This window comes from Anomaloglossus baeobatrachus, chromosome 6 (assembly GCF_048569485.1).
Source record: "Anomaloglossus baeobatrachus isolate aAnoBae1 chromosome 6, aAnoBae1.hap1, whole genome shotgun sequence".
Taxonomy (NCBI): domain Eukaryota; kingdom Metazoa; phylum Chordata; class Amphibia; order Anura; family Aromobatidae; genus Anomaloglossus; species Anomaloglossus baeobatrachus.
Window position 1 is genome coordinate 50835829 of NC_134358.1, and position 477500 is coordinate 51313328.

At 46.6% G+C, this 477500-nt stretch overlaps 3 protein-coding genes, 1 long non-coding RNA gene and 1 other non-coding gene across 12 annotated transcripts in view; 3 read left to right on the plus strand and 2 right to left on the minus strand.

Annotated features, from left to right (window-relative positions):
- Window positions 1-14211, plus strand: part of MAL2 (mal, T cell differentiation protein 2) — a 112739-nt gene extending 98528 nt beyond the window's left edge. Inside the window, exon 4 of the mRNA XM_075352914.1 lies at window positions 13848-14211. Within this exon, the coding sequence (XP_075209029.1) occupies window positions 13848-13919 (72 nt within the window). The 3' untranslated portion in view covers window positions 13920-14211. The remainder of the gene's footprint in view (window positions 1-13847) is intronic.
- Window positions 14212-166882: 152671 nt separating this feature from the next.
- On the minus strand, window positions 166883-167010 carry LOC142244804 (small nucleolar RNA SNORA35). Its single transcript, XR_012724666.1, has one exon. It is a non-coding gene; the product is annotated as a small nucleolar RNA SNORA35 (small nucleolar RNA).
- Window positions 167011-171492: 4482 nt separating this feature from the next.
- On the plus strand, window positions 171493-180202 carry CCN3 (cellular communication network factor 3). Its single transcript, XM_075316208.1, is given in 6 exon segments — window positions 171493-171601; window positions 171604-171669; window positions 175088-175307; window positions 175399-175650; window positions 176969-177174; window positions 178252-180202. Coding segments are annotated over 6 exon segments (1116 nt in total). The 5' UTR covers window positions 171493-171526; the 3' UTR covers window positions 178549-180202.
- Window positions 180203-203887: 23685 nt separating this feature from the next.
- ENPP2 (ectonucleotide pyrophosphatase/phosphodiesterase 2) lies at window positions 203888-468823 on the minus strand. Of its 7 annotated transcripts, none has more exons than XM_075352916.1 (29): window positions 468701-468823; window positions 383988-384093; window positions 335960-336115; window positions 331701-331823; window positions 327676-327736; window positions 323793-323890; window positions 321067-321146; window positions 320328-320447; window positions 319986-320041; window positions 317016-317081; window positions 315659-315731; window positions 313313-313421; window positions 302394-302516; window positions 299484-299515; window positions 294644-294771; window positions 290306-290393; window positions 290031-290118; window positions 285680-285852; window positions 279742-279790; window positions 264267-264311; window positions 260087-260143; window positions 259392-259502; window positions 249133-249269; window positions 245349-245484; window positions 243147-243224; window positions 238523-238655; window positions 235049-235202; window positions 221769-221819; window positions 203888-204511 (listed from the first exon to the last, which is right to left on the minus strand). In XM_075352916.1, the coding sequence occupies exons 1-29, from the start codon at window positions 468719-468721 to the stop codon at window positions 204341-204343; spliced, it is 2823 nt and encodes a 940-aa protein (XP_075209031.1). In that variant the 5' UTR covers window positions 468722-468823; the 3' UTR covers window positions 203888-204340. The 7 variants fall into 7 exon arrangements, with proteins under 7 accessions (XP_075209031.1, XP_075209030.1, XP_075209032.1 ...); XM_075352915.1 differs by lacking the exon at window positions 468701-468823 and adding an exon at window positions 384228-384361; XM_075352917.1 differs by lacking the exons at window positions 264267-264311; window positions 468701-468823 and adding an exon at window positions 384228-384361.
- LOC142317029 (uncharacterized) lies at window positions 216031-325132 on the plus strand. 2 transcript variants are annotated; one of them, XR_012754657.1, is made up of 3 exons: window positions 216031-216088; window positions 221420-221629; window positions 324877-325132. It is a non-coding gene; the product is annotated as an uncharacterized LOC142317029 (long non-coding RNA). The 2 variants fall into 2 exon arrangements; XR_012754658.1 differs by lacking the exon at window positions 324877-325132 and adding an exon at window positions 225964-226397.
- Window positions 468824-477500: the final 8677 nt, after the last annotated feature.

The following is a 477500-nucleotide window of genomic DNA, read 5'->3' on the forward strand; positions in this document are numbered from 1 at the left end:
AATATTGCACGCCCCAATTTTCAGTCATTTTTTAAAAAAGTTTAAAATAAGCAATAAATATCATTCACCTTCACAATTGTGTCCCACTTGTTGATTCTTCACCAGAACATTAACATTTTTTATCTTTTATTTGAAGCCTGAAATGTGGGAAAAGGTTGAAAAATTGAAGGGGCCAAATATTTTTGCAAGGTACAATTATTATATATGTACATATATATATAAGTATATATATATATATATGTATATATATATATATATATATATATATATATATATATATATATATATATATATATATACACACACACACATATATATACATATATATATAATGTGTGTGTATATATATATATATATGTATGTGTGTGTGTGTGTGTGTGTGTGTGTGTGTGTGTGTATAATATATATATATATATATATATATATATATATATATATATATATATATATATATATATATATATATATATATATATATATATATATATACATACATTACACACACACACACCTACATACATACATACATACATACATACACATACAGTTGAAACCAGAAGTTTCCATGCACTATCTATAAAGACACATCTGCAGGTGTTTCTCACTATCTGACATGAAATAGTTGTCATGGTAGCACTGGGTCATGTGATGACTCCTGTACGACACATGACTTGCTTTCACTTTCGCTGTGCCAGCGGCACAACGAAAGAGAAAGAGAGCGTATCTGCTGTTTACAGCTGTATAGCTGTGATCAGCAGATACTGCAGAGCGATCGGATTGCTGTTCGCAATAGCCCCCTAGGGGGACCAGTAAAATAAAAAAAAAAAAGTTAAAAAAAGTTTTAAATTAAAAAAAACACAAAAAAAACCTAAAAGTTCAAATCACCCCCCATCCGCCCCATTGAAAATTAAAGGGTTAAAAAAATAAAAAAATATACACACTTTTGGTATCACCGCGTCAGAAACGCCCGATCTATCAAAATATAAAATCAATTAATCTGGTCAGTATACGGCGTAGCGGTAAAAAAATTCCAAACGCCAAAATGACGTTTTTGTGGCGCCACAACTTTTGCGCAAAATGCAATAAGAGGCGATCAAAATGTAGAATCTGCGCAAAAATGGTACCGTTAAAAACGTCAGCTCGAGACGCAAAAAATAAGCCATTACTGAGCCATAGATCCCGAAAAATGAGAATGCTACGGGTCACGGAATATGGCGTAAAACATGCACCACTTTTTTCGGACAAACCTCCGATTTTTTTTTTAACCCCTTATATAAAAGTAAACCTATACATGTTTGGTGTCTACGAACTCGCACTGACCTGAGGCATCACACCCATACATCAGTTTTACCATATAGTGAACACAGTGAGTAAAATATCTCAAAAACCATAGTGCTATCGCACTTTTTTTGCAATTTTTCTGCATTTGGAATTTTTTTGCCGTTTTCCAGTACACTATATGGTAAAACTGATGGTTTCATTTAAAAGTACAGCTCGGTCCGCAAAAAATGAGCCCTCACATGACCATATTGACTGAAAAATAAAAAAGTTACGTCTCTCAGAAAAACAATGGCGAAAAAAAAAAACTGAAAGCGAAAAATCGGCCGGTCGTGAAGGGGTTAAGGTGCTTCGTTCATCTGTACAAACAATTTTATGTAAGTACAAACAAGATGGGAATGTCCAGACATCATATTGCTCAGGAAGGAGATGGGTTCTGTGTACCGGAGATGAACATGAACGTGCTTTGGTCAGACATGTACATATCAACCCAAGAAAAAAAGTAAAAGACCTTGTGAAGATGCTGGCGGAAGCTGGTAAGATCGTGTCATTATCCACAGTGAAACGAGTACTGTATCAACAGGAGCTGAAAGGCCACTCTTCCAGGTACTCCAAAAGAACATAAAAAAGCCAGATTAATGTTTGCAAATGCACACAGGAACAAAGACCTTAATTTTTGGAGACGTCCTCTGGTCTGATAAAATTATAATTAAACTGTTTGGCCATAATGACCATCTTTACGCTTGGAGGAAAAAGGGAGACGCTTTGAAGCCTAAAAAGACCATCCCTATTGTGAAACACTAGGGTGGCAGTATCATGTTGTGGGGTTGTTTTGCTGCAGGAGGGAGCGGTGCACATCACAAAATAGATGGCACCATGAGGAAAGAAGATTATGTGGCAATACTGAAGTGACATCTCAAGACATCAGACAGGAACTTATATCTTGGGCGGAAATGGGTCTTCCAAATGGACAATGATAAGAAGCTACTGCTGAACTGGCTACAAAGTGGCTTAAGGACACCAAAGTCAATGTTTTGGATTTGCCATCACAAAGCCCTGATCTCAATCCTACTGAAAATTTATGGGCAAAGCGGAAAAGGCCGATGTGAGCGGCGACCTACAAACATGGCTCAGTTACATCAGTTCTGTCAGTAGGAATGGGACCAAATTCCAACCAACTAAAGATCCAAAACGTTTGACCCAAATCATATAGTTTAAGGGCAATGGTACCACGTACTAATGAAGTGGAGGGAAAGTTTTGATTTTGCAGAAAGTAATAAAAATGCTTTAAAACATTCTCCTCTCTTTCTTCTGTCTTCTCTCTTCCCGCTCTTATTATTCTGGCATTTGGCAAATATATAAATAATTTTGGTTCCTAATTAACCTAAAACGGGAAAGGTTTTTTCGGATTTCATGTCAGATAGTGAGAAAAACCTGCAGGTGTCTTTATAGAGAGCAGAGGGAAAAACCTGCAGATGTGTCTTTATAGAGAGAAGAAGGAAACTTCTGGTTTCAACTGTGTGTGTGTGTGTGTGTGTGTGTGTGTGTGTGTGTGTATATGTATATGTATGTGTGTGTATATATATATATATATAATATATATATATATATTTATTTATTTAAAAATCTGCCCATTAATGACACATTCAGTTCAAATGGAGCTTATAGAATATGGATGGTTATAGATGGTGACATATTTGCTGTACAAAATAAATCATGAGAAATGGAATTGAGTGTAACCTCATTCATTAAATCTTGTTATTGACATAATGTGGTCATCTATACGTTGTCATTTGAACAAAGCCCTCCTGTGTCTAGAAGTTCTCCCTTTTCTTGTAGTAGTCCTGTATTGATCCTCTCGTCCTGTGATTTACTCTGTGGACATTTTTCTCATCTTACCCTCCGCTCTCGCAGTACAAGGTCCCGCAGTGTTGTGTAATGTGTTATACTCCGCCCTGGAATGTGGTGATGGAATTCTGCAGATAAGGTTTCATTGCATTTGAGTATTTGTAGTGCAATTACAGGACACTTGATGCCCGGGTTATATCAGCATACAACCTTCAAAGGATTTTTTTCCTTGAAGATGGAAATTTTTAAATTGAAATGTGGCCTCATGATTCATTTTAATATCTTAAAGTGGCATTGGCACCTTTACTAATACTAGCTATTACTGAGTTTTGAGGCCAAAGATCACCAACTCCTTAGTATGATGCTCTGTTTTGGCTGCCTTTTACCCAGTTACTTATTTATTTTCCTCACTTATATGGCGCTATTAATTCCAAAGCGCTTTAGAGAGAAGACCATCACTGTCCCCATTGGGGCTCAACTGTAAGTTCCCTACAAGTATGTCGTTGAGATGTGGGAGGAAACCGGAGAAGCTGGAAGAAACCCACGCAATCTCAGGGAGAACATACTGTACATATACATGTTCTCCTGATATCAGCCCTACATTACTACAAAGAACCAGTGGTTGTCTCTCCGCTGCCTCTAACACAGGGGTGGGATTCAAATTTTTAACAACAGGTTCTCTGTAAACCCCGCCCATTTGAAAACCACACCCATTCTGTAACCACACCCATTTTGTTAGCCACACCCATTTTCACGCACTTTCCTCAACCAAAAAATACAAGTAATTTAAAGTAAAATCTCCTTCCCCTCCTCCACCTTCACCCTCCTGTCCAGCACCAGTTGCTCCAGTCACTGTCAGTCTTATTGTATTAAATGATTTTTCTACAGTTTTTAAAAATTTATTACTAAAGGAGCCCTGCTAAAATTGGAACAAACGACCTTCCCCATACAGATCCCATCCCATCATGGCCTCTTTCCCCTGAAGATCCCATCCCATCATGGCCTCTTTCCCCTGCAGATCCCATCCCATCATGGCCTCTTTCCCCTGCAGATCCCATCCCATCATGGCCTCTTTCCCCTGCAGATCCCATCCCATCATGGCCTCTTTCCCCTGCAGATCCCATCCCATCATGGCCTCTTTCCCCTGCAGATCCCACCCCATTATGGCCTCTTTCCCCTGCAGATCCCACCTCATTATGGCCTCTTTCCCCTGCAGATCCCATCCCATTATGGCCTCTTTCCCCTGCAGATCTCATTCCATGTGCTCCTTTTCCCTGCAGATCCTGTCCCATATGGCTCATTTTCCCATATAGCTCCCATCTTATGTGGCCTCTCCCCATATATCCACATATAGCTGCCATCTTATGCGGCCCCTCTCCCTGCATCTTCGGCTCTATGAGCGCTTACCTTGCTCCAAGCACCGGCGGCTGCTTCTCTGTCTTCCGTCCTCCTCCGCGGCTCTCTGCAGTCTGCAGTCACAGTGACGCTGACAGACGTCAGGAGGAGGCGCTCCCTCCTCACACTGCTGTGACCTCTCTGCAGCGTCAGCACGTCACTGCACGCCAGGTCAGGGAGCCGACAGGCTTCACTGAACCACGAAGTGCGGCGCGGAGGTACGGCATTCATTTGTGCTAGTGTCTTAAAGAGACACTAGCACAAATAAATACAGCAGGGAACCGGATCGCCAGAGCTGTTTCTTGCCGGTTCTGGAAACCGGCTGCTATTTTAACAACCGGTTCTCCAGAACCGGACAAAACCGGCTGAATCCCACCCCTGCTCTAACACCATGTACTCCCTGTATGTAAAACTGAATATTTCCAAAACTGACAAAGTCTGCCCTCTTCCTAACTTTCGAAGTTACAACAATTCTTATTCTTGCTCTAATTCATTCTTGTCTGAAGTACTGTTTCTATATTATTCGGTCTCCCTGTTACTAAACTGTCCCCTCTTCAATTGCTCCTGAATGCAGCAGCCATTGTCCTATTTTCATCCAGCCACTACACTGATACCTCAACCTTGTGCCAGTAATTACACTTGTCGCGCCCAGGGAAGAGGATACTCTGTCCCGGGCGGTTGCAAACTGGGATGTCACTTTGGTGGCCGTTGCCCGGTCCCGTGCCCTGGGGCTTCTTTTGTAAAAGGGGGTTAATTTACAATAGGGGAGATAAGAGTTAATGTCATGTGACACCACCTGCAGGCTGCGGTTAAGGATAGAGAACCGCCGCTGCTAAATGTGGGTTCTCCCAGAGCTGGTGGTGATTGCAGCAATGGTGTTAGGCCCTCCGCAGGTAGGGCCGTGCCTGGGAGATGATGAGGGATAATGACGGAGACCACACCGGGTTGTTTTTAACAGTCTCTAGTCATTTGGACCCAGGTGTTGCTGGTTCAGGTCCCTTGTAGTATCAGTGCAAATGTTGTGACCCAGGTTGCTCTGTTCCCAGCACTCTCTGTTGGTTGGGTCCCCGTAGCGTGGAGCGTTTGGGGCCTCACTGTCCCTTTTGAGGGTACAGTCTCTGTTACGGGGGGACCGGCAGATTAGGACCAGGGGGTATATATCCTAATCGCCAGTCGGGGCCCACCGTGCTCCAGATGACTAAGGAGCTGCTGGCACCTGAGGGTTAGGCGGAGACTATAGAGCTGGATGGCTCTGAGATAACTCAGGAACGCTGGGAACCGGTCACGTGTGTTGGGACACGTCAGACCGGATGACAACCCAATTAGCGTTTTGGTGCACCTAGCGCTACACCAACCACGTGTGCAGGAAACACGTCAGGCCGGGTGGTAACCAGGTAGCGTTGACCGGAAGACCGCCACGAAAGCGCCCTGTCGGCCACGTGTGTAGGACACGTGAGACCGAGCGGTCCTCCGATTAGCGTTTCTGGCCACCTCTCGACTGGCCACGTGTGTGTAGGACACGTCAGGCCAGATGGGTACACCAGTAGCGTTGACTGGGAAGCCGAGGAGGATAAGGAACACCCTGTTAACTCCACAGGGGTCCTGGGGTATGCTGTCCGTGCGCGTAGGGGGCACAATCGGACAGGTGGCGCAGCAAGTGCGTTGTCCGTGTGCGTAGGGGACACAATCGGACAGGTGGCGCAGCAGGTGCGTTGTCCGTGTGCGTAGGGGGCACAATCGGACAGGTCGCGCAGCAGGTGCGTTGTCCGTGTGCGTAGGGGGCACAATCAGACAGGAAGCACAGCAGCCGCAACCCAGTTAATGCCACTGGGCTGCTATAGCAAGACTGGAACGGCAGGAGGGAAGCACGGCGCCTGACCCTGATGTGCCGAGCCACGAATCTTGGCGTGACAGGCACCGTTCGCCTAACCCTACCTACCACTTCCCAACATAGGCTTATGCTGCAATGAGGCTCTAACATGGAGGTGTGCTCTGACTGAGCAAAAGTGAAGACTGCGCACCTCCATGTTGTCTCCAGCCCCTTTTATAACCTGGGTCCGCCCCAAACCCAGGGTGGAACCACCAAGGTCCAATAGCAGAGTGCCATGTAATCAGTGACGTCACATGCGACCTATCCGGAACCGCCACGTCATTGATGACCTCATGGCAGCCACGCCCCAAACACTTCACCAGTCATCGTCTGACGACCAATACTGAGGTGCCAGATCATAGGGGCGGGCCTCTGCGAGCCAGTCCGGAGTTGCCACGTCATCAGGACACCTGACACCCTCTGCCCTATCAGGACGTGCCACCTCACGGACATGCTCAGTGAGGTCCTTACCGGACCTAGCCTCTGTTGCACTAAGTGCCTGAGCATGCCCAGTAGCCTGAGCAACAGGCTCAGAAAGCAGACTATCAGTTTGAGCATGCTCAGTAGGCACATCCCAGAACTTAGACACAGCATGAAGTCCAAGTACCTGTGCAAAGAGGCTGTTAGGGTTAATTGTGGGAGCATGCTCAGTAGCCTGAATTGAGGACTTAGTCTCAGACATAACACAAACAGGCTGAGCATGCTCACTAGGCAAAACACCGGACTTAAACTCTGGCTGGGGTAAATCGGCGCACGCATGCGCAATAGCCGCCTCTCCACACTTAGACGTGGTGGAAGGAACAGCCAACTGGACGACCCGAGGCACGGCCAAGAATGGCAGCCGGCGCCTGGGCGCAACAGGAACCGCAGCAGGCTGCTTGCGGCTATGGCGGCGCCGGTTCGTAACAGTCTCCTTCTCCGTATGCCGTGCAGTGCGGACCCTGTGGGGAGGTAAGTGTCCGAACCCCGATCCTAGTTTACTGCTGATGCCCCCAGATTATTTGGTTCGGTGAAGTCCGTGAAGGTCTCCTCACCGGGCAGGTATTTATCAAGCCGTGTAAAACTGGCGCCTGATCTAAGGCCCTGTGCCCCATGCGTGCTCTGGTCCCAGCGGTATCTCCGATACCCGTCCTGGCGATCGCTCTCATGTGCCCCAGGGTCACCGCTGCACAGACCCAGCTCAGGCACGTCCGAACCCCTCTCCCGTGTGCCACACTTCTCTCTACTCTCTACTGACTGCTGACCCCTCCCACCAGGCTGGCTAATCCCAGGGACTCGTTCCTTTCCATGGCGACCATCCCCTTACATGGTTAACCCTCTATGCCGGGTGTGGAGTGGAGAACTAGGATTTTTGTTGTGCTTTGGTGGTATCTGCACTGGTACTCCAGGTCCCAGGGGGTAAGTCCTGCATCCCCAAGAGGATGCAGTTCCTTGTAGTGCCCCGAGTGGCTCAGGGGCACTACACACTGGTTGCCCATCCACTACAGAGTGCAATCTAAATTTGCCCACAAAGTTCTCTGTAGTTCTGCACCACCCTACATCTCCTCCCTTATCTCCGTCTACCATCCTACCAGTCCTTTCTATTTCGCTATTGATCTAAGACTAACATCCTCTATAATCCCAACCTAGGAGTCCCGTCTCTGCACCAGTTCTGTGGAATGTACTACCCCAGTCAGTCTAGTTAAAGGGAACCTGTCAGATGCAATATGCATCCAGAACCACGAGCAAGTCTGGGTGTATATTGCTAATCCCTGCCTACCTGTCCCTGTACCTAGTAGCATAGCTAAAGAGATCTTTAGAAAAAGTATTTCTAAAAATGTTTAAAAATATGCTATAAGGACAGGGACTAGTCACAAGGGCGTTAGTTCCCTTGGCTAATCAGCCCCCATAGCATGTAAGCACACCCCTGTGGGCGCGTGCTAAAATGCTAATGTATGCATAGCGTCAGAGGCATGGTCGCTCTCACCTATGCTGCCGCCGCTTGTTTTTGGCTCAGTGTGCATGATCAGAATGTCCCCGGACTTCCGGTCATGCACACTACACCAGTTTGAAGCCGGGATATATACACCCGACTTCAAAGTATGCATGACCAGAAGTCCGGGACTCCTGATCATGCGCACTGAGCCGAAATCCAGCGTCAGGCGCAGTAGCAGCAGAGAGCAGTGCGATCGACCATGCCTCTGATGCTGTGCATTCATTAGCATGTTAGCACACCCAGAGGAGTGTGCTAACATGCTAAGGGGGCCGACTAGTCAAGAGAGCTAATGCCCTTGCGACTAGTCACTGGCCTCATTAGCATTTGATAAAGAGATCTTAAGAAAAAGTATTCCTAAAGATCTTTTATGTATGCTACTAGATACAGGGACAGTTAGGCAGGGATTAGCAATATGTATCCAGAACTGCTGGTAGTTCTGGGTGCATATTGCACTTGACAGGTTCCCTTTAACTCACAGTGTACTCCATGTTAAGACTGCCTGTAAAAATGTGTATTTTTAGGAAGGCCTATTACAATGACTCACAAATCTAGGTTCTGAGTTCTCCCTTCAAACATTTTTTCTAGTCCCTTCCACGACAGCATAGGAGGTTGTCTCTCCACGCCCTAATTGGGACAGGAAGCACAAGAGAGGTTAAAAGGACCCTCCCACCTCCCATAGCCAGTGTCTTTCCTGTCCCCATGGGGCATGGAGAGGTGTATTTTTTTTCTCCTATGCTGTGGTGGCCGACGAACTGCAGTATATTTTTTTTTTTTCCCTACCTTAGCCGGGCAGTATCGGTCGGGCCTTCGCCGCTCCTCCCACACTGTTCCCTCACTCTGTGGGGGACCGCTGCTCCAGCCTTCCGGAGCTCCTCTGGGGTGATGCGGGCTGTGTAGCTCCCCGGCCGGCGTCCTCCCTGAGCCGCCGGCCGCCTCCTGTATGCACGCTGCAGTACGACCCGGAAGTGCTACTGCGGGCGGGACTTCCGGTCTTGCGACCTTCCGGTATGGGCGCTTCCAGTCGCGGAGGCAGCGTGACGGACACGCCGTTGTTCCACGGCCTGTCAGGGACCTGATGCAGGAGGCAGGGAACGTTCCCTGTCACTGGGGGGGGGCAGGCCCTTCTGCATAAAGGCCACCCTGAAGACTTCAGAATCATGGTAAGGACTTCTACTGTGCTCCCTGACATGTCTTCCCCTGCATCTGCAGAGCCCAGTGTTCCCCCTGCCACAGTAAGTAAGGAAGGGGGTGGTCCCTCATGCATGGTCTCAGTTTTTTGTCTGGTCCCGTCTTTCATTTGTATCCTCCACACTTCATGCTCTCAGTAGCACTTTGTTTCTGCGCATAAACCGATAATGACTGTTCATGTAGCTTTACATTACTGGCGTTGTTTATTGCTTATATAACCCCATCTCAATCACCATGTTTACCCCCATTAAAATTACAACATTTATATACAATGCCGATGCTGTTCCATCGGTGTTTGAATTTGCTCTCCTGGGGTTCCCATGACATTATGCCACGCAAACCCTTTGCCCAATCAACACTTGCTTCACTCTCCCCATCGTCGGTGGATTCTGTCATTAAGCGGAAGTGAGAGCTGCTGTCTCTCTTCCTGTTGATGTTTGATATACTGGGACAGTAAAGCCGGTGTGGATTGGGTTCCGAATTGAAATGTGACATTGCATAACTGCTAAGGATTATTTGAAAAAAAGAGATATTTAGCTCATGTATTGATCAATGCATTACTGCCCCATTACCACTTCACGGTAATCTCTTATTTATGGGGTCCCTGACCAAACGTTACCTCTATATGCAGTTGAAACCTGCTAGTGTGTATGGATACCTAACCAAATGTTACCTCTATGTGCAGTTGAAACCTGCCTGTGTATGGGAAGCAAGGGACCTGGCTATATAGGAAATTGAATAAACATGGCTAAAGGGCGGGACTGGGTTCTCAGATAGAAAAAACTGCATAACAATCAAAAAGACTGCTGGAACACCATTGTAAATGTGAACAGGGTGCTAGCCAAAATATACACAATCTATGTGAAGTGAAAACTGCACACCAAATTCAGAGAAATATGAACAAGCATAACTGCTTTATAATACATAAGTAACGAATAATACGATTAGCCATATACAAAATTGAAATGTGACATTGCATAACTGCTAAGGATTATTTGAAAAAAAAGAGATATTTAGCTCATGTATTGATCAATTCATTATTGCCCCATTACCACTTCACGGTAATCTCTTATTTATGGGGTCCCTAACCAAATGTTACCTCTATGTGCAGTTGAAACCTGCCTGTGTATTGGAAGCAAGGGACCTGGCTTGCCATACACAGGCAGGTAAGAGATTACCATGAAGTGGTTATTGGGCAGTAATAAATTGATCAATACATTAGCTAAATATCTTTTTTTAACATAATCCTTAGCAGTTATGCAATGTCACATTTCATTTTTTCAATTTTTCATATGGCTAATCATATTTTTTATTCCTTATGTATTATAAAGCAGTTATGCTTGTTTATATTTCTCTGAATTTGGTTTGCAGCTTTCACTTCATATAGATTGTGTAGATATGGGCTAGCACCCTGTTCACATTTGCAATGGTGTTCCAGCAGTCTTTTTGATTGTTATACAGTTTTTTCTGTCTGAGAACCCAGTCCTGCCCTTTAGCCATGTTTATTCAATTTCCTATATAGGCAGGTTTCAACTGCACATAGAGGTAACATTTGGTTAGGGACCCCATAAATAAGAGACTACCGTGAAGTGGTTATGGGGCAGTAATGAATTGATCAATACATTAGCTAAATATTTTTTTTCAATTAATCCTCAGCAGTTTTGCAATGTCACATTTCAATGTTTTCAATTTTTCATATGGGTAATCGTATTTTTCATTCCTTATGTATTATAAAGCGGTTATGCTTGTTCATATTTCTCTGAATTTGGTGTGCAGCTTTCACTTCATATAGATTGTGTATATTTTTGCTAGCACCCTGTTCACATTTACAATGGTGTTCCAGCAGTCTTTTTGATTGGGTTCAGGACTTGATTGACATAACAATGTCATGTGATCCCCAGGAGAGCGAGTTTGGACTCTGCTGGAATAGCACCGACACTGGAGAAGAATATAAAATGGTGTTTTACTTTGGGCAAACATGATGATTGAGCCAGGGTTTTCAGAGTAGTGGACAACCTGAACCCTACAATACGGGCAGCTTTCATTTCTTGTGTCCCCCTATTTCCACATAGACTGTAAGCTTTGTTGAGCAGGGCCTTCACTCTTGATTGAATTGTTGGATTGGAATTATAACTGAGTTGTCAGATTTTCTCTGTGCAATCTTTGCCCCTTTTTGTTGCATGATAGAAATCAGAGAAGTCACAAGTTATGATGCAAACATTTGTGCAATAGTTAAACTTTTTGCTGACTCTTTTTGTGGCACGTTTTAAAAAAATGAGAAAAACCGGCAACACCAGAAAAGATCTTACAGATGCTCTGTCACGAGATGTTTATGTTATATGGGTCTATGTGGCCACCCCGTGGTTGTGTTGAGAATTACAAACTCTTGAGGGTTTTGGTAACATGCCGCAATTTGGATCAAAATTTTGAGCGTAATGTCACATCAGTAGAGATGAGCGAACTTGTTTGGTTCGCGTTCGCCAATTTCAAATTTGGTACAGGCATTTCCCTATCCGGTTCTAGGTCTTGTACCTGGGCATTTTTGTGAAAACCCGGTAATGATCGGCTAAGTTCGTTTTCCAAAAAGCTTTTCTAATAACTGGAGATGAGCAAACTTGTTCGATATAGGCTCGCCAATCTCAAATTCCTAGTAGTACGTAACTTCCAATCTTGGCCAGAGGACATTACAGTTGTACCAATCTGGCTAGTGAGGATTCCCTTCTCCATGTCTTCTATACATTATTATTATTATTTATTATTATAGCGCCATCAATTCCTTGGCACTTTTCATGTGAAAGGGGTGTACATAATAGGGACAAGTACAATAATCATAAACAATACAAAGCACAGACTGGTACAGGAGGATAGAGGTGCATGCCCGCGAGGGCTCACAGTCTACAAGGGATGGGTGAGGATACAGTAGCTTAGGGTAGAGTTGATTGTGCGGCGCTATATCAGACTCAGGGTTACGGTAGGTTGTAGGCTTGTCGGAAGAGGTGGGTCTTCAGGTTCCTTTTGAAGCTTGTCAAGGTAGGCGAGAGTGTTTTGAACTGGAGTCGTTGGGCAATAGGAAGTCAGTGAAGGGATTGGCAGAGAGGAGAAGTCGAGGAGTAGCAGGGGGACAGGTGGATCAGCCGGGCTGCATAGTTTAGAATAGATTGTAGGGGTGCGAGACTGTTAGAAGGGAGGCCAGAGAGCAGGAGATTGCAATAATCTAGGCGCGAGATAATAAGGGTATGTACTAGGGTTTTTGCAACTTCTTGGGAAAGGAATGTACGAATCCAGGAAATATTTTTGAGTTGGAGGTGGCAGGAGGTGAAGAGGGCTTGGATGTGTGGCTTGAAAGAGAGATCAGAGTCTAGGGTTACTCCCGAGCACGTGGGACTGGGGAAAGTGAGCAGCCATTGACATTGATATGGATATATATTGATATTTCAGATGGGGGGGTTGAGTGAGGAGGAAGAAAGATAATGAATTCTGTTTTGTCCATGTTCAGTTTTAGGAATCGAGCAGAGAAAAAGGATGAAGTAGCAGACAGACATTGTGGGATTCTGGTTAGTAAGGACGTGATGTCAGGTCCAGAGAGGTAGATCTGCATATCATCAGCGTAGAGATGATACTGAAAGCCATCTCTATGAGCTGTCCCAGGCCAAAGGTGTAAATGGAGAACAGCAGGGGTCCAAGAACTGAACCTTGGGGGACACTGACAGATAGGGGGCGAGATGAGGAAGTGTTGTGAGAATGGGAGATGCTGAAAGTTCGGTTGGTTAAGTATGAGGAGATCCAAGATAGCGCCAAGTCTGTGATGCCCATAGACAAGAGAATCTGTAGTAGAAGGGAATGGTCTACTGTGTCAAAGGCAGAGGACAGGCCCAGGAGGAGGAGGACAGAGTAGTGTCATTTGGCTTTTGCGGTTAGTAGGTCATTGGTGACTTTGGTTAGGGCAGTTTCAGTGGACTGATGGGGCCGGAAGCCAGATTGTAAGCAGTCAAAGAGGAAGCAGGAGGAGAGGTGTGAGGTTAATTCAAGATGGACATGCTGTTCTAGTAGTTTTGAGGCATAGGGGAGAAGTGATATGGGGCAATAGTTTGACACAGAGGAAGGGACAAGGGAGGGCTTTTTGAGGATGGGTGTGATGGAGGCATGTTTAAAGCATGAAGGGAATACACCAGTTGTTAGTGATAGGTTGATACATCCACCGAATATATGGAGAACCTCCTTTAGCTCTCTATAAATAATGCTAAATTTGGTCAAGCACCGGAATCATTCCTCCTTCTCTTCCTCTCTCCCTAGATTTTTGCCTTTGCCGTCACTGTTTGCTACGGGTGCAGCACAGTCCTGGGATTCCGCAGATGGAGGCAATAACAACCAGGAACGAGCCAAACCAGACGGATCTGCGAGTATCTGACAGCCGCCATTGGATAAAATGAGAGAGAACGTGTAACGGGCTTCTTACAAAAGTCACCCAGGGATGACCCTGGCATCGGAGACTTTACAGCCCAAAAAGACTGATGTACATTTCCCTGTAGGCACTTATGATGGTGGTCCCTTAGACACGACTGCCCTGCACAAAGTGGGGGGAGCTGCGGATTGTGTACATTGTAATATTCATTATGTTTGTATGGGAGTTTTACAATAAAAGAAAAATGTAAAGGTCTTTTGTCATGGAAAATGAAATCCAAAATAACCTTTAGGAGTGATGCATTGAGTTCTAGAGCATTTCTGAAAGTTGCCATTTAAAGAGTCCTTTATTACCAATGCAATGAAAGTGTAGAGATCCTCTTTACAATCCTGGATGTTATTTCATTTTATGAATTGCTTTATAGGGGGAATTCAGTGGCAAATGTGATTTTTATTTTTATATTTTTTAACCAGGGGGGTTTTCAAGTGCTTTGGTTCTTACAAGGAGGATGGCAAAATTCCCCTAAATTTTAATCACTTTACCTATTTTGTTCATTCATGTTTTACATTACACATTTTTACATGGGTTAGTTAACAAGTTAGTGGCAGTTTCAAGTCTATTGCAGCCGCTAACAGGTTTTCCTCCAGGATTGCCCTGTATTTAGCTCCATTCATCTTCTCAATACTTCTGACCAACGTCCCTGCCCCTGCTGAAGAAAAGTTTCCACACAGCATGATTCTGCCAGCACCATCTGTGACTGTGGGTATGGTTTTTTCAGTGTTATATGTAGTGTTACTTTTCCACCACACACAGAATCATGTATTTAGTCCAAAAAGGTTCTATTTTGGCTTCATCTGACAAGAACTCCTTAATCCAAATGCGGTGTCCCCTACATGGCATGTGGAATAAGGTGCTCAATACAGGGCAATCCTGGAGGAAAATCTGTTAGAAGCTGCAAAAGACTATGGTGTAGATTCACCTTCCAGCAGGACAACGATCCTAAACATACTGCCAGAGCTACAATGGATGGTTTAGATCAAAGCATATTCATGTGTATGAACGGCCCAGTCAGAGTCCAGACTTACAGTGGGTACAAAAAGTATTCAGACCCATTTAAATTTTTCACTTTTTGTTTCATTGCAGTCATCTGGTAAATTCAAAAAAGTTATTTTTTTTCTCATTAATGTACACTATGCACCCCATCTTAACAGAAAAAAACCCCAGAAATGTAGACATGTTTGCAAATTTTTAAAACAATAAAAACTGAAATATCACATGGGCATAAGTATTCAGAACCTTTGCTCAGACACTCATAATTAAGTCACATGCTGTCCATTTCCTTGTGATCCTCCTTGAGATGGTTATACTCCTTCATTGGAGTCCAGCTGGGTTTAATTAAACTGATAGGACTTGATTTGGAAAGGCGCACACCTGTCTATATAAGACCTCACTGCTCACACTGCATGTCAGACTAAATGAAAATCAAGAGGTCAAAGGAATTGCCCAAGGAGCTTAGAGACAGAATTGTGGCAAGGCACAGATCTGGCCAAGGTTACAAAATAATTTCTGCAGTACTCAAAGTTCCTAAGAGCACAGTGGCTTCCATAATCCTTAAATGGAAGAAGTTTGGGACCACCAGAACTCTTCTAGACCTGGCCGTCCAGCCAAACTGAGCAATCGTGGGAGAAGAGCCTTGGTGAGATGATAAAGAACCCCAAGATCACTGTGGCTGAGCTCCAGAGATGCAGTAGGAAGATGGGAGAAAGTTCCACAAAGTCAACTATCACTGCAGCCTTCCACCAGTCGGGCCTTTATGGCAGAGTGGCCCAACAGAAGCCTCTCCTGCATGCAAGACATATGAAAGCCTGCATAGAGTTTCCAAAAAAATGCATGAAGGACTCCCAGACTATGAGAAATAAGATTCTCTGGTCTGATGAGATGAAGATAGAACTTTTTGGTGATTATTCTAAGCGGTATGTGTGGAGAACCAGGCACTGCCATTCACCTGCCCAATAAAATCCAAACAGTGAAACATGGTGGTGGCAGCACCATGCTATGGGGGTGTTTTTCAGTTGCAGGTACAGGACAACTGGTTATAATGGAAGGAAAGATGAATGCGGCCAAGTACAGAGATATCCTGGAAGAAAACCTCTTCCAGAGTGCTCTGGACCTCAGACTTGGCCGAAGGTTCACCTTTCAACAAGACAATGACCCTAAGCAAACAGCTAAAATAACAAAGGAGTGGCTTCAGAACAACTTTGTGACCATTCTTGACCGGCCCAGCCAGAGCTCTGACCTAAACCCAATTGAGCATTTCTGAAGAGACCTGAAAATAGCTGTCCACCACATTCACCATCCAACCTGATGGAACTGGAAAGGATCTGCAAGGAAGAATGTCCGAGGATCCCAAAATCCAGGTGTGAAAAACTTGTTGGATCATTCCCAAGAAGACTCATAGCTGTACAAGCTCCAAAGGGTGCTTCTACTCAATACTGAGCAAAGGGTCTGAATACTTATCTCCATGTGATATTTCCGTTTTCCTTGTTTAAAAAAATTTGCAAATATGTCTACATTTCTATTTTTTTCAGGGTGCAGAGTGTACATTAATGAGAAAAAAAAATACCTTTTCAGAATTTACCAAATAGCTGCAATGAAACAATGAGGGAAAAATTTCAAGGGGTGTGAATACTTTCTGTACCCACTGTAAATCCCATTGAGAATGTGTGACCAGACCTGAATATTGGAGTTTACAGACGTCTCCATCCACTTTCACTGAGCTAGAGATACTTTTGCAAAGAAAAATGGCCAAAAATATTAGCTGCATGGGGTATGCATACTTTTTCAAGGCATCATAGGTGCCTCTAGCCTGAGCAATCTGCTGCACAGAAGAGACCCTCGCTGTAAATTCACATACCTACAATGGGAACCTGCCCCCCTGTGGGCTACAGGACTAAAGTGCACAGCGGTTTACCAAGGTGATCGGGAAAGTATGTGCATCGACTAAATTACAGTTCCAAACACAGTAATCTCATATCGATGCATTAATATATCTGACTAATACTTGCCAAATAATTATTACTGGTAATGGTGGTAGTCGCAGATTGCACCGTCCTGTTACTTTTGGTACTAATAATGCTTCCTTGGATAGTAAGCTGAGCTGTATTTAATTTCACCTGGAAATAACTAAATCCTCCGGTAATGTGGTGTAGTTTGCAAAACCTTTAAGCATACTCGCACAACAGTGCCGGAGATTAGTGAACCTGTAATGCGCTTACACAGTACGTTTCTCATAGTTTGGCACAAAAATGTAATCCCGGGGTTGTACCTCTGCCATGATCAACATCAGTTGCCAGCAGTAGTCCCACAGTGCTGAGCAAGCACAGTATACTGCCATCTGCTGGTCATAACATCAAGAAGTTCTACATCTCAACAACAATGTGGAATTGGAAAGACCAAAATTTCCTATAATTTGACCTTTCGGTGGTCCCCAGGATACCTGTTTATTTAGATTTAGTCTATGTGTACACTGAAGGCCTGAATGATCAAGATTGACATAAAAAACAAAGGCGTGTGCTGGAGTCACACTCCTGATTCAAGTGGTTTGCGCCTTCATGCGCTGTATAGAGGGTAGACTTGCCCCTATACTGTTTATGCCATGTATTTTATGTGTTATACCAATTGTATATGTTAATGTTATGTTAGGTACAGGGTCCAGATACAGTAGAGTGAAACTGTCACCAAGGCTCCACTTAATGGTTGGGATGAGATATTAGCAGGATGGAAGAAGTGGGGGGGGAGTTACAGATGCGGAAAGAGGACAGTTGGAAGGTCTCGAGAGGAGCCAGTGCAGAATAGGATTCAATAGTGATAAGATGTGGGCTCTGTGCTGGGGCCAGTCATTGAACCCTGAGGTAATATCGAGAGGTCCGGAGCCTACGGCTCACCCCGGCGGGCTTAGAGAGCCGCCGGGGCTCCGAATCGGACAAAGGTGAACGGAATCAAGGAGAAGGAGACATGGACCTCAATGCAAAAGGACGAGATCCTAGATAGCGGAGGGGAACAGGTTGAGGAGTAGTACCCCACACAAAGAGGAAGGAAGAAAAGGAAGGCCATGTCTGTCATAATGGTGTGAAGAATAAAGGAAACCTTTCTGGCTGGCAACACAAGCTCTGGTATTGTGTATGTTACTAAATGTCTATGACTATTGCTGCTGGGGTCATGGACACCGGCCTGAGGAAACTAGTAAGTGTTATGCACACTGGCCAGAGTCTCATCCGCACAAGAAGACCACTTGGCAAAAGATTGCGGTGCCCGTGTGGCCCGGGGCCGGCACCTTCCTTCATGCTACACCAGAAGTCTCACTCCAGTCAGTAATTAGGGTGATCTTTCTGGCATACAGAATGTCACAGCTCGGCATGAATTATACAATATGTGGCATGAAACCCCTGCTGTACCCCATTCTACCCATTTTGTCAGAGCTGGGGGGAAAGTGGCATGAAAATGCCAAAACTCACAAAATTTAGGTACAACTCTGAGTTGTGGCTAATTTTGCAATTTTTCAAAGCTTTTAGACTGGGTTTCTGGCATGAAAGATTTGATGAATCAAAGTCTTTTTTGCTGAGTTTTCAGAGCAGAAAGTGAGACTGAGCGGAAACTCAAAGGGCTGCAATTTATTGAACTGACTTTCTTTGCTTTTTTTGTCATGTGGTATTTGCTGAAGTTTTTTGCTCCAAATTATTCAAAATGGTGCACACAGTTCATGAATTTGGAACAAAATAAAAAATGACCTTTTTTTGTATTTGCTTTTTTTCAACTTTTCAGCATAAAAAGTCGCAAATTCTTTAAAAAGTTGCAGAAATGAGCCAAAATGAAAACTCCTCTGTAAACGTTACCCCAGGTGGGGACTTAATAAATACTTAGAGTGACATTTGGTAAAAAAAGGCGCATTTCATGAATCTGTCTAAAACATCTGGATATGCAAAGTTGTCGAGAAAAAACAAAACAAAGACTTAAAAATGAAAAACAACTTAAAAAGTGGAGCAAGATGTGTCAAGAAAAAGGCACAAATACTGCAGAGACTCAATAGGAGCTAATTACTCCATTAAGGTTGAGAACCAGCAATGAGCAAATTGGACCTAAAGTTTTTGAAGAGTTTTGCGATTTAGAAAATTTCTGCTCCATAAACTTCCCAAAGAAGTGTACACACTCTTAGGTTATTTGTAGAGATGGATGAATAGTGAAATATTTGGATTCTTTGTGCCGAATAATTTCTATTATTTACGTATTTGTACAAATATGAACCTAATGTAAGTAAATGGGAAATGCAAATAATTTTCTGAAGAACCTTGGAAGTAGGTCTGGGAGGGCTGTAAAAATGCTGTAATGGATGGAAAAGTCCTGAAACTGAATGGGAACAGCATGGGGAAGATGCCGGGATGCATTTCTGACTCAGTTTATTTCAGGGAATAATGTTGCCAGAGTATTACAAGGATTAAAATAGTAGAATTCTATTTACAGTGCCCCACGACTGTGACACTGCTTCCTGGTCCGATCATTAAAGTTTATGAATATGCACTGCTTCCGCTGCCCATCCTCTAACATTGTCTGTGATTGGTTGCAGTCCTGTTTCCCCCGCTCATCCTCTGTACTGGTGTCTGTAATTGGTTGCCCTCACACTAGCTGTCTGGGTCCCTGGAGTGTAAAAATAAATGGAAAAATTGTTGCACGGTCCTGTTTTTGAAATCCAGCACAGATAAAGCAAACCGCTACAAGCTGCAGCCCTGCATTTTTTAATTTATTTAAATAAATAATAATAAAAAACAAATGTTGTGAGGTACCCACCAGTTTTGATACCCAGCCAAGATAAAGCAGACAGCTGGGGGCTGGTATTCTCAGGCTGGAGATTCCCATAGTTATTAGGTGCCGCAATCTAAAAATAGCAATCCACAGCTGCCTCAAAATTGTTGCATCTGTTAAATGAGCCAATTCTAGCACTTTACCCAGCTCATCCCGATTGCCCTGGTGAGGTAGCAATAAGTAATATAAGAGGTTAAAGACAGCTGTGAATTGTCAAAAAATCACAGCTGTCTTTAAGCCCAAGGTTAGTAATGGGGAGGGGTCTATGAGACCTCCCATTACTAATCCTGTAAGTCAAAGGAAATAAATACAAAACACAGAACAAAATCCAAAATTGGCTGCAGGCTGCTATTTTTAGTCTGGGGAGCCTAATAACCACGAGCCTCCCCAGAACTTTTTTGACACTTGGGACCTGTTCATTGTTGCTTTTGGTTGTTTTATGTTTGTGCCCTATTCATTATTTATTTTGCACCTTTTTTACATTATTTTTACTTTGCTTCATCTGATTTTCTTTTTGATCAGCATCAAGGGCCTGGCTTTATTCATCCAGATGTTTAACCTAATTTTTCATTTGCGCACTTTATTTAAAGATATCGTAAACTTTTCGTGCCATTATACTCCAGAGCCCAAGCAACGAAGATGTAAATATATATATTTTTTTGTGACATTTTAAACGATCCTGCAACTTTTTGCTAAGAAAAGGTGCAAAAAAAATAAAAACAAACAAACCAAAAAAAGAGCAACTTTAATTTTGCCTAAAATTTATTAACTGTGCGTGTGCCATTCGGAAGAATGTCAACCAAAGAGAAGAAACAAATAAAAATAGATAACACAGAAGAAATACACAAATGATGGATACAATGTGCAACATCTCTGCATCAGCGTCTGAAGACCGTCTACAAGCGCTGAAGTTATTATAAGGTCGAGTTTACACATTCTCAAGATACGCTTTCAGTAAAATAATACTCGAGACTCAAACAGAACTGGTTGAACTGGTTAATCTGGTAACATGGGGAAGCCCTTATTTTTAAAAGTTTGTCTCTTCGCTCATCAAATGGAACCTTTCTTAGAAAAAAGTGATGTAACAACCTCAGCATTCAATTACAGTTATTGTTTATTAATTTCCAGTTACATACACATGTAGCAGTGCTGAGTTTGTCAATGACATAACCTTGACAGTACTTGATGCCGATTACCCTCAATGGAAAGAAAAATAATGTGCCGTTGTCCTCCTCCGATGCTGAGACACTTTAGAAATGAGCAGATTCCACAGGATAAGTAGGAAAATTTTGATATATTTTTTATTTTTATCCTTTTTTTATTTTTTTTTATCCTTTTATTTTTTTTTTATCCTTTTGATATTTTTCAATCACTGTCTATTGTCTGGTGTTTATTTTTATATGATGGTAAGATATACGTTCATATGATTAAATTAAATTTGATATATTACACATATATACACATCACTCACACATCAATACACACTACACACAAATATACATATAACACACATCGATACACCCTGCACGCGCACACATACACACATATATATACATATTACACACTGCCAACATGCGCATATTACAGATAAATACATATTGCCTGCATATTTACAAATTATGCACAGATGCACATACAGTGTGTCCATCCATATCCTGTCCACCGCAATTAACTTGAGAACGGCGGCAGCATATGCATAGAAGTGGTGTCTAGGTATAGTAAAGTATTCATGCGCTACGCAATTAAACCACCTGTAGCGCCACCTGGTGGAAAACAACGGAGTTAGCATTTTTATCTCGAAAACTGAACGAGATAGAGAAAAAAAGTGAATTACAAAGTTTTAGGGCATCATCAATTCACACCACTTCTATACCTATAGCTGCCCCCGTTCTCAAGTTAATGGCGGTGGACAGGATATGGGTGGACACACTGTATATACAAATTACATACACACTGTGCCATACACATACGTGTGTGTATATATGCGGCACGGTGGCTCAGTGGTTAGCACTGCAGTCTTGCAGCGCTGGGGTCCTGAGTTCTAGGCCCACTAAGGTCAACATCTGCAAAGAGTTTGTATGTTCTCCCCGTGTTTGCGTGGGTTTCCTCCGGGTACCCTGGTTTCCTCCCACACTCCAAAAACATACTGATAGGGAATTTAGATGGTGAGCCCCAATGGGGACAGTGTGGCCAATGTATGTAAAGCGCTGTGGAATTAATAGCGCTATATAAGTGAATAAATATTATTATTATTATATAAAGTTGAAACCAGAAGTTTCCCTCCTCTCTCTATAAAGACAGATCTACAAGTTTTTCCCTCCACTCTCTATACAGACACATCTGCAGGTTTTCCCCTCCGCTCTCTATACAGACACATCTGCAGGTTTTCCCCTCTGCTCTCTATACAGACACATCTGCAGGTTTTCCTTCCGCTCTCTATAAAGACAGATCTGCAGGTTTTTCCCTCCACTATCTATACAGACACATCTGCAGGTTTTCCCCTCCGCTCTCTATACAGACACATCTGCAGGTTTTCCCCTCTGCTCTCTATACAGACACATCTGCAGGTTTTTCCTTCCGCTCTCTATAAAGACAGATCTGCAGGTTTTTCCTTCCGCTCTTTATGAAGACAGATCTGCAGATTTTCCCATCCGCTCTCTATAAAGACACATCTGCAGGTTTTTCCTTCCGCACTCTAAAAAGACACATCTGCAGGTTTTTCCCTCTGTTCTCTAAAAAGATACAGCTGCAGGTTTTTCCCTCCGCTCTCTATAAAGACACATCTGCAGGTTTTTCCTTCCTCTCTATAAAGACACATCTGCAGGTTTTTCTCTCTGACATGAAATCAGATTAAACCTTTCCCGTTTTAGGTCAATTAGGAACCAAAAATATTTATATTTGCCAAATGCCAGACTAATGAGAGAGACTGTTTAAAGGTATTTTTATTACTTTCTGCAAAGTTATGTTTCCCTCCTTTTCATTAGTATTTGGTGGCATTACCCTTACACTGTATAACTTGGATGAAACGTTTTGGATCTCCTTCCACAAGCTTCTCACCATAGTTGGTAGGAATTTGGGACCATTCCTCCTGACAAAACTGGTGTAGCTGAGCCATGTTTGTAGGTTTTCTTGCTTGCACCGTTTTTTTCATCTTTGCCCATAAATTTTCAATAAGATTGAGATCAGGGCTTTATGATGGCCACTCCAAAACATTGACTTTGTTATCTTTAAGCCACTTTGTAACCAGTTTGGCAGTATGTTTTGGGTTATTGTCCATTTGGAAGACCCATTTCCACCCAAGCTTTAAGTTCCTGGCTGATGTCTTGAAATATTGCTTCAGTATTGCCACATAATCTACTTTCCACATGATGCCATCTATTTTGTGAAGTGCACCAGTCCCTCCTGAAGCAAAACAACCTCACAACATAATGCTGCCATCCCCGGGTTTCAAATTGGGGTGGTGTTCTTTGGCTTCAAAGCTTCTCCCTTTTTCCTTTAAACGTATTGATGATTATTATGACCAAACAGTTCAATTTTAGGTTCGTCAGACCACAGGACGTCTCCAAAAATGAAGGTCTTTGTCCCTGTGTGCATTTGCAAACATTAATCTGTCTTTTTATGTTTCTTTTGGGGTAATGGCTTCTTCTTGGCAGAGTGGCTTTTCAGCTCCTGTTGATACAGTACTCGTTTCACTGTGGATAATGACTCAATGTTACCAGCTTCCGCCAGCATCTTCACAATGTCTTTTGCTTTTGTTCTTTGGTTGATATTCACATGTCTGACCAAAGCACATTCATCTCTGGTACACAGAACCTGTCTCCTTCCTGAGCGGTATGATGGCTGGACATTCCCATCTTTTTTTTTTTTTAACTTCGTTTTATTAACAATTTCAAACATGGTACAACTGACATTTGCCATATAAAGATAGCTCAGTATATAGATAGTAATATTTAAATATAACAATGAACAGTCATATAAAGTCCATAATATCTTTAGAAGTTAAGATAGAACAATGTTATTATCCATACTTCTTATCATTTGCATATATATCTAATTTTATATTGAGCATAAGAACAGCTCTATCTATCAGCATGACCATATTTTGAAAACAAGATAGAAAGAGGAATAGAAAAAGGAAGAAAGAAAGAACAATAGCCACATTGCATTATTATACCTCAATATACCATTGGACAGTGTTTCATATCACAACATCTAACGGGAACCACCATTATCCGCATAATCTCCCTCAAACCTCCGCTAGTGTGTCTGGAGAAGAATTCCACAAACCCCAGATTTTGTTAAATTTTCCCGGGAACCCCCTATTATAATATACCACCCGCTCATAGACTATGGTTGCATTGACTAGTTTAACCCAGGACCGCACAGTTGGATTCGAATCTCCCATCCACCTCAGAGCTATTAATTTCCTAGCCAGAAACAATGCCTCTCTTAGGAATATTGTCATGTAATTGTGACGCCCTGGGCAAGCCAGGGGTCACAGGTCACAACACCACCACACCCCACACTCCAGGTAGGCACATCACAGCTAAACTACAAATCCTTGTTGCCTTCCTCCAGAGGCTGATGATTCACACCAGGGGGTGGGCCAGGCGGTTGACTCCGCCCACCAAGGAGATCACAGCTCTGGAGGCAGGAAGGACCAGGCGGAGAGTAGCCCGGGGAGGGCAAGAGTAAACAACGGAGCTTGAGTGAGGAGCTAAGTGAAGGAGTAACCAAGTCGTGAAAGTAGAAAAGTGGTAAAGGAGGAAAGCAAGTGAGGTGACAAGAAGGAAGGGAAGCCTGAAGGGTCCAGCTTTGTGTAGGGCCAGAACAGCAAGGTCAGCGACGGCGGTAACTGTCTGGAGGGGGACCGTTTGGAAGTTCCTGGAAGGACCCCGTTGGCTGTGTGCCCGGTGGTCTGGAGCAGTGTTCCGAAGGACAGTCAGCACCAGGGCAGGGGCCTCTCGGACCCCGGCAAGGCTAGGAGTCGCCAAATTTGCCGAATCCGTCAGTGAAGGGGACGTAGGTCCCCCAGCAACCAAGTCCCGAGTGAAGGCAACAGCTCAACCTGAAGCAGAGAGACACCGCCACCGCCAAGGCACCAGTTTCTCAGGGCCAGCGCCTGCGGGCAAAGTGTAGAGCTCCTCCGGCCCAGATTGTAGTCGGGGAGCGGGTAACCGGAGGGAATCCACCGCTACCACAAGTCAACCATAGGTGCAAGGAAGAGGGACATCACCGTCACCTACCGGGAGTGCAGGTGCAGCCGTCTGTGGGACCGTCCTACCAGCCGTTTGGTTTACCGTACAAACTGTGTCCGTGTCTCAGGCTGAGTGAGTACCACAGTGCCGCAAGGCACAGCGCTGCCCCCGCGTCCCTGCGCCCACCAGGCCCCGCACCTCACAAACCATCACCGGGCCCCGGGATCACCAACCCCTACCCACGGAAGGGCAACACAACACCTGGCTGCTCCGCATCACCATCCCCAGGAGCCCCGCATTGAGCAGCGGTGGTGAAATCACCACAACCGTGGGTGGCGTCACGAACTATAACAATCCCCGCATCCAACAAACCCCTTTCACTCACGGGCGAGGAGTGTCGCTCGAGAAACCCCCGGGATCCGGCCTACGGCTCGAGCCACCACTGAGCAGCGGCCGCCGGACCCGAGCAGAAGGGGGCGAGCGCGGTGTGCTGACACCCTCCTCCCCGCCCGCGACATAATGATCCCAGGACTCTTCCTCCACCACCCCAAACAGGCATATCAAAGGGTCACACAAAACAGGAATCGAAACAATCGATGTCAGCAGAGATGTCACTCCCTGCCAGTACGAAGATATATTGGGACAGCTCCAGATCATATGTATGAAATGTGCCCCTGAGAGATGACACCTCGGGCACTCCGATGTACGAGAACGGCCCATACTAAATAATCGAGTTGGAGTAAGGTATGCCTGGTGGACAATGTAGCATTGAATCAACTTATTATTAACCGAAGGGGATACCGCAGTCGGAGATTCCAATATCTCTTCCCATTCCTCTCCCTGTAGAGAGGGAATTAGAGATTTCCATCTATCCTGGGCTGGCAAGGGGTCCGACTCCACCCCCACTGACAACAGGTAAGTATATATAGCTGAGATGAGGCCTCGAGGTCCTTGTGATTTTAGAATACCTATCATAGGAAGTGATGATATCAATTTCCTCACTCCAATTTTCTGTATGTGGGATTGAATCGCTGTGCAAATCTGCAGGTATCTAAAAAACTGTGATCTTGGAACATTATATTCAATCTGGACTTGTTCAAAGGACTTGAAGGTCGTGGTTCCCGGGACAAAAAGATCACCTAATGCACTGACGCTGTGAGTGGCCCAGAATTGCGCCGAGGGGTGATCTCTCAGAGTATGGAAGTAGCTATTCCCCCATAATGGGAGTTCCACCACCACCCCTTCGAAGTGTACCACTCTCTTGGCTTGTCTCCAGACTAATCTTGCCAACCTGAGGAGGGGTAATTGCCGTGGTGTTCTCAGTCCTTCTGATTCGAGAAAACCCACTAAACAATCAGTCCCAGCCGCGTGTGCCAAGTGACTCTCAGAGTTTGGCAGCTGACATCCAGGCATCCAAGTCTCTAGTGCCCTAAGCTGTCCCGCGAGGTAGTAGAGGAAGAACTCCGGCAGAGCCATCCCTCCCAGTCTTTTGGATCTCTGTAAAATGGATAACCGAAGTTTGGGTCTGGATTTCCCCCATATGAAAGAGGTAGTAAGCGAGTTCAACATTGAGAAGAAGGATTTGGGTACTGATACTGCACTATGTTGTAGTGTATAACTAAGCTTTGGAAGTAATATCATTTTGATTAAATTTATTCTGCCAACCACTGACAGGGGTAGCTTGCTCCACAAGTTATATTTAAGTTTAACGTGCTCCAGAAGTGGTGTTATACTCGTCTGCAGGTCTAGTGTATGGTCTTTCTGTATGTGTATTCCCAGGTATTTAAAGCTAGTTACCACTTGCAAAGGTGACCTACCCTCCATTGAAATTCCAGACCCATGCATTAATGGCATCAAAGCCGACTTATCCCAGTTGATGCGTAGTCCCGAAAACTCCCCAAATGTATCTATAGTGTCTATAACCACCGGTAGAGTCTCTTGCACTCGATCTAAGAAGACAACCATGTCATCCGCATACAATCCTATTTGATCTGTTGGGTCGGCTATAGTGATTCCAGTGATCTGTGGATGAGAGCGGATTCTAATTGCCAAAGCTTCAATAACTAGTGCAAACAATGCTGGAGACAGAGGGCATCCCTGTCTTGTGCCCCGATTCAATGCGAAGGGTGTAGACATAGCACCATTGACTAGTATCCTGGCTGTCGGGGACCTATACAACATATGAATCCAGTTACTGAATTTAGGCCCAAAAGCGAATCTCTGGAGGCAGGCAAATAAAAATGGCCATTCTACCGAGTCAAATGCCTTGGCCGCGTCCAGCGAGGCCAAGGCCCACTCGTTCTCTTGGACCAGTGTGCTATATTGCACTATGGACTGGACCCGTCTTATATTTATAGAGGTGTTTTTCCCAGGCATAAATCCAGTTTGATCTGGGTGAACTATACTCAATATGACTGAATTAAGCCTGGACGCCAGTATTTTGGTAAAGATCTTGTAATCCACGTTAACTAGGGATATAGGACGGTATGAACCGCAGTCTAGTGGGTCTTTACCCTCCTTCCTCAGCACAACTATATGTGCTTCGTACAAGGAAGCAGGTAGAGAGTCGCCGGCTGAAAAATGTGAGAAAACCTCTAAAAGAATCGGGGCCAATACGTCACAATATTTACTATAGAATTCTATGGGAAGGCCATCTGGACCCGGAGATTTCCCCCTAGCCATATCCGAGATGGCAGTAATCACTTCATCCAGTGTGATGTCCACCTCCAGAGACTCCCGTTGTGATTCACTCAAAGTGGGAAACTCCAAATCCGACAAATATGTCACGCTACTTTGAACTCCATGAGGATTTCTAGATGTGTATAGGGTTTTATAGTATTCACAAAAGCACTCTAAAATATCCTCAGGGGATGTAGCTATTGAGCCATCCATCCTCCGTATACCCAATATTGTATTTGAAGTGTTGTGTTGCCTAACCATATATGCCAATAATTTACTGGATTGATTTCCAAGCTCAAAATATGATTGTCGGGTAAAGAACAATTTGCGTTTGGACTTGGTCTCAGAGTGCTGCATATATAACCTATATGATTGCATCCAGGCCGCCCTATTTCCATCGGTTGGGGCCGATATATATATTGCCTCTAAGTCCCTAAGTCTCCCCTCTACTATATCATCCTCAGTTTTAGTCACTCTTTTAAGATATGTTATGGTTGAAGACAAACACCCTCTAACGTAGGCTTTAAGAGTGTCCCACACCAAGTTAATATTCCAGGGTTTAGGGTGTGCTTCCAGGAAATAATCTATTTGAGACAGAGTTCTATCACTTTGATCTATTAGTTTCAGCCAAAAGGGGTTTAACCTCCAAAAGGGTTTACCAACACCTTGGTTAGTCTTCATAGTAAGAATCACTGGGCTGTGATCTGATATGCCCCTGACCCCGTGTACCACGTCATCCACCCAGGTTGCGATATTGCTCGACCCAAAAATATAAGCTAGTCGGGACAGCAAGCGTCTAGTAGAAGAATGACATGTATATTCTCGGGTGTTAGGATGCCGGAGTCGCCAAAGGTCAATCCACCCACCTCCCTCCGCGCATTGCTGCAAATCAGTCAAGTGTGTGGCCGAATGTTGTCCCCCTCCATCCATCCGAAACCTGTCCTGCTCCTCATTCATCACAAGATTAAAATCCCCCATACATAACACATACGCATCTGGATAATTGAGGGCAAAGCTCATTGCTTGTTTAAGAATGGAGATGCGAGCTGGCGGGGGGTTGTAAATACATAACAGCACATAATCTCTAGAGTTTATAGACGCATATATAAACACAAATCGCCCCCTCCGGGTCACGCCTCACCACCTTCACTTCCCAACGGATATGTCTATGGACCAATAGAGAGACACCCCTGGAGTAGCTGGTGTGGAACGCATGTGCCGACCATTGTACCCACGGTTTGTTTACTAGTCTAGCTGTGTCCCGTGTGAGGTGAGTCTCTACCAGTACCACCAGTTGGGCCTTGACTTGCTTAATTTGGGAGAATACCTTAATACGTTTTTTGGGCGATTTAAGGCCTCTGACATTCCAGGTCATAAATATTAGCTCTGACCCCATATTACATAGATCTTTTTATAGAACCAGGATCCCAGGTATAAGACGCTTTCTGCCCTGCAATTAAGTGTGGTTAACCCTCCAACAGTAATAAGCCTGTCCCTGCAAAGAAATAAAGTTAATGCAATTGCAGCTGTAAACATAAAGAACCAATATCGAACTTCAGGACCTTTCCGATAAGTCCTGTAAAACATTTCAAACATCAATGGGGATACCACCACTGAATACAGTGTCCTGGTATAGGTGGTATAAGGGTGCACAAGATAGGGCTCCCATTTCACAAGAACCAATTCCTGGCCAATTCCTCCATCACTCGAGGCACGGGGAAGTCCCATCTGTCTCCAAAGGGGGCTTCAAGCAACCATGGAAGAAGAGGGTCGCCAGGGGGCACAGAAAATGTCACTTAGGAAAGTAATCTCATGGCTTCTGCCCCTTAGGTTTCGGGTGTACCTGTAGCCAGTCCTCAGCCTCAGCAGGTGTAGTAAAAAACAGAGGCGACCCTTCATGCACTATGTGGAGCCGGGCAGGGTACAGCATAGAGTAGATGATGTTCCACTCCCTTAATTTCTTCTTCACCTCCATGAAGTGGGCCCTCTGTTTCTGGAGGTCCACCAAAAAGTCCGGAAAGATCAAGAGCGCAGCATTATTTAACTTGAGTGGGCTCTTCTGTCGGGCCAGACGGAGTGCTGTGTCTCTATCTCTGTAGTTGAGCATCTTTGCTAGAAAGGGACGTGGTGGCGCGCCTGGAATAGGAGGCCTTGTTGGAACTCTGTGCGCCCTCTCCACCGCAAATGTCGAGGAGAACTCATCTCCGAGATTACATTTCAGCCACTCCTCCAGGAATTGTTCCGGATGCTGACTTTCCGAGCGCTCTGGCAGTCCTATGATTCGTATATTGTTTCGACGCATGCGGTTCTCCAGATCGTCTGCTTTCTGGTGCCATGCATTTGCCGATCCGGCCATTGTGGTCATTTTTGTTTTGAGTGTTACAGTTTGATCCTCAAGTTCAGACACTCGCGTCTCGACTTCCGCTGTTCGGGCCCTCAAGGATTGCATGTCCTGACGCAGGAGGCCCACCTCTGAATGTACCTGCTCAATTTTCCCTGTGAGGGAGCTGTTGCTTGTAGAAATTGCTTGTAGAAGCTGTTCATACACCTGCCTCAGGGTTAAATCATCTTTATCCTCTGACCCGTCATCCAATAGTGCCTGACCTTTTGGGGTGGCATTTCTCTTGGCTTTAGGGGCATCTGCCTTACCACCCCTTGCGAACTCCTTAAGTTTGTCAATAGCTCCACTTTGTTTAGGGGGACTCATATTGATACACTGGGGATTTGCTGATTCTGCACCACTCTCTTATCGTGCCCCCGTGCGTCTGAATCTGTGCCTTTATAATGTATATTTAGTAATATGTCTGTCTCCACTTCCTCACCACGTCCAGAGAGCCGGAAAACAGCCACTTTTATGGTGGATAATAAGAATGAAGGGAGTCCCAGGGCAGCACAGCACTCAGGGTGTATTTATCAGGATGATGCAGGCCTGTGCAGCGTGGGGACTTCAATATGTGTCACTTATTTGTTTTCATGTGTCAGGGAAAATCTGCAGGGCCCGTTTTTCAAGGCACACACTCCAGACCCTCCAGCACTCTATGGGTTAAAGTCTTCCACACTGCAGCCGGCCCCCCTAATGTGCTGCACACTGACTGCCAGTTACACAGCTAAGGGAGAATTAACTTCCCTGTGCTCACCACTCCTGGGTCTTCACCTCTGGCCATAAATCTGTCACTCCTCACTGCTCTCCGGAGTCATGCTCTGCTGCTCACTGTGGAAATGCATGCTGTAGGGAAGATGGCTGCTGCTCCACACTCTCCAGCCTCAGGAGATCCAGCAACGCCGTACAGGAGTCAGAGAATAGCTCCGGTGGGAATCTGCAGCCTCCAGATGGTGTCTCCTGTCACAGCAGCAGGTCAGTGAGTAAATGGATCAGGTAACCGGGTGTACATGGCCAGGATAAGATCAGGATTATAGGAGCTCTCTTCCCATGCGTCCTCTCTGGTCGGCTACATCGCCCCGCCCCCGGACATTCCCATCTTGTTTGTACTTGCGTATAATTTTTTGTACAGATGAACAATGCACCTTCAGGTATCTGGAAATTGCACCCAAGGATGAACCAAATTTGTGCAAGTCCGTAATTCTCTTCCTGAGATCTTGGCTGAATTCTTTTGTCTTTCCCAGGATGCTAAAGAAAGAAGCCGTGTGTTTCAGGTGTGCATTAAATACATCCACAGGTGTGTCTCTAATTAACTCAAATGTTGCCAATAAACCTATCAGAAGCCTCCAAAGACATGACATCATCATATGGGCTTTCCCATATTGTTTGAAGGCATAGTACGCAGTGTATGTAAACGTTTGACTTTGCAAAAAGTAATAAAAATGTCTTAAAACATTCTCTCTCATTATTCTGGCATTTGGCAAATATAAATAATTTTAGTTCCTAATTGACCTAAAACGGGAAAAACCTGCAGATGTGTCTTTATAGAGAGCAAAGAGAAAAACCTGCAGATGTGTCTTTATAGAGAACGGAGGGAAAAACCTGCAGATGTGTATTTATAGAGAGGGGATGGAAACTTCTGGTTTTAACTGTATATGGACCCCAAAATGGTAATAAAAATAATCGCTTATACTACACAAAAAAATCAGCCATCATACAGCTCTATGAACTAAAAGATCAAAAATGTGCAGCTCTTGGAAGGTAAGAAGGGAGCCATTACCTGCGTACAGAAGATTTGTACCTTGTCCTGTACGGCTCTGCAGATTCCTGTGTCTCTCCACTCAGTGCATGTATAGAATAATCTCTCAGAGACCTAAACCTAAAGAACCATCCACACAATAGGTAAATGTTGCATATATGATGTATAGAATACAGAATTGTCATTGTGCAATATGATTTATAGATGAGTGCTTATAAGCTACACAGCAACAGTGGTCGGTCCCCTAGAAAACAAGCTGTAGACAAAAGTGTTAATATCTCAACAAAGGATAACATTTTTAATAAAGCAATAAATAGCAAAAGTTGGTTTTTTTCCTAGCTCTATTCAACGATATCAACATGCCTAATTTTGGCCTGGTGGGCATGCACAATAATTAGCAGCCTATACTTATTCCTTCTGAATCACTAAGACAGGTGGGTATCACGCCAATCTTCATGACAGAGTGTGTTGGAGTAAAATGTGCCTAAGTCATTCAGAGGTGCATGCCTATTAATGAATTAGATTAGGATTTGTAACATCAGCAAAAGTACTTAAATAGATAAAGGAGTTACGGTACCTTACAGACACAGAAGCAAAATGGTACAATAATAAAGAGTGGTGATGAGAGAACACAAACTGTAAAGTTCGGGATTCCTACCGGACACCAGATGTTGATGGCTCGAATAAATAAATAATGTTATGGTTTTGCCTTTTTTTAATAACCAGGCCAGCGCAGATATAGCAGACAGCTGGGAGCTGGTATTATCAGGCTGGGAAGGCCCATTGTTACTAGCCTAAAAATAGCAGCCCACAGCCACCCCAGAAGTGGCACATCCACTACATGCACCAATTCTGGTGCTTTGCCTGGCTCTTCTTGATTACCCTGGTGCGGTGGCAATCGGGGTAATACATTTGCGGGTGATGTCTTCTGTGAATTTGACAACTGACAGCAAGCCAAGGGGTTTATAATGGAAATGTGTGTATCAGGCACCCCCATTACTAACCCAGCAAGTGTAGAGTTAAAAAATCACACACCACACAGAGAAACAAAATGTTTATTTTAATAAATACTTCTCCACACTACCTTGTTCAACAATTGATTCATTAAAAAGAAATTCTTGACGATCCAACATAATCCAATGATGTAATGTCCCATGATGCCTATCGAATCCTATGGAGATTCTTTCTCAGAACAAGGCTGCATAGGTCACACACAATCAGCGGCAGGTATGGAATTTCTCATGCTCGTACCTGCTGCTGACCGACAGTGACCTATCAAGCCTCATTCTGAGAACAAAGCTGCATAGAAATCAATGAGTGTTGTGTGACATTACACCATTTGATTTTGTCAGAAGTTCGAGGATTTCATTTTAATTAATAAATTGATAAACCAGGGAGTGTGGAGAATTCTTAATTCAAATAAACTATTTTTTCCTGTGTTGGTTTTTTTAACTGTATACTTGCCGAGTTAATAATGGGGGTACCTGACAGGTGACTCTCCATTACCAACCCCTGAGCTTGATGCCAGCTATCATTTCACAGCTGACATCAACCCCAAAAGTATTAACCTGATTGCCACCACACCAGTGTAATCAAGATAAGCAGGGCAATGCTCCAGAATTGGCACATCTAATAGATGCGTCTTTTCTGGGGTGGCTGCAGGCTGCTACTTTTAAGCTGGGAAGGGCCAAATAACCACAGACCTTCCTAGGCTGATAATACCAGCCCCCAGCTGTCTGCTTTACCTTGGCTGGTTATCAAAAATAAAGGGGAACCCACACCATTTTTTTTATTATTTAAATAAATAAAAACGGTGTGCAATCCCCACTAATTTTAACAACCAGCCAAGGTAAAGCAGACAACTGAGTGCTGCAGCCCACAGTTATCTAGTTTACCTGCGCTGGTTATCAATTATAGGAGGGAGCCCACTTCATTTTTTTTTGTATTCCCTATTCACATTGATTTGTAGGACAATTGTCTTGCTCTTACCCCCATTTTGCTTCCTTTTGCAGCCCCCTAGCCCTTACTACAACTATTTTACAGCTCAAACGTTCGGGTTCCAATTGACTTATATGAGGTTGAGGGTCTGGGGTCAAGTTTGAGTTAAGTCCAGGTTCCGAACCAAACTTTTAACTAAAGTCCATCGAACCCGTATTTCCACGGGTCTGCTCATCCCTAATAAAGAGTATTTAGAAATTTGCTTAACTTTGCATTTAGGAAGCAAAGAAACAATAAAACAAATATTTGTAAAAGTGTACACAGGCTTTAAAGAACCAGAAGCTTCAAGTTACTCCCCTGTTTATACCTAAATGCAGGATTAAAATGTAACCATAGTGTCACTATATAAATTGTAATACAGCGACTTAAAAGAACACTACTTTTTCTCCATTATATACCGTACTTGTTAAAAAATGGATAATTAATAACAGGCGGTTAGTTACTTACCTTATTTTATTAGAACACTCATAATAATTAATATTATAGCAAATGCCTGTGTTCAGCCCAGGGATCAGTAATTCAATATATACTTACAATATGTCATTACAATTAACGTTGGTTAAAATGACTGTTTAAGATCAGGAAACAAAGTTGTACTTCATTATAATGTGTGCCTGCGCTGCCCCCAAGTGGAAGAAGTGTGAAAACTCATGATCAGAGAAATCAACTTTTTATAGGTTTTATTTTATTTTTGCTTTTTCTATATGGATCCAAGATACAGATGTAGAAACAAGTACCATATGACTGGATCCATTAGTGTCTATAAATTGACAGCATCATTTTAAACGGGTAACCATGCGGCTGTCACTCAAAATATTTAGAGGGTCATCAGTCAGCTCTTGTTCAAAATTTTAAGAGGCCCTTTCTCAAAAATGTTTAGAGAATCACTAAGAGGTCCTTGCTCCAAAATTTAAGAGGGTAAACAGGCGTCCCTCTCTAAAAATTTTGGGTTATCAGGCGGTCCTTTCTCCAAGTTTTTAGAGGGTCATCAGACAGTCCTTCGATCAACTTTTTAGAGAGTCATCAGCAGTCCTTCCTCCAAATTTTAGAGAGTCATTAGGCGGTATTTCCTCCAAGATTTTAGAGAGTCATCAGGCAATAGTTCCTTCAAGTTTTTAGAGAGTCATCAGGCGGTCCTTCCGCCACATTTTTTGAGGGTTATCAGGTAGTCCTTCCTCCAAATTTTTAGAGCGTCATCAGGAGGTCCTTCCACCAAGTTTTTAAATTCATCAGGTGGTCCTTCCTCCAAGTTGTTAGAGGGTCATCAGGCAGTTCTTCCTCCAAGTTTTTAGAGAATCATCAGGCAGTCCTTCCTCCAAGTTTCTAGAGAGTCATCAGGCGGTCCTTCCTCCAAGTTTTTGGTGAGTCATCAGGGGGGTGCTCGCTCGCTCCAATTTTTAAGAGAGTAAACAAGCAGTCCTCACTCAAAATTTGAATGGACCTCACACCATTTTTTAAGAGAGTGAACAGATAGGTGGTCTTCGCTCAAAATTTTTGGAGAGTCATCACGTGGCCCTTGGTCCAAATTTTAAGAGGGTCTTTAGGCAGCCCTCACTCATAATTTTTAGAGTGTCATCATGCAACCCTGTCTCTTAATTTTTCCAGGGTGTGTATAATGCCCTCCTTCATAATCTTTTCAGCATGTGTATAAAACCTACCTCTATAATTCTCTTACATATATAGAGCTATACCCCCCAGAGGTAAATGTTTTTCAGCCTTTGCAGTAAGTGCAAATGATTTACCAGTCTAGGAGTCTCACTCCTTAAAATGGGAAAAAAAGGATTTCCAAGGCCCTCCTTTATGTGTCGCCCAGGGTGTAGTGCAGTCTCTCCTTTTTGGCAGCACTTGCACTTAGTGTATAGGCTTTGAGTCTAAGAGTCTACGTAACTATGTAACAATTTTAAAAGTATGTGTATGTGGCCCTCTTTTATGTCTAATACAGGGGCTATCAGAGTCTATTTTCTTCTAATTTTTGGTAGTTCTTGTGCAAGATCGCATCACAGTTGCATGACCCTTGGCTGACACCCGCAGCAGTGGGTCATTAGCATATCACTTCCGATGCTCTCGCATCAGAAGCAGTACGCAAGTGGAAAATAGCTCGGATAGTGATCTTGTACTCATCCTCTGCTGCTATTTCCTTACCTGGGAATAGGTATCTTGCTATCATGGGATTTCCAAGACAAGAACAATCCAGATTTCTGTTGAGCAGGTGACTGGAATCCTGAAGGAAAACTCTCTATCTCTTCTAGAAGTTTCCAGACTCACACGTGCCACTGTGTTCCCAGGAATTTCACTGCCCCTTATAAAAAGGCTAATAGCAGTTTCTCATTTTTGTCACCGACCTTGAAAGCACTGGTGACCTAGGGACTGATACCCTGAGGATTTGTAGCTGGCCCTTCAGAGCTTTAGGCAGTTACCTCAGGACATGACCTATCCTCAGTACGCGCCTCACTTCACCTCACACTGACTCAGACTCTCTAGGACTGAAATTTTACCTCAGAACTAACCTCCTCCCCTTTCTACTTTTAGGGCTCTCTCTCTCAAGCATTGGTTTTTCTCAAGAGTCAACCCCAGTAAGGGAGTGTGTACAAATGTGTGTTTTGTTGTGAGCAACAGAGATAACCAAATTCTCATTAGGCTAACAATACATGTCATACAGATGGAAATACACATGTAATTATTATCTCTGCTGACTAGGCCCAGGACGCCAGATTTGCATTGTCTGCATTGGCTTTGTGAGTTTCATAGTCCCTCCTTCATAAATTAAACAGAATGTGTCTGATGATGTCACACACTATATGCCCAGCTAAGATAGTAAAATGGTAAAATTACATTTACCGGTGGTGACTACTAGTGGGTGTAGTTTTATTTCATCCTCTACTATGTCATCTACTGTTGTCATGGGCGACGGAGAAGTATGGTGAGAGATGGCCCCGCTATTAAGGGGTGGAGGAGGCCTTTTGTTTTTTTCTCTATTTAATTTTGAATTATATACAAGTCATTATACAGGAAATAATGTTTGCTAGTATTTTTTCCTGTAAAATCCATTTTATCTTCAGGTTTGTATGTTTTATTGTCAGCCTGTAAAAGTGGAATAATACTCTACAACATTATTATTATTTATTATTGTAACACTATTTATTCCATGCCGTTTTACATGTAAAAAGGCGTATACATAATAGGGATAAGTACAATAATCATATGCAATAGAAGGTACAGACTATTACAGGAGGAGAGAGGACCCTGCCCCTGAGGGCTCAGAGTCTACAGGGGATGGGTGAGGATACAGTAGGTGAGGGTGGAGATGGTCGGGGCGCTATGGAGGACTGAGGGTTACTGCAAGTTATAGGCTTGGCGGAAGAAGTGAGAAGAAGAAGAGAGTCTGATATGTTGTAGCAAAACATTCCAGAGTATGGGGGAGGCAGGAAAGAAATCTTGGATGCAATTCTTAGAAGAGGAGATGCTAGGAGAGTAGAGAAGGAGATCTTGTGAGGAACAGAGGTTGTGTGCAGGTAAGTGTGCCGCCCCTGCAGCGGTCGGTTGGATCCGGGGGTTGCTGTGGCTCGAGGTTCTCCGGACCCGGGAGCTCGCAGCCAAATGCAAAGTGGGTATTTACAAGGGATAAGAGTTCGTGATGCCACCCGTGGTTCGTGGTAAGGGGAGTACCGCCGCTGCCGATTGGAGTACCCAGGGAAGATGGAGTGGGGCAGCCAGATGATGTTTCCTCCACGGGTAGAGGAGGCCCCGGGACTCTGGATGATGGAGGTGGTGGGAAGCGTGGTGCAGATTGGAAGCAGGGGAGGACAGCGTACTCACTTAGGCAGTGTTGGCAGTGCTGCGACTGCAAAGCAGACTCTGACACAAAGGTAAACCAAGTCTCTGGGTGCCGCTGCCACTTCAGGAAAGCTCGTCTGGGAGTCCACTCCCTTTGGTATTGCTGATGGTCTGTACCTTGCCTCCATGCACTGTTCTTTAGTGTCCGTTGTGAACCCTATGCTTGAAGCTGTCGTGGTCCCGCTCCCCACTGTTAAGTAGTGAAGCGGTGCTCTCGATGTCTGACACTTGGGATTTCAGTGGGCTGCATAAGCTGGAAAGCCCTATTCCCCTCGGTGTATTGATGCCTTCGATCTCTGAGCTCTTGGGGAAAGTCCATAAAGAAACTATCCTCAACAGGTTAATTATCAGGTTGCGTGAAGCTACTCCCTGATCTAGGGTCCAGTACTCCGCTGTGCTCGGTCTAGTTCGGTTACTAGGTACTCCGGTGCCCACCATTCCCCAAAACTAAGCTTGGCACCTTTCTCTAATACCCTGCAACCGGGTCTCCGACTCCTCCGGTCCCAGACCACCATCTGCGACCTAGACAAAAGTCCCCAGGGAGCTCCAACTCCCAGCTCCTCACTCAATGAGGGCTACCACTTAACTCCAGGGAGATGCTACTCCCAGCTCCTCACTCTTTGGGAGCTACTTCTGTTCAGACTAAGCTTTGCTCTCCACTTCCTCTCTCTGACTTCCTCCCTCTCACCAGTCTGCATGACCCCTAGGCGAGTAGCCCTTTTCCAGCTAGACCACCCACTGGTGTGCCTGACAGGGTGGGGTGTGAGGTGTGACTAGGATTTGCATGCTGATGGAGCAATACCAAAAGTTAGGATCCCAGAACCATGAGGGTTGAGTCCTGCACCAAAAGATAACGGGGGTGTAGTACCCTGTGACACCCTGACTAGTTCAGGGGCGTGACATAAGTCCTGGGAGACTATTTCACAGATTTATGAAGGAGACATGTTGTACATGGCTTTGTATGTCATGGTTAGGGTTTTCAGCTGGAGTTGTTGGGCGATAGGATGGCAGTTAAGGGATTGGCAGAGAAGAGAGTCTGGGGAGTAATGGTGGGACAGGTGGATTAGTCAGGCAGCATAATTTAGAATAGATTGTAGGGGTGTAAGACTGTTAGAAGGGAGGCCACAGAGCAGGTGGTTGCAATAGTCCAGGTGGGAGATAATAAGGGCATGCACTACTGTTTTTTTCAGCTTCTTGGGAAAGAAACATACGAATCTGGGAAATATTTTTGAGTTGGAGGTGAAGATGACTTGGATGAGAGCAGAGTCTAGGATTACCCCCAGGCAGCGAGCACGTGGGACTGGGGACAGTGAGCAGCCATTGACTTTGATGGATAGCTCAGTTGGAGGGGTTGAGTGAGGAGGAGGAAAGATAATAAATTCTATTTTGTCCATGTCCCCTGCAGCGACCTCGGAGTTAGAGATGCGTCCAGATGTCTTTCCCATGGTGTTTCCATTCTATTTGAGCACTGTTTCCATTCATTTCAGTGATTTTCCTGCCTCCCAGCCCTCCTTTTAGCGTCTTCTGGAAAAATGCTGGAGTTTCTCATTGACTTCTCTTATACCTGTTACTCGAGTCGAGCCCATCTGAGTACTGAGCACTCAAGCATTTTATTGATAGCTAATCCCTAGTATCCAAATCAATAAATGGTAGTGGCTTTCTTTATTGGTTTGGTTGGTCTATTTGGCCATACCCATAAGACTGAAATATTTTTTTTCTAAAGACCAGAGATCAGTAAATGCGACAAATATGCAATAAAATTAGATATTTGGAGAGAGGGGGATTTGAATGTGTTTGCATATTTCACAGTTCTGTATGTAATATATTATACAACAGCTGACGTAGATCATGTTCTACATCCACATTTCCCAAAGCGAGACTTGACCTTTCTGTACACACCTGGACTCTCGACAAACAGTGAGAAAAGGAAACGGGCATTGCCCGCCGTTCTTCAGGAGTGGCTGCCAGCGACCTGATCTTCTCTCTGCAAACACAAGGAGCTACACTACTTCTTTCTCGTGATGTTAATTACATTTAGCAGTCCATAGACATTTGACACCTAGGTCAGAAAATGGTATGAATATGGACTCGCACCTTAGTGAAGGGAGAGAGGTATTTGAAGTCGTCTGGAGCTGGGAAACATTTAATCTCTTTTATGCATTATGTCTGTCCATGTTTTGTCTTATGTCACAGAATAATAATAAATAATAATAATAATAATAATAACAACACAACACAGACACACGGGATATCTGCTTCAATAAAAATACCAGAAAGAACAAATGATAGTTGTGTTATTCCCCATCGAGAGGAGAATTATAGTAGTTATATTCTTTTACATAATAACAGTATTATAGTAATTATATTCTTGTACATAGGGAGCAGTATTATAGTAATTGTACACTGTGTGCAGAATTATTAGGCAAATAAGTATTTTGATCACATGATACTTTTTATACATGTCGTCCTACTCCAAGCTGTATAGGCTGGAGAGCCAACTACCATTTAAGTAAATCAGATGATGTGCATCTCTGTAATGAGGAGGGGTGCGGTGTAATAACATCAACACCCTATATAAGGTGTGCTTAATTATTAGGTAACTTCCTTTCCTTTGGCAAAATGGGTCAGAAGAGAGATTTTACTAGCTCTGAAAAGTCCAAAATTGTGAGATGTCTTGCAGAGGGATGCAGCAGTGTTGAAATTGCCAAACTTTTGAAGCGTGATCATCGAACCATCAAGCGTTTCATGGCAAATAGCCAACAGGGTCGCAAGAAGCGTGTTGGGCAAAAAAGGCGCAAAATAACTGCCCATGAATTGAGGAAAATCAAACGATAAAATGAGAGTGACTCTTGATGGGCCAGATGGATGGGCCAGAGGCTGGATCAGTAAAGGGCAGAGAGCTCCACTCCGACTCAGACGCCAGCAAGGTGGAGGTGGGTACTGGTATGGGCTGGTATCATCAAAGATGAACTTGTGGGACCTTTTCAGGTTGAGGATGGAGTGAAGCTCAACTCCCAGACCTACTGCCAGTTTCTGGAAGACAACTTCTTCAAGCAGTGGTACATTAAGAAGTCGGTATCGTTCAAGAAAAACATGATTTTCATGCAGGACAATGCTCCATCACATGCATCCAACTACTCCACAGTGTGGCTGGCCAGTAAAGGTCTAAAAGATGAAAAAATGATGACATGGCCCCCTTGTTCACCTGATCTGAACCCCATAGAGTACCTGTGGTCCCTCATAAAATGTGAGATCTACAAGTAGGGAAAACAGTTCACCTTTCGGAACAATGTCTGGGAAGCTGTGTTGGCTGCTGCACGCAATGTTGATCGTAAATAGGGATGATCGAATACCTAAAATATTCTGCTTCGCAAATATTTTCCGAATAGGTACCCGCTATTCGACTATTCGCGAATATTCGATGCGCAAGGTAAGTCTATGAGAAACCCAAATAACAACTATTCGGAACTATTTGGGCTTCCCATAGACTTACATTGCGCATCGAATATTCGCATAGCGGCGACCTATTCGGAAAATATTCGCGAAGCCGAATATTTGAGATATTCGATCATCCCTAATCGTAAACAGATCAATCAACTAACAGAATCTATGGATGGTCGGCTGCTGAGTGTCATCAGAAAGAAAGGTGGCTATATTGGTCACTCATTTTTATGGGTTTTGTTTTTGCATATCAGAAATGTTTATTTGTAAATTGTGTGCAGTTATATTGGTTTTCCTGGTGAAAATAAACAAGTGAGATGGGAATAGATTTGGTTTTAATTAAGTTGCCTAATAATTCTGCACAGTATTAGTTACCTGCACAAACAGATATCCTCCTAAGATAGCCAAATCTAAAAAAAAACCACTCCAACTTCCAAAAATATTAAGCTTTGATATTTATGAGTCTTTTGGGTTGATTGAGAACATAGTTGTTGATCAATAATAAAAAAAATCTTCTCAAATACAACTTGCCTAATAATTCTGCACACAGTGTATTCTTGTACATAGGAGCAGTAATATAGTAGTTATATTCTTGTACATAGGGGCAGTATTATAGTAGTTATATTCTTGTATATAGGGGCTGTATTATAGTAGTTATATTCTTGTACATAGGAGCAGTATTATAGTAGTTATATTCTTGTATATAGGGGCAGTATTATAGTAGTTATATTCTTGTATATAGGGGCTGTATTATAGTAGTTATATTCTTGTATATAGGGGCTGTATTAATGTAGTTCTATTCTTGAACATAGGGGGCAGTATTATAATAGTTCTATTCTTGTACATAGGGGCAGTATTATAGTAGTTATATTCTTGTACATAGGGGGTAGTATTATAGTAGTTATATTCTTGTACATAGGGGGTAGTATTATAGTAGTTATATTCTTGTACATAGGAGCAGTATTATAGTAGTTATATTCTTGTACATAGGGAGCAGTATTATAGTAGTTATATTCTTGTACATAGGGGCAGTATTATAGTAGTTATATTCTTGTACATAGGGGCAGTATTATAGTAGTTATATTCTTGTACATAGGAGCAGTATTATAGTAGTTATATTCTTGTACATAGGGAGCAGTATTATAGTAGTTATATTCTTGTATATAGGGGCAGTATTATAGTAGTTATATTCTTGTATATAGGGGCTGTATTATAGTAGTTATATTCTTGTACATAGGAGGCAGTATTATAGTAGTTATATTCTTGTATATAGGGGCTGTATTAATGTAGTTCTATTCTTGAACATAGGGGGCAGTATTATAATAGTTCTATTCTTGCACATAGGGGGCAGTATTATAGTAGTTATATTCTTGTATATAGGGGCTGTATTATAGTAGTTCTATTCTTGTACATAGGGGGCAGTATTATAGTAGTTATAGTCTTGTATATAGGGGCAGTATTATAGTAGTTATATTCTTGTATATAGGGGCTGTATTATAGTAGTTATATTCTTGTACATAGGGGGCAGTATTATAATAGTTATATTCTTGGACATAGGGAGCAGTATTATAGTAGTTATATTTTTGTACATTGGAGCAGTATTATATTAGTATTATTCTTGTACATAGGAGGCAGTATTATATTAGTAATATTCTTGTACATAGGGGGCAGTATTATAGTAGTTATATTCTTGGACATAGGTAGCAGTATTATAGTAGTTATATTCTTGTACATTGGAACAGTATTATAGTAGTTATATTCTTGGACATAGGAGGCAGTATTATATTAGTAATATTCTTATACATAGGGGCAGTATTATAGTAGTTATATTCTTGTACATAGTGGGCAGTATTATAGTAGTAATATTCTTGTACATAGAGGGCAGTATTATAGTAGTTATATTCTTGTATGTACGAACAATATTTTCGTATTTTCATGTGCATAAGAGGTAGTATTAAAAATATAGCAAAAAGGACAGTCATGGTCATAGAATCAAATGTACAAACAGGATGCAGCAGTCCCCCTTAATAAAGAAGGTAACAAAGGTGCAAAATACTGATGAAATAACCACTTTCAACCTAGGAGTTCATGGAGGGGTGATTGCCCAGTATTAGAATTGCTCATAGAGTCACATGCATGTGAAGTACAGTGCCTAGCTAACAGCCTATTGGTGACACCCATGCTATTGGATTAGGTGAGCTGCCCGGCACTCTCTGAGTGCACTACAGAGGTACAGACCCCTTATTTCCAAAGTCACCATTGAGCGGCCTGGCTTTACCCTGTAAAATATAAAAAAAATGCAAAAAATATCCTTCACTTCCTGGGCCGCTCATTATTGCTCACCCATATGCACTGCTTTTCCCGTCCACCAGCCGTCCTGTCACACAGACTGGGGGTGCGTCTGACTACAGCCAATCACAGACGCCGGTGGGCGGGGAAAGCAGTGCATATGCATAAAGGTAAATTATCAGCCCCCAGAAGTGAATGCTCGGCCTAAAAGCAGTGTACAGCCGAGATGGAGCCTCGGTAAGTATAGCTCCTCTGCTCCTATCCCTTCTACCAACATTTTCATTCGCCAGATTCTGGTCCCCATAGAATTTTTTTAGGGACCGGAGTCCGGCCTGGAAACTGATTTTAAAAACCAGATAATACGGACCCGCGGGTTACGGTTATCTGCAAGTGCGCTCATCATTAGTCCTCAATGTCTTGCGAGTCCCTACACTACAGTAAAATAAAAAGCATAGCCAAAGAATTAAAAAGAACTTTAACAAAAAATCCCAAATAATTCAATCATAATTCCATTATTTATTTGGGAATTATTTTTTTTTTAAATTTCCTTTTAATTCTTTGGCTATGCTTTTTATTTCACAGAGGCAGTGTTATACATAGTAGTTAACTTTTTGTTCTTATAAGGCAGTATGTAGTTGTATTATGATCGGTAGGTGTCATATGTGGTAGTTGGACATCCAGCAACACCTACTTCTGGGTAGTTTTAGCATAAACCCTGCCACTTTGGCAGATTATCTTGGTACAATAGGGACCGTTGGCAAATTTAGAAAGCAAAAAGATCATAAAAATCGCCATGTGTTTGTGCCATGTGGCATCCCTGCCGTCCTCTCTTACAAACTGACCTTGGCTGGGACTTACAAGTTGTTTTCGGTTTACAGGTATTTTCTTCGCTGTGACTCAGTATCTGTCTGACTTTTTTGAATTGTTCCTTTGTATACAGGTTTGTTTGGTTGTGAGTTTCTGGAACAGAAGTTATTAATATCAAATACATAGAAATAGAAATGGAAAAATAAATAATCTGAAATGGAATAAACATCAGAATATGTGTGTGATGGTTTTCTTTACCATTAACATTTTGCAGTCCTTACTATGATTTTCTTGTAGAAATATATTTTATATTATCAAAAAGGGACAAATGTTAGATCTAGATATTAGGGCCCTAACGTCCTGCCCATCATTTACATTCTCTGGTTGCAAACACATCTCGGGTTTCTTGGCCATCAAGAAAAGTCACAACTTGTTCTAAACGATTCTTGACAATATGCTGATTACAGAGCAGCTACTTCTTTAAGGATTTCCAGTGATCAACTGTAATCTCGGGGAAATCTGACATTAAAGGGGATCTCCTGTGTGGAGACACGGGGCTCAGTGGGTGCTCTCATCCGCTGAACCAGCCGTCTTTAGAAAGACAGCATGGCCCAGGGCTCATCCCAACTGAACGCACGACCTCCTTAACCGTGGGTGGAACACTACTCAGACAACACAGGGTGAGGGAATCACAATATTAAGACTTTATTGGATCCCCAAAATATTAACGGCACATAACACATAACCAGCAAAACACACAAATGTAACAGGCAACAGAGTCTCATCCTTCCACTGGCTCACCAGGGATTTGAATGTCTGTGCTTCAGAGCTTCCAGGGCTACTTACTCCAATCCAGCAGCACCCCGCTTTTGGCGGGCACCCACCGAGACTGAAATAATGCCAGATTTAGGAAGCTGGCTAAGGACTGCAAAGTCTGTAGCCAGGTGACTGGATTGTCCCAACCTGGGTTTCCTCCTTAAGTAGTCTCTGGTATGATGATATAATCCTCGCAGCCGGAGTCGAAATCCCTAGACTGTGGATATGGTCTCCAATCGGAACCGGAGTCCCTAGGTTGAAGCCATGTAGCCAAGTGTTCCTCTAGTCGGAGTCCCTAGACTGAGTCCACAAGGTATCTTGGTCATGATCCCCTAGCCAGCTCCTAAGAGCTTAGACTGGATCATGCACATCCATCAACCACTGGTGACTTAAAGAAATCCCTTTTATAGCCATAACCTTCCCTTAGGATAAACTGTGCCCTTATCGGATTGGTTGTACAAGGTTGCTTCTCTTATTGGATGAATTTCAAGCTGCATGGATAATGTTCATTTAAATGATGTGGATAGAAAGACTGAGGATTTTTACATAAAGTCTGCAAGTCACAGACTAGACAATGGCTACTAAGGTAATTTACATTAGATTAGCAATACACAACTACATTACAATGAATGCTCAGAGGGTCTGGTAGAAACAATGGTTTAGAAAACATGAGTTAACACACAGAAGAACAATACGTCTGGCTGAATTTTAAGAAACTTTAACCCATGCTAGGCATTGGGTGTCCATGTCGTCACATCCTGTTTTATAAAACTTTGTTTTATTTATAATTATTGCTTTATAAGGCACAAACTGTGTACCACTCACATTTCCCGAGTCCAGGGTCCACTCTCAGCCTCTGCCACAGCCTCTGTTGTCTGCCTGCAAGCGTAACATCACATCAACAGCGCCGCAGTGTTGGCTGCAGCTTTATTGATGTGGCATCACCACTGCAGCCAAACAGCAATGCCAGAAAGACAGCACTGGAGCAAAGGAGGGTATATAAGGTTTTATCCCTACAAGCAGAGTACGCTTCGCCTTTAAGAGACAGTACCTTGTTTCAGTTCTCATGGACTGGCCTGCTGAGCCAAAGCTTCACCCCCCCCCCACCTTTTCCCCATAGATGAACTCTTGGTTTAGTCTGGCTGAAAACAGCGGGAAAAGGAGAGGAGGAGTAAAAGGCTGGTAAAAACTTGGAGTACTGTGGTGTCAGAAAAATTGTGGGCTGGTGCGAGAATCTTACCGCAGCCAGACCATGAGTGTCCCCTTAGTTCAGTGGTGTGAATACCAAACAGAGTAGAAGATACCCCCAAGGCTGGTGAATCGAATCCCAACCTAGGGAAACTAAGTGCACAATGAAGTTCCTTGCCCCTGTGCCGCGCCCGCATCAGCAGCCGGGCTGCTCGGATCCGGTCTGCGGTGGCTCGAGAGGCGTCTGGACCCGGGGGTTGTGCGGCCACTCAAATAAAGGGGGTATTTACAGGTAATTAAAGTTTGTGATGCCACCCGTGGTTTTTGGTAAGGTGGAGTACCGCCGCTGCTATTGGGGAGTACCGAGGTGATGACAGGAGCAGCTAGGTGTTGCAACCCTCTACGGGTAGGGGGGGATGCCCCAGGCCTCGGTGATGGAGTTAGGAAATGCCGTTGGGGGTGAAAGGGTCAATTGCATACTCACTCAGTCCATAAAGCTGACACTGACAACTTGGCAAACCAAATTTCTGCACACCGCTGCTGTTGAGGGTAGCTAGTTTGGGTCCCGTCCGCGATGGTGTTGCCTGATGATCTGTGACCTTTTCCCTGGCACTTAGTTCTCTTGCTAGTTGGCCCCTGTAGTATAAAACTAGTCGGGTCCCGCTCCCCAGTGTGGCTAACTGTGGGAGCTTGCTCTCAGGGTTCACGCTTGGGATTTTCTGGACCATTTTTGTGGAAAGTCCTATCCCCCTCGTTGCGCTAGTACCCCGATTTTGAAGTGGTTAGAGAGCGGATCTTTGAAGGCTCCGTTCTCATCGGGTAAATTGTCAGGTTGCCTGAAGCTACTCCCTGACCTAGGGTCCACGTACCTCGTCGTGCCCTGGTCCCAGCCCGGTGATGGTACAAGGCCGCCGGCTGTCCTCCTCGACAGTTCCGTGCCCCTTGTCATGATTCCCTGCGACCGGGTGTCCAGCTCCTACTAGGCCCAGACCACCATCTGTCATCTAGTTACTTCCAAGGAGCCGAGATCCTGACCTCCTCTCTCCTTCACTTCCCTGATTCTGACTCTCTCCTGACACTCCTGACCTCCCTATAACCAACCAACCACATGGGCTACCCTATTCCACTCAGGCCGTCCACTGGTGTGTCTGGTGAGTGTGGTACAGAGTGTTCCTAGGATTTTGATTGACTGCTGTTGGCAACACCATAAGTTGGGGACCCGTAACCAAGGAGGAGGTGGATATTGCACAGAAGGGCAGATTGCACAATACCCTGTGACGACCTGATAGGCCAGGGTGTCACACCCTGCTTGGAGAAGTGCGCACCGACACCAATACCGAGACCGAAACCCTAGGAATTGGACTGGTTCCCCCTCAGCAGTACTATGAGTCAATACTGTGTGCGCACTCTGTAGGGCGTAGCGTAGGCCTCATCAGCCAGAGCGCGGCATAAGCACAGCCCTGTACAGAGGCCAGTTAGGTTGTAGTGTAGTGTAGTAATTGTATTCCTTTGTTTGTTCCGTAATCAGTCTTGTGTCTGTGATATTTGGGGATACGTCCCCAGTTAGTAGCCGAAGCTTGTAATATCTGTGAAATATTCCCCTGACTGCTTTTACTCTCACCGTGTGCCCTGCCTGTAAATAAACCACATCCTTGTTTTTTGTGACCTCATCTTGTGTTTTGTTGTAGCACTCCGCACCGCGGTGGTCCACCAGCCATCGCTACAGTTATGTGGTACTTGGTAGAGATGGGAGCATCGAATAGCAGGACTCCAATAATCGGCCAGGTTAGTACTCTGTGACTGTTGGAAGAAAGACTTGACAATCTTCTTACCTCTGGCAGTTCTTTTGATTTCATAGGGCTCGAGCAACATCATCATTGAAGCTAATCAAAAGAAAAGCCAGGCATGTGGGAAGACAAGGATATTTGCAGGTCTGCAGTCCAAGGGTCCAGGAGTACCGATTGAACGAAGTCCTGCAAATTGATTCTCCCATCTAGAGTGCTCAAGTTTTTAGTTGTTTTGTTGTTTTTTTGTTTTTTTTATAACTATCACAGTATATGGTATAACTTTTTTCTAAAAGAGAACATGTCCTTTAAGCTTTAAGTTTCCTTGCAGCCCCATCATAGAGGAAACTACAAATTACATACAGAAGATCTTATTGAATTCATCGGGTCATCGATGTATTGCAGGTCAGAAGAGGTCACTAAGAACGAAGGATGCTCTGTAACCATTTTTCACTCTAACCAAAAGTTTAAAATCCTAACAGGTGTGGAATTACAGATCAGTTGGGTGCATGCTGAGTTATATACTGGAACGATATCGATATAAATATCATCTGGTTTATTCCATCTTCATAAAATGTTCCACAGGATAAATATAAACACCCTTTTTCCAGGTACAAAGTAACAAATAGAAAAATACTATAGTTCATAGGTTCAGGGGCGTCCGACCGCTCAGAATAGTGTCTGAGTTTTTAACAGGAGTCACACCGCTGGAGGTCTGCACACTTCCACATACAGACACAGACTGAGATTACAGGTCTCCATAGTACTTGAACCACCATAACCCAGGGTGGGGACATGTGATTCCCACTCATTCTGCTAATTGCCAGTACACAGAGCTCTGTCACGTCTTATTAAGTGACTCAGCATTTAACATGCTGGTACTTGCTTCTTGGCTTGCATCATCATGGTTATTGATCTCAATGATACATATCTTCCTTTCTGTCCTTATTGCATACCCCCACCTCCCCCCCGCTCAAAGCCAGGAGGCTTGGCACCTTCTGCCATTAAGTAATAGAGCCTTGATAAAACATATGCATTGCCATGCAACTTCCCTGACCTATGTTCTACATGAAAGTTAAAGTCTTGGAGCGTTAAAAACCTCATCATGGTGAAGTTCGGGAAAAAAACGTCTGTAGTATCTTACAGTCCGGAGAAACATCCTAACTTGCTTCTTCAAGAGCTGTTACGGCCAAGTCTATATTGCATCCACTTTGTTTAATTAGGATTTGATTTCGCCCCTACCTACTACATAGCTTAGGTATTTGGCTTCCTACATCTCCATAGCAAACGCTTTGGGTTTTAGAGTAAACACTGCCTTTCTTAGAGTATTAAATATTGCCTGGACCTTTCTAAGTTGACTTACCCACTATGGTCTGAAAATCAAGATGTTGTCTAGGTAAGCTGAGGCATACTTTTTATGGAAAGCTAAGATCTGGTCCATGGCCCTCCCATCCTCGTATACTGAAAGCACCCGTCAGACGTAGAGAAGAAGGCTGTCTTCTTCTTAGCTTCTTGGGACAGGGAGATTTGCCAATACTGTTTCTTTAGGTGAAGGGCAGTAATATAGCAAGCTGGCCCAAGCCTCTCAATTAGCTCAATGACACAAGGCATTGAATACGCATCAAACTTGTAGATTTCATTTAACTGCCGCCATTGGTTTTGCGATAAGACCATCAAGTTCATCTGCACATGAGATTCTGTGAGAATCTCATGTTACACAATCTGCATACATCCCAGCAATTCTTAAAACAGGTCTCTGTTTCACTGGAGCAATTCCCAGCACTGCTATTTCTAGGACAGTGACTGTCTCTTCCACCATGATATCCTTGATATCAGCTTCAGTATAGGCTCCCAAATGCAGAGTTTCAACTGGCTCCCTGTCTTGCCACGGCTTGATCAGGTTGAAGTGGTATACTTAATAGGGTATTCATCTTTCCGGCTGTTGAACCTTATAGTTCACCTCCCCAAGTTTTTCTACCACTTCGTATAGCCCTTGCCATTTGACCAGAAACTTGCTCTCCACCATTGGAATCAGCACTGAATTGTCACACGCTTGCCGAATGATTGTAGACTCACGTCTTTTCCGCTTGCACATGGAGAAGGCTTTCCTTCTTGATAAGCATTACCACTGCAATCCTCTCCTGCATCTGGGTCATTAGCTCTATCATGCTATTATAGGGTATAACATCGGCTTACCAAATCTCCTTTGCTATGTCTAGGAGTCCCAAGGATGTCAGCCATAAAAAAGTTCAAATGTAGAAAACCCTGTAGAGGCCTATGAACGTCTTCAATGAAGAACATCAGATACGGCAGCAGACAATCCTCCTTCTGGCCATCTTTCTCTATGACCTCTTTGGGCATGGCTTTCAAGGTTTAGTTGAACCTCTCTACAATACCGACCATCTGCGGATGATATATGGATGTAATCTGGAGGTCTTTAAACAACTCTTTCACCACTTTGGGCATGAAAAGTGTTTCTTGGTTCATCAGGATCTCCACTGGCAATACCATCCAGTAGAAGATATAGACCAACTCTCGAGCAATACTTCTAGCGGATGAACTCCTTAGTGGTACCGCCTTTGGGAACCAAGTAATATAGTCCAGGACAACTAGAATATATTGTTCCCCCCTGGTGGACTTGACCAGAAGTCCCACTAAATCCATAGTGACACGCCCACCAGGGCCGTGGGGCACTCGGGACCAGGCCGGTTGACTCTGTGACCATGGAGGTGTCGTTAAATGAAAGATATTTACAGGGGATAAGTCGTGACTCCACCTGTGGTATTCGGCAATGTATGGCTGATGCTGCTGGGGTGCAGATGGTGATGCAGCAATGATGGTACAGCTTCCCACAGGTGGCGCAGGGCCCCAGGGCAACCGGGATAGTCTATAGTCTATGATGGAGGAATTAACTTTGGGTTGCAGGACCGAAGACGCAGCCAATAACTGGACAACACATGGACTGTAGTTTCCTTTACCTTTTTACTTGGTAGTGAATGGTGCAGGCCAGGGAAACTAGTTTAAATGGTAACGGAGGTCCGGGAAGCTTGGAAGCAATTGGGGATCTACCTTGCCAGGTGGGTTCAGAGGCCTTCCTTCTGCACTTTCCTGTGTAGGTCCCTGCTGCTTAAAGCTATCCTACGGCCCTCTTCCTGGTGTTGGTACTGTTTCTCACCTGTATGGCAGGCCACGTGAGCCTTTTACAGGTGTCGCTCTTCAGGGCTCTAGTATGCTGCTATGGCCCGGGCGTTTTGTGTGGCTAGAAGACATGCAGTCTCCTGCCCTCTGGATTCAGCTGCTGGGCCTTCAGTACCCGGAAAACCAAGGACTCCGGTGTCCTGTTCCTAGCGCTCTACTCTAGGGAGAGCTCTGTTTACGCTCCATAGGCTCTTTCTCCAAAGACTGGCTGCTTGATTCTGCTCTGCGCTCCTATTTCCTATTTCTGACCCCTCCCTCAGACCAGAATGTATAGGGAAGCTCCAATTAAACTGGGTTCTTGAGCTCTTCCTTCTGGTCTGGAGTCAGGAAAGTGTTGACTCCTTCTTGCTTCCAGGTATAACATCACCCCCTGTGAGGAGGGAACGCTACTGTGGCAACCAAACCACTGGGATGCCACAGTAGCAATTTGATCAAACGGGACCTCTATGATGGGTAACTGCATTAAGGAACTACGAACATGAGCGACTGGAGAGGTTAGCTGCCAGGTGGGACAGGACCTGCAATAGTTTACAATCTCTTGACGACATCTGGGCCAGTAGAACCTCTTGGGTTTTGCCTATGCCCAGATGATTACCCAAGACATGTCTCAAACCTTATGCCTAAAGGGCCCTGGCGCCTACAATTGCTCTATTACTTCACCTTTCTGCTTGGTAACCCAATCTAACTAGTCCCCATTTAAAGCGAAGTATGGGTACCTGGTGTTGGCCCTGCCACCTGGGCAATCCCAATAAGAACTGTAATATTAATATCAAATCCTCATCGCTAACCAGCATTCACAAGGGCAATTAATTTGCTAACAGCTGCATTGGAATTTCTTCAAGGGCTAACAAGGGCTCTTATCTGATGGTAACCACATTTTTTGCCACAAATCCCAGAATAAGGTAAAGTCCCACCCTATTATAACTGAGTGTAACAGGTCCCTGACCATGCCGACCTCATGGCATTTGAAGCCACAGCTGGTTTCTATGACCACTCTGGCCACCGGGTTATCCTTAGCATTCCCGTGGATACAGTGGATGTCAACGATCTTTTCAGGCATCAACTGGGAGTGTGGTCCTTAACAGAGTCACTAAACTTCCCAAGTCCAAGAATCCATTCATTGGTAGGCCATTTATTGACAAAGAACGTACCTGCAGTCCATCGATAGTTTGACAGACCATACTGAAGGTTGTATAGGCGTAATATGAACAGCGCTGCCCTAGACTGTAATTTATATGCTCAGTGGTCATGGATCAACAGGTGGCTATGTGCCCAGGGCCGTGACAGCTCCAACAAATTACGTCATTCGCTGATGCCTTTGGCAGTGGCTCAGCTGCCCTTGGGGACCTTGGACACCCCCGACTTGTGGTTGTAGTATCCTTCTTGGGGCTGTTGGCCTCCCTTGTGGATTCCCAGCATGGCAATACCATGACCCAATAGACCCCATAGACATCTCAATTGTCTAGTACCTTTTGTGATGCTCCAGGGCTGTGTGGTACTTGGTCCCGGGCTCTGTAGTGCTCGGTGGGGTCAGTCTTGGTCACCGCCCGGTACTGTGGCTCTTGGGGTGCCGTCCCTCAGGAAAGAAAAAGGGGTTTTTGTTAAAAATAAAATAAAATAATAAAAGTGTTTGTCGACTACGCCACTTGCGGTGTGCGGCCAAGTTATTTGGGGCCGCTGCTGCAGGTTTCTGCTGGGGCTGATAGAGTGATGCAGCCTGGATGGTTAGAGCCCTCTGCAAGCAGGGACAGGCCCCAGCAGTGGACGATGGGGGTTGTAGTGTGGATCAGACTATGTGAGTGCACCCCATCAAGGAAACAGTCCACACCAGAGTTGCAGTTTAACTTGCCTTCTTTACTTTTGGTACTGGAACCACGGTTGCCGGTTCCAGGTGTCTCCGCTCCCCTTGATCTCCGTGCCAGCTGGACCTGGAATAGAAATCATCCGTGCACACTTGTTGTGATTGGACTCCCGTGGCCTGGAGCTACTTGGAAGTCCCTTCTCTTCGGTCTGGGCTGTAATGCAGGCAGCCTGGTCTATTTAAGGGGTTCAGTCACCGGTCTCCTCTTTGCTGCTTGTGCTTCAGGCTGTCTTAGCTTGGCGATTGATCCTGGAGATCTTCTCACCCGGCAGAGTTAACAGTTGACCATAAAGTGTCTCACTGTCCGAGGGTCTGCACCCCGCCTTATGCTGAGTCCCGTGAGCCTTGTTTCCGAACTTCCACAGGCCCTCCGTGGTTCCTGGAGTCTGCTGCTTCCACAGGTAACCCACAGTGCCTGGAGTCCTGGTTCCGAACTCCACAGTTCTCACTTTTACAGCTCTCCATTGTCTCTACAGCTCTGCTTTCAGTACTTTACTTTTTCTACTCCTTCACTTCACTCCTCTCTCCTTCTCCTCCTCCCTATAGACTCCTCATTACACTGACTAAACACCACTTCCTGCCAGCTTCCCAACTGACCACTGGCCCCTCCCCTTCACTAGGTCTCTCCCTACAGGCTGGGTGGCTACATCCAATCAGTGCCCTCCCCTTTTACCTGTTACTAGGCAGTCTCCCAGTCTGGTGTTGGAGTTGTGTATGTGGCCTGAAGGTGCAGGTGTACTTACTGGCACGGATTTTCTGGGGTTTGGGTTTCCACGGGTTACATTTGTGGCACCTGGTACTTGCGGGGGTGCTACACTTTCTTACAAGCCCACCAGGTCATCAACATTACAGGGATTTCCTTGATCAAATCAGGACTGCAATGGCTCGGAAGGGAGTGAATGAATAGGTCTCAATCATCTGTGCTGGTGCGAAAGACTCCAATTGCAACAGTTTTGGACTAAATGCAACAAGTTACACATTTGGGAGCGGTGAGATTTGTAACCGTGATATGCCTAGTGGTGCACCCATTGCACTCTAAAGCGGGCTTTACACGCTACGACATTGCTAGCAATTGCTAGCGAAATCGAGTGTGTAAGCACCCACCCCCATCGTGTGTGCGATATCGTGTGTTCACTGCCGTAGCGAACATTATCGCTACGGCAGCGTCACACTCACATACCTGGTCAGCGGCGTCGCTGTGACTGACGAACAATCCCTCCCTCAAGGGGGAGGTACGTTCGGCATCACAGCAACGTCACCGCGACGTCACTAAGCAGCCGGCCAATCAAAGCGGAGGGGCGGAGATGAGCGGGACGTAACATCCCGCCCACCTCCTTCCTTCCGCATTGCGGCCGGTGGCAGGTAAGGGGACATTCCTCGCTCCTGCGGTTTCACACACAGCGATGTGTGCTGCCGCAGGAGCGATGAACAGCATCGATAATCAACCATTACCGATTTTTGGTTTTGGAACGACCTCTCCATGATGAACGATTTTCACCATTTTTGAGGTCGCTTAAGGTCGCTGGTGAGTGTCACACGATGCAATATCGTTAATGACGCCGGATGTGCGTCACTAACAACGTGACCCCGACGATAAAACATTAACGATATCGTAGCGTGTAAATCCCCCTTAACAGTCAGAGTCACTTCTAAATGTACATAAATCTCCGTTTTTATTTTAACATATTCTTTTTGGTCCTGAAAGGCAAAGTCATAATGAGATATGGTGCCAGCACCTTTGCTTGCTGCTCCGAAGGCAGTTTCTCCTGTTCTGCGACCCTTTCAAACACCGTAAAAAATGCCTCAATATCGTCCCCTGAGTCATCTTTTGCATGGCTCTTGTTATTGCATTGTGGATGTGTGAGTCATCACCTTGACTTGGGGGTGGGGCAATCGACCTGCCCCAGGCGGCCTCTGCTAGGAGTTCCATCTGCCACTCACACACCTGTTGCAGCAACAGTTTCTTTGTTTCCTGTTGGGCGTGCTGCTGCATATTAGCCTTTATCAGCTGCCTATTTGTCTCCTTCTGAGCTTGTTGCTGCTGTACATTGGCCTACAGCAGTTGCTTAAGTAGCGCCTCCAAGCTGTCTGACCACGCCTCCAAACTTATGGCTGCCTTCAACCAGGACATGCAGATTGTCCACCACAATCACACATGCTCCCTTCGAATTTTGCCTGCACTTCTTGCACCAACTGTGGGATTATAGCTAACTTGGGTGCATATTGAGGTAAACACAGGAACCGTTTCTATTGAAATGTCTGCTGGTTTATTCCATCTTCATAAACCGCTCCTAGGGATAAACATAAATGCTTTTTTTCCAGGTACAAAGTAATGAACAGAAAAATAAAATAAATAGTTCATAGGTACAGCGCAATCCACCCACTCAGGACCCTATATCAGGGGTCACACTGCTGAACACCTCCATCTGTGGCGCCCTGGACAAGCCAGGATGTCACAAGCACAACACCAACACACCCCACACTCCCGGTCAGGCACACCTAAGTCAGACAAAAACCCTTGTTGCCTTCCTCCAGGGGCTGATGTTCACACCAGGGGGTGGGCCAGGCAGTTGGTCCCGCCCACCGAGGAGTTCACAGTCCTGGAGGCGGAAAAAGAGTCAGTTTCAGTTTGAGAGTGAAGTGGTAAAGGAGCAGACAGAGAGTGGTCCGGGTGTGTGGCCCGGACGGATCAGCAAGGTTGGCAGACGGTGGTGACCGTCTGCAGGAGTGGCCTATTGGAGCTAGCCGTAAGGACCGTGGACGGACGGTGGCCCGGCGGTACCAGACCAGTACGCAAAGAGAAGCCAGCACCATCCGGCAGGGGCTTACGGACCCCGGCAAGGCTAGGAGTCGCCGTGAATTTGCCAAATCCGTTAGCTAAGGGAACCTCCTGGGTTTCCCAGCAGCCAAGACCCGACAGAAGGCAACATTCCAACCGAGAGAGGGAAACACAGTCACCGCCAAGGCTAAAGTTCCCAGGGCCAGAGCCTGCGGGCAAAAAAAGGGCTCCTTCAGCAACCTTCAAGCTGGGGAGCGGGTTACCGGTGGGAACCCATTGGAACCGTTACATTACACAGGTGCAGGGAAAGGCAGTCACCATCAACCTGCCGGGAGGAGAAAAACCGCAGCCGTCTGTGGGACCCGTCCATCCAGCCGTTTGTTTTACCGGAGACTCTGTGTACATCATTGGCTGAGTGAGTACCACCGTGCCGTGCGGCACAGCGCTGCCCCCGCGACCCTGCACCTCACCAGAACCCGTGACCCGCCTGCAATTCATCCCTACCCCATCACCGGGCCCCGGGACAACCAACCCCCTACCCACGGAGGGGAGAACCAACAACCAAGCTGCTCCCTGTCATCGCTCCCGGGATCCCCGTCCAGAGCAGCGGTGGTGTCACCAACCTCACCACAACCGTGGGTGGCGTCACGGACAATAACAAATCCCCACAATCAATTCCCCCCCCTTTTCACTAACGGGCGAGGAAAGCCGGTCGAGTCCCCGGGATCCAGCCCACCGCTCGAAACACAACCGAGCAGTAGCAGCCGCAGCAGCAGCGGCCGGACCCGAGCAGTGGGAGAGCGTAGCGTCAACTCCTCCGCCCGCGACAACTTGGCATCACGAACAGGATCTTACCGCTCTGCCGTCTGGTAGAGGTGCGCCTTGTAACCGCCGGAGGTGTCCGGCCGAAAAATTTGAGAAGCCGCCATCTTGGGCGCGAAAAATTCCCGCTCGAGCGTCTCTTCGAGCAGTGGAGGCACGAAGGCCAAAACCCTGCCCCTGTAGAGGAGGAGCCGAAAAGAGACTAAGGGGGACTGATGGCGTCTGGCCGCATGTAGCCCGTGGCTATAAAAGCAGGTACGCCAGGACCCTGCGGCCATCTTGTTGCTGGTTCCTGGAAGAGGCCGCCAGAGCCATGTTCATGCCATCCCGCAGCACCGTAGCCCCCGTGCTTGGAACCGCGGCGTGGGTGGAGATCCGGACCGCACAGCTCCAAAAACGGCTGCAGGTCAAGATGCAGCTCCTCCTGAAGGAGTGGGAGGCTGACATGGCAGAGGTTGTGGCGACCGTGCGGAGACGCGAGGAAGAGGGAGCTTCGGAAGGGAGGGTGAGTGAACCACGCCCCTGTGCCCCTAGTGGGTTGGTCATCGCGGCCAAGGGACCCGGTCCACACCTGCTCGCCCAGCTACCTCCCCCACTACCCGTATTGGCCGCCGCACCCCCGCCACTAGGCCCGCTACCCACGCAACCGGTAGCGGTACCCCGCATGTCCGCCCAGGCGGATCGGCCTGTAGCCGGAGCCCGTGACCAACCAGAATTGCTACCCTGGAAGGTGCCGAAGCCCGAACCGGAGGCATCTGCGGAGACTTCCCCCGAGCCGGAGCTGACAGACCGCTCCGTGCAGCAGGCCCGGCGGAAGAGGACCCCTGTGCCCATCCCCCACACCTCGGCTGAGGTTGCGCCGGGTTGCCGCTGCAAGGCAGCACCCCAGGCCAAGTCACCGCGGGACCTTCCACCCAGATCGCCAGTGGTGGGCAGTGTCCAGAAGGTCTCGCGGGGCCCGACCCGTGCACCGGAGCTCGCAGCAGCCCCATATTGGGACAGGGAGCTGACACCGCTGGGCCCGGAGATCGCGGAAAGGGAGAGAAAGAAGGCGGAGTTGGTGGCCCGCACGATCCGGGAAAAAGAGAGCCTCCGGCAAGCGACCTTCCGTGTCCGGGGCCCCCTGTATGAAGGGCAGGTGAGGCGGTTTGATGTCCGCCGGGGCTATGGCTTTATATATGAGCCGGGCCTGGAGGCCGAAGTCTTTATAGCCCGGCGGGATGTTAATGCTCACCTGCCAGAGGAGCACCCAGGCCGCAATCTGATGCCGGGAGACCTGGTGCAGTACACCCGACACTGCGGGGAGAGGGGGTGGTTTGCGTTGGATGCAAAGTTGAGGGGCAGCCAAGTGTCCACCGCGTGCCCTCCCCCAGCCTACACCGAAGAATCCTAGTGATGGCAGCGGAGCCCCGCTGCAGTTGTCCCCGTTGGGACCACCTGTAACCGTTTAAAAGTTGTAAATGAATGATAAGAATGATTACCGAAGATTCACCTGATTGAAGTCTTGATTAGAACTGGTCGTTGCCAGCAACTGGTCCCCGTTGGGACCCCTTACAAACCAATGCGTAGGAACTACTACGGACAAGCCCGAGAACTGGCAGGGCAACCACGAACTTGTGGTCTGTAAATAAAAATGTTGTTTTATGGCTTAACCGTTACCGCCTCCGGAGAGGCTGATTTGGAGGATGGGCCTGGATGGAAGTGATGGCCCAGGCCCGCCACTACCACAACCGGTGGCGATCCTCCAGGGGTATCAGGGGTTCCCATGGACGTGGGTCCCCTGAAAATGACAGAACCCGCTCAGGTAGCTTGTGCTGGACTGGGGTCAAGGGGTGCTGCCTGTTTGCTTAGGGGCAGCATCAGGGCCAGGTTACTTGGGTGGGAGAGAGCGGAAGCCGTTACCGTTTAGCAACGTTTAAGTACCATGCCTCCCGATGTGGGAAGATGTTATTATACTTGTAATCTCTGTTTACCATTTATCGTTTTCAGTTTGTGAAAATAAAACCGGTGATGGACGGGCAGCTCGCGGACGGTCTGCATTTTACTAAGGGGGAATGTGGCGCCCTGGACAAGCCAGGACGTCACAAGCACAACACCAACAAACCCCACACTCCCGGTCAGGCACACCTAAGTCAGACAAAAACCCTTGTTGCCTTCCTCCAGGGGCTGATGTTCACACCAGGGGGTGGGCTAGGCGGTTGGTCCCGCCCACCGAGGAGTTCACAGTCCTGGAGGCGGAAAAAGAGTCAGTTTCAGTTTGAGAGTGAAGTGGTAAAGGAGCAGACAGAGAGTGGTCCGGGTGTGTGGCCCGGACGGATCAGCAAGGTTGGCAGACGGTGGTGACCGTCTGCAGGAGTGGCCTATTGGAGCTAGCCGTAAGGACCGTGGACGGGCGGTGGCCCGGCGGTACCGGACCAGTACGCAAAGAGAAGCCAGCACCATCCGGCAGGGGCTTACGGACCCCGGCAAGGCTAGCAGTCGACAGAAGGCAACAGTCCAACCGAGAGAGGGAAACACAGTCACCGCCAAGGCTAAAGTTCCCAGGGCCAGATCCTGCGGGCAAAAAAAGGGCTCCTTCAGCAACCTTCAAGCTGGGGAGCGGTTTACCGGTGGGAACCCATTACACAGGTGCAGGGAAAGGCATCAACCTGCCGGGAGGAGAAACACCGCAGCCGTCTGTGGGACCCGTCCATCCAGCCGTTTGTTTTACCGGAGACTCTGTGTACATCATTGGCTGAGTGAGTACCACCGTGCCGTGCGGCACAGTGCTGCCCCCGCGACCCTGCACCTCACCAGGCCCCGTGACCCGCCTGCAATCCATCCCTACCCCATCACCGGGCCCCGGGACAACCAACCCCCTACCCACGGAGGGGAGAACCAACAACCAAGCTGCTCCCTGTCATCGCTCCCGGGATCCCCGTCCAGAGCAGCGGTGATGTCACCAACCTCACCACAACCGTGGGTGGCGTCACGGACAATAACAAATCCCCACAATCAATTCCCCCCCCCCTTTTCACTCACGGGCGAGGAACGCCGCTCGAGTCCACGGGATTCGGCCCACCGCTCGAGCCACTACTGAGTAGTAGCAGCCGCAGCAGCAGCGGCCGGACCCAAGCAGTGGGAGAGCGTAGCGTCCCCTCCTCCGCCCGCGACACATCCACAGACACAAACTGAGACTACAGGTGCCATTTTACTTGACGTTCCACACCCCTGGGTGGGGATATGTGAGCAGTAATTCCCATCCATATCTTTGACTGTTTGTAAACCCGGCCCTGTCTCACCCTATTAACCCTCTCAGCATTTAACTTGCTGGTGCCTGTTTTTGGGCTTATATCCCCGAGGTTATCAACCTCGATGATACATATCTCACTTCCCGGACTCTCCTGGTGACCTTCTTATTGTCACATGGCACTTTGTTCTAGACTTGCCGAGTGTCATGGCGGCATCAGACGCTGTTCACACCACACACTCCTCACTATACTTTCTTTGGTGCACAGGCAGGCTTGGGTATCGACCAGCTGTGTGCTCTTTAGTGATCGGTCTAGCAGGAGTTAATTTCTGCTAACCTGCTGGTTACCTTTTTGATCACATGATATGGGAGACCTATCTTTGTCTTTTTAAGATGGAGGAATTTGTCTTCATTTACCGAATATAGCTTTCTGCTAAACCGGTTCGTATCCTGTTGTTTTCCAGTCCAGTGATTGGTGTGTAATTGAACTCCTCCTGTCATCTGGTTATTATCTTCTGGCTTTAGTTTTTCTCCTTATCACTTGTCTGATTACTCTGTGTGAGAGTGATGTGATAGAGTTTTGGTTTCCCCTATTTGTCTATCATAGTTGGTGTTTACATGCTCCGGTCCTAGGCCCATTTCCCCCCAGGGTAGGGAGGGAGGGCGTACTAGATCAGGACTGGTTAGGAACAGGGGTAGGAAGGTGGCCAACACATCGTCACCATCAGGCCAGTGGGATCATGGGCCAGTTTAGGAACCCCAGTCCCCTGTTATCCCCTGTCACCTCGTGACACTTACACAAGGTATATGAAAATGAGTTTTCTAAAAATGGACAACACCTTTAATGCAGGCCGATTTAATAAAACAATCTAGCAAAGAAACTAAAATAAATGTGGAATCAAGCCCTATAAAAAATGTTTGGATGCTTAGACTACATTCTTTCTAAAAAGTCATTTCCTTCTTCTTTTACCGGAACGTCTCGATGTGAAGCTACGATACATCTGAATAATGCTGTGTGTATGATTGTGAAGTCTGGCGAAGCATAGGTAACAGTGGAAGCTTGAAATGGTTGAATACATATTCTATAAATGAATAAAATTATTCATAGCTACCACCAGGAATTCCTGTAATGTTAGGAAATGGACTGGATAGCCCATATTTAGCACATGGGTCAATCAAGGGTCCCAACACCTGGGAATAAGTACAGAAAATATTTGCCGAGTCTTGGTTTGTTAAACTCGATTCATAAAGACAAAAATAATACCGGCAGCTGCAATTTCGTGATCCACGTGCCATGTTCTGAATAACCACACAACTTCGCGTTTTTCTAGCCTGCTGGGTCCGCGGCCGACGCACGTGTCCACAGACGAGGAATCCTTTTTACAAGATGGTTCAGATGTTCAGACACAACGGTCAAAAGTAGCTAAGACTAAACTTTGTAGACTGTGATTCCTGTCTTTGGTCGAAAACCTGAAGCAGGGCCAGGATTATCTAGCGGAGGGTGAGGAATGTAATTCAGGAGAAAGTAAACATTGAGCAGACAGCGCTTGGAAATACACGGGATACTAAGTCCATAGTGATCTGAGGAAATATTCATTTCTCTCCGTGAACAGAGATGATTAATGAAATGACTCAATTTCTGCTATTTTAATTCTAGTGAAACAAATAAAAGGAAATACTTTATGTTCATCCTAGAATATTATTTTCTGAGTCTTTTAATATATCTTCCTAATGGTCAGCACTCAATGTCTCTGAGGCCACGTTCACATGTTGAGTATTTGGTGAGTTTTTATATCTCAGTATTTGTAAGCCAAAACGAGAAAAAGAAAAGTCTAAAAGAAATGTACACCACTTTTATCATTTTTTTACCCATTCCTGGTTTTAACTTTTAAATATTAAGGTAAAAAACTCCCCAAATACTCAACATGTGCACATGACCTAATACAGAACTCCAAATCCCCCGTAGAGGCATACACAGTACAGTAATCAGCCATTGTGATTTGAGGGTCCAGTATCTTCATCACTAGCCCGCCTCTCCTCCGACAGACTTAAACTTTCCAAATAGCTGACGAGTTGCCAGATACTACCCCTGTAGGTGTGGCGCCCATGAGGGTTCAGGCGCCACAGAGATACTGCACCTCAGCCAGAGGTGTGGCACTCCATTTCCTGGTAAGGAGGGGCACGGGCCATTGTCCACACACTCTTAGCAGACCCACCACTTCAGGCCAGGGTTAGGGCAAGATTGCTCCTAAAGGTACCGTCACACTAAGTGACGCTCCAGCGATCCCACCAGCAATCTGACCTGGCAGGGATCGCTGGAGTGTCGCTACATGGTCGCTGGTGAGCTGTCAAACAGGCAGATCTCACCAGCAATCAGAGATCAGCTACCAGCGAACTGTGTAACGCCGCTGTGCTTCGTAACCATAGTACGCATCGGGTTACTAAGCAAAGCGCTTTGCTTATAGTTACCCGATGTGTACCTCGGCTAGGTGTGCAAGGAGCAGGGAGCCAGCTTCTAGAAGCTGCGGACGCTGGTAACGAAGGTAAATATCGGGTAACCAAGCAAAGGCTTTGCTTGGTTACCCGATATTTACCTTGGTTACCAGCGTCTGCAGAAGCCGGCTCCCTGCTCCCTGCACATTCAGATCGTTGCTCTCTCGCTGTCAAACACAGCGATCTGTGCTTCACAGCGGGAGAGCAACAACCAAAAAATGGTCCAGGACATTCAGCAACAACCGGCGACCTCACAGCAGGGGCCAGGTCGTTGCTGGATATCACACACAGCGACATCGCTAGCAAGATCGCTGTTGCGTCACAAAAACCTTGACTCAGCAGCGATGTCGCTAGTGATGTCGCTTAGTGAGATGTGGCCTTAAGGGCACGCTCACATGAGCGTGAAAAACCGGCGAGTGCAATGCAAGAAAATCTTCCCCGCTCTTCTCCATCCAAAAATGGTGCTAAATTTTATTAAAAAAAAATATCTTAAAATTAGCTTAATTTAATTAATTTAATTTTTAGCTGAGTTCTTATAATTCAGTGGTGCAATTAAATCCAGTTCACATTATGTTACAGTTTGGCTTCTATATCAGGAAATTATTGATACGGCTCCATTCCTTTATTCCTTTGGCTTTCATCTGGTTGGCATACATATTTATACCCTAGCCAATGTACAAAAAAGCATAATCAAAATAATACAAAGTTATATAGGTGTGAACTTTTGTCCATATATAAATTAGTGGGTGTATATGTGTAAAATAAATAAAAAAAAAAAAAAAAATATATATATATATATATATATATATATATTAACACGCTATGGGCATTATAGTTCGGCATGGCAGTGACACAGATGGGAACAGTTCATATAAAGTAAATATGAGCCTTTATTTGCAGCCAGAGAATTGCAAATAAACATGCAGTATAAAACAATAAACACTTGCCCGTCTTGGCTCTTACTAACTTATATTACCCTGACTACCTGACTACTTAATTTAAATTAAAATTAGCTCAGTGAAAATTCAAACTCTCATTATATTACATTGATGGGATAATTTGTTTCAATAAAAAGTCACTACTCTTGAAAGGCACAGATTTTTTTCCATAAAAGATATTTTTGCATTGCAAAAAAGTCGTAAAATATGAAGTAAAAAGACATATTTAGTATCTGCACAATAGTAGTTCCATGGAAAATAAAGTTATTGATTGCATCACATGGTGTATATTATATAAAGAAATCAAAACAATAGTGGATCTTTGCTCACACATCTAAAATAAAAAATTAAAGCGTTAAAATAACAACTAAGCATGGCATGAAAACAAAAATTACTACATTTTCTCACCTATTGATCCCCTGCTATTCTTCTTCTAGCAGTACATCGGCACACATTCTTCTCCTTGCTTACTGTTCTAGTCAGGGATAGCATGTGACCAGGGCCAGCTTCAGTTTTTTGTGGGCCCTGGGCAAAAAAGTCTCAGTGGGCCCCAACCACACATAGAAATGCATATAAACAGATACATACAAATACAGGCATAAATATATACATACTAAGAGTAAGGACATGTAGTCCGAAACGCGTAAGCGTCTTCTACAAAAGTGCACCTTGTAGGGTATCCATGACTTCCCCCTTTTTTTTGTAATTTTATGGAATAAAGTTGATTTTATTGGATTTTTTCTCCACAAACATATATACATAACGTATTTGAAGACACATGCCCTAAACTACATATAAACAGACAAATATGTACACAATCATATACACTGACATACATACACACATCATACACGCACACACAGACACATTAGAGATATTAAAATGTGGAGGCCGGCAGCAGCCGCACTCACCTCCCCCGCTTGTCTCTCATCCAGCCTCTCATGATGGACATCACTTCAACAGACCTAGCCGCGCACAGTGAGACTGCTGTATATATATATATATATATATATATATATATATATATCACAGGGGAGGCTGGGGGCTACAGTATACACATCACAGGAGGGGCTGGGGCTACAGTATATACATCACAAGAGAGGCTGGGGTCTACAGTATATATACATATATCCAGTATATATATATATATATACACACACGCACTATATATATACTATATATAATCTATCACAGGGGAGGCTGGGGGCTATAGTATATACATCAAAAGAAGAGATAGGGCTATAGTATATATGTAGCACCCCTGAACCCCTCAGGGGACTACTAGGTACTGCATCCTGAAAAAGATGCAGGGCCTACCCCCAGTGACCTGGAAGACTAGTGCTGGTACCACCAAAACACATAACATCCCCAGTCTCCCACTCCCCATTAGGGATGACTGACTAGCCCGGGACCCAATAGATAGTCGCCCAGAGGTGTAGCCAGTCCGGTCCACTAGCCGACAGCCTGGTAGTAGGGGTAAATAGAAACAGACATTCAGTCAGAGAGTGGAGTCCGGTAGTGACAGTTGAAGGGGACGGACATGTCTCCAGACGGGGTCGTGTAACAGTGACCTAGGTGGCAAGGAGAGTGTTTCCAGGGATGGTACAGCCAGGTACCTCTGGAACCAGAGCACCGATGGGGCACAGGACCCTAGGTCAGGCGAGGCAACTTGACAAATACCTGCACAGTGAGGGGACCTTCACGGACCTTACTGACCCAAGAATCCGGGGGCATCAGCAGTAAAGATTGAGCCAGGGACCCGGAATAGAACACCGACTCTACAGGGTTCGCACTGCCCGCCGTATGGAAACGAGATTGCCAACAAACAGTAAGGGACCCACAAACGCTCCAGGCTATGGGGTCCCACCAACCAGTGAGAGGTGCTAGGGAAAGATACTACCAGGTCACCACACCGGCACTGGTACAAAAGGGACCAGGGGTCTGAACCAGCCATCCTCAGGGACACAACTCAACAACACTGTGACTAAACAGAAGTTGCACTGCATCCCCATCATGTGGTCCCCTTTCTTTCTGCGACGGACCCCTACACTCACTCCCTGGGGCCTGGCTCTACTTGCAGAGGGCCTACCATCCAGGCTGCCACCACCATCAGCCCCAGAGGTAACAGACTATGCAGCGGCGATTCCATTACCATAACCGCAACCCGCAAGTGGTGTCACAATTCAAACTCTTTCATTCCCCTGTATATAAATCCTTTTAAAAAGCGTGCCCAGGGTCACGGAACCGGGCATCGGCCATTATACAACCATGACACAGCATCCCCGTGCATATATGGCCCAGGACCGAGTACCCCATAGCCCTGGGCGACACATATACATTAGTAGTAGAAAAAGGTTTTTTTCCGCTCACCCACATGATTATTCCATCTGGCTCCAGACTTCAGGACGGTGCAAGGACATGAACTCCGTGTTCAGAGAAGTAGGATAGATAGCAATGGAAATTCCTTTCCTAATCCAGCAACAACGTCCAAAAAGTGTAATTATTTTTTTAAAAACTCATTTTATTTGAAAAAATTTTAAAACTAACATGCGTTAGAGGGACATCCAAAGTTAAAAGAAAACGTCTTACGCGTTTCAGGCCAGTGTGGCCCTTAGTCATAGACTTATGTTAACAGAATGAAACACATAATAAATAGGAAAAAAAAAAAAACAACACCTTCATTAGCCAACATATATATGAATTGGTGGGAGAAGCAGTTCATCTATAATTCTTGGAACCCTTTCCTTTCTGATATATTCTGGTATGGTCGTTTCATAGACGATATTTTAATAATATGGCGCGGGAGTGAGGCGACCATACCAGATTTTTTCAGTTACATTAACTCAAATGCGTTCAATTTGAAATTTGTTTCCCATAGTCAGCAGGAGTCCATCTCCTTCCTGGATCTCACCTTTATTGGTGATCCAGCAACTGGACGGGTTAATTCTGAGCTCTACAGAAAAGCCATAGCAGGGAACTCCCTTCTCTATGCCACTAGCCATCACCCCAAGCATATAGTGAAAAACATACCTACAGGCGAATATATTAGGGCCAGGAGATCTTGTAGCACGGAGTTGGCTTATGAAAAAGAATGTGAAATAATTGATGGTAGGTTGAGGAATAGGGGATATGGCAAAGCGGTAATAGATAGGGCAAAACATAGAGTGAACATGGAGTCCAGAGCTCATTACTTGATACCAAAAACCGTCACACAGGGGATAAATCAGACTAGTGTACCGTTTTTTTCGACTCAGTATAGCAATAGTTTTTGTAAAATTATTGGAATTGTGCGCAAATATTTGCCTATCTTATCAGTGGACGATACTCTTAAAAACATTTTGGATACAGGTTGTCGATTTGTCTCTAGACGTGCCCCTACCATAGGCAGTCTCATTTCACCTAGCGACGCATATCTGGTGAAATCTGCACCCAGGACTGTAAAAAATTGGCTTCCCACATGTGGTTCTTTTAGGTGCGGCAAGAAGCAATGTGGAACGTGTTCACACATGTATAATACTAAAGAAAGTGTGAGTTCCAGTACTGGAAAACGTTATAAAATTAACTCCTTTGTGAACTGTGGTTCAGACCACTGTGTTTATTTGATAACATGCGAGAAGTGCTGTGTACAATATGTTGGCTCTACAATCCGCGCCTTAAGAAAACGCATTGGGGAACATTTATATGACATTTCAAATCCGACCTCCAGAAACCTATCGGGAGCATCGCAGCATTTTTTATATAACCATAATGGGGACACTAGTTCTCTCAGAGTGAACATAATAGAACAGGTTTTTTTCTCCTAGAAGAGGCGGTGACCGTATTCACATGCTGCGGGATAGGGAAGCAAAGTGGATATTGGCTTATAACACCTGCATGCCAACAGGTATGAACATCAGAAGTGATTTGATGTATATATATTAAATGTTGTGATGTATGGATTATATATAGGCATGTTTTGTGGTCATAATGTTTTGGGGTTTGTTTGTTTTTTTTGCAATAATTTTTTGATCGCAAAAGTTTTTTAGAGTATATTTGCCTTATAATGATGTAAATCAATTGAGTCTAGCAATAACAATATTGTACCTTTAACAAGGGGTTAAATTGATGCTGTCAGTTTACTAACTGCAATGTTACTATGCATGTCGATCTAATTAAGTGAACCTGTGTACCTTTGACCGGATTTGGTACGCCCAAAGGTGATGGTGTTTTGGTTTTTTTTCCTATTTATTATGTGTTTCATTCTGTTAACATAAGTCTATGACTAAGGGCCACACTGGCCTGAAACGCGGAAGACGTTGTCTTTTAACTTTGGATGTCCCTCTAACGCATGTTAGTTTTAACATTTTTTCAAATAAAATGAGTTTTTAAAAAAAATAATTACACATTTTGGACGTTGTTGCTGGATTAGGAAAGGAATTTCCATTGCTATCGACACATATACATTACAGGAGGGGCTGGGGCTACAGTATATACATCACAGGAGGGGCTGGGGTCTACAGTATACACATCACAGGAGGGGCTGGGGACTACAGTGTATACATTAAAGGAGGGGCTGGGGCTACAGGATATAGATCACAAGGGAGGCTGGGGGCTACAGTATATAAGCTTGCTGTAAGGAAGGTAAAACAGTAAAACTGCAAAATAGTAGAATTGAGGACTAAGATTTTTGCATTGCACTCATGTCAAGAAGAAGAATATATTAAGCGTAATGGTTGGGAAAACACTAAGCCGATCCCAAACTAAACATACGACATACAGAGTATTTATATACTTCCTATTCTTTTTGCTCAGGCCCTGAGCACATGTACATCTTTATTTTGCTGAATACATTGGCATATATTTCTTCTAGATTTTATCATTTTATGACTCATTTTAGCTACTTTAGTTTTATGAACCATAGCAGGGGTATAAAAAGTTAGTAAAAAACAAACAAAACATTTTTCCTCTTTTTAGATTTGTAAATTTCCCAGATTTTTTTTTTTATATATATCTTGGTATGACTATGTGGTGAAAGAAATCTTTCAAGTCTTATTTGCTTTGACTCAGGTTGTGTACATGGAAAATCACTGACTTAAAGTAGACCGGTCAATCTGGCTAAATGGGTGTGCAATTGAGGAATAACACTATTTCTGGCTATTATGACTTACTGTACATTGACTTATATTGACCATTCTTCACCAGTTTTCTCACCAGCAAACTCTGTCTCTAAAGCCCGCTTTATACTCTGCAATATATCTTACAATGTGTCGGCGGGGTCACTTCGTAAGTGACGCACATCCAGCATTGTAAGTTACATTGCAGTGCGTGACAGGTACGTGTGATTGCGATTGAACGTTAAACCGTTCATCGCATGCACATCGTTCATTTCTCTAGAATTGAACATCAGATTGTTCAACGTTCCCGGGGTAGCACACATCGCAGTGTGTGATACCCCGGGAACGATGGACAGATCTTACCTGTGTCCTGCGGCTCCCGGCCAGCAATGCGGAAGGAAGGAGGTGGGCGGGATGTTTACGTCCCGCTCAACTCCGCCCCTCCGCTTCTATTGGCCGGCTGCCGCGTGACGTCGATGTGACACCGAACGTCCCTCCCACTCCAGGAAGTGGATGTTCGCCGCCCACATCGAGGTCGTATGGAAGGTAAGTATGTGTGACGGGGGTTTATCATTTGTGCAGCACATACAGCAAATTGAACGTGCCACACATATGATGTCGTATGCGAAATTGCAACGTGTAAAGCAGGCTTTAGTTTCAATTGTCTAGAGCTAATGAGTAGAGACTTACTGCCATTATGTCGCCCACACAGCACACACAAACAGGAGAGATTCCTGCGTTTCTTTCTCAGTTTAGCATACATACAAAATTAACAGTAGTAGATGGAAATGTAAAGTCCATACCAGAATCCCCGAGGTCTCCTGTCCCCTTTTCTGGCGTGGACGTTGGTTCTCTCACCTGCCTGGTTGTCCACTGATGTCAAGAAGATGAAATAATCTCTTTTTTATTTAAGTCAATCCAATGCGTTTCAGAGACAAGGACTGTCTCCTTCAGGGAAAAAAGAAAAAGTTTTCTTTTTTCCCTGAAGAAGGAGACGGTCCTTGTCTCTGAAACGCATTGGATTGACTTAAATAAAAAAGAGATTATTTCATCTTCTTGACATCAGTGGTCTTTTAGCGCGGCATAAACCCGTTTTTTGCCATATGATATTTTCTACCACAATTTGCACGGGGCCGCTGCTTGGACCACGCGGACACTCACATGCTTACTAAGGAGTTGTGACTGACACAACCCGAACAGATGAGTGTATCTCTCCTTATTTCTAAACGGTTAATACCGGGTAAGACCCTATTGCGCCTTCTGTCTCCCCATCTTTAGTATTCTGCCTGGTTGTCCTGCAGTGGCTGTCCTGTCCCCAGTCCATGCTGCTGTGACGCCCCAGGGCTGTGAGGTACTCGGTCCCGGGCACGTGGTGAGCAGTGGGGAACAGTCATGGTCACGGCCGAGGCCTGGTTCCATGACCCTGGGGTTGGTCTGATAAAAAGGGGTGAAAAATAAGAGTTTTTTTGACTACGCCACTTGCGGTGTGCTGCCAGGTTATTGAAGCCGCCACATCAGGGTCCTGCTTGGGCTGGTGGCGTGGTGCAGCTTAGGTGTTTTGGGCCCTCCGCAAGCAGGACTAGGACCCAGCAGTGGATGATGGAGTCTATACTAGGGGACAGTAAGTGTATGCGTACGGAGGTGAGAAGGAAACCGTCCACACCGCTATTGCAGTTTCAACTTGCCTTTTTACTTGTGGCTTTGTACCTGGACCCACTGGTGCCGGTTTCAGGTGTTCCCGCTCCCCTTGTTCTCCATGCCAGCTGTGACCTGGGGTAGCTAACCACACTCGTTTGTATTGGGCACCCATGGCCTAGAGCTTCTAGGGAGCCCCTCTGTTTCAGTCTTGGTCCTATTGCAGGCAGCCTGGACTATTTAATGAGTTGACTCCACGGTCCCCTCTTTGCTGCTGATGCTTCAGACTCTTTGGTTAGTGAGGGACCCTGGAGATCCCCTCACCTGGCAGATTTAACAGTTGACCATAAAGTGTCCCGCTGTCCTAGGGTCTGTGTAGCGTGCCACGGGGCCTTAGGGTACTCGTCCCCGGGCCAGTGGCTCCTTGGGGTAGCTGTGACTGGCCTGACCCGGTTCCGTGACCCCGTCGGCTACATGATAAACAAGAACAGCAAACAAACAGTACAGATGGGAATGGAATGAGGGTGACGGGCCCTTGGGAAGCATGTCACCGGTTGCAGCGGTGACTGGGGTCTCGGCCTCCTCCGCCACCGACCCTTCCTGCGACTAGTCCTCTCACAAGGGCAGTACTGGATGGGGAGTGGGGATGCTTCGCAGCACCACCCGTGGAATGCGGCTAGGAACTAGCCGCCACTGCACAGTCTCTCTCCGGGGCAGGTGTTATGTTCAGCCGGCATGGTATCACTCCCCACGGGCAGAGCAGGGTACCCCGGGAGGTTGGTGAGAATGGGGTCAGCAGTCCACGAGAGCGCCGGTGCGCAGGGCGGCAGCAGTTACTCACAGAGTAACCAGGTGCGGGTTCCAGTCACTTTATTTACTGGCCAAGGTGGTATCGCACCCTGGGTACTGGTCCTCACCATCAGAGAATCCGGTCGCCTCCCGGGCAGGTCGAGGCTGGATCCGGTTAGGCAATCTGTGGCCTTTGTCCTCCATGCACAACTCTGTACTCTCCCCGGTCTTGGCCCGTACAGGCTGGTAGCCTGGGCCTCTCGTGGGTCCGACCTCTGTCCCATCTCTTCAGGCTCCCTCTCCGCTGCCGCGCCGCGGCCACCCGAATTGGGGATCTGAACCTCTCCTGTGCTCAGTCCCGTCATCTGGCGACTTCTCCCCTTTTAGTCCACGATTACAAATGCCGGGTCCTGTTTCTTTAGGTGTCACTGTACCCGGCTTGGTTGTGCTGTCTGTTCGGTGTTACATCCAGACAGCTTTGTTCTGCCTCCCTGAAGACCTGGCAGCAACCCTCAGGGAGCTACACACCATGTGCCTGCTTTGTCTCGTGTCCAAGATTGTTCTGCCTGGCTAAAAGTTTCTCTACTCCTAACTGCCCATGCCCCCACCTTTGCAAGTTGTTATGGCGACCTGGGTCTGCTAGGAACTGGCTGAGTCATTTCCTGACTGTGTGTTGTAGAAACATTGTTAATCCTTTCCTAGTGACTGCTTCTCCCTGCTGTATGGTGGTGTAAGGTGTGTGTAAACTTACCAGATTAACATCTTGACCTGTTCGGGAAGGATATAATGGTATACCCTGTAGCGACCAGTCTCAGGGGCGCTACACCTGCACTCCGCCTCGTGTTGAGTCCTGTGAGCCTAGGTTCCAGACTTTCACAGGCGCCCCGCGGTTCCTGGAATATTCCACTTCCACAGGTAACCCACGGTCCCTGGAGTCCTGGTTCCTTACTCCACATTCCCTCACTCCTGTTACAGCACTCCGTTGTTACTTCAGGCCTTTTCCTTTTTCTTTTCTTTACTCTTTCACTCCTCCGCTCTCCTCACTCCTATTCCTTCAACTCACTTCACTCCACTAACTACTTCTTCTAACTCACTACTTCCTCTCGCCAACTTCCCAACTGACCACTGGACCCTCCCCTTGTTGGATCTCTCCCTACAGATTGGGTGGTAACTATCCAATCAGTGCCCATCCCTTTTACCTTTTGCTAGGCAGTCTCCCAGTCTGGAATTGGAGTTGTGTATGTGGCCTGAAGGTGCTGGTTTGTTGACTGGCACGGATATTCTGGGGTTTGGATTTCCACGTTCACATTTTGTGGCACCTGATACCTCAGGGGTGCTACATTGCTGTCTCCTAGAACCTGTGTACACCTCATAGGTCTCCTAGTACTGTCTTTTTCTTAAAGGGCCAGCGCACCCTGACCCAGAAGTACCTCTCAGGTTGGCTGAGAGGTTTAAGGTATTTAAGGCACCTTCTCCTTAAGGGAGGTGCTTGGTTAATGAGTTAGTTATGTTGCTAGTTCTCAGGTCCTCTGGACGTCTGTCGCTACTGCAGTTATTGCTTGCCACATTATGCTGTTGATTTTTGCCTCTGTTTCAGTTTACTCGTTATCTACTGCTGCTGTCACGACCACCTACGCCAGCTGCCTGCTACAATACCAGCTGCTGCAAGTATCCACGCTGCTCACTGCTGACATAACCATCCATCCATCCACCCATCCGGACAGATTCACAACCCTGCCTGCTGCTGTTACTACTAACACAGACTGTACTGTGTGCCAGATGCCGGGGTACCGCAGATCCCCTGGGGCTGCCCTCTGCCAGCTGCTTACTAGTGCATGTACCTGAGTGCCACGGTGGCAGTAGGGAAGTCTCGGCGACCGGTCCTGTTCACTCCCCCAGGCAAGTGAATGGTACCTTCGGTCCTGTGGACCCACTAATACAGTGCTCACCCCATGAGCATAAAAGGAAGCTATTATACAGCAGGACTGAGCAGTGTGGCTGTGAGTCCAGCACTCTGGTTAGATAAATTACTTGCTAAGTCTGTTTCATGCTTCTACCTGCTCCTCCCTCTTATTCCCCTCTCCATAGACATCACAGTAACATATAAAGTCGAATACCATAGTATTACACTATATAGAAAAAATATGATCTCATTGAAGCCCAGTCACAGGCTGGGTGTCAATGTAGATCCATGATTACAGACACAGTGGTCTTCATAACAACCCTTAGGCATCACGTGATGACATCATCAGTCAGCTGATGGCCTCATAGGATGATGTGCTCATGTGTCGGCGAGCTCTTAATGCCAATGTCAGAGATTGAGAGCATTATTTAACAGGTTAACAGATATGGGCAAAGCTCTGCTCCACCCGCTGCCGTTAGAGGCAGGTTTGTTCGAGGCATCATCAGGGTATGGGGTGGCTCACCCCGTGAGCCTGCTCCATGCACCCACTTTCAATTTGCATCATACATGTACAGTGGATGCCGGTAAGGTGTTAAACCTGTTGAGGCCTAGCAGTCTCTACACCAAAGGACCCCAATAAAGGGACTGAATTTTCAGTTTATGTCTCAGAGCTAACTAACAGAAATAGGATAAACCATTCTGGGTTGAAGACTAACAATGGATACAATGCGGTTTTATTTCAACGCGTTTCGAAGCTAGCTAGCTTATTCTTCAGGAAAAAAACAAAGATGTATTGTGGTTCTTTTACTGAAGGAGGCTGGACAGCTTTGAAAAACATTATACAATGCAGTTTTATTTCAAGGCGTTTCGAAGCTGTTCAGCTTCTTCTTCAGGAAAAGATCTAAAATGTATTGTGGTTCTTTTCCTGAAAAAGAAGCTGGACATCTTCGAAACATGTTATACAATGCAGTTTTATTTTAACGCATTTTGAAGCTGTCCAGCTTCTTCTTCAGGAAAAGAACCAAGATGTATTGTGGTTCCTTTCATGAAGGAGAAGCTGAACAGCTTTGAAACGCGTTAGCAATGCGGTTTTATTTCAACACGCTTCAAAGCTGTCCAGCTTCTTCTTCAGGAAAAGGACCACAATACATCTTGGTTCTTTTCCTGAAGAAGAAGCTGGACAGCTTCAAAATGCGTTAAAATAAAACTGCATTGTATAACATGTTTCGAAGATGTCCAGCTTCTTTTTCAGGAAAAGAACCACAATACATTCTAGATCTTTTCCTGAAGAAGAAGCTGAACAGCTTCGAAACGCCCTGCTTTTTGATTTTTGCTCATCACTCTTGTGATCATTTTGACCCCACGGAGTGAGATCTTGTGTGGAGCCCCAGATCGAGGGAGATTATCAGTGGTCTTGTATGTCTTCCATTTTCTTATTATTACTCCCACAGTTGATTTCACCACACCAAGCTGCTTACCTATTGCAGATTCAGTCTTCCCAGCCTGGTACAGAGCTACAATTTTGTTTCTGGTGTCCTTCGACAGCTCTTTGGTGTTCACCATAGTGGAGTTTGGAGTGTGACTCTTTGAGGTTGTGGACAGGTGTCTTTTATACTGATAAAAAGTTCAAACAGGGGCAATTACTACAGGTAATGAGTGGAGGACAGAGGAGCCTCTTAAAGAAGAAGTTACAGGTCTGTGAGAGCCAGAAATCTTGCATGTTTTTAGATGACTAAATACTTATTTTCCACCATAATTTGCAAAAAAAAATCTTGACAAATTCAGACGCGGTGATTTTCTGGATTTGTTTTCTCATTTTGTCTCTCATAGTTGTGGTCTACCTATGATGTAAACTACAGGCCTCTCTCATCTTTTTAAGTGGGAGAACTTGCACAATTGGTGGCTGAATAAATACTTTTTTTCCCCACTGTATATAACACCTTAGAATAGCGCAGTTTATAGACTTCTGTAGATAATACGTGTATGTGTCTGTTCCAGGATTCCGTCCATTCCTCAGTCATCACAATGGGAACTTTCCGATTTCCTGTGCGCTGGACTGGCATGTGCTTATTTTATCAGGTGGTATTTCCCCATCGGTAGGGTAGCTGTGAACTCCTCTTTCCTGCTTACATCAGCGGTACCATGCTGCTTAACAAAACAACCAACTGCCTGAATTATCCTAAAAATATTCCTTTTATTGCCCGAGGATCACAGATTATTTTCTGGCCAATTCCAACTGATATTTTCTTTTCATTAACCATTTTTACGATGTTTAAACGAGAGACAAACACAATGGCTGGAATCCTACAAAAAGGCATTCATGATTTTTCTCTTTCTAGGTTCGTAAAATGTGTGCTCCCATGAAGATGTGAAATTTTAGGCCCAGAAAATACGCACATAGACGTAGGTAGCAAGTATCTGTCAGAGAACCTCAAGAAAATCACTTAGATTGAGGGATTATATGTTTTACATTGTAAAAAGTTTCTGTTTGTGATAACATATGGCGCCGAGCGGTTTTATATATCTACGTACGTGCCTGAAGTTCTACATTTTTGCTTTTTGCTTCTTTATCCTGTACTAATTATTATATCTTTGTAGCTTTTGAGCTCTCTGCACGACATAATGTTATATGACAAGGTAATACTTATTCCTCCTAGATCCAACGCTGGACTCTGCTCCCTTCTGCTGGTACCGGCTCTTTCTTACTTTGACCCTTCAGATTGCCAAAATACGGGTTCGGTTGCTAGACATGTCAGGTTGCCAGGATTTCTAAACTTATATACCATCTCAGGCAGCAGACTGCCGCCGGAGTAGCCAGGTAGTTAACATCCATGCCACTACTGTTGACTGCTGTCATTACTCATTAACCTTCTATCCATTGGCATCTTGACAAACTAATCTTTGCTATTTGAGCCACCTTACATACTGCTTGTGTGAAGCCCTGCTAGTATGTGTCGGTGCAGTACCTTCAGGGACTCCACGTGGATGGAACAGTCTGGTCACAGGTAGGGAACCTTCTTTTTGTCGTGACGCCACTCTCAGTATTGCGGTCAACGGGGACCGCCACTGCAGATTAAGGGATGCCTGGGGCTGATGGTGGGTGCAGTCAGTATATTAGCCCCCTGAGAGTGAGGCAAGCCCCAGGCCCCGGTGTATGTGTGTGGGACCACAGGTCGCAGAATGACTCAAACACAGTCCAAGAAGTCTTTCAACGTGTTTACTCACTGTTTGGAGGTCACGGTGAGATGCCCGGGCGACACTGTGATAACCAGGTTGAACCAGGAATTCCAGGAGGCCGTTCTGAGGGTAGCTGTCCACTCGCCTTCCTTGCACTCTTTCTGTTTTAGGAGGATCCTTTGCTTGAAGCGTGGTAGGACCCCTCCAGGGAAGCTGTTACCACCCTGCTCCCCTCTCTCTGGCTCGTCTGCCGGCAGCGTGGCCTTGGTGGGATGGCTTCTGGCCCTGTCCCCTTATGGGCCTGGTGATTGCTGCTTGGCTCAAGCTCTGTGTAGTCGTGGTGAGGGCATGAAGTACCCCCCCCACCTGTAGGTTAAGCAGCTCTGGATGATCTGCTGCCTGTACTGGGGACCTAGTTCCCCTTGTGTGCTCGGATACCGGGATCTCCGTACTCAGCCACCCTTCTCTCTGGATGATTTTCAGGCCGACCCACGGTACTCCTTTCTCCCCCGCTTTCAGCTACTGCACTCCTCAGGACCTGTCTCACACTCTAGAGCTCCTCTGCCCTGCTTCCTCACACTTCAACTTCTTCCTCCAGACTCCCCTCTTCCTCTCTCTCTCTGCCCTGCTTCCTAGCAACCAGCCCCTGAACACACCCCCAGCTGGGAATTGAAAGTTAACTCCTTCTGGCTACTCAAGGGTCCCCTCTGGTGATGTGGGAGGCCTGATCACTATATGTTTGTGTGTGCACCTCATCCTGGCCTTTGGAGATTACCTGGAAGCATTGCTCCCGCATGGGTGCAATACTCTGTGGTGCCTGACCAGGTCAGGGGCGCCACATTCCCCCTTAGTTATCATCAGCACGTCCTCGGGCTGCAAAGACAAGAGAAAAGGTAAATACAAACTTTTCCCACACAGGGGCAATTATTTACATTTAAACATGCCAGGTACCATTTCACCACCAACCACCCACATGTCCGAAACCCACCCAAAAACCTCCAGGAGGTAGGTCGCCGGTCCTTTTGGTGACCAGGGCTGGGCCATCACATTCCCCAGACCTTTCCTCCAATCTTCCTCTCCTGAGGAGAGTGGTGTAAGGTAGGCCCCATAAACAGGCGTACCCGCTTCCGAGTGTTGGAGGGCAGGCCCCATAAACAGGCGTGCCCCCTTGTTGGTGCAGAGCCATGCCCCTCAACAGGCAGACTCTGTGGTTGATACCAAGGAGGTAACTTTTTACAATGCAAAAGTTTGTGGTTAAATCCAGTTCATAACCAGTGGTCTAACATTTTAAGGAGGTCTCACAATAGTCCTTGTGGGCACATTTCGCTTAAACGTTACCTAACTGTAAACAGGTTAAACATTACCTTTCATACCGTCACTTTGAACTAAACTGTACTTTCTCTATAGCGTAATGGGAGCTGACCAAAGTTGCTGCGGGTTGACCTACGCAGTACTATGCTGTCATCTGTCTGAGGTTGTGTCCTCCCACCCGATGTATGTGTCTCGATGTGAATAATAGGTGTACTAGGTATTGATACCAGTGCATGGTCTTCTGCTTCAGCTACATTTGGCTCTTCCAGGTTCTGAACAGGTTCTTCTGGGTCTCTTACTTCTCCAGATTGAGGGAATGTAATAACCGGAATAACTACTGCTCCATTGTATTGAGGCCAACTTGCTGGAAAATCTCCAAGTACAGTATGGATCATCTTTTCTTTTGGTTCTTGAACTGGCAAAGGGTTGGGACTTTCTTCAGGGATTCTTAGTTGTTCAGGACATTTCTTTAAGCGATCTCTAGAAACGACAGCTGTTGTTTTTCCTCCATCTTTGCTGATAAGGCATGTCTTTTCATTGCTAAGCGTCGATGGTAACACAGTATAGGGTTCTTCTTCCCAGTGATTGTCAAGTTTATGACGTCTTCTCTTCCTTTTGAGAACTATATCTCCTAGCATCAAGGGAACAGCAGGTGCTTTTCGATTGTAGGCCTTTTCTTGTTTCTCACGCTGCTGAGTCAGGCTTCGCTCCACACACTCTTGTACTTTCTTGTATTGGGCTTGGCGGTTGGAATCCCAATCAGCACCTTGTAGATGGTCTTCAGGGGTCTCAACTCCCATTTCCAGATCTACTGGCAATCTCCCTGGTCTGGCCCTCATCAGGTATGCCGGTGTGCAGTTCGTGGAACTCACAGGGATGTTGTTATACATGTCCACTAGATCGGGCAGTTTTTCCGGCCACTGACTTCGTTCTTCTAGTGGGAGAGTCTTCAGAAGGTCGAGAATGATGTGGTTCATCTTCTCACACATGCCATTGGTCTGAGGATGGTAAGGCGTAGTACGGATCTTCTGGCAGCCGTATAGGTTACAAAACTCCTTAAACACTTCAGCTTCAAAGGCTGGTCCTTGGTCAGTGAGCACTTGTTCTGGATAGCCATGTGGTCGACAGAAGTGTGTCTGGAAAGCTTTGGCTGCAGTTTGACCTGTCAAGTCCTTGACTGGTACTACCACCAGGAATCTGGAGTAGTGGTCAACCATAGTGAGAGCGTAGTTGTAGCCTTGTCTGCTGGGTGCCAACTTTACATGGTCCAGGGCCACGATCTCCAAAGGCCGTTTAGTTTGGATTGGCTGGAGTGGTGCTCTCTGGCTGTGCTGGTCTTTTCTTCTAAGATTGCAGGGCCCGCAGTTTCGACACCACTTCTCTAGGGCAGATCTCATGCCCACCCAGTAGAATCTTACTTTAAGTAGGGCCTCCAGTTTCTTCCAACCAAAGTGGCCTGCACCATTGTGATAGGCTTCTAGCACCATCCTCGTATCCTTCTGTGGTACAATCACTTGCCACACCTTCTCATGCGTCCTCGGGTCAATGATGCTCCTGTAAAGTTTGTCTTGATAGATGAATAATCGACCCCTCTCCTTCCATAGGTACTGTGCCTCAGGTGGGGCTCCTTTGTCAAGGCTGGAGCCCGGCTGGCTGATCAGTTTCTTTACCAAGCCTACCGCTGGATCATTTTCCTGGGTCTCCTTCCAGTTGTAGTGAGGTAGTGGGTTCAGGGTCACCTCTTGGCGGTTGGCACGCGACTGCCGACACTGTTTTGCTCCATGGCGATGGAACGCTGGCAGCTCAATCTCTTCAAGATCATCTTCATCTTCACCCTCGTCTGCTAGGTGAGGCATCCTGGACAGAGCATCTGCGTTGCCGTTCTTGCGGCCAGCTCGATACTTGACAGTAAAGTCATAATTCGCCAGTCGGGCTACCCAACGCTGCTCCATGGCACCCAATTTAGCAGTATCCAAGTGGGTCAGGGGGTTGTTGTCCGTGAAGACAGTGAATTTGGTGGCTGCCAGGTAGTGCTTGAACCGCTCTGTGATAGCCCATACCATGGCCAGGAACTCTAGCTTGAATGAGCTATAATTCTCCGGGTTTCTTTCAGTAGGCCTGAGCTTCCTGCTGGCGTAAGCAATCACACGCTCTTTGCCTCCCTGCACCTGTGAAAGCACTGCTCCCAGTCCCACATTACTGGCATCGGTGTACAGTACGAATGGCAGACCGTAGTCAGGGTAGGCTAGGATCTCTTCACCCGTCAAGGCCCCTTTCATTTGTCTGAAGGAGTGTTCTTCTGCTTCTCCCCAGTGAAATGGCGGGCCGGAGATCTTTCCTTTCTTCTTTGGGTGGCCTACCAGGAGCTCTTGCAAAGGCGCTGCCATTTTCGTGTAGCCCTTGATGAACCTCCTGTAGTAGCCTACCAAGCCAAGGAACTGACGTATCTCCCGGACGGTAGTAGGTGTGGGCCATTCCTGGATGACTGTGACCTTCTCTGGGTCCGGTGCTACTCCTTCTGCACTGACCACGTGACCTAGGTACTGGACCTTTGGCTTCAGTAAATGGCACTTGGATGGTTTCAGCTTCATTCCATATCGGGATAGTGCTTCAAAGACTTCAGCCAGGTGTTTCAGGTGGTCCTCGTAGGTCTTGGAGTACACGATGACATCATCCAGGTAGAGCAGGACGGTTTCAAAGTTGAGGTGCCCTAGGCAGCATTCCATAAGCCTCTGGAAGGTCCCGGGGGCATTGCAGAGTCCAAATGGCATGCTGTTGAACTCACAGAGGCCCATTGGGGTGGTGAAGGCCGTCTTCTCCCGATCTTCTTCTGCTACAGATACTTGCCAGTAGCCACTAGTAAGATCTAGGGTAGAAAAGTAGTTAGAGGTTTTCAAGGCAGCGAGGGATTCCTCTATCCTTGGCAAAGGGTAGGCATCCTTGTGTGTTATCTGATTTATCCGTCTGTAATCCACACACATCCTCATCGTGCCATCCTTCTTCCTCACCAGGACCAGGGGAGCCGCCCAGGGGCTACAACTGTCCCTTATGACTCCTGCCTCCTTCATGTCCTTCAGCATGTCCTTTGTGCGCTGGTAATGGGCTGGTGGAATAGGCCTATGTCTTTCCTTAATGGGAGGATGACTGCCTGTGGGTATGTGATGTTGCACCCCTTTGATCCTACCAAAGTCTAGTGGGTTCTTACTAAAGACCTGCTCGTATTCCTGCACGACCCTGTAAACCCCATGTTTCTGGTAGACGGGTGTAGAGTCAGTTCCCACGTGTAGTTTCTGGCACCAGTCCTCTAACTGCTTTTGGGAGGTCTCATCCTCTGTTGAGTCAGCTTGTGTCAGGGGACCTACAGGTGTTATGGCGTCATCTGAGCATGTAAACAGTTTGGCTATGGTAGCGTACCTTGGTAGTCTGGCTTCCTCCTCCCCACAGTTCAACACTCGTACAGGCACTCGTCCCTTGTGTACATCAACTACCCCCCTGGCTGTCAGAATCGTGGGCCAGTGGTCTGAATGAGTGGGCTCTAGTACAGCCTGGTAATCTTGTCCTCTGAGACCTACCGCTGCTCTACACCACATCATCATTTCACTCCGTGGGGGTATCACAATGGGGTTTGCATCCATCACCCGTACACTACCAATCTCACCGCCAGTCTGTTTTACCTGTTGCTTCCTCAGAATGATTCGGATCTCCTTTTGCAAGGCTCTTTGCGACCTGCCCTCAGCACCTTCAACAATCTGGTGAAGCAACAACAACACTTCCTCTAGGCAATTTTCTATGACATTAGTGCCTAAAATCATTTGCGGGTTCCTTTCTCTAATATCAGTGTCCACAACAATCAGTCCTTGTCCCTTCATTTCCTGCCTTCCCACCTTTATGGTTACCTCTTTGACCCCGATCTGGTCTATAGGTTGTCCGTTGGCAGCATAGATGGTGAGGGAGGGGTCCGGTGGTCGGAGATCGTCGTCCGACCAAAACCTCCGATAAAGGACATACGGAATCGTGGTGACCTGAGAGCCGGTGTCCAATAACGCCGGGGTAGGGATCCCGTCCAGGACGATGGACAGGACAGGACGTCCACCCACGTACTGATCACAGCAGCGACTTGGGCCTGATCTTCTTAATCCTGAGGACTGGCCCCCGGCCCCAGGTTTGGCTCGTTTAAAGGACAGGCCCTTGCATAGTGTCCTGCCTCCTGGCAACGACGACAGATGGGTTGTCCAGATGAGTCATAGCGATCACTGCTCCTGCCTCGGGTTGGGGGACCTCTTCTCCTCCGCATCCAAGGGACATCCTCTGGGTTGTCAGCTAGCAGGATCCGATGAGGGACTTTGGTCTCTGAGGGCAACTGCATTGCTTTCAGGATTTGTGCGACATCCTTAGTGAGCTGTTGCACCTGGGAGGATAGTGTATTTATAGTCTCTGCTGGCGCGTTGAGTCCTTTTGCAGTTACCAGGGACTGCGAGGAGGATTCCGCTCCTGCAGCCGTGGAACTGGCAGGCCATGCTGGTGCGACGGGGTCTGTGTCCACAGGAGGTTGGAGTGCTTTCACTGCCCTGTCTTTCAGAATGGCAAAGTCCACGTCAGGGTGTTCCAGGGACCACAGCTTCATCTGCTTCCCATCCTCAGGAGAGCGCAGGCCCCGCAAGAATTGTTCCTTCATCATCCGGTTTCCTTCCTGATCACTGACAGGGTCCACCAGCTTGAGAGCCCGTAGTGCAGCCTGCAGCCTGAGGGCATAGGCTCTTATGCTATCTTGGGGCTTCTGCCGGCAGTTATAGAAGTCCGTCCTCAGCTCTCCCTCTGTGCGGTGTTCAAAAGCAGCTGCTAGTTTGGCAAAGATGGTCTCAACAGAGCTCCGGTCATCATTGGTCCAGGACTCAGCTTCCAATTCTGCTGCCTCAGTCAATTGTCCCAGCACCACAGCGGCCCTCTGCTTACCAGTCATCGCGTGCATGTCTAGCAGGGTGTTGATCTTCTTCTTAAACCCGGTCAGCGTGTCTATTTTACCGGCGTATTGGGGCAGCCATTGCGCTCCTGGGACATACAGCAAGGAAACTGGCATTATGGGGGAGATTTCAGCCGGCGCGGCTGCGACCGCGGCACCGGCACCAGGCGCTGCTGCGTCCAGCGCGACGGGGGCTGGCATCGCTTGGGCTGCGTCGCCCTGACCAGGGGCATTACCTCCTGCAGCGTCCATTTTTCTTCAAAAATCTCCGCGCCCCCTTTCCACTTCCTGGGTCAGAACGCTCTCCGAATTGTGGGGGTTCTGGGGCGGCCACACCTCTTCGTGGGCGGTGCTCTTCTCCCTCGCGCGGGCTGCAGCGCGCGCTTTTGAAGATGGCAATATGGCGGCGGTTCAATTTTTGCGGTCGGACCTCTGAGGCACACGGTCACCTGTCTGAACAGGTCTAGTCCTTATCCTGTTCATGACGCCAGAAGTTGTGAAGCCCTGCTAGTATGTGTCGGTGCAGTACCTTCAGGGACTCCACGTGGATGGAACAGTCTGGTCACAGGTAGGGAACCTTCTTTTTGTCGTGACGCCACTCTCAGTATTGCGGTCAACGGGGACCGCCACTGCAGATTAAGGGATGCCTGGGGCTGATGGTGGGCGCAGTCAGTATATTAGCCCCCTGAGAGTGAGGCAAGCCCCAGGCCCCGGTGTATGTGTGTGGGACCACAGGTCGCAGAATGACTCAAACACAGTCCAAGAAGTCTTTCAACGTGTTTACTCACTGTTTGGAGGTCACGGTGAGATGCCCGGGCGACACTGTGATAACCAGGTTGAACCAGGAATTCCAGGAGGCCGTTCTGAGGGTAGCTGTCCACTCGCCTTCCTTGCACTCTTTCTGTTTTAGGAGGATCCTTTGCTTGAAGCGTGGTAGGACCCCTCCAGGGAAGCTGTTACCACCCTGCTCCCCTCTCTCTGGCTCGTCTGCCGGCAGCGTGGCCTTGGTGGGATGGCTTCTGGCCCTGTCCCCTTATGGGCCTGGTGATTGCTGCTTGGCTCAAGCTCTGTGTAGTCGTGGTGAGGGCATGAAGTACCCCCCCCACCTGTAGGTTAAGCAGCTCTGGATGATCTGCTGCCTGTACTGGGGACCTAGTTCCCCTTGTGTGCTCGGATACCGGGATCTCCGTACTCAGCCACCCTTCTCTCTGGATGATTTTCAGGCCGACCCACGGTACTCCTTTCTCCCCCGCTTTCAGCTACTGCACTCCTCAGGACCTGTCTCACACTCTAGAGCTCCTCTGCCCTGCTTCCTCACACTTCAACTTCTTCCTCCAGACTCCCCTCTTCCTCTCTCTCTCTGCCCTGCTTCCTAGCAACCAGCCCCTGAACACACCCCCAGCTGGGAATTGAAAGTTAACTCCTTCTGGCTACTCAAGGGTCCCCTCTGGTGATGTGGGAGGCCTGATCACTATATGTTTGTGTGTGCACCTCATCCTGGCCTTTGGAGATTACCTGGAAGCATTGCTCCCGCATGGGTGCAATACTCTGTGGTGCCTGACCAGGTCAGGGGCGCCACACTTGGTGAGGTGGATCCTCCAAACCCGAGATCCAGGTGGGCACATGGGCTACAGGCCTCAGTGCAGCAAGCAGAGGAGGCACACAGGACATGGGTAGATGAGGTACTGGAAGCTGTAGGCAGACAGGAGGCTGGTAGCAGAAGTACTGGAAGCTGCAGACAGACTGGGGCGTCTTAGAGAAAGACAACAGGTAGCATAGATACTGGAAGCTGCAGACAGGCAGAGGATGTGTGGCGCACTGGACAAGCCAGGGGCCACAGGTAACAACACACACACACACCCCCACCCTCAGCAGTTCACAGCAGTCATCCCTAGTGAGACCTGATTTCTTCCTCGGGTTCAGACAGACACAACAGGTGGGCGGAGTCAGGCAGATGGGCACGCCCACCGAGGAGTTTAGCTGGCCTGAGGCAGGAAACAAGCCCAGACAAGTCCAGGCAGAGGAAGAGAGAGGAGGTCTGCAGAGAGGCAGACGCAGACTGGGGCCTAGGTTGGAGCCTAGGGCCCTCGTGTAGCAGTCAGGCAGACGGTAGTGGCCGTCTGCGAGAGCCGGGAAGACAGTCTGGGGGAACCGTAGGTAGCCGGGGCTGGGCGGTGGCCCACCGGTACTGAACCGGGGAGCCACCTGGAAACCGGAGCGCAGGAGGAGCATACGGAAGGTGCAGGAAAGGACTTACATTACCAACCTGGGGTCAGGGGAAAAACACCGCAGCCGTCTGTGGGACCCGTCCATCCAGCCGTTTGTTTCATCAGAGACTCCGTGTGTGTTACTGGCTGAGTGAGTACCACCGTGCCGTGCGGCACAGCGCTGCCCCCCTCGACCCTGCACCTCGCCAGGCCCCGTAACCCGCCTGCCATCCAAACCTACCCCCTCCCCGGGCCCCGGGACAACCAACCCCCCTACCCACGGAGGGGAGAACCAACATCCAAGCTGCTCCCTGTCATCGCTCCCGGGATCCCCGTCCAGAGCAGCGGTGGTGTCACCAAACTCACCACAACCATGGGTGGCATCACGGACAATATCAAATCCCCACAATCAAAGCCCCTTTTCACTCACGGGCGAGGAACGCCGCTCCAGTCCCCGGGATCCGGCCCACTGCTTGAGCCACCACCGTGCAGCAGCCGGACCCGAGCAGTGGGAGAGCGCAGCGTCTCCTCCTCCGCCCGCGACAACTTGGCGTCACGAACAGGATCTTACCGCTCTGCCGTTTGGTAGAGGTGCGCCTTGTGACCGCCGGAGGTGTCCGGCCGAAAAACTTGAGAAGCCGCCATTTTGGGTGCGAAAAGTCCCTGCTGAAGCGTCTTCCCGAGAAGTGGAGGTGCGAAAGCCAAAACCCCGCCCCTGTAGAGGAGGTGCCAGAGAGACACTAAGGGGGGTCGGATGGCGTCCGGCCGCATGTGAACCGCGGCTGTGGAAGCAGGGACGCCAAGACTCTGCCAGTATTTGGTTCCTGGAACACCGCTGCGCGAGATGTCCCGTCCGTCCGGCACCGCTGATGACGACGGCTCCGGCAGTCTGCCTGGCCGCAACGGCAGCGAAGTACCCATCCCGTTAAGGAATCTGGGCCCTTTCTTGGACTGGGGTCAAGGGGTGCTGCCCACTTCTTAGGGGCAGCATCAGGGCCAGGTTGTTTGGTTGGGTGACTGAAGGACCCGTTCCGTTGCCGTTATTAAAAGTGTTATGCCTCCTGTAAGGGAAGTTGTATAAAAAAAAAATGCAGGCGTGAAAATGTTTTAAAATGTTTTATCTTTTTCAGTTTGTGAAAATAAAACCGGTGATGGACGGGCAGCCCGCGGATGGTCTGCATTTTACTAAGGGGGAATGTGGCGCCCTGGACAAGCCAGGGGCCACAGGTAATAACACACACCCCCACCCTCAGCAGTTCACAGCAGTCATCCCCAGTGAGACCTGATTTCTTCCTTGGGTTCAGACAGACACACCAGGTGGGCGGAGTCAGGCAGATGGGCACGCCTACCGAGGAGTTTAGCTAGCCTGAGGCAGGAAACAAGCCCAGACAAGTCCAGGCAGAGGAAGAGAGAGGAGGTCTGCAGAGAGGCAGACGCAGACTGGGGCCTAGGTTGGAGCCTAGGGCCCTCGTGTAGCAGTCAGGCAGACGGTAGTGGCCGTCTGCGAGAGCCGGGAAGACAGTCTGGTGGAACCGTAGGTAGCCGGGCTGGGCGGTGGCCCACCGGTACTGAACCGGGGAGCCAGCTGGAAACCGGAGCGCAGGAGGAGCATACGGAAGGTGCAGGAAAGGACTTACATTACCAACCTGGGGTCAGGGGAAAAACACCGCAGCCCGTCCATCCAGCCGTTTGTTTCATCAGAGACTCCGTGTGTGTTACTGGCTGAGTGAGTACCACCGTGCCGTGCGGCACAGCGCTGCCCTCCGCGACCCTGCACCTCGCCAGGCCCCGTAACCCGCCTGCCATCCAAACCTACCCCCTCCCCGGGCCCCGGGACAACCAACCCCCATACCCACGGAGGGGAGAACCAACATCCAAGCTGCTCCCTGTCATCGCTCCCGGGATCCCCGTCCAGAGCAGCGGTGGTGTCACCAAACTCACCACAACCGTGGGTGGCGTCACGGACAATATCAAATCCCCACAATCAAAGCCCCTTTTCACTCACGGGCGAGGAACGCTGCTCGAGTCCCCGGGATCCGGCCCACCGCTCGAGCCACCACCGAGCAGCAGCAGCCGCAGCAGCAGCGGCCGGACCCGAGCAGTGGGAGAGCGCAGCGTCCCCTCCTCCGCCCGCGACAGATGTCCTGGAGACTGCAGACAGATTGTATAGGTACTGGAAGATGCATGCACACAGGCGACATCCTGGAAACTGCAGACACGTAGCAGAGGTACTGGATGCCACAGGTAGACAAGAAACCTCCTGTAGACAGCACTGCCAGGTTGCGTGCTCCCCTGCAGCTCTGTGGCCACCCATGTGCTTGTCTGCCTCCTTCTCCCCCCGGGGCATGGGCACGTGGTACAAGCTCCCCAGGAATGTCCCTAGTACGTATTCACGCATAGGCCCTCCTTTTAAAGGGCCGATGTGCTATTTCCAGGATATGACTTTTAGCCTATAGCTAAGAGGCACTATGTACTTAAGGCACCCTCACATTATGGGAGGTGCATGTGCAATTGTCGAGGGGGAGGAGGGGACGCTGCGCTCACCCACTGCTCGGGTCCGGCTGCTGCTACTGCTGCTCGGTGGTAGCTCGAGCGGTGGGTCGGATCCAGGGGACTCGAGCGGCGTTCCTCGCCCGTGAGTGAAAGGGGGGTGGTGTGTGGTTTGGGGATATTGTCCGTGACGCCACCCACGGTTGTGGTGAAGTTGTGACACCACCGCTGCTCTGGACGGGGATCCCGGGAGCGATGACAGGGAGCAGCTTGGATGTTGGTTCTCCCCTCCGTGGGTAGGGGGTTGGTTGTCCCGGGGCCCCGGTGAGGGTTAGGGATGACAGGCGGGTTACAGGGCCTGGTGAGGTGCAGGGTCGTGGGGGCAGCGCTGTGCCACACGGCACGTTGATACTCACTCAGCCAGTAATTTACACGGAGTCTCTGGTCAAACAAACGATGGATGGACGGGTCCCACAGACGGCTGCGTTTGTTCTCCTCCCGGTAGGTTGATGGTGACTGCCTTTCCCTGCACCTGTGTTGTGTTTACGGTTCCAATGGCTTCCCACCGGTAACCCGCTTCCCAGCTTGGATGGATGCTGAGGGAGCCCCTTTTGCCCGCAGGCTCTGGCCCTGGGAACTGTAGCCTTGGCGGTGACTGTGTTTCCCTTTACGGTGTGAGCTGTTGCCTTCAATCGGGTCTTGATTGCTGGGAAACCCCGGAGGTTCCCTTCGCTAACGGATTTGACCAGTTTTACGGCGACTCCTAGCCTGGTCGGGGTCCGTAGGCCCTGCCGAATGATGCTGGCTTCTCTTCACTCCCCGATCCAGTACCGGCGGGCCACCGCCCGTCCCCGGTCCTTACGGTTCACTCCAATCAGCCTCTCCTGTAGACGGTCACCACCATCTGCCAACCTTGCTGTATGTGCCCGGGCCACGCACCCGGACACGGTCAGTCTCCTCTACTGCCACTTCACTTTTCCACTCCTCAAACTGATCTGACCGCTTTTCCCGCCTCCAGGACTGTGAACTCCTCGGTGGGCGGGGCCAACCGCCTGGCCCACCCCCTGGTGTGGATATCAGCCCCTGGAGGAAGGCAACAAGGATTTGTGTTTGACCTAGGTGTGCCTAGCCGGGGTGTGGGGTGTGTTGGTGTAGTACCTGTGACGACCTGGCTTGTCCAGGGCGCCACACAATGACTTTAGTTAGTCTTCAGTCTGCTAGCTCCTGTCACATTAACCCTGTGTCCATCACCTGTACCTGCCTTTCCATACCTATCTGTCCCTGATATGCCCACCATATGTGTCTGTACCCGCCTGTCTTCCTCCATCAACTTGCCTGCACCTGTGCCTATACCTGAGTCCATCACCTATCCTGGGAGTCAGGTGCCACAGTCATGGTTACTGCCCTGGGAGTGGTACCTGGTGCCCACCTAAGGATAGGTACTTTGTTAAGCCCCTCCCACTAAAGGGTCTAAAGGGCGAGCCCAGTTTCCCCTTGTTAGTGGGTCCACTAACCTTGCTCGCTGCCTCTACACAGGCCATGAGCATTACCGTTTGCGCAGGTCATGGACTCTGCTTACTCCGCTACCTTCTCGCTGCCAGGAGATGTCTCAGATGCAGGAACAGGACGAACACTGGTGTGTGCATGTAGTCAGCCAACCGAGCGGTGTCGCACTAGACGTAACGGTGTGAAAAGTGTTACTCTGGTCAATATGGGATCCCTAAGGAGACTGAACGTGGGACTGCAGGAAAGGAAGGTGACCATCTTGATGTATGCTGTAACACTGGACTGTTGCACCACGACTCACCGGCCAAGTTAGATCAGACACAACCAAGAGTGCAGTTGTTTCCCCTGTCTGTTGTACCTTCCCTTCTTGTTGTATTAGTACAGCAGTGGAACTAGTGATCCTCTCCTGCTAACTCACTAGCCAGGGATACTGCAGAGTATTTCTGGGCTTCAGGTATCCTAATCAGCAACCTGAATAGGGAGTGGCAAGGAGTGCAGGGTGCAGCTGCAGATGAGTGCAAGAGATGTCCATCTTCCCTCTCCCTAGCACCATTGCCCACCGTTGTTTATGTGTCCCTGGTGTACCCTTTGCTTGTTGCTGGTGAATCCCTCTTTGTTATGTGTCCCGACTGCACACTGGACCTTCGTCAAGTCTGTGAGTGACAGCTACATTTTAAGGGTATTCCTTTCTAAAACACTTAAATATTCACACATGCATTATTAATATACTAGCTGTAGGACATGGTGTTGCCTGGAATAGTAACTGTCTCTCTGTCTTCCTCTTGCTCTCTCACGCTCTCACCCACTCTCACTCTCTCCCACTTTGTCTGTCTCCCTCTCTGTCTGTTTCTTTCTCTGTCTGTCTCCCACTCTGTCTGTCTCCTTCTCTCTGTCTCCCTGTCTGTCTCTTTCTCTGTCTCCGTTAGTCTCTCTGTTGGTCTCTGTCTCTATCTGTCTTTCTCTCTGTCTCTCTCTCTGTCCGTCTTTCTGTCTGTCTCTCTCTCTGTCTCTTTCTGTGTGTGTGTGTGTCTCATTCTGTATGTGTATTTTCTTTTTATGTGTCTCTTTGTGTGTCTTTTTCTTTATATGTTTCTTGCTGTGTGTGTCTCTTTCTGTGTGTATGTCAGTTTCTCTGTGTGTCTCTTTCTGTGTGTGTGTGTCACTTTCTGTGTGTGTATGTTCCTCAAAACATAGTCTATGACGTTCCCTGAGTCAAATGAAGCAGCTGTGCAAAATTTTGTGGTTGCAAATGCGATGGTGCGGATTCCTTTAATGGGCATATATACATACACACACACACACACATACGTACATATATACACTCAGCTTTATATATCAGATGACAACAAATACATAAAACATAGTGTGGCACCCTGGACAAGCCAGGTCGTCACAGGTACTGCAACAACACACCCCACACCCCGGCTAGGCACATCGAAGTCAGACAAAAATCCTTGTTGCCTCCCTCCAGGGGCTGATGGCCACACCAGGGGGTGGAGCCAGGCGGTTGGCCCCACCCACCAACGAGTTCACAGTCCTGGAGGCGGAAAAAGGCAGAGAAAACAGTGAGGGACAGTTCAGGAGTGGAGAGAGTGAAGTAGCAGTGGAGCAGACTGACCGTGTCCGGGTACGTGGCCCGAGCACATACAGCAAGTTTGGCAGACGGTGGTGACCGTCTGCAGGAGAGGGCGATTGACGTGAACCGTAAGGACCGGGGACGGGCGGTGGCCCACCGGTACTGGACCGGGCAGCGAAGAGAAGCCAGCACCATTCGGCAGGGCCTACGAACCCTGACCAGGCTTGGAGTCGCCGTAAAACCGGTCAAATCCGTTAGCGAAGGGAACCTCCTGGGTTTCCCAGCAGCAAAGACCCGATTGAAGGCAACCGCTCAAACCGTGAAGGGAAATACAGTCACCGCCAAGGCTTCAGTTCCCAGGGCCAGAGCCTGCGGGCAAAAGGGGCTCCCTCAGCATCCATCCAAGCTGGGGAGCGGGTTACCGGTGGGAAGCCATCAGAACCAGAAACATACTACAGGTGCAGGGAAAGGCAGTCACCGCCAACCTAGAAGAAAAGCCACCGCAGCCGTCTGTGGGACCCGTCCATCCAGCCGTTTGTTTTACAGGAGACTTTGTGTTCATTATTGACTGAGTAAGTACTACCACCATGCCGTGCGTTACCGCGCTGCCCCCGCGACTCTGCACCTCACCAAGCTCCGCAATCCACCTTCCAGTCACCATCACCGGGCCCCAGGACAACCAACCCCTACCCACAGAGGGGGAAAACAACATCCAAGCTGCTCCCTGTCATCGCTCCCGGGATCCCCGTCCAGAGCAGCGGTGGTGTCACAACCTCACCACAACCGTGGGTGGCGTCACAGACAATACCCTTCAAATCCCAAAACCTTCCCCTTTCACTCACGGGTGAGGAGCGCCGCTCGAGTCCCCGGATCCGGCCCACCGCTCGAGCCACTGAGCAGCAGGCAAAGCAGCCCTGAGCTGGACCAGAGCGTGGTGAGCGCAGCGTCCCCCTCCCCGCCCGCGACAACAGCATATTCACATCATGGGGTGCTGGCCACCTATTACAAGTGCCTAACTGATGCCCATCTCACCTCATATTAGATGTGGCCCTGTTCTTTAGAGATTAGTCTTCAGATCATTTGTTTTTACAGAAAGAATCTCGTCCTCTTAGCAAGATTATATCTCTAATGATAGCCACCAGACTAAACCAAGAGCAGTCAGCTCTAAACACAGACGGTCTCTTCGGAGACTAAGCAAAAAGTGCAATGAAGATGTGTGGGATTAACGATTATAGCAGAGACAATGGGAAAGTTATTTGTTCCTCACAACTTTCTTACTTTGCAAAAAACTCAAAAATCTCGGAGGTGAAAGTGCAGAAAAGCCGCAGATGTTTCTTCCAGCAGATTTTATTGGGAACATTCTGTTTTAGCCACTCCGCAGGAAAAACCTACATAACAGCGACTCATTCACAGGAGCATTAGAAGCTGAAATGTCTAGTAAAACCATATTATGTAAGTACTTGGATCGCAAGATTTTATCATTTTGTACGGGAGAGAGTCATGGAATACACATGACACATTTGTTCCATCATTAGCTGATGAGTGGTTTTCTTGGATGTGCTGGAAAATGACAAATTTCCCATTTTAATATTCAATTATGTAAGCCTTTGGGGCATTTGTAACAGTAGAGTAAACCTAGAAATGTACAGATTACGAAGGATACACCCTTAAAGGGATATTACAATTTTAGGTTTATATAACTTAAAGGGAACTAACCAGTAGGAATTTCCCATATAAAATGCTGGCACTAACATGGTGATTAAAATCGTACCGTCACTTTTCAGATTGGATCTTTGATGTAGAAAAACATGTTGATAAAGGTCCAGAAGTTGGTGCATTCTGGGGTTGGGTTCTTCGTGTATATTCCTCCTCCGGTGTACTCCTAGCTTGCCCCTTTTCTCTATTTATATTTTGTGCTGCACCACCATTGCCGGCGCATGCGCATTAGTACAGTGATGATGTCTTCATTAAAATGATGCCGAAGTTGTGATGTTCCTCCATGTTTTGTCTTTAGAATTATCTTAATGTACATTATTCATGCTTGTCTGCTGCTGCCACCTACAGATAAGGCATTGCTACCACCCTGTTTCTTTTCTAGTCCAGCCTGTGGGAGTGTTTACAGCCCTGCGTGTGACCTTGTCGCGGGCGGAGGAGGGGACGCCGCGCTCTCCCTCTGCTCGGGTCCGGCTGCCGCTGCTGCTGCGGCCTCTGCTGCTCGGTGGCTCAAGCGATGTGCCGGATCCCGGGGACTCGAGCGGCGCTCCTCGCCCGTGAGTGAAAAGGGTGGGGTTGGTTTAGGGGATTTATTGTCCGTGACGCCACCCACGGCTGTGGTGATTGTGTGGACACCACCACTGCTCTGTATGGGGATCCCGGGAGTGATGGTATGGAGCAGCTAGATGTTGGCCGTCCCCTCCGTGGGTAGGGGGATTGGTGGTCCCGGGGCCCGATGATGGAGAGTTAGGATGGTTGACAGGCGGGTTATGGGGCCTGTTGGGGTGCAGGGGTGCAGGGGCAGCGCTGTGCCGCACGGCACGGAGGTACTCACTCAGCCCAAGGATGATGACACAGTTCACGGTAAACAAGCGGCTGGTTGGACGGCTCCCTCAGACGGCTGCGGTGTTGATGTTCCCTGCAAGTTAGCGGTGACTGTCTCTTTCCTGCACCTAAATACGGTTGTTGGTAGCGATGGATTCCCACCGGTAACCCGCTCCCCAGCTTGGATATGAGCCGGAGGAGCCCCTCTTTTGCCCGCAGGCGCTGGCCCTGAGAAACTGGTGCCCTGGCGGTGGCGGTGTCTCTCCAATATGGTTGGACGGTTGCCTTCAATCAGGACTTAGTTGTTGGGAGACCCAGGAGGTCCCCTTCACTGACGGATTTGGCAAATTCACGGCGACTCCTAGCCTTGCCGGGATCGGAAAGGCCCCTGCCAATGGTGCTGGCTTCTCTTCGTATACCGCTCCAGTACCGCCGGGCCACCACCCGTCCACGGTCCTTTCGGCAACCTCCGATCAGCCTCTCCTGCAAACGGTCACCGACGTCTGCCAACCTTGCTGTCTCAGTCCGGGGCACACACCCGGACCAACCTCAGGCTCTTAACTGTCACTTTCTATTCCACCTTAACGCCTCTCTCTTGCTCCTCTACCACTTCACTTCATCTCTAAAACTCATCTTCTACTAATCTGCCTGGTTTTCCCGCCTCCAGGGCTGTGAACTCCTTGGTGGGCGGAGCCAACCGCCTGGCCCACCCCCTGGTGTGGACATCAGCCCCTGGAGGAAGGCAATAAGGTTTTTGTGTTCTGACCTTGGTGTTCGTGCAGGGAATGTGGGGTGTGTGGTGGTTTCATGACCTGTGACCCCTGGCTTGCCCAGGGCGTCACATTCCCCCTTAGCAAAACGCAGACCGTCCTCGGGCTGCCCGTCCAACACTGGTTTTATTTTTCTGAAAAAAGATAAGAAAAACAAGACATACAAGTATAGTAACATCATCCCACAGCGGGAGGCACTTTGCTTAAACGTTACGGTAACATTTTAACGGTTGCTGCTGCCGCTCTCCCACCCAAGTAACCTGGCCCTGATGCAGCCTCTAAGAAACAGGCAGCACCCCTTGACCCCAGTCCTGAACCAAATTACCCGAGCGGGATCTGTCCTTCCCCTCCAGAGGGTAGCCACCGGTTCCGGTGGTGGCTGGGCCCCAGCCTGCTCCACTGCGGGCCCTCCCTCCAACCTGCCTCTCCGGAGGCGGTAACGGTAGCTGCAACAAACACATTTTATTTACATGCCACTAATGTTTGTGGTTGCCCTGCAAGTTCTCGGGCCTGTTCATAGAGAGTTACCTATGCTTATTTTGTGGATGGTCCCCACGGGGACAACGGTGCTGGCAACGGCTGGTTCAATCACGGTGCTGACAATCAGGTTACTGTTCGGTAATCATTTACTTTCATTTTTAACTTGCAAACGTAAAACTTCTCAACACACACTGGTGGTCCCAACGGGGACTGTGCAACGGTGCTCCGCTGCCATCACTCAGAGGTCTCGGCATCAGCTTGGGGAAGGGGTGCGGCGCTCACACGGGCCTCCTGGCTGCCCCTCAACTTTGCATCCAGCGCAAACCACCCCCTCTCCCCACAGTGCCGGGTGTACTGAACCAAGTCGCCCGGCATCAGGTTACGACCTGGGTGCTCCTCCGGGAGATGGGCATTCACATCCCGCCGGGCTATGAACACTTCGGCCTCCAGGCCCGGTTCATAAATAAATCCATAGCCCCGGCGGACATCAAACCGCCTCACCTGCCCTTCATACAACGGGCCCCGGACACGGAAGGTAGCTTGTCTTAGGCTCTCCTTCTCCCGGATCGTATGAGCCACCATCTCCGCCTTCTTTCTTTCCCTCTCCTCGATTTCCAGGCCCAACGGTACCGGCTCCCTGTCCCAATATGGCGCTGCTGCGAGCTCCGGCGCACAGGTCAGGCCCCGCGAGACCTGTTGGACACTGCCCACTACTGTTGGTCTGGGCGGCAGGTCCCGCGGTGACTTGGCCTTGGACGCCGCCTTGCAGCGGCAACCCGGCGCAACCTCAGCCAAGGTGTGGGGGATGGACACAGGGGCTTTCCTCTGCTGGGCCTTCGGCACGGAGCGGGCTATCGGCTCCGGCTCGGGGACTTTCTCGGGGAACGCCTCCGGTTCAGGCTTCGGGGTATTCCAGGGCAGCACCTCTGGACGGCTACCGGCTCCGGCTGCAGGTCAGCCCGCCGGGGCGGGCATGCTGGGTATCGCTACCGGTTGCGGTGGCAGCGGGCCTAGTGGCGTGGTCACGGCTTCCGGGACGGGTGGCGAGGGAGGCAGCAGGGTGAGAGGGTTTAGACCGGGTCCCACAGCCGCGATGACCGGCCCTTCAAGGGCATCGGGGCGTGGGTCACTCACCCTCCCTTCTGCAGCTTCCTCCTCGCGTCTCCGCACGGTCGCTATGACATCCACCATGTCGGTCTCCCACTCCTCCATGAGGAGCTGCATCTTGACCTGCAGCCTCTGGTAGAGCTGCGCGGTCCGGATCTCCACCCACGCCGCGGTTCCAGGTGCGGGGGCTACGGTGCTACGGTGCTTCGGGACGGCATCCACATGTTGCTGGCAGCCTCTCCCAGGAACAAGATGGCTGCAGAGTCCTGGCGTCCCTGCTTTTATAGCCGCGGCTACATGCGTCTAGTCGCCATTTCGTCCCCCTTAGCCTTTTTCCGGCCCCTCCTCTATCTGGGCGGGGTTTTGGCCTTCGCGCCTCCACTACTCGAGAAGACGCTCGAGCGGGTACTTTTCGCTCCAAAGATGGCGGCTTCTGAAATTTTTCGGCCGGACACCTCCGGCGGTAACAAGGCGCACCTCTACCAGACGGCAGAGCGGTAAGATCCTGTTCGTGACGCCAAGTTGTCGCGGGCGGAGGAGGGGACGCCGCGCTCTCCCTCTGCTCGGGTCCGGCTGCCGCTGCTGCTGCGGCCTCTGCTGCACGGTGGCTCGAGCGATGTGCCGGATCGGTTAGGATGGTTGACAGGCGGGTTATTGGGCCTGTTGGGGTGCAGGGGCAGAGCTGTGCCGCACGGCACGGAGGTACTCACTCAGCCCAAGGATGATGACACAGTTCACGGTAAACAAGCGGCTGGTTGGACGGCTCCCTCGGACGGCTGCGGTGTTGATGTTCCCTGCAAGTTAGCGGTGACTGTCTCTTTCCTGCACGTAAATACGGTTGTTGGTAGCGATGGATTCCCACCGGTAACCCACTCCCCAGCTTGGATATGAGCCGGAGGAGCCCCTCTTTTGCCCGCAGGCGCTGGCCCTGAGAAACTGGTGCCCTGGCGGTGGCGGTGTCTCTCCAATATAGTTGGACGGTTGCCTTCAATCGGGACTTAGTTGTTGGGAGACCCAGGAGGTCCCCTTCACTGACGGATTTGGCAAATTCACGGCGACTCCTAGCCTTGCCGGGATCCGAAAGGCCCCTGCCAATGGTGCTGGCTTCTCTTCGTATACCGCTCCGGTACCACCGGGCCACCACCCGTCCACGGTCCTTTCGGCAACCTCCGATCAGCCTCTCCTGCAAACGGTCACCGCCATCTGCCAACCTTGCTGTCTCAGTCCGGGGCACACACCCGGACCAACCTCAGGCTCTTAACTGTCACTTTCTCTTCCACCTTAACGCCTCTCTCTTGCTCCTCTACCACTTCACTTCATCTCTAAAACTCATCTTCTACTAATCTGCCTGGTTTTCCCACCTCCAGGGCTGTGAACTCCTCGGTGGGCGGAGCCAACCGCCTGGCCCACCCCCTGGTGTGGACATCAGCCCCTGGAGGAAGGCAACAAGGGTTTTGTGTTCTGACCTTGGTGTTCCTGCAGGGAATGTGGGGTGTGTGGTGGTGTCATGACCTGTGACCCCTGGCTTGCACAGGGCATCACAACCTCACTTCCTGGCATCCATTTTAGTTTTTCAGCCAGTGTGTGAGAATATACATCTCTCTTTTGGGCTACAGAAGGCCAAAGTTTTTTGACCAGTAGCGGCTCCAGGAGCAAATCACCACAAAAAAACCCACAGTACCAGGAACTTGTGACGCGCCCACGGGGTCTGGGGGATTACTTGTCACCGGGCCAGTGCATGTAGTTGGGGATGTCACAGCGGTCAGGCTCAGTTCTGTGATCCTGGCGGTGTCAATAAGGATGGAGGGGCTATTTACAGGGGAGTAGAGTTTGTATTTGTGACGCCACCTGTGGTTTGCGGCTAATATAGGAGCCGCCGCTGCAGGAGGTATCCTCTGGGGCAGATGGTAGTGAAGCTCGGTTGGTGCAGCTCTTCACAGACAGAGCTCAGGCCCCAGGGATGTTGGGAATAGTGGTCTGCTGCTACTGTGTGTCTAAGGCGAGGGTAGGATGCGGGATGAATTTGACGACACAGGGGTTGCAGTCAAAGTTCTTTACTCACTGAAGTATCACCGCCTCTGGAGTGCTGGGTCCCGCTGTCATGGGCTGCAGCTGATTCCAGATAGTTCGTAAGTCAGAGCCGGTGTTTTTCTCTGTGTCCTTCCTCCTTGCGCTGTGATGTGTGGATCCCTGAGGCTTGAAGCTACGCTGGGACCTTCTGCCTTGTATTGGCTCCAGTCCTGTCCCATATGCCAGGCAGCGTGCCTCCTTTACTGGTGCCGCTCTTCTCTCACGGCTCCTGGCTCTAGTATGCTGCTGTGCTCCAGGCATTTTGTGTGGGCCAGAAGACTTGAAATCTTCTGCCCTGTGGATTCTCCTGGTGGGACGTGCAGTACCCACCCAGCCTAGGGTTCCACACCCTGTTCTATGCGCTCGGTCCTGAGAGAGTCATAGTACAGTTCTCTCCCCAGCGACTGTCTTCTTTCCACTCCCCACTTGTTCCTAGTGTGTGTGTGTGTGTGTGTGTGTGTGTGTGTGTGTGTGTGTTGACTTACTCCCCAGTGTCTAGCTCATGCACCCGGGTAGCTGAACTAGTGGGTAGGAGGTCCAATACTTTGTGATGGCCACCCCCAGGTCCCTACCCTAACCCAGTTCCAGTGGGAGGGCAACTAACTGTGTATTGTGGACTGTGGTGGTTACCGGCAATGACCTCTTCCTTACCCAGGATGAATACTGCACCTCTGATGAGGTGCAGTACCCTATGGCGACTGTAGATTCAGGGGCATCACACTTGGACCACACAAGTATTGTACTGCTGCATGTCTTCGGCTAATGGATCAAATAAACCACCATTGTTTCATCTCATCATGTGCACATTTGAAGCTATCCACTCTGGAGCGTTTTGGTCCTGTCTGCTCCCCTTATTGGAAATGAAGGTAGGACTTCACACACCATTGCCTAACTACGTACTTTCAAACGCCTTTAAGTGGACACAGAACAGAAGTCACCGTATGCGCGTACAATAAACTCTGGCCCACTTTATTGAAGACAGTGTGGAGAAGACTATGAGTGCCATCGGCAGATGTGCAGATTTAAATTTTTCTCCTCTGTGCATACGCCGAAGCCATCCTCAATAATATGGGGCCGGAGATCGTGGTATGCGCATGCTCTGACTTTGGCACAATTTTAATGAAGACATCATTACTCTAGTAATGCACATGCGCCAGAAATGGCGGCGCAATGAGAAATTTAAATAAGGAAAAGGGGCAAGCCAGGAGGATTCCAGAGGAGGAATATACACAGAGGATCCGACCCACATAATCCCGCCCCGCTGCACACGTCAATCACAGGATGCATCAACTTCTGGACCTTTTTCAACGTTTGTTCTACAAAGGTCCAACCTGATAAGTGAAGGTCTGATTTTAATCACCATGCTAGAGCCAGTATAGCTCTGCCTTTACTTTATATGGTAGAATCCTGGTGGTTGGTTCCCTTTAAAGAGGTTGCACAACAAAGTACAGGGTGGGCCATAAGTATGGATACACCCTGATAAAATGGACGGGAGGGCAAAACATTTGAGGCCAGGTGATGCCCATGGCGGCCATCTGCAAAGCCACTATTTTGAATTCAACTTTACTCTTTTTTATCAGGGTGTATCTATACTTATGGCTCACCCTGTATATTTATCACCTTCATATTCACACTGCTTGGGGGCTCCTGGATCAGTAGAATAGGGGGGCAAGATATACGTTTGCTGTGTTTATAGTCACTGTCTGCAATTCTGTTCATATCTAGTCGTGCTCTCAGCTGAGTAGTAGCCAAAATCCAGTGTAGACAACGCTCTGTGAGCTAAACAGCCCAAAAAAAAAGTTACCCCTGTCCACGGGATAGATGATAACTTTGGAATGACCACTGTGGCCCCCACCAATCCAGAGAACTGGGGACAGATCTAGCATAGCTTTGAATGCTGAACCCTTTTATACCCATATGTGGTGCCCCTGCGGCTTCAGTCGCCACAGGGTACCGCACCTCACTTAAGGTGCAGTATTCATCTGGGGTAAGGAGGGGGTTAACCACCACAGTGTTTTCACATTTCACCTTACATACAGCTTAGGTACCCTCCAACCGGGGCCTGGACTAGGGTAGGCTGGGGGGTGGCCATCACGATGCATGGGACTTTCCAGATCACTAGTACAACTACCTGGGGGGCGCACCACTTGGGGTAGAATTATACGAACTTCAGTGAAGTCAGGATTTTATTTCTGGCAGCATGACATCACTCCTCTTCTTCTTCACAGAGCCTGCGGCTTGGAGCGGAAGGCTCGGCCCAGGTTCCTCACTTTTGGAGGGACATCCCTTAGGAAAGGACTCTTTCAAATACCGGTGGCTACCTCTAACTTATCTGGGATCGGCAAGAGCCCATCATGGCAGAGACCAGTGGCCCCGGGCAACTAAAGTACAGTGAGTAAAACGACCTGGAAGCGCAGTAGCCGACTTCCTCTCATTGCCGGCGCCCCACGCTTCGGCGCCAGCCATCACTACAACCCTCATCATCTTCCCCGGGGCCCGATCCACCTATGGGGAGCAGAACCATTTTTGCTGCAACACCATCAGTCCCACAGAACATCACCCGCAGCGGCGGCTAATCAGGTGGCGTCACGTCACGTCGGGGCTACGAAGCCAGGCAGGCCACCCGTGACATCCCAGACCCGACATCACTGGCCCAGCGAGCAGTAACTGTTAACCCCTTGCCCCGTGGGTGCTACACATGCCCCCACCACTGACTGGCAGATTTCTGTGTACACTGTATATTGATAGAAAGCTGCTAACTAGTGGTGGGGGCGGGGTTACACAGAGCAGATGACCAGTAGGCATGAGACACCTAGTCCTGTAGTGATAATCTCCTGCTGATAAAACACTGATTTTATTGAAACAGCAAAACACAGCCCAACAAGTGAGACATCGCTGGAATCAGAGTCTCTGCCATGACATAATGCTGGTCTCACATTAAAAGCAAAACTTACTGACAGATTCTCTTTAATATATACATGACCAAATAAAGTTTTCTATGTTAAATGTGTGGCACCCTGGACAAGCCAGGTCGTCACAGAACTACACCAACACACCCCACACCCCGGTTAGGCACATCGAAGCCAAACACAAAATCCTTGTTGCCTTCCTCCAGGGGCTGATGTCCACACCAGGGGGCGGGCCAGGCGGTTGGTCCCGCCCACCGAAGAGTTCACAGTCCCGGTGGTGACCGTCTGCAGGAGAGGCTAATTGGAGCAAACCGTATGGACCGTGGACGGGCGGTGGCCCGGCGGTACCGGATCGGAGACTAAAGAGAAGCCAGCACCATCCGGCAGGGCTTACGGACCCCGACCAGGCTAGGAGTCACCGTTAAACTGGTCAAATCCATTAGCGAAGGGAACCTCCGGGGTTTCCCAGCAGTCAAGACCCGATTGAAGGCAACCGCTCAAACCATAGAGGGAAACACAGTCACCGCCAAGGCTACAGTTCCCAGGGCCAGAGCCTGCGGGCAAAAGGGGCTCCTCCAGCATCCATTCAAGCTGGGGAGCGGGTTACCGGTGGGAAGCCATTGGAATCGTAATACAACACATGTGCAGGGAAAGGCAGTCACCATCAACCTGCCGGGAGGAAAAACACCGCAGCCGTCTGTGGGACCCGTCTATCCAGCCGTTTGTTTTACCGGAGACTTTGCATTCGTCATTGGCTGAGTGAGTACCACCGTGCCGTGCGGCACAGCGCTGCCCCCGCGACCCTGCACCTCACCAGGCCCCGTAACCCGCCTGCTATCCATCCCTACCTCCCTCACCGGGCCCCGGGACAATCAACCCCCTACCCATGGAGGGGAGAACCAACATCCAAGCTGCTCCCCGTCATCGCTCCCGGGATACCCGTCCAGAGCAGTGGTGGTGTCACCAATCTCACCACAATTGTGGGTGGCGTCACGGACAATATCCGTAAACCCAAACCATCCCCTTTCACTCACGGGTGAGGAACACCGCTCGAGTCCCCGGGATCCAGCCCACCGCTCGAGTCACCACCGAGCAGCAGCAGCAGCAGCGGCCGGACCCGAGCAGTGGGTGAGCGCAGCGTCTCCTCCTCCGCCCGCGACAACTTGGCGTCACGAACAGGATCTTACCGCTCTGCCGTCGGGTAGAGGTGCGCCTTGTGACCGCCGGAGGCGTCCGGCCGAAAATTTTGAGAAGCCGCCATTTTGGGCGCGAAAAGTCCCCGCTCGAGCGTCTCCTCGAGCAGTAGAGCGCGAAAATCAAAACCCCGCCCCTGTAGAGGAGGAGCCGGAAAAAGACTAAGGGGGGACGGAAACAAGATGTCTGCGCCCGATGAAGCCGCTGGAGGAGCGGCGGTCGCAGTCGCAGTGGCACCCGCGGACGGGAATGGGCCCGCCCAGGTCCCGGCCGCACTGGTGGGAGGCGCCGTGGCCCCAGCTCTCGTGCAGGTGATGCCGTTCTTCTTGCCCTATGTGCCCGGAGCTACCTGGCTGCCGCAGTACGATGGGAAACCTGATGCGTTGCAGGTCTTCCGGAAGAAGCTTAGCCCACTGCTGGAATTGTACCCCCTAACTGATAAGCAACGTGCAGCGGTAGTGCTGGGGCAGCTAACCGGCGCGGCTGAGCAGGAGGCGGAGACCTGGGCCAAGGGGGACCGGTCCTCTGTAGCCACCATCTTTGAAAAGCTACAAACTGCCTTTGAGACCCGTACCGAAGCCGAGTTGCGGATGCAGTTTTACCAATGCCGGCAATGGCCCGCGGATAGCATTCGGGACTACGCCTTGCGTCTGCAAACCGCCCTCCGCACACTGAAGCGGGTAGACCCCATCAACGATGTGGACAGCAACAAAATGCCAGTGGAACAGTTTGTACAGGGGATGAGGTCCTCGGAGGACCACAAACAACTTCGGCTCTGGGCCCTGGAACACCCTGATGTGGGCTTTGCCGTGTTAAAGGAACGGGCCATTAAAGCTCTGCAGCCTCCAGTGTCGGAAGTCCCGGAGGCAGCCCCATGGCCGGCTGAGACGGCTCCCGTCGTGGTGGCCCCTGTCCTCCCATCACCTCCGATACCTGCAACTCCAAGCGGCATGATGGAGGAACTGGCTGCCCAAGTCCGCCGCATGGATGGGGACCTTGCCAAGATCCTTGCCGCACTCCAGCCTCTGACCAGGTCCTCGCCCCCGGCGAAGATGCAGCTCGCAGACAGCCCCGAGGATGTCCCCTGGATGCAGCGGAGAAGGGCCAATGACCCACGGTATGGACCCCCGATTTGTTACAGGTGCAGCAAGCCCGGCCCCTACTCCCGACGGTGTCCGTTAAACGAGCAACCCCTGGGGCCACGGGCCAATCCTCAGGAGTAGAACCCCATGGCCCCCCAGACTGGCGGGACTGGTACATCGGAACCCGACCCATCATCCCCGTGGCAGTGGACGGTATCCCGCTGATGGCTCTCCTGGACACTGGATCACAGGTAACCACCATACCATACACACTGTATCAACGGTATTGGGGAAAAGACGAACTAGCCCCTCCAGACGCCAGTATGACACTGATTGCCACTGATGGACTCCCATTGACCCAAGTAGGGTATAAACAGGTGGCCATGACTGTGGGACGAGCTGAACTGCAGCACCAGGGAATGATTGTGATAATGAATGAACCCAGTGATCATAACCTGAAGGTAGTGCTAGGGACTAATGTGATGGAGCACTGCATGAGTGACGTGCTGACCCTACTGCAGCAGCTGGCCGCCACAGGGGCAGGGAGCCGACAGTGAGCTGTGCAGCGTGAGATCCGGGCCCTGATGCCAGCATGTGAACTCGACAGTAGGAAAGATTGGGGGAGTGAGAGTGATGGATGCGGCCCCTTTGATTGTGCCTTCCAGGAGCGAGATGATGATTTGGTGTAGGGCAGCGGTAGGGCCCCAAGGGCGAGACTACCCTGCCATGATAGAGCCCATGCCCTCCGAACACTGGCCCATAGTAATGGCCGCCCGAGGGGTGGTAGACATCAAGAAAGGGAGAGTGCCCGTGAGGGTGCTGAATTGTGGGGAGGAAGAGGTTAGGCTTCCCCGGTACGCTACCCTTGCCAAGCTGCTTACTCTAGATCCCCACACCATCCACGAGGCCGTTCCCCCGATCTCACCGCCTACTGCTAGTACTCACAAATCCCAGGGGGAGTTAGACGAGTGGTGTCGAGAGCTACACGTAGGCACTGACGATACCCCTACACATCACAAAGAAGGGGTTTACCGGGTGGTACGGGAGTATGATCGAGTATTTATCAAACATCCTCTAGATTTTGGGCAGATTAAAGGGGTCCAACACCACATCCCCACCGGTGAACACCCCCCTATTAAAGAGAGGTACAGGCCTATTCCCCCTGCACACTACCAATGTGCCAAAGACATGTTGAGGAACATGAAGGAGGCAGGGGTTATTAGGGACAGTTGTAGTCCCTGGGCCGCCCCGTTGGTGCTGGTTAAGAAGAAGGATGGCACCATGCGGATGTGTGTGGATTACCGGAAGATTAACCAGATAACGCATAAGGATGCTTACCCTCTGCCCCGCATTGAAGAGTCCCTGGCTGCGCTGAGAACCGCTAACTACTTTTCCACCCTTGATCTCACCAGCGGGTACTGGCAGGTGGCCGTGGCGCCAGAAGACCAAGAGAATACTGCCTTCGCCACAAATGTATCCTAATAATTTGATGCAAGAAAGAACATCCGTATAGGATCGAATTTCTGGGGGGTCACCAATAGACGAGTAGGTGAGTCTCATCAGAAATACAGAACAGAACAGTGCTAGCTGCAATTTTTTTCCCATAGATACTCGGTCAATGTGGAAAAATGGCATTTGAATAATTATGTTTTTCAGTTTGCTGTCTGTATAATGTCAGATTTTAACACAGATTACACACAACTGTATAATACGTCATATGAATGAGCTCTAAGGCTCAGATCAGAGGAGTCCGGACCGGCCACATCTGCAAATTCCAAGCACATTTTATAGATAAGAGTGGCACTATATCTATTTCTAGGTGGACATATTTTAATGTTGTATAAAGTGTTTGAAAAAGTATTCATACCCTGTGAACTTTTCCCATGTTTTCATGTTACACCCACAAACCTAAATGTATTTTATTGTGATTTTATGTGATATACCAACACCAAGTAGCAAGTATTTGTGAAGTGTAAAGGCAATGATATAGGGTTTTCTAAATACTTAAAAACGTAAATCTGAAAATTGTGACGTGCATTTGTATTCAGCATCATGTAGTCTGATACTGCTAAATAAAATCCTGAGTGACCAATTGCCTTCAGAAGTCACCTAATTAGTAAAAATGAGTTCTCCTGTGTGTAATTTATTCTCAGTATGAATACAGCTGTTGTGTGAAGGCCTCAGAGGTTTGTTCAGAACATTTGAGACTAAAAAACATCATGAAAACAAAGGAACACACCAGACAGGTCAGGGAAAAAACTATGGAGAGGAGTAAAGCACGGTTAGGTTATAGAATCATAATCCAAACTCTGAACATCTCACGGAGCGCTGTTCAATTGATCATCCAAAAATGGAAGGAATATGGCACAACTACAACCCTGTCAAGACACGGCTGTCCACCTCAACTGACATCCCAAGCAAGGAGGAAACGAATTAAAGAAGCAGCCAAGAGGCCCATGATCACTGGAGGAGCCACAGAGATCCACACCTCAGGGGGAGAATCTGTCCACAGGATAATTAGTCTTGTACTCCACAAATCTGGCTTTTATGGAAAAGTGGCAAGAAAAAAGCTGTTTTTGGATGGTATCATAAGTGCAGTTTGAAAAAAGCCATGTAGGGGACAACACTAGAATGTGGTAGAAGATGCTCTGGTCAGATGAGACCAAAGGAGAACGTTTTAGTCTAAATTCAAAACACTATGCGTGGTGTAAAATTAACACTGCACATCAGTCTGAAAACACCATCCCCACCGTCACAAATGCTGGTGTCGCGGGCGGAGGAGGGGACGCCGCGCTCTCCCTCTGCTGCTCGGGTCCGGCTGGCACTGCGGCCTGCTGCTGCCGCTGCTCGGTGGCTCGAGCGATGGGCCGGATGCCGGGGACTCGAGCGGCGCTCCTCGCCCGTGAGTGAAAGGGGGTTTGTTTTGGGTGTGGGGATTGTTTATTGTCCGTGACGCCACCCACGGTTGTGGTAATTTGTTAGCACCACCGCTGCTCTGTATGGGGATCCCGGGAAGGATGGCATGGAGCAGCCAGTTGTTGTGTTGCCCCTCCGTGGGTAGGGGTTGGTGCTCCCGGGGCCCAGTGATGAGTTGGGAGATGCAGGGCTTGGTGGGCGCAGGGACGCGGGGGCAGAGCTGTGCCTTGCGGCACTGTGGTACTCACTCAGCCTGAGACGATGACACAGTTCTCGGTAAAACACATGGCTGGAAAGACGGTTCCCACGGACGGCTGCACTTGCTTTCCCCAGTAGGTGATGGTGACGGTCACTCTGTCCTGCACCTATGTTTCTGTGTTGGTAGCGATGGGTTCCCACCGGTAACCCGCTCCCCGGCTTGGATATGGGCTGGAGGAGCCCTACTTTGCCCGCAGGCGCTGGCCCTGAGAAACTGGTGCCCTGGCGGTGGCGGTGTCTCTCCTCAATGGTTGGACTGTTGCCTTCAATCGGGACTTGGTTGTTTGGAGACAGACGTCCCCTTCACTGACGGATTTGGCAAATTTACGGCGACTCCTAGCCTTGCCGGGGTCCGAGAGGCCCCTGCCCTGGTGCTGACTGTTCTTTGTATACTGCTCCAGACCGCCGGGCCACTACCCGTCCGCGGTCCTTCCAGCAACCTCCGAGCAGTCCCCCTCCAGACTGTCACCGCCGTCTGCTGACCTTGCTGACACTGTCCTGGCACACAGCCGGACCAACTTCAGGCTTTACTACTCTTTTCTGTTACTTCAGCTTTACTCTTTAGCTCCACTACCACTTCCTTCTACTTCACTCCCCTAAACTGCACTGCTTCCTCTCACTTTCACTTCCCTCACTTGACTGACTGGTTTCTCCCGCCTCCAGGGCTGTGAACTCCTCGGTGGGCGGAGCCAACTGCCTGGCCCACCCCCTGGTGTGAACATCAGCCCCTGGAGGAAGGCAACAAGGATATCGGTAGCTTAGGTGTTCCTAACTGGGGTGTAGGATGTGGTGGTGTGATGACCTGTGACCCCTGGCTTGCCCAGGGCGTCACACTGGTGGTAGGGAAACTGGTGAGAGTTGGTGGGAAGATGGATGGAGCTAAATACAGGACAATCTTGGAGAAAAATCTGTTAGAAGCTGTAAACGTCTTCAGACTGGGGCGTAGTTCCACCTTCCAGCAGGACAAGGACCCTAAACATCCTGCCAGAGATACAATGGAGGGTTGAGATCAAGGCATATTCATGCATGTAAACGGCCCAGTCACAGTCCAGACTGAAATCTCATTGAGAATCTGTGACGCGACTTGAAAATTGCTGATCACAGACGTCTCCATCCAATCTCATATAGGTAAGCGGGCTTTACACGCTACGACATCGCTAATGCGGAGTCGTTGGGGTCACGGATTTTGTGACGCACATCCGGCCACATTAGCGATGCCGTTGCGTGTGACATCGATAAGCGATTTTGCATCGTTCCAAAACAGTGCAAAATCGCTAATCGGCGACACGGGGGTCCATTCCCAATTATCGTTACTGCAGCAGTAATGAGGTTGTTCGTCGCTCCTGCGGCAGCACACATCGCTGCGTGTGACGCCGCAGGAGCGAGGAAGCTCTCCCTACCAGCCTCCCGGCCGCTATGAGGAAGGAAGGAGGTGGGCGGGATGTTACGTCCCGCTCATCTCCAACCCCTCCGCTGCTATTGGGCGGCGGTTCAGTGACGTTTCAGTGACGTCACTGTGACGCCGCACGGACCGCCCCCTTAGAAAGGAGGCGGTTCGCCGGTCACAGCGACGTCACCGGACAGGTAAGTATGTGTGACGGCTCTGGGCAATGTTGTGCGGCACGGGCAGCGATATGCCCGTGTCGCGCAACAGATGGGGGCGGGTACCCACACTAGCAATATCGGGACCGATATCGCAGTGTGTAAAGTAGCCTGTAGAGTGAGTGGACAATGAAGGGGCAAACATTTCACCTCTAGATGTAAAAAGCTTGAGAGACATCCCCCAAAAGACTTACCGCAGTAATTGCAGCAAAAGGTGATCCTACAAATTGTTGACTCAGGGGGGCTGAATACAAATGGATGTAGAAATTTTCAGATTTATATTTTTAAAATATTTAGAAAATCCTGTATCATTTCCTTACACTTCACAAATACTTGCTGTTTAGTGCTGGAATATCACATATAATCCCAATAAAATACATTTAAGTTTGAAGGTTTAACACTAGAAGTCCCAGAGAGGGGTCATTTAACATTTCTACCTTTGGAACCCAGAGACGGGTTGAATGACCTGAAGGATTTTAGCTAACATCCTATAATCACCGTCTTTTGTTCTGTAATTAAGGCCATTACTGTCGCACCACAGGAGGTTGTTGTTTTCCAACCTCCTGTGGAGCGACAGTAATGGCCTTAATTACAGTTTGGACTAAGGGTCATTTGACCCTCTTTCGGGACTTCAGGGGGGAGCTTGAAATTTCTGGGACTTCTAGTGATAATGTGCAAAATGTGGAAAACTTTACAGGATATGAATATTTTTTCAAGGCACTGTAACCCTTTTAAAAATAGGATTCTTAAAGTCTTCATGTTTGTAGCCCTGATTTTGCTATTTTCATAAATCATATGGAAACATTGATTGATAGTTGGAAAATTCCATAAATCTCTTTTACATTCTCTGTTGTAGTGTAAGCACAGCTGAATTACAATGGCCCGCACCCCCTACTGTGACTCCCTTGTACTTTTCCACCTCGAAGCTTAATAAATCAGCCCCCAGGGATATATAAAGGCGTCTTGTTTGAGGTGTTTGCAGAATGTTCTGTATGATTTGGAAAATAATTTTCTGGGTTTCCAGGATGATTTTTTTTGAGCTGTAGAAAGTCCCTTCTTCTGACATTCTCATCAACCAAGAGTTTAAGCAGCTACCGGGGAAAAGGAAACATTTCTCTCATTGAGCAGGAATGTCTACAAGACACGGGGCTTCATAGACTCAACCTTATCTGCAGCCGAGTTTCCAGAAGAATACAGACATACAATATATGGATACAGCGTGCGCAGCTCGCTAGGTCATCGCTCGGCCAAAAAAAAGTCGTAATCTGGATCCTGGCGTTCCTATGGGGATGGAACATTGTTTGTTGCCACATTCCAGAATTTCACTTTGTTCTTTGTTTCCACAAGTTATCACCAGTCCCGAACATGTGTTTCTATATAATACATGATACAATACATCCATTATACCTAATGGTGACATCACTATTGGAGCCTGAGAAAAGGGGGCCACATACTTGTCCCATATAGGAATAAACAGAGCTAATGAGGGTATTGAAATACAAGACCAATTGCTACCGATCCCTAATAGCCGAAAGGGCCCTGCCACATAAAGGTACCAGTATTGTACATGGCGTATAACAGGTGACTACGTATTTTTATTGGGCCCCAGAAGCTTCACGTTATACCGCTGTATTTCTATGTTTTACAATTTTTTACATTATGCTCTATACAGCGAGGAAAATAAGTACCGTATTTTTCCTTTTATAAAACGCACCGGATTATAAGACGCACACCGAATTTAGAGATAAAAAAAAAAATGGGGTCTGTTTTATAATCCGGTGGTGTCTTACCAGGGAGATGGGGGCGGCAGCAGTTGTGGAGCGGGATCACTGGACGTGGGGGGGTTTTGGAGTACGGTGAAGTTGTGGGAGGTGCAGAGGCCCATATGCTCATTGTGGTCTGCGGCGCTGGGGCAGCCGTCGCTGCCTGGTGCTGGGCCAGTCGGCGGTGCTGGGATAGCTGGCGGTGCTCGTTGCTCGCATTCTGAAGATGTCGGCAGTGCGGGCTTCAAAGACATGGTGGCAGGAGTCAGCGCATGCACAGATGACAGCTTGAGCCGAGAGCGCCATCTGCGCATGCGCCTACTCTGAGCGCTATTATTCTAAGCTCTTACAGCCAACATCTTCAGAATGGCCCATGTCTCACCGCCCGCTGCACAGAGCCTCGTTGCCAATCTCACAAAGCCTTACTGCCGTCCACACAGAGCCTCACTGCCCTCCGCGCAGAGCCTCACTGACCTCCGCACAGAGCCTCGCTGCCCTCTACACAGAGCCTCGCTGCCCGCCGCAGAGTTGGGCCGCACACAACCTCACTTCCCGCAGCACAGAGCCAGGCCACACAGAGCCTCCTGTGACCCATTTCCACCACTGGTAAGCACATTTGGATTTTAAGATGCACCCCTCAGGAAAAGTGCATCCTATAATCTGAAAAATACTACTTGATCCTCTGCCGATTTTTCAAGTTTTCCCACCTACAAAGAATGGGGAGGTCTGTAATTTTTATCATAGGTAACTTTAACTGTGACAGAATACAAAAGAAAATCCAGAAAATCACATTGTATGATTTATTAATAATTAATTTGCATGTGACTCGCCCACCCCAGGGCTATGGGACACCCGGTGCCAGGCCGGACTAGTCCGGGGGTCGTCAGTGGTGGCGGGGCCAGGCTCCGTGGCCCTGGTGGGTGTCAATTAATATGGCTGGTGACTTGTGAGTAATTAAAGTTTTTATTTCGTGACGCCACCTGTGGTTTGCGGCTATTAAGCCGCCGCTGCTGTGTGAGGTCTCCGGGGTGATGATATGGCAGCAATGGTGGTACTGCTCCCCACAGGTGGAGCGGTGCCCCGGGGACACTGTTGGTGCTCGTGAGTCTATGGTGTTGTGTGGATAACACGGTGCAGGGCCGACAGGCAATGAAAGAAACAGGCACAAACAACAGTCTCTTTACCTTCTCCTCTTTTACTTCACAAACGGTTAGTCCTGGGAGACCGTTACAGGTGGTAGAGGGCTCCGGCCGGCCTGGAAGTAACTGAGATGTCGTTTTGGCCAGATGAGTATGAGGCCTACTCCTGTTCTTTTCCTTACTGTGATAGGACCCTGCCCTCTGAATTTAGCAATGGCCCTCTTGCTGCTGGGACCGGTGGTACGTCCCTTTCCCTCTGTGGTAGGCTGCGCAGGCCCTCTCTGGTGCTTCTCTGCTGGAGTCCACACCGGGCCCTGATGATGCAGCTGTACCTTCGGGCTGTTTATGGGCCAGGTGCTTGCAGCTCTCCTGCCCTTCGGATTCGGCTACCAGGGAGTATTTTAGGCCCTGGTGGCCACAGACTCCGATGTCCGAGTCTCTTCTGTGCCTCTCTGCTCCTCCGGCTTCACTGGGCCAAGCTGCTCCAGCTCTAGGCCCCAGTTCCACAGGACAGCACTACTCTGCGTCTGCTCGCTCTGACTTCTCTCTACAGACTGACCACTAACCCCTCCCTCAGGTCAGGCTTAAGGAATGCTCCCTGGAACTCCAGGTTCAGAGCTCCCCCTGCTGGCCTGAGGGAGAAACTGCGTTGGATGTTAAACTTACTGGCCAATAGACCTCCCAATTACCTCCAGGCTCAGCATTAACCCTTTGGAGGGGCAATGCTGTTGTGGTGACCAGGTCCTGGGGCGCCACACTCCCCCTTAGTTAAACTCAGTTCTCCCGGACTGAAGAAAACAAAACAAGACATAACATGTTACAACCTTAAACAACTATAAGAGTCCAGTGTGGCTCCCTGCCGGGTGTCCATTACACTGCTCCATGGGGGACCCGCCGCGATAAAACCCCCAACGTAGGCTCTGGGCATGCGTCAGAGCATTGATGACCCCACTCTATGCACGACGGATGGGTTTTTCTTCAGGGGTGCTGAGCACACTGGTGCTAACTATGTACAATTAGAGTGTTGGCTACCCATAGTCCAGTGTCCATTTACTTAATCACCTAAAACAAAACATTACATACAAGACATTTTCACATAACTATATACATTCTAATAGGTACTTTTTCTTTTTACTCTCTATACCTTGGAGGGGGCTGTCCCCGAGTGCTGCGTTGGGACCTGCGTAACTCTGGTGTTTGTCCCTGACTATTTGGAGTGTCTGCTACCTCAGCACTACGGGTAGGCCTAACCCTGATAGGTATGCGTGATGATTGCCTACGTGGTATGAGAGTCGCCAAGGGTACGACAGGTTCACCACTGACAGGGGGTTGATTCTCCTGTTCCACTGCTGGCGTGTCATCTTGTGTTGGGGCGGACAGTACCTTAGATGGATCTGGAACCTCTTCTGTCTCTGGCTCGACCAACTGCGGGAACGTCAAGACTGGTACCACTATGGCATTATTTATTCGGGTCCAAGTTTTGGGGAATTTGCCAAGGATTGTTTGTATCATCTCTTCCTCTTTTTCTTGAATTTCTTCCACTCCTTTTTGGATTTTGCACCGCTCAGGGCACACTTTTAGGCGGTCTCTAGAAACTGTTTGATAGGTCTTGCCTCCATCTTTGCTTATGAGGCATACCTTACTATTGTCAGAGTTGGAGGGAATAATGGTGTAGGGTTCATTCTCCCACTGATCATCTAATTTATGCGCCCTCCGCTTTTTCTTGAGGACCTGTTCTCCAGGTGCTAAGGGAGTTGCTGGGGCTGCTTGATTGTAGTTCTGCTCTTGTCTCGTTCTTGCTTGGGACAGGCTCTTTTCTACGCATTCCTGGACTTTGCGGTACTGCTGTTGTCGCTCTGTATCCCAATCTTCTATCTCTTGAACCGCTTCAGGTGACACAGTTCCCATCTCAAAGTCTACAGGTAACTTGCCAGGTCTTGCTCGCATCAAGTAAGCAGGGCTGCAGTTGGTCGAGTTTACTGGGATATGGTTATACAGGTCTACCAGATCTGGTAACTTCTCTGGCCATTGGTTTCTTTCTTCCAGAGGTAGAGTCTTGAGCATATCAATAACCACATGGTTCATCTTCTCGCACAATCCATTGGTTTGGGGGTGGTACGGTGTTGTTCTGATTTTCTTACAGCCGTACATGTTACAGAACTCTTGGAACACTTCTGCCTCGAATGCAGGGCCTTGATCAGTCAGTATCCTTTCCGGATAACCGTGAGGTCGACAAAAGTATGCCTGAAATGCTCTAGCTGCTGTTCTGGCTGTCTGGTCTTTCACCGGCACTACTACCAGGAAACGAGAGTAATGGTCCACAATGGTGAGGGCATACACATAGCCTGACCGGCTTGGTGTTAACTTCACGTGGTCCAGGGCCACCAACTCCAGGGGCTGCTTCGTGACAATTGGCTGTAGGGGAAACCTCTGGCTGGCATCATCCTTCCGCCTCAGGTTACACGGACCACAGTCTCGGCACCACTTCTCGACTGTCTTTCTCATGTGCACCCAGTAGAACCGATCGCGGAGTAGGGTCTCCAACTTCTTCCACCCGAAGTGTCCTGCTTTATCATAGTAAGCTGCTAGGACCATTGGAGCATCCCTCTGTGGGACCACTATCTGCCAGACGAGTTCATTCGTTCGCCAGTTGACATATCTCTTGCAGAGCTTGCCTTGGTAGGTGAACAGTCGTCACCTCTCCTTCCACAGCTGCTGGGCTTCTTCTGGAGCGTCTGGACCGAGATAGGTCTCAGCTTGTGCTAGCTTTTCTTTGACCAATCGCACGGCCGGGTCACCGTTCTGTGTCTCTTCCCAATTATGGTGGAGTAATGGGTTGACTGAGACCTCGTGCAGGCTCGAGCGCTTCACTCCTACAGCATGCTCACACTGGGAAACACCTTGGTGATGGAAAGCCGGTAACTCTATCTCTTCGAGTTCATCCAGGTCTTCTCCAGACTCGGGTAAGTGAGGCATTCTGGACAGCGCATCAGCACTGTTATTCTTCTTGCCAGCCCGGTACTTGATGGTAAAGTCAAAGTTAGACAGCCGGGCCATCCATCGCTGCTCCAACGCACCTAACTTGGCTGTTGCCAGATGTGTCAACGGGTTGTTGTCCGTGAAGATGGTGAACTTGGCCGATGCCAGATAGTGCTTGAAGCGTTCAGTCACTGCCCAAACAATAGCGAGGAACTCCAGCTTGAAGGAACTGTAGTTTTCTGGATTCCTTTCTGTGGGACGAAGCTTCCTATTGGCGTAAGCTATCACCTTCTCTCTGCCTCCCTGCACCTGGGACATAACTGCTACCAGTCCCACGTTGCTGGCGTCTGTGTACAGTACAAACGGCTGGCTGTAGTCAGGGTAGGCCAGAATTTCTTCTCCTGTGAGAGCCCCTTTCAGCCGGACAAAAGATGTTTCTATTTGGCTGTTGCATTCAAATGGAGGGCTTTGCTTCTTAGCCTTCTTTGGCTGGCCCACCAGGAGATCTTGAAGAGGCGCTGCTATCTTGGTGAAACCATCAATGAACCTTCGGTAGTAGCCCACCAGCCCAAGGAACTGCCGCACCTCCTTTACCGTGGTGGGTCTTGGCCAGTCCTTGATTACGGTGACTTTCTCCGGATCAGGTGCCACACCTTCTGCGCTGACCACATGACCCAGGTACTGTACCTCTGGCTTCAAGAGGTGACATTTGGACGGCTTTATATTCAGGCCATACTCCGACAAGGACTCAAACACTTGTGCTAAGTGCCTCAGGTGGTCTTCGTAGGTCTTGGAGTAGACTGACATCATCCAGGTACAATAGCACGGTTTCAAAGTTGTGATGGCCCAAGCAGCACTCCATCAATCTCTGAAATGTCCCTGGGGCATTGTGACTCGCCCACCCCAGGGCTATGGGACACCCGGTGCCGGGCAGAACTGGTCCAATGATAGTCAGTGGTGGCTGGGCCCGGCTCCGTGGCCCTGGTGGGTGTCAGTAAAATATGTGGCTTGAAGTAATAAAGTTTGTGTTCGTGACGCCACCTGTGGTCTGCGGCTATGAAGCCGCCGCTGCTGTGTAAGGCCTCCAGGGTGATGATGTGGCAGCAATGTTGGTACTGCTCCCCACAGGTGGAGCAATGCCCGGGGCGCTGTTGGTGCTTGTGAGAGTCTATGGGGTTGTGCGGCTAACACGGTGCAGGGCCGACAGGTAATGAAAGAATCAGGCATAAACAACAGTCTCTTTACCTTTTCCTCTTTTACTTCGGAAACAGTCCAGCCCTGGGAGACCGTTACAGATGGTGATAGGGATCCGGACGGCCTGGAAGTACTTGGGGTGATCTTTCTGGCCAGCTGAGTATGAGGCCTACTCCTGTACTTCTCTTTGTTATGATAGGACCCTGCTTCTCTGAATCCAGCAATGGCCCTCTTTGCTGCTGGGACTGATGGTTCATCCCTTTCCCTCTGTAGCAGGCTGCGCAGGCCCTCTCTCTGGTGCTTCTCTGCTGGAGTCCACACCGGGCCTCGATGCTGCAGCTGTACCTTTGGGATGTTTTGGGCCAGGGGCTTGCAGCTCTCCTGCCCTTCGGATTCGGCTACCAGGGAATATGTTTAAGCCCTGGTGGCCACAGACTCCGATGTCCGAGTCTCTCCGCTGCCTCTCAGCTACTCCTGCTTCTCTGGACCAAGCTACTCTAGCTCCAGGCCCCAGATTCACAGGACAGCTCACTCTGCGTCTGTTCACTTCTACTGCTCTCTCCAGACTGACTGCTACTTCCTCCCCCAGGCCAGACTTGAGGGATGCTCCCTGGAATCCCAGGTTCAGAGCTCCCCCTGCTGGCCGGAGGGAGAACCGCGTTGGGTGTTAAACTTGCTGGCCAATGGACCCCCCATTACCTCCAGGCTCAGCATTAACCCTTTGGAAGGTTAATGCTGTTGTGGCGACCAGGTCCTGGGGCGCCACACTCCCCCTTAGTTAAATTCAGTACTCTCGGACTGTGGAAACAAACATAACATGTTACAACATTTCATCCCATTATGGGAGGCGCATTACTTAAACGTTACAACTTAAACACCACTATAAGAGTCTAGTGTGGCTCCCTGCCGGGTGTCCATTACACTGCTCCATGGGGGACCCGCCGCGATCAAACCCCCAACGTAGGCTCTGGGCGTGCGTCAGAGCATTGATGACCCCACTCTATGCACGCCGGACGGGTTTTTCTTCAGGGGTGTTGAGCACACTGGTGCTAACTATGAACAATTTAGGTGTTGGCCACCCATAGTCCAGTGGCCCAATTGTCCATTTTCTTAATCGGAAAAGAAAAACATTTTGTACACAACATTACAGACATTTCACATAACTATTTACATTCTAATAAGTACTCTTTCTTTTTACTCTCTATACCTTGGAGGGGGCTGTCCCCGAGTGCTACGTTGGGACCGGCGTAGCTCTGGGGTTTGTTCCTGACTACTTGGAGTGTCTGCCCCCCCCGTGTTATTGGTAGGCCTAACCCTGACAGGGATGCATGTTGGTTGCCTACGGGATCTCCGATTCGCCAAGGGTACGGCAGGTTCGCCACTGGCAGGGGGTTGAACCTCCTGTTCCACTGCTGGCGTGTCATCTTGTGTTGGAGCGGACGGTTCTTTAGGTGGATCTGGAACCTCTTCTGTTTCTGGCTCGACCAACTGCAGGAACGTCAAAACTGGTACCACTATGGCATTGTTTATTCGGGTCCAAGTTTTGGGGAATTTTCCAAGGATTGTTTGGATCATCTCCTCCCCTTTTTCTTGACTTTGGGGACCTTCTTGTACTTCTTCCACTTCTCTTTGGATTCTGCACCGTTCAGGGCACGCTTTCAGGCGGTCTCGAGAAACTGCTTGAAAGGTCTTGCCTTCATCCTTGCTTATGAGGCATACCTTACTGTTGTCAAAGTTGGAGGGGATAATGGTGTAGGGTTCATTCTCCCACTGATCATCCAATTTATGCGTTCTCCGCTTCTTCTTGAGGACTTGTTCTCCAGGTGCTAAGGGAGTTGCTGGGGCTGTTTGATTGTAATGCTGCTCTTGTCTCGTTCTTGCTTGCGACAGGCTCCTTTCTACGCATTCCTGGACCTTACGGTACCACTGCTGCCGCTCTGTATCCCAATTCTCTATTTCCTGAACCGCCTCAGGTGACACAGTCCCCATCTCAAAGTCTACAGGTAACTTGCCAGGTCTGGCTCGCATCAGGTAAGCAGGGCTGCAGTTGGTCGAATATACCGGGATATGGTTGTACAGGTCTACCAGATCTGGTAACTTCTCTGGCCATTGGTTTCTTTCTTCCAGAGGTAGAGTCTTGAGCATATCAATAACCACATGGTTCATCTTCTCGCACAATCCATTGGTTTGGGGGTGGTACGGTGTGGTTCTGATTTTCTTACAACCGTACATGTTACAGAACTCTTGGAACACTTCTGCCTCGAATGCAGGACCTTCATCAGTCAGTACCCTTTCAGGGTAACCGTGAGGTCGACAAAAGTATGCCTGAAATGCTCTAGCTGCTGTTCTGGCTGTCTGGTCCTTCACGGGCACTACTACCAGGAAACGAGAGTAATGGTCCACAATGGTGAGGGCGTACACATAGCCTGACCGGCTTGGTGTTAACTTCACGTGGTCCAGGGCCACCAACTCCAGGGGCTGCTTCGTGACAATTGGCTGTAGGGGAGACCTCTGGCTGGCATCATCTTTCCGCCTCAGGTTACACGGACCACAGTTTCGGCACCACTTCTCAACTGTCTTTCTCATGTGCACCCAGTAGAACCGATCACGGAGTAGGGTCTCCAACTTCTTCCACCCGAAGTGTCCGGCGTTATCATGATAAGCTGCTAGGACCATTGGAGCATCCCTCTGTGGGACCACTATCTGCCAGACGAGTTTATTCGTTCGCCAGTTGACATATCTCTTGCAGAGCTTGCCTTGGTATGTGAACAGTCGTCCCCTCTCCTTCCACAGCTGCTGGGCTTCTTCTGGAGCATCTGGGCCAAGATGGGTCTCAGCTTGTGCTAGCTTTTCTTTGACCAATCGCACGGCCGGGTCACCGTTCTGTGTCTCTTCCCAATTATAGTGGAGTAATGGGTTGACCGAGACCTCGTGCTGGCTCGAGCGCTTCACTCCTACAGCATGCTCACACTGGGAAACACCTTGGTGATGGAAAGCCTTTAACTCTATCTCTTCGAGTTCATCCAGGTCTTCTCCAGACTCGGGTAAGTGAGGCATTCTGGACAGCGCATCAGCATTGTTATTCTTCTTGCCAGCCCGATACTTGATGGTAAAGTCAAAGTTAGACAGCCGGGCCATCCATCGCTGTTCCAACGCACCTAACTTGGCTGTTGCCAGATGTGTCAACGGATTGTTGTCCGTGAAGATGGTGAACTTGGCCGATGCCAGATAGTGCTTGAAGCGTTCAGTCACTGCCCAAACAATAGCGAGGAACTCCAGCTTGAAGGAACTGTAGTTTTCTGGATTCCTTTCTGTGGGCCGAAGCTTCCTACTGGCGTACGCTATCACCCTCTCTCTGCCTCCCTGCACCTGGGACAGAACTGCTCCCAGTCCCACGTTGCTGGCGTCTGTATACAGTACAAACGGCTGGCTGTAGTCAGGGTAGGCCAGAATTTCTTCTCCCGTGAGAGCCCCTTTCAGCCGGACAAAAGATGTTTCTAGTTGGCTGCTCCATTCAAATGGAGGACTCTGCTTCTTAGCCTGCTTTGGCTGGCCCACCAGGAGGTCTTGAAGGGGCGCTGCTATCTTGGTGAAACCATCAATGAACCTTCGGTAGTAGCCCACCAGCCCAAGGAACTGCCGCACCTCCTTTACCGTGGTGGGTCTTGGCCAGTCCTTGATTACGGTGACTTTCTCCGGATCAGGTGCCACACCGTCTGCGCTGACTACATGACCCAGGTACTGTACCTTTGGCTTCAAGAGGTGACATTTGGACGGCTTTATTTTCAGGCCATATTTCGACAAGGACTCAAATACTTCTGCTAAGTGCCTCAGGTGGTCTTCATAAGTCTTGGAGTAGACTATGACGTCATCCAGGTACAACAGCACGGTTTCAAAGTTGTGGTGGCCCAAGCAGCACTCCATCAACCTTTGGAATGTCCCTGGGGCGTTGCAGAGCCCGAATGGCATACAGTTGAACTCGCAGAGGCCCATTGGTGTCGTGAATGCAGTCTTCTCCTTGTCCGCCTCTGCCACGGGAACCTGCCAATACCCACTGGTGAGATCCAAGGTGGAGAAATAGTTAGCTGACTTTAAGGCTGTTAGTGACTCCTCTATTCTGGGTAGTGGATAAGCATCTTTATGTGTAATGCGGTTAATTTGCCTGTAATCTACGCACATTCTCATTGTACCATCTTTTTTCTTTACGAGCACTAGTGGAGCTGCCCAGGGGCTACAACTATCTCTGATAACCCTAGCCTCCTTCATTTCCCGTAACATCTCTTAGGCACGCTGATACTGTGCGGGGGGTACAGGGCGGTATCTCTCTTTAATGGGATGATGATCACCCGTGGGGATTTGATGTTTAACCCCTTTTACCTGCCCAAAATCTAGGGGGTGTTTGCTGAAGACCCGCTCGTACTCCTGTACCACCCGGTAAACCCCATGCTTTTGGTATGAGGGGGTGGAGTCGGTGCCCACATGTAATTTTTGGCACCAGTCTTCCAGCTGCCCCTTGGAGCCATTGTCTTCCGCCTGGTCGGACGGGATCAAGGGTTCCACTGCTTTGATGGTATTGTTGCTGACAGTGTACAGTTTTGCTACAGTGGCGTACCGGGGCAATTTGGCTTCCTCCTCCCCACAATTCAGGACACGGACGGGCACTCTCCCCTTGCGAACGTCTGCTACCCCTCTGGCTATCAGGACTCCAGGCCTACTGTCTGAATACACCGGTTCTACCAAGGCATGGTAATCCTGACCCTTGAGGCCTATGGCTGCCCGACACCATATCAACATTTCACTTCTTGGGGGTATTGCAATGGGGAGGGGGTCACTTACCCTCACACTGCCAATTTCTCCTCCGGCCAGCTCTACCTGCTGCCTCCTCATCAGGGCTCTGATCTCCCTCTGTAGGGCATGCTGCTGCCCGGAGCTGGCAGTTTCAGACGCCTGTTGCAACAAAATTATCACTTCGGCAATACAATTTTCTATCACATTTGTACCAATGGTTAGCAGTGGGTCAGATTCTTTGCGATCAATATCTACAATTATCATCCCCTGACATGGCAATTCTACCCGCTAGCTGCCCCATTAATATGCCCACCTTCTGGCTCTCAGTCAGAGGATACACCCGGAACAAGCTGTGCAGACTTTCTCTGAAGTCGCTCAAGGTATGGGACTCCCCGGAGTACTGCGGCAGCCACTCCGCTCCCGGGATGTACGGCATTGTGATCGGCATTACCGGCGCTACAGCGGGGGCTGGAGCGACGGCGACTGGGATTGCTTCGGCCGGCGCTGCGGCGCCTCGGGCTATGGCAGCCACCTGCTCTCCCTCTGAGTCGGACATCTTCCTCCCCCTTAGTGAACCTACCAGGCTCCGTTCACTTTTCAAATTCCCTTCTGGGTCGCGCGGGGTTAACAGCGCTCTGCTCTGATGGCGCGCTCCCTTCGCGCTCTTTGTCAGGCACGCCCCCTTCTTCCTGCGCTCAGCGAGGCTAATGGCGGCGGCAGTTTGCAAACAGTAACACAGTCTTTTAGGCACAGTTTATGCAGGCGCACAGTACCCGGTGGGACCGGGCACGAAATCCTGTTCGTGACGCCAAAAGTTGACTCGCCCACCCCAGGGCTATGGGACACCCGGTGCCGGGCAGAACTGGTCCGGTGATAGTCAGTGGTGGCTGGGCCCGGCTCCGTGGCCCTGGTGGGTGTCAGTAAAATATGTGGCTTGAAGTAATAAAGTTTGTGTTCGTGACGCCACCTGTGGTCTGCGGCTATGAAGCCGCCGCTGCTGTGTAAGGCCTCCGGGGTGATGATGTGGCAGCAATGTTGGTACTGCTCCCCACAGGTGGAGCAATGCCCGGGGCGCTGTTGGTGCTTGTGAGAGTCTATGGGGTTGTGCGGCTAACACGGTGCAGGGCCGACAGGTAATGAAAGAATCAGGCATAAACAACAGTCTCTTTACCTTTTCCTCTTTTACTTCGGAAACAGTCCAGCCCTGGGAGACCGTTACAGATGGTGATAGGGATCCGGACGGCCTGGAAGTACTTGGGGTGATCTTTCTGGCCAGCTGAGTATGAGGCCTACTCCTGTACTTCTCTTTGTTATGATAGGACCCTGCTTCTCTGAATCCAGCAATGGCCCTCTTTGCTGCTGGGACTGATGGTTCGTCCCTTTCCCTCTGTAGCAGGCTGCGCAGGCCCTCTCTCTGGTGCTTCTCTGCTGGAGTCCACACCGGGCCTCGATGCTGCAGCTGTACCTTTGGGATGTTTTGGGCCAGTGGCTTGCAGCTCTCCTGCCCTTCGGATTCGGCTACCAGGGAATATGTTTAAGCCCTGGTGGCCACAGACTCCGATGTCCGAGTCTCTCCGCTGCCTCTCAGCTACTCCTGCTTCTCTGGACCAAGCTACTCTAGCTCCAGGCCCCAGATTCACAGGACAGCGCACTCTGCGTCTGTTCACTTCTACTGCTCTCTCCAGACTGACTGCTACTTCCTCCCCCAGGCCAGACTTGAGGGATGCTCCCTGGAATCCCAGGTTCAGAGCTCCCCCTGCTGGTCGGAGGGAGAACCGCGTTGGGTGTTAAACTTGCTGGCCAATGGACCCCCCATTACCTCCAGGCTCAGCATTAACCCTTTGGAAGGTTAATGCTGTTGTGGCGACCAGGTCCTGGGGCGCCACAATTGCAGAGCCCGAACGGCATACAATTGAACTCGCAGAGACCCATTGGTGTCGTGAATGCAGTCTTCTCCTTGTCCGCCTCTGCCACGGGAACCTGCTAATACCCACTGGTGAGATCCAGGGTGGAGAAATAATTAGCTGATTTTAAGGCTGTTAGTGACTCTTCTATTCTGGGTAGTGGATAGGCATCTTTATGTGTAATGCGGTTAATTTGTCTGTAATCTACGCACATTCTCATTGTACCATCTTTTTTCTTTACGAGCACTAGTGGAGCTGCCCAAGGGCTACAGCTATCTCTGATAACCCCAGCCTCCTTCATTTCCCGTAACATTTCTTTGGCACGCTGATACTGTGCTGGGGGTACAGGGCGGTATCTCTCTTTAATGGGATGATGATCACCCGTGGGGATTTGATGTTTAACCCCTTTTACCTGCCCAAAATCTAGGGGGTGTTTGCTGAAGACCCGCTCGTACTCCTGTACCACCCGGTAAACCCCATGCTTTTGGTGTGAGGGGGTGGAGTCGGTGCCCACATGTAATTTTTGGCACCAGTCTTCCAGCTGTCCCTTGGAGCCATTGTCTTCCGCCTGGTCGGACGGGATTAAGGGTTCCACTGTTTTGATGGTATTGTTACTGACAGTGTACAGTTTTGCTACAGTGGCGTACCGGGGCAATTTGGCTTCCTCCTCCCCACAATTCAGGACACGGACGGGCACTCTTCCCTTGCGGACGTCTGCTACCCCTCTGGCTATCAGGACTCCAGGCCTGCTGTCTGAATACACCGGTTCTACCAAGGCCTGGTAATCTTGACCCTTGAGGCCTATTGCTGCCCGACACCATATCAACATTTCACTTCTTGGGGGTATTGCAATGGGGAGGGGGTCACTTACCCTCACACTGCCAATTTCTCCTCCGGCCAGCTCTACCTGCTGCCTCCGCATCAGGGCTCGGATTTCCCTCTGTAGGGCACGCTGCTGCCTGGAGCTGGCAGTTTAAGACGCCTGCTGCAACAGAATTATCACTTCGGCAATACAATTTTCCATCACATTTGTACCAATGGTTAGCAGTGGGTTAGATTCCTTGCGATCAATATCTACAATTATCATCCCCTGACATGGCAATTCTACCCGCCCCACTTTAATGGTTACTTTCTTGTACCCAATTTGAGGCAAGGGCTGACCATTACTGGCCACAATTGTTAAATCATCATCTGGGCCATGGTCAATGTCTGAATCAGCCCAATATCTTTTGTACAGTTTATAAGGGATGGTTGTTACCTGGGACCCCATATCCAGGAGGGCATTCAAAGGGATCCCATCCAGCACAATAGGAAGGACCGGTCGTCCTCCCACATACTTGCTGTGACTGGGGTTTGAGCCGGGCTTCCTTACACCTGGGGGTTGGCTCCTGGCCCCAGGTTCGGCCCATTTAAAGGACAGTGTCTTGCAATATGGCCCGCCTGGCTGCAGCGGTGGCAGATCGGTTGTCCCGTTGAATCATACCGGTCTGTGTCTTTTCCTCGGGTCGGCAGAATCCTCCTCTGTCGCATCCATGGGACGTCATCTGGGCTGGAGGCCAACTCGATTCTTGCAGGCAATGGGGTCACTTGTAGAGACTGCACGGTCTTGGCAAGGGCAGCTACAGTCTTGGTCAGCTCCTGGACCTGCTGTCTGAGCTCTGCAGCAGGATCCTTATCCAGGGACTGCGCCTCAGCCCCTGTAGCAGCTCGTGTTGCAGGCACCACCCCTGGGTACGTGATAGCAAGAGGCCGGAGGGGTACTGGGTCATTCGGTGTAGATTCTCTCAGTACCCGGATGGCCTGGTCCTTAAACTTTGCAAAGTCCAGAGCAGGGTTCTGCAGGACCATGATACACAGCTGGGTCCTGTGGGCATCTGACAGGAGCCCCTCTATGAACTGCTCAGTTAGGAGTTTGTGTTCTTCACGTACACTCTCTGGGTCCACCTGTTTAACTGCTTTCAGGGCCTCCTGCAAGTTTAAGGCATAGTCCCTGATGCTGTCTGTGGCCCGTTGTTTGCACCCAAAGAATCTCATCTTTATTTCTGCTGCGGTGCGGGTGTCAAAAGTACTCTTTAACTTGGCTAGTATCTGGGTTGCTGTCCCTTTATCTGTGTCAGGCCAGGACTTCACTTCACGCTGGGCCGCGCCAGCTAGCTGCCCCATTAGTATGCCCACCTTCTGGCTCTCAGTCAGCGGATACACTCTAAACAAGCTGTGCAGCCTTTCTCTGAAGTCGCTCAGGGTATGTGACTCCCCGGAGTACTGCGGCAGCCATTCTGCTCCCGGGATGTACGGCATTGTGATCGGCATTACCGGCGCTACAGCGGGGGCTGGGGCGACGGCGACTGGGATTACATCGGCCGGCGCTGCTGCGTCTTGAGCTACCACAGCCACCTGCTCTCCCTCTGTGTCGGACATCTTCCTCCCCCTTAGTGGACCTTACCACACTCCGCTTTCTTTTCAAATTCCCTTCTGGGTCGCGCGGGGTTAACGGTGCTCTGCTCTGATGGCGCGCTCCCTTCGCGCTCTTTGTCAGGCACGCCCCCCTTCTTCCTGCGCTCAGCGAGGCTAATGGCGGCGGCAGTTTGCAAACAGTAACACAGTCTTTTAAGCACAGTTTCTGCAGGCGCACAGTACCCGGTGGGACCGGACACGAAATCCTGTTCGTGACGCCAAAGTTGACTCGCCCACTCCAGGGCTATAGGACACCCGGTGCCGGGCCGGACTAGTCCGGGGGTCGTCAGTGGTGGCGGGGCCCGGCTCCGTGTCCCTGGTGGGTGTCAATTAATATGGCTGGTGACTTGTGAGTAATTAAAGTTTTTACTTCGTGATGCCACCTGTGGTTTGCGGCTATTAAGCCGCCGCTGCTGTGTGAGGCCTCCGGGGTGATGATATGGCAGCAATGGTGGTACTGCTCCCCACAGGTGGAGCGGTGCCCCGGGGACACTGTTGGTGCTCGTGAGAGTCTATGGTGTTGTGTGGATAACACGGTGCAGGGCCGACAGGCAATGAAAGAAACAGGCACAAACAACAGTCTCTTTACCTTCTCCTCTTTTACTTCACAAACGGTTAGTCCTGGGAGACCGTTACAGGTGGTAGAGGGCTCCGGCCGGCCTGGAAGTAACTGAGATGTTGTTTTGGCCAGATGAGTATGAGGCCTACTCCTGTTCTTTTTCTTACTGTGATAGGACCCTGCCCTCTGAATTTAGCAATAGCCCTCTTGCTGCTGGGACCGGTGGTACGTCCCTTTCCCTCTGTGGTAGGCTGCGCAGGCCCTCTCTGGTGCTTCTCTGCTGGAGTCCACACCGGGCCCTGATGATGCAGCTGTACCTTCGGGCTGTTTATGGGCCAGGTGCTTGCAGCTCTCCTGCCCTTCGGATTCGGCTACCAGGGAGTATTTTAGGCCCTGGTGGCCACAGACTCCGATGTCCGAGTCTCTTCTGTGCCTCTCTGCTCCTCCGGCTTCACTGGGCCAAGCTGCTCCAGCTCTAGGCCCCAGTTCCACAGGACAGCACTACTCTGCGTCTGCTCGCTCTGACTTCTCTCTACAGACTGACCACTATCCCCTCCCTCAGGTCAGGCTTAAGGAATGCTCCCTGGAACTCCAGGTTCAGAGCTCCCCCTGCTGGCCTGAGGGAGAAACTGCGTTGGATGTTAAACTTACTGGCCAATAGACCTCCCAATTACCTCCAGGCTCAGCATTAACCCTTTGGAGGGGCAATGCTGTTGTGGCGACCTGGTCCTGGGGCGCCACACATGAAATAAGTATTTGATACAATAGAAAAACAGAACTTAATATTTGGTAGAAACCTTTTTTTGCAGTTACAGAGGTCGGATGTTTCCTGTAGTTCTTGACCAGGCTTACACACACTTCAGCAGGGATTTTGGCCACCTCGTCCATACAGATCTCCAGATCTTTCAGGTTTCGGGGCTGTCACTGGACAACATTGAGTTATAGCTCCTCCAATGATTTTCTATTGGGTTCAGGTCTGGAGACTAGCTAGGCCACACCAGGTCCTTGAAAAGCTTCTTACAGAACCATTTCTTAGTTGACCTAGGTGTGTTGTTTTCGGGTCATTGTCATGCTGGAAGCCCCAGCCTCAACTCATCTTCAATGCTCTTACTGAGCGATGGAGGAAGTTAGCTAAAATCTCACAATATATGACCCCATCCATCCTCCCTTCAATACAGTGCATTCGTCTGGTCCCATTTCCAGAAAAGCACCCCCAAAGTATGATGTTTCCACCCCCATGCTTCATTGTTAGGACTGTGTTGTTGAGGTTGTACTCATCCTTTTCCTCCAACACTATGAGTGGAGTTGATACCAAAAAGTTCTAATTTGGTCTCATCTGACCACATGACCTTCTCCCATGTCTTTGGATCATCCAGTTGGTCATAGGCGAACTTCAAATGGGCCTGGACATGTGTTAGCGTAAAAGGGGGACATTGCGTGCCCTGCAAGATTTTAATTCATGATGTTATGGTTAATCTTTGAGACTGTAGTCCCAGCTCGCTTTAGGTCATTGACAAGGCCTCCCATGTAGTTCTGGGCTGATTCCTGACCTTTCTCAGAATCATCCATGAGGCGAGATTTTGCATGGAGCCCCAGACTGAGTGAGGCTGACAGTCATTTTGTGTTTCTTAAATTTTCTAATAATTGCACCAACAGTTGTTGCCTTCTCACCAAGCTGCTTGCTTATTATCCCATAGCCCAGCCTTGTGCAGGTCTACAATTTTGGCCATGGTATTCTTAGACAGCTAATTGGTTTTGCCCATGGTGGAGAGGTTGGAGTGTGATTGATTGAGTGTGTGGACAGGTTTCTTTTAAACAGGTAATGAGTTGACACAGGTGAAATTAATACAGGTAATGAGAGCAGAGTAGGAGCTTCTTAAAGAAAAAATAACAAGTCTGTGAAAGGCACAATTCTTTCTGGTTGGTCGGTGATCAAATACTTATGTCATATAATAAAATGCAAATTAATTATTTAAAAATAATACAATGAGATTTTCTGGATATTTTTTTTTATTCTGTCTGTCACAGTTGAAGTTACCTACAATAACAATTACAGACCTCTCCATTCTTTGTAGGTGGATAAACTTGCAAAACCGCCAGTGTATGAAATAGTTATTTTCCCCACTGTAGCTGTGAAATCCAACCAGGGCGTCCAGGAACTTTTTTCAGTCCTGGTTGGATTTTTAGAGAACATAGCATCAACCTCTCAACTTTTGCAATAGTGAAGGCAGACTTAAAGGGTCATTTTCAAAATAACAATGCGATCTAATTATAATGTAAACATATATTTATGAATTTGTGCTATTTTTTTAAATCTGCTTTGTTTTGCACATATCACTCCTCAAATTGTGCCCTTCCACGCTCTATTTACCTGTCAGTTCCCATTGGAACCGTCCTGCTGCAGTTCCAGTCGTCTTCTGTATCATGCGCACTGCTTCCTGATGACAGCATAGCTCTGTGCTGCCTATGCCTCAGACATAGAGTATAATCTACTTTTAAAATAGACACAATCATTCTGTGAACTGTCTGTTGCTTGACTGATTTTATAATTTACCATCTATATCAGTATAGCTGGTTTTACATTATTCTAAGCTTTTTTTCTTGCAGAGGTCAACTTTCCTGCATTACTCCACAATGGAGCTGTGCAATTTTCTACTGATTAAAGATCAGTGATGAGAAACTGCAAATGCTGCTCTATTGATGCATATGGCAGATGATAATTCTCTGACATATGAATAGAGCAGTATTTGCCATTTTACATCACTGACCCCTCAGCAGCAGGCAACAAACAGATCTTGGTTCTGTACTATCTAGTTATTACAAGCTCCATTGTTGATGATTGCAGGATAGTTGAGTTCTGCTAGAAACCAGCAGACAATGATATAAAAACACATAAGCAGTTATACTGATATAATATGCTAGAACGTTAGGACAGGTGTCTGTGAGCGTGTGCAGTAGGAAGATGTGATTTACTAATATACTAGATGTGCGGAGGTAAGAAGAGCCAGCTCAAACTTCTGTGTGCCCTGTCTTTCTGAATAAAATTTTAAGAAGCTCCAGGTCACAGCAAAGAAGCCTGCTACTGCACATGCTCACAGGCACCTGTCCTAAAATTCAGGGACAGTCTATGTTAGTAGAACAAGGTGACGGTCATTTTACATCTATTGTGATTATCTCTATAGATAAAACAATTGTAATTTGCTAATACATTAAGTATTTAGGAATTTACTTGTTGGAATTAGTGCAACGTGTAGGTACATATTCACACTGTGGCTATTAATAGTCAAAACTGGGATAAAAACACCAGGAAAAAATGTACCCAATCAGGATGGTTCTCTCTCTAGTAATTCATGATGACACTATTTTAATCATAAAAGCATAAAAGCCATACCACCGAAACAAGGGGTACCCAATATCAATCTATATAACTTTCCATGTACAGGTGTAAAAGGTAAGGTCTGGGTCCTGCTCTGACCCGGTCTATTGAGACCTCCTAGCACTTACAGAGAGGAATCACTAAAGATAGGACTATCCTAGTTGGGTACACCTCATCACAGTGAGATGGCTTTTATGCTTTTTTTTTTTATCAAAATAGTGTCAACTAAGTATCTTTAGTTATTTACATGTACTTATCAGGCAGCTAGGATGACGTCTTACCAGGAGGGTTCGGGTGCTGTTGCTGATAGGGGCATCGGGGCAGTCCTCTCGTGGACAGGGGGGCTGTGTCTCCATGCACACGTGTACTCCTTGTGCCCCCGGGAGTGCCCTGGCTCTCTAGTGGATGGCCTCCTGCCGCTCTCTGGTTGCAGGGGGTGGGGTGTCACTTCCGTGGGGCCGGGCTGATGCAGGGCTCCGCTGCACCCGTGTCCATTATTCCTGGGGTCCTGCTTTGGCCGTTGTTGTGACTAGGTAGCAGGATGCTGTCGCTCACATCACTGTCACTGTTTTGGGGTCCTGGAATAGAGGGGAGCCAACGGATGGCCAGCAGGGCTCTGCTCTACATTACTAAACTGAACTTTTGTTTGTATTCTGCCCTGGCAAGGGAGTGCAACACTAAAGGCCCCGTCACACACAGAGATAAATCTTTGGCAGATCTGTGGTTGAAACAATTTTCATGGAAAACGGGAATACACTCATATATCCAAACATGTCTATATGAATATTCAAACATGTAGTATCCCCAAAAAATTGGATTCCTGGTAACAGGACATACTCCTATAAGTACTCAAACAAATGTGAAAACCACACAATGGAGTAATACAATCCATAATATCTTTATTAGAAAAAGTCACAAACAATTAAAAGGAAAGTGCACATGCTCAATTCCTCAATCTGGTAACATAATTAGGAGGACAAATAGAAAACCTCACAATGTGGGGACCAGGGCCAAATAGAATAGAGATGACTGGATATTATAGATGGTTATGCCCAGATATAACAAGGGATATATTATATTCCAGTCATCAATGTACATAAAGTCCCCTCCTTTAGAGTAAAGAAACTAATGTGACACTAAAGAGATCCCCTAGTGTACCGGTACTAACGCATACTAGGTCAGCAGGGGGTACCGGTACACTAGGGGATCTCTTTACTGTCACATTAGTTTCTTTACTCTAAAGGAGGGGACTTTATGTACATTGATGACTGGAATATAATATATCCCTTGTTATATCTGGGCATAACCATCTATAATATCCAGTCATCTCTATTCTATTTGGCCCTGGTCCCCATGTTGAGAGGTTTTCTATTTGTCCTCCTAATTATGTTACCAGATTGAGGAATTGAGCATGTGCACTTTAATTTTAATTGTTTGTGACTTTTTCTAATAAAGATATTATGGATTGTATTACTCCATTGTGTGGTTTTCACATTTGTTTGTGCAGATCTGTGGTTGCAGTGAAATCATGGACATATTGTTCCATTTGTACACAGCCACAAACCTAGCACTGATTGTCCACAATTTCACTGCAGCCACAGATCTGCCGCAGATTTATCTCTGTGTGTGACAGGGCCTTTACTTGAGTCTTCAGGGTGTGTCCACGACCCCACAGCCGGTCACCGTCATAGACATAGTAGGGCAACACATCACATAGAGAGATTCTTTACAAAACAATAACTATATTATTTGTTCTTCAGTCTTCTGGACAGACGTGGTCATACATTCCTGTTCTGTTACCACAGTTCTTTAGGGTACTTTTTCTATCTAGACCTCGACCTGAGTATTAGCCGAGTATAAACTTCTGTCTTCCTCTGTTCCTCATCTCCACAGCTTTCCTGGTTTGCTCTACCACACTGGGTGGCTTCTAAGTGCTCAAGCTGTATATGGGCCCATCGGCGGCACACTTGCAACGAACACCCTACTGGTCCCTGGACTCTTCTATGCCTGTCATGAGGTGAACTGTAGGCTCCAGACCATTGAAGGAGACCTTCTAGTTGCGCAACGAATCCTAGTACAGAGCTTTTCCTCACTCCAGCAACTAGTCTGAAGAACTCCTCTCCTTCTGGCCTGTCTCACTAACCAACCCTCTGCTCTCTGACACTCCTCCCATCTTGGCTATAGAACAAGGATGTATCTTGTTCTGCTGTATAGCGCACTATTAAGCCAGGTGTACACGTCACAGCTTCAAAGTGAAGTAGTGCGCATGACCGAAACCCCGGGGTCATGCTCATTAAGCCGAAATGCAGTGTTGGGCGGAGATGGCAGCGAAGAGGTTAGTGACATCATCCTCTAATGCTGCGCATTCAATAGCATTGTTAGTACGCCCTCAGGGGTGTACTAACATGCTAATGGGGCCGAATAGCAAGGGAGGAAACTCCCTTTGGACTAGTCTCCGTGCTCATAGCATACAATAAAAGATCTTTAGAAATACTTTTTCGAATGATCTCTTTATCTATGCTAGTGTATACAGGGGCAGTTAGGCAAGGATTAGCAATATGCATCCAGATCTGCTCATGGTTCTGGGTGCATATTGGACCTGACAAGTTCCCTATAACTTGTCATATTGAACAAGAGTTTATTAACATAACCATATATCAGGTTAACTGATAAACTTTGGATTGCCACATTTATATAGAATCAGAACCAATAACAATACAGGAACACAACACTAAAATCAACAACATTGCAGAAGTACATCACCAGAATCACCAATAGTACATGAATACATCACTAGAACCATCATTAGTACATGAATACATCACCAGAACCATCATCAGTACATGAATACATCACTAAGCTTAGTACAGTGATCACTAGCGTATAAGTCGGACAAGTGCAATATAAGAAAAAAAGGATTGCACTCAGACAAAAGTTATTTAATGAGGCAGTGCAAATCTGCAATTTTTTCTCAGCTGTATTCGGCCTGATCAAAAAAATCACAGCATGCTGCAAGTGGACACGTCATTCACCTATTCAATTCTATTGGTGCAAGTTGAAAATCTGATGCCACACAGAATATCCTAATGGCATCCATTTTCTAGGAATACATTATCATTCTGTAGCATAGGACATGTGTACATGGTCCTGTAAATGAATACTATAATAGAATAGACCTGGCTCAACTACCAAGATGTAGGTGCTCTGGAGAAAAATAATTAGAGTCTATAAATATACTCCGGCACACTAAAGGAAATATGAAAGAGTCCAAGGTGGTGCTCAAAAAAATATTTTTATTATTCGTATACGGTCCGTTTCAACCCAATTTTCTTCTTCAAGGACTATGCATAAAAGGATCACTTCTCTACATGCACCCAAAAAGATCAAGTTGATCTGGAAGACCTAGCATCCAAATATCACTGTACCAGTATCTAATGATTGCTACAATATCAGGTTTTTCAATATTTCATCATTTCATACAGAAGATGTAGTAGGGTAAAGGTCCAAGACCATCTTTATAACAAGAGTAAAATGTGGGACATCAAAGGTGTAGGTCAAGGTTATGGCAGGGTGTAAACTACCTGTGTAGATCCGTATTCAATGACATGTTAAAGGAGACCAAAATTAATTGTAAGGTGAGTGCACCACTATCGTACGGTAACCATGTATACGGCACTGGCTCCCAGGTAATGGTATACAGTGCCTACAAGTAGTATTCAACCCCCTGCAGATTTAGCAGGTTTGATAAGATGCAAATAAGTTAGAGCCTGCAAACTTCAAACAAGAGCAGGATTTATTAACAGATGCATAAATCTTACAAACCAACAAGTTATGTTGCTCAGTTAAATTTTAATAAATTTTCAACATAAAAGTGTGGGTCAATTATTATTCAACCCCTAGGTTTAATGTTTTGTGGAATAACCCTTGTTTGCAATTACAGCTAATAATCGTCTTTTATAAGACCTGATCAGGCCGGCACAGGTCTCTGGAGTTATCTTGGCCCACTCCTCCATGCAGATCTTCTCCAAGTTATCTAAGTTCTTTGGGTGTCTCATGTGGACTTTAATCTTGAGCTCCTTCCACAAGTTTTCAATTGGGTTAAGGTCAGGAGACTGACTAGGCTATTGCAACACCTTGATTTTTTCCCTCTTGAACCAGGCCTTGGTTTTCTTGGCTGTGTGCTTTGGGTCGTTGTCTTGTTGGAAGATGAAATGACGACCCATCTTAAGATCCTTAATGGAGGAGCGGAGGTTCTTGGCCAAAATCTCCAGGTAGGCCGTGCTATCCATCTTCCCATGGATGCGGACCAGATGGCCAGGCCCCTTGGCTGAGAAACAGCCCCACAGCATGATGCTGCCACCACCATGCTTGACTGTAGGGATGGTATTCTTGGGGTCGTATGCAGTGCCATCCAGTCTCCAAACGTCACGTGTGTGGTTGGCACCAAAGATCTCGATCTTGGTCTCATCAAACCAGAGAACCTTGAACCAGTCTGTCTCAGAGTCCTCCAAGTGATCATGAGCAAACTGTAGACGAGCCTTGACATGACGCTTTGAAAGTAAAGGTACCTTACGGGCTCGTCTGGAACGGAGACCATTGCGGTGGAGTACATTACTTATGGTATTGACTGAAACCAATGTCCCCACTGCCATGAGATCTTCCCGGAGCTCCTTCCTTGTTGTCCTTGGGTTAGCTTTGACTCTTCGGACAAGCCTGGCCTCAGCACGGGTGGAAACTTTCAAAGGCTGTCCAGGCCGTGGAAGGCTAACAGTAGTTCCATAAGCCTTCCACTTCCGGATGATGCTCCCAACAGTGGAGACAGGTAGGCCCAACTCCTTGGAAAGGGTTTTGTACCCCTTGCCAGCCTTGTGACCCTCCACGATCTTGTCTCTGATGGCCTTGGAATGCTCCTTTGTCTTTCCCATGTTGACCAAGTATGAGTGCTGTTCACAAGTTTGGGGAGGGTCTTAATTAGTCAGAAAAGGCTGGAAAAAGAGATAATTAATCCAAACATGTGAAGCTCATTGTTCTTTGTGCCTGAAATACTTCTTAATACTTTAGGGGAACCAAACAGAATTCTGGTGGTTTGAGGGGTTGAATAATAAATGACCCTCTGAATAAACTTTTCACAATTTAAAAAAAAAAAAAAAAAGAAATAACATTCTTTTTTGCTGCAGTGCATTTCACACTTCCAGGCTGATCTACAGTCCAAATGTCACAATGCCAAGTTAATTCCAAATGTGTAAACCTGCTAAATCTGCAGGGGGTTGAATACTACTTGTAGGCACTGTATGTGAGGAATCACAATACTGTGAGCTGCATGCGCTATTACCAACACGTGCTCCTCACCTACACAGAGCCTTTGGCCAGCTGTATGAAATTATACAGCATTTCTGTAAGAAATGATGAAATATTGAAAAACCTGATATTGTAGCAATCATTAGATACTGGTACAGTGATATCTGGACGCTAGGTCTTCCAGATCAACTTGATCTTTTTGGGTGCTTGTAGAGAAGTGATCCTTTTATGCATAGTCCTTGAAGAAGACCCTAATTGGGTTGAACGTTGGACAGTATAAGATTAATAAAAATATTTTTTTGAGCACCACCTTGGACTCTTTCATATTTAGTTTAGTGTGCCGGAGTATATTTATAGACTGTAAATGAATACTAGCTGATGAGAAAAAAAAATGGAGTGCATACAAATAACACACGGATGACAAATGAAAAAAAAATCGTTCTACTTTTCGGGATGAAAATTGGACTAGTTTTTTATAGTCTAGTGTGAATGTACCCTAATCATGAGAAATGACACAAGGAAAAAGTATTGAACATATGAAGAAAGAGAGGTGCACAAACCCATGGAAAGTCATGACACCAGCTGAAATCTATCAATAATTAGAAAGCAATCCTGAAGCTTAGTGAAAAATATTATCAGCTGGTTCAACTGGTGATAAAAAGATGTCTCATTACTAAGATGTCAGAAGAAACATCTCATCATGGGTAAAACCAGTGAGCTGTCTCAAGACCTTCCGAACCTTATCCTTGCAAAAATACAGATGGCATAGGTTATAGAAAAAATTCTAAACTACTGAAGGTTCCAGTGAGCACTGCTGGGGCCATAATCTGGACGTGTAAAGAACATAATTTCCCCACAAACCATCCCTGGCCTGGTGCCCCCCTTAAAATTTCAGACAAAGGAGTGAAAAGAATTATTAGAAAAGTTGTCCAAGAGAGAAGGACCTTGTGTGGAAAGCTACAGAAAGACCTGGAATCAGCAACTACAATTGTTTCAAAGAAAACAATAAGTAATACAGTCACCCTCCTTGGCCTGTATGCACGCTCACCATGCAAGACTCCATTGCTGAACAAAAACCATGTTCAAGTGCGATTAAAGTTTGCTCAACAACATTAAGACCTGTGAAAGACTGGAGAATATAGTCTGGTCACATGAGATCAAAATTGGATGCCAAAATACATACCGTGTTTGAAGGTCAAAAGGCAAATAAGCCCCAAAACACCAACAACAGTGAAGTGGAAAGTGTAACATCATGGTGTGGGGCTGTTTTTCAGCAGATAGTACTGGCAAACGTCATATAATTCAGGGAAGGATAAATGGACAGATGTACCGAGACATTCTTGATAAAAATCTGCTGCCATCTAAAAGGATGAAGAATATGAAAAAAGAGTGGACAGTTTTGAAAGACAATGATCCCAAACATACAACCAAGGACACGCTATTGGTCTCAAACAAAAAAAAGCTGCTAGAATGGTCTAGCTGATCACCTGACCTAAATCCAATAGAAAATTTATGGAGGGAAGTAAATCTTAGAGTTCATAGTAGGAGCCCACGAGACCTTCAGGATTTGAAGCGTGGTTTTGTGTAAGAATGGCCCAAAATCACACCTGAGCAATGCAGGCATCTTGAAGATGTCATCACCAACAAAGGCTTTTGTATGAAGTATTAAATAAATTTCAGTAAGTGTGTTCAGTACTGTTTTCCTTTCTGTGTCATTTCTCATTATTACACAATTTAGGACATCTATAGTTTGATTTCTTTCCCTGTGGATTAGATGGGTTGTTGCCGACATCTGGTAAGAAATTCATGTCAATAGCATTTTTAAAAATATATTTACTTAATATGTGACATTTCTATTACTTAATTCACCTGCAGAATATTTACATGCAGAGGATATAAAAAATATGCATAATACTGTTATATATATATATATATATTAGCTGTAGTACCCTGGCATTGCACGGGATAGTAACTGTCTCTCTGTCTCTCTCCCAGTCTCTGTCTGTGTGTCGCTGTCTGTGTCTTGCTGTCTGTCTCTTTCCTTGTCTGTCTGTTTCTATCTCTCTGTCTGTATTTGCATCAGTCTGTCTCAATCTCTGTATCTGTCTGTCTCTCTCTCTGTCTTTTTGCCCGGCTGTCTCTTTGCCCGGCTGTCTCTTTGCCCGGTCTGTCTCTTTGCCCGGTCTGCCTCTTTGCCTGGTCTGTCTCTTTGGGCATTTGTCTCTTTGCTCGGCTGTCTTTTTGCCTGGTCTGTCTCTTTGCCCGGTCTGTCTCTTTGCCCGGTCTGTCTCTTTGCCCGGTCTGTCTCTTTGCCCGGTCTGTCTCTTTGCCCAGTCTGTCTCTTTGCCCGGTCTGTCTCTTTGGGCATTTGTCTCTTTGCCCGGCTGTCTTTTTGCCTGGTCTGTCTCTTTGCCCGGTCTGTCTCTTTGCCCGGTCTGTCTCTTTGCCCGGCTGTCTCTTTGCCCAGTCTGTCTCTTTGCCCGGTCTGTCTCTTTGGGCATTTGTCTCTTTGCCCGGCTGTCTTTTTGCCTGGTCTGTCTCTTTGCCCGGTCTGTCTCTTTGCCCGGTCTGTCTCTTTGCCCGGTCTGTCTCTTTGCCCGGTCTGTCTCTTTGCCCGGTCTGTCTCTTTGCTCGGCTGTCTCTTTGCCCGGTCTGTCTCTTTGCTCGGCTGTCTCTTTGCCCGGTCTGTCTCTTTGCCCGGTCTGTCTCTTTGTTCGGCTGTCTCTTTGCCTGGCTGTCTCTGTCTCTCTTTATCCGTCTCACCACCGACATCTTTTTACCTCATACATAAGCTTGTTATACTAACAGTTTATTTTGTCCCTATAGCAACCACTGACAGTTGCTATTTTTAGCCTGCAGCTCCCAGCTCCATTCAGTTTAATGGCTGCAGGATTTTTGTAGAGTAACTGGAAAGCATGGGGTTAAATTTTCCCGCCCAAACATAGTCTATGACGTTTCCTGAGTCACATGGGGTGTCTTTGCAAAATTTCATGATTGTAAATGCGACGGTGCGGATTCCTTTGGCGGACATACACACACACACACACACACACACACACACACATACATACATACATACACTCAGCTTTATATATTAGATATACACACACACTATATATAAAATCATGACATCACTTAACCTATTACAGATGAAAAACATTTGAGTTGTCTCATCCACAGGAGAGGCCGGCTTTGAAGAATATTATTATTATGGTGTAACTGTACTAAGCCCACAAGCCCCTTTGGTTGCTACAACTGGTTTTCTTGTTACTACAATAGTGCTTATTTGTTTTTGTGCTAATTTTGAATAACTTAGACACAACATAAAAAATACTTTATGTTTTCATGAAGTCACAGTCTGTGCAGCTTTTTACTTATCCAGATGGTGGCTTTTTACTTGGATTCTGTAGTCTTGTAGCTTACAGCAAATCTTGATTTTGTTTGGTATTAAAAGGTAAATTATTGGCTTTTGTCTATTACCTTACTGTTGCGAAATCAAAAATCCATAGCCAAAGACATTGGGGGGTTTTGTCTAGTTTTGTGTGTTTTGTGCTTCTTTTTGTTTATTATTTATTATTCTATTTGCATCTTTTGGAAGTATATTTTATACACCGTCATGGCCAAAAGTGTTGGCACCCTTGAAATTTTTGGAAAAAATAAAGTATTTCTCCCATAAAATTATGGGGGATGATCAAAAGAAATCGGGTTAAATGCTGCGCTAAAAACCACAATCCAAAGATATATCGTGAATTCCTTTTCTTTATTTTCACAGGTCAACGCGTTTCAAAGGCATCTCCACCTTCTTCATCAGGACAAAAATCAGAAAGGAATAGCATCAACAATTTATATTCTTTTCTGATTTTTGTCCTGATGAAGAAGGTGGAGATGCCTTTGAAACGCGTTGACCTGTGAAAATAAAGAAAAGGAATTCACGATATATCTTTGGATTGTGGTTTTTAGCGCAGCATTTAACCCGATTTCTTTTGATCATCCCCCATCTTGTTGCAACATCGGGGCTGCAGCTGACCACTTTTGTATTCATTTATTCCATGCTGACAAGGAGTTGTGCCTGTCACCTATTCCCTGCACCTATATCTATCGGTTAAAACCCTATGTGCGCTTTCTTTCCACAGTTTTTGCTCCCATAAAATTATTGCAATTACACATTTAGTATTGTGTTTTTATTTACTTTGTGTGTATTTGAACACCACAAAAAAAGGCAAATTGCACATAATTTCACACAAAACCTTTTCAAAATTATTGGTAATCAACTTTGTTTCAAGCATGTGACGCTCATTCAAACTGACGTGTAGCAAGTACCAGGTGCGGGCAATATTAAAATCACACCTGAAATCAGGATAAAAAGTGGAGAAGTTGACTCAATCTTTGAATTGTGTCTGTGTGTGCCACTCTAAGGGGTACTTTGTACACTACGACATCACAGCTGCGATGTCGGTGGGGTAAAATCGAAAGTGACGCACATCCGGCGTCGATATCGTAGTGTATAAAGCGTTTTGGATACGATTAACGAGCGCAAAAGCATCGTAATGGTATCATCGGTGTAGTGTGCGACATTTTCATAATTGCGCGGCAGCAACGGTACGATGTTGTTCCTCGTTCCCCTGCGGCAGGACACATCGCTGTGTGAGAAGCCGCAGGAGCGAGGAACATCAGCTTACCTGTGTCACCGCGGCTCACGCCGGCTATGCGGAAGGACGGAGGTGGGCGGGATGTTTACGTCCCGCTCATCTCCGCCCCTCCGCTTCTATTATCCGCCTGCCGTGTGACGTCTCTGTGACGCTGCATGACCCGCCCCCTTAGGAAGGAGGCGGGTCGCCGGCCAGAGCGACGTCGCAGGGCAGGTGAGTGCATGTGAAGCTGCCGTAGCGATAATGTTCACTACGGCAGCGATCACAAGATATTGCTGCGACGGGGGTGGGTACTATGGTGCTCGGCATCGCAAGCATCGGCATGCGATGTCGTAGTGTGCAAAGTGCCCCTAAATTTAGAGTACAGAAAGAGAAGAGAACTGAGAACCAAAATTGTTGAAAAATATCAACAAAATCAAGGTTATAAAACCATCTCCAGAGATCTTGATGTTCCTTTGTCCACAGTGTGCTCAATAATGAAGAAGTTTACAACTCATGGCATTGTAGTTAATCTGCTTGGATGTGGATGGCAGAGAAAAATTTACTCTGCTCAAAGCATCATGAAATCTCAGGAAGTGATGTCCAATTTGAACCTTTGTGTCTGTTCTTTTTTATTGTGTTTATTTAATACACACAAAAGGAAATAAATGTGTGTATAACAAAACATGAATAATTTCAATCATTTTCTGGGAGAAATATTTCATTTTCTGGAACAATTTTATGGGTTCCAATATTTTTGTCCGTGACTGTATATATGTTTTTCTCTGCTTTGTGTGTGGAGCTTATCAGTTCCAGATGTTTGAATCTCATCAATTGAGAGTTTTTAGAAAGATGTAAATGTTGGTGCTCCTCCACTCCAGTCCCCATTCAGTGTATCTTTGAGTGCGCCAGTATTTTGTTGCACTTTTTGCACCATTTTGCAAAATGTGAAACTTTTTGCGCTACAACACAGCAGATCTGACACACCATGAATGGAGAGCTACAGCTGAATAGGTGCTTGTAATCACACTCAGCTCAGCTCTGCTGCCTTCTCCCCCACAGTTTCTGCCATGCGCTTCAGAGAGCACTATCTCCTTCATCAGGACTCAAAGAACAGTATCTGTTCTTTGATGTCCTGATGAAGGAGACCGTGATCTCTGAAATGCGTTGACCTGAACAAAGAATAAAGAGATGAACTAATTAACATAGTTTCCTTTGGTGATTGCGCTGCACACGGCCAATCTCCCTCCTATACGTTATTACGCTTCTACTGCTGCGGGGCTGTTGCCTTTTCTAATGTGGATTTAGGGGTTGTGACTGGCACAACCCGAATAGGTAAGACCCTATTTTGCGCTTTTGCTCCACAATTATTTTCCTGTATTGTAAAACTAGTAAAAGATCCTCTGTAAGATAAGGTCTTGAACTTTTTACTCCCAGAAAACATTGATAAGAATTCCGTTTTGTTTGATTTTTTTTTTACATATTATGTATTTTTAAGCAGCCTATAGTGCTCTTTTTAATTTTCGGGTTCTTTGCAATTAGTCTAAAACTCTCAAACTCACCAAAAACCTGTTGACAGCTTAAATTAAGGATGGAGAAAGACTCATGAAGGGGATGCAGTTGCTGTAATCATTGTTTGAATGAATATATTCAAGTGGAATTGAATTTTTGAATTGTACAAAAATTAACATTAGCAAAAATGCGGATTATTTGTTATTTACTTACATGCAGATTCTGCAAAGAGGTGGCTGTTGGTCACTACCTGAACCGTAAAGGGCCACCAAAATGTTGATAAAATAAAGAAAAACTTGTAGTCACGTCACTGCTCAGCTCCCTCCCGTCCCCCCGCTTCCCACCAATTTGGTTCTTGTCACATCTCATGATCGCTGACATTTCAACTGAAATCTTGGACGGTTCTGCAAGGTCAAACCAATCTCAAAACGGTTGACGTTTCAGTCAATCAGATACTCGTCTGACAAACAGATTGCATGAACAGTGATGTATCACATTTGCAAGCAGTAGCAAATGTAGAAAAAGCAACCTCCATGAATCAAGGTAGGGTCTCGTGCTTATATTCTTCAGGGCAAAGGGGAGGAGGCAGTAAGTTGGGAGGTTGCGCCAGCTCAGCTGGTTCGTAGGTGGCAGCGGGGTCATTACCGGCAGTAGCTTTTTTGAAGAGATGGGTTTTTAGGTTCCATTTGAAGCTTCTGAATGTGGCAGATAATCAGATGTGTTAATTCACAGAATTCCAGAGCATGGGGGATACTCGGGAGAAGGCTTGGAGGCAGTTAAGTGAGGAACAGATAAGTGCGGAGGAGAGAGGTCTTGGGAAGACTGGAGATTACATGTTGGAGTATATCGGGAGATTAATTTGGAGATATACAGAGGAGACAGATTATGGATGGCTTTGTAGGTCAGTGTAAGTAGTTTGAATTGGATATGGTGTCGAATTTCGAGCCAAAGAAGGGATTTGCAGAAGGAAGAAGCGGACAAGAAGTGAGGAGAGAGGTGGATTGGTTGGGCAGCATTATTAAGGACGGACTGGAGAGGTGCAAGTGTATTAGTAGGAAGGATACAGGAAGATGTTGCTTTAGTTGAGGCAGGAGATAATGAGGGCATGCACTAGCATTTTCGTAGATTGAAGGTTGCGTAAAGGATGGATTCTAAAAATATTTGAGTTGCAGGCGGCAGGAGGTGGCGAGAGCTTGGCTGTGAGGTTTGATGGACAAACTTTGAGGCAGCGGACCTCGGTATTGGGAAAAGTGTGGTGTCATTTATTGTAGCAGACAGATCAGGTAGGGGAGATAAGTAGGATGGAAGAAAGATGATGAGTTTAGTTTTGCCCACATTAAGCTTTAGAAAGCGTCATGAGAAGAAGGATATCGCTAATAGACACTCCGGGATTCTGGAAAGGAGAGAGGTGATGTCTGGGACAGAGAGGTAGATCTGAGGGTCATCAGTCTATAGTTGGTACTGGAAGCCATGGGACATTATGAATTGTCCCAGGCCAAAGATATGGAGACTAGTAAGAGTCCCAGAACAGAGTCTTGAGGGACACCAACAAATAACCTACAGCAATAGCTGAATTCTAAAATGTTGGGTAGAGTTGGGATTTAACTCTTCCATTGGAGGCATATGATTTCAACACAAAATGTTACAGATACCCTGATCTCCATACAACTTCTCCTTATAATCCTTGTCATTGTGTGTTTTATTCATGGGCTGCAATATTCCTGGCAGATATGTCTTCAGATACAATGTATGCTACGTGCTGGAACATCACGCACTATTCTCCATTCCATTGCATCACTGCAGACGTCCATTACTTAGAAAACAGTTACATGTCATGAATGCGTTTTGTTTCTAAAACATTCCTTGGTGGAAGTTAGTGAATTAAATGTCTAATATTACAATGAGGGGTGTTTCAAAGGGTAGGAAATAACCTCGAGTTCACGATGGAACAGCCGATGCGGTGACTCATATGGCAGAACTGGAAGTAATTATTATGTTCCGATTATAACATCATACATAGGATCAGTGAAGGGTGAAGAAGAAAGGAAAGTTTGTGAATTAAAGTTGAGGAATTAAAGGACAGTTCTGGTTACTTTCCTTCTCATTCCACCAGTTAACGCTCATTATATAATCCACTGCTACTTCTAGTAAAATCCAATTACTTGTCTTTTAATCCCTGTGCTCAGTAGCCATGTTTTCTTCTCAATGACTTTGATATGTTTTTGCTTTTTTTACTTAGTGATGTGGAGTGATGCTTCTAATCTAAGGTCCCTAGACTTTGGCGGGCTTTGCACACTACGACATTGCAAGCCGATTTTGCGATGCCGAGCGCGATGGTCCCCGCCCCAGTCCGAGCAGCGATATCTTGTGATTGCTGGCGTAGCGAACATTATCGCTACGGCAGCTTCACACGCAATTACCTGCCCTGCGACGTCGCTCTGGCCGGTGACCCGCCTCCTTTCTCAGGGAGCGGGTCGTGCGGCGTCACAACGACGTCACACGGCCGGCGGCCAATAGAAGCAGAGGGGCGGAGATGAGCGGGACGTAAACATCCCACCCACCTCCGTCCTTCCGCAGAGGCGGCGTGAGACGCGGTGACGCAGGTAGGAGATGTTCCTCTCTCCTGCGGCTTCTCACACAGCGATGTGTGCAGCCGCAAGAACGAGGAACAACATCGTACCGGTCACTGCTGCCAAATTATGGAAATGTCGGACCCTACACCGATGATACGATAACGACGCTTTTGCGCTCGTTAATTGTATCTAAAAGGATTTACACACTACGATATCGACTGCGACGCCGGATGTTTATCAGTTCTGACCCCACGGCACCATCTTCTGACAGCAACTTCTGACTGCCAGAAGTTAATAGTAATGGTCACAACCTCTCAATGCAAGTAAAGGTTTGACAAGGAGGTTTTTGCAAGCATCGCCTTAATTTCATGGTGGCGACTGAATCTATGGAGACTACAGATTTGTGCACTCTGCCTGCTAACTTTTCTGATGTCTGTCATTAGCACAGGGAGACTCGGGCATTGACCCACAGACTTGTATTTCATAGACAGGCTAGTAAGAATTAATCTCTGCTAGGCTGCTTGCTAATCTCCTTTGGTCACATGCTGTGCAGGAGCCAGTCACATTTACTCCCCTTCTATACGTGCTGGCTAGCTTTATCTATACTGGTCTGGAAAGCTGTTGTGATCCAGATTTATTGGTGATTGTAGTACCTTATTGCTATAAGCGGTTCTGGTGATAACCCTTGTGGTTCATTTGTTGCTACCTTACTGCTCTTTCTTTTCTCCTTAGTTTTTACTGTTTGCAGTGTGTCTGGGTTTTGTTTTTTCCCTGTCTGTCTAAATCTGTGTTGTCATCACACGTCTGCCCCTTCCTTCCCTGGAGGGGGAAGAAACTGATTAGCTCTGGTCATTAATATAGTCAGGCACAGGACTAAGGCATCTCCACCATTTGGGGTAACCAGTGATAGCCTAGGGTTCTCTAGGGTGAAGGACAGTATAGGAGCCCCTTATCCCTCCGGCTCCCTGTCACACGATTGCAGAGGAGCTGAGGGTTGTCATGGCAGCCGGAGGTCACATGATGACCTCTGGATCTGCCATGTACGGTGGCCTGTCAGACCCAGCCTGCAGCAGGGTCTGACAGACGATCTACAGCCTGACAATGACAGTATAATGTATTGCCTGATGCTGCATGTCAAGCATTATACCAGTGATCAGACTAAGAAAAGGTAAAGTCGCATAGAGACTAAGCAAAAAAAATAAATAAAAAGAATTAAAAATAAAAGTGTAAAATATGTGGAAAAAAAAAATCACAAAGTAAACACAAAAAAATAAAAAAAAATATTATGACAAAAAATAAATTAGTTTAAATAAACACAAAAATAAATTTAAAAAAGTACACATATTTGGTATTGCCGCGTCTGGCCTGAGCTGATCTATAAAACTGTCGCACTATTTAACCTCTTCAGTGAACATAAAAAAAAAGTGGCAAGAAACAGCTTTTTCATCTTACAGCAAAAAAAGTGTAATAAAACAAGATTAAAAAGTTGAATATAAAAAAATTGTATTACTGAAACTGTCATCTTGTCCCGCAAAAAAAAGTCACTATATAGCTCTATCAGCAGAAAAATAAACAAGTTATAGCTCTGAGAATACAGCAATGCAAAAACAATCTTTTTTTCTAACATTTGTTTTTATTGTGTAAAAGCGGTAAGAAAAAAAAAAGTATATAAATGTGGTATCGTTGTAACCATAGTGACTCGAAGTATAAAGCCGTGTTGTTACTTTTACCAAACAGTGAACGGTGTAAAGAAAATCCCAAAAAACAATTCCTGAATTGCTGTTTCATGTGCATTCTACCTCCCAGAATTATAGTTCTCAATATATATTGATGCTAAAACTTTTATTTTTTGTAAAACGCCAAACGAAAGAAACTATATAAATCTAGTATCACTGTAATCACACTACCATGAAGAATAAAATCATCTAATTACTTATGCCACATGGAGAACAGCGTAAAAAAATAGATAAGTGATTCTTGACCTGCTGTTGATTTGTTCATTCTGCCGCTCAAAAATCATAGTAAACAATAGGATAAAGAGTTGCACACCAGTCACAATGTATAGGGGAATAATGAAAAGCATAACTGCTATAGGAATACTAGACTGAAAAATACAATGGACTATCTGAAATAAGTGAAAAACATGAAAATGGTATCTGCATAACTGCTATGAAAAATAGAAATGAGAGATATTTAGCCATTGTATTGATCAATGCAAAGGAGCCCCAAAACCAAACGCCAAGGTAATCTCTATTTTTGGGGTCCCTAACCTATGTGTAACCTCACCTGCAGTTAAAAAACTTGCTCTGTATGGGAAGTAAGGGACCAAGCTATATATGTGTGAAATAAGAGACATGGCTATGGGTGGGGCAGGGTTCTCAGACAAAAAGTGCATACTAACTAAAGAATGTATGTCTGGAACACAAATGGTGTGAACAGGGTGCAAGACTCAAAAATATACAACTAAACAATAGGATAAAGAGTTGCACACCAGTCACAATGTATAGGGGAATAATGAAAAGCATAACTGCTATAGGAATACTAGACTGAAAAATACAATGGACTATCTGAAATAAGTGAAAAACATGAAAATGGTATCTGCATAACTGCTATGAAAAATAGAAATGAGAGATATTTAGCCATTGTATTGATCAATGCAAAGGAGCCCCAAAACCAAACGCCAAGGTAATCTCTATTTTTGGGGTCCCTAACCTATGTGTAACCTCACCTGCAGTTAAAAAACTTGCTCTGTATGGGAAGTAAGGGACCAAGCTATATATGTGTGAAATAAGAGACATGGCTATGGGTGGGGCAGGGTTCTCAGACAAAAAGTGCATACTAACTAAAGAATGTATGTCTGGAACACAAATGGTGTGAACAGGGTGCAAGACTCAAAAATATACAACTAAACAATAGGATAAAGAGTTGCACACCAGTCACAATGTATAGGGGAATAATGAAAAGCATAACTGCTATAGGAATACTAGACTGAAAAATACAATGGACTATCTGAAATAAGTGAAAAACATGAAAATGGTATCTGCATAACTGCTATGAAAAATAGAAATGAGAGATATTTAGCCATTGTATTGATCAATGCAAAGGAGCCCCAAAACCAAACGCCAAGGTAATCTCTATTTTTGGGGTCCCTAACCTATGTGTAACCTCACCTGCAGTTAAAAAACTTGCTCTGTATGGGAAGTAAGGGACCAAGCTATATATGTGTGAAATAAGAGACATGGCTATGGGTGGGGCAGGGTTCTCAGACAAAAAGTGCATACTAACTAAAGAATGTATGTCTGGAACACAAATGGTGTGAACAGGGTGCAAGACTCAAAAATATACAACTAAACAATAGGATAAAGAGTTGCACACCAGTCACAATGTATAGGGGAATAATGAAAAGCATAACTGCTATAGGAATACTAGACTGAAAAATACAATGGACTATCTGAAATAAGTGAAAAACATGAAAATGGTATCTGCATAACTGCTATGAAAAATAGAAATGAGAGATATTTAGCCATTGTATTGATCAATGCAAAGGAGCCCCAAAACCAAACGCCAAGGTAATCTCTATTTTTGGGGTCCCTAACCTATGTGTAACCTCACCTGCAGTTAAAAAACTTGCTCTGTATGGGAAGTAAGGGACCAAGCTATATATGTGTGAAATAAGAGACATGGCTATGGGTGGGGCAGGGTTCTCAGACAAAAAGTGCATACTAACTAAAGAATGTATGTCTGGAACACAAATGGTGTGAACAGGGTGCAAGACTCAAAAATATACAACTAAACAATAGGATAAAGAGTTGCACACCAGTCACAATGTATAGGGGAATAATGAAAAGCATAACTGCTATAGGAATACTAGACTGAAAAATACAATGGACTATCTGAAATAAGTGAAAAACATGAAAATGGTATCTGCATAACTGCTATGAAAAATAGAAATGAGAGATATTTAGCCATTGTATTGATCAATGCAAAGGAGCCCCAAAACCAAACGCCAAGGTAATCTCTATTTTTGGGGTCCCTAACCTATGTGTAACCTCACCTGCAGTTAAAATACATTGTGACTGGTGTGCAACTCTTTATCCTATTGTTTAGTTGTATATTTTTGAGTCTTGCACCCTGTTCACACCATTTGTGTTCCAGACATACATTCTTTAGTTAGTATGCACTTTTTGTCTGAGAACCCTGCCCCACCCATAGCCATGTCTCTTATTTCACACATATATAGCTTGGTCCCTTACTTCCCATACAGAGCAAGTTTTTTAACTGCAGGTGAGGTTACACATAGGTTAGGGACCCCAAAAATAGAGATTACCTTGGCGTTTGGTTTTGGGGCTCCTTTGCATTGATCAATACAATGGCTAAATATCTCTCATTTCTATTTTTCATAGCAGTTATGCAGATACCATTTTCATGTTTTTCACTTATTTCAGATAGTCCATTGTATTTTTCAGTCTAGTATTCCTATAGCAGTTATGCTTTTCATTATTCCCCTATACATTGTGACTGGTGTGCAACTCTTTATCCTATTGTTTAGTTGTATATTTTTGAGTCTTGCACCCTGTTCACACCATTTGTGTTCCAGACATACATTCTTTAGTTAGTATGCACTTTTTGTCTGAGAACCCTGCCCCACCCATAGCCATGTCTCTTATTTCACACATATATAGCTTGGTCCCTTACTTCCCATACAGAGCAAGTTTTTTAACTGCAGGTGAGGTTACACATAGGTTAGGGACCCCAAAAATAGAGATTACCTTGGCGTTTGGTTTTGGGGCTCCTTTGCATTGATCAATACAATGGCTAAATATCTCTCATTTCTATTTTTCATAGCAGTTATGCAGATACCATTTTCATGTTTTTCACTTATTTCAGATAGTCCATTGTATTTTTCAGTCTAGTATTCCTATAGCAGTTATGCTTTTCATTATTCCCCTATACATTGTGACTGGTGTGCAACTCTTTATCCTATTGTTTAGTTGTATATTTTTGAGTCTTGCACCCTGTTCACACCATTTGTGTTCCAGACATACATTCTTTAGTTAGTATGCACTTTTTGTCTGAGAACCCTGCCCCACCCATAGCCATGTCTCTTATTTCACACATATATAGCTTGGTCCCTTACTTCCCATACAGAGCAAGTTTTTTAACTGCAGGTGAGGTTACACATAGGTTAGGGACCCCAAAAATAGAGATTACCTTGGCGTTTGGTTTTGGGGCTCCTTTGCATTGATCAATACAATGGCTAAATATCTCTCATTTCTATTTTTCATAGCAGTTATGCAGATACCATTTTCATGTTTTTCACTTATTTCAGATAGTCCATTGTATTTTTCAGTCTAGTATTCCTATAGCAGTTATGCTTTTCATTATTCCCCTATACATTGTGACTGGTGTGCAACTCTTTATCCTATTGTTTAGTTGTATATTTTTGAGTCTTGCACCCTGTTCACACCATTTGTGTTCCAGACATACATTCTTTAATCAAAAATCATAGTGTGACACAGCTCACATTTATCCTGCGCTCTACAGTGAGTGATTACACCAGGGATTAGGTGGAAAACTGTGAAAAACAGGATTCAGACAAAACCCCGGATGAAAGGTTTCTTGCAATGAGGCAGAGGGAGTAATTTTGCACTGTTTCTGCCTATGATCCGGCGGTGTCCGTTTCAGTGGTGCAAAAAAATGAGGTCAACTAGTTTTGTGATCTTCTGAAAGGAACACAACTGAACAGAGGCCAGACGAAGTCCAGAGCAACTCTGCTGCCACATTATAGGGCAGTCATGGCGAACCTTTTACAGGCCGAGTGCCCAAACTGTAGCTCTAAACACAATTTTTTTTCCGAAGTGCCAACCAATCCTATTATGTAAATAATTAATTGTAACCTTACCTTTGCCGTCTTCTCTTCATCAGGCGGCATCACGCTCATGCGTGCTTACCACACATTGAAGCTGAGCCCCTGCCCTTTCCAGACACAGCAGTTGGATTGATCTTTCTGGAAAAAATTGCAGCATATTAGACAGAGATTTTAGCCTGGAATGCAATCAGATGTCACCCTGTAATCCACATCTACATTTCAAAGTCTGAACATCTTGAAATCCCATAAAGACGTACGAGTGGCTCCCCTCCCCATCATTGTGTAGTTATATCCCCCTTCCTCGGCCACTTCCTGGTAAACATGTCCCCCATCCTGATATATATTTCCTACATTCTGGTATATTTGTCCCTATCACGGCCCCATCCTGGTAAATGTCCTCCATCCTGGTAAATGTTACCCATTCTGGCATATTGCCCATCCTTGTAAATGTACCCCATCCTGACATATTGCCCATCCTTGTAAATGTTCCCCCATCATGGCATGTACCCCATTCCTGGTAAATGTCCTCCATCCTGGTAAATGTTCCCCCATCCCGGCATGTACCCCATTCCTGGTAAATGTCCTCCATCCTGGTAAATGTTCCCAATCCTGGTTAATTTACCCCCTTCCTGGTAAATGTACCCTATCGTGGCATGTTTCCTCCATCCTGGCATGCATGTTTCCTCTATCCTGGCATGCATGTTTCCTCCACCCTGGCACGCATGTTTCCTCCATCCTGGCACGCATGTTTCCTCCATCCTGGCACGCATGTTTCCTCCATCCTGGCACGCATGTTTCCTCCATCCGGACATGCATGTTTCCTCCACCCTGGCATGCAAGTTTCCTCCACCCTGGCATGCATGTTTCCTCCATCCTGGCATGTATGTTTCCTCCATCCTGGCATGCATGTTTCCTCCATCCTGGCATGTATGTTTCCTCCATCCTGGCATGCATGTTTCCTCCATCCTGGCATGCATGTTTCCTCCATCCTGGCATGCATGTTTCCTCCATCCTGACATGCATGTTTCCTCCATCCTGGCATGCATGTTTCCTCCATCCTGGCATGCATGTTTCCTCCATCCTGGCATGTATGTTTCCTCCATCCTGACAGGCATGTTTCCTCCATCCTGGCAAGCATGTTTCCTCCATCCTGGCATGTATGTTTCCTCCATCCTGGCATGTATGTTTCCTCCATCCTGACAGGCATGTTTCCTCCATCCTGACAGGCATGTTTCCTCCATCCTGGCATGCATTTTTCCTCCATCCTGGCATGCATGTTTCCTCCATCCTGGCATGCATGTTTCCTCCATCCTGGCATGCATGTTTCCTCCATCCTGGCATGCATGTTTCCTCCATCCTGGCATGCATGTTTCCCCCATCCTGGCACGCATGTTTCCTCCATCCTGGCACGCATGTTTCCTCCATCCTAGCACGCATGTTTCCTCCATCCTGGCATGCATGTTTCCTCCATCCTGGCACGCATGTTTCCTCCATCCTGGCATGCATGTTTCCTCCATCCTGGCATGCATGTTTCCTCCATCCTGACATGCATGTTTCCTCCATCCTGGCATGCATGTTTCCTCCATCCTGGCATGCATGTTTCCTCCATCCTGGCATGCATGTTTCCTCCATCCTGACATGCATGTTTCCTCCATCCTGGCATGCATGTTTTCCCCATTCTGGCATGCATGTTTCCTCCATCCTGGCACGCATGTTTCCTCCATCCTGCCATGCATGTTTCCTCCATCCTGGCACGCATGTTTCCTCCATCCTGCCATGCATGTTTCCTCCATCCTGGCATGCATGTTTCCTCCATCCTGGCATGCATGTTTCCTCCATCCTGGCATGCATGTTTCCTCCATCCTGGCATGCATGTTTTCTCCATCCTGGCATGCATGTTTCCTCCATCCTGGCATGCATGTTTCCTCCATCCTGGCATGCATGTTTCCTCCATCCTGGCATGCATGTTTCCTCCATCCTGCCATGCATGTTTCCCCCATCCTGGCATGCATGTTTCCTCCATCCTGGCATGCATGTTTTCTCCATCCTGGCATGCATGTTTCCTCCATCCTGCCATGCATGTTTCCCCCATCCTGCCATGCATGTTTCCTCCATCCTGGCACGCATGTTTCCTCCATCCTGGCATGCATGTTTTCTCCATCCTGGCATGCATGTTTCCTCCATCCTGCCATGCATGTTTCCCCCATCCTGGCATGCATGTTTCCTCCATCCTGGCACGCATGTTTCCTCCATCCTGCCATGCATGTTTCCCCCATCCTGGCATGCATATTTCCTCCATCCTGGCATGCATGTTTTCTCCATCCTGGCATGCATGTTTCCTCCATCCTGCCATGCATGTTTCCCCCATCCTGGCATGCATGTTTCCTCCATCCTGGCATGCATGTTTTCTCCATCCTGGCATGCATGTTTCCTCCATCCTGCCATGCATGTTTCCCCCATCCTGCCATGCATGTTTCCTCCATCCTGGCATGCATGTTTTCCCCATTCTGGCATGCATGTTTCCTCCATCCTGGCACGCATGTTTCCTCCATCCTGCCATGCATGTTTCCTCCATCCTGGCACGCATGTTTCCTCCATCCTGCCATGCATGTTTCCTCCATCCTGGCATGCATGTTTCCTCCATCCTGGCATGCATGTTTCCTCCATCCTGGCATGCATGTTTCCTCCATCCTGGCATGCATGTTTTCTCCATCCTGGCATGCATGTTTCCTCCATCCTGGCATGCATGTTTTCTCCATCCTGGCATGCATGTTTCCTCCATCCTGGCATGCATGTTTCCTCCATCCTGCCATGCATGTTTCCCCCATCCTGGCATGCATGTTTCCTCCATCCTGGCATGCATGTTTCCTCCATCCTGGCATGCATGTTTCCTCCATCCTGGCATGCATGTTTCCTCCATCCTGCCATGCATGTTTCCCCCATCCTGGCATGTATGCTTTCCCCATCCTGGCATGCATGTTTCCTCCATCCTGGCATGCATGTTTCCTCCATCCTGGCATGCATGTTTTCCCCATCCTGGTATGCATGTTTTCCCCATCCTGGCATGTATGTTTCCTCCATCCTCACATGCATGTTTCCTCCATCCTGGCATGTATGTTTCCTCCATCCTCACATGCATGTTTCCTCCATCCTGGCATGCATGTTTTCCCCATCCTGGTATGCATGTTTTCCCCATCCTGGCATGCATGTTTCCTCCATCCTGGCATGCATATTTCCTCCATCCTGACATGCATGTTTCCCCATCCTGACATGCATGTTTCCCCATCCTGGCATGCATGTTTCCTCCATCCTGGCATGCATGTTTCCTCCATCCTGGCATGCATGTTTCCTCCATCCTGGCACGCATGTTTCCTCCATCCTCACATGCATGTTTCCTCCATCCTGGCATGCATGTTTCCTCCATCCTGGCATGCATGTTTCCTCCATCCTGGCATGCATGTTTTCCCCATCCTGGCATGCATGTTTTCCCCATCCTGGCATGTATGTTTCCTCCATCCTCACATGCATGTTTCCTCCATCCTGGCATGCATGTTTTCCCCATCCTGGCATGCATGTTTCCTCCATCCTGGCATGCATGTTTCCTCCATCCTGGCATGCATGTTTCCTCCATCCTGGCATGCATGTTTCCTCCATCCTGCCATGCATGTTTCCTCCATCCTGCCATGCATGTTTCCTCCATCCTGCCATGCATGTTTCCTCCATCTTCACATGCATGTTTCCTCCATCCTCACATGCATGTTTCCTCCATCCTCACATGCATGTTTCCTCCATCCTCACATGCATGTTTCCTCCATCCTCACATGCATGTTTCCTCCATCCTGGCATGCATGTTTCCTCCATCCTGGCATTCATGTTTCCTCCATCCTGCCATGCATGTTTCCTCCATCTTCACATGCATGTTTCCTCCATCCTCACATGCATGTTTCCTCCATCCTCACATGCATGTTTCCTCCATCCTCACATGCATGTTTCCTCCATCCTGGCATGCATTGTTCCCCATCCTGGCATGCATGTCCCCCCCCCCCATGCTGGCAAGCATGTCCCCACCCCATGCTGGCATGTGCGTTCCCCCTCCCCATGCTGGCATGTGCGTTCCCCCACCCCATGCTGGCATGTGCGTTCCCCCACCCCCACCCCAAGCTGGCATGTGCGTTCCCCCTCCCCCACCCCATGCTGGCATGTGCGTTCCCCCTCCCCCACCCCATTCTGGCATGTGCGTTCCCCCACCCCATGCTGGCATGTGCGTTCCCCCTCCCCCACCCCATGCTGGCATGTGCGTTCCCCCACCGCCACCCCACACTGCCAAGTGCGTTCCCCCCCACCCCACGCTGCCATGTGCGTTCCCCCAAACCATGCTGGCGCTGCCCCTCCATCCCCACCTTGGCACAGCCGCACACGAGTCATAAAAAAAAAAAAAGCGCAACACACAACTTACCTGCACACGCTCCCCCGCTGCACGCTGCTTGGTCCTCAGTTCCCACGCGGCCAGCAGACGGTGCCGGCGCCGCTCCTCCGTCTCCTAGGCAACACACCTGCAGCCTGGGAGAGGAGGAGTGTCAGAGCGGAGGAGAAATGTCTCCTCTGCTCCAACACAGATTTGATCTGCCGGCGCCACTGCACTAGCAGATCAAAACTGCAGAATCGGGCGACAGCACGCGTGCCACCAGAATGGGCTCAGCGTGCCCCTGGTGGCACGCGTGCCATAGGTTCGCCATCACTGTTATAGGGCATGGAACCCTCAGGGGTGTCATCTGAATCACGTTATAGGGAGATTTAGATGAAAACTCCGATGTAAGTGCTGAGCGCAAAGCACAGGATAAATGTGATCTAAAATGTTATGTAACATGTTTGCAATAAAAGTTTCAACTCAATCCACAAAAAAAAAAATAAGTCCCTACTCAGGTCCGTCATCTCTTGCAGAAATATAAGGGGCTTCCAGGTTACTGGTATCAAAAGCTATGGAAAAAATGCTATGGCTCCCCTCCCTGCAAAATCTGCACTCCCAAATCCAAATGCCCCCCTCCCCTCTGAGCCCCACAATGTGTCTAAACCACAGTTAGTGTCCACATGTTCGGCATTGTTGTAGCAACGCAAGTATGCTTAATTTACATGGTGCAGGTTTCCAGAAGCACGAGCTGGCATAATGTATGGGGACTTCAATGTGCGGGGCATGACAAGGACTTGCAATTTTTAATTCTGCATCATTACATTAACTGCATTTGACACTATGGGTGTTTTCCAGAGACTAAAGAGCCACTAAACTTATAAATGAATTCACTGAGGGGTGTAATTTCCAAAATGTGGTCACTTGAGGGGGATTTCTTCTATTCTGACACTTAGAATAATTTGCAGACTCTATTTGCAGAGCCTCTAAGAAAATCTGTGCTCCAAAAATCAAATGGCACTCCTTCTCTCCCGAGCCCTGTGGTGCAGGCAAACAGAACTATACAGTCACATGTAGGATACTGAAATATTCAGGAGAAATTGTGCAACACATTATGGGGCCTTTTTTTACCTATTCCCCTTCTTAAAATTGGAAATCTGGGGTTAAAACAACATTTTAGTGGTAAAAATTTATTTTTTCATTTTCACAGCCCAACATTCCGTGAAGGACCTGGGGGTTCCTTGTGCTCACCAAAAAGCTATATACATTCTTTGAAAGGTCTAGTTTCCGAAATGGGGTCACTTGTGGGGGAGCTCCACTGTTTAGGCACCTTAGGGCTTTATCAATGTGAAATGGCACCCGCAAAACATTCCAACTGAATCTGATCTCAAATATGGCACTCCTTCCATTCTACACTTTGCACTATGCCTCAAAGTAGTTTTTGGACACATATTGGGTACTGGCATACTCAGGAGAAATTTTACTTCAAATTTTGTGGTCCATTATGTCCTGTGATGCTTGTCAAAATGAAAGTTGTGGGGTTAAAGCAACATTTTTGTGGTAAATATATTTTTTAATTTGCACGGCTCAACGTTATAAATTTCTTTGAAGCACCCGAGGTTGAAAGAGCTCAGTAAACAGCTATATAAATTCCTTGAGGGGGTCTAGTTTTAAAAATGGGGTCACTTGTAGGGAAGCTGCCGTGTTTAGGCACCTCAGGGGCTCTCCAAGCACCAAAATAGGATCCAATAACGATTCCAGCCAATTTTGCAGTGAAATGGTGTTCCTTCCCTTCCGAACACTGGCATGTGCCCAAATAGTTGATTTTTACCACATGTGAGGTATTGGCGTACTCAGGAAAATCTGAGCAAAAAAATTGTATGGTTCACTCTTATGAAAATAAAAGATTTGGGGTGGAAATTACAATTTTGTGATAAAAATCTATTTTTTATTTTCCCGAAACATTATAAAATTCTGTGAAGCACCTAGGGGTTCAAGGTGCTCACCAAACATCTAGATAAATTCCTTGTGGGGTCTAGTTTACAAAAAGTGTTTTTTGGGGGAGAAACTCTACTATTTTGGCACATCAAGGGCTCTCCAAACTAGATATGGCATCCGTTAGCAATTACAACTATTTTAACGTTCAAAAACTGAAATGGCGTTCCCTCCATTCCGAGCCCTGCCGTGCACCCAAACAGTTAATTTCCACCACATATGAGGTATCAGCATACTAGTCAGGAGATATTGCATAATAATATGTATAATGCATTTTCTCTTGTTACTATTGTCAAAATGCAAAACGTTATGGCTAAAGTAACATTTATGTGGGAAAAAGTCAAATGTTAAGTTTTTTCTTCCACATTGCTTTAGTTCCTCTGAAGCACCTAATGTGTTAAAGGGGTTATCCGGCTTATTTTGAGTTTTTTTCATTATTACCCTATTGAGCTACATTGGGGCAGGTAAGTAGATAGAGAGCACTTACCTGCCCTGCTGTCAGTCCCTCTCCCCGGCTCAGAGTGGTCATGTGACCGCTCCTGCCGCGATTTTGCTGCTTCCGGTCATTTCATGTCAACATGGGCAAGGCCATGTTGACATGCAAATCTGGAAACAGCATGTCGCCTCCCTGCTGGGCGGGTACAGTGCGTGGAGTCACCGCCCCCTTCCCTGCACCTTCCCACACATTCCCCCGCACCCCATGCTCTCCCCGCAACCTCCCCCTGCACTTCTGTGGGACCCGTTCGGGGTCTGGCGGCGGCTGCCGTGGTGTCACCGCCAGCACCGAACCCTCTGCTCAGGATCGCACATTCAAATGTACCAGCATCACAGATCACAGATCACAGATGCCGGTACATTTGAAAGCGCTGATGAGAAGGAGCGTTGCGCTTCTCATCACTGTCCCGCTGTCTGTGCTCTCTTCAGCACAGCGGTGATGTCACTACTGTGCTGATATGTCCAGAGCACAGACAGCGTGCGAATGTGTAGGAGCGGCGGGGACCAAGGACGGGTGAGTATGTACTCCCTACATGTGTTGCCTAGGGGTGAAGGGGGGTCGGGGGTCGGTGCAGAGCGCCGTGTGTGCGTGCATGTGTGCGGTGCAGAGCCCGATGTGTGTATGCTGTGCAGAGCCCGATGTGTGTATGCGGTGCAGAGCCCGATGTGTGTATGCGGTGAAGAGCCCGATGTGTGTATGCGGTGCAGAGCCCGATGTGTGTATGCGGTGCAGAGCCCGATGTGTGTATGCGGTGCAGAGCCCGATGTGGGGCTGTTATTTGCAATGCTGTAGTGATGAGAGGTCAGTGCTGGGGCAGAATACTGACAGGTTATGTGTGTGTGCAGGGGGTGGGCAGGGGGCGAGGCTGGACACTGGGGTGGGGCTGGACACTGAGGCCGGGAGGTACCAGCTGTGACTGGGAGGTTTAGCACAGGAAGTGGTCAGTGCTTGTGCTGAATGTAAACAAAGAGCTGCAGAGACTAAAGGGTGAATTCAAGAGGAACAAAAGTTAGAAAACAAAAAATAACAATATAGGGGTGTTTTATATGACAATACAGCACAGATTAAGCCCGCTACACACGCTTCAATATATCTCACAATCCGTCGTTGGGGTCAAGTTGTAAGTGACGCACATCCGGCATCCTTTGTGAGGTATCTGCGTGTGACAGCTACGTGCGATCAGGATTGAACGCAAAACCGTTGATCGCAAACACATCGTATCTTTGTCTAGAATTGAGCGTTTTGTTGCACGAACCTAGTGAATTGTAACGTGTGACATCCCTCATACGATTTTGGTGTCTGATGCTATGTGCGCAGGTGTGCGCTCTGCACCGCAGCTTAAAAAAGGTCCGCTTCAGAGCGCAGCTGAAAAGCTGCATTCTGAAGCGCCTCACAATGTCTGTCATTCACTAATCTCTGTCAGTCGGTCACTATCTCTGTCCCTCACTCTCTGTCCATGTCAGTCTATCCCCCTCTCTCATATACTCACCGATCCTTGATCCCCGGCGCTGCACGGCGTTCACACTGCTGCGGCGGCTTTTACTGTTTTGAAAAAGCCGACCGCCCATTAAACAATCTCGTATTCCCTGCTATCCCTGCCCACCGGCGCCTATGATTGGTTACAGTGAGACACGCCCCCACGCTGAGTGACAGGTGTCACACTGCACCCAATCACAGCAGCCGGTGGGCGTGTCTATACTGTGTAGTGAAATAAATAATTAAATAATTAAAAAAAACGGCCTGCGGTCTCCCCCAATTTTAAAACCAGCCAGATAAAGCCATATGGCTGAAGGCTGGTATTCTCAGGATGGGGAGCTCCACGTTATGGGGAGCCCCCCAGCCTAACAATATCAGCCAGCAGCCGCCCAGAATTGCCGCATACATTATATGCGACAGTTCTGGGACTGTACCCGGCTCTTCCCGATTTGCCCTGGTGCATTGGCAAATCAGGGTAATAAGGAGTTATTGGCAGCCCATAGCTGCCAATAAGTCCTAGATTAATCATGTCAGGCGTCTATGAGACACCCTCCATGATTAATCTGTAAATTACTGTAAATAAACACACACACCCGAAAAAATCCTTTATTAGAAATAAAAAACACAAACATATACCCTGGTTAACCACTTTAATCAGCCCCAAAAAAGCCCTCCATGTCCGGCGTAATCCAGGATGGTCCAGCGTCGCATCCAGCGCTGCTGCATGGAGGTGACCGGAGCTGCAGAAGACACCGCCGCTCCGGTCACCTCCATACAGCAACTGAAGACAGCCGCGCGATCGGCTGAGCTGTCACTGAGGTTACCCGCTGTCACTGGATCCACCGGTGGCCGCGGGTAACCTCAGTGACAGCTCAGCTGATCGCGCTACTCACCTCAGTTGCTGCGTGGAGGTGAGAGGAGCGGCGGTGAGTAGCGCGATCAGCTGAGCGGTCACTGAGCTTACCCGCGGCCACCGCTGGATCCAGTGACAGCGGGTAACCTCACTGACAGCTCAGCTGATCGCACGGCTGTCTTCAGTTGCTGTGTGGAAGTGACCGGAGCGGCTGTGTATTCTGCAGCTCCGGTCACCTCCATGCAGCAGCGCTGGAAGCGACGCTGGACCATCCTGGATTACGCCGGACATGGAGGGCTTTTTTGGGCTGATTAAAGTGGTTAACCAGGGTATATGTTTGTGTTTTTTATTTCTAATAAAGGATTTTTTCGTGTGTGTGTGTTTATTTACTGTAATTTACAGATTAATCATGGAAGGTATCTCGGGGAGACGCCTGACATGATTAATCTAGGACTTATTGGCAGCTATGGGCTTCCAATAACTCCTTATTACCCTGATTTGCCAACGCACCAGGGCAAATCGGGAAGAGCCGGGTACAGTCCCAGAACTGTCGCATATAATGTATGCGGCAATTCTGGGCGGCTGTTGGCTGATATTGTTAGGCTGGGGGGCTCCCCATAACGTGGAGCTCCCCATCCTGAGAATACCAGCCTTCAGCGGTATGGCTTTATCTGGCTGGTTTTAAAATTGGGGGGGACCGCACGCCGTTTTTTTTAATTATTTAATTATTTATTTCACTACACAGTATAGACACGCCCACCGGCTGCTGTGATTGGGTGCAGTGTGACACCTGTCACTCAGCGTGGGGGCGTGTCTCACTGTAACCAATCATAGGCCGGTGGGCGGGGAAAGCAGGGAATACGAGATTGTTTAATGGACGGCCGGCTTTTTCAAAATAGTAAAAGCCGCCGGAGCAGTGTGAATGCCGTGCAGCGCCGCGCCGGGGATCGGGGAACGGTGAGTATATGAGAGAGGGCTGCTCAATTCAGTTACTCAGGAGTTTAGCGGTCACCGGTGAGTCCTTCACTGGTGACCGCTAATCAGGGCGCGACACAGACAGAGCCGCAGCATGACAATGAAGTCGGGTAAGGTTCACCCGAGTTCATTCTGACAGTGCGGCTCTGTCTGTGTCTGCTGTCATCTGCCATTCACCGCTGCTACATGGCTGTCTGTGTCTGCTGTCAGCGGCCATGTAGCAGAGCTGAATGGCAGATGACATAGTAAAAACGCATCCCTACACATTACACACGCTTGGCAAGTCAATAAATAAAAAAAAAAGGTGCCCAATTCATACGTCACAGAACACATGATCTAAAGGATCGCACACAAAATTGATCAATTTAACATAGACTACTAACGCACGTGTGACAGCAAATGAACGACCTACGTGTGATCTCATAAGATCCCGTATGCAACCTGGGCGTGTCGCATCGCAAATGCGATTGTACAACTAATTGCAACGTGTAAAGCAGGCTTTAGCTTAAACTCAAACATTTTTGTTATGTCGAACAACCCCTTTAACAAAATCTTCTTGGATGTGAGCACTTTGAGGGGTGCAGTTTATAGAATGGTGTCACGTTTAGCTATTTTCTGTCACCTAGGCCTCTCCAAGTCACTTCAAATGAAATGTGGTCCCTAAAAAATGGTTATGCAATGTTGTTGCAAAAATGAGAAATTGCTGATGAGTTTTGACCCCTTCTAACTTCCTAACAAAAAAAGATATATTTCAAAAATTGTGCTGATGTAAAGTAGACATGTGGGAAATGTTATTAACTATTTTGGATAATATAACCCTCTGGTTTAAGGGTATTAAAATTAAACATTTGAGAAATGCTCAAAGTGTTCACCAAATTTCCGAGTTAAATTTCTGCAGAATTGCTCAAAAATACTTACTTGTTATCTTTTGCAGTTTGCGGCTGCCTCTGTTTAATCTACAGTGCAAATTTGAAATTAAAATGTTAATAATAAAATATAATAAATATACAATATTACGCCAATTATTGCAAAGTACTTAAAACAGCTCATTGTAACTAGACCTCTGTCACTCCGGGATCTGAAGTCTGGAAGCCAAGTTAATTGAGATTGCTGATCTGGAAAGTCGTCGTACGAGCTTCTGGACAAGCTTACTGCTGTCTGCTTTACTAAGGGGGTTTATAATTTCTACTTAGAGTAATGGAAAAGTCAAAGCAACCAAAATATTTCACTTTGAAGGTATTTGTTATCCCTGGCATGCAAGTCTTATAGAATGGGAAGTATGATTAAACTGCTATGGGAAACTGTTGAGTCCACGGCACAAGCAGCGATGACATCAGTCTTCGTGGAATGCTGAGTAAAACTGGAGAAATCCTCCATTACTGCTCTTCCAAAGCAAAATTCTGAGCTCGGTTACAGATGTTTGGATGAATAAATTACTGTACATAAGAAATTAGAAAGCTCAAGTCAATAGCCCGTGAGCGAGGATGCTGGGAAATCGGCACAAGTGGTCTTGTTAGCTAGTGCGGGAAATCAAAAGTGTTAGCTGAAAACATAGAATGCCTGGACATTTCCCAAGAGGTAGTTGAAAACTGGTGCATACCCTGTTTCCCCAAAAATAAGATGCTGTCTTATATTTTTTTTTGCCCCAAAAAAAGTGCTAAGTTATTTTCGGGGGAGGGCTTATTCTCCTGGAAACATGGTTGAGGGAAAGTTTACACCCCCAAAAACTGCAGATCCCCCTTCCCAGGATCATCATACTAACCAGACCCAGGCTCCCAGGTCTTCCTGCGATCTCTGAAGGGCACTCCCAGCAGGTATGCTCCATACCGTCCTCCCCTGCTTTTGGCCAACACTCACATACATCACACTCATACACACACTCATGAGATCGCACATACAATCGCACACGCACACTCACCACATCTGGTGATACCACTTGCTTCTAGCCAACAGGGGACTCTCTGCTCTCTAGTCTCTATGATACGTTCCACCGCTGGGTCCTCCATGTGTTCCACCCGCAGGTCCTGGCACTGCACTGCACAATGTCCTAGGTCATTATCCCGCCGAGAAGCAATAGATATTGCTGGATGTGGTGACTGTGTGTGTGTAATCTGATGTGTGGTTGTGTGTGTGCGCAATCTCATAAGTGTGTGTGTGTGTATGATCTAATGTGTGTGGGTGTGCGCTCTGCCGCAGGGTCTTTGCTGCATTCCACTGCTCCCAGTTGGCGTCTAGTGAGTATGATAGCGGGGTCTTCACTCTTCTTTCTTCTCCCTTTTGAGGGTGTACTTTATATAATATTCTTTAACTTTTTTAGATGCATGGACACTTAATCATTGAACCGTGACTACGTCTTATATTTGGGGTAGGGCTTATATTTAAGCCTTGCTGAAAACTCCTGCTAGGTCTTATTTTCAGGGTAGGTTTTATTTTCGGGGAAACACAGTAGCAGCACAAGTGGGACACAGGCGTCCTATTGTCCTAGATATTATACCATCTCATCTTTTTAGGACTCATTCACACGTCTTTGTTTCACATCTGTTTTTTTAATGGATAGCAAGTGGACAGTTTATAGTCTATTATTTTTTTATTTCCGGACAATAATGCTGAAATGTGTCGACTAGTTTTGAGCAAGCACTCCCATGCTCAGGTGCTTGGTACTCATTAAGACCGGTTGGTTGCTCGGTTGGGCGTGACTTGAGCACCCGAGTCGGATGGAAGTCAAAGAGGGGCTCAAGCATTATTCTGACAATACAATTTATTTATAGACAATCATCTTGGCTATCTCATACATAAATTTGACTTGCAGCTATTTAGCTAATGATGTATGTGCATTCTTGTCATGTCACTGCATTGTTACTGTTTTGCTCATGGTGGTGGAAAAATCTTTTTCTTTCTCTGTACTACAAATGAGAGCCTGTTCTCACGTTCCCTAATAGCTCATTGTATTAGGTTGATTCTCAAGTGAAAGGTCATTGGTTCAAAACGAGGAGCAGCTTTCTTGCCAGGTGACTCTGTAAGCCTGCTGGGGTGAGCCGTAAGCTCTGGAACTTCAGAGGTTACCTCGGGTTCCCTGACTGGTCCTAGCACTCAGGCCATGTCTTCTCAGTTTGAACCCACTTCTTGACTGACTCCCTCTGGAGCTCTCTTTCCCATCCATTTGCCCTGCCATGTTGCACTCCTCCCTCAACTACTTTAACCCTCTCTTATCCAACACCTCTTCTAAACTCACTCTACCGCCGGCTAACCCAACCGTTGGAAAAAGCTTTGGTAACCTGTTAAACAATACTAGTGTAACAAGACACTGGGTGATAGTCGTGGGCGAGGTAAAAGTCTGCCGCACCCAACACACACTACATGAAAATGGGGGTCCTAGCTGGGTGTGTAGTGCACTATAATAGCGAAATGCCCTCGCAGGCCGTATATTTCCAATGGTTTCGGCCAGCCAGTACCAGATGATACTTCATTCCAGAGAGGAAACCACAACTTCTTTAGAAACAAAGCCTTCACTGAACAGTTGATGACTGGTAACTGTATACACATGGAGGCGGGAACATTGCTTTTCAGACGTTTCAAACATATTAAGGAGTAACATCAGACATAGTCTTGCAGTAGGTTCCATCTTAAATGTTTGTATATGTCGCGGGCAGAGGGGACGCTGCGCTCGCTAACGCTCGGGTCCGGCGCTGCTCGGTGGCTCGAGCGGTGGGCTGGATCCGGGGACTCGAGCGGCGCTCCTCGCCCGTGAGTGAAAAGGGGGTTGGTTTGTTTTGGGGATTTAGTCCGTGACGCCACCCACGGGTTGTGGTGAAGATGTGCACCACCGCTGCTGGTGACGGGGATCCCGGGAGCGATGCTGGGGAGCAGCTGGGATGTTGTTTTCCCCCTCCGTGGGTAGGGGTTGGTGGTCCCGGGGCCCGGTGGTGTGATGGGGAGGCAGGGTCGGTGAGGTGCAGGGTTGCAGGGACAGCGCGGCACGGTGCCGGATGGCCCGGGTGTACTCACTCAGCAAGAGATGCACAAAGTCTCCGGTAAACCAAACGGCTGGATGGACGGGTCCCGCAGCCGGCTGCAATGTTTCTCCCCGGACAGGTGATGGCGGCTGTCTTTCCCTGCACCTTTGTGTACTATCTTGACTACGATGGGTCCCCAACGGCCCTTGGGTCTCTAGCCGTTGGCGGTGGCTGTATACCCTCACGGTGCGGACGGTTGCCTTCTAAAGGGTCTTTGGTTGTTAGGAAACCCCAGGGGTTTCCTGTCACACTTGGATTTGACTGTTGACGGTGGCTCCAAGCCTAGTCGGGGTCCGATGGCCCTGCCTGTGTGTGCTAGCTTCACTTCGCTCCCCGGTCGGTACCGGCGGGCCACCGCCCGACCCCGGTCCTACGGTTCCGCGTTGATCCACCACTCCTGCAGACGGCCATCACCGTCTGCCAACCTTGCTGTCAGTGCCTGGGCCACAAACCCAGACACTCTCTACTTTACTCCTCTCACTTCAACCTCCTGAACTCAACTACTCCTTTTCCCGCCTCCAGGCCTGTGAACTCCTCGGTGGGTGGGGCCAACCGCCTGGCTCCGCCCCACCTGGTGTGGACATCAGACCCTGGAGGGAGGCAACAAGGGATTTGTGTCTGGCTAATGTAACTGTCTGGGGGGTGGGGTTGTGTGTGTGTTACCTGTGACGACCTGGCTAGTCCAGGGCGCTACATTCACCCTTGGTGAAATGCAGACCGTCCGCGGGCTGCCCGTCCATCACCGGTTTTATTTTTCAACTGTAAAAATATAAATAACATATAACGGTAAACATTTAAAACATAAGCATTCTTCTCAGGTCCCTTTAACGTTGCACATATAAAACAGTTTTAATCACAGACGGACGGATGTCTTCCGCTCTCCCACCCAAGCAACCTAGCCCTGATGCTGCCCCTAAGAAGTGGGCAGCACCCCTTGACCCTAGTCCAGGTTCAGGCTGCCCGAGCGGGAACGGGTACGGTTACTCGCACCCGACTGTCACTTCAGGGGACCCCACGTCCAAGGGGGACCCCTGACCCCCGGAGGATTGCCACCGGTTATGATAGTGGCAGGCCTGGGCCATCTCTTTCCTCCAGGCCCATCCTCCAAATCAGCCTCTCCGGTGGCGGCAACGGTATCCATCCCACAACACTATTTACAAATCCACCAGTTCGTGGGTGGCCTGCAAGTTCTCGGCCATGTTCATGAGGAGTTTCTCATGTGGGTATGGGGGGGGTGTTAACTGAACAAGGACAACTCCAGTCCCAACGGGGACGGCTCTCTTTTCGGACGGTAATCAGATGATTTTTTCGGTTTGATTCATTGTCATTCACTCACATATACAACGGTGCTGGGAGTCCCAACGGGGACAACAGATTGCAACGGTGGACCGCTGCCCTCACTTCAGGTCGACTTCCTCGTAGACTTTCTCCACCTCGACATCCTGCTGGCAAGGTGGGGGAGGGGACTGGGACTCCGCCTGGAAACTGCGGCCTTCACTCACCTCTACATCGAGGGCAAACCAGCCCCTCTCCCTGCAGCGTCGAGTGTAGGACACGAGGTCACCTGGCAGCAGGTCTCGGCCTGGGTGGCCCGTCGGCAAATGGGCATACACGTCACGGCGAGCCACAAACACCTCGGCCTCCAGGCCCGGCTCATAAATAAAGCCATAATCCCGGTGGGGGTCAAACCTTCAGACCTGTCCTTCATACACCGGGCCCCGTACCCGGAATGTAGCATGGCGGAGGTTGTCTTTTTCGCGGATGGTGTGGGCCACCACTTCGGCTCTTTGTCGCTCTCTTTCCGCAATTTCCCGGCCCAGCGGGGTCGGCTCCCTGTCCCAGTAAGGGGCGTCTGCATGCCCCCGCGCACGGGTCGGGCCCCGCGGGACTTCCTTCACGCTGCCCACAACTGGCGCCCTTTTTGGAAGGTCCTGCGGTGACATGGCCTGGGGTGCTGCCTCACAGCGGCGACCCGGCGCAGCCTCAGCCGAGGTTTGGGAACAGGGGTCCTCACCGGCTGGACCTCTGCCTCCTTCGGGACCGGACGGACTACCGGAGCTGGGACAGACTTAGGTGCGGCCACTTCCGGTGCCGCCGGTTCTTCTTCGCGGACGGGCACCTCCCGCTGGATCTTCCACGGCAGCGGTGCGGGTCGTCTGCGGACATCACTTGCAGGCTGGTCCTCCAGGGCGGACGGCCAGAGCTCCGCTACCAGTGGTGGAGGTAGCGGGCCTAGTGGCGGGGCAGCAGCAACCGAAGCGGGTAGCGGGGGAGGCAGCAGGGTGAGCGGGCGTAGACCGGGCCCCTCAGCCGCAGCGACTGGTCCCTTGGGGACACAGGGGCGTGGGTCACCTACCCGTTCCTCCAACTCCGTCTCCACCTTGCGTCTCCGCACGGCCGCCGCCACAGCCGCCATGTCGGCCATCCATTCTTCCACGAGGGACTGTACTTGGGCCTGCAGGCGGCTGCACATCCGCGCGGTCCAGACCTCCACCCACGCCGCTGTTCCTGTAGTGGCCTCTGGGGTTTCAGCAGTACCGAACGGACGGGACATCTTGCGCAGCAGTGTTCCAGGAACCAAATATTTACAGAGTCCTGGCGTCCCCGCTTTTATGGCCTCGGCTACATTAGGCAGGCTTTCAACCGCCCCCCCCCCCCCTTGGTTCTCTTTAGCACTTCCGCTTGTTGGGGCGGGGCTTCGCTTTCGTGCCTTCCCTGCTCGGGGAAGATGCTCGAGCGGGAAATCTTCGCGCCAAAGATGGCGGCGCTTCAAATTTTTCGTCCGGACGCCGCCGGCGGAGACCACAAGGCGCACTTCTACTGGTAAGTAGATGGGTTCAATCCTGTTTGTGACGCCAAGTTGTCGCGGGAGGAGGGGACGCTGTGCTCGCTAACGCTCGGGTCCGGCGCTGCTGCCGCTGCTGCTTGGTGGCTCGAGCGGTGGGCCGGATCCGGGGACTCGAGCAGCGCTCCTCGCCCGTGAGTCAAAAAAGGGGGTTGGTTTGTTTTGGGGATTTAGTCTGTGACGCCACCCACGGGTTGTGGTGAAGATGGGCACCACCGCTGCTGGTGACGGGGATCCCGGGAGCGATGCTGGGGAGCAGCTGGGATGTTGTTTTCCCCCTCCGTGGGTAGGGGTTGGTGGTCCCGGGGCCCGGTGGTGTGATGGGGAGGCAGGGTCGGTGAGGTGCAGGGTTGCAGGGACAGCGCGGCACGGTGCCGGATGGCCCGGGTGTACTCACTCAGCAAGAGATGCACAAAGTCTCCGGTAAACCAAACGGCTGGATGGACGGGTCCCGCAGCCGGCTGCAGTGTCTCTCCCCGGACAGGTGATGGCGGCTGTCTTTCCCTGCACCTTTGTGTACTATCTTGACTACGATGGGTCCCCAACGGCCCTTGGATCTCTAGCCGTTGGCGGTGGCTGTATACCCTCACGGTGCGGACGGTTGCCTTCTAAAGGGTCTTTGGTTGTTAGGAAACCCCAGGGGTTTCCTGTCACACTTGGATTTGACTGTTGACGGCGGCTCCAAGCCTAGTCGGGGTCCGATGGCCCTGCCTGTGTGTGCTAGCTTCACTTCGCTCCCCGGTCGGTACCGGCGGGCCACCGCCCGACCCCGGTCCTACGGTTCCGCGTTGATCCACCACTCCTGCAGACGGCCATCACCGTCTGCCAACCTTGCTGTCAGTGCCTGGGCCACAAACCCAGACACTCTCTACTTTACTCCTCTCACTTCAACCTCCTGAACTCAACTACTCCTTTTCCCGCTTCCAGGCCTGTGAACTCCTCGGTGGGTGGGGCCAACCGCCTGGCTCTGCCCCACCTGGTGTGGACATCAGACCCTGGAGGGAGGCAACAAGGGTTTTGTGTCTGGCTAATGTAACTGTCTGGGGGGTGGGGGTGTGTGTGTTACCTGTGACGACCTGGCTAGTCCAGGGCGCCACATATGCTTCCCCATAATCCTGAGCCTCTCCCCACCACGCAGTCTGACCTGATATCCCAGTGCTCTAGAGTCACTCTGTTTTTACTGTAGCTCCACGTCATAGTCTTCTTCCTTAGGGATTGTGCCAATATGGCAGGACCAGGCTATTAACCTCCTGACGGTTCTGTAACTACTTCCCAGTGTTCTCTCTATTCACTGGCTCCCTCTTTCTTTCAGGCCAATCTCTTCTTGATCTATAAGCTATTAAGGGGCGTACTGCTGAGCATCTCCCTAGGGGTAAGTCCTTCTTGCTCACTCGCTCAGTGGATAAGGATCTAGCTCCAGTCACTAACTACTTTGAAGATGGCTTTTTTCTCTTATTATAATCTCGCTTCCGGGATTCTTGGTTTCCTTCACTTTTAGAAATCACCCATACCATGCAGGTTTGCTGCTCCTCAGAGTTGAGGTCTCTTTTTGACCCAAGCTGGGTCCTAACTGAGATTACCACAGAAACAGTTTCTCTCCCTCAGCACTAGCTCCTCCCCTATAGACTAATCTTAATTGTCTGTTGCCGGGCAGGTTTAACCTTTCAGCTGCATACCTATAATACCTTATTAAGCATGCTACATTATATGCTACATGACATTACACCTTATACCAATGCACATACTGTATATTACATCATCAGTATTGCTACACCTCTACATAGTAACATTGTCAACTCTGCTAAATCTTATACATTACAATACCTTACACTATACATTCTTATATAACATTACTTTATATCTTATCACATATATATATATATATATATATATATATATATATATATATATATATATTTGGCGTCTTTAAGGGTAGGAACTTGACCACCATCTTACACTAGCTCTGCTACATCCTAAGGGAATTGCTTTCTAAAACACTTAAATATGTACATATGCATTTATAATATATGACAGTAAATACATCAAACACAGCATAGTCACATCATGGGGCACTGCCCACCTATACACAAGCACAGTATGATGCACATTACATAAATCTGGAATGGTGGCCTGAGAAAAGGTGAAGAAGCCTCAACTTTATCATCATAAAAAGCTTTGGCTCCAGGTTGCAAAAAAGTACGAAAAGTGGACAGTAGAAAATTGTCAATGAGTGATTTGAAGAGATAAGACTCACCTGACATTACACTCAGTGTACCATGTACTGATGAGGATTGTGGTGCTACATTTATGGACTGATTGTGGTCCTGATAATGTATTACTGTACTTCTGGTGGTTCTGGTGAATTATTCATGTACTAATGGTGGTCCTTGTGATGTATTCATGTACCGATGGTGGTTCTTATTATGTATTCATCTACTGATGGTGGTTTTGCTGACATATTCATGAATCGATGGTGGTTCTGGTTATGCATTTCTGTACTGATAAAGGTTTTAATGCTGTTTTTCTGTACTGATTTGGGCTTTACTGATGTATTTCTGCATAGATGGTGGTTCTGGTGAGGTATTCATGTACTACTGGTGTTTCTGGTGAGGTGTTTCTGTACTATAAGTGGTTCTGGTGATATATTCCTGAGCAGTTATTGGTTCTGTTCCTGTACACATTTAACAATCCATAACTTGTAACATTACATGTTACTTGGCTATGTGTCAAAGTGTTGTGAAGTTTGACAAATTATGACTTACTATGTTTTTATTTATGTTAGGAGCATTAAAGGGGTTTTCCAAGTTTGTGATGAACGTCTGCAGCCACATTGAGTGAAATCTCATAGCGCACACTGTAAGGATTTTCTGTAATGTCTCTGGTGCCAGAGGTGAGAGTGGGAGCTCATGAAACTGCAAGTATCTATCGGAATGATTGGGTCACAGCAGAACCCGACCATTCTGCAAGAAGAGGGTACTCTGGCACTGGAATAAGACCTTGGGGTCATTGGGAAAAGACCAGGAGACACTGCAGTGCGCAGGAATTGATTTTTGTTCACTTTTAGGTGTTTGTTATACTCACCTTAACAGATGAAAATAAACAATTGAGATGGAAAAATTACGTTTTTAATTTAGTTGCATAATAATTCTGCACACAGATATTCTTCTAAGAGTGACAAAACCTCACTATTACTTTCTTTAATATTCAGATTTATTAACTTTTTGGATTGACCGACAGCACTGGAATGGTTCAATAATAACATTAATCAGTAAAAATACAAACTGATTAATAATTTTGCATGCAGTGTAGATATGGCTGACAAATGCGGGTCAGGAGACCATGGACAGTCCGTGTATCGTGGTCCGTGTTTGGACAGAGTTTCAAAGGCATCTGCATGGGCTCTATGGTAGAAAAAAATGGCTAACATACTGTGGCATGCAAAAGTTTGTGCACCCCTTGTCAAAATTACTGTTATTGTTACCAGTTAAGCAAGTTGAAAATTAAATGATCTCTAAAAAGCATAAAGTTAAAGATGACAGATTTACTTTGTATTTAAGGCAAAAAAAAAAAAAAATATTTTACATTTTACTAACTTCAAAAAATTAAAATGTCCTACGCAAGCTTTGGACACCCTTAGAGATTTGTGCGCTCAGATAATTTGGGGTTCAGACCTTAACTAGCCTGTTTGGGTTATGGCTTGTTCACGATCATCATTAGGAAAGGCCAGGTGATGGAAATATAGCTTCCTCTAACCTTGTCCCGAAAAACAGCAGCCATGGGTTCTGCTAAGCAGCTGCCTAGCACTCTGAAAATGAAAATGGTGGAGACCCACAAAGCAGGAGAAGGCTATAAGAAGATAGCAAAACGCTTTCAGGCTGCCCATTTCTCAGTGCAAAATGTCATTAAGAAATAGCAGTTACCAGGAACAGTGGAGGTCAAGATAAGGTCTGGAAGACCAAGCAAAACATCCATGAGAGCTGCTTGTAGGATTGCTAGAGAGGGAAATCAGATCACCTGTCTGACTGTAAAAGACCTTCAAGGAGATTTATCAGACTCTGTAGTTTGGTACTTTGTTCTACTGTTCAAAGACATCTGCACAAATATGGCCTTCATGGAAGAGTCATCAAAAGAAAATTTCTCCTGGGTCCTCACCATAAAATTCAGTATCAGAAGTATGTAAAACAACATCTAAACAAGCCTAATGCATTTTGGAAACAAGTTCTGTGGACTGATTAGGTTAAAATAGACCTCTCTGGCCACAATGATCAAATTTATATATGGAGAAGAAAGGGCACAGAATTTCAGGAAAAGTACATAACCCCAACCATTAGGCACGGGGGTGGATCAATTACGCTTTTTGGTTGTGTTGCAACCAATGGCATGGGGAACATTTCACGGGTAAAGGGAAGAATGGATCCAATTAAATTTTAACAAATTCTTGATGCAAACTTAATACCATCTGTAAAAAAGCTAAAGTTGAAAAGAGGAGACACAAATAGAAAAGACGATGGCGTCTACAAATGGATAATGATTCTAAACACACGTCAAAATAGACAATAGATGACCTCAGAATTTGCAATCTGAAGGTTTTACAATAGCACTCACAGTCCCCTGATCTGAACATCATTGAAAATCTGTGGCTAGACCTCAAAAGAGCAGTACATGGAAGACGAGCCACGAATCTCACAGAACTGAAAGACGTCTCCAAGGAAAAGCAGTGCATGAAATACGAGCCAGAAGTCTCACAGAACTGAAAGACGAGCCAGGCATCTCACAAAACTGGAAGACTTTTCCAAGGAAGATCAGTGCATGCAAAATGAGCCAGGAATCTCACAGAACTGGAAGACATCTCAAAGGAAGAGTAGAGCATGCAAGACGAGCCAGAAATCTTACAGAACTGGAAAACGTCTCCAAGGAAGAGCAGTGAATGCAAGATGAGCCAGGAATCTCACGGAACTGGAAGACGAGTCAGGAATCTGACAGATCTGGAAGATGTCTCCAAGCAAGAGCAAAGCATAAATTATAAGAATGAGGGCAAGATGTGACCTCATATCAAACATTATGTAGAGACTACACCCTGACAACATTTATGTATACTGAGAGAACCAAGGGGAAGCGTAGTCATGGTCACATAAAAGACCAATGAGTAAAGTATTGAATCAGCACAACTTCTTTGCAAAAATATAACAAAGTGTTTATTTAAATAGGTGATATAGCAAAAAAGTGACATAGTATATAATTCCAACAATACATAGAACAAGGATCAGGCTCATAAGGGTGTCACAGATGAAAAACACATGGGTCCACATCCCATACGGGGAATAAGATCAAAATAACTGATGCCATGACCCAAAGAAACCCCCGTATAAAAACGTGCCCCACGTTTTTCTCGGGTTCCACTGACCATTATGGGTAAGTTCATGACGGGCTTTAGATAATTATGTTATGATGCTTCTTACATTTACCCGTTTGTTTTGAACTACCACTGTAGTCCATGACCTGCCCCCAGATACATTATGCCCCATATGTATAACTGCAGCTCTGTGGTTTATATGATAATATTCTTTATATAATCTGATATGTGATGTACCATGAGATGCGATCTCTTGGTGACTACTGACTTTTTATACGGGGGTTTCTTTGGGTCATAGCATCAGTAATTTTGATCTTATTCCCGTATGTGACCCATGTGTTTTTCATCTGTGACACCCTTATGAGCCTGATCCTTGTTCTATGTATTCTTGGAACTATATACTATATGTCACTTTTTTTGCTATATCACCTATTTAAATAAACACTATTTTATTTAATATAATTATGTTATATTTTTGCAAAGAAGTTGTGCTGATTCAATTCTTTACTCATTGGTCTTTTATGTTACCATGACTACGCTTTCCCTTGGTTCTCTCAGTATGCCTAAGAGCAGAGCATGCAAGACGAGCCTGGAATCTCACAGAACTGGAAGACGAGCTTGGAATCTCACAGAACTGGAAGATGAGTCAGGAATCTCACAGAACTGGAAGACGAGCCTGGAATCTCACAGAACTGGAAGACGAGCCTGGAATCTCACAGAACTGGAACACGAGCCTGGAATCTCACAGAACTGGAAGACGAGCCAGGAATCTCACAGAACTGGAAGACGAACCAGGAATCTCACAGAACTGGAAGACGAGCCAGGAATCTCACAGAACTGGAAGACGAGCCAGGAATCTCACAGAACTGGAAGACGAGCCTGGAATCTCACAGAACTGGAAGACGAGCCTGGAATCTCACAGAACTGGAAGACGAGCCTGGAATCTCACAGAACTGGAAGACGAGCCAGGAATCTCACAGGACTGGAAGACGAGCCAGGAATCTCACAGAACTGGAAGACGAGCCAGGAATTTCACAGAACTGGAAGACGAGCCAGGAATCTCACAGAACTGGAAGACGAGCCAGGAATCTCACAGAACTGGAAGACGAGCCAGGAATCTCACAGAACTGGAGGACGAGCAAGGAATCTCACAGAACTGGAAGACGAGCCAGGAATTTCACAGAACTGGAAGACGAGCCTGGAATCTCACAGAACTGGAAGACGAGCCAGGAATCTCACAGAACTGGAATACGAGCCAGGAATCTCACAGAACTGGAGGACGAGCAAGGAATCTCACAGAACTGGAATACGAGCCAGGAATCTCACAGAACTGGAGGACGAGCAAGGAATCTCACAGAACTGGAAGACGAGCAAGGAATCTCACAGAACTGGAAGACCTTTCCAAGGAAGAATGGATGAAAATTCCTCAAACAAGAATTGAAAGACTCTTGGCTGCTACAAAAAGTGTTTACAAGTTGCGATACTTTCCAAAATAGGTTCTACTGGGTAGTATCCAAGAAGGGTGCCCAAACTTTTGCATCGGCCCATTTTCCATTTTTGTTAATTTAAAAAAGTAAGAGATTAAAATAATTTTGGGGTGTTCTAAAATACAAAGGAAATGTGTAATCTTTACGCCTTTTTAGAGATCATTTCAACTGTTCACAATAACAGTCATTTTGACGTTGGGGTGCACAAACTTTTGCATGCCACTGTATTTAATGACTGGAGTTGTGGGATCTGCAGACTAGATAGTTCTGTTTACCATCAATAGTCCACGTTTCAATGTCCTTAAATGAGAACATTTTCCTGGACACGAGGCTGAATGCAGTTCTGTAATAATCCCGAGATTATATAACAACCACTAATGTGAGTACAGTAGATTCCGCCCGCACGTCCCTAGACTGTACGAGACGTCTGGAGATGTGGCTTCAGAAGGCATTCCTCATGTTCAGATGAGTAATCAGTTCCTCCGACAGAAATCAATTCCATGAGCGGGATGGAAAACGCATTCCTTCTCACAAAAATTACATGTTCCTTTCCTCCGGAAACACTCTTACATTGCCATCTAGTGTCCATAACCCACGGATTCTTGAAGGAAACCTAAAGTGTATTTTTTTTTCCTTAAATTCGTCGTCTTAGCTAAAACCCACCCCAAAAAGTGCAACCAATAGGACGACACCAGGCAGTGCAGCGCCCTATAAATGGACGGGGCGAAGGCGAATGAAGAACACAGAATACCAATCCTTACACATTGGGAACCAGCAAAAATCTCTGCCCCTGGGACATGATGATGTGTGGACGGCGTCTGCTGCCTGCCCTGTGCACACTCCTGCTCCTCCATACAGTAAGTCCTTGTATCTGTGTGTATGCGACCAATCAGGCTGAAATGTCCGTCTGTTATTCTATATTTTCTTATATGAGCAAAGTATTTCCAGGCTGAATATCTAGCGTCCCTCTATATTTATATTCTGATTTTCTCTAGTTTTACGTAGATTGAACAGAATTCTGAAACTTTTCTATCATATTTTGTATTCAAATCCATTTTTAAGACCTCTGCTTGCTGCCAAAAAATGTAATGTATTTTTTTAATTCTAAGGCTATGTGCACAGGTTGAGGATTTGGTGCAGAAATTTTCTGCATCAAATCTGCACCTTCTGGCAGAAAAAACACACCAAAAAAACGCATGCGATTTTGGTGCTTTTTTTGTGCCGTGCGTTTTTCTGAATGAAGTCAATGCTGGAAAAAAACGCAGCAACAGATGACGCTGCAGATTATTTTCTGCACCAAATCTGCAAGGAAAAAGTAAGCAACGTGTGCACGGCACTTCAGAATTCTCATTGACTTTACTGGCATGAAGATAGGCATGCAGATTTGTGACAAATCTGCACCAAATCTGCATAAAAAAATGCATCAGAAACACACTGCGCACTCAGCCTAAGGGCGGCTTTGAACGTTGCAACATCGCACGTGCGATGTCGGTGGGGTCAAATCGAAAGTGACGCACATCCGGCGTCACTTTCAACATCGTAGTGTGTAAATCGTAGATGATACGATTACCGAGCGCAAAAGCGTCATTATCGTATCATCGGTGCAGGCTCCGACTTTTTCAAAATTACGCTGCCGCGACAGGTACGATGTTGTTCCTCGCTCCTGTGGCAGCACACATCGCTGTGTATGAAGCCGCAGGAGCGAGGAACATCTCCTTACCTGCCGCCGGCGGCTCTACGGAAGGAAGAAGGTGGGAGGGATGTTTACATCCTGCTCATCTCCGCCTCTCCGCTTTGATTGGCCGCCTGCCGTGTGACGTCGCTGTGACGTTATACGACCCGCCCCCTTACGAAGGAGGCGGGACGCCGGCCAGAGCGACGTCGCAGGACAGGTGAGTGCATGTGAAGCTGGCGTAGTGATAATGTTAGCTACGCCAGGAATCACAAGATATCGCTGCTGCGACGGGGGCGGGGACTATCACGTGCGACATCGCAGCATCGGCTTGCGATGTCGCATTGTGCAAAGCCCGCCTAAGGCCCCCTTCCCATGTCTGTGATAAAACCACATTTTTTTCACAGTTCGTGTTGAAGGTGCGTATGGCCCTCCATGTGCCGTAATTTTGACACACGTGTTCTCCGTGTGCTATGCGTGATAGAAGACGGAGATCAGTAACGTTTTACTCACCTGTCCCTGGTGCAGCTGTCCGTGGTGCTGCTGCCTCCAGCGCTGCTGCTTCCTGGTCCGCAGTGCAGTGAATATTCATGAGGGTAATGAGCGGGCCCAGAAGCGAGTGACAGCAGTGCCGAAGACAGCAGTGCCGAAGACAGGGGAGTATAGAAAATAATTTTATTTCAAAGACACGTGTTTTCTCCGGTACGAGTCACACTGATCACATCACTGTGCGGTCCGTGGGACATCAGTGCTGGAGACAGGTGAGTATAGAAAATCATTTTATTTCATAGACACGTGTTTTCTCCAGTATGTGTCACATGGATCATATCAGTGTGTGTGGTCCGTGTGACGTCATTGGTGCTGGAGAAAACTTGTCTCCATGCGGAACACACGAACACATAGCCATGAAAAAACACAGCTGTGTGCGCAGACCCATTGATTTTAATGGGTCTGCGTATGTCCATGTGTCCGATATGTATGAAAACGGACATCATACGTACCGGAATCATGGACATGCAAAGGGGGCCTAAAGGAGATGCAACACCTTGACCAACGTGGTGCCCAATGGCTGCATAATTTGGCTTCCAAATGTTGTGGCCATTGGGCATCACTGAAGGCGGAATTTGGGTTGCAGCATGTGGTATCACGCCTACTTTCACACAGCTGTTGCTTGTTACAATGTATCGGTGTAGGAAAGAGCAATCAGTCTTAAGGGTGCTTTACACGCTGCGACACCGCTACCGATATATCGTCGGGGTCACGTAGTTAGTGACGCACATCCGGCGCCGGTAGCGACATCGCAGTGTGCGACACCAAGGAGCAACGATCAACGATCGCAAAATCGTCCAAAAACGGTGATCGTTGATACGTCGCTCCTTTCCTTAATGTCGTTACTGCTGCAGGTACGATGTTGTTCGTCGTTCCTGCGGCAGCACACATCGCTACGTGTGACACCGCAGGAGCGACGAACATCTCCTTACCTGCGTCCACCGGCAATGAGGAAGGAAGAATGGTAGGCGGCATGTTCCGGCCGCTCATCTCTGCCCCTCCGCTTCTATTGGGCGGCTGCTTAGTGACGTCGCGGTGACGCCGAACGCACCTCCCGCTTGAAGGAGGGATTGTTTGGCGGTCACAGCGACGCCGCTCAGCAGGTATGTGCGTGTGACGCTGCTGTAGCGATAATGTTCGCTACGGCAGCGGTCACCAAATGTCGCACATACGACGGGGGTGGGTGCTATTGCGCTATAGCGATTGCTAGCGATGTCACAGCGTATAAAGTACCCTTTAGGCTAAATTCTGAAGTCCTAAAATCCAGGATAGGTGAGAGATATGTGCTGCTACTTCTGCTCTGTCTAGTTTACATATTATAGCATAGAGTGATAAAATATACACTAAAACTTAAAGAGGGCTCGTCACTTGACAACATTTTTTTTTTTACCTGGTATAAATGCCGTTGCTCTCCTGAATCCGGCGCTGTTTTTCTTTTGATCCTGCGCCTCTCCGTTCCTGAGATATGGCCCTCTCGTCCCTGTGTATATATCTAGTCTCTTAGCCAACTGGGCGGGGTCCACAAGAAGATGCCCACAGTGAAGAGCTGAAAACCACGCCCACTTGACCAAATACAAAATTTATAAATAGGGAAAAGAGGGCCACATCTCAGGAACAGAGGCGCAAGAACAAAAGGAAAACAGCGCTGGATTCAGGAGAACAAGGTGGAAAAATATATATATATTTAGTGCAAGGTCGTCTTTAACTACAAGTTTTATAAGATTCTGTTCTTAATATTATTAAGATATAATTACTGAAAACAATAATAATTGTCAGAACTTAACTAAACAGCTGCGTTTTTAAATGATAAAATCTGGATTCCCGTCGGCCTCTAGAAGGAGCTCAATAAGTAAAGAATTATATAATGTAAAAAATGGCCAAGTGGGCGGTCCTGTGCGGAGTTGGACATTAGACAATAGCAGAAAATGCTGAGTAAACGATGTTCCTGTTATTGCACGAATGCTGGTTAACGTCCTATATACATATACATAAATGTGAGAATGTACTGTAGATACTGACCATTAATGTAGCGTTTCGCTATGATCCTTCATCAGGTGATCTCTCAGAAATGCCCAGCACAGTGTGGACCATGTCCAGAGGAACCGCCAAAATGTGCCCCCCATGTGCCAGTGGTGTTAGATGGCTGTGCCTGCTGTCCGGTGTGCGCCCGGCAGCAGGGGGAGGTCTGCTCCGAGGTGTCGCCATGTCAAGAGGACCTGGGCTTATACTGTGACTTCAGTGCAGATCCGCAGAGTGATGTGGGCATATGCATGGGTGAGTGGCAAAAGGCCAGCAGAGACGTATGATACTTCATTTCCGCCTTTACCAATATTTTAATTGTTTTTTTTTCTTCTTTTTATCTTAGAGCTTGTAGGGGGTAAATGTATGTTTAATGGTGCCATATACAGAAACGGGGAAACCTTCCAACCCAGCTGTAAATACCACTGCTCGTGTCAGGATGGACAGATCGGATGCGTCCCAAGATGTAACCTGGACCTACAGCTGCCAGGACCCGACTGCCCCTTCCCAAGAAAAGTCTCCATCCCCGGGGAATGCTGTGAGAAGTGGGTGTGCGACTCAAGAGAAGAAGTGCCATTCGGAGGCTTCGCTATGGCCGGTAAGAAATAAGTTCTGGAGTATAATACAGGAGGTAATTCAGGATCAGCACAGGATCAATAATGTATGTACACAGTGACTGCACCAGCAGAATAGTGAGCGCAGCTCTGGAGTATAATACAGGAGGAAACTCAGGATCAGCACAGGATCAATAATGTATGTACACAGTGACTGCACCAGCAGAATAGTGAGCGCAGCTCTGGAGTATAATACAGGAGGAAACTCAGGATCAGCACAGGATCAATAATGTCATGTACACAGTGACTGCACCAGCAGAATAGTGAGCGCAGCTCTGGAGTATAATACAGGAGGAAACTCAGGATCAGCACAGGATCAATAATGTATGTACACAGTGACTGCACCAGTAGAATAGTGAGTGCAGCTCTGGAGTATAATACAGGATGTAACTCAGGGTAAGTAATGTAATGTATGTACACAGTGACTGCACCAGCAGAATAGTGAGTGCAGCTCTGGAGTATAATACAGGAGGTAACTCAGGATCAGTACAGGATCAGTAATGTCATGTATGTACACAGTGACTGCACCAGCAGAATAGTGAGTGCAGCTCTGGAGTATAATACAGGAGGTAACTCAGGATCAGTACAGGATCAGTAATGTCATGTATGTACACAGTGACTGCACCAGCAGAATAGTGAGTGCAGCTCTGGAGGATAATACAGGAGGTAACTCAGGATCAGTACAGGATCAGTAATGTAATGTATGTACACAGTGACTGCACCAGCAGAATAGTGAGTGCAGCTCTAGAGCATAATACAGGAGGTAACTCAGGATCAGTAATGTAATGTATGTACACAGTGACTGCACCAGCAGAATAGTGAGTGCAGCTCTGGAGTATAATACAGGAGGTAACTCAGGATCAGTACAGATTAGTAATGTAATGTATGTACACAGTGACTGCACCAGCAGAATAGTGACTGCAGCTCTGGAGTATAATACAGGATGTAACTCAGGATCAGTACAGGATATGTAATGTATGTACACAGTGACTGCACCAGCAGAATAGTGAGTGCAGCTCTGGAGCATAATACAGGTGGTAACTCAGGATCAGTACAGGATCAGTAATGTAATGTATGTACACAGTGACTGCACCAGCAGAATAGTGAGTGCAGCTCTGGAGTATAATACAGGAGGTAACTCAGGATCAGTACAGGATATGTAATGTATGTACAGAAATTGTACGGTTCACTGTGGTTGGAAGCATATTTCTGGGCGATTTCTCTTTTAATTGTTCATTACGGTTATAAAACTGTAATTGTATATTTGGGATACTAAATATAAGACTTCTTGTATTCACACAGCTTATAGACCCGAGGCCACGTTTGGATTAGACATGGGCACCAACTGTATCGAGCAGACGACAGAGTGGAGCGCTTGCTCTAAAACATGCGGCATGGGACACTCCTACAGGGTGACGAATCGTAACCGGCGCTGTGAAATGCAGAAACAGATCCGCCTATGCATGGTGCGACCATGTGATGAAGAGACGGAGGGGCTCATGGAAAAGGTATGTGTTCATCTACTCGCCCTAACAGAGATGGGTGAGGAACATGGCTGACTCCTTCACAAGAAGGGACATGTAGTGAGGATCATGGCTGAATCCATCACACGATAGGGATATGTATGTGACGATCATGGTTTACTCCATCAAAGGTGACGGATATGTAGGTGAGAATCATGGCTGACTATCACAGGAGGGAGATAGGTAAGTGAGGATCATGGTTTACTATATCTTACGAATAGTATATGTAGGTGAGAATCATGGTTGACTCCATCACATGCTAGAGATATATAGGTGAAGGACATGGCTGACTCCATCAGATGAGAGGGATATGTAGGGGACGATCTGCGGTCACTCCATCACATGCTAGGGATATGCTGGTGAGGTTCACGACTGACTCCATCAGAGGAGAGGGTCATGTACGTGACGATCATGGCTGACCCCATCACATGAGAGGGAAATGTAGGTGAGGATCATGGCTGACTTCTTCATGAGAGAGGGATATATAGGTGAGGATCATGGCTGACTCCATCGCACGAGTAGGATATGTAATCTCAGCTCATACACAATGCTTTATTACAGAATACAGGCTCCTATAGTCAGCAGCTTACAGTCCTCTTATGGATTTGGTGGGCAATGATGGTATCCTTGAATGCTCCATAATTCTGCTTCTAAAAAAAAAGCTCCATATTTATGTAGAATATATTTACGGGTGATAATGTCTGATCTCTGGAAGCTCCACTTCTGGGATTCCTACTAATCAAGGCAACCAGTCCTCTCCAGCACAGTGAGGATATATGCCGTGCTATCCATTTCTAATGGGGCCCATGGAGAGGATACAGCAAAGTGCTGTACTTGGTTTTTTGGTTTCCCCAAAGACATGGAGGAGTGCAAAGGATTTGGGAGACTGGGGACCACCATTCAAGTGATCGGTGGGTGTAAAATCACAAAGCCGATGGATATCGGGGGCAGGGGGTGGTAACTCCTTTAATCTGGTGGTCGTCTACTTTATACAGTCAGAATAAATTTTCCTGAATAATGTAATAAATATTTTATTAAAGTTATTCTTTCATTGTGTTCCAGAAAGGGAAAAGATGCGTGAGAGTGAGGAAATCCGAGAAAGTCGTCCATTTTGAATATAATAAATGTGTCAGCGTACACAGCTACAAGCCCAAGTTCTGTGGTGAATGCACCGACGGGCGGTGCTGCACCCCCCACAGCACCAGGACCGCCCAGGTGGAGTTCCGCTGTCCGAATAACAGAGTAATGAAGAAGCAAGTGATGTTCATCAACACATGTGTCTGCCATAATAACTGCCCCCGGGACACCAGCCTCCTCCAGACTGACAACGCCAAGTTCCCCAACCTGAGAATATACTAGTGTGTCCATTATGGGACCCAAAGGCCAAACTATACCCCCCATAGGGTATATAGTATTACGGACACCTACGGAATCACTTCTATCCTCATATTCCTCCAATGCCAACATGATACTTCAATTTACCTATGAAATTTGTCTTTCGTTACCTGTGGCTCCATGTGCTTTGGTGGTCATTTGCTGAAGAGTAGACTGCCTCTCTCTGCTGCACAGACTTGTTTTAAATCCCTTCCTTATTGGCAGCGGGAAGCATAAGAAAATAAGACAGGAAAGAAAGCCGCTTCTGGGCAAATATGAAAGAGAATGGGGGAAAGATGCAAAAAGACTGAATTCTGTCCTGAAAAGGAGAAATTAACTTCTTATTGTGTGTCTTGTACATTTGTGACTTTTGGACAACGTTTTATAAGATCGATGATTTGCTATTTTTCTTGTTGCCTGTAAATATCGTAAATTATTATATATTGCTGAGTACATTAGGATATGTTACAATACGAAATATTATCTATGAATTATATGTCCGATACTCTGGGGACGATACTGAATTTCCACCTAAGATCGGAGCAATCTCTTGTGTCTACAAGGTCCTACGATGTCTTAAGAAAACCAATATGGCTGTTATTATAGCTAACATTAGGGAATGTTCACACGTGTCAGACCTCAGGGTGATTTTAGGGTAATTTTTTAAAATATCCATGAAAAAAATTAAGAGGATTTCCATATTGAGATAGTGGATCTAAACCCTATACAATTCTGCATCAGAGCTGTGCACAACCACAGCAAATCCACTTTGTAAATTGTGAGTTTGGGCTGATTTTTATCTGTGTGAACATGCCCTTATGTAACAATTCTATATCCAAAAAACAATATATTTCTGCGGTCATATGGGACTAATGAAAAGTAGAGAATTAAGAGGGTTGCCCTATTGAGACACTGGATCTAATCCCTATGCAATTCTGCATCAGAGCTGTGCACAACCACAGCAAATCCACTTTGTAAATTGTGGGTTTGGGCTGATTTTTCTCCAATGTGTGAAGATGCCATTATGTAACAATTCTATATCCAAAAAACAATATATTTCTGCGGTCATATGGGACTAATGAAAAGTAGAGAATTAAGAGGGTTGCCCTATTGAGACACTGGATCTAATCGCTATGCAATTCTGCATCAGAGCTGTGCACAACCACAGCAAATCCACTTTGTAAATCAGTGGGTGTAGGATGATTTTTATCCAATGTGTGAACATGCTCTTAGGTGACATAATGCTATATCCATAAAACAATATATTTCTGCAGTTATATGGGATTAATTAAAACCTAATCAGATTTCTCAGGATGCTGCAGTTTGGGGATATATCCAAATACTGTACGACCAGGAATCTAGTAAATCCGATAATATTTGATCTCTACGCTGTGGTCTTACCTCTACAGATGGAGTTGGTATTGTAGGTGGAGACGCTCGTCAATGCTGATTTTTATAGTTCAGATCATCACATTTGTGGATTCTTGGCGCAGTTCTGTGATTGCAGTAACGATCTGTCCCTCGCGTATTTATGTAGCAGCTTCAGCTTTGTACATTCATCAGCGTTCTTATTGGGAAATAATTTGTTTTTATATTTCTAAATATTCTGTAAAACAAATTTTTATTTTTTCTAATAAATCAGACATTATATTGTGTTACTGTTGTATGACTGCATTTTACAATCTCTTTGTATTGTATGTGATGTGAACCAAAATGAATCTATTGGGATGTTCCAATTTACAGAAATTTCCTTAGGCTAGGTTCACATTTCCGTTGTTTAGGATCAGTCACAATCCGCCGCTCTGATAAACAACGCAATCCGTTTGGCGGATTCAGTTGTTTGCCGTAGACTTGTATGAGCGGCGGATTGTGACTGATGACCCTGCGTTGCATCCACCACGCGGCACATCAGTCACTTACTGACTGACCGTCGGGTGGGAGGAACGCAGCATGCAACGTTTTTTGTTGCGGCAAAAAAACGCACCCCGCAGGATTCTGTTGGAATCCGTCAAAAGGCATAATGTATGTCTATGGTGCAGGATTCCGTTATCCTGCGTCACGCGACGGATTCCAGTGCAGGAATCAGTCACGTTTTACTGAGCATGCCCAGCATGTCCAGCAGAACGTCCGAAATCAGGTAAAATCAGTTCCTTTCTCTCTTTCTCCCCCTCGCCTCCACGCAGGTTTTAAACTGAAATGATCGGCTTTTGAGAGCGATCAGCTGATCTCCCGGCGGCCGGCTTTTCAGAGCGATCAGCTGATCGTTCTCTCTCTCAATGGAATCCGCTTTCTCATGACAAGAAATTCCATTTCTTGTCACCCGTTGTACAACGCATCAGTCACAAGCGTTAAGCAACGCAGGTGACTGATGCAAAACAACGGAAATGTGAACATAGCCTTAGGGGTACTTTGCACGTTGCGACATCGCTACTGCGGTATCGTCGGGGTCAAATCGAAAGTGAGGCACATCCGGCGCCGGTAACGACGTTGCAACGTGTAAAGCCTAGATGCGCTGATAAACGATCGCAAAAGCGTCGTAAATCGGTGATCTGTGTAGTGTCGGTCATTTCCATAATGTCAGACCGATAGGAGATACGATGTTGTTCCTCGTTCCTGCGACAGCACACATCGCTGTGTGTGAAGCCACAGGAGCGAGGAACATCTCCTTTCCTGCGTCCCGCCTGCAATGCGGAAGGAAGGAGGTGGGCGGGATGTTTACGTCCCGCTCATCTCCGCCCCTCCGCTTCTATTGGCCGCCTGCCGTGTGATGCCGCACGACCCGCCCCCTTAGGAAGGAGGCGGGTCGCCGACCAGAGTGACGTCGCAGGGCAGGTAAGTGCGTGTGAAGCTGCCGTAGCGATAATGTTCGCTACGGCAGCTATCACAAGATATCGCATCTGCGACGGAGGCGGGGACTATCGCACTCGGCATCGCTAGCATCGGCTAGCGATGTTGCAGCGTGCAAAGTACCCCTTAGACTTTTTGGCATACTTTCAGATAGAAATTGGAACTTAATACACAGTTCTGAATGACAGGAGTCTAGGGTGTCTGTATGCGACTGTTACACAGCAGTATAAAGCAGGTGGATGGAGTCGCATTGCTGCAAACAAGTCTCAAAAAGTCAGAACTGGTTGGATTTTTTGCGACTTAGGGTACTTTCACACTTGCGTTAATTACCTTCTGGCGCAATCCGCCCTTTTGGAAAACAGCGGAATCTGTTAACGGATTCTGCTGTTTCCCATAGACTTGTATGGATGACAGATTGTGCCAAAAGTACCTGTGTTGCTTCCGCTGGCCGACACTGCGTTGCTTCCGCTGGGCGGAAGGAACACAGCATGTAACGTTTTTTGAGCAGCGGAATTTTCACTGTGCATGCTCATTATTTTTTTTAAATCACAGAAACTTTATTTTGTCTCTCGGTGGCCGATCGTTCAGCTGAGTGCACGGCAGCCAGCTTTTGAGAGCGCTCAGCTGATCGCCCGGTAGCCGGCTTTTGAGAGCGATCAGCTGAGTGCCCGGCAGCCGACTATTGAGGGCGCTCAGCTGATCGCCCGGCAGCCGACTATTGAGGGCGCTCAGCTGAGCGCCCGGTAGCCGTGTGATCAGCTGCTCGTTCACAATAGTCTGTTGCTGGTAAAACTGTAAAGAAAAAGAAAAAAAAAGAAGCTTTCCGTTGTTTTGTACAATCCGTTGCATCCGTTGTGCCATTTTATGCAACGCATCCGTTGCATTCGTCACACAACGCAATGCAACGGATGCCGTTCAACGCAAGTGTGAAACTAGCCTTACTTGTCATGGAGGAGTAATCTTGCAAGTAGCAATGTGACCTATTCACTTGCATTATACTGCAATGTAGCAGCAGCCTACAGCCAAGCACTGTCAGACCAGGACATAGGAGATTGTCGACGGGGTCCAACTACATTTCCTACACTGTGGCAGACTCCAGCTGTGACCTAAGTGTAACGTACCAGGGAGGGGAAGTTGTGGGTGAGGGTTGTAGTCCTTAAACCGCCCCGGCACGCTACAGACAGGGGGGCAGTGTGGTGTATAGAGTGGGTGTGGAGGTGGTACCTGTTATCAGATGGATATCCGACGTTTCATCCGGCCTTTCTGGATCCCGTTCACACCGCGCGATGTTACTTGTAGCGTTACTAGAGATGAGTCCATAATCAGTTATCACTTCAATGCCTTTACTGCATACTTGTTTTAAATGCTTCCAGTTGATATTCACAGGCCTGACATGACATTTTCCAACAGTCAACTTCTTATCTCCACATTCCGGCTCTCCCATTACAGCTGCAGTCAGAGTCCCACTGGCTTTCATAGAGGATGAGGGTTTGGCGCTGCTGTTCTTAGGCACTGTGCTGCTCCCCCCGGATGGCTACGCCACTTTCCTAGGATAACACAGAGTTTTCTATCCTACAGTGTCAATTGCTCTAGTCAGTCAACACCGACTCTGCCGACTGTCCGCACTTTAGAAGAGGGGCGCTGTCTGGTCCCTTGCTATACCTCACTGTAGCCTTCTCGCTGTCAGCTGCATTTTCTGGTCACCGGGTTTCTTCCTCCTGCTCAATCTTCTGCCTGTTCTCCTCCACACCACACTGTTCCACTCTGCTACATCTGCTACTTGCACTTGTCTCTGTTACTCTTACCTATCTGCCTAAAACCAGGAAATGCCTTCCACTATCTCCCTTCACTGTGGGCCGGGCCTATCCAGGTAACCCTTTCAGTACTGCCACTATTCCTTTTATCGGAGCCTCCCTTCCCTGCTATGGAGCCCAATGCCATCAAGTGGTAGCTGACAGTACTGTGACATAACGCACATGATAAGGCATTTTAACATTTCCACATTACCGAACACTACACCTAAAAACACACAGGTCAATAACATTTCTCTTAATCACACATCTAAAAGGCATGATGACATCAGGGGTAGCAGGGCACTGGACACCTCTTTAGTACACTGGGATGTCCAGGTCACAGTTGTGTTTGGAGATTGGCACCATTTTTTTGAAGCCCACAGCTATGCTGCGAGCTCCAATTTTTCCGTCACCGCTCACAGTGCTCAACACGAGCAGCGACAGGAGATGACGGGATACAGTTTATACTGAGCGAAGGTCTAGTATGAGGTGAGTATTGGAGGCGGCGAGCAGTGATCAGCAGCCTGGTGTTAGTAGTAGAATACCAGGCTGCTGATCACTGGTCCGCAGAGTTCAGAGCACAGCAGTGTAATCATCATGCTGCTGTGCTCTGAACACTGACTCAGATCTGCTATGTCAATGTATGCCACTGCAAGAGGCTTAGGCAAAAAAACGTGACTGCGCCTTCTGGCGTCTTGTATAATGAAAGCCTATGGGCACCGGATCCGTCGTAATGCAGAAAGAAACGCATTACAGCGACGGATTCCATTTTTTATACTGAGCATGCTCAGTAGCAGAATTGATCAGTTAAAAAATGGAAGAAACGGAAGGAAAAAACTGATGCAACTGATCCGTTTTTCGCCGGATCTGTTGCATCAGTTTTTTCCATCCGTTTCTTCCATTTTCACTGGATTGTGCCTGATGCCAAAAAAACGATGTGTGAAAGTAGCCTTATACTGACATAACTGATGCCATGTATCTAGTGCCCATCATGTGTGATACAAACCAAATCTATGTATCTAAGACCCATCTTTTATAATACAACCCAGGGCCATGTATCTAATGCCCATCATCTATGCTACTACCCAGAGCCGCATATCTAAGGTCCAAGGAGCCTTATCTTGATGTTCAGCATATGATGGTATTGTGATGCCCCAGGGCTGTGTGGGGTACTCGGTCCCAGGCTTTATGGTGCGCGATGAAGTCAGTCGTGGTCGCGGCGCGGTACCATGGCCCTTGGGATGCCGTCCCTCAGGAAAGAAAGGGGGTTTTTGGTAAAATAAAAGAAAAGGGGAAAATAAGAGAAAGTAACAAAATAAGAGAGTTTGTCAACTTCGCCACTTGCGGTGTGCGGCCAGGTTATTTGGGGCCGCCGCTGCAGGTTTGTGCTGGGGCTGATGGAGTGGTGCAGACTGGATGTTTGGAGCCCTCTGCAACCAGGGACAGGCCCCAGCAGTGAATGATGGGGGTTGTAGTGGGGAACAGTCTGTTTTAGTGCACGCCGTCAAGGAAACAGTCCACACCAGTATTGCAGTTTCAACTTGCCTTGTTTACTTTGGTACTTGAACCCACAGGTGCCGGTTCCAGGTGTACCCGCTCCACTTATTCTCAGTGCCAGCTGGACCTGGGATGGATGTCCTCCGTGAACAGTTGTTGCGGTTGGATTCCAGTGGCCTGGAGCTACTTGGGAGTCCCTCCTCTTCAGTCTGGGGCCTAATGCAGGCAGCCTGGACTATTTAAGGGGTTCAGTCCCCGGTCCCCTCTTTGCTGCTTGTGCTTCAGGCTTTTTAGGTTGGCAATTGACCCTGGAGATCTTCTCACCCGGCAGAGTTAACAGCTGACCATAAAGTGACCCACTGTCCTAGGGTCTGCACCTCGCCTTGTGTGGAGTCCTGTGAACCTTGGTTCCGGACTTCCACAGGTCTCCCGTGGTTTCTGGAGTTTGACGCTTCCACAGGTAACCCACAGTGCCTGGAGTTCTGGTCCCGTTTTCCACAGTTCTCACTCCTTTTACAGCTCTCCGTTGGTTCTTCAGGTCTGTTTCTGTACCTCACTCTCCTTCTTGCTTCCTCACTTCACTCCTTACTAAAAACTAACTACTACTTCCTGCCAACTTCCAAACTGACCACTGGCCCCTCCCCCTCATGGGGTCTCACCCTACAGATTGGGTGGGGACTATCCAATCAGTGCCCATCCCTCTTCCCTGTTCCTAGGAAGTCTCCCAGTTTGGTGTTGGGGTTGTGTATGTGGCCTGGAGGTGCTGGTGTACTGACTGGCATTGATATTCCAGGGTTTGGGTTAACACGGGTTACATTTGTGGCACCTGGTACCGCAGGACAGACCTGTTACAGGAAATAGTCCTGGATAAGCACGAGCAACGGAGAGAGTGGTGGCTATCATGGATATTCATCCTAGTGTCGGGGAAGAAGTGAGGAGACTGATTCTGTCAGTGCTGGTTTCCTTGTGCTGCCTTCTCCTACCTTCTCCTGGTCAGTTCTGCCTGTGTGCTCTGGAGTCTATTAACAGACTCTGGTTACCCGTCTCCTAACAAAATATTCTGCATCTTTATATTTGCAAAAATAATAATGTTTCAAAGTACTGAAACTTTTATGCATTAATTATGTGTCGCCCTGGGCAAGCCAGGGGACACAGGTCGCAACACCACCACACCCCACACTCCAGGTAGGCACATCTGCTAACCAGAAATCCTTGTTGCCTTGCGCCAGGAGTCTGTGATGCACACCAGGGGGTGGGCCAGGCGGTTGGCTCCGCCCACCAAGGAGCTCACAACACTGGAGGCAGGAAGAGACCAGGCAGTCTAGTCAGGGAGGAGGAAGTGGAAGGAGTGAAGGAGTAGTCTAGACAGGGCAAAAGTAAACAACTAAGTGAAAGTGAAGGAAAGAAAGCCTGAGAGCCCCGCTTTGTGTAGGGCCAGAACAGCAAGGTCAGCGACGGCGGTGACTGTTTGGAGGGGGACAGTTTGGAAGTTCCTGGAAGGACCCCGTTGGCTGTGTGCCCGGTGGTCTGGAGCAGTGTTCCGAAGGACAGTCAGCACCAGGGCAGGGGCCTCTCGGACCCCGGCAAGGCTAGGAGTCGCCAGATTTGCCAAATCCGTCAGTGACGGGGACGCAGATCCCCCAGCAAACAAGTCCCGATTGACGGCAACAGCCCGACCATTACCGGGGAGACACCGCCACCGCCAAGGCACAAGTTTCCCCAGGGCCAGCGCCTGCGGGCAAAGTGTAGAGCTCCTCCGGCCCAGATTGCAGTCGGGGAGCGGGTAACCGGAGGGAATCCACCGCTACCATCAGACAACATAGGTGCAAGGAAGAGAAACGTCACCGTTACCTACCGGGAGTGCAGGTGCAGCCGTCTGTGGGACCGTCCTACCAGCCGTTGGTTTACCGTACAAACTGTGTCCGTGTGTCAGGCTGAGTGAGTACCATAGTGCCGCAAGGCACAGCGCTGCCCCCGCGCCCCTGCGCCCTCCAGGCCCTACACTTCACATCTCATCACCGGGCCCCGGGATCACCAACCCCTACCCACGGAGGGGCAACACAACACCTGGCTGCTCCGCATCACCATCCCCGGGACCCCCACACTGAGCAGCGGTGGTGCAATCACCACAACCGTGCGTGGCGTCACGAACTATAACAATCCCCACACCCAACAAACAACCCCCTTTCACTCACGGGCGAGGAGTGTCGCTCGAGACACCCCGGGATCCGGCCCACGGCTCGAGCCACCAGGAGCAACTGCCGGACCCGAGCAGAAGGGGTGAGCGCGGTGTGCTGACACCCTCCTCCCCGCCCGCGACAACTATATGTAGCAGTAAAAGGAAAACTCTTTGATATCATAGAAACAAAAGCCAACAAAAAATTCTTAGTGAATATTTCAAACAGTCCTCCCATGTAATAGCAATAGGCAGATACTATTCATGGCGGTCAGACACCACTTATACAAGAGGATAAATATTAAAACATTTTATTGAATACAAAAGATAAAAAACAAAGTATATATTTTTCTCTTGTAATATTACAATACCTAGGGTGAATATTGTGCAAGACAGGGTTTCGCCAAAGAAAACTACATATTCTTGTCATAATACACAATCCAGTTTTTCATGGTCACGGTTTTCCACTTTAATACTGATTCTTGCATTTATACACATGCACCCTTTAGAATATCCACATTTTTTATATATTCCTTATATGTAGGTTTGCACACAATGAACATCTTTACCCTTTTAATTTCACCTCCATTTTATATTTTCATTATTATTTTTTTATTTTTTATTTTCTTCTTTATTTTTCGATCATTTCTGCTCCATGCATACATGTCAGGATATTAATTTGTTTATTTTTTTATTATTAATTTTTGATTTTACGATCACATTGTTCTCATGCAATGTAAAATAATCACTATTCACTGGTTTGGCGTTCCTAGGATTTTATCATCTCCTCATTTCTTGAATATATTCAATTTTATATATACTAAAAGAGTTTCAGGCTTCCCTCATATTTTTATATACTCCTCAATAATCCAACATACTCGTATAGTCCCTAGCTCCAAAATTTTCAAATTCCACTTTTTACTAAATAGCACATGTACCTGTTCATTTTGTCCGGATGTGCGCGTAAGGATGTTGCCACCTCATTGCCTTCTGGCAACAGGGATGTCAGGCATCAACCAAAGTCTGTTTCCATGACGGTGGTTTACTGCTTGCATTCCATGTCCGACAGACGGAAGTCACGTGTCAAAGGGTTTGGTCATATGATCTCTGCGCCACCATATCCGGCAGTGTTCAAGCGGCAAATTTGAAATCCCTCCGCGCCGGCTCTCTATAGCACAGCATTTAAAACAATCACTTCTGACAACCCACACTCATTCGTATACTAAACCCTCCCTGAGGAAGTCAGATAACAACAAAACGCGCGTCGGGCTTGTGCACACTGATCTAATAAACCCTGGACTCAAGTAATTGCCACATTGACTTTATCTTATGGATATTTTACCCCAGGTGCGGGACTATCAATTTAATTAATAAGCTTATATTCTATCTATATATATCTATCTCCATCTCTATCTCCATCTCTTTATATATATATATATATATATATATATATATATATATATATATATATATATATATATATATATATATATATATATATTTATTATACATACATACACACACAGTACAGACCAAAAGTTTGGACACACTTTCTCATTCAAAGAGTTTTCTTTATTTTCAGGACTCTGAAAATTGTATATTCACATTGAAGGCATCAAAACTATGAATTAAAACATGTGGAATCAAATACTTAAAAAAGTGTGAAACAACAACTGAAAATATGTCTTATATTCTAGGTTCTTGAAAGTAGCCACCTTTTGCTTTCATTACTACTTTGCACACTCTTGGCATTCTCTTGATGACCTTCAAAAGGTAGTTACCGGAAATGGTTTTCCAACAGTCTTGAAGGAGTTCCCAGAGATCCTTAGCACTTGTTGGCCCTTTTGCCTTCACTCTGTGGTCCAGCTCACCCCAAACCATCTCGATTGGGTTCAGGTCTGGTGAGTGTGGAGACCAGGTCATCTGGTGTAGCACCCCATCACTCTCCTTCTTAGTCAAATAGCCCTTACACAGCCTGGAGGTGTGTTTGGGGTCATTGTCCTGTTGAGAAATAAATTAAGGTCCAACTAAACGCAAACCGGATGGAATAGCATGCCGCTGCAAGATGCTGTGGTAGGCATCCCCAACAGTGTCACCAGCAAAGCACCGCCACACCATCACCCTCCTCTTCCATGCTTCACGGTGGGAACCAGCCATGTAGAGTCCATCCGTTCACCTTTTCTACAAAGACACGGTGGTTGGATCCAAAGATCTCACATTTGGACTCATTCGACCAAAGCACAGATTTCCACTGGTCTAATGTCCATTCCTTGTATTCTTTAGCCCAAACAAGTCTCTTCTGCTTGTTGCCTGTCCTCAGCAGTGGTTTCCTAGCAGCTATTTTACCATGAAGGCCCGATGCACAAAGTCTCCTCTTAATAGTTGTTCTAGAGATGAGAAGGTGTGTCCAAACATTATCCCTACGGCAGCTTCACACGCACTTCCCTGGAGGTGCGTTCGGCGTCACCGCGACGTCACTAAGTGGCCGGCCAATCAAAGCGGAGGGGCGGAGATGAGCGGGACAGACATCCCACCCACCTCCTTCCTTCCTCATTGCGGGCGGGACGCAGGTAAGGTGAGGTTCCTCTCTCCTGCAGTGTCACACACAGCGATGGGTGCTGCCGCAGGAACGAGGAACATCTTTAAACAACCATTAACAATTTTTGGTTTTAGGACGACCTCTCCATGGTGAATGATTTTCACCACTTTGGAGGACGTTTAAGGTCGCTGGTAAGTGTTACACGCTGCAATACCGTTAATGACACCGGATGTGCGTCACTAACAACGTGACCCCGACGATAAAACATTAACGATATCGTAGCATGTAAAGCCCCCTTAAGTCTTGAAATATTACAAGAGAAAAATATATACTTTGTTTTTTATCTGTTGTATTTAATAAAATATATGTTTTAATATTTATCCTCTTGTATAATTGGTGTCTGACCTCCATGACTGGCATCTGCCTATTGATATTACATAGGAGGTCTTTTTGAAATATTCATTCTTTGAATGACACCTAAAAATTAGGGATTTTTTTGATTTTATAAAAATTTTCATCGTCAGATTTGACTTCATAAAGGTCAAAATCTTTAAGAAATGGCTCATCATTTCATAACTGAACTTCCTAAAATATTCAGAACGGTGAAATTTAAGTCCATGATCATCACACGTGCATTTGCATGAGACTGGACTCTAGAGGGCACTGTTGGCAGGTATGTGGTTTATACGAGCGTGAGTTCGAAACGGATGTTTGATAATGTATCCATACACCGTACATGAATACATAGACATACGTAAATAAGTATAACTTGATATACATGCCTCCAAGATATTTTTCTCAAATGCAAAAATCAGAACAATTTCCTTCCGTGTTTTGGACCAGATTTTCATCACTCAATGTTAATTTTTATCATTACTGTTTCATCAGTGATTTTTTCGTATGAAAAAATTAATACATTGCAAAGCTTCTCTTATTCATTGCAAGAGTAAAGAAAATATCCGAGACTTTGGGGGTTTTTTTCCCCATAGGGCTAAGAAATTAATGTCTGGTAGTTGCCAAAACTCGGCCCAGTAATGATTTTCTCGGCTCAGGCGGTGATTTTCCAGATTAATTTTACCTCATTTCAACAGAGTAGATTCATCTCTTCCTCTCTGCTCTGTTGAAGGGGCATCACTGCAGCCGTCATACTGATTGACAGCCGGCTGCCCAAAAAGCGTGATATCGGCAGTGATGTCCCATCAACACTGCAGAGGGGAAGGGAAGAAGCTGCTCTGTCGATGCGATGTCACGGAAAGCAGGACAATCACTGGCGTGAGCGGTCTGTACCTGCTCTGAGCCGGGAGAGATCGTTGTAAGCAGATAGTTAGCACCTGTCTGTTAATTCTTAGCCCAAAGCAAAAGAACTTTGAATAGTACCTTTAAAAAAAAAAAAGACTGAACATTGATAACACACAAATGTCCCCTATATGTTATTCACAAACCCATAGACTTGTACAGTGTGTGTGAGTTTGCTCCATGACTCTGATCTCAATTGGACACATCTGATTTTTTTCATAGACACGTTGTTCGCCAAAAAACACGGACAGTGAACAGCTCCATAGACTATAATGGGTATGTGATCTATCCCTGAAAACACAGAACACCTACATGAATCAAAGAAGTCTGAATGAGGCCTAAGCTGCTCATTCACTTTAGGATATGCTGATTCTGAGTAGTGCAGATGAGTCGCCCAGCGCTGCGGTGGTCACCTCCGGGACATCGCTCCACCTCCAGGGACGCCGCAAGGACTTCTCTTAGGAATCTTCTCTGGCAACAGGTATGTCAGGTTGTGTACATCTGAGTCGTGACGCCACTCTCGGTTTGCGGTCAGGGTGATGGGTGACCGCCACTGCAGTTTTAACGAGCGTCTGGGGCTGATGGAATTTGCAGTCGGATGGTGTGGCCTCCTGAGAGTAAGGTTGGCCCCAGGGGCTCGGGTGTAAGTGTGTGTGGAACAACAGGTCGCAGAATAATTCAGTCTCAGTCCAAAGTGCCTTGCAACTGGTTTTTACTCACTTTCAAATGCTTCAAGTGGTACCCGGGCGATGCTGAGATACATCAAGAGAGAACCAGGTATCCTGCAGCTGGTATAGGGGTGACTGCTGGCTCGCCTTCCTAGCACTTCTTGTTTCGGACAACCCCTGATTAAAGTACAGTGGGATTCATCCAGGGAATTCGCAACTGCCTTTTCTCCCCGTTCTGGCCGTTTGCTGGCAGCGTGGACCAAGGAAGATGGCTCCAGGCTCGATCCTCCTTATGGGCCCCCTCGTTGCTGCTGATGCTCGGACTCTGTTTCGGTTGGTGTGGGACTTGTTGTCCACCCCACCGGCAGGTTTAGCAGACCACTACATGAATGTCTGGCTCTAGGGACCTGTTCCCCGTGCGTGCCTAGCCACCAGAATTCTCCATACATGACCAGCTGACTTCCTCAGCGTCTTTCTGTCCAACTGCTTGTGACCGTTCTCCCTCGCCAACAGCCACTACACGGGCAGGGTCTGACTAGTGTATCCGCTCTCCTGCGTCTCCACTTCAGACTGGCTACCTCCCTCTCCTCTTTCTGACTGCCACTGCCACCTTAGCTTCCAGCCTCTCAACCGCACCCCTTGATTGGATGTGGAGGCACACCCCCTCCTGGGTCTGCCCAGCGGTCCCCTCAATGGTGTGTGAGACCTGGTCACTATGTGTCTGTGCATACACACCCTATTCAGCCCTTGAATTACCTGAAGGTACTGCCCCCAGCATGGGTGCAGTACCCAGTGGTGCCTGACCAGGTCAGGGGTGCAACACATATCGTCCTCTTTAGACAAGCCACAGTAGTAAGAGTTGAAAAATGAGAAAACTGATGGCACTTCCTAACAGATAAATGTGAACAAGTGCAAACTGAACATGAAATATACTCTAACAAATATACAGCTGCACTCTGAGATGCTAAGGTATGCAAACACGGATTATAAGAATTTGGACATTCATTACTGCTAAGGAAATAAATGTAAAAATTTAGACAGCGCATAAAAAAGTACGATTTTATGTGAGCCCAGCAGTCAGCATCTTTATTTTTACACCAATACAGACACACAGTGTCTCTGATTGAAAGCAGTCAGACGGTCTCACTGGGGGTGCGTCTGACTGCAACCAATGAGAGACAATGGGACAGTCGGTGGGCAGGGGTAGTGGTTAATATGCATGAAAGATAATGAACGGTCCCAGAAGCAGTATGAGTGGCTCAAAAGCAGTATAAGAGCAGGCCCAGGATGCAGCACACAGAGAAGGAAGACAAATTGGTGACTCAGCTGTATTTATTAATGCACAACTTTTGATAGGGAAAATACAGGGACAAATTGTGCTCAGCTGCTTTTGGAATTACACAAGCAATAAACAGAACAGTAGCTTATACAGATTCAGTCTAACTGATTCAGGGAAAACACTCCTCTCTTAACTCATAACCCATTTCTACTACTATGGGAAGGTATGTATGTCAGGGCCTCTGTCTACAGTTCCAAAATTACTATGGTCCACGTCACTATGGCTAAGTGGACTAAATTTGAACCAGTATGATTACAGTCCCCGCATCAAGTACTGCACGGCCGAGCAGGAAGCAACAACCCGGCGTATTCAGGTCACCCATGGATGGCTATCTTGACTAGCGACATCTGCGGCTTGACCACATAGTCCGGGCCCGGGATCTTGACATGCGAGTTCAGGGTCTTGACAGACAAGGATGGGATCTTGACAGGCATTGTTGGGGTCTTAACGGGTGTGGTGGGGGTCTTGACAGGCGGGGGCGGAATCTTGTCAGTAGTTGTCGGGGACTTGATTGGCGGGGAAAAGTTCTTGGTCTCGCGGGCTGGACTTGGGGACTTGGCAGGCGGTGGCGGAGTCTTGGTCTGGTGAAATACCTGTTGCAGGCTGCTCCGTAGCTGGCCCCGGGCCATTCGACTCTTATGCAGGGGGTCTTCCTTCCTCGTCCCTGCATGCACATCCTACGCTTGTGTCGCAGGCGGAGGAGGGGACGCTGCGCTCTCTCACTGCTCGGGTCCAGCTGCTGCTGCGGCTGCTGCTCGGTGGTGGCTCGAGCGGTGGGCCGGATCCCGGGGACTCGAGCGGCGTTCCTCGCCCGTGAGTGAAAAGGGGGGAATTGATTGCGATTGTGGGGATTGGATATTGTCCGTGACGCCACCCACGGTTGTGGTGAGGTCGGGGACACCACCGCTGCTCTGGACGGGGGATCCCGGGAGCGATGACAGGGAGCAGCTTTTATGTTAGTTCTCCCCTCCGTGGGTAGGGGGTTGGTTGTCCCGGGGCCCGGTGATGGGGTAGGGATGGATGGCAGGAGGGTTACAGGGCCTGGAGAGGTGCAGGGTCGTGGGGGCAGCGCTGTGCCACACGGCACGGTGGTACTCACTCAGCCCAATGATGTACACAGAGTCTCTGTTGAAACAAACGGCTGGATGGACGGGTCCCACAGACGGCTGCGGTGTTGTTTCTCCCGGCAGGTTGATGGTGACTGCCTTTCCCTGCACCTGTGTAGTGTAACGGTTCTAATGGGTTCCCACCGGTAACCCGCTCTCCAGCTTTGAAGGTTGCTGAAGGAGCCCCTTTTGCCCGCAGGCTCTGGCCCTGGGAACTTTAGCCTTGGCGGTGACTGTGTTTCCCTCTCTCGGTTGGACTGTTGCCTTCTGTCGGGACTTGGCTGCTGGGAAACCCAGGAGGTTCCCTTCGCTAACGGATTTGGCAAATTCACGGCGACTCCTAGCCTTGCCGGGGTCTGTAAGCCCCTGCCGGATAGTGCTGGCTTCTCTTTGCGTACCGGTCCGGTACCGCCGGGTCACCACCCGTCCACGGTCCTTATGGTTGGCTCCGATAGGCCTCTCCTGCAGACGGTCACCACCGTCTGCCAACCTTGCTGTTCTGTCCGGGCCACACACCCGGACCAACTTCAGTCTGCTCTACTGCCACTTTCCTTCCTTTCACTTCCCTAACTCCAGACTTAACTAACTGTTTTTCCCGCCTCCAGGACTTTGCACTCCTCGGTGGGCGGGACCAACCGCCTGGCCCACACCCTGGTGTGATCATCAGCCCCTGGAGGAAGGCAACAAGGATTTTGTCTGACTTCGGTGTGCCTGACCGGGAGTGTGTGGGGTGTGTTGGTGCAGTTATCTGTGGCCCCTGGCTTGTCCAGGGCGCCACACTTGCTCCACTTCGCGCCAGAACACCTCTTCCGGTCACCTCCTGGGCACTTTCTCTCCTGCACCTCTGTCACTCCCTCCTTCTGTATTTGTCTTTCCCTGAAACACTTCCCTCCAGGACAGGGCTGTCAGTTTTTGCTTCCTAGGTGACTTTTTGTTCCCTGGCTATTCTTCTTTCTTCAGCCAGCAGAGGGCAGTGTCACATCACTAATTCTGCTAGGTTGCTCCAGTTGAACAGACTGTTGCATCCACAGCCTACATACAGCCATGTGAGAGACTAAGTATTCCCGAGTGTTTTCCTCTGGGAAACTCTGGGGTCAGTGTTCGGGTACTTTTGAACCCGCATGGATACAGTCCGGGTCTGCCCATCACTAGTCTTTGGCCTTTTGCTGCACATGCTCACTACAGTACTTTGCTCGGCCCTCAGCAGGACACAATATCCAAACAAGGCATAGGAGGAGGACTGCGATCGCAAGTAGAGAGGAGGCACTGGATTAAGACCAGAGATGCATATCGGACCGGAGCACCCCATTGGAGAGTATAATAAAGATTTTATATTTTTTTATGCCTTGCAGAGTGAATGTGGACATTTATACAGCATTCTAGAATGCAATAACATACAGCTTACAGGTTTTGCCAATATCTTCTACGGGGAAAGTCTGGTGCAAGATTTCTTTTAAACATGGATTTGAATGAGGCCTAGACCTGTGAACCGACCGTCACCCATCAATATGTGTGAAAAGACAGATTTTATCACCTTGATAGACCCTCATTACAGGAACAAAAGGTCGCAGAAATTCAAACCCCCATAAACAAGAATCTACTCAACATTGTCCTGTACCGAGAAATGTCGTCAGAGCAAGAAAGTTAAATAAGCACCTTTTCTTCACCCCGCGGGGTCCATTAACATTCACAGCAGACACAGTTGTCTTACAGTTGGACACTACCCAAGTGAAATAGTGCCCCTCTGAGACTATGAATACATGGGCTGTATTAAGCGGCAGTCTCTTGTGAAGCGATTTCTACACATGAAATTTTCTAAAAGTGATTTGCATAGTACACAAGTTCACACTGAGCTCAATTTTGGGATTTCCTCTTGTTCTTTGTAGGGTCTCCTCTCTTGCTTGGACTAAGCATGTTCTGGCTGATGTAATGACTATCAATAATTTTTTCAGACTATCAAATTTGTAGCCTGCACTAATCCTGAAGCTACAAGGTGACGGAGAATCACTATAGGGCAGTTTACAGGCCATGAGCCCAGAGGTACATCGGACGTAAACCAAAATTAGAAGAATAGATAAGTAACTGGTTTTAGTTACAGTCTTCCAGGTTCACCGTGACTCTCACAAGAGGTGGCGTCAGCGTACTTGTTTGATGACATCACTTGTTCCAGTCAGCGGATGGGAAAACTTGCACCGTAATCTGTGAGTGGACAGCTAACTTGAATAAAGTCACCTAAGCAATTTAGCAATCTATGGGCCTTCTCAGAGGACATTAAAATTAACTACTTCTGGACCACCCATAGATGATCAATGTCGGGTGATTCGCATTCAATTCTACAGCGACGTCCTAAACAGTCACCGAATAGTACAGCGGCTGCACACACTTGTGCTGCTGCAAGAGCAAGTAGACAATGGCCAGACACAGCAAGATCCCCATAGAGAAGGCAGAAATGGTGTATTATGGGCTCTGCCTCCTGCATAGGTGTATACACAGCCTAGAGCAGTCATGGCGAACCTTTTACAGGCTGAGTGCCCAAACTGTAGACCTAAACCCAATTTTTTTCCCTAAGTGCCAACCAATCCTATTATGTAAATAATTGATTTTAACCTTACCTTTGCAGTCTTCTCTTCAGCAGGGGGCATCACGCTCATGCTTACCACACATTAAAGCTGAGCCTCTCCCACTGCTCTTTCCAGACACAGGAGTTGGATTGATCTTTCTGGAAAAGAATTGCAGCATATTAGACAGAGATTTTCGCATGGAATGCAATCAGATTTCACCCTGTAATCCACATCTACATTTCAATGAAGAAAAAACAAAAAAGCTAGCACTAAATGTGCACTACAGCACACATTGAATTGGTCGGTGGCTGACCCCCACCTTGCTATGCACCCAAATTTGGGATGTATTCCACCTGTCTAGATTTTGGCGATTGGTGACTGTTCACATTCAGTCATCAGGCCCTGTCCACAGGCTATTTACTTCATGTAGCATTTGCTCGGACCTGTCCCGCCCACAGCCATGATTTAGTCATGGTTACGGGATTGAAATAGACCAGGTGAGTGCTGCTAAGAGCAGTTCTACTATTTCATATGTGAGGCCATTTGGCACATTTTATAAAAAATATTTTAGTGTTAGGACTGCCCCAACAGAGATTTGCCGTGAAGTGGCGGGGTGGTTCAAGAAACTGCAATTTTTTGCCAAAAATCTCATATTTATAATAAGTACAGTTGAAATTTTTTAGTGCTGTAGTGCACATTTAGTGCTAGCTTTCTTGTTTTATCTACATTTCAAAGTCTGAACATCTCGAAGTCCCATAAAGATGTACAAGTTGCTCCCCTCCCCTTTCATTGTGTAGTTATGTCCCCCTTCCTGGGCCACTTCCTGATAAACATGTCCCCCATTCTGATATATATTTCCTACATTCTGGTATATTTGTCTCCATTGTGGCCCCATCCTGGTAAATGTTCCTGTGAAGCCCCGAGAACGCTGTGTCGGTGCATTACCTTCAGGGACTCCACTGGCTCAGTCTGGTCACAGGTAGGAAACCTTCTTGTAGGATTGTCGTGACGCCACTCTCAGAATTGCGGTCAGTGGGGACCGCCACTGCAGGTTGAGGGACGCCTGGGGCTGATGGTGGGTGCAGTCAGTTGTAATAGCCTCCTGAGAGTGAGGCAAGCCCCAGGGCCCTGTGTGGGTGTGTAGAACCACAAGGCGCAGAATAACTCCACACAAGCAGGATGTCTTTCAGGGGTTTTACTCACAGTTGATGGCAGGGTGAGTAACCCGGGCGTAGCTGGGATGAACCAGGCTGGAACCAGGTATCCTTCAGGCTGACTTATGATGGTGACTACCGACTCGCCTTCCTTAGCCCTTAGTGGTTTGGGGTAACCCCGACTTTTAGTCCCTATGGGGGTCACCCAGGGAAGTTGCTGAAGCCTCTCTCCCCTTCGTTTGCCGTTTGCTTGTTGCCTGGGCCAGATCACTCCAGCTGCTTGCCTCCTGTGAACTATGGGCCCTAACTGCGGCTACGTGGCTGCGGCTTTTAGGTGTTGTGGTGTGGGCTTTGAGGGCCCCACACCGGCAGGTTTAGGAAGGAAAGGTGGATCTATCCCCGCTCCGGGATCTGCCGCCCGTTTGGGCCTGGTACTCCCTAGCAGTCTCCTTACTTCCCACTCTGTGCTCTCTCTCTAGCTGGAGATGGGTTTCGGGTAGCACTCCTAGGTGACCGTTCTCCCCCGTCGGTAGCCACTGCGCGGGCGCTGTCAGACTGCAACAGCCCCAGGGGTAGGGGTCAGCTCCTCTCGGAGCTCCCTGGACTCTGCACACTGCACTGAACCGGCTCACTGCTCCTCCTCTCCTGTTCTTGCCTACGCCACCTAGCAACCAGGCTCTCTTACCACACCCCTTGAGAGGAGATGGAGGCTTTTGGCCCCCTCCACTATTCCAGTGAAGGTGAAGGCTTTTCCCCCTCCTGGGATCCCCAGGGGTCCTCTCATAGGTACATGTGTGAGACCTGATCACTATGCGCCTGTGTAGTCACACCTCGGTCAGCCTTCTGGATTACCTGTATTGTACTGTCCCCAGCATGGGTGCAGTACTCAGTGGTGCCTGACCAGGTCAGGGGCGCCACATTCCCCCTTAGTTATCACCAGCACGTCCTCGGGCTGCAAGACAACATTTTAAATTGCATAAAACATTAAAACATGGTAAAACTTTTAAAACCACCAGGTACCATACATCACCACCCTCCACCCACAAGTCCGTTAACCCACCCAAACCCTTTCAGGAGGCAGGTCACCGGTCCTTTTGGTAACCAGGTCTTGGCCATCCGTTTCCCCAGACCTTTCCTCCAATCTGCCTCTCCCGTTGGCCGCGCCTTCAGCCACTTCTGGCAGGATGTAGAGGCGGCTTTCATGGTCTGGTGGTCTTCAGGGTATACCTGGCCTGGTGGAGCCGCGCCTTCAGCCACTTCTGGCAAGATCCAGAGGCGGCCTCCACAGTTGGTGCTGACCAGGTACCCTCTTTGTGGTGGAGAGCCAGGCCCCATAAACAGGCATGCTCTCTGGTCGCAGGTGAGCCAAGGCCCTATATACGGACGTGCTCCCTGGTTGCAGACGAGCCAAGCCCCTAAACAGGCTGACTCTGGTGGTGGTGGTGCCCTCTGGTGTAACTATTTACACTGCGAGAGTTTGTGGCTATAGCCAGTTCATAGCCTTAAGGTTCATTTCTCACATTAGTTTATGTGGGCACATTGCTTAAACTTGAAAACGTTGCAAAACTTCAAACTTGTCAAACTGGGAACTTCTATGCTTCTTTCTGTACTTTATGTGGATTCCTCCTCACCAGGGCTTGGGCCTGTAGGGCTGCGGCACCTGTTGCTTTCTCGGTCTCTTTCTTCGTCTGTCTTTTCTTGGCGGGCCGCGCCCGATATGGCGGCGGCCTGGTCTTGGCGGGCCGCGCCTGGCATGGCGGCGGCCTGGTCTTGGCGGGACGGACTGGGCGTTGCTGCCGCGGTCTGGGCTTGGCGGGCCGGGCCTAGCATGGCAGCGGCCTGGGTCAGCGTCACACCTGCGGCGTGGATTAGGGTCGCGGCGGCAGCCGGTTCTCTGCGGGCCGGACTGGGCGTCGCTGCAGGGACCGGGTCTTGGTGGGCCGAGCAGGGCATCGCTGCGGCGGCCTGAGCTTGGCGGGCTGCACCTGGCGTGGCTGCGGCCTGCTTCAGCGTCGCCGCGCCGGACGCCTCTTCAGGGACCGCGGACGTGGCAGCAGGGGTCGGGGCACTCGCGCTGGCAGGGGCATCACTGGACTCACCCATCGGTGGCAGCATCGGGGTCTGAGTCGTCACCGCCCGGTCTGGCACTCGGCGCGCGGCTCTCTCTTCATAGGCCTGAACCGTCGCGGTCATTCCCAGGAACTCCGCACGTCCCTCTCTGATCAGCCTTCCGACCCTGGCCTCCAGTTGATCGCAGAACTCGGCGAGCTCCCGACACCACCAGGCAGCGGAGCCTGGCTCTGGGTCTCTGCATTCAGACGCCATTTTCTCTAACAACAAGCTGCTGGCTTCTTTTCCGTTCCGCCGTCTCTGGACGCTTCCGCTCTCTTCACAAGCGAGGTCAGAACTCTGCAGGGGATCTCTGGGTAGCCACACCTCTTCGTGGGCGGTAACTTCTCCCAGCGCGGGCTGCTGTTGTTTTTCAGCGCGCTTTTCATGGTGGCAATATGGCGGCGCTTCCAATTTTTCAAGCGGACCGCCCAGGCACATGGTCACCTGTCTGGACAGGTCTAGTCCTTATCCTGTTCGTGACGCCAGATGTGAAGCCCCGAGAACGCTGTGTCGGTGCATTACCTTCAGGGACTCCACTGGCTCAGTCTGGTCACAGGTAGGAAACCTTCTTGTAGGATTGTCGTGACGCCACTCTCAGAATTGCGGTCAGTGGGGACCGCCACTGCAGGTTGAGGGACGCCTGGGGCTGATGGTGGGTGCAGTCAGTTGTAATAGCCTCCTGAGAGTGAGGCAAGCCCCAGGGCCCTGTGTGGGTGTGTAGAACCACAAGGCGCAGAATAACTCCACACAAGCAGGATGTCTTTCAGGGGTTTTACTCACAGTTGATGGCAGGGTGAGTAACCCGGGCGTAGCTGGGATGAACCAGGCTGGAACCAGGTATCCTTCAGGCTGACTTATGATGGTGACTACCGACTCGCCTTCCTTAGCCCTTAGTGGTTTGGGGTAACCCCGACTTTTAGTCCCTATGGGGGTCACCCAGGGAAGTTGCTGAAGCCTCTCTCCCCTTCGTTTGCCGTTTGCTTGTTGCCTGGGCCAGATCACTCCAGCTGCTTGCCTCCTGTGAACTATGGGCCCTAACTGCGGCTACGTGGGTGCGGCTTTTAGGTGTTGTGGTGTGGGCTTTGAGGGCCCCACACCGGCAGGTTTAGCAAGGAAAGGTGGATCTATCCCCGCTCCGGGATCTGCCGCCCGTTTGGGCCTGGTACTCCCTAGCAGTCTCCTTACTTCCCACTCTGTGCTCTCTCTCTAGCTGGAGATGGGTTTCGGGTAGCACTCCTAGGTGACCGTTCTCCCCCGTCGGTAGCCACTGCGCGGGCGCTGTCAGACTGCAACAGCCCCAGGGGTAGGGGTCAGCTCCTCTCGGAGCTCCCTGGACTCTGCACACTGCACTGAACCGGCTCACTGCTCCTCCTCTCCTGTTCTTGCCTACGCCACCTAGCAACCAGGCTCTCTTACCACACCCCTTGAGAGGAGATGGAGGCTTTTGGCCCCCTCCACTATTCCAGTGAAGGTGAAGGCTTTTCCCCCTCCTGGGATCCCCAGGGGTCCTCTCATAGGTACATGTGTGAGACCTGATCACTATGCGCCTGTGTAGTCACACCTCGGTCAGCCTTCTGGATTACCTGTATTGTACTGTCCCCAGCATGGGTGCAGTACTCAGTGGTGCCTGACCAGGTCAGGGGCGCCACATTCCCCCATCCCGGCATGTATCTCATCCTGGTAAATGTACCCCCATCCTGGTAAATGTCCCCCTTACTTGCATGTTCCCCTTCCTGGTAAATGAACCCTATCATGGCATGTTTCCCTCCATGCAGGCCCTGTCTCCCCCGTGCAGGCCCTGACTCCCCTCCCCCTGACGCAGCCTCACACAAGTTAAAAAAAAACAAACAAAAAAACACAACTCACCTTCCAGAACCAGCTTTTCCGCTGCTCGCCGCTGGGTCCTCAGTTCCCGCGCGGTCACAAGATGTCACACCGGCGCCGCTTACTGACGCTCCTCAGTCTCCTAGTCAACAGACCCGCGGCCTAGGAGGAAGAGTGTCAGAGCGAGTGTGAGAGCTCCAACACAACTTTGAACTGCAAGCGCGACCACGCCAGCAGATCAAAGCGGCAGGATGAGGCGACAGCACGCGTGCCAGCAGAACGGGCTCTGCGTGCCCAGTGTGGCATGCATGCCATAGGTTCGCCATCACCGGCCTAGAGGGAGCGCTGAGAACGCTTCCTCCTTCTGATCCAGCAGTTACAGTTGGTGGGTGTTGGAAAGAAGCAGGAGCTGCTGGGTCCTAGGAGACCCAGTTAGCAAAGTTATGCAGTCAGGAGGTTAAATCTCTCCTGTAATGTCTCATTCTGATGTCAGTGTTTGTATGCCAAAGCCAATAGTGGAACTCAGAGGAAAAACTATGATTGAAAGATTGACACCTGTCCTGCGTTTTGGAGACACTCCTGGTTTTGACATTCAAATACTAATAAAATACTGATCAAAAATATCGATGTGTGAAGGAGGCCTAAATGGGGATATATACCATCCCCAGTTACAGGGGAAATCCTGTTAAAAAAAAATAAAAAATAGCTAAAATTATAAAATGCCTTTCATGCACTGCAGCTGTGAGTGTAAATTGACAGCCAGCATACAACTGTCACTATGTGCTGTGAATGATAACTAATTTCTCCAAGCATACCTGCATGACTGAAAGGCCTGCGGCTCTTCGAAGAGGCAAAGTCCATTTCCTCCTGAGTGCCACACTTTTAGTACAATGGTGGTTAATAGGATTAACGGACTTGACAGTTTCCTTATAAAGAGAATATATGTGTTGGCCATTGCTCCCTCTATAGAATTTTTAAAGTACTGTCATCTCTTGCACTTTATTTCCAAAGAGATGCAGATTTAGTGCTGAAATTTCTACACCATATTCCTGCACCCAATCTACAGCTAGCAAAAAAAGAAATAAATAAATTTTGTTTTGATGTGATATTTTTTTTTTTTGCCAGGAGGTGTAGATTTGGTGCAGGAATATGGTGTTGAAATTGCAGCACCAAATCTGTATCTCTTGGCCAAAATAAAGCACAAAAACTGTTTTGATGCACTAGATTTCAGAACCAAATTTGTACTTCCTGACATTAAAACTGCACCAAAACAATGTAAAAACGTTTGTGGATTTATGGGCCAATAGATGTAGTTTTGCTACTGAAATTTTGAGACTATACTCCTGCACTCAATCTACACCACCTGGCAAAAAAAGAAAACAAAAAAAAAAAACACCGCAACCAAACCGCTTTTTTTTTTCTAAATCTTCCTTAAAAATGCTCAATTCCCATTAACTTTCATTATACTAGGATGCTCAAGTCGCAAGCATCCAACTGCTTGTTACGAATACAGAGCATGCGAGCATGATAGAACTTGCTCATCACTACTCAGGAGGCACCAAAGATGGCAAAAGCCAAAAGATGTTGAACATAGTCCAGTGAAGAACCACTGGGTGTCATGGGTATGACACGTTAACTGGGAGTTGAGGAAAATAGACTGGCCCGGGAGCGCTGGGAGAGGAGTAATGAATCCCACAGATACCGACAGACGGGGAAAACCAAGACTCAAAACTCACTGCAAACACACACAGGGGAAAAAGACAATACATTCTTACGGAGAATTAAAGTACAATGAGGAAATAAACAAGGATATTTCCACTGCACACTAAATAGCATGCAACAGTACACCAAACACTGGATCACCACGCACACAGACCGGCATCACTGGAGCAAAGCTAGAGCTATATTCGGCATGTGAAGCTAGGTTTCACCTTTTTTTATATGGCGGAGGCAGCTGTGTACGACGTCAGTAACCTGTGGCCCCAACAGCCATTCACCAGCCAGCAGGGATTAACTCCTGCTAAACCAATGACCAGAGAGCACAAAACAGTCGACACCCGGCTATGGTTGAGTAACTAAGTAGCATCAGGTTGGCAAATGAGGGGCGGAACAACGCATGACACCAAATTAGATGAACAGTGAGAGAGCATAATATATTTATTTTACGAACGTCTATTATGCAGTGGGGTCTTGGGAGAACCCAAAGTATAAGACTGTATATTGATTCACCTTGAAGTTAGATGCAAAATTTCCCAGATCAATTTTAAGGAATCTGTGATTAGGATTTTTTTTGCAGATTTTTATTTCCTGGACTAATTGGAAAAAAAATCTCTGAACATGATTTTTTTTTTTCTTTTTAAATCACTACCCAGCTCTTCTGATGTAAAGTATACAAAAAGGGAACAAACAGGCTTAAAAATGAATTTGTGTGGTTTATTATATGAGGTTCCATTAAGCCATACAACATAAATATGTTTGGTCACAATTTCCAGTTAATATAAGTCACTTTACATATTCGAAAAAAAAAAAAAAAAAAAAAAAAAAAGGAAAAAAAATAGTCTACAAATATATATCAGCGCTGCACTAGAAAAGTAAAAATTCCCAGTGCAAGTAAAAATTCTGCAGCACTATTAACAAGCTTAGTCTATGAGCCTATAGCTGCAGCCGTAAGACTTCCTAACACAGACATCTACAGAACAACATTACTGGACAAATGACATGTGCATGACACGGAGGATTAAAATACTAATATAGTTAAGTGTCCTGGTTTAAAAATTAATAAATACAAAAAAAAAAAATAAAATAAAACCAATATAAAAATATACACCACTTGAAGGAGTAGCTGACATCTATAAGCCGAGCGCATTAGATCTCGCTCTCAAATGTATGCATGTGTGTTTTCAGGGACAGGATCTCTGTGTAGCTGCGGCTGGTCTTCCGATAAAAATCTAGTCCAGTGAGCTGCTCGATGTCTCGGACACGAGCGGTGTGCATCTTTAAGAGCTCCTCCACCCACTTGGATTCATCCTCTGAGTTCTGCCGGAGTAACAAAAACAAAAATAAAGTTGTTAGAAATAGAAGTTATACAGCAACAGTAAATCGTATTTTTCAGACTATAAGGCGCACTTTTTTTCCCCCAAATGTTGGGAGAAAGTGGTGCGTCTTATAGTCTGAATGTGGCTGCGGAGAATGAGGGTGCTGCGGTGGAGCGGGTCATCGGCGTCACGAGCAAGCTGCAGCAGCGCCTGTCGTGACCACGTGGGCCTAATCATTTCATATGCACGCCCATCCTCCCGCCCATCATCTCTCAGCGCTGAAGCCGGCGCTGATAGGTGGGCGGGGTGATGGGCGGGGGGTGCATGCATAGTAAAGAGCCTGCCCGCGTGATCACCCCTGGCAACTACAGCCTGGAGTGATCATGTGTGGCTGTATTCAGTGAATAAGTACGGTATACTCACCGACCCCTGCAGCATCGCGATATCCTCCTGTCTGCCGGCCAGCTGATCTGTGTAGAGAACGGTGAGCACAGGGATGATGTCATCACTGTGCGCCCCGCTCTCCACACACATCAGCGACCTGGCAGACAAGAGGATAAGTGATGCTGCAGGGAACGGCTCCACAGAGGTCAGCGGTGCTGCTGCTCACACAGAGGAAGATGATCGATGCTGCAGGGAGTGAGGAAAGGGGAGTATAAACGTTTTTTTTTTTTTCTGTGCCATAGGATACAGGCTATATAGCAGGATGGGGTATATAGCAGGATGGAGGTATATTATGAGCAGGATTGGGGTATATAGCAGGATGGGGGTATATTATGAGCAGGATTGGGGTATATAGCAGGATGGGGGTATATTATGAGCAGGATTGGGGTATATAGCAGGATGGGGGTATATTATGAGCAGGATTGGGGTATATAGCAGGATGGGGGTATATTATGAGCAGGATTGGGGTATATAGCAGAATGGGGGTATATTATGAGCAGGATGGAGCTATATATTGCAGGATGGGGGGGTATTTAGCAGGATGGGGGGTATTTAGCAGGATGGGGGACATATATACAGGGATGGGGATCATATACAAGGCAGGAGGATCATTACCAGGATGGGGTACCTTAGTAGAGAATTTGGGGACATTACCCCCATAACAGTGTCAGCAGCAGATCCTCGCCCCATAACAGTGTGTCATGACCAAATTTTTTGCTTAAAATTTTATTTTCCTCCTCTAAAACCAGGGTGCGTCTTATGGTCCAGTGCGTCTTATAGTCCGAAAAATACTGTAAGTTTTGAACACCCTAGTTAAATAGATGTCAGTGAATAGAGAAATTATATTTTACATCCTGAAGTTGAATCTTATCACAAAAGTCTGCGCGGTGAGAATTCTTCGGCACTGGAGGCAAGCCCGTGTGCTTATGTGACTGCAAATCTGCAATATATGTACTACCAGCCACATTCCAACTAGACTTGCACAGCCTCAATCATTCACTTGTATTAAGCGAAGCTGTGGATATCTAGTCGAAATGTGGCTGGAGACCTGCATATCACATACCACAACCTACTCACATTCTCTTCCCTCTCTTCTCCAAGTATGCAACCCCCCCCTCCACAAATTTTCATACCCTCGCAGAAATATCAAACACATTGATTTACACGCCCTTTCTCAGTCCCTTCTCCCCCTCACAGACATTGCATTTCTACATGATGCAGATGCCGCAGCAACTTTATACAACACTACAATCTCTGCAGCTCTCGAATCAGCTGCCCCCCTCACACACACCAAAACCCGCACAATCAACAGGCAACCCTGGCACACAAGGCAGACTAAAGAACTTAGACGGGCTTCCAGAATTGCTGAGCGCAGATGGAAGAGGTCTCATTCCACTGAGCACTTCATTGCATATAAAGAGTCCCTCACCACTTTCAAGTCCACACTCACTGCTGCAAAACAAACCTACTTCTCATCCCTCATATCTTCTTTCTCTCACAACCCTAAACAGCTATTCAACACTTTCAATTCTCTCCTCCGTCCTCCGGCACCACCTCCCTCTCCTCTCATCTCAGCTGAAGACTTTGCCTCTTTCTTCAAGCGGAAGATTGACAACATCAGAGCAAGCTTTGGCCCACAATCGCCACAGCCCCTCATCATAGCTACTCATCCCTCTTCCTCCAAATCCAGCTTCTCCACCATGACAGAAAACAATCTCTCCACTCTACTCTCAAGATCACATCTAACCACCTGTGCACTGGACCCGCTCCCATCGCACCTCATCCCCAACATCACCGCAGTCCTCATCCCAGCCCTAACCCATCTCTTCAACCTATCACTAGCAAGTGGTGTATTCCCTTCATGCTTTAAACATGCCTCTATTACACCCATCCTCAAAAAGCCCTCCCTTGACCCATCCTCTGTGTCAAACTATCGCCCCATATCCCTTCTCCCCTATGCCTCAAAACTACTGGAACAGCATGTCCATCTTGAATTGTCCTCATACCTCTCCTCCTGCTCCCTCTTTGACCGGCTTCAATCTGGCTTCCGACCACATCATTATACCGAAACTGCCCTAACCAAAGTCACCAATGATCTACTAACCGCCAAAGCCAAGCGACACTACTCTATCCTCCTCCTCCTGGACCTGTCCTCTGCCTTCGACACAGTAGACCATTCCCTCCTACTACAGATTCTCTCATCTCTGGGCATCACAGACTTGGCCCTATCTTGGATCTCCTCATACCTAACCGACCGAACTTTCAGCGTCTCCCATTCTCACACCACTTCCTCAGCTCGCCCCCTATCTGTCGGTGTCCCTCAAGGCTCAGTTCTTGGACCCCTGCTGTTCTCCATCTATACCTTCGGCTTGGGACAGCTCATAGAGTCCCACGGCTTCCAGTATCATCTCTATGCCGATGAAACACAGATCTACCTCTCTGGACCTGACATTACCTCTCTACTAACCAAAATACCACAATGTTTGTCTGCTATTTCATCCTTCTTCTCTGCACGATTCCTAAAACTTAACATGGACAAAACAGAGTTTATTGTCTTTCCTCCTCCTCACTCACCTCCTCCAACAAGCCTTTCCATCAAACTTGATGGTTGCTCACTCACCCCAGTCTCACAAGCTCGTTGCCTTGGAGTAACCCTCGACTCTGCTCTATCCTTCAAGCCACACATCCAAGCCCTCTTCAACTCATGCCGATTACAACTCAAAAATATCTCCCGGATCCGTGCATTTCTTAACCAAGAATCCTCAAAAACATTAGTGCATGCCCTCATCATCTCCCGCCTCGACTACTGCAACCTCCTGCTCTCTGGCCTCCCTTCCAACACTCTTGCACCCCTCCAATCTATCCTAAACTCTGCAGCCCGCTTAATCCACCTCTCCCCTCGCTACTCCCCAGCCTCGCCACTCTGCCAATCCCTTCACTGGCTTCCCATCGCCCAACGACTCCAGTTCAAAACATTAACCATGACATACAAAGCCATGCACAACCTGTCTCCTCCCTACATCTGTGACCTAGTCTCCCAGTACCTACCTGCACGCAACCTTAGATCCTCACAAGATCTCCTTCTCTGCTCCTCTCTTATTTCCTCTTCCCACAATCGTGTACAAGATTTCTCCCGTGCATCCCCCATACTCTGGAACGCTCTACCTCAGCAAATCAGACTCTCCACTACCGTGGAAAGCTTCAAGAGGAACCTCAAGACCCACCTCTTCCAACAAGCCTACAACCTACAATAGCCCTCAGCCAGTAGACCACTGCGCAACCAGCTCTGTCCTCACCTATTGTACCATCACCCATTCCCTGTAGACTGTGAGCCCTCGCGGGCAGGGTCCTCTCTCCTCCTATACCAGTCTGTCTTGTACTGTTAATGATTGTTGTACGTATACCCTCTTTCACTTGTAAAGCGCCATGGAATAAATGGCGCTATAATAATAAATAATAATAATAATAATACCTGTAGTCACAAGTTGAAATTCCGGCAAAAGGCTTTTATAACTGTATGGGGTGGTGGGTAGGGTGCCATATGCAGTAGTGTACCACCAATGACAGCAGACAGCCCAGCATTGTACATTCAACTCTAGTGGCATCATAGATAGTGATACAGGTGAAAGCAATAATGAAAGAGGGAGCAGCCCGTTCCCGCCTCAATCATTAACTCCTACTTCATCTGAGCTCGGACGTGTGACCCATTACACTATATGGAGGACTATGTAGGGTACAATATACTGTATGGAAGGAAATGTGGGGCCCCATTATATTAGATGGAGGAGTGTGTGGGGACCCATTACACTATACGGAAAGCAATGTGGGGACCATTATATTATATGGAAGGCAATGTGGGCACTTTATTATACTATATAGAAAACAAGGTTAGGCCCATTATACTATACGGATGACAATGTGGGGTACATTATTCTATATGGATGGGAATGTGGAGCCCATACTGTATGGACAGCAATGTAGAGCCCATTATACAGTGTGGAAAACAATGTGGTCCCCATTATACTGTATGGAGAACTAGTGGGGGCCATTATACAGTGTAGAGGGTTTTGTTGGGGCCATCATACTGTGTGGAAAGGTATGAGAGCCATTATACGGTTTGTAGGCCAATTATATTGTATGATGGACTGTGCAGGGTCACAGTTGGGGGGATCCCATTATGTTGAGTGGGGTAGAGTAAGGTCATCATACCAATATGAATCCCCTTGATACATATTTGTATTATGGCTTTTTAAATGGACTGAATACATTTTGATATTCCTGGAGGCCGTTGCTGGATACCTCCCTTTTTGTGCTCTATGTGAGTGTAAAGAGTACTGTCGAGGAATTAACTATGAGGGCATCATGCTGTATTCGGGGAGAGCAATTTTGTTGGCAGCATATATTATGGACCAAGCATATAAATGCATAAAGAGCAAAAAAAAAAAAAAAACACATGGGAGCCTGAAAAACATTAAGCCAAGAAAAACACAAGAGAATAAAGTGCAAGTCGAAATGGGAAACAAAATAAAATATTTGTTAAATCAATTAAATAAAAAAAAAGGTACAATATGCATATAGCAATGCTGATAGAGGAGTATAAGAGGCATGACGCGCCTTGCTCTGCCCCTGGCTCCACCGCATGACTAATTTGCATTTTATGCGCCTGAAGAGCTTTGCATGCAAATTAGCCATGTGTAGTGGCCCAAGTGACATGATCAGCCCCCTCTGCTACAGTTGTGATTAAGGCCTGGTGAAGAGGGGCACCGAGCCCGGGGCTTAATAAAGCTACATAATTAGCCTGACCGGACCGGGTCCCTCTCTTCACCGGGCCCCATACACCAGTAATGTTTGTAATGCCCTGACAAGACTAACAAGTAAAAATTAAATATCAAATAGATATTTTCAGTGATGTTCCAGATGGTGCAGTGAAACGTTTTTAAATAGAATAAAAAAAATAATTTATATTTTAATTTAAAAACTTTATTGCGCCATTCGAATTTCTATTTTTAAATTATTGTTGTTTCTTCCATTTTTTTGTATTGTGAGTATCCATCTGCAACATCACTGAAAATATCTATTTTATATTTCATTTTTACTTGCCAGTCTTGTATTCCTGTATCCGCATTGCTGTATGCAAATTATACCTCTTAATTCAAAATATTTTACTTTGTTTTTCATTTGGAATTACACTTTATTCTCATCATATTTTATGGGTGCGGTGACATTTGTGAGATATGCTCTTCTATAAGCCAGCTGAAGTGTATTATTTTTTTTTCTTGGGGGGGGGGGGGGGGGGGGGCACTGGTTGGTGGAGCCAAATTACAACCTATAACCTCTGCTATGGGGCCTCATGATATTTACGCTTAAAAAGACAAAAAACACAACACTTTCGGTTTTGCTCCCATTTCTCATAAGTTGATCTGAGATCGAAGACTTTTTCTATGGACACAAAAGGACCTTTTCTCTCCAATATTGTTCACAAATTTGTCTACATCTGTTAGTGAGCGCTTCTTTGTGGACATAATCCAACCACCTCACAGGTGTGACATATCAAGATTCTGATTAGACAGCATAATTATTCCACAGGTGTGTCTTAGGGTGGCCACAATAGAAGGTCATTCTAATATGTACAGTTTTTACATCATTGTGAGATCCGGGGCGGGGGTATGGGGGGGGGGGGGGGGGCAGAAAACCAGTCAGTATCTGGTGTGACCACCATTTGTCTCACGGAGTACAACACGTCTACTTCACAGAGTCGATCAGGTTGGTGATTGTGACCTGTGGATTGTTGGTCCACTCATCTTTAATGGCTGTGAAGTTGCTTGATATTGGCAGGGGCTTGAACACGCTGTTGTATATACCGAAGCAGAGCGTCCCAACATGCTCAATGGGTGACCTGTCCGGTGAGTATACTGCCATGCAAGAACTGGGATGTTTTCAGCTTCCAGGAATTGTGTACAGATCCTTGCACCATGAGGCCGTGCATTATCAGCCTGCAACATGAGGTGATGGTCATGAATGAGGCACAACAATGGCCTCAGGATCTCGTGATGTTATCTCTGTGCATTCGAAATGACATCAATAAAATGCACCTGTGTTCGTTGTCCATGACATAGGCCAGCCCATACCATAACTATCAACACCATGGGCCACTTCATTCACAATGTGACATCAGCAAACCGCTCACCCACACGACACCATACACATAGTTTGCCATCTGCCCTGTACAGTATGTTTATTAAAGTAACGTTTCGGCTATTTGCCTTCATCAAAAAATTATAAGTAGAGAAAAAAACACAGAAAAAAACACCCAGAAACATGTTTTTCATATCGAATAGATTCCATTATCTATATTTTCCTTTTCTTGTGTCTTTGATCAGTTTTGCTATTGCTGCATGAATTTTGATCTACTGCTCTCCTATGGATTCATTAATGGGCTCCTCTCTCTGATATTTTCACACAGAATGTTCATTGATGTCCTCTACTTATGAATATATTTTGCTTCATTTTCATTTCCTATACAGTTTCATGTACACTATAATGAAGTTGTAATTATGGTACTGATTCTTTTTATGTGTTTTTTCTCTACTTATAGTTTTTTGATGAAGGCAAAATAGCCGAAACGTTACTTTAATAAACATACGTTCCATCACAACTCTGTTGTTTTTGACTTGTCCTCTGAGTGCCGCGGAATCTTTCTATAAGCATTGTATAATTTTTCCCTGAGCACCCCCTCGGTGAGCCAGACCTTCTCTTGGACTATCTGCCCTGTACAGTGAAAACTGGGATTCATCTGTGAAGAGAACACTTCTCCAATGCACCAAATGACAGATTGTGAGCATTTGCCTTCTCAAGTTGGTTAGGACGAATGGTGTAGTCAATTGGAGATCCCGATGAGGACGACGAGCAGCAGATGAGCTTCCCTGAGATGTTTCTGACAGTTTTTTTGCAGAAATTCTTTGGTTATTCAACAGATTATTGCAGTCGCTGTCCGGGTGTCCGGTCCTCGGATGAGCTTGGGAGGGGACGATGCTGGATGTGGAGGTCCTGGGCTGCTTAGTTACATTAGGTCTGCGAGTGTGAGACTGGGTTGGATGTACTACCAAAATTCTCTTAAACTCCTTTGGAGATGGCTTATGGTAGAGAAATCAACAATCAATTCACAGGCAACAGCTCTGGTGGCAATCACTGCATTCAGCATGACAATTACATGTTTCCAACATAACTTGCCCACATCTGTAGTTATGTGATAAAACTGCACATTTTAGAGTAGCCTTTTATTGTGGCCAGCCTAAGGCACACCTATGCAATAATCATGCTTTCTAATAAGCATCTTGATATGCTGCACCTGTGAGGTGGATGGATTATCTCGGCAGAGGAAGAAGTGCCAACAAAGGCCCCATCACACGTCCAGTAAACAAAAAAAAACAAAACACGCTCGTGGCGCATAACGGTTTCACCATATGTGTGTATATGTCTTCCGTGTGCCTGTGTTTCCAGTACATGTGCCATCCATGTGACACGTACCAGAAAAAAACAAAAAAACCCCCCCGCATGATACTGAAATTAATACTTTTTTACATGTTAAAGATATGCTAACAAAAACGGACTAAAGCTATTAACCAAATAAAAAAAAAAAACTACGTGGGGTCCCCCCATTTTCGATAGCCAGCAAAGATAAAGCAGACAGCCATGAGCTGATATTATCAGGCTGGGAAGGACCATGGTTAATAGTTCCTTCCCAGCCTAAAAATTGCAACCTGCAGCCGCCATAGAAGTGGTGCATCACATTAGATGAGCCAATTCTGGCAATTTGCCCGCCTCTTCCCGGTTACCCTGGTGGCTTGGCAATCAGAATAATAGCTTATGGAGTTGATGTTGGCTTTGTAGTGTCAGCTGGAATCAAGCCCAGGGGTTAGTAATGGAGAGGCATCTATCAGACACCTCCATCACTAACCCAGTAATTAAAAAAAATGTATTGATTTCAATAAATACAGAGTGTCAGAACAATGCTCCATATGGTTTGTGGGGTTTTTTTCAAAATATTTTTTTGGACCAAGGCAAAGCTGTTCGTTTCTTGTATTCTTAATAAAATGGTAAATGAGGGAATGAGTGAAGAGTGAAGTGTGTGTGTGTATGCATGTATGTATGTATGCATATATATATATATATATGCATATATATATATATATGCATATATATATATATATATATATATATATTACATTAATATATATATATTACATTAATATATATATATATATATATATATATATTACATTACACACACACACACACACACTGTATACATACAAAGTTCTACAGGTTATTGTTATTGCACAATACTGTAAATATGGAGCCCAAAAATAAATGGCAGGATTGCATTTATCCTCTCACGGCATTGACAGTTGTCGCGGGCGGAGGAGGGGACGCTGCGCTCTACCACTGCTCGGGTCCGGCTGCCGCTGCTGCTGCGGCCTGCTGCTGCTTGGTGGCTCGAGCGATGGGCCGGATCCCGGGGACTCGAGCGGCGCTCCTCGCCCGTGAGTGAAAGGGGTTTGGTTGTTGGGATAGTTTATTGTCCGTGACGCCACCCACGGTTGTGGTGATTGTGTGGACACCACCGCTGCTCTGTCTGGGGAGCCCGGGAGTGGTGGTATCGAGCAGCCAGTTGTTGATTTGCCCCTCCGTGGATAGGGGGTTTGGTGGTCCCGGGGCCCAGTGATGTGGTTGGGATGGTGGACAGGCGGGTTATGGGGCCTGTGGAGGTGCAGGGGCGCAGGGGCAGCGCTGTGCCGCACGGCACGGAGGTACTCACTCAGCCAAAGGATGATGACAAAGTTCTCGGTAAACAAACGGCTGGTTGGACGGGTCCCTCGGACGGCTACGGTGCTGATGTTCCCTGCAGTTAGCGGTGACGGTCTCTTCCCTGCACCTATGTATAGTCCTTTGGTAGCGATGGATTCCCACCGGTAACCCGCTCCCCGACCTGGATATGAGCCGGAGGAGCCCCTCTCTTGCCCGCAGGCGCTGGCCCTGGGAAACTGGTTGTTGGGAGACCCAGTGGTCCCCTTCACTGACGGATTTGGCAAATTATGGCGACTCCTAGCCTTGCCGGGATCTGAAAGGCCCCTGCCCTGGTGCAGACTGTTCTTTGTATACCGCTCCGGTACAGCCGGGTCACCACCCGCCCACGGTCCTTTCGGCAACCTCCGAGCAATCTCTCCTGCAGACGGTCACCGCCGTCTGCCAACCTTGCTGTCTCAGTCCGGGGCACACACCCGGACCAACTTCAGGCTTCTTGCTGTCACTTTTCTCTGTCACTACTCTCACTTTCTTCCTTCTACTTCACTGTTTACTCCTTCTACTTCAAACTCTATCTCTCTTCACTCAAGCTCTGCCTGAGCTAAACTGCCTGGTTTTCCCGCCTCCAGAGCTGTGAACTCCTCGGTGGGTGGAGCCAACCGCCTGGCCCACCCCCTGGTGTTGACATCAGCCCCTAGAGCAGGGGTCGGGAACCTATGGCTCGCGAGCCAGATATGGCTCTTTTGATGGCCGTATCTGGCTCGCAGACAGGGCTCCTACCTGTCTATGGGAAGGATGCATGCACCACGCTCCATCAGGCCGCGGTGCACGCTATCAGGCCCGGACTGACAGGCGGGAGGGGCGGGACTTCTCCCGGTGGGCTGGCCGGTGGAGGGGTGGGGGGGCCGCCCCCCGCCTCTCCTGCACTGCCTGCTGTTTAAAATTATTTTGTGGCTGCCGCCACCCGCCGGCCGGCCCCGAGATGCCCGTCACCCCCGCTATCTGGGCCTGCAGCTCCCGGACACTGGAGGCGTCACACAGCCCCTGCAGCAGGTGGGTGCCCTCCCGGGTCTTACAGCGGAGCCGCAGCATGGCCGGTCTCTCCACAGAACAGCAGCACAACAATGGTGGACGCCGGCCGCTGACTCAGGGTCTCGCGAGACTTCACAATGGCGCCTGGTGACGGAGGCCGCCAGCTTCAGGCTGCGTGTACTGTAGTGCAGTGCACAGTTTGATCGGCGCTGGCAATGCATGTTTTTTGGCCGCCTGCCCGTCACTGCGTATTGTGTCCTGTCACAAGCGGGGTACTCACCTCACAAGTGAGCGATAACCCTCACCATGTGTGGAACACCCTATGGGAGCATGGCTGTCCAACAAACCATACCTATTGACCTCTATGGGGCAGGGGCACTTGTAGAGTAAGGTAGTCTGTGTAGACCAGGGGTTGCAGACCTGCAGCTTGGTGGCCTATGATGTGAGGTTCACAGGCCTGTCACGTATTGCTCACTGGCTCGTTGTGTGCTGCTCGCTGGCCTGCCATGTAAGTGTGTCGCCCAGGGCTATAGTGTACTGTACTCTGTCCTGGGCAGTGCAGGGTGAGGGGCATATGAGGGCTGCAGACTGTGACAGAAGCATGTGAAGGGGTGCAGAGTTTTTGAGAGGGGTAAATTGGATTACATGCAGGGTGAGGTATGTGGGTCAGGGTGTGTGGGATATGGGGGTGTAGTGTGTGTGATATGGGGGGTGCAGGCTGTATGGGGAGCAGGATGTGTGACATATGGGGGTGTAGTGTGTATGTGATATGGGGGGTGCAGGCTGTATGGGGAGCAGGGTGTGTGAGATATGCGGGTGTAGTGTGTGTTATGGGGGATGCAGGCTGTATGGGGAGCAGGGTGTGTGACATATGGGGGTGTAGTGTGTGTGATATAGGGGGTGCAGGCTGTATATGGAGCAGGGTGTGTGACATATGGGTGTGTAGGGTGTGTAAGATATGGGGGTGTAGTGTGTGTGATATGGGGGTGCAGGCTGTATGGGGAGCAGGGTGTGTGATATGGGGGGTGCAGGCTGTATGGGGAGCAGGATGTGTGACATATGGGGGTGTAGTGTGTGTGACGGACCCGTGGAAGCACCCCTAGTGGTGTGAAACGGTGCCGTTGTCCAGCGTGCTCCCTCCCCCCTTTTGCCTGCCTTTTATATGCACGAATGAAGCAATGCCTCAAAGCTGGCATTCTCTCAACATCAGGTGGGAAGAATGCCAGCTTCCAGTCATGCGCAGGAAAAAGAAGAAGCCAGACTGCTGGACTGATGTCATGCATCGCAAGTTCACAATGTAAGTTATTTATTTGATTTTTTTACAGCTAATTACCATTGTTTCAGTCCAGTTGTGGCTTTATACAGCAGGGAGGAGCATTCCTTGCTGTACTAAGTGAACATTGGAGCGATTGATCTGTCAATGGCCCTTTAAACATATTGTACGGCTCTCGCGGAATTATATTTCAAAATATGTGGCGTTTACGGCTCTCTTAGCCAAAAAGGTTCCTGACCCCTGCCCTAGAGGAAGGCAACAAGGTTTTATGTTTTGACTTTGGTGTTCCTGCAGGGAATGTGGGGTGCGTGTGGTGTTGTGACCTGTGACCCCTGGCGTCACACATACAGATATTTATACATATATATAATATATATATATATATATATATATATATATATATATATATATATATATATATATATATATATATATATATATATTACATACATACATACATACATACATATATATATATATTTATATTTATTATTTCAAAACTTATGATATGAATCCTGGAAGGGTGAGGAGAAAAACAATAGTGTAAAAATAGCAGGAATGATCAAAAAACAAGGAAAAAAACAAAAACAAAAAAAACACAAAACAAAAACGACTTAAATTTTAATAAAAGTCCACATCAAGTGTTCCTGACTTGCACCATTATGTAATGTGGGTTTTACCTGTGTAATCACACGTTAAAAAAAAATGCTAAACTTTTGGGTGCTACTGTACCCCCATAAGGCTCTGTTCATGGATTCTGTACATAACGGAGCCATGACAGCTATGATTGATTTGTTATCAAGTGGATTTCATTGATTTGCCAACAGCAAATTTCCAGTAGGGTGTCCTTTTTTAAAAAAAAAAAAAATAATAATTGACTCCGGCAGTCTCAACTGTATTGTCACAGAGGAATGGTGTGCATGGTAAACTCTCCAGTGAAATCCATAGGAGTTGGTGACTGTTGTATTAAATGGGAGATATGGAGCACATGTTTCCTTCTCCAGAACAAAGCACACTACTGCTGTATTACAGCTAATTAAGTCCTAAAGTACCACCCATTCACCTGCTTTCATGAAACTGCGGCCACCTTAGATTCCTTGGTGACACTTGTTCCCTTGTTCTTCTCTCACACACACAAAGTTGTTTTCATTCTTCTGATGGTGTCCTTATTCCTTTATGGTTCATCAACTACTCTCTAAGGGTACCTTCACACTTTAGCGATGCAGCAGCGATCCGACCAGCGATCTGACCTGGTCAGGATCGCTGCTGCATCGCTACACGGTCGCTGGTGAGCTGTCAAACAGGCAGATCTCACCAGCGACCAGTGACCAGCCCCCAGCCAGCAGCGACGTGCAAGCGACGCTGCGCTTGCACGGAGTCGCCGTCTGGAAGCTCCGGAGACTGGTAACTAAGGTAAACATCGGGTATGGTTACCCGATGTTTACATTAGTTACCAGCACACACCGCTTAGCTGTGTGTGCAGGGAGCAGGGAGCCGCGCACACTGAGCGCTGGCTCCTTGCTCTCCTAGCTACAGTACACATCGGGTTAATTAACTCGATGTGTAATGCAGCTACATGTGCAGAGAGCAGGGAGCCGCGCACACTGCTTAGCGCTGGCTCCTTGCTCTCCTAGCTACAGTACACATCGGGTTAATTAACCCGATGTGTACAGCAGCTACATGTGCAGAGAGCCGGAGCCGGCAGCACAGGCAGCGTGAGAGCTGCGGAGGCTGGTAACTAAGGTAAATATCGGGTAACCACCTTGGTTACCCGATGTTTATCTTAGTTACCAGCCTCCGCAGCTGCCAGACGCCGGCTCCTGCTCCCTGCTCGCTTAATTTGTCGCTCTCTCGCTGTCACACACAGCAATCTGTGTGTCACAGTGGGAGAGCGCCTATGAAGAAAACGAACCAGGGCTGTGTGTAACGAGCAGCGATCTCGCAGCAGGGGCCAGATCGCTGCTCAGTGTCACACACAGCGAGATCGCTAATGAGGTCACTGCTGCGTCACAAAAAGCGTGACTCAGCAGCGATCTCGGCAGCGAGCTCACTGTGTGTGAAGCACCTCTAACTGTTCTTGAAAAAGTAAGGTCAGATCGCTGGTCGGATCGCTGCTGCATCGCTAAAGTGTGAAGGTACCCTAAATGACCTTCCTGGTCTCTAACACTCTTCCCCACCATGTACTGCTGCTACAGTAAACCCTGTCATACCTGACTAACAGGAACTACAGCCCACAGGAGGATAGGGCATGTTGAAATCATTGGCAAACATTGCAGACATAAAACATTACACTTATACAAGTGGTGTCTTTGTGGCGCCCCAGAGGCTCTGGTGGCCACAGGGTACTGCACCTCAATTAAAGTGCGGTATCCATCTCCGGCAAGGGGGGGGGGAATCACTGGTGTTCCACATTCACACTCTACATACGGCTTAGGAGCCTTCACACAGGGTGGGATGGCTCAGGGTAGGCAGGGGGGTGGCCATCACAATGCATGGGACTTCCCCGATAACTGAAGCCAGCCACCTGGGGCGCAGGTTCCACTGGGGGTAGAAGGAGGTGCAATACACACACACACACACACACACACACACACACACACCTCAGTCAAGTCGGGACATATCGTTCTGACAAGACATCTCTGGAACTCTTGGACTTTGCTAGGCCCGGGGCTTGGAGCGGGAGCTCAGCCAGGGCACCTAACTGCTGAGGGGGACATCCTAGGAAAATGACATTTTCTCTCTCTCTTCAAACACCGGTGGTGGCCCACTTACTTGCTTGGGATTGACCGGAGCCCACGACGGCAGAGAGCAGCACCTGAGTGCAGTTTTAAATCCGTGAGTAAAAGAACATGGAACTGCAGTTGCCGATTTAGACTGATTAGCCCCGCGCTTCAGCGCTCCCACGGGACTGCCATTTCCTCGTTATCCACCAGGGGCCTGCTCCACCTGTGGGGAGCAACACCATCCTGGCTGCCGTAACACCTGCCCCGGCGAGGAATTCTGCAGTGGTAGCTAATCCCCGGCCGCATACCACAGGTGGTGTCACAACAAACTGTTCCCCATCACCCCGCTTTCCCCTTCTTTTCCTGTACGCCTCGGGGCAACGGAGTCGGGCAAGGCCACCCGTGACTTTGCCTGACCCGACCCTCAATGGCCCGGCAATGAGTAGGTTAACCACCTGCCCCGTGGGGTGCTACATCTTCAACAAGGGAAAAAGCGACGCCTGACCACCTCCGTACACCCCAAGGAGAGGTTCCACATGCTATTTTTCCTCTTTGAAAAAATAGGATCCATTTGTTTAGGTAACAGTTTAAGGTATCCTTTAATAACGGCCACTAATATGATCAGCTGAAATAACTGATTTACTTGTGAGTAGGTAGTGATAATTTAGACATGCTTCACCATGTTAGTAGAGAGATCCAGTGGAAGCGTAAGAATTAAGGAAGTTTGGTAGGGCGAAACTATGGTCATTGTCACAAGTACTAGCAACTGGCCCCTGGTGAACAATTTGAAGATTGCCGATTTGGAGTAGTGGATTATTTGTTGGGAGAAGAAAAGGCATGTGAGTAGCTAAGGCAAAAATGTTGCCTGTAAAACAGAGCACTGACCTAAGAGGGAACAGCTGTTCAGTTGTCTTGATCCACAAGGCCTAATGGGTGTCAGGAAGTGGATGCTGAGCTAGCGGTTTTCCAACAGTGATCCATCAAAGAATCATAGCATGGAAGAGTTGGAAGGGACCTCGAGGACCATTGGGTCCAACTCAGAGTGCAGGTTTTCCCAAATCATCCCAGCTATAATGTTTATTATCCAGCTTCTGCTTGAAGATTTCCAGTGGTCGCCTGTTCCATTCTCTGACTGCCTTCACTGTCAAAGTTTTTCCTAATGTTTAATCTATAACTCTTTAATTTTATCTCATTTTTGTACTTCCTTGTGCTAATTAGAATAAGGTAGTTCCCTCTGCACTGTGACTTCCAGAAATTTGTAGACCGCTATTTACTTTGCAAAAGAGAAGGCTGAGAGGAGACTTAACATTCCTAGTTCTCTTAGCCGGTCTTCATATGATATGGTTTGCACACCTTCTACCATCTTTGTTGCTCATTTCTGGACTTGCTCCAATATATCGATGTCTTTCTTGAATTGGAGCCGAGAGCTGTACCATGTGGGAAGTAGGCTGCCATTTAACCGGTTACTACTGTAGCATAGGCTATATGCACATATTCGTGTGACACTTCTGCGCACTGAACATTTTTATTTTTTGTGTGTGTTCAGACCCATACAGTTCAATTGAGCCATAAACACATCCATTTTAAAAACGGATCCATGTCTCTATGCAGGTTGTATTCTTATCTGTGGAACACACTCAACCATTTACTTGGATGTAAATGTATATTTGGGATACTAACTACATCTCATCAGTACTGTGGCTCCTGAATGATCTGCAGTCTTATAGCTGGTAACAACAACTTCCAGAATCTCCTTATGTTACGGACACACTTGCGATACAATTATATATGCGATTTAATTGACACTGCAGTTGATTGCTGTACTAAATTTGGTAATGTATTCATGTACTACTTGTGGTTCTGGTGATGTATTTCAGTGCTTATGTTGATGTATTCCTGTACTGCTGATTGTTCTGGTGATTTATTCACATACGGTTATTGGTTCTGTTCCTGTGCACATGTAAAAATCCATAATTTGTAAGATTATGTGATGCATAGCTATGTTACTGAAATGTTGTGCAACCTGACAAGCGTTACTACATTTGTATTTATGTTAGGACCATTAAAGAGTTGTCCAGGTTTGTAATCTATGTGAGTGCAGACGTCTGAATGCTCACAGCGCACGCATTGCACACTGTCAGGATTCTCTGGTGCCGGAGGTGAGAAAAAGGGGATACTGAATGACAACGGAGAACAAAAAAAAAAAGTGTTTCTTGAATGGTTGGATGGTTGAATTGATTTGTGAATGCAGCTAGGACTAAGCTTGGGGAGCTCAAAACTGGGAAGAAGCTGTGGAGGGCAATTGTGGGTTAGTAAAAGCTATAGTGGACGTCAGATTGCCCTATTGGCCTGAAACGTGGCTCAGAAGCATAGTCGAGGGTTCTGTTGGGCTGTGGGGTGCAAACTAGAATTTTGCTGCCTATTTTCCAATATTTCTAGTTTATGCTCAATGCAAAAAATGGAAGCTGAAAGTCAAACTGTAACAATGTGCATGGTCCCATGGTGGATGCTAGACCAAGCCTTGTCATCCAACAGAAAGCCCATAATATTTGTGAGAGCGATCCATCAACTTAGAGCGGTTTCTCATTAACGTGTCGTGTGTGTGTATGTGTGTGTTTTTGTTATAATGCAGGAAGAACACATACAGAGCCACATGAAACACAAAACCACATGGAGGAAGTTGTAGACACGGAGACTTGCATGAGGACAGACCTAGGAATTAATCAAGAGCAGTTTCCACAGCCACAGTGAATCGCTCCCCAGAGACTGTCCTTCGAGCAAAGACATCTGGTGCTGACAAACAGAAGAAGGGTTGGAACATACAAGACAACAACAGATAAGGGTAAATTGCTCCATGCTGGAGGCACTGTTTGCTTACTCAATGGCGGTGGGTTAATTTTCCCCTTAGGTTGTTGAAATGTCAACTAAAGTTTAACTAAAGACAATCTTATTATGAACAAGAAAGGAGGAAATATACTAACCAGCCCCTTTGACCTGACTTTAGAAGAGCTCTGGGGACCGGACCTGGAAAACTACAAAAATACAAAAAAAAAAAAAAGCACAGATTTCTGCTGAAAAGTTTGACCTATATACTTGAAGAATTACAGATTTCGCATGCAAAAGCACCACCTGGCCAAATACAGATTAAGAAAAAAAAAAGTCAGATGCCCATTGCTAATAACATTTAAGTATTTAATTTTCAAACTCTTATAATGGCTATTTGGCTTATCTTAAAAATTTATGGGGAAAAATTCACCTCTGACCTGGAATCCTTAACAGTTCCAAAAATTATTGGGCTACATAAATTTTCAAGGTGCACTTTGACAGTCCCAACAGTAGAAGGCTACAATCTAATTTGCACACTAGAGTAACATGGATTTTAGTGGGACAGAAGGGCGCTATTGTTCCTTTTAGATCATCTAGCCTTTAACCAGGGGCATAACGAATGTGGTGGCAGATGTGGGAGGTGAGAAGAATGTTTAACATTTTTTTATGCGTTAGAGACTGTAAAAGGGACTGTATATACCAGGGAGGGGCCCAGGATAAAGGATATATATACCAGGATGGGGGACATACAGTATATACCAGGATAGGGATATACATACCAGGATGGGGACATATATACCAGGAAGAGGCCCAGGATATGGTGGACATCAGCACAGGATGGAGGACATTACTACATTAGGAACAGGGAGGGGGACAATGCGTAGATCTTTATAAGACCTAGTTATAACGGGATAAGGCACAGCCACAATAGTGGAAGATATTTGATGTTTGGTGTGGAAACCAACAAGTGCACCTCAATAAGATAGGGACAAGGCACTCTCAGGGGTTAATGTTCATGCAATTTTATTCCAATACAGTTTTAAACATGCAATGATTCGGCCACGTAATTGTCTTCATGAGACAACTTGTATTATTAAATGGCCAGAGTGACTGCAGAGGCAGCGGTATCCATCACTATGCTGTATATGATACTGCTGCCTCTGCAGTCACTCTGGCCATTTAATAATACAAGTTGTCTGATGAAGACAATTACGTGGCCGAAACATCGCATGTTTAAAACTGCATTGGAATAAAATTGCATGGACATTAACCCCTGAGAGTGCCTTGTACCTATTTTATAAGATTTGGAACACCACTAGGACCACACATCTTACCAATATGGGTGTGTGGGTGTGTGGGGGTGTGTGTGTGTGTGTGTGTGTGGGGGGGTGGGGGGCAGGGGGGGAAGGAATAGTCCCAAACTTTGCACTGTGGCTAATCAAATTCCAGTTACATCACTGCCTTTAATTTATCAACTTAGAACGATTCAGATGTTCTAGGGCTTCCTTAGTAATAAAGAGATTACATGGGATTATGTTAAAGAGAACCTGTCACCTAGAATATGCGTTCTAACCTATCAGCAGATGCATGTGTGCCCTAATTACACCTCCCTACCCATCCTTGTGCTGTAAAATTGTATAATATGAAAGTAATAAAAAAACGTTTTATTACCTTCATATTTCCTATGTAAATAGCAGGGTATTTGGTCCCATGGGCGGCGCCTTTGGGTGGCTTTGCACGTTGCAACATCGCACGTGCGATGTCGGTGGGATCAAATCGAAAGTGACGCACATCCAGCATCACTTTCGACATCGTAGTGTGTAAATCCTAGATGATACGATTAACGAGCGCAAAAGCGTCGTTATCGTATCATCGGTGCAGTGTCCGACTTTTTCATAATTACGCTGCCGCGACAGGTACGATGTTGTTCCTCGTTCCTGCGGCAGCACACATCGTTGTGAGTGAAGCCGCAGGAGCGAGGAACATCTCCTTACCTGCCGCCGGCGGCTATACGGAAGGAAGAAGGTGGGCGGGATGTTTACATCCTGCTCATCTCCGCCCCTCCGCTTTGATTGGCCGCCTGCCGTGTGACGTCGCTCTGACGTTGTACAACCCGCCCCCTTAGGAAGGAGGCGGGACGCCGGCCAGAGCGACATCGCAGGACAGGTGAGCGCATGTGAAGCTGGCGTAGCGATAATGTTCGCTACGCCAGGAATCACAAGATATCGCTGCTGCGACGGGGCTGGGACTATCGCGTGCAACATTGCAGCATCGGCTTGCGATGTCGCAACGTGCAAAGCCCGCCTTTCCCTATGGACGCCTGTATACTGCAGGGCACGTCTGAAGCCGGCGAGTGAACACCTGGAAAAGAAGCCTGCCGCAATGCGCACAGGATAGAAGGAGTGACGGGGACGTCGCTCATGTTACTCCATGGTATCACGCCCACAGGGGCGTGATACCACGTAAAGTATGCAGACGTCCATAGGGCAAGGCGCCGCCCATGGGACCAAATACGCTATTTACATAGGAAATATGAAGGTAATAAAACGTTTATTACCTTCATATTATACAATTTTACAGCACAGCGATGGGTAGGGAGGTGTAATTAGGGCACACATGCGTCTGCTGATAGGTCAGAACGCATATTCTAGGTCACAGGTTCCCTTTAAAATGTTGACCATCTAGTCATTTGATACATCACTCACTTGGTACATTTAGAATTTGGTGGCTAATGGTGCCAAGGACTTGTACTATACAGGTTATTAAAGTGAAAAGTGGAAAACTGTAGAATGTTGAAGCTCTAAAAGTATATGAAGGGCACATCAATATCTTCTACATACCATAAGTGGTCTACAGCTTTATGAAAAGAGTTTATTGGCTGAGGTTTATTTATTGAACATGGAACAGATAGAGTTTGTGGATATGTAAAGTGACTCCTACTACTTACTTTATCAAAAGGAAGTCAGGGCACATGAAGAGATACACGTATAATACATATACAGTCATGGGCCAAAAGTTTTGACACGGACCTAAATTTTGATTTTCACAAAGTTTGTGGCTTCAAGATTGTTTGATCTTTTTGTCAGAGCATTTCATAAGTTTTTACACTTTTGACAAATACATCAAGCCTATAGTAAAAGACTCAACAGCGTTGACCCAGAACACAGGATTCAAGGTAGGCCTCACCTCTTCAAACATTCTTCGAGATGTTCCAAACAATCTGACTTTACCCCAGTGCTCTGCAGCCCAATCTCTGTACTACCTGCAAAGTTATTTTCTCAGATGAAGCCTCCTTCAGATTGCTAGGGACATCTGTAGGGAATTATTGTTTGGAGAAGAAAAAGGTGAGCACTACCATGAGTCCCCCAAGTCATACCAACAGCAAAGTGTCCTGAGACCATTTATTCACTACCAGGAATAAAGAATAGGATCTAACCATCCTCCAAGAGCAACTGCTTTCAACCATCTAGGAGAACGTTGATGATGAACTATGCTTTTTCCAACAGGAGACAAGGTCATAAGACAAAAGTGATAAAGAAGCTTAGGCTGCTTTCACACTGCGTTGAGATCTCCATTTAGAGGTCCAGTCAGGGCTTCTGTCCGAATACCCCACAAAAAGGGTTTCAGACGCATGAGCCGACGGGGCCATTGACTATAATGGTACAGACGGAGTCACCGTGTGCTCTGTAGTGCACCATTTTCGGGAATATACACTTTCTGGAGGTGGACACCCAGATGTAGTAGACTGCGTCTGAGTGTCCGCCAGCAGTATGCGTATACTCCCAAAAATGGTGTATGACAGAGCACACGGTGACTCAGTCTGTACCATTATAGTCAATGGCCTCATCGGCGCATGCGTTCAAAACCCGTTTTGGGGGGGGGGGTTTAGGACAGAAGCCCAGACAGGACATCAGAATGCAATGTGAAAACAGCCTTAGTATACAAAATATACTTTTTCATCCATGGCCAGGAAACTCCCCAGATCTCAGGTCCATGGAGAGCACTATTCTACAGCCAAATAGGTTCAAAGACAAAAACTGTTCAACTTAACTAATTTCGTGGTGATGAAAATGAATATAATGCACCTTTCATGCAGGCTACTAGAAAAAATGCATGCTTATTATTTCATCATCATTGCATTGTTAGCAACTAGTCTATTACATTATTTATTTAGTCTATTGAGCCTTCAATATTCTATCAATTTAGGGTGACCAATCAAAAAACACCAACTCACTCCTATGACAATCCTAATTAGAGTTGTATCACCTACTTTTATAAATGCTCTCTGTGCGAGGTATACAGTTTTAGGAATTCTTAGCACATTGTCATGTTTCTACATGTTTTTTCCAGAATTACCTCGTTCTTACACTAACAAAGTGGATCGTTTTTGCTACACAGGCGGAGAAGACACTTGTGTCCCAAAGGCGGAACTCGACTACCATGATAAGGAAAGTCTACAACCTGTATTTTGGCTGCAGAATAGGAGATCAGGGCTTCAACGTAAATGAGTCTTGGCACAAACTTGATGCATTTGTCAATAAAAGTCTAAAAACTTCTGAAATGCTAATTGTTCTTCAGTACCCATAGAAATATCTCACTAAAGATTTAAAGATATTTGAAGCAGAAGACCTTGCAAAACACAAAATGAAGGTCACTCAAATCTTGTGACCATAACTATATATGTGAAGTAAACAATAAAAAGCACAAGAACATATAAAAAAAACACATGGGAAACATGAATACAAGGAAAAAGATTAGGCATAGACAGAAGAAGCAGAACACAAAAACCACAGTGTGCGTGTGCGTGTCCTTACGTGCTTTTAGCTGGATGTCAATAAGATTTGTCATTCATTTGTTGTTAATAAAGGCTTTTCTTCAGGCCAAGCAGAATTAGTTCAATTTCGTAAAACATGCCAGAAATTTTAGTTGCTCCATAAGGACGAATATGATGAGTAAAGTGGTATCCCGGCTCCATTCACTTCTGCATGGAACGGTAAACGGGTTGGTGACGCAATATCTACGTGTAAGTGCTAGATCATCCCCAGTCTTGTTCACTAAAATAAGACTGGTGTCTGATACCGGCTGCACACACACCCGAGTCTTGCTTGTGAGGTCTCCCAGGACAGTTGGCAAATCTCTCAGGTGCTGCAGAAGCCTCTCGGAAGGCAGAACTTTCTCATTGTTTTCATCAGACTCCGCCTTGGTGTCCAGATATACATGTGGTTGGAGTACAAAGAACATTAAGGCCATGTGCGCACTAGAAAGTGACTTTTTCTTAGGGAAAATCTGGACCCTCTGAAAGAATCCCGCACCCGCAGTAAAAATCCGCACAAAAACCACAACAAAATCCGCATGTGGTTTTACCACGGTTTTTCTGCAGGTTGGTCATTGCGGATTTTTACCATTATCTATGGCAAAAACTGCAGGTACCTGCAGAAAAGAAATGACATGCTCATTAATTCCGCAGCGGAAAATACGCGGGTAAATACGCAGGTATAAAAAAACGCAGTGTGCGCACAGCATTTTTTAAAACCCATAGGTTTTGCTGGGGAATGTCTGCAGCAATGTTAGACACATTTCCTGCAGCAAATCTGCAGCAAAATCCGTGGTAAATCCGCAGCGTGCGCACATATTCAAGGGGACTTGAATGGGTGTAGACCAGACCTGGGCAAGGGGCGGCCCGCGGGCCACATCCGGCCCGCCTACTCTCTGTGACCGGCCCGCCTGTCTTTCAGGGAGAAATCCTGCAGGTCCGCACTGTAAGTGCAGGCAGCGGAACGCAGGAGTCTCTGCTCTGTTCCCTGCCGGCACTTTGTCAGTGACACACGCGCGCGCTCTGATGTTGTCAGTACTGCGCTGCGTGTGTCATTTCAAAAGTTCCCACCCGGCAGAAGGAGCAGCGCAGCGGGGGCCTTCACGGAGAGAAGCAGCGGCGGGGGCCCCTCGCAGAACAGCATCAGCACACCCAGGGCCCGTATAAGAGGAGCTCAGCGGGGGGCCTGTACGGAGGGTGCCTGAGGACGGGGACGATAACAAGGGAGAGGTAAGTATTGACTAATAAGCTGAGGAGGGGACCAATGGGGGAGGCGGGACTGGTGACTAATACTGGGGGTGTAGTGGTATAGTTTTACAGGTGTAGTATATGGTGTTGTATATATAGTGGTGTAGTATATAGTGGTGTAGTACATGGGGTCAGGGGCGTAACGACCGCGGTCGCAGAGGTCACCACTGCGATCGGGCCAGCAGGGTTATAGGGGCCCGGGAGCCGCTCTGCAGAGCCGGCTGCCGGGCCACTATTAAGTGCTGCAGTGTAGTGGCCGACAATGCGACCGTCAGGGGGCCGGCCTGTGAGTCAGGGGAGCCCAGTGTCAGCAGAGGGGCCCCTGACCTGGAGAGGCCACCAGCCGTGTCTGAGCTGCACAGAAGACGAAATAATCCATCCTGCAGGACCTGCGATGACGTCACGCCCATGTGACTGTGTGGGAGGAGACACAGGAGGCCGGCAGAAAGCAAGAGAACTGAATCCTAAAAGAGATTTGGACACATGATGACTGGTAAAAAGAAAAGAGGGGACATGAGAGGGGGAAGGGCGCTACAGAGTGAGTGGCATATGAGGGCTGCAGACTGACAGAAGGATGTGAACGGGTGCAGAGTGTTTGAGAGGGGTAAGTTGGGGTACAGGCAGGGTGACATGTGTGGGCATGGTGTGTGACATATCGGGGTGTAGTGTGTGATCTGGGGGGTGCAGGCTGTATGGGGAGCAGGGTTTGTGAGATATGGGAGTGCAGGTTGTATGGGGAGCAGGGTATGTGAGATATGGGGGTGTAGCGTGTGTGATATGGGGGTGCAGGCTGTATGGAGAGCAGGGTATGTGACATATGGGGGTGTAGTGTGTGTGATATGGGAGAGCAGGGTGTGTGATATATGGGGGAGTAGTATATTACAAGTGTACTATATGGAGGTGTAGTATATTACAAGTGTACTATATGGAGGTGTAGTATATTACAGGTGTACTATATGGAGGTGTAGTATATTACAGGTGTGCTATATGGAGGTGTAGTATATTACAGGTGTGCTATATGGAGGTGTAGTATATTACAGGTGTGCTATATGGAGGTGTAGTATATTACAGGTGTGCTATATGGAGGTGTAGTATATTACAGGTGTGCTATATGGAGGTGTAGTATATTACAGGTGTGCTATATGGAGGTGTAGTATATTACAGGTGTGCTATATGGAGGTGTAGTATATTACAGGTGTGCTATATGGAGGTGTAGTATATTACAGGTGTGCTATATGGAGGTGTAGTATATTACAGGTGTACTATATGGAGGTGTAGTATATTACAGGTGTACTATATGGAGGTGTAGTATATTACAGGTGTGCTATATGGAGGTGTAGTATATTACAGGTGTGCTATATGGAGGTGTAGTATATTACAGGTGTACTATATGGAGGTGTAGTATATTACAGGTGTACTATATGGAGGTGTAGTATATTACAGGTGTGCTATATGGAGGTGTAGTATATTACAGGTGTACTATATGGAGGTGTAGTATATTACAGGTGTGCTATATGGAGGTGTAGTATATTACAGGTGTACTATATGGAGGTGTAGTATATTACAGGTGTACTATATGGAGGTGTAGTATATTACAGGTGTGCTATATGGAGGTGTAGTATATTACAGGTGTGCTATATGGAGGTGTAGTATATTACAGGTGTGCTATATGGAGGTGTAGTATATTACAGGTGTACTATATGGAGGTGTAGTATATTACAGGTGTGCTATATGGAGGTGTAGTATATTACAGGTGTGCTATATGGAGGTGTAGTATATTACAGGTGTGCTATATGGAGGTGTAGTATATTACAGGTGTGCTATATGGAGGTGTAGTATATTACAGGTGTGCTATATGGAGGTGTAGTATATTACAGGTGTGCTATATGGAGGTGTAGTATATTACAGGTGTGCTATATGGAGGTGTAGTATATTACAGGTGTGCTATATGGAGGTGTAGTATATTACAGGTGTGCTATATGGAGGTGTAGTATATTACAGGTGTACTATATGGAGGTGTAGTATATTACAGGTGTACTATATGGAGGTGTAGTATATTACAGGTGTGCTATATATGGAGGTGTAGTATATTACAGGTGTAGTATATAGGGATGTAGTATATTACAGGTGTACTATATGGAGGTGTAGTATATTACAGGTGTGCTATATGGAGGTGTAGTATATTACAGGTGTGCTATATGGAGGTGTAGTATATTACAGGTGTGCTATATGGAGGTGTAGTATATTACAGGTGTACTATATGGAGGTGTAGTATATTACAGGTGTGCTATATGGAGGTGTAGTATATTACAGGTGTGCTATATGGAGGTGTAGTATATTACAGGTGTGCTATATGGAGGTGTAGTATATTACAGGTGTACTATATGGAGGTGTAGTATATTACAGGTGTACTATATGGAGGTGTAGTATATTACAGGTGTGCTATATATGGAGGTGTAGTATATTACAGGTGTAGTATATAGGGATGTAGTGATGTAGTATATTACAGGTGTAGTATATAGGGATGTAGTGATGTAGTATATTACAGGTGTACTATATGGAGGTGTAGTATATTACAGGTGTGCTATATGGAGGTGTAGTATATTACAGGTGTGCTATATGGAGGTGTAGTATATTACAGGTGTGCTATATGGAGGTGTAGTATATTACAGGTGTGCTATATGGAGGTGTAGTATATTACAGGTGTACTATATGGAGGTGTAGTATATTACAGGTGTACTATATGGAGGTGTAGTATATTACAGGTGTGCTATATATGGAGGTGTAGTATATTACAGGTGTAGTATATAGGGATGTAGTGATGTAGTATATTACAGGTGTGCTATATGGAGGTGTAGTATATTACAGGTGTGCTATATGGAGGTGTAGTATATTACAGGTGTGCTATATGGAGGTGTAGTATATTACAGGTGTGCTATATGGAGGTGTAGTATATTACAGGTGTGCTATATGGAGGTGTAGTATATTACAGGTGTACTATATGGAGGTGTAGTATATTACAGGTGTACTATATGGAGGTGTAGTATATTACAGGTGTGCTATATGGAGGTGTAGTATATTACAGGTATACTATATGGGGGTGTAGTATATTACAGGTGTAGTATATAGGGGTGTAGTGAGGTAGTATATTACAGGTGTACTATATGGAGGTGTAGTATATTACAGGTTTACTATATGGAGGTGTAGTATATTACAGGTGTACTATATGGAAGTGTATATAGTGGTGTAGTATATAGGGGTGTAGTGATGTAGTATATTACAGGTGTAGTATATGGGGGTATAGTGATGTAGTATATTACAGGTGTACTATATGGAGGTTTGAGCCAATTAAAGGTATTTGTGCAGGACCTGTGTGAGGTCACCTGGGTTCGAGCCATATTATTCTATGCCCTTGAAAATACGGTAAGACCGTTTTTCTTTATCCATATGGTTACGGTCGATGTATGGTTTATACTGCTCGGACGGAGCAACCATCTCAGCTGTGACTATTAGTGTAGGTGTGGGTGTGACTTGTTGTTTTACACCTCCTGCATATTGTGCCTGAGTGTTTTTGGTCTGAGGCTGTCTATTTCTGTTTTTCAGCCCATGAGAAACACCTTTTATTCTTTTATGGTGGCAGTCCACTTTTTACTTGCATATGAAATAAATGTTATGTTTTAGGAGTTTTTGTATCTCTTGTTTATGACCCCACTTGCTACTTACTGTAGTTTATTACAGGTGTAGTATATGGAGGGGGTGTAGTAATGTAGTATATTGGGTAGAACTGATGTAATTATTTTAGTCCGGCCCTCTAAACCAATCCCGATTTCTCATGCGGCCCCATGGGAAAATTAATTGCCCACCCCTGGTGTAGACACTTGGTCAAAGGATTGTGCTTAAGATTTAAAAAAAATCAGGCACTATCTTGTCACGTTGAAGAAAAAAAAAAGTGAAGTTGACAAAAGTGCCTTTCTGGGCACATTGGGTTTGGTCATGTCCATCCTACCACCATCATGGGTTTTGGTTTTGTAAATGTATATGGAGATCTCTTTTTCACAAATATGGAAACACTAAACAGTAAAAAAAACATGACTATGAAGGTAGATTGTTTTTGTTAATTTTGTTTTTTTTAATTTCCTTTGCTTTTTTGCCAATTGGATATTTTATAAAATCTGAAATTCATGGTGTTAAAGCAATTCCCACTTATTAACTTATTCAAGAACATAATTTAGGTTTTCACTAAAGTTGTGACTTGTTAACAAAACCAGTTGGGTTTATCAATTTCTATTTCACTTGACCAATGTTTCTCTATTTGACATGGAGACTGCAGATAAACCGGTACATAACGTTGAGGGGACCCATTGAATTTCGGGTTTGACGGATTCAGGTGGTCTTTAGATGAAGTTTGGTCTGGAATCCGGACTTGACCTAAACCCCAATGGAAATCACTAATTGGACAGTTTGGGTCTCCCCACATGCAGCCAACCATAAGCAGAGCACTTTTGGGGGCGGGTGGGTGGCTTTTTTTATTTTTTTTGGGTGCACACTACATCCAATAATGGTCATTACCCCCAGTGTAACCCAATTAAAACACTGCAAGCAGCTTGCAACGGGCTGAGCACCAAGCGTACCAGAGTAGAGCGATGCTCGTTCGAGTGGTCAGCATACAAACTCTTTTTTTTGTAAAGTCCATACACTGAAGATTACTTTTCAGGTTCGCCCATCTCTACTGGCGACAAAACTAATAAACGTTTAACACAAAGCACACCACATGTGAGATGAGAATTCCCAATTCAACAAGTTTGCCGAAACTGTTGAGCAATACAAAGCTATAGCGCCAACATGCACAAGAGATGAAGCAAAATACAGTAAAGTTTTTAGAAATTTTTCGGCAATCAGAGATGCTGGTTAAGTTACCGACAAGCATTGTATGGCAATTAATTAGCAATATGTCTCATTGTTAAAGCTGGATTTAAAGCTGGATTTAGTAAGATTTTATAACCATAGTTTCTTTTTTTTTTTTTTCTTCAAAGTATACGCCAGTTCTTTTTAAAGTGTGTAATCAATAGTAACAAAAAAATAAACATGTTAAGTGTCAAAATCACCATGGATTTTGGCTTTGAGGAAATTAAAAAAAAAAAATTAAATGAAAAAAAAACAAAAAACACAAAATCACCACGTTGGGAGGAAGGGGACCATTTCACTCCCTCTAATTTGCATGACAAAATAGAAGGAATAAAAATGTATTTGGTTTTCTAACACAATTAAAAAATGTGGAACGAAAACGAACACCCAGGTGACCAGGTCACTTTTCTGCTCTGGTATACAATATAGGTCCTGCAAAAAATTAATATCAAATGTGTTGGAAAATAAAACTACAGATTCCAAGAAATGCTTTTTCTAACCTGATTACAGTGAGGACTACATTTTGGATAAAGGTTCAAGAAAGTTCAAAACAAGAGAAAATTGTATGTTTAGTTCATTTTTTTGCATGAAGATGGTTATTCTGTTTTGGAAACCCCCTGTTTCCCTGCTACATTTTGTTATAAAGTGGTTGTCCACTAGTAGGACAACCCCTTCTGATTCCACATTTTCACCATGTAAAAAAAAAAAAAGAAATCCTATACTCACCTCCTGTACCAGTACCGTGCAAGCAGTGGCGGGGTTTGCGTTTCGAGGGCTACTGTGAGGTTGTGACATCATGCAAGCCCCTCGTCCAATAAGTGCCAGCTTCCTTCTCCCCTCCTTCGGGCCAAATGCGCATATTGGAAGTGAGAGTTTGCCGTAGTGCTCACTTCATGTTCATTGCTCGATTGGTCAAAAGGAGGGGAGAAGTAAGCCAGTGCTGAAATGTTGGCACCCGATTTCTGCATCTCCTGGCAGAAAACAGCACCAAAACAGCGAAGAGGTACAGATTTGGTGGTGAAATTTATACACCTTATTCCTACACCAAATCTTCATTTCCCAGCAAAAAAATTGCATTACTATCGCATCAAAACTGCATGGCGTTTTGATGCGTTTTTTTGCAATGTGATGCAGATTTGGTGCAAGAATATGGTGTAAAATTTCAGCACCAATCTGCATCTCTTGGCCAAAAAACACGGTTTTCTGCCTGGAGATGCAGGTTTGAACGCCAGCTATCTGAGGTGAGGTCACAGAGTTCAATGAGGTCACCTGAGGTTAGTTTACCTGCGATCACATGTGGGGTACCATGGCAACCTCCAGCTGTGACCGCAGAGTGACATCACCACTCACTGCTGCAACTAAGTCAGTCTTTGCCTGAAGCCCACAGTGTGCAGACATGTTCTCTGCCTGCGTGCTGTGACTTCACTATGAATGTAGCAGAACCAGAATAGTCATGGGACCTCATGTGGATTACGTCGGAACTGGGTGATTGGGGTTAATAAAAGGGTTATTTTGTTTAACGAAAAACAATTTGAGGACCACGGTGTCCTCTCAATGCAGGGGTGCCAACTATCCAAAAATTCCTGGAGAGTTGATAAAAATAAGAGTATTTTCCCCAGTGCATAAAAAAAAACAACACCATCACGTGATGAATGTGCTCATTAATTTTTATAAAAAATATATAATAATAATAATAAATATTTTTTTTTTAACTGGAGAAACTTGTACAGAAAATTATGGCTACTTATTTTACAGTTCATAATGAATTCAGATAGAGAGTTCATAACAAAATTATGGGCTGTAGACACATCGCTTAAAATTGCAATGATTTTTATGGTTTTCCAATAGGTCTAAAAAAATATTTGATGAACATTTTTAGTTTTTTTCCATAAGCTGCCCAGTTAAATTAAAAAATTAAGAAATGAAGTTGTCAACCCTAGTTTCCATGTCAAAAGGTGTACAATACAAATATTAGCAACAGCAAAGATCTCCGCTCCTCTTAACCTTGAAGGCATTTTTGGAATCTGTATTTAGTTTCCATCAATAATACTGGACCAAGAATAATCTAAAATTAAATTAATTCATATTTTTTTTTTCTATGGTTTGATGGTTTGGGTGGGGAAGGGGGGGGGGGGTTTGTCTTTTTAATATACCCCCCCCCCCCCCCCGAAGGAAAAAGAAAAAACAAAACAAAAAACAGCACCACTCCATGGACTACACTAAAGTGCAGAAGGCCGAGCAGTAATTCCAGGCTGCTCGTGGAGCATAGTGTTACCGTTTTAGTATATATATAAAAAAAAAAAATTGCAATGGTCAAAAAATGTTTTTCTATTCAGGTACATTAGAATTGTGGACCAACCATTGCAAAATTCACTAGTCGAGTTACAAAAGTTCTCCCAAAATCAATCAAATGAAAATCAAGTTTGTGCCGTTAGACATAGACACTAAAAAATATAGAGCTCGACTTACGTTGCAGCTTTCATCATTGTCGGGCCTGTGCGGGATGATGAAAGAAGAGACGGATAACCGCCCATCACAGCTGTCCGCCGGCTGGTTAAAATCTAGACAGCTAGTTATAATACAGAAGTAATGCGTGGGGACTGGTATGGTTCCATCTACAAACCTGAATGAACAAAAAAAACCAATACATCGGTAAAAGTCATATTTATGGTACCATTATCCATTTTTTCCAGACAATCTTTAATATATATTTTTTAAGCCTGCTTTACATTACGATTCTGCATACAATATCGTATGCGATCGTACCCGCCCCCATCGTATGTGCGGCACGTTAAATTTTGTTGAATGTGCAGCACAAACGATTAACCCCCGTCACACGTACTTACCCGTCCATACGACCTCGATGTGGTCGGCGAACGTCCACTTCCTGGAGTGGGAGGGACGTTCGGCGTCACATAGACGTCACGTGGCAGCCGGCCAATAGAAGCGGAGGGGCGGAGATAAGCGGGACATAAACATCCCGCCCACCTCCTTCCTTCCGCATTGCTGGCCGGGAGCCGCAGGACGCAGGTAAGATCTGTTCATCGTTCCCGGGGTGTCACACACTGCGATGTGTGCTACCCCGGGTACGATGAACAACCCGACGTGCAATTTATGAGGAATGAACGTAGTGCATGCGATGAACGTTTTACCGTTCAATCACAATCGCACGTAGCTGTTACATACTACAATGTACCTTATGACGCCGGATGTGCATCACTTATGACGTGACCCCGCTGACACATTGTAGGATATCCAGTGTGTAAAGCAGGCTTTACTTGAATGTATATATTCAAAGCTAGCAGGACTAGTGAAGGGTTGATCCAACATAGACTGTGTGCGCACGTTGCGTTTTTCTTATGTTTTTCGCGTTTTAAACTGCACCGTGTCAAAATGACAAAATGCATGCTTTTCCTTCCCCAGCAAAGTCTATGAGAAATCAAATTCCATGTGCACGTTGCAGTTTTTTTGTCAGCGTTTTCTTGACAAATATTTGTCAAAATCTTTGACAAAAAAAAAAAAAAAAGCAGCGTCATTTCTTCATTGAGTTTTGGCATTATTTGTTACCCATTGTTTTCTCAATATGAAAACGCACTGTCCAAAATGTAACAAAACTGAAGGGAAAATGCATGCATTTTTACCTCGTTTTTTTGTCAAATACAGTGTTTACAATTGTCAAAAGTCAGCAGTGGGGGCCAGTTTTGTTGTCAAACCGGAACGCAGTGTGCGCATATGCTTTAAAACGAATTTGGAAACCATAGTGAGGCTTTTATAGGCCTCTGTCCACACAGAATGACTGGTCACATTTAAGGGCACTTTACACGCTGCAATATCGCTAGCGAGCGTACCCGCCCCCGTCGGTTGTGCGTCACGGGCAAATTGTTGCCCGTGGCGCACAACATCGCTAGGACCCGTCACACATACTTACCTGTTTAGCGCCGTCGCTGTGGCCGGCGAACCGTCTCCTTTCTAAAGGGGCGGTTCGTTCGGCGTCACTAAGCGGCCTCCCAATAGAAGCGGAGGGGCGGAGATGTGCGGGACGAACATCCTGCCCACCTCCTTCCTTCCTCATTGCCGGTGGCCGCAGGTACGAGGTTGTTCCTCGTTCCTGCGGTGTCACACGTAGCAATGTGTGCTGCTGCAGGAACGACGAACAACCTGCGTCCAGCAACATCAACGATAATCGGGAATGGAACGACACGTCAACGATCAACGATAAGGTAAGTAATTTTGATCGTTAGCGGTTGTTCCTGCATTTCACACGCAACGACGTCACTAACGAGGTCGGATGTGCGTCGCGAATTCCGTGACCCCAACAAAATCTCATTAGCGATGTCGTTGCGTGTAAAGCGGCCTTTAGTATAGACACTGGGGGCCTGATAATTATGTAATGTGTGAAGGCGAAAGAGAAGAGAAATATTCACAACATTCTCCACATGGAAGAGTGTATGGAGGGTAATGCCTCACACCACCACATACTGACTCTACAGCGGATTTCCCAGATAGATGGCGGCAGAGGGGCATTAACGTTAGTAATCTTTTCCATGTGAAGATGCTGGATAACATTTTGCTTCTCTCTGAATATTATTTGGCTGATGGACTCGGTGGTATTCCTAGGACAAGGAATGTCCGTGTGTAAGAAAAACTGCGACTGACTGTAAATAACAGATTCCATCATTAACAACTATTAATAAGATGCTACAAGAAATCCTGTGCTATCTGCAGGCACAATACAGGTCTCTGCACACTGTATAGTTTGCTAAAAGGCGCATGTTTTACTGAGAGAAGTCGAAAATGAACAAGTAATAAAAACGTTTATGGCAGCTATAGTGCGGGGCCCTAGAGGCAATTTTCCTGGTGGGCCAATTACACCCCAGTCCGACCCTGCATCAGTATGACACATACCACAGAAAACACAGGTCTTTTTAATAAAAATATTTTTTATATTTACCTGCTGTCTTCCACTCCTAACCCCCGTTAGACTCACTGAATATTCATTGCAGTGAGGAGCTGGAAGCCAGAGCATCACTGGGGACTCCAGTGTCGGGGACCGCATTGCTGGGTGAGTATACAGCAGAGTGTGTGTGTGTGTGTGTGTGTGTGTGTGTGTGTGTGTGTGTGTGTGCGCTCGGTGTATCCATGTGTGTCTGCTTTGTGTGTATACGTGTGCGTGTGTGTGTCTGCTTAGTGTGTATACGCATACGTGTGTGTATATGCATACGTGTGTGTATACGCGTGTATACATGTGTATACCTGTGTGTACGTGTATACCTGTGTGTACGTGTATACCTGTGTGTACACACACGTGTGTGTGTGTGTGTGTGTGTGTGTGTGTGTGTGTGTGTGTGTGCGCGTGTGTGTGCGTGCATGTGTTGAGAATCTGGAAGCCAGGGCATCGTGGGGACAGCATCGGGGTCTCACAGTTCCCAATGAACTCTGATAAACCCATGAAGCTGTAGCGTTGGTGTCGCGGGGGTCATCAGGATGTCATCAGAGTTAATTGGGAACTCTGATGACCTCCTGGATGTCACTGTGCTTGCAGAATACTCCCCTGTCCCCACGGTGCGGTCCTCGGCTGTGCTGTGCCCAACGCGGTCCCCACGCTGATCCGGCTTCCAGGTCCTGAGTGCAGTGAATAATCGATGAATATAAGGAGCGGAGGTCAGGAGCGGGAGGCAGCAGAGCCGAAGAAAGCAGGTAAATATGGATAATCTTTTTATTTCGCAGACCTGTGTTTTCTCCGGTACCTGTCACACGTATGCAAACACAGATGTCACACGTGTGACTGGTACCTGATTAAACACGGATGTCTGAAACCGGCCTTAGTGACTACTAAATTAAAAAGAATAGGACCTAATGGAAAAAAAATGGCTTCATTAGACAGGTTTATGATTGCATGTGAACACTGCTCTAATCGCCCTCGCGTGAAGGCCAAGGCCTTACGTTTTAATCTTGTCAGGGGTGTCATATAAGCCATCGTAGTCATAGTCAAAGATGGGTCCGGCGAGGACGTTCACTCCGTTCCTTTCTGAGGCATATCGCTTTACCAAGACCCTCTGAAAATAGTTCCAGATTTCTGAAAAGAAAATTGGGACATCAATTATGACAGTGCCTTCCTAATCTCGATCTGTGGGCAGAATAATTAATTAACAATGATGTCTAAGAGTAGAGAAACCATGAGGCTGTTTGAAAATAAATGGGAGAAAAAAAAAAATTACATTTAAAAAAAAAAATAAAAAAAATTGCAATTTTTAATTATTTTTGGTATCTGCACCCTTACAATTCCCACTCCCAATTTCTGGGTTAATTTCCCCCTACTATATAAAATATTAACTACCAACATGTGGTCTACACCTACAAGTTTGCAATATGCTCATGTGTACTGACCTCCATCCCAGACTACCTGCAAATTATGCCCTATTGTCTGCATCAGAGCCCTGTCCTTCCCATCTGGCTGGCCGTTTGATAACTACTTCTGATTCTTGATCAGGCTACCTTGTATACTATAGTTTGTGACCATGACAGATCATACAGCCCTACAATTGGTATGTTTGTCCAAAAAATATTTCTCTTGTCTCCACTCTAAACATGCATGCTTCATGGACAATCATTGTTTAAAGTGAGGTGATCAGATGGTTTTAACAGCCCCTGATGGGCTCCATATAAATATTCTGATCTAACAATGGAGATATCAGGAATGCTGGGGTAAGAAGAAGCTGCTCACACTGCTGTTCATGTCTTTCTGCTGTAATACTGGCTATATTAGGAGTGTCGAAGAAAGAAGAGGCTGCTCACACTGCTGTCCACTCTGATTATATAATCTAATACCGGAAATACCAGAGGTGCTGAGGTATAAAGAGACTGTTGTCCAGTCAGATCTAATAATAGAGATACCAGGGGGCAATGGTAAAAACAGATCACTCACACTGTTGTCCACTATATCTATCTGATCAAATACTGGATGTTCCAGGAGTGCTGAAGAAGAGGCTGCTAATACTGCTGTCCACTGTTGTCAGCATCATCTAATACAGGAAATACTACAAGTGCTAAATGAAGAAGAGCGACTGCTCACACTGCTGTCATCCCTGTCTTTGTAATGTAATTCTGGAGCTATAAAGGATGCTCAGGTAAAAGAGGCTGCTCACACTGTTGTCCACCATGTCAGTGTTATCTAAAAAAAGGAGATACCAGGAGTGCTGAGTTAAGAAATTATAGCTCAGACTGGGTGGAAAGCAGTGTGAGCAAATACTGTATATAAAACTACTCACAAAAAGTTCGGGATATTTGGCTTACGGGTGAAATATAGGTAAAACGTAAACTGTTCTCACTACAGTGATATTTTATTATGAGATGAATGGCGTTTTCCTCATCTCAAACAATTTCAGTGGTGGGTATACCCCCCAAAATGTCAATGTCTCAATAACTTGGCACGTGGCATTGAGCATCAACTGATAACGACACCTCCTGCTGGTCACAAGTGGAGTTATTGTCTGCGTAGACATGACATCCCACTCTTCTTAAAGGGTGGCCCTTAGGTCATAGAGGTTCTGGGGTACAGAGTTACGACCTTTACACGGCGATGCAGCTGATACAATAGATTTTCTATGGGATTCAGGTCTGGAGAAAGTGCAGCCGCTCCATTTGAGGTGCCGTAGTCTCCAGCAGCCATTCTCTAATGATGCAACCTCGATGAGCTGGATCATGGTCATCAATGAAGACATTAGCCGGTGTTGTTCATGTAGAGGCACAATGACTGGATTCATGATGTTACTTCAATAGTAGAGCTGTCACTGTACCATTCACAAAGTGTAGGGCTGTTCTGTATTAACTAGACACACCGGCCCACACTAACACCACCACCATAGGCTCGTATTGTGACAGCAGTGGCTAAAGCATAGTGTGCTCCTTGACGTCTCAAACATCGTTGACAGTCATTATTTCTGACAACACTTAAATTTCAATTCACAGAAGGTAGTGCATCCAATTTAAACCTCCAAAGCTACCTTAATTAGTATATATATAAAAAACCACTCTTATTTAGTCTTATTAAAATTTTTAAACAACCCACATCGTGAAAATAACACCAAAAAAAATCCCAGGACCATGGGACAGCCGCAATAGATTGTTCCTATCAAGAAAAAAATAATTTTTTAAAAATTCAGATCATCAATTTGACAATATTACTGAAGGGGCAGATTCTAATGACCCTCAATCTCTCTAACCCCTACCTGCCAATGGAGATATAACTTGCGTTTACACGCACCCTAAGGCTATGTGTCCACGGTAGAATGTACCTGCGGATTTTTCTGCATGAAAATCCGCGACTTTCGCGGCAAATCCGCACCCGCGGATTTACCGCGGATTTTGATGCGGATTTCTTTTTTTTTTTCCCCATTCTATACCCAAAATCCGCACCAAAATCCGCAACAAAGAATTGACATGCTGCAGATTTTTCCGCATCAAAATCCGCGGCAAATCCGCAGCGGAAAAATCCGCAGCATGGACACAGCATTTCCAAAATGCCATTGAAATGGCTTGGAAGTGCCGCTGCTGCAGATTTTCGGGAAATCCGCGGCAAAATCCGCGGTAAATCTGCAGCGTGGGCACATAGCCTAAAGGTAAAGTGGTGCCCCCATTCCTCGGCGGCTTTCCCTCCTATGATGTCCCTGACCTCCTTTCTTGTCAAACAAAGCTTATAGGGTCATATTGGTTGACATCAGAGGGAACAAAAAGAAAAATCACTTATCTGAGATGTATTCGGGTCAGAAGCCCTTCAGCAATATTCTCTCTCCTATGGTGATACCCAGGCTCTCCATAGTCCTTAGTCAAATAAGAAAAAGTAACAGCCTCGACACGTTTCTCCCCATTTATTGACTGGGGTTCATCAGGAGACGAGATCAAATTACAGCACAATCGCCAAGGCTGCCAAAAGGCTGCATATATTGCAGCACACGCCTCTCCGTACCGATGCATATGATATCATATCATGAAGAATGGGGGCACCACTTTACCTTTAGGGTGCGTGTAACGTAAGTTATATCTCCATTGGCAGGTAGGGGTTAGAGACATTGAGGGTCATTTAGAATCTGCCCCTTCAGTAATATTGTCAAATTGATGCTCTGAATTTTTTTTTTTTAAATGTTTTTTTTTTCCTTGATAGGAATAATCTATTGCGGCTGTCCCATGGTCCTGGGATTTTTTTTGGTGTGTTATTTTCACGATGTGGGATGTTTAAAAATTTTAATAAGACTAAATAAAAGTGTTTTTCATATATAGTCATTATTTCTGCTCAGCGTGAAACCAATTTCATCAGTAAACAGCAGTGAGGCAGAGTAGTCCTTCCTTCAGCAAAATGATGACGCCTGTGTCTGGTGGTGCGGTCAGGTACTCTTGCAGGTTGCCTAGCACACAGGCTAGGCTGATGTGACACTTGGGGCCTCACCTCCCTTACATGTGCCTGGAGTTGTGTGACATTCATCATCCGATTCCAAAGGGCATTGTTCACAATGAAGCAGCCATCAGTGTGGGATGTGGCCAAAGCATGTCCACCTCTCTGCCTTTCTGTGACACTTCCAATCTCTCTGTATCTCTGTTGCGTCCTGCTGATGACACTCTAAGCTCAGTGGCCATTTCAGTTTGAGAACATCCTGTTTGAAGCAATGGTGTAGTGCTGCTGATCAATTGTTAGGTGTCATCTTGGTCATATTATGTCAAAATGTGATCATCAGCATAAGGACCATTTAATTATCATTTCTGATTGAACCTTGAAAGTTATTGGGCGATTCTTGGAGCAAACACCTGTTATGAATTTTGCCATTAAGCTCCTTGTTAGAGAACAGCAAGTTATTCTCAAAGTCCTGAAACATTGATCAGTTGGACAGGTGTATCTTAAAGATTAGAGAAGGTCACATTAAGTTCTCCTAAAAAAAGTTAGAGGGCATATAGGACCATCCAGAGAGTTCACTCAAAAGCCAAATAATCCCTAACTTTTCATGAGTAATGTATCAAGGATGCTGAGGTAAAAAGACACTGCTCATACTGCTATCCACCCTGTCTGATCTAATATTGTATATATCAGGGGTGATGAGGTAAGAAGAGGCTGCTCACACTCCTATTTCCTTTATTTCTTTTATGCTACTGAAAAGTCTATTAGTTTGTAGCCCAGATGAAGTTACAGAAATACACATGGCAAAGATGAGCAACAGGATTTGCACTCTCCTTGTTTGGTGTCCACTTCACTACTCCATGATTGCCAGATGAGGGCAGTGCATACTTGCTTGTTTGGCATTTGAATGCAGATATCCTGGGTACCTCTTGAGATCATTATATCAATGTCACGATGTGCCTTGTGTCACAATGTCATGATGTTGTGAAGCCTACCAGTCGCCAGAGGCGCCCAGGATTCCAGCATTTGAGTGCCAGTTGAGAAAAAGTTTGCATTGCCCTTGTCCAGCTGCCACAGATTACTGAGGTGAAAACTAGATCAGGGTAATGCAGATCTTTATTGCTCATCTCATTCTCAGCCCTAAAGAAATAATATAAATTGTCAAGTTAAAACAACACTTACTTTTGAATGCAGGGTATATAGGAATGACATTCGTAATAAGAACAGCGTCATATTTGGCATCAGCAGAAGAACTTAATTCTGAAAAAGAAAAAAAAACAAAAAACAAAACATATTTGCTCAATTAAAATTCAAAGAACAAAAATAGGCAATATATAATATATACAGCCATGGCCAAAAGTGTTGACACCCTTGAAATTGTTCCATTAAATGAAGTATTACCCCCAGAAAATATCACAGTTACACTTATTTTATACACATTTCGGTCATTCCCTTTGAGTTTTTTTGTTGTTATCGTTCTCCCTCTCGAATTAAAATATATATATATGTATATATATTTATATATTATGGAGAAAAACAGACATGGATTGCACATCCCAAAAATACAATGATCTAAAGCCGTCAGGCAAAAATTTAAATAATAGAACATGAGGTTCTTTGTTACCATTCTGATCAGATTGTGTTACGCCCACTGCCACGTCGCGGTGAACCTCTGAATGGGTCCCACACATTATGCTGATGATGTGTGGTGGCCGCTCTGGTGGTGGTGTCGTGTCAGTGGGGCCTGGAGTCATGGGGGCTTCGCCTTGCAGCATGGGTGCCGTGAGGCACCAGGTCACCTGCCCTGCTGGTGCTTTGTCGCTGCAGCGGTGGTTAGTGCACAGTGCCGCACTATAAGGTTTAGAATAGGGACCCACTCAGAAGTTTGCCGTGATATGGCAGTGGGCTTAATGCAATCTAATCAGAATGGTAACAAAGAACCTCATGTGCTATTGTTTAAATTTGTGCCTAACGGCTTTAGATCATTGTATTTTTGGGATGTGCGATCCATGTCTGTTTTTCTCCACAGTATGTGTGCTGGGGGAAAGAGCCAAGAATCAGGTTTGAATTCCACATCGAGGGCCATCAGACTCAAGATGGATATATAGACACACACATACATACATACATACATACATACATATATATGAGACCAGGGGAATATATACACATATACATATATATATATATACATATATATATATATATGAGACCAGGGGAATATATACACATATATATATATATATGTGTATATATTCCCCTGGTCTCCTGAACCCTAGCATTGATTTCTTTTTTTAGTTCCTGTGATATGGCCTCTTTTTCCCTATATATACTTTTAGTTGTTTTTTCTCTAAGTGGACTTGGTCATCATGAAGACGCCTGTGAGAGAATACAAGTAATTTTATATTCTATAGAAACCATCTTGTCCTATAAATGAATGATGTCATAGGGTTCAGCTAACACTGATGGGCAGGGAGGTTTCCCATTTCTACACCCCCCCCTGAGGCTCTTATTGGTGCATAGTAATTTCTTTGTTTGGGATACTATATAAGCTGGTCACATGATGTAATATATATATATATATATATATATATATATAGTCTATATCTCCATCTTGAGTCTGATGGCCCTCGATGTGGAATTCAAACCTGATGCTTGGCTCTTTCCCCCAGCACCCAGATTTTCTATACTTATATCCCAATATAGTACCGGATATTGTAATGCGTCTCATAGTCCTCCACATAATATAATGCACTCCCCATAGTCCTTTATATGGTTTAATAGACTCCATAGTCCTCCATGTATTAAAGTGCAGACCCCATAGTCCTCCATATATTATAATAGACTCTCCTTAGTCTTCCATATATTATGATGCACCTCCAGAGTCCTCTATGGATTATAATGCACCCCATATTCCTCCATATAGTATTATGTAGCCACCATATAGTATTAAGCACCCCCCATATAGTATTATGCAGCCCCCATATAGTAAGGAACCAATGCAAAGCTATCCTTTAATTTTTATCTAGAAAATGTGTAAAATCCCCCCCCCAGAAACAGCTCCACTCTTGTCGCCAGGTTGTGTGTGGTATTGTCGCTCCAAATAATTTATTCCAATTAGACAAGGCTGCAATATTATGAGCAAAGGGAAGAATAAAAAAAAAAAAAAAAAAAAGAAACAGATCCTTGTCTTCTCTAATGTGAACATTTTGTACTCCACAGCCCTTCACACAGATCATCACATAAAGTGTGAAAGGTTACGCCCGAAGCTGTTCAGTCTCATCGGGGCTACAACTGACAGCAGCAGAAAATAATCAGGGCACATACAAGGTTAATTAATACCAAATACACAAAAATATCTCATGCCACAGAGATAAAACTCACGAGGTGGGAAGAGGAATCCATAGGACATCTGCTTATCTGCCTTGTAAGCTGAACAGCTCTGACTGTTGCCTGGAGAAATGCGTGGGTCCAGCCTTACACAATTTGATAAATATTCCGGGATGCCAGATACTTCAGTCTGTGTCAGGAGAAAAATGTACGAAGTAATATGAGGCCGGGATATCAGCAGGTTGAGAGTCAGAACATGAACCTCCAGGGCAAAAATCGGGGAACATCGGTAACACCTGGGTGCTACTGCCGAGTAAGATGATGCCCCATCAGGAGATGTGTCCACCCTACTGGACATTCTGGAAGAGTTGGCAAGCAAGTCAAAGAATATTTATCAATTTCCATAAACATATACTTTTTTTCCGTAGTGTATATTCCCCTGGTCTCCTGAACCCTAGCATTGTTTACTTTTTTTTTGTTCCTGTGCCTCTCTGTTCCTGAGATATGGCCTCTTTTTCCCTATATATAAAAGTTTAGTTGTTTTTTTTCTCCAAGTGGACTTGGTCATCAATGAAGACGCCTGTGAGAGAATTCAAGTAATTTTATATTCTATTCTATAGAAACCATCTTGTCCTATAACTGAATGATGTCATAGGGTTCAGCTAACACTGATGGGCAGGGAGGTTTCACATTTCTACACCCCCCCCTGAGGCTCTTATTGGTGCATGGTAATTTCTTTGTTTGGGATACTATATAAGCTGGTCACATGATGTAAGAAAAACTATCTCTCAGTACTCCACAAACATGTGTGCTGTATTGATTTCTCCAAGTGCTTTTAAAACAAATCTTATTAATTTGGCGTTTCAAGGGCATAGAAGGAGTGTATTTCGCTCACACGCCCAAGAAGAAGATCCAAGTACCACGTCCACTTGGCTAAAAAGACAAGATTTATATACCTGGAAGAGGAGACTATATCTCAGGAATAGAGAGCTGCAGATACAAAAGGAAAACAAAAACAATTGCATATTTATGGAACATGACAGATCCTCTTTACGTAGAAAGCAGGCCATCAATTCCTCACAGACACTGGAGCTTTGTACTAACGGGAATCTCAAACTTAGAGGGAAGGGGGATCTGTGTCAATTTAAAAACATTACTGTTTTCTTGCCAAGGCCCCAAGTATCACTCAGGAAGGTAGAATTTTGGAAAGATTAAGGCTATGTGTCCACGGGAGAATGTATCTGCAGATTTTTCTGCATCAAAATCCGCAGCTTTCCCACAAAATCCGCAGGTGCGGATTTTGAATTTTTTTTTTTATTTCAATTTTAAAGGCAAAATCCGGATGAAAATCCGCAACAATAATTGACATGTTGCAGATTTTTCCGGACCAAAATCCGCACGAAATCCGCAGCATGGGCACAGCATTTCCAAAATGCCATAGAAATGGCTGGGAAGTACCTGTGCTACAGATTTTCGGGAAATCCGCGGCTTTTCCGCTAGAAATCCGCAGAAAAATCCGCGCATTTTCCACAGCGTGGGCACATAGCCTTAGGGTTTGTTTACATGGACCAACTGCAGCACAATAGTTTCTTTTACTGTTGGGCAGTCATTTACCTGTTTACACAGATAGGCCAAAGCAGATAATGTGCACAGAGCCATCTACATAAAGGCCCAGTCACACACAGCGACTTACCAGCGATCCCGAAAACGATGTGACCTGATAGGGTTCGCTGGGAGGTCGCTGGTGAGATGTCACACAGTCAGATCTTACCAATGATGCAGGAACAATACAGATCGCAGTAGCGACCTGTATAACGATCTCAGCAGTCACTGTGACCCTGTCACACAACGTCAAACACAGCGAGGCGTTCTGCCCAGCAGGACATCATCGCCTTTGAAGAAAATGGCCTGGACCATTCAGCAACGACTAGAGATCTCACAGCAGGGGTCGGATCGCTGGTAAGTGTCACACATAACAAGATCGCTAACGGGATCGCTACTGCGTCACAGAAACCGTGCCTCAGCAGCGATCTCGTTATGTGTGACAGTACCCTAAGAGATTGCCGCTCAATGTGCATAGGATGCCATAGGCCTCGACAGTAAATCCTGTTTACACAGAATGATTCACCAACAAGAACCTTTCACGCTATGCAAATGATCATTTCACTTGATATACGAGCGTTGTGGTCATTCATCGCATGATCGGTAGCCCGTTTGCACGGCAAGATAACGAGAGTGCTTAATAATGCTCATTCACAATCATCTTGCAGTGGAAATGCTCTTTTAGGCTTCATATGTAAAACAAGTCAGTGTCTTCTTAGCATGAACAATGGAACATGGCACAACGGAAGTCATCAGTAAACAATTGGAGGCTTCCAAAGTGATGGTGGGACTTTGACGTCTGTGTGTGCCCCATAGTAGCTCAGACGTTGTATGGAGCAACACAATGGCCATGTGCATGAGACTATACAGTACTTAAAGAGAACCTGCCTGACTAGACAGTTGTTTTTAATGCCTCATAGGTAAAAGCCATATAAATTGGCACTAACAAAACTTAAGAATAAAAAACAAAAGAATTCTCAGGAGAGCAGTGGAAAGCAAAGCAAACACTGAAAACCTGACCTGGTGATAATTCCTCTTTTAGTGAATGCTTAAACCACCAGACTGAAGTTTAAAGGGAGTCTATCAGCATAGTGTCAAGGTCTTCTCCCTGTTTTTAGAGACTAGTGATAGCTCTATGACTGGAGCCTCTCATCTCCATCTGGGACTCTACATTTAAATGTTGTTTTGTTTCTCTTGGTGCTGAAACAGTTAATGTCAGTTTTGCTGCTAGCAGCTTTCCAGCAGTGCAGGTCCTTTGTGATTAACTAGCAGGGTTTCACAGCAATCTTTGCTAATACAAAACAATTTGTAATCTGGCTGCCTTGGTGAATGGAGTTGCTGTGGATTCGTCCTGAAGTCGTATCTTCTCCATTTTGGTTATTATTCCCCTATTTGTCTCACCTACCCTCTTGTTGTATTAGTGCAGTGGTGGGCCTAATGAGCCTTACCTTCCTGCTCACTAGCCAGGACTATTGGAGGGTCTTTTCAGGGCTTCAGGTTCCTGCACGGCGACAGGTGCGGAGCCTGTATAAAATCTGGCTAGCAGTGCAGGGTACAGGGGCAGGTAAAGGCAGGAGGTGTCCCATGTACCCTCTCACTAGCAGCAGGGTTTACCGTTGTTATAGTGCTTCTGGTGTCCCCATTGTTAATGGTGTTTTGGTGCGGTGTTTTTGTTGTGCATCAGACATCTGTTGGTCACTCGCCACGTGAAAAAGCGTGACACATAGGATGATGGTTCACACCAAATACAGGCGCTCGGTGAATCGTGGCAGGGCTAGTTATTTAATTGTGCCTTCCCACCTACTTGTTTTTCCCCTCTTTCTCCACCTTCCCACCACACCTCTTCATTGATTGAAATCTGTGTCTTCATAGAGCAGAGGTTCCCAACTCCAGTCCTCAAGGCACACCAACAGTGCAGGTTTTCAGGATCTCCTTAGTTTTGCACAGGTGGTAATTTAATCACCTGCACTGGTGATGATTCCAACCCCTGTGCAATACTAAGGCAATCCTGAAAACCTGCACTGTTGGTGTGCCTTGAGGACTGGAGTTGGGAACCTCTGTCATAGAGCCATAGAAGGGTGGAGTTAGATGGAAAATAAGCGGGTGGGAAGGTGCATTTATAGGTTTGGCCCCGCCATGAAGCACCGATCGCCTCTGCTTGGTTTGAACAGTCATTTTGTGCTGATTGAGTCCCTTTAACATTGTAATACGACGTGACCTGCTACAACATACTGACCTGCTTTGACACTGTATACGATGTCCAGAGAGGCATCTGCAGAGATTCACTGTAGCCGCTTACAAAGTCGCTATGGTGGAGCACACTGTACTTGGTTTTAAATAACACTGCTGGTCGCCCATACAAGAGGTTTTTGTCTGAAAGGACAGAAAAGAAGGGAATTTTGTTTACTTACCGTAAATTCCTTTTCTTCTAGCTCCAATTGGGAGACCCAGACAATTGGGTGTATAGCTTCTGCCTCCGGAGGCCACACAAAGTATTACACTTAAAAGTGTAAAGCCCCTCCCCTTCTGCCTATACACCCCCCGTGCCTCACGGGCTCCTCAGTTTTGGTGCAAAAGCAAGAAGGAGGAAAAGTTATAAAATTGGTTTAAAGTAAATTCAGTCCGAAGAAATTTCGGAGAACTGAAACCATTGAACATGAACAACATGTGTACACAAAGAACAACAGCCCGAAGGGAACAGGGGCGGGTGCTGGGTCTCCCAATTGGAGCTAGAAGAAAAGGAATTTACGGTAAGTAAACAAAATTCCCTTCTGCTTTGTCGCTCCATTGGGAGACCCAGACAATTGGGACGTCCAAAAGCAGTCCCTGGGAGGGTAAAGTAAAACCTCGAAATAGAGCCGTAAAACGGCCCCTTCCTACAGGTGGGCAACCGCCGCCTGAAGGACTCGCCTACCTAGGCTGGCATCTGCCGAAGCATAGGTATGCACTTGATAGTGTTTCGTGAAAGTGTGCAGGCTCGACCAGGTAGCTGCCTGACACACCTGCTGAGCCGTAGCCTGGTGCCGCAAAGCCCAGGACGCACCCACGGCTCTGGTAGAATGGGCCCTTAGCCCTGAGGGAACCGGAAGCCCAGAAGATCGGTAAGCTTCGAGAATAGGTTCCTTGATCCACCGAGCCAGGGTTGATTTGGAAGCCTGTGACCCTTTACGCTGGCCAGCGACAAGGACAAAGAGTGCATCCGAGCGGCGCAGGGGCGCCGTACGAGAAATGTAGAGTCTGAGTGCTCTCACCAGATCTAACAAGTGCAAATCCCTTTCACATTGGTGAACTGGATGAGGACAAAAAGAGGGTAAGGAGATATCCTGATTGAGATGAAAGGGGGATACCACCTTAGGGAGAAATTCCGGAACCGGACGCAGAACCACCTTGTCCTGGTGAAACACCAGGAAAGGGGCTTTGCATGACAGCGCTGCTAGCTCAGACACTCTCCGAAGTGATGTGACTGCTACTAGGAAGGCCACTTTCTGCGAAAGGCGTGAGAGAGGAATATCCCTCATTGGCTCGAAAGGTGGTTTCTGAAGAGCCATCAGCACCCTGTTCAGATCCCAGGGTTCTAACGGCCGCTTGTAAGGAGGGACTATGTGACAAACCCCCTGCAGGAACGTGCGTACCTGTGGAAGTCTGGCTAGGCGCTTCTGAAAAAACACAGAGAGCGCTGAGACTTGTCCCTTAAGGGAGCCGAGCGACAAACCTTTTTCCAATCCGGATTGAAGGAAGGAAAGAAAAGTGGGCAAGGCAAATGGCCAGGGAGAAAAACCCTGATCAGAGCACCAAGATAAGAATATCCTCCACGTCCTGTGGTAGATCTTGGCGGACGTTGGTTTCCTAGCCTGTCTCATAGTGGCAATGACCTCTTGAGATAACCCTGAAGATGCTAGGATCCAGGACTCAATGGCCACACAGTCATGTTGAGGGCCGCAGAATTCAGATGGAAAAACGGTCCTTGAGACAGCAAGTCTGGTCGGTCTGGTAGTGCCCACGGTTGGCCCACCGTGAGATGCCACAGATCCGGGTACCACGACCTCCTCGGCCAGTCTGGAGCGACGAGGATGGGGCGGCGGCAGTCGGACCTGATCTTGCGTAACACTCTGGGCAACAGTGCCAAAGGAGGAAACACATAAGGGAGTTGAAACTGCGACCAATCCTGAACTAAAGCGTCTGCCGCCAGAGCTCTGTGATCCTGAGACCGTGCCATGAATGTCGGGACCTTGTGGTTGTGCCGGGACGCCATTAGGTCGACGTCCGGCATCCCCCAGCGGCAACAGATCTCCTGAAACACGTCCGGGTGAAGGGACCATTCCCCTGCGTCCATGCCCTGGCGACTGAGAAAGTCTGCTTCCCAGTTTTCTACGCCCGGGATGTGAACTGCGGATATGGTGGAGGCTGTGGCTTCCACCCACAGCAGAATCCGCCGGACTTCCTGGAAGGCTTGCCGACTGCGTGTTCCGCCTTGGTGGTTGATGTATGCCACCGCTGTGGAGTTGTCCGACTGAATTCGGATCTGCTTGCATTCCAGCCACGGCTGGAACGCCTTTAGGGCAAGATACACTGCCCTTATCTCCAGAACATTGATCTGAAGGGAGGACTCTGGCTGAGTCCAAGTACCCTGAGCCCTGTGGTGGAGAAAAACCGCTCCCCACCCTGACAGGCTCGCGTCCGTTGTGACCACAGCCCAGGATGGGGGCAGGAAGGATTTCCCCTTCGACAGAGAAGTGGGAAGAAGCCACCACTGAAGGGAAGCCTTGGCTGCCCGAGAAAGGGAGACGTTCCTGTCGAGGGACGTCGACTTCCTGTCCCATTTGCGGAGAATGTCCCATTGAAGTGGACGCAGATGAAACTGCGCAAAAGGAACTGCCTCCATTGCTGCTACCATCTTCCCTAGGAAGTGCATGAGGCGCCGCAAGGGGTGTGACTGGCCTTGAAGGAGAGATTGCACCCCTGTCTGTAGTGAACGCTGTTTGTCCAGCGGAAGCTTCACTATCGCTGAGAGAGTATGAAACTCCATGCCAAGATATGTCAGTGATTGGGCCGGTGTCAGATTTGACTTTGGAAAATTGATGATCCACCCGAAACTCTGGAGAGTCTCCAGAGCAATGTTCAGGCTGTGTCGGCATGCCACTTGAGAGGGTGCCTTGGCAAGCAGATCGTCTAAGTAAGGGATCACCGAGTGTCCCTGAGAGTGCAGAACTTCTACTACTGTTGCCATGACCTTGGTGAAGACCCGTGGGGCTGTCGCCAAGCCGAAAGGCAGTGCCACGAACTGAAGGTCTTCGTCCCCTATGGCGAAACGCAGGAAGCGCTGATGCTCTGGAGCAATCGGTACGTGGAGATAAGCATCTTTGATGTCGATTGATGCTAGGAAATCTCCTTGGGACATTGAGTCGATGACGGAGCGGAGCGATTCCATCCGGAACCGCCTGGTTTTTACATGTTTGTTGAGCAGTTTTAGGTCCAGAACAGGACGGAAGGATCCGTCCTTTTTCGGCACCACGAACAAGTTGGAGTAAAAACCGTGACCCTTCTGCCTTCAGAGTGCACACCGCCTGAAGAAGAGCATCGGCTCGCTCGGGGGGCGGAGATGTTCTGAAGAACCGAGTCGGAGGACGAGAGCTGAACTCTATCCTGTAACCGTGAGACAGAATGTCTCTCACCCAACGGTCTTACCTGTGGCAGCCAGGCGTCGCAAAAGCGGGAAAGCCTGCCACCGACCGAGGATGCGGTGTGAGGAGGCCGAAAGTCATGAGGAGGTCGCTTTGGGAGCGGTTCCTCCGGCGGTCTTTTTAGGACGTGACTTAGACCGCCATGAATCGGAGTTCCTCTGATCCTTCTGAGGCCTTTTGGACGAGGAGAATTGAGACCTGCCCGCGGACCGAAAGGACCGAAACCTCGATTGTACCTTCCGTGGTTGAGGTCTGTTTGGTTTGGACTGGGGTAAGGATGAGTCCTTTCCCTTGGATTGTTTAATGATTTCATCCAATCGCTCACCAAACAGACGGTCGCCAGAAAATGGCAAACCGGTTAAGAACTTTTTGGAAGCAGAGTCTGCCTTCCATTCACGTAGCCACATGGCCCTGCGGACTGCCACCGAATTGGCGGATGCTACCGCCGTACGGCTCGCAGAGTCCAGGACAGCATTAATGGCGTAGGACGCAAACGCCGACGCCTGAGAGGTTAAGGACACCACTTGCGGAGCAGACGTACGTGTGACTGCATTAATCTGCGCATGACAAGCTGAGATAGCTTGGAGTGCCCATATGGCTGCGAATGCTGGAGCAAAAGACGCGCCGATAGCTTCATAGATGGATTTCAACCAGAGCTCCATCTGTCTGTCAGTGGCATCTTTGAGTGAAGCCCCATCTTCCACTGCAACTATGGATCTAGCCGCCAGTCTGGAGACTGGAGGATCCACCTTGGGACACTGAGCCCAGCCCTTGACAACGTCAGGGGGGGAAGGGATAACGTGAATCCTTAAGGCGCTTGGAAAAACGCTTATCTGGACAAGCTCGGTGTTTCTGGACTGCCTCTCTGAAGTCAGAGTGATCCAGAAACGTACTCAATGTACGCTTGGGAAACCTGAAACAGAATTTCTCCTGCTGAGAAGCTGACTCCTCAATTGGAGGAGCTGGGGGAGAAATATCCAACACCTGATTGATGGTCGCTATAAGGTCATTCACTATGGCGTCACCTTCAGGTGTATCTAGGTTGAGAGCGGCCTCAGGATCAGAATCCTGATCTGCTACCTCCGCTTCATCATCCAGAGAGTCCTCCTGCTGAGACCCCGAACAGTGTGATGAAGTCGAGGGAATTTCCCAGCGAGCCCGCTTAGGCGGCCTGGGACTGCGGTCCGTGTCAGAGACCTCACCCTGGGACCTATGGGTCACCCCAGGAGCACTTTGCTGCTCCAACTGAGGGGGGCCTGGGGTCAATGATTCAACAGTGCCCGTGGCCTGAGTCACCGGTCTGGACTGTAAGGCTTCTAGTATCTTAGCAGACCATTTATCCATACTCTCAGACAGTTTGTCAGCAAATACTGCAAACTCCGTCCCTGTCACCTGGACAGTGGTAGCAGGTGGTTCCACCTGGGCCACCAGTAGCAGAGGCTCCGGCTGAGTAAGTGCCACAGGGGCCGAGCATTGCACACAATGAGGATCGGTGGAACCTGCCGGTAGTATCGCCGCACATGAGGTACAGGTTGCAAAGTAAGCCTGTGCTTTGGCACCCTTGCTTTTTGCGGACGACATGCTGTTGTCTCCTCTGAGTACAATCCAGGAGGGTATATAGCCAAAAATCAACAGTGCGACCGTACAGTGTAAATGTATAGCATATAAGCATATATATATATATGTACACTTCGGCACTCAGTGGGGCCAGCACCCAGGTGCTGCTTACCGACCGCTCAAAGCGGTTGTGTGATCACCAGATTCCCTGCCTGGGCCTCCCAGAGCCGTGTTGTCTCTCCTCTCCAGCGTCAGAAGTGCTGACAGGAATGGCTGCCGGCGTTCTGTGGGGAGGAGGGGGCCGTGGGCGTGCCCTAGAAAGTGCGGGAATCTGATGCCCCACTGTGCTGAGTGAGGGGGGAGGAGGATACAAAGTATGCTCCAGCCCTCAGCGCTGACGTCCTGTGTAGCGTCCCGCCCTTCCCCTGACTGGCAGGCCTGGGGGCGGGAATATGCGATACTAGGCCGCAAAAGCCGGGGACTAAAGTTATAAGCGCGGCCGGCAAATAAGCGCGGCCGGCGCGGTAGTCCCCGGCGCACTAACACACCCAGCAGTGCTGCAGTGTGTATGGCACAAGCGCTCCATGCGCGGTCCCCCAGGGGGACACAGAGTACCTCACAGTAGCAGGGCCTTGTCCCTGACGATACCCGGCTACTGTCCAGCAGATTCCCCAGGGGCTGCGGAGGGAGCACGGTCCCAGTGCCTGGAGACCGATTAGGATCCCACTTCACCCAGAGCCCATTAAGGGATGGGGAAGGAAAACAGCATGTGGCTCCTGCCTATGTACCCGCAATGGGTACCTCAACCTTAACCGCACCGCCGACCAGAGTGGGGTGAGAAGGGAGCATGCTGGGGGCCCTGTTATGGGCCCTCTTTTCTTCCATCCGACATAGTCAGCAGCTGCTGCTGACTAAGATGTGGAGCTATGCGTGGATGTCAGCCTCCTTCGCACAAAGCATAAAAACTGAGAAGCCCGTGAGGCACGGGGGGTGTATAGGCAGAAGGGGAGGGGCTTTACACTTTTAAGTGTAATGCTTTGTGTGGCCTCCGGAGGCAGAAGCTATACACCCAATTGTCTGGGTCTCCCAATGGAGCGACAAAGAAAAGGAGCAAAGCACAAGTTATCAAACTGAGGGGCATATTCAACACCAAGGCAATACACAAAATAGAATAACCAGCACATAAATTGCACAAGCTTCATACATAAGCTACTCATAGACAAGGCTGCACAATACCTGGGTGTGATCTGCTATAAGTGAGAAACAAATAAGGGTGGGAAAACAATATAGATGGTATAGAAACATGAACACACACACACACACACACACACACACACACAGGCTGACTGTGAGACAAAGACTTTGCCCCGCAGAGGCATAAACTCAATTATTACAGTTTTGCAGAAGGTATAATGCTTGCTGGTTACAGATTTTCAGGCACATCCTTTAATCAGTAGCAGTAGTCAGCACTATCATGGTTCTTTCTGAGGTTCAGGAAGTTCATCCAAACACAGCTAGCCAATATTGGATGCCAACATAGCAAGCCATTGAAATTTAACACTCCTCTTCTGTGGCGCTCCTGCGGCTTCAGTCGCCACAGGGTTCATCTCGGGAAAGGAGGGGGTTAATCACCGGGGTATCCACATTCCACCTTACATACAGCTAGGTGCCTTCTCACTGGGGACTGGACTAGGGTAGGCTGGGGGTGGCTATCATGAAGCATGGGACTTTCCCGGTCACTAGGACAACCACCCGGGGGCTGAGGGGGGTGGGGAGGACACACTTGGGGTAGAAGAGGAGCAGCCTGGACACAATTTTCAGTCAAGTCGGGATTACAGTTCTGGCGACACGACACCACTTTCTCCTTTCTTCAAGGTACCTGAGGCTTGAAGCAGGAGGCTCAGCTAGGGGAATCTCTTGGGAAAGGACACTTTCAAACACTGGTGGCTACCTCTAACTAATCCTGGATCGGCTAGAGCCCATCACGGCGGAGACCGGCACCTCCCGGGCAACCCATGGACAGTGAGTAAAGACCTGGAACCACAACTACTGTGTCCACCCTTCATTGCCGGCGCACGGCGCTTCGGTGCCAACGGCCACTGCTACCTCCATCACCCTCCCTGGGGCCTAGCTTCAGCTGCGGGAAGCTGAACTATCCTAGCTGCGACACCATCCACCCCAGAGGACAGTGGCGGCTACTCCCTGGCCGCATACCGCAGGTGGCATCACGAGACAACCACTACTCCCAACATCGTTCATCCCCATCATCTCATACCATCCACCCCTTTTATTGTACACCTCGGGCCACGAAGCTGGGCAGGGCCACCCGTGACATCCTGGACCTGACATCACTGGCCCGGCAACAAGTAAATTTTACCCCTGCCCCGTGGGTGCTACACCTCCCTCTCAGGACCTTTGCCAATTGCAGTGTCTCTTTGGATTATAGTAGTTTTCATACTATTTAGTCATACATCACCAGGCTTCTCCACTGACCAAACTCCTACCTACTTTTAGTAGCTCCATACCACTCAGTACATGCACCAAGCCCGCCCACTGGCAGCAAAACAATATAGTACTAGTACACTGGTATGGCACCTATCTGCTCTAAGAACGGACACCTGACTGTTCCCATCACAGTATAACAATATAACAACGCATTATGAACATAAAAGCTAGATTCACACCAAAGTTTTTGCTGGGGGGGTGGGTTCTGCGTTTTACACTACCAGCAAACGCTATAAGATGTCAAATCTAATACACTCTTTTCTTTCCCTGACTGAGTTTGAGCACTGCAGCATTTTTTCAAGCCTGCATCATTCAATTTTTTTGTTAGTATTTTTCAGGCATTTTTTTCACTCATAAAAAGTAATGAAAAAGTTCAAAAACACTGCAAAACAACATTTTGCAACTTTTTTTAACTGCATAAAGTTAACTTTATTAAACATTAACTGCATACAAATCACATCTGTAAGCCACACCAAAAAAAACCCCACCGCAAACGCTGAATTTTAAACAGTATTTTTACTACCAAGAGTGTAGAAAACACCTGTAAGGACACTACATGTGAACATATGTGACAAGTAGGAACTGCACGGCTTCACCAGGAGGTATCCAGCAGTGATCCAGGTGATTGAAAGCAGGGAGTGTGTATTTGCCTCTGCAAAAGGAAATAAGTTTGTTTGTCTCTCTGCTAAGATGGCGCAGTACTCGGAAAGTATAGTGTATGTATCCCGAGAAGAGTCAAGCTACAGAGGTCAGGCAGTCCAGGAAATAGACTGTCAGGAGTGGAGAATGGGCATGACAGTTCAAGACCAAACACTGTACAGCAGAAGTATAGTGGAGAGAAGCGATGGGCGCAGAATTCACCCCTCCTCCTCACCTCACTGCACAGTATTCTGCTCTGTGTACATCCACTGTGTAAGGAGAGAAGATAATCTGTGAGCAGACTGTCATGTATGTTACTATGGAAGCTCTGTGTGAAGATTATTAAAGCCTTCCATCCAATATTGTCTGGATCAGTGTTACATAGCAGTGTGCTTGCTGGAAACTGTTACATCACCTCATGTATAGAACATGCTGGTTAATTTTGCCCTGATTTAATCCTCGAAATTTCCAAAGAACTCATGTTTACTTTGCACAGCCTCCCTCTACAGAGTGGCAGACATACAACACATAGCCTCTAAGAGTCAGAATGTCACTAAACAGTAAATTAAAGGGGTTGTCAACAACTCGGACAACCCCATTTCATTCTACATTTGCCCCTGTTGAAATAAAATCGAAAGCTTTTACTCAACTCCAAAGTCGGTGCTGATTATGTGTGCGGCTCGCATGACATAATCTCACCTGGTCCCCGGGCACGCCAGTTCTGACAGCGTTGGAACTGTGCCATCATGGGAGGAGAGCATAGGCCTTCTTATTTTAAACAGGGGCAAATATGTGGAATTGACAAGGGGTTGTCCATTTAATACACAATCCCTTTAAATAAAGTGCTGTGGTTACATTATCAGCATAAAGCATTGTTCCAGCCACATCATACGCGACCCTGTCCTGTGCACCGTCACCCGAAGGCAATGGACTTAAGTGTGCCTACTTTGTACTAGTTTACTTTTTTCGAGTCCCTACAATTAAAGATGGTGTTTAGGGTTAAAACGCAACAATTTGTGGGCCTCATAAATAATTATTGTTATTTAATCTCGGAGTAGATGAGTCAATGAGGCTCGGACATTGTGGGCAGCATTGCATAATGAAGAGTGAAAGGAACATAATTAGACATAATGATATGCAGAAACAGAAGTTCCAGGCGGCACACAATCCTTTAAGGTGCACATATCCAAGGAAGGCGTCCACAATATAACTAATACAAAGTGCCGGTCCTTTGTATTAGTTAGACTCAATAATAAACATGTCCCATTATTTGGAAAGGAATTTATCCTCAAGATACAAAAAATGTCCATCTTTGCTACTTTTTCATTATCTTAAGTCTGAACATTTGAGCCTTTTAATTGGGCAACTTAGACAATGACAGATTTTGTTAAACTAAAAAAAATCTCACATGGATAGACATTAAACCCACCGCCGCCACATCCATTCATACCAAGTAAAAAGCAGCCATTATTCTAAAAGGGATTTTTTTTTCCATTATGGTTTGCAGTCACCTGTAATATTACTACTAGTCCAATATCAAGGGAGTTTATTTTTTTTTTCTTATGACATTGTATCACCAAATCACATCCACATCTAATGACCTCATCTGTGAGCAGATCTAAGATGTGACGCAATGCACCAAAATAAATTAGCCCTCTACAAAATAGAAGAAACAAAGTCAAGGTCTAATATTACATTCATAATGAGGGTCTTCATTCAGCAAGAGACTATAAAGAACATTTAAGATACAGGCAGAGAATGCAAGTACTGTACCAAATTGCTGGCTTAAGAAAGAAGAACAGTGTCAGCAATGTCAGCTTTGATGAAAAGATCCTTCTAGTACCCAGAGAAGTAGAATTTCTGACTGTACAAATACAAAGAGTTAGGAGGGGGAAGTCCTAGTGTATTCGAGGGTGTTAACAAAATTGGTCCCTCCCATCATAGTGTACGCCCCTGCTTTAACAACATATTAGCATTAGAGTCCCTAGAACCAAACTTTAGAGAAATTTTGATATGCAACTCAAACTTTACAGATCTAAAATGTAAGACGTATTAGTTTCAACTGGCATTTAAGAGCTGGACAGCCAATAAAGGTTTAGTTTCAAAGGCTCACCAGCTCTGCTCGTCACTGACACTCCTGAGGGCATCTCCTGCTGGTATTCCAATGAAGAAGTACTTAAGGCTGCTTCTTCTGAGCTGCCAATTAACCGCTCAAGTGCAGCCCCTTAAATTTGAGATTGAAGAAAGAAAAATGACAGTGTGACAAGTCATATACTGCAGAAATCTATTATGCTCACCGTCACCACAGCCAACACACTAGGAACTGGGAGGTTTTCACATGATTAATCTTTCCTTCACCACAAGCAAGACACAGGGAACAGGAGATTTACACATGATTAATCCCAGCTTCACCACAGGTAAAACAAAGGGAGCAAGGATTTTCACATGGTTAATCCCACCTTCAAACACAGGTAAGACACAGGGAACAGAACATTTTCATATGGTTAATCCACACCTTCACCACAAGTAAGACACAGGGATTTTCTCATGGTGAATCCCACCTTCACCACAGGTAAGACAAAGGGAACAGGAGATTTACACATTATTAATCCCAGCTTCATCACAGGTAAGACAAAGGGAGTAAAGGTTTTCACATGGTTAATCCCACCTTCACCACAGGTAAGACACAGGGAACAGGGGTTTTCACATGGTTTGGAAAAACCATGGTACACAAAAACACAGACGGATGGAACAAGGAGCACACACTAAAGGGACTGGTAAGTCAACATCAATAATGAATTAACAAACCTGTATTCCTTGGTGGCACCTCTTTAATCTCATTGCTAAGTTCATCTACTGCCACATCTGTCAATACAAACAGATACAAAAAAATTAATTGAAAGGATATAAAGTTAAAAAAAAACAAAAAAACGTGTAAAATGAGGAAATCCTACAATAAAGCGATGAAACAATTCATCTAGGCCAGCCCAGGCCTAAACCCAGCACAATTGGTTGGTACAATCTTTAGGAGCCAACCAGATGGTTTATGATGTCGATTGGTCTAGTAATTGCAATTATCCTATCAGTTCATTGTTGTAGCAGAAATAAAACCCAATACATGTGGATGAGGTCAGTGGATATTAAAAGGGGGCAGCATTTCTGGTACAATATTAATTATATTAATTTAATCTACAGAATTATCACTATTACTTGACTTTAGTGGTTATATGGTTATACATTTAGCATTGTGCACTGAAGAATTTGTGGCAAATCACGTTTTATAGACTACTTTTTTTTGAAGGGGGAGGAGAATTAAGCAAATTTAATAAAATTAAAAATGGAATAATGGTGACTGCAAACCATAACGTTTTAAGAAAGTGGCTTCTTCTTGACTACGTATACGTAATACTTACCTGCATGTCGTTTTATATGGTCCTGGCGAGGCTTAGAAAGTTCTATGGTCAATAAGGATAGAACATTTAAGAATGTCACCTGCTAAGACATGAAATGGGGGCAGAAATATCCTACTGACCCTGTATACGTGTGATTATGTGAGAGGATCACTATGTTGGGGTCAATTGCCTCTAATTCTTCTGTGTGTTACACTCGAAGGATAACTAACCCAGTTTAGTGGCAACACAGACCTAGGCCGCTCTTTACCAGTATTAGGCTTTCTCAATAATATATATTGCATAGTCAAGGGTGTAGTTATGTAATATTTGTGGACTGTGGGTGTCGCGTTCTTGCCCCTGGATTTTGTCTTGTAATGTGAATAATCTCTTCCATCTTGTGAAATATTTGTGATCTGCCATGTGAAATGTAATGTGTTCCTGTATAGTTTATGTTGTGATAGAGTAATATGTAATGTGAACTATAATATGCTTCGTGTATAGCAGTTTTATAGGATATGATAATGTAAGGTATTATAATGTTGGTATTAGAATTGTGTGAAAGGTTATATCTGCCCAGCAACAGATCGCAGGGAAAGCGAACACTAAGTGTTGGGACTCGCCCAACATGGGAGGGGGTTAACTGACAAGGAAAGTGATAATTCATTTCTAGAAGAGTCAGTGATGGCCAGGTGAGTGAACGAGAAAGACAGTCGGTCGTGAAGGTCGATACAGTGTGGTTTGTGGCAAATTGACAACAGGAGAAAGAAGGCAAGATCACATGAACCTAGAGTGTGGACAGAGACACCGGGTGTGAACAGTGTTGTAAATAGAGACAGATCCTCGACGGAGTGGTCTCAGACTTTAGGGGCCGGAGGACGGAACCTCAACATCCAGGCCCCTTAAACATTCAAGTTATTGGGTGACTTCTACTGGTACTAGACTCTAGTGTCCAGGCCCCTAAACTGTCAAGGTATCAAGGTGAACCTTAATTGGTGTGTGCATAGAGTCATAGTTTCATAGTTTCATAGTTTTTAAGGTTGAAGGGAGACTAAGTCCATCTAGTTCAACCCGTAGCCTAACATGTTGATCCAGAGGAAGGCAAAAAAACCCCAATGTGTCAAATAAGCTCCAATGGGGAAACAAATTCCTTCCTGACTCCACATACGGCAATCAGACTAGTTCCCTGGATCAACACCCTGTCATAAAATGTAATATACATAACTGGTAATATTATATTTTTCAAGAAAGGCGTCCAGGCTCTGCTTAAATGTTAGTAGTGAATCACTCATTACAACATCATGAGGCAGAGAGTTCCATAGTCTCACTGCTCGTACAGTAAAGAATCCTCGTCTGTGATTATGATTAAACCTTCTTTCCTCAAGACACAGCGGATGCTCCAGTGTTCCAGTCGCAGGCCTAGGTGTAAAGAGATCTTTGGAAAGGTCTCTGTACTGTCCCCTCATATGTTTATACAATGTGATTAGATCCCCCCTAAGCCTTTGTTTTTCCAAACTAAATAACCCCCAAGTTTAATAACCTGTCTTGGTGTTGCAGCCCACCCATTCCTCTAATAATCTTGGTCGCTCTTCTATCTACCTGTAAGATTATGCTATTTATAACCTTCTATACTTTTGCTATCAAGAAAAGCATCCATTCCTCTCTTACATTCACTCAGTGAGTTGGCCATCACCACTTCCTCAGGAAGAGAGTTCCAGAGCCTCACTGCTCTTACCGTGAAGAACCCTCTTCTATGCTGATGTAGGAATTTTCTTTCCTCCAATCGAAGAGAATGCCCCCTTGTTCTTGTCATAGTCCTTGGTACAAACAGATCATGGGAGAGATCTCTATATGGCCCTCTGATATATTTGTACATATTTATTAGGTCTCCCCTAAGTCTTCTCTTTTCTAGAGTAAATAGACCTAATTTTGATAACCTTTCCGTGTATTGTAATGCACCCACTCCATTTATTATTTTAGTAGCCCGCCTCTGAACCCTTTCAAGTTCAGTAATGTCTTTCTTGAGCACCAGTGCCCAAAATTGCACACAATACTCCAAGTGTGGTCTGACGAGTGATTTGTACAGAGGGAGAATGATGTTTTCATCTCGTGCCCCCAGACCTCTTCTAATGCATCCCATCACCCTACTTGCTTTGGTGGCTGCTGCCTGACACTGGGCACTCCAATTTAGATTCTTATTGACTAAGATGCCTAAGTCTTTTTACATGTCTGATTTCACCAGCGGTTTCCCATTTAGTAAGTAATCGTAGCATCTGTTTTTCCTTCCCATGTGCATAACCTTACACTTATCTGTGTTAAACCTCATTTGCCATTTTTCAGCCCAATTCTCCAATTTACTCAAATCCATCTGTAGTTGCAAACTGTCCTCCTTCGTGTTAACTACCTTACATAGTTTTGTATCATCTGCAAATACTGATATTTTACTCTGTAAACCATCCACCAGATCATTAATAAAATATATTAAATAGTAGGGGGCCCAATACAGACCCCTGTGGCACCCCACTAGTAACCCTGGCCCAATCTGAGTATGCGCCATTAATAACCACTCTTTGTTTTCTACCACTAAGCCAGCTACCTACCCATCTACACACATTTTCCCCGAGCCCAAGCTTTCTCATTTTACTTAGTCAACCAACCAAGCAGTTTCCCGCTAGATGTACAGAAGTGCAAAGCTTTACTCCGGTCATTAAGGGACCCTCTAAGGAGACTGGATGTCGGACTTCAGAAAAGGAAGGTGACAGTCATGATGTGTGCTGCAATGTGGGTTGCACTGGGATTCACCGGCCTGGTTAGATTGGTCGCAACAGAGAAGGATGTTGAACGGTGTCTGATAATGTTGTGCAAAACTATAACGTGCTGGAAGATATCTGACTGCTATCTGGAATGTAAAGTTGTGAACGAGAGTGAACCGCACAGTACAAAGTTGTGGATTCAAGTAAACTGTTAGTCTCCTTTTGAGCATGAGTCATCATCTGGTTCTGGCCAGTCGGCACCATCAGCGTTTTCGGCCTGGAGGGGTTCCCAGCCCACATGGCCGAAGTCCACACATCCAGCCAGGTCCAGGTATTTCATGTAGCATGCCGGAGCATCCGGAGCCAATCCCTAGCCGTCGACTACCTCCCTGTGCCACTCTACACTTACAGGGAGTGCAGAGAAAGCAATCCCACCTGAGTTTTGATATTTTTGGGGTCCAAATGCCACTCTCCCACATAAAGAGGCATTAGTATTCTAAATGGTTCATGATAAGCAGCGGCTCCTTTTACAGATTTGGTACTGGAGGTTAAGCTATGATGTGGTCATAATATAGAATATCTATTGTAGAATTTAATTTGGGGCATGACCCCCTGGAAAAACAAAAAAACAAAGGCTGTACATGATGCTATACAACTGGTACATTACTATTACATACAATATATGTGCTACCCACCAGTCACACCATACAAAATAAACCCAGTCCACTACACCAATCTTAATGGCTTTTACAAAATGTCTTATTTAGTCTTGTTGTTAAAAGTGATTAGTTCAAAGCAGATTAAATATTAATTCAAGTATTGGTAAAACACACAAAGCAGATATACCTATAATATATGGATAATCCATATTCTCCAGCAAGGTAAGAATGGCTAAGGGAGGAATAAGTGAAAAGGGATTTAATGTTGGGTCAATGGTCGCTTTCAATAAGAATCTTTCAAAATTGTTCATTACTGCCTAAGGACCATTGAATAAAGTGGATCAGATTAGGGCCCAATGGACAGAGGAACAATTCTCTATGGAGATGTTAGGGATGCAAATCATGGTGGTAAAATCAGATTCTCCATTTGATAAAATACTGAATGAGTGGCTAATGTTATTTTTTTATTAATTATCCAGAGAGCACTGACTTTTCAAAATTACCGTACATTGCTTTACCTTATCTTGCTTCCTTTCTCTCCCAAACACGATGCTGAAATGCAATTTCGATGTCTAGAATATGCTCCTTTAGATGCTGCTTTCAAAAGCTGCTCAGCAAAGATCTGTACACTATGTTCAAACAGTGTGTATAGGTTTTCCCTGTCTGAACCTCTTCTGCTCCCTTCCTCCATACTCAAGCGGGCTTATGTGACGCCCTGGCCTATCAGGTCGTCACAGGATATTGTGCAATCTGCCCTTCAGCATGATATCTAATCCTCCTTGGTTATGGGTCCCTGGCCTTTGGTGTTGCCAAGAATGAGCTAATTAAAATCCTAGGAACACTCTGCACCACACCCACCAGACACACCAGTGGGTAGCCTGAAGGGAATAGGGCCGCCCACTTGGGGGGTTGGTTAGGGAGGGTCAGGAGTGTCAGGAGCAGTCAGTTGTGTGGTGACTCATGAGGAGAGGTCATAAATCAGGGCATGACGGGGTAAGTAGACTCTAGGCCGGGAAGTAGCTTTAAGCGTCCTGGTAATTTACCCGACGAGGGCGAAGTCTTCAAGATTCATTCTCCACCCGCTCCAAAATAGGGGTACTAGCGCAACGAGGGGGATAGGACTTTCCCAATACACAGTCCAGAAAATCCCAAGCGTGAACCCTAAGAGCAAGCTCACTCCGTTAGCCACACAGGTGAGCGGGACCCGACTAGTTCTATACTACAAGGGCCAACCAGAAAAGAAGGTGCCAAGGGAAATGTCACAGGCTAACAAGCAACACCATCAGACACGGGACCTAGGCATGCTCCCTCCCTGCTGCAGCGGCGCTCAGAATTTCGGTTTACAAGTTGTCGGTGTCAGCGTTATTGGACTGAGTATGCAGTGACCCTTTCCTCCCAAACGGCATCCCCACTTCACCATCACCGAGCCCCGGAGCGTCCCCCCTACCCATGGAGGGGGTGAAACACCTGGCTGCCATCCCATCGCCACCGGGCGCTCCCAACAGCAGCGGTGGTACTCCACCTTACCACACACCGTGGGTGGCGTCACGAACTCTAAACACACAATCCCCTGTAAATACCCCCCTTTTATATCGAGTGGCCGCACGACCCCTCCCGGGTCCGGAGACCCCTTAAGCCACCGCGGATCCGGATCCGAGCAGCCATGACTGCTGACGCTGGGGCGGCACACTTCCCATACACAGAATGATCCATGTAGTGTGCAGATCTTGATGAGCAGCAGTTGAAAGCAGCATGAACTGGGCATTGAAACAGTTGGAGGCATAACGTTTGGGAGAGAAGGAAAAAAAAATAAGCTTATAAGAGTTGAAAACAAAAGTTCATAACTTTGCTAAATCTGGAGAAGAATTTTAAGGGAGCATTTCCCAGATGTCATGTTTAATCAGGAAAGTATGACTTTTATAGGCATTTCCCATCAGTAATGATGAACTCCCTTGTCATCCAAAGCCTTGCTCTCTCCTGGATATCTTCATACCTCACTAACCACAAATTTAGCATCTCCTATGCTCATATTACCTCCTCATCCGATGATATAACCCTTTAAAAATCTTGAATTTTATTAATACTTATTTAAAATCCACAACCTTTGTGCAAATACAATGTGAAATAAAGAGGGAAGAAGGCAAGATGCTTACCCTTTACAATAGCCCTCCCTCCTGTCCACTACCTACCGCGGGGGTCGGCACCCTGATAGCTACGAAAATGGCGCCCCCACTCTGCGGTGGCTGACCCTGTAATGTCCCTAAGAAAGCCCTCAAATAGATGATGAAAAACAGATAAAGTCAAGGGTCACAGACAGGGTACACTCATCCTTCAGTGGACAGAAAGATTGGGACAACACACATGAACACCTGGTTCAGACCACCTCTAAAGTCATTGGTGATTCCGGGGTAATCGTACAGACCGCAGATAGCAGATACATTAGGTGTATAGTCCTATATAACCCCAAAAGGCAATGTCTGTAGCAAATGCATGCATTAGATGCCGAAACGTAAGCCTAGGTATGCACAGTAATAAACATTAAGGTGCTTAGTGAAATAAAGTGTGCAGACTAATGAACACACCCTGGCCTCCGATGCTGGCTCTTACATACGGCCGGTTTGCTCCTGCACAAAATAAATCAGCGCATACCCAGTGCAACTGCCTAGGAACAACCAAATATGATCATTGAGGTTGGTCAAAAATAAAACACATCAAACACTTATCGTGTGAGGAGGGTTCATGTGTGAGTCCCAGAATCGCCCCGGTTCCGCCTCTACGCGTTTCTCCGGACACGGATCATCAGGCGGCTTGATACAAGGCTTTGCCAACCGGTTTCAGGACAGCATGATGTCAGGATAAAGGGGGAGAGCCGATACACTTGGTTCTCCTTTTAAACCCTGCCGGTAGTGGGCCACCTCCATCCCCAGCCAAACAGCCCGTCCCCCCTCCCCTCCCCCATATGCCCAAGCACGCCCCCCATCACAGCATGACCAGCCCTCATGATGTAATATTACAACAAGATCCCTTTTCAGATGTTAAATCCCTCCAGCAATATGTACAGTAGAAGGGCGCGTGATTATCGCACCGGTGAACCACATGATTTGTCCCGTTCACAGACCATCTATTTTGGAATCATACATACTAGCAAGATGCCTCTGGGAACGCCCCTGATGCATTCCATGGTGTGACGCCGCTTGCGTTCCACGATCGGAACGTCAGGCGGAACCGGAAGTGACGTCACTGCCCGAAACCGGAAGTGACGTCAGTGGCCGAAACCGGAAGTGACGTCACGCGGTTACATACGGCCGGATGCATGGGCGGGGAACAGCAAAAGCATACCCGCCCCACAATAGATGTCATCCCTCAACCACTCCCACAATGGGATGCTATAACTTATTAATGGAGAGGCGGGGGAAAGGTATATTACCCCCAGATTCTAATGGGCATCTTAGATTCTCAAAATTTACTTTCATATATATATAATCCTGCTTTAACCTGGGGACATCCTGTATATACATACAGGCTATACTTATAACAACCCAGGGGTCGCATTAATGACCATATGCTATAACGTCACACCACCAAATTTACATCGAGAGAGCACCATCAGATAAACAGGGATATCCAGGAAACAGGGACAGACATGCAGGACTGGGGGAACACGCCAGACACAGGAGGGTGGGGGGGGGGGGGGGGGCGACAGGCAAAGGGACGGAGCACCCACTCCAGCACCAATCTGAATCCATTACACATATGAACATGTGCGTTAGGTCAATATTACCTCCCTATAACGGGATTCGGGCCAGCCAACTCCAGGAACCCCTAGAATCAACTCCAGGAATCAGAGAAAACAGGCGTATGAAATCTGCTCATTCAAACCTCCGGGCTGGACAGACTCCATTCTGAAAATCCATTCGCACTCCTTTCTCAACAGAGTCTTATCATGGTCACCACCTCTGGGATTGCTCTTCACCACCTCCAGTACCTGGAATTTTACTTCATGAATATTACCCCCATGTCGAGAATTCATATGTCTCCCCAGGGGGGTATCCCGTTTATTCCGTATGTCACCAAGGTGCTCTCCAACCCTCCTTCGTAACTCCCTCTTTGTCTTCCCCACATAGTCCATGGGACAAGTACACGTGGCCACATATATCAGTCCCATCGTCTTGCAGTTAGCGAAGGACCTTAGGAAGAATTCTCTCCCATTTTTTGAGCTTCTGGCGGACTTCGCAGGTCTCATGGAGTTACAATAGGAACAATCTCCACACCTGTAAAAACCACATATACCTCTATCTAACCACGTGCCGGGGGGTTTTGGTCTGGTGTAGCAGCTATGGACCAATCTGTCCCTAAGGGACCTCCCTTTCCTGTACGTGATGCTCGGTCTCTGTGAGATCATGTGCTTTACATCGGGATCCAGAGTCAAAATATCCCAATGTTTAAAAAGTACTCTGCGGACCCGCTCGCTCTGGCAATCAAATGTGCCAATCAGTCTGGTAATATCTTCGTCTTCTTTCTTTTTTCTACCGCAACCATGTAAGAGTACTGTTCTATCCTGCTTTTCCGCATGGTCCCTAGCCTGATATAATACTTTAGAGGGGTAGCCTCTATCTACAAAACGTCTGGTCATATCCCTCGCCTGAGACCGATACGTCTCCATAGTTGAGCAATTCCGTCTCAGCCGAAGGTATTGACCTTTGGGAATGCCATTCCTTAATGGGAAAGGATGATGACTATCCCACCTCAAAAGATTGTTAGTTGAAGTGGGCTTGCGATAAGTACTGGTGGAGAGGACTCCGTCTGGCTCTTTCTTGATGATCACATCCAAAAAGGGTAGTTCTTTTATATCTGCCTCAAAGGTGAAATGAAGATTTAGTTCATTCATATTAAGCAACTCTACAAACCTCACAAATGATGCACTGGACCCTGACCATAGGACAAATACGTCGTCTATATATCTTGACCACAACAAAATATGTGGCTGCCACCAGTGGTCCCCATCCATAAAGACGACGGTTTCTTCCCACCAGCCCAGGAAGAGGTTAGCATACGAGGGGGCACAAGGGCTCCCCATAGCTGTCCCCCTGAGCTGGTGGAAGTACTTACCGTCGAATCTAAAGAGGTTATGATGTAATATGAAATCCAGTAAATTCAACAGGAATCGATTATGATCCCGATGTTCCCTAGTTCTTGTGTTCAGATAATATTCGATTGCTTTTAATCCCAGAGTGTGAGGTATATTGCTATATAGAGCCTCCACATCAATTGAAGCCAGAAGGACGTCCTCTCCAACCGAAATCCCATCCAGCTTCCCTAATAGGTCGGCTGTGTCACGTGTATACGATGGAAGCGAGATGACAAAAGGACGCAAGACCTCATCAACATAAATGCCGCTGTTTTGCGTAAACGAATCCACACCCGATACAATGGGGCGGCCCTTCAACAGCTCCAGCCCCTTATGAACCTTGGGCAAGGTATAAAAGGTTGGCATGACTGGGCAAACGGGTTTCAAAAAATCAAATTCATTATTGCTCAACAGGCCACTAGTCCTTGCTTCCTCAAGTATCATGAGTAGGGATGCTCTATAATCCTCCAGAGGGTTGGAGGTAAGCACTTCATATGTATGTCTATCTTTCAATACACGGTGGCACATCTCAAGATACTTATCATGGCTCAAAATCACAAGGTTCCCACCCTTATCAGAGGGTTTTATTATTATATTCTCATTTTTTTCCAGGTCTTGCAGTGCCAAAAATTCATCATCAGTGAGGTTACGATCAAATCCATCATTCCTACGGGGGATCTTTTTGAGGTCCCTCTCTACAAGGTTCAAAAACAAATCGATATTGGTGGTGTCACCCTGCGGGGGCATCCTCACACTCTTGGCTTTTAGCTTAGTGAAGGGGCCACGTCCATTACTGTTAGCAATGTCCTGTTCTTGAAGGAGTCCCATGAGAGACCGAAATCCCTCTATGTCATCATCAGACAGTCCCAACCTCCTACAGCTCTCTCTATCATTTTTAAGGAAGAATTTTCTCCATTTTAATTTTCTCCCAAAGAGCTGTATGTCTTTAACCCAATGAAAGCAATTATAATCATTCGTGGGTACGAATGAAAGACCCTTTCTTAAGATGTTATACTGCTTCTCATTGGGAATAAAGTTGGATAAATTGATAATTTGACTCCTATTCAGCCCTCCACCCTGTGTTAGCTCAGCCGTTAATTCACCCGGTTCCTTAGATGATAGGCCCGGGAGACCCCCTGCTCTAAAAAAGATGGAGTCTTTGTTCCACCTGATGCTGCAGAAGTGGATACATATGCCCACCCAGATTCCTGTCCAAAGGATCTCGTGTTTATGGGATCTCTTGTGGGATAGATATTCCTTCCTCCCCGTCTCCATCTTCTATTCTGCCGTCTGCCTCTATTATTAAACCGGGCTTCTCCTCCAACCCTTTCGGTGTCCGATACCTCCTGATCCGAAGAGGAGATATCAGTATCCCTTTGGGCTGGACTCACAAAATTATAAGCCTGGTTCGTGGAGAACTCTCTAAGATCTCTCTGAAATTGCAGATGCTTCCTTTCTTTGATGTAACCTTGATATTTCTCTATAGAGACCTGTAAGGCACTCTCCCTCTTATTAAAGTCAGGATCTGATTTAAATTTGAGGATACTCTCTATGTCTAAGTTTAATTTGGTGGTGGCTTGTTCCAAAAGTGTCCTCTCCTCCTGTATCAGCAATGTCATGAATCTAAGGGAGGACTCTATTGATTCCTTCTGCCACGCTTCCAAAAGCCTAGAACTTGAGGTACGGGGGGGATGGGTGAAGATTAATTCTCAGGCCTTTGGGAACAATTCTGTTCTTGAGGTAGTTTTCAAGAGCCTTAATCTCCCACCAAGATTTCGTGTACTCTTTATAAGAGGAGTACAAATCACCAAACTTGGTCTTGAGGGAGGTGACACCAATCCCACCTTCAGGAGTTTCCTTTGTGCAGAACGCCTGATTTGCGTCCTCAACCCAGGAGTTAATATCAATGGGACCTGTCAGAAAGCTGGCCATACTCATGAAACTGTATGAAAAAAAGGGGGGGTGTTGTGTAACTAATCATATAACCCTTTAAAAATCTTGAATTTTATTAATACTTATTTAAAATCCACAACCTTTGTGCAAATACAATGTGAAATAAAGAGGGAAGAAGGTAAGATGCTTACCCTTTACAATAGCCCTCCCTCCTGTCCACTACCTACCGCGGGGGTCGGCACCCTGATAGCTACGAAAATGGCGCCCCCACTCTGCGGTGGCTGACCCTGTAATGTCCCTAAGAAAGCCCTCAAATAGATGATGAAAAACAGATAAAGTCAAGGGTCACAGACAGGGTACACTCATCCTTCAGTGGACAGAAAGATTGGGACAACACACATGAACACCTGGTTCAGACCACCTCTAAAGTCATTGGTGATTCCGGGGTAATCGTACAGACCGCAGATAGCAGATACATTAGGTGTATAGTCCTATATAACCCCAAAAGGCAATGTCTGTAGCAAATGCATGCATTAGATGCCGAAACGTAAGCCTAGGTATGCACAGTAATAAACATTAAGGTGCTTAGTGAAATAAAGTGTGCAGACTAATGAACACACCCTGGCCTCCGATGCTGGCTCTTACATACGGCCGGTTTGCTCCTGCACAAAATAAATCAGCGCATACCCAGTGCAACTGCCTAGGAACAACCAAATATGATCATTGAGGTTGGTCAAAAATAAAACACATCAAACACTTATCGTGTGAGGAGGGTTCATGTGTGAGTCCCAGAATCGCCCCGGTTCCGCCTCTACGCGTTTCTCCACCAAATTTACATCGAGAGAGCACCATCAGATAAACAGGGATATCCAGGAAACAGGGACAGACATCCAGTCCTGCATATATATATGAAAGTATACCTTTGCTTACCTAGGCTTACGTTTCGGCATCTAATGCATGCATTTGCTACAGACATTGCCTTTTGGGGTTATATAGGACTATACACCTAATGTATCTGCTATCTGCGGTCTGTACGATTACCCCGGAATCACCAATGACTTTAGAGGTGGTCTGAACCAGGTGTTCATGTGTGTTGTCCCAATCTTTCTGTCCACTGAAGGATGAGTGTACCCTGTCTGTGACCCTTGACTTTATCTGTTTTTCATCATCTATTTGAGGGCTTTCTTAGGGACATTACAGGGTCAGCCACCGCAGAGTGGGGGCGCCATTTTCGTAGCTATCAGGGTGCCGACCCCCGCGGTAGGTAGTGGACAGGAGGGAGGGCTATTGTAAAGGGTAAGCATCTTACCTTCTTCCCTCTTTATTTCACATTGTATTTGCACAAAGGTTGTGGATTTTAAATAAGTATTAATAAAATTCAAGATTTTTAAAGGGTTATATGATTAGTTACACAACACCCCCCCTTTTTTTCATACAGTTTCATGAGTATAGCCAGCTTTCTGACAGGTCCCATTGATATTAACTCCTGGGTTGAGGACGCAAATCAGGCGTTCTGCACAAAGGAAACTCCTGAAGGTGGGATTGGTGTCACCTCCCTCAAGACCAAGTTTGGTGATTTGTACTCATCTTATAAAGAGTACACGAAATCTTGGTGGGAGATTAAGGCTCTTGAAAACTACCTCAAGAACAGAATTGTTCCCAAAGGCCTGAGAATTAATCTTCACCCATCCCCCCGTACCTCAAGTTCTAGGCTTTTGGAAGCGTGGCAGAAGGAATCAATAGAGTCCTCCCTTAGATTCATGACATTGCTGATACAGGAGGAGAGGACACTTTTGGAACAAGCCACCACCAAATTAAACTTAGACATAGAGAGTATCCTCAAATTTAAATCAGATCCTGACTTTAATAAGAGGGAGAGTGCCTTACAGGTCTCTATAGAGAAATATCAAGGTTACATCAAAGAAAGGAAGCATCTGCAATTTCAGAGAGATCTTAGAGAGTTCTCCACGAACCAGGCTTATAATTTTGTGAGTCCAGCCCAAAGGGATACTGATATCTCCTCTTCGGATCAGGAGGTATCGGACACCGAAAGGGTTGGAGGAGAAGCCCGGTTTAATAATAGAGGCAGACGGCAGAATAGAAGATGGAGACGGGGAGGAAGGAATATCTATCCCACAAGAGATCCCATAAACACGAGATCCTTTGGACAGGAATCTGGGTGTGCATATGTATCCACTTCTGCAGCATCAGGTGGAACAAAGACTCCATCTTTTTTAGAGCAGGGGGTCTCCCGGGCCTATCATCTAAGGAACCGGGTGAATTAACGGCTGAGCTAACACAGGGTGGAGGGCTGAATAGGAGTCAAATTATCAATTTATCCAACTTTATTCCCAATGAGAAGCAGTATAACATCTTAAGAAAGGGTCTTTCATTCGTACCCACGAATGATTATAATTGCTTTCATTGGGTTAAAGACATACAGCTCTTTGGGAGAAAATTAAAATGGAGAAAATTCTTCCTTAAAAATGATAGAGAGAGCTGTAGGAGGTTGGGACTGTCTGATGATGACATAGAGGGATTTCGGTCTCTCATGGGACTCCTTCAAGAACAGGACATTGCTAACAGTAATGGACGTGGCCCCTTCACTAAGCTAAAAGCCAAGAGTGTGAGGATGCCCCCGCAGGGTGACACCACCAATATCGATTTGTTTTTGAACCTTGTAGAGAGGGACCTCAAAAAGATCCCCCGTAGGAATGATGGATTTGATCGTAACCTCACTGATGATGAATTTTTGGCACTGCAAGACCTGGAAAAAAATGAGAATATAATAATAAAACCCTCTGATAAGGGTGGGAACCTTGTGATTTTGAGCCATGATAAGTATCTTGAGATGTGCCACCGTGTATTGAAAGATAGACATACATATGAAGTGCTTACCTCCAACCCTCTGGAGGATTATAGAGCATCCCTACTCATGATACTTGAGGAAGCAAGGACTAGTGGCCTGTTGAGCAATAATGAATTTGATTTTTTGAAACCCGTTTGCCCAGTCATGCCAACCTTTTATACCTTGCCCAAGGTTCATAAGGGGCTGGAGCTGTTGAAGGGCCGCCCCATTGTATCGGGTGTGGATTCGTTTACGCAAAACAGCGGCATTTATGTTGATGAGGTCTTGCGTCCTTTTGTCATCTCGCTTCCATCGTATACACGTGACACAGCCGACCTATTAGGGAAGCTGGATGGGATTTCGGTTGGAGAGGACGTCCTTCTGGCTTCAATTGATGTGGAGGCTCTATATAGCAATATACCTCACACTCTGGGATTAAAAGCAATCGAATATTATCTGAACACAAGAACTAGGGAACATCGGGATCATAATCGATTCCTGTTGAATTTACTGGATTTCATATTACATCATAACCTCTTTAGATTCGACGGTAAGTACTTCCACCAGCTCAGGGGGACAGCTATGGGGAGCCCTTGTGCCCCCTCGTATGCTAACCTCTTCCTGGGCTGGTGGGAAGAAACCGTCGTCTTTATGGATGGGGACCACTGGTGGCAGCCACATATTTTGTTGTGGTCAAGATATATAGACGACGTATTTGTCCTATGGTCAGGGTCCAGTGCATCATTTGTGAGGTTTGTAGAGTTGCTTAATATGAATGAACTAAATCTTCATTTCACCTTTGAGGCAGATATAAAAGAACTACCCTTTTTGGATGTGATCATCAAGAAAGAGCCAGACGGAGTCCTCTCCACCAGTACTTATCGCAAGCCCACTTCAACTAACAATCTTTTGAGGTGGGATAGTCATCATCCTTTCCCATTAAGGAATGGCATTCCCAAAGGTCAATACCTTCGGCTGAGACGGAATTGCTCAACTATGGAGACGTATCGGTCTCAGGCGAGGGATATGACCAGACGTTTTGTAGATAGAGGCTACCCCTCTAAAGTATTATATCAGGCTAGGGACCATGCGGAAAAGCAGGATAGAACAGTACTCTTACATGGTTGCGGTAGAAAAAAGAAAGAAGACGAAGATATTACCAGACTGATTGGCACATTTGATTGCCAGAGCGAGCGGGTCCGCAGAGTACTTTTTAAACATTGGGATATTTTGACTCTGGATCCCGATGTAAAGCACATGATCTCACAGAGACCGAGCATCACGTACAGGAAAGGGAGGTCCCTTAGGGACAGATTGGTCCATAGCTGCTACACCAGACCAAAACCCCCCGGCACGTGGTTAGATAGAGGTATATGTGGTTTTTACAGGTGTGGAGATTGTTCCTATTGTAACTCCATGAGACCTGCGAAGTCCGCCAGAAGCTCAAAAAATGGGAGAGAATTCTTCCTAAGGTCCTTCGCTAACTGCAAGACGATGGGACTGATATATGTGGCCACGTGTACTTGTCCCATGGACTATGTGGGGAAGACAAAGAGGGAGTTACGAAGGAGGGTTGGAGAGCACCTTGGTGACATACGGAATAAACGGGATACCCCCCTGGGGAGACATATGAATTCTCGACATGGGGGTAATATTCATGAAGTAAAATTCCAGGTACTGGAGGTGGTGAAGAGCAATCCCAGAGGTGGTGACCATGATAAGACTCTGTTGAGAAAGGAGTGCGAATGGATTTTCAGAATGGAGTCTGTCCAGCCCGGAGGTTTGAATGAGCAGATTTCATACGCCTGTTTTCTCTGATTCCTGGAGTTGATTCTAGGGGTTCCTGGAGTTGGCTGGCCCGAATCCCGTTATAGGGAGGTAATATTGACCTAACGCACATGTTCATATGTGTAATGGATTCAGATTGGTGCTGGAGTGGGTGCTCCGTCCCTTTGCCTGTCGCCCCCCCCCCACCCTCCTGTGTCTGGCGTGTTCCCCCAGTCCTGCATGTCTGTCCCTGTTTCCTGGATATCCCTGTTTATCTGATGGTGCTCTCTCGATGTAAATTTGGTGGTGTGACGTTATAGCATATGGTCATTAATGCGACCCCTGGGTTGTTATAAGTATAGCCTGTATGTATATACAGGATGTCCCCAGGTTAAAGCAGGATTATATATATATGAAAGTAAATTTTGAGAATCTAAGATGCCCATTAGAATCTGGGGGTAATATATCTTTCCCCCGCCTCTCCATTAATAAGTTATAGCATCCCATTGTGGGAGTGGTTGAGGGATGACATCTATTGTGGGGCGGGTATGCTTTTGCTGTTCCCCGCCCATGCATCCGGCCGTATGTAACCGCGTGACGTCACTTCCGGTTTCGGCCACTGACGTCACTTCCGGTTTCGGGCAGTGACGTCACTTCCGGTTCCGCCTGACGTTCCGATCGTGGAACGCAAGCGGCGTCACACCATGGAATGCATCAGGGGGCGTTCCCAGAGGCATCTTGCTAGTATGTATGATTCCAAAATAGATGGTCTGTGAACGGGACAAATCATGTGGTTCACCGGTGCGATAATCACGCGCCCTTCTACTGTACATATTGCTGGAGGGATTTAACATCTGAAAAGGGATCTTGTTGTAATATTACATCATGAGGGCTGGGCATGCTGTGATGGGGGGCGTGCTTGGGCATATGGGGGAGGGGAGGGGGGACGGGCTGTTTGGCTGGGGATGGAGGTGGCCCACTACCGGCAGGGTTTAAAAGGAGAACCAAGTGTATCGGCTCTCCCCCTTTATCCTGACATCATGCTGTCCTGAAACCGGTTGGCAAAGCCTTGTATCAAGCCTCCTGATGATCCGTGTCCGGAGAAACGCGTAGAGGCGGAACCGGGGCGATTCTGGGACTCACACATGAACCCTCCTCACACGATAAGTGTTTGATGTGTTTTATTTTTGACCAACCTCAATGATCATATTTGGTTGTTCCTAGGCAGTTGCACTGGGTATGCGCTGATTTATTTTGTGCAGGAGCAAACCGGCCGTATGTAAGAGCCAGCATCGGAGGCCAGGGTGTGTTCATTAGTCTGCACACTTTATTTCACTAAGCACCTTAATGTTTATTACTGTGCATACCTAGGCTTACGTTTCGGCATCTAATGCATGCATTTGCTACAGACATTGCCTTTTGGGGTTATATAGGACTATACACCTAATGTATCTGCTATCTGCGGTCTGTACGATTACCCCGGAATCACCAATGACTTTAGAGGTGGTCTGAACCAGGTGTTCATGTGTGTTGTCCCAATCTTTCTGTCCACTGAAGGATGAGTGTACCCTGTCTGTGACCCTTGACTTTATCTGTTTTTCATCATCTATTTGAGGGCTTTCTTAGGGACATTACAGGGTCAGCCACCGCAGAGTGGGGGCGCCATTTTCGTAGCTATCAGGGTGCCGACCCCCGCGGTAGGTAGTGGACAGGAGGGAGGGCTATTGTAAAGGGTAAGCATCTTACCTTCTTCCCTCTTTATTTCACATTGTATTTGCACAAAGGTTGTGGATTTTAAATAAGTATTAATAAAATTCAAGATTTTTAAAGGGTTATATGATTAGTTACACAACACCCCCCCTTTTTTTCATACAACTCCTCATCCGATGCTCAAGGCTCTATCCTGGGACCGCTATGCTTCTCCATCTATACCTTTAGCCTGAAACAGCTCATAAAGTCTTGGGATTTTAGGACCACCTATATGTGGACATTCAGATCTACCTCTGTGTCACGGGTAACAGACAGTCATGTGGTTTCTGGCCATAGAAGGTCACGTCGTTTGGCTGCACAAAATTGCTCCCTGACGTTCCATTGTTCTTGCTGTCAGTATTCATTGGTTTGGGTATCTTTCCTGCTGGATTCATCTCCCTCCCCCTTTTTGACCCAGCAGGAGCTTGCCTTCCACCCAGCTGCTGATCATCAGCATTATCTTGGTGCTTAAATACCCCTTTTTTCCTTGGACTGGTGCTGGTGGTGATATTTTTAGTTCATTCAAGCCTTGGTTGCAAGCTTGTAGCTTGTACACCCCTTTGGTATCATTGCTGAAAACTTTGCTGAACCTCTACCTTTCAATTGTTCACAAGTAGTTCATGCATTTTCCCCATGTGTCCTCCTTGTGTTGTCTATATCGTTTAGTGGGGTTGACGAAGAGCTCATCCCATCCATTCCCTATTTAGGGCCCAGCACTAGGGATACCTAGGGTCAGGAATCTGGCTCAACACATGTGCGGACCCTATCTAGGGTCGTGAGGGACTCCAGGGACCAGCACTAGGTTCGGTCAGGTGTCACCATCTTACCTTCCCTAGACACAGGGTTCTCTTCCCTTTCACTTGGTATTTCCCCGTACCTAGCGTGACACTCAGGCCAAGACATCAACGCTCTTCTGTTCAGAAGTCTATCAGCCATATCCTCATAGAATGGTAGAGTTGGAAGGGAACTCAAGGGCCATCGGGTCCAACCCCCTGTGAGTGCAGGTTTTCCTAAACCATCCCACCTAAATGTTTATCCAGTTTCCGCTTGAAGATTTCCATTGATGGAGAGCTCACCTCCTACCAAGTTTTTCCTAATGTCTTATTCCTTCTCATCACGCTTCCTAAAGCTCAATATGGACAAAATCAAACTAATCATCTTATATCCTTCTCACATAGCCCCTCTCCAAAGTCTATCTAATCTATCACAATAAGGGACATTATGCTTTCCTCTGTACCGGTAGTCTGCTGCCTCAGAGTAATCCTCAGCTCTGCCATAGTCTTCAAACAACAAGTCCAAGCTCTTACAACCTCCAACTAAAACATATATTTCCATAATTCATCTCTTATTCAAGCTTGAATCTACTACTGCAACATCCGTCTCTGTGGCCTCCCAACTAAAACTCTCGAACATCTCCAGTCCATCCTTAACTTCGCTGCCCAATTTATCCTACTCTTGCTACTCCTTCACCTCTCCCCACTGTACATCCTTTCACTGGCTTCAGATTCCCCAAGGAATCCAGTTTAAACTATTACTGAGATTATATGTGGGGAGGTATCAGGCATTTCATCAGTCTCCTGCATACATCAGCAAACTAATGTAATCTCCTATCCTCCCATGACGTCCTTCTTTTGTCCACACTCCCATGTTCCCTGCCTCCTAGACTTCTCGAGTATCCCCTGAAATTCTGTGCTCCAACATGTCCAATTGTTGGCCAGAATTGAAACCTTCTGACGCAAACTGAAAACTCATTTGTTTAGGAAAGCCTACAACCTGCAATAACCCTTTGACGTACCATCTCCTTACTCAGGATTATGTAGACTAAGCCCATGAAGGCAGGGCCACCTTCCTTCTGTACCAGTCTGTCACTTAAATTGTAACATTGGGAATCCAATGGTCCTTGAAAAATAAAATAAAAATGTTCGCTTCAAAAAACACACAGAGAGGACATTTTAGGACTAGGATATTTTTGAAAGAAATTTTTAAAAACATTGTGTAAATTTGAAACTTTTCAATGAAGAAAGGGGGCTCAGCGTCTGGTCGTATCCCCTTTGCTACAGGTTGGTCAAAACCAGTACATGACCTCTCTCTCTCCCCAGAGGAGTTGGAGTGTATTCAAGCAAAAAAGGTTGGAGAACCGGTGGAGGAATATTAAAATAGTTGGAAAGGGAAATAGTGCACCACAACTAATCCACCCTTTCTAGGGTGGATCTAATACATCAGCATAGCAAGGAGGAGGAGCATGCTTTTCAAGTGATAGCACTTTTTTGTTCTTACCGTCAGTTCCTTTAAGATACAGTCGTTTATTCAGCTCCTCAGCCTTATTCTTTATATGAAAGATAAAATATTAAAGAAATAAAAAAAAGTTATGATTTGGCAAAATTGTTCAACTCCCAAAAAGAATAAATAAATCTCTCAGGCACCATTGATCGAAGGCCATTCTAAAAGTCAATGTGTGACCCCTTACAAAGCTTCAGACCAGGGTCTTCGTATAAAAAAAACCCCCCAAAAACCCCATAGACATACATTGGTAGAGAATTCATTAATAGCCCAAATTCAGATCCCATCATGTGGAGTTTCTTTAGTATTTAGATAGTGGCAGAGAACATCTTCCCTTGTTGGTGATGTGTATGAAGGGGGCTGGCTGAGTGTAAGAAGTGACACGCTCACAAGGGCCTGGGGAGACTGGTTACCGGGTGGCGGTTCCAGTTCTGCAGCTGCTGGGACGCCGCGGTGGCCAGGCTCTTTTCCGTGACCCCGGTGGTGTTTAATAAAGATGTAGGGGATGATGGTTGTCATTCGTCACACCACCTGTGGTAAGCGGCAAGTTCGGGTGCCGCCGCTGCGAGATAGGGGCTGGGGGTGACGCAGCTTAGATGGTGTAGCCCTCCACAGGTAGAGCTAGGCCCCAGGGCAGATGGGGGTGGTAGTAGTAGTCTATTGTGGCTGTGTGTCGCCCTGGGCAAGCCAGGGGACACAGGACACAACACCACCACACCCCACATCCCAGGTAGGAACACCACAGTCAAAACACAAATCCTTGTTGCCCTCTTCCAGAGACTGTTGATGCACACCAGGGGGTGGGCCAGGCGGTTGGCTCCGCCCACCGAGGAGGTCACAGTGCTGGAGGAGGGAGGAAAACAGGCAGATTAGCTCAGGAGGAGCTTGAGTGAACATCGAGAGAAAGTCCAGTGAAGGGCTAGAGTAAACCACAAGGAGTGAAAGTAGAAAGGAGAAAAGTAGAAAGTGACAGAAAAGCCTGAAGGTCCGTGACTGTGTGTCCGGACGGAACCAGCAAGGTTGACAACGACGGTGGCTGTCCGGAGTGGGACGGTTCGGAGGTTCCTGGAAGGACCCCGTTGGCTGTGTGCCCGGTGGTCTGGAGCAGTGTTCCGAAGGACAGTCAGCACCAGGACAGGGGCCTTTCGGACCCCAGCAGGGCTAGGAGTCGTCAGATCTGCTAAATCCGTTAGTGAAGGGGACGTAGATCTCCCAGCAACAAAGTCCCGATTGACGGCAACAGCCCGACCATTACCGGGGAGACACCGCCACCGCCAAGGCACCAGTTTCCCCAGGGCCAGCGCCTGCGGGCAAAGTGTAGAGCTCCTCCGGCCCAGATTGCAGCCGGGGAGCGGGTAACCGGAGGGAATCCACCGCTACCACCATCAGAACACAAGGTGCAGGGAAGAGTGACAACACCGTTAACTACCGGGAGTGCAGGTGCAACCGTCTGTGGGACCGTCCTACCAGCCGTTTGTTTACCGAACAAACTGTCCGTGTCTCAGGCTGAGTGAGTACCACAGTGCCGCAAGGCACAGCGCTGCCCCCGCGTCCCTGCGCCCTCCAGGCCCTACACTTCACATCTCTTCACCGGGCCCCGGGATCACCAACCCCTACCCACGGAGGGGCAACACAACACCTGGCTGCTCCCATCACCAACCCCGGGCTCCCCATCCAAAGCAGCGGTGGTGCAATCACCACAACCGTGGGTGGCGTCACGAACTATAACCCCAACAAACACCCCCCCCCCTTTTCACTCACGGGCGAGGAGTGTCGCTCGAGACACCCCGGGATCCGGCCCGCAGCTCGAGCCACCAGGAGCAACTGCCGGACCCGAGCAGAAGGGGTGAGCGCGGTGTGCTGACACCCTCCTCCCCGCCCGCGACAGCTGGTGTGGAGAATAATGGACCAACTGATGACTCAGGGGTGCAGTCAATAGATGTTTACTCACTGTAGCCGGTTACACACAAGCCGTGGACCACCCTTGGAGTGCCGATCCTGGGTAGTTCGGAGGTAGATTCTGGTGCAATTTCTGTAGTGTACTCTTTACCTGACCAACTTCTGCACTGGTTTCGCACTCCTGACTTGTGACCTTGTGACGCCCTGGCAAAACCAGGTGTCACACAGTCAGGCCCCCGCACAACACCTTTCCACAAAGGGTTACATACAGCCGACCTGAAACCCTAGTCACCTTCCCCTAGAGTAGGACAGACACACCAGTGGGTCAGACCAGGCGGATGAGAAACACCCACCTAGGGATCTAGTGAACCAGGGGTGGGAGGAAAGTGGTAAAGAAGTTCAAGTTGTGGAGAAGTGAGGAGTGGAGGTTCAGGTGCAGGAGCAGAGCAGTGTAGCTCCAGCAAAGTGCCGATTAAGAAAGGAAGGCGTCGGGGTTGGAGCCCCGGTGTACTTGGTAGGTGGCAGACGGTGACCCGTGTCTGTAGGAAACGGGAAGACGGCTGCCGGAGATCCGAGGTGGACCGGGACAGGGTTGGAGCCCGCTGGTACCGACACCAATGAACCGACCCGGAAACCGTGCACAACAGGGGTACTTGGACCCTGAAGCCAGGACCGGAACCAACGGCCTGGCTAATTAGCCAATTGAGGGCAGGATTACAGGTCTTGTCCCAACCGAAGTCCAAAAAGCAGACAACCACCCACCAAAAAGGGATAGGGCATCCGCCATGGCCCGGTAGATCCTGTAGGGTCAGCGTCAGCGGGCAAGGCTCCCAACAGAAAGGACCAGGAGCGGACTCCCGTGTTGCACGCCAGGAGGTCCAACACACTAAACACAGAAGTGCAGAGGGAAGTGATACGGATCACCAGCCCGGGTGTGGGACCAGATACACCCAATCGCGGCAGCCGGCCACCATCCACGTGATTTATTTAACCGTGAGTAACCTAACATCCCCCGGTCCAACCGGGCGCGCCGGCCCCTGCAGTCACCATCCCCAGCACAGAGACACTGGTCCCTGGGGCATCCATCCCTACCCACAGAGGGGTTAACATCCAGCTGCCAATCCATCATCCCTGGGAGACCCACAGCAGCAGCGGTGGTGCCACACTTCACCACACACCGTGGGTGACGTCACAGACAGTTACAACAAATCCCGTACAAATACGTCCCCCCCCTCCCCTTTTAGTTGAAGTGTCTGCGCGACCCCCGGGTCCAGTAGAATCCCTCAAGCTACACTGCGGATCCGGATCCGAGCAGTGCCGGCTGCTGGTACGGGGGCGGTACACCCTCGCTCATCCTGTCCAGTGCCAATGAACCCTATTGGGTAGAATGAAGCTCTTTCCCTTTGGTCCGTCTTGGGTCACTTTCAAGTAAATTCGTGTGCGTTGGTAGCTTCGGTGCTTGGAGACACCTCAGCCACTGGTTTCACTAGGGAGCCCGTGGGTTTAATCTCCGCTAGCCTGGGGACCAGTCCTCGAATTGCGACAGTGTCCCTCTACTCGTTGATTATATGTGGAACGAGGCCACGGGGTAGTATTGGAATTCCCACGGGTTTTGGGGCCCTTCTATCTATGCCCGGGCCGAGCGGAACCAACTCCAGACCGCAGGTCTTTTCTCCTCCACTGCTCCTCTCCAACTCTGTACTAACCCACTTCACAAGACACCTCTGTTCCCACTCAGCTGACTCCACTCCCCGCTCTGGTTCGGGTATAATCACGCCCTTACCAGGTTTTGTGATGTGTTGCTAAGTGAGTGTGCTGTGCTTTTGTATGAAACTGCATTGACCTCCTTCCTTACCCAGGATCGAATATCACACCTCTGGCAGAGGTGCAGTACCTCTGTCGCGATTGAAGCCTCAGGGGAGCCACAGAAGCTTTAAAAGGGTTGTCCACTACTAGGATAACCCCTTCTGATTCCAGGTTTCCACCAGGTAAAATAATAAAGCCTATACTCCCTACACACATTTCTAATGGTGTCTGAGATCGCAATGTTGAAGGCACACATGGGGTTGTGGCATCACACGAACCCTGTGCGCAATCAGCTACAGTTCCTGTCTCCCCTCCTTTGGACAAAATGAATGTATCAACAGGAAGTGAGCTCTGCTGCTGCCGCTCACTTCCTGTTGATTTCTCTCATGTCCGAAAGCGGGCAGAAGGAAACCAGCGCTGATTGGATGTGAAGCTCTTGTGATATCACAACCCCACATGAGCCCTGGCACCGCAATCCTAGACACAGCTGGAAGGGCACTGGGATGGGTAGAGAGTATGGAGTTTATTATTTTATCTGGGTGAAACGTGGAAGAAGAAGGGGTTGTCCTAGTAGTAGACCACCCCTTTAATATCAACTTTAAATCCAATTTTTTTGATTGAGTATATGGCGAATGAGTGTAAACATTTTCTGGAGTATGCGTTTAATGTATAAGCTTCATGAACATTGGTGTTCCATGTATAAATTTAGAATCAATCAGCAGGGCCAGCCCCTTGGGAATATGTTAGGAAGTTCAATTGTTTTCAATTTGCAACCACTCAAGAACTTTCTATGCAATCGGGTATTCATAGATCTGAGCAACATTAAATAAACCAGGTTCCAGGATCATTTAACTACGCATGGCCATTATTTCTTTAACTTCTTCCTGACCAGTTTTATAATTTTGGGTGCATTTGTTTTCCTTCCCTTATTCTAAGAGCCAAACCCAAAAATTATCTACTTTTCACAAAAATTCCTGGCCGCCATGGTGTCATCTCAGCTCCACTCACTGCTGTTACAGGCAGATGACGGCTGGGTAATGCATCCATCATCTGATCAATTATGGTACAGGTTCAGCTCCTGAACAAACATCATGCATGGGACCCGACATGTCTGGAAGGGGTTAAATACAGTACATCAAAATTAAGGTTCCAGTGTGCTCCGTACGCTATAGGTCCGCTTGTTATTTGTTAGGACAAAGGCAGATGCCAAAAAAGAAACCCCCTCCATGACACATGTGAAGGAAGGTGCTGGCCCAAAGCTGCATAGACGCCACACTCCTTTGCCATGGGGACTTCGTGTACGGATGTGATTTCGGATAGGTTGTATGACACTTTCCGGTTTCTTCAGGTTGGCAACTATCACCCCACTGGCAATATGGCCATAGACAATTAGTAACACAGGCAACACCAGAACTCGCTTAGCCAACCAAAAACATTCATTTTTATTCTTTACAATGTTATGACAGACATTGCCTTTCTCTCCTTGCTTCCTTTCAAGTGTAGGGTATGACTCCTCGACTTGTTCCCCTCTGCTATCTTGGATCTCTTCCTCAAGCTTCAAGGTCCAATTTTCCTTCCCCCTGACTCCATTCACCTTCGATCGATTCTGGGCCCCAACGGCTCTCTAGCCGGAAGACACTTTAAGCCGTCTCGAGATTACCTCAGGGTTCCCTGACTGGCCCCAGCACCGAGGCCATGTCTTCTCTCATTAGAACCCTATTCTACACTGGCTCCTCTTGAGACCTCCCCCCCCCCCCAATTGTCCTTTTTCCCGCATCGGTCACTTCCTCTTTAACCCTGCCTCTACCATCCTGCTCCCATCTTCGCTCAACCACCAAGCGGCGCCCTTGGTGACAGTACCGCTCTTCTGTACCTGGAACCTGCACTAGCTAGCAGCATAACACATTAAACATATACAATTGGTATAACACACAAAAGACGTGGCATAAACAGTACAGGGGCAAGTCCACCCTCTACATATGCACACCCCCACGCCATTCAAGATCATGCTCTGCAAAACCCCATTTTTTGGTACCAGCAGTGGTGCCCTCAGCCCTTAGCAAGTTATCCCTTATTCTTTGGGCTTGCAATTTTGGGAAAACCCTTTTAACTGCATCTTTCTGCATTTAGACGACAAAGTGGTGAGAATGACCTAATAAGTAGCAGAGTTATCAATCCACACTACTTGTACCATGTACAAAAGAAATAACGGGCATTTGTTAGGCTCTACCTTGTCATCACAAGAACACCCGAGCTCTTCATTTACGGTGGATTGGGAAAGCACTATAGGCACTGGTTTGGAGACTTCGTCAGGTACTGCTGGCTTGTGAGAGGCTGCACGTAACAGGTGATTTAGGCTTCCATGACTGCCATTGTTGGGGGCAGGTTTCAAGCCCAAAAGATCTGGTGATACAAAAGGTCATGAAAAAAAAAAATGGCACATGCAGATAGGACTGCAGACTGGCAACAAAAATGTACTCCCCTGCTCCCTCTCCTATCACCCACCATCAGCAGCGCGCTACAACCATGGTGAACACAAAATAGACCTTGATTATATGGAAAGTGGTATGCAATAGTGCACCACCAATGATGTCAGACAATGCAGCTACTATGGGGCCCATGAGTTGAGGGGTCAGAGTGCCAGAACCCCCTCCCACTGCTCAACTGTATCGGCATCCTGGTTGACGATACAGTTGAAAGCAATGATGAAAGAAGGAGCGATCCACTGACAATCCCAACTCCATCATTATCCCTTGCCTTCTGACAACTCAGCGCAGCTGGTGCAATGCAGTCACTACAGCGTGCCCACTCAGCAAAGAGATGAGCAGAGCTGTAGAAGACATGCTGATGAGACTGGAGCAGTGGGGGACCGTAGAGAGGTGAATGAAATAATATATTAGATTTTTGTTTTGAAATCAGTGAGTACACCGGTAGCCATAATACTATACGGATGATTATGAGGGGTGCATTATTCTGTATGGAGGACTATGGGGGTACATTATTCTATATGGAGGACTATAGGCTCTGCATTATTTATATGGAGGACTATGAGTTCTGTATTCTATATGGAAGACTTTGGGATGTGCATTATTTTATATGGAGGACTAGAGGGTCTGCATTATTTTATATGGAGGACAATGGGGTGTGCATTATATGAGTTGAACTAAATAGAAAAATATGGGATGCATTTTTTTATAAGGAGGACTATGTCATGCGAATGAGACAAGTATGAGTGTGTGACCGGGTTAAGATAGGTATCCATTCTTCAGAATAGTTGATTATGGAAGTCATGCTGTCTATATGCTACAATCTTAGAGCGATATGCTGTGATCATGAAAAACAACATACTGGAGAACCTTGAAATCTTATGTTTTAATTAGTAACAAACAACCTTGAAGCACTGTGCTGTGATCATAAAATTAGTTTTGTGAAAAAAAAAACCATACTGCGCAACTGCAAGATACTGACTGATGATCTGGCTTAAACATACTGCGCAGCTGTGATGGAGGAGGATGTGGGAGCTGTATATAAAAAGGGGGGCCCTGCTCAGCGAGTTAGGGACCTTCCAGAAGGTATAGTGGACGCACTTCTGTGATGATAAGGCCAGCGTATTCTCCTTCTCGCTAAGTCCCCTTTCACATGTCAGTGATTCTGGTACGTTTGTGCTTTTTTTTTTTTAACGTACCAGAATCACTGACATACGCAGACCCATTATAATGAATGGGTCTGCTCACACGTCAGTGATTTTTCACTGCACGTGTCTCCGTGCAGCGTACCCGCGTGTGCGTGATTGCTGCACGGAGACATGTCCATTTTTTTCTGGCATCACTGATGTTCCACGGACCACGCAGTGGTGTGGTCCGTGAAACACGTGCCAGAAAAAAACGTGCATTTAAAATAATAAACATTTTAACTCACCCGGCGTCCAGCGATGTCCTCTAAAGCCCGTGCAGCTTGCTCCTTCTAAGCCGGCTGATTACTGTCGCGCATATTCATGATGCGCGACACAGCCGACCCGGAAGTAGCTCCTGCAGGAGTCACCGCCGGCCGGATGCTGCGTTGCAGGAGCGATCAGCACCATGGACAGCGGGAGCGGGCGCAGGTGAGTGAATCTCTAAGTGCAATCAAGGGCCACGGAGAACGGAGCCTGGATTGCACTTAGACAACCCACGTGTGCCGTGATTTTCGGCACACGCAGGGACATGTGCGTGTTTTACACGCCAGTGAAAAACGTCTGTGTTTTTCACTGACGTGTGAAACGGGCCTAACACTGAGGTCCCACCGGTTGAGAAGTGATGCTACAATACTTGGTAATGCATTGATGCTTATTTCTCTATATACTATGATTTACATTGATTGTATGTTTTACATTAATTGAATCAATAGAACAGGGTAATATTGTTTCTGCCATTCCATAATTGAACATTATCCTGATGCAATCTTAATAAATTGTTACATTATTGTTTTACCATAAAACTGTATTCAGTGTTCCTAATTTGTATATTAGTGAGTGCTACGTAAGTAAGGGCGTATCCGCCCTGTCACTTTGATGTGGTAAGACACTATGGCGGTGCATTATTTTACATGGAGGACAATGGGGTGTGCATTATCTGGGGTGTACTATATAGAAAAATATGGGGTGCATTTTTGTTTATAAGGAGGACTATAGCGGTGCATTATTTTATATGGAGAACTACAGGGGTGCATTATACTATATGGAGGTCTACGGGGTGTGCATTATTCTGTATGCAGCAGTATTGGGGTGCATTATACTATATGGAGGACTATGGGGTATGCATTACACTATATGGAGAACTATGGTGGGTACATTATAGTACATGGTGGACTATGGGGAGGGGTGAATTATTCTATATGAAGGAATATGAGGTGCATTATATTATAATTACAATTATGAGAGTACATTATATTATATGAAGGACTATGGGGCAGGGGCAGACCTATCATTGGGGCAACGTGTGCAGCTGCATAGGGGTCCAAGAGGTAAGGAGGCTTATTTTTACCTTGAAATCACAGACAGAAAGAGGGGCCCATATACTATTCTTGCACAGGGGTCCTCTTCCATTTGTGTCCACCATTGCAATAGGGGGTGCATTATTCTATATGGAGAATTACAGGGGGGTGCACTAATCTATATGGAGAACTATGGTGGGTAAATTATATTATATTATATGGAAGGCTATGTGGAGGCCATTGTAATATATGGAGCCTTTATACTTTATGGAGGACTAGTTAAGGGCCATTATACTGTATGCAAGCAATTATACAGTGTGGAGGTATATGTGGTGTCTATCATGCAGTGCAGGGAGCTGTGTGGGGGCATTATACTGTTTGTAGTGCTAGTGGGGGCCATTATATAGTGTGAAGAGTTCTGGGGGCCATTATACGGTTTGTAATCCCATTATACTACATGAAGTGCTGTGTGGGAGTCAGTCGGGTGATCATACTGTGATGAGGTCGTTATACTGTGTATGTGGAGGATTTCATTGTGGTGGTATCAGTGTTTGTGGGGCAACTTTGTTGGCATCACACTATGAGTGCAATGAAAAGGTATTCTAAAGCGGGCTTTACACGCTACGACATCGCTAATGCGGAGTCGTTGGGGTCACGGAATTCGTGACGCACATCCGGCCGCATTAGCGATGCCGTTGCGTGTGACATCGATAAGCGATTTTGCATCGTTGCAAAAACGTGCAAAATCGCTAATCGGCGACACGGGGGTCCATTCTCAAATCTCGTTACTGCAGCAGTAACGAGATTGTTCCTCGTTCCTGCGGCAGCACACATCGCTGCGTGTGACGCCGCAGGAGCGAGGAAGCTCTCCCTACCTGCCTCCCGGCCGCTATGCGGAAGGAAGGAGGTGGGCGGGATGTTACGTCCTGCTCATCTCCGCCCCTCCGCTGCTATTGGGCGGCGTTTCAGTGACGTTTCAGTGACGTCGCTGTGACGCCGCACGGACCGCCCCCTTAGAAAGGAGGCGGTTCGCCGGTCACAGCGACGTCGCCGGACAGGTAAGTATGTGTGACGGCTGTGGGCGATGTTGTGCGGCACGGGCAGCGATATGCCCGTGTCGCGCAACAGATGGGGGCGGGTACCCACACTAGCGATATCGGGACCGATATCGCAGTGTGTAAAGTAGCCTTAAGGGCTTCAATAAAGAGGAGAAAAATTGAAAAATTACTTTGTAAGGGCTGCAAAATTGTAAGTTATGCTATTCTGGGACCCAGGCAAAAGTGGAGGGACAGCAATTAGAACGTTGGTGAAATGAGACTGCAATTTAGATGGTCCACTAAGGATAGGTCCTCATTATCTGACCGGTGGGGATCAGACTGCCCAACAGTTCTAGCAATCGGCTGGTGGCACAGCACCACACATACGATTGTGGCTGTGCCTAATACTGCAGCACTGTGCCAACAGATCACTGACGGCGGCAGGAGTCCAACTATCTTCAATTATTTATGACCCATCGAAAACTACTCTAGTCGATAAACTGTTGCCCATGGCACAAACTTTACGGCTGCAATATTAAAATTAGAAGAAGAAAAGCCGGGACGGTCACTTACCGCACATGACATTGTAGAGTTCAATGTTCTCAAATGGAGGCACTTTGGTCTTAAATCTAAATGAAGGTCCATGGCCAACAAAAACAGTCTGGAAGAAAGAAAAATAATTTTAGTAAGTTTTAGTTAGAGAAGCCTTTCACCCGAATTAAAACCCTGATATTTTCCAGAAATGTAAAAAAAATTCCAGATTACTAGATGGGCAGTCATTGTTTTCCCCTAGATTTTAGGTGATCAACTATTGAATTAAAGCTCCCAAGACTGTTCCCCTTTGGTACCTGCATGCTGCTTATCTTGTTGTCATAGCCGTGGTCTCCTTGGAAGCTGCATTTGCCGGATGGCTTTCTATACACATCCAATTGTTTTCTAGGTAAAAAGGCAAAAAGAAGTGATACAGTTAGGTCCAGAAATATTTGGACAGTGACACAAGTTTTGTTATTTTAGCTGTTTACAAAAACATGTTCAGAAATACAATTATATATATAATATGGGCTGAAAGTGCAGACTCCCAGCTGCAATATGAGAGTTTTCACATCCAAATCGGAGAAAGGGTTTAGGAATCATAGCTCTGTAATGCATAGCCTCCTCTTTTTAAAGGGACCAAAAGTAATTGGACAAGGGACTCTAAGGGCTGCAATTAACTCTGAAGGCGTCTCCCTCGTTAACCTGTAATCAATGAAGTAGTTAAAAGGTCTGGGGTTGATTACAGGTGTGTGGTTTTGCATTTGGAAGCTGTTGCTGTGACCAGACAACATGCGGTCTAAGGAACTCTCAATTGAGGTGAAGCAGAACATCCTGAGGCTGAAAAAAAAGAAAAAATCCATCAGAGAGATAGCAGACATGCTTGGAGTAGCAAAATCAACAGTCGGATACATTCTGAGAAAAAGGAATTGACTGGTGAGCTTGGGAACTCAAAAAGACCTGGGCGTCCACGGATGACAACAGTGGTAAATGATCGCAGCATACTTTCTTTGGTGAAGAAGAACCCGTTCACAACATCAACTGAAGTCCAGAACACTCTCAGTGAAGTAGGTGTATCTGTCTCTAAGTCAACTGTAAAGAGAAGACTCCATGAAAGTAAATACAAAGGGTTTACATCTAGATGCAAACCATTCATCAATTCCAAAAATAGACAGGCCAGAGTTAAATTTGCTGAAAAACACCTCATGAAGCCAGCTCAGTTCTGGAAAAGTATTCTATGGACAGATGAGACAAAGATCAACCTGTACCAGAATGATGGGAAGAAAAAAGTTTGGAGAAGAAAGGGAACGGCACATGATCCAAGGCACACCACATCCTCTGTAAAACATGGTGGAGGCAACGTGATGGCATGGGCATGCATGGCTTTCAATGGCACTGGGTCACTTGTGTTTATTGATGACATAACAGCAGACAAGAGTAGCCGGATGAATTCTGAAGTGTACCGGGATATACTTTCAGCCCAGATTCAGCCAAATGCCGCAAAGTTGATCGGACGGCGCTTCATAGTACAGATGGACAATGACCCCAAGCATACAGCCAAAGCTACCCAGGAGTTCATGAGTGCAAAAAAGTGGAACATTCTGCAATGGCCAAGTCAATCACCAGATCTTAACCCAATTGAGCATGCATTTCACTTGCTCAAATCCAGACTTAAGACGGAAAGACCCACAAACAAGCAAGACCTGAAGGCTGCGGCTGTAAAGGCCTGGCAAAGCATTAAGAAGGAGGAAACCCAGCGTTTGGTGATGTCCATGGGTTCCAGACTTAAGGCAGTGATTGCCTCCAAAGGATTCGCAACAAAATATTGAAAATAAAAATATTTTGTTTGGGTTTGGTTTATTTGTCCAATTACTTTTGACCTCCTAAAATGTGGAGTGTTTGTAAAGAAATGTGTACAATTCCTACAATTTCTATCAGATATTTTTGTTCAAACCTTCAAATTAAACGTTACAATCTGCACTTGAATTCTGTTGTAGAGGTTTCATTTCAAATCCAATGTGGTGGCATGCAGAGCCCAACTCGCGAAAATTGTGTCACTGTCCAAATATTTCTGGACCTAACTGTATATATTGAAACGTGGATGTCTGAATGCACTGAAGGTTAAAAGAGGGCCTAGTAAAGGGATTGTGTGACCACAGGGTGACTGTTCAAACCAAGAACAGGCGCTTGGTGCACTCTTGCAGAGACCAAACATTTGGGTGCACCTTCCCGCCTACTTGTTTTTCCTTTATCTACACTTCCCCCTTCTTATTGATTGACAGCTCTAATTTTCTTGGTACCAAAAAAAGAGGAGACAAATGCAAAACAAGTAGGTGGGAAGGTGCACCGAACCATGTGGCCAGGGCAAGACTTAACTGAGCCCCTGTGCTTAGTTTGAGCAGTCACTCCATGTCAAGACTACATTTAAGCTATCTGTATAATCTGGAGAACTTCTGCTGCATATTTTGTCACAAATAGGAACTGACCCATTTATGCCACAAAACCTTAGTGGTAATCAAAGGGTCTGCAGTTTGTTACAATGCCCCTCCTTAAAAGCAAACTGGTCCACTGATACATGCTGCCCACCCACAGCATTTCTCTGTAGGAGAGTGACCTGCACCCCGTAAAGACGTCATTGCTTTTATTTGAATGTATGATGTGCATTTGTGTGTATATTGGTAGTAATTTGTCTAAATACAGTGTGTGTGTATATAAGGGTGAAGTACAGTCAGCCAATATTAGATGTCACCAGTCCTGGGTTCTCTAGTTGGAAGGGGAAGCTTAGAGGGGTGGTTGACCCATATTCATTATTGGCCACAATTGGTGTTGAGCGAGTAGTTAGCGAGCACTGTCCACTACTTGCATATTACGAGTAGCGGGTGCAATGTAAGTCAATGGGCAATACTCGCTAAGTAGCAAGTAACCCGAAAGCCGTACTTTTCGTGCAAGTAGCGAATAGTGCGGCTTTCGGGTTACTTACTACTTAGGGAGTGTTTCCCATTGACTTACATTACGCCCTCTACTCATAACAAATATGCGAGTAGCGGACAGTACTCGCTAACAGCATGAGTACGAATAGTCAACTACTTACTCAATACTAACCACAATGATATATTGAGAAACAAGGTTTCTCTCAAATACCTTGTGTTGCCAATAGTGCCTGTGAGCGGTGCTATTGCGGACCGCTCTTCCCCCATCAACTGAACCCCGGACTCCATGACCTCGGGGATCCAGTGATGTCGTCATGTCAACTTCCTGCTCACCCAACATCACCGCGGACAGCCCATCTCCGTGAGTGACTGGGCTGTGGGCGGAGTTTACCCACTCGTCACAGCACCTCCCTGCTCTCTCCTTTGCTGCAGAGCTCGCAAACAGGAGGGATGCTGGGATGTGATGAGCGGTGAAACTAGCCAAGGGAAATAACGCCCTTGCGTCTAGCCCCTGCGCTTATTAACATATTATATGGGATCTTTAGAAATACTTTTTTTAGCGATCTCTATCTATTCTAGTGTATTTAATATATAGGTCACTCCCCAACCTTATTAAGAGTGCCAGGACACCACTGTGATACTATATTCAACAGAGAAAGAATGTGGCACAAGTCCAATATTGATAAAATACAAAACTTTATTGATTATACTTAAAAATCATAATAGAGCAAGGAGCCCTCAAGGGGTTAACAGAACTGTGTGCAGAGCAATTCAATGATTACAATCAATATAGACTATGATATACAGAGTGCAGACTGTCAAATATTTTTTAACACTTTTTAACACTTTCTGCATGCATGTGTAGATAAAAATGCAAACAAGGTGTATACATAAATAGCATTTTAAGCTTGTGTTAACCACTTGTTTGTAATTTGATGTTGCATATCTTAATTAGTAGTTATGTGAATGAAATCACTACCCCCTTTAGTTAACAGCCACTTTATGCATCATCTGCTTGATCATACTAGCGTTTTAGTGTGGAGAGCCCTATATACATATGTATATCTAATGACATTAGTAGTTTACTGTGGGCAAAAGAAAAAAAAACAAACAAAACACCAGCAATCTCTGTAATATCAAGTCATAGTACTAACCAGTTCTGCAGCAGTTCGAGTACCCCACCTGTCCCTACGCGCGTTTCACCTCTTCTTCAGGGGAGTGTATTCTGCATACACTATTCTAGTGTATGCAGGGACGATTAGGCAGGGGATTAGCAATATGTACCCAGAACGGCTTGTGGTACTGGGTGCATATTGCACCTGACAGGTTCCCTTTAAGCTTCTCCTACCCATTGCAATGTTAAAAACACACAGCACACGGATGGCATCCATGTAGTGTTTGTGATTTTCACGGTCCCCCATATCCTGGTTCAGATGGGAATATTTCACAGTCCATAACGAACCACAATGCCCAGACTCACCATGGGTCTTCAGACTTCAGCTTACAGCCTTAAATGTGTCACTTGGCTGTATATTGAAGTCCCATGGTCAGTCTGGGCATTACAGACCATGAATTACAACCATCTGAAACCGCAATAGACTCGTATGGTGATTTTAAATCCATGACTTTTGATTGTAGGAGTTTCAGTCTAAATATACAAAAATATACATATAATATATATAATAAACTAAAACTTTTAATGGTTTAACTTGATCAATGACTAACTTTGCCACATGCCACGTCCGGTCCACCAGCAGATGGATGTCCTCTATCCTTCTGTTATTGGCGTAGTGCAGCCTCTTTGGGAGATGTTGCTTCAGATAAGGCTTAAAGTGCTGATCTTTGTTCTTACACTAAATGCCAAAAAGAACAAACTATTTATTTTTTAAAAAACAGCAAATCTCCAAAATATGTATTTTGAGTCATCACCATTTTCAAGACCTTTAGCTTGTTCCCAATAATTGTTTATATACAGGAGCTCAAAATAAAAGTGCATCTCAATAAATTAGAATATCAAAAAGTTATTTCTGTAACTCCATACAAAAGGGGAAATTCATATAGTAATTACACACAGAGGGATCTATTCCTACATATTATATAGCGTCATTACACACAGAGGGATCTATTCCTATATATTATATAGAGTCATTACACACAGTGGGATCTATTCCTATATATTATATAGAGCCATTACACACAGAGGGATCTATTCCTATATATTATATAGAGTCATTACACACAGTGGGATCTATTCCTATATATTATATAGAGTCATTACACACAGAGGGATCTATTTCCAGTGTTTATTGTGGTTAAAGTTGATTGTGGCTTACAGCCAAGGAAAACCTAAAAGTCATTATCTCTGAAAATTAGATTATATAAGACCAACTGAAAAAATAAATATTTACACCTCAGAAACGTTGGCACTTACTGAAAAGTCTGTACAGTAAATGCCTCAATACTTGGTCGGGCTCCTTTTGCATGAATTACTGCATCAATGCGGCTTGGCATGGAGGCGATCAACCTGTGGCACTGCTGAGGCGTTATGGAAGTCCAGGTTGCTTTGATAGCCGCCTTCAGCTCGTCTGCATTGTTGGCTCTGGTGTCTCTCATAGATTCTCTATGGGGTTTAGGTCAGGAGAGTTTGCTGGCCAATCAAGCACAGTGATGCTGTGGTTAGTAAACAAGGTATTGGACTATTGGCAGTGTGGACAGGGGCCAAGTCCTGCTGGAAAATGAAATTTCCATCTCCAAAAAGCTTTTCGGCAGAGGGAAGCATGAAGTGCTGTTAAACTTCCTGGAAGATGGCTGCACTGACATTGGTCTTGACAAAACACAGTGGGGCTACACCAGCAGATGACATGGCTCCCCAAACCATCACTGATTGTGGAGACTTCACACTAGACCTCAGCAGCTTGGATTGTGGCCTCTCCTCTCTTCCTCCAGACTCTGGGACCGCGATTTCCAAATGAAATGCAAAATTTACTTTAATCTGAAAACAACACCTTGGACACTGAGAACAGTCCAGTTCTTTTTCTCCTTGGTCCAGGTAAGAGGTTTCTGGCGTTGTCTATTGGTCATGAGTGGCTTGACACAAGAAATAAACAGTTGCAGCCCATGTCCTGGATACGTCTGTGTGTGGTGGCTCTTGAAGAACTGACTCCAGCAGCGTCCACTCCATTTGAATCTACCCCAAATTTGTGAATGGCCTTTTCTTAACAATCCCATTAAGGCTGCAGTTACTTGGTTGCTTGTGCACCTTTTTCTACCAAACTTTTTCCTTCCACTCTGAACAGCCAGCTTCTTTAACAATGACTTTTTGTGGCTCACCCTCCTTGTGGAGTGTGTCAATGACTGCCTTCTGGACATCTTTCAAGTCATGATTGTGTAGCCTACTAAACCAGACTAAGGGACCATACTACATGCTTAAGAAGCCTTTGCAGGCGTTGTGTGGGAATTATTCTACTTTTCTGAGATAATTTTTAGATTTAGCAAAGCAGCAGAGCTGAGAGTTGCCCCCCCCCCCCCAAACCCAGACTCTCAATAGAGATTATACATTGACAGTGAGGTGTCAGAGGAGGGGGCGTGCTGGACTGCTGTGCACATGCCAGCTAGACCTAGCAATGATAATCACTAAGTGACAGACTTTAGTTTAGGTAAACAAGAGCACACAGCCAGATAAGAGAGGCATGGTTGATATTTCTTTTTTTAACCCCTACAAAATGCTGTCCTCAGGTTACACTTCAAAAACCTGCTGACAATCTCTTTAAAGTTTTGTTTTTTTTCTATCCCAGTTACCCCTTCCTTTCTGATTCTCTTTCCTCCCTTGTTTTATTTTCTCAATTTGTATAATAAAAATTAAAAAAAAAATTATATATTCCCTTTTTTACTTTAAGTCAAACAACAAGGCTGGGGATGCACAGCAATAAATAATGTTTGATTAATAATGTGAGGATGCATGAGCCCAAAAGGGGATTAATGAAAAACGAAAAACCTGTTTCTTCATTTTTTTTACTTTAAGTATCACCAAAAAATTACCTAATCGTTTAAATTCAAGTTTTTGTTTTAAATTAATTTTTATTTTACAATTATTTTTATAGCTCTTTTTTTATTTAAAACATATAAATAAATAGAAATATTACAATTTTCACAGTGGCCATTTGGGCTATTTTAGACACTTCCTGTTTTCTACAGATAACGTTTCAAAAGTCTCATTTTCATCACAGACAGGATTAGAAAGACCAGTAACACTAATGTACTATAGATAACACATCATCCACCAATCACAATAGGCAATGTTGCGGCTCCAATCCTCCCTTTATGATGACTTCTGCACATGCTCAGTTCTCTGAAAGAACAGGTAGTGGAAGTTTAACATAGCCCCAGTAACTACCATGACAACAAGATTTTTGCTTTTTTTTGTTTTTATAGAGATCATAATATAAAAGAATAAAAAATATAAATAATAATAATAAAGTTCGAGAAAAAAAAAAACAATAAAATCCTGTTTTATTTTGTAACATGATAACCTTTAAAACGCTGCTCAAATAACATTTGATCCTTCTGTGGGATATATATGTTGTTTTAATCCAACATTACTTAATTACTTAATTATTTCTATATTATTGTTTCTTTCAATAAGGTTTTTCACTCTAGCATACTATAATAAATATGTATATGATATGTCACACACGTGTACGCACTGACATTCATATCACATACTCCTGATCTAATACATCAACATTTTTATTTTTATGTTCACACACATTCTTGTTATTTTTCCTTAGAATTATGGATAGTGCACAGTAATTCTAACTAAAATATTCCGTTCTTTACTGATATATGCCTCCACAATTACACTAGTCTTTCAACATCCATCACACGGTTTTAAATCACGAGAACTAACTCTAAGTGCATGCGCTCCCATGGTGAGACGTCATCTCTCGAGCTAGCGGCACACATGACCACAATGTATTCCATCTGCATCCCACGCCGCGGACCTGAGAGTATTTTTAGACCTAATCACTATTGAGATTCATGCGCCACATGGGAGTTAAGTTCTATGTGATTACAGGGGTATTTAAGATCCATTTCCTCTACCTGAACATACGCCCCCTGAGGAAAAGTATATTGAAACGTACGTCGGGGGTAGAGGGACGACACAGCACTATACACCAGGTAATTACAGGTAGGTACACAGGAGCACTTTACCTTTTCGGTCATTGAACCTTATCTGGATGCATTATTGTCCGCTTCCAGCAATCACTATTGCACCTTATACTTGAAACACTTCACCTCACTGGTCACCGATAAGCACTTAGCAACATAAATGCCTCACGTAACTTGCAGAACATACACACTGCATTGGATTACATTAGCTTTTCTATGTTGCAATTTACCTTTCCTTTCTTTAAATTTATACGAATTTATTATTTGGACATTGATACTATATGTCACGTTTTACCTAAACAAACATATTTTGCATTTAGATTAGATTTATTTTAACACCATTAATGAATTTTATTCCTGTTTGTGAATATTTAAATTTTTACATAAACCAGACACATTCACTAATACTTGAATTTTTTAGACAATAATATATTCAATTTGTATCATATATTTAGGTTTTGTTTACTCTTGTGCCTACTATAACCCTAATATTTCTGCTGATATATCGTCCCTCCTGTTGAAGCACCATTATTTATTATACTTATTACTGTTTTATATGTATACTAGCTGTACTACCCGGCTTTGCCCGGGTTAATAACGGTTGTTAACAAAATAGAATGTATTAACAAAAATGTATTCTGTACACAAAAACCACAAAAAAAATAGATAGAAATGTAATTATCAAAAGACAAAAACTAAGCTAATAGAAGCATTTCACAACATATATTTCATCACCACAGATATTCCACACAGATTTAACTAAATTGTCCAAGTAATGTGCCCCGGCTGTCTCTTTCCCCGGCTGTCTCCCTGTCTGTCTCTTTACCTGTCTGTCTGTCTTTTTGTCTGTCTCTTTGTGTCTGTTTCTTACCCTGTCTGTGTCTACCTCTTTCCCTGTCTGTGTGTCTCTTTCCCTGGCTGCATTGTGACATGCCAACATTCCATATAAGGGCGTGGCTGCGCATTCTTCTGAAGTTCTGGCTGCACTGTGGCTCCCAGCTCCATTCGCTTTAATGGAGGCAGGTTTTTTGGTGAATAACTGCAAAGCGCGGGGTTAAAATTTCCCCTCAAAACATAGCCTATGACGCTCTCGGGGTCCAGAAGTGTGAGTGTGCAAAATTTTGTGGCTGTAGCTGCGACGGTGCAGATGCCTATCCCGGACACACACACACACACACACACACACCTTTATATATTAGATTTTTAATATGTACCTAATAAATAAATTATTTTACTATACTGAAATCACTGTTTTTTTGTGGAGTACCTTCTGCTCCACGAGTGTTTTAAATTTGGTTATGCAGTGAACTTATTATTCAGACCATATTGTGGTTAATTACTTAGAAAGAGCAAAATAAGTGCAAAAAAAGTCAGATATATTACAAACGATTCTTACCGTTAAATTTGCAACAATGACTTTTGGATCATCTAAAGGCAAAATAAAAAGATAGGAGACAATGAAAACGCATCTTATATATTACGGTACGAATCAAAATGGCATATTGACATAAAAGTCCACAGCAAAATGTCTCCATTTGTAAGTAGTAGTAATATTGTGCGCTAACTCACAGATTCTTCTAAGTGATGTCCTTAGAAAAATGTTAGGGTCGCACTCAAGTTGCAACTCTTTAGCCTGACTGTTGAGCTATAGCCGTAAATCTCTAAAATATTGGAGTATATTTGCAAAATGATGTTCCCATACCGGTCATTTATGGCATAGATGTACAATGTATGCAAATTTAAGCCCTGAGATCAGCATCTATCTGAAAAACAAAACCATTTGTAAGGAATGGAGGAGCTACTACGCTTTTATAGCACACTCAAGTACCTTGTATCTAAGCTCTAAAAATTGCTGCACTATGCAGTTGTCTAACACCACAATTTTCATAGCACCTATAGAAATGAAAAGAGCTGCGCATGCGCAGCCAAACTTCTGTCCCTGACCACTAAGGCCTCCTTCTTGAGCTATGAAAACCACTGCACTATGTAATTGTCACACGCCCAAATTTATGAAGCACCTACAGAAATATAGAATGTGACCTTTCCATCAGTTTGTAGAGCTTATATTGAAATAAATGGAGAGCGTTGTGCATATGTGTCGCCCACCTGTAGCGGTCGCCTCAGGGACGTCACTCCACCTTCTGGGACGCCACAGGGGCTCCACTTGATTACCGTTGGCAACAGGTATGTCAGGTTATTTACTTTTGAGTCGCGACACCACTCTCTGTTTGCGGTCAGGGTTATAGGTGACCGACACTGCAGTTTAACGAGCGTCTGGGTCTGATGGAATCTGCAGTCAGGTGGTATGGCCTCCCGAGAGTGAGGCCGGCCCCAGGGGCTCGGGTGTATGTGTGTGTAACCACAGGTCACAGAATAACTCAGCCACAGTCCAAAGTGTCTTTCAACTCGTTTACTCATGTTCAGCTGGTTTTGTGAGGTAACCCGGGCGATGCTGAGATACACCAAGTGAGAACCAGGTATCCTTCAGGCTGGCATAAGGGTGACTGCTGACTCGCCTTCCTAGCACTTCTTGTTTCGGACAACCCCTGACTTAAAGTGCCGTGGGATTCATCCAGGGAAGTCGCAGCTGCCTTTTCTCCCCTTTCTGGTCCGTTTGCTGGCAGCTTGGTGGATAGCTTCAGGCTCGATCCTCCTTATGGGCCCCCTCGTTGCTGCTGATGCTCGGACTATGTGTTGGTTGGTGTGGGACTTGTTCTCCACCTCACCAGCAGGTTTAGCAGACCACTAAATGGATGTCTGGCTCTAGGGACCTGTTCCCTGTGCGTGCCTAGCCACCAGAGGTCTCCATACATGACCAGCTGAGTCCTTCAGTGTCCTCCTGACCAACTGGCTTCCTCAGCGTCTTTCTGTCCAACTACTGGTAACCGTTCGCCGCCGCTAACGGCTAATACACGTGCAGGGTCTGACCAGAGTGTGTGCACGTCTGCTTCTCTCAGCAACTTCTGTACACTCTCCTCAGACTGGCTTGCTCCTCCTCCTATTCTGACTGCCACTGCAACCTAGCTTCCAGCCTCTCCAGCACCACTAGCTGAGATGTGGAGGCCACGCCCCCTCTTGGGTCTGCCCAAGGGTCCCCTCTAAGGTGTGTGAGAGACCTGGTTACTATGTGTCTGTGCGTACATACCCTATTTCAGCCTTTGGATTACCTGAAGGTACTGACCCAGCATGGGTGCAGTACCCAGTGGTGCCTGACCAGGTCAGGGGAACCACCCATACCCAGTAACTCTTCCTTTCCTGACTACTGAGGCCCTGTTCTTCAGATACATGCCAGCCTTAAAAGGGAATCTGTCACCAGATTTGGTGACTATAAGCTGCAGCCACCACCACCAAAGAATTGCCCCTCACTCAGCTTTGCCTCAGCAACGATTTCTAGTTATGCAAACAAATGCCAAATGGCAACTTTAAGGCATGGAAAAACTTGGTCACGCCCCTGAGGAACTGTGAAATCAACTGATCAGTTCTCACTCTCATCCATGTCTTTCTTTACGGGGTTGAGCCTCTATACAAATTTTAACTATTGAGCCATGATGACCTGATCGCAGCACAGAAGCTTACTTTCATATAACCACTAATGCATCAGTGGTATATGCAAAAAGTTATAGCTTGAAGCACTTTCAATTTTCAATGCATTGAAGGAGGACTTAGAAATGCATTGAAAATGAAGGAAGGACTTACCACTATTCTCTAATTTTCTAGTACAGACATGACAGTACACTTCTCTCAGGTCACCTTTACTGCCATAGGAACGAGCATTGAATGTGCCCGATATTTTTTTCTTCTTTGAGTTTCCTACAGCTTTAGGACAACACTGACCTGGAAGACGAAGTGCCTGCTTATATACAATGTCCACCTCTCCAGGATCACAAATACTAATCACGGAAACTATGTACTGCTGAGAGCGGTCAGGTGCATGAAGCCCAATGTGGCATGTATATGGAGGTGGACCAACCGCAACCGTGTAACACAAGTCATGGTCTTCACGTTGAACAGTAGGAAACACTTTTTTCTCCAAATAAAACAGTTATGAAAGGGTTAAAACAAAAATATTTAGAAGAAGATCAGGACAGTATTAAATGAGGTTTCACCTCTAGTCACAAAAAAAGTTTACAGAATGGTTAGTCTACGACTTGGGTAAACCAGAAGACCCATCTAAGCAAGGCCAAGGAATCGAATACACAGTAAAGAAAAAACTAGAGAGGATATCCCTTCACAAGGAATTTTGAGACCCATTATATGTTTTGTTTTTTTTACATTTATTCAGACAAGCAGGTTGCACTTCACTTACGTTTAGGTACATTGTTCTTGGTGCGCATGCGCCCCAAAGAGCCGGGCAAGAAGACGAAGTCGTCCACGTTGCTAAGATATGCGGTGAGAAATTCAGTCTTTTCGCAGTTTGCTTCTTCCATGCCTGGGGGACAAAAAGTGAAGAAAAAAAAAAAAGTGACCGACAGATAACTTGTGAATGTATAAGGAGTGACTAATTATTTTTGACCATAAAATGATGAAGTGTCACACAACCTAACAAAAATACAAATGCTTTATTTTGTCCTTTTAGGAATACAAGTGAAACTTTAATAAAGTGGCTTTAAAGGTTTAAACAAAAAAAAAAAAAAAGGGGTACACGTGAGAGCTTTGCATGCATTATCGATTTGTAACTTTGGTTTACCGTACATTTTGATCATATTGTGCGTCAACGACAAGGCGACGTCTTCAGGTGGGAACCTACACTACACTTTGTGATTAAGTTGCAATATTTTTGCACAGCTGACGCATTTTGGTGCTTGATCAGTAAAGTACAGAGCACAATAGGGTCTTTATCTGTGAGGTGGTGGTGAAGTGATATACAGGGATAGTCTCACCTGTGATGAGCTACAACAAACTGGAAAAATTATGAACACAGTTTATGCCGACCCAGATACACGTGCATCTCAAAATATATTATCAAAACGTTAATTTATTTCAGTAATTCAATACAAAGAGGGAAACACATACAGTATATTATATAGAGGCATTACACACAGAGGGATCTATTCCTATATATATTACTGCCTATAACTGCCTATAATCTTCAATGACCCCACCACCGTGCGGAGCTGCCGCCCAACCTACACCCCACCTACTGTCTCCCCCCCCAAAAATCCTTTAGAATGTAAGCCCGCAAGGGCAGGGCCCTCTTCCCTCTGTACTAGTCTGTCTATTGTAACTTGTATATGTATTCTGTATGTAACCCCCTTCTCATGTACATTACCATGGAATCAATGGTGCTCTATAAATAAATAATAATAAAATTATATAGAGTCATTACACAGAGGGATCTATTCCTATAGATTATATAGAGTCATTACACACATATAGGAATAGATCCCTCTGTGTGTAATGACTCTATAAAATATATAGGAATAGATCCCTCTATTATATAGAGTCATTATACACAGAGGGATCCATTTCATGTGTTTATTTCTCTAAATGTTGATTATGGCTTACAGCCAATGAAAACCCAAAAGTCATTATCACAGAAAGTTAGAATAATTACCACAAAACACCTGCAAAGGCTTCCTAAGCATTCAAATGGTCCTTTAGTCTGGTTCAGTAGGCTACATAATCAGGGGGAAGACTGCTGACTTGACAGATGTCCAGAAAGCAGTCATTCACACACTCCACAAGGAGGGTAAGCAACAAAAGGTCATTGTGATTCGCCAGCTTCTTCAGCAAAGCTCTGTATCCAAGCATATTAATGGAAAGTTGAGTGGAAGGAAAAAGTGTAGTAGAAAAAGTTGCACAAGCAACCGGGATAACCGCAGCCTTGATAGGATTGTTAAGAAAAGGCAATTCAAAAATTTGGGGGAGATTCACAAGGAGAAGACTGCTGCTGGAGTCAGTGCTTCAAGATCCACCACACAGAGACGTATCTAGGACATGGGCTACAACTGTCGCATTCCTTGTGTCAGGCCGCTCATGACCAATAGACAACGCCAGAAGCGTCTTACCTGGACCAAGGAGAAAAAGAACTGGACTGTTGCTCAGTGGGCCAAGGTGTTTTCAGATTAAAGTAAATTTTGCATTTCATTTGAGTCTGGAGGAAGAGTGGAGAGGCCACAATCCAAGCTGCTGACGTCTAGTGTGAAGTCTCCACAGTCAGTGATGGTTTGGGGAGCCATGTCATCTGCTGGTGTAGCTCCACTGTGTTTTATCAAGACCAAAATCAGCACAGCCGTCTACCTGGAAATTTTAGAGCGCTTCATGCTTCCCTCTGCCAACTAGCTTTTTGGAGATGGAAATTTCATTTTCCAGCAGGAATTGGCCCCTGTCCACATTGCCAAAAGTACCAATACCTGTTTTACTAACCACAGTATCACTGTGCGTGATTGGCCAACAAACTCGCCTGACCTAAACCCCATAGAGAATTTAAGAGAGACACCAAAGCCAACAATGCAGACGAGCTGAAGGCGGCTATCAAAGCAACCTGGGCTTCCATAATACCTCAGCAGTGCCAGAGGCTAATCGCCTCCATGCCACGCCTCATTGATGCAGCAATTCATGCAAAAGGATGCCCAACCAAGTATTGAGGCATTTACTGTACAGACTTTTCAGTAGGTGCCAACATTTCGGAGTTTAAAATCATTTTTCAGTTGGTCTTATATAATATTCTAATTTTATGAGATAATGACTTTTGGGTTTTCTTTGGCTGTAAGCCATAATCATCAACATTAACAGAAATAAACACGTGAAATAGATCCCTCTGTGTGTAATCACTATATAAATATATGTGTTTGCCTTTTTGTATTGAATTACTGAAATGAAGGGAATTTTGTTTACTTACCGTAAATTCCTTTTCTTCTAGCTCCTATTGGGAGACCCAGACAATTGGGTGTATAGCTTCTGCCTCCGGAAGCCACACAAAGTATTACACTTTAAAAAGTGTAACCCCTCCCCTCTGCTATACACCCTCCCGTGGATCACGGGCTCCTCCGTTTTGGTGCAAAAGCAGGAAGGAGAAAACTTATCAATTGGTCTAGGGTAAATTCAATCCGAAGGATGGTCGGAGAACTGAACCATGAACCAAAAGAACAATTCAACATGAACAACATGTGTACACAAAAGAACAACCAGCCCGAAGGGAACAGGGGCGGGTGCTGGGTCTCCCAATAGGAGCTAGAAGAAAAGGAATTTACGGTAAGTAAACAAAATTCCCTTCTTCTTTGTCGCTCCATTGGGAGACCCAGACAATTGGGACGTCCAAAAGCAGTCCCTGGGTGGGTAAAAGAATACCTCAATAACAAGAGCCGAAACGGCCCTCCTCTTACAGGTGGGCAACTGCCGCCTGAAGGACTCGCCTACCTAGACTGGCGTCTGCCGAAGCATAGGTATGCACTTGATAGTGTTTCGTGAAAGTGTGCAGACTAGACCACGTCACTGCCTGACACACCTGCTGAGCCGTAGCCCGGTGCCGCAATGCCCAGGACGCACCCACGGCTCTGGTAGAATGGGCTTTCAGCCCTGAAGGAAGCGGAAGCCCAGAAGAACGGTAGGCTTCGAGAATCGGTTCCTTGATCCACCGAGCCAAGGTTGACTTGGAAACCTGCGAACCCTTACGCTGGCCTGCGACAAGGACAAAGAGCGCATTTGAACGACGCAGGGGCGCCGTGCGAGACACGTAGAGCCGGAGTGCTCTCACCAGATCCAAAGAGTGCAAATCCTTTTCACATTGGTGAATTGGATTAGGGCAAAATGAAGGTAAGGAGATATCCTGATTGAGATGAAAAGGAGATACCACCTTAGGGAGAAATTCCGGAACCGGACGCAGAACCACCTTATCCTGGTGAAACACCAGGAATGGGGCTTTGCATGATAGCGCTGCAAGCTCAGACACTCTCCGGAGTGATGTAATTGCCACTAGAAAGGCCACCTTTTGCGAAAGACGTGATAAAGAGACATCCCGCAGCGGCTCGAAAGGTGGTTTCTGAAGAGCCGTTAGCACCCTGTTAAGATCCCAGGGTTCCAGCGGACGCTTGTAAGGTGGGACTATGTGGCAAACTCCCTGCAGGAACGTGCGGACCTGCGGAAGCCTGGCTAGGCGCTTTTGAAAAAAATACGGAGAGTGCCGATACTTGGCCCTTGAGAGAGCAGAGTGACAAACCCTTGTCCATTCCGGATTGGAGGAATGAAAGAAAAGTGGGTAAGGCAAACGGCCATGGAGAAAAACCGTTATCAGAGCACCAGGATAAGAAGATTTGCCAAGACCTGTAATAGATCTTGGCGGACGTTGGCTTCCTGGCCTGTCTCATGGTGGCAATGACATCCTGAGATAACCCTGAGGACGCTAGGAGCCAGGACTCAATGGCCACACAGTCAGGTTGAGGGCCACAGAATTCAGATGGAAAAATGGCCCTTGTGACAGCAAGTCTGGGCGGTCTGGAAGCGCCCACGGCTGACCCACCGTGGGATGCCACAGATCCGGGTACCACGACCGTCTCGGCCAGTCTGGAGCGACGAGAATGGCGCGACGGCAGTCGGATCTGATCTCGCGTAACACTCTGGGCAGCATCGCCAGAGGAGGAAACACATAAGGCAGTCGGAACTGCGACCAGTCCTGAACTAACGCGTCCGCCGCCAGAGCTCTGTGATCCTGAGACCGTGCCATGAATGCCGGGACTTTGTTGTTGTGCCGTGACGCAATGAGATCGACGTCCGGCGTTCCCCAGCGGCGACAGATCTCTCGAAACACTTCTGGGTGCAGAGACCATTCCCCCGCATCCATGCCCTGACGACTGAGAAAATCTGCTTCCCAGTTTTCTACGCCCGGGATGTGAACTGCGGAGATGGTGGAGGCTGTGGCTTCCACCCACTGCAGAATCCGCCGGACTTCCTGGAAGGCTTGACGACTGCGAGTGCCACCTTGGTGGTTGATATATGCGACGGCAGTGGCGTTGTCTGACTGGATACGGATCTGCCTGCCCTCCAGCCACCGCTGAAAAGCCAATAGGGCTAGATACACTGCCCTTATTTCCAGAACATTGATCTGAAGGGAAGACTCCATCGGAGTCCAGGTTCCCTGAGCCCTGTGGTGGGGAAAAACCGCTCCCCACCCTGACAGGCTCGCGTCCGTGGTGACCACAGCCCAGGTTGGGGGTAGGAAGGATTTTCCTTGCGATAGAGAATTGGGAAGGAGCCACCACTGAAGTGACGTCTTGGTTGCAAGGGAAAGAGAGACGTTCCTGTCGAGGGAAGCCGACCTCCTGTCCCATTTGCGGAGAATATCCCATTGGAGCTGCCGTAGATGGAATTGCGCGAACGGCACTGCCTCCATCGCTGCCACCATCTTCCCCAGGAAGTGCATGAGGCGCCTTAAGGGGTGTGACTGACTCCGAAGAAGTGATTGCACCCCTGCCTGCAGAGAAAGCTGTTTGTCTCGCGGTAGCTTGACTACCGCTGACTGTGTATGAAACTCCATCCCGAGGTAAGTCAGTGATTGGGTCGGTGTCAACTTGGATTTCGGGAAGTTGATGATCCACCCGAACTGCTGGAGAGTCGTCAGAGCGACTGTGAGGCTGTGTTGACACGCCACCCGAGAAGGGGCCCTGACTAGGAGATCGTCTAGGTAGGGAATCACCGAGTGGCCCTGAGAGTGTAGGACCGCCACGATGGATGCCATGACTTTGGTGAAAACCCGTGGGGCTGTCGCCAGGCCGAAAGGCAATGCCACGAACTGAAGGTGTTCGTCCCTGATGGCGAAACGCAAGAAACGTTGATGTTCGGGTGCGATCGGCACGTGGAGATAAGCATCTTTGATGTCGATCGATGCTAGGAAGTCTCCTTGTGACATCGAGGCGATGACCGAGCGGAGAGATTCCATCCGAAACCGTCTGGTTCTCACGTGTCTGTTGAGCAGTTTGAGGTCCAGAACGGGACGGAATGATCCGTCCTTTTTTGGCACCACGAACAAGTTGGAGTAAAAACCGCGACCACGTTCCTGAAGGGGAACGGTGGTCACAACTCCTTCTGTCTTCAGAGCGTCCACCGCCTGAAAAAGTGTGTCGGCCTGAGCGGGGGGCGGAGAGGTTCTGAAGAAACGAGCCGCAGGACGGGAGCTGAACTCTATCCTGTAACCGTGAGACAGAATGTCTCTCACCCATCGGTCTTGAACATGTGGCCACCAGGCGTCGCCAAAGCGGGAGAGCCTGCCACCGACCGAGGATGCGGTTAGGGGATGCCGAGAGTCATGAGGAGGCCGCCTTGGAGGCAGTGCCTCCCGCGGCCTTTTGGGGGCGTGACTTGTACCGCCACGCATAGGAGTTCCTCTGGCCTTTCTCCTGCCTGCTGGACGAAGAGGATTGGGGCTTGGCGGAGGGACGAAAGGACCGAAACCTCGATTGTATTTTCCGTTGTTGAGGTCTCTTAGGTCTGGACTGGGGTAAGGATGAGTCCTTTCCCTTGGATTCCTTAATAATCTCATCCAATCGTTCGCCAAACAAGCGTTCGCCAGCAAACGGCAAACCGGTTAAGAACCTCTTGGAGGCCGAGTCTGCCTTCCATTCGCGCAACCACATGGCCCTGCGGACTGCCACAGAGTTAGCGGATGCCACAGCTGTACGGCTAGCCGAGTCTAGGACTGCGTTCATGGCGTAGGAAGAAAAAGCTGACGCTTGAGAAGTCAAAGACGCAACTTGCGGAGCAGAATTACGTGTGACAGCATTAATCTCAGTCAGACAAGCCGAGATAGCTTGGAGTGCCCACACGGCTGCAAAGGCCGGGGCAAAAGACGCGCCCGTGGCCTCATAGATGGACTTCACCAGGAGCTCTATCTGCCTGTCAGTGGCATCTTTTAGCGATGAGCCATCTGCCACCGATACCACAGATCTAGCCGCCAATCTAGAGACTGGAGGATCCACCTTGGGACATTGAGCCCACCCCTTAACGACTTCAGCGGGGAAGGGGTAACGCGTGTCAGTGAGGCGCTTAGTAAAGCGCTTGTCCGGAACCGCTCTGGGCTTCTGGACAGCGTGTCTGAAGTTAGAGTGATCGAAGAACGCACTACGTGTACGTTTGGGGAACCGAAACTGGTGTTTCTCCTGCTGAGACGCCGACTCCTCTACAGTAGGATGCGGGGGAGAGAGATCCAACACCTGGTTGATGGACGAGATAAGATCATTCCCTAATGCGTCCCCCTCAGGTGTATCAAGGTTAAGGGCGACGTCAGGGTCAGAACCCTGAGCTGCGACGTCCGCCTCGTCCTCCAGAGAGTCCTCAAGCTGGGAACCCGAGCAGCGTGAAGAAGTTGGGGAAGATTCCCAGCGAGCCCGCTTAGCCTGTCTAGGACTGTGGTCCTGGCAGGAGTCCTCCGTGTGGGACCTAGGGCCCAACCTGGGAGCGCGCTGCGGCTCGGACCGAGAGGGGCCTGGAGGTGACGATCCAACAGGGGCCGGGGCCTGTGTAAGGACCGGTCTGGACTGCAAAGCTTCTAGTAGCTTGGCAGACCATTTGTCCATAGACTGAGCCATGGATTGTGAAAGTGACTCAGAGAGTTTCTCAGCAAAAGAGGAGAACTCTGTCCCTGGCGCCTGGACAGGGGGAGCAGGGGGGTCTACATGAGCCGAGGGGTCCACTAGTGACCGAGGCTCCGGCTGAGCAAGTGAAACAGGGGTCGAGCATTGCTCACAGTGAGGGTAGGTGGAACCCGCAGGTAACATAGCCCCACAAGAGGTACAGGCCGCAAAAACCCCCTGTGCCTTAACAGCTTTGCTCCTTGTGGACGACATGCTGTTGTCTCCTAGGAGAATGATCACTGAGGGTATATGGGCAAAAACAGGGTATACAGCCCGACCGAACAGAAATATATATATAATACGTATCTATTCCGGCACCCTAGGGGGGACCAGCACCGGGTGACCGATGTGGCTTACCGACCGCTAACAAGCGGTGTGTGTGCCTCCAGATTCCCAGCTTTAGGTCCCCTTGGAGCTGCAGAGCTGTGCCTGAGAATCCTCCACCGGCAGAATGCTCAAAAAATGGCTGCCGGAGATCTCAGGGGAGGAGTGGAGCCGTGGGCGGCGCCAGGAAAGTGCGGGAATCTGGGGTCCCCACAGTGATCAGTGAGGGGGGAGGTAACATGCCGGATGCTCCAGCCCTCACATCCGACGTCAGGTCGGCAGTCCCGCCCTTACCCCTGACAGGCAGGCCCGGGGGCGGGATTTTTGCGACTAGGCCGTGATGAAGCCGAGGACTAAATTTGAGACCGCGCCTGACAAGCAGGCACGGTCGGCGCGGAAGTCCGCCGGTCTTCTCAATTCAGCAGCTGCCGCAGCGTCCGGGAAGAAGGTGCGCTCCTGCACATTCCCCAATGGGGACACAGAGTACCTTATAGTTGCAGGGCCCGGTCCCTGAGGTTGAATAGACTCCGGTCCGGCAGATTCCCACAGGGGCTGCGGAGGGAGCACGGTCCCAGCAACTGGATGACCATTCAGGATCCCACTTCTCCCAGAGCCGCTAAGGGATGGTGAAGGAGACGGCATGAGGCTCCGGCCTTTGTACCCGCAATGGGTATCTCAACCTTAACAACACTGCCGACATAGTGGGGTGAGAAGGGAACATGCCGGGGGCCCCGTGGGGGCCCTCTTTTCTTCCAAACGACATAACTAATATGAGAATACATGAGTGGATGTGTGCCTCCTTCCACACAAAGCATAAAACTGAGGAGCCCGTGATCCACGGGAGGGTGTATAGGCAGAGGGGAGGGGTTACACTTTTTAAAGTGTAATACTTTGTGTGGCCTCCGGAGGCAGAAGCTATACACCCAATTGTCTGGGTCTCCCAATGGAGCGACAAAGAAAATTTAACTTTTTGATTATATTCTAAGTTATGGAGATAAACTTTTATATAGCCGTCGATGGAGGATATGGGTGAACCGCTTGCACTGCCGTGTAAGTGATGGCACTGGAAGGTCACAATGATTAAACGCATTTCGAAGACAGACTCATCAGGATAAATCACACTTACATGGAATTGTGATTATCCTGATGGTGTGATTCTCCGAAACGCGCTAAAAATCACATTCTGTGACATCCAGTTTCATCCTTCACACGGCAGGGCGGGGAAATTTTGGTGCTTACAGGTTATGCCAATATGGGCATAGCAAGGATGGGACAAAGGCAGGATGGAGCAAATTAATCATAAGGCCAACCTTTTTAAGAAGTCCATAGGCTCTTCTGATTCAGATCTTGCTCTAACTGGCTTCTCGGCTCCAAGAACCAACTTTGTCTGTCACCGGTATAGGCATATAATGCCTTTTACCCACGATCACAAGCATTATATGGTTAACACAGAATTGGTTCTAACATTTAGCAAACCATTAAATTTTCAACCCTGATTAAAAAGGTCCTGCTGATCCTAGATTTCAACACCCCAGCTGTGATCAGAAAGCACACTTTGTTCTAGTTTATGATGACCTAAAAGTAAAATTATCGACTTTCAACCGCCGGGTTCATAGTTGAATTATTCAAAGCTAAAGTCTTTTTAATTAAAACATCAAAATGTACTCAGCGCTGAGACATGATGGACGTGGAATTTCTGAGCTTTTTATCGCCCCGGCTGGAGAAATCAAGACGCTGCTGGATGCCAAAGACCGTTAACCCAAGAACGTAGATCTACTGAGTTATCTTCACCCGCGCCAAGAACCTTTGACATTATCAAGCCCGGGATTTAGTAATAACAATGTGCAAAAAACATGGTGTACAATCCACGCCTCAGCCTAATCCTGCGTCCCTAAGTAGACCATATGACCACAAGAAAAAAAAAAAAAAAACAAGTCATTCTACGAACAAACCTAAAACAAGAACATGGTCATATTCAATCATGTCCTGAAAAAAAGAAAAAAAAATATCCAAGCCCTCAAGGACGTAGCCAATTTTTTTACAAATTACTTTTTCCCCCCAATTTTTCCAGGAAACATTTTTTATTTTTCTGTTGACCAAGCCATATGAGGGCATGGTTTTCTGTGGTTTTTTTTTTTGTGGGAGGACTTTTAATTTTAAAAAGACACTATTTATTTTACCAAATATTGTACTGAAAGATGAGGAAACATTTCCAAGTGTGAAACGGTTGTGATCTAGTATTATGATTTTTAAGTCCGTATGATTACAGAGATACCAAATCTTTTAAAGTGGTTTTATTATTTCAGTGGCTCCCCCAAAAATTTTGAAAAAAAAAAAAATTTGGTTTGTATTGCCATTTTCCTAGAATCAACACTTTTTTATTTGTGAGTGGTATGGAAATGTTTTTATTAGTACAATATAAAACATTTTGATCTCTTACTAAAAACTTTATTCAAGGAGCTGTGGAGACAAAAAAATAAATAAATAAATAAATAAATAAATAAATAAATAAAAGGAATTCTGGCTTTATTTTTTTTCTTTAAGGACATTTGCCTTACTAGTTAAATATTTTAATATTTTTATATATATATGACTTTTACAGATGCAGAAAAACTAAATATTTGTAGCGGGAGAAGATACGATTTTTTTTTAGGATTTATTTTATTTAGAATTTTTAAAATATATTTTTTTATTTAAACTTTTCATAAGGGAGTGTCTTGCAACTTCAGTCTTCAATTCTTTAATATTGCAGTATGCCGTAAAAATCAGTCTCACATGAAGTCCAGTCAGTGGCCAGGCTTCAGAGAAGCCACCATAATGGCAGTGAAAGGGACCTTCAGTCGGCTCCCGGCTGGCATGTAGGCCCATCGACCCGCCGCAATTGAGTTATGGAGAGATGGGGATGGTGGGTGCCGCAATTGACACCCCAGCTGAATCTCTTAGCACTTAGGTGGTTAAACAGCAGCCATCGGCGCCAGCTACGGTCTCTGCTGTTAGAGGCAGCTGCTGGATGTAGAACACAGCCGGCGCCTGGCACCGGCTCTCTGTAGCGTAAGCTCAGTTCCCCAGACCACTCTATGATGGAAATATACGTCATGGAGGGTGAAGGGGCAGGGGACAATAAACACATTATGGCGTCCTCAATCTCCAGTTTCACTTCATATGTGCCTACAGCAGCAATTTGTAAAAATTAAGACTTTGTTCTGAAACACTCAAGAAATAGCGCCACCTACAGCAACTGCCAAGCTTTTGCGCCCTATACAAGATATGTAACCATCAAGCTCGTTGTGTGCCTTGTCCACTCTGAAAAAAGAAACCCAAAAAGAAGTAAACTTACCATGATCTCCTACAAAGATAATGTTGACGCACCTATGCAGCTTCATTTGTTTCAATCCATCCATTAACATGCCGACGACTCCATCAATGTCCTTCAATTGATTAACAAGCTAGAGGAAAGAAAAGAATAAGTGAACACCCATTCAGAACATGAAGACACCGATGTTTCCTTCAATATTTGGGTTCATATAATGGTTGATTCATTAGGTAAAGCCAGATTTACAGTAGTTGATCCACGGTCGATTGCAGCCATTTAATAGACTCAATAGACATGCGGACAGCCCTCGTGATGTGCCCAGAACTATCAGAAATGGACTGGTCTATGCGCAAAGACTGTCAGAATGCTCAGCAGCACACATCCTGTTTACACAGTAAGATGGGCTGCAGAGAACAGTCATCTTTTAGGCCAGACAAAATATCATTTCCCCTAAGGAAAGGGCATTTTGCTCATTTATTGGGTAATCGGTAGCCTATTTACACTTCACAAAACTCAGTAAGACAGCATTCTGAGGAACGCTCACTCCTGATAATCATGCACTGTTAATGTAGCTTACTTCCTATCCATGTGACCTAAGAGCGCTCTACAGGGAGACCACCTGCTATGTCACAAAACCATTACCAATGAGTTCTACTGGACCCCGTCCATAAGTGTATTATATGGTATCTCTGTGGTATACTTTTCACTTTTAGCTTTCTGCTACAAGATTAAACAGCTATCAATAGATTTTATTTTAAAATGTTTTACACTGACCTCCCTTATTTACTAAACTCCATTCCAATGTATATAGACTATGTGCCTCCCCTGCAGCGGTCGAAGCACTCGGATCCGGGGTTGCTGCTGTGGCTCGAGGGTCTCCAGATCCGGGGGCTCGCGGCCACTTCAAATGTAAAGGGGACTATTTACAGGGGGTAAGAGTTCATGACGCCACCAGTGGTTCACAGTAATGGGAGTACCGCCGCTGCTGATGGGTGTACCCGGGGAGATTGAGCGGGTCAGCCAGATGACGTTCCCTCAATGGGTAGGGGAGGCCCCGGGACTCTGGAAGATGGTGGAGCGGGGGTGCGCAGGGCCAGTTGGAAGCAGGGGAGGACCATGTACTCCCTCAGGCAGTATCGGTGATGGTGCGACCGCAAAGCAGACTCTGACAACAAGATAAACCAAGTCTCTGGGTGCCGCTGCCCTCTTGGGGGAGCCCGTCCAGGCATCCGTCCCCTATAGTACTGCCAGGTGATCCGGAGCCCGCCTCAGTGCAAAAATTAGAAGTGTTCTGGTGGCTCGTTAGCTTAAAGCTATCCAGGCCCCGCTCCCTCCTTGTTGGTAGTGGAGCTGTGCTCTCAAGGGCTCACGCTTGGGATTTCTGTGGGCTGCTTTGGTTGGAAAGCCCTATCCCCCTTGTTGCGCTAGTGCCCCTCATCTCTGAGCTTCTTGGGGACAGTCCATAAAGTCACTATCCTCCGCAGGTTAATTGCCGAGTTGCATGAATCTACTCCCCGACCTAGGGTCCTGTACCCCGCCTTGCTTTCGGTCCCGGAACGGTTATTAGAATCAGATGTCTCCCATCCTCAAAGACCAGGTCTAGGCACCCAGCCTCAATACCCTGTGACCGGGCCTCCAACTCCTCTGGCCCAGACCACCGTCTGCGACCCAACCTGGCACAAACAGGGAGCCACCACTCCCCAGTTCCTCACTTCTCGAGGGCTAACACTACTCTACTCTCCTTCCCTACCACCAGTCTGCCTGACCCCTAGGTGGGCGGTCCTATTCCGGCTCAGCAGCCCACTGGTGTGTCTGACAGGGTGTGGTGTGAGGTGTGGTTGGATTTTGGATGATGATGGAGGCAGTACGATAGGTTGGGAACCCAGACCCATGAGGGGTTGACTACTGCACAAAGAATAGGAAGTGCAGTACCCTGTGACGCCCTGAATAGTCCAGGGGCGTCACATCTACAATTCAAAGTGAAGGCATATTGACATCACGCTATGTTAACGTGTCATCACTCCAGGGTCATTAGATCAAACAATTTTGTTCACACCTATGACCCCGCATTCTATCAGGAGCAAAATTACTTTATGCAATGTCGTCTACCAGCTCACAATCTGTTTCACACAGGAAAACTACTATTTGATGCAAAAGGTGACATGCACCAGTCAACAAAACTGCAATAAAATCCATTTTTCATTGCAGACATTTAACAACACCCTAAAAAGGGTGTATGAAGCGTGGGCTCGAGAAGAGTCAAGCGGTGTTTGGACCATTGACAGGTAGTGTCAAATGCTATGGGAATATTGTATTACTAATGGCGATTTGCAGCCAAATTTAGTCAAATGCAATAGAGCCAGTACATACCTCACTGCTGAACGGTCCATACCGATGTCCTGCTTGATCGGGCTGCTCTAAATATATTGCATACACATACGGTCTAAAATGTAACAGAAAATATATTAGCTACAATATTTACATTGCTACAGTCAGTAAAACCATATACACTATTGCTCCTGTGCAAAGGATTATCTGGACCTGCAGGAGACCTCTATATTTCCACCTCCAGGGTTGGCTGAAATGTATGATTGGTAGCAGTGGTCAGGTGTCTGAAAGGCTCCAATAAACCAAGACAATTTGATGGACCTTTGAAATTATCCCACGAGGGATAATAAACCAAGACCAGCGGGGGAACCTAAGAAGCCTCACCATGGGGTGTCACAAAACCAAGACCAGCCAGTGGACCACAGAAACTTCATCATGGGGTATAAAAAAATAATCCCTACCAACTGGGGCACAGAGGAAGCTTTGCCATAGAGAGTAATAAACCAACACTATCTGGGGGACCTCAGAACCCTTGCCATGGGGTGTCATAAAACGAAGACTAGCAAGAGGACTAATGAAACGTCGTCATAGGGTATAATAGTCCCCACCAGCTGGGGGACCAAGGAAGACTTGCCATGGGGAGTAATAAACCAAGACTAGTTGGGGGACCCCCGAAGTCTTTCAATGGGGTAAACTAACCCAGAATGTGGGTATACTATTTACACTAGAGACAAATTTCACACATTTGCAGATTCTGCTACGGATATGAAGATAATTTGAGCTTGAAAAAAACGTGTAAGTAAGCAGAAGTTCTTAAAATTCTTACTACATATAAATCTCCCTGATGAAGCAATGTAGCGAAACACACGTTTTAGTGTTTGTCAGGAGCAGTAGACCACATAATACTATCTGGTTAGTGTATACCATCCTCTCTTCACACGTATGTATTCATTGACTTCATATTGCACTATGTCACCCTGAATACCACTATGTCTGCGGAGCTTGTCACTTTACATTATAATTATGGCTAATTCTTTATGGTGACCTTTTCTGTTAAGCTTCAGTATATTATGTAAGTATTATTCCCATGTAAATTACACGTGGTTTGGTATAACTTGCCTCATCTTGAATGTTAAAGAATACGTTCCCTGATATGTATACGAACAACTATGTCCAGGGTGGACATTGTCATTGGTGCAACTTGGGCAACCGCACAGGTGCCCAATAGGTAAGGGGGCCACATAATGCAAAGTTCCTTCTGCTTTGGCGCAGTATCATGAGCTAAATGGACAGAAAAGGGCCCATAGATTGTTCTTACACTGGGCCCTTTTCTGTCTAGGTCCGCCAGCGTCTAGGTCCGCCAGCGTCTAGGTCCGCCAGCGTCTATAACATGACATACCTTTCAGTTTCAGGTAGATGCAACCACTGTAGAACGGTCATTACTCTACGTTGTTGAGTAATCGCTCTAGAAGATTAAAAAACAAAAGTGCTAAGCGTGAAAATCAGCAAGAACGATCGAACAGGTTTAAGGAACCAAGTGCAAAAAAAATAAAAATGCAACAGTTGCCTTTAGCAGTAAACAATCACTTCTTTCATCTTTAAATAAAAGGGCCCTTGATAAAAAGCAAAGCCATGTTTTTGGATATATAGCTGGACTATTTTGATCTTGCAGAATTTCTCGTATATCAACGAGAACTAGTCTCGCTATGGGCACTTTCAGACGTCCGTTCAACGCGGTCCATGCATGGACTGGCCACTGGTCTCCCGACCAGAGCGCAACAGCTTCATATATTTCTATGAGGTTGTCACTTTACGACCAAGAGATGCCAGGACCAGTCTTTTGCATTGCAGTCTGTGCATGGACTGGCCAGGGGAATCCTGTGTCGAGTATGACAGCTTCATAGAAGTATACAATACAAAGCTGTCACGCTCGTAACAGGAGACCAGTGGTCAGTCCGTGCACAGACCTCAATGGAACAGACTGGCTGGGAATCTCTTGACCCGAGCGTGACCACCTCATAGAAATATATGAAGCTGCCAGTCTCTGGTCGGGAGAGCCGCAGCCAGTCCATACATTCTGGTCTGTGCATGGAAATCTAAAAAAGCCCAAAGGCCTCCTTGACATGTATGCATTTCTGGTACATGTGGCATAGTTTTTTTTCCCCCATAGATACCACATGTACCAGCTATAACATGTCTGGGTGTGTGGGTGTGGGGTGGGGGGTTCTGGCACCATGGATGACCAGGGCCAATTCAAGTTTTTTGGTCGGAATGGCATCAGAATGCTGCACGTGTTTACTATTGAAAGTTTGGAGAAGCTTTGTAATAGGTTTATTTCTTTAGCCATTCCAAAAAAACATGGATGACACCAGTACCAGTTTTTCATGTACTTTTATACGCATGTGTGAAGGAGACATGAGGCTGTGACATTCACAATCTGAGTACTGACCCAAACGCAACAGCTCACAACTAATGATTACAAGGCTGGAGACCCAAGGGTGGTCTGGAGATGGTGACACGTACTCAGACGGGTACTGTCTGTAAAGGCAGCGTTACACGGTACGATATATCGTGCAATATGTCGTCGGGGTCACTGAATTCGTGACGCACATCCAGCATAGTTAGAGATGTCGTACCGTGTGACACCTCCGAACGACTGTTAACGAGCAAAAATACTCACCTTATCATTGCTCGTTGACACGTCGTTCATTTCCATAATGTCGTTCCTCCTTCTGCTCGCCGGTTGTTCGTCATTCCCGAGGCAGCACACATCGCTACGTGTGACACCCCGGGAATGACTAACAACTTACCTGCGCCCCGCCGGCAATGCGGAAGGAAGGAGGTGGGCGGGATGTTACGTCCCGCTCATCTCCGCCCCTCCGCTTCTATTGGGCGGCCGCTGTGTGACGTCCCTGTGACGCCGAACAAACTGCCCCCTTCAGGAAGAGGATGTTCGCCGCCCACAGCAACGTCATTAGGGAGGTAAGTACGTGTGAAGGGGGTTTAACGACTTTGTGCAACACTGGCAATGAATTACCCGTGACGCACAAACGACGGGGGCGGGTGCGATCGCACGATAAATCGTTGCATGTAACGCCGCCTTTAGTCTTAGAAAACCAGCCTATGGCCCATGTCAGATGACCATAATATAGTCCAATTTCAGGTTCAGCACTTAGATAATTTGCTTTATGGCAGCAGGAGCTATAAAAACTTGTACTCTGGAGAAGACCCATTGATTTTTATGGGAGACTTGTCGGCATGCTGTGACCTGTACAGGGAGAGGGGACATCACCTATTTTTAATGTAGGCGCCAGGGTTATCTATAGATAGGCGTCATCTGTCATTGCAATCCTGTAATGGGATGGCTGTAGAAATCACTTTTTAGCAAAGTAAACAGCAGTTTATTTTTTTTTTCTTCTAATAGTAGAAATGAAAATATACTTTGGAACATATCTTATTAGAGAAAGCCACCTTTTTACCTCTTAAGTTCATCTTTTATTCTCAATTCATGAGTAAAATCTGTCTTCAGTGAATACAGATTTTCCCATGAGTGAGACAGGAGAGGGCAGCTTGCGTTTATAAAATTCTTAGGACAACTTGCAGCCCCCAGGACAACTTGCAGCCCCCAGGACAACTTGCAGCCCCCAGGACAACTTGCAGCCCCCAGGACAACTTGCAGCTGAATGTCTATGTCTGCCTATAGCTTCTCTCTTTTTCTCTTTATAACCTTTTGAAAGCACCAAGTGTCATCTCCTAACTCAGTAATGTAACTGTCTTCAAACGCTACAGATTTTTTGCAGGGAATGGAGTATGAAAAGAAAGATCCAGTAGGAGAAAGAAACAGATTTCTCTTACAACAAGCAACTTTTTAATATATATTTCATTGTTTATTATTGGATTTATGTAAAAGAAATTAAGGAGACAATTACTCTTTAAGACCTCCATTGATATTAGTTAGCTTTTGGCCAAGTGATCATTCAACGGTCAGCTCTCAACCCCATATACAGGGACCGTCAGATCGCTTGTACCGGTCTCTTCTATGTGAGTCGGTATGAGACTGAGACTGGGCCTATCTCCCCGAGAACAAAAAGGATCGGACTTTGGAAACCCAACAGTCCGCATCCTTCTCTCCCATCGGAGCCACCATACACATTACACTTTGGCTTGAAAGTTCCAAGATTCCAAATTTTAATTTTATTTATTTATTTTTTTTTTTTAAGCATTGACAAAATTTAATTACAACAATAGCTATTTTTCATGACACATTCCCTTTTATTAAAAAAAAGAAAATTACTAAATAAAAATATAATGTAAACCCCCCCTACCCAAAAAACAGCTCAGTTATCAAATATGCAAATAAAGGACTTACACAGGCCAGAAGAATGTAGCTGCCTTAACCCCTTGTTTATCAGCCGTAATCCAAATCTGAAATTAAAAGAAAAAAAAAAAAAAAGGGGGACAGAGGATATAAGGATATGCGGTTTCCTTACAATAATCTTATGATTTCAACACACACAAAAAAGAAGCACATGCCACCTATTATTCATCAGACTGTAACCCTCCGAAGAGAGTATAGCCTTTATAAAGTACAACTGGATAGGCCCGGTATCAGGTATACCTCAAGAAAGTTCCAAAATCTAAGAAAGCAGAATTTTTATGTAAAATGTCTTTATTGTCTAAGCATCGCCAAGACTGAATGTTTATTACTTACTGGTTGCCCACCCCACCATCTGTGATTGAATTTCTCCCGTGAACGAAGGCTGAAGTTGGCATCAAACACTGGATCATACATAGAATTACCAACAATCCCATGAGATTCAGGATAGAGACCCTTAAAAACAGAGTGAATACAATTTTACAGGAACATTATAAAAAAAGATATTTGAAAAAAATATTGCATTAAGTTTTGTTTTATTTTTTAACACAACTATTATAGGATCAAAATATTCTAAAATAATTAGATGCACTGAAATAAAATTTTGAAGAAAAAAAAAAGTAAAAAATAATTTGACCACTTACTTTTTGGAAGTCAGAGAAATCATCTATCAGGTTAGAGATGAGCAAACCTGAACAGTAAAGTTCTTTTTCACCCTTTTCTTGATAACCAGCTAAGGTAAAGCAGACAGCTGGAGGCTGGTATCAGTCTGGGAAGTTCCATTGTTATTTGGCCCTTCCCAGCCTTAAAATACCAGCCTGCAGGCACCCCAGAAGTGGTACATCCATTAGATGCGCCAATTCTGTCCATTTGCCTGGCTCTTCCCGATTGCCCTGGCACTGTGGCAATCAGGTAATACTTTTGGGGTTGATGTCAGCTATAAATTGACAGCTGGCATCAAGGCCAGCAGCTAGTAATCGAGGGGTGTCTGACACAATCATTACTAACCTGGCTAGTGTAAAACCACACACACAAAAAAAAAAAAGAAAGGGTAATAATATTAATCAACAATTACCGTTGCCAGTGTATATAAGTTTGGGAAGGTTTTTGTGGGGTATACGGGTCTCATATAAGGTGAATGCGTTCCACATGTTCCTAAAAAAAAAAAAAAAAAAGGAATATTGATTTTAAAAATAAAGTCAAGCTGTGTTCAGAAAAAAAGTAAAGATATTACACATACATGTAATAAATATTACAGGGGTTCTCCGTGAATATAAAATGTCATTAAAAAAAAATAAAAAAAAAATTCTTAAAGGAAACCTGTCAGAAGGTTTTTGCTACTTCCGCTGAGAAGCAGAATGTAGATCAAGAGACCCAGACACCAACAATGTATCACTTAGTATACTGGGTGCAGCAGTTGTGACAAAATCAGAGTTTTTAGATGTAACCATGTAGCAGAGAGGAGAGTACTGCTCCCGCCCACACAAGGCACTCTATGTACATTGTCTATTGACAGTACAGTGCTAATCCGTGCTGGGAGTACGGCTGCTCCAGAAGGCACACACGATCTAGAGTAAATCTCTCAATGACAAAACACGGATTGTACTGAAACTACATCCCACAGCCTAATAAGTCACATCGCTAGAATTAGTGTCTACGCCCCCATCTAATGCTACCCTCAGGTTGCATAGCAAAAAACTGCTGACAGATTCCCTTTATATTAGAAAAGTGTCACTTTGTTTTGTCTAGGGAGGGAGCTAAAAATTAATTATAATTCATTAAAATGGCTGCTGTCTTGCTATCTTGACCAAAAATGATTCTAAAATGTTAACAGGAAAGAAGCATGTGAGTGTGTGAAGAAACTCCACTGGTACAACCTGAAAATAACCTATGTAACATACTGTCCAGTTATTTTTAGGTCACATCAGCAGCAGAAAGGCTTCCTATTGCACATGCTCACAGCAGTAGTAGAAGGTCTTCCTACTACACATGCTCACAGCAGTAGTAGAAGGTCTTCCTACTACACATGCTCACTTCAGCAACAGAAGGGCTTCTTACTGCACATGCTCGCAGCAGAAGGGCTTCCTATTGCACATGCTCACAGCAGCAGAAGGGCTTCCTATTGCACATGCTCACAGCAACAGCAGGGCTTCCCATTGCACACACTCACAGCAGCAGTAGAAGGGCTTCCTATTGCACATGCTCACAGCAGCAGAAGGGCTTCCTATTGGAGATGCTCACATCAGCAGCAGAAGGGCTTTATATTGCACAGGCTCACAGCAGCAGTAGAAGGGCTTCCTATTGCACATGCTCACAGCAGCAGCAGAAGGGCTTCCTATTGGACATGCTCGCAGCAGAAGGGCTTCCTATTGCACAGGCTCACAGCAGCAGCAGAAGGGCTTCCTATTGGACATGCTCACAGTAGAAGGGCTTCCTATTGCACATGCTCACATCAGCAGCAGAAGGGATTCCTATTGCACATGCTCACAGCAGCAGTAGAAGGGCTTCCTACTACACATGCTCATTTCAGCAACAGAAGGGCTTCTTACTGCACATGCTCACAGCAGAAGGGCTTCCTATTGCACATACTCACAGCAGCAGCAGAAGGGCTTCCTATTGCACATGCTCACAGCAGCAGCAGAAGGGCTTCCTATTGCACATGCTCACAACAACAGCAGAAGGGCTTCCTATTGCACATGCTCACAGCAGCAGCAGAAGGGCTTCCTATTGTACATGCTCACATCAGCAGAAAAAGGGCTTCCTATTGCACAGGCTCACAGTAGCAGCAGAAGGGCTTCATATTGCACATGCTCACATCAGCAGCAGAAGGGATTCCTATTGCACATGCTCACATCAGCAGCAGGGCTTCCCATTGCACATGCTCACAGCAGCAGTAGAAGGGCTTCCTACTACACATGCTCATTTCAGCAACAGAAGGGCTTCTTACTGCACATGCTCACAGCAGAAGGGCTTCCTATTGCACATGCTCACAGCAGCAGCAGAAGGGCTTCCTATTGCACATGCTCACAGCAGCAGTAGAAGGGCTTCCTATTGCACATGCTCACAACAGCAGCAGAAGGGCTTCCTATTGCACATGCTCACAGCAGCAGCAGAAGGGCTTCCTATTGTACATGCTCACATCAGCAGAAAAAGGGCTTCCTATTGCACAGGCTCACAGCAGCAGCAGAAGGGCTTCCTATTGGACATGCTCGCAGCAGAAGGGCTTCCTATTGCACATGCTCACATCAGCAGCAGAAGGGCTTCCTATTGCACATGCTCACAGCAGCAGCAGAAGGGCTTCCTATTGCACATGCTCACAACAGCAGCAGAAGGGCTTCCTACTACACATGCTCATTTCAGCAACAGAAGGGCTTCTTACTGCACATGCTCACAGCAGAAGGGCTTCCTATTGCACATGCTCACAGCAGCAGCAGAAGGACTTCCTATTGCACATGCTCACAGCAGCAGCAGAAGGGCTTCCTATTGCACATGCTCACAACAGCAGCAGAAGGGCTTCCTATTGCACATGCTCACAACAGCAGCAGCAGGGCTTCCTATTGCACATGCCCACAAGCGCCTGTCCACTTACCATTTTAGGACAGGTTATAGTTAGTGTAACATGACAACAGCCATTTTAATGTACTAACAATGGTTTGCTAATTAAAGGAATTTAGGGTTTTTTTGGATACCATTTTATGTATTAAAAAAAAAAAAAAAATATTTCCACAGAACACATAAGAAAAAAAAAAAATCTGTCAACCTTCCTTAGACTCATGAACATATTATAAATATTGCTCTTACTTAGCTTGTACATATTGGGGAGAACTTTGACTCCTTCCTTCATATATGAAGCACGAAATCCATCGACTGAGAAGATGATCAAAGGAGGGCGGACAAACCTAAGATGTTTGAAAGGACGAAATGGCATTAAAAAATCATGGCTGCTCAGCTCCACTTTTGTCACATATTTTAAGGCGTTTTTACAATTAAAATAATGGAAATAGTCATCATCCACTTAAACATTTTTAAAAATAAAATAATTCTAATATTGATCTCTTGATTAATTGTATGACTGACCGTGCTCAGTGTCAAAAAGGATAATGATTGAACGACAATATACATATAATCTATCTATATCTATATATATATATATATATATATATATATATATATATATATATATATATATATCTATATATATCTATATATATCTATATCTATCTATCTATCTATCTATATCTATATCTATATCTATATATATATATAAAAAAAAAAAAATCACACACAAAAAAGTGGTATTCATTGCCTTTTTTGCTCCAGATTCTTTAAAATAGCGCAAACAGTTTATCAATTATATGCACTGTCAAAAATATTACTTATCTTCATCTTTAACTTCTTTTTTTAGAGCAAAAACTTGCATGTTCCACAAAAATGTTGTAAAACTAGAACAAAAATTCCTGACTTACAAAAAAACCAACAAAAATAATAAATGATTGCCCCGGCCGGTTTTCACCTTTCTGCCCAAGCCAAATTTTACGATTCTGAGCACTGTCACTTTATGTGGTAATAACTCTGGAGCTTTAGCGGATCCCAGCGATTCTGAGATGTTTTTTTTGCAACACGTTATACATCATGTTAGCGGTAAATATTGGCTGATATGATTTGCGTTTATGAAAATATCCAAAATGTTGCAATTTTTGAACTGTTAATTGTTATAACCTTTATTACAAAAATGATAAAAAAAAAAAAAAAAAAGAAGACTTGTCACATGGCTATTTTACATCGGTATCACTTTTGAAACAATGTTTTAAGGGTTTAAAGTTTATCTGCAATTTCTCATTTTTCCAAAACAATTTACAAAATTATTTTCTTTCTTTTTCTTTAGGGGCCACATCACATTTTAAGTGAATACGGGGTCTACGTGACAGGAAATACCCTAGTGTGACAGCATTTTAAATCTGAACCCCTCAAAGTGCTCAAAATCACTTTCAAGAAGTTTATTATGGTAATCCTTTGGGTGCCTCACCGGAATTAAAGCAATGTGGAGAAGAAAAAAAAAAAAAAAAAAGTTAGTTACTCTTTCTTACAAAATATAGCGTTAGCCCCAAAGTTTAGATTTTCACAACAATAAAAAGGAGAAAATGGTGAGTAAAATTGTTGTGCAATTTCTCCTGAGTACATCAATTGCCCATATAGGGTGGAAAACTACTGTTTGGGCGCACGGCAGGGCTCAGATGGGAAGGAGCACCATTTGACTATTGTAGCACAAAATTGGCTGGAATAGTTAGCTGATGCCATGACATGTTTACTGAGCCCCTGATAGACTTAAACAGTGAAAACTCCTACAAGTGACCCTATTTGGAAACAACACCCCAAAATGAATTTATCTAGATGTTCGGTTTGCACCTTGAACCCACATGTGCTTCACAGAATTTTATAACATTGAGCCATGGAAATGCAAATCGAATGGTTAAGTTTGGGGTTTGTGTCTGTCCAGGGCTTAAACTCGAACATGGAATTTTTAATTTTTTATTTTTATTTTTTTAAAAAGCTCATGTCTGAGTTTGGAGTTTGGGTATTGTGCATACGCTAATAAAAGTTTGGCTGCACTGCAGCATTTCAACAATCAACAAGCTTTATTGCAAGGGGAAAATGCCTGTACGCTGCTGCAAACGGAAAATAAAATAAAAAAAAAAAAAGAATAAGAAGGATATAAGGTCCTCCTATTTTTGATAGCCAGCCAAGGTAAAGCAGACAACTGAGGCTGGAAAACCTCAGCTGTCTGCTTTACCTTGGCTGGTTAGCAAAAATAGAGGAGACTCCATGCTGTATTTGGAAAAATATATTTATTTAAATACATTTTGAAAACGGACCATTTTTGATAACCAGCCGTGGACTGGTAATATCAGGCTGAGAAGGTCCATGGTTATTTGGCCCTTCCCAGCATAAAAATATCAGCCCGCAACCACTCCATAAATTGCACATCAATTACATATGCCAAATGTGGTACTTTGCCCGACTCTTCCCGATTAAGCCCAGGGTTCGTAAAAGTAGAGGTGTCTATCAGACACCACCATTAGTAACCCAGGAAGAGTAGAATTAAAAAAAACAAAAAAAAAAATAGTTTATTTGAATACACTCCGTTTTTCACTAAGTTATTAAATTAGAAAGAAATCCTCGAAGTTCCAAGGAAATCCAATGGTGTAATGTCCCACAATGCCCATCAATTCCTATGGAGATTCATTCTAAGAACGTTTCCAGAACAAGGCTCCTTAGGTCACTGTTGGTCAGTGATAGGTACAAGAAGGAGACATTTTGGGCTGCCACCAACCGGCAGTGAACCATGGAGCCAAGTTCTTAGAACAAAGATCTATAGGAATCGATGGGCATTGTGGGATATTACATCATTGGATTATGTTGGAATGTTAGAACTGCAAGGATTTCTTTTTAATTGGTGAATGAGGGATAGTGTAGGGCAGTCTTTATTCAAATAGATGTGCGTGTGAGTGCGTTTTAACTTTACACTTAATGGGTTAGTAAAGGAGGTGTTTGATAGATTCTCCACATTAATAACTCCAGGGCTTGATGTCTGTTGTCAATTCACAGCTGACATCAACCCCAAAAATATTACCCTGATTGCCACCGCACCAGGGAAAATCGGGAAGAGCCGGGTAAAGCACCAGAATTGTTTCCTGTAATGGATGTGCCACTTCTGGGGCGGATACTGGTATTTTTTAAATAAATATTAAAAAAAAAAAAAAAAAAAAAAAAAGAAGAAGAAGAAAAACTGCGTTGGGATGCCCTCTATTTTTGATAACCAGGTAAGATAAAGCTGATGGCCGAGAGCTGCAAACATCAGCGGTCTGTTTTACCTGTGCGGATTATCATAAATAAGGAAAACTCCACGTCATTTAATTCCCTCTCCATATTTATTTGCAGGGCAATTGTTCTGCCCTTACCCCCTTTTTGTAGCCCTCTAGCCATTTCTACAACCATTTTACAGCACCAAAATTCAGGTCCCCACTTTTTAAATTATTTAAATATAATAAAAATTAAAAAAAAAATCGCCTTGGTATCACCTCAATTTTTGATAACCAACCAAGGTAAAGCAGACAGCTGAAGGGTTGAAACTTGTCTGCTTTACCTGTACTGATAATAAAAATAGGTGGGAGTCCAGTTTTTTTATTTCCGATTCAGATTTGTTTGCAGGTCAATCGCCCAAATTTTGCTTCCTTTTTCAGCCCTTTAGCCCTTACTATGAGTATTTTAAAGCACCAAAGTTGGGGTCCCCATTGATTTGTTTGGGATTTGGGGTCAAGTCTTGCTGCTGATCTGAAATTTTTAAGTAAAGTACGGCTGAACCATAACTCCCATGGGTCCACTTACCCCTATTAAATGACTAAGAAAAGAAAAGGATGAAAATTAAATGATAAATTGGGGTTTTGGTATGTTAAAGCTGCTATGGCAAATCCTAGAGTAAGCATTACTGCAGCATTAAGGGAATCAGAATAGAAAATAAACCACACAATGGTAAAATATAAAAATTTTCTTTGTAAAATCTAAAGGACCATATAAGAAAAAATAAAAAATGGAAATACCCATTTAAAGTCTGAATAATTATATAATAATATTATATTATTATTATTATTATTATTATTAAATAAATAAATACAATGCTCCATACCCTGCTGGACACTCTGGATGTTTAATTTCTTCGCAATCATCATCTACCCAACGGGTTCCACCTAAAAAAAAAATAAAATAAAATATGTAAAAATAAATAAATAAATAAATAAATAAATAATTAGGCCAATATGGCCTAATACACAATACACAAAGTTCCTATGAAGCAGTAGACTCTTTACATGTACACTGCTTGCATACAGCAAAGTATTATGGAGGTATCCTACCCTAGGAGCAATATACCGTTCTTACACAGCAGTCAACGATAGACAGATTTATCTATCCCTATACACCACAATTTGCCTTTTCTTGGACTTTGGACTGTATGTAACATAGTAATACCCTTGATATGCTTCAGTAAGAAATTAAACTACAAGGTCTATAGACTTCTAAAGGTGCTTTTTTTCTGTACAATTTTCTGACCCTGTGTCAATGAGGCTTGGGGCTTAAAGGGAATCTATCAAAGTGTGCATGCGCAGGAGCGCAATGGCGGCCTCTGCGCGGATGATGCAGGACGTGTCATCCACACAGAGCTGGGCAGGAGGACAGCAACTGCACAAGATTGAGGAGATGCCGGACCGGAGGGCAGCAACACCCATCAGACCGGACCGCCCCGAGTATAATAAATGCATTTTTTTTACATTCTACAGAGCAGCCTGGGCTCTTATGTGACACCCTGGCAAAACCAGGTGGTCACAGATAGGCCCCCACATAACACCTTCCCTCACTTAGGAAACACACAGCCGACCTGAAACCCTAGTCGCCCCCCTTAGGGAAAGATAGACACACCAGTGGGCTTGACCAGGTGGTTGGACACGCCCACCCAGGGCTCTAGACAGCCGAGGGCGGGAAAACAAGCAGTTCTAGTCAGATTAAGTTTGGAGTTCAAGTTGAGAGGAGTGTGGGCTGGAGCTAGGTGTAGCTCCAGCAGAGGAGGTTCAAGTTGAACGGTGCCAGGGTAGGAGCCCTGGTGCCTTTGGCTAGGTGGGAGACGGTGGTCCCCGTCAGCAGAAGACGAGAAGACGGCTCAACAGAACTGAGGTGGACCAGGACAGGGTTGTAGCCTGCCGGTACGGACACGGGGAATCGACCCGGAAACCGGAGCACAAATGGGGGTACTCGGACCCTGAAGCCAGGACCGAAACCAGCGGCCTGTTTAATTAACCAATTGAGTCCAGGACTAGAGGTCCTGTCCCACCCAAAGTCCCTCATAGAAGACAACAGCCCACCGATAGGGATAAGAGGTCACCGCCAGGGCCCATAGATCCCACGGGCCAGTGTCTGCGGGCATGGCTCCTTAGGCCACATCCAGCTGGGAGCAGACTCCTGAGTTCCAGACTAGGCAGTCCACCATACACAAAGTCAGTGCAGAGGAAAAGGACAGAGATCACCAGCCTGAGTGGGGGACCCTGAATGCAACCGGCCGCGGCGGCCGGCCACCAGCACCTTGGTTTACCACAGACTCGTGTGGTTTATTTACAGTGAGTAACCAAAACGTTCTCCTGTTGCTGTTATACCCTGCGCAAAGACACTGGGCCCCAGTGCAACCATCCCTACCCATGGAGGGGTTAACATCCAGCTGCCCCTACATCTCCCCTGGTTACCTCATAACAGCAGCGGTGGTGTCCCACCTCACCACACACCGTGGGTGGCGTCACAAACTTAATACGGCCTAGCCCGTACATCTACTTTTTCATTCCCTTTCCGTTCCCTTTTCATTCGGCGTGTCCACGAGACCTCCGGGTCCGGAGACCCTCGAGCCACCCCCCTTAGGAGGTCCGGATCAGAGCAGCGGCGGCTGCTGGCACGGGGCATCACACTTATATACAGCATTTTAGAATACTGTATGTAACAGGGGTCACTGTTGGTGGCCACAGCTCTTAAGGAAAAGGCTCCTGCCATCCACCACCCCTCATAACCGAAAACCTCTCTTACTCCCACCGCCGAAATAAAGCACACCACAACTACTCTTTAGTGGACGCGGTTGGCCACAGCTTTATTTAACTTTCTTACTCGTTGCTTTATATTTAAATTCCAACTTTAAGCTTAGACCAAAACAGTTTGCCCCTCCTGACCCCTGGAGGGCACGTCCGTCCTCGGCACCAGTTTGAATCACCGCTAGCTGTGACTTGTACAACATACAAACTGAAAACCATAACAATAAACATAAGGAGCACAAAAAGGGGGAGGGTGGGAGAGCAGCTGCCATACAGCCGATGCCGGAAAGAGGCCATAGGTCAGCGGGGCCCACCCTGTAAACCCCAGGGGTGAACCATTCTGCTATAGGGGACTAATAAGCTGGGATCGTACAATACGGAAGAGGTGGGCACCACACTCCATTTTGCATATCCCCATGGGAGAACTTGCCCCAAGCACCCCTGCAGGGATAATTGCACTGAACCTATTAACCATTCGCACACCCCCTCTAGGCCTATGGGAGGGAAACAAAAGGCTACCTAAACACGCCGCCTGGGCCAGTAGTCAGGGCCCCACTTGCCTAAGTGGATCGTGGCCCTACAATCTTGGTTACAGATTCCCTTTAACCCCTTCACGACCATGGACGGATATATCCGTCATGGAGCGTGTCCCATTAAGCCCCACCCCCTGCCGCGGGCAGGCGGCGGCGGTCGGCAAACATATCAGCTGTTTTCAACAGCTGACGTGTGCCTGCTAGCCGCGGGTGGAATTGCTTCCACCCGCGGCCATTAACCCCTTAAATCTTGCTGCCAAAGTCTGGCAGCAAGATCTAAATGCGCGCGGCCATGTTTTTTACTTACCGCCGCCCCCACCGGAAGTCACGTGCGTGATCACGTGACTATCGGTGGTTGCCATCGTAGCACAGGGTCATGTGATGACGCCTGCAGCTACGAAGTTTCACTTTCATTTTTCCTCGGCCGGGAGCAGAGGGAAAAAGAAAGTGACTATTTCTGCTGTTTACAGCTGTATAGCTGTGATCAGAAGACAGCGATCGGATTGCTGATCGCTATAGCCCCCTAGGGGGACTAGTAAAATAAAAAAAAAAAAATAAGAAAAAAAAAAGCAAAAAACCTAAACGTTCAAATCCCCCCACTTTCCCCCCATTTAAAATTAAAGGGTTAAAAAATAAATAAATATACACATATTTGGTATCGCCGCGTTCAGAAATGCCCGATCTATAAAAATATAAAATCAATTAATCTGATTGGTAAATGGCGTAGCGGCAAAAAAATTCCAAACGCCAAAATTACGTTGTTTGGTCGCCGCAAGTTTTACGCAAAATGCAATAACAGGCGATCAAAACGTAGCATCTGGGCAAAAATAGTACCATTAGAAACGTCAGCTCGAGACACAAAAAATAAGCCATCACTGAGCCATAGATCCGAAAAAATAAGAACGCTACGTGTTTCGGAAAATGGCGCAAAACGTGCGCCACTTTAATTGGACAAGCTTGTGAATTTTTTTTAACCCCTTAGATACAAGTAAACCTATACATGTTTGGTGTCTACAAACTCGCACCGACCTCAGGCATCATGCCCACACATCAGTTTTACCATATAGTGAACACCGTGAATAAAGCATCCCAAAAACTATTGTGCCATCACACTTTTTTTGCAATTTTTCCGCATTTGGAATTTTTTCGCTGTTTTCCAGTACACCATATGGTAAAACTTATGGTTTCATTTAAAAGTACAACTTGTCCGTCAAAAAACAAGCCCTCATATGGCAAGATTGACGGGAAAATAAAAAAAAGTTACGGCTCTCGGAAGAAGGGGAGCAAAAAACAAAAACGCAAAAACGGAAAGTGCCCCGGGGCTGAAGGGGTTAAGCTTAAACATATAGAGACGTAAAACCAAGTGCTCATTGTTGACCACAAAGACAAAAACAATGTTAACTTAAGAAAATACAAATCTAAATAAGTAATAAAGAATAGATAAAAAAAAATAAAAAGTCACCATTAATACCATTTTTATTCCAGAAAACAGATGCAAATACAATGAAATTTGAGCTCAAATATTGAAATAAAAAATAAATAAAAAAAGTGCTCACCTTTACACATTATCTGATAGTCTGTACAGCAGTCTCCTTTGGCCAGGCAGTCATCCGAGCAATAACACGCACTGTCATCATTTCGGGCCTCACCACATCTATCCTTACAGCTCCAGCCACGTCCTACCATAACGAAAAGAAAAAATTGAGTGAACTGAATCCAAAACAACCATAAATTTGCTTGCAAAGTGTTGCACAGACCCGGGCCATAAAACTTTAGAGGGAATCTGTCAGCAGGATTTCACACCAAAAATATTTTATGAGAATGTAGCTTTGTAAAAGACAAGTCAAGCAACATCTTTCCATACTGAGAAAATCAGCATCTCAGTTGATATGCAAATATGGTATAGATCTAAAGCCTTCGTCACTCCAGCACTATTCCCCGCCCAACTCTGCTTCAGCCTGCTTTACTGAATTTACACAGCATAGAGGCTGTCAGTCCGGCAGGAGGAGGCCGTCGCACTGGGCAAGGACTAGAACTGTAGTGACAAAGGCTTTAGATCTACACCTACACTTTTACTGAGAAAACAGCATTTCAATTGATATTCAAATGAGGGTGTAGAGCAAAAGCCTCCGTCACTCCAGCTCTATTCCCAGCCTCCTCCTGCATGACAGCCTCCATGGTGTGTAAGGTAAAAGGAGCAGTCAGTCAAAGAGGCTGAAGCAGCATAGGGTGAGGAATAGAGCTGGAGTGACATAGGCTTTAGATATACACCCTTATTTGCATATAAATTGAAATGCTGATTTCTCAGTAATGGAGGTATGGACCGACTAGGTGAAGGTGCTGCTGAACTTGTCTTTGAAAGAGCTACCAAAAGCCTATAAAAAAAATAAGAAAAAAAAAGTGAGGGAGATGCACAGGCAAAATATATGAAGGTGCGACATCAAAATTAAATATAAGACCAGAGAAAACACCTCACCATAACGATAAGCCCACCTGTATATAAATAGAATACATTTTAAATGAAGCCAAAAACAATACATCGTAAAGTCAATTAAAACAAAATATTCACAACACCGACAGCAATATACAAGAATATAACTACTACAATGCTGCTCCTATGTACAAGAAGTATATAATTATTATAATACTGCCCCTATGTATAAGAATATAATTACTATAATACTGCCTCTATGTACAAGAATATAACTACTATAATACTGCCCCCTATGTATAAAGAATATAGCTACTATAATACTGCTCCTATGTACAAGAATATAACTATAATACTGCTCCTATGTACAAGAATATAACTACTATAATACTGCCACTATGTACAATAATATAACTACCATAATACTGCTCCCTATGTACAATAATATAACTACTATAATACTGCCCCTATGTACAAAAATATAACTACCATAATACTGCTCCCTATGTACAATAATATAACTACTATAATACTGCCCCTATGTACAAGAATATAACTACTATAATACTGCCACTATGTACAAAAATATAACTACCATAATACTGCTCCCTATGTACAATAATATAACTACTATAATACTGCCCCTATGTACAAGAATATAACTACTATAATACTGCTCCTATGTACAAGAATATAACTACTATAATACTGCCCCCTATGTACAAGAATATAACTACTATAATACTGCCCCAGGTACAAAAATATAAACTATAATACTCTTTCATCCAGCATCCAAGTCCCCTATGGTTAGAACATTTGAAAATAAATGCAGTAAAGAAAAAAAAAAAAAGCAATAGAAGAGAAGTGTGTGTGTGTACCAAGCCAACCAACCCTTCATTTCATACACACCTTCAGCCATAGCTGAAAAATAAGCATGAACTACATCAAGTAGTCTCCAAACTATAGTGGAGAGCATGCACAGGACTCGGGAGGCAGCGAGTATCAATACCGGATTGTGCCACAGCAGCTCGGCTACAGGGAGCATAAGTGGCTAATCCTCACGTAAGTTTAGCGAGGTCTATCCTAACAGATCTCCTTATGTCCTATTAGCCCGTTACACATGCTCATACAAAATGAATACTGTTTGATTTAGGAACATGTTAGCACCGTGCCCCGTCTCCCCGTTAAAACGTCATAAAAAGTGACATTCATCGAGACCAACGTGTATTTATTAAGTGGTTTCTTTAATTAGAGAGAGTGGTGAACCAGACCAGATTAAATACAACCACCTCCCACATTCAGAATCTCAAAACCACACTTATACTTGGCTTACTTTAACCTCTTCTGCCCTGTAAATCTTTCCATGAGGTTATTCTGAGCAAAAAGGAACACACAAAAAAATAAAAATGGAAAAAAAAAATGTAATTAAGGATTGAATGCTGAAGAGGTAAGGTCTCATGAGAACATCCAAAGCCAATTTCATATCCAACACCTCCCGAGCACCTCCCCAGCATCGGTATTTCTGTTGAAGACAGTGGCAAAGCAACAGCCCTACCAAAGTTTAGATAAAAAATAAAAAAAAAGTTAAAAAAAGTGAACGTCATCAAGAACAAAAACTAGGGCTCAACGGCAGTGTATTTAGTATGATTAAATATGGATCACACAGGCTGAAATTGGATCTAATCGTGCCCCGTTGATCATCAACTCAACCAAGATCCAATCGTGCCCTGTTGACCATAAACTCAACCAAGATCCAATAGTGCCCTGTTGACCATAAACTCAACCAAGATCCAATAGTGCCCTGTTGACCATAAACTCAACCAAGATCCAATAGTGCCCTGTTGACCATAAACTCAACCAAGATCCAATAGTGCCCTGTTGACCATAAACTCAACCAAGAGCCAATAGTGACCTGTTGACCATAAACTCAACCATAGCAATGAAAATAGAAATGTAACCACAGAAAATTATATTATATATTTTTTATTATACGAGAACAACCCACATAGTGGGGATATAAAGCAGAAAGTACCAAAGAAGTTAGATGTTAAAAAAAAAAAAAAAAAAAAAAAAAAAAAAGTTGTGCCATTTCTCACTAACCTCAGTGGGTGACATGAGTGACGTAGGTTTGGTTGCCAGTGCTTAAGTCATGTCAAATATATTATACCTCCTATCCCAGTAAGTGTACACCTTTAAAACATATAATGCCCCCTCTATAAAGAAAAGGCCACCCACAGGAAACAAATGAAAAAAATCCTAGTTTATGCTCCATTGACCTCAAATGTCTTCTGCTCAGCAGATTGGGCTAGCACAGGTAGCGCAATGCAGTGACGACATTGGGCCACCGGGTCACGGCCTAAGCCAATGGCCCCAACCTTTCTCAAGAAAAGCCACATTCAGGTCTGAAAGAGTGTTACGAGCCACATTCAGCTCTGAGAGGGTCACAAGCCACATCCAGCTCCCGCCCCTCACAGCAGTGACACCCAGAGCCCCTATTACTAGTATAATGATAGCCAAAACTTTTACATAGAAATCACAACACCGAGGCAATATACCAAGATCCAGGGATTCCTACATTTATTCAGATATGCTCTTTTATGTGCAGCTACTTACGAATGTCACCATCTTGTGACCTGCTATTGATAGCTATTTACAAGACCTGGTGCAAATAAACCTAACTGGCAGACAGCCATGAGCCACAGATGAAAGGAGCGCAATCCACATGTGGCTCTTGACTCACAGGTTGAAGACCCCTGGCCTGTACCATCTTGTACCCCAAAGACCCAACACTGGTTGGGCAGGCAATAATTTCCTGCTGTTCTGCAAGATTCAAATGTATCACCAACACCATGAGTGTCTAAAAGGGGTTTTGGGATACCTCACCAGAAGTCTGGGGCATGTGCACCCGGATTCACGACTTTAAGCAGCACAAAATTTCAAGGTTAATAAAAAAAAAAAAAACCCAAACAATTAGTACTTCGAAAATTTAGAACCCTCAGAATTTTCCACCCAAAGCAACCACTTCTGTTCCTCTAACCCCAAGACACACCTATGGGAGCCAAGAACATCTAAAACCAAATCAACCGCTAAGGGAAAAGTGAAACAGACTTCGGTTTTAGACTGCAAATCTAGTGCCCCCAATGGAATTATGTAGTTTTTTTTCTGAAATATATTATTTTTTGGGGATAACTTCACCTTATGTAAAAGGGTTTACCTTCAGGTCCTACAAAAGAAAAAATCTCAACGATAACACACCTATTGGACCCTCACAGAATTAATACTTCCGCATACGTACAAAATCTTTTCAATTGAGACCAAAAAAAAAAAAAAAAAGTATTAAAATTAGCCCATATAACGTTTAATGACTGATTTCGAACACTGTACCCGTCTTCAGGCAGAGCTGGTCAAAGTCCTGGCAGCAACTGTTGTAACTCTTACAGAGGTTGTCGCAACGGCAGGCGGGAGGATCAGCTTCTTGAAGCTCGAAACATCGGTCCTTACAGGAACCAGAAGTGCTGTCCCAAGGAGGGTCATTGAGAACTGTATAAAAATAAAAGAAAAGGATAAGCAAAAAAAAAAAAATAAAATAAAAATTTAAATGTAAAACACATATGCAGTGCCTAGAAATAGTATCCACCACCACCACCCCACACAAACATTTTCAAGATTAAAAAGAAAATATTCTTGACAGTAAGCGGATCACAGTGGGACCACCGTAGAATCACTAGGCCCACCAGCCTTCAGCTGTGATTTTTGAGGAAGGCCAAGTGTTGAATTTCCTTGCAGTGCCATCTCAAGAGAAGTTAGGTATTAGGCTATGTGCGCACGTTGCGTCGGAGTACCTGCAGTTTATTCTGCACGTTTTCCTTCCCTTGGTTTTTGACCAAATGGCTTTTGGCCATTTTTCAGCGCTAAAAACGCATGCGTTTTTACCGCGTTTTTAGTGCGTTTTCAGCGCTTTTTACCTGCGTTTCTGCAGATGCGTTTTGTAGATCAAGACACTGAGAAATAAAGTTGGAATAGTCAAAAAGAATGAAAAAAAGAGAAAAAAAAAGTATAAAATTAACTTTTAATAAAACTATATGAAAAATTATCAATTTTAATGAAATAATAGCGGTTATGCACATTTTAACTGGAAAATAGGTAAAGTTTATTATTTTTTAGAATTTAAATTTTCGGTTATTGTGTGTGTGTGTAAAGGAACATTAGAACCCTTTAATTTATGGCCAGAAAAGCATGCGTTTTTGGAGCCAAAAACACAGTGGAAAAGCAGGTAAAAAGCATGAAAAACGCAGGAATTGTGCTTTTGGTTGCATTTTGCATTGACTCCAATGTTAAGGAAACGCTGCAGAAATGGCAAAAACAACTGACATGCTGCTTCTTTTTCAGCATGGTTTTTGACCACAAATATGCAAATTAAACGCTGCTGAAAAAAAAGCAAAGTGCAGACAGGATTTCTGCTTTTCCCATAGACTTTGCTGGAAAACAAAAACGCATGCGTTTCAGCGCAAAAACGCTGCCGCTAAAAACGCTGCAGAAACGCGGGAAAAAACGCAACGTGCGAACATAGCCTAACACAGTGCTTGTTCAAAACAAAATGTTTTCTATATAATGAAGTACAGAACAGGCACTTCAGAGCAATAACTATCTAAATACTTCTGGTATTCGTTGATTAGTCCTGCACATTGGTTTGGAGAAATTTTAGCCCCATCCTCTCTATAAAACAGCTTCACCTCTTATGTTGGTGAGTTTTCTTCCATGAACCTACGTACGTTTCAATATCTTTAAAATCTTCGTCAGGGAAGAGGCATCTCACGATTCTCTGACGAAGATTTTAAAGATATTGAAACATACGTAGGCTCTTGACTCTTCTGAGGCCCTCCTCGGACGGGGCCCCCCTATTACATCTGCTTGTACTGGTGAGAAGCCCCATTCAGGCTCCTCCATTCTTGTACCTTTTTCATATATAGCTTTTCCTGGGACTGCTGGTAACTATACAACCCTATAAGCATTTTTAGCTTTGGTTTGTTGGTCTGTTGTATCCCTACCTTCAATATGGAATTTAATGTTATTATACAGACACCTAACCTTGCATTTGGAGTCTGTGTGAATTCATGGACCCTATTAGCATACATTTAAGTTTTTGTTCCAACATGTCCCAATATGGATCTCTTCTGACCTCATGGGGGAAGGGGGGGCCGCTCTTCACCCTTTTAACATGTTTTTATGACATTTGGATGTTCACCTCTATGTCTTGATTTATGAATAAAATTTGTATTCTTTTGCACTAAAAAAAAAAAAAAAAAAAAACTCATGTTCTCTTCTTCTTGATATGACACGGAGTTTGTGCCTTATGTCGGGATTCAGTCGAAACAAAACCCACCTTCTTCTCTGTATGGTATTGTGGAGCATTTTCCCCCTGCTAAAAAAAAGCAGGCCCAGACCATCGTGCTGCCACCACCATGTTTGACAGTGGGGATGGTGTGTTCAGGGTGATTAGCTGTGTTGCTTTTACGCCAAAATATATAATTTGGCATTGTGCCCAAAAAGTTCGATTTTGGTTTCATCTGACCAGAGAACCTTCTTCCACATGTTTGGTGTCTCCCAGGTGGCTTGTGGCAAACTTTAAACAACACTTTTTATGGATATCTTTCTTCTTGCCACTCTTCCATAAAGGCCAGATTTGTGCAGTGTACGACTGATTGTTGTCCTATGGCCAGACTCTCCCACCTCAGCTGTAGATCTCTGCAGTTCATCCCGAGTGATCATGGGCCTCTTGGCTGCATCTCTGATCAGTCTTCTCCTTGTTTGAGATGAAAGTTTGGATGGACGGCCGGGTCTTGGTAGATTTGCAGTGGTATGATTCTCCTTCCATTTCAATATGATCGCTTGCACAGTGCTCCTTGGGATGTTTAAAGTTTTGGAAATCTTTTTGTAACCAAATCTGGCATTAAAACTTCTCCACAACAGTATCATGGACCTGCCTATTGTGTTCCTTGGTCTTCATGATGCTCTCTGTGCTTTAAACAGAACACTGAGACTATCACAGAGCAGGTGCATTTATACGGAGACTTGATTACACACAAGGGCTTATATTTATCATCAGTCATTTAGGACAACATTGGATCAGAGATCCTCAATGAACTTCTGGAGTGAGTTTGCTGCACTGAAAGTAAGGCTAGGTTCACATTTCCGTTGTTTATGATCAATCACAATCTGCCGCTCTGATAAACAACGCAATCCGTTTGTGGATTACGTTGTTTCCCATAGACTTGTATGAGCGGCTGATTGTGACTGATGCCCTTGCGTTGCATCCGCCGCCCGACTGATCAGTCGTGGAACGACTGACCGTCGGGCGGCAGGAACGCAGCATGTAACGTTTTTTGAGCAGTGGAATCCTTATGTTGTTTTCACTGCGCTTGCTCAAATCTTGTGTTTAATCATTCAAATGAATGTCTCTCTCTCGGCGGCTGAACGATCAGCTGATCTCCCGGCGGCCGGCTTTTGAGAGCGATCAGCTGATCGTTCTTTCGCTCTCGATTACAGCGGAATCCGCTTTATCATGACAATGAATTCCAATTCTTGTCACTCGTTGTACAACGCATCAGTCACAAGCATCAAGCAATGCATGTGACTGATGCAAAACAACGGAAATGTGAACCTAGCCTAAAGGGGCTGAATAGTATTACATGCCCCACCTTTCAGTTATTTATTTTTTAAAAAAAGTTTGAAATAAGCAATACATTTCATTCAACTTCACAATTGTGTCCACTTCTTGTTGATTCTTCACCAGAACATTAACATTTTTATCTTTTTGTTTGAAGCCTGAAATGTGGGAAAAGGTTGAAAAATTCAAGGGGGCCGAATACTTTTGTCAAAGTAGCTAAGGGGTGAACACAGAAGAAAGAAAAAGACCTAAAAATTAACTTTTAATAGGGGTGTTTAAAAAATGACAAAGCGTCATTACATAAAAACATGTCATAAAAGCAAAAGACACAGAGTCCACAATAGCCACCAAGCTCAAATGGGCTAGGGACAGGTGTCAGGCACGTAAGACAAAGAACGTCCCAAATATATAAACCCAAGTTACTAGGATATTATATCACGCACCACCCACATAAGGAACCGCCTTTTTGTCAGGTGATCGGGTTCAGGATCCCACCTTCCTCACAATAATGTGGGTCCCCCCAAACGAGAACGATCTTACCGCAATTCAGAAGATGGGCATCAGCAGATCACAGACTAAAGGCCCTGTCACACACAGAGATAAATCTGCCACAGATCTGTGGTTGCAGTGAAATTGTGGACAATCAGTGCCAGGTTTGTGGCTGTGTACAAATGGAACCATATGTCCATGATTTCACTGCAACCACAGATCTGCCAAAGATTTATCTGTGTGTGTGACGGGGCCTTAAGGCTCAAGTACATTGGTCACCATCCAGTAGTTTTAAATACCAAGTCACGTGGTGTTACCGCTAAATACATATGGCAGAGAGAACTCATCCTCCCAACGCTTTTCGTATTATATACTCTTCAAGGGAGTTTCTTCAATGATGCTCTGCATATAGTCATTCCTTAGACGAGCATTATAATATTTGCCCCAATGCACAAGCACGTCCTTCATACCCGGACTCAAACAACTGGTTGGTGACCAATGTACTTGAGCCTTAGGGGCACTTTGCACACTACGACATCGCAGCTGCGATGTCGGTGGGGTCAAATTGAAAGTGATGCACATCCGGCATCGCAGGCGACATCATAGTGTGTAAAGCCTAGATGATACGATTAATGAGCGAAAAAGCGTCGTAATCGTATCATCGGTATAGCATCGGCGTAATCCATAATTACGCTGACGCGATGGTCCGATGTTGTTCCTCGCTCCTGCGGTAGCACACATCGCTGTGTGTGAAGCCGCAGGAGCGAGGAACATCGTCACCGCAGCTCCCATAGGATATCCGGAAGGAAGGAGGTGGGCGGGATGTTTACATCCCGCTCATCTCCGCCCCTCCGCTCCTATTGGCCACCTGCCGTGTGACGTCGCAGTGACGCCACACGACCCGCCCCCTTAATAAGGAGGCGGGTCGCCGGCCAGAGTGACGTCGCAGGACAGGTGAGTCCATGTGAAGCTGCCGTAGCGATAATGTTCGCTACGGCAGCTATCACAAGGATATCGCAGCTGCGACGGGGGCGGGGACTATCTCGCTCGGCATCGCAGCATCGGCTTGCGATGTCGCAGCGTGCAAAGTACCCCTTAGTCTGTGATCTGCTGATGCCCATCTTCTGAATTGCGGTAAGACCGTTCTCGTTTGTGGGGACCCACATTATTGTGAGGAAGGTGGGATCCTTTTCCTATTATAAAGGGTCTTATACCGCTATCAGGAGTCCCACTGTTTTGAACCCGATCACCTGACAAAAAGGCGGTTCCTTATGTGGGTGGTGCAGGATATAATATCCTGGTAACTTGGGTTTGGATATTTGGGACGTTCGTCTTACGTGCCTGACACCTGTCCCTAGCCCATTTGAGCTTGGTGGCTATTGTGGACTGTGTGTCTTTTGCTTTTATGACATGTTTTTATGTAATGACGCTGTGTCATTTTTTAAACACACCTATTAAAAGTTAATTTCTAGGTCTTTTTCTTTCTAAGGATTGTGTTCACCCCTTAGCTACTTTTGACAATTACTGCTACCAGGGGTGATTTTGGTGGTAATTTTTGCTAATAATCTATCGGCCGAATACTTTTGCAAGGCACTGTACATGTGCAGAGGTAGTACTTACTCCCTCCAAATAAAACTTTCTGGGATTCATTCTATGGTGCTGGTGAGAATTAACCCCTTTCCGACTAAGGGCGTACGGGTATGTCCTTAGTTGCCTATCTCCTGTTACCAAAGGCTCCAGCAGCAAACTCAAAGTAATCCCTGCACATCTCTGCTGATCTGATAACTTGTTAACCCCTTTTGATTGCGCTGTCAAATACTGACAGCGATTTAAATGGCTGCGGTGGGTATCCCCACCGCTACTGGTGGCCCTGTGATCGGGGTGCCTTGGTGTTGCCATGGTAGTGCGGTGTCCGCTGATGACACCTTACGCTACCATAGCTCACATTGCCAAACCTTGATTCTTTTCTTTTTCAGCCATTCCGATGTAAATTTGCTGAAGTATTTAGGATTATTATCCCATTGCATGGCTCAGTTTCGGGCCAAGCTTTAGCTTCTTGATAGAAAGTCGTGTATTTTTGAATACTAATTATACAGAGGAGGAGTTCATGGTTGACTGAATGGTGCTCAGGTCCTTCAGCTACAAAACAAGGCCAAATCATCATACCTCCTCTACCATTCTTCACAGTTGGTTCGAGGTGTTTGTGCCAATAGGCTATGTTTGGTTTTAGCCAAAAATGGCAAAAGACATTATGGCCAATTATCTACACCTTGGTCTTGTCTGTCCAAAGGACATTGTTTTAGATATCTTGTAGTTTGTTGAGATGCAAGTATGCAATCTTTAGCCTTGCTAAGAAGATACTGTCTCCTTACACCACTTCCAAACAAGTCATACTTGTTCAGTCCATTTCTAATTGTTGATATAGAATAGTTCTGGCACGTCAAAAAGATCAAATAGAGAAAAAAAGGCTCTTAGGATGCTTAAATGGTTTTATTTGTGCATAAGTCCAAAAGATATTTCATCCAGAAGATATTTCATCCAACGTTTCGACCATTTAATTAGTGGTCTTGAACGGTTCTTCCCTGGGGCCCATAGCCTATATCACTACAACAAGATCTGTGTCACCACACCTGGCTTGTTAGCATCTCCCAGTCCTTCACTTTATTCAGGGTCTCTTATAGAACCCCATAGGGATTTTTATCCCATCATCCAGCTCATCTATATTTATGCTTGTATGACATTAAGTACTCATGTTATCCTGAGGCAATTAAGATTCTCTCAGTGAGGGTATCAAGATATTCCTTCTTTTACTCTCATCATTGATTACTCACAGTATTCCAGCAACCGAATAATTCCCTGTGCAGAAATAACTACACTTTCCATTAATTCCCCAAAGCATTTGTGTCGCCCTGGGCAAGCCAGGGGTCACAGGTCACAACACCACCACACCCCACACTCCAGGTAGGCACATCTGCTAACCAGAAATCCTTGTTGCCTTCCTCCAGGAGTCTGTTGATGCACACCAGGGGGTGGGCCAGGCGGTTGGCTCCGCCCACCAAGGAGCTCACAACTCTGGAGGCGGGAAAACCAGGCAGTTAGCCCCGGGCAGGGGAAGAGTGAAGTCCAGTGAAGGGCTAGAGTAAACAACCAAGAAGTGAAAGTGGAGGAAAGAAAAGGAGTAAAGGAGGAAAGCAAGAAGTGGTGACAGAGCAGAGAGTGTGCAACGCCTGAGAGCCCAGCTTTGTGTAGGGCTAGAACAGCAAGGTCAGCGACGGCGGTGACTGTCCAAAGGGGGACCGTTTGGAAGTTCCTGGAAGGACCCCGTTGGCTGTGTGCCCGGTGGTCTGGAGCAGTGTTCTGAAGGACAGTCAGCACCAGGGCAGGGGCCTCTCGGACCCCGGCAAGGCTAGGAGTCGCCAAATTTGCCGAATCCGTCAGTGAAGGGGACGTAGATCCCCCAGCAACCAAGTCCCGATTGACGGCAACAGCCCGACCATTACAGGGGAGACACCGCCACCGCCAGGGCACCAGTTTCCCCAGGGCCAGCGCCTGCGGGCAAAGTGTCGAGCTCCTCCGGCCCAGATTGCAGTCGGGGAGCGGGTAACCGGAGGGAATCCACCGCTACCATCAGTCAACATAGGTGCAAGGAAGAGAGACATCACCGTCACCTACCGGGAGTGCAGGTGCAGCCGTCTGTGGGACCGTCCTACCAGCCGTTTGGTTTACCGTACAAACTGTGTCCAAGTCTCAGGCTGAGTGAGTACCACAGTGCCGCAAGGCACAGCGCTGCCCCCGCGTCCCTGCGCCCTCCAGGCCCTACACTTTACATCTCTTCACCGGGCCCCGGGATCACCAACCCCTACCCACGGAGGGGCAACACAACACCTGGCTGCTCCCCATCACCATCCCCGGGATCCCCGCATTGAGCAGCGGTGGTGCTACACATCACCACAACCGTGGGTGGCGTCACGGACATTATCCCAACACCCCAAACAACCCCCCTTTCACTCACGGGCGAGGAGTGCCGCTCGAGAAACCCCGGGATCCGGCCTACGGCTCGAGCCACCACTGAGCAGCTGCCGGACCCGAGCAGAAGGGGTGAGCGCGGTGTGCTGACACCCTCCTCCCCGCCCACGACACATTCACCTTTGACCGTTACATGGTTCTCCAGAACCGTCCATATTCCGTAACATTTTTTGGAAACGATCCTTACCACTTATCTCCTATCTCCCTCAGTGCATAAGGACTGCATTCGTTGTCCACTTTGATCTTGTGGCGTTTCATACATGCAATAGAATACGTACCGCCCAGTTGTTCAGATAGATAATCTTTGTCCTTGATAAAGACCACTAATTAAATGGTCGAAACGTTGGATGAAATATCTTCTGGATGAAATATCTTTTGGACTTATGCACAAATAAAACCATTTAAGCATCCTAAGACCTTTTTTTCTCTATTTGATCTTTTTGGTGTGCCAGAACTATTCTATATCGATTTTGGCTAATTATTCTGAGCACCCACAATATACGCAGTGAGCCAGGAATAAATCGCTTCTATTTCTAATTATTATGCCATGAACTTGAACATTTAATATGCTGACTGAGGCCTTTAGAGTTCAAGCTGTAGCTTTTTTTTTTTTTTGCAGTTTTTCTGAGCATTGCACGATCTGACCTTGGGATGAATTTGCAGCTACATCCACTCCTAGGAAGATTATCAGTTGTCTTGAATGTTTTCCACTTGTGAATCATCTTTCGCACCTTACGGCAGACTTCAAATGGATTGAGAATGGCATTATAAAATTGTTCCCAGATTGATGAGCAGCTGCATTTTTATCTCTGAGATCATTACCAACTTGTTGCCTCCTTGGCATTGCTACAACATACGCTTGCATATTCCGGGCCAACAAACAAAATGAAAAAGGTATACTTAGGTTTTCACATTCTGCTTTGGCCTAGTTTTTGTTAGATAAATACCACTAAATTTATTCACCCGATGTTGGACTTGCCCAATTTTAAAGAGATTCTGTTGCCAGGTTTTCCCCATGTAATATACAAGCACCACCTTTAAGCTATATTACATATCACTCCAACACACCATGTATACATTTTCCATTGCCAAAACCTAATCAGCACAGTCCGGTCAAATTGGGTCTCAGGTTGGACGCTTGGTACCTCCTCTCACCCCGTAACCGTCGTTCCTACTATCATGATGGAAGTAGATGATGTCTCCTACAAAAGCTTCAACCATGTATGTGCAGGTCTGGATTTCAACTACACAGGACTTGAGATTTGTAGAATTTTAGGCAGTATGTTCATTAATATGCAGGGGGCTTATACACAGATTGCTGGAGTGCTATGTAAGAGGGCTTAACGGGTTCGTTGACTAGTGGGACAACCCCATCTCAATCCCCATGTTTGTCCCCTTAAAAATAAAAAAATGTTTATAGTCCCCGCCTGCGCTATTCCAGCGGCGTCAGTACTCGCTCTCTCAGGGCCCACGAGGCTGTTATTAATGTTGGGCCAATGTGTAGAAGTGGGTGCAGAAACATCTGCAGGTAAACATCTCCATCTGCTGTCTGAAAATGTAAAAACAGAAGCAGGAGTCGAAATGTGAATAACCAGGGAGTAAAGACCTCTGTTTCCTGGTGAGAACAGTTTAGACAATGCATCGGGGTCCGGAGAGACATGTGATGCAGTGACAAAATATAAAAGGCCTGGAAAAGGAGGAGTTGGCGCCAGAACCTCAATGGGTAAGGCAAAGAGGTCTGAAGTGAGCTTGTAGCCCCATGGCCCCAGAAGGGTCAGAGAGCAGCCAGATCACCTAAGAGGCTTGAGCACAGCGTAAGATGGGTGACCCTAGCTGAGAGGAGGATCTAATACGTAAGCAGACAGGAAGATCGTTAACCATAGCTGAAAGGAAGATCTGTGACCCATGCCAGGAGAGACCCGAGATCTACACCAGTAGAAGCCCACAACCCGCGCCTAGAGCAGAGCCGTAATTTACGCCAGCAGAAGTACCTGCACACCCAGACCACACCAGTCAAGGTACAGAGCTGGGATGCCCCTTTGTGAGATCTATAGGCCCAGAGTCCATACGAAGACAGTTGAGAGTCGGAGCCCACCCCTCTCTTTTACAGGTCCAGGAGGATGCCTGCGGTGATAGAAGGGAGACGAGTGAGCCGGACCGTCACTTTAAGCACCAATGTACAGTGCAGAGGTTGACCTGGGCTAGAACAGCAGGTAGGGTGGGGGTTGACTGGAGCACAGGAGGTCCAACACTTCCTGATAGACTTTATTGAGAGGACTTTTGGCCTAGTGGGAAAAGGTAACCCCTGCTAGGGCTACTGTGCCTAGAAGGAACCGGCGCAGTAACTTCGCCCAGGGATGGGTTCATTATCCCTGCTAGAGGGACATCAATAATCCCTAAGAGACTTTGCTGTTACTTAGATTACAATGTTAAAACTTATTGTGTGCTCTGTATTGTGTTATTTACATGCCCTTGTATTGTGTATTCACCTTGTTTAATGGATCCCTTATTGCTGAAGTTCCCACCAGATCGCGAGCAATATACAATTCATTGCCTTTTTTCTACCTCGTGTTATCTGCATGTTGCATACGACCCCCTACTTCGTTACACGTGCTTGGCACTGCTCAATACTTGATCCAGCATAGAGGTGTTCAGGTACTCACTGTGTTCAGACGAATATCGCGGGTCCTTCTGTAAGAAGGTGGTCAGCGTAGGAGAACTTCCCCCTAAAGACACCGACCATAATGTTTTATTATATTTAATGTTGGGAATTGTGTAAGTGCTACTGCTGCCCGTAATGCACAGAGCTTCAGAAGTGTTCGGCTGACGCCACTTAGCGCTGAGGCCTGGTAGGACTTTAGTAGAAATTTAATGCAGCTGTGTGTGTGTCGCGGGCGGAGGGGTTGGGAACGCCGCTCGCCTGGGAATCGCTGGTGCTCGGGTCCGGTGCTTCTGCTCCACGGTGGCTCGAGCACGGGGCCGGACCCGGGGGCTCGAGCAGCGCCTCCTCGCCCACGAGTGAAAAAAGGGAGGGAAGTTGGTTGGTGGTGATGGGATGTTGGTTGTGACGCCACGCACGGGGTTGTGGTGATGGTGGGCATCACTGCTGCTGGTGACGGGGGTTCCTGGGAGCGATGGCGGAGAGCAGCTAAGGTATTGGCCCCTCCGTGGGTAGGGGCTCTTGGTCCCGGGGTCCCGGTTGGGGAGTAGTGAGTAGGGGATAGGTGCAGGTGCCGATGCGGGGAGGCAGCGTGGACGCGGGGGCAGCGTTACGGTGCAGCGCGGTGCCGGATGGCACTGGTGTACTCACTCAGGTAGACAAGAACAGAGTCTCTGGTAAACCAAACGGCTGGATGGACGGGGCCCGCAGTCGACTGCTATGTCTTCACTCTCCCCGGACCTGTTGATGGTGGCTGTCGTTCCCTGCACCTATATGTAAGTGTTTGAACCCTATGGATTCCCACGGGTGGTCCGCTCCCCGGCTTGTACGTGTCGGGAGAGCCCGTTTTGCCCGCAGGCGCTGGCCCTTGGATCTCTGGCCGTTGGCGGTGGCTCTTATCCGGACGGGTTGGGCTGTTGCCTTCTGACGGGACTTGGTTGGGAATGAACCCCTGAGGTCCAGACCGCAATCAGAGAATTTGACTGTTACGGCGGCTTCCGAGCCTAGTCGGGGTCTGAGTACCCTGCCTTGGTGCTTGGCTTCAATTCGCTCCCCAGTTCGGTACCGGCGGGCCACCGCCCGACCCCGGTCCTACGGTTCCGCAGACCTCCACCAACTACTGCAGACGGCCACCACCATCTACCGACCTTGCTGAGCCTGGGCTCCGACCCAGACACACACAGTCCTTCCTCTCACTTCCACCTCTCACTTCAACTGACTAACTGAACTGACTACTTTTCCCGCCTCCAGGCCTGTGAACTCCTCGGTGGGTGGGGCCAACCGCCTGGCTCCGCCCCACCTGGTGTGGACATCAGACCCTGGAGGGAGGCAACAAGGGTTTTGTTTGACGGGTGTTCCTGACCAGGGGAGGGTGTGTGTGTGTGTGTGTGTGTGTGTGTGTGTGTGTGTGTGTGTGTGTTAGTGTTATTCTGTGACCCCTGGGGTCCAGGGCGTCACATGTGTATTTCATGTAACATGTATAAAAGGTGAAATGTTCTAGTATAGTAAAGTATGATAAAGGTTAGGACAAAAGAAGGTTATATAGAAGAAGGGCAAAAGTGACAGTAAATAGATGCTGCTGGTTAGGATGCAGAAGCTGGGTATCTCAGCTGCATCCCACAGAACGTACACCAGGGGTTAAGGGAAAGGTTTATCCCCTGAAAAGGAGTCTAGAGGGATAAATCCCTGGGACAGGAAGAGAAGCTAGGGAGAAGATGGCTGATTGAGGAAGGAGGAGTGAGATGCGCCAGGGTTGGATCAGACCTCCTAAAGGCAGGTTTCCATTGTCGGCGGGCTGCTGGGTAAATATAGGGCAATACGGGACTCTAAGAAAAGGCAGAGTGCAGAGCTGGGACCCTAGGAAACATGGGCAGGGGTTCGCCAGTCTACTGAATAGGAAGCGCAGCTAATAGAGGCAATACCGTACAGGTGAAAGAAGAGTAGACAAAGTTTAAGAGGAAAAGGGAAAGTTTGCTTTCATCATGACATGTATGAGAGAAAAGCCGATGACGTTTCAGAATAGTGCAGGAGTGCACAAAGGGGGAGAGAGAGGAAGGATTAGAAGATAATGATCGGCTTGAAGTAAAGTTGCACTTAAAAGGAAACCCCGATTTTGTCGTCTTCAATCTTGAGTTGGATCATTCGAGCAGAAGGAACTAGAAAAACCCCTATCCCAAGTAAGTGAACAAATCCCAGACGTTCATGTGCCCTACAATCTGCCTGTAGTAGGGCCAGGAGGCTGCACTTAGACACGACACAGACCACGACTCTCTGCCACCCTGTTACATGCCGATACGTCGTTCGTGAAACAACGAACACAAAGCACAGGCATGCTTAACTGAATGATGAGAGCAGGCACCCCAGTGAGAACCACTTTCAGTCTGAGTGGTTCTCAATGGCCTTCCCCTCCCAGAAATTCTTAGTTTAGCCTGGCTGTATGTTGGCAGAGAGCTGAACTGGCCAATCCTTGACTTCCAATGTACTCATTTACTAGAGTTAAGCCCTTTCAGAGCGTCTGACCTGCTCGACTCAATTAACAAGAACCTGAACGTTTAAGTGTTTGCCCATCACTAGTCAAGGCATATGAGCTGTGCTCCCAATGAGTGTTGACTTAATTGTCCCTGCCTTCAAGTGAATAAGTAATTAAGAGGAAGAGAGAGCTACAGCTGGCCGCTCACTCCTTAGCGATGTTCCATACATCTGAAGGAGGGGAAAGTGCTGATTGGGTATTGGGCTCACGTGATGTAACTGACACCTGGCAAAACCAGGTATTCACAGAAGTAGTCCACCCTCCTTGATTCCAACACAAAAACCCACACCCAGGTACAACACACAGTCATTAAAGCCTAGCCACCCTCTCATGATAATAGGGACACACCAGTGGGCAGAACCAGTTGGATGGGAGCGCCCACCTATGGACCCTGAGGTGTCAGGGGCGGGAACACGACAGAACAGTCAAGTCGAGTACTGACACTTAAGTGGAGAGTCTAGTTGAAGTCAGAAAGTGGAAGCTAGTCAGGGGTTGGGGCCCCTGAACTACCGGACTAGGTGGTAGATGGCAAGCAGGACCATAGGCGACGGAGATCCGGTCGCGGGAGACCTTAAGTGGACCGGGGCAGGGTTGTAGCCCGCCGGTGCCGACAGCGGGAATCCGGTCCGGAGGCCGTGCACAGTCAGGGTATCTGGACCCTAGGACGAGGACGGTTGCAAGCACCCTTGTTAAATTGACCAGCCAGAGACAAGGTTTCAGGCCTTGTTCCATAGAAGCCCAGAGAGCAAAACGGAAACCCAACGCGGGGGATAGGGTTCCGTCAGAACCCTCAGAAATCCCAAGGGTCAGATTTTGTGGGCCACAGCTCCCAAACATACACAGTACCGGGAGTGGACTTCCCCGTTCCAAGCGGAGTTGTCCCAGAGAAGACATAGACACTGAGTGCAGGAGGAAGGGACCCCTGTTTGCTACACCCGGGTGTGGGACCCGAATACACCCGCCAAAGGCGACCGGTCACTGGCAACTTGGTTTACCACTGGAGTTGTGTGTGATTCTTTGAACTGTGAGTACACCATTGATCCCTGGTCCAACCCGGCACGCCACCTCCAGCAGTCATTACTCCCGTGTACTTGGGCCCCGGGACTACACCTCCCCTACCCGTGGAGGGGATCCCACCTTGCTGCCCCGCTCCAGCAGCCCCATCACCAGGCAGTGGCGGTGCTACCAATACGTTACCACAACCCATGGGTGGTGTCACCGATAAATCAATCCCCTGTAATTACTCCCTTCCTACGGTTGTGAGAACGGACGTGCGAGCCTGGGTCCGGTCACCACTCGAGCCGCAGTAACGAACCCGAATCCGAGCAGCCCCTGCAGCGGCAACGGGCCTCGTCCGCAACAGAACACTCTCCTTGAATCACATGAGGTCTTGTACCATCCCTGCTGAACCAGAGTTGGCAAGAGACGAGAGCATGAGCTATTTTTAATTTTCGTGGAGTCAAACATGGGGAATGAGAAGGGGGTTGTCCAAGTAGTGGACATATTCCCAATAAGCCCTTTTAAAGACCAGATTTTTTTTCCTGTTATGTCCCGATATGTTAAACCACAGAATTCAAAATGGGTGTACTTATTTTCTATCGCAAACAGAGCACATTTAGAAATATTTATAAACCACAAAACAAGTGTAATTTTTCTAAAGACTTCGTGAAAAACAGAAAAAAAAAAGTAAAAAACTGAAAGAAAAATAAATAAAAGAGAAACCTAAAAAAGCAGTCCCGTTGGTTAGGCATTGATTTCCTGGCACAGAACCTCTGTACCCCCCCACCCCTCCCGGGGCCATCATTATCAGTAAGGTTTATGACTGGAATAGGAAACCTCAAAACCTACAAGATATGGAACATTTGCTTAACCTCCATCTATTAAAACAAGCTCCAGGTCTGCGCCTGACAATTATCTAATTTATAAAAGTACAAGAAACACTCCGAGCAAATATCCAGAGCCAGCATTTAAGGCACACTCGATAAATTGAAGTCTCAGGCCATTTGACTCCCCCCTGCTTTTTTATCCTGCTCGTTTTGATGCCCCCCTCTGAGCAGTAGTTACTTGTACATGGCAGAAACCAGAGTAATGACCCGTAATAACAACCTTGGACTTGAGGACTGGAAAAAGAACAGACAGACCATACACACAATACAAGGGCCAATTGTTCTCCTCATTTTATAGAAAGTCTTCTTTTGAGCCAACCTAAGATATTACGGAATAGCTTAGTCCACCCATAATGAATTTTTACTATCAAGCGTCATACAGGGAGGGATTTCTTTTTAGAAAAGAGTCATGTTAAAGTTGATGTCCTAGTTAATGATGAGCGAGTTTCGAAATACAGTGGAACCTTGGTTAACGAGAACAATCCGTTCTGGGACTGTGCTTGTAAACCAAGTTACTCGTTCAGCAAAGCAAGATTTCCCATAGGAAATCATTGCAATGCAGACAAATCCTTCCACAACTTGTTAACTGTCCCATCCTGGTGCCCTATTATGCCATTCCACACACGTACAAACACGCACAAACATGCACAAACACACACGCACAAACACAGATTATGCTCACCTTACCTTCCGTTCCCTCGCCGGTCTCCTGGAACTTGCAGTTCGCCCGTACAAGATGTGTATCGGGTACCCAAGGCGACAGATGCCGGACCTTCCGCACTCAGCGCGCTGACATCAAAGGCAGGAGCCGCTTGACTGATTGGCCAGCGCGCTTCCTTTGGGTAGCGCCTGATAGGGGAAGTTCCTCCCTCGTCGCGATGGTTACTGGATACACATCCTGTGGAGGGAGGACCTTCCCCTGTCAGCCGCTACTCAAAGGCAGTGCACTGGCCAATCAGAGGCAAGTGGTCCCTGCCTTTAACGTCAGTGCGCTGGGAGCGGAAGGTCCAGCATCGGTTGCCTTGGTTACCCGATACATGCAAGTTCCAGGAAGCCGGCGAAGGAACGGGAGGTAAGGTGAGCATAACATGTATGTGTGCATTTGTGTGTGCTTGTGTGTGCTTGTGCGTGTTTGAGTGTACTGCAAGAGCGGGTTAGAGCGCGGTGGATGTACGGAACCGGAAGTGTGTGCAGTGAGTATTTTGCTCGTACAGCAAGGCTTTCTCATAAACCAAGTTACAAATTTACAGAAAGCTTTGCTTGTTAGGTGAAATACTCGCTAACTGGGTTACTCGTTAAGCGAGGTTCCACTGTACTCGGATTTGCGATACTCGTAACGAATACCGTCTACTACTCTCGTATTCATTCCGAATAGTGTGTGCAATGCAAGTCAATAGGGAATACTTGCAATGTAATGAGTAACCAGAATGCCGTACTATTCGTGCGAGTAGCAAAGTATAGTATTCGTTACGAGCATCGCGAATCCGAGTATTTCGAAACTCGCTCATCATTAGTCCTAATATCTACATTGATAACACATCCTCCACAGGATTAGTGCTTTCTGGGAGTTTAACTGCTAAGACCTCAACAAATCTACATCACTACAGTAGTGGTACACATGCTCCATTAATTAATCCATAATATTTGACATTCTGGTGCCTCGATGGCTTCCATTGATTTTTACACTAAATTTACCAAATAGAGCTCTTGTACATAAATGTAAAGAAAATTGGACTCACCGTTTCCTAAATGTGTCTTTTTAACGCTTTTACACCTAATAGGTTTTTGATGTATATTATTGATGGGTATTGAAGATTAAGCACTTCATAATACAAAATTGCTTTCATAAAATGGGAAATCAGTCACTGAGGGTGGACTTGTTTGTTTATGCCATGTGTTTTATGTGTTACACCAATTGTATATATTATGCTGCTAGAATGGGCAGGTTCTAGATACAGTGGAGCGGGATTTTGACCAAAGACGCCACTTAGTGGCTGGGCTTAGATGGCAGCAGCATGGCAGAGGTAGGGTTAAAGGGAAAGTGACAGTTGCAGGAAAGAGGACAGTTGGGAGGTCTCGAGAGGAGTCAGTACAGAATAGGGTTCAAGTGTGAGAAGAGGTGGCCTTAGTACTAAAGTCAGTCAGGGAACCCTGAGCTAACCTTGAGAGGTCCAGAGACTACGACTCACCCCAGCGGGCTTAGAGAGTCCAGCTAAAACAGCTGCTGGGGTCCAGAATCGGACAAAAGTGAATGGAGTCAGGGGGAAGGAGACAGACCCCGAAACATGAGGAAGAGATCCAAGATAGCGGAGGGGAACAGGTCGAGGAGGAGTACTACTACATCAAACAGAGGAAGGAAGGCAAGGAATTCCATTTCCATCATAACAGTGTGAAAAATAAAAGTGAACATTTCTGGTTGGCTCTTGTGCTGCATGTGTTACTGTATACAAATACCACCGGTGGGGTGATGGACACCGGCCTGAAGAAACCAGTAAGTGTCATGCACCCAACCAAAAGTCACATTCGCACACAGAGTCCCCTGGGCGAAGGAAGGTGGGGCCAGTGTTTCCCTGGGGTCAGCACCTTCCTTCAAGAGCAGCATAAAATAATTTTATGGGAATCCTAATTCTAGAGTTGGGTCATATACTGGTCTTCTTGCTGTAGTTTTGAAAAAGAAAAAAAAAGTATATATAATAGTGTAGGAAGAAGGCAATGGGGTACTCAAGCATTTTTTTTCAGGAACTCTTCCGGAAGACTTGCTTGAGTTCCCCACGGAATTACATTATACTCGGTACATGAGTCAAGCCCATCTGAGCATCCAGCTGCTCGCTCCTAAACATGGTAGTGCCTACTCATCACTAGTTGTAAGTACCGAGCACCCGAGCATGGTAGTGCTCACTCATGACTACGAGAACCAAGCACCCAATGCATGGCAGTGCTAACTCATCCCTAGTTACAAGTACCGAGCACCCGAGTATGGTAGTGCTCGCTCATAACTAGTTACGAGTACTGAGCACCCAAGCATGGTAGTGCTCGCTCATCCCTAGTTGCGAGTACCGAGCAACTGAGCATGGTAGTGCCTTCTCATCACTAGTTATGAGTACCCGAGCACGGTAATACTCATTAATCACTAGTTAGGCACCTAAATTACTCAAATAAACAGTAGACTGAAAAGGGAAAATTGTGGCAGCACCCAACCGGTTCCTGTACAGACTAAAGACCCTACTGTACTGCTTTGGACTTGGCTCCCTAAAAGGCAATTGAAGGGTTTCTTTTGCCTCCAGAGGAAGCTAAAAGGGAGGCCGCAATGTACTGCCTACAAGGGGAGAGAAAGAAGGGCAAAAAAACAGAAATTCTGTGTGAACTAAAATGAAACAGGTACAAATAAGGTGAAAAGGATAAATCTTAAATATAAAGAGCTAGAGATCCCAGAAACATGTTCACATGAAACATATACACAGAAAAAAAATAAATATATGTATTGAAGGGAAAACATACAGTATATCCCCATGTAGGCTGTGATAGGACAAACCAAAACAAGACAATGATAACACCTGAAAAGGATAAGGCACAGAAAGCAAAAATAAAAAAGGTAATAGTAACCATCCATCAGCATTAGGACTAGGAAGAAAAAAAGAAAAAAAAAAAGTCCATAACTCAGCAGTCAGGGGAACTGGCCATGATACAAGAGGTCATTGGATCAAATCCCGAAACCAAAAGCTGGACAATTAGATTATGAAATTAAATAGATATTTTTAATCCTAAAAGCCCACGTTTTAGTTTCAAAACACCTCTTTAAGTAAATGAATTACACTATTGTCGCACAGAAGGGGGTTCAAAACGCACATTTTCATCTAAAAGCCACTTTATACACAACGATATCGCTAGCAATCTCGTTAGCAATGTGACACACCCAGATCGTTGCTACAATTTGCCGAGATCGCTCATAGGTCGTTTTGTAGCGGTCACATGTACCCATCTCACAAACGACGCTACGTCGTTCAGCGATATATTGTTTGACCAAGGCGGTCGTGTGTACACCGTCACACAGCATTCTTCCCAACGATTCAGGCAACGACAGAGGCGTATAATTGTCCATAGCATACACCCTGGCGTGTGATTGCCTTGCCCTCTCCACGCCCCAACTTCCACCGGTCTTCTGTTAAGTGATTGTTTGTCTGTGAAATAAAAGGCCACATTTGCGGCTGCCCCGTGTGACGCAACCACCGGTGCCGCACACGTGATCTATTTTGTGTGTGCGGCATCCTTTATGCCTTTCTGCCTTCTCCAAGGTATGTTTTGTTTTTTTTATCTTATTGTATTTTTGTAAGTTTAAAGTCTTATTAATTTCAGGGCCGTCATATGAACCATCTGTCATGCTATACTACCCCATTTTCCTGTTTATTTTTTTTAAGTTTATGTTTACTGCATGCTTTTGGTTTTTTTTTTTTTTGTTTTTTTTTTACCTTTTACAGATGTCTGAGCCCCAAAAATGATTCATTCATAAGGGAGTTGATCGAAAAGTACCTGGTTTGTGGAGGAAGAGGGGAGCCAGCATGATCTGAAATTGGCATGCATCACATAAAAAGTGCAAATTCACAGATTTATTCCAACTGTACTGTAATATAAATGAGATTTTTAGCAAATAATTGATCAATTCTTTGAGCCACCCCTGCCAACATCACGGCAAATCTCAGTAGGGGGGGTCCTACACTATATTCTGTATTTCATGTGCCATGCGGCCTCCTAGATAAAGTTAAAAGCAGAACCATAATGGAGCACACATACCTGTAACCTGTATATATAACCGCTTCTATGTTGCAAAAAAGGCAATTGTGGATAGAGGCCAGCCCAGGTCCCAGCATGTGGAGCAAGCTCTACACATACCAGGACTATAACAGAACTGACCCTCCCAGTGCCAGACAGCAACCATTGATAAAGGCGGACCAGATCCAAGTATGGTGCTTAATTAGCAATGCCTGTGGAAAGGGTGAGGTAACTGAATGTGAACAGCTACCAACAGGAGGAATATATTGCAAACCAAGATCAGGCGTGCATAGTATGGTGGTGACCAGCCACCAGACATTTGTAGCATAACTACAACCAAACAGAGAGAGAGGGGAGCCAGCACGATCTGAAAATGGCATGCATCATATAAAAAGTGCAAATTCACAGATTTATTCCAACTGTACTGTAATATAAATGAGATTATTTAGCAAATAATTGATCAATTCTTTGAGCCACCCCTGCCAACGTCACGGCAAATCTCAATAGGGGGGTGTCCTACACTATATTCTGTATTTCATGTGCCATGCGGCCTCCATTGCTAAAAATATCATTTTTTTATTATAGTACAGTTGGAATAAATCTGTGAATTTGCACTTTTTATATGATGCATGCCAATTTCAGATCGTGCTGGCTCCTTTTTTCCCTTGTTTGTGGAGGATAAAATCAGCAGAATACAGTAACAAGCTGCAAAAAAAAAAGATGCATATTTGCAGCTTGTTGCTGTATTTAAAAAGCATTACCCATCATAACCTGCTGACGAATATATTGTTAAAAAAATACAAACCCTCCGCACAGTATTTAAAAAAAAGAAATGAATAAGATTGAAAATTCCCAGAGATCCAAGGCAGGCACAAAGGACTTCAATGAAACTTTGTGTCTGCCTTATCAACCATGCCCGCCAAATCAGAACACAGTTGATACCACCAATCAGAGCGGAGGAGGCGTGGAGCATTGCTCGTAACGACAGGCCCGCGACGCTGATGATGGATGCACTAACGATGTTGTTCGTCGTTGGCAGGGTGTCAAACGTAGCAATATGTCTGCTGCGTTCGAAACGACGAGCAATATTTTGAAATTGAACGATGTGTCAACGATCAATGATTTTTTCTATTTTTAAGATCGTTCGGAGTCGCTCGTAGCGACGTCGTTGCGTGTGACACCTAACGACAAAAACCGTGACCCAGACGACATATCAGATAAATCGTAGCGTGTAACGGGGGCTCAACAGTGTATGCTTTTGCCAGCGACAAAAGGGACTATATTAAAGGCTTCAAATGAATTGAGGAATAGGAATAATGGGAGGCCTAGGTACAGAGAGATGAGAATCCTTAATTTAGGGTTTTATCTACAGAGTATTGTCTTGTTGCTGGCAGATGGAGTATACACTTGATCAAAAAGTATACTAAGAACTTTAGGTTTTTATGTTTGTTGTAATAGTGTAATTCACACATTTAATATTGTTTGTAATTAATTATCATTTCCTTTCTTTGCCATACAATGCCCAATAACAAATCATCCTAAAAAAAAAAAAAAAAAAAAAAAAAAAAATGGTCCTAGTGTGCTCCAACCCATGTGCATGTGCCTCCTAAGAGTTAGTTTACACAAGCTGATAATTATTTAAATTATACGATCATCGCTAAAGCGGTTGTCCACTACATTGACATTGATAGCCTATCCCCAGGATAAGTCATCAATGTCTGATCAGCCGGGGTCCGACATCCCGCACCACCGCCGATCGGCTGTTCTCGGTCTCGGCAGCAAGAAATGCTCAGTTCTGGCGCTGCTCCATCTTCTGATAATAGCCAAGGCTGGGTACTGCACATTCCCCTCCTATTAATTAGAATGGGAGGAGGATGTGCAGTACCTGGCTGTGGCCGCTATCCGAAGACGGAGCAGCGCCGGAACTGAGCATTTCCGACTGCCACCGCGGGACAAAGAACGTCTAATTGGTAGAGGTGCAGGGTGTCACACCCCGGCCAATCAAACATTGATGGCCTATCCTAAGGAAAGGCCATTAATGTCAAAGTAGTGGACAACCCCTTTAACGAACAATAAATGATGCCTGACGCATTTCTATACAATGAGAATTAGGAGTGAAATAAATGACAATCATTATATCAAACATCTGGTAGGGCCATAGCATACATAGCTTAAAGTGTAAGGAGGGAAACTAGGAAAGGGTTAATATTTTTGGTACTTTCACAGAGGTAAAAGGAGTGGGAGAATGGGCAAGTCAAAGATCATATGGATATGGAATAGTTTATGATTGAGGCAGGAATTTTGTGTAGGTGTAGATCGGGAGGAGATTTTTGGTACCTTGAGAAGAAGAGAAGCTGAGGACCATCTTCTTTCATGTCAGATCCAGGACCAAGGAAAGTTTTTTGGACACATCGTCCAGTCACTCAATCTTTACAAAATTACATAATTATCGTGAACAATGGGTTGTTAACATAAGAATTTGACAGATTATTGGCCATCATAGATGGAAGTAACTCATATCAGGAAGACTCTCATATGGATGACAGTGGCTGAGAGCAGGAATTGTTCAAAATAGAAGACTCAGTTATCCATTTTTCTTCCCCCCTTTATTTTTTGGGGTTATTTCCCAACACTTTTGGCACCACCATAGTATTATAGGTCTAAACTCTTAATACAAGTCATTTAGAGTTAACTACATTACACCAAAACTGCAAAGAGAACTCTGGAGCGGTATAAAACTTCAGACACGTAGAGTTAGGAAAGTCAAACTAAATCTTGGCACGAAAATGTAGATAATCGCTGGTGCCTATCCCATTTCATTCTTACACCATGGTTTAATAGATACCTTAAAAATTGCACAGTGACATCAATTAAAGAAACATCAAACCCATCTAATATGAAGTGTATTTATGGCTGCCTGCTCTCAGCTACACACTCTACATGTAGGTCGTGCAAGAGTTGGATTTGAACCCATGACCTCACGAATGTAAGGTAGGGAGAAACCGGTAAACCTTTATTCTTTGACTTAATCTGATACTTTGAGTTCTACAAATACCAGGGAACACGTAATGTTAATCATTGGTGTCTGATCTTTAATCAGCATGGTATAGAACAGGAGGAGCTGCACAGATTGACATATAGGCTTATCGGAAAAGATTCAGTATTCATTGTACAGTGGTTAATATTACTGTTATTTTGAATAGTTAAGCCAGTTGAAGATAAAATGATCTCTAAAAGGCATATGTAGCACCCACGGGGCAATGGGTTAAATATACCCATCGCCAGGCCTGGTGATGTCAGGTCTGGCAGATGTCACAGGTGGCCCTGCCTGGGTTCGTGGCCCAGAGGCGTACAATAAAAGGGGATGATGAAGAAGGATGCTGGGGGAGATGATGATAGGGATAGTTTGTCTCGTGACACCACCTGCGGTACGCGGCCAGGGATTAGCTGCTGCTGTCTCTGTCCTCCAGGATGGATGGTTGTAGCAGCTAAGATGGTTCTGCTCCCCACAGGTGGAGTGGGCCCCGGGGAGGATGATGAGGGGAGTAGGGGCCGTTGGTGCCGAAGCACGGGACGACGGCAAGGACAGGCAGACACAGTCTCTGTGGTTTCAAGGTTTCTTTACTTACAGTGCTGGTTGCCACTCCCAGAGTACCGGTCTCCGCCGTGCTGGGCCCCAGTCGATCCCGAGCAATTCAAGTTCACCACCGGTGTTCCCACTGTGAGTCCTTTCTGGTCGGGGTCCGTTCCAGTATGTGGAATATGGAACGGGTTACAGGTTTTTCCTGCACTCTCTGCAGACCCTGTTATCCACGGTGGCTGTGAGGAACCCGGACTGAGCTACCTGCTCCAAGCTGCAAGTCCTATGGCGCTCCCAGAAGTGTGAAGGTAGAAAGAATTTGTCTGGTTGTCCTAGTGACCGGGAAAGTCCCATGCCTTGTTATAGCCACCCCCCTATCTATACCAGGCTATTCCCCCCGTTGGAAAAGCACCTGTGTGTAGTTTGTGAATGTGAGAAACACCAGCGATTAACTTCTTCTTAGCCGGGATGAGTACTGCACCTTAAATGAGATGCAGTACCCTGTGGCGACTGAAGCCTCAGGGGCACCACACATAGTTAAAGATGACATTTCTTTTGTATTTTAAGCAAACAATATATATTTTTTTATATTTTACAATTTTAAAATTAGTGAAAGTTAAATTGGCCTATGCAAAACATTAGACATCCTTGGGGATTTGTGTGCTCAGATAAATTTGACTAAGGTTTCACACCTTAGACTGTTTAGGGTTATGGCTTGTTCACCACTGTCATTAAGAGAGGCAAATTTCACAGTTTTATAAAAAACCAGCTTCCTCTAACCTTGTACCAAAAAAAAAAAAAAAAAAAAAACCAGCAGCCATGGGCTTTTAAGCAGCTGCTTGGCACTCTGAAAATAAAAAAAAGGCTATAAGAGGATAACAAAAGCGTTTTCAAGTTATCCTTTCTCCAGTTCCAAATATAATTAAGAAAAGGCAGTTAACAGGAACAGTGGAGGTCACGATAAGGTCTAGAAGACTAAGCAAAATTTCTTTGAGAGCTGCTCATAGAATTGCTACAGAGGCAACTCAGTATGTCAGTGTGACTGCAAAAAGACCTTCAGGAAGATTTAGCTGACTCTGGAGTTGTGGTACATTGTTCTACTATTCAGAAACACCTGCACAAATATGGCCTGGGAAAGATTGACAGTGGCATCTAACAGAGGAGAGTGGAGCTCTGCTCCACGTGCGTCTGTTAGAGGCAAATGGTGGCTGATTATCAGAGCCCAGCCTGCATCAATGTCAGGGAATCGGCATCATGTGTCATTATTTTAAGTGTATCCTGATGTATCCTGTATCAAATTAAGCACTGTCCAATGAGATAGTTGCAAAAAGTGCTAAAAAAAAACAAAAACACCTACACTATCTTTTCAGGAAAAGATATCTCCTCAAAAAATGATAACATTTCCTGAAGTGTTTTCTGCTTGAAAAACATGTTTTAACGCCACAAAAAAAAAAAAAAAAAAAATCAATGTGAACTAAGACTCAAAACTCGATTTCTACTTTGCTGGTTGCGGGCGCAGTATGAGCGCAAAAATGTAGAATTCTAGTTCTTAATTATTTTCACCTAAAGAAGTCACCAATTTGACTCTTTCCGAACACATGACGAACTGGCACACTACATGTTGAGTTCCAATCTGTGAAGCAACATATATATACACACACACACACACACACACACACACACACACACACACACACACCTAACATAGCTGATACTAAGAAGCAACGTCTTTCTGTTGACTGGCTTCTGGTCACATTTGTATGACCTCAGCACAGGTCCTTCTAGTCACAAAGTAAATCGATTCTATACTAGAATTAGCATAAATAACAAGGGGAGGGGATAACTATGAATACCCCCAGCTATTAGCTGATAAGCAGCTGCTGATTTTTCAAACTTTACTTGCTTGGCTTTCAAAACCTTTACATCCTAGCCTTAGCTGAAAACTAAAGGTATGCATAGAATCAGCATAATAGTGCCAGTATAGCACTGGCTTTAGGTTATATAGGAAAATCCTGGGGATTGGTGTGCTTTAAGAAAAAACAAAAAAAAAAAAACAAAAACACATCCCAGTGAAATTGTAGACAGGTCACATGCAAGTAACATGCGACTTCAACCTGCAACAGAAAAATGTAAGAAATTTATAATCTGTTGTGTTTGCGGTTCGTTGCAGCCGGTCACAATACAGCACTATATGAAATCATTAGATCCCATGTTGCATTGTGACACCACGATCTCAATGTTGTCCTAATGTAAGGCTATGTTCACATCACATTCAAGAATTACTTAAAAGGGAACCAGTCTTCTCATCCATGTTACCGTAAGTACAAGCAGCATGAAACAGACATTGGCTGCAGTATCTTTGTCGTTACGAGTATCGACTGTTCCACAGTAGTTCCTGAGGCTGCTGCAGTTTGTTTGACAGCTAATAACTCACATGTGAATGTAGCCTAAAGGCCCCGTCACACGCAGCGTTATCGCTAGAGAGCGTACCCGCCCCCGTCGTTTGTGCGCCACGGACAAATCTCTGCCCGTGGCGCACAATATCGTTAGGAGCCGTCACACGGACTTACCTGCCTAGCAACGTCGCTGTTGCTGGCGAACCGCCTCCTTTCTAAGGGGACGGTTTGTGCGGCGTCACAGCGGCATCACTAAGCGGCCGCCCAATAGAAGCGGAGGGGCGGAGATGAGCCGCCGTAACATCCCGCCCACCTCCTTCCTTCCTCATTGCCGGCGGCAAGCTGTAGTTCGTCATTCCCGAGGTGTCACACATAGCGATGTGTGCTGCCGCAGGAATGACAAACAACCTGCATGCTCAACAATCAACGATTTTTTGAAAATGAATGACGTGTCAACGATGGATGATAAGGTGAGTATTTTCCATTGTTAACGGCCGCTCATTTGGGGGGGGGCATATGCAACGAAGTCGCTAACGAGGCTGGATGGGAGTCACGGAATCCGTGACCCCGGCAATATATTGTTAAATACGTCCCTGCGTGTGACGGATCCTTAAGACAACATTCAGAAATGATGGGAGAAAAAAAATAAATAAATAAAATGTTGCTATTTTGTTGTTGAATTAGCCATAAATTGGAGGTGCATATCAATGTTGGTGAGAACTTTGATTCTGTAGTACGCTACAGATATTCACATTTTCTTCTTTTTGTGGCTGGATATCAAAGTGTCCACTATTAGTACCTGTAAAATGCCTCCACAACAAAGAACCCCCACCCCCCCACGTACTTACAAAAAGCCTACAAACATGCACAAGAAAGTTACATATTAAAGAAAAAGAAAAAAAAAAAAAAAAACGCATTACATGCACTTTACAAACATCAGAAAACCTATAAAAAACAAAAAAAAAAAACAAAAAAAAAAAACAAAACCCTGCGCAAATAAATGCGCATAAGCAACAAAAGAATGCCTGGAACTGAACATCTTTTAACATAGTTACATAGGTTGAAAAAAGACCTACCTTAGTCCATCTAGTTCACTTTCCTCCACCAGTGTCCCCAAGTCATTTATAACCAACAATGTTATGTACTGAGGAAATCATTCAGCCCTTTTTTAAAAGCTGTTATAGTATCTGCCATTACTACCTCTTGTGGTCGGCATTCCACAGTCTGACTGCTCTAACTGTAAAGAACCCTTTCCTATTTAGCTGCTGGATGCGCTTTTCTTCCACTCGCAGTGAGTGCCCCCTGGTCCTTAGTACTGTCATTGGAAGGAATAAAGGCCCCGTCACACGCGACGATATATCATGCAATCGCACCCGCGCCCCGTCATTTGTGCTTCATGGGCAATTTGTTGCCCGTGGCGCACAATGTCGTTAACCCCAGTCACGCGTATTTACCACCCTAACGATGTTGCTGTGGGCGGCGAACATCCTCTTCCTGAAGGGGGTTGGACGTTCGGAGTCACAGCGATGTCACACAGCGGCCGCCCAATAGAAGCGGAGATGAGCGGGACGTAACATCCCTCCCACCTCCTTCCTTCCACATTGCCGGCGGGACGCAGGTAAGCGGTGTTCATCGTTCTCGGGGTGTCACACATAGCGATATATGCTGCCTCAGGAACGATGAACAACCGGCGCGCAGAAGTAGGAACGACAAAATGAAAATGAACGGCGTGTGAACGAGCAATGATAAGGTGAGTATTTTTGCTCTTTAACAGTCGTTCGGTGGCGTCACACGCTACGACATCTCTAACGATGCCGGATGTGCGTCACTAACTCCTTGACCCCGACGACATATCGTTAGATATATCTTAGCGTGCGACGGGGCCTTAAGTCATGTGCCAGTCCTTTATATTGACCACACATGTATTTATACATATAAATGAGATCTCCTCTGAGACGTCTTTTTTTCTAAACTAAACATATCTAACTTTTTCAACCTGTCATCATATGGGAGGCCTCCATTCCTTGTAGTAGTCTAGTTGCCGCCTTTGAACTGACTAACTTCTGAATGTCCTTTATAAAATATGGAGCTGAAAACTGGATCCCATATTCCAGATGTGGCCTTACAAGTGATTTATAGAGGGGTAACAATACGTTGGCATCACGGGATCTAATCTCTCTTTTTATACACCCTAGAATCTTGTTTGCTTTAGCAGCTGCTGCTTGACATTGAGTGCTGCTGCTCAGCTTATTTGTAATGAGAATACCCAAGCCCTTCTCCTGTTCTGTAGTCCCGAGTTTACTTCCATTTAATGTATACGCAGTTATAGGATTACTCCGTCCTAGGTGCATTACTTTATATTTATCAACATTAAATCTCATTTGCCAAGTGTCTCCCCATTCTGACATCTTATCCAGATCATTTTGTAATATTGTACTATCAAGATCAGTTCATAATATCCTACATAGTTTGGTGTCATCAGCTAAGACTGACACTTCACTATGAATCTAATCCAGGTTTCCACAAACGTCAAGCTATTAAAAGAAGTGACGTGTCCATCCTTATGCAGTTTTCCTTTCAGAAGCCGCTCTGTATTTTACAATATAAGACAAAAAGGAAAGCTAGGGAGGAGGGGGGGCGTGGGACACAAAAAAAAAAAAAAAAAAAAAAAAAAAAAAAGCCAGAAGACACCTGGACATTTTTTGGAGAGAGTTTCTTCTTTTTTTTTTTTTTTTTTAAAAAACAGACTAATGGTTTTTTCATCATTCAATAGGGTGAAAATAAAAAATGGCTCTGAACACAGGTTTTTTGGAGCAGAAACTGTTGAAAACACTTTCAAGTTTATTTTAAGTACCTTGGCGTTTTGTTAGTTTTTGCTTCTACTCTGCTTTCTAGTCAATGACTATGTGCACACAGAGTAGAAGGACTTTTAGAGCAGAAACCCTTCAAATCCTCCTCAAAGGTTTGCAGGTTCTGCTGCATTTTTTTTTTTTTTTATATAAAAGAAGATTCTGGTCAAAGTCATTAAGAAAAACCCTTTGAAAAATAAAAATGCAGGCAGCCAAAACCATTGCAAGGCTATATTTGTGATGCCCCTAAGTGTGTGTGTAAAATATATATTATATATAAATAAAAAAACCACCCACCCAGGGGGTCAGGCAGACTGGTGGAAGGGAGGAAATGGACAGCAGAGCAGTGGAGTAGTAGCCCTCAAGGAGTGAGGAGCTGTAGCTCCCAGAGAGGCGACCGGTTGGGTCGCAGATGGTGATTCCGGACCACAGGAGTTGGGCACCGGTAGCAAAGATATTGGACAAGGGTGTAACGGACGAAGTCTAGGAGGACAGTCGGCACCAGAAGACCCGATTACCTTACCGGTATTAAGCACGATTGGGTACAGGACCCTAGATCAGGAGCAAGTTTATCCGTCCTGGTAATTAACCTGCGGAGGATAGTCTCTTTATGAACTTTCCCCAAGAGATCAGCGATTGAAGGCATCAGCACAACGCGGGGGATAGGGTTCTCTAAAACACACAACCCACTGAAATCCCAAGTGCCAGCCATCAAGAGCACAGCTGCCATACAAATGGGTAGCGGGGCCCCGAAAGCTTCATGCCGAGGGGCTGCAACAGTCAATTTGTGCACGAAGGCAGGGCTCCGGACTTACCAAGTGACACCGGTGGGAGCAGGTCCTGGATGGGCTCCCCCCGCAGAGACTGCGGTGCCTAGAGACTTTGGTTTACCATTTGTGTGAGTGTCAGCTTATTCCACCTGATCCAGCACCACGACTACCGCAGTGAGTAACCTGACCCCTGCACCCTGCTTCCCAAGGCCAAGCCACCCACTCACTATATTCCCCCTCACTGTCTGGGGCATTCCTTACCTGCGGAGGGACTGACATCTTGCTGCCCCACACCATCTGCCACGGTACTCCCCTTACCGCAACCCGCAGGTGGCATCACAATCATTTATCCCCTGTAAATACCCCCCTACATTCGAGTGCCCGCAAGCCCCTGGGTCCAGAGACCCTCGAGCCACAGCAACCCCGGATCCGAGCAGTTAGACTGCTGCAGGGGCTGCACATATTCACATGTTACTTTTCTCCTGTAGGCAAAACCCGCTCTATTGGCAGTAAAGAAACTGCTTGCAAAAAGACGGTTTTGTTGCAATTTTATGTGCAGGTTATGTATGTTTTATGAAATTCATAGCAGACAAATAGGCCCCGCATAACACCTTCCCTCACCTAGGTCACATACAGCCGACCTGAAACCCTAGTCACCCCCTCAGGGCAAGACAGGCACACCAGTAGGTGGGACAAGGTGGTTGGGAAATGCCCACCTAGGGGTCTAGACAGCCCTGGGCGGGAAAACAAGCAGCTAAGCTTCAGATGAAGTGGTAGTTCAAGTTGAGAGGAGTGGAGACTGGAGCTAGGTGTAGCTCCAGCGGAGGAGAAGTTCAAGTTGAACGGTGCCAGGGTCGGAACCCTGGTACCTTGGCTAGGTGGCAGACGGTGGTCTCAGTCAGCAGGAGACGGGAAGACGGTTCGGCAGATCCGAGGTGGACCGGGACAGGGTTGGAGCCCGCCGGTACCGACACCGGAGACCCGACCGGAAACCATGTACAGAGGGGGTACTTGGACCCTGAAGCCAGGACCGGAACCAATGGCCTAGCTATTCAACCGATTTGAGGGCAGGATTATAGGTCCTGTCCCAACCAAAGTCCCAAAAGCAGACAACCACCCATAGAGAGGGATAGGGCAACCGCCAGGGCCTATAGATCCCACGGGTCAGCGTCAGCGGGCACGGCTCATCAGGTACACAACAAGCCAGGAGCGGACTCCCGTGTTCCATAACGGGAGGTCTAAACACACAACCAAAACTAGTGCAGAGGAGAAGACGGCGACCATCAGCCTGGGTGGGGACGAAAGTACAACCAGCCGCGGCGGCCGGCCACCAGCACCTTGGTTTACCAAAAGACTCGTGTGATTCATTTAATTGTGAATAAATAAACATCCCCTGGTACATCCGGGCACGCAGGCCCCTGCCATCGCCATACCCTGCACAGAGACACTGGGCCCCAGGGCAACCATCCCTACCCACGGAAGGGTTAACATATGGCTGCCATTACATCTCCCCCGGGTATCCCACAACAGCAGCGGTGGTGTCCCACTTCACCACACACCGTTGGTGGCGTCATGATCTGAATATGGCCAAGGCCGTACAACTATGTCCCCCTTTTCATTTGGCGTGTCAGCGTGACACCCGGGTCCGGAGGATCCCTCGAGCCACACAGCGGGTACGGATCCGAGCAGCCCGGCTGCTGCAGGCGTGGGGGGCAGCACACCCGGAAACTTGGCATCACGAACAGGATACTTACCCATTCACCTACCAGACAGCCATGGAACCCATAGGGTGTAGGGGCGACATGACAGCCCGGAGGGTAGGGAGTTGATGGGGTTAAACAGTGTTGGTTCGTTTAGGAATGAGGAAAAGAAGGTGATTGGTTAGGGGGTGGAGTGTGGTGGAAGGAAAGGAGGGAGCTTTATGGTGTATATAATAGGAGGTGGGAGTCAATCACCTCCTTTTTGCACTTCCTGGATGACAGCTTGGACGGGCTGGGGAACCTCCATCATGACATACAGCCTGATGGATCCGAACATCGCAGATCTGCAGCTTGGACGGGCTGGGGAACCTCCATTATGATGTCCTGAGGAATCCTCGGATCTGGTCAGCATGGCGGTGCAGGGCGCCCAGGCAGTGCAGTCCCACACCCAGGCTGCCTTGGTGTCTCCTCGGCACCTTCCCCTCCCCCCCCCCTCTTTGCTGCAGTGCTGGCAGTTTCAGGACTCGCCGGGGTCTTTTGGGGAAGGTGGGGGTGAGGAGGACAACGTGAGAGCCCCCACTCCCGTGGGGACCCTCCGCAGCTGGGCGGGCGGCGGTAGCTTGCTGCGCCCGCTCTGGCTGTCGGGAGGAATCTCCTGCAGGGCCGCGACGGCCGAAAAGGGGGCGTGTCCGGCCCGGGGGCCTACTTCTGGTGTGAGGCCTCAGCCTGGATTTTTGAGCGATGCGGCCGCTCCCGGCCGGGAGCGCGCCCAGCGGCGGTGGATGGACAACACCCCCCCCTCCCTCCGCGGGGGGGCCGGAGGACGGCTGTGTGGCGCCCCTGAGGCTTCCGTCGCCACAGGTCATTGCACCCCATCAGCGGTGTGATGCCCCATTCTGGGAGAGGAAGAGAGTGAACTCCGGTCCCCTGGTAAATCCACACTACACCCATTGCTAGGGACACACAGGACCAGGGAAAGTGGCAGGCAACCCTCCCATGCTGCATGCTGAGAGGGGCTGTAAGACCCATCCCTGCTCCCATAGGGTGGTAGCTTAGCAACTGGGGAGGTGGGAGGAGCCACCAGAGAGCAGATAGAGAAAGGAAGGTCAAGTTAGTTTCAGTTTACCTCAGGGAGTGAGAGAAGCAGCATGTAGTTGGAGGAGAAGAACGAGAGAAAGGAGGGAGGAGGAGGCCTGCTGAGGCAGGCAAGGAGGAGAAAGAAGAGAAGGAAAGAAAGGGTCGCAGGGCCGCGGGTAGTCCTGTAGGTACCACGAGCTGTCCTTGTTGGGTACCGAAGCCGAGGGCCCAGAGGCGCTACGAGTAGCTGCAGGCTGCGGTGGCCTGGTCCACAGTGACATCGGTGGAGTGATTAGCTGCGACAGGGGACGGTCCCTAGAGACTGGAGGAGTGAAAAGACAATCTCCAAACAGTAAAAACCGAGGCCCAGGGAATTGCAAGCTCCCAGGGCCAGAACCCAGAGCAGACCTTCAGAAAAGGGGTAATCAGCCGACAGGTGACCCCCCAGCCTGGAGGCTGTAATGGAGGCCAAGCCAAGTCCATCTAACTAAGGCAAGGCTAGTGAAGACAGCAGAGAAAGAGACACTAAGAGAGAGGGTACCGGATTTCACACTCTGAATCTCCCAGAAGACGGAGGTCCCTGACAGCGGTCCCAGCAGTCCAAGGGTCCTGCCTGCCCTGACAAGAACTGTGAGTAAAAGAACTTGAACTGCACCTCTGAAGTTGCCTCAGTTATTTCCGCTGCATAGACATTCACGAGCACCAACCGTGCCCCGGGCATTGCTCCACCTGTGGGGAGCAGTACTACCATTGCTGCCATAACATCATCCCGGAGGTCTCACACAGCAGCGGCGGCTTATTAGCCGCATACCACAGGTGGCGTCACGAACACAAACTTTAACTTAAGCCACATAGTCTACTGACACCCACCAGGGCCACGGAGCCGGGCCCAGCCACCACTGACTACCACCGGACTAGTCCGGCCCGGCACCGGGTGTCCCACAGCCCTGGGGTGGGCGAGTCAGCTGCCTGCAGGGTCACCTCACCTGTGTGGCTGGATTATCGGGACCGGAGGACTGGGCGCAGTAGGCGGCGGTGAGGAGGAGACAGGAGGCGCCTGCAGGGTCACCTCACCTGTGTGGCTGGATCATCGGGACTGGAGGACTGGGTGCAGCAGGTGGCGACGAGGAGGAGACATGAGGCCTGCTGTCTATACTGGAGCAGGCATTGGGACAAGGGTGCAGCTCTCATCAGTAGCGGCTTCCCCCCAGGAGGGGAGTGCCCAGCATTGTGGAGGCGACAATCGGCCCAAACAGGGCATGTGGACACGGTGCTCCTTGCGTCAGGGGGCGAACCCGGCGGGCATTCGGTGGCTGCAGCTTGAGGGACTGTCCCAGGATCAGCAACGGACGACTGGCGAAAAGGATGGTGACGGCTGATCTGAGGGCGTCCTCTGGAGGCAGCCTGGCGCGGTAATCAATTTAAGTTTCAGCCTTTTTGTAGTGGTGGGGGGACAGTCGCTATAGTGGAGTAGTGTCTGGAGATATGGGTAGCAGCTGGGGGGGTTTGGAGCATGTGGTTAGTTCATAGGTCGGTTAGTGCCGTGGTCCCTGGGGGGTGTGGGTTCATGTTCTGGAGGCCAGGGGCAGAGTTACGGACGGGGTGGTCTCATGGCAGCGGGGCCGTGAGGGTACAGGTGGCGTCAGGTCCGGTGGTTACAGTTTCAGGTTGGGGATGGCGAGGTTTGGCGTTTGCCGCAGTTTAGGTCTTGTGAGACTTGGTTAAGGGTGCTGATGATTGCGGCACATGTGAGCGGGTGAGACGGCGCAGTTATTGAAGGTTTGCTGGGGTGTTTCATTATTAATCTTCTGATGCATGGTGGTTCTTATTGGATGAATTATGGTGGGTAAGGTAAAGGGGCGAGGGGTCCCGCGGTACGGTGTGTGCGGGGAGTTTTCAGTGGGTTTTTGTGAGTGATGTGTAGGTGCGGGGGCCCCGGTATAGCGCGAGGGTTGCTGTGGATAAGGGAATAAAGGTGAGCGGAAATGTAGGAGAAGGTGAGGTGTTGGTTGCTGTAATGGGTTTGTAGGTTTGCAACCGCATCAATGGTAACATGGGGTTAATTTGTGGCTAGTCAGCATGTTATCCCATTGTGGAAGTTGGTGCTGGGAGGAATGTTGAGTCCAGCGTGACTGAATTGGTGTTAATGTAGGTGCTGGGCAGCTTTGGGCTGCTGTGGGTGAACTCGGTTAATCAGCAATGGTGGGCTGTGGACGGAATAATGAAGTTCTTCGGACAGCCGTGATTACGGGTGGGGACTATGCGAGTTATGGTTTGGACTAGAGGATTGGGTACTTGTGGTGCATAGAGTGTAAGTCGGATAGCTTGGGGCCATCTGGTATTATTGGGTGTTTTGCATGGGGGGACTCCTGGCATCTGTGGGCTGGTGGAGTCTATTTTATATTCATATACAATTTAAAAAAAAAAAAAAAAAGGGAATGCTTGGCCCGGTGGTAGGTATGGGCATCTGGGTAAGGGTTTGCTTAGGGAGTCGTGGTGCTCCGGTCTCACGGCACGAAGGTATTTGGTTTGAAGGTGCAGTTGTGCGTTACGGGAAAATAGTGGTACGCCCCTCGGTGGTCGGCTTTGAGCGGATACTATGGTGTGGCCAAGGTTTTAATTTATCTTGTGGTGTAATATGAGAGCTCAAAGGGGGTTGCGTGTCACAAGGTTTTTCCTTGAGATCGAAAGGCCCGGACATGGTGTTTGGTAAAGTTGTGTCTCCTGATGCCCATAGTTGCATATGGAGTCAATCGGGCCAGTGGTGTGGCTGCAATTTTCCGGTGGGCATTGTAGTACAGGGAGCTTGTCGTGGTCCGGTTTGCGGAGGCAAGCGGACTATGCATTATGGTTGGAGGTGTTGTTGGGGGACCTTGGGATCGAAGGTAACGCTTCAATATCTTCGCCTCAGTAAGGGGTACAGGGCGATGATTGCGGTTGTTTTGTTTTTTGAGGCCGTATTGATTTCGGGGTAGAGCATAGTTCCGTTAGGCCGTGTGGGCCTCGTTGAAATTAAGTGGGCCTGATTTCGGATGAAGAAGGTCCATTAGTGTGGTAGTTGAGTATGTGGGAAGATTTTGGGATTTTCTGGGGAAGACAGCTCGAGCCTCTGTTGTTGTCAGAGGGTGTGATGGCGGAATAAATTGGTCAGGGGAGACCGGTAGTGATATTTGGCTCTGGGGAAGCTGCAAGGTCAGCTGTAGGGGAAATTTCAAGGCTATTGATTGCAGTCGTTTTACAGCGGGGTTTCACTTTAGCGGTTTCCTGGGAGAACTAGGTTTGGGGTGCGAAGTGACCCAGTAGCATAAGCAGTGTGAGTGTCATCCTGTTGTTGTATTTCAACCCCAGTGGTGGTTTAATTAAGCTGGAGACAGGAGGAGGACTGACTGTACAGGGTGACTGTACAGTGGTTCTTTGGTCGGTACTGGGGAGGACGATGGTACAGTCGGTACTGCATTTAATTGGTTATAATAAGGCCAGCGCGGCATGGTGTGGATTCCGGTATAGTTTGGGAGCTTGTGGCATGGTGGGCCTGAGTGGCCGTCAGAGGGACCCGGTGGCTCCTGCCACTAAGGATCAGGGGAGTGCGGTGCAGTAAGGTGCACTGGGTACGCTGGCTGGTGCATATATTGGATGCTCAGAGTTTAAGTGATGGATGGAAAGGTTTTAATGGTTGGTTTGGCTTGCAAGTTGGGGGAGCAAGCGTTGGGTGTGTGGGGTCCAGGCCACGCAAGGTGTCACGTGGCCTGTTCTGTGGCGGGGGTAGGTCTGGTCCAGAGGCGGTTTAACGGATAATGTTGTTTGATTGGAGAGTCACTTGTAGGATATAGTGGCTCCGGTTACAAGGATCTTGCAGGCATGGGTCCTGCAAGGTGGGGGGTATTGATCCGTAGGTGATTCATACCTCATCTCCGGCCCGGTGTGTGTTGCGGCCAGGGATAATGTTTTGGTGGTGGAAGGTGGTTTCTGGACCGGGCCTACCCAGGGTTACGTATTGTATTACGTACTGTATTATTATTATGGTATTACCTATTGTTAAATGTTGGGGACGCCCGTTGGACGGCGCCCCCTTGTGTTAGTGTGTAAACAATAGACAATAAAGGGCTGCTGTGGCCATATTTTACCAAGTCACAAGCAGTGTCCGTGTATTATTGATACCGGGTAAGGGTAATTTGGGAATAATATAGGAATCAACGACCGGAAAATCCCTCCTGGAAATGTCATGGTGGAAGTGCGCCTTCAGTTGGCCAGTCAGCGGTGATCCGTTGGGGAATTTCCAGAAGTCGTCATTTTGCCGCCATTTTTTGGCGCGAAAAACTACAGCCCAGCGTTCTCTCCCCCGAGAAAGGGCGCGAAGCTGAAGCCCCGCCCCCTGGGAACATGGCCGGAAGGAAACAACACCCTGAGGCTGAAAACGAAACTAACCTGCCACACAAGGGAGTGCTTGCAAAAGACCAAGGGGGAGAAGCGGGAAGATGTCCGCGCCTAATCCGGATGGTGGAGTATTGCCTGCCGTGGGAGCAGCGGAACCTGCGGATGTGGCAGAGGATGGGAACGTGGCGGCTCCCGCTCCGGTCGCAAGAGCGGGGGAAGCGGTGGCCCTGGCGATCACCCAAGTCATGCCGATCACCTTGCCCTACGTGCCCGGTGCTGCCTGGCTACCCCAGTACGATGGGAAGCCCCATGCCCTGCAGGTATTCAAGAAGAAAATATGTACTGTTCTTGATATGTATGCCATGACCGGCAAGCAGCGTGCATCTGTGGTGCTCGGGCAGTTGACCAGAGCCGCTGAGCAGGAGGTGGAGACTTGTGCTGATGCCGACCGGGCCTCGGTAACCGCCATTTTTGATAAGCTGCAGATTGGTTTCAAAATCCGCACTGAAGCGGATTTGCGGATGCATTTTTACAACTGTCCACAGCGCCCTCAGGACAGCATTCGGGACTACGCCTTGAGGCTGCAGACTGCCCTTCATAAGTTGAAGCAGAGGGACTCCATTACCGAGGCCGAGAGCAACAAAATGCTGGTGGAGCAGTTCCTGCAAGGGCTGGGGTCTGCTGAAGACCGCAAGCAGCTGAGACTGTGGTCCCTCGAACATTGAGACTTGACCTTTGCCGTCCTAAAGGACTGGGCCATTAAAGCGCTACAGACATCTGAAGCTGGTGCCCCCGACCTGCCATCCTGCCCGGCTGACACAGTGCATGTCTCAGTAGCGACCCCCTTGTTGGCCCTGCCGGTACCCTCTTCCCAGTATTGAGGAGTCATTGACTGCACTGAGAACAGAAAATTACTTCTCAACTCTTGATCTTACCAGCAGTTACTGGCTGGTGTCCGTCGCAGAAGAAGACCGGGAGAAGACTGCTTTGCTACCCCGATGGGTCTCTGCGAGTTCAACAGCATGCTTTTGGGCTGTGCAATGAGCCAGGAACTTTCCAGAGGCTGATTGAGTGCTGTTTGGGACATCGGAATTTTGAAACGGTCCTGTTATATTTGGATGATGTCATCGTCTACTCCAGGACATACGAGGCCCATTTGGAACACCTTGCCGAAGTGTTTGAAGCTCTCTCCAAATACGGGATGAAGCTGAAGCCCTCCAAGTGCCATCTACTGAAGCCCAAAGTGCAGTACCTCGGGCATGTGGTGAGTGCCGAAGGTGTGGCACTAGACCCAGAGAAGATCACAGCCATCCAAAGTTGGCCGAAGCCTACCACAACTAAAGAAGTGAGGCAGTTCCTAGGTCTGGTGGGCTACTACCGCCGCTTCATCAAGGGCTACACCAAGATGGCAGCCCCCATGCAAGACCTCCTAGTGGGGCAAACTAAGAATGGCAGGGCCCCTGGGCCCCCGCTTGCCTGGGGTGAGACACATGAAGAGTCCTTTCAGCAGCTGAAGTTGGCCTTAACCGGAGAAGAGATCCTGGCCTACCCCGACTATGGTCTCCCGTTCATTCTTTACACGGACGCCAGCAATGTGGGCTTGGGTGCTGTCCTGTCCCAGATGCAAGATGGCAGGGAGAAGGTGATTGCTTATGCATGCAGGAATCTCCGGCCGACAGAACGAAATCCCGAGAATTACAGCTCCTTCAAGTTGAAGTTCTTGGCACTCGTCTGGGCGATAACAGAGAGGTTTAAGAATTACCTAACATCCGTGAAGTTCACGGCCTATACGAACAATAACCCCCTGACTCACCTGGATACGGCAAAGCTAGGGGCCCTGGAACAACGCTGGGTGGCCCAGCTCGCTAACTATGACTTCACCATCAAGTACAGAACCGGCCACAAGAATACCAATGCGGATGCGTTGTCCCAGATGCCACACCTACCTGATGGAGGGTTGGATGAAGATGAACTGGAAGGAATTGAACTACCTGTGTTCCATCAGTCTGAGGGTATAAAAGATTTTGGCCAGCAGCAGGCAACCTTCGACTCATTACCCCACCATGGGTGGCAAGAGTCCCAAGACCAGGAGCCTGCGGTCCGGTTAGTCAAGATGATGATCTCTCAAAACTGTTCCAGGTTAGCACCTACTGCCCCCGCAGAGGCACAGCGGCTGTGGAAAGAAAGATACCTCCTGTACCTGCAACAGGGCAAGCTGTACAGGGGGCTAACTAACCTAAAGACACACGAGAAAGTCTGCCAGCTCGTGGTACCACAAGCATATGTACCTGTGGTCTTGAAAGCTTATCACGATGGGGCTGGACATTTTGGCTGGAAGAAGTTGGAGATGCTACTGAGGGAGCGCTTCTACTGGAGTGGGATGAGAGAGTCCATCGAGGCATGGTGCAGAGAGTGTGGTCCCTGTGCATTAAGAAGATGGGATGGAACCAGTCAGAAAGCCCCACTACAGCCAATCGTTACCTGTCAGCTGTTGGAGCACGTCGCCTTGGACCACGTCAAGCTCACGCCCAGCCGGAGCGGCTTCACGTACACCCTTACCATCGCGGATCATTACTCCAGGTTCATGCTGGTGGTGCCCGTCAAGGACTTAACAGCTCGTTCTGCAGCAATGGTCTTTCAGGCATACTTCTGCCGGCCGCATGGTTACCCGGAGAAGGTGCTTACAGACCAGGGCCCTGCCTTTGAAGCAGAGATCTTCCAAGAATTCTGCAACCTGTATGGATGTAAAAAGATCCGGACCACGCTCTACCATGCTCAGACTAACGGGATTGGCGAGAAAATGAACCATCTAGTCCTCAACCTTCTCAAGACCCTGGCCCTCGAGGAGCGGAACCTGTGGTCTGAGAAGCTGCCCGACTTTGTGGACATGTACAATATCATCCCTAGCAGTTCCACTAAATGCACACCCGCATAACTGATGAGGGCGAGGCCCGGGAGATTGCCGTTGGATCTGGAGTTGGATGTTGAAGTGCATGAGACCATTTCCTGAAACTGCCAATTGGGATGCTAAGCACCAGAAACAGTACCGGCAGATCCAAGAATACGTAGAAAGAAACCTGTGCCAGAGCAGGGAGAGACAGGAGCAGCGTTTCAACAGGTGAGCCCAGGCTGCCCCCTTTGAACCTGGAGATATAGTACTAAAGAGAAAGAGAAGACTGCACAAGCTGGATGTCCAGTGGGAAAAGGCTCCTTAAGTTGTCCAACCCACTGGATGGGGGAGGGTGAGGGAATCAGAAAACGTATCTCACCAGTCGTGACCAGGGGAAGACTACGACCACTGTGTCCAGAGCCTCTGAAGATGGTGGAGAAGGTTCACGCTCCCACACAGGGCACGGAGAAGGTGAAAGAGGTGATCCACACTGTCATGGGTGACTTCCCGGCTGATTGGCCTATGCAGAATGGAGCAGTGATTGTTCCTGTGATAATGTTCCCACAACCCGTGGAAGATATGGAGCCGGAGAGGCCTGTCAGCAATACATCACCACCTGAACCCAGGGAGGCACTTGCACCTACACCACGCGCCCGTAGATCCCTACCAGCTGTACCTGATATTAGGGCAGAGGAACCCATAATTCACTCTACCTCATTAGTCCCCAGTGAGAGCAGGGAGCTAAGACGGTCCACACGCCCCAACCTGGGACAGCCACCCCTCAGCTATAGGGAAACTGACGTTTAGTGAGTAGAGCCCACTTACTGTGTACATAGTCTTGTGTGTGTGTCGATGAATCCCAATTGACCGAATAATTCAAATGATTGAAAGTTAAGGTAGCGGAAACCCGGCTACCTCAGTTAAGCCAGTCCCCGTTGGGACCACGCATTATTCCAGTTTGAAAAAGTTTTAAAAAAAATGGACCATGGCTTTGGACTGGAAAGCCACCCAAAAACTATTGGGCCTTTTAAATAGTCCCTGACCAACCTTCTCACCCTGCTGCAGTCTTTGGAGAAGCTGGTTGGAGGAAGGGCCTGCGGTAGAGTCGGCCGAGGCCCAGTCACCACCAAAACCGGTGGTGACTACCCTCCGGGCCATGGGTCCACTGGATAGACTGCCGGGTAAGGAACTTTTAATCCAGCCCATAAGGGCAACACCCGGACTTGTCCTGGACTTGGGCAAGGGGTGCGCACCAGTGCTTAGTGGTGGCACCAGGGGGCAGGTTGTTTTGGGTGGGGGTGCGGTGAGAAGGACCCGGTTTGTCCCGTCCCGGTTTAGATGTGTAACGTTTAAACAATGTGCCTCCCATAAGGGAAGAAAACCAATGTACTTCATTGTTAGTATGCTTGTAAACTGTTCCCTTTTCTATTTTCAGTTCCTGTTAAATAAATGTTGGTGGTCGGACAGCCCACAGACGGTCTGTATTAAACAAAGGTAGTCATACAATAGGCCCCCGCATAACACCTTCCCTCACCTAGGTCACATACAGCCGACCTGAAACCCTAGTCACCCCCCTCAGGGCAAGACAGGCACACCAGTGGGCGGGACAAGGCGGTTAGGAAACGCCCACCTAGGGGTCTAGACAACCCGGGGCGGGAAAACAAGCAGTTAAGCTTCAGAAGAAGTGGTAGTTCAAGTTGAGAGGAGTGGAGACTGGAGCTCACGGCTCCTCAGATACACAACAAGCCGGGAGCGGACTCCTGTGTTCCATACCAGGAAGTCTAAACACACAACCAAAACTAGTGCAGAGGAGAAGACGGCGACCATCAGCCCGAGTGGAGGACCAGAGTACAATCGGCCGCGGCGGCCGGCCACCAGCACCTTGGTTTACCAAAAGTGTGATTCATTTAATTGTGAGTAACTAAACATCCCCTGGTACGTCCGGGCGCGCAGACCCTGCCATCGCCATACCCTGCACAGAGACACTGGGCCCCAGGGCAACCATCCCTACCCACGGAGGGGGTTAACATCTGGCTGCCATTACATCTCCCCCAGGTATCCCACAACAGCAGCAGTGGTGTCCTACTTCACCACACACTGTGGGTGGCGTCACGAACTGAACACGGCCATGGCCGTGCAACTACATCCTCCTTTTCATTCGGCGTGTCCACGTGACCCCTGGGTCCGGAGGATCTCTTGAGCCACAAAGCGGGTCTGGATCCGAACAGCCCGGCTGCTGCGGGCGTGGTGGGTGGCACATTCACACGTTGCTTTTTTATTGCTTTTTTTTCCTGCAGCAAAAAAGCTGCTGCTTTCAAAAAGGAGCAGGTTTTGCTGTGCCATTTGTCTACAGCGCGTTTAAATAAAGTTAGTTTAATCTACTGCAAAAGCAGCAAAAAACAGCTGTACTTTTGCTCTCTCATTGTTTTCAATGGTGAAAAATAAAACCCTGTAAAAACGCTGAAAGAATTGACATGTTGCTTGTTTCAAAAACAGAAGGTTGCTTTATTTTAATCACCGCTTGCTACTGCGGTGAGCCGGCCGTGATCCCTGCACATGTTTGCTTATTTGGACAGCAGATATGTAGGGCTAACAGGCACGGGTGGATCCACAATCCACCGGCACATGATTGCAACTTGGATCACGTTATCAAAATGTGACAGCGCGATATAAATAGCCGTGGCAGAGATCACGCAGTTCTCCCCCGCCGATCACGAGGAGCTGATGGTTGTCAAGGTAGCGACGGTTCATGTGATGACATCTGTCGCTATCATGTCTTATTTCCTGTGTGAGCCAACAGAACGGCGGCTCTCACAGGAACCCTGCATTTCTGCTGATCAGAGCTGTGCAGCTCTGATCACCAGAAATGAATAAGCGATCAGACTGTACAAGCATAAAATCCCCTAGGGAACCTACTAAAAAAAACACAAACAAAAGAACTCATTTGATATCGATGTGTTCAGAAATGCCCAATCAAAACATAAGATTAATTGATCTGATTGGTACACAGCATGGTGAGAAAAAAAAAAAATTACAAATGCCAAAATTAGTTTTGGGTCTCCACTTTTTTTTTTTTTTTTTTAAAAAATGCAATAACAGACAATCGAAACGTAGCATCTGCAAATCTCTGAATTTTGTTTAACCCCTTAGAAGTAAACGCACACGTTTGGCATCTACAAACTCGCACCGACCTGAGGGATCACACCGACTCAGTTTTACCATATAGTGAACACTGAGTAAAATATCCCCAAAAAAAATTGTGCACTTGCACTTTTTTGTAATTTCACCACATATGGAATTTTTTTTCCCCCCGTTTTCTCATACACCATGTGGTTAAACTAATGGTTTCATTCTAAAGTACAAATTGTCCCACAAAAAAAAAAAAAAAAAAAAAAAAAAAAAAAAAAAAACACAAATCACCCGGGGGTGACTTGGCCAAATCTCAGATTTTGCTGGTACTGTAAAATGCAGCTTTTAGATTTCCATAAAAAAAAGTGGAAGAAAAAAAAAAAATGCTGCTAAAACACAGCATGTGAACAAAGCCTAAAAACCCATTTGTAAACATTGAACAAAAGAAAAAACAAAAAAAACACAACAGCTTCCTGAAGCATTTTTGCTTGAAAAACTCGATGGGTTCAAGTGAGTTTATAAGACGTTGTGCGCTCATTCCCTGAGGGAGACTTACAGGTACTTTTACTAATTTAAGGTTTAGTCACACACAACGCCCAGGGCCATTGTAAATGCAGGTCTGAGGCACATTCCCAACATGCTACGCCTCCGGCCATGACTCAATGTAAGACAAGACTTGTGCCTTCCAGTTACACTACTGTCAATAATCAAAAAGAACTACCAAAAACCTGCGGAACACTAAATTTATACATTGGAGGCAAGAGTTAGGAAACTGATTGTAGGCCTGTTTGTGTTGCCCATAGCAACCAATCACAGTGTAGCTTTCATATTTTAAAAGCAGAATATGGAATGGAAGCTGCGCTCTGATTGGTTGCTATGAGTACCACAGGGTTACGAAAATGAGCCTGTGTTTGACAGGACAGTCAATGGTTGTAGTTTCAGAAAACATTTAGCGCCACATGTTGGGGATTCTGGCAGTAGAATATTCACCGTTTCATGGTGCATAGACGACTAGTCAATGTATTGGCGTACTATACGCACCAGCTATGGACATTTTTTATGTCAAATGTATGATATTATGCAAAATAATAAGGCCTTATGGGATTATTTGTGGGGTCCTTGTGTGAAGCCCCACAGGTGCTGTTGTGTCGGTGCATTACCTTCAGGGACTCCACGTGGATGGGACAGTATGGTCACAGGTAGGGAACCCTCTTCTAGGATTGTCGTGACGCCACTCTCGGTATTGCGGTCAGTGGGGACCGCCACTGCAGATTGAGGGGTGCCTGGGGCTGATGGTGGGTGTAGTCAGTTGTAGTGGCCTCCCGAGAGTGAGGCAAGCCCCAGGACCCTGTGTAGGTGTGTGGAACCACAAGGCGCAGAATAACTCCAGTCCAAACAGTCTTTCAGGGATTTTACTCACATTAGGTGGCAGGGTGAGTAACCCGGGCGTAGCTGGGATGAACCAGGCTGGAACCAGGTGTCCTTCAGGCTGACTTGTGGAAGATGGCTACTGACTCGCCTTCCTTAGCCCTTCTGTTATTTATGATGACCCCGACTTGCAGTCCCTACGGGGGTCACCCAGGGAAGTTGCTGCTCCCCTCGTTTCGGCCCGTTTGCTTGTAGCCTGGACCAGGTCACTCCGGCTGCTTGCCTCTTGTGAACTATGGGCCCTCTCTTTGCTACGTGGCTGCGGACTCTGTGGTATTGTCTTGGGGGTTTGAAGTGCCCCCTCAGGCAGGTTTGGCAGAAGAAAGGTGAATCTATCTCTGCACTGGGACCTGTTACCCGTGCGGGCCTGGTACCTCCCTGGCAGTCCCCTTACTTTGCCACCCCATTGCTCTCTCTAGCCATAGGTGGATTTAGGGCGGCACTACCAGGTGACCGATCTCCCCCGTCAGTAGTCACTGCGCGTACGCTGTTAGATTGCAGCAGCTCCAGGGCACTCCGTCTGCTCTCCCTGAGGTCCACACTAAACTGACTCACTGCTCCTCCTCTCCTGTTCTTGCCTACGCAACCTAGCAACCAGGCTCTCCACCACACCCCTTGAGTGGACATGGAGGCCACACCCCCTCCTGGAAGCTCTCAGGAGTCCTCCCAAAGGTACATGTATGAGACCTGATTACTATGCGCCTGTGTAGTGACACCTCAGTTAGGCTTCTGGATTACCTGTGTTGCACTGTCCCCAGCATGGGAGCAGTACTCAGTGGTGCCTGACCAGGTCAGGGGCGCCACACTTGCCCCTCAGACTGGAGCTACTTGCCAAGTTTGGTGATGATACATGTCATTGGGTCAAAGATGGTACTACAATGCCCTATAATTTGTAGAGGCTAGTGCAATGTTTTCCCACGCAATGCGTTTAGTGGGCAAAGTCACCGTTTAAATTCAGGCTCAAGTGTAAGGCCATGTGCCCACGGGAGCTTTTTGCTGCGGAGTTTGCCGCGGAAAACCTGCGGATTTATCTGGATTTTCCAGATAAATCCGCAGGTTCTAGCATGTACAGGCACTCCCCATGTTACCCTATGGGACATTGGGGAGTGTCTGTGTCCACGCTGCGGAAAGTGCGGCTGCGGAATCTCCTGCGGAGATCCCTCAGTCGCACCTAACTGCATGTCAATTATTCATGCGGATTTACTTGCGGAGATCCCGGCCCTCCGCTATGGAGATAGAGGCCAGGACGTCCGCAGGTAAATCGCGTGAATCTCCGCATGTTTTCCGCAGCTATTCCGCTGGAAACTCGCAGCTAAAAATAGCTGCGGCTGCCAGCGGGCAGCTGCGGGAAACATGCGGCCGTACCTGCGAATATATCCGCAGGTACGAGCGTCCCGTGGGCACATGGCCTAAGAACCACACTAATGTTGGGTGATGTTTTACTCTAATTAGTGAAGAGCGAGCACTACCATGCTCAAATGCTCCGTACTCGGAACCAGTAATGAACAAGCACTACCATGCTCGGGTGCTCGGTACTCTTAACCAGTGATTAGCGGGCACTACCATGCTCAGGTGCTCTGTACTCGTAAGCAGTGATATGCGAGCACTACCATGCATACTATCATATAACTAGTGATGACGAGTGAGCATTACCATGCTCGGGTGCTTGGTACTCGTAACTAGTAATAAGCGAGCACTACCATGCTCAGGTGCTCTGTACTTGTAATAAGTAGTCTGATGCTCGGATGAGCTCAACTCATGTACAGAGTATAATGGAAGTCAATGGGAAACTTGAGCATTTTTCTGGAAGATCTTCAGAGAAAGTGTGAAAGTTCCCAATTCACTTCCATTATACTCAGATACTGGAGCCAAGTCCATCCGAGCGTCCGACTGCTCATGACAAGTACCGCGCACCCAAGCATGGTAGTGCTAGCACATCACTAACTTTAAAACCTTTGCACACCTTTCATAGAGCCAAACAAAAACTCGGGCCAGTAACATTCGCAATGTGACTGGCTCCGTGTGCAGCTAAGGCCGGTGTCACATATCTGGCTTTTCGCCAGATATGGCGCACTCCAGTACACTGTTAACAGTACAATGTCAGCGCCGCAACTTCCGTGTTACATGCTCTGGTCACATGACAGCATGTTACCGGCACTTGTCGCGCTGCCATTGCACTGTATACAGTGTACTGACGTGCGCATTATCCGGCAAAACGGCGAAAAGCCGGATGTGTGAAACCGGCCTAAATGTGCTCATCCACATATCAGATAAGTGCAGATGCTGCCTGCCATTTACATGCACTGGTCTGGTCAAAAAAATCAGACCAAAGTGGTATAGGCTGGGATTTTTTTCTACAAGCAGACCATTGTTTCATGTGAAAAATTGACTATGTGCACATTGGCTGTCATAAGTCCATTTACTCACTGTGGCGCATATGGACAGCACACATCAGTATAATATGCTTTTTTGAACAACCCTTCAGGGTCTATGGAGAGGCCTGGCAGGCATGGCTGAGTTATACAGCAAGCATCTGCATGTAACAGCAGTGACTGGCGCTACCTCCAATCTCTGCAGTTAAAGGGAATCTGTCACCAGGTTTTTGTCACCTAATCTGAGACCAGCATAATATAGGGACAGAGATCCTGATTCCAGTGGGGTTTAACTTACAGAATTCACTGTAGTTTTGATAAACTCACTGATTATCATTAGAGGACTACTTGACGTGCTGCAGGTAGTCCAGCATATCCATGAGCTCTGTATAACTGCTAGATTTACAGCAGAGAATGCATTGATTTTATCACAACGATAGCAAACAGCTCAGTAAGTGACATCACTGGAATCAGGGTCTCTGTCTCTACAATATGCTGCTTGCAGGTAGCAAAAACCTGGTGACAGATTCCCTTTAAACAGTTTAGTAGCTACTGTAAAACCTTGCCAGTGGCATTTAAAATGCTCTAGTTGCTGAACGCAATTGTGGGGTGCCAGTGAGCTGCCATGGGAGTGAAGAGGTGGGGGGGGGATTGTGAAGACGTTGCCATCTTGGTCCTTTAAATTTCAGCATTGCAGCATATAGTGCAAGTGATCAAACAATGGCAGGTTTGAAAGGGGACTAAAAAAATAAAAAAAAGGTTTCACCAGATTTTTTTCATGGTAAGATGAATGGCTTCATTCAAAATTTCAACTTGTCCTGCAAAAAGGCGAGCCTGTTGGTTGATGGAAAAAAATAAAAAAAAAAGTTCTGAATCTTGGAAGAAGAGGGACAGAGAACGAAAAATAACTGGCGAGAAGGGGAGATAAATATAGATCAAAAAGCAGTATCGGGCTGGACTGATTAGACTATGTGTTATTTTTGGTCTGAGACGAGTGTTGATGTGACTACTTTCTTCCACCATGTCACAGGCAGTGTAAGGACGACTACATCAGTCCTACGGTGTCAGGACCCCTCCAAACAACTCCTCATATCTCAGCTTCCTGGAGCCCTGCGAGTGTAAGGATCAGGGGATGCGGGATGGAAGAGTTACCTGCTGTCATGTGCGGAGCGTCAGACTGTGAGTGGAGTGCCACTTTAAGCCAATGTGCAGACTATGAATGTTACATAGTGTTGAGCGAGTAGTTGACTATTCGCATTCACTATGCTGTTAGTGAGTACTGTCCGCTACTCACATATTCGTTACGATTAACAGGCGCAATGTACGTCAATGGGACATACATGCCAAGTAGTGAGTAACCTGAAAGCCATACTTTTCGTGCGAGTAGCAAATAGTATAGCTTTCGGGTTACTCGCTACTTGGCGTGTATGTCCCATTGACGTACATTGCGCCCGCTACTCGTAACGAATATGCGAGTAGCGGACAGTACTCACTAACAGTATAGCAAGTATGAATAGTCAACTACTCGCTCAACACTAGTGTTACATTAAGGGTTCTCTGATTTACACTTGTTCATCATTAATAACTTATGGTGTAAACTAATGGGGATATTATTCTGCTATATATTTAACGCTAACACAATAGAACAGAAACGAAGGAGAAGAGTTCCGACTAACGACAAAAACTGTGACCTCTCCGTAAGAAATATTCCATGACCGAGCATATGCCACATTACAAAAAAAAGTGAAATTGCAAACGTGACCTATAAACTGTGAACCCATCCCTCGCACCGCGATACAGAGCATAAAAACCGCTGCCGTTACCTGAAGCGACGCCTTCGTCCCATTCCGATTCCGATCTTTTTAAGCGATTTGCCGTAAATCCAAAACAAACTTGCACTCCAAAGATAAACGTGACGAAGGATACGACCTGCGGACACAAAGAGTGACAAGGTAAATGTCACACGGGTCGGCTCGTGAAATCAAGCACAGCTGCGGCAACGCAAGAGTTAAATCCCAAATTCAGCTCTGGAAGGTCGAGGGATGCGCCAAAGTCTCCCCTACCTGGTAGAAGCGTAAAACATCGCTTGGAGGCATAGTGCAGGAATCCCTGGGAGCCACTAGGTAATGCTTCCCTTTAGGTTCAGTGTGTGTCTGCAGGGATTGCTGTGTGACTTGAGTCTATTAGTTACAACTGATCCCACCTGGTTGAGTGGACGGGCTCATTTCATTTGCCCAGGGTCTGGTTTCATCATGTTTCGCTCACAAATCACAGGACTGGATGTAGGAGGCTGCCTGCAGCACCACATCCCCCCCTCTTCTCTCCAAACACACACTTCTCTCACACTTAGTCAATAGCAGTTTACTTTTAACGCGCTCCAGCACAGACTGTCAATGTACTTTATAACGACGGCGAGAAGAAAAAAAAAAAAAAGCAACTGACAAATATCTGCTCAATGTAAAATGGATCTAAAAATATATCCGTAAGAAAGCAAAGTCTATGTGGATATCTGCTGCAAAAAAATAAATGCCACCGTATGGCCCGACTGTGCCGGAGGATTTTATCGGTTGGGTTAGGCTGCGAACACATGTCCTGTAATCATCCTGCAAAAATCAGTTGGCAAAAAAAGTTGTTCGGACAAAAAAAAAGTTTTGTTTTGATGTTAAATAATTGATTTCTGCTGGATCCGTTTTTAAACATTGGAGTCTATGGAGAACGGATCCATTTTTCTTGCATCTGTAACAAATCCGTTTTTTTCTTACTGGATCCGTTTCAAATTGAAAATTAATAGTAATCCATTACCGAATCCATTCTCCATAGGCTACAAAATTTAAAAAAAATGGATCTTGCAGAAATCAGTTACCAATGGACAAAAAAGTTGTGTTTGCACTTTTTTGCCAATGGATCTCTGCAGGATCCATTCTAACGGATAACTGCTGGAGGCATGAACTTAGCCTAAAGGCAGAGTCACACTGACATATGACTCGCACGAGTGCATTGAGAAAATCTCGCATTGTATTCGGCTCCATGTAAGACAATGCTGCAGCTCAGATCTGCGAGGTTTTCATCAGCCCTAAATGGGCTGCGATTGTCTGCGAGAGCCATGTCACTCGCAAGAGAAACATTGGACTAAAGGCCCCATCACACACAGAGATAAATCTTTGGCAGATCTGTGGTTGCAGTGAAATCATGGACATATTGTTCCATTTGTACAAAGCCACAAACCTAATGTGGCGCCCCTGACCTGGTCAGGCACCACAGAGTATTGCACCCATGCGGGAGCAATGCTTCCAGGTAATCTCCAAAGGCCAGGATGAGGTGCACACACAAACATATAGTGACCAGGCCTCCCACATTACCAGAGGGGACCCTTGGGTAGCCAGAAGGGGTTAACTTTCAATTCCCAGCTGGGGGTGTGTTCAGGGGCTGGTTGCTAGGAAGCAGGGCAGAGAGAGAGAGGAAGAGGAGAGTCTGGAGGAAGAAGTTGAAGTGTGTGGAAGGGAGCAGAGGAGCTCTCGTGTCAGACAGGTCCTGAGGAGTGCAGTAGCTGAAAGCGGGGGAGAAAGGGTACCGTGGGTCGGCCTGAAAGACATCCAGAGAGAGGGGTGGCTGAGTACGGAGATCCTGGTATCCGAGCACGCAAGGGGAAACAGATCCCCAGTACAGGCAGCAAATCATCCAGAGCTGCTTAACCTACAGGTGGGGGGGGGTACTTTATGCCCTCACCACTACTACACAGAGCTCGAGCCAAGCAGCAATCACCAGGCCCATAAGGGGACAGGGCCAGAAGCCATCCCACCAAGGCCACGCTGCCGGCAGACGGGCCAGAGAGAGGGGAGCGGGGTAGTAACAGCTTCCCTGGAGGAGTCCTACCACGCTTCAAGCAAGGGATCCTCCCAAACAAAAAGAGTGCAAGGAGGGCGAGCGGACAGCTACCCTCAGAACGGCCTCCTGGAATTCCTGGTTCCACCTGGTTATCACAGTGTCGCCCGGGCATCTCACCGTGACCTCTAAACAGTGAGTAAACACGTTAAAAGACTTCTTGGACTGTGTTTGAGTCATTCTGCGACCTGTGGTCCCACCCACATACACAGGGACCTGGGGCTTGCCTTACTCTCAGGAGGCTATTACAACCTACTGCACCCACCATCAGCCCCAGGCATCCCTTAACCTGCAGTGGCGGTCCTCACTGACCGCAATTCTGAGAGTGGCGTCACGACGAATCCCAAAACGAAGGTTCCCTACCTGTGACCAGACCGTCCCATCCCGTGGAGTCCCTAAGGGTAATACACTGCTGCACCGCACCTGTAGGGCTTCACACTGGCACTGATTGTCCACAATTTCACTGCAACCACAGATCTGCCAAAGATTTATCTCTGTGTGTGACAGGGCCTTACAGCTCCAAAGTTTTAAAAAAAATGGAACCTGCAGAAATCAGTTATTTAACAATGGACAAAAAAGTTGTATTTGCACTTTTTTGCCAATGGATCTCTCTCACTCGGGTGTCATCCAAGAGCAGTGCGATATACGCATAGGCTGATAATGGAGGAAATGGGGGAATTAATCCTTCCCCCTCCTCAGCAGCTGTGATCTGATCGCAAGATTGGATCACAGTAACATGACACTCGGCTTACATTCGCAGCAGAGCTGGAGATGAGGGTCATTAGCATATCGCATCTGATGCTCTCGCATCGCATGCTATATGCTAATGTGACTCCAGTCTTAAGGCCCCGTCACACTAAGCAACATCGCTAGCAACATCGCTGTTAACGAACAACTTTTGTGACGTTGCTAGCGATGTTGCTGTGTGTGACATCCAGCAACAACCCGGCCCCTGCTGTGAGGTCGTTGGTTGTTGCTGAATGTCCTGGGCCATTTTTTAGTTGTTGCTGTCCTGCTGTGAAGCACAGATCGCTGTGTGTGACAGCGAGACAGCAACAACTAAATGTGCAGGCAGCAGGAGCTGGCTTCTGCGGAGGCTGGTAACCACAGTAAACATCGGGTAACCAAGAAGCCCTGTCCTTGGTTACCCGATATTTACCTTCGTTACCAGCGTCCGCCGCTCTCAGCTGTCAGTGCCGGCTCCTGCTCTGTGCACATGTAGCTGCAGGACACATCGGGTTAATTAACCCAATGTGTGCTGTAACTAGGAGAGCAGGGAGCCAGCGCTAAGCATTGTGCGCTGCTCCCTGCTCTGTGCACATTTAGCTGCAGCACACATCGGGTAATTAACCCGATTTGTGCTGTAACTAGGAGAGCAGGGAGCCAGCGCTCAGTGTGCGCTGCTCCCTGTTCTCTGCACATGTAGCTCCGTGTGCTGGTAACCAAGGTAAATATCGGGTTGGTTACCCGATATTTACCTTAGTTACCAAGCGCAGCATCTTCCACGCGGCGCTGAGGTCTGGGGGCTGGTCACTGGTTGCTGGTGAGCTCACCAGCAACTCGTGTAGCGACGCTCCAGCGATCCCTGCCAGGTCAGGTTGCTGGTGGGATCGCTGGAGCGTCGCAGTGTGACATCTCACCAGCAACCTCCTAGCAACTTACCAGCGATCCCTATCGTTGTTGGGATCGCTGGTAAGTTGCTTAGTGTGACTGGACCTTTAGGTTATATTTTCTCCTTCAGAGAAAAACAGTCTGATTATGCTAATGAAACCCTGATCTGAGCTTGATCAGAGTGGGATCCATTTTTCTCAGAGATGGAGAAGATAAAAAAAAATCTCCATTTCCTCCACTCTATCAGTCCATGAAAATTGGATATCACTCGAACATCATCCAGGTGCGATCCGATTTTTTTCACAGACCCAAAGACTTGAGTGGCCAAGTGTGATCCGATTTACAGAGGAAAATCCTCCATGCTGTGAAAAATCAGACGTGCACTGCCTCACTGAATAACATTGGTCTGAGTGCAGTCTGATGTTTTGTCGGATCGTACTCGGACCAAAAATATGTCTGTCTGCATGAGTCTTTATTGTGCAATAGACACTAACAATAAATAATTGGTCTATGCATCGGAGAGCTGGAGGGGCTTAGCAGTATCAAGGGTAGGATGGCACCAAGAGAATGCTCTGCCTTGATTGGGAAAGTTATTGTAGGTACAGCAGAAAATAGAATCTTTGCAAAGAGTGAAGGAAAGTCTAGGTGTAACTTGACCTCATGGACCCCAATGCAAAATCTCCAACATGGACCCCCAACTATCACGTGTCTTTAAAAATGTTAGTCTTCTTGGAAAGTAGTATGTCTAATCCAATATGCTAATGAAATAAGACTACCTCTCATCCTGTTAGAAAACACATTTGATAGACTGTCATTGGATTTCCAGACCCATATCTTCAAGGGAACCTACAGAGTCCCCTGTGCCCTCCAACCCAGCAGCATTGATACATGGATGCCCAAATTCCCTCCATAACCAGCCCTGTATAATGCTATTTACTAATATGAATGTTTAAAAACAGACTTTTAAACCTCACTTTCAGTATTCTAATTAGGCCTGTAAGTAGTAGTTTTTTCCATGTTATCATGCCCCAGTGGGCGTGATAACATGCTTTCCATGAGCCAGTATCACCACTAGCTCCTGGAAATTTCACGCATGCGAGCGACTCATTTCGGCTTCGTCAATGTGCCTTTGAAGCCGGGTGTACGTTTCCCGCCTTCATTAGACGCACTGTGCATGACCGGAAGTTCAGAAGACGTGTCCATGAGCCGTCTTCTGAACTTCCGGTAATGCACAGTACTCCTAATGAAGCCAGGAAACGTACACCTTGCTTCTGAGGAACACTGAAACAGCCGAAATGAGCCGTGCGCATGCACAACATTTCCTGCAGCTGGAAATTGTCACCTCTTATCTCAGTATTGGGAAAATTTGTCTTCACTGAATACAGATTTTATACAATTTGAAAAATATCTTATAAAAATAAGCACATTTGTCTTAGATATCTCACACACTTGCTTATATTTAGGTGAACTATTGATTTGTGAAATAAAAGTTGAAATCACAGTTACTCTTTAACTTATTTGCAGATGATCTCTTATTAATACTAAAGAAAACACTATTTTCTTTACTATAATTAATCTCAACAGTCACTCTCTATACTGCAGTTTCGAGTCTTATGATTAATTATCAGAAATCTGAAATACTTTATTGTATTACCCAATGAAGTACCTGTAAGCTAATAGATCTGAATTTCTAATTCCAACCTCTTTCTCATTACTGACTGTATTTAGGCAAAAAATCTCACCACATCCTTTATCTCATTATACACAGTCATGGCTGAAAATGTTGGCACCCTTGAAATTATTCCAGAAAATCAAGTATTTCTCCCTGTAAATTATTACAATACACATGTTGTGTTATTCACATATTTAATATCTTTCTGTGTATTGGAATAACACAAAAAAAAGAGAAAAAAAGGCAATATGGACATATTATGGAAAACCCCCAAAATGGGCAGGACAAAATTGTTGGCACCCTCAACTTAATATTTGGTTGCACACCCTTTACCCTTTGGAATAAATAACTGCTATCAATCGTCTCCTATACCTGTCCACAAGCTTCTTACTCCTCTTACCTTGAATCTTGAACTCTTCTTTATAAGCTGCTCCAGGTCTCTCATATTTGCAAGTTCCTTCACCCAACAGCAATTTTCAATTCTCTCCACTGGTGTCAATAGGATTTAGATTCAGATTCATTACTGACCACTTCAGAACTCTCCAGCGCTTTGTTTCCATCCATTTATGGCGGCTTGTATGTTTGGGGTCATTGTCCTGCTGGAAGACTCATGACCTAGGATGCAAACCCAGCTTTCTGACACTGGGCACTACATTGCCACCCAAAATCCTTTGGCAATCTTCAGATTTCATAATGCCTTGTACACAGTGAAGGACTCCAGTGACAAAGGTAGCAAAACAACCCCAAGACATCTCTGAATCTCCACCATATTTCACTGTAGGTACTGTGTTCTTTTCTTTGTAGACCTCATTCAGTTTTCGGTAAACAGTAGAATGATGTGCTTTACCAAAAAGCTCTATCTTAGTCTAATCTGTTCACAAGATGCTTTCCAAGAACCATTTTGGCTTACATACATTTTGGCAAACTACAGTTTAGCTTTTTGCATTCTCTGTGTCAGCAGGGAGGTCCTCTTGGGTCTCCTCCCATAGCGTTTCATTTCATTCAGATGTGGAAAGATAGTTTGCGCTGACACAGATGCATCCTGAGCCTGAATTTCTTAAATTTTTTTGGAACTTGATTGGGGCTGCTTATCTACCATCCAGACTATCTTGCATTGCAACCTTTCATCAATTTTTCTCTGCTGTCCACATCCAGGGAGATTAGTTACACTGGCATGGGTTGTAAATTTCTTGATTATATTGCAGACAAAGGAACATTAAGACCTCGAGAGTAGGACTTCTAACCTTGAGATTGTTGATATATTACAACAATTTTGATTCTCATGTCTTCAGACAGTTCTCTTCTTTTTTTTTTTTTTCTGTTCCCCACGATTAGTGAGGCACTCACAGACCCAATGCGAAGATTGAGTCAACTTCTCCCCTTTTTATCTGGTTTCAGGTGTGATTTTCGTATTACCCACACATGTCACTTGCGACAGGTGAGTTTGTATGAGCATCACATGCTTGAAACAAAGTTGTTTACTCACAAATTTGGAAAGGAGCCAACATTTTTGTCCAGAGCAATTTGTTTTTTTTGTGTGAAATTATGTCCAATTTGCCTATTTTTTGGTGTTGTTCCAATGTGCACAAAGGAAATACACATGTGTATGACAATACATGTGTAATTGCAATAATTTTCTGGGAGAAATACTTAATTTTCTGGAACAACAGAGAACAGTAGAGAGGGGTGGTAATGCTGCGCCAAAAATCACTAATGAACTTCAGATTAACGTGTCTTTATTATTGGCATAGGTCTACGCGTTTCAGGAGCTCTGCTCCCTTCCTCAGGACCGACAAGCATAAAAGAAACATCAAATCTACAATTGTGATAACAGACATACATTAAATAGCTGCATTGACGTCACAAGGACCATCCCACTTGGAAAAAAACGGGCGGGGAAACAACGAAGCACGGCAGTACAATCATGACATCATGGATACATTCATAAAACTAGAAATAAAAATACATATACACAAAATCTCCTGAAATAAATGAAATTTATACAAAAAAGTGTATTTATTGTGATGCGTGTGAAAAAATATTTCAAAGAATGTACAGGAATCTGTAGCGGGTTCATATAATTTTTTCCATTATTCTCTTTCCTGTTCCTTTTTAGTGAGTTAAGATCCGTATCTTCCCTGGCTTCATATTCTATTGTAGGTCGCTTCACCCTCTGCTTCATAGTTTTCTGTTTTTTTATTATATTAAGATTATGTGATCTTATGAGTATATATATATAATAAAAAAGATTTTATATTTAAATGGATAATATATTTATATATTTCTTATGTATTTTTAGTGTCATAATATTTTATTTATGCCTCCTTTAGGAGCACCAATTTTGTTCATACTTATTTATATTTTTTTGGGTTCACCTTCCTTTGGGGTTTTTTCTTCCCATATGATGTATCCTAATCGTGTTCTTGTCTAGACTGCCCCTGGTTTGGGGTGGTGTGTCTTATCAGCGGTATTGATACACATATTTGTCCGGGTTCCGGCTACCTGTGAGGACGGTGATTCCTCTGTAGGTTCATATGCATGATAGGGTTGTCATTTTTATCGGAAGATAGTATTCTCCTCCACCATCTTTTTTATGTTTCACATTTCTCTAGGTGTCTATAGTTATTGACATACACCACATCTCTATTGCCGGGCTACATACTTGTGCCTGGTTATCTTTTTTTTCCACGCTTATGAACTCCTTTAGCCTGTTTGCCCATGATACATATCCTTGGCGCAGGCGCAGGGCTTTTTTTCCCAGGCTTTGAACTTTGGTGAACCGCTGTCAGTGATGAGGATCTGTAGCGGTTTCACAGTCTGTCCTCACTTTCCCCATTCTTGGTCTTTTCTACTCACAGATATATGCTTTATCATTTTGCATTAAATATAGGTCGCTCCACCTTCTGATCAATAGCTTTTTCTCGGTTGTGTTTCTTCCGTATGGAAAAAGATCACATGCCTTGGTGGCTATACTGGATCCTCTCTATCCTTTATATCTTTAACGTACCACATGAATCACAAACACATGTGGGTTCTGGTCCCCACACACACTGTTTTATATATATTTCACATTCTTTGAAATATTTTTTCACACGCATCACAATAAATACACTTTTTTGTATAAATTTCATTTATTTCAGGAGATTTTGTGTATATGTATTTTTATTTCTAGTTTTATGAATGTATCCATGATGTCATGATTGTACTGCCGTGCTTCGTTGTTTTCCCGCCCGTTTTTTTCCAAGTGGGATGGTCCTTGTGACGTCAATGCAGCTATTTAATGTATGTCTGTTATCACAATTGTAGATTTGATGTTTCTTTTATGCTTGTCGGTCCTGAGGAAGGGAGCAGAGCTCCTGAAACGCGTAGACCTATGCCAATAATAAAGACACGTTAATCTGAAGTTCATTAGTGATTTTTGGCGCAGCATTACCACCCCTCTCTAGTGTTCTCTGTTGTCTGCCTTCGGGGAGCTGCAGCCTTGGTCACATTTTATATGCGAGTAATGGAATTGTGACTTGCACAACTTCATCTGGTGAGTAGTACTCCCCCCCCCTCACTCCACATTATTGGGGTAATACCCTATCTGCGCTTCTTTTTCCACAGCTTTACACTATTAATTTTCTGGAACAATTTCAAGGGTTCCAACACTTTCGCTCATAACTGTAAGTGGAACAATTCTCTCCTTCTCAATAAATTGCACAAAAGATTTTGAAATATAAAATACTAATGCTCTCTATTTAGAATTGGGTGGATCACCTCATGGGACTCCGTTCCATCAGCCAGGTCATTAGTCTCTGGCCATTGGATAGGAGGTTTGTGAATCTCTTACCTTCCAGGACCCACTACACGCACAGATGACTTTGTGCCAGGCCAGCTAATCAAAAGTCGGATCGAAGTTTCAGAAAGGTAAGGAACGCGCGAAATCTGCCATTCAGCGGTCATAGACCACTGACCTGGACGATAGACCAGAGTCCGGCGGATTGATCTGCACAATATATATTGATTATATACAGGGTGGGCCATGGTCATTGTGGGCCAGTTGAATGGCCACCAAGGTCTCCTGATCTGACCTACTTAGACTTTTATCTTTGGGGGTCATCTGAAGGCACTTGTCTATGCTGTAAAGATATAAGATTTGCAGCATCTGAAACAACGGATACTAGAAGCCTGTGCTAGCATTTTTTCGACGGTCTTGCTATCAGTGTGTCAGGAGTGGGAGAAGAATGTTGCATTGACAATTCAACACAATGGGCAGCACTTTGAACAAATTTTACTAGTGGTCATAGAACTGTAAATCACTAATGAACGAATAAAGTTATTTTAAAATCAAGCACACCATTGTTTTTCTTGTGAAATTCTCAATAGGTTTGATGTGATACATGACTCTCTTCCCATTGGAAAAAATAAAGTTGGATCCAAAATGGCCGACTTCAAAATGGCCACCATGGTCACCACCCATCTTGAAAAGATTCTCCCGTCCCGTACTAATGAGCCACAAACAGGAAGTTGATATCACCAACCATTCCCATTTTATTTAGGTGTATCCATATAAATGGCCCATCCTGTAGAATGAATTCCATGGTATAAGGATATCACCTTCCATCAAAAACAGATTTCGATCTTTATTTTGATACAAAAAGACCACAATATCAAGCTAAAATTATTTCACAAAGGGTGCAATCTCTTTCTGTTACACACCTGTCCTAGATACGGGCATTGCTTCCCTTGTCCACTGAACTCTTTTGTGCTTCATGTCGGGCTTTGCAGGTGGCCCGGCATGCTTCCATGTGATCGTCTGCCTGGACCTATATAACGCTCAGCAAGACACACAAATGTGTCTTGGTATTAAGAATTTTAGTTGTTCCTGTTTGCCTGTGGCCTCTAGACCTTCTACTACCTACTTCCCAGTTTCCTGTCTTACTATAGCCTCCATTGCTTCTACTAGCTGCTTCCCGATCTCCTGTCTTCCTGCAGCCTCTAGGGCTTCTGCTTCTGGTACCTGTTTCCCGGTCATATGTTGTCACGTTGGTATGGTGGAATACCAGGCAAAAGGGGTGGGGGTAAGGGGGAAATCTTCTCTCTAGGGAAGGGGAAAGATGGTGGCCCCTGGTAAAACCCACCACAAGCCACTGGCTCCCTTGATGTCTCTAAACTTCTCCTGCACCTATACGCCGATAAGAATACCTAGGCTCTGCTGGACCCTAAAATAGGTCCTAGGTAGTGACCAGATAGTAGGGTTGACTAGGGCTCATCCTAAGACCTAAAGAACACACAGGGAAAACAAAAAGGGGAAAGCAAATGGACAATTTATATGCAAGATTACTTTGGGAGAATAACAGCAACATACAACAACGTCAACAGGTGTTCTCAAGCCAATTGCTTGCAATCTGGACAGCATAGGAGTAAACGCTATCACCGGCAACAACCCAAGGGGAAATGCAGGTATTTATAGACACAGGGACTGGGGATAAGGATTTGCAGCTGAATTGCCACGAAATCTGCAGGGTCCAAAAGGGAAAGAGTTAACCGAGCTAACAGAGAATATACACAGAATTCCATTCGCACCAAAGAAGAAAGAATGGAAAATCAAGGAGCAGTTTGTGCAGCCAAATGCAGTGAACTTCTGCAGCCAGACACCACGGGGTTGTCTATCAACCATGACATACCTATGACACTTGCCTGTGGCCTCAAATTCTTCTACTATCTATTTCCCACGTGCCTCACCTGCCTGCTGAACCAATGCCCATGACCCGTTTGCCTATCCAGAGCTTGGGCTTAGAGAATACACTTCACCGGATGAATCAAAACAGTTCCTAAACTACATTACTACAAATAGAGCTGCTCAAGTCGCCCACATAATGGCAAAAGCTCCCGAGAGGTCACCATTATGGGTAGGCCTCACTAATCAACTATGTCCCTAGTGCCAGTTAACTTCTCTTATGTGGCTCTACACACGCCCTTCTAATACTATTTGGTTCAAGGATCCAATTTCTTATCAATCTCTTATTCTCTAACAGAGTTGTCAATTAAAATATGATCTTATCTTGTCTCTCTCCTCACTTCCTTCGATATTGTCTGTTCTGTATTTCATTCCCAGACAAGTTGAGTTAGCGATTCACTGGTGGTTTTAAAAAAAAAAGTCTACACGTTAAAAACATTTTGCCATCTTTGTCAACTCATGACTATTCCACAATTGGAAGAAAAATTTGCCAATCCCCACCCACCACTAGTTCCTAGGTTTACCATATTCAGCTTTTTTTTTTTTAAGTGATTCAGTAATAGTTATGAGTGTGCTGTTTCTATTTGTCTTAGTTAAAACTGTTATTTGATGTTTTTCATGCTTGTCTCTGCTGCCATCTACTGGTCAGACCTTTCGGCTCCTCTGTTTCTTTTGCCCAGCCCATGGGAGTGTCTGATGACCCTCTTGCATCACATCCTGGGATATTCTTTTCCAAAGCAGAGTCTGTGAGAACAACATCCCTTATTGGAGCTACTAGGAGCAAAGTCTTCTGACCACGTAGTAGCTTCAGAGGCAAGCATCACTGGAAGATTTCAATGCCTGGTACTTGGATTACTGCACTCTGCATGTCCTAACCTTTGGAGAAAATAAACCACCATTGTTTCATCTCAGCTTGTGCATGTTTTCACTCTGAAGTGCTCTGGTCCTGTCTGCCTCACCTATAGGAAAAACGAAGGTAAGACTCTCACAACCTCTCACAACTACGCACCTTCCATCGCCTTTAAGTGGGGACAGAACAGTCAGAAGACTGCTTAAGAGCCCAAAGCAAAAACTTCCTTGAGAGTCCAAATCAGTCAGAAGACTGCTTAAGAGCTCAATACCCCGGCTACAGATCCCTAAGAACCCTGTAACTTCCCATGTAATCTGCCTAGCAACAAGCCTTGTGCACTAGTCTGCCTGCACAGTGCATGCCTGGACAAGCCTAAGGGGAAGCTCTCCCATCTGCCACGTCCTGTGTCACCTCTGCTTGCATTGTAAAAGGACAGTTTATGCACCTGCTGTTTCTCTCCTGCTATACGCCTTCTATAGACTTGTAGTACATTATACCTCATTACTGCACATCGCTGCACTGCGAACCCCAAGTTTTACTAAAGACACCTTGGGAATCTCATCAGGGAGTCCTTACAGAGCTGCACAACGATTTTTGGACCCCTATTCAAAAGTCAAGTTTCTTAAAGAGACAGTACACCTTATATAAAAATGGCCGAAAAAGACCTCGGACAGTTCCCCACTGCTGAAACAGAGCAAATACAACCTGATACTGTCCATTATGAAGCCCAGGAGGCAGAGCCCACGCTTTCAGCAGACCAAGTTGTCCGACCGAAGCGCTCTTCCAAACCCACGATAAAGGCCACTGAAAACTATCACACTATGAAAGATGAGCTATGTGAACACCTGGAAGAACAGTGGGAACGAGTCACCTATTACATGTCAAGACTTGAATCCTCATCAGGTGATGCCACATGCTTACTAGCCGCTCTGGAACGGCTGAACACAGCTCATGAAAGATACAACAGACTGTCAACAAGGTACATTACCTTTCTAAAAGACTCTAAAATTGATGAAGCTCTTTCAGACCTGAGCAAGGCAGAAGAGGTGGACAAGGAAAGAGATGCCAAGGTGCAAAATGCCATAGACAAGGCAGAACACCGTATCTCTCACCAGCAAGAAACCAGATCACACCGATCAACCTCATCTAGACGTTCCTCTCGGTTATCCGGGTCATCATCCTCAAGAAGCTCAGCCCTGAGCGACAGGATACTAGAGGCCCGCATAAGAGCGGAAGAATCCAAGGTGAGACGTTCCTTCACAGAAAGAGAAGTAGAGGAAGAAGCCAAAAGTGCAGAAGCGGAGGCTCGGATAAAGATTCTTCAGTCACAGATGGAAGAGGAAGTTGCGCTAGCTAAAGTGAGACTACTTGAGCAAGCATTGATCCAAGGTCCTGATCCAGCTGACTCGCCACCACTGGAAGCAGACAATCCAGTTGATCGCACAAGAGACTATGTACTGAATCAGTTACCTGTAGCAACCCCGGTTTGCAGTACCGTCCAAGCCGACAACACCGAAACCTCCAACTTACCTCTACCAGTGCCAGTGCCACCTAAAGCACCCAAGCAAATTAATAACAGTCACCAAGAAGTGCCCTCTCAAACACAGCCACCACAGCAAGATGGCAACCAAGTGTTTCCTGACCCACTTCCACAGCTCAAGCAGCGGTCATCAGAATCTACAGAGGCTAAACCACAGCTCAACCCTGCAACAACGTCATTTTACCCGGGAACATCTCATCCATTCATGCCAGGCAGTCCATACGCCCCAGGGGCATCACGAGTCGTCGTGGCAACAAGTGGTGAGAAACCAGATATGTCTGAGTTTGCCAGGTTCATGGTGAGCAGAGAGCTAATCAACACTAGTCTCACGAAGTTCGATGATCGTGCAGAGAGCTACAGGGCCTGGAAAGCAACTTTCAAGGCAGCCATCGCCAATCTCAACTTCACTGCGGAACAGGAGCTCGACCTCCTGATCAAGTGGTTGGGCCCAGGCTCTACAAACCGTATCAAGAGCCTCAGAACCGTCTATGTGGGACAAGCAGAAGCAGGTCTCGCTGCTGCATGGCAGAGACTGGAACGCACCTTTGGCAGCGCAGAAGCAATAGAGAAAGCCCTATTCAAGAGACTGCAGGACATCCCAAAGATCAACCTTAAAGAAGTCCACAAGCTTCAAGACCTAAGTGATCTGCTCATGGAGCTGGAGCTCGCCAAAAGAGACCCTCGTCTGTCTGGGCTGTGCTACCTGGATACAGCCCATGGAGTGAACCCAATCGTGGTGAAGCTGCCATACAGTCTGCAGGAGAAATGGGCAACGTCAGTCTCAAGGTACAAAAGAATGAATGACGTCACCTTTCCCCCATTTATTCAGTTCTGCAAGTTCATTGACGAGCAGGCCCAGATGAGGAACGACCCCAGCCTCGACTTCCTAGAGTTCAACACTTCGGCAGCTGCAACATCATCATCATCAAGGTATGAAGGTGCCATACACAAACGCAGAGACATTAAGAACACTGTGAGTGTCAGGAAGACTGAGCTACCATCACCTGCAGCACGCACAGATAAACAGAACACCATCTCATCACGAGATAAGTCTTTCAATCAAGAATGTCCCATCCATAAAAAACCGCATTCACTGAACAAGTGCAGAGGGTTTAGATCTAAAACCCTACAGGAGCACAAGAAAGTCCTCACAGAGCTTGGGATCTGTTTCAAAATGCTGCGCATCACTTGAGCACATGGCCAAGGACTGTAAATCCATTGTCAAGTGTGAGGAGTGTCATAGTGAAAAACACGTTTCAGCCATGCACCCAACCCAGCTAGCTAGAGACACACCGGCTGCAGTCACCACCACTCCCACTCCAAGTCATGGCGGGGAGCCCAAGAATCAGACTGACACCACCACAGCCGTCTCCTGCTCATGCTCAGAGGTATGTGGAGAGGGCCAAACACAGAAATGTTGTGCCCGAATATGCCTCATCAAGGTTTATCCTGAGGGACATCCAGAAAAGGCAATGAAGGTGTATGCCATCATAGACGACCAAAGCAACCGGTCCCTAGCAGGAACCAAATTCTTTGAAGCCTTCGGAATTAATGGACCATCAGAACCCTACACCTTGAACACCTGCTCAGGTCGCATTGAGACTAGCGGCAGAAGAGCCCAGGGATTCATTGCTTCTCCTATCAATGGGAAGACTGAAATACCTCTACCAACGCTCGTTGAATGTGACCAAATACCCAGTCACAGGAATGAAATTCCTACCCCAGAAGCTGCATTTCATCAACCACACCTAAGACACCTCGCTAGTGTTATTCCACCTCTGGACAATAACGCAGAGATTCTACTCCTGCTCGGCAGAGACAATCTAAGGGTACACAAGGTGCGACAGCAGTGTAATGGGCCTGACTATGCACCATACGCCCAGAGACTGGACTTGGGATGGGTAGTCATAGGAAATGTGTGCGTTGATCGATCAGAAATTGATTCCTTCAAGACTTATGTGCATGGAGATGGGCGCACAACCTGCTTAAAGCCATGTCCTCATCACTATGAAGTGAAAGAGAAGTCTCCAGACACAATACAGCTACCTGACATCGCTTCTTCTCTGCATATCGACAACTTGGGAAGATCAGTCTTTCTCACAACCAAGGACGACGATAAAGTAGCCTTGTCAGTAGAGGACAGAGAATTCATCGGAATAATGGACTGTGAGTTTTCTAAAGACAAAACCAACCATTGGGTCTCTCCATTACCCTTCCGATCTACCAGGGTAAGACTCCCAAACAACCGAGCTCAAGCTCAGACCAGATTTAACTCTCTTCAGCGTTCTATGAGCAGCAAACCTGAAATGAGAGAACATATTGTTGCCTTTATGGACAAAATATTCCGCAACAACCACGCAGAACCTGCTCCATTCTTGAAGAAGAACGAAGAGTGTTGGTATCTGCCTTCATTCGGTGTATACCACCCACGAAAACCGAATCAAATCAGGGTCGTCTTCGACTCCAGCGCCAAACATGAAGGCGTATCCCTTAACGATGTTCTCCTCACAGGTCCTAACCTTACAAACAACTTGGTAGGAGTATTGCTGAGGTTCAGAAAAGAGCTTGTCGCCATCACTGCCGATATTGAACAGATGTTCCACTGTTTCCTAGCCAGAGAGGACCACCGGAACTTCCTCAGATTTCTGTGGTACAAGGATAATGACACCAATAAAGAGATGGTGGAATATCGTATGAGGGTCCACGTGTTTGGAAACAGCCCTTCACCCGCAGTTGCAACCTATGGTCTCCGGAGAACCGCATTAGAGGGAGAGTCCGAGTATGGAACAGATGCCAGAGGCTTTGTTGAGAAAGACTTTTATGTAGACGATGGGCTCAAATCACTACCCACCGAGGAAGAAGCCATTGATTTGCTCAAAAGGACTCAAGGCATGCTGTCCCAGGCAAAACTCAGGTTACACAAAATTGCTTCCAATAGCCTGACCGTAATGAGAGCCTTTGAGTCGGGTGATCACGCCCCTGGATTCAAGGACATTGACTTGGGGCTAGACAGTCCACCCGTGCAGAGGAGCCTGGGCATCAGATGGGATCTTGCAGCCGACTCCTTCGGATTTCAAGTAAGTTGCTCAGACAAGCCATTCACAAAACGTGGTTTCCTCTCTATAGTGAACAGCTTGTTCGACCCACTGGGATTTGTGGCGCCTATCACTATACAAGGCAAATCCTTGCTGAGACAATTCTCTGAAACCGTCAAGGACTGGGATACCCCACTCCCTTCTGACAAACAGCAAAAATGGGAAGCTTGGAAACAGTCGTTGTGTGGGTTGAACAACATCCACATCCCAAGATGTTATCTCAAAATCTCCCTCACCTCTAGCATAAAGAAGGAACTGCACATCTTCTCAGACGCCTCTACAGAAGCTATAGCAGCAGTTGCATACCTGAAAGTGACAGACCCCAACGGACAAAACTACGTTGGATTTGTATTTGGCAAGGCGAAGCTGGCCCCGAAGCCCGACCATACCATTCCCAGACTGGAACTCTGTGGCACCGTTTTGGCAGTGGAAATTGCCGACTTCATACGACAAGAACTGTGTGTCGAAATAGATGAGGTCCAATACTACACTGACAGTAAGGTCGTTTTAGGTTACATCTACAATCAATCAAGACGATTTTATGTGTACGTCAGTAACCGCATTGAAAGGATCAGGAGATCCTCCAAACCAGAACAATGGCGTTATGTACTATCTGAACTGAATCCAGCAGATCACGCAACTAGACCTATGTCTATAAGTTCTTTTGCTAACTCTTCTTGGCTTACGGGTCCAGAGTTCCTGCTGAGACAGTCAGAAGAAGGTGTCCAGGAAGCCTTCAGCATCCTAGATCCAGACAACGATCCAGATGTCCGAGCTGAAGTCAATACCCTGGCCACCAGTGCAGAAAAAACTTCCAACTTCGGTTGCCAACGTTTTGAACGTTTCTCCAGCTGGATGAGGCTCGTCAGGACTGTCACTAGGTTAGTGCATATCGCCAGATGCTGTCGTACTGACCTTAAAACCAAAGACTGTCATCGCTGGCATGTCTGCCAGAAACCCCTTTCTGCTGAGGACATCTCCCATAGCGAGTCCCTCATAATACGCCACCTCCAACAGAGTGAATTCGCCATAGAATGGAAGTGTTTATACAACAAACAGCAGATTCCATTAAGAAGTCCTCTCGCCAATTTAAACCCAGTCATCGACAGTTTCGGCTTACTGAGAGTTGGTGGTCGTTTAAATCAGGCTCATCTTGGAGTTGCAGAACAAAATCCTCTCATCATTCCCAACAAACACCATGTTACAGTCTTGCTGATCCGACACCACCATGAAAAGACTGAACACCAAGGCAGGCAAATTACAGAAGGTGCTTTACGGTCTGCAGGCCTCTGGATTATTGGAATGAAGAGACGTGTAGCACAAATACTACACGATTGTGTGCACTGTCGTAAAGCGAGAGGAAAACAACTGTACCAGCAAATGGCTGACTTGCCTACAGACAGACTTTCCACAGAGCCACCTTTCACCTACGTGGGCCTAGACGTTTTCGGACCATGGATGGTGTCCACACGCAGAACTCGCGGAGGCCAAGCAAACAGCAAGCGGTGGGCTGTGTTATTCACCTGCATGAGTGTTCGAGCCGTTCACATTGAGGTGTTAGAGTCCATGGATACCTCCAGCCTAATCAACGCCTTGAGAAGGTTCCTTGCCATCAGAGAACCAGTGAAACAGCTGAGGTCTGACCGTGGAAGCAACTTCGTCGGTGCATGTAGAGAACTGAACATCAACACCAAACCTATCCAAGATCAGCTGGCAGAGAAAGGTTGCACCTGGATCATCAATCCCCCTCACAGTTCTCACATGGGAGGCTCCTGGGAGAGGATGATTGGGATTTCACGCATCATCTTGAACTCCATGCTAATGGACGTCAATTCCTCAAGACTCACACATGAGACTCTAGTCACTCTTTTAGCTGAAGTCTCAGCCATTATCAATTCAAGACCCCTTGTGCCGGTGACCATGGATCCAGAAACACCAACCATATTAACTCCTACTATTCTCATTACCCAAAAAACTGACAACGTGGTAATGCCCAGCGGAGAGTTCACCCACGCGAACACTTATCAAAAACACTGGAAACGGGTTCAATACTTGGCTGACTACTTCTGGAACCGATGGAGGAAGGAATACCTCACCATTCTTCAGGGAAGAAAGAAGTGGCGACATCCCAAGCCGAACCTCAAGGAAGGAGACCTAGTCCTCATGAAAGATCAGACCACAGAAAGGACTGACTGGCCTATGGGACTAATTACTAGGATACTGCCTAGTCAGGACGGCAATGTTCGGAAGGTGGAGCTAAAGGTCATCAGGAAAGGTGAGACAAAGACCTTTGCAAGGCCAATCCATGAACTTGTTCTGCTTTTGCCCATAGAGAGCGACCCTACAGGATGAACGCTACCGGACCTGAACTTTGAGCCATCCTTCTTGTTTTGGACTCAATTGAGCTTGTTTTGCATTTAACATGCCTTTCCTTTCAGGTTGTATTATGGACTCAATAGTGAAATCACCAAAGTGAATTTCAGACGGGGAGTGTGCTGTTTCTATTTGTCTTAGTTAAAACTGTTATTTGATGTTTTTCATGCTTGTCTCTGCTGCCATCTACTGGTCAGACCTTTCGGCTCCTCTGTTTCTTTTGCCCAGCCCATGGGAGTGTCTGATGACCCTCTTGCATCACATCCTGGGATATTCTTTTCCAAAGCAGAGTCTGTGAGAACAACATCCCTTATTGGAGCTACTAGGAGCAAAGTCTTCTGACCACGTAGTAGCTACAGAGGCAAGCATCACTGGAAGATTTCAATGCCTGGTACTTGGATTACTGCACTCTGCATGTCCTAACCTTTGGAGAAAATAAACCACCATTGTTTCATCTCAGCATGTGCATGTTTTCACTCTGAAGTGCTCTGGTCCTGTCTGCCTCACCTATAGGAAAAACGAAGGTAAGACTCTCACAACCTCTCACAACTACGCGCCTTCCATCACCTTTAAGTGGGGACAGAACAATGAGCTTTTTCTTTATATACGTTATAGAACCAAACATTTTCTTTCAGCCCCTGCATGCAGAAATTTGAAAAAAGAGCAAAACATATTGTCATGCATATCTGTCCTAAAAAAGTATTCTGGAACTGAAAATATTAATGTTCTTCTCATAAAGGCCAAAGAGACCTTTTGCTCCCTACCTTCACCCCCTGGGTCCCAGGGTACGAGTTAAACTGCAACCTCTGTAGCTACTATTGTTGGCTGGCTATGACTCTACTTACAAGTTTGATTTCTAGTTTTTGGTGGTTTGGTTCTTCAGTATCAGGAGTTCAAAACCTGGAACTCATAAAAGAATTTTCTAGTCTTTGGCGCTCATTGATTCGATGATTTAGTCTCAGATGCTTAATAATTTGATACTATGATTCTTAATATTCAAGCGTTTTGGTATCTCATTCATAGTTTCAAATGAAGTTTTCCAGTCTCTGGAGTTAAGTGGTTTAATGACTTGGTCCCTAATACTGAGTGATTTGTTTTTTCACTCTCGTGTCCAGTGGTTTGGTGTCATAGTTCTAATTATTTGGTGTATTGATACTTCAATTCTGGTGTCAAATAAAGTCTTCTCCCTGGCGTTTAGAGATTAAGTGAATTAGTTCTTGTTTCTTAGTGCTTTGAGTTTTCACTCTGTTGTCCACTGGTATGATGCTCCAATTTTTTGTGTCAAGTCTTTTGGTGTATAAATATCTGGCATTATCTGAATAAGTTCCCTAGTGCTCGGTGGTTTCATTACTAATTTTTTGTTCCTTCAGTCTCAGTTGTCCTGCTTACAAGTCTTTTGGTGTCTTACTCCTTGGCATCTACTATGTTATTGCCCAACTGAGTCCCATTACTAGGTAAGTCCCTCGTATCTTGATGTTTTCCAGCCCAGGCTTTTGTTATCTTCAACGAACACACGTTAAGTTACTAAACATATTGTTTGAAGATTTCTGCCTTTATATTTTTCTATGTTATTAAATATTGATAGAAATGAGCGGCTGTCATTTTCATGCTGCTCAATTCATTGTTATAAGAATGAAAGCAGTGAATATTCTCGCTAATCGCATAAAAAATGAAAATTGTCCGGTCCCTATACTAGGTAATGCGCCCACCTATTCGGCCTTATCTGAGCCTTGTATACTGTTAGGTTTCAGCTCTAGTATCCACAGTTACTGAAGATAGCCATAGACACCAGATTTTAGTCAACAGTCCAACCTATCATTTACATTCTAGAAATATAGCTCATAAGGTATCTGGTGGCTTATCACAAGCTCCCTTAGGCTGGCCATACACATTTGACGACTGTTGGCTGAATTATACTTTAGTCAATCTTTCTGCCAACAGCAATCTTAGTCAACTCTCCTATACACAGGAGTGCTCGATCAGCCAAGTGCTCCTGTGCTCTCGATGAGAAAGTCGCCGATTGACAAGTCGGTCAGTGGCTTATCACAGAGAGAACAATGCGATTGGCAGTTTGAAAATTGGACATGCGTGATCAACATATTTCCCAACCATCAGTCGGCCGGCACCCCTATACACAATGGACCATCAGCTGAACCTGTCAGTATCAGCAGGTTCAACTGAAATTAGTCTAATATGTATGAGACACTTCACATGAACATTGACCTACTCCTAACATGCATGTCAATGGGGTAGTTGAGTATGATAGTTTTTGGACTGCTTTACGATAATTGCATTGTAGCAAGTCTCCTAGATCTGCAACTTTGCACTAATTGCTTTGGACAATGCTTTTTCTCTAACCCTTGAGATAAATCTACATAGCTGCAATTATAAATGTGTCTACCATATGCGCCTCTAAATAAATCATTTTCCTACTTCTGATGCATCATCTGTAATAGATATACAGACTTGGATCTCTTAGACTATACGGCTCATTTTACATAATCAATGAGAATATACAAAGCATATGTTATTATTATTATTTTTTTTTATAAAAGTTTACAAACAGATGTAATAATGCAGAGGTTTACCATTACAATCTACTGCACAAACAACATTAAACTTTCTTTTATTTTATTAATGACTCTCTTTAGATGTCGTCTATATATCCATAGGTAAGGCGGCTGCTATAGATCAAAGTTCTTTTAGGAATTTCAGATCAACAGAAGAGTTTTACATATTTACAGCATATTCAGTTACTGATTCAAAGTATAATTCCCATCAAGGACCAAAAATGTTACCGGCAGGAACCCCAATATCCAACTCCCCTCATATTATACTCACAAGGTTCCAGAAGGTTGAAACATGAGTTTTGTAAGTTTCACATTCATAAATGCAGAGCTTCTATTTTTTTTTTTAGCTAATGTAGCTATTCAGTTCACTGCCTATCTATCCAAATAAACAGGCCAAGACAAAATGGCTTGCTGGGCTTCCCCTAGTACCCAACGTCCAAGCATATAGCCTAGCGAGGCTGAAAAAGTGTTGAGGGTAGCAATGCTGTCTGCATTACACTTATGAAAGAATGGCTCATTCTACAGAGATCACTGAATTTAAGACCAAGTGCTGTGAAAGGAATGCCTCCGGTGTAACAAGTCAGTTCATTATCTTTTTTTATTCTAAATATTCAGACATAAAAAATAATTACTTTTATTGAAAAGGGACAGTGTTCAGGACCCGCAGTAACGCAGCCACAAAGTGCAGACTACTTAACGTTACAGAGTGGGGGGCCAAGTGTTGAGGAGCAGTGGACATAAAAGTCACCACCGCTTTGCTGACTTCATAATTGCAGAGTTCAGACCTCCTCTGGTATTAACAGCAGCACAAAAGCTGGGCCCCTGCCAAGAGCTTAAAGACTGAGAAGCTGCACGGAGCCTTACATCTCTAAGCACAATGCCAAACATTGGATGGAGTGGTATAAAACACACTGCCACTAGACTATGGAGTAGTGGAAACATGTACTGTGGAGTGACAAATCACGCTTCTCACTTGCTATAAACATGCTAAGACTGAAAGACTAACTAGGTGAAACGCAGCAGCTGCACTTAACTGGTCCCTGTACAGATTAGGAAAGACCCTAACAACACAACAAACAACATTTCCTTGGATCTGGCTCCCTGAAAGGCCTTTGCGGGGTTTCTTGCACCTCTGGGGGGAACCAGAGGGAAGGCTGCAACATAATCCTAACAAACAGAGAGAGAAGCGTGTCGGGAGGAATTACCCAGGGTGAGAAACTAACACATGTACACGAAGGACAGATGGAGGGAAAATAAACAGAATACAGAAACAAGCGGAATATGTGAAACAAATTGAAAAGGAAGAGGTGTCGGGAAGGGAAAAAACATGCAGATTCCCTGTAGGAAAAATAACTGGGGTTTACCATGCAGGATAAATCCCTAGCTGAGAAGCTGGTTCTTCAAACACCTATCCACCTGGAAATATAGCTATCAAAGAAGGTAGGAAAAAGGAGAGTACAAAAAGCGCAACACAAAATGTGTGGCAAATGGAAAACGCCTGAAGAGAAACAAACGAGGAAAGCAAGGCAGCATTTGGACAGGGAAGAGACGGGCCGTAGCTCAACAGAGGAAACAACCGACCATGTTGCACATGGTCATCTATTTGGTGTTTCATGAGATTGAATTCGTTGAATGCCAGGAGAATGTTACCTGCCTGACTTTATTGTGTCAGCTGAAAAGATGGATAATGCTATGAGGTTGGTTTTCAGGTTTTGGCCAAGGCCTTTAGTTCCAGTAAAGGGAAACAAATCTACAATTTGGACAATTGAAGATTACAACTCTTTAAGAAATGGGGAAATAACATACAGATTTTCACAGTTTCACAGGAAGCACAAGGACACTCTGGGGCCAAGGAATTAAAGGGGTTTTCCCATGAACAAAGTTTAATTTTATAGTTAAAACACTTGTGAATCTGCCACTTTGAAAGCGTCAGGACAGGACCCTATCAAACCACTCCATAGAGCTCAGATTTTTGAGTTTATATAAGCTGGAGAAAACATTGATTTTGCAAATATGTAAATATATAATTCTAGCAGACCCTGAAATATTTCTGTAATATGATATTTGCTGTTTGACAGGTTTTGTGATACTTCTTATAACCAAGAAGAGCAAAAAAACAATCAGATTATAATCAAACAATTATTCCGACACTTTGTGATATGGGAACCAAACGTGATTGTGAATAATTTGCGTCATGGAATTCAGACTAAATGTACGGATAAGAGCCCTGGAGCTGAATGTAAGTGGGGGACTCTCCTAGCTCCAAGACTCCCGTAAATGAAGAGGTATGTTATGGACAAGCAGAGACAGCTGAGTTAAGTGTAAGCCCCTCGGGACGTTCAGTGCAGTGTTATGAGGATTGTACAGTCATTAGCTTGAATATTGCTTTCGTTAAGTATGGGTGACTGATGGAGTTACGTTAAGAAAAAGTTCCAGGACCATGGTGCAGCATTAACGTCGATACCGTGTGGCAGACGGACCAGCACAATATGAACTTCCACAGCCGGCATCATGAGCGTTTCTTACAACAAGTAGGTTCTCCCCACGTCTTTACTTATCAATAATTTGTTGCTCAACTCTAGTGCCTAATTGATGCATATGAGGAGTTAATATCCAAGAAAAACTAATAAAAGAATTGATTCATCGGTCAATTACCAAAGGAGGCGATAAATGATAATGAATGTTTGCACAAATAGTTATTCGACCATTGATAGGTGGAGGAGATGTACAGCTCCAAGGCATCTTTGACAACATCAGTACCAAAGTGAACAACAAGTTGGGTATTTCTGCTCACCAGATAAGGTGGATCCTTCAAGCTCAAGGCTCGGGTAGGCCCATGGGCAACAGACATGGTTGTAGTGAGCAAATAAGGCATGCGGGAAACAGGATGTAAAAGCCCTGGAGGCAGCAGGAAGATAGAAGACCAGGAACAAATTTGTAGAAGTATTGGAGACTGCAGGTAAACGGGAGACCAGTAACAGGTAGCAGAAGCACTGGAGACTACAGGCAAACAGAAGACCAGGAAGCAGGTAGTAAAAGCGGTGAAGGACACAGTAACACTATAAGTCTTAATGCCAAGACACAGGTGGGTGTCTTGGTGGGCCTTAAATAGGCTTAGGCAGGCGATCACATGGGAGCACACCGGGTCAACTACAAAGCCTGACATGGAGCACAGCAGAGTTCAGCGGACAAGACTGAGGGGAGCAAAGCCTGGATCTCAGACAGGTGTGTAACAATGGGACAAATTCACTATGTTTTCCCACCAATATTGGTGCTGTCCTTATAGTCTTAAGGGTATTTTACACGCTGCGACATCACTAGCGATCTCATTAGCGATGTGAAATTCTAGATCGCAAGTGCGATCTTTGAGATCGCACATACGTAAAATGACCTATGTGCGATCTCGAAAGATCGCACTTGCGATCTAGAATTTCACATCGCTAATGAGATTGCTAGCGATGTTGCAGCATGTAAAGTACCCTTTATCCTCCATAATATTTGCTTGATGACGATTTCACACAACTGAGTCCGGCTGCCTGCAGATCGTCTGACCTGTACTCCGCAGGCATATATTAGACTGTATATAATATTTCAACGGTGCTGTTAGCCATTGCCTGCTGTATAGGTCAATGATGACTCACAAGTCATTGATTAAAGCAGACAACAGCTATACTGCCCCTTTTTCCATTTCTACCTTCTGCCTTGATGTTTTATGTTTTTCCATTGCCTACAGGCACACAACTGTCATACACACATGGGATTCCCTTGTAAATGTTTCAGTCCTTTGCATGTAAATCTTGTACATAAGCAAGAACATGTTAAAAGTAGTGAGTCAATCCTATGCAAAGTATACATCCTTCCCAGAGCCTAAAAGGCTTATTATCTGCTCCAAGACAACTCGTGGAGCTCTTTTGCTTCCGAGAAACTTTATTGTTTAGATGAAAAAAACAAATTTACTATTCATATGATGAGGTTTTTTTAAGTGCTTATTTCCAATGAGGTTTTAAAAACCTAGCTGCAGAGAAAAAAAAGTGACATATCCTCTCAGAGGAAAATGGAATCCACTCAAAAGTTGACACTGAATACCATGTTAAAAAAATGCTTCAAAAACCTCTTGAAACTACTTTTTTTAGAAAAAGAAGCTAGATGGAGCCATTTTCTGAAAGAGAGTCGTAAAAAGAAGGAGTCAGATGGTTGGAGGCCTGTGTTGTACTGGTTGCACCTTCTGGAGGGATAGTTACAAGATCCCTATGTGCCTCCAATCCAGGACTCCCCTTTGTTGGCCAAGGATGACCGAATATAGTTTTTGGACCCCTTGCCCCTGTTCTGTTGCACCGGTTGCACATCCCCCTGCTGAATTGATGGACTGTTAGTTGCAAGAGGGTTCTACACCCTTCACCTCAGACTTTGTCCCACTAGCGTGGACTGTGTCCTAATGCCCGTGTGAACTTAACAAGCCCCTTTTATGGACTCTTCCCTATCCACCCTGGACTCTGCCATGCCATAAAAGATCTTGTTGGTGGAAAGGGAGGGTGGAGACCTGGCACTCTCAAACTGGGTCCAGGGCAGATGAACTGTTGTTGAGGGAAATAGGATAGAAAGAGGAAAAAGAAGTGGGACTGGATGATCCAATGTTCTGACCGGGTCAGTAGTGTGCCCATTGCAAGGAAGAACTGCCACATGCGAGCCTTTAGGAAATATAGGTTGTTGTAACATTGAAGGACTGTGCCTCCATCTTGCAATTAGATGGGAGGGCTGGACAATGGCCTAAAGGCCACATGGAAGGAACAAAACTTTTTATTCTGGGGTCCCAACCCAGTGAGACCGGGGTCACAAAGACCTACCAAAAAGAATTTTTAGTGGTTCCTGAAGTAAAAACTGTTATTTGTGGTATATGTTAGCTGTTGTGTGTTTGGTGTCTTGTAGGACTGATTGGTCAAGGACGACCATGTTTGAATGGGAGAGGAATGTAGAAGGGTGGCCTAGGTGGTCATGTTCCTGCCCCTGAAGACACCAATAGTGCCAACGTCTTGTGCTGGGATGTAGAGTATAAGTAATGTTATATGAGGTAAAGTATAGTAATGTATTAATCAGGTGTAGTGTAATGCATAGATGTGTTGATGTTGAATCTGCACTACTTGGTGTTCATTTCCATAGCAGCACTGATTAACCCCTTCCATTCAGTTGTTAAGCATTATCCATGGTGGAGCTGCTGTAGCCATATTATGCTTCCACAGCAGGTTGTGACTGCCAGGTGAGCATGTCTTTTAATTGTGTTACTCATCTAATAAAGATAAGGCCCTATTTGTGCTATTATCTCTCCAGTTCCTCTTCTCATTGATTGACAAAGAAATAGTGAGCAGCTTTTGATCAGTATCCACCTGCAAGTCAGTTAGGTGCTACAGGCCACATTGAGTGGATGACACGTGTGACATCTACAACAGCTAAGGCTATGTGCGCACGTTGCGTAATTACATGCAGTTACGCTGCGCTTTGTAGCGCAGCGTAACTGCATGCGTCCTGCGTCCCCTGCATAATCTATGGAGTTTGTGCAGGGGCCGTGCGCACGTGGCGTCTTAGAGCGCAGCGCTTCGGCTGCTGCCCGAAGCGCGCGTTCTAAGAAGTGACATGTCACTTCTTCCGTGCGCTTTGCCGGCAGCCCCTGCTCTGTCTATGGCAGGCGCTGCATGCAGAGCGCACGTTCTCTGCCGGCACCATGCGCTTCAGAACGGAGCTTTTCACCTTTTAGGTGCGGTGCAGAGCGCACACGTGCGCACATAGCCTAAGAATGAAGTGAGACTACACGATTTCAGAAAACAGACAGATACAGAAGGTGGCTGAGATTCAGATTGAAGGTTAGCATTGAGACCTAGTAAGGGCCAAAAACAGAGTGACCCCTGTAGAGAAGGGTCTGGAGAAGGACGCTTAGCATACATATTGGTGTAGCTTAGAGCTCAGTGGGAATGGACCAAAATGGGAACGTATGTAAAACGAGTAAGGAGTCTTTAGCGGCAGATCTTGAGCCGTCAGCGCATCTCTGTTGCTGGGATAACATAGAACCATCCGTGGCCTAGAATGACTTTCACATATGACACTGCTGGGCTGGGAAGATATACAGTGGGTGCGGAAAGTATTTAGACCCCTTTAAATTTTTCACTCTTTGTTTCATTGCATCCATTTGGTAAATTCAAAAAAGTTAATTTTTTTTCTCATTAATGTACACTCTATAGAAATGTTTGCAAATTTATTAAACAAGAAAAACTTAAATATCACATGGTCATAAGTATTCAAACCTTTTGCTCAGTATTGAGTAGAAGCACCCTCCTTTTGAGCTAGTACAGCCATGAGTCTTCTTTGGAATGATTTAGCAAGTTTTTCACACCTGGATTTGGGGATCCTCTTCCATTCTTCCTTGCAGATCCCCTCCAGTTCCGTTAGGTTGGATGGTGAACGTTGGTGGACAGTAATTTTTAGGTCTCTTCAGAGATGCTCAATTGGGTTTAGGTTAGGGTTCTGGCTGGGTCGGTCAAGAATGGTCACAGTTGTTCTGAAGCCACTGCTTTGTTATTTTAGCTGTGTACTTAGGGTCATTGTCTTGTTGGAAGGTGAACTTTGGCGAAGTCTGATGTCCAGAGCACTCTAGAAGAGGTTTTCTTCCAGGATATATCTGTACTTGGCCACACTCATCTTTCCTTCAATTGCAGCCAGTCGTCTTGTCCCTACAGCTGAAAACCACCCCCATGGCATTATGCTGCACCCACCATGTTTTACTGGTGAGATTGTATTGGGCAGGTGATGAGCAGTGCCTGGTTTTCTCCACACATACCGCTTATAATAATCACCAAAAAGTTCTATCGTCGTCTCATCAGACCAGAGAATCTTATATCTCATAGTTTGGGAGTCCTTCATGTGTTTTTTTGCAAACTATATGCGGGCTTTCATATGTCTTGTATAGAAAGCCATGGAACCCATAGGGTGGAGGGGCGACATAACTAGAGGGAAGGGAAGGAGTGATGGGGTTAATAGGAACAGGAAGGTTGGTGCATAGGGCAGAGAAGGGGATTGGTGGGTAGGAGGAGTTCCCTGGAGGAAGAGGTGGGACAGATGAGGGGTGTAAAGGCTGCTTTACACCAGACAATCTATCGTGCGATAGATCGTCGGGGTCACGGTTTTTGTGACGCACATCCGGCATCGCTGGCGATGCCGGCCTGTGTGACACCTCCTAGCGACGCAGTATCGCTCACAAATCGTGAGTCGTGTACTGCTCGCTAGGTTCCATAATATCGTTTAATTTAGTTGATCATCGTTTCCGTGGTAGCACACGCCGCTCCGTGTGACACCACGGGAACGATGAGCAGCTCACCTGCCTCCCCCGGCCGCCGCCGGCTCTATGTGGAAGGAAGGAGGTGGGCGGGATGTTTACATCCTGCTCATCTCCGCCCCTCCGCTTCTATTGGCCGGCGGCCGTGTGACGTCGCTGTGACGCCGAACGTCCCTCCCACTTCAGGAAGTGGACGTTCGCCGCCCACAGCGAGGTCGCACGAGAGGTAAGTATGTGTGACGGGGGTTACTGACTTTGTGCGACACGGGCAGCGATTTGCCCGTGACGCAAAAAGGACGGGGGCGGGTACGATCGATTGTGAAATTGCACAATCGGTCGTACCGTGTAAAGCAGCCTTAAGTATAGGAAATTTGTCTTACCCTCTTCTCTTGACTTCCGGATATGGAGCGATCCGGACGTGCGACAGGATGGCTGCTATCCAGGACCAGCGGATTCATCATGGCAGTGCACGGGCCCCTGGCAGCGCGGTCCCACGTCTTGGCTGCCGGGGGTTAACCCGTTGGCACTTTACCCTCGCTCCCCTGTCAGCAGCGGGCGGCGTCCCCCCCCATGTTTCAGGTACTTGCCGTGAGCGGGGGGAGCAAGGAGGAGATGTGAGAGCCCCTTCGGGGACCCTTCGCGGCAGTGACGTGGGCAGCGACGGTGCTCAGCTGCTGCTTCGGCCGCTGGAGGAATCTCCGTCCAGGCCGCGGCAGCCGGGAGGGGGGTGTGGCTAGTCTGCGGCCTACTTCCGGTTTTGAGCCGCGGCCTGGATTGCTGGATGCGGCGGCTCCTGGATGGGGAGAGCGCCCGGCGATTGACGGAGGCCAACTTTACCCCCCGCGGACGGTGAGGGGGCTGCGGAGCTGCAGCCAGTGGTGGATCCGGCACCAGGGCAGGCGAGCCTGGTGCGACGGGTGCCCAGGAGATGGCGGTAAGTGGGGGTGATGGCGGGGGCCCTGCGATCCCTGCCTGGTCACCCAGATCAGGCGGGCAGCTCTCGGCAGCGTCGGTCTCCCCATGGAGGGGGAGGGCCCAGCTGACAGAGGCTTTTGTGGGCCCAGGAGGGCTGGATGTGGTGGCTCCAGGCCAGGAGAGCGCCCGGCGAGGACGGAGGCCAGCGTTACCCCCCCGCGGGTAGCGGGGGGGTGGGGTCGGGGGGCTGCAGCCAGCAGGGGGTCCGGCACCAGAGCAGGTGAGCCTGGTGCGACGGGTGCCCAGGAGGCGTCGGTGAGTGGGGGTGATGGCGGGGGCCCTGCGGTCCCTGCCTGGTCACCCAGATCAGGCGGGCAGCTCCCGGCAGCGGCGGTCTCCCCCAGGAGGGGGAGGGCCCGGCGGACGTATGGTTTATGGGCCCAGGAGGGCAGGATGCGGCGGCGGCTCTAGAGTAGAGTCTGCTGGTAGCGGGTCGGGCCACAGGTACCCCCCCTTGAAGGCAGCAGGGGGGGGTCGGGCCAGAAGATGATAAGGTCCGCGGTGGCAGCCCATGGGACGGGACGGTTTCCAGGGTTGTCGCCGCGGGACAGAAGATGGAGCCTGGAGGACGGTGCCCACGCGGCGTACCAGGAGGATGGCCGGGGTGGTGGCAGCGCTTCGGCGGCATCTGCGTTACATGAGCCAGAGGCAGAGGGAGCGGCAACGTTGGAAGAATCGGATGTCCGGATGGCGGAGGAAGGTGTGACTTCTATTCCAAGATACGCCGGGTCGCGGTCGGGTGAGACAGCTGTGGATTCGGCGGGGTTGGGGCACAGTTGGGGGTGCAAGAGGGTAGTGGGGGGGGGCGGCTGCGGACACGGCAGCGCCGAGGGGGTCTGTGATTTTGACCAGGTATGGGGTTTTACTGCAAGGGATGGTGTATACGGTTGCGGGGAGTGCGCATACGCCGCCGGCAGCATGGACGGGATCGGCGGTAGTAGGCGCAGGTACGGCAGGCAGAGTGAGGGTGCATGATGCGGCAGGGGAGCATTTTCGGACAGAGGCGGCAGGGGCTGTGACAGAGAAAGTGGTGAGGAAAGAAGAGGGGGATGAGGTGGTGCGTCTGGATGACAGAGGCCAAGGGTGAGAGGTATGTGTGCTTCATAGGCCCGCTGGGGGGCTCACCTGCTGGAGGATGTGAGGGATAAGATTTGACAGGAGAGAGTGTAGAAATAATTTCTCTGCTCCCCCTGGAACAGTTTCACCTGGATAAGGTCAAGCCAAGTGACTCCAGGAAGGAGAAGTAGAGGGAGGGGAAGCGCCGGTATAGGCTCACCCCCTGTACATTTGCAACGTGGCTGCGAGCATTTGTGTTTTTGCCGAGTGTATCGGGAGAAGGAATTGGCTAATTGTTCGGCATGGTTGATTATATGGATGCATTTGGGGAGGCTTGTTAGGTCATATGGCGGTTTAGCCTGGCTTCTGTACGCCGGGTAATGCAGAGGAAGGTTTTGCGTGCAAGTATGCGGTAGGATCATACGGGCATATCCTTATGGATGCGGTTGATGGCGGCTCCTAGTCAGCCCTTTCGGGGGGCAGTCGGGTGTTCGGGACTTGGAACCCCGGCGGACCAGACGATGGGTTTTTTTTGGGGGGCAGTAGAATGATGGGCAGTGCAGAGTTGGCGCAGCCGGTGGCCTTAAGCATAAGTGTTCGGGCTGGGGAAAGGGACATAGTAATTCCCGCATTGTTGGCATTCTGTTGGTGTTGGTGGATCTTCGCTTCCTTATTGGAATTGGAGCTTGGCTAGGGGACGCCCGGATGTTGTCGGTGGAAAGTGGGGTAAGGAAGTGGCTTTGGGCAGGATAAGTGGGCCATTAGGGGCCCTCCTTGTCATGATTGGGTTTCTCTATTGGGGGTATTGCCAAAAAAGGAGCCGAATATATTTCGGCTTGTTTAAAACTTATCTTATCCGGAGGAGTCATCGGTGTATGCCTGCTTGGCTCCAGAATTGTCGGCGGTTAATTATGTGTCGTTTGACAGAGTGTGGGATTTGGTAAAGGCGGTGAGCCGTGGTACATTGATGGCGAGGGTGGATGTGGAGGCGGCATTTAGGTTGTTACTGGTCCACCCTGCTAGCCATCAGTTTCTGGTGTCACTGTGGCGATGGGAGTTATTCCGTTGATCGGTGTTTGCTGATGGGTTGTTTCATTTCGTATTCCTATTTGAGGCGCTTATTTCTTTGTTGAGTGGGTTGTGCGTGGTGTGTCCGCGCTGACATCGCTCATTCATTATTGGATGTTTTCTTTGCATCGGGTCGGCAGGTCCTATGATTCGTGTGGGTTTGTTGTTTATTGCAGAAAGTGCCGGATACTCTTTTTGCGTCCCGTTGGCACAGGGAAAGACTGAAGGTCCCGCGTCAGTTATGCGGTTTGTGGAGGATAAAGATTGATGTTATGGCTATGGGGTATAGGCTTCGTGGGTACTGGTGGTCCTATGGGCTGCAATAGAACAGTAGATCAGCTGAGGGGTGCGGTTCCCGGTGGTGCAGTCTTTGCTGGTGCAGTTGAACTGCGGGTGCAGAGTTACGGCACTGGGGTGTGTGTTTGTTGGACGGCTGTCGACGGCTATGTCAGCGGTGCAGCCATCGGCTCATTTTGTGGGGAGGCACGACAGAGATCGAGGACGATCTGATGGTGTAGGATGTTTTGTGTTGAGTGTGGGCGGCATGGATAACGTTGTTTGGGCCGTGGTTTTGGAGTGCCCGGTGGGAGTATTTGGTGGTATTGTTGACAGTGGTGAGTAGCGAATTTTTTCAGGTTGATCGGTCGGCATTGGCAGTGGTCCATGGGGTGGCGGCCGTGGTTTTTAGTTGAAGTTTAGGGGTGAGAGGGATGTGTTCGCAGGATTTTCGGGAGCGGCAAGGCCTTGAAGGGTTTTTCTGCAAGGGTGTGAAAAAGCGGGATGCAAGGGTCCGATCTCCGTTGTTGTGTTACAGCATTTTGGGAGTGGTTGGTAGTTGATATGTTCATATGATTATGAGCGGGGCTTTGTTTCCTTTTGTCCAAAACGGTTGGTGTTAGCCTTGTCTGGGGCATTGCAGATCGGGTGTTGGTCAGCCCATCTACGGTTAGGGGCGGTGGTTTGATGTTGGAGGATGTGGCTGCGGTGGGGCAGTGGGTTGAGCACTGGCTTCGTCGCGCTCAAGCAACGGATCGGGCAGGATTGTGAAGGTTGGTGATGTTATACGCAGTCCTGGGTGCGGAATCATGTCGGAAGGACGCCCAGGCCCGTTATTGTGTTACGTGGTTGGGTCCTTTTTGGTGAGGTACCAGTCTGCAGCTGTGCTGGAGACTTGCTTGCAAGGGGCGGGGGTGGGCGCCCGGAGTACTACGGGTCGCCTTCCTTCTGGATTGGGTTGCCACGGAGGCCCCTCGGTGTGGCCTCGAAAGAGTTTGTGAGACGTATTGGGAGGGAGGAGTCCTCTTGTTTCGTCATTACGTTCGGCCTCAGTTGTTATCATGTTAAGGCCAACGGGGGCGGGTTTGAGTCTTCTTGAAGTGGACCATGTCTTGGTTAGCGTAACCGGTTGGTGTTATATCTGTGGGTTTATAACCTGTTGGGTTTTGTGGTGAGTGTGTGCCTCGTTTGGTTATTCGGACACTAATTTGTCGGGGGGGCTCGGCGGGCTGAAGCTCGCCCGAATTTTCGCCAGCTAAGTCTGGACGGGCTGATGGTGCTGGTCCTGTATGTGGAATGCAGCGATTTGGCGGCCCGGGCATCTCGAGAGTTAATTACGTATGTATTAAAATTTTTTTTTAAAAAAATAATAAGAAATAAATACATTTTAATATTATTGGTTTGTTGCGTTTGTGGACAATGTACCCGGGCTTAATCGGGGGTGGTTTGATAGTGTGGCCAGGTGGAGTGGAGGGGGCTCGTTCGGTAGCTAGTATCACTCGAGCTTATTGGGATGCGGCACCGAGGGTTGGTGTTGCTGATCTGGGGTTTCGGAGATGCAATGGGGGTGCATCTTAATGATATTGGTGCTGTTTTGTGGCGCTGGGGTTGCGTTGAGGTGTGGCACGAGCTTTTTGGTGTGTGGCGGGTCCAGGCCACGTAAGGAGTCATGTGCCCTGTCCTGTGGCGGGGGGGTAGGTCTGGTCCAGAGGCGATTGAAGGCAATGGTAACTGGACAGAGAGACACCATCTTGGTATGGTGGCTCCGGGTTCCGGGATGTTGCAGGCACGGGGTTCTGCAAAGTTGGGGGTATTAATCCGTTGGTGATTAATACCTCATCTCTGGGTCGGTGTGTTGCGGCCAGGGATATTGGTGTGAGAACTTGTTCCTGGACTGGGCCTACTCAGGGTTACATATTAATGTATTGATTACTGTGTTACCTATTATTTGTTGGGGTCACCCGTTGGACGGCGCCCCCTTTGTGTTTAGAATGTAAATAATAGGTAATAAAGGCTGCTGTGGCCAATTTGAGCCAAGTCACGTGCAGTCCGTGTATTATTTACAGATGGTATTGGTGGGTAACACACACACACAGCACGACTGGAGAATCCTTCCTCAATGGTCATGAGGAGAGGCTTCTGTTGGGCCACTCTGCCATAAAGGCCCGACTGGTGGGGGGCTGCAGCAATAGTTGACTTTGTGGAACTTTCTTCCTTCTCCCTACTGCATCTTTGGAGCTCAGTTACAGTGATCTTTGATCTTGGGGTTCTTCTTTACCTCTCTCACCAAGGCTCTTCTCCCATGAATGCTCAGTTTGGCTAGACGGTCAGGTCTAGGAAGAGTTCTGGTGATCCCAAACTTCTTCCATTTAAGGATTATGGAGGTCACTGTGCTCTTAAGAACCTTGAGTACTGCAGAAATTCTTTTATAACCTTAGCCAGCTCTGTGCCTTGTCACAATTCTGTCTCTGAGCTCATTGGGCAGTTCCTTTGACCTCATGATTCTCATTTGGTGTGACATGCACTGTGAGCTGTGAGGTCTTATATAGACAGGTGTGCGCCTTTCCAAATCAAGTTCTATCAGTTTAATTAAACACAGCTGGACTCCAATGAAGAAGTAGAACCATCTCAAGGAGGATCACAAGGAAATGGACAGCATGTGACTTAAATATGAGTGTCTGAGCAAAGGGGCTGAATACTTATGACCATGTGATATTTTAGTTTTTCTTGTTTAATAAATTTGAAACATTTATACATTTCTGTTTTTTTTCTGTCAAGATGAGGTGCATAGTGTACATTAATGTGAAAAAATATGAACCTTTTTGAATTTACCAAATTGATGCAATGAAACAAAGAGTGAAAACTTTAAAGGGGTCTGAATACTTTCCGTATCCACTGTAGAACCACTGGAGCGCTTAGAGAAAGTCACAGCTGAGGAGATTGAGGAGAAAGTGTATCCAATGGGGCCTTGTACTTTGGAAACTGTGCTTACGCTATGTGCCCTCTGTCTTATGTGTAAAGTTGTGTTGGACGAACTGTTGAAGCTGTTCAGTAAAGAACTGCTGAATAAGAACGACGGTTGGTTTCTGTTACTGTCTTCTCTGCGGATTCGTCCTGGTTCACAAGAGGAAATGACGATATGTGGCCCACAAAAAGGTATGAACTGCACCACACAAGTCCACGCACCCAGCCAGGGCTACAACCCGCTGTTCGATGCCGGGGCAAAGGAGAACTGTGCATCGCCTGCAACTGCCACCGCATGCACCCTCACATCACCATGCTATGACACAACCTGCTAGGCCGCAAGTCTAGTTCTAGTGAGTGACCTTCCTTAACCAGCAGTCCAACCGCCACTGCTAACTGAAGCGTGGCCCCAGTCCCCAACTATTAACGTATGGTTGAACAGGTGGCAATGGCCCAAAGGAACAGATCCTATATGCAACTGGATCTTCTCCCGGGTCGGTTATGGGGTCTTCTGGAATGGTGCTTGGTCTTCTATGGGAATGGTGTTCGGTATCCTATGGGAACGGTTTTCAGTTTTCTATGGGAACGGTGTTAGAGCTTCTCTAGGAATGGTGTTCGGTCTTCCCTGGGAATAATGTTCGGTCTTCTCTGGGAACAGTGTTCAGTCTTCTATGTGAACAGTGTTCGGTCTTCTCTGGGAACGGTATTCAGGCTTCCTTAGGAGCAGTATTCAGTTTTTTCTGGTAACAGTGTTGGTCTGATAACCGCACAAACAAAACCGCTGTTCTTCAAATTCAGGAGCCACCTCAACACATCTTCTGTCAGTCTGGGCTTTTTATATTTAACAACTGAACCACAACTGTCATCTGACAGTGTCTCTTCCAAACTCTTCCCTCTAGGAAACACACATTTCACTTCTTAGTTCCTACTTAGTCTTCCCAACCAGCAGACGGCGATGCTCACATGCAAATATTGTAAGCTGGCAAGTGAGTGCATCTCCCTTTCACCACCTCTTTACACATATATTAAAATGCTCCCCAAAAGCCCCCCAAAAATATATAAATTATCTCCAAAAACGAAAACTTGTTTTTGGGCATGTGCATGACGCAGTCACCAAGTTTTACCAGGCAAAGATGCTTCAGGAAAATGATGATGCAGTGGCTTTGCCATTGTTTTTGTGGCATCTCTTATTCTATACAGTTAAGAAAGCAGGCGGTTCTGTGCAGAATCAGGAGAAAGAGGGAGGATGGATCCAGCACCAATTCCAATGTACTAAAATACAAAAAACTTTATTAGGTAATTTAAAAACTATATTACAAAAAGTTCCATGATGAACATCAAAGCATAGGTGCTTGACGCGTTTCGAACTAGAGAAATAAGCCTTATGATTAACTGTGTTTTTATTTCTTTAGTCCGAAACGCATCAAGCACCTATGCTTTGGTGATCATCATGGAACTTTTTGTAATATAGTTTTTTTTTTTTTAAATTCTTTATTTATACAACAGACCCTTGCAAACCATAAAGCAGTCAGTTGACAAAACAGACAAAAACAGTTCAACAGAGTTTGGGAGAATACATCTCAATACAAAATCACTAACATCTGTGCCAACCCCACAAATTGACAAACGGGTCCGTTCTTTTTCAGTTTTTATCATAGACATGAAAGAAAAGTACCGAAAAGGAGGCAAAAGTGCCTAAAGATCACTCAGACATCTCTGAACAGGGAAGGGTTCGCACCAGCTGAGAGAAAAGAAAGGGGGGAATGTAGAGGAAGAGTGGAAAGGGAAAGGGATAAGGCAGAGTGGAAGGAAGGTGGGAAAGGGGAGAGAAAGAGAGGGAAAGGAAAGAGAGAAAGCGGGGAGGAGATGAGAGAAGAGGAGAAGGAGGGGAGAGAGTAAGGGGAGGAGAGAAGAGAAAAAAAAAAAAAAACCCTTTGAGGGGGAGGGTTTGCCAGGGGGGAAAGGCCAGCGACAGAGGGGGATGCGCTCCTCCTACGCATCATGCAGCAGGAGCTCGTATTCCCTGGAGAACTTAAATTGCAACCAGGGAAGCCAGATCCCGTGGAAGCGCTCATACCGATCATGCAGGGAGGAGGTCAGTTCCTCCATCTGTAGAAGCTCATTGACCCTGGAGGCCCAGAGGCACAGAGTAGGGGGGGCATCCGACTTCCACTTCAAGGGGATGCATGACCTGGCCGCCATCACTAGAAAGTGCAGAAGCGACTGTTTGTATGCAGAGACAGACGTCTCAGTCAATTGAAGAAGGAACAACTCCGGACCCAGGGTCTGCATTGTTCCAGTCACGTGTTTAATCACCTCCCCCACTCCGCTCCAGAACCCTCGGAGGGCCGGACACGACCAGAATATGTGCACAAAGTCCCCCTCAGCCGTCCCACATCTCCAACAGCGAGGGTCTACGCCAGGAAACATCTTGTGTACTCTGGTTGGGACCCTATACCACCTCGACAGGAGTTTATAATTGGATTCCTGAAGTCTGGAGCTTATTGAGGTCTTATGGGCAAGCGCCAAAATTTTATTCCTTTGCGTATCTGTCAGGGAGAGGCCCAGGTCTTGTTCCCAGTGTGCGAGAAATGTGGGGGGGGGAGGACGCCAGGGTCCGTCAGCATCCTGTACACCAGGGAAAGAGAGTGCCGAAGCACTCCCTCCCGGGTACACAGCGCTTCAAACTCCGTGGGGCGAGCTGTATATAGCAAGTGGTCAGGGAGAGAGCTGATGTAATGTCTGAGTTGCATGAACCTCCAGGCTCCCAACTGTCTCGGGGTCTCGCATTCTGTAAGTGCCCCGAGTGAGGGCCAGCCCCCGTCAGTTATTAGGTGACACGCCCGGAAGCGCCCCTCCTCTATCCAGCGACGAAAGACAGGATCCGTCAGACTCGGATAGAAATCTGGGGAGCCGATTATGGGTGAGAGAGGAGAGGGGACTGGAAGTAGTAATCTGCGGACCTGTCTCAGGGAACAGCACTCCAGGGTGGCGCCAATTGTGGGATAGTGTCTCAGGCTAGCGGGAAGAGGGCTCGATATCCAAGGGGCTGCGGTAAGACTGATCACAGAGAAACTTTGTTCCAATGCCACCCAGGGTTTCGTCTTGGCGTGGCAACACCAGTCGATAACCCTGACCATATGTGAAGCCCAGCAGTATACCTTCAGGTCTGGGATTCCCATCCCCCCCCTCCTCTTGGGTCTGCACAGTAAAGAGCGGGAGATTCGAGCTGGCTTGTTGTCCCAGATAAACTTGGTTTGTAGAGCAGCCAGTTCCTTAAAAAAGGAGCTGGGAATCCGTATTGGAAGAGCCTGGAGAAGGTAAAGGATGCGAGGGAGGACATTCATTTTAAAGATGTCACATCTACCGAACCAAGTGAACCAGCCTTCCGCCCATCTCGTACAATCCTCCCTGATAGTCCCAAGAAGGGGAAGAAAGTTCAGTTTGAAAAGCGAATTAGTGTCAGCCGCCAACCGAACCCCCAAGTACCCAAGAGATCTAGAGGCCCATTTAAAGCTAAAAGATGATTGGAGTGAGGTAACCGTACCCGGAGGCAGGTTCACGTTCAGAGCTTCAGACTTGGTCATGTTTATTTTAAAATTGGATAGGCAGGAATAAATCTCGAATTGCCGGAGCAGGTTGGGCAGGGAGACCAAGGGGTTCGTGAGGAAAAATAGGAGGTCATCTGCGTAGGCTGCAATTTTGAATTTGTGAACCTTAGTGAGAGGGCCAGTAATGTCGCGGTTTCTTCTAATATGACACAGTAGGGGCTCCAGGGTCAAAACAAATATCAAAGGAGACAGGGGGCATCCCTGCCTGGTCCCATTATTAATCGGGAACCTGTCGGAAAGAAGGCCGTTCACCCTGACCGCTGCGGTAGGACCACTGTAGAGAGAGCCAATCCAGTTCAACATAGACCTGCCTAGCCCAATCGCTCTCAAGGCCTCCGTCATGAAAACCCAATTAACACGATCGAAGGCCTTTTCGGCGTCTGTGGAGAGGAGCATCAACGGCTGCTTCTCCATGCGGGCTTTATGGATCAGGTTTAGCACTTTGGTCGTGTTGTCCCTGGCCTCTCTCCCTCCCAGAAACCCAACCTGGTCCGGATGAATAAGGCCTCCCATCAGAGGAGAGAGCCTGTCCGCCAGGATGTTCGCAAAGAGCTTTAAGTCAGTGTTCAACAGGGAAATGGGTCGGTAACTCGCGCACTGAGAAGGGTCCTTGCCCTCTTTAGGGATGACCACTATGGTAGCCGACAAAGTGTCTCTAGGGATGGGGGACAAGCCGCTCGTTGCAACGTTATTGAAGGCCTGAAGAAAGGGAGTATTTAGCGTTGATCCCAACTTTTTGTAATAGGCTAGGGGGAGGCCGTCGGGGCCCGGGGCCTTTCCCGTTGGGGAGTTTTTGATAGCCTCAAGTAATTCTAGTTCTGTAATGGGTCTCTCCAGGCCTTCTGCGTCCTCCGCACGGAGCCCTTGCATTCCTGAATTACTAATATATTTCCTGATCCGCAGGCGTAAGTCTGTTCGGGCTGAATTGGTTTTATCTCCATCAATAGAGTAAAGGGAAGCGTAGAAGTTACCAAAGGCCGTGGCGATATCCCTGGGCAGAGTCACCAACCTCCCACCCGGGTTATGGACCCGCTGGACATAACCCCGCGTTCTTTGTAAACGTAGCGCTCTGGCCAAGGTTCTGCCACTCTTATTTCCGAACTCATAGAAACGTCTCCTGCATTTAACCATGGCACTCTTTGCCTTGTGAGTCAATAGGGTGCGCAGCTCTTCCCGTTTTTGGATCAGATGAGATCTGGACCCAGGGTCACAGGATCTCTTATGAAGGACCTCTAGTTGGTGAATTTCGGAAAGAAGAGCAGCCACCTCTGCCGCCCGCGCTTTTTTCAGACGCGAAACATGCTTGATAAAAAAGCCCCCGCGCGACGCATTTGTGGGCTTCCCATACCATGTTGGGTGACACCTCCCCAGCTGCATTTTGCCCAAAATATTCCGACAAAGCCGATTGGATCTCATCCATGACTGTCGGATCATTTAGTAGTGAGTTGTTCAAGGTCCATTGGCACTGCCTGTCGACGGGGTAGTCCAGGGCAAGTGAGATCGTAATCAACGCATGGTCAGAGAAATGAATGCTTTCAATTGTCGCTGCCAGCAGGGCGTGGAGGTCCCTATGGCGGACGAAGAGGTGGTCGAGGTGGGAATAACTATCATGAACTGCAGAGTAGAATGAATAGTCCTTGTCTGAAGGATGGAGAAGCCTCCAGGTATCTATCAGCTGAAATTCAAGCAGCCCCCGTTTGATACGTTGTGTTACCCTTTGTGGTAGACAAGAAGCTCCCCCAGAGTTATCAATATTAGGGTCTAAGGTGAAATTGAAGTCCCCTCCTATCACTAAAGTGCCTTTAGCAAAGTCATCTATTATGTCAAGGAAGCGTAAGAACGTTGTGCATTGTCCTGTGTTTGGCAAGTATATAATGTGTATAATTGGGAGGCGATGCGCCCCTTCACCAGTAGAAGTCTCCCCTCCCCTTCAGTCCTTGACTCCAGTGTCTCCCATTGTAGTGAACCTGCTATTAGTATACTGGTTCCCCTGGATCTGGGGTCGGGAGAGGGGGAATGAAACACAACCGGGTACCTTTTGTCCGAGAGCTTATATGGTTTCTCCAGGCTGTAGTGGGTCTCCTGCAGGAAAGCAACTTGTATGCGGCTCCTCCACAGGAGGTTCAGGAGAATTGAGCGCTTCCCGGGATCGTGCAGTCCCCTCACATTCAATGAGCCAATGCGTAACTCAGAACATGTCTTCTTCATCACTGTCTGACCTTAGCCCCTGGGGGGAAGGAAGGGAGGACAAAAAAAAAAAAAAAGGGAGCTGGAGAAGGAGGAGTAGCTTTGGATGAAGGGAGAGTGAGCAAGGGTTTAGGGAGGGGGTAGGAGGGGAGAGAGTGTCCGCCCTGCTAGAGGGAGAAACGGGAACTAACGAGGAGTCAGGGGGTAGAGAAAAACAGAAGTACAACCGAGACTAGGGGAAAAGAGATAAAAAGAAGAAGAGAGAAAGCACACAGGGTATAGAAGCTCACACAAAGCTCGCAGACCTGGAACCAGCCGCGGGTCCACAGGGAAAATAGGAAAGCGGGTACGAGTATGGAATCACGGAGGGGCCAAAGTCCGGGCCCAGCTATAAAGAGACCGGACTTTACATCCCGGCGCTCCAGCTGGCGCTAGGAAAAGTTCCCCCCTCTCCGGCCGCACACGACACAAAGATTATTACATATGAGAGAAACGACCTTAAACTTTAAACCCTACAGCACCTAGAAGGTAAACATTGTGCACATGTCAACATTCAATACTGTAAAGATACCAAGGGGCTCAGTGATCACGCAGGATCAGCCCCGTTCATCCGACGAGGAGGAAGAGCCACCCCCCCCACCCCTCTCCCTCCGCCTCACAGGGGTCGGGGGGTCCCAGGCGAGCCAATCCGGAACAGACATCTCGTCGATCCCCAGGAATGTAAACAGACCCGGTAGATCTGAGGATCTCCTCAGCAAATAGACAGCAGTTCCTTTGCGGGCTATAAGATGGAAGGGGTGTCCCCAGCGATAGGTGGCGCCCGCCTCTTTGATTCGGAGTAAGAGCGGCTGGAGTAGCCTCCTCATATATAGGGTGCGACTGGAGACGTCTGGAAACAATGACACAAGTGCACCATCCATCTCTATTGGGCCATGTGCCCATGCCCCTTGGAGGATCCGCTCCTTGTCTCCATAATAATGGAGGCGGCATAGGACGTCTCTGGTGTTGGAGGATGCCCTGGTGTTCGGGTGGGCCACCCTGTGGATCCTGTCGAAGAGGTAGGTCGCGTCAGAAGGTCTGCCTGTGACAATATTAAAGATAGCCAGAGCGTTGGAGCGCAGGAGTTCAGGTGACCAGTCCTCTGGAATGCCCTTCAGTCGGACATTGTTTCTCCTGCTTCTGTTTTCTTGGTCGTCCAGAAGCAGGGCCATGTCTCTGATACGTAAGTTGGAAGCTTCCCAGCCTTTCTCCAGGCGCTCCAGCCTGCCCTCCATTGATCCCTGGACCTGCTCAGTGGCCGTGATCCTGTCCTCCAGAACCCCCATCTCCTCCCTCACTGAGGACAGTGCTGACAGCTGGGCCTGTTCTATTCTAGAGGCCACCTCATCCAGATCCTTTTTGCTGGGGAGGGCGGCAATGAGCTCCATCAGGGTCTGAGTGTCCAACATGTCAGAGGGGGCGTCCAGGTTCCCAGAGTCACCGACCCTCAGGCTGGGGGCACTAAGGGGCCTGGAAGCGGCCTGCGGCTCTGTTATGAGGGTGCCTCCCGGGGTCTGCTCCCCCTCTTTTCTCTGTGGGGACCCCGCTGGATTAGATGTGGCAGGGCTCCCTCTATGAGCGGCAGTGCCTCCAGCCGCCTCCTCCCCCCTTTCCCCTTCACTTAACTGGCGCTGCAGCCGCGCCGCTTGCGGGGACTTCCCCTCCACCACGCTCCCAGCACCAGCCGTCGCCATCTTGCCTGTGCCCGCGCTGTGAGGAGCCGCTGCTGGTGAGGAGAGGAATCTTGCCAGGCCTCCGGAGGGTCGTCTGTCAGGTGCCGGATCTGATACCGTAGGTGGCCGTTTCTTTGGGGGCATTGTGTCGGCGTGCGGCCAGAGGAGGAGAGTATGTGAGGCTTTGGGCCCAGGAGCTCCGGCTATGAGCGTCCTCACTCCTCCATGTCCAGGACACGCCCCCCTTGTAATATAGTTTTTAAATGACCTAATAAAGTTTTTTGAATTTTATTACATTGGAATTGGTGCTGGATCCATCCTCCCTCTTTCTCCTGATTCCACATTCTGGACCTGCCTGTCCAGTGGATCGCATGCACCCTGCTAAGTCCTGGAGTGCAGTCATTGGGGTGAGCTGAATACGTTTTTTCTTTCAGACTATATTTGGTTCTGTACAGAAGCGGTACAAATAATGACCATGTTTTTTCTTCAAACCGCTGAAGCTGTTAAAGGAAGCTACACGGGACGGGACACGTCTTGTGAAAATGTTCATTTTCCGAAGCATTTTTGCTGCACTTTTCCAGGCGGATTCCGTCCAGAAAAGCCTTTTAAATGTATATAAACAAAACGTTCTTTGCAAAATTAACATAAAAAAAGGAGCAAAAAAAAAAATCTTCTTTTTTAACACAGAATCTGCTGCAAAATTCAGGACAATAACTTCCGTGTGAACAGAATTTTCTCTACCGTATTAGGATATAAGAGACAAATTTGCCTAAAGGTATCAAACCCTTACTAATGTATGAGGAAATTGAATAATAGGCAAAGTGATTTTTTTTTTTACTCATCTATAAAACTTTCCAGTTAGTTCTAGATAATCGTCAAAACATCTATTACCCTTCCACAAATCCAAAACTCCTTAAATTTCTTAAAATTGCCCAAAATAATAGTCATCCTCCTGCATTTCTCCCAAACAGTAAGATATTGCAGTATATAAAAAGTAGAAGAATATTAAATAATCGTATAAATTGCAGGTGTTGTAGCATTGTGAGCTTTATGTATTGGAGGATTTATCCTTGTACAGTGCGAGGAGTCAGTATTTTCTCACCTTAATTATAGCTCTGGGGCCTAAAATAGCAGACTTGCTGCGACAGGTAAACTGTACGAGCAGCGGGGGAATCAAACACATTTTCCGTAGGTCATCTGTATTCCGCTCTCTGTCCTCATCCATGTGCGGTTTGTTTCCTATAATCAAGAATACTTAATGCTGCCTTATATCTTCCAAAGGAATTCATCTTTCGGTTAGGCTCCGTCACACTTTCATGTTTCCATTTTCACATATACTAGACACTCGTTCACACGCATACCCGTTATAATCTGTGGGAAAACCAAATACAGCTTACGGATGACATCCATGTGCTGTCCGTTTGTTGTACCTGTTTAATATTGCAAAATATAGGAGAAGCGTTGTAATTTCATTCTTCCGTTCACCATACTGGAAAAACACGGATGACACATGGATGGATAAAATGGACCATGCAACACATGCATTTTTTAAATGGAAGTATGATGCGGCCTTTGTCTGTACATCTACAAATACCAGCATTACAGTGGTACACAGATGCACAGTCACATATAAATCATAGTTCACATTCAATCATACTATATACAGTCATATGAAAAAGTTTGGACACCCCTATTAATGTTAACCTTTTTTCTTTATAACAATTTGGGTTTTTGCAACAGCTATTTCAGTTTCATATATCTAATAACTGATGGACTGAGTAATATTTCTGGATTGAAATGAAGTTTATTGTACTAATAGAAAATGTGCAATCCGCATTTAAACAAAATTTGACAGGTGCAAAAGTATGGGCACCCTTATCAATTTCTTGATTTGAACACTCCTAACTACTTTTTACTGACTTACTAAAGCACTAAATTGGTTTTGTAACCTCATTGAGCTTTGAGCTTCATAGGCAGGTGTATCCAATCATGAGAAAAGGTATTTAAGGTGGCCACTTGCAAGTTGTTCTCCTATTTGAATCTCCTATGAAGAGTGGCATCATGGGCTCCTCAAAACAACTCTCAAATGATCTGAAAACAAAGATTATTCAACATAGTTGTTCAGGGGAAGGATACAAAAAGTTGTCTCAGAGATTTCAACTGTCCATTTCCACTGTGAGGAACATAGTAAGGAAATGGAAGAACACAGGTACAGTTCTTGTTAAGCCCAGAAGTGGCAGGCCAAGAAAAATATCAGAAAGGCAGAGAAGAAAAAGAATGGTGAGAACAGTCAAGGACAATCCACAGACCACCTCCAAAGACCTTCAGCATCATCTTGCTGCAGATGGTGTCACTGTGCATCAGTCAACAATACAGCGCACTTTGCACAAGTAGAAGCTGTATGGGAGAGTGATGCGAAAGAAGCCGTTTCTGCAACCACGCCACAAACTGAGTCGCCTGAGGTATGCAAAAGCACATTTAGACAAACCAGTTACATTTTGAAAGAAGATCCTGTGGACTGATGAAACAAAGATTGAGTTGTTTGGTCATACAAAAAGGCGTTACGCATGGAGGCAAAAAAACACAGCATTCCAAGAAAAGCACTTGCTACCCACAGTAAAATTTGGTAGAGGTTCCATCATGCTTTGGGGCTGTGTGGCCAATGCCAGCACCTGGAATCTTGTTAAAGTTGAGGGTCGCATGGATTCAACTCAGTATCAGGAGATTCTTGACAATAATGTACAAGAATCAGTGACGAAGTTGAAGTTACGCAGGGGGTGGATATTTCAGCAAGATAATGATCCAAAACACCGCTCCAAATCTACTCAAGCATTCATGCAGAGGAACAATTATAATGTTCTGGAATGGCCATCCCAGTCCCCAGACCTGAATATCATTGAACATCTGTGGGATGATTTGAAGCGTGCTGTCCATGCTCGAGACCATCAAACTTAACTGAACTGGAATTGTTTTGTAAACAGGAATGGTCAAAAATACCTTCATCCAGGATCCAGGAACTCATTAAAAGCTACAGAAAGCGACTAGAGGCTGTGATTTTTGCAAAAGGAGGATCTACAAAATATTAATGTCACTTTTATGTTGAGGTGCCCATACTTATGCACCTGTCAAATTTAGTTTAAATGCAGATTGCACATTTTCTGTTAGTACAATAAACCTCATTTCAATCCAGAAATATTACTCAGTCCATCAGTTATTAGATATATGAAACTGAAATAGCTGTTGCAAAAACCCAAATTGTTATAAAGAAAAAAGGTTAACATTAATAGGGGTGCCCAAACTTTTTCATATGACTGTATACGCCAGGCACAGAGAGTGGCATGCAAAAGATTGGGCACTCCCGGTCAAAATAACTGTTCTTTTGAACAGATAAAAATATGACGCATTTCCTTTGTATTTTAAACAAAAAATATATATAGTTTCATCTTTTACAGTAACATAAATTAACAAAAAAGGAAAAATGACCGATGCAAAAGTTTGGGCACCCTGCTTGGTTAGTACCTAGCGGCACATCCTTTACCAACCATCACAGCTTGTACATGGAACTTCTCCATTGGCAGAGGAAGTGGTGTCCCGGGACTCGGTGATGGATGGAGTGGGGAACCCGTCGGGGTTGAAGGGATATCGGGTACTCACACAGTCCAAAGTCACTGACGCTGACACCAGGTAAACCAAACTCTTGAATGCTCCGTCTCCATTGGCCAAGCACGCCGGGTCCGTGCCACTTTGGTGTTGCTGGTTGGTCTGAAGCCTTGTACCTTGGCACTGTGTGTCCTTCGTGTGGATCCCTTTCGCCTAAAACTACTTGGGTCCTGCTCACCTGCGTGGCTAGCAGGGTGAGCTTGCTCTCAGGGTTCACGCTTGGGATTTTCTAGACGGTTGTGGGAAGTCCTATCCCCCTCGTTGCGCTAGTACCCCGATTCTGGAGCGGGTGGGGAACAGTTCCTGAAGACTCCGTTCCCGTCGGGTGAATTACTGGGCTGCGTGAAGCTTCTTCCCAGCCTAGGGTCTGCGTACCCCGCCGTGCCCTGGCCCCTGCCCGGTTGTAGCCCAAGGCAGCTGGCCTGCTCTCTGTAGCAGCACCGTGCCCCCTGTCACTACCCCCTGCGACCGGGGTTCCATCTCCTTCTGGTCAGGCCAACATCTGGCACCTGGGACGGGTACAGGAGCCCAGCTCCACAGCGTGACCTGTCCTGTCACCGCTGTCTCACTGCTCAACTACTACTCTACTGACATCTCTGCCCTCCCTCTTCCATCCCTCCATCTGGGTGGCCCTATTCCCCTCAGGCTGCCCAAACAATGGGTGTTTGGTGGGTGTGGTGCAGAGTGTTCCTCAGGATTTAGGTATACCTGTTGGTAGCAACACCAAATTGACAGGACCCGTAACCAAAGAGGAGTGGCTACCATACAGAAGGGCAGATTGCACAGCACCCTTGTGACGACCTGATAGGCCAGGGCGTCACACATACTCTTTGTAGCGGCCAAGAGTCTTTCTTGTTTGAGGAATTTTCATCCGTTCTTCCTTAGTACAAGTTTTCCAGTTCTGTGAGATTCCTGGCTCATCTTCCAGTTCTGTGAGATTCCTAGCTCATCTTCCAGTTCTGTGAGATTCCTGGCTCATCTTCCAATTCTGTGAGATTCCTGGCTCATCTTACAGTTCTGTGAGATTCCTGGTTCGTCTTGCATGCACTGCTCTTTTGAGGTCTAGCCACAGAATTTCAATAATATTCAGACCAGGGGACTGTGAGGGCCAATGTAAATCCTTCAGCTTTCACCTTTTGAGGTTGTCTATTGTGGATTTTGACTTGTGTTTAGGATCATTATCCATTCGTAGAAATCATCCTCTTTTTAACTCCAGCTTTTTTGCAGTAAAATTTCTATGAGAGCTGCTCTTAGGATTACTGCAGAGGCAAATCAGAACCTCCGCTTGACTGCAAAAGACCGTCAGAAAGATTTAGCAGACTCTGGAGTTGTGGTACATTGTTCTACAGTTCAGTAACACCTGCACAAATATGGCCTTCATGAACGAGTCATCAGAAGAAAACCTCTTCGTCATCCTCACCATAAAATTTAGCATCAAAAGTATGCAAAAGAACATCTAAACATTGATGATGCATTTTGGAAACAAGTCCTGTGGACTGATGAGGTTAAAATAGAACTCTTTGGCCACAATGATCAAAGGTATGTGAGGAGAGAAAAGGGCACAGAACTTCAGGAAAAGAACATCTTGCCAACCATTAAGCATGGGGGCCAATCATGATTTTGGGTTGTGTTGCAGCCAATGGCAGGTGGGACATTTCACGTCCCACCTGTCATTGGCTGCAACACAACCCAAAAGACAACCCACCTGCTAGAGGGAAGAATGGATTCAATGAAATTTCAATGATGCAAACATAACACATCTGTAAAAAAGCTGCATTTGAAAAGAGGATGGCTTCTACAAATGGATAGTGATCCTAAACACCTCAAAAGGCGCAAGCTGAAGGTTTTACAATGGCCCTCACAGTCCCCTGATCTGAACATCATTGAAAATCTGTGGTCAAACCTGCAAAACGAGCCAGAAATCTTACAGAAGTGGATGACGTCTCCTAGAAAGAGCAGTGCATGCAAGACGAGCCAGGGATCTCACAGAACTGGTAGACTTTTCCAAGAAACAGTGGATGAAAATCCCTCAAACAGGAATTGAAAGACTCTTGGCTGCTACAAAAAGCATTTACAAGCTGTGATATTTGTCAAAGGGGGTACAAATAGGTAGTAACCATACAGGGCGCCTAAACTTTTGCATCAAACCATTTTCCTTTTCTTTTATTTAGAAATGTAAAAGGTAATTATTTTTTTGCCTAAAATACAAAGGAAATCTGTAATCTTTAATTGTATGCTTTTTAGAGATCATTTCATCTTCAACTGGCTTAACTGCTCACAATAACAGTAACTTTGACCTGGCCGGTTGGGTATCTCCGTTCTCCGGTAACGGCGCCTCCTCTTTCGGCCATCTTTGTCCTCCTTCTGAAGCCTGGGTGCATAATGCGTCCTACGTCATCCACACTAGCCGGCATTGAGGTCCTGCGCAGGCGCACTACGATACTTTGATCTGTCCTGCTCAGGGCAGATCAAAGTGCACCTGCGCAGAACCTCAATGCCGGCGAATGTGGATGACGTAGGACGCATCATGCACCCCGGCTTCAGAAGAAGGAGGACAAAGATAGCCGAAGAAGGAGGCACCGGTACCAGAGAACGGAGACACCCATCCGACCAGTCTGCACCGCACCACCCTTTGGGGGAGTATTATAAAGTGAGTTTTATGTTCTACACAGTGGCCTGGGCTCATATACGGCATGTTTAGAATGCTGTATATAAGAGCCCACTGGTGGTGGCCGCAGCTTATAGTCGCCAAATCTGGTGACAGGTTCCCTTTAACTGTAATTATCATAATTTTACAATGAATGCAACTAATATCTACAAATCAAAATGATGGGCTTTAGATATGAATCACTTACAGTGCTGGCCAAAAGTATTGGCACCCCTGCAATTCTGTCAGATAATACTCAGATTCTTCTTGAAAATGATTGCAATCACAAATTCTTTGGTATTATTATCTTCATTTATTTTGCTTGCAATGAAAAAAACACAAAAGAGACTGAAACAAAAATCAAATGATTGATCATTTCACACAAAACTCCAAAAATGGGACAGACAAAAGTATTGGCACCCTTAGCCTAATACTTGGTTGCACAACCTTTAGCCAAAATAACTGCGAACAACCGCTTCCGGTAACCATCAATGAGTTTCTTACAATGCTCTGCTGGAATTTTAGACCTTTCTTCTTTGGCAAACTGCTCCAGGTCCCTGAGATTTGAAGGTGCCTTCTCCAAACTGCCATTTTGAGATCTCTCCACAGGTGTTCTATGAGATTCAGGTCTGGACTCATTGCTGGCCACTTTAGTAGTCTCCAGTGCTTTCTATCAAACTATTTTCTAGTGCTTTTTGAAGTGTGTTTTGGGTCATTGTCCTGCTGGAAGACCCATGACCTCTGAGGGAGACCCAGCTTTCTCACACTGGGCCCTACATTATACTGCAAAATTTGTTGGTAGTCCTCAGACTTCATAATGCCATGCACACGGTCAAGCAGTCCAGTGCCAGAGGCAGCAAAGCAACCCCAAAACATCAGGGAACCTCCGCCATGTTTGACTGTAGGGACCGTGTTCTTTTCTTTGAATGCCTCTTTTTTTTCCTGTAAACTCTATGTTGATGGCTTTTCCCAAAAAGCTCTACTTTTGTCTCATCTGACCAGAGGACATTCTTCCAAAACGTTTTAGGCTTTCTCAGGTAGGTTTTGGCAAACTCCAGCCTGGCTTTTTTATGTTTTGGGGTAAGAAGTGGGGTCTTCCTGGGTATCCTACCATACAGTCCCTTTTCATTCAGACGCCGACGGATAGTACGGGTTGACACTCTTGTACCTTTGGACTGCAGGGCAGCTTGAACTTGTTTGGATGTTAGTCGAGGTTCTTTTTCCACCATCCGCACAATCTTGCGTTGAAATCTCTCGTCAATTTTTTTTTCCTTCCACATCTAGGGAGGTTAGCCACAGTGCCATGGGCTTTAAACTTCTTGATGACACTGTGCACCGGAGAAACAGGAACTTTCAGGTCTTTGGAGATGGACTTGTAGCCTTGAGATTGCTCATGCTTCCTCACAATTTGGATTCTCAAGTCCTGAGACAGTTCTTTGGTCTCCTTTCTTTTCTCCATGCTCAATGTGGTACACACAAGGACACAGGACAAAGGTTGAGTCAACTTTAATCCATGTCAACTGGCTGCAAGTGTGATTTAGTTATTACCAACACTTGTTAGGTGCCACAGGTAAATTACAGGTGCTGTTAATTACACAAATTAGAGAAGCATCACATGATTTTTCAAACAGTGCCAATACTTTTGTCCACCCCCGTTTTTATGTTTGGTGTGGAATTATATCCAATTTGGCTTTATGACAATTTTTTTTTTATTTTTTTTTCATTGAATACAAATTAAATGAAGATAATAATACCAAAGAATTTGTGATTGCAATCATTTTCAAGAAGAAACTGAGTATTACCTGACAGAATTGCAGGGGTGCCAATACTTTTGGCCAGCACTGTATAATAATGATTTATTGTGGTTTTCCAATGTCTCCGTAAAAGTATTGTCCATAATTTTTCGATAAGTCAAGAAAAAATAGAAGTCAAGTTGGAAAACCTGATAAGCATGGATATGTGCATTGGTAATAGAACTGGGTCGGTTTGTTATATTACATTATATTGTTAAATATGGTCAAATCAAGATTTGAGGCGACAACATAAAATCCCATGAATTATTTAAAATGATCAGTTTAGAGAGATTAAGCCAGCTGCATGTAATCTTGCTTCTGGTGTCAGCATGTACTCGGCTCTCTTGCACATGAGCCAACTTTCCATTCTTCCTTTGCCTCAGAACTCTATTCCCTACTGATTTCTGCTTCTGGAACTCATTAACACTCGGTTTACATGACACAACATCTCTGTGTTGAAATCTGAACCAAAAGTAATGTCTTAAATAATATGCGAACGGCGCTGAACTTTTCTTACTTTGCATCCAGCTGACCCTCATCCAGGTCCAGACCTCGAATTTCTCCTTTTTCTTGCTCCACACTTCACTAACATTTAGATTGAGCTTTACATGAGTTACTGTATAATCAAGATAATCCACATAATTCTTCGTGCTTTATAAAGCAGTTTGCGAAGGCAACTGGGAAGATATGGCTTTGAATAATCTCTATGATTTGCTGAGGTATGCATTTTATTAAAAAAAAAAAAGTTGAAAAGGACACTTAGGTCAAAAAGTTCTAACTTCGGGGCATCTCAAGGTCCAAACTGGATATCAAGGAGAGAAAATCTACTCAGTTCTAAATATAATTATTATATTGATAGCCTCCATGTCCCAACCAGTTGTTCCAGGTGGAAAACCACACTGAAATGGCATCAAAATCATTTTGGGGCATTTTTTTGCCAAGAGATGCAGATGTGGAGCTGAATTTTATAAACCAACTCTGCATCTCCTAGCCAAAAATCACATCACTATTGCATCACAACCGCATCGTATTTGATGCATTTTTTTTTTGCCAGAAGATACAGAACAGGTGCAGTAATATGCTGTAAAAATTTCAGCACCAAATTTGCATCTCTTGGCAAATAAATTGCGGTTTTCTGCCAGGAGATGCAGGTCTGTGAACTCAGTGATCTCAACAGAGGTGAGGTCACTGAGTTTAATGAGGTCACCTGAGGCCAGTTTAGGTGGGGTTGAAGTTGTAGTACCATGGGACCCTCCAGCTGTGAACACAAACTAAGTGACATCACTGCTCATTGCTGCGGCTCAGTCAGACTCTGCCTTAGGGTTCTTTTCCACTTGCGGATTCTAGGTGCGAGTGTGATCACATAAAACATTGGATTGTACTCTCACCAGTGTTAATCAATGAGGCAGTGTCCTCTTGCTTACTTTTCTTCGTTACGAATTGTGCTCTCGGTGCAATCACAGCATGCTGCGTTTTGCAGCGAGTGTTGGCTCACGCATGTAATGTGACTGCAGTGCAATATACGCAGAGACAGACAGCAGAGGAGATGGGAGAAAGTGCTCCCTCCCTCTTCTCCGAGCCTGTGATATGATCGCAAGATCGCATCACAATCGAATGACCCTTGGTTGACGCATGCAGCAGAGGGTCATTAGCATATTACTTCAGATGCTCTCGCATCGGAAGCAGTATGCAAATGGAACAGAAGCCTTAAGCCCACAGAGTGCGGTCATGTTCTATGTCTGCATAGGATGTACCGGGTAAAGTTCCGAGATTCTTGCATCTAATAGATGCAACAATTCTGGGTGGCTGCAGGTTGCTATTTTTAGGCTGGGGAGGGCTCAATAACCATGGGTCTCCCCAGCCTGAGAATACCAGTTCCCAGCAAGTTTTATCATGGTTGGGTTTCAAAATTGGGGGGACCACGCACAGTTTAAGTTATCTATTTAAATAATTAAAAAAAAAAAGCACATGTGGTTCCTCTTATTTTGATACACAGCAAAGATAAGCACAAGTCTGGTGGTTGCAGCCTGCAGTCATATGTTTTATCTGTTGTGGGTATCATAATATGGGGGGACCCTATGCCAATTTATTTATTTATCTTTACACCACAATAGGGACACACACAGCATCTGTGATTGGTTGCAGTCAGACATGCTGTTTGACTGCAACCAATCACAGACGGCGGGATTGCTAGTGGGTGGGGGAAGCAGTGCAGATGCATGAGGTTATGAGCGACCCTGGAAGTAGCGTTACTGCCACGCAGGAGACTGGTAAGTATAACGCGCTTGCTCTATCCCTTCTACCACAATTTTAATAGACTTATATAGTAACCAGCATCTGGCCAGTTACCTGGGATCAATTCTGGGCCAGATCCGGATTTTTTTTTCTTGAACCCATTCGCACCCATGCTCCCGAGTATTAGTGGGTCCATCCATCACGAGTTGAGAGATTATGGAGAAACACTAGAGAAATCTGAGGACTTAAAGAGCAGGAGATCATGGAGAAATGCCACAGAAGTATGAATCCTCAAATAGAGGTCAGGATATTATGGAGAAATGCTACAGAGGACAAATGTGACGCCCTGGACAAGCCAGGGGTCACAGGTAATGACATCACCACACCCTACACCCCGGTTAGGCACACCTAAGCTAGACCTGAAATCCTTGTTGCCTTCCTCCAGGGGCTGATGTCCACACCAGGGGGTGGAGCCAGGCGGTTGTTCTCCACCCACCAAGGAGTTCACAGTCCTGGAGGCGGGAAAACCAGGCAGATTAGGTTTGGAGTTTGAAGTAGAAAGAGGGAAAGTAGTGAAAGAGAAAAAGTGACGGTTTGAAAGCCTGAAGTTGGTCCGGGTGTGTGCCCCGGACCGAGACAGCAAGGTTAGCAGACGGCGGTGACCGTCTGCAGGAGTGGCCTATCGGAGTTACAGTAAGGATCGCGGACGGGTGGTGGCCCGGCGGTACCGGACCGGTACACGAGGAGAAGCCAGCACCATTGGCAGGGGCCTTTCGGATCCCGGCAAGGCTAGGAGTCGCCGTGAATTTGCCAAATCCGTCAGTGAAGGGGACTTCCGGGTCTCCAAACAACTAAGTCCCGATTGAAGGCAACCGTCCAACCGTATGAGAGAGACACCGCCACCACCAAGGCACCAGTTTCTCAGGGCCAGCGCCTGCGGGCAAAGAGGGGCTCCTCCGGCCCATATCCAAGTCGGGGAGCGGGTTACCGGTGGGAATCCATCGCTACCAATATTGAACATAGGTGCAGGGAAAGAGACAGTCACCGTTACCTACCGGGGAAAAGCAACAGCAGCCGTCCGTGGGAACCGTTTTTCCAGCCGTGTGTTTTACCGAGAACAGTGTCATCGTCTCAGGCTGAGTGAGTACCACCGTGCCGTGAGGCACAGCGCTGCCCCCGCAACCCTGCACCTCACCAAGCCCTGCACCGGGCCTGCCATCCCTCATCCTCCACCCTATCACTGGGCCCCGGGACAATCACCCCCTACCCACGGAGGGGAGAACTAACAACTTTGCTGCTCCCGGTCACCGCTCCCGGGATCCCCATACAGAGCAGCGGTGGTGTTACCAAAAATCATCACAACCGTGGGTGGCGTCACGGACAATATCCCTAAACCCAAACAACCATTCCCCTTTTCACTCACGGGCGAGGAGCGCCGCTCGAGTCCCCGGGATCCGGCCTATCGCTCGAGCCACCGAGCAGCAGCGGCCGCAGCAGCAGCGGCAGCCGGACCCGAGCAGTGGGAGAGCGCAGCGTCCCCTCCTCCGCCCGCGACAACTTGGTGTCACAAACAGGATCTTACCGCTCTGCCGTTGGGTAGAGGTGCGCCTTGTTACCGCCGGAGATGTCCGGCCAGAAAATTTCAGAAGCCGCCATCTTTGGCGCGAAGAGTTCCCGCTCGAGCGTCTTCTCGAGTAGTAGAGGCGCGAAGGCCAAAACCCCGCCCCGAGAGAGGAGGGGCCGGAAAGAGGCTAAGGGGGACGAAATGGCGACTGGTCGCATGTAGCCGCGGCTATAAAGGCAGAGACGCCAGGACTCTGCAGGAACACTGGGTTCCTGGAAGGCACGATTGCCAAGATATACAGTTCGACCGCGCAGCTCTACCAGAGGCTGCAGGTCAAAATGCAGCTCCTCATGGAGGAGTGGGAGACCGACATGGCGGAGGTCATAGCGGCCGTGCGGAGACGCGAGGAGGAAGCTGCGGAAGGGAGGGTGAGTGACCCACGCCCCTTGAAGGGCCGGTCATCGCGGCTGCGGGACCCGGTCTAAACCCTCTCACCCTGCTGCCTCCCTCGCCACCCGTCCCGGAAGCCGTGACCCCGCCACTAGGCCCGCTACCACCGCAACCGGTAGCGATACCCAGCATGCCCGCCCCGGCAGGCCGACCTGTAGCCGGAGCCCGGAGCCAACCGGAGGTGCTGCCGTGGAAAGCCCCGAAGCCTGAACCGGAGGCGTCCCCCGAGAAGTTCCCCGAGCCGGAGCCGATAGCCCGCTCCGTGCCGAAGGCCCAGCAGAGGAAAGCCCCTGTGCCCATTCCCCACACCTCGGCTGAGGTTGCGCCGGGTTGCCGCTGTAAGGTGGCATCCAAGGCCAAGTCACCGCGGGACCTACCGCCCAGATCACCAGTAGTGGGCAGTGTCCAAAAGGTCTCGCGGGGCCCGACCCGTGCGCCGGAGCTCGCAGAAGCGCCGTACTGGGACAGGGAGCAGTACCGTTGGGCCTGGAAATCGAGGAGTGGGAGGCCGACATGGCGGAAGTGGTGGTGGCCATACGGAGACGCGAGGTGGAGGGAGTCTTGGAAGGGAGGGTAAGTGACCCACGCCCCTGTACCCCTAGTGGGTCGGTCATCGCGGCTGAGGGACCTGGTCCATACCTGCTCGCCCTGCTACCTCCCCCGCTACCCGTGTTGGCTGCTGCTGCCCCGCCACTAGGCCCGCTACCACCACCACCGGTAGCGGTACCCTGCCAATCCACCCCGGCGGACCGACCTGCAGCAGAAGCTCATGACCGCCCTGATCCGCTTCCATGGTAGAAGCCGAAGGCTGAGGCCGTCAGCAAAGATGCACCGGAGGCACGGCGGGGATGCAGCTGCCAGGAGGCAGAGCAGGCCATGTCACAGCGGGGTCCCTCATTACTGAAGGTGCCGGTCGTAGCCGACACGGAGGGACTCTGGCTGGGTCCATCCCCCGCACACGCTGAATCGGAGCAAGCAGAAAGTGCTCCAGACTGGGAGTAGCGGCAACGGCAGCTGCGCAGAGAGATCGATGCTCGAGAGGGGTGTAGAGCGGATGTGCATGCCCGCATGAATATGGAGGAAGATCACCCGCAGCGAGCTATCATCGGGGTCCACAGCGGTGCACCATGTGAAGGTGGCACTAAAGCCCCGTGATTGAGAATGGACTGTTGAGCAGTAAAAGTCGGCGGTCCTCCACCTAAAAGTTGTCCCCGTTGGGACCACCAGAGTGCTGTTCCCCGTTTGAAAAGTTTTTGAAGAATGAAAATGAGTGATCAACCGAAGTTCACCTGATTGTCTACTACCGCTGATTGAACCGGTCGTTGCCGGCACTGTTGTCCCCGTGGGGACCGTTTAAAGTTGCGTAAGGGACTCCTTACGGACAAGCCTGTGAACTTGCAGGGCAACCACAAACTTGTGGGATATAAATAAAAATATTGTTGCAGCTTCCACCGTTGCCGCCTCCGGAGAGGCAGGTTGGAGGAAGGGCCCGCAGTGGAGCAGGCTGGGGCCCAGCCACCACCGGAACCGGTGGTGATCCTCTGAAGGGGAAGGACAGATCCCGCTCGGGTAACTTGGTGCTGGACTGGGGTCAAGGGGTGCTGCCTGTTTCTTAGGGGCAGCATCAGGGCCAGGTTGCTTGGGTGGGAGAGAGCGGAAGCCGTAGCCGTTTGAAACTGTTACCGTAACGTTTAAGAAAAGTGCCTCCCGTTGTGGGATGATGTTCTTCTACTTGTATTGTTTTCTTATCTTTTTCAGAAAAATAAAACCGGTGTTGGACGGGCAGCCCGTGGACGGTCTGCATTTTGCTAAGGGGGAATGTGACGCCCTGGACAAGCCAGGGGTCACAGGTAATGACATCACCACACCCTACACCTCGGTTAGGCACACCTAAGCTAGACCTGAAATCCTTGTTGCCTTCCTCCAGGGGCTGATGTCCACACCAGGGGGTGGAGCCAGGCGGTTGTTCTCCGCCCACCAAGGAGTTCACAGTCCTGGAGGCGGGAAAACCAGGCAGATTAGGTTTGGAGTTTGAAGTAGAAGGAGGGAAAGTAGTGAAAGAGAAAAAGTGACGGTTTGAAAGCCTGAAGTTGGTCCGGGTGTGTGCCCCGGACCGAGACAGCAAGGTTAGCAGACGGCGGTGACCGTCTGCAGGAGTGGCCTATCGGAGTTACCGTAAGGACCGCGGATGGGTGGTGGCCCGGCGGTACCGGACTGGTACACGAGGAGAAGCCAGCACCATTGGCAGGGGCCTTTCGGATCCCGGCAAGGCTAGGAGTCGCCGTGAATTTGCCAAATCCGTCAGTGAAGGGGACCTCCGGGTCTCCAAACAACTAAGTCCCGATTGAAGCCAACCGTCCAACTGTATGAGAGAGACACCGCCACCGCCAAGGCACCAGTTTCTCAGGGCCAGCGCCTGCGGGCAAAGAGGGGCTCCTCCGGCCCATATCCAAGTCGGGGAGCGGGTTACCGGTGGGAATCCATCGCTACCAACATTGAACATAGGTGCAGGGAAAGAGACAGTCACCGTTACCTACCGGGGAAAAGCAACAGCAGCCGTCCGTGGGAACCGTCTTTCCAGCCGTGTGTTTTACCGAGAACAGTGTCATCGTCTCAGGCTGAGTGAGTACCACCGTGCCGTGAGGCACAGCGCTGCCCCCGCAACCCTGCACCTCACCAAGCCCTGCATCGGGCCTGCCATCCCTCATCCTCCACCCTATCACTGGGCCCCGGGACAATCACCCCCTACCCACGGAGGGGAGAACTAACAACTTTGCTGCTCCCTGTCACCGCTCCCAGGATCCCCATACAGAGCAGCGGTGGTGTTACCAAAAATCATCACAACCGTGGGTGGCGTCACGGACAATATCCCTAAACCCAAACAACCATTCCCCTTTTCACTCACGGGCGAGGAGCGCCGCTCGAGTCCCCGGGATCCGGCCTATCGCTCGAGCCACCGAGCAGCAGCGGCCGCAGCAGCGGCAGCCGGACCCGAGCAGTGGGAGAGCGCAGCGTCCCCTCCTCCGCCCGCGACACAAACACTGGAGACATATAATGACCCAGATGAAGAACAGGAGATTACAGAATATTGTGAGAAAAGTCTAAAGATCCAAACTGAGAGCATGAAGAAACACTCGCATCTAAAGAATCAGTTTGAGATCTGAAGATTATGGAGAAACACCAGAGAAATCTACAGACCTGTCACAAGTGTCTTTCGCAGGTGAGAGATGTGTGACTGTTCTGTAATCTGAGCTTCACTCATTCTTGTGTGGATCAACATATTAAACATATTTTCTTTCTGTTTGTACTTCAAGAGTTAATATCAGTTTTTCCTGCTTTAGCTCTTAGCCAATCACCTCATGTGCTGCCGGTTTCTGACACCTCCCATCTCCTTAAAGTAGAGTCCCCGTTCTACAGCTTCCACCGGAAATAGAACTTTCTGTTCCTGACCACCCAGGTGACTGCATGTCTCTAGCAGCTGCTGGATAGCTGCTGCTTAATCAGTTGGAGCCATGTTGTTGCAGCTTTCAAGTTTGTGTCTATCTATCCCTGTGTTGTATTATTTGTAGTGGTGGGACTAGCGCTCTCGCCGGCCTGCTCACTAGCAAGGGCGAATGCAGGCCTAGCTAGGGTACGAAGTATCCTGTTTCGGCAACAGGTTGAAAGAACCTGTATAGGGACGTGATAGTAGTGCAGGGTACAGCCTCAGGTGAGATCAGGAGGTGTCCCTGCTCTCCTCTCCCTAGAGCCAGGGCCTACCATTGTTATTGTGTCCCTGGTGTCCCCCTTGTTCGTTGTGTGTTGTGTAGTTTGCCAGACGTCCATAGCACATCTGTCACGTGGTGTATTCGGATGCTAGCAACTCTGAGCGTGACAAGACCTAAATGAAGAATAGGAGATTATGGAAAAACCCGAGACGATTCTGAATACTTAAAAAAAATTGGAAGAAATTGAGGAGAATCACCGAAGAAATCTGAATAACCTAATGAACCAAAAATTATGAAGAAACACTGGAAAAATTTGAAAAAAACTAAATAGAGAACATGAGATTATAGAGAAACACTGGAGAAATCTTTAAAACAAAATTAAGAAGATTACATGGAAACACCAAATTTGAAAAACATGAGATTATGGAGAGATGATAGAAGACCCCAGGGACATGTTCACATGTTACGATTTTGCCGCTTTCTTCCTGCCCATTGTTACAGCAAAAAAAAACAACAACTGCATTTTACAATACCGGCAAAGTCAATAAAATTTTTGAAATTTCTTGCACATGCTGCTTAGTTTTTCCTTAAAGATTTGATTCTTCAAAATTGTTTTTTTTTCAAATACACAGCATATCAATTATTTCAGCGTTTTTTGCAGCATTTTTATCATTTTAAATGAATGGAGAAAAAAATACAAGTAAAAATGCAAGTATTTTATGCAGCTTTTTTCTAATACGGTTTTTTACAGCAGAAAAATTTCATAAAACACTCGTGTGCATGTAACCTAATGATCCAAATGGACGACAGGAGATTGTAGAAAAACGTTTCAGAAGTCTAAGGCCGGCGTTACACGAGACGATTTATAGTGCAATCGCATGAGCGATCGCACCCGCCCCCATCGTTTGTGCGTCACGGGCAATTCATTGCCCGTGTCGCACAAAGTCTTTAAACCACCATCACACGTACTTACCTCCCGCACGACCTCGCTGTGGGTGGCGAACATCCTCTTCCTGAAGGGGGAGGAACGTTCGGCGTCACAGCGACGTCACACAGTCACCGGCCAATAGAAGCGGAGGGGCGGGGATGAGCGGGACATAACATCCCGCCCACCTCCTTCCTTCCGCATTGCCGGCGGGACCCAGCTAAGCTATGTTCGTCATTCCCGGGGTGTCACACGTAGCTATGTGTGCTGCCTCGGGAACGATGAACAACCCGGGCAACGAAGGAGGACCGACATTTTGAAAATGAACGACGTGTCAACGAGCAACGATAAGGTGAGTATTTTTGCTCGTTCACAGTCGTTCGGAGGTGTCACTCGGTACGATATCTCTAACGATGCTGGATGTGCGTCACGAATTCTGTGACCCCGCTGACATATCGCCCGATATATTGTACCGTGTGATGCCTGCATAAAGCTAGGTTCACACACCATCTTTTCTAACCACAAAGATGCCACGTTTTTGGCCCCAAAAAACGCAACCGTGGCAAAAACGCATAAAAAACGTTTGACGCGGTTTTGCCACATTTTTAGCGCATTTTGCTCAATGCATTTTCTAAGTCAAATCTATTGACTGGAAGGGCTCAAGTCAAAAAAACACTGGAAAAACGCAAAAAGAAATGACACGCTGCATCTTCTAAAACCCAGCCAAGATGCAGCCAAAAAAAAAGAGCGCTGTGTTGACAGCAAAATAGAAATCTCATAGACTTTGCTGGTAGAAAGAAATGCATGCATTTAGGTGCATATTCGTGACCTCTAAAATACACCAAAAACGCAGTAAAAGATGCAGTGGGTGAACAAAGGTAAAAAAACAAACTTAAGGCAGGAGATTATGGATAAACGTCAGAGAAATCTGAAGACCAAAATGGAGGACAGGAGATTATGGAGACGACTCAAACATGGGGAAGGATATTTTGAAAGAAAGAACGGAAAAAAAGAAGACTCATGAAAGAATATTACAAAGACGCACTTACAGAAGTCTAAAGAACCAAATAATAGGCAGGAGTATATAAATAAGTTTTACAGACGTCTGAAGACCCAAAAGTTAGGCAGTTTATGAAGAAACTCTACTCAAATGAACATAAAAGCGCATGTTATTTTTTCATCTAAAAACAACTATTTAAAACACATTACTAGATCAGTAAAGTATAATTACTGCTGCTATATTACCGGAAAATTACTGCTGCTATATTACCGGCAAAAATAAATAAGTCGTTTACGTATGCCTAAGAAGTCCACACTGTTATAGGACACAATTCACATACTGTGTACACTTTGTTAACTTTCGGGAAAACAAATTCGTTAAGTGGTACATCCAGAAGGGATCTGGTTGGCTCTGTTATTTGGCAGAAACACACAGCTCTTCAAAGCTCAGCTGTCATTTTTAATATATTTGAAGCCAATATTGGCAGCGTCACAGCAAATTTAAACCAGTCTATTTCAAATGAATGTGTGTTTACATCCCTTCCTCGAGCTAAAAAGGTAACATGCCTAAAATACTGCATCCAGAAGAGACAGACAGGTATACAGTGAGGCATACAATGAGAACAGAAAGGTGTCCAAGCACGTACATCAACACTGGTACACATAAAAATAGTAATATATAAGGACCATGAAGAGTCCCCTCTGGCAGAACCTTCTCCCCTCTTTCTGCTGATTTCTCTGTACTTTTAGTCCTGGACAGGATTTTTCCTTCAATTCCTTAGCGTTTGCTTATTTTGCATGTGTTCTCTACTTTTCTCTGCCTTCTTCATATTCCTCCAAAAATCCTTTCACATACTGATAGGCTGGTTGTTTTTTTATAAAATTTTCCATTGTGTGTGTGAACTGGAGCTGATGGGCATGTTGGGAGTTTAGAAGCTGTCATGCCTTGTATTTGATCTGGCAGTTTTCTGTGCTGTGGTCCGTTTCCCTCTCCACTGAGCCACAGTCAGGTTTGGTTGCTGTTCTGGTTCTGAACACTTTGTTTGTGTGTTTGTGTGTTCATTGCCTTTCTGCCAACAAGTGTTTCCACAATTCAATGTGCCCTAATTCAATGTGCCCTATCACCCTGTGGATATAACTATTTAGAGCTTCCTTGGTGATATTTCTGAAGTGGACCCTATATGGAACTACAGCTTGTCAGCCTAGTGTTTCTCTTGGCAGATTATTACTTTTTTTTTTTAACTTCGTTTTATCAACAATTTCAAACATGGTACAACTGACATTTGCCATATAAAGATTATAGATAGTAATATTTAAATATAACAATGAACAGTCATATATAGTCTATAATATCTTTAGCACTTAACATAGAACAATGTTATTATCCATACTTCTTATCATTTGCACATAGCAGATTATTACTTTTGGTTTACCTTATTTTTATAATGCACCTTCCCCCAGATTCTTTAAGAGGTACATGAAACCCTCGATGGCCGTTTAGGAAGCAAAGGTCTAAGTGGTCATCTGAGACATCCAGTTAGGGTACAGTTCCACTTGTGTATAGCTGCCGATACGACAGCATTGGAAGCGATATGCTAATGACCCTCTGCTGCGAGTGTCAGCTGAGGGTCATGCAACTGTGATGTAATCATGCGATCGTATCACAGCTGCGGAGAAGAGGGAGGGAGCACTTTCTCCCCAACTCCTCTGCTGCCTGTCTCTTCATATATCGTACTGCACTCCGATTACATGTGAGTGCAGTGCGATGTTTCACACACTCCCATAGACTTGTATGGGCGTGCGTGAGCTGAGACTTGCTGCCAAACGCAGCATGCAGGGATTCATTCCGCATGCCACTATGGCATGAGAAATCAATTGCAGATGGACACTGCCCCCATGGTTTTGCACTAGAGTGAGAGCAAACTGATGTCTTATTGGATTGCATTCGTCCGTGCAAAATGAAAGTGGAACCGAAGCCTTAGGGTGGTTTCAGTCTGTGCAGGGACTTTTGAGGACTGCACAGCTTGGACCTTTAGTCTGTACAAGAACTGGGCAGGTCAGGTGTAGTAGTTCTTGAGTTACACCTTATTTTACATTATTTTTCACATGTGCACATAACAGAAACAAATGGACTTAAGTAATACTAGGTAGAAAGTGTTTAATAGAAACATAGATGAAAAACACATTTGTAGTTTATGACCAAGGAAAATATGGAAATAGACATAGACTAATACTGACTCTACAAAGTTGATTTGCATTTTGGTAAGATTTTCTGACTCCTATAGCTTTCTAAATGCTTTGCCTCTTGTTCCCATAATAAAGAGGTTCCTCCCAGAAGGGTCAGACAAGTTATTCTACTCTCCCCATGGAAATGAAGGTGCATTCAGAGATGAGCAATTTGATTCATACTGCCCTCGTCTTGGATCCAGACCAGTCCTCCATGGCAGTCTTCACTTCTGGTCTTGGAATCCTTGACCCAGCAACCAGGGGATCTTTGGTGATTACTATGCGTCACAACATCATGACATTGTGGTGTCTCGTAATCATCACAGGTGCAGAGGATGCCACGCACAAAGTGAGGTCTTGTTACCATATGGGACCACCGGGATAGATGCCGGAGCAGGGCAGCGTGAATATAATTGCTCATGTCTAGTGTCCGTACAATTTAGGTATCAGTTGGCTGAATATTCATTCTCCAAAGCATCCAATATTCTCTGAATAGTTGACTCCAACTTCAGCAGTTAGGGTTTTTCATACCTGAAATTGCAGTGATCATCTATCTGATCACTGTTGCACTAACATGAGAAAAGGTGCTGAAACCATGGAACCCTACTGTTGGATAGACAATCATCTGACTTTTTTTTTTTTTTGCTGACCCTATTTTAAAAATATAAAATCTTGCACAGAAAAAGATTATTAGACTGTAAAGGTGAGACTAAAGTTAGCCAATCTCAACAATTTTGGAAGCATCAAATGATCATGTAATGTAAAGTTGTCTGTCTGATATTAATTCAGCCCAACTTGGGTGAATGGGTTGTACATGTTCAATTTTACAGGACCAATCCTTTTGTTTTCTGTATCACCAAGGTTATCTGCCAAAAAATTAGTCTACATTTCCCATTCAGAACATGTGTACCCTCAGCAAGGCTGCATGTATATGGGAAGTTCATTGGGAATAGCTGTTGTCTGACTCAGCTTTTGGCTGGCAGCTATATATATATATACAATATGCCCAAATTATATCAGCCATTCAAAAACATGAAAATCTAACAATACAGATCATTTTTAGATTGTTCCGAGCAGGTGTGATTTTCCATAAGGCCAACCTATGCCATAACCTAATGTGTGTGTGCAGCAGTCAGGAAGGCGTATATACAGAAGAAATAACAACCAAATAATTTAGAAATTCGCAGTGTAATTTTGTAAAAGCCATATAAAATGCTGTTTTTTAAACGTACATCCATATACATTAAATAAATTGAGCTGTAATGTCACGTTGCCCATCTCTACAGCTTGCGCTATCTTGCTCAGTTACAGGCAAAAAGCATTTGCTGCTTCTCTTTCACCTGCTCAGGGTAAACCACGTGTTAAAGGAAAATTCCAGATTTGGCGTTACAATAGGGATTTCAACAGATTCATTACGCTCATATCTCTTGACTTCTATATATTTACTGATCAAGGACTGGCTGGAAAACTCTGGCTTGGGGGCAAACACAAAGCACTGCCCCAGGAGTGGTGATCAATCCTTAGGGGTACTTTGCACGCTGCGACATCACTAGCCGATGATAGGGATGCCGAGCGCGATAGTACCCGCCCCCGTCGCACATGCGATATCTTGTGATAGCTGCCGTAGCAAACATTATCGCTACGGCAGCTTCACACGCACTTACCTGCCCTGCGACATCGCTCTGGCCGGCGACTCGCCTCCTTCCTAAGGGGGCGAGTCGTGCAGCATCACAGCGACGTCACACGGCAGGTGGCCAATAGAAGTGGAGGGGCGGAGATGAGCGGGATGTAAACATCTCGCCCACCTTCTCCCTTACGCATTTGTGGCGCCCCTCAACCTGCAGTGGCGGTCCCCACTGACCGCAATACTGAGAGTGGCGTCACGACAAGAAGAAGATCTCCTACCTGTGACCAGTTCCAGCCGAGTGGAGTCCCTAAAGGTAATGCACCGACACAACACCTGTGGGGCTTCACATCTGGCGTCACGAACAGGATAAGGACTAGACCTGTTCAGACAGGTGACCATGTGCCTGGGCGGTCCGCTTGAAAAATTGGAAGCGCCGCCATATTGCCACCATGAAAAGCGCGCTGAAAAACAACAGCAGCCCGCGCTGGAAGAAGTTACCGCCCACGAAGAGGTGTGGCTACCCAGAGATCCCCTGCAGAGTTCGGACCTCGCTTGTGAAGAGAGCGGAAGCGTCCAGAGACGTCGGGACAGAAAGGGAGCCACAAGCCTGCTGCTGGGAGAGGAGCTGCTGAAAGAGGCAGAGCAGAAACTGAACAGCTTGCTATCAGAGGCAACGGCGAGTCCACAGCTGGAGAGTCGTGCAGAAGAGGGCGCAGAAGAAATGGCGTCTGACCGCAGAAATCCAGAACCGGGCTCCGCTGCCTGGTGGTATCGGGAGCTGGCCCAGTTCTGCGACCGACTGGAGACCCGGGTTGTGGAGCAGATCCGGGAAGAACGAATGGAAATGCTGGAGATGACCGCGGCGGTTCGGGCCTATGAAAGGAGAGCCGCGCGCCGAGTGCCAGACAGGACGGCGATGACGCAGACCCCGATGCTGCCACCGGTGGGTGAGTCGAGTGATGCCCCGGCCAGCGCAAGTGCCCCGACCCCTGCTGCCACGCCCGCGGTCCCCGAAGAGGCGTCCGGTGCGGCGACGCTGAAGCAGGCCGCAGCCACGCCAGGTGCGGCCTTCCAAGCCCCAGCGGCCGCAGCGATGCCCTGCTCGGCCCACCAAGACCCGGTCCCTGCAGCAACGCCCAGTCCGGCCCGCAAAGAACCGGCTGCCACCGCGACCCTCATCCGCGCCGCAGGCGTAACGCTGACCCAGGCCGCCGCCCTGCTAGGCCCGGCCCGCCGAGACCCCACCGCCGCAGCAACGCTCGTCCGCGCCGCAAGTGAGGTGCTGAACCAGGCCGCAGCCACGCCAGGCGCGGCCCGCCAAGCCCAGACTGCTGCAGCGACGTCCAGCCCAGCCTGCACAGAGCCCCCTGCAACAGCGACACAGATCCAGGCCGCCGCCATGCCAGGCCCGGCCCGCCAAGACCAGGCCGCCGCCATGCCGGGCGCGGCCCGCCAAGACCAGGCCGCCGCCATGCCGGGCGCGGCCCGCCAAGACCAGGCCGCCGCCAAACAGGGCGCGGCCCGCCAAGACCAGGCCGCCGCCATGCCAGGCGCGGCCCGCCAAGAAGAGATTACCTCATCATTTACCCCGGCCTGCAAGGCCAGAGCAGACACCGCTCCCCAGTCCAAAGAGGTCCCTGCTAGGAAGACCCTGATAGGAGAGGACCCCGAATACTGGAAGCTGAAGGCTGACCTAGAGGCCCAGTTCCCACAAGAGATGGTGGATCGGTATCTGCTCCCTCCGCATACCCCCAAGGAGACTCAGGCAACCCCTGCAGCCGCGCCAGAGAGTCCACCGCCCAGACCAGCTGAGGACCACTCATCTCCAGCGCTACCACAACCAGAGTGCTCAGAAGCACTAAGGGGGAGAGGAGGCCAGGAAGCTGAGGAGCTGACTCCGGAGCCACCGGCAGTGGAGCAATACTCAGAGCCGGAGATGTTACCCTATTCCCGTTGGGATGAGGAGGACTTGACACCGTCTGCAGATGAAGATCAGCCCAGAAACCTCACCTGGGGCCCTGCAGGCATTGAGGTAACAGCCCAGCAGAACCCAGCCCGCAAGACAAGGCGTCGCAACAGAACAACGCTGTCCCCTGCACCACAGTCTCCAGAGCAGAGAGAAGTTACAGCCAGAGACCTACAGGAGAAAAGGTTCCTGAGAAGGTCCAAAGCCCAGGTTAGAGGACCCCTTTGCAGAGGAGTAGTAGAGGACTTTAACTTGAAAAGCGGATATGGCTTTATTGTAGCCCCTGGTATCAAAGAAGGGATATTTGTCAACAGAAGAGATGTGAACGCTCATCTGCCTAGAGGACACCCTGGTAGAAACTTAAAGATGGGAAATACAGTGCAATTCACTATGCATGAAGGCGAAAGAGGACTGTACGCGCTTGACGTAGCACTATGTACCAGCAAACCTTACAGCCACCCCATGCTACAAGAAAGAAAAGACAGAGATAAAGAAACAGATACAGGAAAGGAAACAGATGAAGATCAAGAAAGCAGAGACAAGGAACCTACAGATGAAACTACCTCAGACGACGACAAAGACCAAGGAAGCAACAGGTGCCGCAGCCCAACAGGCCAAAGCCCTGGTGAAATGGAGGAGTAAAGTAAAGAAAGAAGTTATCAGTTAAAGTTTTGAAAAAGTTTGTTTTGCAACGTTCTCAAGTTCAAGTAATGTGCCCACAAAAACTATTGTGAGAAAACCATAAACCTTAAGGCTATGAACTGGCTATAGCCACAAACTCTCGCAGTGTAAATAGTTACACCAAAAGGGCACCACCACCACCAGAGTCAGCCTGTTTAGGGGCTTGGCTCGTCTGCAACCAGGAGGAGCCCGTCCGTATATAGGGCCTTGGCTCACCTGCGACCAGAGAGCATGCCTGTTTATGGGGCCTGGCTCTCCACCACAAAGAGGGTACCTGGTCAGCACCAACTGTGGAGGCCGCCTCTGCATCCTGCCAGAAGAGGCTGAGGGCGCGGATCCACCAGGCCAGGTATACCCTGAAACCACCAGCCCATGTAAGCCGCCTCTACATCCTGCCAGAAGTGGCTGAAGCCGCGGCCAACGTGAAAGGGTTTTGGGTGGGTTAACGGACTTGTGGGTGGAGGGTGGTGATGTATGGTACCTGGTGCTTTTAAAAATGTTTTACATGTTTTAATGTTTTATGCATTTTAAAATGTTGTCTTGCAGCCCGAGGACGTGCTGGTGATAACTAAGGGGGAATGTGGCGCCCCTGACCTGGTCAGGCACCACTGAGTACTGCACCCATGCTGGGAACAGTACAACACAGGTAATCCAGAAGGCTGACAGGGGTGTGGTACACAGGCGCATAGTAATCAGCTCTCACACATGTACCCATGAGAGGACCCCTGGGGATCCCAGGAGGGGGAAAAGCCTTGACCTTCACTGGAATAGTGGAGGGGGCCAAAAGCCTCCATCTCCTCTCAAGGGGTGTGGTAAGAGAGTCTGGTTGCTAGGTGGCGTAGGCAAGAACAGGAGAGGAGGGGCAGTGAGTCAGTTAGAGCAGAACTCCATAGGGCTCAGTGAGGAGCAGACCTGTGGGGCTGTTGCTGTCTAACAGCGCCCGCGCAGTGGCTACTGACGGGGGAGAACGGTCACCTAGGAGTGCTACCCGAAACCCATCTCCAGCTAGAGAGAGAGCACAGAGTGGGAAGTAAGGAGACTGCTAGGGAGAACCAGGCCCAAACGGGCGGCAGATCCCGAAGCGGAGATAGATCCAGCTTTCTTTTGCTAAACCTGCCGGTGTGGGGCTCTCAAAGCCCACGCCACAACACCACAAAAAGCCGCAGCCACGTAGCCACAGTTAGGGCCCATAGCTCACAGGAGGCAAGAAGCTGGAGTGATCTGGCCCAGGCGACAAGGACACGGCGAACGAAGGGGAGAGAGGCTGCAGCATCTTCCCTGGGTGACCCCCATAGGGACTCAAAGTCGGGGTCACCCCAAACCACCAAGGGCTAAGGAAGGCGAGTTGGTAGTCACCCTCATAAAGTCAGCCTGAAGGATACCTGGTTCCCACCTGGTTCATCTCAGCTACGCCCGGGCTACTCACCCTGCCATCAAATGTGAGTAAAGCCCTTGAAAGACAGTTCTGCCTGTGTGAGTCATTCTGCGACTTGTAGTACTACGCATCTACACCGGGCCCTGGGGCTTGCCTCACTCTCAGGAGGCTATTCCAACTAACTGCACACATCATCAGCCCCAGGCGACCCTCAACCTGCAGTGGCGGTCCCCACTGACCGCAATACTGAGAGTGGCGTCACGACAAGAAGAAGATCTCCTACCTGTGACCAGTTCCAGCCGAGTGGAGTCCCTAAAGGTAATGCACCGACACAACACCTGTGGGGCTTCACACATTGCCGGTGGACGGCAGGCGCAGGTAAGGAGATGTTTGTCGGTCCTGCGACTTCACACAGCGATGTGTGGAGCTGCAGGAACGACAAACAACATTGTACCTGCGGACGCACCGACATTATGAAAATGAACGACGTGACACAGATCAGCGATTTTTGACTGTTTCACGCTCGTTCATCTTCTCTCCTAGGCTTTACACGTTGCGACGTAGTTATCGGCGCCAGATGTGCGTCACTTTTGATTTGACCCCGACGATATCGCAGTAGCGATGTTGCAACGTGCAAAGTACCCCTTAGACTAAGATCTCACATATCATGTATGTGTAGGGGAGTGCAACCCCTAGCAAGGATGTTTCTTTACAGTGACTTTAAGACTTTGTTGTACTGTGGCTTTAAGAGACTGGCTCCTCTGCAAAGCACAATGGAATGGCCTGCATCTCCCCTGCTGCTGTGTGTTTGTTTGGTCTGCCCTGAGAAAAGTGCAGGGAGAAGCAGGAAGTGGCAGACAGTGGGAGAAATTTCCAGGACCTGCAGAGGGATGCACACAGGAGAGTCAATATTTGGCCTGATAGAAGACCTCGCCTGATGAGCCCAGCTGCGCGGTGAATCGTGGGAAGAGAAGTCCTGCATCAGCCTCCCGGAGTGAAGTGCGCATCACCGTACTGTCAAGCTTCAGAGCAGCCATCTCATAGATGACTGACCCCAAAGCACATTCTAAAAATATAGAAATAAAGTGATTTAACAGGAGAAGGAATATTCACTGTGCGAAAACTGTCATAGGTTGTAATCTGATTGACCTTTAATTCTGCGCACTGCAATAAAACGTCAGGTGGAGCGTGCACACCGGTTAGGTGACATCAGTGGTTGACTGGAGCAGGATATATTGTGCACAATTCCCTTTTGATTCTCTGACTGTTACCTGTTCTGGCTGTGCCCCCAGAGTTGAGAAAAACCAAAATCCCATTTTGGTCTCGCACACTACCAGTGTGCCACTGGAGTGTCGCCTCCCTTCCTTCTCCACAAAAGCCTTTGACTGACAGGTCAGTCAATAAGAGAAAGTGCACACGACTGGATCACTATTTCATAGCAGATCCTGTGTGACACCATCGCTTACTTCAGTATGTCCCTCTCTGTCTCTGGAACAACCCCTATACCCTGGAAGGTCGCTCCTATATCGGCAAGGGTCACCATATATCAGGAAGTTCCTCTTAACTCAGCAGGATGCAACCATCTAGGCCCTTCGTTCCCCGTATATCAACAGGTCCCTGGTATCTTTTCTCTCTACAGACCATCCTTCTCTTGGCAATGTTCCCTATATCTCCCAGTGTTGCAGGTTCTCCTCTCATGGTTGGTCCATCAATATTTTGAAATAGCCCCCTCATCTCGACGGGTTCCTTTTACTTAAGGCTGCTTTACACGCAGCGACATCGCTAGCGATCTCGCTCGTGAAAGCACCCGCCCCCGTCTTTTTTGCGTCACGGTCAAATTGTTGCCCGTGGCGTACAAAATCGCTAGTCCCTATCACACATACTTACCTTCCTAACGACGTCACTGTGGCCGGCGAACAGCCTCTTTTCTAAGGGGGCGGTTCGTGCGGCATCACAGCGACGTCACACGGCAGGCGTCCAATAGAAGCGGAGGGGCGGAGAGCAGCCTCAGGAAAGTCACGCCCACCTCGTTGCCGGAGGACGCAGGTACGGAGTTGTTCGTCGTTCCTGGGGTATCACACTTAGCGATGTGTGCTGCCTCAGGAACGACGAACAACCTGCGTCCAGCACAAGCAACGATTTAATGAAACTGAATGACGTGTCAACGATCAATGATTAGGTGAGTATTTTTGATCGTTCACTCTCGTTCATAGGTGTTACATGCAACAATGTCGCTAACGACGCCAGATGTGCGTCACGAATTCCGTGACCCCGGCGACATATCATTAGAGATATGGTTGCATATAAAAGCCCTCTTTACAGCAGATCCTACATATTTTGGCCTGTCCCCCTATCTAGGAAGCTTCCTTCTATCTTGGTATGTCCTCCTTAGCTTGCTTGCTAGGTCCTTTATATCTTAGGAGGTCACTCCTAGCTTGGCATGGTTATCCTTACCGGACAGACAGATTGCCGCTGCCCTGGTGGATATCTCTCTTTACAGGTAGGTTCCCTCTATATTTGCAGGTCCACATATTCTGTTTTCAGATTTCTCAGTACTTGTCTACCAGGAGGAGGATTGCAGATGTGCATCACATGAGCTCCTTCTATGAAATCTTGGGATCAAGCATAGGGCTGGATTTACAAAAAGGGACAACACTTTTTGAGGGGGAAAGGGGGTGTAGAATTGTGTGTGCTTTGGCCTAAGGAATTGAAGTGTGTAAATCCGGCCCTAATTGGGAGTCAATCTACTAAAGAGTAAATGGCCAACAATCCATTGAGAATTACTAGTGTTGGACAATGGTCTCTCCAGAGAGGAAAACGACTTGAACTCCAGTGCCACCTATTGAATATAACAATCTTAAAAGTCAATATTGACCCTTTGTTGGCCAACAATTATTTCTTGCTTTACAAGGAGGTAATGTGTAATAGCAGATGAAACAGTATCACCCATGATTTAGCTAGGTTATCGTGTAAAGTGACTTCACAAATTAACCGTAACCAATTAATGAGAACACAATGGGGTAAATACTTATACTTGGTGCAGTAAGTGCTTACCATGTGTGGAACATATGGTTGGGTGTGATCTAAAAAAATGTAGTTCTCATTAGGTGAGGTCAACATGGATTTATATTTTGAGATACTTCCCAAACAGCCAACAAGAACATGCACGTTCTTGATACTATGATAGGAGGAGTAGCCAACACTTGAGAGGAAAGAGAGCATATTCCAAAGGATCTAGACACACTCAAACAATGGGCTGAAGTAAACAGAATGGTGTTTCACAGGGACAAATGCAAAGTCCTACATCTTGGTAAAATAAATGTAAAAAGCATATATAGTTTGGGAGGAATAGAACTAGGTGATAGCAGCGAGGAAAATGTTTTGGGCATAATAGTAGATAGATTCAACATGAGCCAACAATGTGGAGCTGCAGCTAAAAAGGCCAACAAAATTCTGGGATGTATCAAGACAAGCATTGAATCTAGATCAAGAGAGGTAATTATTCCCATATAGGTTGCCCTGGTCAGACCCCACCTGGAATACTGTGTACAGTTCTCGGCCCTCAATTCAAGAAAGACATCGATATATTGGAGCAAGTCCAAAGAAAAGCAACCAAGATGGTAGAAGGTCTGCAAACCATGTCATATGAAGATCAGTTAAAAGAATTAGGAATGTTTAGTTTGAAAGAGAGAAGGCTGAGTGGAGACTTAATAGTTGTCTACAAATATCTGAAAGGTAGTCACAGTGCAGAGGGAACTACCCTATTCTCATTAGCAGAAGGAAGTACAAGAAGCAATGGGATGAAAGTAAAAGGAAGGAGATTCAGATTAGACATTAGGAAAAACTTTCTGACAGTGAGGGCAGTCAGGGAGTGGAACACGCGACCACGGGAGGTGGTGAGCTCTCAATCAATGGAAATCTTCAAGCGGAAACTGGATAAACATATAGCTGGGATGATTTAGGAAAACCTGCACTCGCAGGGGGTGGACCCGATGGCTCTTGAGGTCCCTTCCATCTCTGCTATTCTATGATACTACATGTGCACAACCTTTATGTTGAGGATCAACATTGAGGAATACAACCCAACATATCAATGCTCAATGACGATCTGTATAAAGAGATATTATGGATTCAGTTGCAATAAAAACAAATTAAATACTTTAAAATCAACCGTTAAAATAAATTTGGCTTCAAGAAGAGCTTCAATTGAATGATTATTTACTTCTAATTGGCACTAGCAAAGGTACTTTAGAGTGAAACCTCAGTTAGCATAGTATAGTAGATTGCCTGCACATACAGGTGAATTCACACCAAATCCAAATCCTCCTTTCACAAGGATGCAGTTGGGTGGCAAAGGACTCAAGGTCCAGAGAATATATTTGTTCATCTCTAGAGGGGACTCTTTTAACAAAAATAGATTTTCCCAATAGTCAAACCTTTTATAATCTTATTCATCCTATATGTAGTATGGACAATCAGCATACAGAATTGTGAGTGTGAACACTGCAGGAAGAAATCCATTATGAGCTAGAATCTCTACTGCTCTGATTATCTTCCGAGATAAAAGTATGCATGGCCCTTTAATTGGCCAATTAGAGGTGGTCATTAGAGAAAGTGAAATTCCAAATTGGGGGATATTACATTGCTGTTACAGGATCTAATGATAAGATTACTCTCATCTGCTGCGTTAACGGGTTACAAATGGAGGAGAATATAATTATTGGCAGAACACATGAAACTGAGAAATGTAAATAATTTGACATACTGATTTATATTTGTTGAATTATTTAGTTTCCCATTGTCTCATCTACAGAAACCCTTTCAAAATTCAGATGGTTGCTCATTGAAAGAGACAGTGGTTTTCTCTACTATTCTGCAGCCATATGATCTAATGGTGCTCGTGCCCCTTAATTCCTTAGAAAGAACCCAACGAGGCCAGTTTGTCCTCATATTGTTTTCTTGATGCTCTCCTGTGCATTTTTTTCTTGTATACCATTAAGTTTCAGAACTATAACTTTTTTAATCTAGTACTAATTTTAATGGTCTTTCTCAAGGAAGTGTGGCTCACCGGATCCTCGTGGGCGTGTCTTTATGTTCCTTTGTGAGCCACGCCCCCGCTCAGCAAAACCGTAAAATGGAGCACCAAATTATAAGGCCCATATACCTGTAACCATATTGCAAATGTAAAAAAAAATACTTAGAAGTATGAATAAAATGAGAAACAAACTAACTGGCCACTTTTGACCTGATGATAACGTCTGCTGATGATTTTTAATTTTTGCACTTCCCATTTTCCGCCCCTTCTTTCAAGAACTTTGACTTTAAATTTAACTTAAACTTTAAATTTTTCATTCACATACCCATATGAAAGAATGGCTTTTGCGGGATGAGAAGTAGTTTTGTATGAAACTGTTTATTTTATCTTGCAATATACTCCAAAATAGGCAAACTATTCCAAGTGCAAATTTTAGGTGTGAAAAAAAGCAATTCTGCCATTGTTTTTAAGGGTAACAGAAAATAGTAGAAATCAGGTTTTCCAAGCCGCACTATAAACCAATCTGGATCGATGAAGGAATTAATGTTTCTTTATCTTCATGCACAGGTCAACGCGTTTCAGGAGTACTCAGCTGAGATTTGATGTTTTATGCCTGTTGTCCTGATGAAGGGAGCTGAGTACTCCTGAAACGCGTTGACCTGTGCATGAAGATAAAGAAACATTCATTCCTTCATCAATGCGGACTGGTTTATAGAGCGGCTTGGAAAACCTGATTTCTACTATTTTCTGCTACCCTTAAAAACAATGGCAGAATTGTTTTTTTTCCCAACTAAAATTTGCACTTGGAATAGTTTGCTATTTTGGAGTATATTGTAAATTAAAATAAACAGTTTCATACAAAACTACTTCTCATCCCGCAAATGGGTTATAGCGCGGCTTGGGAAACCCGATTTCAACTATTTTCTGTTATCTGCCAAACCCGGGGCTGCAGCTATTGACCTGGACTGAACATGCATTTATAGGAGTTGTGACTTGCACAACTTCTATAGGTGAGTTTGATTTATTACTCTTTCCCTATTGGGGTAAGACCCTATTTGTGCTTTTGTCCACAGCTTGTTATATATATTATTTTTAAGGGGTTTGTTTTTACGGTGTTTATTGTGTGACAAAAAATAAACCCATAATATGATTGTTCACGTCACTATGATTACAGGAAAACCAATAGTATGGTTTTTGTTTTTGTTTTTTTTTTGTATTTTAGCAGTTTAAAAGACAGGACTTTGCTTGTTTGTGTTGCTATTTTCTGTTTTATTGACACCATTTCACGGTCGTGTCTCATTCATATCTGGGACTATACATTTAAATGTTGTTTCTTGTCTCTTGGTGCTTAAACAGTTAATGTCAGTTTTGCTTCCAGCAGCTTCCCAGCAGTGCAGGTCAGTTGCAGCTGATTGTAGCCACACCCCTTTGTGTTTAAGTAGTAGGGTTTTCCAGCAATCCTTGCTGATAATATAAAAAGGGGCGTGGCTACAAAGCAGCTGCAGCTGACCTACACTGCTGGAAAGCTGCTGGCAGTAAAACTGACATTAACTATTTAAGCACCAAAAGAAACTAAACAATATTCAAATGTAGAGTCCCAGTTAGGAATGAGACATGACTGTGACATACCAGTTTTGGGTACATATAATGTTTGGCTGCTTTTTTAGGGAACTAAAGGTGACCAAAAAAATGACAATTCTGATGGTTCAATTTTTCTTTTCATGTCAGCATTCACGGTATAAGATAAATACTTTCAGATTTAATTAATTAATTTAATCAAATGTATTTTTTTGCAAAACAAAATATTTTAGGCTTTTATTTTTTTTAACATTTTGCTACTTTCATTTGGGGGATAGGAGAGTGAATAAAAGTAAGATTTTTATCAATATGTCGTTGAACACAAGAACATTTCCAAATGTTGATAAGATGGACTTTCATAGAATAGTTATTAACCTATAACATGACAGTAAGGTTAAAGGGAATCTGGTTTTGCTACCTTATTTGAGAGCAACATGATGTAGGAAAGAGATCCTAAATCCAATAATGTATCACTTAGATTACTGGGTCCAGCCGTTCTGACACAATGAGAATTTTTAGATTTAGTTATGTAGCAGAGCCCAGAGAGGTGCCCCCTCCCACACCAGGCTCTCTATAGAAATTATACATTCACATTAACGTCTAATTGGAGGAGGGGGGGTGTCGGAATGCCGTGCCCCGTGACATTGTAGTCCGAGCAATGATAAGAGTCCTGCTGCTTAAACAAAAACATAGCAAATAAACAACAGATCGGATCTTGACAAGACAGACATCCCTGAAATCTATGATTGAGTCTCTACCCTGCATGTTTCACAGCTGTTACACAGACAATCATCATGCAGGGATTATTTGCCATACATGGTAATTCCGTAGCCATGTTGGCTACTGGCATTATTGTGATTGGCCAGCCGCATGCCATCATCGGGTCTTATATAAGAAGTGGGGGCACGGTGTTCAGCACACTCTCCTCTAGAAGCAGTTCAGGGAGAGTTGATCTAGGAGGGAGAGCTTAGATTAGAAGTTGATGACCAAAGCAAAGTAATGTCTTGCACCTACTTATTATAGAGTTGCACCCTTTAATGCTGTTCATGTGGCATTAAAGGGTGTTTAGCCTGGTTTAACCTAATAAATAAATTATATTGGGTCTTCCCTATTTTTGATAACCAGCCAAGGTAAAGCAGACAGCTGTGGGTTGATATTATCAAGCACGGAAGGTCCATGGTGTTTGGGCCCTTTCGAGCCTAAAAATAGCAGCCGAGCGCCACCCCATAATTGTGTAATGGGGTGTCTGATAGATGCATCTTCATTACTAACTAGAAGGTGGCCCGATTCTAACGTATCGGGTAGTCTAGAATGTGTATGTAGGTTAGCAGATTGAATAATAATATAATCAGCAAGTCTTGAATAATGATGGTTCATTTTTTGCTCGTTGGTCTCCCGCTGTGCAGCACGCATCGGCGTGTTTGACAGTGGGAGACCATCGATCTGAATGGGCAGGGAGCCGGCGTACACTGGTAACCATGTTACACAATCGAGTAAGTATGCAAAGCGCTTTGCTTAGTTACCCGATATGTACCATGGTTACCAGCGTACGCCGGCTCAAGCACACGTGTGCCAGGAGCCGGGGGTAAGGTGGTAACCATGGTACACATTGGGTAACTAACGAAAGCGCTTTCCATAGTTACAGGATTGTGTACCATTTGTTACCAGCGTACGTCGGTAAGCTGATAACTATGGTACACATTGGGTAACTATGCAAAGCGACAGTGCTGGTTTATTTTTTGCTTGTTGGTCTCCTGCTGTGCAGCCTGCATCGGCGTGTTTGACAGTGGGAGACCAACGATCTGAATGGGCAGGGAGCCAGGGTAAGCTAGTAACCATGTTACACATTGGGTAACTAAGCAAAGCGGTTTCTATAGTTACCCGATAAGTACCATGGTTACCAGCCTACGCGGGCTCCGGCACACGTGTGCCGGGAGCCGGGGTAAGCTAGTGGTTTCACACATCCAGCTTTTCTCCACTTTGTCGGATCCGGCGCGCTGCCGTAGGCTGGTTTCAGACGTCCGTGTTTTAGGTACATGTGACATGCGTTTTGTAACACGGATGTCACACGTACCCATGTTTTTCTCTGATGTGCCTCACACGTCCGTGTTTGCACACGGACCATGTGACTTTTCATGACCCTGCACGCACACACGCAGGCATCTCCGGCAGCACGGATGTCACATGGATCGCACACTGATGTGATCCGTGCGACATCAGTGTAAAACGTACCGGAGAAAATATGGGTCATTTTAATGAAAATATTTTCTATATTTACCTCTCTCCAGAGATGCTCTCTCCGGCTCTGCTGCCTCCCGCTCCTTATCGCCGCTCATTATACTCACTGAATATTCAGTGCCCTGAGGAGCTGGAAGCAGGAACAGCGCTGGGGACTTCAGTGCCGGGGACCGCATCGCTGGGTGAATGTACAGCAGAGTGTGTGTGTGTGTACATGCATGTGCGGTATGTGTGTATGCGCTCGGTGTATCCATGTGTGTCTGCTGTGTGTGTATATACATGCATGTGTGCTATGTGTGACACGGACGTCTGAAAGCAGCCGTACACTGTGTGCAGGACAGTGGCTGCGCCGCAACTTCCTGGTCACATGACAACATGTGATCGGAGCTTGTCGCGCGGCAACTGTAGTGTACACAGTGCACGGCAGCGCGCCGACAAAGTGGAGAAAAGGTAACTATTAAAAGCGACAGTGCCGACGTGTGCGGGACCCGGGGTAAGCTAGTGACATCGGGTAACTAAGGAAAGCGGTTTCTATAGTTACCCGATGAGTACTATAGTTACCAGCCTACACCGGCTCCGGCACATGTGTGCCAGCAGGCGGGGTAAGCTAGAGGCTTTTCTCCACTTAGTCCTGCCGGTGTGGGCTTCCGGGGCTGCAGCAGTCACCTGGGAGTCGGGCGTCTCCGTGTGGGTTCGGGGAATGCGTGCAGGGGGCGGGCCAGGGCGAGCATCCAATGCGTGAGGGGGCGGGGCCTGACCGAGCGCCCAATACGTGCAGGGAGTCGAGGCGAGAGGCCAATCCGTGCGGGGAGCGGGGCCATGCCGAGCCCAGCGGCCAATTCGCTGGTTGTCACTGTAACGACAGAATTTTGGAGCAAGACAGACAGACAGAATAAGGCAATTATATATATATATATATATATATATATATATATATATATATATATATATATATAGATAGATAGATAGATACTAGGGCTTAATGCCAGCTAACACTACACAGATTACATCAACTCTAACTACTATTTAAACCTATTGCCACCGCACCCGAGCAATCGGGGAGAGCCGAGGTGAAGTCCCAGAATTGGCATATCTAATGTGATGTGCCCCTTCTGGGGCAGCTATAAGCTGGTATTTTTTGGCTGGGAAGGGCCCAATAAACATGGCCCTTCCAGCCTGATAATATCAGCCCGCAGCTGTATGCTTTACCTTGGCTAGTTATCAAAAATAGGGGGGAACCCATATTGTTTTTTGAAATTATGTATTTATGTTAAACCATGCTAAATACCCCTTTGTGCCACCTGAAAGGTGTTAAAGGGTGCAATTGTATTATATGTAGGGTGGGAGAGCGAGACGTTGCTTTCATCATCTGATTGTTCTGCTTCATGTCTGTCATCCAAATTGGAAACCCGGAGGTATCCTTCGTGTGTCCAGACTCTGTCTCACCTCAAGACGGGCTTATTGTAGCCGTCCAAGGCAGTCTGATCAGAATGCTTAACCAAGACGCTCATGTTCAGGTATATAAATTTTTGCCTACAGTAGTGGCATTAGATCAAAGTATGATTTTTGGATGTGCGGTTCATGTCTTTGTCTCCAGCCAAGTTGCATTATCCTAGTAGAGGACAACCCTTTTAACCCTGAAGTCTCTCAAACCCTACCGGAATGCTTTACCTCTGAAAAGTTTCATGTGTGTAATTTTATAACTCTGCACCACATTCCGGGGCCTGGAACCGGAAATGATGCCACATAGTGAAATCATTTATATCATTAGAAGCCACGATCCTGATGAGCATTCTAAATGCATAGAAATACAGAACTTTGATAAGATTTGTAGGATTTTAAGTGGTCTCTTGTTTAACATACAGCATGAGATATTTTACGTATTTGTCGCATGTCAGAGACATTTCCCATAGTGTACAACAATCTGTTACACTTTTTTCTTGTATTCTCTAAACAGAATCACATCTTTCAAATGGTAAATTTACAAGTGCTTTTAATGAAAGGAGCGACAATCACAGATTTGTTCCCTTTCTACATAATAAAAGGCTCCTTGTTTACATAAATGTCCCCAATCCACAATGAATCCCCTTACTAGTACAGATTTATTGTACCAGACATAACCTTGCACCAAGCACAGACTTCTATGGCTGCCTCTCAAGTCTTCTATCAGAATCCAGTTATATGCTGTATCTTTAAACTTATGGATAGGACCAGTTTTGGATTTAGTATCCCAGAGGGCCCTTTTTCATTTTCCATCCTCACCCTCCAAGAATTATCATTTTTGTATCTTTTTTTCTTTTTGGTTGATTACATTGTATGAGAGATTGTTTTTTTTGGATAAAGGATAACTTGCTGATCATTGGGGGTCCATCTACTCGCATGGACAGCAGCGTGAGCAGCCTCTTCATAAATCAGCACCCTAGATATCTAAAGATTACTTCAGACAGACAGGGTAGAGAGCAGTGTGAGCAGCCTCTTCTTACAAAAGCACCCCTGGTATCTTCAGTATTAGATCAGATAGATAGGGTAGACAGCAGTGTGAGCAACTTCTTCCTACATCAGCACTCCATATATCTACAGTGTTAGATTAGATAGACAGGGTAGACAGCAGTGTGAGCAGTTTATTCTCACATCAGCACTCCATATATCTACAGTATTAGATCAGATAGACAAGGTAGACAGCAGTGTGAGCAGCTTCTTCTTACATCAGCACTCCATATATCTACAGTATTAGATCAGATAGACAAGGTAGACAGCAGTGTGAGCAGCTTCTTCTTACATCAGCACTCCATATATCTACAGTATTAGATCAGATAGACAAGGTAGACAGCAGTGTGAGCAGCTTCTTCTTACATCAGCACTCCATATATCTACAGTATTAGATAAAATAGACAGGGTAGGCAGCAGTGTGAGCAGTCTCTTCTTACATCAGTACGCCTGATATCTGCAGCAGTGTGAGCAGCCTCTTTTCACCTCAGCACCCCATATATCTCCAATATTAGATCAGAAAGACAGGGTGGACAGCAGTATGAGCAGCCTCTTCTATCCTCACCTCCCCTGGTATCTCCAAAAAGCATCAGATACAGTTGTAATCCTATTATCAACATTTTCAAACGTTCTGATGTTTGCAATATACCAATAAAACCATAATAACTAAAATTATTCAATATAATTTCACTCCTAACTTCACAACTAAATTTTAGACGGACAAAATCTTTGTTTTCCAAAAGTATCTGCTAAGAGCCACCTTACCCCCACTACCACCTTTCAGCCCATAGGTTCCGTAAATAGGTCAGCCTGTGCTTTAGGCAATTGAAGCCTATAGATCATTAATGCGGCCACCCTCTGATTTTTATTGATTTGTTTTGCAACCTTGAGAGAGTAGAATGACTCTCGTTAGTTATTAGATGGATAAAGGGCAGTGCGGGGGTGGGCAAACCAACATGACCATGATATCCCTTTAAGGCAAATGATACCAGTAGCTACACGCAGAAACTATATTATTGCACCCATATACAGCATCAGACATGTGAGAGGGCTAGCCATTCCTGCCACCCAGTATTTACAGGCAGCCCTGTGTCAGTTACATAGGGAGTTAGGGGTGCTTCACACACAGCGAGCTCGCTGCCGAGATCGCTGCTGAGTCACGCTTTTTGTGACGCAGCAGTGACCTCATTAGCGATCTCGCTGTGTGTGACAATGAGCAGCGATCTGGCCCCTGCTGCGAGATCGCTGCTCGTTACACACAGCCCTGGTTCGTTTTCTTCAAAGCCGCTCTCCTGCTGTGACACACAGATCGCTGTGTGTGACAGCAAGAGAGCGACAAATGAAGCGAGCAGGGAGCAGGAGCCGGCGTCTGACAGCTGAGGTAAGCTGTATCCAAGATAAACATCGGGTAACCAAGGTGGTTACCCGATATTTACCTTAGTTACCAGCCTCTGCAGCTCTCACGCTGCCAGTGCCGGCTCCGGCTCTCTGCACATGTAGCTGCTGTACACATCGGGTTAATTAACCCGATGTGTACAGCAGCTAGGAGAGCAAGGAGCCAGCGCTAAGCAGTGTGCGCGGCTCCCTGCTCTCTGCACATGTAGCTGCATTACACATCGGGTTAATTAACCCGATGTGTACTGTAGCTAGGAGAGCAAGGAGCCAGCGCTCAGTGTGCGCGGCTCCCTGCTCCCTGCTCACACTGGTAACTAATGTAAACATCGGGTAACCATACCCGATGTTTACCTTAGTTACCAGTCTCCGCAGCTTCCAGACGGCGGCTCCGTGCAAGCGCAGCGTCGCTTGCACGTCGCTGCTGGCTGGGGGCTGTTCACTGGTCGCTGGTGAGATCTGCCTGTTTGACAGCTCACCAGCGACCATGTAGCGATGCAGCAGCGATCCTGACCAGGTCAGATCGCTGGTCGGATCGCTGCTGCATCGCTAAGTGTGAAGGTACCCTAATAGCTAGGGTGATATACAAGTCAAATACACCATGACAGATAAGGAACTGAGCTGATTACACTGTTTACCCAAGTGATTAGCAATGAGTGATCAGAGGCGGAGATGATCTTGTCACTCATCACACAAAACACTAAATAGAGGCCTTAAAATAGGCCCCAACAATTGTAAATTTACACTTGAAGAGTTCCAATGGAAACTACAAAGAATGGACTATTTGAATTCTCCTTATCACCTCCACGCACTAATAAGCATTTGACACTAGACTTGCAATTGTGGCAATGACTCGGCCATTATGCGGCTGATTAAAATGTTCAATCAGTAAAGAGAGAAATCTCACATCTCCAAAAGGAAACTCATCCCATCACGACCAAGGTATGACCCCCCCATGCACATTAGATAAGTTTAGGCCAAAGATGGTTTGAAAGACTGCTATCTCTCCCAACTCACTGAGTTGAAGGACCCATGGGAGGCCAAGTCCTTCAATAGGCTGGATCATTCTTTCCCACAAAAACATCTGTAGGGGAAAGTTGAAAGGATTTGGCCAACTTTCGTCTAATGTGTATGGAAACCAATGCACTAAAAACATGCGGGAGAGGAACCAAGCGCAGGCAGTCCAGCGGACAATGGACGTGCGCTTCCATGGGTGCATGTTTTTAGTGCACCATTCTCAATAAAGTAGACTTTTATGCAAGGCGATGGTAAATGCTGCTTCTTGCTCTACTCCTGGACACATTATCGGACTTTCCTCTTACTATAAGCGTGTACAGCTTGACAGCTCTACACGGAGTATCTGACGATTCCTCTCTCTGCAGCACCTGACAAGGTATTCCCCGATGGAGCAAGACCGTACTTTCCTGTTGTTCTATAATGTTTAATAGTAAATAATTTTGGCAGTAAAGGAAGAAATGGTAAAGTCCCAAGCAACAAGATGGTCCAGTACTCAAGGGGGTGAATGGTAAATTCCCATATAACAGGTTGGTCCAGTCCTTCAGGGGGTGAATGGTAAAGTACTAAGAAGCAAGTTGATCCAGTCCACCAGGGGGTAAATGGTAAAATCCCATGGAACAGATTGGTCCAGTCCTCAAGTTGGTAAATAGTAAATTCCAATGCAACAGCTTAGTCCAGTCTTTGAGGCAGTAATTATTAAAATCCCATGCAACAGGTTGGTCCAGTCCTCGAGGTGGTAAATAGTAAAATCCCATGTAATAGGTTGGTCCAGTCCTTGAGGTGGTAAATAGTAACATCAAATTCAACAGGTTGGTCCAGTCCTCGAGCTGGTAATTGGTAAAATCCCAGGCAACAGGTTGGTCCAGTCCTCGAGCTGGTAATTGGTAAAATCCCAGGCAACAGGTTGGTCCAGTCCTCGAAGGCTCCCAGATAATTACCCAGCATGCTACCACCTACAATTGATCCTGTACATCTCAGTTTTTTAGGTGTCCTCTTCTGTCAAGATACTAAAAATATTGATCAAACCATTATGGCCCCACTTATTTTCCCACAAACCTTTCCAAAAATTCTGAGTACAAGACCTGCCTGGTTATGGTCAGACAGTACAACAAGATATATTTTCTGTGCATACCTCTAGGAGAGATAGGGCACAACATCCGTGGAACACACGATGGGATTCCATCTAACTAGATTGGACAACTTGACAGACGAGTATGACTGATATATTCATACCATTTTCATTGTCGTTTTTTGGTTTGCCACTAAACCTTTCTTTGCTAGGAGTCTACCTAATAGACAGTGAAGGTGCAGAAGTCATATGGGACTCAATTGCACAGGCCTTCAAAGGATGATTAATCTTTAGTCTATCTCTTTTACATCTGATCTGTTCATTTGAATGGGAAGCAATTTACAGGCAATCCTCAAAAAGTTGACGATTGCCCTCATGGGAGTCAAGAACTGATGTAAGATGATCTGTAGGATATTTTGGCTGTATATCAGTTGTGCACTACACCTGTTGCAGGATGGATTGTAAAACCCCCAGCCTAGGGAAGAGATAAAAAGCTGTTTGTGGTAGACTGCTGGAAACAACAGGGTTGGACAGGTAAAAACCAAACCTGACTGATCCTTGACCTCCGCATGTGAACTGCCAGGTTGCCCTTACAAATAGAAATCTAAGATCTAACTCAATAGTATCAGATCAATGGATGACTTTCGAAAACACATGTATATGAATCTATTTCCTACATCTACTCTATATGCAAAGTCATCCCAGAATAAATGTTTACAAGGTCTACATTGCCAGGTACAGACAGGTCTTAAGAATTATCCATATTTCCACTTAATAAGTGAATAAATCTAATCTCAATATCATTATATCACATCCACACACACCCCATATATTCACACAAGTGCGTATCACCTTCTCGATTCGAGAACCCCAAGTAGCGGTCAACGCTACTGTTGGATTTCTAACTTTTTGGAGACTTTATGAAGTTCTTGAAAAATGTCTAATGCATTAATATTGCAAAACTAAATAAAATATTGTAAGCGGTCAAGATCAATCTGATCTGAAAGATCCTCTAAAAACAGAAATCCGGCACAGAAGACTTCAACTCAAAGTAAGACCATAATCTAAACTACAGTAGGTCATTCCAATTTAGGATCTGGACAGTCTCCAAAAACATAATCTGGTATTAATGGCACATAATAAGAATCACACCTATAAAAATACTAGTGATGGTATGACGTCTTACAATTTCTTTCAAGCCATGAGGTTCCTCTTGAGTTAAGACAAGCCAACATCTTCTCGTGAAGTCATGTGATGACCTCCTAAGTAAATTTCCTTATATTCCTGGCATTAAAACCACATTTTTATTGCCCATTAGGTTCTGGTACAGCTGGATTCTGCCACATGAATATATCAGAAAATAAAAAAAGCCTACCGTACCCCTTTACTCCGGATCTCCATGCCTCCAACCAGCAGTCTTGATTATTTTTGTCCAGAATGAGAGTGGAAAGTGTTCTTTACAGAGAGGGGCTGAAGACAGGACTGCCTGGAAATGTAACTCAAAGACTTGTTTGCTTAGGAGCTTTATGCAATGCAGATGAAGGGTGGCAGCTGTCCTTGCAGACAAAGGCCCTATTGGCACATTATCTTCAAACAAAAGGGCTTCTTGCTAGCTTAGTTTTACTAACGCATTTCATTTTTTTTTTCTTTTTCGGAAAAGGCCAGGATATTAAGATTTTACTTTTCATTCCATGGATATGTGCGCTTATAACCAATTTACACAATGTGATGTAGACCCCGGAAAACTTTTATTAGACATGATTTTTTTGGAATGTTCATGCGTGGCCTGGGTCATAAATGTTGTTGCGGCATTTATATTAATTGTGAACGAGTGATATTAAAAACACTTCTTGACTTGTAAATGGGCTGCCAATCAAAACGCTCGTTGATGGGGTGAAATGATCTTTTGTGCATTAGAAAAGATCTAAGGGGAGAACTTTTCTCCTTGAAAAGTTCTCCTCTTAGACCCCACTTTAGCTTCTCATAAAGCCAGATCAGATCTCATACTTTGTACTGACGAGGGACAATCATCTCAAAACATTGTGTCTGCAAACTGAGGTTCTGATCTGGCATAAATCCTAGATCATATGAAAAGGCTTGTTAAAGAGCCACTTTTGACTTTTAGGATTGCTACCTCCAATAGGTGGTGCTAGAGTTTGTTTCCTTCCTCCCTTAAGAAACAATTTGAATTATTCATAAAAGATCATCGTCCTTGAAAGTCATCATCCTGTGCCCAGAACTATGGCAGCCTATGTATACTGAGTATTTTAGTTTAGATTGTTTAGATTACTCAGTGTGCATTGTTTGGCAGTCAAATGACCCCTCGATAGGTAAATGTTTATCAATCTGTGGTCATGTCATGCTGCTGGTTTGTCCTCAACATACGTGTCCATTGTTACTTCTCCGCAAATTTCCCCATGGGCTCCAATTATTCATTATACCAATTAATACAATTAAGAGATGAAAAAATGGTTGAAAAGGACAGGTACAAAAGTCATCCAAACAATATTAAAATAAGTCCAATTTTCCATTTTGGGTATTGAATAAGGACCACACTGGTCAGAATCGCACTGGCATTTGTTTTTATTCCGCATGATATGTACCTACTGTGCTTTTTCTCATGACTTATATTTTAATGAAGATTGAATAAATTGACCTATTTGAATATTGAAAAACAAAAAGCCAGCACTAAATGTGCACTTCAGCACTAAAAATTCCAAACTGTACTTATTATAAAAATGAGATTTTTGGCAAAAAATTGCAATTTCTTGAGCTACCCCGGCACGTCACGGCAAATCTCTTTGGGGCAGTTCTACATGAAAATATTTTTATAAAATGTGCCATACGGCCTCACATATGAAATAGTAGAACTGCTCTTAGCAGCACTTACTTGGTCTTTTTCAATCGCGTACCCATGACTGAGTCATGGCTGTGGGCGGGACAGGCCCAAGCAAATGCTGCATGAAGTAAATAGCCCGTGGACAGGGCCTGATGACTGAATGTGAACAGCCACCAACCGCCAAAATCTAGGTGGAATACATCCCAATTTGGGGTGCATAGCAAGGTGGGGGTCAGCTTTGAATTGTTAGTGCAGTAGTGGACATTTGGTGCTGGCTATCTTGTTTTTTTCATTGAACTGGTCGGTGGCTGACTCCCACCTTGCCGTGTACCCCTATTTTGGTCATATTCCACCTGTCTTGATTTTGGCAATTGGTGACTGTTCACATTCAGTCATCAGGCCCTGTCCACAGGCTATTTACTTTAAGCAGCATTTGCTTGGGCCTTTCCCACCCACAGCAATGATTCAGTCATGGGTACACAATTGAAAAAGACCAAGTAACTGCTGCTAAGAACAGTTCTACTTTTTCATATGTGAGGCCGCATGGCACATTTTATATAAAAATATTTTAGTGTAGGACTGCCCCAAAGAGATTTGCCGTGATGTGGCGGGGTAGCTCAAGAAATTGCAATTTTTTGCCAAAAATCTCAAATTTTAATAATAGTACAGCTTGGAATTCTTAGTGCAATAGTGCACATTTGGTGCTGGCTATCTTGTTTTTTTTTATTTTAATATTGCTTGGATGACTTTTATGCCGGTCCTTTCCGACCATTTTTTCTATTTAACTTGAAGTCATTTGAGCAAGCACCACACAGGTGAGTTGACTACGTATCTCATTCATAAATCATAATATCAATACATGATAGCAAAACCCTCGCGACTCATTGAACACCATTTTGTACCATTTTGTGACAATGTTTGTATAGCGGCATTAATTTCCACTGCGCTTAACACATATATTGTATATCAGCATTGCTGAACCCATTGGGGTTCACAATCTAAATTTCCAATCAATATGTCTCTTCTGACCAAGTATCGCAAAATCATCGTTTTCTTATTTTTCAAAGTTGGTTATCTCACACCACTCATCTTGTGATATGTCAAGCCATGACAAAAATGTAAGGAAGGTCACAACTTTATATATACACCCTGTACACAAGTATTAAGCAATTTGTAGTTTTGATGATTCATTTTATTAATAAACAACTACAAAGCTGTCAGTCACTCCAAAAGGTTAATAAAACCTGAATAGTTAAGAAAGTTTTGGGGTTTTGTCTTTCTTTGGAGAATATCTATATGTGTAGAATTATTATGCAACTTATTGAAAAATGTAAATTTTCCATCTCAATTGTTTATTTTCATCTGTAAAAGTGAGCATAATAACCAAACAGCTCAACATATACACAAATATATTTCTGACATTGCCCCCCAAAAAATCAGTGACCAATATGGCCGCCCTTCTTTTCAATAACAGACACAAGCCATCCGTCCGTCCATGGAGTGAGTTTCTTAATCTATTGATGATCAACTTTTTGGGCAGAACCAACCACAGCCTCCAAGATGCTGATCAGAGGGATCAGGGATCAGAGGGAAGATGTGTTCCTTCATTGTAAATCTACTATTTAAGAAGAGCCACAAGTCCCCAATAGGGTTTAGGTCCAGTGGGTAAGGGTCTATTCTTTCATCTTTAAAGCGATTATCCACTACTTAAAGGGGTTATCCGGCTTATTTTGAGTTTTTTTCATTATTACCCTATTGGGCTACATTGGGGCAGGTAAGTAGATAGAGAGCACTTACCTGCCCTGCTGTCAGCCCCTCTCCCCGGCTCAGAGTGGTCATGTGACCGCTCCTGACGCAATTTTGCTGCTTCTGGTCATTTCATGTCAACATGGGCAGGGCCATGTTGACATACAAATCTGGAAACAGCATGTCGCCGCCCTGCTGGGCGGGTACAGTGCGTGGAGTCACCGCCCCCTTCCCTGCACCCTCCCACACATTCCCCCGCACCCCGTGCTCTGCCCACAACCTCCCCCTGCACTTCTGTGGGACCCGTGACCTGGGGGCGGGGCCTGGCGGCGGCTGCCGTGGTGTCAGCGCCAGCACCGGACCCCCTGCTCAGGATCGCACATTCAAATGTACCGGCATCACAGATCACAGATTCCGATATATTTGAAAGCGCTGATGAGAAGGAGCGTTGCGCTTCTCATCACTGTTCCTCCCGCTGTCTGTGCTCTCTTCAGCACAACGGTGACGTCACTACTGTGCTGATATGTCCAGAGCACCGACAGCGCGCGAACGTGCAGGAGCGGCGGGGACCTAGGACGGGTGAGTATGTACTCCCTACATGTGTTCCCTATGGGGGGGGGGGTCGGTGCAGAGCCCGATGTATGTATGCGGTGCAGAGCCTGATGTGTGTATGCGGTGCAGAGCCCGATGTGTGTGTGTGCGGTGCAGAGCCTGATGTGTGTATGCGGTGCAGAGCCTGATGTGTGTATGCGGTGCAGAGCCTGATGAGTGTGTGCGGTGCACAGCCCTATGTGTGTGCGGTGCAGAGCCCGATGTGTGTGTGTGCGGTGCACAGCCCTATGTGTGTTTGCGGTGCAGAGCCAGATGTGTGTATGCGGTGCAGAGCCTGATGTGGTGTGGGGTGCAGAGCCCGATGTGGGGCTGTTATTTGCAATGCTTTAGTGATAACAGGTCAGGTGCTGGGGCAGAATATACTGACAGTGAATGTGTGGGCAGGGGGCGAGGCTGGACACTGAGGCCGGGCGGTGCCAGCTGTGACTGGGAGGTTCAGCACAGGAAGTGGTCAGTTTGCTGGAGCTGAATGTAAACAAGGAGCTGCAGAGAATAAAGGGATAATTCAAGAGTAACAAAAGTTAGAAAACAAAAAATAACAATGTAGGGGTGTTTTATATGACAATACAGCACAGATTAGCTTAAGCTCAAAAATTTTTGTAATGTCGGACAACCCCTTTTAATAAATTCCTTTGAAAATGCTTATCTTTATGCCCTAACCATGTTTGCATTTAGTTTTATTATTAAATTTCCTACATTTTTGCCATCCTGCTATTTTCTGTGTGCGGTTTTTTTTTTTTACTTTACTTCTTATGTTTCAAAAAGGACCTCACAGGAGGCTGGGGCTGCACTCACTTCTTTGCAGTGTCATCAGGACGTCAACAGGACGTCATCAGGGGGCAATTCTGCGGTCACTTGCAACAGCTATTGTCACCGCCATTCCCTAATGAAATCTTGGTTTAGTAAACGTAATCGACAAGTGACCCCCAACGTCAGTTGCCGTGGCCATCACCGTCAGTGCTTCAAACACCACAGTGTCTTTCCCTGAATCAAATTGTCATCAGTGAGCGGTGATAGAAGTAGTGTGAGTCACACAAGCGCCGCTCCATAGGTTCTATCATCACCCTCAAATGAATTGTCATCACAGGGCAGCACTGGTGTCACTCACACTGCTTCTATCACCGCTCCCTGATGACAATTATATTATATTATGATCTCCTTAGTTTTCATGGTGTTGTTTAGTTACTGGAGCCTCTTACTTAATGGCGTTGTAACCTTTGTGACCCTTCAGAAAAGGTGTGTATATACTGACACCCTAGGACACTTAAATTGCACACATGTAGATGTCCCTTTACTAAGGATGTGACTTGAAGGTAGTTGCTTGCATCAGAAATTTTTATGGGCTTCATAGCAAAAGGGGTGAATACACATGCATTGCACATAGTATGTTTTTATTTACTTTATCTCATAAATGTATTTTTTGCCTATATTTTTTTCACTTTACTTCCCCAACTTATACTATACAGTGTGTCCACCCATGCCCTGTCCACCGCCATTAACTTGAGAACGGTGGCAGCTATAGACATAGAAGTAGTGTCTAGGTATAGTAAAGTAGCCATGCGCTACGCAATGAAACCACCTATAGTGCCACCTGGTGGAAAACAAAAAATAAAAATAAATAAATAAATCTTTATTTTTATATAGCGCTAACATATTCCGCAGCGCTTTACATACATCAGGAACACTGTCCCCATTGGGGCTCACAATCTAAATTCCCTATCTGTACGTCTTTGGAGTGTGGGAGGAAACCGGAGTACCCGGAGGAAACCCACGCAAACATGGGGAGGACATACAAACTCCTTACAGATGGTGTCCTTGGTGGGATTTGAACCCAGGACCCCAGCGCTGCAAGACTGCAGTGCTAACCACTGAGCCACCGTGCCGCCCAAACAACGGTTAGTATTTTTATCTCGAAAACGGAACAAGAAAGAGAAAAAAAATAAATTACAAAGTTGTAGTGTCGCGGGCGGCGGGGCGCTGCGCTCACCACGCTCGGGTCCGGCGCTGCTGCTGCTGCTCGGTGGCTCAAGCGGTGGGCCGGATCCGGGGACTCGAGCGGCGCTCTTCGCCCGTGAGTGAAAGGGGTGTATTGTTGGTGTTTGGGATGTCGGTTTGTGATGCCACCCACGGTGTGTGGTGAGGTTGGGCACCACCGCTGCTTTGGACAGGGATCCCGGGAGCGATGACAGAGAGCAGCTGAGATGTTTCTCTCCCCTCCGTGGGTAGGGGGGGGGGTTTGGGTGGTCCCGGGGCCCGGTGAGGGTAACTGGAGAGTGGATGGCAGGGTTTGGTGAGGTGCAGGGTCGCGGGGGCAGCGCGGTGCCAGACGGCATGGTGGTACTCACTCAGCCAGTAACGTACACGGAGTCTCTGGTAAAACAAGCGGCTGGATGGACGGGTTCCGCAGACGGCTGCAGTGTTTTTCCCCTGACCCCAGGTTGTTAGTGTAAGTCCTTTCCTGCACCTTCTTGTACGCTCCTCCTGTGCTCCGGTTTCCAGCTGGCTCCCCGGTTCGGTACCGGACGGGCCACCACCCTGTCCCGGCTACCTACGGTTCCACCAAGACTGTCTTCCCGGCTCCCGCAGACGGCCACTACCGTCTGCCTGACTGGCTACACGAGGGCCCTAGGCTCCAACCTAGGCCCCAGTCTGCTTCTGCCTCTCTGCAGACCTCCTCTCTCTTCCTCTGCCTGGACTTGTCTCTGTTGTTTCCTGCCTCAGACTAGCTAGACTCCTCGGTGGGCGTGCCCATCTGCCTGACTCCGCCCACCTGTTGTGTCTGTCTGAACCCGAGGGAGGAAATCAGGTCTCACTGGGGATGACTGCTGTGAACTGCTGGGGGTGGGGGTGTGTGTGTGTGTTGTTACCTGGGGCCCCTGGCTAGTCCAGGGCGCCACAGTAGGGCATCATCAATTCAATACAAATCGACACCTTGCATACAGAAATGCTATGATATGAAACCCATGACCCCCCCAAAACATTGAATGCTGGTCACACATATGGCGCTCATTTAACTTTGATGCTCAAAGTGGCCACCATCAGCTGCAATGCACATCTGGACTCTGGACAGCATACTGTATCTTGCTGCACGTTGTGCAATATGGTAGGTGACACGTTTGCACAAGCATCTGTGATACGTCGTCGTAGGTCCTGCAATGTTGGTGGAGGGGTCGCATAAACCTGCTGTTTGATGTGACCTCATAGAAAGAAGTCCAATGGGGTCAGGTCAGGTGAGTGTGCAGGCCACTCCACACAGCCACCATACCCAATGACTTGTAGGAAGGTCTCCATGAGGTATCGCTTCACGTCTGTAGCCTTGTGAGTTTTACATGTTCTAATCATAGCATTTCTGTATGCAAGGTGTCGATTTGTATTGAATTGATGATGCCCTACAACTTTGTAATTCACTTTTTTTCTCTATCTCGTTCCGTTTTCGAAATAAAAATGCTAACTCCATTGTTTTCCACCAGGTGGTGCTATAGGTGGTTTCATTGCGTAGCGCATGGCTACTTTACTATACCTAGACACCACTTCTATGCCTATAGCTGCCGCCGTTCTCAAGTTAAGGCCTAAGCCACATGGCGAGAAAAACGGTGTGAGTTGAGTGCGATAAAACATCGCATTCCACTCGGACCAATTCTAGCCTGTGTGTCAGCACACATGAGCGATTATTTTCTCAGCCCTAATCGGACTGAGAAAACAATTGCAGCATGCTGCGATCGTAATGCGAGACTCTTTTCTCTCGCACCCATTCAAGTCTATGGGGTGAGAGAAAAATCGCTCTGCACTTGCGGTACACCAGTGTCCCGCGAGTGCAGAGCGAGAATGGCAATAGCCGGCTACGGAGAAGAGAGGGAGAGAAATCCCTCCCTCCCCTCCTCCGTGCTGGCCCGCCCCTCCACAGCGATGGCCCGCCCCTTCTGAGTGCCGTCCCCGCAGCTGAGGTCCGCTTGCACAGCCGGACCTCAGTCGCAGGGACACTCGCATGACACTTGGCTCTGCTGTACTGCCAGCGTGAGCCGAGTGTCATGCGAGGGGATCACAGTAATGCCCGTATGGCCTGGCCTAATGATGGTGGACAGGATACAGGTGGACACACTGTATAGTGCTGATGCATGTGACACACATCGGATTTAAAAAATATTTAAGCACAGGTTGTAACCTAACAAAATAGGCAAAAAGCCAAACAGGTAAATACGGTACTTTCGCAAGATACTGTATATTGGTATCTTTCAAATGTTTTCACGTCTTATAGACTTATCTGCACTTCTGTGCACTTTAGTCCTTTTCTCACTCATTGATATAGATGCCTCTTTTTAATCAATTCCCTTCTTAATTTATTCCCATATAGTAATTAACAAACCTTGGTTTTCGGTTCACATTTAACATACTCCCTTATACGCACCTATATAGGCATGTTTTTGTGCACTTATTAGCGTCACTACATATATAAACCATTTTACCTTTGCTTGACACACAACTTTATATTCATATTTATATTTAATAGAACACGATTACTTTTCATAACATCTTTTTTTGGTCTTATCACTGCACTCACATGCACTTCACTTTATATATGTGAGCTTCCACACTTTTCAGTAATATGTGCATCAACCAGTTCAATTCCCCTTTCCTTTTTGCACAATATTTGTATGCTGTGCAAATATATCTTCAGCGCTTATAGTTAGTTAATTTATGTCCTCAAACACTGACACTGTGTTTCATTTAAGGATACCTACACTTACACGTTATGGTGCACCTTTTGCACTTCTTTACATTCACCAGCGTGGCGATACTCTTCTTCTGCGCATTTCCTTCTTCTTTCACCTTTTTTTTCTCATTTCCTTTCTTTTTTTTCTTCTCTCTTTACTCCTTTCTTGCTTTTTCTTTACAACAGTTCATCTGTTTTTTTTTCCCGTGGAGACACCACTATCTGCACCTCTAGTGATGTTATCTTCACTTGCCCACTGTTTCTGGCATTTG

Excerpts from the sequence above, each read along its gene's own strand:
- ENPP2 (XM_075352915.1), bottom strand. The coding sequence starts at position 384,260 with ATGCCTCCAAGCGATGTTTTACGCTTCTACCAG. Across the intron at positions 336,116-383,987 it reads GGACGAAGGCGTCGCTTCAG|TTCTCAATGACCCTCCTTGG; the intron begins GTAACGGCAGCG and ends ATTTTTATACAG. Across the intron at positions 331,824-335,959 it reads CCAGCTCTGCCTGAAGACGG|GACGTGGCTGGAGCTGTAAG; the intron begins GTACAGTGTTCG and ends TCGTTATGGTAG.